This window comes from Xiphophorus maculatus, chromosome 9 (genome assembly GCF_002775205.1).
Source record: "Xiphophorus maculatus strain JP 163 A chromosome 9, X_maculatus-5.0-male, whole genome shotgun sequence".
Lineage (NCBI taxonomy): Eukaryota > Metazoa > Chordata > Actinopteri > Cyprinodontiformes > Poeciliidae > Xiphophorus > Xiphophorus maculatus.
In genome coordinates this window covers 10,180,374-10,593,092 of record NC_036451.1, presented here as the reverse complement: position 1 = coordinate 10,593,092, position 412,719 = coordinate 10,180,374, and the positions used below count along the sequence as shown (strand labels likewise).

Below are 412,719 nucleotides of genomic sequence, written 5' to 3'. Positions count from 1 at the left end.
GGTAAATATATCCAGCAATAAAACAAACACAACAAAGCTGATTTGTGTGCAAGTACTGGTAAGACAAATGTAGCAATGTTCCTCTGCATCTCAAAAAAAGTGCAGCTCAGCTTATTATCATGATAAAATCTCTAAAGGTCATAGGATAAAATGTTGGATCAATAAAACTCAAGATTAAGGTAAATATGTGTTTCCTTTAAGATGGGTCCCTTGTCTGGAACAATCTACCTGTAGGTATTTGAGATCTAAACATATGAAATCTGATTTTCTTTGCAAATACACCTCCGAGAACTGAAAATATGCTCAGGTGATGGCAAAAGGTGAAGAATGATATATATTATAATAATATATAAAGTCGTGCAGAAAAAAGAAACCTGTTGAAAAAACTTGCTGTTGCACTATAGTTTAGATGTAGGTGTCACACGTGCTGCATTGTTTTTGTTGTGCTAACTGACACGAATGGGACTTTAACATGCACTGATAAAGCCAAATAAACATACCATACAAATATCAAATCTAATAAAGCACTTTTTTTTTCAATAAATCAATTAGATTTATACAGCAGTTAAAAAGATTACACTAAAGGCTAAATAAAAAAAATAATAATAAAAAAAGCAATAAAGCATTCATTACACAACATAATGTATACGGTTGAAACAGAAGTTTACATCCATCAAATAAAAAAAACAATTTTTTTTCTCACTGTCTGAAGTTAAATTAGACCAAATGTCTCAGTTTATCCCTGATATTGGCCAAATGTATGTAAAGTTTGGTTTTTTTTTAAATCTCATAAAAAATATTTTGGCTAACGTTTCTGGCATTTAACATATAGGAATTATTTTTGATAATTCTAACTAACCTAAAGCAAAAAACTGTGGTCTGATTTAACTTCAGAAAGTGAGGGGAAAAAAATGAGTAGCCTATGCGTCTTTTATCAGTGGGTGCAGATATCTTGTTTTAACTGTAACTGTTCTTTACTTAAAAGAGGAACAGAGGACCTTTGTCAACATTTTGTTTTGTTTTATATGATAGCTTGCATATCAAAAAATAAATATGAGGATGGATGAGGATAAGCTTCAGACATACTTGATGTGGATAATGTGTACAAACTGTGCTGTGCTGTGGTGTTTTCGTAATATTTTAAAAATGCTACAAATTTAATTATTTAAACATATAACAGAAAAAAGGCACCTAAAACTAAGAAAAGCTAAAAATGGTTGCGATAGTTATGAAGAAAGTAAAAACACTTGAAAAGATTGTTATGGGACGTTCACTGTTCTGTATCTTAATAGTGGGATAAAGTATCTAGATATTTTATATATCAATATAGCATGCATAATACAAAACTAGCATGTTGACTGTTACAAATAATCTTAAAATGTCTGATGTAATGAACGCGATCAGTATGCTCCTGTGGTGCGTTCAGGACGTAAAAATAGAGAAGAAAACTAATTTAATCAAACCATGATTGTTGACCTTCAGAAGAAAGCTCTAATAATAATATTAATTTATAATTAAATAATTAATAATTAATTATGAATAATCTGCTGAATCCATGTCCGCAAATTGACGCAATACCTCATAAAGCTGTGAGGAACTCTAAGAAGTTGTGTTATCCGACTAAACTAGAAGGCACCACGTGCGCATGCGAACTACCCAACAAAGGTGCGGGACTGGAGAACCTCGAAGCGGTGCGACAGGACAACGGCAGAGGATAGGCTGAATGAAAACGCAAAGACAGAATAGCCAGGTTATAATTACAATGTTTTGTAGATATGTAAGAAAGAAGTTGTGTGCTTCACCACCAAAATAACGGAAACGTTGCTGTTCTCTCTAGAGTCAAAGAACAGTTTTTCCCCCCCTGAAAACCTCGAAAACCTGTCCGACGGAGTCCATTTCAGCTGGTCCCACTGAGAGAATGGATGGACAACCCCAGGACTAGAGACCCGTTCTGTCAGCAAGAGCGAGAAGGACAAAAGCACGACCATCTGTGCGTTTTATGACTGAAAGAGGCTGCCAATAAGCAGTGAGGACTGATTTCACCTCTCCAGGTTACAGCCGCCTATTGTTTTTTTCCCCATACATTCCGGTGGTGGGATGCTCCCTTAGGGTTGACTGCATACAGCATCAGCGGAAATATGGGTGAAGTTCAGGACGTCAGGGATGCGAAGAAGAGCTTCGTCGCTCCGGCGATAAAGTCCTTCGAGCATTATGACTTTTCCCGAGCCAAAATCTGTTGCAGCCTCAGATGGCTGGTGGCTAAGGCATATGGAACAGGTAGGGAAATATAGTCAATTTTCTTTATTTTCTGTTAATTATAATTTTAAATAAGAAATTTAAATTTAATATTTCACACAGTTTATTCAATTCTTTGTTTATCTGTTTTATTATTCAATCATTTCATCAACACTGCACACAAAGATATCTGGCAGTATCAGTAGGCCTATAGACACCCCCAAAATTTCTTTTAAAAAGTAGCTTCTTTCCTTTTATTTAAACTGTTATGTTTTCATTAACCCTCTTTCATAAGCAGTATTCTACAGTTTTATCACCTTTGGCCATCTTATATTCTGTAATGGACATTAAAAAAAATTGTTTTATAGGTGTTGCACTGTCTTAAAATAAGCAACTCTTAGCGTTCTGCATCCAAGTTAAAAACAAATCTAAAGACAAACATCACATTTTGAAGAAAACATAATTTTCCAGCAGTATCTGCATGGGACATTGTGGAGCTGATTTATGTAAGGAAACCATGTCATTATTGTTCCATACTGTGATGGTCGATTTCAGTTAAGCCATCGCTCATTTCTTATACCATGAACAGGATGTTCCCAACAATCACCTCAAACTCTACTATCTGGGTCACCAAGATCTAGATCCGCTGTGGGAATAAAGACCAGGGAAAGTCCATCTAGTTGGCCAAATGTAATGTTGTCATGCAGAGGTTGAATGCATAACACATGCTGTAAAAAAAGTCTACCCAATCCTGATGTCAAGCAGTTTGTTGCAATCTCAATGTTGGCCTTGTTGTTATTGGAATGATGATTGCAATACAATATATTCCAGAGCTCCAGACAACAGACAAAGTCTCTTTGGCAGTAATGATTACAGAGAACTTCATATTGTCCAGAAGTGTTTTCTTTTTAATGAGAGAGCTTGGTTTGAGAGGTGGGAGTTTAAGCATTCAGGTTTGTTCCATAATGATGATTTCCAAACGTATCTCTGACAACACAGATGAAAGTAAATGGTGAGTCAGTATCTGTGTTTAACTCTATGCTTTAAATGGATCTAATGGTTAACAACTAATAGCATCATCTGATCCTGTATAATATGTATTTTTCCAGGCCTGGATTAAAAGAAAAAAAAAACAACTAGTAAAACAACTTTTTTGCTTGCACACTTTACTTCCTGTCCCATTGTCTAAAAGTTTTATCCATTGATTGTTCTCTCTGTTGTCTGTTTATCCATCCATCAAGCCAGTCAGCTGTCCATAAATGTACCTCCCTGTACATTTGTCCATTTTGGTCCGTTTATGCTCCATTCCATCTGTCTTTGTCCTTCCATTTGTTTGTTCTTTTCCCCATCAATTTGTCCATCAATCAACCTACCTGCTTGTTGGCCTGCCTGTCAGTCCATCCATTAATCAATCTGTCCCCCCTTTCAGCAATATATTTGTGAGTTAATTCATCCACATATTCTTCGCTTCATCCAACCAGCGGTTTATTTATACTCCTCTGTCTTTTTGCAAGTCTTAAGTTTTAAAACTTTGTTTTCACATTGACATTTGATAGCACTGTTGCCTGACATCAAGAAAGTACTGGGTTTGAATTTCGGTGTGGAGTTCTCTCTGAGTACTCCCTCAGAGAGAGAAATAATATTTATGAAAGCTTAATTGATATCTCTGTGTTGCACTTAGGAGGTAGCATGTGCAATTCTTTACCTTGTTTTTGTGTCTGTGGTGCCTGAGGTAGACAGGAAGCCTGTCCAAGACTGAAAACCCTGAAACTCTGGGACTTGAAACGTATGACATTTTGACATAAAAGTAAGAAGAAACCTTGCATTGGGCACTATTTTGACGTTTAGCCCATCTGCTCTGGTGCATTCAGCGAAGCTTTGGTGTGTTAGGGCTCATCCACTCCCGCTGCTGTTTTGTAACAAGCAGGCAAACATGAGATCCCTTGCAGACCTTCTGTGTATTTTCAATCAGGACTGAATGAAATGGGTTGATTCCAAAAATATAGCCTTCCTTAAGGGGCGGGAGGGAGGCAGAGAAATAAAAGACAGTGAGCAGGCTCGTAGCCAGATCCCTGCCTACGCTGTACCGAATGTTCACATTCATCTAATCTAACTCATTGCTGTAATGCAGGAGCACATCAGGAATATGCAAGTGTGCACAAGATCCAAACAACACAGTGGATCGTCTCACAGAAAGCTGCAACACATCATATAGTGATCTCATTTTTAATGCACCAATTCATCTGATGTGATTTATTAGAATAGTGCAGACTCAAAGATCTATTGTGGCATGAATACTTTATTTCCAGTGGTAAGCGACAAGGTTTCTATGAAGATTTATTGAATATGATTAAATAAAACCTCTTAGAAAATATTCATATTTTATGCTTTATTCCATTTTATCCATTAATCCTTCCAAGAATACATTTATTTGTCATTCCTTCTTTTCTTCTTTCTTTTCTTCTTCCTTTCCTTTCTTGTTTTGACTAATCACTGAAGAAATATTTCCATAAATTTATAGTCAACTTTCCAAACTAAAAATTTACTTGAAAGGTCTACAAACTGGAAAAGTCTGTAACATGACACAAAAACATGTTGAAAGTTGGAAACAGAGTGTTTGTAAATATAAATAAAGATATACAGTAGATTATCTTATGTATGTAAATACTAAAATATAAAAGTACTTAAAATATGGAGATGAATAATAACCATAGGACAGTTCCTTGAGGAACAAATGTAAATATCTGTCCATATAATGAAAAATTAAAGATTAGAAACTAAAGTTACATTTCTTTTTTTCCTTTCTTTTCTTTTTTTTTTAAATAGATTGTGATAATATTTTTAAGGTGGTTAAAGTCAGTATCTGAATAAGCTCTGGTGTCTGCATCGCTGATTCATAATCTCACAGAGTTAATCTTTAAATGACCTTGTATTTGACTGTCAGGCAGGTGACTGATAGATTTTTGTCTGTTTGTCAGAGCCATGTAGTACAGAACATAACATCAGTTCTAAATGCTAAATGCATGCTGTGTTTCTGTTTAGTTCATGCTACTTTCTCAGTGATAACTTGAGTTTATTATTACAGCACTCAAATGCTTCAGTCCAAAAGGCTAATTTAATGAAGTGAAGTCAGTCAGGGTGGGTTGAATAAAATTAATATTTTTTTGCACAATTAGTGAAATACTAGTTTATTTTGGTAAATACTTTGTCACTGACTTCTCTGAGGCGATGAACAGTCAGCCGAACACTCACATGCAGCCAGTCCCTTTTGAAGATACAGGCAGTGTGGAGGGTTTTCCCAGAGAACTGAAAGCATCACAGATAAAGACGAGATGAATCGATCGGATTCCACTCCTCCTGCAGTTTCTATAGCAACACTAAGGTCTATCCGTACGCATCCAGGTCAAGAGATAATAAAAACACGCACAGCAAAGAAGTAGTATCAGAAGGGAAGAGATAGATTCAATGACTAATGTTTTAAATTAGTCAGAATTTGTGCATTATGTTTTATTTATTTATCTTTCTTTCCTGAGTTTTCTTTTGTGTTTCTTCTTTAATTTGTGAAACTAAGACTAAAAGTGAATAATTTTTTTTGTCTGATGTTTGTTCCATTTTTGCTTCAGATTTTAATTTTACTTAAAACTGGATTTTGAAAAGGATGATTTTAACATTCTAACAACCAATCACGGAGAAGTCATAGCTCTGTGGTTATCCCATTACCAGATAGGTGCCGTGCTAAACCTGTGATTTATGAAACCTTTTAGTTATAAATGAATCCTTTTTGTATCCCACTATTGAACAGACAGCATCCCTGCAGAACTAAAGGACCCCTTCTACACTGACCAGTATGAGCAGGAGCACCTGAAGCCCCCTGTGACCAGCCTACTGCTGTCTGCTGACCTGTACTGCAGGGCCGGCAGCCTCATCCTGAAGAGCGATGCTGCCAAGCCGCTGCTGGGTCACGATGCCATCATCCAGGTGCTGGCTCAGCGCGGTCTCTACGTCACTGACCAGGACAGACTGGTCACCGAGAGGGACCTACGAAAGAGGCCTCTACAAATGGTGAGATACTTTGCTTATTGGTTTTTTTTGGTAGGCATCAGGATTTAGACTCAAAATCTGATGCCTTGTGTGGAGTAATACTGACCAGTTTTCTCTCGGCAACAGAGGCCTGTTTTGTGCACAAGTCCTTTTTCTCAGTCCATATGTCTTACAAGCATTATACTAAGGAAAGACAGAAATTGGACAAGCAGGCATTTTAGCTAAAACCAAACAAAACAATTACTATTTTATTTTTTTAGCGTTTTTTTTTATTGTTTTATCAGAATGTAAAATGCATGAAGCACTTTTGAAACAACATGTCTTAACTGTTTGGATAACTTAAAATATCTGTAGCAGTCCTCAAGGGCCGGTATCCTGCATGCTTTTGTTTTTTCCCTGGTTCAACACAATTGAATCAAATGATGGATCATTAGCAGGCCTCTGCAGAACCTAAACATGCTGAGCAGGTAGGTGGCCCATGTGAATCAGCCGTGTTGATGCAGAGACACATCTAAAACTGGCAGAACACCGACCCTCGAGGACTGGAGCTGGACACCCACATTCTACAATAACTAACATTACAACCTGAGGAAAATGCAAAACAACACATGTGGTTATTTCAACAAAGATTTGAACCAAAGGTTCAACAGAACTCTCTGACTTCAACTTCTGCACTTTGTTTCAGTGTTTATTTCCAATACATTTAGGATGTATTCTCCCATAATTTTTAACTAATTTGTCAGCGTTTGAAATGAGATGGCTTTAAAGGCTTCCTGCTGAGTTTGGATGAGGTTTCCTCATTATTTTGGAGCAAAATCTCAGTTGGATGCAGTGCTGGTTCAGTGAATAGCAATTGAGATGCGATTAACGCACAGTGTGCCTGCAGTCTGTTTGTAGACCCTCGCTGCTTTTATTTCTCTTCTATGCTAGTTCAGAAGTTATTTAAGTTTTACGTCAGGATTTACATTCCAGATTTCTAGAGAAGAAGACAAGCAGTTAGTATTTGTATATGTATATGTAATTATAGTATATGTATAATTTCATACTAAAATGGAAAAGTGCATATTATACGTGTGTGTCCATCTGTTAATGTTTGGGGGTGGGGGTGTCTGGGTACTGGATTACCCATCCCCTATTACTTCAAAGAGTCTTCCAGTTGAAATTTGTGACCCTTTGTGAGCTGTAAGTGGGGTTCACACCAGAAACAAGCCCAGCATGGATCCTGACTGACTGGTTAGCAGGGAATAATGCAAAGTGTTTATGTGTGACAGGGTTCCTAGTGAATGTGAAAAGGAGCTGATAGATGAGTGGGAAATGCCAAACAAGTTCTGTCTTTTGTTCTTTTTCAACTTTCTCTTATTCCCCCATCACCTCCCATATCCCTTCACACCACTGCATGATGGTTGTTTACCTTTTTCAGATTGGCTCATCAATTATTTACAGCCCGTCAAAATCTGACAGGGCTGCACTTCCTCTGCTCCATTGAGATTACGCTTATCGAAGACCAGAAACAGGAAAAAGATTTCTCTTTTAGAATATGTGGAGAAAACATCCATAACCTGTGACTTCTTTTGAGAGAACAGAACACTCAGCACCTACCTACAGTTAAAACTGCTGGAATAGATTCATTAAATTTTGCTTCATGGCACTTTTTACTAAGCATCCTTCCTAACACAGCAATTTGTGTCGAGGGGAATAATTTTAGGAATAAGCAAGTCTACATGATGTCTAAAGCAATTTCACTCAGTCGGTCAGAAGATGGAGATGCTGATAATGTCTGACTTGTGTCATAACACTGCATATTTTCTGACATTTTCACTGCGTTTCTAATTTGACTTTGCTTTGCAGTGGTATTTTCTGTCGCTCTCTTTTTTTGTCACTGTTCTGCCCACTCATCCTACTGTCTTCTGCCATGTGATGAATTTCCACACGTGAAGATGCAGAAATCGAATCACAGATCCCACCCACTCAGTCGCCCACACTGATTCTGTATCCCATGCTCTATCTTCTCTACCTGATTGGCTTGTAGAGTGTAAAGGAAGGAAAAGCAGGGGTAGACTAACAGTCTGAAAGCATGTTTCTATCCTCATACACTGAAGCTTACAGAAAGCATCACTGGAAGAGAAATGTTCACTGTTTAGGTTGAAAAATTCCTTTGGCTTCAAAGGCTTTCTGTGCAACTCTGATGAGCATCAAAACATTAAGTCGCCTACATAGTTACCTCCAATTAATCTGAATACAATTACAGGTACATTTCTTTGCATGATAATAATGCTGCATCAGAGTGTTTTTAATATAGAATGTATGCACTACTTCAGACTATTTATGAGTGACTTTAGAACCTAAAATATAGGAAATCTAGATAAATAAAATTTTGATTTTTGTCTTTTCATGCATGCCTGTTTATCTAATGTTTGTGTCACTTTTTAACAAGATTCAGTTATATGAACTAGCTCTAGATTGCTCCTCAGATCACTGAAGCAGGTCAGAAACAGTGGCTACCATTTAATATAACAACAATCTGATCTGCACTGCAGCTCTCATGGTTAATTGTTTTGCTCGAAGGCAGCTCTGCACCTCAATTATCACTGATCATAGACACCAATAGCCTTAGGAAATTAGCATCACAAAGGAGCAGGCTGTTAATTCACGCTACATGATACACACTGATGGAAATTATTCTACTTACTAGTGATATGATAAATTTGTGCATCACTTTGAGTCAATGAGTCACTTTAAATGCTTGTTTGCCAAAACTTCTAAATTTAATGCATACAGCTCAGAATATTTGCAAGGAAGTAAATTCAACATCTGTAGCAATACACTGAGTGTCAGGGAGTGAGATTGCATTGAGATGGCATTTCTTCAAAAAAGCTGAACAGTTTAAATCATAACTTTCAAAATATATCAAGATGATTATATTGAGAGGAAGAGAGTGTAGAAATTATTGTTTTTTAAAAGAAAGGCATGTTATGTTAGAAGTGTAAATTAATTGGTGATGTTTTGCATCGGAGAGGATGGTACATTGTAGTGGGAAACAATTTATTCTCGATAAAAGACATGAGTTCTTACTGATAAGTGTAATCTGTAACTATGGAAAAAAAATTATGTTATAACTTTATTATTTACCAAAGTGGATCGAAATGGTGCATGTCCAGGCTATGATTCTTTAATGTACATAAATCAGACTGGCAGGCTGTGATTGGAGAGCATTAATCAGAGACAAGAGGGTCGCTGTAACTAAAGACATGCAGAGATTAACAGCTCAGGTGGGAGAATCTGTTGACAGGATTGTTATTGTACTCGACAAATCTGGTTTATGCAAAAAAAAAGCATGGACTAAGAGACAGCGATAAGACAGAGTCCCAACAATGAAACAATGGTGGTAGCCTCATGATGTGGGGTTGCTTGTCCTCACCCCACAGGTGAGCTGTACTTACCTTTTTTCTGGACCCAATATTAGTTTTTCAGTAACAAGAAGCTGCTCCAGAGAAGGACAGAAGATTAACATAGGGTAGAAAAGACATACAGCCAGAGCTACACTAGTACTATTTAGATGAAAACAAGGTATGTTGGTATGACCCAGTTAAAGTCCATTTTAAATCACATATGTGGCAGAACTTGACAAATGTTGTTTACAAATTCCATTCATCCAGTCTGAGCTATTTTGAAAAGAAAAATGGACAAAAATTTCACTCTAGATGTGAGTACCAACAGTCAAACTTGAAAGACTGTAATTTTTTGAAAACTGTGGTTCTGCAAAGTATGATTTAACTTGACAGAATGTAAAACATTCAAGTATTTTATATGTACTTTTTCAAGACCGTGTATGTACTTCAGCCATAATTACGCTTTAATGACAAAGAAATTTGATCAAATAATCCAGAAACTTGCAATCACAAAATTAAATGTAGGATTGATTTCTAACATACTATGCTTTATATAATAAAAAAGTAGGTTTTGCCCAGCTTAATTTTAGTCTATTGATAAATGTGGTTGTGTTCAATTGGCACAAATTGCTGTTGAGGATACCAACAGCAACAGTAGTTTTCAGAAAGACTTGTAGATAAAAATTTTTTTTCAACTTTATGATGTAACAGATGTGAATCTTACACAGAAGCGCTTTATTCATTTGTGTTTCTAAGCATGGCACATTTAAAACAGAGTCATCTGAGTAAGTAATTAGCTCACCGTATGTGGACCCAATATTGGTTTTTCAGCTATGCAGTGATATACTGTCTCCTGTTTAGCTTGGATGAATTTGGAGAGTTAATTTCCTCCTATTATTTTACCTCCTTTTTCTCTGCCTCCATCACAACCCCTATTGGGCTGGCGCTTTCGTTTCCATGGTTACACTCCCGTAGGTTGAGGGCTGCTTTCGTGTGTGGTGGTGGATGCAAGAGTGGGGGTGCTTGTGCCTGCATATGTTGTATTCAGCACGATGAGCTTGTATGTTCTGCGTGCATTTGAACATGTCTGGGGTGTGTGGGTTGGTGTGTGTGTGTGTGTAGCAAGGACTGTAGTGGTGTTGAAAGGCTGTGAGAGGGAGAATGCTGAAATGCTGGCTTCATCCAAGCAGGCAGATGGCATTTCTAAGACTCTGTATCTCACACTATGACACCCCTCCTTACACACACATTTATATGCAGAACTAAGGAAAGCTCTTGTGGGGACCAAGCTGAGCATCGACTTTACACAACTGTGTTACATTAGCAGTGCCTGTAGTGACTTATGCATAGCATTCTGAAACTTCCTTCTTATGTGATTGAAAAATAAATACAAGTGAATTCAATTTACTTTGATTTTAATAATCTATTAGCAAACAGTGAGAAGCTAAACAGAAAGATCTAACTGCTGACCAGTCAAGTTATTTCTTTCTGCTTCTGGCTTAATCATAGTAAATACATTTGGAAAATGTCATAAATGACTCCCAGGCTGTGAGTAAAATATGGCTGGATCATCAACAGTGAGGATATCTTTTGGCAAGAGAGCTGAATCTCTGTGTACATGAGAGCATAAAACAAACACTCCCAATATCTTATATCCAGATTGTTTCGATCTTCTCTTTAATTGCTTGCATTATTTTGTTCGGATAAAAAATTTAAAATGCTTAAACCTTATATCCCTTTATAGTTTTTAAAGGCATACTTTCTCTTCTGCTCTGTTTTTCTTGTGCATCTTTTTTTTTTTTTGGCATTTCCAGCATACCATATGAGAAGGCTGGTTGCCTAGACTTGCCAGGGCAGCTTTTCTCTACAGAAATGATATCTGGAGATGGTGTTATGAATGTGTGATTGATCTATCACGCCAGGATTGCACCTTGAATCAAAGTAGACAAGTCACACTGATGAAACAGGAAACTGTTTTTGTATGACCTTCATGATTTTGGAATATTTGTAAAAGTGTGTGAGTGTGAATGTGTGTGTCTGTGTGTAATGTACTCTTGTACATTATTGTATCCAAAGCTTTATAGTGATCACAAATATGTTGCTATTTCTCCCCTAATAAAGCAGGAATAATTAACCCTAGGTTGTTTTAATTATTCATTTATTTAATAGAGTCATACCAGTGAAATACCCAACTGTATTTTAAAATGTCTTGATTTTCAGTAGTAGTAATAGTAGTACAAGCATTTCTTGCACACAGTTAATTACTGGTTGTAAAAAGTCTCTGTTTAAACTTCTGATTTTGAACTGTTTCACTAAAACGTTTCACCTTCTGATTACTTTAGCCATACTTTAAGCCTATTAAGCGTTCTTAAATCTCCTTACAGTTTAAAGAAGGGATTTTATGACTAATATCTCACCCTCTGCTGTTATTGCAAGCTGCGGATTACAGGGATGTAATGCAGCAGTAATGAATATTTATTTAAAATATTACCTGTGCCTGATTTGGTAGCTTTCTTTGTTCTATGCTAACAAACACTAAATGAGCATTTGAGATAGAAGATGTGTAGCTAGATGATATGATGTGATTTTTAAATAGCATATCTATATCATGGTAACATTTAGGAAATATTTTCCAGATGATCTGTTGATATGTTCTTTGCTCAGACCCACTTCACTTCAATTCACAGTATAAAGCAAACAACATATAATTGTGCTTCTTTTTATTTAACTTTTGCTTTACTGATGCTTTTCTGGCCATCATGCCTCTGTGTTATTGCCACATATTTCACCTCACCACTAATATGTTCCTTAAAAATCTGTATGTCAGATTCCTGTGGCTCCATCATCAGCTTTGACGTTACTCTCAAAAACACTGAAGAGACCATAAAGATGTTTTCTAATCTTTATTGTTGTGAGGTTGTCTTAGTCCTGAGTTAGATGTATTTTAAAAAAGCTAATGAAATCAAGATTACATTTTCCCTCTTCCTGACAGAATAGTGGTGATCATGCCACAGGAAATACTGTTGCCCTCCATTACTGATTCATGCTGAACAAAGGCAGCTCCTAGAGAAAGCTCCTAGAGAGGGATTTTTAAATAGCATGCTATACTGCACTTTGAAGTTTAATTTGAACTATTCTATTAGGTTCCACAGCTACTTTGATTAAAATTAGGTTTATTACACAAGCACTGTGTTATTTCTATCTGGATACAATATTTTTTCAAACCAGAGGCCTCTTTCAGCACATACGTGAGGGTCAGCCCTGTCTAGGAACCCTGATCTAAGGTTAGCTGTGAGGTTTTCACCTAATTGTTAGGCTCTTTTTGGCGCATATTCAGGGAGAAGGTATGCTGCTCCAAACATTTGATGCCAGAACTCACAATTGGCATTTTGGAGATGTTAAAATCTGCTTGTGTGAAACTGTGTGTGAGAGCACTTTTAATCAGGTTCTCATTTTGGTAGACTACTAAAGACAACCTACCATTTATTCACCTGAAAGTTAAAACCAATGCGAAATGATCTGAGTAAGGAAAACTAAATTTTTGATTAAGTTTGCTAATATGAAAAGGCATTTATGCTTGAGTATTTTACTCCTTCAGCAAGAGAAAAATGCAGTTAAACATGCCTACTTGTTGACTGAGCTTGTTCATGCTACCTTGGTTAATCTAGACTTGGATTTTTGATGAAAAATCTTCTCCAGGGGAAAGCTCATAAATTTGGTACACATTTATAGTATCCTTTCACCTTTCTAATAAGATGCCACTTTATGCATTTTTAAACTTTTTTTGTACATATTTTAAGTCTTCATCCATTTTCTCCCTACCTGCATAAATAAAAAGGCAAAGTGCATGTAAAAGGTTAAAAAAAATGTCCACAGTATAGCATTTTCTATTTTGAGGACATTTTCTGACCTCTGAGGAGACCGAAGAGAGATACAGCTAAGTGGTTTTCCATGTCCAGCAGAGTACTTACCTGAAATTAGACAGCTTCAGTTTCTCTGCTTTAGCCTAGAACTTTCACAGGATAACCATACGACTAAAAACAGAGCATATTTCAGTAATATTTTGTGCTCAAACTAACTTTAAACCACAGATATATTTTGTGATTGCTTTGTATTGTGTGAGTTCAAAACACTTTGTTTAGTGGAGTTTCTTTTCTAAAAAATAGTCATTAAAGCCTTGACATGTGGGATTTTCCTGTGTGACTGAGTATTTGTAGTACTAACCTCCAGCTGCATATTTTCTGAAGAAATAAAGTCAGTGTGGAGATTCTAATGGTTTCCTAAAGATCTTTTTCTATGCTTTGCCTCAGTAGCTGGGAAGATGAATGCATTGCATATTCTCATTATCATCAAAGCATACTAGAGGTTCAAAGTACTGACTATGGAGATTTTTGTTGGATTTACAATGGACACATGATTGTGCAGAAAAATACATATACAGACACTAGACACTCTGTAGCAGGTCTCTGTGGTTCACATTTGCAATTCTTTTATGCGATGCTAAGTCAACCTTCTACTAAGGATTAGCCATCTTTTTTTTTAATGCTGTATTAAAGATGAGCGATATTTACCTTTTTCCTCAGAGAGAGTGCTGTGTGGCAGTACAATGTAAACAGGATATCGACCGTGAAGCTGCATCTCCTTACCTCCTGGGGAATCGGCTTAAGATTTATGGATTCAATTGGCTGAAAAAGCAACAATATGTGTGTTTTATTCTGTAAAGTATGTTGGTGTATTAGTGGCTGCATGGTTTAAAAGGGATTTTATTATGATTATAGTGGTTAAATACCTCACTATATATTTTTATAGTTATCAGGCAGAATATTTGATCTTGTCAAAACTAAATCAAACAGCAACAATCTTTTTGGAATCTTAATAGTTCCCCAGTCAAGGCATCTGATCTTAGTGAGCTAGAGTGATCTATTGAAATTTAACCGAGCAGCTGCAACTATGTGTAGTTGGAGGAGTTTGATGCTAATCGTTTCTGATAGAAAGCATATGTGCACTGCAAACCTAAAGGTTATAAACCATCATGATATAACAGGGGAAAAAAATCTCTGCTACAAATGTCAGGGTGGATTTTTTACAACAGCAATAAAGCTTTGGTCTTCCTTCTTTTCCCCTTTATCCTCCCTACATCCATTCAGTTGCTACTGTCTTTACATATCCTACTATATTTAATCAGAAGTGGATTCATACTCCTTTGTCATTTGGTAAACAGTTCTGTATCTGGCACTGTAAATAACCTGAAATATGTTTTTTGTGGCATAAGCATGCCAAAGCTTTTGTGTACTGCTTGCAAAGACCAATTAGAGAGGCCTTTTCTAAATTTAGATAAATAGCATTAGACACTTGTATTTGTTTTGTAACAGCAGATGCTTTGTTACAGGATTAGGTCATAACTTGGCTAGTTGGCAGCTCCGCTGCAGACTAAAAGCAGAGATTGTTGCTATTCTGTAAACAGTAAAGTTAACAAATAAGCTTCTCAAAGAGAAAACTATTACTCCACTTACATGAATATCAATCAATCTCAAAACAGCCTTATAATCCATGAACCAGTATGATATTTTCAAAGTATAATATTGATTATACTGTTACTCTGCTAAAGTTGTACTTTTATGAGCAAGAGATTGCACCTATTTTTCAGTCCCGTGTGACTAACCAGAGTCAAGATTTCAAATTTTGAGAATTTTTTTTTCACCTTTTCTTACCATTTTACATGTTTAAATTGTGAACAGTAAATATAAGCAAAGCAAAACTACCAATTTTTTAATTACTGAGGCATCAGACAATATTTACTATCACTATATCAACATCTATAGTGTGAGTGGTGTGAGGAGCTCCTAAATCTGAAGTAGTGCTTTTACTGTAACACATCTTCCCTCACATTACCCTGACATCATTCAAAATAATTAGAGACAGTGGGTCTGTGGTTTAGTTAACAAGATTAACTCCTCTGTTGTCATTTATGTTATCAGACCAGATTACATCCAAATCAATATTGTGATATTACTCAGCAGATGTGCTCCCTTTGAAGGCTCACACTGATTTCTTGGCTTTTCTAAAATTACTGCTGCTTTACATCAAGCGTCTTGTTGCGCAAGTGTAGAAAAAATGTAGTTTTAAAAACTAGTGATAGTATTTATGTGCCTGTCTGAGTATGCGTGTCTTTAGGATTATGTTTAACACTGTTTGGACAAGCTTAATGAGGGCCAGTAGGACCCAGTTTGGCAGTGTATTATTAAATGTGGTTGTTTTGGTGCTCTGATGCCAAATTACAGAGAGAGGAAATGAAACATTGCACTAATGAGATGTCACACAGTTAATTCAGTCGGAGCTGCAAATTCTCCATCATTATTGGATCGCTAGATTTTTTCATTCTTTATTTTTAGGGAGAATCTTATGAATATATCCGTATTTTCCAGAATATTTGATCACATTTCAAAGATAATGTATTAATTGTTTCAGGTTGCTAAGACTGTTGTTGATAGAAATTAGTGGCAGAGCAAGTTGTGCATTTAAATGGTAAGTTTACAGCTAAATAACAAGGAATGCTGAGTGAAGATGCTAGTATGCTGCAATAATTTAAATATTCGACTGATTCATTTCTTTATTTTTTTTCACTCAGGAAGGACTTTTGATTATTGCTGGTCAATAATTTCTACAGAGATAATGCTTGAATAATTACAGGTTTTCATAGTTATTACTATATGCCAAAACAATTTATCCAATTTTATTTCAATATGTTAATGTGTGCTGAACAACTTAGACTACATGACCAGGACTGTGACTATTGCTATGATTCTGGACGCATTGATTTACAGAGCACATGTATTTAGAGCATTGTTTTTTTTGCCATTTACTGGATTGAAAATGTGACTTGTGTGTTCAATAAACATTGTGTATTCATGATTTTATGGAAACAGAGAGACTTTTTAAAATCTCAGATATTTTTAGGGGTTTTGTAAAATCATTGAACAAGTCTAGTTTTCTTTAAATGTAAGGTAGGTAGATACCATCCATATTTTACGTAATTAGTGATTAGCTGTTAAAAACATTATGCAACAAAAACCTGATAGATGCAGCAATATACTTTTGACACATTTTAAATAAAAACCTGGGATTTTGCAATAACAAGTGGAGCAACCACGTATAATAAATGACACTTATGTTTCATGAACTCTGCTGCCCGAAATATGCTTTAATTGGATTCTCAAAGGCTAACGGTCGCTGTGAGAAAACTGGGACTCGTAACAGGGGATGAAAGGGATGGAGACACTCGTTTCCAGGGCAACGGACACAATGGGTCTAAGCTAAGGATCGTCAGATGTTCATTACAGAAAAGAGATTGTCTTTTCTTTTTAATGGTGTTCAATTTTGTCAAAACTTTGCAATTCTCTGTGAATATGACGAGTCTCATCGCCAGATTATGTTGTAGTCATTTTTTTACTGAGGTAAAAATCTGGTCACGGTTAAAATAGGACACTGATCAGTGTGTCAGGTGTACAAACTCTGTTAAGTTTTTTTAATCACTCATTCTCTGTTTCATTACTCACAGCTGGGCTTTCTTATCTTAAGATCCTATTTCTTGTAATGTGAAGAGAATATTATGTTGATTGTTTGAGACTCAGCTGTGTGTGATTTACCTCAGATGTCAGAGTTGCCAATGGCATCACACCCAAGTTGGGAGTGTTCTAATTGCAAGTAAAAAGATGGGATTTTCTCATTCTTGGGGCGCTAACTACTGGAAAGAAATGCTGCTAATAATATACTAATCATTTTGAATTTCATATACATTAAAACACCAGAGAAAAATGGGTAACACTTTATTTGACGGGTTGTGAATAAGACTGTCATGATACTGTAATAACTTCATAAATTGTGTAGCTTTATGTTATTAAAGCTGAAGTTTAATCAGTAATACTTTTATAACAAATTTATGTTAGATCATGATTTCTTGGTTAATGTAAAGATGTCATAACAAAGACATTTTGAATAATGTCAACTTTGTATTAAAAGTGTCAAGATTTACCGAATGACAATTTATGACAACAGTCATAAATATTCAAAAAGACTTACTCATGTTCATGACAGGCGTTATGTCATGTTTATGATGGTGTCATGACAGTCTTATTCACAACCCGTTAAATAAAGTGTTACTGAAAAATGTCAAATAACAGTTTCATAGCACTATGTGTTTTAATGTATCTGATTTATTAGGATACAAACAATCAAATGCACTAATAAAGAATAATGTCCATATTTACTCAATTATTTTTGCCCTTTAGCCATATTGGACACTATATGACAAATAGTGTCATATTTGTCTAGTGTCAAATGTGACACTAGACAAAAAGTCAGACTTTGGACAAATTAAGACACTCCACCCTTAATGTGGATAAACTGGACCAGCCCTTAACTGCACATGAATCGTTAGTTTTCACCTGCTATTGTGCTGTTGTTCTCCTAGGGTGCCCACTTGGCCATGATTGACACTCTGATGATGGCGTACACAGTAGAGACTGTAAATGTGGAGAAGGTAATGGCTTGCACTCATCAGTATTCATCCTGCGACTATGAGGAGGAAAGACCATATGATACAGAGGACGCTGTGACCACCTGGATTAACAAGGTTTGGTATTGTTTTTCTGTTGCAGTTAAAGGCTTTAATCCTTTAATTATATTAATTCCAATGTCTAGAATTGTATCTGCTTATGCATACAAAATGCAGGTTACTGTTTGTTTAACAGAAAAAAAACATTTCTCAATTAAAAACTAAAACTTGTGTTAGACTGACTGACGGAACTTACCATAAATATATTACCTTGGAAAAATATTCACACCCTTTAAAATCTTTCACATTTTGTCACATCAGTGTGTAACAACAAACTTCAGTGTATTGGAATTTTATGTGGTAGTTCAACACAAAATACATTATTGTGGATTTTTTTTCCTTTCTTTCTTTTTTCCAGTTTACTGTAAGTCTTTCTGTAAACTATCTGTAAACTGGGACTTGCATTGTTTTTATAGTAGTCTATAGTCTGGTACCGCTAAATAAATTCCAGTTCAAACAATTGTTTTCAGAAGACATCAATTCAATAAACAGAGTCCAGTTGTGTATTATTAAAACTCAGTATAGACACAGCTACTCTTTGAGGACCTTAAAAGTTTGCTGAAGGACATTATGAATAGTGTTAGTGGCTGAACATCTGCACTGACAAGCAAGTAGTACATTAATCACAGAAGTAGTTTGCAGTATCATACTAACTCTGGGGGAGTAAGTTTGTCACTCCATTTGTGAAAACTTTGACGCCATGTATTATTTGCATTACTATTGGCAATAATGCACTACTTTATATTACAAATATCACAAATGTCAAATAAACAACTTTGAAGGTTGTGTTTGTAAAAAATTTAAGAGGTATGAATACATTTGCAAGGCACTGTTGTTACAGCATAAACCTGTCTGTAAAATAACACAGCTTATTATCTATCTAGACTTGTAACACAGGACTGAGGAACACACAGGGACTCATTTACATGATAAACAAAAGGGCAACATAAATTTGGAACTTCTAACTGAACCAAACAGCTTATGTCAATCTAAACCAGTTATCTCTACAAATGACATTCACACTGTTGCTTGTGGAAATGGATAATTCAACAAACACTGCTCATCTGGCATTTATAATAAAGTGGGTAAACAAAATCAATTTCTTACTAAAAGCTCTCTCAGTGTCCCCTATGAATTTGCAAAAAGCCACTTAATAGCTTGAAAATAAAACATCCTTCTAGTAGTAAAGGAATAATTTCACACTATGCTATTACAACAAATATAACATGACTAGATTTGAACCTGCACTACTTCAAAAACAAATCAGCTGTTAATATATTTCTCCCATCCATATAAATTGCAACATGGTTGCTTTTGCAGGGCTGCATGCACAGATGGCTGCATGCACAGATGACAGAATCCAGTCAGACTCTGTTTACATTCTTCTAGCTGCAGTTCTGGAGGGCTTCTAGATCTGGGCTTCAAACACACTCAGATCAGACAAAGGGTTACAGGAGGTGTGGTCATGGTCTCCTGCTAGAAAGGCATATGGCTCCCTGTTGGAATACTCACTACTTCCACAACATGCAGTTTGTAGCACACTGAATTAAAACAAGTAAAATCAAATCCTTTGTGTTTTGCAATGTAAAACCATAATTGTTTAATGTATTTAATCACTTGGAGCTGTGTTTTACACTCTCAAAGATGTTGTTTCTTTCTTTGATAATAGAGTATTATTTTTCCTCCCCCATTAGATAAATGAGTATCTGAAAGATGTTGTTGCTCAGGAACAGAAGAAGAAGGAGACACAGAGTGCTGAGCAGACTGGGAGTCCTAGGGTGGGTGTTTTCTTTTGACTTTTCTCATCTAGCTGTAGCACTTCACACACTGCATATACTGTACACAGTGTGATGGACACATTCAATTGAGCTGAGTGAAGTCCTTGGCTCCAAGTAATGGATTTACCACAGCATTTCTCTTTGACTGACACTTATTTTTCCCAGACCTCTGTGTTACTACAGTATTTCAGACAAGTTTCTTGACTGTGTGAAGCTGTTTAAAACTTAGCCAGCATCAAGAAAATTCTTAGTCAGATATTTTTGTTTCACTGTTTGTTTAATGAATATTAAACCAAGAGATTAGATATTAAAGGCATTGATGTTTACCCACTCATCTTTTGAATCTTTGTCAGAGGGTCAGGACTCTCCAGTCTAATTAGATAAGCAGTTATTTAGTCTTTGTTGAACCTTCAGGATTCCCTGCAGTCACAGATTGCTTATGTAACTTTCTCCAGAATCAGCGCTTATTTTTTATACTCTAAGATATGGAGGTGATGCCTATGTGGTTTTTTTTATGTATAACTGAAATAGTCTCCGTATTCTGCCTGTTTGAGTCTGTTTGCCAAAACAGTTTCTTACCCAATGAGTATTGCAATAACTCATTAATGCTCGACATATATCATAATGAGCATTTCATTCTTTAGATAAAAAACATACATTGACAGAAATGTGCACAAAAAGTTGTATTGCATTTGATGTTCATACAGATTTCAATTGTATGCTGTTTTAAAAGCACTATTTTCTAATTTACAAAACAATTAAATAAGAAAATAAATTTTAAAAAAAAAAGTTAAGCAAATATATATTCAGGTGACGGGTCAATTGAAACAGCTATAATTACAGCATTTTTTAAGATCCACATTATTTGGATAACTGAAACTATGTGATGAAAATAGACAATTTAGGCATAGTCAAAAACAGTTTCTTTCATATTCACTTCTATCTTTATTGCAGTAAATACCACAACATATGATAACAGTTAAGTTAAAATTATGTTGTATGCAAGAACTCTGTTCTTTTATTGTTTCCATGACCGATGAGTGATGCAAACGTACTCCTCTGTAAAATTGGATCCAAGTTTCTCTTCATAGTGCAGCTGTTTGTAAGCTTTTGACTCTTCCAGTAATACAGACAAGACAGTCGGTGTCTGATTTTATGGCACCTTTATCATTGCAATTTATTATCCAGTAGCAATAAAATTGGATTATAGTTTGCTACTGAAGCAGGAGTGGATGTACATAGTATTTTTATGGCTCCACTTTGTTTTAGCATCTGTGATGCGTTTATTACTCTGCAGCAGTGAGGAGGAGAGTTCCAAACAACGTGTCAGAGAGAGGAAGAGGAGGTGAATGATGTCACTCATGGACTCACCTTCATGTTTATCCTTCATGCCTTGTCTGGCCGTCTCCCTTCCATGTCCTTGAATAGTCACTGCCAGCAGTTTTAAAGAAAGGATTGACTTTTGAAATGCTGCGGTGGCTTCCTCTCTGTCATCTGGACCTTAAACATGTTCAGGGATTGAGAAAAAATTATATTATATATTATTGACATATTGTTGTCACGTTTCCTACCTCCATTTCCTTTGCCCCCAAAGAAAAAAAAAATGTTTCTTTTTATTTCTTCCATTTCTCTCTCCCAAGTTATGCCATACAACACACTCTGACATAACACGATTGGTGTTGCTTCATCTTAAAGATGTTAAAAGCCCATCTCATGCTAAACTGGCAGCTCAGCTGCCTTGTTTTGACCTCCAGAGATGGAGAACTGCACTTCCTTTTCTCAGGGCTGCACAGTGTTTGACGATGATCTGACCAGTCAGTGTGCAGACACAGCAGTGCATGCCTCAGCTATCCTTCACAAACACACAGCTAGGCACACATGCTTTAACTGGTAAAGTGGAACCAGAAAGTGAAATCATATCCTCATTGAAACTTCTGGGGGGGGGGTTGTACTACTGAACCAAAAACTGAATGATAAACATGGTCACTTATTATTACCTATTTAGCCTAGTCTGATGCTGATTTTTGGGTGATAACAAATCCCCTTGTTTGGCCCAGGAGCTGTGGAGTTGACCTTCCACTGTCCTCATGAACCTCGAGGCTACTAGCCTTAGATGCCGTGTGTGTGTTGGTGTTGTGTCCTTGTTGTGACTTCTATGTCTTTTGCTTATGGCAGACTTTGCTGTAGTTTAATAGACAAACTCGCTAAATGCTTCATTTGAACACATTCTGATGAACTAATGTATGTAATAGACAGATTTCAGGCTCTCTGGAGATTACATGTTTTTTTCAGTTTAAAGTCTAATTATTAAGTAAAGTTATTTGTACCATCCAACTAAAACTTTAGCAAAACATTAAATCACTCTCCTTGTAGTAATTACATAATAACGTATTATGTTAGGTAGGTAATTTACAGTATTATTGTAATGGGGATGTGGTAAAGTGCAAAGTTTTTAGCATATCTATTTAGACTAAACATGTTATAATAGTGTGTATGATATAATTTTGTCAAGCACCAATTAATCAGGCAGTGATCAAAAGGTGGCAATTTCCAACTGATTAACTCCAAACAGTGATCAACAGGTAATGTAGTGGAAAATATGTAATCCAAGTGCCCCAAAACTGAAATCTCCCACTTTTTTCTGCCTGTAAACACATTAAAAGACAGCATGTTTTTTTTTTTAATCAAGCTTAGATAATGGTAAGGCTCATGTGCTTTGATGCATAATTGGGAACAATTTTGAAATCTTTTCATTATGCTGAGTTCACAATTATTGTACATATCAAGGACACTGCAGCAGACAAAATAATCCTTGATACCCAAAGAGAACTATAGCTAAAAGTTTTATTTTAAATAATCAGTGGTTTGCTATTAATTTTCTTAGAGGAAAAGTTCATTGTCATTTTGAGAGGGAAAATAGAAATGACCATAGGATCGCAAGTTACTAAAAACCAGTTGCCTTTAAAATAGTACAATGTTACATTTGCTACCTCCAGCAGCTTTTTGTCCCCCTCCCTCCTACTGTCTGCTGTAGGTCTGCAGTTAGTATGAGTCACGCAAACAGACAGTGGGAGACACACACCCTTCTAGGGCAGTCGGGGCGACACTGACATTATTTTATCTCATCAGTTATTTGTAGGGGTGATGGTGGCAACATGACAAGTGTTTGGAAGGTTGATTTATTTTTTTCCTCTAAGGACCTTATATGCCCTCATGGGTTTGACTGGTGGATACACTGTGTGGCACTACTCAGTGAAAAGTCTAACATCAGTTTAGAAGCTGACAGTCTTCCTCTTGTTGTCAAGCTGTGGCAGCAGGCTGTGGTATTTGGAGCCTGAATGATCTGCAAAGTGCATGCTGACCTTTGAATAACATTTATTAGAATTACCAAGCCATCCAATCATATTGTATCTGATAATAATGACACCTGAATAAATATTTTCAAATTTGCCTTTGCTGGTTCTCAGGTCAGCCTGAAAACCTGTGAGAGTTTGCTTACTTTGTATTGTTGAGGAGCACAGCTTAATTGACTCCTGGTTCTGGAGGGAGTTGGTAGTTTGTCTCAGTCTACAGATGCACTTTTCCACAACAATGACTTTATGGCACGGTTGCAAAAAACTTTCAGGCTTTGAGTTGAAGGGAAAAAGAAGAATTAGATTTACTTCAAGTTGTTGGCACAGAAACCATCTGTTAAAAATATCATTGGATGTTATTAGTGAATGTAATTACGATAGCAAAGAACTGTACAACACAGAGATAGAAAATATTTAAATAAACTTAAGGGAGTAAATACTTTCATGCTTGTAGAAACACTAAATTGTCATAAATTTTTTATGCTGATGGCAATAAAATGAGGCAAACATAATCCTAATTCTTGTGTCCGAATTGTGAATAAACAAAGTATTTATAACTAGTGTTACTTATCAATTGACTGGAACTCATTTGCACAGATTGGGACTAAATCTTGTCTTTTCCTCATGTTTATAAGCTGATCAGTTCTATTTCTTGCCTACCTAAATATATTGTACGATAAACTATTCTGACATCCTGACCAACAGATAAAACTGATTAACCACTAAAATGTTGACTAGATTAGAACAGATGTGGGTGAGCGCTGTGACACTAATCAAATCAGGAAAATCCAGGACAGCTTATGTCTCTCTCTTTTTTTTTTTGATACTTTTTGTGCCTTTTCTAGTTATATTGATGATTTCATTAGAGTGTCTGTATTTTCCCTACAAGTCACAGCTTTCCTTCTTTGAAGTTATGGAAATGGACGTCATTTTGATTGACATGAATTTTGGGTCTTTGGTGACTCAAGGGAGTGTGGGAATTAACTTTTAGGTGCAACAAGCCTCGTCTGGAAGCAGCTTACATCGTCAGAGGATAGCTGACAGATTTTGACATGAATGCAGTAGAAATGTTATTTGGATTTTCTCTTTCATGAGACGGGTTTTTATTAACTTGACTGTGAACATTTGAACAGTCAAGATACACTCAGGTATTTTAGTGTGAATCTATTGGAACTGGCATTGGAACTGGCATGGAAATCAAATTTAAAATACTGATTTCACGGCATTTTAATCATAGCCCTTAAAGGAAATTGTACTTTGATATTTGTTCCTCTAAATTATAATGCATTATCTCAGGTCAAAAAGACTTATGTAATTGCATGTGATTGCAAAAGATGAGAATGTAAATAACAGCGTCGTGGCTAACAGGTTCTAAAATTGTCTTTAAATATTACAAAAGTGACAAAAATGGTTTTAGGAGAAGGAGACCTTCTGTTCTTTTCTTATTTTTCTTGAATACATCCCCATGAATTTTAATTTACAAAAAGTACACTTTGTCATGTTTATGTCATTTGCTATAAAGTCAGGACCTAATCACAGTAAATGTTCTTACCACACATTTCTTACATCGGAACTTTAAGATGTGACAGTTGTTTTGCTGTATCCACATGAAAGAAAAGATAAAAAGCGAAAGCAATTTAAGCATACTACAACTAAGCTATACAGTTTTTTAAGATGAGTGGGATGTCTTTCATACACACAAAAACAATTACCAACACTTCTTACTTTGGTGTCAGTGCTGTTATGTTACTGCTTATGTTACTAATTGCATTACTAACTAATCTCATTTAGAACATTTCTTTATGGTTCCCTTTCCTTCTGCTTCGCTGCTGCAGTCTCCAACCAAGTGGTACATGAAGCTTGTGCCTGTAAGTCCACTTATCACTGCTGGTTCTTTTGCATCTGTGTTCATAGTGATTTATTTCATCCCTCCCACAGAGCGACACAATATTAGAAAAACATGCTATTGCAATGTTGATGTTGAACATTGTCACAATATTAGTTGCTACTAACCCAGATTTTCCTAATTAATAATTTTTTTCAAAGCTCAATACATGGTAAGAGCTTTTGGATCTCGCTCTTTATACCACTAGACTCTATAACTATGCTGGAAGGGATCAAAAACAATGAAAGGCAGAGAAATTGGTCAAATTTAATATTGCCAAGCAGGCCATTACAAATGAATATGAATACATTAATATTGCAATAACAATTTGGATTGCATATATTGTGAAGCTCTACCTCATTTGTTTGTTGTGTACATAGAATTTCTATTTGTCTTGTCAACAGGTCATCATTTGTCTTTTTATACACATCAGAGAGATGACAAAAATCTTCTGATTCTTATTAAACTTGCTTCAGTACCTACTGTACGTAGGGATACGTTTAGTGAAACTCATGCAAAAAACTTTTTTTTTCTATTGTGGCTTTACCTCTTTATTACATACTTCTTTAGATTCTATAGGTTATACAACATTGAGGAATTGCTTAAGTTCTCCCATGGTTAAACATTAGACAAGAAAAAATACTTTATAGTTTTTAGACATCTAGGAAGAAATACTGCTATCGTTTGAAATCCATATTTTAGTTATTGTCATTTGAGTGACAGGCCCCTTGTGTTTTTTATTTCACATAGAGAAAATAAATGTAACCACTTTACAACATTTGAATATAAATCATTTAAAAACCTATTGTTTCTTGGCTTTGGCACATACCAGTCCATTTCCAAAGTCATCTAATTACCTTCCTTCATGAGCAAATCCTCTAAATTCACACTGTTCTCTAAACTATTTGCCGCTTCTTGAAAGCTCTAATGAAAGCCCAGCTGTTGTGAGGGTCGCTCCATTAATTGTGCCTAATTTTGCCTCCCATTAAGTGAATGAAAAACAGAAACAACGGGATAAGTCTAAATTACAAACTACTGCAAATCTAAGCAAGATGCTGTTCTGCAAGGCACTTGGGTTTAAAGCTGTTTATATCAACAGGCTCGCTATCGGAAAGAGCAGGCCTCCACCCAGCTGGCTCCCTGGATCCCCCCAGTGGACAACCTACTTAAGGACAGCACAGACGGCTCGGCTCTGGGTGCACTGCTGCATTTCTACTGCCCTCAGCTGCTGCCCCTGGATAGTAAGGAGACGAGATGGAAACAGTTGCCGTTTTTAGATTCTGATGTCAGACAAGAGACGGTATAGTGTAGGTTCACTGAGAGGATCAGTTGTCTTTCACAAACAGAAGATGCATTCAATTGAAGGACCAAGTAAACAAAGCTATCTACTTTGTAAACACATGGTAATTTACTAATTAGAGAGAATCATGGAGAAAAACATCAATCACTATTAAATAACAGTAAACCACTATCTTGACATTTAAGACTTTTACAAAAGTTTGAGAAAAAGTTAAAAAAGCTACCTTAGCTGTGTCTGGAAAAAAAGATTGTTAATCTTTCAGTGCAGTAAAAAGCTTTCTAGTCATCAAATTTTGTCTGACAGCTGATGGATCTGTCTGCCCTCATAGATGTCTGTTTGAAGGAGAATATGAGTCTGGCCGACCGTCTCTACAACCTGCAGCTCATTCAGGACTTCTGCAAAGACAACCTGAACAGCTGCTGCCATTTCAGCCTGGAGGACATGCTCTACGCCTCCTCAACCATCAAGGTACAGCCTAAATCAGCATGCATAATTTTTCTTCAACAAAAGACAAAAAGTTCAAAATTATCATGTTGAAATTATCATGAATGATTTCATAATGTTTAGGTTTGCAGTTCTAAACTTCTTGCTGCTTTTTTTTCATTTGGACAGTTAGCTTATTGTCCAAACGCTAACTGATTCTACTCACTGATACATTATTAGGAAAGTTTTTGTTTTACCTATTTTTGTGGACTTTTTTTTCGACACAGAGAAGAAACCCATATGGCATAGTTGTGTATAGGGAGAAAGGCTGAATAAAAGAAAAAAATAAGCTGGGTTGCACGCCAGTGGAGTGAGTCATGCTGTGGAAAAACCTCTTGTTAAAAACCCTCTGTTCAAACCACAAAATTGGAGAACTCCATACAGGCTGCACTGCTGCTGTGTGCACTTATTTAGCTTTTTCCTTCTATACTATTTGCTGTTACATTGTTTTTCTTACCCTATTTTAGGTCCCACTTCTTTGTGAGACATTCCTTGTGTCTTTCATTTTGTGTTGTTTTCAGACTTTGTGTTTTCTTTACTTCTGCCACTTGTACTTTTTGGTTTGCATTTGTCTCACTAAAATATACTTATTTTTTTCTTTTCCCTTGTTAATGCTTCAGCTTACAGACTTGTCTGTAATTTATTCATAAAGTTAGCATCTTTATGTAGATTTGTGTAAACTTCTTGCTACATGATGACGCTGGAGTGCATCTGTCCTAGAAACAACTCCTGCTTTTTATTTTTTGCTAAGCTCACTTGTTGCCCTACTTTTCTTCCTCCAGCAATAATAACATACATATAGCCAATAAAACAAGCTAAAATAGTTGGCAGATATGTCAACCATGTCAGACTGATGTACTTTTTAAAATAGAAAAGCGTTTGTTGTTCTCTGTTTTACATTTTATTTTAAATACTTTTCCAAATATTTGCCAGATTTAAAAGTACATGAACAGCAAATAAGCATTTTATCCTTTTCATCAAATAGCCATCATGGCTTCTGAAACACATGAATGCCACAGCATCAGAAGACAAATCACAGTGCAGACAACCTAATTGTTCCTTCAGTAACACCCTTTTGTTGGTTGGAGGGTTTATTGCAACTTTCCTTTTGCGCTTCATGTTTTTGTCCTTGTGGTGTCTATCAGTCTCTTCCCCCAAATGCTGCATAAACAGTAAACTGGTGTGTGATTTGATGGATGAGTCTGGCTTTGGCTTGCTGCCGTCTAAATGTGTCTTTGGATTCAGACAAAGACTGTCTGAATCTGCTCTGAGCAGAGACAGAATAAAATGTATTTTAAGGTAATACTTTCAATATAAAAATATGGGTTGGAATGGTTGTATTTCTCATTACTTTGATTAAAAAAAGCAAAACATTTAGTATTTTATTACAATACATTTATGCTTCCTCCAAAAAATTCCTCCTGACCATGGTGAAATAAAAAAATTAACTTTTTGACCAACATGCAAAACTGTTTGTGTCTGGAAATAATCATTGCATCGTGAAAACATTGTGCCTATGAAAATTAACCTTATACATACAACCAGGCCTACAATGGAAGTATTTAGATTGTAGCTTATTCATGTTCTAGAATGTTAAAGTCAATGTGTAAAACTAAATCTGATTGCGAATGATGTTCTTCCTCAAAAAGCTCAAGGATTTTGACCACTGTGCTTAGAATTTGTGTTTCAAAACAGGGGCTTTGAATGTTTGAACTGAGACAACACAAGTGAAGGATTGTTGTGGCAGTTCAAAGGTTAAAATTAATGTTATAACATAAGTGTATAACTATAATGTATCATATTAAAAGTGTTGCCCCAAAAACCTGCATGTTACTGTCAACAGAGCTTAAATGAAGAAAAAAGAAGAGTGATTGTGTACTGAGTCCAGCCAGCAGCATTATTTTGCTGACACTGATTTTTGCAGACATAAAGTTGTCCCAGCAGAGCACAGTTACTGTCTGAAAGAAGCAGTAAAAGGCAGAACTGCAAAGCGAACAAGTCAAATTCGGTAACCTTGACCTGGATTTCCTGGCACACACACCGTCAGTGGCTGTGTGCTGCAGCCCGTCACACTAATGGAGACCTTATTATAAAGACTGAGCTGAGACATTAAGGGGAGGCGAAGTGAGGGAGCTGTTGATACAGAAGAAATTGGAAACAGAACAGAGGTAGTAGGAGTGTGAAGCAATTAGAAAGGTGAGGGAAGGGTCTGAACAGTAATATTGAAGAGAATCACCAGGGTTCAGCTAACTGCCAGCGCACATACTCACGCTAACTTGTTTATTTATTCTTAAGATGGTGTTGCTCTTAAATTAATCTCAATCTATCAGCACCTGTGGGTTGTACAGTTTTGCAAACATCTTTACTCATTCAGCATAATCAAAATTAAAATTGAAGGCTGACAGTTTAAACGTTCAACACTTTCATCAGTATCCTCATGAACAAATCAGTCTGCTCATGTAAAATCACATGTCTATTGCAAATTACTGTAAATGTAAGATACTTAAAAGACAGTGGACAAGGGATGAGTGCTTAAACAATATGTTTCTTTAAACATGACAATTCCACTTGAGTTCCACCATTCTTTTATAAAACACAGTGTGTTAGCCTTTAAAACCCAACCCCCTAAAATCCATTTATTACATACACAACTTAGCCATTACCCTTAGGTAATGGGCTTGGCTTAGTAAATCATGTCAGCCCTACTCCCCTTTGGACACTCTGCATTTTATTAATTCACAACACATCTAAATTACCATCTGTGGTTGAAAGAATGGATATTTTGTTCACCATGTCTGGTTTTTAACTATCTTTAAACCACTGGACGTCAAGCTTTGCATAAATCTCAGTTAGTTGGTTCTCCATTAGAGGAGGATATTTCAAGGAAAAATGGCTTGACATCTCGATTTTCTGTGAAATGTAAAACTACGGCATCTGACTGATACTAAGTTCAGATCCCGAAGTAGGTTAATTTGGTGCGGTAAAGGGTGTAAAGATAATTAGAATAAATCTAGTAATTTTATCAATGTAGGTAAATTGAAAAAAACAACAACCTGGGGGAAATTATGACATTTCCCCCATGAAATGTCATAAAATCAACAATAACATTTTTCATTTCTTTCTAAGTTTAACAGGCAACCAGTTTAATGATACTAACAAGCGACATGCCGTTTTATCTGTTCAAGTCACTGCTGCCACACCAGCTTTTCTTTCTACTCTGTCTGAAATTGAAAGATCTGTTTTCCCCTCTGGAACTGACAGTAGCTCAATAAACTTGGCAGGAAATGAAAGAGTGGGATTTTCCACATTTGTGTGATTGTCTCTGTCTGCTTGCTAGACCCATATCCTTTAATCAACCTTCCGTTCCACCTCTTGTTGGGATTAAATCCCCAGGAATTGCCAATGCATGTCCTTGTCTCCTACAGAACTCAATGATATCACTCACAGGGTGTGTCTGAGTGACCTGCCATTGACTTTTTTATTGGCTTTAAGCAATACACACCACAAGTGCCTTTGGGTGTCTCATTATTATATTGTGTGTGGGACATCTCAATCCCTGCAGAGTGGATTAGCCACCACCCCCACCCAACCTACTTCTTCCAACTAGAAATCTCATTAATCATCAGTCAGGTTAAAAGCTGCACACTTAAACCTCCAAACAGCAAAATCTGGCAGTTCTGCAAACCAGGCAACGTCAGAAGTAGTAGAGCCAAACAATGGGAAGATAGGTGGGGCAGTGGGTGATCTGTGTGAGTGCATGCTTGCTTAGGGGTGGTATTATACTACAGCGCTCACACCTGGCGTGTCAGTAGTAGACAGAGGAACAGATGGAAAGGAAAAACAAGGCCTGGGTGGTTCAAATATAAGGAGATCTCATCATCATTCTTGCATATTTTTCTGCTTTTCTATTCATCAAAACCTTAAAGGATGTTACCCAAAGGTAAATAGCATGGTTTGACTATCAGTTTTAAAAAAATTATGTTGAGTAAGAAAAAACTTAGTTGAAAGAAGTTTTATTTGTGCATGTTGATAACATTAATTTACTTACTGAAAGCACCTAGAAAAGACTGGTTTTGCAGTTCTGCACACTAGCATGTGGACTCCAACATGAAGAAAAACTGTAAAATGCTGCAGTAACAGTCACAATAGACCAGTGTCAGTAGTGTTAATTGCCTCTGCACCTCCTGGTGGGCTCTTGGGCTGCAGTTTAGAGGCTTGTGAAGTGAATGTTTGATTTGTGTGTGCGTGTGGTAGTTTTTTGCTTAGCAGTGCAAAATATTGCTGATGAAGTGAAAAGGATGTCGTTGGCGCTGATCCATGCACCACTGCCTTTGTCTGGGGACCGCGGATTGAGGGGTGGTTAGAGGGTGTGTTCCCTCAAGGTCACTCTCGCTTCAGAGCTCCCATACTGCATATTTATGGGGGCTGCATGAACACATGATTTAGAGTACTTCAATAATTTAGCCTAAAAATACATTTAAGCAAAACAAGATGCTTAAAATACATTTAAGCAAAACAAGATGCTTAAAATGCATTTAAGCAAAACAAGATGCTAATGTATTTTCTTTAAGAAATTTTACAATTTTGCTATGTGTTAGAATTATTAGAAAATTAATGTCAGTTTTCTAGAATTACTCTTTTGGTATATCCAGATATGCAGTACATATTATGTATTGAAATTGTGGCTCTTTTTTCAGAGCAGTGCAATCTAGCAGTTTGACCTCCTACTGTATGTTGACCTGATTTAGACTTGGACATACCATGGCACAGCAGTGTCACAAAATATCAACATTTACCTAGTGTGAATTAGGTTAACTGGTTGGTTGCACAACTGTGACTGAAATTATAAAATATACTTATCATGGAAACAAGAATTTAGCCTTTTTGGCTTCTTGTAGTTTCTGACATTTCTCAAATTCTGGCTCCAATACATTTTTTTTCAGTATAGTAGGTAATAATTATTTTTATCAGTCCTCAGAAAATGTGTTAATCTGCTGAAAGGAATGCTTAAAAATAACTGGAAATTAAGCTGTAAATTGTTTGCAGACATTGTGTGGAAAGGGACAAACTTGATGAAAATGTAATCACTGCAGATCTTCTTGGAGTCCACAGTGACACATGGTGGGGAAATATATTCAATGCAGTTGTAATTTAGTAGAAGTTGATCTAAAGCAAGTACTTACTGTATATTTATCTTTGAAGAATCTTCAGATCAAATGGGTTTAACATGACTTAGTCCCATGATTTTAACATTTGTTTTTTTCCCCTCAGAACAACTATCTGGTGTTCATGGCCGAACTGTTTTGGTGGTTTGAGGTGGTTAAGCCGTCTTTTGTAAAGCCAAGAGTGCTTGACAATGAAGGGAAAGGCAAGTAATAAATTCAAGCATTATAGTTCAAGTTATGTCATGCAAGTTACAATGGTGTCTTGTTTGTTTGAAAATGTAGTATAAAAAGTTAAATACAACATACCTGTAGGTTTCCTAAACTGGAAATGGTAAGAGAATAGTACAGTAATGATCTACATTGTGAAAACAAATTTTCTCTGTTTCACCCTTCCAGAAACATCATCCATATTAAAAAGTATGCCTTTCATTCCAATCTCCAAAGCTACCAAGAGAAGTTTCATGGAAAGACCTCCAAGTCCTGAAAGACCCAGGTAGAGTATTGTAAGAATTTTGTGTAAAGTTATGTTGATTCATGAGATTTAAAAATGAAAATTTATCTTTTTCTGTAAATTTATAGTTTACCCCTTCGACCCCAGCTTCGTAACACAGGTAATTATAATTTTCACAGCAAGAAGATTAGCCATTTAAATTCTATTGTTTTTACCTGTTTTTTGTCTGATTTTTGTTATCCAGGAGAGATCAAGAGATCTAGCTCCATGTCTTTTGTTGATGGGAATCTAGGCACATGGCCCAAAGAGAAAAGGTTGGTAATTACATCTACTCATCAAGAGATGTGGTAATTTTGAGTTAAATCTAAAGAGCTCACTGAGTTAAATTAGCCACTAATCACATACCTGCAGATTTATTTACAGTTTTGTTCTTTCGTTATAGGTCTGGGCCTTACGGGGTGTCATTTGACATCCCCTTTGACAAAGGGGATTCTGCTCCTGCTGTACCTTCCTCTACACATGGAATGGTTAGATCTATCAGCACTGATGATGGTTCTGGTTTCAAGGTCCAGCACATGCCTCGTGGAATGAAGAGGAACCTGTCTTTCCAGCCAGTGAATGGTCAGAGCATTGGTATCCAGGAGGAAGGCTGTCCGGAACGCCTTGCAAGAGTGGAGTCCTGCAGGCAAGCATTCCCCAACGGACATGGAAATGTCCTGACATCAGCTCCCTCTATGGAAGAATCCCTCCCGAACATCCACAGCCCAACTAGACCACCTGTAGAGGGCATCAACAATGGTTTCTTTCTGCACAGCCAAAACCCTGGGGATGGTGCTGGTGGCTTGGACCCTCTGTCAGAGTCTGATTCCAAAGAACTTTTGAGCACCGCAGACACCACCGAGGTGGACACCGGCATTCACATCCGCACAGAGGACATGCTGGATGAAGATTCCTCTTTGAAAGACCTCTCTGTAAACATGGACCTGGATGTGGACACTCCAAGTCCCTGTCCAAGCAATCAGAGCAAATCTCCCTCGGGAGTGAAGTTGACCAGCTTTGCTGAGCAGAAGATGAGGAAGCTTAGTCCATCAGCACCAGATTCTGGCAGAGGAAGCAGCAGCTCCATGAAGACCACTCCAGAGGGCTCAGAGTTTGCTCTCCCACTGTCAGTCTCCTGGGCACCAACACCTGAGCACAGCCCCATCCGTCAACAAAACACACCAGCCATTACTGCTCAGGCAACACCCATATCTGTCCAGCTTCCACCCAATGACCCTGCACAGGTCATGGCTACAGAGATGGTGCAGCTGAGGATAAGGCTTGAAGAGAAACGAAAAGCTATTGAAGCTCAAAAGAAGAAAGTGGAAGCTGCTTTTACAAGGCATCGGCAGAAGATGGGCCACTCAGCATTTCTCAATGTGGTAAAGAGGAAAGCTGATGGGGCTGTAAGTGGAGAGGAAGGGGGTCAAACTGATGGAGAAGGAAAATTGGCGGGCACAAGTCCCACATTTAAATTTGGCCGGAGCAAGGCTGATACACCTGACGGAGCAGAACAAAGCACCACATCCTCTTGTTGGCAGAAGACACCAGGTTCAGGAGATGAGGGTGGACAAAGCCATGCTCAGATCACTGAAGCAGATCTCTCAGAGTATACACGTTCAATCGAAAAGCTCAACCACTCTTTGGCATTTCTCCAGGCTGAGATGCAACGTTTAGCTCAGCAGCAGGAAGTTATCATGGCCATGAGGGAACAACAGCATCAGCAAGCCTGGGTCATTCCCCCTCCTCATACAAACCCCTCACCACAGAAACATCCTCGACCTGGAGCTGTTACCCGCTCTTCTGGGCCTTCTTCCCCTGCCGACTCACCTCGTTCAACCCATCGCTCTCCAACCAGCATCAAACGCAAATCGGCCTCCTTCCACTCACGCAATCCTCGCACAGCTCGACCCAGTGAGCTTAAGCTGGCACCGTACAGTCGTGTCCTAACGGCACCACAGTCAGTCGATAGCATCCCGAGGCTGCGCAGGTTTTCTCCTTGCCAGCCTATGCAGAGCTCCTTTATTTATATGGGGGAGAAACCAGCAGCTGCCAGTCCAGAAACAATCGACCAAGATGGGGATAATACTAAAGAGACATATTCCATCCTGTCCCCTGAGAGGGAGCTGGCTAGGATGTGTGCTGTCTGCTCCCCTCACAGCTCTCCCAAGCTGCAGACCAAAACAGAACAAAGTGAAGTAGGTGCAAATTTCTCCAACCAGGAAACAGAATCTCACACCCACGATGAGATTTCAGACACTGTAAAAGATGACCAGAACAGCACAGTTCAGAAATCATTTATTGAACTTAAACCCACCATTGAGTCTTCTTTCCCTGAGGTTCTTGCCCACCCTATAGTAGAAACCTTCACAGTGACACCATCAGAGTTACCTCCAAAGCCAGAACCCTCCAGTCAGGCCAAAAGTAGTCTGATTGAGGTTCCTTTGTCGGTCATGAAGTCTACGGAGGATCTGACAATTGATGACGGTTTGCAGATGGAACAAGGCAGTACTGAGAGTTCAAATGATGAGCAAAGGTTATGCCGTGGATTCTTCTTTAAGGTAATTTCAGTTCTATCAATTTTGTCAAGAAATACACAGGAGTATCAAGACACAACTTTTGATAATGGAACTTTAATGTGCTCCTTTAACACTGCTATGGGGGAAATTAGCAATTATATATTCATAACAGCATAGCCCTGTTTATTTTGTTGGGGAAAGCTTCTCGCTCCAAACATGATGAGATTAATAGTTGAGGAAACATGTCGGCTAAGGACAGCATCGTCATGCACAGCGTCTTAGATTGCTTTTAGCTGCTGTCTGGGCTCCGATGTAGGTCAGAAAAGTGGGGCTGCTGTGAATAATTCAGGGACAGCTGTGAAAATGTGGGGTGGAATACAGGTTGACTTGAATGTAAAGCATAGGGGATGTTTGGTCTCTTTAAAGTCTTTAAATTGAAAAGTGAATTTTTATTTAACTAATGCATTTATGCTTTAGATATACCTTCTAGTTATTTACTAAATCTAGCTAAAGATGTTTTTTTTTTCTTGAGTTATTTGCAGTGCTTTTATAAAAGATAATTTGAGATATACAGTGTCTTGAAAATATCCATATTTCTTGAACTTCTACACATTTTGTCACATAAGACCTACAAATTTATCATATTTTAAGTAAAATATATAATAAATATATAACATACATTTATTCTATACATCTAACTAAAATAGAGGTGCACATTAATGTTTATGTTTAGTCCAACCGAGTCAGTGAGTTACAGTGTTCAGCCTTGTAGGGTTGTTCTCTACAATCTTCATACGTGTAAAATACTGACATATTTTCCATTCTTCTAGCAGAAAAACTCAAACAGTTCAACTGAACTTGTCTGTGATCTAAATCCCTCCACCATCTCTACCTGTATGTTTATGATTGAAAGTTGTTGTGCTGCTAAAAGGGGTTGCTCTGCCACACTCACCAGCATTTTGTGGCCTCTAAGCAGGTGTTCCTCTAGTTTCTCCCTGTATTTAGCTCCATTTATCCCTCTATTAACTCATACAAACCTCCAAGTTAAAAGAATACTTTTGCATCACTTTGTTTACCCATAAACTAGGTATGTTGCATTTTATGTATCATGATAGTTAGTATATGCATAGTAACAAAATTGCCACAGGAGCTCTTAGCCTTTTTTGGCAAACATAAAAAGTCACTTTTGTTAACCATCAGAATAATAATGTACTACAAACTTACTTAATGACTTCCTCCTTCTTGCTGTCTTTGGTTTTCATCAGGAGGATGGCAAGGCAGAGGAGAACATGGCACAGAGGAGAGCTGCACTGCTGGAGAAAAGGATGAGGAGAGAAAAAGAGGGCCAGATGAGGAAGATGCAGCTGGAGGCCGAGTTGGAGCAGAAGAAAGAGGGAGCTCGGTATGCAAATTTACATCTTTCCTTTGTTAATATAAAAAGTCAGCTTAGTCTTTGCCGTTATCTGAATTTGTCAGATATTTGTTAGTTTGCGACTATATGTTGCATTGAGTTTCTCTCCTTCGGTTTTAATTTTTTAAGTTTATAATTTTGTTTTGTCTAATGTTGATTTAATTTGTTGTTAAATGTTTTTTTTAAAAATTACAAGACTAAGCAGTTCCCAGAATATACCAATTAGGTCTTCGGAGTCAATCTAAATACACTGACTCAGCTTAACTTTTTACGATCTACAGTATATAGCTGTATAGATTTCAAAATTATACATGAAGGCTCCCGGTATTTCAACTGGAAAACCTATTTTTGACAGCATTTTTAAACCTCAATCTCCATACTTCTTCATCTGTTCCTCAACATGTTCAGATTGAAAGCAGAGGAGGAGCGTATCAGGAAGGAGGAGGAAAAGGCCAGGAAGGAGTTCATCAAGCAGGAGTACCTGAGGAGGAAGCAGTTGAAGCTGATGGAGGACATGGACACCATCATCAAGCCCCGACCTGCCAAGCAGAAGCGGGGTCGACCAAAGTCCATCCACCGGGACAGCATGGACTCCCCAAAGACTCCTGTGAGAGCTCCCACAGGTATCCAGAAGGACTTGGTTCAGAAACAGCTGTCCTGTCTTTCAACTCATTGTCCCGTACCTGAGAAACTGTGTTTTACTATTTATTTATTGTCAAATATAGAGAAGCCATTTTGGGTCATTCACAAAAATATACAAAACCATTGCACTCTAACATACTTAAAGAACAGTGTATTGAATTTAAATCACGTTGTCCTAATTATTTGGCTTATAATATGTTGTCTTCATGCGTTTTATGGCTGTTATGACTGACTGTTGTCATTTCACTGACCTCCACATTGCTGTGTGACATGGCTGCCACAGCGAGTGGTTTTGTTTTCATTTGTGGTGTCTGTGTAATCGTGTCACGCTGTGCCACACTTTGCTGTCTCACATTCAGGTTCACGCCAACGTTTCTTTTCAGTCTCCAGCTTGTCTCTGGCTTCGCTGACGTTGGGCGACAGTGACAGTGTTCACTCAGACAAAAGAGCGCCAAGGTAAGATCTGCTTACAAGTGTATTATTGCAAGCAGAAAGTATGCAATTGAAGTATATATATGAATATGTAGATTATAATCACATGTACAGTACGGGCTACTGATGAAAATTTTATGATAAAAATTAACAAAATCTGTGACTTTGGTTGGAAATCTTGATTAAATGTATTTTTCTACTCTAACATGCTCTCTTTAAATTTCTCCTCTTTGCTACTTTTTTCCGGCCGTTTCACACATCAGAAGTTCTAGTTTAGCTTCTAGCAGTCTCTTCTACTTTCTGAACTCTCCCAAACAGAGAAGGAGAAGGTTAGTTTCTTCTTGGGACTTGAAGCTAAGGCCACTAATCTTTTCAGCCATGTGCGAAGATGCTCATTACTGATTACAAAGCACTGGTCTGATTCTAGACTTCCTGTGCTTGTAAGTTTGATAACCAGAATTTTCACAGTTCTTACTCCACATGATGTATCTCATTAAAAAGCATTTCACAGCCTTAATGCTATACACAACAGGTTATAAGCAGCCTCGACACATAAAGACATGGTTTACAAATAAATGTTCCACGCATCTGGATGTTTGTGAGGAAATGTGATATGCACGTGGGCTGTAAAGTGCTTAATAGTGAGATACAGAATAAGCTTTGGAAAAGAACACCCACTATGCTTCTCACTCACCCATCTACAGTTCTAATGCACACTCCTGTTAGATTCACAGCAGACTAAACATGAAGGGTAACCTTTTTGTTTAAAAGCACAGTGTCACAGAGCCCACTCCGCATAAAACAACATTATCAAGTCATTGCTTTGTCATATAATGAACACATGTAAGGTAAAAAAAGAAAGGCTTAAATGACTTGTTAATGTGCATTCACAAAACACTCTACTAAAAATTTAATGCAAGTTTGGCTTTAATTGCTCTTATTGCAAAATAGGAGCAAGTAAAAGCTGCACTGTATCTGATGGACCTGGTCTACATTATGCTCCTCCCCCAGCCTGCGTTTGCAAACTCTGTTGTTTTCCTGCCCTCTGCAACATCAAACCAAGCCCTTGCTTTTGATGACCAAACTGAAAATCACCCTGCCTTGCTTACACTGTACTCTGCTGATCATTGAGGTTTAGCTCACATGCAGGACAGGTGAGCTAAAAGTCAGTGTATGTATACATCTGTGTGTGTGTGTTTTAGGCCAGACTCTGCCGATGGCTTTCTTTCACCAAGCCGCTCCAGCAGCAGAAACGGAGAAAAAGACTGGGAAAATGCCTCAACCACCTCTTCTGTTACATCCAACACAGAGTATACTGGTGGGTATACATAGCATGATGCTTATGCAAATCTGGCCTTTTCATCATTCAGAGATGTTAACATCACTTAAAATATAATAGTTCTAAATACACAGATTGATACTGAAAACTCTGGCTTTTATGATAAATATGTATTTCCTTCTCAAAGCACAACATGACACTGAAATCTTCATACATGATTTATGAAAGTGTTAAAATAGCGACCAGGTTGGTTGTAACTGAAATAGTGTCATCCTGATTTTCTTTTTTGTTTCCTCCCAGGACCAAGGCTGTACAAAGAGCCCAGTGCCAAATCTAATAAGCACATTATCCAAAATGCTCTGGCCCACTGCTGCCTCGCAGGCAAGGTCAACGAGGGGCAAAAGAACAAGATCCTGGAGGTAACAGCTTGGACTATTACTGCTCTAAACACAGATGCCTTGTTGACAGCAGGGATGATGCATGTCACTTTAATGTCCAGTTTCCAAGTGTTTTAATTTGTTTTATTTGGAGATTCACTGATTTGAAATTACTTGACTGATTTTCAATGGCTGATTATGCATAGCTGTTTTCAGTCATTTAGCCATTTCTGATTTATTTGTCAGATCTATAAATAAAAGTTATGTTAATTTTATATATACATTTGCATGACCTGAAAATGTAACAATAACATTTTTAAAGAATTAATAAACAACAGAACTTTCTTTCTTTTCCATACTAAAAATCTGAAAAACTAAACGGAATTGCAGCTTTTTTTTTCTTAATTTATTTTTGTGTGCGTCTTAAAATTTACAAGTGCAAAACAATATTCTCTTTGGGTTTTTTTTTTAAATGCAACTTAATATAATGAGTTAGATCAAAAATAATTTATTAAACTATTGTAATTTGGAAGAAACTTTAGGCTGTCTATCTGTTGTGAATGGTTATTAAACTTTCATATTAGCACCAGATGAAGCATCATCTTGGTGAGAGAGAATATGGTCATTGCTACACAACTCTGTAATTGAGTCAAACAAGATTTAGCTAAGGTATATACTGTCATATTAACTCAGTTAGAATATACAGTATGTTCAGGTGATGCTCGTTCATCAGGTATTAAACATCCTTTTCATTAAGCCTGCATTTCTGGATTCTGGATTTTTTACAGCAAACATCATGTTGGTGTCAACATGTACACCAAACGTGTGTAAATAATCTATGTACTTTATGTACTGAGCTGAATAACTGAAATATGTAAAATATGTGGTAACACTTTATTTGACGGGTTGTGAATAAGACTGTCATGACACCGTCATAAACATGACATAACTCCTGGCATGAACATGAGTAAGTCTTCATGAATATTTATGTCATTCGGCAAAAAGTGCCAAATGACACTTTTTGTCATAAAGTGTCATTCGGCAAATCATGAGACTTTTTATTCAAAGTTGACATTATTCAAAATGTCTTCGTTATGACAACTTGACATTAACCAAGAAATCATGACCTGATGTAAATTTGTTATAAAAGTATTACTGATTAAACTTTAGCTTTAATAACATAAAGCTACATAATTTTTAAAGTTTCATCAGTAATACTTTCATAACAAATTTGTGTCAGATCATGATTTGTTGGTTAATGTCAAGTTGTCATAACAAAGACATTTTTGTCTAGGTTAATGACAAGTTGTCCTAACGAAGACATTTTGAATAATGTCAACTTTGTATTAAAAGTGTCATGATTTACCGAATGACACTTTATGACAACAGTCATAAATATTCATGAAGACTTACAGGTGTTATGTCATGTTTATGATGGTGTTATGACAGTCTTATTCACAATCCGTGAAATAAACTGTTACCAAATTTTTCAGCATTGCTCTTGAAAATATTGTGCTCAACATTGGTGTTGAACACAATTAGCATGGTTTGCCTTGCTAAATGTAAACATCAGTCTCTGTGTGTTTTCCCTGTAGAATTCACTGAAATAAAGGTGAGGCCAGTCAAGATCTTTTAAGCATTTGTTACTTTGACATTAGGCTTCTTATTTGTTACTTCTACAGGAAATGGAAAAATCAGAGGCCAATAACTTCCTGGTTTTGTTCCGGGATTCTGGCTGCCAGTTCCGATCCCTGTACACTTACTGCCCCGAAACACAGGAGATCATCAAACTCACAGGGATCGGTCCAAAGAGCATCACTCGCAAGATGATCGACGGACTCTACAAGTACAACTCGGACAAGAAGCAGTTTAGTCAGATACCGGCAAAGACCATGTCAGCCAGTGTGGATGCTGTGACCATCCACAACCACCTCTGGCAAACCAAGAAGCCAGCCACCCCTAAAAAAGTAGTGCCTGCACTGTCCTAATAGAACTCTGTACCCCCAATCAGTACCCATCTCAGTTTGCACTTCACTGTACATATCCATAAGGATTCCAACACCTGCAATGCCAGTTTGATGAATGCTTATTTATCTTTTTTATGTTAATTTATCCGCTCACTGCATTCCTGTCGCTCTCTATCTTGCATATTATTGACTCAATCTGACAGGATGCATCAGATTATGAAAAACTGGATTGTTACCGTTGACCAAGTTATTGATAACATTTGAGTCAGTCTTTATAAGTACGTATGAGTATTGTTCTGTTTTATTACGTGCTAAAAGTGGAAAAAGAGACAGTATGAATGCAAGGACATTTTACGTGGTAACCTGAAGCACTGAATGTTTTCATGTACAGATGGATTTCTGTTTGTATGATTTTGTTGATGCCGGGCCTTATGCACATTTTTTCTCTGTGTGAATGCATTGAAGGAATTATTAGGCTGAAACCTGTTAAGTGTTTTGAAGGGCACCTCTTTTCTTTAATGTCTATGGATTTTACAGTTTGTATGAAAAGGTTTGTGTGACTGTCAAAGGGCCAAAAACTAATTTCATACAGCTAGTGTTAGCCACACAATTCACGTGTGCTCAGCTCAACAAAGCCAAGCGGTTTCAGCTTTTACAGAACAATTTTGGGAGTAGAAGAATGTCGCTGTAAGCCACTGGTTTTTCACCTGTGGGATACGACACCTACTGACGATTCATGGTATAATGTATAATGGATGCATAATATCCAGGTATTGGGTGAGATTTGCATTTGTAGTGATACAGATGCAAAAATTACATTAAGGATGAATGATTCTGTCACGGTGGTTGTTTTAACTCTGGAGAATTTTTATAGCTGGTTTGTGAACAAAACAAAACACCTCAGTATTTATTTAATCCTGCAAACAGCACCATGTAGGAACCTTACAATCAATAACAATAATTTGTAAAACATATCCACCTGCTGGTTAGAGAAATATGACTGAAACTCAAGGAATACATATTGCTCCTTTTATTCTAATTTAACTAAATTCTTTTAGTATTTTAACTGTATTACTAAGCTCAAGATTTAAACTCTTCAAATAATACTAATAATATCTACACTTATAAAAAATGTGAGGCAATTCCACTAAGCAAAATACAGTCAGTTAATAGAGCAATTTTTTTCACTCAGATAATTTCTCCTGTTGTGAAGTAAGTCAACCATACATCCAAGTAGTAGGAAATTCTATAGAAAATATCCAATAAAAAATAAGTTGCCATATGTCTTATATGTGTTGACCTTTTGAACATAAATAGGTTTTAACTTAAGTAAGCTATCAGATAGTGTGTGTAACAGCAGCCTATTTGTATGTTGTCCTCAAACACAACATGTATTATTAAAGCTCTGTAATGTGGTAAATAAATTTATATTCCTTGCTATTTTAAAAAAATTGGAAGCAAAATGATGCAAGGAAGAGAAGTGCAGGTGGATCCAAGCTGCTGAATACGGGTAGAGACTCACCATCAAGTTTCATTGGTATCAATATCGTGTTATTTTTGCCTCCGAATGTCAGATTAACACCATGTGTGATTTCTTTTTTTTTTTCTTTTTTACTAAATAAATCCTTAAACATGGTGCTATTATTTTCATAAGAGTGTTTTGTGGGGGAGGGAGGTATTTATTACCAAAAGAAAGCATGTACTGTACATGCTTCTGAAAAAATGTAATTGAACATGACGGAGAAAAAGATCTATCCACAGGAAGCACTGTCCATTGGCTTTTGGCTGTTTAAGGCCAAGGGGGAAAAAATTGTTTGAAGTGTAATGATACTGTACAGCGTGATCATGTGAGCTTTCTGTTTGCTATGATGCCTTTGTTTGTGCTGTCATTTAACATTGCACAGTAGTTCCATTTTTAGATTGTTCTTATTTTTGTTTTTGAAATGAATAAACTTCAGCATGGCCTCAGTTTGTTTGTGATGTCTATGTTCAACGTGTGTATGAAACATACTTTAATAATACAAATTATGCACATGGTCAGATTTTAAGAATGAAAATATGCAACCACAATAATAAAACTTATTACAACAAACTTTCAGCTAATACCTAAGAAAGAATATTAAACTAGAGTAACAAAGAATAAACATAATAAACTGGAGTCACAAAGGAAGGACTGTAAAACAGAAACACAGTCTACGGCTGACTGCTTCAAGAATAATATTAAGAATAGTAATGGCTATAAAAGTTGTCGCGTTGTGGCGCTGTACTGACCGCTGGGCGTCATCGCTTCAGCGGATTGGTGGCTTACGTCTGCGTCCGCATGGCAACCGTAACCTGTGTACAAGAAGCGAAGAAGAGGGGAGCCCTATGACAATAAAGCTTTCGGTTAACACCCAAGACCCTCTCTGGTGTGCTGCACAATCTGCACAAAAACAAAAAGGGGTACTGACTGCGACGTGTGTCGGCGCGGCTGCCTGACAGGTGAGGAGCTGGCACGGCTGCGCTTTGATTTGGCGCGGTGTCGAAAATGAATGGCAGTGCTTGTATTCTGTGTTCCCGCATGCGTGTCCTGTGGAGTGGCTTTGCGTGTAAAGGCAGTCGCCAAATGCTGCCAGACTCTAGTAAACAAGGCGTGTCTAGCAACGGGCAAGGTGCTGTGAAAGGTGTCAGATTTGGGCCGCAGACCCTGTTCCAGAACCGGGAGCGGGATGCTGTGTTTTTGTGCAGGGGAGGGTCGGGGCGGTGTCAGCGGCTGGCTGTACTCTGCCACCCGGAGTCATCACCGCCCTCTCTTCTTCCTACTACACCGTACAGCCATATGCTGTTTCATGTTCGTGTCCGGTGTTGCAGTATTTAACCAGTCACTGACCGATTGCATAGAATTACATCCCTGTTTCCTTTACTCGTATTGGACAGGTGCATGAATGCAACCTTAATTCAAATCTCTGCGTTAAAGAAAACACAATAAACCTCATTGAAGTAATCTTCAAAATAGAACAATGATTATTTTAACTGTATAATAATAAAGTGCCAACTAGTAAATACAGTCTTGTATGGAGTCTTACTCGATTCATCAGAGTACTAATTAAAGTACGGCTTGCTTATATTGAGTAGGAGATATAGTTTACAGAGAAAATTGTTCTTAAAAATGCAACAAAAATACTTCATGCAAACATTTGTTTAGTTTGCAAAATTCTTCATGATGTTGCTGCTCCATCCCTAAGAAGGTTTGTCTCTCTGAGCTCAGATAAAATAGCCAGAGTCACAGAGGTGAGTCCTAAAATATAGAACTTATTTTGATAAAACTGCCTTCTCTTTTGTTGCCATGAGTCATTGCAATAGTTTGCCAAATTAAATTATAACATGTGCTAGTTTCAAAATATTTGCACAATTGACAAAAAAAATATAAGTGTGTGTGGGATTGTATTTTGAACAGTTTGATTTCTTTTAGTGAGACGTAAATCAAAATGTATAGGATATGTATAGAATGTGAAGACATGTAATTAGCTTTCATGCTGGTTTATCATTAATTCACATTCTATGTTAAATTATTCCTGATAACTATCAGCCTGTCTACAGACTGGAAGGGAAAATTAGCATTTTTTTGTTACAACCTAGTACCATAAATCTTTCGTTTGAAAAGGTCATTGAAATGTTTCACATTATTTATGTGTGAAATTTTTTTTAAAAAAGGTGTAAAGAAATTATACATAAGCAGCATTCTTTGGTAATTTTGTTATCTCCTGCAGATCATGTGACTGGTTTTGGAGCAACAGAACATTTCACCAGGCAGCAAACACCATCCAAGTAAATAACAATTTGAGACTTCTTCTTGATACCTTTAAGGCTAAGCAGACAAAATCTTAAAAGGGATGACTAAATGTAAAACCAGCAGCTAAGTGATCACTTCAGGATCACTACAAAGCATTAAATATACTCCAACGTTTGTTAAAGTCTTTCTTTTTCCCCAGCTAACTGCTATCATCTACAACTCTTCTACAACCATGACAGCAGAGGAGGTCATCAACATCAAGGAGGCCGAGGTGATCAAGCTGATCCTGGACTTCCTGAACTCCAGGAAGCTGCACATCAGCATGCTGGCTTTGGAAAAGGAGAGCGGTGTCATTAATGGACTCTACTCCGATGATATGCTCTTCCTCCGGTATAACTGCACTCATCCTACAATACATGTGAAAACTGGGAAGGGTTGTACTGAAGCAGATAGTCAATGGTAGTTTTATGTAAGACAAACAGAAAGTAGTGCATATTTGGGAAGAGGAAGGGAAAAAAATGCAAATAAAAATTTGAATCTCCCCTCTTTACTAAATGAAATGGAACCAATTGCCTTCAGAAGTTTTCTGAATAGTAAATCCAGCTGTCTGAGGTTTGTTTTTATTACTTTAACCAGGCAACTCATTCTGGATGGCCAGTGGGAGGAGGTGATGCAGTTCATTCAACCTTTAGAAGGAATGGAAAAGTTTGATAAGAAACGGTAAAATAAAATATCTGTCAGATTATTTAGCTACATATTTTGCATCTTTTGTCCTTTTGTTCCATATCTCTCAACTCTGTGCATCAGAAGAACATTTTATGCTTTAAACTAGCAGTCGATGCTGTCATCAGTCCTTTTTCTAATACTTTGATATTTCTAGGTTTCGATACATCATCCTAAAGCAGAGGTTCTTGGAAGCTCTGTGTGTCAATAATGCCATATCAGCTACTGAGGATCCACATAACGTATGTATAAGTTGAATTAATTTACTGTTTAGTAGTAATTCTGAAGATGTCTTTGTAAAACTTTCTCAACCATTTTCAGGTTAACATTCTAAAAGTCTGAATAATAGCTGTTATGTACATTAAAGAATGGTTCCTAAGGACCATCCAATTTGTAAAATGTATCCATCCTTATTGAGCCATACAAATATTAATTACATTTACAGTCTTGTTGTTTTTCTTCATTGCCTTCCCCTCCACAGCTGGAGCTCACAATGCAGGAGGCTGTGAGGTGCCTCCACTGTCTGGAGGAGTTGTGCCCAACCAAAGAAGACTACAGCAAGCTGTGCCTTCTCCTCACCCTGCCTCGCCTCACCCACCACGCCGAGTTCAAAGACTGGAACCCCAGCTCGGCCCGCGTCCATTGTTTCGAGGAAGCCTGCGCCATGGTGACCGAGTTCATCCCTGCGGACAGGAAGCTGAGTGAGGCAGGCTTCAGGGCGAGCGGGAACCGACTCTTCCAGCTGCTCATCAAAGGAATCCTTTACGAGTGCTGTGTAGAGTTCTGCCAGGTATCATGATGTGCTAAAGATAAAATGGACTGCAGTTATATTTCACTGTATGAGAAAGTACATAATTAAAAATGCATTGTCAGGCCCATAAGGAAACCATTTGTTTTCTTCTCGTGCAAAGCTGAGGTTATTAAACTTTGCACATTTTTGTTGATATTTCTGTATTGTCTAGAGTAAAGCGACAGGTGAGGAGATCAGAGAGGGCGAGGTGTTGCTCGGCGTGGATTTGCTCTGCGGGAACGGATGCGATGAGCTGGATTTGTCACTGCTCTCCTGGCTGCAGAACCTCTCCTCTGGTGCTTTCACCTGCGCCTTCGAACAGAAGACCCTGAACATTCACGTGGACCGCCTGGTGAAACCCAGCAAGGCTGGACACGCCGACCTCCTAACTCCCCTAATCAACCGTCTCTCTCCCTGCCCGACTTCGCCCTTTCGCCAGAGACCTCATTCAGCCGACACTTACATGTCCAGATCCCTCAACCCAGCTCTGGACGGCTTGTCCTACGGACTGGCAGCACAGGACAAGAGAGGCATGGAAACCAACGTGAAATCTGCACTCAGTAGGAGTCTAGTGGAGAATAACGTGCATCAGCAGGATGACTCACCTGAGAGGTAAAAGCCAAAAAAGGATTAAAACCGGTTTGCTGTGCTGGGTTTAAGGGATTAAAAACTCCAAATACGATCAAATTAATATACATAATTAGGTTCAAATTTAATTATGTAACTGTACATCTTTGTTTAGAATGTTCTATCCAGAGCTACATCTACCAGTTTGGTTCTACATTCACAAGTAAGCTTTAAACCTAAGAAAAGATCCACAGTGTTTTAAAGCTTATAAACCCTTTGGAATTAAGTAGATATGCAGCTCACAAACGTTTTCTGACTAATACGCATTTCAAGTTTTCTTTCAGGTGCGACCTGCCAGCTCTCTAGTAATTCTTAACAAAATTGGTGACACCCATATTACAATTTTATAAAGTTGTAAGCAAGAGCTCAGGTTCTCCTGTGCTACTTGTGATTGCACATATTGTGCACATTTGGTACAAAAAATAAATCTCAGAATGTGACTTCTGATAAAAACCTGATTAAATTCAAAGCAAACTTTCTTTTTGTGCCTGTCATTCATTTTTATCCTGCTCTGCCTTTGTCATTTCAATAAGCTATTTGTCTGTTGTTTGTTTTTGCTTTTAGCTTGAAATACTGTTGTTTTTAGCTCAGATATGTTCAAATCAACTTTTTTTTATTTCTTTTTCTGTGTTAAGGAAGCACTCACAGGGGTTGGATGGGCCCCAGACCACACGCACTCCTCTGACTCCAGGAAAAGATGGCGGACCGCCATGCAGTGCAGACATACTGGAGGTAATACAAGCTGTGTGTGTGGTTATAGCCGGTGCAGTTTATACATTAAGTAAATTTTATATTTTTATGGTAAAATTTTGTTACAATCTGCTAATATTAATTACACTCTGTTTACCTAAATCGTGCTGAATATCATATTTATATCATGATGTCTTTATGCTTGAAAGATTCAAGTGTTGATGAACAATACTGTATGACATCATGAAATTCTTTACTGAGAAAGAAATCCAAAGGTGCTCAGTGTCGGACCAAATATAAGGAGATTTTTCTTAGTTTGATGTTTTCACATGTATTTTCTGCTTTAGGGAGCACTGCGTTTTATAAATGTGAAAAATCTCTTTCGAAACCTGAACTTTCACCCAGGGGAGGATGTGTTCAGGGTCATGTGCAGTGCTTATGACCCCAGCTGGCTTTATTTATTTAGTTATTTATTTGTGATCATTCAGTCACAGCTGATTTTCCACATATTTCTGTCCTCTAAAATTTTAAAAGTTTTGTTCTCATCAAACTGGAGTGATCGTTACAATATTATTTTTAGGTGAGAAAAAAACTCCACTTCTCAATTATGTACTGATTTGTGTTGATCTATCACAATGAATCTCAATGAACTTGACATTTGTGGTTGTAACCTGATTCAAAGTGAACTAGAGTAGGAAATTTGAATACTTTTGCAAGGCATAGTGTATTTGGGATCCAATATGGACCCAGCCATGGCATGTTGAGTAAAATTGTAAAGGTGAATGAAAATAGGGTTAATTTTGACCATTTTTGTCATCTTAGTTGTGCATATGACAGTTTAAAATCTTATAATTTACAAGAGTAAAGGTGATGTAGATCAACCTTAGCTGCTTCATCTGAGTTTGTTTTGTGAATTTCATTGGGTCAATCAATTCAGAGTCAAAGAAGGATCGTCAGTGTGCCTGAAAGCGTCGTTGCAGCTTTAAGATATATATATAATTAGATCCATCTACTCAGTGAATGCTCTCAGCTTCTCTACATCATAAATCTACACAAAATTCTTCTTTACTCTTGTTTATTAGATACTTCCCTCTTCACTATGTCTTCTTTAAGAGGTGTAAGTCATGAGCACCTGTAGCATATAATTGGATTTGATGTGTGCTCATACAAACATTGACCCATCGCTCATCTTTATGCATCTCAGTTCCTTGTGAAGAGCAAAGTGAAATTAGATTTTTTTTATGTATGTATGTGTGTGCAGATTGTTGTCATAGGATTAGGGTCTTAAACATCTATTTATGGATTAAGTGATGGAGGGCAAGACCTTGGAAGTTAAAGGGTTAAATAAAAAAGAAGATTTGTCAAAGGATAATCAATGTTCTACTAGGTTAAGCACAGCATTTGCTATTTATCTCACAGTGGTTGTGTTTTTACAGCGCCGTGACTCCACAGAGCACATCCAGGAGTACTACAGGCAGCGGCTTCGGGTGCAGCAGCATCTGGAACAGAAGCAGCAGCAAAGACAGCTGTATCAGCAGATGCTGCTGGAGGGAGGTGTGAAGCAGCAGGATGGAGCCCAACACAACCTCACCGAGACGTTTCTGAGCAGGTGGGGGCGTCGAACTAAAACATTCAGTTTGACCGATGAGAGAAAATGTGATATTAGTTCTACCAGGACCTGTTGCTTTGCCTAGATCCATTCAGCGGTTGGAGGAGATGAATGTGGGCATCGATCCCAAAGGAGATGAAGTGATGGCACACTTGGGCCAGCAGTGGAATGGGTTGTCAACAAACAGCTGCACCTCCAGCCCCAGGATGGCCGACGTTCACAGCACAGAGAGGGGCCCTGTGAGGAGCAGGTCAGGAGGGGTGAGCAGCACCCCATTAAACTCTGGGAACCACAGCCAGTCGTCACTCAGCGAGTCCCCAGTTACTAAAAGTCGCAGGTAAAAACCTCTCAAGTGTCTGGTGTAACATTTACTATTATTTTTTTACATTTACAAAAATGTTCATGTTTAAGGTCAAGATATGGAATTACATGTTTAATTTTGCCTTTTTATACACTATAAAACAGTGGATATTATTACAGCCTAGAAGAGGCTGGAAAAGTATGGAATTTAATTTAAAGATTTTCCAGACTTTCTTCCATCTTCCCTTCTGTCCTTTTTGTGTCTCTCCTTTTCAACTCACCGTTTCTGCCAGTTGTCAAAAATGTTCTATTTGTTTAACATTTCAGTTGAAAGTGCAAGAAACTTGTACCTAAATCAGATTTTTTTTTGTGTGCAACAGTAGATGTGCAGGCTTAAAATGCAATGCTATATTGTCATTTTCAGCTTGGAAAGAATCAGAGGTTCTGCTGCTGCAGTCCAAGATGATCCTGGCTGCTCCACCATCAGAAACACACATGAGGTAAACCAAATGTCCAATAACTATGGAAAAACTTCCACTCACAAGCAAGGCTTAAATGCTAAAAGACATTTAGATTCTTGTTGGAACTCATCAGAGTTTGTTATGTTTCTGGTCTTGTTGCAGCATGTGAAATCCAAAGCCCAGTTTGTACGGGTGAGTCAGCTTGAGGACACCCAGGCTCTGCGTGCCGTAGCTTTTCATCCATCTGGAGCGCTCTATGCAGTCGGCTCAAACTCCAAAACCCTGAGAGTCTGTGCCTACCCAGAAACAGTGACCAGCAGGTGGGCTTTGTTTGCCAAAGCATGAGACAGTGAAAGAGGACGTAGATAATTATTTGCATTTATAGTATAACACTGAGTACCTTCACGGTCTGAAAGCCTGGAATGTAAGGAATTTGCTTTTGTCCTTTTCCAGGCTTGGGTAAAATGGATAAAAAGAAAATAGAATCTTAGAAAGATATGAATTTCTAAACAATAAAGTACTTTTCACATTATTTATATTTCATTTACAACCATTTTCTTTAACCTACCAGATCTCAGTTGGTGAACTTGATCAGTTTGATTTCACAGGGCCCAATAAAGTTATATAAAACAGAAATTCTGAAATAGTTTTTTTTTAATTAAACTTAGTTTTAATAGATACTAGATACTAAAACCCAGCTATGTCAATTTTCTTCTAAAATATCTCTAAGAAATGAATCTTCAAAAGTATGGCATCTTCAACTGGAAAACGCTGTTTGTGACTTGATAAAAATATTGCATAAAGTTCACTATTATGCCTTTGCTTAAAATATATAATTTCCCTTTTTCTCCTAAATATTCAACAATCCGGCTAAGGTCAAACGTGTCTTTTACTGTTTCGCCACTTTAGCGGTTCCGGTGCAGCCAAACAGCCATCGGTGCGTTTCAGACGAAACAAACATCATAAAGGCTCAATCTACTGTGTGGCTTGGAGTCACTGTGGACAGCTGCTAGCCACCGGCTCCAACGACAAATATGTTAAGGTTTTGCCTTTCAATGCAGACAGCTGCAATGCCACAGGTACAGTTTAACAGGTTTAGTATTGCTTTTCTTTTCTCTTTCTATATGAGCACAGGTAAAAATGCCAGTGAAGACAGGAAATTAAATTTCCACTTGCATACACTGTCTCACTGCTTAAAAGTAAATGTTGCCATGATTCAGGGCCAGACCTGGAGTTCAGCATGCACGATGGTACCATAAGAGACCTGGCGTTTATGGAAGGTCCTGAGAGCGGGGGATCCATTCTGATCAGTGCCGGGGCTGGAGACTGCAACATTTACACAACAGACTGTCAGAGAGGACAAGGCCTTCATGCCCTGAGTGGACACACAGGTAACCCAGTGGTAAAAACACCACTTTTTATTTTACAACTCTGATATTTTTCAAACTAATTCAAAATTAAAGTACGGCACCACAGGAGAGTCACAATGAAAAACAGTTTAATGCTATTATACCTGAATAGGCCACATTCTGACTGTGTACACATGGGGTGGTTGGATGATCGCCTCCGGCTCCCAGGATAAAACGGTCCGGTTCTGGGACCTCCGTGTGCCCAGCTGTGTTCGGGTGATTGGCACGTCTCTGCATGGATCAGGTGAGTCAAAACACAGATGATCCAGATTTTAACTCAACATTCGATCAGGTGCAGTTCACTAGTCCACACTGCCCAAGCAATCATATCATTTAAGCCAACCATGTCAAGTTAAATTGTACAGGAAGATATAGTCTCCCATCCCCCTTTATAACTATTGCTCTGTTTTAAACAATTTTTTATATAATATTGAAAAGTCCTTGTATAATTAAATAAGAATTCAAGTTTTGTCATTCACATACTTGGAGTTTATTTTTTATCATTAATTTATTTTTCGATAAACTTGGCACATAAAAAAATGAAAAACTCCAGCTACCTCCAGTTTATCCCAATAAAAAATAAAACATTTTTACTTGGTCTCAGTTCCTTTTTTTTAATCCAAAACAATTGTGCCGGGATATATTAGGTATATAGTAGAAACAGGAAGCTCCTAACAAATAGATTGAATGTTCCAAAGACATACACACCTGAAAATATATGCTTGAAATCAGGCTGAGCCAGTATTAGGAGGTGCTTCCTGTTTGTCGCTCAGGAAGTGCCGTTGCTTCAGTGGCGGTGGACCCCAGCGGCCGCCTGCTGGCCACCGGTCAGGAGGACAGCACCTGCATGTTGTATGACATCCGAGGGGGACGCATAGTTCAGACCTTCCGCCCCCATGGCAGCGACATTCGCTCTGTGCGCTTCTCGCCGGGAGCCCATCATCTCCTCACCGGTTCCTACGACAACAAAATCATCATCAGCGACCTTCAAGGTGAACATGTCGTTTCTGAACATAGAAAGAAAACGACGACATAACAGCATGTGCAGCTAATCCTGATCTTCTGACTCCAGGTGACTTGACGAAGCCGCTCCCTCAGACGCTGGCCGGCGAGCACTGGGACAAGGTGATCCAGTGCAGGTGGCACCCACATGACCAGACGTTCCTCTCCTCATCTGCTGATCGAACTGTCGTCCTCTGGGCTCCGGGGCCCTGAGAATTTCAAGAAATTAGATGTTCACAAGAGCACAGTTTACTCTGTTTAGATCAGCCGCTTTGTGTGTACTGCAGTGATGGTGTTTTGAGGACTTCATGCACTGAAAGCCACCTGTGTGAATTGGAATCCTACTGTGGTAGATCTGTGTGATTCTGTCACTGTGGGACACTCTAAAGCAGGGGTGGGCAACTCCAGGCCTCGAGGGCTGGTCTCCTGCAACTTTTAGATGTATTTCTACTTCAACACACCTGAGTCAAATAATGAGGTCGTTAGCAGGACTCTGGAGAACCTGACTGCACTTAGGAGGTGATTCAGCTGTTGGATTCAAGTGTGTTGGACCAGGGAGACATATAAGAGTTGCAGGACACCGGCCCTCGAGGACCAGGATTGCCCACCCCTGCTCTAAAGTCTGTGTGTGTATGATGTCAAAGGTCAACTGTAGCTAAAGGTGGACCTAAAACATTTTTCAAATTACCGAAGGAAACAAAAATGTATGTGCAGTTGTAATTTGGTTTTAGTGTAATCCCAAAGCCTCAAAAGTACTATTCATTCTTCTGTTTGCTTGTTATATTGTGATTGAAAGGGTGGATGACACACAAAAAAAGAGAAAACTAAGTTCACGTCAAGCACACTTGTAAAACTGCTTTAGTTCTTTAACAATGCACTGAAATATTTTATCAATATTCTGTCAAATTGATGAAAAAAAATTAATAGAAATATAAAGAATTTACCTTTTGTTGCAATATTGCACAGCGTTTCACAGCTCATCAAAGCACAGCGATGTTAGTGGTTTCTATGGGAATCAGTGTCTGGACTCAACAATGTGGAAGGATGCAACATTTAGTTTTATGCATTTCATAACGTGCCTTTATTAAACATGTGCAGAGAATTAGCTTTCTTTTCTGATTGCATTTCTATGCCAGGTCAAAGTAAATATTTTAAACATGTCATCAATGCAGAAAATTAGAAGCAGCATTTTGACTGTGCACATACAGTATGTATGTAAAATAAATGATTGCCATATTACCATTAAAGATTTTTTATTAATTAGGACATGAAGACTGAAAATATGACTTATCCTGTTTTATTTCGGTTATCAATAAAATGTAAAATAAATGTGTTTCAGGCCAAATTTTTTCATTGAGACAGCAACATCACTGAACTATAGGCTTTTATTCATCCCACAGGAATTTTATAAGCTGATGCTGTAAGACTTGAAGATCATTTTTGAATACTGGTGATAAGAAAACTAACAGTGGGATGCAAAGAGAAAAAGCGCAACCCATGTACTGGAGTTCTGGCCTGATGACCCCCACTGCAGGTCTTTCCTCTCTCTCACAACCTGCTTTCCTGTCTGGCAACTGTTAAATAAAAACCACTAGACCAGTCAAACCTACGTAACAAAAAAAACCCAACTAACTTGCTTTCAACAACGAAGAAAAATATCACAACTGTTGGGGTTGTTTGTGACTTGGTCAACTTGTATTTTCTGTACACTGATCCAATAATGACTTGGGTCAAAATACTTCACCAGGGGTGTGCCGTGGTGGCGTAGGGGTTAGCGCGACCCATATTTGGAGGCCTTCAGTCCTCGACGCGGCCGTCGCGGGTTCGACTCCCATACCTGACGACATTTGCCGCATGTCTTCCCCCCTCTCCTTCCCTGTTTCCTGTCAGCCCACTGTCATATAAGGGACACTAGAGCCCACAAAAGACCCCCTGGAGGGGTAAAGAAAACTTCACCAGTGTGTCAGAACTTCTAATCAAATGTTGCGTTGTTCATATTTTAATTTTTAAGAAGCAGTATTTATATCACCACTGCACACATTTCAGAATAAAATATAATGCAGCCAGAAAAGCAAACTGAAAAGTATGATTCATAAAGATAATTCACAACTTTAGGTCATTTTGCCAACATAAACATAAGTCATTTTTGCAGCATGAAGTTCAGTACGACTAATATATAGCAAGTCAAGAACAGAAGCATCCCAGCAATGGGAAAATAAGCTTCATTGATGTGCATACTTTGTTTTGGTTTTTTTAGGTTGGGTATGCATTTTAATTGTGTTCATCCTCTAGTGACACAAGTAAAGGAACAACAAAAGTGAAATAAGATTAAATTGTCACTGTCTCACACATGTTGCATGTGGATAAATTAAAACTTCGGAAAAGAGTTGGGTGAACTAATTATATAAAAGCAGCATTTGTATTGTGTCTTTTCCTGTACCGTGTATGACACGTATTCATTTTCCAGTGCATCATTTTCTTCCTTTTTTTATTGAATTATTACAGAGTGAGTCCTGCAATAGAAGGATCAAGCATGGCACAGTATGGACAGTGGGCTGATGGAGTGATGAAGGTTAAAGGGTAGAGAGGAGGGCCAGAGAGGGATTTACTCTCACACATATGCTGCACTCGATGATTCACTCTTTTGTGAGATGGACAATGAGGGCCTGAGGTCCAGGGCTTAAAAAGGATAGGCACACCATTTAACAGCCAGCGACTCAGGACACAGACTGGCCAAACTAAAGGTAAAACCTGGAATCATACACAATTATACACATTTATGATACAACCAGGAAGGATTAGAAACTTAAAGAGCAAAATCAGAGAAGCTGAGAACTACAAAGACACAGAGGAGATGGTGTTTGAAGAAGTTCATTTTCTATAATTGAAAAAAAGTATCATTACAAACTTTACTGCATGTTTCAGTTTGCGTTAATATTAGGAACTTTGCACACATTTTTAAATTAGGTATGCTTGCCCGTTTTGGACATAATCAGAACATTTTGGCCACTTTAAAAAGATGCATTAAGGGGGAGTATATAAAAATAACTTGTTTTCAGGCTTTGTCTCAGTGCTGACAGTTCAGTTGCTGTGTACTAGAAAATTATTTTGTGGTGTGTGGAGGGGAATTAGAGAGGAACAATAGCTTGGAACTGCCTGATAGGCAAGCCTATTGTCTGACAGCCATTTGAGTCAAGTGCTTTTTCTGGCTCCAACCAATTTCACCACGCTCTGAAGGATCACTCTGATGTGTGTGTCATGCAGATTTGCTTTCTTTTTTTTTTTGGAAAGTCCTAAAATTTAACTCATAAAAATGTGTTCTTTCTAACATCACTGCAATGCATGTAAGTGTCTACATGCATGTAACAGAGTCCAAAACAGCCTAACAGAGCAAGCGTAATTGATATAGATGACAGACTTGAAGAGATGCCCTTAATAAAAACATTTTTTTACTAGTAAAAAGCTAATAAAACTTCATAAATAATCTCCCATCTTCCCTCTCCTCTCCTCTCTGAACTACTGCTGGAAGTTTAGGCTTCACAATGCTGTACAGTTTAGCAGGAGGAGGCACCCTGTGCGGTGTAGCCGCCCTGGTGCTTCTCATTGTTTCTACAGCAACGGATTTCTGGATGCAGTACCGCTACTCGGGCAGCTCAGCCAATCAGGGGCTTTGGAGGTTCTGCATTAACCACAAATGCCACGCTCACACCATAACCGTAGGTATGTGCCTCAATAAATGTTTACAAATGAGCTTCCCAGAGGTTTCATTTACATAGTTTTCAGTTCAAGTTATTATTATATATATATATATATATATATATATATATATATATTTTTTTTTTTTTTTTTTTTTTTTTTTTTACAGAAGCTAAAATTAATGGAGATAACTTAGTTACTTGACTAAAAACGTTTTATTTGCATTTTTGTGCCCTTTTTTTCAAAGACTGATTGTTGCCTTTGCTTTTTCAGCCTTCTGGGACGCCACCCGGGCCTTCATGCTTCTGGCCGTGCTGAGCTGTTTTGCTGGTACTGTGCTCGGCCTTAGCGCCTTCACTAATGGCACCAAGAACAGGAGGGTCCGGACCGGAGGCATCGCTCTGGTCCTGTCAGGTACTATCAAGACTTTTACAGCTGGAAAAAAATTAGCTGGAAAATAGGTTAGAACTAAACATCTTACCTAAACAGAGGACTTTGCTCTCTCAGCCAATCACAAAGTGAAAAGACAAATCTTTTTAAGAGGCTTGAAAGAGCCACTCTTCTAGCATCACTAATATTCGAAACAATGAAGCAACTCTAAAATTCCAACAAAGGCTATAGTCTACATTTTCTCTCTTTCTTCTTCTCTGTTGAAGGTTTTCTTGCTCTTCTGGCTTTAGCTGTTTACACAGGAGTGACCGTCACCTTCTTTGGCAAACGCTTCCTGGACTGGCGCTTTTCCTGGTCCTACATTATTGGCTGGGTGGCTGTGATTTTGGCTTTCGCAGCAGGTTTTCACTTCTTATAGTTTTTGACTCAAGAAGAATATATGTGTTCTCAAATGTCTATGTGTTTGCTAATTTCAAGTTTGAACTTCATAGTGCAGAGTTGCTTTACAGTATTTATAGCATGAGAAACCAGTTTCCATTTGAATAAAACAAAAATGGCTCACCGTCTAGAAGGCTTTCTCGGAAATAAGATATGAATTTTAAAAGTAAAACCAACGAACATTATTTACATGACATGTTCACACATTAACAGTGACTAAACAAAATTCTTTGGAAACATTTCCTGTAATCCTAAAATATACAAAGTTGGATAGGACTTTTACATGCCAAACTTTAATGATATACTGTGATTATTAATAGATGGTGCCTCTCATTTGTTCTAGGTGTGTTTCAGCTCTGTGCATACCGCCAGACCTCTGAAGAGCCTGCTCCTTCCAATAACCCGGACAGCTGAACAGGATAAACGCACAAATGGTCCTTCAGACTGTTGGACTGAACATCATTGCGGAATTTGCTTCTGAAATATGAAATAAAATAAATACATCATAGAATAGTCCATTCTCTGCAGCTAGATGTAGTTGAGCCACAAACTGTTGACCAAACATGCCAGAAGTCAGACAGCTATAAATGCAGCATTAGTCTGACATTTTTCCTGTGTTCCATAAGAACGTGGTTTTGAAACTAAATTGTTCAAAATCAGATGCAACATTCTAGCCTTCTTACAAGTATAAATTAGGCTTTAACATTTTTTGGTTTCAGTAAATGCTAGAATTTACAATGCTCTGCAAACAATTTTCACATATCACTGTAAAACCACACAGTTCATCGTATTTAATTAGGCTTTTACCTGACAGAAAATAGTTAATACCTAAAAACATATGTGAAAGGTTTGATGCAATTAATCCTTCTATTCCAATACTTTTCCAAAAGCTTTTGCTGGAAAAAAATAATTGCTTAAGAAGCCCTCTAGTTTGACAGGACAAAATTGCTTAAGAAGCCCTGTAAAGTGGCAACATCATGCTGTGGAAATGCTTTTCTACATCAGGACAAGGAGTCTGGTCCATGTTGATGGATAGATTGATGAATTTAAATACAGAACAAAGCTGGGGAGAGGAGTGGGACAACGGTAAGAGGTTTTGAGAGACCTGAACCAGAAGTTGACCTTTAAGCAGGAGAGTTACAAGGGAGTGTGTTAGGTCAGGGGTGTCCAATGCATGGGAATTATTTTGTGTGTGCCCAAAATGGCACAACTTTGGTGCACTGAAGGTGCTATGGTGACACAGGGGTCCCAGCCTGGTGACCTTTGTTGCATGTCTTCCACTTCTTTCCTGTCAGTTCACTATAAGATGGAGACCAATAAAACCTTTTTAAAAAATAACAAAAAAAAAACTTTTGAGCACTGCTATATGAAGTTTATGGAGATAAACTCGTTAAAAAGAAAAAAAGGGTATTTCAGAAAACATGCTGGCAAACTAGAAGCTTCCTACAGTATAGTGGACAGTAAAATGTTTGTACAATTAGTAAGCTTGTTTTATGCTTTCACTTTATCATATAATTAAAAAGTACATTAATTTACCAAACAGCAGGTAAAATCCAAAAAATTAAAAAAGAAAAACTCATTTTGTGGCAGTGGCTCGACAGTTTTGGTTCTTGTGGCAAAACGTTCAGCGACTGATGTATATATATATAAATCATGTTCAAATCTTCAATTGGCCCAGTTACCGTCTGTCCACACTAAAGTACCAATGAGAATCTGTGACGAGACTTAAAAAGAGTTCTGCTTAAAACACATACAGAGATTATGCCATTTTGCAACATTTCCAGTCTCTCTACATGTTCAAAGCAGGTAAAAACAGCACAAAAGCCTTCCACCTGTATCAACTAAATCGTGTACCATGTTTTTTGGGGTTTTTTTTTTAAAGTGTCTAATTGACAAAATGGTATAAAGTTGCAGTAATGAGTACCGTACATCTAAAATATCAAGTCCTAGGTTGAATGAGATGTTTACATTTCTTTTCACAAATTTACCTGTTTCCCCCAACATTGTTCAGGGACAATGTTCACACACTTTCAACATTAAAACACGTATACACCAAATTTTACTTCCAAATATTTATTTTTAACAGTACAAAGCAATCTCACAGAGACTACTTTAAATTACACATAATGCAAATAAATATATAGAGAGAGCCAAAGTAGAATTAAGGACATTAACATTTGGTACAAAATTATTTACAACACTCTGAATAGTGCAAAAATCACACAAAAACTGCCCCAGAGTCTTGAAATGGATAATTTGAGGACAGTGGTTGTGCATACTGCCCCCTGGTGAGGGAATACAATAACTGACAGTAATGGATATGGCATGACAACAACAAAACAAGAACATCTGCTGAACATTTAGAGGACTCTCCATGAGGATGCAGCAAACGTTGAAGAGTTCACCGCTCCTACAAAGAAAGAGGCTCCAAAAGAATGGTGATGTTAAAATGTGGTACTGATAATGATTTAAGTAAAAAACAAGAAATTTGAGAAAGGAAAGACAAACATTATGAGTTGAACGCCAGATTTCTCAGTTAAAAATCAAGTGAGATCAATTTATTATTAAAGGGTTACTGAAGAGCTGAAGACGTGCAAACTGTGAAACCCATTATGAGCACTACATAATGAAATGTCGAGCTGTAGCGACTAAAACCACATGGCAGGAAGAGCCCCACCAACCCTGAGTGAAATCAATTTAAAATAATTCTTAGCACCATCAAACATCGCAGAACGCCAGCTTTGCCATTTCAGTCCAACCAAGGTGTCTGAGGGTTGCGACAGGCACAATGTATGTTTGTCGTTTTTAAAGTGCGCTTGCTTACTTATCCGCTCCTCTCACTTCTTACTTTTCCGTTATTGGACTGTTTTTTCCCCCCCACAAACACAATTCTTCACTTAAAAACTTCACACAAACATAAGTTACATTTTTCCCATGCATATTAATTTGTTGAAATTTCCTTTCCAGACCACGTTTCTTTTGCATTTGAAAACTCGGACCTTACAGTGTTATGTGGTTATTATGCGTCCCTCTGGTGACCAGAGGAAGAATGCAAATACAGTAATCAGTCAAGTGTCAATAACTGCAGACACATGCATTAGAAATACATTACTGGCTATTGGTCTTCAAGAAGCACGTCGCTTAGAACAAAAAGCTAGTTTTGCATGAAGAGGCTACAACAATTAAACGTCCGAACCAGAGATTTGAATCTGCTCTCCAAGACCAAAATCTACGCCTTTTGGACAACTTCTTCGTGTCCACTTGTGCTGAGTATTTGTGCATTGAAGATGCATTCATCCAGTACTTATTTTACTGGAAGGAAAATAAGTTCTGAGCATTGATCATTAAACATATTTAAATCATGTCAAAAACGAAGAAAGTAAAACTGCAATCACGGCAGATTGAGAGAAAGGATAGGACCATCAGGAAATTATTATGCCTCTGTGGGCTGATCTGCGTTAAAGATTTTTCTAAAAGAAAAAAAAAAGAATCATCATTTCAACCCACAGCCAATGAGAAAGAACAATTTAAAGTACCCAAAAACTTGCTGAATGTAGAAACAAACAGGACTGAATTTACAGCTGATGAAAGAGATAGAAAAGTTTTCTCTATGCACTCATGCAAAAGATGTGCACTTTGTGCATCTTTGGCTATGCATAGCACTACGTCTCCAGTGTTGAAGTGCAGCAAAAAGCACTACAGCAGGCTAATGCTGATCAGTATAGCCCTATTCAGATTGCATGCTCAGAGAGAACAGGGCAATGAGTGACAGATTCACACATGTTGAAAAATTTCTGAAAGCAAAGTGCCATCTGACTTGGCTAGTGTGGCACTTTGCTGAGTTTGAGCCATTGTGGCTTTGGTTTCTAAACAACTGGCACACTGCAACCAGGCAGCGCGAGTATTTATTTGGCTTGGCTCTGTGTAATGAGGCTGCAACACGCCCGTTTATTTACTGCACTTGGAGGAAGAAGAGCTGTTCAAGTTAGCGACTCTGAAATTGCACGAGGTTGCTGCTCTTCCTCTACGTAACAGCGCCGGCCATGTTGGGAGCAGAGTCTGAGTACGTTAAAGTTGGCCCTTCAGGTTCAGCTGCAGAGAGGCTGAAGTCATCTTCCAATCACAAGTCCGCCCGTCTCTCCTCCCGTCGCTGAGGATTATGTGTTTTTGTTATACCTGTCAAGACAAAAAGAGACAGTTAAAGACAGAAAACAAATGACAAACTTCTCAAAGAATCTGTTGAGTTATGAACTATTTATAGTAAACAGAATAAAAAATTTTACTATTGTTTTATGATGCATTTCCTACTTCCTTGTTTGTAGGGCGTGTTCATTTAGTTGTGAATTTGGCACTTAATCATGGATTTACGATATCTGAAAACTGATTATAAGACTTTGCATTGTTGAGACAATAGGGTAAAAACCACAAACTTGTGTAAAAGAAAAAAAAAGAAACTAACAAAAACAGAAACTCCCCACTAGGTGGCAGTATTACATCTAATATAGAAAAGTACCTAGAGGAATGTGATGACTTGTGATGACTTGAGAATTTTTGTTGTTGAGAATTTCGCTTTAGTATCCAAGTGTTTGTGTGGCATTATTGTTTAAACTGGATATCAGTTACTTGCTTCTCACACTGAAATAAAGACGGAGATGAAAAGAGACATCCTACCCGCTCTGTAAGGTGAACTCTGGCAGAGCACCGAGGGACGTAAGCTGTTCTTCTAGAGCCACGATACGGAGACCGATGTAACCCGAAGACAGCAGCAGCAGTACCACCCTGTAACACACACACAGAGATTTAGACTAGTTCTTCAATGTTTAGACCCACTAACATCAATAAACAAGTAATGACCTAAGCTGTTTTAAAGACTACATAAACATTATTTCCATAAACGTCACAGAATGAGGCGACAGGTTTTTCTATTTAAATTATTTGAGATAATCAGGTTTATCAGCATGAGACAACGGAAAGTCTCATGCTTTCCTTTGTGGAACGCAACTTCAGCACCAGCAGATAAGAGATTAGCAAACAGGAAAATAGGACGGGGTGGGGAGACATTCTAAAGAAGAAAGGTGTCACTTACAAAATCAAGTAAATAAAGAGAAGCGTGTTGAGGGTGCTGAACTCTCTCTGAACCAGCAGAGACTTGGCTTTTTCAGTTACATTCCACATCCACGATCCACCTAAAAATACAAGTCAACAGCGTAAATATTACAGCTCACTTTAACTTTCTAATTCTGGTTTTTCCTATGCTCATTACTGAACTTGCTTTTTTTTTTGAATACTTGTGACACCTTGTGTCTATTACCTGACTCAGAGAGCTCCTCTGAGGATGAGCTGTCAGTCTGCTGACTGCTGAAACCTGAACCGTTTCCATGAGGCACTGCTTCTACTGGAAAGACAGATAAGAGAAGGAATTGCTGTTAAAACTACAAGCAGACCTAGAACTTTGCACGTCTAGAACAAAATTAGAACATGATAACTGTAGCACAGCAAGTTTTGTTTATAATGAACTCTAATTTAGGGAACAAAAGACTTGAACTACTTTAATAATACTTAATATGGTCATAATGTGTTAAGTCAAACATCCTACCTCGGTGAGCTCTCTGTAGAGGCTGGTTTTGTAAGGACTGAGTTTCAGAACCATCCAAGCTGTCATCCAAGCTGGACTGGCTGGAGTTCTGCACACAAAGAACCAGGACTTCAGAAACAAGTGGCATTGCACATTAAAGAGCACTTATTTTAAAGATTCTAGTGTCAGACTTAACAAACCAAACTGATTAGAGTTTTCTTACCACGTGTTTGATTTTATCAAAGCTGTTTTCACCTGAGGAAAAGAGCGGGCTACTGTTGGTGCTGCCATCCTGTAAAGGAAGTTGCAGAGATGACTTGAAATGATTCCCAGAAACTATGAGCCTCCAACATTTTATGAAAAGTAAACAAAGACAGCTCAAACAGTAAAGCTGACACCTGCTTTAGTTTGTAACACTGTACTTTTATAAAACCCCTTTCCCGACATTTAGACTTTGTAACAAGAGAAAGTCCAATACATTGCCACACTTTCACCATAACAGTGAAGCACTTCAAAGTGTTTCTCAATAGCCTGACACAATTTGACTGTAATGCCATCAGTCTTTCTAGAGTGACCCTAACCGTGGTTCCACATTTCACTCCCTGCTGCTGCAATTCTGGGTTTCTTTTCTAGTTTGACCCGAGTCACTCACCTCTATCTGAGGGCAGACGGAGCGAAGCAGCTGGTAACACGATTCCCTGTTCCTCAGTGACACAAAGACGTACTAAACAATAAGAAAAACACAAAGGAGGGAGGATTATTAGCCGCTGGCTTGATGGTAAAAATCCAATAGTGAAACACACCCTGTTGACTTAACTTTTAAAGCAATATTAATGTTGCTAGACAACATCTCATTTCATTCCAAACATGATAAACTCCATTTGCATCATGAATGCTACAATTGCAGAGAGTTAAAGATGTTAGACGGACCTTCTCTCCTTCTGAGGTACGAAGAGACAAGGCGTTGGGTACCAGCAGAGCTGTTTTCTGTTTCTTCACCGTGTGGATGGAGGAAACCGGAATGACAACCTGCAAGAAAAACAATAAAACCCAAGACGTCAGTCAAGTCAAACATTGCTTTTAACAGAGCGACATGCCGGGCTGGCATAGAGGTCTACCTTAGTGTCCTTCAGCAGAACCGAGGAATAGAAACAGGCGTGGGTGTCTGTGATGTAGAGGCGACCATGATACGGCACTTCTCTCTGCAGAGCACAGATGTATGCTGGGAGGAAAAGTGGAGAACAGTTTTTCAGTTTTACACATTTATTTGTTTTCATTTGATGTTTTCTTATCATTTTCCCTGTACCTACCATGTATCAAGTCTTCTCCCTCAGGAATGTCTGGAAACAACTTGTGGAATGTTTTGTTGTGCTTTGTGAAACTCTGAAAATGAGAAAAGATTCGTCTTTGACATTTTAAGCATAGAATGCATTTTCTTTCCAACAGGAAGATGGAGTACATCAACATGGACTTACACTTTGCGTGCCGGTGCCTTCTGTTCTCTCGAAGCCTTTGTTGTCACCATCAAATGTCTCCGATCTGAAGAGAAGGGAGAAGAAAAAAAAATCTGTTTGAGAGATAATGTTAAGATAATAAATGCAAAACATAACTTTCATCCCAATGAACTAGGGATTAGTTGTTGCTGCACACTGCTGGTCAACTGTCTGAAGGAAAAGTTCCTATGCTTTCTCTTTGCAGACAAGGCAAATTGAGCAGTTGAGAATGTTCTGGTTGCAAAAATAAATCAGTGTGTGGAAACTAAAGAAGTGGAGGATTAGTTATCAATCTAACCAAAGGTTAGGTCAACTCTCTAGCATGCCAGCTGCAGTCTTCTAACTAAAATAGGTACTTGGTGATACTTTAGCACAGATGAGAATCAAAGCAAAAAAAAAAACGATATAAAAAAAGTTACTCTGAAGTCTAGTGTGCAAAGATGTAAATAAGTGTTACAAATGGCATCATTTTTACTGCAATAATTATCTTAATTTTAAATAAAATTGTTTAGATCATATTTTACATTTTGTTTGTAAATATTGTATTTTTACTCAAGGTCAGTTTAGCATGAGAATCCGGGCTGCGTCTGCTTGAGACGGCTGTGCAGTCATGCGTGTTGCACGACTGAACAGCAGCTGAGAGTCAGCTCATGTCTTGTGACGCATGGTATGAGTAGCGGAACAGCTCCTCTTATAATCAGGATGGAAAAGTTACTTATTGGTTGTCAAATTAAGAAGAATTTAACGGCTTTAAAATATTAAAATCAGATTTATGCCTCCAAGAATCAACTTAAAACACTTTTATAAGTGAAATTAAGGTGATTTGTTCATATACAATAGCAGACACTTTCATAAAATAGTCATTAAAAATATATTTTTTAAGAGTTTCTATTAAGTGCAGTGGGTTTCTTGATCAATCCTACCTGACGGCGATTTGTCTGTGAAGGGTTTTGTGCTGCTGCTGCTGGAGCTCGAGCTGAGCAGTTTCTAAACTCAAGGCTTTCTTCGCCTCAGTCTTCTTGATGGCGCCATTGCTCTGGCTGTTCCGGCTTTTCTTGGCTTTGGCTGGCAGCCCGCCACTCTCCACTGGATAGCTGCTGGATATGGGAAAAAGCACAGATCAGTATATACATGTATATACTGCACATATCTTCATAGAAATAAGAAGAGCACAGAAGTGTCTATGGGAGAGTTACTGTGAGGACAGGCATGCCACAGCATGATAACTTGCATGTTCACAACCCTGCGACGCACAAGTCGGAACACGAGTCTAATATCATTACGCCCTTTTGCAAAGAAGAAAATATTTTCTTTTTTATTATTTAAAATGAAAACCACCACCTAGAAATTTAAGCCACAAACATCAACATTTTTTTTTTCCTTTTTCAACAACCACGTCAGTCTCATAACCAACTCTGATCTGATTTTGCTTTACAGTCAACAAGCTTATTAAACCCATCCACCTTGCTCTCAACACAGGGGAGCCATAACTCCTGTTTGACAGATGACAGAATTATCTTTACGATGAGATGGAAATGGTCATCCTTTCTCTTAATGAAATATTTTATAGACACACATTGAGTCAGCGCTCAAACGGACCTACTGGCTGCTTTCCAAGCTGTAAAGTTGGAAAAACTTGAAGTGAAAAAAAAGTGCTATAAAAGCAAGGCTGCCGGATTTACAAAAGTCAATAAATTTTTTTAAGGCCATGGCCTGTCCTTGACCAGGAACACACAAAGTAGAAATAGAGCACGACTATGTGGTCAGCTGACTGACAATGTATTGAATTTATAAAACTGCCTTTAAGCTACGATGAAAGTAAAACCATAACATTATCAAAATAAAAATATATAAAAGGAAGAATTTATGACAAAGATGAAGACAAGAGAAAGTTTAAGTTCAATGCTACAAAATCCGACTTACCTGCTAACTTTCAATCGCTTTGATGAACGGAAACTCATATACCTACCAACAGTAGGCATTTCCTGTTCTTCCAGATGGTTAGAAAAGAAACCTCTCCTACCAACTGTTAACGCCAGCAAATGTAAGCTAAACTATAAGATGAAAAGATAGATTTTAAGCCCTCTGTGTAACAAAGTTACAAAACCAATTATCTCCTACGCCACGTCCTGCCAGAAACCCCTACAGCTGTGTTGTGCTAGTTCAAAGGCAGCCACTTTGTGTTGAGGGTGGTGTGACACTCCGTAGCTGGCCGACGTCAAACCCAGACACTCCCCCAAAGCTAAAGGAAGCGTGAAAAACACCAGCCAATAAACAGAACCCAAAGTGCCGTCTCCCCTCCCTTTCTTACACAAGGACATGCAATGAATGCAGAGAAGGCATTGACATATGAGAGGTTTAGAGAAACCCACCTACAGGCACATTTCCTCCCTCAAGTAGTCTCTTGCTCTAAGCAGGATGAGAACAATCTCTGTAAACGAGCAAGTGAACTACTCAAAGACTTTAAAGACAGAAGAGATTAATTATCCTCATCTTATGAGTGAATCCAAATTCAAATATGTTCCTTCAATCGACTGTAGCTAAAATCTTGTTAAATAAGCCTGATCAACTACTAAAAGTTGCATTTATTTATTTTTAACATTAAAAATGTAACAGTAAAACCATTTTCCACCAGTTTCAATAGCCACAATCCTGCTTGACGACTCTTGTGCCTCTGTCACTTAAATAATAATAATCATTAAAAAAAAAAACGGAAACAAATTCAGTGCTCAAAATATTGTAAGGCATTCAGTGAAACTTGTTTCACAGGTCTTAAATGGAAAATATGTCACAAAGCACAAGGAAGGAGGCTCATGTAACTTTTGCTAAAGCTCTATCCAGTAAACTAGTTGTGAGAAACAATCAAATGAGCTTTAAAGAATATTTCAGATGCTTCTGGCTACATCTCATTTCCAAACAGCCACTGTGAGCAATCCTCCCCTTTCCCCTTCAGTGTCAGTGTGAGTAAGCTACTGTCAGTCATGTTCCAACAAAAACAACACACTAAATAATTAAGTAATCAGTGTTTAACTGTTTGTGTTTATCAGTTGTATGAGATTGAATATTATCACCTGACCCATTTCTGCTAAACAGAGGAGCTTGAAGCACAGAAGCTCTTGGACTGTACTCCAATAAGCTGTGTAATAATTTTCTCTTTGTCATAACTAACAGATGTTTCTTGATGCAAGTAAATAACGTGCCTTTTTCCAAGATGCTCTATAATTGTGGGTTAATGTGTCACAAAGTCATGTGTTGGTGTTACAATTTCTAATGGCATTTTTCATCTCTAGAGTTCAATATTAAAACTCCTTGAATAAAAAACTAGTAAAATACAATATAGTTAAGCTTGCTACATTATACATCGCATAATAATAATGAAACCACCTTCTTTGAGAGCGTATGGACAAATATTCAAGCAATCAAATTTTACATATTTAAAGATCGTTTCTGATTTCAGTTTGTCTTCAAGGGATTCTAATTTTGACACATTCACTTCCAACTAAAAAAAAAGTACTTTAAGTTTATTCTGCTGGTTTATGAGGCCAAAGAGTGGAAATGAGGAGAGTTATTAATTTTTATACATTTAATAAAAAGGAAAAATAATAATGATTTCAAAATGTTTAACCTGTTGATCAGAGACGATCAAAGTGAAACGGATTCTAATGTCTGGTTGACTGGAGCGTCGCTAAATGTGTGTGTTTAACAACTGCATGAATGTGACTTTAATTCCAAACAGTAAGGAGCTGGTACACCAAACCATATATTTACGGCGAACGTTAAAATCTACAAACGCCGAGTAATTGATTTTGAAGCCAGATACTGCTAGCTGCTACAATGAGAATGTAAAAACCACATCCTGCAACATTCAGCTACTTCACAATGTGTTACATGATTTTGTGCTCTACATTTATAAATATAAAGTTTGATATAAAGATTATCAATCTATGACAACTAATGAGGTTTTAATAAATGCTGCTTCTGTCACTTTGATGAACACAAAAAAATGTGGGGAAAGAATTAAAGTTACCCAATCAGAAAATGTTTGTACATTTTGTAACAAGGAAGAAGTTACAGAAGCTATTCATAACTTGGTTGTGTGTCAGCAATCAAAAAAAAAACAACCCAAAAAACACATATGTGGTAGTCAGAAGCATGAAACAACCCATGTTATCCATAAGGCTGGTGTCACTTAATTACCACTTTACATTTACAAAGCAGGAAGAGACCAGACCCATAGGGGGCGAGTCTGCTTCCTGCTGGGAAATTACCCTTTGACCTACTTCCCTAAAGTACTAATTCCGCTGCCTAATTTAAAAAAAATACATTAACAATCCAGACTTGTTTTATTTCCACTTCAAAATAATAAAAAAGTACTGATAAAAAAAAGCTGAAAATTACAATTGAGATAGAACTGCATATATACAAAAAGTACAATTTATCTTGTGTTGAACACAAAATCCTGACATCATGTTGTGTTCTCAGATTATCACTAAAAGAACACATTAGTTGGGATCATTTATCTGCATTTATTCTGGTAACATCTTAGGAAACAAAACAAGCCAACAACAGATAGTTAATATTATTATTCACCAGAGCTTATCTACAAAACAAGATTATTAAAGTAAAAACAAAAAAAGACAGAAAGAAAAAAAAAACAGTCTTCTGTTCCCTTCAATGTTCTCAAACATCAAAAAGCCCTCAAGACATGTCAACTGTTCATTCTGATAGCTGCAAATGTTAGTCATAGACCAATAAGTATAAGGGTTTGACTTACCCACTTAAATCTCCAGGACAGTTAGAATCATCCAAAGTGCTTTGTTCACTTAGCAAATCTTTTCTTTTCTCCATACCTAAATTTCCACCTTTTCTTCCACGATCGTAAAAGTCTGCTGCCTCGTTCGGCCTCAAGCAACTCAATGACAGTATCCCAGCACCTCTGTAGCTATATCCTCAATATCTATCTCAAAGGAGAGTAAAGGTCTGGTTTATTGCGACCTTTGAAAGGAAGTGGAAACTAAGCATGAAGATAAAGGAAAAGACGTCAGAAAAACACCTTAATAAAAAGAGAATTATTCTGTTTCAAACCCCAAAAATACACTCTCAGCCACGGTCTTTGTTGAATTAAGCCATGTTGTCGTGGAAACGCTCAGTGTGAGAGTTGGTGGAAATGTGGGGGTTGAAAGCAACATTGTAGGGTTGTCTTCAGGTTGGAATACTAAACTGCATGATTCAATACCCTTTGCTCATTAGCAACATGATGGGGGCCCAGCTGCAGCGAGGGCAATATGCACAACAATAGCTAACTTAGTCCCAGTTCTATTAGTGAATAGGGCCATGGAGAACTATTAGAGGCCATAGAGCACAAGGGCCTTAAGTTTAACAAAAAAAGGAAAAACTCCAAAGAATAACACCCATGTCCAGGAAATGCAGTTAACTGCATCATCTCAATATATAAAAATTAGTTCCTCTTTTACGGCTTTTTTCCATGAATGTGACATAATCAAAGGTCTTAAGATAGTGTAACTGCACTCGTCACATCAGTCTACTTTAGTCATCATATATCAATTACTTCACTCATCCTGTCTCAACATTACGTGCCACATTTCTGGTGCAAACATGTGACAATCACCTACAGGATTAGCACCATCAAAGTCAAAAATAGATTTGAACACAATAAAAACATGGTCAGAAATGCTCCTGATCATATTCCTGAGGCCTTTCAAAGCATGCACCATCTGTTCAACATATAAAGATTGCAATACCAGTCTAAGGTTACATGCCATCTATTTAAACAAATGAAAAAAGGACAATGTTTTATCTTTTAATCATCCTATATAAAGGCCTCAATAGATGAAACATTATGCATTCGTGCAATCTGAAAGGCAGTCAAAAGTAAACAACTGTTAAATGAGGGATCAGTTGTCCTGAGAGGGTAAATATGTGCGTCAATGCTGGACAAAGGGTCATGCTTAAATTTTCCTGAAGAGCTCAATAGTGGGCTATGACGACAGACTGCATCACTTCCTTCTCTTGGTAAATTTAGACTGCATAGAACAGTGTATACCAATAAAACATATGTTTGCAATATGGGCTCGTACTGCTTATTCAAACACTTTTAAAGTATTTGCCAGTTATTAAAAGACAATCCAGCCCCTAAAGGTTTTTACAACATGATTAGAAATTCACATCTCTCACTAATTTATACAGCAGAGAAAATTCAAGTGATCAGGAGGAATCCCTGAGGTATGGAGATCTGTTGCTTTAATTCTCTGTCCCGAGTTGAGACAGATGATCCCAGATGCCCTCCCACAGACACCAGCCTCGTCAGCTGGTTTGCCACGCTAGCACCCTGAAGACATTTCCCCCCGCCTCCAAGTAGAGAGCTCTCCCATGACCAATACCGCTGCTGTAACAACACGGGTCTCAGGTTCACGTCTGAGCATAAATAGCAGACTTGACACCCATGAAATGTTTAAAAATAAACAGAAACCAAGTGTGATAGCACCATCTTGTGGGCAGCTGAGGACAATTCTTTTTAAAATGATTAATTTCCCTTCATGTAGCAAGAATCTGCTTAGTCACAGCATGCATATTATCATTCTGACCTAATTATAAGGCCTCTGTCGCTTTTTTTTGTTTTTTGAGGGGCGCAGGGGTTACAAAAACAGAAATTTGTTTATTCCATCGAATCAACATTTAGCCAATTCCCTAAAAACTAAATACATTTCTTTGTGTTACAAAGAAATGTAACACAAAGTAAAATATTTTTCTGGTTGTGACTAAGACAAGATATATATATATAATTAAATAAAAATAAGAGGTAATCAGGTAAAGTAAGCATGCATGAGCTCCAGCACAGTAGTCATTAAGGGCAAGGAAAGGATCCAGTTTTCATTGCCACATTCAGCAGCAGCCTCCCAAGCGTAACAGGGATTGTTTATGTGTGTGTTGCTGAATAAGTGTAGCTGTGTGTTTTAGAGTTGGAAGTCACGTGGACTAGAGCCAGAAATGAGTCCCTGTACTTCCTCCATGAAAACTGGGTCCAGAAACAGAGAGTGTCTTTCTTTATGGTGACTGTACTGTCAGCCGTACGAACAGGGAAAATGCACAGTAACATAGTAAGAAGAGTTGGAAAAAACTCACAAGGCTATTGATTGTTTCTAATCTTTGAATGCAGAGGGTTTATTTTCAGTTTTGAAGTCAAAAATAAAAGCTTCAAAATGAGCCACCACTAAATTAAGTCAAATACTGATTAAAACACGCTAAATTCATTATACTGCCTGCTGAATGACAGCAAAATGATTCATCTGTAAATCCTAGAGGGCATACATAAAGCAGTAGCAATATCAGCTGAATGCGTATAACAGCTCCTTTCTGTCGATTAAATAACTTTACTTTTATGATATAATCATAACTTTTAAAAAATAAAAGCTATTAGACTCAGTTACTTCTGTTGGTGTAGAAAAAAATAGACATTGTTCTAATGGTTTTACTGGAAGAAAAGATGAACTACTCTCTGGCTCTTTGAAACATAACCACAACAATGAGATATGAGATATTTCAGGAAGCCTATGAGGGTTAAAAAAAAAAAAACTCAATTGAAACTGATGCCAAGGTATTGAAATGTTTTTCCAACGAAACACCCAAATCTCCTTCTTCAAATTTCACATACTTGACTTTATTCTGACACCCCTCTCCTTTTACCTTTGTCCCTCCCACTAAGAATGAGAGCAGAGGAGTTGAGCGTAGAGTAGGTAAACAAACTGACTTCCCTGCTTATTCTTAAGCTTGTGTCTACTAAATATAATTTGTAGCATTGTCTCACCACCTCCATATTGCGATACTATAGGATTTTGCATGTGTTTTAGTGACAGTGGATAAAATTCTCACGCAGGCTCAGAAGGTGAAGCAGCTAAGGAGAACATTGCCGGTTTCCTGGCTGTGCGACAAGAGCGTTGGAGCAGCCAGTCATTAGCGGCAGTCAGAAAGGCTACCCAGAACTTCAACCGTGAACAGTTCGGTACTCTGCAACTGGTTATTAAGTGATAAACAGTTCTACAGTTGTGGTTTTCATTTTCGACATAGATTTACCCTCTCTGCCTGGCACATATATGATTAAGACCCACAGAGACTTTGCAGCCCACAGCTCCGCCGTGTGTCCTGGGAGCATCTTCCTGGAGCCTGCAAAGCTGCCACACCCAGTCTATTCCAGAATTCTGCAATTGCATGCATTGCAGCTGTGCCCGCTCCCTTTGCTATTACCAGGGAAATTCATAATTTTCTGACAGTGTGCTGTGCAGGTCTGCATACAAAGCATCTTAGAAAGAGCCAGCTAGCCAATGTGCACAATTAAAGCTTCCTTTGTATTCACTTTCATCAAGTACTGTGCATTTTACAAAACAACCCTGCTGTGTGTGTGCGTGTGTATATAAAGAAATAGATAGCATGGAATGTTTTATGGCATCCGCGTGCCATAAAAACCTTTTATAGAACAGGAATGCATGTTTTGTTCACACGGACTATCAACCACCATGCCACACTACACACGCAGCACATTACTGATAACTAGCAGGCCACTTCTGATTGGAAGTGGCTGTCAGACACCTCCAAATGGCTATCTATGGGGCAGAACGTCAGCGGAATAACTCATATGACATGGGGGGGAGCATTTATATAACATAGTGTACCACCTGTGCTTTACTCATGTGGGCTAAAAATAGATTTTCTACGAAAATACAAACTGTCTCATTTGATATGCAACTGTTGATTGAGGGCAGGGAGAAGGCACACAATCCCCCTCCTATAGGGAGACTTTTAGACGGAGGTTGTTTAGTAAATGTTAGGTTGTGTAAATCCACCTGTGCAGGGCTAGACACTTGTTAAGCCATAATCAGCAATGATGGGAAAACAAATGATGATGATAATCTGGCCCACACAGGCAGGCTTCTGATGTCATGGTTTCTGAGCAGCAGGTAAAGGCGAGATTAGTAACCTACCAAATCTGGACCAGCTTTTGTTTATGCACATTTTCCAACAGCAATGATGCTTATTTAAACTGACCAGATTACACAGGTACTCCTGTGGATAAAAATAACACAACAACAAAGCCAATCTGGGTCAGCCACTGTTGTGTTTGTGAACTATCGTGAAAAAGGGAAGTCGAATGGTGATCAACCATGACAGTTACTTCTAGAATATTATCGTGTATACTTTCAAATAAATATTAGATGGAGATAGGGAAATCTGACAACAGTAACCAAAACTAAAAAACTAATAAATAAAACCATCCTTTATTTGACTTTACCCGACAATGACAAGGCAGGTTATCTCAAGTTTATTTAAATACCACCACATCCTCAGCCAGGCGGATGGCTAGCATGCTAGCAGTTTGTGCCACTTAGTAAGGCGTCCGTTTCTGTCGTAAAATAGATTTAATGGGCCTCAATACAAGTGCACATTACATTAGACACCAGAGTCAAACTATTAATATTCACTATTGCCAACAAATAACCGTTAAACAACGGCATCCAATAGCCAGGGTGATGCTCACCCGGCAGATAGCGGATCAGCTAGCAACATTCATTCCGCTTACCTCTCCTTCATGAAGTGCTTTAGTCTGACAATGGCCTTCTCGTCGATCTTCCTGAGGAAGGTTTTCAATCTATCTCTCTTGTTTTCAAGCATTCTTCCCTCAGCCAGTGGTGGTGGTCCGTCGGTTCGCGTAGAAACGACTCTCCACGCCAAACTCCACCGATCTTGTTTGGTTTCTGCTTTTTTTTTTTTCAACCCCCACCACCTCCTCACTTCATCCACGGCTGATTAGGATAATGACCTTAAATCGGACCAAGTCAGAAGACCAATCAGAAGCGGTGAAGCCAGAGGAAAAAAAGGTCATGTCAGACCAGTCATCCAATCAGAATGAAGAGGCTGGGTTCTCACAGACCGCCCATTGCCTTATATGGTAATGCTGGGCTGTCCACGTCTAACTGTCTAGAGATGCAGAAAAAAAAGAGCATCCGGACTTGATATTATTACAGGTGAGGTAGCTTCATTCAGTATATTTTAAGAAAAAATAGACAAAAAAGAGATTGTGTTAATCCTGTTTAAAATATCATATCATCACAATATACCCTGGCACAGAACTGTAGTCTCGGGTGGGGCACTGCAATCTGGTACTTACTACTCATTACATCTACAGTATATCAATACTTGTTAAACTTTAATATAATTTTTCAAATTTCTTCTATGAATATAAATAATATAACAACTATTATTATTATTGTTATTATTATTAGTATTGTTATTATTATTATTATTAGTAGCAGTAGTAGTAGAAATAGTTGTAGTGGTAGTAGTAGTAGTATTGAATCCAACTTATTTTTCTATTTCTTTCATTATTATTATTTTATTTCATGTTTTTACTAGTCAGTTGATATTTGACATTTGGCTGTCGGTTGAATTAAACTGTAATCATAACGTGAGTGTTTGCTTGTCACGAGTGTTCACTGTTCAAATATTAAACTTTCCATTTGCATTTTGTCAGCTGACTTTACACCTATATTGCAGTTGAAGCTTGCTGACAGTATCTAATAAAAGTAACCTTGATGGAGTTGTTGAAGAGTTTTCAGGAGTTGACCCTGAACCTTAACCTCTGCCTTGAAGGTGTGACAAGCGGTTCCAATAAAAGCAAAACTCACAGAATGTGAGGCATGAAAATGTACCATAAAATAGTAACTTTCAAAAGCTATCACACTCTTTTAACTTTTTCACTACTTCTCAAACTTGAACAAAGAAATGATGTGCTTTGGTCAGATAATACCAATGTTGAACTTTTTTGGCTTACATGCAATATGCAATGTGTTGCAAAATTTGACAATCCACAATTCCGGTGAAGTTAGCGTTCACACAGTGAGTCATGGCTATGGTAGTATTATTTACTACAGGAGGAACAGGGAAGATAGTCACAGTTAATGTGAAGGTGTGAAACTGAATACAGACAGTACCTGGAGACAACCGGTACTGATACTTTACAAGACCTGAGGCTGGGTAGCAGCATGAGTTGAATGATAACCCATACAAAACCAAAGGAACGATTTAGATCAAAGCATGTTCATATAATAGAATGGCTACAGTCAACACCTAAGTCCAAATAAGAATCTTGAAAACTGATGTTTACCTATGCTTGCCATCCAACCTGGCTAATCTTAAATATTTTGTGAGGAGTGGGTAAAAAATTTCAGGAATCATTCCGAAGGACAGTCATTTGTAACTATTAATTTCATGGAGCCAGTGGACAGAATAAATGTATTTATTTATTTAAATTTTTGTTCTCCTTCACAGTTATGCACTACATTTTGCTGATCCATCACAATAAATCCACATACTGAAGTTAGGAATTATAACATGAGAAAATGTGAAAAATGTAATGTGATCACAATATAGCTTGGAAAATTATCTTTAAACATCTACTAAAATGTTTTATCATATCCCCATCTAATTTTAAAGTTCCAATGATGTTCTGAACTTTATGTTCATACTGATTAAAACACAACTTTGTTTAGTGTATTTCAGCACACTGGGACAAGACCTTGAACACATAAAAGATATTTATCAAATAGAGGTTCAACAAAAGTTGAGCTAATATTAGCAATGAAAGCTTCTTTTAGTTTCCTCTCAGACATCTCAGGCACTACCAGGAACAGAAGAGGCAGTGTCCAGCCTCATGACAAAGCAGACACACCACCCTCACACAATCTGGCTCACATAGGCAGATGACGGTTTTCCCTGCCGTCCCCACTGCCACGAGACAAGGCACATACAGAAAAGGAAATCACAGTTCTCGAGGAAGTGTGTAATAGGGTTGCGTGGATTCAGCGTAGGAGTCAGCAGGCTATTCTGTGCTAAATCATCAGTGTGATGGATAAATTATTAATTGGGCAAAACAGACAACCTCCCTTGGATCCATGACACAATATCCCACTTTCATATGTGTCAGTTGGTTTAATAGGATTTGATTATTCATAGTTTTGAAGATGAGCCTTACATCTTCTGTCAGTCATCAAGAGGGTGTGCTTTACAAAACATCAATGTATTCTTGAGAAAGATAATCTTTACCTAAATTTCCACAGAAGCTACCACCCTAATGATATCAATGTAGTTGAGATGGCACATTGATAACTAACTGGAAAAATCCAGGAAAGGTCCGACTGATAAGTTTTATTAGATAACTACTAGGTATGATGATTAAATTTAAAGGAAAGACCATATAGTTTTACTGTTTATTACTCAATGCATGCAACAGTTTCCTAACTGTTTCCCCTCAGCTTATCAGCTGAGAGGAAATGATTAGATGAGCTCATCAGGAGAGCCAGCTCTTTGGTTGCACAGCTGTTTCCAGTGTAGGGGTAGGAGACAAAAGAACTCTGGCTAAAATAACATTACTGATGAACAATGTGGGGTGGGAGACATTGGGAAAGCCAACAGTGGTCTTCAATACAGGCACACCACGGGGCTGTGTGCTTAGTCTGGTTCTTTTTACTCTGCTCACCCATGACTGCATACCCATCTACTCATCTAAGAGTTCTAAAGTTTGATGTTACTACCGTAGTGGGTCTGATAACAAACAATGATGAGATCCTGTGCAGAGAAGAAAGCAGTACCTGACCAAGTGGTGTTCACTAAGCAACCTGGTTCTCAACACCAGCGAGACCAAGGAGGTCATAATGGACTACAGGAAGTACAGGAGGACAGTGCATACACCTATTACAATTTAAGGGGAGGTAGTGGAGCATGTGGACATCAGATTCCTGGGCATCCACATCACCTCGTGTAATATAGCTAATCGAGGTGTACTTGCATTACTTCCAAGTTTGGGTTAATGTGTAATGGGTGAAACAGCACCCCCTCCTGGTGGTTGGCAGTGTCAAATATACTGAACACAGACATCTCGTTGACAGTTCATGAGAGATAAGCGCGAGGTAGGTTCACTGAGTTCAACACTCTTGTTACAGGCCCAGCCTCTCCCTAGGGGGGGCGGTAGAGAGCAATCAGTAGTAGCACGGAGAAGAAGAAGAAGAGGAAGGGTGTTAGCTGTTAGAGGCTCGAGCGGTGGAGTGGTTGTAGTTGTCTCGTTTTTGCCAAGAAGAGAAATAAAGTTCGACAAGTTCTTCATCTGCCTCCTCCTTGTTTTGCCGCCAGCAGAGCAGAGCCTATGAGCTTGTTACCAGCAAACGAGCCGAAATAGACACCAGCCTGTTCTGGACTTACCAAGGTAACACTCTGGTAAAATGTTACGTTAGCTTGATGCTAACATGAAATGCTATTCCTCGTAAGGTGCTGTACCCGCTGTGATGAACCTGATTCCTGATCAGTCGTTATTCTGTTCCATACAGATAAAAATCATTTCATCTCATCCTGTCTCCTGGCCCTTATTCACACAACGCAGAATTGAGTTGAACTAAGCTAGAACCAGATCACGATTATCGAGGTTACACTCGGACCCCTGATCTGAAGGCCAAACAAAAGCTCTTCTTCCTCGGAAAAGTGAAAAGGGTTGGACTCCCTGCTCCATTGCTCAATAACTTCTAAACTCTAGAAGTTATTGAGAATCTAGAGCCATGATTGAGAGCATCCTCTCAGTATTACTGTGCATTATGGCAACTGCACAGTCCAGGACAAAAAGGACATGGTCAGAGTGGTGAAAACTGCCCTGTGGATGGTGATGAGTCACTTACTGAACCTGGACCTAATTTATACTGGCAGACTGCAAAGAAAGGCCAGTTGTATTGCCACAGACCCCACCTATTCAGGACACAAACTGTTTGCAATACTACTGTCTGGGAAATGGTACAGATACATAAAGAGCACAACCACGTGGCTAAGAAACAGCTTTTTCTCAAAAGCTGTGAAATCAATCTATCCACCTTAATCGTATGTTATTCTTAATTTCTTAATTTATTTATTGCTTGTTTTTATTTATTTAATAATTTATTTATTTATTTTTTTTTACCAAAGCTGCTGTTATACCAGAATTTCCCCACTGCAATACATAATTGTGAGACATTTCTATTCTGTTCTTCTACTCAACTTTCAGGAGGAATCTTATTGCAGCACATACTAATCTTAATCAGCTGTGATCTGGAAGTAAAGAATACTAATAATTTGCTAAACTAAATACCAGCAGTAAATTGTCAGACTTCAAAACAACTCCTGCTTTCTGCAGGACTTGCAAAGTCATCACAGTTATGTCCTGTGGGACTACACTTTTCACTAATATTTGCAGACTAAGTTGTTAGACCTGTCTTGTTAATATTTGCAAAAAGACTAAAACAAAACAAAGCAATCTGTCTAGAGCCAATGAGCAGACCGTTTAAAAAAGAGGAAATATTTAATGTGTACCTATTCAAACATGACATCCTTTTACTTTGTGTATTGTATATATTGTCGATTCGTTTCTGTTTAAAACTGCAATGAGCGGCTTTTGTTTACGTTTGCTGCTTACATTTTTAAAATGATAAAATATACTTCAAGTTTTTAATAAAATAAGATCTGTGGATATTTTTCACTGGCTATAAAAGAAAAGGAAACCCTTTGAAAACAGTGACACCTTGATGCGACTTACAGGTTTCAAGGTATACCTAAAAAGCTGTTTTAAAAACAACAAAATTGTCTGTCATATAATTTTTTGTCTTTAATAAGAGGCCACTGTAAGAGCCAGGGTAAATAAAGATGTATAAAGATGTGTTGACCCCTCACCTGTTGCTCTTGGGCTAATTGGGTTACTATACTTTTCCCATTACTTTAAAAACAGACAAATTCTGCAGTTTAAATATAAACAGGATAAACAAAAAAAGATGGATAGTGTGGAAACTAAAGGAGCACCACCCACCACTTTTATTAAGGTAATGTGTTTTCTAAGTTTGCAAACTGCAAGAGGCAGGTCTGTTAAGCAGCTGACTATAGCCTATACCAGATCGATAATCTTACCTACTGACCAGCAAATACCAGCTTCTTATACTATCAGTGTTTCTGCACTCCAAAAGATTAAACTTTAAAAGTCTTAGAAAGGGCCACTAATTATTTGTATGCTCTGTAATAATAAAACTAAACTTCATAGGCATTATAGCAATGAGATCCTTACGGTACTTTAAATTTATGAACAGCTTTCTTATGTTTCCACTGGTATCTTGATGATGATGATTCTGTTTTGAAAAAGAATACACTTAAAATGTGCGTAAATACTATAAAAATGTATTTTTTTCTGAATATCATCAGACCTTTGGAATCTAATACCAGTCCTGAACGTCTCTAGTAATACTCAAACTAATCATCTGTTTTTGCATGTTCCATTAGTGGTAATACATGAACATTGGGCAGAGAGCAGCTTATTTCAGTCTGATGTTCCATCTGATTACGACTCTAAGCAAATAAAATAAAGGCTGCTTTGCTACCAGCTTCTCATCTGACAAACAAACATCCTTTGATGACCTTTGTAATAGTTGTAAGGCCTTGGTGGATGGGCAACACCTTGGCCTGGAAAACCAAGGCTGTGACGCACTTCCAACTGCAGCTGTAGACTTTATATCACAGGTGCATCAACATGCTTATGGTGCAAGTTGGAAAGGAGAAATTCAGTTTGTTTAGGGGTATATTTCTGCAATATCACTGTTGTTTCAGGTCAATACACAGACTAATTTCATAATATTGCATTTTATTCATTAATTTATAATGAATAAAATGAAATTATTTAACAAAAAACTACTAAACAACAAAGTACACAAGATATTATAACTTAGTAAATACACTTGCTGTATTCACATACAGAAAATGTGTTATTTCGCTGTGTGTGTGTACACGAGGGGATCTGAGTTTGAAATAATGCAAATGACACATCCTCAGCTGACGAGAAAATCTGGAATTTTTGTGGAATTTCCAAATTCGAGGCAGAAAAATTGTTGTCCTGATAGGACAATCTCCCAATTCAAAGTGGTTCTGCATCACATGAGATAGTAGAATATGACATTAAGGGCAGGAGGTCACCATGAAAGAGTGAAACAAGAAGCAAAACGTGACTGTTGTGACTTTTCATAACAAATTTAGATCAGTTGTTTTCCCACTGAAAATGGAAATTCCATTGACAAGGGAATTTTAAACTATCAAACCCTGATAGCTTAAAATTGTAATAGATGAGAAACATTTGTCTTACTCACTCGTTTTGTTTCTGTGGGCTGGGTCCTAAAGGTCAGCACATCACCAAGAATTTGCCCTGTCAACAACCTCTTTCATTCAGTTAGGCCAGTGGGCAGGAACACCTTACTGCCTACCCAGATATCATCTTACCAGGAACACTGGGGCATTGTCTTTGTTGGCCTGTGTGGGAGTCATTTTACTCATACCTAGACATTTTCATACTTCAGATCATATGTGAAGGGTCATGTCTGTGGCATGTTAGGCAGCTTTTAACATATGGAGTGTCAAAGGTTATTCCTTGAAGAAGATTTTATTTGTTGTCTTTTATTGTTGTTTTGTGTGTGTGAGCTCAAATAGGTTCAAGTGTAACAGACAATCCTAAATTCAGAGGGTGTTGGGTTTCTCCCAGGCAGGGTCTGGCTGTCCTCTTTCATATAATGTTACCAGGTTACTCTCATCACTTATTTATCTGCTTTCCTCACCACCATTGCCTTGGGTGGTTGGTTGATTGTGGTGTTTGGGCAACTAAGTGTAGGTAAGCACAGTTTTTCCTTTTTATCATAGCTGCTAACCAGCAGGGTGGATCAAACCCAAGCTGGGACCGATGCAGAACGGGGAGGTTATGAGCCCGCAGGACTCCAAGGCATTGGGGGATGAGGCCATGAAGGACCACAAGGCCCCTTGCCAGAATCAGGGATGCATGGAGCCCACAGCTCCTCCACTTCCTCCCCCATCACCGCCATCAGCAGGGCCACCAGAGTACCCGAGACCCAGGCTTATCTTCCACACCCAGCTGGCTCATGGGAGCCCAACAGGGCGCATTCATGGATTCACCAATGTCAAGGAACTGTATGCCAAGATTGCAGAGGTGTTCAACATCTCTCCGTCAGAGGTAAAATGATTAACCTGGAAGAAATTTCATAAAGTTATCTGATTGCTGTCTTGCATTTCTACTCTGTCTGGCCAGTTGTAAAAAGGTGTTAGGTTTCCATTCTAGGGCTTTTTTTCCATGATCTAGTTTTACTGATCATTTCCACTCTCCAATACCGGACTTTGTACTAATATGAGCAGCCAAAGTTCAATAGTGGAAACAAAGAACTAGATAAAGTGTATTTAATCAGTAAACACTCACTCAGACATTTATGTATGTCAAGAATTTACATGTCGGATTTCAAACTAAAACATAACCAGGTCATGATTCATATGTATTATACCATGGGAAATGATGTTAACTGTTTAAATACAGGTGAGGTGAAGACTCTAGCAAGACGTGTAATAAGAAACAACTTTATTTCCAGACCAACATGATTTAGCTTTTGGCCTTCATCAGAAGCTCAAACACATATCTCAATCTGCACAAAATGCCTTCATTCCTTAAACTTTTTCATTATTTGCAATTTAACCTTAGCACAAATAAAACTTTTCTGTGGGGGCCTCAGATGCGGTTAATTCAATAATGATAATGAAGACCAAGGAACACACCAGCCAGAAGGCCTGGGGTAACTCTAAAGGAGCTACAGGGACCCCATATTTCAGGCATTGTCCACAAACCCTAAACTTTATGGAACAGTTGTAGCAGACATGTAAGAAAATACTGGCCTATGTGTGGCACAAAATCAACACTGCACAGTAGCTGTAGAAGATGTCCTAAACATTGACCTAAGCACATTGAATTTCTGAAAGAAAACCTGGTAGATAATGCAAACACACTTAAGACTGGGCCAGAGGTTCACCTTTCAGCAAGACAACAACCCTAAAGATACAATCAGAGATACAATTTAATAGTTTAGATAAATCATGGGTTGCAATAGTCCAGTGAAGTTTCATAGTTAAATCGAACTGATAATTTGTAGCAAGGCTTCAATTAATGTTCTTGTTACATACAATCTGATTAGCTTTACCCATTTTACAAAGGCAATGAAAGAACAAAGGTACATGTCCAAAGCTGGTCAAATACAATCAAAGACAATCGAAAAGTCATATAACATTTTCCTACAAAAGTCCTCAATGTTATGTTATGTATCCAAATAATTTTCATTTAATTGTGTTGTTATAGCTTGACAACATGTGAGAAAGTTTATAGCAACAGATATATTTGCAAGCCACTGCATGTGTGATATCAGGTGATGAAAAACATCCACATGAATATAATAGCTTTTTTTATACTGCAATAAAGTAGCAGCAATACAGCAGCAGGAACACCAAAGAATCAGTCTGGGACAATTTATAAGCAATGTTCTAAGTAATATTTAGGCCACTGAAAATGCTTTGCTAAAAAAATAAACATGATAAGCAATGCAAGACAATATTGATTCTACATAAAACGAATAGTTAGCATTGTTTCTGAATTTGTGCACAAGTCACGTTCACACAGTCAGTCATAAAATCCTTTCTGAGCAAGACTGTCCTTATATAGAAAACTTATCAGTTTTGAAGGCCATCATGAAGGCTTTGCTATCTTAATATGTATTGGGTATAAAAGATAACAGTTTTTCTTGTGAGGCAATCAACAACAGTCTCTGCTTCTACCTTGGTTATATTTACCTTGCTTTACTGTGTAAAGTTCAACCAATACACAGCAAAATGGAAATGAAAGTAAAATAAAAATGTCAAACTTAGAAATTGTGTTGTTATATGAGACAAATTTGAGTAAACTCTTAAACCTAATAATTTGACATTACTTAGCCAATAATAACCCACAGTTGTTATCATTTTGCTTGATTAATTTTTGAAACATGTATATTAACTTAATTTTGTTCTTATAGCAACAAGTTATTGTAATAGGGATGGTAACAAGCAATATTTCTGCAGAACCTATAGAACTACATGCGGACTTCTACATTCAAGACTCCACCATAGATTTATGGCAATCTACATTTGATTCTATAAAATGCATCCATTTCCCTGACCCCAATTACTGGAGAGTCTGATTGGACTGACAACCTTGAACTCCAACCCCACAGTCTTACATGCAGAGACAGATCTTTTGATCAGCAACTGCAAGATAACACTTTGTTCAATTATCTTGAATTTTCTTTATGGACTTTCGAACAAAACTTGACCTTGAAGTTGAAATCTGATGTAATTCTTGTTGTTTGTTTGTTCTAAAAACATGAAAATACGAGTAAGGGAACACACTTCTTTAAAAGAGCAAAAACCTGGTACGAGAGTACAACAAGTTATGAGATCAATTGTGCAAAGTTTACTGATTCAGATTCTCCTCACATCATTGCCAGATTTACACATAACTGAACAATAAATTACAATATAATCAAAAGTTTATTTAGGTAATTTGCTTCCAAAATCTAAAACTTTAATACTTTGAGAATGACAATGTGATTTATTTAAAATAGAATGTAAAATAAGACAAAATGTAATCAATTTTCATTTTAATATGCTTATTTAGATTTAGTCTTCACTGCATTCCTATTTAATATTATAAAGCACTGTTATCAACTGATCTTTTTAATATGTTAAAAACAACCAAAGCAGATGCAGCTCTTTGGAAAAACTGACATTAGCAATAAAATAATTTTATGTCAGAAATGTGCAAATAATACTTGATTTGAGGTTCCTTTTGCATGATTTGTTGGTTTTTTCCTTCCTTTTGATTTTTCATTAATTCAAATTCAACACTCTGTAAGCAGCCAACATATTAAATAACAACCATATAAGACATGCCCTGAAGGTATCAGTGGCTGCTGGTCAACTATGTTGCAATCTGCCACATGACTGTTCATGTAGTGGAGGCAAAAACATACTATTTCTGAACTACCGTTTTATTTGAATGGCCTTATTGAATAATCCGTTTTTTTCTGTGTAAACAAATCTCGAGTTCTCATCAGATTAATTCTTGAAATAAATTAATAGAATTATATTCTATTTTATTTAATTCATATACACAGAATTAGCTAATGTGATTGTGCTTTGGTGAATATTAGGTGTAATTAAACCACTAATTCATTTATTTATCATGTTTATAACTAATGATAAACATGTGTTTTTATTTTCAGTGACATGTTTTATTTTTTGTACTAACCTTGTGATAGTAAAAATCCCAAATCATGACTCGCTGCTGCTCTCTGCTGTTTAAAATCTATACTACACTTCAAAAAATCCAAAGAGCTGCATCTGCTTTGGTTGTAAAATTGGAACACCGTCCAGTTTCATGCAAAGTATATGCTATCAGAGATGAGCCCGTCTGTGTTGATAAAGGTATTTTGTATTTTACAATATGAAAATAAACATACTTGGTAATGCAAGTGCACTATGCAGTGATGTGCAATCTGTAAGAAAATATAGTTTTATGAAAGTTTATGCTGAATTCAGGGAACCTCCAAAAGCATTTGTTTTCTTCATATCCTGCCCTCAGATCCTTTTCTGTACCCTAAACTCTCATAAAGTGGACATGCAGAAACTTCTTGGAGGACAAATTGGACTGGAGGATTTCATCTTTGCTCATGTCAGAGGGGAAACAAAAGAAGTGGAGGTGACAAAGACCGAGGATGCATTAGGTCTCACTATCACAGACAATGGAGCTGGATATGCTTTTATCAAGGTGAATGAGAGGAAAAGTAAATAAAAAACCTGTGTTTCCTAATGGCTGTTTGCTAAAGTCATTAGGAAACACACTGTACTAAAAGGTTGTACTAAAAGTAAAATCTTTTGGTATAGTTAAAGTAATTACAAACAATTTCCCATGTTCTGGATCATGCATATGAAAACTTTCACTTGGAGCTACGAGCGTAACCATTTCTTTTCTCTCTAGAGAATAAAAGAGGGCAGCACCATTGACCGACTGAAGGCTGTTTGTGTCGGTGACCACATCGAAGCCATTAATGACCAGAGCATTGTAGGATGTCGACACTATGAGGTCGCCAAGATGCTAAAGGAGCAACCAAGAGGCCTCCCTTTCACTCTTCGCCTTGTGGAGCCCAAGAAAGCCTTTGGTGAGTAAAAAACACTAATTATTGAGACAAATATACCAGCCTAAAGTTATTCATAATTTTATATTAATTGACAGTGGTGTACTGTGTGCTCTTCTATAAAGCCCCATCAAACATCCCAAATGTTTGGATTACATAGACAATTTTTTCTGAGGTAAAACTTAGCTTGGACTGAATCAGAAAGTGAAAGCCAACATGGGTCTGGGTGCTGGGAACCTGGCTGATGAACATACTTCCTAATATTCATCAGCCAAGTAGGAAGAGAACCAGTTAAAAGTTTACTGGCAGTCTGCCAAATATTCATCTGTGAAACTCATTGCCATCAGTTACTATAAATTATCTGAAATTATGTTGGTTTTTTAAAAAAAACAAACAAAAAAAACAAGTACCACATTTCATGCTCCTCTGTATCATTTCATGAATTGAAATGATAATTAATTATGATTTAATGGAAGATTCTCACAACATAAAAGCTAAAACAGAAGACAATATTATTGTAGGTTTAAAGAGATTTTACTCAAACCTAATCTGAAATAAATGTGCAATTCTTGGAGTTACGTTAAGGCAAAATGATACAGATTTGGACTTAATTTTTGTAATAATGTCAGTGGAAACATAAACACTCTAAAAAGTAAATTTTGCTCTGTTAAATACTATTTATTTCTTGCAGATAGTCTCCAAAACAATGCGCATTGAAAGTCATAAGTAATGCAAAAAAAAAAAAAAAACAGAAACAAAAAAACACTTTGGACATGCACTACTGAACAATAAGAGTTGCATTAAGAATACTTAAGATATAGCAAGCTACTTATAGTGTTTGTTTTGCTGCTTTTTGTTACACTAAAATGACAAGATCCAAATTAAGGATACTGAGGGGTACCGGTGCTTCCAAACTTCTGTTGATGCTGTTAAAAAAATGATCAAATTTAATTTAAAACTAAACCTATAAGTTCTTTATTAGACATACTTGTAGTTTGCCCCCCAAACTACAAGTCTAAGCTAGATAGTTTAACTGGTACCATCATTAAATACAATTTCTTTTTGGACAAGAAGTCTTCCAATGTTTCTTTTTGCATCATGTCTCTCACTATTTAGATTAACAAATGGCCACTGAGACAAATACACATGGTGAAACAGAGAAATAGAATGCAAAGTACTTCATTTTTAGAACTTGTTTACTAAGTCAGCATTCAGGAACCAATAAATATTTAATCCAAATCATGTTGCTTGCAGTGGAATACAGCTTGAAAGCATGTGTTATATTTTCAGCCTTTTATATACTAGTTTATGAAAGCATGAAAAACTTTCATAAACTGGTTGTATAAGGTGTGTACTAAACCACTTTATTAACGTTTTGATTCTAAAATTTAAAATAAACAAATGTCAAAAAAATCCTAGAAAGAAAGCAACACTTCTTTTACTGAATGGAAGAGCTGGTTTGAGACCAAGAAAACTGCATACATTTTCTAGCAATGTATGTTGAAAAAGATTTCAAATAAGTTATGGTAATTATATTTTTTGGTTTCCAAAAATATTGACATTTTAAAATGTTTATGTACATTTTAAAGTCCTCAAATTTAGAATGTTGTCATGTAGATGTTTCCATAAAATATTACAACCACTTTGATGTTTATGTGTAGCTTATCAGTCAGTCCATTGCGGTTTGTCTGTGCAGTCCCTTCTGCCACCACCCTTTGTTCACCACAAAAACACTAGCTCATTACCTGTCAGAAGATTAATAGATGCTTAATTTGTTTTGACATGTTCAAAACATTCAAAGCATTGAGAAGTTTCCTTTTCTCATTGAACCAGTTGCTTGTCAAACAGGAAAGTAAATCCATAGTGTATTGTCTGACTTCCTGAAACTGATTTGAATCTTTAGTCACCTCTTGCTTAAGTGAGACTCCAGTTTGCAATCAAGTTCATTGTTCATGAAAGTATCTGTGGACAGTAAACAGGAATGACCGTGTCCCTGCTGAAAAAAAACAAAAAAACAACCAACAGTAGCAGACTAAACGTCCAGGAGTCATATCTGAACATAATGTTCTCACCTTAGCAGAAAATAAAAACAAATAATTATATGACAAAAAAGAAAATTTAAGCAATTCACTTTCAGGTTTTTTTTTTCCAGAATATATAGGTCGGGAGTTTACATTCTGTACAAATGGGACTAAGCTGGGATTTTTTAAAAACCTGATCTGTGGGAACTGATCCCGTTTAGTTGTCCAGGAATTCCAAGTACAGCAAATGACCACAAGTAACATGGAGATGAAGGATTGAGTGACAGCTATGTACACAATTGTCTTATCCTCTCTTGTCCTTGCTTGTAGGCTAAAATACAGGTTTTAGTCTTTGGTCTTCTGTTAGTTTGTATGTGAGGTGTCACAAGGCATTGGTCACTTTACAACCGCCAGTAATTTCTGTTCTCCAAATAGCAACACAAAAAGCATATTAACACCTGTATGTTACATGAAGACTCTTCTTGGTATGATGCTTGAGTACGATTGTTTAGAGTTGTTTAGAGAGGAGGAAATTGCAACGATAGGAATGATAAATCTCTTGGGAGAACACTGAACGTGCAAAGCCTCCACTCCCCCACATACAGTTAAGCAAACAAACATTCCTGTTTTGAAACCCGTCATTTGTTTCTAGCCTCATTGATTAGTTAAACTTGGCTGGCCTAATGAGTTTATTTCTGTGTCACAGATATATTGTACAGATGAAGATACATTTTCTGACCTCAACAGAAAAAAATGTAAAGACTGTAGATTAGAATAAGTGCTTCAATGAGACTGATCAGAAAAAAGTACATTTTGAAAATAACAATCTTTATGCTGATATTGAACGTACTTTTGATACCAAAAGTCTACATTTTTGTATGAAAAAAAATCCTTCTTTTTGGTCTAATGTAATACTCTCATCTTAAATGTACTCTCTTCTTAAGCTATAAGTGGAAAATTATAATTAGCAAAAAAGAAAGCCTTGAACATATCAGTATGTGTGAAATTAAATCTATTTTAAAAGTTTCACTTATTGTATAAAATGCTACATGGTTTTCAAACATTTTTAGGATAATTATTTGGACAAATGTAGCACACATGTGAATTTTATCCCCAGATTAATGGTCTCAACTGAAATTGTTTTGGGTATGTCTCAAACAATTTGCTCAACTGGTTTGCATAAACTGTTTTTGCATGTAAGTAAAAAATTCAATTTTAGAACAATGTGACTAAGGTGCATGCTCTATTTTGAATTCACATAATTTTAAATGAATGCAACCCCCCAAAAAACAACAACAATAAAACAAGGTACCATTATTCAACATATCTGCTCTGCTAAAAAAAAGGGTATGATATTTGCACATATTTAGCAATACCATTTGTTGCTATGTCATAATTAACAAATATATATATAAATATCTTAAGTCCATGCAAACATTCAACAATATAATCACAATTCAAGACAACACAGTACAAATTATATCCAGCACACTTTGGGTTTAACGTCTCAGTAGTGAAAAAGTTGTGCTTGTATTTGTTTAAAATTGAGATTAAACTTTTTTTGTTTCACATTTCAGCAACAAGACAATACAAAGTGTTGTTTTATATGATAAAACATGAAAGATTACATTGCAGTGACATAAGAAAAGAAAATGAAGCAATTCAGAATGTACAACACAAATAAATACAGGCATCATGTCATCTGAATGCTGCTCAAGCCTCCTTTGCATGGTTGTTCTTTTCCCTGTGTCAAAACATTTTGATGTCTGCAAAATACTTCCTTACCGTTCCCAAGCGAAATGTCTCACCGCTTCTTGAAAACATCTCAAAAACTGCGGACATCCAAATATGGAAGTAGGTGTGATGATGTCCAGCTTTGCTCTCACAAGAATGTTTTCTTCATAAATTATGAGAACAGAACCCAAAGTAGACGGCAAAACAACCATTACACCAATTTTGTGGTAAAATAATAGCAAATTTTTTTTAATGATGTTTTTAGATAAAAGATGATGACTAAGTTAGAGAAGTTATTGGATGATTGTGCTGAATTTTTTTTTATTTGTAAACATAAACAGCAGAAATAATCAGATTGCATTGATGACAGTCTCTCTGTTTATGTGATTAGACATGATTGGAATGAGAACTAAAGCGCCAAAATCTAATGAGGGAAAGCTGGTGAACGGGAGAGAGACTCTTCGGCTTCGGTCTAAGGGGGCGGCTACAGTTCAGGAAGTGGTGAGTTTCACATGAACCGTCAGACAATGACATATTATTGTTGTAATGAAGGTTGAAAAGCTTCATCAGTCTTTTTCAACAATGTGCATATTCAACTATTCCCTGTGCACTCTTAACACTGCCTCAGCATGTCTACACATATAGTGCAGTCCTCTACAAACATGGAAATATTTATATTACTTGAAGTCAAACATAACTGCAAAACCTTTCTGGGCCTCAGCTGGTTTGGCAAGAGAATTTATAGCAGTTTCTAAAGACCTTTGCCACCATATTTCAGCAGATGCCTCTATTTTTCCATATATTTCCCTAGCAGAGTGAATTTGAAGAACAGGCCACAAGGAAAGTGGACGATCTCTTGGAGAGCTATATGGGGATCAGAGACCTGGAGCTGGGTAAGACTAAACAGATAAAACTGATGTCTCTTCGTGTAAACTTTATCCTCATGTTGACATTTAAAGCCTTGGAAGGGGATGAGCTCAGAATAGATATTAAAACATAAACCAAGAAATCCTGGTTTGTATGGTTAGTGTAATGTGCTTTGACAAGTTTTTAAGATGCTATTTAAAGAAGTAGAACCACACTTCGTATTTGTATGCAAGTGTGTCCACTGGGAGCAGTTAATTAATTAATTAATTTATTTTTTGCCAAAGTATGTTAGCACTTTCTTGTTCATTTACATTGCTTTCACATTTTTAACCTTGAATTTGACATATTGTGAAAGCTGTTCACACAATAAAAAGGACATGACATATTAGCATTGCATGTTGAAGTACAAACAGTAAAGCAGCTTCATATCAAGTTTTAGTGTTTAGTTTGGGTCATCAGTTAACAGTATCAAAGTGCACAAACAAGAATGTTATACAAGAAAAAAAAGACACATTACTTTTTTTCCTCACTGTCTGAAGTTAAATCAGACTGAACGTCTCTTGTTTGAAATCAGTTAGAATTAGAAAAATTATTTACAATTGCTAAATATTGCAATCACACGAGAAAGAATATGTCAGAGATTTATTCATTAATGTCTTCAAAATCATTTTCTCTCTATGAGGTAGCATTGTATTTGCTACATGACTCTGGTCAAACATTTTCGGTTAGCTTCCACAAACTTCTCACAATAGTTTCCTGGAATTGTAGCAAATTGCTATTTTTTTTATTTAGAAAACATCAAGATAAAATCAAAACATGTTTCTATGCACATAAACCTCTTTTGCAATAATACATACTTTATGTATACATAAAATACATCACAATGCACATTTACATTTAAATACAGTACAGTTCATTTGCAAATACATCAGAGTTCTGAAGTTCAAACTGAGTTCACTTTCACTGTGAGTCAGGTAATTTTTTAAGATGATGCAAGCAGAATATAGGGCAACCATTTTAAGGCTGGTGATTATCCATGAAAACCAATCAATCAATAGGACAACAAAAGTATTAACAACAGTTAAAGTTCTTAAGATGATCATTGTCCCTGTTGCTGTTTGCATTCAAGTCCAATCCTGGCTCAAACACATAAAGCTGAACCTCATGAAACTCAAATGAAAGTCAGATGCTTGGAAATCTATGTCGAAATCTGTCCTCGTACTGTGGAAAACAATGCTGACTGACCTGTTTAATTCTTGTGTCTCTTGTGATGTCACTGATCCAAAGTGCACAAAGCAAAATTAGCCGTTTCCATTGCACTTCTTAAATACATTGCATTTTACAAAATCCCACAGTGAAAATCCATGGTTCATTACTCAGCTGCATGTTTTATTGTCAATGTGCATTTGTTGGTGAACCATATATACACCACTTGATGTTAGCTTTAACCTCTCACAACTTTTCTCTGCAGCAACCACCATAGTGGAAGCAGGCAAGAACAAGAAGAACCCTGATGACTTTGCTGAGGCCCTGGATTCTGTTCTGGGAGATTTTGCTTTTCCTGATGTGTTTTTGTTTGATGTTTGGGGAGCCATTGGAGATGTTAAAAATGGCAGAATTTAGATATTAACACCATTGAGAGTATTATATCTGTTTATTGGTAAATCCAGTTGCACAAAAAAGAACATAGTTGTTTTAGTCCTTGGTTGATTTTTTTTGTCACTTTCCAACATAATCACAAGGATCATCATAAATTCAACAATCTTCCTTTGGGCTTTTGAGTGTGCCCCCAGAGGATCATCACTGTAACACTGTAACACAAAATAAATGCAACACAGAAAACTCAGAAGTACTTTGAAATTCCTTTCTACTTCATGTGCATTCACATTTTTATGTTTATATCAAAACTTACAAAACGTTTAGGCCCCTCCCTCTAACACATATGGGCCATCATAAAAACACTTAAAATTAGATAGTAGACATCAACAAACAATCTAGGAATCTAAGAAGTTAAAAAATACCAGTAAACTAAAATTCCCCAGTAGAAACCTGCAGGGCACAACAAAACACAAATGTTTTTGAGTAACTTCAAAGGTAGGCAGTGATGTGTTTAAGGACAATGAGGAAAGGTTACACATTTTCCGTTTCCCAAATTGTAACTAAACTATTCTGAGAGGAAAGAAAATGGGTAATGTGCTAGGTCTTTGGTTTCTTGTAGCATGGATTAGACAGCTGTTTTCAGTCTGAGGAGTGGTTCTGCTTCTGCTGTTGCTGTATTGTTTTCAGCACATGTGTGCCATGTGCTTGGCAAAATAGAAAAAAGAGCTGAGGAAAAAAAGATTTATTTACAAATTATTTTCTTTCTACAAATACTATACCTCTTTGGACGTATACCATCCCTGTAGCACGTGACTAAAAAGATCTTGAAAATAAAGTATCTGCTCAGACATTAATCCAATTTATGGGAAAAATATAATACCAGTGGGAATATTCCCAGCTAAATGACCCTGCTCTGTGAAACAGATTATCTGTCATGATCAACCAAACAGGAACTCAACCCTTACTTCCCTTGACAAAATGAGGAGATCAAAGGAGTTTGTGTATCCATTTGATCTTCTGCGCTTGTAAAAGATTTTGCACTGTTTGTATATGAACTGAAAAATGAGAACATTCATGTCTACTCCTATTAAAAGAACATGTATTAACATGGTCTCTTGAATTTGCCTATTTATGTACTTTTTATACACAGAATACAAATACACCGCTATTGTTTGTTGCAGAGACTATATTATACTGTGTCATGGTTCACATCACTGGTCAGTTTTCACTGAGTAAATAGAACCATCAGAGCAAGTATTTGTAATCCAGGGAGAGTAAAGCTCTATTTAACTAAAATGCCTTGATGACTCACAATCAGACATCTATTAACTTGATAAGTATCGGTGCAGTTTGTCAACTTTTAAATAATATTAAAAACAGCATCACAAACCATGAAATGTTAAAGTCTAAAAGTTACCCTGAATTTAGTATTTTTATTTTTACAAAACAGATTTGTGCATATTGTAGATTTTGTTTTTATCTGACATAGCCTTGCACTCTTGAGGCAACCAAAAGAATTATTAAAGTCAAAAATGGGTGCAGAAGCATTTGATAAACAACAACAAAAAACCTAACATGCACAAACTAAATTGTAAATTCACAACAATAAACATTACATTTTGTTTCATTTATTTATTTAGCTTGACAACTGTGTAAGTGCTTTTCAAAGTTTAATTATGTGGCAAAACACTAAACATGACCAATCTTTCAGAGCCCCTGCTCTGTACTTTTGTGACATTTTAGGAATCTACAGTTTATGTAGGGGCTGTATTTGTTGATAAAAAATTGCTTATATTGGCCTTGAACTATGCAATGTTAAATATACATGTAATTTATTTTCCAGTAATAAAGGTTTACCTTTGGAGATTTCATTTGATAGTATCATTAATAAATAACTTAATATTAAAGATCTGAAAACTGAAAATTGGTGGCAGTTGTAAATGTTTTTTCCCTGTATCCAATCCTTGATTAAAAAAAAGAAAAAAGAAGAACTAAATCCCCCAACCTTTTATTTGTCCAGTTTGTTCTATGAGTTTGTAAGTCTAATTACCATATTCTAAGCTACTATTCCAGCCTTGGCATTAAGCTGAATCAAATTTCTTTTACATACTTTTAATGAAACTGATAAATGAAAATTCTGATACGGTTATTGATTCAACAAGATCCAAATATTTTGCCAAAATCTAGAATGTGAGGCCTTTAGTCAAAGTCATTCAAAACTAAAAATTCGTGCAAACGTAATTATTTGTAAAAAGCTATTATTCATGTAGCAATGTAATTGTTAGCATAACAAATGTGTCCCTCATAGTATTTTTATCTGAAAGATACAATTCTTTTGTACTTTGATCAGAACTGCACACCAATACCGAGAAGTAGACGTTAAGGCAAAAATAATGTATTTTTAAGGCAGAATGACAACATTGAAGAACAAAAGACAAACCAAAATTTTAAAGATGTTTAATATTTCATGCAATGAATAAAAAGCACATTACTATCACATTGTTAAATTACACATCACTGATGAAGACAAGAAATTGAAGTATTTCTTTTTTCACTTTCACTAAAAGCACAAAGCAGAAGGTAATACTGTCAATCATGTTGGCTCATTTTTATAAACATATTCAATGTATTGGTGGTCTCTGCTTTGTGTCCTATAATTGTTTTTTTTTTTCATACTAAAATGTATGTACAGTACCTCACCTCTCGCCAAATGACAGCCCAACCATCAACATCCCCTCTATGACCCTGCAATCAGCAGATGTGGATGGATGGATGGATGGATAGATAAGAAACAGGAGAAAATATCAAGGAAGTTGTTTTTGTTGATCTGTAAAGATCAGAAAAGCTTCCTTAATGACCACTCTCATGTTTTGATATTTAAACATGTAATTCTCAAACTGTATAAAATCCTTTTCATGCATAATATAAAAACTTATAATATAAAAAGCAATATGTTGCTTATTCTGAAACATATTAGCAATAAGAAACATATTAGCTGTTTATAAAATATACCAAATCCACAAGGAAAAACTGAAAAATGCCAGTTTACACATTTTATTCTTAGCTTTACATATGGTGCCAGTTGATGTATATTTTTGAATATAGGTTATATCTCTGTACACAAGTCTTTGCATTAAGCTCATATAGTGAAAGAATAATGATATCAGACATCTTAAATACACACAGAGCCATAAGGAGATAGTTTCATGTTTGTGCAACCATGCAAGTTAATTTCATCACATTCGTCATGAAAAACAACAGCAGAGCAGACCACATTTACAGGTACACTTATGTGACTTTGCTGTAATTATCACTCAGATCCAATCAAACATGGAGAAGGTGAGGATGGTGTTATTGGAGAGGGGGGCATCACATTTGATTTTTCAGGATCCTCTGGGACATCCGTGCGCAGGTTGCTTCCCAGTGAAGACCGCGCGAATCGATGGACATTGTCACGTATAGTTGAAGACGAAGAAATGATGGAGGTACGGGACCAGTCAGAACGAGGGTTCACTCTCCTCAAAACTGACCGGCGAAACAGGATGTATACCCATGGATCTAGGATTTGGTTCCAGGTTGCAAAGCGTATACAGAGAAGCAGATATTTCACTTCAAAACCAGTTCTGGCAAAAGCTGTCTGGGCAATGAAGACCTAAAAGTTGTAGAATAGTTGGTTGGGTATAACATTGAAAAGAAAGGTCAACAGATGGATGAAAGAAAATAAGATTAATTAGAAGAGATTAAGACAAAAAATAAAGAATAAAAATTAAAAATGAGTAAGAGTTGGAAAAGTTGAAAAAAGGAAAAAAGATGGAATTGGTTAATATTACAAATACACTCAAATCCTGAAAAATAATTATATGTGAGTTACATGCTAACTCTGTCATGTTCCCTGTGGGGTAGGAATAACAGGGAGAACATGCAAACTCCATGCAGAAAGACCCCGGGCTGGGAATTGAACCCAGGACCTTCTTGCTGCAAGGCAACAGTGCTGCCAACTGCACCACTGTGCAGCCCCCTGATGATGATGACCTAATAAAGCTAATTTAATTCATCAAAACTAAAAGCATGTTATGCAATCTATAAAAGAGCATTTTGTGCCGAAAGCCAGAGAAGTTAAATTTTTTTTTAGATTGTTTATTTCATATTATATTGTCAGGAAATAGTTTTAACAAATATGTAAAAACATTAATAAAAAAACACGCTGTTTATAAAAGTTACATACTGCACCTTTATCTGAGTGGGACAGAATGGAGAGTCAACTGCAATAAAATTATGATGGGACATGAGATGATGAGACTATAACATGTTGTGAGTTACATGATAGTGACATGGATGGTGGTTTGGGATTATTATCACAGCACTGTGCAAATGTATATCCATGGGTTTTAATTACAAATGGCACTGACATGCTGGTGTAACAGGCATGCTATAGCTCACAGTTAGGACATGAGGGGGTGAACAGTGACTGTTTAAGCTGTGCCATGACATTTTTGACAAATGCAATTTGTTACTCGCCTTAATTTGCACACTTTTATCATGATGTAAATCCAGGGGTCAAGTATCTGATTCCATGTGGCAATTCGAATGAAGAACAAAAGCATGCCATCACTTGCAGGGGGAGTCAGTGAACGCATCAGAATATATATCTGTGTGGGATGTTACATACAGTAACCAAGGTTAGACATGACTGCCTTACAGTACATGCTCTATTAATTAATTACCCAGCACACAAGGAATTTAAATAAAGGGAATTTGGACATTTTCACATAATGTCTTGGAAAATTACTAAAAGCCGATGAAATGAGTAACCTTTGCAAGCAGATTGACAAATAGTTTAAAAATATGTATATATTCATCCATTGTCTACACAGGACCCCAGTCCATCAGCAACCTATCCAGACTACCGCAGTATTGTATATGTTCATTATTAATATTCTCAATATTAATAATATTGAGAATATTGCAGTAGTGAACTGATTTTGGTCAAAACCTGGTGCTGTTTCACAATGTGGTTGTTATTTTATAGTTTTAGTGACATTTTTGTCACAGTAGAGTCTAAAGGATTGTCAAGTGGGATGAGTTGCCCCACTGACCATACAGTATGCTGTAATGGTTCACATAGTGTGCATTTCCTTTAAAGGCTTGGTCTCGTTCCTTCTGAAAACCTGGAAAGTGCTAGTCAAATTAGGGATTAAAGGAACCTGTGATGCAAGATAAAACCAAATTGCTCTCAGATTCACTTGTCAAGGGGCTGCATTGTGACAAGCAAATGAAGCATAGAAAAGAATGCAAAGAAAAGAGCTTGGCTCTTTGTGAGGCATTATTAGGGTTTAAACATCTGTAGTACTGAGTTGGAAAAAGAGGACCGAAGATTTAAAGTTTAAGTCAAATCCTCTTATTTGTTTGTAGAAGCAACCTTATACTAAAATAAATTTGCAGCCATTTTATTTCACATTCAATACCTCATTATTAAGGAAGAAAAAGTAAAAGAGAAGCAAAAGAGATGGAAAATAGTCTTCTTATTAATGTTTGTTCACTAATGTTTTCCATCTGAACAGTTTGATTCCTTCATACAACAGATCTACAGTATGTATACTTACATAATTGGACTCTATATATCAATGAGGGGACAGATAAGTTGGACTGGGCTTTACTTAGGGATATCAGAGTGAAATGGGACTGGATACAAATGCCTGAATGGGGTTTGTTCATTTTATATGTACAAAGTTTAAAAACCATGTTTTCTTTTCCTTCCAAGTTGTCAATAATACATAGAGAAAGGCCTCCATATTTGTTCAGGAAATAAAGAATTTGAAATTTAAATAAATTGAACCAGAATCTCAAAGACTTTGTAAATATTGAATTAAGGTCATTCTAAAAGAAAGGAGGAAAAAATAAAACATCTTACCAGCAAGGGGCACCAGCAAACCGTTGCAATAGTCATGATTAGTATAAGCTGCAGCATCATTTCTGCTTCATGGTCTCTGCTACGCTGTCTCCTCTCTGCTCCACAGTAAACCTTGAGCAGGGTCACCACACTCACAGTGTTCAGCAAAATTGATGTTGCAATGCTGATCAGTCCAACCAGGGAGAAAAGCAGAGCGAAACCCCAGTCACTTGTCTTGGGGGTCATGTTGAGGAAACACCAGGATCCAGGAGTCTGAATGTGGTAGCTACCAAAGCCTACTAGTGGCAGCAACGATATGCTTCCAGCGATAAACCACACCATCAGCATCATGGAAGTAGTCCTTCTCTTGGTCATTTTGGAGGAACTTGCAAATGGATGGTTGATGCCAATAAAGCGCTGGGTGGCCATGGTGGCACCAAGTAGCAGAGGGGACAATCCATAGAACACCATGGACATACCCATGAAGTTGCAAAAGTGGCAGGCAGGGTCCGACTTGCTCCAGTCAACACGTGTAACGTAAAACGAAATCACGAAGGAGCCAGTGACCAGCAGACCCATGAAGTCAGTGACTACAAGACCACCCAGGAAGATGAGGAAGAAAGAGCGCGAATGATTTTTTGTCTGCTTGAAGGATTTGATGAGGACAATAAAGGCAATTAGATTAGAGATGAGACCCAAAGTGCTGAAGGTAGCTGAGTAGTCAACTTTGTTAATGCCAGGAGAATAACTATATGGAGTGCTGGTGTTGGCATAGCAGGATGCGGTGTGGTTTGAGTCAGTCATGATGCTCATCAGATGAAAATTCAGATCACTCAGAGATGTAGAGATGGTACAGGCTTGCAGGAATCACTTCATTCACCTAAACAAATGAAAATGAAAGTTTTAATTCAAGACTTTACTTAAATTTTAGTTGATAAATAATTAACACAAAAGTCACAACCACTCTACAAACAAACTTTTTGGTAGGATATTTGTTGCTCTTTTTGTACAAACAAACCCCTTGTTCTACCTTTGGCTCCATACAAAGAGTCTGGGCTCTGTTGAAGTTTTACATTTTACCTAATCGCTAAGATTTTGGTGGGACATGTAATGTGCCATTTGATGACACTTACCCAGAATTGTATGTGCAGTAAACATCCCCATGGGGTGTAGGGCCATGACATGTCAGATTTTCGAATAATAAAATGCTTATACATTACTCTTGTTCTGATTTCAACTGCACAATGTTTGGAAGGGCGTCCAACATGGATTGAATGATTTTTTTCATTTCCTTAGGTGCCGTTGCAAAACTACAACCCTATAGGCAGATTGCAATTCCAGAACAGTGCAGAAAAGAACAAATAATTATTAAAAAAATAATAATAAAAAAAACATCCAAAGCAGCTGGTCCATTTGAAAAAGTCCTTAGTTACAACAATAGCCATCAAGAAAATAATTATTGGCAATGAGTCTTGATATGAGGGTGAAGTGTTTTTTTTTCACTCTTCTCTGCAGAATGCAGACGCGTTTGAGAGTTTCGGGGTGGTGTGCTTAATGCTGTGTCTCATCATGTCTTGAAAACTGGACTTAGACAAGGCCATTCCAAACGTGTGTTTTTAATTTTTGTGAAGGTGTTGTTCACAATTGAACTTGCTGATGGTGCATGGTGAAGAGCTAGAGGAGGTGTGTCAAATATGGAGGCAATTAGTTTTCAATGCACTCATCCAGGGTTTGATTCTCAACCTTGGAACTTTTGCTGCATGTCTTCTCCACTTCCCTCTCTGCCCATTTTCTGTCTGAAAGCTGCAAATAAAGGCCATCGGTGCCATAAAAGCTTTTAAAAAGATTCATTTGCTGGTGTGCTTCAGATCTTTCTCCTGCTAAATATGCCAAATTTACTTAGACATTAAGGCAGCAAACTAATGTCCAGACAATCTCTGTCCAGGATTTTCTGGTAGAGAACAGAATTCAACAACAAGTCGTACATTCATGATGTAAATCAATGTAACAAAAAGCGTAGATTTACCAGCAACTTGTTTGAATGTTGGTCGTCAATGTGCTCTTGAAGTGACTACTTGACCAATCATTCCTGTGAAGGTTCACCACTGTTTCATGTTTTCTCTATTGGAAAATGTGGATAATGGCTCACTGTAGTTTTCTAGAGTATCAAAGCCTTAAAAATGACTGTAAAAATTTCTATGCTAATCTTTTAGCCTATTTCATGCTGTCAGACATATTCTATTTAATTTATTTTATGTTTACAAGCTTTGGTGTTGCTAATTAAAATTAGCCGTCCAAAATGTAATGTATTCCAGTTAATGAATGATTTAAGGAGGTGGATTGCATTTTCACACAGGGCCAGGTTGATTTGGACTGCTTTTCTCCCCACAATAAGTAAAATTTTCACTTGAAAGGTAGGGTAGCATTTTCTACTGACTCAGACAATGTTTTTCTAAAAATATTTGTTGGATTATCTGAAACATTCAAGTGTTGAGGAAACGCAAAAACAAAAGTCTGTAGAATAGAATAGATTAGAATGGAATCAAATAGAAATATCCTTTATTGTCCCATAATGGGAACATTTCTGTGCAACAGCAGTTAAATGACAGGCACTCACAGCAAACAGACTCACAAAAAGATAAAAACTAAAATAATGTACAGCAAAGGGAAACAATTTGACATAAATACTGTGTAGTTATTAAAAAAAAACTCCACTCCAGAGGAATGTGCATCTGAGATGATTCACTAAGAACTGCACAAAATGTGCAGGTCTGAGCAATAGACAGACTATTTACAATTAGTGACAGCAAATAAGTGTGCAACAGTAAAGTTGTACACTTATTGATTTGGGAGCAGTGATGGCTATAAAATCTAACAGGGGGAGGAAAGATTTGCAGTTTCGCTCCTTAATCCACGTTGATTGGTGCTGCTGCTGCTGCTTCAGCTTCTGTAACTTTTGCAAAGTTTCAAGAAAATGCAATAAATGAAGTTCAGCCAAATTGTTTACCTTTTTCAACCATCCATTTGGAAAATATGCTTAATTCACCATTGTTTAAGTTTAGAGTGTGATCTATGTTAGTGTTTCCAAAAAATTATTTGAAAAGAATTGTCCATCACAGTTCATAAATTGTAAGGCTGCTCCCTGGTAAATAATTTATACATTTCCACATAAGGCTGATTCAGGGTAAATAATTTATGCACTTCCTCATCCCCCCCCCCCCAAAACATCATCTATACATAACAGCTCTCTTGTATTGCAAAGATAAAATCGTCTGGTGCAGGAGGAAGGAATTAATCAGATGATGAAACAGGCTTTGAACTAGTTGACAGAGTAGGCACACTAAACAAATTTATTTAAACAAATTTATCTGAAATGCAAATGTTGTAACAGTTGTAGCAGTGTTTCTTTTTATGCCAGACCTGGACCAGCAATCTGAAAACATGAATAACTATTTTTTTACTCAGAACTGGCATTGGGGTAAACATTGTTTCAGGAATTTTAGAGTTAGCAAACTGAGACAGCATCTTACACATAGCTTGTACAACATAGAACAGTAACATGTAACAGTAGCAGAAGGGGTCAGAAATGAGGAAGGTGACAGTTTAACTAAAATACAATGGGAAAGATACCATATCCTGACGAGAAATATATTTCTGATGGTTGGGAAACAGAAAAACAGGAAATTTATACAGAGTCACATAATTTACCTAAAATGTCCCAAGTGACCCGGCATGAGCTTTCTCATTGTGTCCTTCAAGAGACTGTCTTCAAGAAAATTTTAGCTTTAAGCAAATATTATTCTTCAGGGTAAATGCACATAAATAAAGAAGTAAGGTTATTTGCTCTGTCCAAAGTATTTGTTTTTCATGGATTTTGAGGACATTGATAACTAAAATAGAGAGGGAAAGATCCCACATCCTGAAAGGAAATACATCTCTGATGGTTGGGAGACAGAGACAGGAAATTTATACAGACACATAATTTGCCTAAAATGTTGTTCGAAGTGACCCGGCATGAACTTTCTCATTGTGTCCTTAAAGAGACTGTTTTCAAGAAAATGTTAGCTTTAAGCAAATATTATTCTTCAGGGTAAATGCACATAAATAAAGAAGTAAGGTTATTTGCTCTGTGCAAACTATTTATTTTTCATGCATTTTGAGGATATTGATAACACAAAAATAAACATGAAAAGGAAATTTTTAAAATAAAAAAATCTCACTATTTAATAATAGCATTTAGCATTACACCAACATAAAATGCAGTAGTACAATGAAGCTCGTCTAGTGACCGATGCAAGTGCCATAGAGAAAGAAGTGAATAAATGTCATAAATCAGAGAAAAATACAAATTGCAATTTATATATCACTAAACATTACACGATTTAATGAAACTGCGACCTATTGCATTATTGTAAAAGAAAACAAAAACAACAAAAAAAACAGTCCCTGAGACTGATAGTGCATGACTTTAGTCCAGTGAGTCTGATCCAGGACGACAGCTCAAACACTCATTATCCCGGGTGTGTACAGTCTGTCAGAATGCTGAAAACCCACTATATACACTTCGTCAGGTTACTAATGGCCAAACCAAAAGTGGACAGGTCCATCTATATGTGGGATTTCAAATTAGTCTTCAAACCTATTTTAGATACACATTTAAAGTAAATATATTATCATTATTTCTTTACACAATGCTTTTTAAAGCAAGATAAATTGTTAAAGGTCCAGGACCATGCATCACTAAATGTGACACACACATGAAAAGACAAAATGTGATAAAACCAAGAAAAAGGCTAATGCAACCAAGAGCAATAAATCTTGAACTGTGAGGAATTAATGCATAACTATTGATGGAAATGTTTGACAATTGTTTCTGTAAGTGTCCAGAAATTGTCCATGAAAATACTGCTCTAAAAACACAAAGACAAAAAACATTTACAAATGTATAACTAAAACAGGTGCATAGGAGTAAGACAGACTTTTCCCAGGAGCTAAAAGACAATTTTTTTGCAAAATTTGCAGCAATTATATGAACATTTTTGTGAAAAGACTACCTTGCAAACAAATTCCTCTAACGCAACACTGTCTTAAACAGAAAGTCCCTTTAAGTATCTAGCAAATTACAAAGGCTGTGATCAATGAATGGTCAAATAATTTGGAAAAACATCCTATTTATGAGAGTTTCTAATCACTGGAATGCATTTGTGTGGAACCAAATTGTTTTTTTTTGTTTTTTTTCTTCTATGTCTGTCAATTTTGTCTGTTAGTTTCCAAGAACATGCAGCAGAAACATTTGTCTTAACCTCATTTACTTTCCCGAAAGCTGTTGTTCAGCTTGCATACTTGAAAGTGGGACAAGTTCAACCACAGAGGAAACTTATCTTGTATTGTTGAGGGATAAACAAACACAAATCAGCACTTTTAGGGTCAGTTGTATCTTAATCAAGGAGGATGTAACTGTTATATGTAGAAAGTTTGATAGTATTAAATGTGTTGGTATGAATACTATTTGGGTTGCAGTGTTTTGCAGACATATTCGCCCTGGCCACCATGAACGCAAACATGTATTTTAAGTATTAATTTTGATTTTATGTGTCAGGCCAAATCAAATAAGTACATGTGAACTAGAGATCTGCACCATGGTCCACATATATGTAATTTGATCTTAGAATAAATACAGTCGTTCTATAAACACCTCAGAGGTTTGTAAAAGATCAGCCATAAACAAGCAGCATCATGAAAACCAAGGAACACAACAGACAGTTCAGGGACTTCTTTACTCTTAAAAACTTGAAAGATCACAATGCTTACAAAGTTAAAATTCAATATTTTTTGTGATTTGTAAAATAACATCAAAACCACATAAAATATGATTCACATTTTCATCTTTGTATGTTCTATAGTATCAAGTATCAAACTACAGGGACTTAAAGTGTGCGTCTGACAAAAAGTTGCATACCAAACTGTTAGAAAGCAAAATTCTGTTGGTTTCCAACAGTTTGACTTCAGTCATGAACAACATTCAAAGCATATGAAAGTAACAATATGGTTATTTGCATTGTATAAATGTTTAATCCATCTAGAAAAATTAAAACTCCTCAAGTTGAGCTTAGGATCTTTTCACAAAGTCAAACTTTGATCTCTTTTGCTAATAACATTTTGGTACAACATAAAAAGAAAAATAGCACTATCGAAACTACCGTTAATAGGAAGTGGCCATTACCACTCACAGTCAACATATCCAGACCAACATTGTGTTTGAGAATCAGTATGGGAAAATGAGCTTTCCTCTAAAACTACGGTATTTTCCACACTATAAGGCGCACCTAAAAACCTTCAATTTTCTCAAAAGCCGAGAGTGCGTCTTATAATCCAGTGCGCCTTATATATGGACCAATATTGAGCCATAACAGGTCTCGCAACTACGGTAAGCAGCCACCGACTTCATTTTCCCTCGTAGAAGAAGAAGCGCGCGGTGCATGCTGAGTTTTGTGTAAAGGCCCCAAAATGGCTCCTATTAAGAGACACGCTTACGACGCAGAGTTTAAGTTCAAGGCGATCAGTCACACAGTAGAACACGGGAATAGAGCAGCAGCGAGAGAATTTAACATGAACGAACCAATGGTTATAGCGGAAGTGGATATATATTGTGATTTGCACTAACGTTTGATTTACTGTAACAGTATCAGGCTGTTTTTTACGTGTTTATTGAATCGAGGAAAAGTTCCCCTCCACTATATGTTATACCTTGCTATTGTCAAAAGATAAACTGTGTCACAAAAATACCATGTCACTTACTTTACCTCGGGGAAAATAATAAAACAGCTGTTTATTCATTTTGGGAATGAACGGAGTTTTCAGAACGCCGGTTTGTAATCTATTAATAACGTTTGACTGACCTATCTGACTATTTTGTTGACATTCCCTTTAGCGCAGTTCCATCTAATGGATGCATAACGTAACCCCAGCCTCTACTGTAGTGTCTATTCTATGCGCCTTATAATGCGGTGCGCCTTTTATATGAAAAAAGTTTTAAAATAGGCCATTCATTGAAGGTGCGCCTTATAATGTGGTGCGCCTTATAGTGCGGAAAATACGGTAATCATCAAACATATTGTGTTTCAGGTCATACGAGAATCATGAATGGTTTCCAACCACAGACAATACATATTTTCTCACAATGTCTTTATTTATTTCATTAATTTTCCACACTTTGCAAAATAACAAAACATAACATAATATAGCAAATAACAAAACAAAACAGTCAGTAAAATGAGAATAGGAATAAACAGATTCTCAAGACATCCTTTCTGCCCATTATGCATTAGTTCCTTACCCAAAAGGGACAAGGGTACAGGTGAACACTTAAATATCTTATCACTCTCCCTATAATATAATTTTTCATATTCACTCTATCAGACAAGGCTGTAAACGGCAGTTTGTCATTTTTTTGTTTGTTTTTTAAACTTCAGCGTGAAAATCTGTGTTTGTGTCTGCACAATCATTTGCTTTAAATTACAGGATTGATTTTCCATGGTAGCCTCTTTCAGTTTGTGTTGTTAAGCATAATCAGTGATACATCAACAAAAATCTACATGACTAACCCCTCAGAAGATTTCAGACATTTTCCTTGTGATGGCATGCATGAAATGTCTGAGAATGTACAGGTTATGCTAGGCGGTGTTCTTGTTTGATCTGCTGCTTGCTTTAATACTAAAATATCATATGAATCTAACTAACAACAAACTATAGAAAGAGGAAGAGCACAGGTTTGTTATTCCGATATACAGTCAAATGTGTTCAGTGCTTTTTTCACATTTCCTCTACCCCTGGTTACCGACAACAACAAAACGAAAGTAAATGATAAAATATGACTGAACACATCTTGGTATAAGCATGCATACTCAAATGAAAATTCAAATAATTTAGGGTTCTATTCTGTTGAAGAGCACATAAACAAATATATTAAGTGCTAGAAAAAGAGAAAGACTTACCATAACAGAAGAGCTCTCCAGAATGTTCAGGGAAGTTTTTACTCCGCTACCCAAATTATTCCGCTCTTCTATGACTATTTACAGAAATACAAACAGTGCACACAGAAAAGTGTCAAATGGTGTGTAGCTTGTGAAAAGTCTCAGGTTATGGCTAATCTGAAAATGCAACAAAACTACAGGGCATCAGCAGTTACTCAGAATCATCTTCACTTCCTTTTCCTGGATGTGTTCGCTCCTGAGGCAGCTCAGATACTCATCTGTCTCATTCTGGCCACATTTCCTTTAACTTGCATCACTCCTCCCCGGAAAACAAAGGGGAAGGGCTCTGGCATTATACACAGGAAAGTTCATGTAGGGGGAAAAACATTTATCACTTGTCTTTGTTAAAATGCCTAGTTCTCTACATGTGCCAGTGTTTATAAAAGGGAACATTTTATTATCTCGGCAAAGAAAACCTACAGAATATTTAGCAGTGAATGAGAAATGGGAGGCAGTAACTGTCAAATGGGGTAAAAAAAAAAAAAATTCTTTTTGTCTCTATTTGAAAAGCTAGTCAAGGAATGCCAAGAATCACAACATGCACAACAACAAAAAAAAAAGTTAAGTCACCATTTCCTTCCCAACAATGCATAAAATGTACCTAAAAACAGAGGAGTGAAACCAGTTTGACTGGCATGACACCAAGTGTCTGCAGTCCTTCCTGATAAGGGCATAGAAATAATGCAGGCAGTGGAACAACACAGACCATAAAAAAGTCTAGTCTGGGTTTTATCTAGTGGAGTTAACATGTAAGGTTGGGAACAACAAAAGTGCAAACAAGACTTACTTTAACATTATTCCAGAACTCTTGTTAATAGTTCTTGCTTTGCTTTCTTGATATAGTCCAACAGAATAGGATAGTAGAGATGCAAATTGTGGTTATGATAACTATGTAAATTAGATCATGCTACACAGCACTTTTCAGTTTGTCCTCCAAATGTTGATGTGTTACAGCTCAACTCCAAACCTATCAAAGAATGACATCATACCAAAGTTAACACGCTAGGAGAAGAGAATTGATTGGAGAACTAGTCCAGTCTGAACTGGGAGGAAAAGCAGCAGGATCAAAGTCATTGTTGAATGAAGCAGTTTGCCTCTCGCTGTGTAGAGGACACTGCAACCTTGTGGAAGAGGGTGGTCTAGCCAGATCATGCAACAAAAAAACAACCTTTTTCGCCTACATACAAAACGGTATGTCTGATGATAAAACTATCACTCAGTCTGGAGATGCTTTTCTTTGGTAGGGAATGCAAAAGGTGTTTTAGCATCACAGGAGCTTGGAGGGGTGACTACAAATCCAAGCCACACTTTCATCACAGGAAATTCTAATAAAATTAATTAAAGTCTGTAAATATTTTTTTAATATCATTATTTTCTTTATTTCTCTTATCTATGTCTGTGCTTCTTCTATTATCATCAATAGCGATCTATTTATTTGCTTCATTCAAGAGAAAAAGGGCAATAAAAAAAGTTAAGATCATGAACTCAGAAAAATAAAACTGCCCTCAAGCAGGTTTTTACTATCATTATATGTAAATCAGAAAAACGTTCATAAGGACAAAGCGAAAGCAGGGTACAGATCTGTAAATACAGCATGGGAGTACAACAGTGGATGTATTAACTTTATTGAGCGACTTTAAGCCCTCGTCCCCTTTTCTCCTGCCTGAGTGACTGATAAAAGCTTGTTGGATGTTGAATGAAATGTGGGTGCCCAGATCGCTGCACTTTATCACACTTAAGTAAACCTTAAGACTTCATCCTCTTGGTATGTGATTGATGCTTTTTAGGGGGGAGGGAGAAAAAAACAGATGGCCTGCTGAGTGAAGCTTAGATTAAAAACAGCATGTTGAAGCATCTAGAAGGCCAGATACGAGTGGGTTTTCTGCTGCTGTCACATACCATGGTACAACTGGATATCATTATCAGCTTATAATGGTACTTAGAATGCATTTAGTTTCAACTGCAATCTTCAACTGAAATGTTGTACCTACTATGTGTTTTGACCTTCTCTCCATAGTGCCAACTATTAAGTATGCATTTTAAATTGTATAGTTTTGCTATAATTTGTGACCATTTTTATTTTCTAAATCCAGAGCACAATCAATTTAATACAATACAGCCTGATTTTTTAATTATCAAATACAGAGAATTTGAGAAAAATATTGGTGAAATAACAGCCAAAATAAACAACAAAAACCTACAGATATTGTGACACACAGACGTGTTCCATACTTGCTCAACATTTTAACACATGGACACATTTTATTTTGTATTTTGGTATCACGTTTCAACATTTTCATGAAATATTCTCACAAACAAAAATGGATGGCAGAGCTGGCACTATGCAAATAGAGAGCTGTTCTGTTATGTCTATGTTGTAAAAACGCATACATGAAACCTGAGAATGTTTTTCTGAACCTATGCAAATTGTGGTTATGATAACTATGTAAATTAAAATCATACAATCGCATGCCTATGTAGAGTTAGAATTCATCTCTGCAAAAGTCCCTCTTTGGTTTCCCCTATCAATTTATAAAGCAAGATGTTTTTAAAAAGCCACCCTTACAAGGTATTAAAGTGATGATTTGGATTTTTAAAGTGGGATTCTGTAGAGTCAGTATCAACAGTCAACATATTATTTGCATAAGATAGATGTATGAAGGAATTCAATTTGGAGAAAAAGAAGAAACAGTAAGAAGAACCAAACCCACTGGATAATTAAAACAGGAGCAGTTCGAGGTAGTCTTAGTTTTAAAAATGAACAGTGCTAACTCTGTTTACAATATATGTCTTTACATTGATGTAAGTTTTTATATCTACAACGGCATGTGGGTTTGTGGGTGAACAGTTGTAATTGTTGTGTAACCTTTGCTGCCTCTTGGTCAAGATGTCCTTAAAAAAGTTTTTAATTTCAAAGGCACTTTTCTGGTTGAATAAGGGTAAAATAAAATAAAACAATTCAAATAGAAGTGTTGTCTTCTTTGCTGAAGACAACACAAAAATTACCTCTGAACTCGTGAACATTTAGGATCATTGTTTTGTCCCAGTCTTTACACACAATTAATGTCAAACCTCCCTTCAGTATTTACTGCCTGGCTTTTGCTTTTGGCTTCTGACAAAGGTTTTTCACATACTTTTAGTAAACCTTTACTAGTTTTTATTTTTACTTCATTGGTGCCAAGAAAAAAGGTAATTGACTGAAACTTATGGAAGTTTTTCATGAGTAAAGTTATGCGCTCCATGGCCATTTTAGAACATTCAAGTTCCAATTGTTAGTTTGAGGTGGGAATGTAATTGCAATAGTCTGATTTCTTTGATGTTAATGATAGAAGTTGACACATCTGGCCTTGGATCAAATTTCATAAGAACATCTTCTCATTGTTGATTAGGTTTGTCTTATTACCAAGCTTTCTGATAAAAGTTCATTTACAGAGACAAAATGGTTATCAGCTGACATTAGTCAAAAATGCACAGAACAATACCATTCTTGGCATGATGAGGTTCTGGATTTGAGTATTCTGGCTGACATCCCATCATGTGCATGCCACTGTTTCTGTCTGAACATACTTTCTTCTGTGTGCTTATGATGATAATAAGGAAGATGTTTTGAAAATTCAAAGCATTAAGCTAAACTCACCAGAATACTGTGAATTAACCCGTCTTCTGCCATGTCACCCTGACTATTATCTCATCAGCAAATTTCAATACTGTCCTTGTCATTGTTGAAAATTGTATCTATTGTTCAACCACAGACTAGTCTGAAACTTCTATTAACTTCACAGCAAAATTGCAAACATCAGTTTAAGTTCTTTTGTATAGTTTGGATATTAATTATGCAAACTATTTAATATGGACTCACTCCTGTGACCTCATGGTAATTCTAGAAGGTTAAATTATAGTATTAGTGAACTCAGACTAACCCTTTGAAAACATTTAGGGAGATTTTCTCAGCTTTTCTCATGTTCAGGTTTTAGTAATTGCAGGACTTTAAGGCTGGAATCATTTATCACATTTTACATTTTAAACTTACCTCTCTTCTTCATGCCTTAATAATTTATACACTTACTAGTAACTGTGAGTTGCTAATCTGGTTTGCATATAGGTATATCAATAATGATGATGATATTAATGCATTTCATTTGCTAGTGCCTCTTGAGACACCCAATAACGTTTGGCAAGAAAAAAAACAACTAAACAAGAGTACACTAAAACACAGCAACATTTTAAATTGGATTCTGTACACATAGGCGTAAATCCCGGGGGGTGGGAGGGGTCCGGACCTCCCAGTCTTGGAAAAGTCTAGAATTGTCCCTCCCAAGAAAAATCATTGAAGAAACATTTGAATTTATATAATATCAATATGAAAAGGCAAAAGAAACAAAGAACGAAATAAATCTACCATTTATCTCAGAAAAAAATAAAAATACATTTTTAAATCACCCCCTCCCATTGTTAGAACAATGGTTCAGTCTAAAGTGTAGGAGGAGCAACAGCAACACTGAACAGCACAGGCCTGCAGAGCCGCTGAAGGGAGGAGTTAGCTGTTAGCTGTTAGCTGTGGCTCTGCAGCACAACATAAAACCCTTCAGTAAGTAAATACTTAAAGCAAAAGACATGTAACACCTTTTATTTACTTTCACTGCTCAATAAGAAGAAACACATTAACAATAAAGATCAGACTGCAGTATGTTATTTTCTTACTTTGGCTGAATCATGATAAGCTGAATCTTTAGCAAAACTGCTACACTGCTTTCATAGACTTAAGCTTTTTTTTGTTAAAGGTAGCAAACATCTCATTCATATTTAACTCTTTAACTTTTAGTTAATTAGAAGGGTTTGAAACATTTTTGATCCTGCAGCTTGAATGCAGGATCATTCAAGCTGCAATGTGAAATGCAACCACATTTTACGTTGCATTTCACAGTAACTTTGCCGACCCCCCCCAAACTTGGTCTTAAGAAATTCTCCTGTTTATGATCCCCCCAATAATGAGATGGGATTTACGCCCTTGTCTGTATGTGACCAGAAGCCAGTGAAGTTGTTGTAGAACTGGGGTGATGTTTGAAAATAAGAGGATTTTAGTAATGCTATTGGCAGCTGAATTCTGGGCAATTTGAGGTTCTGGAAGGATTAGTGAGAGAGACCAAAGAGACTTACAATTAACAATTCAAGAAATTGCAAGACTGTGGACCAGGAAAGAGAAAATGGGGAAAGGGAACAATGTAGTTGGTTGATGTTACAATGAAAGAAGTATGCAGCTCTGATTATCATGATGACACCCACTCTTAACCTGAGGGCAGGGAGAAACCAATGAGCTGTCATTATACAAATTGAAATTGTTGACGTTGGATAGGGTGGATTTTGTGCCATACGCAGTGCCCTTATCACTGCTAAGGTTAAGTAAGTTTGATGCAAACCAGGGAAGAGTGGGATCAGAAGGATTTCGGTTGGATGAACTGAGAATGGCCTGAAAGATATGATTGAAACCAGTCAAAGGGTGTGTGGTTAATGCCAATGGATAAAAGCCTATGAAAAAGAATACTGAGGGAGACCAATGTAAAAATCTGCACTCAAATCAAGTAGAATGAGAAACCAGACCAGAATCTATGGCCATGGGAAGAACATTAGTAAATCTCAGGCGAGCAGATTCTATGCTATAAGCAGGGCAGAAACCAGAAAAGAATTGTTGTAGGAGACTCTTATCAGTTAAATGCAGAAAGAGTCGTGAAGCAACGGTTTTTTCAAGGATTTTGGAGACAAATGGAAGGTTGTAAATGGGACAGATAACTGAAATTGATTGAATTATATCCATGTTTTTTTAATATTAGTGTTTTGAAAATAGCTTGAACAATTCCAGCTGAAAGAGAGAAATAATGACAGAAGTAACCAAAAGAAGAGCTAAAATGTAATACTTTTCAAGAGGTCTTGGAATATGATGTAATGAATATGTGGAGGGCTTGGATTGCTTCCATAGCATTTATTATGAGCATACAACATGGATGTCTTTTTATCCCTGCAATGGAGTTTCATAAGAATGTATTTAAATATTTATACCTTTTCAGCTGCAATGTGACTCATAGTAAATCACTTTCTGGCAAAGCAACAGCCATATCAGCAAATCTCACAAATTCACTACTTTGTCAACACAGACACATGGTATTCACCGTGCTATTTCATTAATGTGGCCATGTTTGATACTTATTGAAATTCAGTCAGCAAAATGAATGCAGATTTTATATTGTCATCTGAATTTAAACCACAGTACAACAAAAAAAATTAATTGAACTGTAATGTAATTTTATTCCATTATATTCAATTCAAAGTTGCTGTAATTCATGCAATTTTATAAAATAAAAATTATTTTTTTGTGGAAAATCATTGTTAGTGCAAGTTCATGAAAAAAAAAAAAAACATTTATCACTCCACAAGCTGTTGTGGAGTCTTAAAGGTTTTTTGTTAGACCGCTGTTTTCTATACCTCTTCAGACATGCCTGACATGTTTCGATGGAATACTTCCATCTTCATCACAGGAGTTACACTCCTTAGGCTGTTTCAGTGAGAAAGATACAGTCACTAACTCATTTAAGCAGGCAACACTGGATTTTTATGCAGAATAAAGCAGCACCACCTATAATTATGTGACTACCTCAAGTTTATGATCTGAACTCACAGAGCAAGTCTCAGTAAACATTCGCAGCACTTTTGAAGCAGAAAAGCAGTGGTTATCTGTTGCAATTTTAGATAAAGCACTTAAACCTATCAAAAAAATAAAAATTGCACACCATTGCCTTCCTGCGCTAATCTGGGCGTTGTTCCCTTCACTTGGATTCCCCCATAGATTTTCTACCAGGCAAATCAGTGAGCAGAAGAAGATGTGAACAATGACATCTATTTTGTGCGCTGTTTGAGAATTGTAGTCTGCTTGTAGTTTTAACAATGGCAGTGGAGGAAGTGAACTAAGCCGTTCAGACTGTGTTGGTTAAATATTGAATTAATATTAACAGCCACCTAGTTCGGCTCAACCATCACAGTGCAGGATGGTTGTCCACAGCACAAGCAATTTTTGGTAAGCTTCATGTATGAATGATGCATTACATACGTCAAGGGCAAACATTAGCAATTGGATTAAATTTAAAACCTCAACACAGTTCAGGAAGCGATAGTTTCTCAACATCAGGCTACCAATCCTCTCAAGTAGCCAAGAAAACAAACAAAAGGGAGCAACTCAATTTATTCAATAGCATAGCTTATGTTTCAATTCTACTTATTTATCTGGATGTTTCTGATAACATTCAACATGTATTCAGTTTTGCATTTGTAATTCTTAACTTCACATTAAAATGTTGTGTAATGTGACCACTTTAATTCAATCAAACCTGAGAAAATTAATCAAACTCTGATCTAATGCCATTTTTATTGTTTAATTTCTGCCCTGTCATTCACCGTCAGACCGCATTATTTGACTCTGGAGTGTTGAAGAAGAGACACATCTAAAAGTTGCGGGACACCAGCTCTGGAGTGACGGATTTCAGGACTCCTGCCTTAGACCATCTCAAAAAATTTAAATTACTGGAATATATATTTATATAAAGACTCATATCAATATTGTTCAAGTTACAGGGTTCAGCTTCAAACAGATGTCGCATGTAGAAAACAAATTTATTCTGGTGTATATCAACATATTATGTACAAAGTTAATGGGTATACTTTGCCCATTAAAAATGAGCAAAGTACACATAGAAACAAATGCACACAGTATAATGCCTTTTGACGACATGAACAGACCTGTCAAGTAACATGATCGGTATCTCTGCTGTTTTGTGCGTGTGCCAATGATTTGAGAAGGAAAGCTTGTGGTTGATATGAAACTTACCAAACTGCTGCGATTGAAAATATCTTCCTGGATGGAGAACTAAAAATTAGTCCATTATACACAAATAAAAGATAAAAATATGATAGCACAAAAAACGACCAGAGGAGTTGCCACTGACTTCTTTTCCAGCACACCTAGAAACACAACTGAAAGAAAAAATGTGCTCCTACGTCATTCTCAAACATCTGTGAAGACATGCTGAAGCAGGAATTGTAAGTTACTTACATTTAGACAGGCAGCTTCTTCTGGTGTCTTCTCTCAGTGAGTCAGTAGACGTCACACACCAAGAGCAGCAAGTAATAGTAAAGCAGCAACTATTGATGAAGACTATGTATTTTAGATTTGTTTTTATTTGCTGTTTTAGTCAATAAACATGACATGTAAAATAAATGTGTCAGAATCAATTGGCACATGTATAATTGTTCCTGATGTCTCCAGGTTTTTTGACTGAAGAACGAGCAGAGTAATGTCCAATATATAAAGCTTTACCATTTAAAATATTATATTTATTTTTTACATAAATATGCTAAGTAGATAAGGTGAGTGAAAAAATGTACCTAAAACGTATGCAACCTGTTTTGAAAAAGTGTTTTCTTAAAGCCATAGTGTGTAACTTCTTTACAGAATGATTTCTACATATTTGTTCAAGCTGTCACCATCTCTGAAAATATCTCAGATGATCTCCTCCACCTCCTCCCCGAACAATTATTGCCTTTTGAAGAAATGCACCAATCAGTCAGAGCCAGGTGAAAGGTCTTAATGCCATTGCTCAACCTCATGTACTCGCTGCTAAATATGATAGTGGGGAGAAACAACTTACCATTACAGGAAAACTACTAATCTGCTGTCAACGGTTGTGTTAACAAGTCTGAACATTCACAACAAAATCTGCTGACGGGAAAAGCTGTAGCGGTAGCAGAGAGCAAGAGGGGGAGAGAGATGAGCAAAGCCACAACAGATTGTGATTGACAGTGCTAAGACCCGCCTCCTTACTTTGATTGGTTGTTTCTAGTTTGCCCTGCGAGAAGGCAAAGGAGCTAGATTTTTTTCACAGATTATCTATTTCATACCATACTGTCACGACATAGTGACAGTTTCAACAAATGTGTAAACATTGTTTTTTTTAGAAAAGTTACTTACTGCAGCTTTATTGCTAAATCTTGAATAAAAAAACATTATGGAAAAAAGTATATAGGTTGAGAGCATGTACTTTTAAATGACATTAAAAGTACATAACAGCTAAAAGGCTCAGATAACTAAAAGTAGCTGTCATTGTTATTTCAGTGGCACATAAGATAGCAATAAGTAATAGCACTGTCTCTCCTACAGTGCCTTTATTTTGCTATGTGATTATATAATTAAAGCATATCAACAAACATAAATAAGCAAACATAATCCAGACAGCTTAAAGTCTAATTCTCATTAATCTGAAACTGGATTCAGAGAGTCACAATTAAATGGACCCTCAGACCCTCAGTGACTGGTGGATGTCATCTATCCATTCACCAGTCACTGGTAGCCAATGACTGGTAGCGAGCCAGTGACTTGACACCAAATGATTTTAAATATTCACTATTTCCCCTCTTCTTATATGTGCTGGTGTTTTGAAAACATATTACTTATGGTTTAAAAGTGAAGAAGTGTAGGGGATTTTGTTCAACATCAAATCCTGTCATACTGTGGAGGTATGACAGGAAAGTTCATCAAGAAAAAAAGTCTTGATGGACTTTTTTTATTATGTTGGGATATGTTTTTAAAACTAAAAGGAAGCAAATAGTTTGTCGTTTTCAATGTGTCTTCTTTCTCAATATATTATTTACTGGGATTAGTGGTGTGAAATTCAGTGTTCTGCTTCATCATGATTAGCTATGTTACTTTTTCATCCATCTTGTTAAATTTTGTTTTTCAAAATAAAGCATCAACTTACCATCAGATAATGAAATTTAAATGTTCTTTGAGCACTCCAACTTAATTAGACAATAAGTGACAATATCTGTTTCAATTTAATATCCCGGCACCTGCATTCATAAGTACCAAAGTATAAAATATAGTACAAGACATACTTGAAGTCCAAAAAAGGAGATTTCAAAGTGGATAGCTCACTGATTATGAAATAGAAACACTGTCTGAGGCATGACTAGACCCATTTTTTATGTCACTCTTATTTACATAACCTGGCTTCTCCTAACAAGGCTAGAAGACTTCTAAACATCTAGTCAGCTTTTTGATTAAGGCCAAAATATTTATTTTTGGCTGATGGGGACTTCTTATCTTAGGACTCCTGAATTTTGTCCATAACAAAGACCACAAATTTTGTGGAGCTCTAATATAGACAAGAATAATGATACAACTTTTATGATGATCAAAAAAGTTGAATCATCAGCTTGTTTAATGTGCTTAGTTGTTGATAGTAAAAGGTTGAGCACACAATGTTTTTCTTTTGACATTCCAAAAGTTATAAAACTAAGCTCTGTAGAATGGTACATTACTACACAATGTAATGTAGCATAAGTCAGTGTCTTCAGCAGAAGCAAAAGAAGACTCCACTAAAGCTGTAATGACTGTCTGGGACGTGCAGACTGAAATCCCTAATTGGTGAATTTAAATTAATGCTGCTGGTCAGCTAAAACATCCATTTTTTGGACCTCTTATTACCATATTAAGACAGAATGATGAGAAATTGTGTAATGTCCACATTTCAGAGTGTAAGTAATGCTGAATACATGCAGCTCCCTGTAGGGGGGCTGGCCTGAACTGGTTGAACTAGAATTATAACCCATTATCACCATTTTTCAGCCCAAACTCAATTTCTCAGCTACTAACTCTGCTGGATGTGATATCATTGTGTTCAAATGTACAAGAGTACAAGAAGGCTTTAGTGGTTCCCGTGCAGATGGTTTCATGTATCCTTAATTATTACTGTAAAATTCGCTTGAGAGCACAAAATGAACAGATAGAATTGTGGGGGTTGATTCACTGCCATAATTCTCACATGTTTCCCATTACGGAAACATTATCTGGATACTACTGGGCATGTTACACTAATGAACACAGTGGTTCCACAGGATATCTGAGACCAAAGTCCGAATGAGTTTTCAGAGGCAGCTATAAAGTTGTTTTTCTCCTAATATGAAAAGCATTTTAAGACTTTTCTGTTGGACTTTCACGGTTGGAAAGCGAGAACCTTTTCTAATCAGAGCCAAGGCATTATATAACAGTCGTTTATACCAGTGACATTCCTTGTCCTTTTATGGGAATTGGTAGTGACAAAAACCTAGGATGAGATTTGTGCTTTCTTCACAGCCACTGTGTCAAACCTACTTTCATCTGTATACACATGCTGTGTTAGAGTAATCTGTGAGGGAACCTTGTGTGCTGCATTCCCATGTTATAATTCCCTAAATAATCTAGAAATCAAACTTCAAGGTTTTGATGGATGAACAGATACAAAATCTAAAACAAAAGAAAAAATTATTGTAACAGAACAAGGTGACAAAGTAATAAACTAAACCAACTAAACATGTTAAAGTACCTTGTAAAAGTATTCATCCCTCTTAAAGTTTTTCACATTCTTTCTCCCCACTACCTCAAATTTAAATGTATTGTAATGGTATATTATTTGAGGCTAACACAAAATAATGAATATTTGTGAGAGAAAAAGTAAAGTATGCAGGTTATTAATTTATTTTGGTGAGCATACTGTCTGTACTTAACCCCCTTTACCTTTACCTTGGTTCACCTAAATAAAATTTTGTGCTAGATTAACAGTGCTAGATTAATTTATCTCCTTGGGGCGTGCTGTGGTGGCGCAGGGGGTTAGCACGCCCCACATTTGGAGGCCTTAGACCCGCGGACGTCGCGGGTTTGACACCCGGTCCCGACGACCTTTGCCTTCAAAAATGGCGCTGGCTGCCTGCCTGTCGTGTGTGTGTTAATCTGTGTATAAAAATTTCTTGCTGTAACTGCGAAATAATTTCCCTGCTGGGATGAATAAAGTAATTCTTCTTCTTTTTCTTCTAGTACAGTGGTGAGTATCCCCGCCTGTCACGCGGGAGACCAGGGTTCGATTCCCCGACGGGGAGTGAAGTTTGTTTCAGGTCCCTCTTGAAAATGAGATCTAGATCTCAACGGGGTTTACCTGATTAAATAAAGGAATATTATTATTATTATTATTATAACAGCTATTTGGCTCAACAATTGATTACATTAAATTACAAAATTACTAAATAGAGTCCAAAGATGAAATGAATCTCTGTATAAATACATCTGTTTGTGAAGGTCTTAGAGGTTTGGTAGAGAACATTAGTGGACAGACCATATCAATGAATACAATAAACACATCATAGATAAAGTTGTGGAGAAGTTTAAAATAGGGTAAATCAGAAACAAGATCCCAAGCTTTGAACATGTACCACTTAGGTAGGAGAATAAGTCAACAAGACAACTATTAACTGTGCACTCCACAAAACTGCCCCATAGTGGTATTTATGGGCTTATTGCACACCTATGTGCTTTGCAAAAAACTAACACTACACATCTCACCCTAAATATATAATTTCCACAGTAAACCATAGTAACCTTTAAAGTTATGCTAGCTTTAAAGGCTTGTGTTTATTCTGTGTTTTGCCTCGAAAAGAACAGCTGTGACTGCACACAGAGGCGGCAAAGCAGAAACAGAGAACATAAGACAGATAACAGGATGTAGCAAACCACAAATGCTGAAACTACGTCTTATCAGTTTCCAGGTTCCCCCATGTACTGCTTCCACGTGACAGCAGGTAACTGGCTTCTCTTCAATCCTCCATAAGCTTTTGTAAAATTATATTTCCTTAATCATAGTCAAAATTACATTTATTTTTAGGACCTAGAATGCATACATTGGTACTCATGTAGCATATCACTATAGATTTTCTTGAAAAGGTATAATTAACATAGTGAACACAAAAGCCTCTGGAGAAGACAAAGCTTTTTAATAATTTCTATATTAATCTTCGAATTACTTGAATGCAAACAACTGCTTAGGCACAATGATGAAATGTGACACCTTTTCCTGCAGATGGCAGCAAAGTCCTTTGGCATTTGTGTTTTTGTTAAGAGCAAAAACAAAAATGCCAAATCTTTGTATTGCAATTTTATCAGCTGAGCTGTTTATATTGAACAGTTTATAAACCATCCATCCTCCCTTCTTTGTCCATCAGAATGTCATCCTGGTTCTCGGTTATGAATAGTGGCATACAATGACAGTGATTTGACGGATTAATGGAGCAGATCCATCGCTCACGCTTTGAACACAAGTACAAGAGACACAAGGAGTTAGAAGATCTTCTACTCTCTCTGCATTTTATTTATTGGGGCTCCATGGCTGTTCATGTACATCATCCATACTGAGCTGCGCTCTGCGCGGCAAATCAGTAAACATGTAGCACTGCGGCCCGCCTGACACGTTTATGATTCTGGCTGCAGTTCAAATGTCGGTAAATCTTCCCATATAAATGGCAGTCATAAACATCTAATGGGCTGCCATGAATATTTTAGAGCCCTGAATATCATACCGAAATGACCTCTGGATAGCTACACCCTTAACAAGACGCATTCCTCAGATGGACAACCTCCCCAGTCGGTGCAACACAAGGCGCCTTTTCTGGTTCTCTGGGTTTTTTTTTTTCTTTCATAGCGTGATTGGATTGATTTGTCATTTGCAAAAGGAAAGAGCTTGGCCACGGGGCTGTGGATAATCCAATTTATCGCTTTGCCATTTATTACAAATTTCTGTGGCTTTTGGGTCCACTGTCACATCGATTCGTTGATTGCTTGCTTAGCTGGGTCCTAATGAGCTGCTGTCTGAATCACTGCATAATCGCTGCCCTAATTCACTTCCTCGCCTACCCTCACACTCGGTCTGTTGGCTTGCCACTGTAACAACAGAAAGGACTCGAATATCTCTCAGAACGGACAATTAGGAACATCTTTCTTGAAATAAGAGGTGCCATTGTGTGTATATTACCCTTTGAAAAATGACAACACTTTTCTACTTTGCCGAATGTTTTCACAGCTTGCAGTGAGAGTTTATAATCTGGGTTTAACATGTATATTTTCATCTAATCTATATGTAAGCAACAACAGAATGAATATTCATAAAATATCAATTTTGAGGATACACATTCAGTTAAGGTTATATAATTTAAACTGATTTTTTTGATGTACAGTTTCACATTTTGTCACTAGATGAAAGGATTGATGGCACAAGGGGATATAAAGTGGGTCACACATTTTCTCTCAGCAGAGACTTTGTTAAACATAGTCTATAAATATCTTTCTAATTTTATTTCTCAAGGTCAATATTTACTAACCTAAAAATGTCAAAAGGATTCAGTTTGCTCAAATTTATATATTTTAATGTACACTACAAAGAAGGTGAGAGAAGAATAAGCAATTTTAAGTTACTCCATGATGACAGAATTACACCAGAGAGGCATTACTGTATGACCTAACAGGTGAGGTAATACTTTTCATCATTGCATCGACTATTAGTTGGGGCACATTTGGCAGAAAGTGAACATTTTGTCCCCTGAGTTGATGTGATAGTAGAAGAAAAAATGTGCAAGAATAAGGATATGAGTGAACTTGACAAGGGCCACACAGGTATGGCTGCACAACTGGGTCAGAGAATCTCTGATCTGCAAGGGTCACGGGTATTTATCAGTCATGGAAAGAAGGAACAGAGGGAAATCCACAATAGGGATATGAGACCAAGCTTCAAAGACAACCAATGTGGTCCAAGCAAAAAAGCAACAGAAGCTCTACTCTTAGAGTACCTTGTACATGTTTGTATATAAGCTGTGGATAGCTTGTTGCCTTTGGTTTCCCATAACAACCTCCTCTGGTCTACCAACCAGGCAGGGACATGTCATTGAGATAATTCTATATTCTGAAAGTCTGCTGACCTGATGGCTCAACAATTTTTCAGGGACATATTTAAAAATGAAGAGGTAGTAGTTCTTATTCACAAAGGATACATATTTTTGTCATTACAATATATATATTTTAAAGGCACAATAACCACTTTAATTTTTAGTTTGAAGCATAATATATTATATTTGCCAATACTTTTGATTAGTGTCATAATAATAGATTAAGATATTTTCACTTTAAGATATTTTACCATTACAACCATTTTAATCTATATTTTTAAATTTACCATGATATTTTGCTTAATAATATTTGATACTTGGAGTCTTAAACTCCCTGCCAAACTTTTAATTTATTTTTCTGTGGTAGTTATAAAAAGTACTCCTTCCTTCTATACAAATCACACGATATTAGAAATCTAGTAGTTTAGAACAATAGTGAAATGCAAAACTTTTGGTCTCAACTCATTCAAACCTAATATTTTTTACTTTAAGGTTAGCAGTTATTTGAAGACCTTCTCCTGAGACAGACAAGAGAGCAAATACCACTAGGTGAGGGGTTTACCTCTGCACCAATATCAGATTGGCTGGTTGGCATTTATCAAGCTTCAAGAGGGGCTTAAGGACACACCAGGATGTTTGTGAAGAGGCTGGTGGATAAATATAGGCGGGAGCTAATCAAGTCATCTATCAACAAAAGGATGCACCATCTGTTTGCTTCATCACTTGTCCTGCGGCTCACATATTTATTTATTTTAGGATGCAGGTTCCAGTCTGCCGAGCTACAAAGCAAGTGTTGATGCAATTAGACTAGTATGGCTTAAGAACAGTAATTTCTATATTAACAGATGGAAAAAGACAAAAAAAGTTAATGTAATTATATTTACTAATTCAGTAATTCTATTCAAATATTTATTTGAACATTTTTGAAAACATCTTGATTATGTTAATACGTCTTTTAAAAATAATTCCTAATTCAGAAATTAAACACAGATAAAAATATTACTAGCATGGTTGCCACGCAGAATCCAAAGATTTGCGAGAGAATAAATATTGAGTTGCCAAGGCATCAGGCTGCATACTGTGATTGTTAGACATAAAAGCAAAGCTCAACAGAAGCTTCACACAGAAGTACTGACGTATTTTTCAAAACCAGAGATGAAAACAAAACAACTCTATTGGCACTAACAAAGTTATAGAGTACAAGTGAAATATGAAAATATAAGACAGCTGAAAGCTATTAATGTTCAAGCTAGAATTAGCCATTTAGCATATTGTAGGAAATTGAAAATTAGCAGATTAGAATTACCATTGGCTACTGTTTTAAAAGTAATTGAAAAGAAAGTCCTAATTGGTTCATGAATGACTATCAGTAGAATCTTTGATAAGTGTACATATTGATCTTGCTGTATTATATTATTTTAACAATGTTGAATAACCGTCACCGTGATGAAAGTTCCTTTGACTTTGAATGATATGTTGCAGGTATTTGCGGGCTAGGTTATCAACTATATTGTTTAAGCCAGATCATCCTGATTGAACATATTTTTCAGAAGACTTCTCAAACTTTCATCCCTTTCAGGCAGAAAAACTGCCATTGTTCGTGCTGGGTTGACTCAGCAGTAGTCCTTTAAAGACCACCCTTGTCTAGAGTGTGCTCCATGCCTTGCTCCATGGCACGTGAGGGACGATCCACAACCTGCGACTCCACACAGGATTGATTGGTGATAGAGGTGGGGGGGATGAGCTGACAATTTGATGCCAAAAACACAGTTTAAAGAAAATGGGTCAAGAAACAAGAGACTCAACAAGTCATGAAAACATGAGTGAAACATCCTGCTGAATGAGGAAACAATGAATATGTGACCCTATAACACGGCAGACAGTACTGTAAACCCCTCAAGACAGAAATTTACACGTACAATGACATAGCATGAGTGTATGAACAATATCAACATGTGTGCCAAGAGAGCAACTATGACTGTAGCCTAACGGCAAATATCTTAAACGCTTTCATATGTTTTTACATGACACTTTAACTTGTTACTATTGAAATCAGATTTGTGAAGGCACTATAAAAGAGACATTAACGCTTCTCTGTCTTGTACTGAATGAAAATACACATTTACTGTTATAGGTCAGTTTCCGTTAGGAAAATTACTTCTATATGCTGAATACCAGAATAATAAGATTTTTATTTTTTTGTGACACACCATGTCTTCTACATTTAGAGGGAAAATGGGGAAGCTCGACAGCAATAAAACACAACCCCAACAACATTATGGGTTAATATAAATTAATGTTGGCTAGCAGAAAGTACTAATGCCAGTCCTGCAGAGTATTTTAGGTCATATTTAATTAGTTACACCACTTAGCAGGAATGAACTGAAACTCCAGCAAAGAGTGAGAGAAATGTCTGAAAAATCCCCCAAATTTCTGACTTAACTCATAAAAACATTAAAAGTTTTATCTAAAAGTATGTTTCACTATTCTGCCATTTAGCAAAAAAGAAATATGTAAGTTTGGTAATATAAACTGATATAAAGCACTACAAGGTTAGTCAGATGTAATGCAAGACAATGAGTAAAAAATTATTTCTTTTACAACACTGTATGTAAATATTGGGTTTCAACTGTACTTATTGCCACTGTATAATGCTGCTTTTAAACACACATTGCCCCACCCAATACATATATATTCACACCCTGCATGCCCAACCCTCATTCAAATACATTGCCCCATTCCACAGGACTTTAATTGCACAGACTTAACTACCTCCATGCTCATTTGGACCTTGTTAATTTATAATTTATATTGCAGTTTCCTTTCATTTCCTTATTTTATCTTGTATTTATTTTTAAGAATACTCCATGTGCCTCCTTTTAACTGCTCCCCAGGGGATAAATAAAGTCTTTTGAATACAATATCAGGATAAATGTTTTGGAAGACAGAAAAAAAACATGTAAAACGGTTTTCAGACAACATTTCTTTAATACAAAGTCAACATTATCTACATACACAGTGGCTTTTAACCAATTATTGTTTCAGTTAGAAGTAACAGTTTGAAAGTGGTAGCACTTGGCCCTCGTATAAAGGAAAAATGGTTTGCTGAGTTTCGGTTCTTTTGTCGATATGTACTATATAAGCTTAGTTCTTTTTAATGAGTTTTTTATGGTCACTGTTACTCCCTAACCTTTCCACAATATTTAGCAACATATTCCAGATAATTTTGTGGTTGTTTTCAAGAGTTAGCATCTTCACTTGAACTCTTTACTTGAAACCAAAAGAATAACACATTGCACAAGCTTTAAGACGCTTCCACCGCTTCAAATTTTGGCGTTGGCCCTTTAACCAGTCTCTATAAATTCTGACAGGTTAGAGTTCATCGTGAAACCTTACACGTAAATTTGCAGCATGTTTTTGGTAGTTTCAGTCCGTCCTTGGTTGCATCCCACTACTGTGTTTCATCTGAGTTCTGATTTCTTTCTGGATCCCATCATGAACAATGGTTAAACAAAAAACAACATGATTTTATACAAGGCAACAGGGAGAAAAATAATTTTAAATGTTGCAACTGAAGCGTGTATAACCTTTTGTTTTTTTTTCATTCTCGCTAATCATACATAATGGATTAACACCTTGTGATTGCAGGTAGTTAGACATTTGGCATTCCTGCAGAGATCTGTGAAATACCTCTGAGAAAAGTAGTACTTCCAGGAATCTATGCCCTTGTAGTTTTTTCTTATGAGGCTCCTTTAGTAAATGTTTTCTATGCTGAAAATGATTAATGATTCTTGTGGTTAGTTGGTAGAGTGAACCAACATATTGGTCTAATCCAACTCGCGGATCACCGATCCGCATTTATGTTCCCCTCATTCAGGCAATGGGTGTGGGAACATAGACTGGCACGTTTCCCAGTTTGACTGCTAGCAGGGGAAATTAAAGGCAGAAAAGAGAGAGGTAATTAAAGACCAGGGAGCAGAGCTGGAGAAAGAAGGCTTGAGAAAACAGGTTTCACAAACACCAAGAAGCTGGAAATGAGCAGAACTTTGATCTGTGCATTAGTGTTCCCCGCTAAAAGTATGAGATCTGTAGGGTCAAATGATACATATATTCTATATATATTTGTTTATTTACACATATACTCTAGATCATAGTGGATGTCTAATAAAATCAATGGTAACATTATGTCTGAAAATATAAGTAAAAAAAAGAACTTTAAGAGGATTTTTCTTCAGATTGTGAGGGTTACGGTCTGTACAGAATCATACAAGGTACAGTACATCATTGGCCTGATATAGACATTAAAAATGCTGAGTGATGAAACCCCGACAGTTGTAGAACAGATTACAAGAATCAACCAAACATAACAGTTTAGTGATGATGAAGGACAATGTTTCAAAATAGTGCCCCTATGGGTACAAGTTAATTCCAATGGACAAAAGCAAAAAACAAGATCAGACACAAAGATGGCATCCCCTCAGGTTTCTTGAAGAGACATTCAGGGTCTCCAGAATTACACAATAATAATAATAATAACAACAATAATAATAAAAAAACAAACATATTTTCAAAGACTAAAGATAACAGGTATAAAACAAATTGAATGAAAAGAAAATGTTATTTCACACTAATTGTTTGGATATATCTTCTGATTCTGCATTTAAATATATATGCATGCGTAAGTAGGCATTTATCAATCTCTCTATATAGATATAGCTTTATATCTATATATAGAAATACATGTACCCCTACACTGTCATGTTATACTTAGGATTTCTACGGTGAAAAAATAGAATGTCTTTTAACACAATATGAACATATAAGCATTTCTCTTTTTTTCTGCTAATTAAAAAAAATGTGACAAACACATCTCTGTTAGAAAAAAAACTAAACCAGAAGCAGAAAATAAAAGCTAACTATGTCATGTAAAATAAGTCATCATAATACAACATTAATGTTTTCATAGTGTTACAATAACAATAAGGCTTTTTTGGAAATCAGAAAAGATCACACACAGTTCTGTCCATAGCTTTGTGGTATTTTTTGTGCACATCTGCCAGAAAGCCCTCACAGAATCCATTTGCTCATGTGTACCAAAGCGCCGTCTTTGATATAAAAACTTGGTGATTTTAGCTTTTATTTTCTCTTTTTTTGCAGTTGAATTGGGGTGTTTGTTTCAAGCTTTTTCTCTGTTTTGCCCTGGGGATGTGCAAGTAACAAGAGAAATTTTGCATTGGGATCCGACGTGGCTACTTGCTCTGGCTGTGTCACCCACTGGGTCATCGTCTATAAAATAGAGGGGGGAAAACACCAAAGTGTCTTGTTTTGTTTGTCGACCAGTTACCAACCACACATACAGTGAAACTCGGGGCCAATTCATCAACAACGTTAATGTACAACTTTGCAATTGCAGGCGGTCTTTGCCGCTCTTGAGTTTCTTGTACAATGATAGAGCTGAATATAGAGGAGGTTGGGGAAAAATGAAAACTGGATAAAAAAGCAGCGGTGGACAATGACGTTGTGTGGATGCGTTTCTGTCATGCCCACCTGGGCGCAAGGAGTTGGCAGAGCTGGCATTTTTTTTGTTCATTAGTTTTCTCTTTATCCAAAAAGTCACACGCTCAGCATACACAAGATAAGCAGCATGTTTGGTTTTTAACAGAAGAGAGAACTTAAAGAGAGAAAAGAAAAATAGATTTTTGTCCTCAAAAGACAAAAAAGTTCCAAACAATGATGATGACTGTTGGTCACTGTACACAAAGAAAGGCCCAAATTTGGCAGCGTTTCTTTGTTTGGTTGTTCCAAAGCTTTTTCTCCTCACTGGACTGAAGGTGGATGTTTTCTGCATCAGCCCCTTGGCGCCATGGTTCAAGAGAGAGACGAGATTGTTAAAAAACATGGGAGAAGGTTACTGTTTGCATCATCCACATGAGAGGCGAAGCCAAAAATTCTTACAACTGACATGGTTTTCCCTTAATCTTTGCCATTTTTTCTGGAGGAAGTTTTTCCTGGAAATATCCTGGTGAGATTTTAACTCTACTAGGGTCACCTGGCTTAGGAAGCAGGCTTTACACATTAATACAATGGAACAAATTTACGATATGTGCTGCTGCTTTCTTTTTGACAACCACTGGGAGTGTGCTTTCTTAAAGCTCTTTGTGCTTACAGGCAGTTTGGTGACATTTTCTTAAATTGAAGAGGACGTTTTCTGCACAACTATTCATAATGTAATTGTATGTAGAATTGTGTAGAAACTCAAGGTTTCCTTTTAATGACCTGTTTTCTTGTTCTGTTTCAGTTGATGACCAAATGACCAAAGTTTGGGAAACTTAGGAATCTCAGCGGTTTGGCCATTTCTCAGAATAAAACTCAAAAACAGTCAATAGAAACACTTAAACCCTTTTTTTTTACATCCAAAACAGGCATATGTCCCAGTCTTGGCTACATCCACCTGCTTCTCTTTGATTTTCACTCCATTTTTCCTTCGATTGCAGTTGTTTGTTGCCGCTGCATCATAAAGATATTTTTTAGAAGAGAAATGTCCACGAATGTTTACAACTTCCTCCACTGAAACACTTGAGGTAAGGTAAGCAGTCCGACACTTTGATTGATACCCATCCCACAGCGTGAGCCACAGCCTCTGGTTGCTTGTTGCTGAAAATTGTCTGAGGTTGAAATCATGGGCAATTTTCCTCTCTGCCTTGAGTCTGAATTGGAATTTCTCTTTTTCTGGTCGTATCGGGTATTATTTTCTAAAAATTTACAGGATCCTGTTTGGTGTTTCTGAACAAGCAGTGGTAAAATGATCAACCGCTGTCATTTCAAATTTGAAACGTTTCTATGGCTCAGGAAACCGTTGAGTTGGGAGAGGAGGGGGCAACAGGATTCTGAGGGGAGGAGATGGCTTTTTACGTTGCATAGTGATCAAAGCTTCCTAAGTACTCCAGAGCTGCGTGATAGCAAAATTGGTATTCGTCCTGTAGAAAAAAAAAAAAGCATCAGTAACTGTTTTGCATTTACACCAACAAGAAAGTATTCAACTTTTTGTCGGTCTTGGAAAATTTCTCACCTCAGTCTGGACCATAGCTGGCCTCTGTGTCCGGAGCATCTTCACTGTTTGGAAGATATCTACCACTCCCTCATAACGCATTCTCTCCAAGACGATGCTGAGGGTTATGAAGACTCCAGTTCTTCCCACTCCAGCACTAGATTTAAGAATCATGCAAGAGAAACAAAAAAGATGAAGAATTGTGCTCATTGCAGACACATACAAAAAAAAAAAAAAAAAAACACCTGTCCTGGAACGAGTGTGGGTCCATATCAATAAATTATGAATGAAAAGTGACTTTATTTCAATCATTCTGTTTTTCAGAAAAGTCAAGACCTTTGAAAAAAGCATTGAAAATGATGCCCAGGCGCTATACAATATGTGCACTGAATACATGACTAATACTCCCTTTACATGCAAGAAGGCGATCAGCCAAAGCTGCTTTAACAATAACCTTGAGCACATGTACATTGCTGTCTGGTGTATCTCATCATCTTCCACCAGATCATCTTTTGGTTTTAGGGCAGAGAAGTTTGCTGGTCAATTAAACAGTGATCCCATGGTCATTAAACCAAATATTAATACTTTAGGAAGTGTGGGTAGGTGTCAAGTTCTGTTGGAAAAATGAAATCAGCATCTCCATGAAGCTCTTCAGTAGAGGAAAGTGTGAAGTGCTATAAATCCTGCTGTTAGACGGCTGTCTGTGTTTTTAATACCAGACTCTGGGATCTTAATGTTCCAATTGAAATGCAAAATTTACTTTCTTCACTTTAATCCAAAAAGTGGATTTTGCACCAGTCAGTAACCAGAGACATTGTGTCTGGTTCAGCAGTAGCTTAACTCAAGAAATGTAACACTTGTAACCCATGTCTTGAACGGGTGTGTGTGTGTGTCTGATGAGCTTTGATGTGCTCCAACCACAGTCTTCATACTACGGATCTCTTCCAAACACTTCAACGTCTTTATTTCACACATCTTTTAAGGCTGTGTCTATCACTGTTGTTTGTAAACCTTTTCTCAGCTGCGGTTTTTTTCTTCCACTTAGCTTTCCATTTATATCCTTGAGAATAGCAAGATATTTTAGCAATGACCCTCCTGAAACCCTTCTCAAAAGAGTTAATAACCTTTTGCACAGCGGTCAACTCAGCACTCTTGCCCATACTGAACACTGAATTTCTGCTTTTCATGTAAATTTTTGCCTAAACTTTCTCCCTTTAAATACATATTTTTAAATTTATTTCTATGTACATTTTTGTTTAAATTTTATGAGGAACATAACTTTTGAGAATCATTATCCTTTAAGCCATTATCATGAAAACCTAAATGAAAAAAATATATATAATTTTGTGTTTAATAAATCTGTCAAATATCAGAATTTCACTTTTTGAATGAATTACTGAAGTTAATTAACTGTTTGGTGATATTCTGCTTTATTTGGGTCAAGTTGGTCTATGTTTCCTTTGTGTCCTTATCATTCCTTCTGCATTCAAATTACACCTGAAAGGCAAGTTCTAATTTTATAAAATTCAAACTTTTCATAAAATACACCTCATGACAAACACAAAGATTATCAAGGAACAGAAGGATATCAACATGCAGAGTTGTAAAAACTCTGCATGTTGATAGCTCTGACTTCCTAGAAAGCAACAAAAATCCACAGCAAGAAATGATGCTCAAGGTAACAAGAACAATGGCAGCAAGGAGACAATTTGCATGCAAGAACCCTGCGAATCCACTTATACATGTGCCTCCATTCTTGTCCTCAAGGACACATGCACACATTGCAAATCACACACATACACACAAACAACATTTAGTCTCATTAAGTGCCTCTTTCCATGTGTTGGAAGGAAAAAAAAACCTAGCCTGCTGCTGGTTCCCAGAAATACAGCTCAAGTTTTAACTGAAATACTTGAGAGTTGGCCCTGTAAGCTGCTTTGCTGCGAAATGACTTCCACATCACCAATGGAACAATAATTGATATGACAACAGATTTATTTGAGCTTCTTGCCTTTGATGCCACTTTGTAGGATGAGGAGTGAAAATGATGGTTGCAGACACTGTAGCTGACAACTGGGTGTGTGTGTTGGTCGACAAATGCTGCTCATATTATTTCACCAAATCTAAACAATAGCAAACACAGCGCTCTAATCACGCAGTGCAATCGCCCCTCCATCAGGTGCAAAATCCTAGCTCACCCAAAGATGCTACCTGGGACTTCTCCTTCAACCTCCTCCTTTCCAGATCCAAATCTTAAAGAGCGGTGAGCCACCGCAGACTGAGAGGATTTGGTGTCCCCCCATTCACAGGACGTATTCATGCAATTAATAACAAAAACCATGTGGTGCTATTAGATAGAGGGAGAGTCAAGGAGGGGAGGAGGCAGAGCTAGAGGAAAAAGATCCAAGAGAATGGCTGGATGGGAAAGAAGAGCGAGCGAGAGGATTAAGGAATAGGCAGATGACAGACTGGGAAGTCTGGTGATGGAAAGCGCAAGAGTAAGAGAAAAGGGAGACATAAGCTCTTCTCGTGAAGATAAGAAAGCCCAGAAGAGAAGGGGAAAAGAAAAAAAAAGAGAAAGGTGGCTGCTATACTGCAAAATAAAAACAAAAATCCATTCCCCCCAAAAATATGTTTTCAAAATAAGAACTCTTCAACACAACAGCAGTCTGACAACCATATTATTTGACTGATTTTCTGGATTTTGTCTATTTACTATTATTTTAGTCTTCTCTATTCAAAAACTCTCATATGACAGATGTCCAGATGTTTCTTCCTAGACCTCAATATCCTAGATCCTGAATAACAAAATACATATGAATATCAGACATAAAAATATAAAAATAGCAACTAAACCTGTGCAATTACTTGGCTTTTGTATTCTGAAGTATTTAACACATAGTAGCTTGTGACACTATTCATCCCTTTCACATTTTTCCATTGACTTGAAAGTGTTTGTGGACACACAAACACATCTTTATTTGGGGATTATCTACACAAAGATGTGGAGAAATAAGAGATAGATTTCAAAGCTTTCTGCAAATAAAAACCTACTTGCAAAAAGTCAAATGAAGGTTGGTCCTAAAAAATTTAATGCCTTTAAATGTCAACTGCAAATCTACCAAGTAATTACCATGTATCCAAGCTGACAAACTGGGCAAGGAAAGGATTTTTCATATGGACAGAAAGCCCATTTTCAGTTTTCCAAAAGGCATAACACAGCCAAACTTGTATAAGACAAGACCTTAATGTAACTTTTTGGAAACTAGCAAAGTGCAAAAGTTACCACTGCACATCACCCTGAACAAACCATTTCCACTTTGAAGTATAGTGCTTGCAGCATCATGCTGTAGCGATTACTTTGCTTTTTTAAGATACTGAAAATGGTTAAAGTTGCAGGCGAGATTAAAGGCAGTAAACACATGGCAATTCAGAAAGTAAAGCTATTAGAGCAGCGTTTCCCAATTCCGGTCCTCAGGCCTCCCTGCTCTGCATGTTTTAGATGTGGCTCTATTCCAGAGCAGCTGATTCAAATGATTGCATGACCATCAAGTGCTGCAGAAACCTGTTGATCACCCATATATTCAATCCAGGTGTGTAGCAGAAGGGAAACACCTAAAACATGCAGGGCAGGGAGGCCTGAGGACCGGAATTGGGAAACGCCGTATTAGAGCATCTAAAAGACTTTAAACTGTAGCAAGTATTAACTTTCAGCAGGATAGGTCTCCTCAAACATGTCCACACAATGGTTTTAGTCAAGAGATATATGTTAGATCTGGTCAAACTCCAGACCTAAATCCAACATAGAAATTGTGGCAAGACTTTGATGTTGACACTGCCCATCTAATCTGACAGTTGGCAAAAATGTGTGTCTTAACACATATAAAGCTTGGAAAGGCACATGACAAAACACTTTAGAGCTTTAATTACAGCGAAACCTGGCTTGACAACGTACTGAATCAGGGGGTGAACATTTGTATATGCTGCATTTTTCAGTTTTGCATTTGTAAAACATTTTCTAAACATATCCTTCTATTTCAGCTTTTCAATTATATGATTATTATGGGTTAGTCTATCACATAATATCCCTTTAAAACACATTCAAGGTAGAGGTTGAGTCATAACAACCTGAAAAAGGTTACCACTGCACAGAAATGGATTTGCAAAGCATCGTAATTTACATAAAGACATTGCTTATAGTTATTTTGTATATTGTGTGTTGGAGCATGCGTGTCAAACTCAAGGCACAAGGGTCAAATCTGGGCCATGGAAGCTTTTTATGTGGCCCTCCAGACTCGTTTTTCACGATTTTGCAATCGTGGAAATTCACACAAAATCAACAAATCCTCAAAATTTTTCACGCTAATCCATAATTATAAAATTATTGAACATTTTCAGCAAAAAATCTGAAAAACAATTGCAACATCATTTAGGAACTGATCAATGTGAAAAGGTGTTCAATATTTAAATCTCAGAGTACTTATCGGATGCAGAGACAGCTGTTTATTAATATTCTTGAAGTTTGTTCATGGATTTTATTAATAGATTCTGGCATAGCCAGCCCTTGAGAACATGCAAGATCTTGATTTGACGCAAAATTAAAATGACTTTGACACTTCTTGCTCAGAGTGCAGTAATGTTTGCAGTAAACTGACATTAGTTAATTCAAAAAACATTTAGGATTTTTAATGTGATCATTAAAAGGAGCGGGTATGCGAATCTTGGATTTGATAGGCGGAGTGCCTTTTTTTTTTTTTTACAGCCGTGCTGCAATACCTACACCAAACACAGTAAGAAAACCTTCCCCTTTTCAACAGTCTCACAGAAGGGTAAAATGTTTTGGAGCCTCCGTTACACATATTACAACCCCCAGAGGATCATTTTCAAGTGGGTGACATCATTTTTGATTTTAACACAAGGAAGCTGATGTCATGCTTCATGATGTAATGGTGCTTATGTGATAGTAATGTAAAGCAGAAATGACTACCTGGCTCAATAGTCAAATGTCTTTATGAAAAAATAAATAATTCTGTCAACACACCATGCATTTATTTTTTAACCCCATTGGTACAACAAAAACATGTATCAAAGTTCACACTGCTTTTCTTTTTTCTAGCCTTGTAGCTCATGCTAAACCAGAGACGAACACAAAATTTATTGTAAATCAACAGGAAGTCAGAACCTTTGAGATGGGTCTTCTTCAAGGTCTAACAATGAATATACATAATCTGACTTTCTACCCTAATCCAGCTGGCCAAATTAATGATGTAAGTCTCCTTGGAAGCATACGCATAAAAATAAGAAATGCAACATGAAATGGTCACAAAAACCACAAGAAGGGCTCTCATTTTATCATCTCCGCTTTTTCAAATACTAAGCCTCGTCTGAGACTTTTCAATTATGTAGAAGAACCCGTTCAGGAGCACAGGTTGCGTTCCACAGCGGCAAAACGTTGAGGAGGAATCATGGAGTTAGAACTCCACTGCAAAAGGAGCTGTCCAAAGAAACAAAAATTATCTACAGGGGTTATCTGACCCTGATTATGTCTTTGGAGTTCAACTCGGGGTTAAAATGAAATGTTAACTAAACCACAATTTACTATTCACTTTTTATTAATCTCTTTAAGGGCTGATATTTTAAAGAAATGTAATAAAATGTTTTTGAAAAGGGTGTGGGAGATAAAATATTTTAAGGCTTATGTTTTAGGAGAATCCATCTATGTATTAGGTGCCATAATGTAAGGATTTTAAGAAATATTAAAACAATATACAAATGAGGCTTATAAATACACGTTGCTACCAGGATGCCAACAATGAAAATATTGAATTTTATTACTGCCATATACCTCATAAAATGCTCACACTATAGAACTATTTGTGCACTGTACAGTGCTACGTAGACCAAAGCTTATCTTTTGTTAGAACAATTTTGTTCTCCAAGTCCATCAACATGAGCATTTGTTGAAATACAATACAGCAAAAATATGCTTAAAAATAAAAGTTGGTAAAGCGTAGTAATGTTTGGAGAAAACTGGCTGAAAAAACTAAAGCTAAATAAAAATAACTGCATGTTAATTTTCTATTATGTTTCAACATATTTATTTGGAATACTTGCTTTAAAACTAGAAAATGGCTAATTACACAGTGACTTGTTTGCAACCCTTTGTGCATGAAATAACATATGACACATTACCTGCAATGTACAGAGATGGGCCCATCTTGTCCAAACTGCTCCTTGGTTTTATGAACCTGGCCAATAAAATCGATGAATCCCTCTCCGGATTTGGGTACACCTTGTTCTGGCCAATCAGTAAACTGGAACTGCCTTACTGTCCTGGACTGGCCATCCTGCAAAATAAAATGAAGATAAAGTGGACAATAAGAATAAGCTTTATTTGGCAAGTTTGTCCATGCAAACAAGGAATTTGACGACAGTTCCACTTTGCTCTCATTGAAGACATTTAAAATAGAAACACAGGGCGAACAAAAAGAAGTCGCCATTTAAAGTAACTAAGAAAGTAGGTCAGATAATTATTGTATAATTATTGCATGAGTGATAAAATTTTACCAGCAAGCAATTTAACCCCCGCTGATGCAATGAATAGTTTCTCATTTCAAAAAGAACTAGGTCGAAAGACACAGCCACGGTTGTGGAAAAAGCGTTTAAGATCTGTTTAGAAAGGACAAACCATTGGCAGGCATCAAGCAAAGAAAACATCTAAGCTTGCAGAAACTACTAAAACTGTTAAGAACAGTTCAACACATTATTAAAAATAAAAAGAAAAAGTGGGAAACCATTGTAACCATTAGAGGAAGAAATCTGGTCGAAGAAAATCCAGAATAATCTTGATTGCCAATCACTTATATGGTAGTTGAAAACAAATCGAAGAAAAACAACAGCAGAACTACAGGTTACGTTTATATAAAAGAACATTTCCACATGCACAATGCAAGGGGAACTTGTTTTCTTTTTTGAAGTGCCTAAAGATGCCATTTGTTGTGAATTGGTACTGTACAAATAAACTGAATTCAAGTTAACTCAAGGGATTGGGACTGAACATCTGCATAGCCATAAGAAAACTACTTATCAGGAAAGCTAGCTGCTGAAAAAAGGCTTCAATTTACAAGGGAGAATAAAAATTGGACTCTGGAGAGATGGAAGAAGGTCGTGTCTCTCGACCCCAGATTTACCCTCTTCCAGAGAGATGGGCACATCAGAGTAAGAAGAGAGTAAGATGAAGTGATGCACCCATCTTCCCTAAAGCTTCCTGTTCAAGTCTATGGGGGGCAGTGCTGTGTTCTGAAGTTGGTGCAGATGGTCAGGTTCAGGTTTAGCCACATTGAGAAGTCATCTGACCACCTGAACATATTGAATGACTAAGTTATTCCATCAGTTGATTTTTTCTTCACTAATGTCACGAGCATATTTAAAGATGACAATGGCAGGATTCACTGGCTCAAATTGTAAATAAGTGGTTCAGGGAGCATGAGATACCATTTTACACACAGATTGGCCACCACAAAGTCCGGATCAAACCCTGTAGAGAATCTCTGGAATGTGCAGGACGAGACTTTGAACACTGGCCTGCCTCTCCCATCATCAATATCAGATATTGGTTAAAAAATAATGGAACCATGCATTGCAGGTAACCAGAAAAATATCTCATATTTACACACACACACACGCCCACGCCCGCACACACACATATATATATAAAACACAACTGTGGAAACTGTTTCCGGCTGCACAGTGGCGCAGTTGGTAGCACTGTTGCCTTGCAGCAAGAAGGTCCTGGGTTCGATTCCCGGCCGGGGTCTTTCTGCATGGAGTTTGCATGTTCTCCCTATGCATGCGTGGGTTCTCTCCAGGTTCTCCGGCTTCCTCCCACAGTCCAAAAACATGACTGTCAGGTTTATTGGTCTCTCTAAATTCTCCCTAGGTGTGAGTGTGTGTGTGTGCATGGTTGTTTGTCCTGTAAGTCTTTGTGTTGCCCTGTGACAGACTGGCAACCTGTCCAGGGTGTACCCCGCCTCTCGCCCGGAACGTAGCTGGAGATGGGCACCAGCAACCCTCCCGACCCCATTAGGGACACAGGGTGAACAGAAAAAGGATGGATGGATGCAAACTGTTCCCAAGTGGATTCAGTTAGTTTTTTCTCCATTTACCCCACACCAGATTGTTCCCACTTCCCCCATGTTTCACAATGCATCTGTGCGTGTCAAAAGTAGGCCCAGGTAAACGAATCAATATTGTATCTGCCATGACAAGCAACTTCTCAGAGACTTCAGTGTGTTGAATAGGATAATCCTGCGATGTGATCAATAAGGCAGCTTGATAGGTTTGCAGAAAGGAGGAGGTGAGAGGCAAGAACAACTCAGGAAGAAAACTTGGACAATAACAACAACAACAACAACAAAACTGAAAAAATAACATTTCTAACAGTTTTACAACAGGACACAGATGGAGCATTGTATGCAAACAAAAACATCTGAACACAATTTGAAATTGAGGCAGGATTGCATGGGGACATAGGGAGTGATCTAGGTTTTTTCGAGAGCTTATTATACAGTATGACAGAGCGCACAGTCAATACTTTTGTCCTTGTGAAGCAAAGTTCTTTTCAAGTTGTCAAAGGTAGAACAAATTAGTCAAGAAAGTCAGCAGAGACTAGCAGTTTTATACAGACAGGCTCTCTGCTTGATGCCACCAGTAATTAAGACAACCAGGTGTTCATTTTCTCTTGTAGTTTCTCACCTCTATGCACAACAGACTTCAAGGCAGACACGTTGTGCCATTGTTATACAGTCCCACTACATATATTTACACTGAGATGGCAAAGTCGGCAAAATTTCAAAATAGGATGTTCTTTTGTCTTTCAGATAACCTGCTTTTTTATGGAATAAGACTGTTATTAAATAAACGAATAAATCAAAACTTGGCACCATGCGTGCCAAGTTTTCTGCAAAAGAAATTTGGTACCAAAATCATACCTACAGAAGGACATTCCTTAACCACTTTAACAGACTGGTTATAATTTTTCTTTCTATATCCCACTCATGGTCTACTGTAAGGAAATGTAGTTGTCTGCCTCCAAAAAGCTATCTACCCACAAGAGGGTACTCACGCTTGTCTTGATCTGACTTTCTCAAAATCTGTCATATTCTACCAGTCAAGTGGCCCGAATGGCAACGTGAACCAAAAATAAACAAAAAAAAAAGTTTTATCAAAGACTCAGAAAAATGAACATACAAATTACACATACAATTTTTTAATTCAATTTATCAATACTGAAGAATATACTGATGCTGTGCTTAGGTTTGAAAGATGATTACAGGTATGAAATAGAAGTGGGTGAGCTGATATGACAAGTTGTAGGTACAACATGAGGGTACGATCTGAACACACTGAGCTTGATCCAATAAATGCTATACAGTGAAAATTTGCTTCATTTTTACATCAGATGTTTGGAGGTGATTTAAACCCCTTTCACATTTTGTACTTTGCAGTGTTGGTCTTTCTTCATATTTACATGTTTATAGGTAGTAAAAGAAGCTGGCTGCTGAAATGTGCTATACAAACAAACTTGATTGACTGATTGAAACAATTCAATTTAAATACATGAGAGAATTTAAATAATGTAAAGGCTATGGGTGAATTGATATGAAACCAAAGTATATTTAACCAGGGTAGACTTGGCAAAATCTGTTTTGCACTGTTGTGTTTCAACAGATCACAGAAGCTGTTCAAAAGCATGCAGTCTTACCAATAAAAATGAAAACAATTTAGTAGTTCTCCAAACTGAGATCACTTGGACTACAATACACTTCAGGTACAATACTGGATATTCATTGTTACTACCTGAAAACCTAGACAGTCAAGAAAAAGTTCCAAAAGACTATTGTGCCATGAAGGGGAAAAGCCAGGATTGTTGAAAGGATTGTTTCCATAAGCCATTGATTCCCGTGTATTACAGATGGCGATGGTACGTGTGAAGCTACTGTATGTCAAAGGATATGCATAATTGCTGTCTTGAATCTGACTTCTTGTACTGTTTACTTCTGCACCGCTGCCACCAAGATGCGCTCTCCTACCTTACCGCACTTGACAAACACGGTGATCATAATGAGTTAAGCTCCGTGTTCAGACTCTCTTTGTTTATCGTCTTGTGTTTCGTTGCATGTTTTATGACCCATCACGTGTGTTTTTTTTCTTTCGGTGCCTTTGTTTTTCCCCTTAAAACATTTTGTCTCAGCAAAAGGATTAACAATGAAAGGGGGGCAAAGACAATTACACAATAATCCGAGCATGCTGGAGAAAATACAGAAGCAGAAAAAACTAAAAAAGGACGAAAATGTAACACACAACCTGAGGGCCCACATGGCGTGTCAAATTGTGTGATTAAATACGTGGCTACCTCTCTAGATGCAAGTGTTGAGGCGTAGAGTCTATGCCATTACAGCATGAAGTCTATGCTCTTGCTGAACAGAGGCATGTGGCAACACATACAGGCATACTTGCGAGCCCAAAAACAAGCAAACCTCTGGTACGGTATGTGCGATTAAATGCAACCTAAAAAACACCTTCACATGTGCATGCATGCATAGTAAAATGGGGCTATCTTCACAAACATACCCACATACACACACAGCTTGGTTCACACTACTATCATCTTCATCTCTCTGCTTTGTTTCCATAACAGCGATAAGCTCAGACTGTCTCTTGGCTACAGTTGAGCAGTGTGATAATTCCGCCTGCCGCAAGAAACCTCTGAAATGGAAACAGAGGCCAGTCCTTAAGACAATTTGTTTATAAATTATGCTAAAGCAACTGCACGCATGTGAAATGTGTTTGGTTTATAACACGTAAGATGGTGCAGGTATGAATTTATGGTGGAAACACCAAATTGCACTTGGATAGGTATCTGATGAGAAGGTCAGTCCTGTTAGGTGTTATACAAATAGCAGTGCATGATTTTGTAAATGTGTGAGTGCACATCTTGCTGTGTATGTTAAAACAGAGACTAAGTGTAATTTTCTCACATAAGATTTTTCTCTCAATACGCAAAATGCATGTGATTAGATGTATGACTCATTATCAATGTAAAGACTACTTCTGCAACTACCTACCACATTACCTGCAAAGTCACTGGATAAGTCACCGTGTTTTTGAAGAAAAATATTCCTTGCAACTTTTCTGCTGTCTGATCTAACTGGTACAAAAATCAGAAGGTAGAATTTAAGTGGTGTACAACAGGTTTAAACGTGTCAAAATGAATGACTGTAAGTTGGATCCAGATCTCTTATTATTTTCATAGATGATGTGACATCTTGTTATTTCAGGAAAATCTGACATCAAGTTTTTTTTGTAATATTCCTTTTACAATGTCCTATGAAAAAATTTCATTGAAAATTAATTTTATATGAGAAAGAAAGTATAACTGATTAAAACAAGGAGACAGACATTGAGATTTTTGCAGCACAATATATTTGTCCTAAAACTGCTTGTAGTGCAGCCAGGTTTTACTGTCTCTATGTTGCACCAACCATTAAATAACATGAAGGTGAAGTTGTTGCTTGATGTGGAAGTGTGATTCACTTTTTTTTGCATTTTGACAAATTCAGTTGTTCAAAAAGGACTGAACTATTCTATGCTAAATACAGCTTATATAAAACAAACACTACTAATTTTTTTTTACCATTACATAACTGAATTGAAGGCATCAAAATTTAGTGCCAATGATCACAGGTCCTATACAAAGTCAGAATTCCAAGTTATATCATGTCCACAAAAGTTGTGACATGTTCTTTTTTTTTGTGGAAAAGATCAAATAAATAAAAAAGAAAACAAACTAATTGATAAAAAATTACATTTTTGTTCTTTAGAAAAGAAAATAAGGTATAAAGTCTCTAAATTCAATTATTTTTCAATAGAGTTTTCTTTTTTTGCCAAACTCTTTCAAACTTTTGAAGACTTAATAGCAAAACTGCCAATTCAAAAGTAGTCTTTCCTACAAAACAGTTCAAAGTAAAATAATAATAATAATAAAAAACTTCATAGCTTTGTTTTATTCATGAATATTCACTTAAGTTCAATAGCACTCAACAGTGTTTTTGTTGACCAAACAACCTCTTTTCAACAACTTTGGTTCAACTCAACTTGGAGACTGACATTTGGCTTTGTACAGGGCTGCAAGTACAATCATTTGAAAAGGACAGGTATAAGGGATTTTTTCCCACAAACTAATAGTATTAATATAATGACTAACTTTATTATCGTCTTTTCAGCAATGTGAAATATCAGAAGTCTATAAGAAGAAAAAAAGCAATATTTTCTTGAGCCTTCATATACCGTGACCAATAAATCCCATTAAATACATCCTTAAGCAGTGTATTTCTCACCCTGGCATCTGTGACCTTGAACTCCCGAAGGATGTACTGAGGCATGTTGTACTCCGCCATGGGATCTACCACAAAGTACTGATACCTGGCAGAGCGCTCTGCCGGCCAGTATTGGTGACACTTTTCCTGTAGGAACAAATGTGTTTGTCATCAATTGAGTTAAAATTTTTTTACCAAGTTGTTGCTTTATTTTAATTGCAAAATAATATAATGCTTACCCGGCCCATCTCTCTAAGTTTGGTCAACATGACTACTATAGTGGAGTTGTTCTCCCAGAGCATTCTCCAGAAGTCTTCTGTAGTCTCTGCTAGAGGGCCCTGCGTGGCGATGTATGCCCTCTGTTGCCTGTTTATGATAAATCTATGATGAAACCATTTACATTTGTCTTGTCGTGATCTTATCTCATCTGTTTGTTCCAGCTCTCTCACCTGTATCCATCAATGAAGCTAGCGTTGATATAGTCAGAGCCTTCCAGGCCTCTGATTGGCTGCAGACAGACACGGGTGGTCTCATAGGGCATGATGTTGACCAGCCGGTTCTTGAACTTGTTGCAGGGAAGGTTGGCACTGATGAAGCGTGATGTATGGGCCTTGGAGTTGGCCAAACGCTGGAGGAGGAAGATGTGGGGACAGTTTAATATGGTAAGGGAAAAATATCTTGCAGAGTGGTTAAAAACAACACACTCAAAAATTAAATTCTGACAGAACAAAAAAATGGGTTGAAAAGAAAACGAGAAAATGAAAGAAGGAAGAGGCCGTAGACATGCTAGTTAGAAATAAAAAAATGATACTAAGACAGAGAAAAGAGGAGGATTGGGAAAAGATTAAATGTAAATAAAAGGAGAGAAAAACAGGTGGCAGGCGGATAAAGAGCCTAAAATATCAAAGAAAGAAGGTAATAAAGCAGAGCCAATCTTAATCGAGTCTTTCACCCATGCTTTAGCGACAATGGCCCAACTTCAAAGGGATATTATTTATTTAAAAAACTGAAAGAAATTCAAAAACTTTGTCCCTATTTGCAACTTATAAGGTCCCTCTGGGTCAGATGCAAAGTGAAAATATGCCGCGCATCCTGACTAACAAGCCTCCGCATCAAGTGTGTGTGAAACAGAAAACTCCTCTAAAAGTGGGTCACTAGTGCCTTTGATAACACCAGCCTAGTATGTGTGCATAAAAGATGGGGATGTTCAGTAAAGAAACACACACACACACACACATCACAAAGTGATCAAAACAAAAAGTGGTGCTGCTGCATCAACAGAAGAACCCCAGAGGGACTTTGGGGGTCAGCAATTTCCTATAATCGCCCCCCGCCCCCGATGCGCTTCGATATCTCAACAAAGAGCATTTGTGTCATGCCTGCTTGCTTGTTAGCCAGCAAACTGCACACAGCAATGTCAGTCAGCATAGAGATAGTTTTTAACAAAGAAAAGTATAGCATCGAAGATACAAGCAATTCAAGGAGAACAAATAAAACAGAACAGGCATGTTCCCTGTACATGTAGACTGAAGCATTTGAACTTCAGTGGGTGCTGGTACTTTAAAGCAAACTGACAGGAAGTGGTCAAAGGGGTGGGGGAAAGGCAAAGGTCCCACGTTCGGGGACCCAGGACAGCTTCACCGAGGACCGTAGACTCTATCTGCTCTACTACTGCACTACACAACACCCCACAAATAAGGATTTCAAATATAATTTATTATAGTTCTTAAAAACAAGCCAAAATATGTAAAAAACTGAATTGGCAAATCACTATCCAGAAATGAGGGGTATGTTTCATATTTTTATTTGTGAGCATTGTACTGGCTTTCTGTTCATTTGCTTCTTTAGACTTTCTTTTGTCTTATAGCTTGAACTTTGTCCTGGATTTTTATTACTCCCCTTTCTTGCCTCCACCTCTTTTTACATTTTTTATGAAATGTGTTTTTTACATAACCACCTAAAGGGACTGAAACTATATAGAGTTAGACCCATAAAAATACCAGACCATGCACAGCAATATGACCCAGACCTAGAAGCCAGTAAACCAGAAACATACCTTCTAGTCATGGTTGCCAGCTCTTTTTTGCTATAAAGTTGGCCAGATAAGCTGAATTTGTTCTGCATGCATTAGGGATGTTAAGGCATTTGTCTCAATATTTATTTACTCTTTCAGCAGTTTGAGTGAGTTGTTGGATTACCAATAAGCTGATTTGCTGCCTTCTATGCAACAGCCATGTAGATTCAACCTCTCCACAAAAAGTAAAGCACAATCAAAAAGTTTAAATGGTTTGAGAAATGTAAGGACTGTCATTTTTTTAATCCAGCCCCAAAACATGACTCCTAAAACCATGCTCCAGCAATCAGCAGCTCAATTAAAAAACAGCCAAAGCAAAATTATAGCAATCGATGCACATGAATCCCATACCACTTTGAAGGTGAAAAAACATTTTTAACAGTTCATTTGCTGAGCTTGAAATGTAATTTTAAAAAATGTGCATTCACTTGCATCGTGGAGGTCAAGAAGGGGTCTGCCTGACTTGAAAAACTTTCCAAGAGAAAACTAGTCATACTGCCAGAAAGGGAAATTAAAGCTCTGGCTGACAGCAAAAGACGTTCCGAAAGATTTAACAGACTCTGAGGTGCTGGAGGTGTGCAAAGAACAGTGTGCAGACGGCTGCATGAAAATAACCATCATGAGCACAAAACCGAATTGCAACCTTCAGAATCTCTTTCAAAAACATCTAAAAAGCCAGACAAATTTATTAAAAATAAGTCCTTATTCTAACTATGGAAATGCACAATCCTGGAAAAAATATACTTGTCTTAACTGTAAGAAGCAGAATCTGAATAAAACAGACGTTTTTAGCAATGAGAACATGGAAAAATGTCATAATATAATAAATATTTTAATTATGAGTTTATAATCATACAGAATTCATTAATTATTTCCCACTTCATTGTGGGCTGCTTTTTGTTTTTTGAGTTTTTCATGTAAATTTGCTACAAAATTACCAACATCATCACTGATGAAAATAAAAGAGAACCTTTGTCTTCATGTTTGCATCCTGGTTCCAATTAAAACTCAGCTGTTGTATTGAAAAGAATCTTTTCTGTTTAATTAGAGTGAATCTCAATAGCCTATTAGCTCTTTTTCTGTATGTTTTGAAACTTCTGTACTGAATTTTGCTGAATACTTTCAGCAAGCAGATTATGTGCACAGAAAGCTTCATGCTCAGACTTATTAGTTATGCACTTACACCATACAGCAAAGTGATTGCCTGACAGCTCTTCCACCAAAAAATGACTTCTTTCAGAATTATTCTCTTTGCTCAACTTCTGTGAAGTCCTCCAGACTTAGCTTTACTCACAACCAAACTGCATCTAGTGTGAGAGCTAACATGACTTTTTACAAATCCCTATAATGCACCAGCATTTGTAAGCTAAGACCAACTTGAAAAATAAAAGTTTTTCTAAAAATTCCCTGTAGTCCACCTCAATTACTTCAGGCTTTTATCATTTTTTATAACTATCAAATTCTTGTTTTACCAGCGGTAATGTATATGTCATTAAACATCTTAAACCTGTTTTGTTTCATTCAGTAACTGACAGCTGCAGATTCTGGCTCGAAGGTTTGGCTCCAGCCACTAGAGTCATTGTCTATTAAAGTGAAAGTATTATGTATTTTACAGGCATATCGTGCCATTTTATAGCACAATCAAAGTAATTATGTTACATTCAGTCATTAAGGAAATACTGGCTATATAAAAAACATCTTAAAAGAAATGCTGTGGATCATAGCCGTGATGCCTTGAAATTGGCCTCTGTTTCTTTAAGAACCTCCTTCCATTTCTGTCACTGCCCCTTCAGCACGTCATCACAACAATGCATCTCCATGCAGTCTATTGATGCAGTTCATAATCTGGATTAGGGTCAGCTGTTTTGGACAGCTGAATTAAAAATAGAGAAACTGCCCACATCTCTTTTACACCAAATGTAAGAGATGTCGTGTTGAAAGCAGGTTAATTAGATGATCATAAAACCATTTAGTACCTTAAATTCCAGCTCCATGCCGGTGACGTGCTCGCCGCTTTCCACCTGGGCCAGCTTCTGGATGTAGGAGTACAGGCTGCGAGCAGCCACCTCCGTGTTTCCACAGGCCACCGCCTCCAGCAGCGCGTCGTGGATGAAGCTGTACTGGTCCTCTGTCTGCACCATGTAGTTGCGCTGCGAACGCATCAGCGTCACATGACCATAGATGTCGACCGTCTTCTCATGCTTGATACGCTCGAGCATTGCGTCGATTACTATAAAGCAGCCCGTCCTGCCGACGCCGGCACTAAAGTGGAAGGAAGAATATAAAGACAGATTAATATATTTTGAATCCATGATTTAATACTCTTGTTGAACTGTGGTGTTAAACATAATTCCAATACAGAGAGCTGTTGTAGTTAAAATAATCAAATTAGAGTAAGAAAAAAAATTCACTTTTATGATGAAATTTTGTATTCACAAAAGGATAAAAAAAACTAAATATAATACAACATGAGGAAAGTGATGGAGACTCAGCATGGCAAGCTGTCACATTTCAGATTTATTGTGCAGTGCTTTGGACTCACTGAAGGCTTCTTATCTTGACTAAAAGGAAGGTTTCAATTTGAATAAGCCATTAGAGAAATATTGCTGATATAAGGAGGAAGAGCTAAGGAGTGAAAAGGGAGAAGTAGAAAAGGCAGGGAAGGATTTCCATGACACATTTGACAGAAAGAGGAAAAATAAAAACAGGGAAAATAAGAACATATAAAATGATGCAGCAGAGAAAAATGATGAAACAAATATCAGGAGAGTATAAAAAACAGAGTATGAGCTTGGATGAAGTCTGTTATGTAATGTATTATAAAATATGTATAGTATGGAGCTCTGCCAATCTGTTTGATGGGTGTATATGAAAGACATAAAAATTAATTAAATGAAAAAGAAAAGGTAGAAGAGAGGCGCATTATTCAGCAAGTGCAAAGGCTACTTTACATTTCTCTTAAATTCCAACCATCTCATTTTGGGATTCCTGTGCAAATTAAAATAATTTGCATTGCAGATCATATTCTAATACTAGAAAATGATTAATGACCTGCAGTGAGCAATGATGGGTCCAGCATCAGGTGGGTTGCACGTCTTCACCCTACGGAGGAAAGCTAGGAAGGGGGTTGGGTACTCCGGCACACCGTGGTCAGGCCACGCTGTAAACTGGAACTGACGAACTTCCCGTTTCTCACTCGAGCCATTCTACAAGCAAAAAAAACAAGCAACAGAGGTTAATATTCTTAATACTCTTGTTAATATTTTCTTACTGTGTAAAATAAGAAAATATTTTGTGCTTTTTGTCCTCTTCAATGAGATCTAGGTCACTTCTAATGTGACATCCTACTTTAATGATCACTTTCGACTACAGTGATCATAAAATATGGAGGAAAAATTAAAGAAGATTCAGTCCTGATGCAGGACAACACAGAGTTTTACAACCTTCATCCTATTACACACACACTGTACAAAACCAGAATACACAATAGGAGACACGTAATTTTTCAAAAACTTGACTAACTTATTTTTCACAAAATGTGCTTAATTTTTTCCTGCTTACATAAATTAAAGGTGACAGTTTAAATATGCCAAATCATCACACAGTAAGAAACTGTGACGCTAATAAAAAAGAAATGTCCCGACTTGCACTGCTAAATGTTATTCTGACTTATTTAACATAAATAAGCTTCCAATCTAGTGATTTCCTTTGCTGATTTTCGGAAACTTTATTAATCCTCAGGTATTAGTTTGTAGAAATCTCGCCAGACTACAAGTGAACATGCAGCCCACATTTGTTTTATATTTTCTATTTTTACTCACTTATCTATCAGCTTGCATCCTAAAATCAACTCTTAAAACAAACACTCAAATTGCTAGACAGGACCTGGAGAAAGGGTATTTTTTTGCTATGAGACTGACAAAAAGAATGAAAAATTAAATATGCTTTAGATTTCCTCTCTCTTTACTCACATAAGATCCTCTAATAGAGGGACTGTTTGCTTTTCACTGCAGCGCTTCTGGTTTTCCTGACAGAGGAAAATTTTACTTGCTGAATAAATGAGTGTGGTAATTAAAAGCAAACTGACCCAGTTCCTTTTACCCCTTATTTTTTTTTTATATTTCCTGATGCATTGCAGTTGAGGTCGGCAACACGAACGTGACCCGTTTCTGGTTTCCTACCTTTTCTTTAAAATTACATTTCTTTTCCAAAGGATTTGTCAGCAGACACAATTCTGTGTCACTGTAGGACACATTTATACAGATATCCAATAGCTGGCTGTGTGTGTGCACATGGTTGCCTGCCTCTGCTACCTTATATATTATAAAAAAATCCACCAAAGTGGGAACTGCTGAGTGAGATATCACAGCGACGGCTCAATATTGCAGGAAAGGAGAGGACAGATAGGAAAAGGAGTGTACCGGTGAGTTTGATAGCAGCTCAGAGAGGCAGAATTTAAATGGATTTAAAGCTGGCTGCTTGAACTCTAAGGCTACTGATGTTTTGCTATCTGTGGAGTCCCCTGTCATTCATTGTTCCCCTTGCGATAAGGCCTAAAAGGTCAGTTTGATGCCATGTGGTAAGAGAAAAATTCAGAAATGTTCTAATCTGTCTGCAACAATCTTGGCCTTTCCAGTTTCACTTTAAGCCACCTTGTAATAATAAGTCTTTTTAATGGTTATTTCCTCTCTATTTTTTGTGTGTTAAAGTGGATGTTGTTGTGTGAGTGCCTATGTCTGTGTAAGGGATCAAATTTCAGCTGTGTACAAGTGTGTGCTAGTGTGTGAGGGACATCATGCGCGTTTCAGCATGTGTGCGAGTGTAAGAGAGGGTCTTTGTGCACACACAGAGAAGCATGAGAGCTGTCTGCCAATTATGTATATTGAGTTTCTCTCCTGCTCACTTTACCTAAGTGCTCCAATTTGGCAGATGCACATAAACAGATGATCTATTGAGGAGAGACGGAGCTAAACAAGGTAAAAGAGGTGGATTGGGAAGACAGCGTAGACAAAGGGGGGTTTTCTAAAAGAATATTGGCGCTGAACAGAAAACAGCCCAGGGTTTATAGGCCTTATTGAGGTTCTCTGTATAAATTTTGTATCTTTGTTTTTATTCATGCTGTGCAGAGACCTGTATTCAATATTCAGACTTTGAATTTCATGGATTTCATTCACTTCATTCTGTGTGACAGGGTATATAAGTTTTTTTTTTTGTTCATCATCAATGCAGAATATAATGTACTTCATATATTTAGGTTTTTTTTTGTGGTTTTTTAAAAACTTTTTTCAGCAAAAACACATGAAGTAGCAACCCCAATGGCTACTTGTATATTGCTAAATACAAATCTGCAGCTATGTCAATAAAATGTTACTGAATTTATACATTTTTTTTAATTTCAAATCAAAAATGGAAAATTCTATGTTCATCACACTCAAACATTTAGTTTTGTTAATTTTGTGACTTACTGCTATTATTTATGATCAACAAGAACATTTTTTACATAAATGTAAAAAAAAGCATGAGGTAGACTGATAACTTTAACAGTTGTCATTGATGCACTCCAGTAAGCCACAAATGGTTGTTGCCTAAAGAAGGTCGCTTTTCACATACTGCTGCATCAGATGGAAAGTTAAGTGGAACGAAAAAAGCATGGTGGAAAAGGGTGCCAAACAGGGTTAACCTTTGAGAGGTTTCTGAAACTTATTCAAGACATTGGAGGAGATTCATAAGGTATGAACTACGACTGAGTCAGTGTTTCTATTGCCTACACACTCCAGTTGAATCTCTTGCATGAAGCCACTAACAAACCACAGGCAACAGAAAAGGTATCGGGATGTTGCTGAATGGCCAAAGTCCTTTATTAGGATGAGAGTTTTGGAAATTAAGTCTGATGAAAGAAGCACAGAATGCATGACATCCACTGTGAAAAGATGGTTAAGAGAGCCGTTTGATCTATCGTTGGTGGTTCAGTGTTTCTTTTTTTTTATTAAGTCCAAAATAAGCTTCTCTTTTTAAATTGAATGATTGAGATAAATGAACTCATCAGTGATGCTGCAATGTACTGGAAGAAGGAAGTGGGGTCTCTAGGTAGGTACTATATCGATGCTTTAGGGAAAACGCCTCAGAAAAATCCACAATACCTAAAGCACCTAAAGCTGTTAATAAAACTAAAAATAAAAGGGGCAATTGTCACTACAAAAACTAGCGCTGCTAGTTAATATCAATATGACAGACAGAAATAGCTGTCAAAACTAGGATATGTGCAAAGTTGCATCCGCTTAGGCTCCTGCACAGTATCTGTTTGAAAAGAGATATCCTCTTACCTTGTGAAGGGAGAACGTGCGGACACAGAAAGTAGCCAGCTCTATTGTATCCAACAAGGTTACTTGGGTCATGCCATAGGTTTCCGTGCCACGACTTGGCCAGTACTGGTCACACTTAATCTGAGAGAAAGAAAAATGAGGAAAAAACAAAGGTTGATGGACAGATGGAGGTGTCTGCAGCAGTATGTCCAATTCTGTATATATAAAAGTTCATCTTGGGTTGACATCATAGACAAAAATGAGGCAGTGGGAGAGAAAATATAAATTCACTCAAATATAATATGCTAGTGCAGCACTCACAAAGCAAGGCCTCCTGTGGATCAAAAACACCAGGGGGCAGTGACAAACACCAGGGAAACCATCTAATGCACTTCTGAGAAAAAGCGCTAATGTACATGGAAATGACTATAACAATCACAACAGCTCATCTATTCCCAAATCCAAAAAGCATTTAAAATACTAGAGTCTCACCTAAAGCTTGGTAAGCGTGAGGTCTGTTGGAATAGATCCTACTCAGATTTCTTATTATGACGGAAAGCATTAGCTGTATTTTCTTGCCCAGTGGGAGTATCATATATCTGAAACCACTACTGTAGATCCCCACCGACCATCAAGCCACCTAATAAAGATTCATCCAGTTAAGGGGCGCGATGCGTCTACAAACGTCTGATGAAATGTGACAGCTAGTGAAGGAGATGTGCTGCTCTCCAGCTTTCCCTCCCATTTCCTGCTGGAGCTGACACTCAAGTTCCACTGCCCGCTAATCCTGATCACGTTTGACAGGAGAGGAATGCGCATGTCGGGACGGCGGCTAGGTAAACAACTGAAAAGGGGATGGAGGGAAAGGAGAATGAGCGGAGACACCTGGGTGAGTGAGTTTGATATTGACACAGGTTTGAGTTGACAGGATGAAACATTGCAGTTGGCTTTTTGACATTTAGCCCAAACCTTCATAGAGTAGGATATTACCACTGTCGATTCAGTAGCAGAACAAGTATTCAAGCCTCTTTTTTTTGAGGGAAAAGTAACAATCCAATGTGGGGAAAATACTTCATTACACAGAGAAGTCTTGCATTGAAAATCATGAGTGAAAGGACAGAGGGGTCAGTAGCAAAATGTACTCATTAAAATGTACTTGTCAGGGAACTGGAAGATATGACATTATTATGCATTACATTAGAGGAACATTATTGCTTATGTCTGGAATTGTTGGCAGAATTTCTATATTAAAGCTTGGTTTTGTGTTCCAAAGCTGAATAAGTGTGTGTACATGTTTGCTATTTTAATGCATGATTATAGACCTACATTTTTTTCATCTTTTAAGTAATGAGAAACCTGTTACATAACTGCTCTGGGCCAAACAAAAATGATAAAAAAAAACCTTACTATGATGCATCTAATACATGCCAAGTATCTCTCTATGGTAACTTTTCCTCCAACTTCCACCATTAACAGATGGTGGTGGGAGGTTCCGGTCCTACATTCTGCAAAAGACAGTGGAACACTCTGTTACTTAAAATGAAATGATAACTTCCTGCACTACTCGGTAAGAGTGCAACTACTTGCTTAGCTATATCCATGATAGCTAACATTAACCAATGTGCAGTATCGACTACAAATAAAATTAATCTTTGAGTAGTTTCCTAACATGACTTGGGATTTTCCTCATTTTTGTCCTTGTCAACTAAATTAACTTAGACTAAAATGTGAAGTTCATTGTCATTTAGCCAGATAATGCTAAAAGCAACAAATGTCTTCTATAGCAGAATGGCAGATTCTACTGTCTTCTAAATGTCTTTTCCATTTAAAAGACTGGCTAAGAGAAATTTGGCTTTGTCACGCCATATTTAAACACAGGAATCAGAACTTCATGAATGAAATTCAAAGTCTAAACAGCTCAGAAATGTGGACTGTTAAAAAGTTACACTTATTTTACAGAAATTATTATCTGCGCTGTAGTCATTTCCTAGTGTTTTACACTGAACATGAAAAAAAGTTTAAGCCTTCACCTTGTTCGTGGTTGTGGAGGCTGCTGGGTAATAATAACCATGCTCTTTTTAAACCCATTCTCTTGAGACTTTGGCCTGACCAGAAGATGACAGAGCAGCAGGTAAAAACTAAGCTGAACTGATTTACCCGTGACTTCTCTTCCAGCCGAGTCATCATCACAACAGTTGCTGTTCTCTGTTCCCACACCATCCTCCAGAAGTCCCCGAATGTTTCTGGTAACGGACCCTGGGTGGCGATGTAAGCATTCTGCTTCCTGTAGCCATCAATGTAGTTGGCATTGATGTAGTCGCTACCCGTTATGCCTAGATGGAAAAAGAGAAGGCAGAGAGAGATCAAAAAACAGAAAGTGATGCCTAATTTCCAAGCTCAATTTATCAGCCTTGCTTTGCTCCTTATTAGCATCGCTTGTTTTGTGTCATCTGCCACAACAACTCCCAGTTTTCACATTCAGTGACAGCTAGCAAGCCAATTAAACCACATGTGTGAAAGTAAGAAATAACTGACTTGAAGAAGGCAAAACAAACAAAATAGGTTTTTTAAAAAATGCATATATTAAAATATGTAGAGCCAGTTTCACAACCTCTCGAACCTGAAGATGTGCAAAAAACCCCAAAACAAAACAAAACAAAACAAAAAAACTGTTTTTTCATTTTAGCAACCAAAAACCCTCAAACAATTATTAACAGATACCTGTTAATAATTCCTTTTTCATTTATTTTTTTATGACTGCAGCACTTGTGGATTTAATTAGAAACCTCAGATTTGATCCTCAAGAATAAGACATGATCTGAGCCATAACACCTGGTCTCTAATCAGTGTAGACATAAGAAAACCCCTTCTGCGAAGATGAGTAATGTTTTAGTAAGTATGACAGTCTGCACATGGTCCTGTCGTGTTTAGTAAAAATCCTGTATATAAAGATTGCGTGTCACTAAGCTGAAGGTGTTACCCCAAGCCTTTTTGAGGGATCACAAAAGAATTGTTTATTTAACTTGTAAAATGTTTGAAGCAAGACAAAATAATGTGGTGCGAGTTAGTCTAACTGTGACAATGATAAGACCTAACAACATCAATATTTATTCAGCTAACTTCCACATCTCTTTGCTATGAAACTCTGGCGAGACGGCATCTGTGTCAGAGAGACGCGTCTCTCTGGCTGACGTCTTTGCTCTCAAGCAGCAAACAATAAAACACTCGACTGGGCTAATATAAGAGATGAGACGTGCTGAGGACAAGAACCAGAGGGAGAATGAGTAGAATCCTAAAATAAAAAAGAAAAAACGGATAAAAGTCAACGAGATGAAGGAGGAGGAGAATGTTAGGAAGGCAAAAAAGAAAGAAAGAAAGAGAAATGCAATTAAAAAGGGTACCACGTTGTAAAATTTGACTGTGCAGCCTTGGCTTTAGTCATAGCTAAGCGAACAGAGAATGGTGGCTTGCATGGATTGTTCTGCTGCGACTAATAGCAAAATCACTGCAGTGTAAAATAGAAATTTCAGACTTGATTAATTTATGTATTTATGGATGAGGCATTCTTCTTCTCTCGGTTAATTTTGCTATTCATGCTGTTGCACTGTCAAATTGGCCTGACTACTCCATGATATTGAAATCAAGTCCAAGCAGCTAGCTCAGATGAAAGGAAAAAAAAAGGACTCCGGAGTTTGGCTTTACTGTGAACATTTCAGCGGTCCCCTGGTGATGCAGAGCCAGAACAACGTCAGCAGTGAAGGGTTAGTACCTCTGACAATGTCCCTTAAGATTTAGGAGTCAGAGGGAAAGATTCTCTGGCTCTCAGATTGGAAGAACTCAATGTCTATGACCAGTTAGAGGGAAGCCATGAGCAGTGGGTTGATCTGATGAGACAAATGGGATGTTGCAAACACTGGTTTAAGTCCGGGATCCCTTTGAGAGTGAGAAGTGAGGGCAGGCCGAAGTGATGAGCTGAAACAAGTCTCTGTAATTTGCTTACATAAACTGCTTAGCTGCAACAAAGCAAGTCGAACTAAACCAAATCCTCAGTTTACAGTGTGGTTCCAACTGGGCCCTTAATAATTCAACGCAATACTTGTAAAATAAATCTTATTTTTGTTGTCCTTACGCAGGGTAAATACTTGATATGTTTTACTTTTTTATTAGACAGAGAAAGTCATCTTTGTCTCATCTAGTTTTATACACACAAAACTGAATCTGCCTCTACAGTGCCCTGCTACACTATTCAAACCCTCTTTTCAAATTACAGTCACAAACTTCAAAGGATTTTATTCTGAGTTTATGTAATGGAATGACATAAAATAGCGCATAAATTTTGAAAAGCTCTAGCAGCTTTATAAAACGAGAAAATGACATTTTGCCTGTTTTTCTTTGAAATATAGCTTAAGCTCAGTCAGACAGATGGAGAATATATGAACATAAATTTTCTCAATTGGGTATAAGCCTGGGCTATAACTGGGCCGTTTTAACACAAACACAGCTTTTAATCTGAGCCATGTGAGTAAAGCTCTGGCTGTATGTACATCTGTTGTCCTGCTGGAAGGTGGTCCTCCACACCATTAAAGTCTTTAACAGAGTTTAAGATGTTTGCTTCCAGGACTGCTATGCTTTCTAGTCCCATTTATCCTCCATTAACTCTGACACGTTTCCCTGTCCATGCTGAAGGAAAGGATCACCACAGCATAATACTGCCATCACCATATGCCACCAGTGTTTACGTTTCGCTCCTCCATAGCTACCATAACCTATCGCTACCTCTCTGGTTCATGTTGTCCTTGCCTGATTTGTCTGTTTATGGGGATAACTGTGCTTTGGTAGGTTCTTTCCATTTTAGGATGCTGCTTCATAAAATCATTCCACTGAATTTTGTTTAAGGGGATATAAATGCCATATAAATATCATCTAATTTTAGACCCAGGTTTCATTTTTTTTCCAGTTTACAACTATATAGCAATGTGTGTGTCTGTGGTAGTGAAATAAAACAAAACCTGTGATATGACAAAATGTGAAAAAGGTAAAGCTACAATGCCTTGTACTGAAGTACATTGAGCTGACACAACTCAGTATACAACACTCTCATAGAATTAAGGAATAACAGATTTGATTATCCATTCAGCTTCATTATTGTGGTTTTGTGTGGATACATTTTTAATATTTCTTTATTCCAGTGGTTCCCAAAGTGTGGGGTGCAATGCCATTGCAGGGGGGAGGGCGACGAATGGAGAAAAAAAAAAAAAAAACACATTTTGCAGAGGCTTTTTTTAAATGTACTGATGATAGCAAAGTTGAATATTGTTACAAATAAAAAAAAAAGTTTGAAATAACACAGCAACTTTTTTTTTATTCTACAGTATATAATAAAAAAAAAAGTTACACAAAAGCGTTTCACTGTAAAGATGGTTTGTAGTTTGTTTCGTTGCAACCTGAAGTGTGAAATAAACTTCAGTGGAGACTGAAAACAAAAGATGTGTATAGGTTTATGTCTGGTTGAATGATGTGTGTGCCCAGTTGATTTTCTTTTTCTTTTGTTTGGGGGTTGGGGGGGTGGTATTTTATTGTAATCCATAGGGAGGCAGAGAAGAAAATCTTTGAGAACCACTGGGGGGGCCCAGAAGAAAATCTTTGGGAACCACTGCTCTATTCAATACTGTAGGTCTTCGTGTCATCTAATTTTAGACCCAAAACTTAAATCTGCCTGTAGATGTGCTCCTCTCAAAAATGGTGAGTGCAGGGAGTGCTGGCGAGTCTTACCTTCGATGGGAGCCAAGATGACTCGGGAGTGGTCGTAGGCGATGACGTTGGCGTAACGATTTTTAGGCTTGTTCACCTCCAGGTTGGAGTGCTCCCAGGTGAACTGCTGGCCTGGATCAATAGACTGATAGGAGGCAGAGATAGCAGAAACATGCACAAATAAAGAAGTAATCACAGGAGCCGTGAGAGGAGCTGAGCTACAACAATACAGCTTCGGTGATGCAAAGACGAAAGAGACACTGAGGAGGTGATTTCACTTAAAGAAAAACATCCTGCTATGTTGAACATCTGCTTTCTGACTGCTTGAAATACAGCAGCTGCTAAAGTACCAGGTGCACAGTGACAAATAACTGTATTGATCAAGGTAGCATCTCTTCTGCTATGATGAAGGGAACAACGCTGGACCGGATACCTCTTTGAAATACAAGAATTCGCAATAAATCTTTCTGTGGCTTTTCAGGAAAATTAAGCACCTCGTTACATCTAGTTTGTATGGCATCAAATAAACGTTTGGTGTAGAGATTGAGGGTTAAATTATAATTTCAACAGGGACTGGAAGGAAAGAATGAGGCCAAACTGCATATAATTATCATAGTGACAAGATTCTACTGTGTTTGAGCCACAGCTTGTATTTATGCCTGGTTTCTGACCCATATATTCTCTCCACACAGCTTCCTTATCCTAACCTCCTAATTAGGGGTGTAGCAATGTAACAACGTTTCTAGGCAAAATGAAGTATGTCTGAGTCCTGTTGCTGCCAGCATGTGATTTTGTCTGGCGAATATTGCGGATGTGCTTTAGAGTCTTATTTTATAATAAGAAAGGTGGTACTTATTGAGATGTGTACCACATTGTGGGCACTTGGTAGAAGAAAGAAACAGTGACAGATAAGATTCAACTATTAGCCACTAATAACACTGAAGCTGGCATCTGATTTGTAGCGTCCTTTCGGCACTGTAATAGGCTTCAATACTGATTGAAGCCTATGATCAGTTACAATACTGATTGTACTGTTCATCACATTGGCATAATTTTCAGGAGGCTGACATGTCCGTATTAAAAGTCAGTTTTTTAATGGGTCTTCTGTAACGTCCAAATTGTCTAACAACCTGAAATTTTGGGTTGTCATTAGCTAACAATGACAACCCAATGGCCTATTATATATATAATAATAGGCCATTATTATAAAATTAAAATTAACACAAAATTATAACGACTAATATATACGAGTGGTATATATCTTTCTGTGTGAAATAAATCTATAACTTTGTATACTGCTGAAAAAAATCAACTTTTTATGACATTCTAATTTATTGAGATCAACTTCTAATCTACATTACATTAATCTACACTTATAACAAGTTCTTAAAAATAACATTTTGTGAGGCTTTTACTTCATTCAAAACAGATTTTCAGATTTCCAAATAATGTGGCTGAAAATCTTGCCAGGTTTCATTCTAAGGAATGAAATATTGCATGTTATCTTATTATAAGATCTGAATTATAAACTATCTTTACCAAGGTAGTGCATTTTATAAGACTCTTTACGACTTTCATTTGTCTCTTCATGCTCTCCCAGAAATGCAGATATCTCTTCTGTTAAAGCTATTGCTTTACTATTTACTTTGATTTCTGCAATATGTCTATCCTTTGTAAAATATTTTCCGATTACACACAATTTGCCTGAAAACTGTGAGCATATCTATGCTTTATGTGTTTCTATTAAAGAGTCACATAAAGGAAACGAATAACGTAAATGTTCAAAAACGGTAGGAAATAAAATCTAGTTTGCCCAGTAAAACTATAACTTCCCTGTCTTCTTCCTAATCTGTGATATAGTGCCTATCAGTGGACGGCAGCCCCTGCCGAGAAGAGAAGCCTTGCATTGCATAGCGTAGCTCCTGAGAGTATCCTCAGGATCTGCAGGTGAAAGCGTTGTTGTCTTTTCATCGCTGCTCCTGCATCCGATTATCTCCTCCTTATCTCCATTCCCCTGCTGTGATGCCTTGCTCTGCCTCCGCTCGGTGAATCTTCATCATTAACCAAACCTTTCCACCTCATCTCTCTCTCTCTCTCTTTGCGCTCCAGTTTCCCCCTCTTCTTCTCCCTCCTCTCTTACATACAGCCTGGCTAAAACCCAATCAGTCAAAGCCCCTGCAGAGCTGCGCTTGGCAAGCCAGGGCGCAGGAAAGAACGGCCATTCATCAAGAAAATAACGAAATTAAAATTACACTTCTCTATTTAATTTGGCCATTTATTTTTCCTGGGGGGGCAGTTGTTTGAGGATGGGCGGGCGGACAGTGAGAGAGGGGAAAAAGGACAGAGATGAGCCGCTGTCTGGAGGCTCTTTCTCAAAACAGAGTAATTAGAACTTGTAGCCCTGGCACTATTTCTCTCGTTTTCTACCCCCTCCCCAGGGGAAGGCACAAACTCATCCCATTTGGTATACAGTACAAATGCCGGGCTCTTGAATAATAGATACCCAAGAAATGCTGGACTGCTATGAGAAGTCATTATCCACCAACATCCACCAGCAGGCATGATGACGACAATCTATGCCTCTGTACCGGCTTTTTACTTTAAGCTGGCGGGCAATGAGGCGTCAGGCTCTGTGATTTAGGAATGGTGAGTAGAGAATATTGCTTGTATGCAAACGAGAGCTGATTCAGCGCTCCTGATTTCTAATCAACTCTGGTGTCATTTATAACCGCAGCCGACTCACAGCTCAGACAGCTCAGTTATACACCCTGCACACACTTTACACACAGACACAGGCTCTTAAACACACACCAAGCCTGGCTGTCTTTGCAGAGCTCTGGGTAGGAAAATAGACTATATCTCTATTGTAGAGGAAAGAAAATCTTTAGTCTAAGTTCATTGGCGTGTGTAAATAATGTCAATATTTCTTTTGTGCGTGAAGAAATATCTATTTTCCCATTTCCGTAATGTATTGCAGTAGAGATAATGATTCTATTCAGCAAAGAATTTGAAGAAATTGGGTTTGGCAGTTCAGGAATTACAACAACAAACTAAAGCAAATTTTACGTGATTGATCTTGATAATTATCCTGCTTTACTACGTAACAGAAGCGAGTCTTTTGTCCTGTTCCAGTGAAAACACAATAAGGCAGACATCAATACTCTAGGACCTTTAAACCCTGGGCCCGCTCACCTCGTATTCCTGGGAGAGTTTGAGGTTGTCATTAGCTTTGAGAAGTTCGGTGTGCTCAGCCAGCTCCGAGATAGGGATCGGAGGATGATTCATCATACCTGTTCGCCAAGGAAATTGACAGGAATTCCATGTGGGAGAGGAAAAGGAAAAAGGTTCATTAGTATAGCAAAGGGGCCAAAGGTTCAAAAGCTAGAAATTACATGTTTTAACAGGTGAGGATTTATTGGTTGTGCAACAATGAGGGCTAGGTTTTAGTGATGGGGAAGCTTGAGACGAATACACAGTGAACAAACTAATAAACAAACAAAAAAAATAGTGATTTAAGAGTTACCAGGCCAGAGCTCAAAGTTAGAGGTGTTTTAATCTGGGTTGAACCTTTTTATTTTTGATTGAAAGGATCTAGCAACACTAACCTGCACAGCAAATGTAATTTTTTCCCCCACTATTCAAAATGTTGCTGAAAAAACGAGCACAATGGCCTCAACAATCAAAGGCATTGTCAATTTATATTGACTTCAATCCCACAAGAATAAAAGTGCAACATATTTTTGGAAAAATCAAAATCAAAAGACATCTTAAATAATTTTTTATTCTCTCAATAAATGTTAAGAAATCATTTGTACTGCAAAGTAAAGATAAAAAAAGAACAAATTTCATTATAGCTGCTTCAAACAAGAAAACTGCATAATTTAAACAATAAAACCACTCAGGAAAGACTAACGATGTTTTTTTTTCTTCAGAATCCACCAAAAATATTTGGAGTAAGATAAAAAAAACTACAATAATGGCACCTTTTGTGCACTTCCCTCTATCTCTGCACTCTATCTCTACACTGTCACATCTTTCAGAAGCTTACTAGTGGTCTTTATTCTAAGTATTGTTATTATATATGGCTATATAACAAGTTAAAAGTTGATTTAGATAAATCAACCTTTATGTGGGAGATGTTTAAATGAATAGAGCAAAAGATTTTTAAAATCAAAATAAACTTGCTCTGCATTTATTTCCAGATCATAAATCTTGCCAATCTCACTGTCGTGTCTTTGTGCAATGAGAATAAAATAAGTCCAAATCTAAATTTAGTTTACTGAAGGCATTCAAAAAATTCAATGCGGTTTTATAGATTTATTTTGGGTGTGTCATGCTTAAAAAATTGTCTTCAATTAGGCATAAACTTTTGGACGTATCTAAAGTAAACTGGGGAAAAAAATCCATCAAAGTAAAATCTGAAATAAATTTGGACTATTTCGATTACTTTTTTGAAAAACCCAGTACCCATCTTTTCCCCTCAACTTCTGTATTTGGTTCGTTGTTTTGTATATTTGAAAAAGAAGTTGTACAAAAGTAAATAAAAACAATTTTCCTGTGTTTTGTCCTATAATCTGGTTTCTCATAGCAAACAAAAATTTCACAAATGTAAAATCTAAAACCTCAATTCCTTACATCTAAAAATGTTCTAATAAATCTAATAAAATTTAAATCTGATTTTATCTAACATACCCTCTGTCATTAATTCAAAATGCCACTGACTTGCTTTGTGGTTAGTCGCATCTTTTAAATGCTTACTTCATCACTGTCTGAATGGAAAACTACAAAAATTGAACTCAAGCCCTGACCTGGGAGTTTGGGGGGTTATGGTGGAGGAGGTGAACGGGGGATCAGGGAGTTTATGAGTGTGAGTGAAGCTGAGTGACACAGTGAGCTGCTCTATTGTAGTCTGCAGCAGAATTAGAAAAAAAAAAGAAAAGAAAAAGTGTCTTCGTTCATCTGCTAGTTCTCTCAAACCAATGAGTTCAAGATAGATATCCTGACCTTTAAGTAGAACATTCTAAGTTACATTTTCCATCTGCACTTTCTATAAATCCTACCATACACTTTCATGGGTACAACCCTTTCACTTGCATAAAGAAATTCTGATTTTTGTTATTTTACAATTTTTTTTTTTAATATTGCTCAGCAATGCTCAGCAAAAGTCAGGCAATGAAACACTGAACTACCATAGATTGTAACAGTGTCGTTGTATGTGGCCTGGCAAGATTTAAGTTAGTTAGCACTTTTGTATTTCTAATAAGAGGCCTCTTAGTCTGCTGAGCATTGAGGTCAAAAGCCAACATCATCTTGAAATCTTCATTCAGAAAAGTTACTCAGGGTTAATTGGGCATGTAAATTGGAATAATCACATTAAGTACCCTTAATTTTCCCTTTCAAACAGTCCCCCAATGTCACAAGGGTCGCTCATGTTTTGGTTGCTTTTGTTGTACTTAAGCGGGGGCTCGACGCTCTTCGCTGACAGTTTTCATTAGTAACGGTACTTTCATTTACATTGAGAGAACAATGAGGCACTAAATTACATGAGGATTACTATGCATATGCAAGACAAATGGAGATGACACTCAAATGAATGTAGTCGCATCCTACAAAAATTAATAGTATACTACAAAAGAACCAGAACACACACACCGAGACGATCAGCTAAGTGAGTAACTCTTTGTATTGAATATTTCTGTGACTCATTGGGAATTTCTGTTTCATTGCAATATTCTGATCACAAAAAAGGTGGGACAAGGAAACATAAAAACTTTTCAAAGTTTTACTCAATTTTCTTGACACAAGCAAATTATACTGGTGAAGGGCTGAGAATGCATTTTATAACCCAAGCAAACTGAAATATGCATCAGGAATATGTGCAAAAAACTGCTAATTAAATTTCCTGCATTTTAGTTAGCTTCAAATTTAGTGACAGAAGGTAAACTACAAGAGAAATAAGTAAATGTAAATGCAAATGAGGAATCCCTACTTCTCCATGAGAAGAGAGATCAAAGAGTGTTGGTGTTGAAGCTGTGCATGTGTGGTTGTGTTTACAGAAGTTCCAGATATAATTAAAGTTCAGTTTTTCTCTGTTTACTGCTCAAATTAAAGTCTGCAGATAAGTTACTCCAATGCTTAGAGACACTACACACGGTTTACTACACACTGTTCTTGGGTTTTGTCTTGTTCTTGAGAAAAATGGTTTTAGCCTTTCTACACACACTGTAGAACAGCTGAACTAAGCTTTTCTTCTAAATACCAAATGAGATGCACATCAAAAAACAGCCAGGGGTCAGAATCATACAACAATATTCTTTTGATCAGCTCTGATTATTGATTGACAGGTCAAATCTTTGTCGTTCTTTAATTAAGTGTATCAAAACCCACTATTTTCTCTAAACACACCTACTAACATGATTTGATGTTTTGATACTCTGTTGTGAGTTCAGAAGAAATCTGAGAAGGGTTGGAAACATGAATAAGAGGGTTACTCTTTTAACCCTTTATCTTAATTTTCTCTGTCAAAGAGCCTGCAGCACATTTTTCTTTTTTGTGTTATAATCCTTAAGAACAAAGAAAAGCTAGAATCTGGATTATCAAAAAAAAAGAATGAAAGAAAAGAAATCAGCATTGGCTAGAAAAATGCTTATTAATCTTCCATTTTCCTAGGTAAATTGTTATTATAGCACGTACCCAAAGATAAGTGACCAAAAGTCACCGTACTCATTTAATTCAAACTTGATTGTACAAAGTATTATAGTAGACAAACTCGACAATGACAAAAATATTATTTTCCCACCCTAGATGTTAAGCTCATATCCCTCACTCAAACAAACAATGACAAACTTGTCTATCCTGGCCCAGAGTAGTTCATTTCATTTTCACTGCAATGTAAATGTGATCAGTGAACACAGAAAGAAAACAAACCAGGTCCCAATTACACATTTCCAATATACAGATTTGCAGCTGATGTGCCAGAGAAATGAAATAACTCCTTAAGATAAGCCGAGCCAAAAACCTATTTATGATGTTGCATATTTCCATATAAAAAGGAAAGAAGTCTGTGGGTAAGCAACTAAAATAAAATAAAGGGAGAAAGTGAGAGGAAACTCTTTCCCTCGGATGATTCTTTTGCAGCAAGAGGGGGGTGATCAAATGTCGAGCCATTGTTTTGCACTGCTTTAATTAATTCTGCTCGTTATCTCATAGTGCAGAAAATACCCCCTTTTGGTGGGGAATGGAAATGGAGCAGTGCTGGTGAAGGAGGAGGAGGCAGAACAACAAGGAGTTGTGAAAGACAAAGAGGAATTACACAGATTGTGCTCCCATTACAAAAACATTTTTAAAGCATCTATACATAAGCAGAAGTGACTGCACAAGTTATTTATGCAAGGTGGATTAATGCACAGCCAACAGCCCTTCAGGGTGACATGATGGGCATCCAATTAAAATAAAAATTGTAATAAAAAGCTCAGTATACTAATAGAAAGCAACATAATAATTGACTCAAATTTGGTGAATTGTGGGAAGAAAATGTGATTTGTAAATTTGTAAACTGAGACAAGCAAAGCTAGAAAAACAACACATAAAAAAAAGATAAAAATAAATATTTAAAATAATCTGGTAAAGATATTCTAAAATCATGAAGACTAACTTTCATAGTCAAAATCTGCTTCACTCTGAGGACTGCTTAGACCAGAATCTGTAAAGAACAATAAACATAGGAGACAGTGGGTTCAACGACCTGCATTGCAACATTAAAGGCAAAATAAACAGGTAAAGTGATAAAATGCCATAAAGGAAAGCACAAAGGCGATATAGCAGGTTTTGTTATTAGAACCATCAGTTTATACTTGAAGAACAGACATTTAACCAGATATAAAAAATAAGGTCAAACTTTGTAGAGCTGACCAGGCTTTTACTATCACCAGCAAACACAGTGCCCTAATAAAAGTATTGGCAAAACCTATCCATCCACATGCTGCAATGTATTTAGTGGACGTACAGGTCAACTCTTCTCACTGTCTAAGCATCTATTCCTGAGAAAGTACAATATCCCATCTTCCTCTACTGTCGAAACCAACTTCAGAATGTCAGGGCTAACTCGTAACTGACATCCGGTCAGTTTATATAAACATATAAACAGTTTATATCCAGTCAGTATATTTATATACTTATATATGTTTATTTATTTATAACACAGTAGTGTTTATATCCTCTGTTATTTAATGAACACCTGGGAAGCACTCTGGGCATTGGTACTTGAGATCATTATAAATACCCAGAACTGTTTAAATGTGTCAAGGGAGAATAAGTGGCATGTAAAGGGGGCTGAAAACTTATGCACACTGCACCGTTCAGATTTTCACCTGTAAAACAATTTAAAAACCATGTGTTGGTCTATCATATAAAATCTCAATAAGACACATTGCAATTTGTGGGTTTCAATTGACAACATTAGAAAATTAAGGGGTATGAATACTTTTGCAAAGTATTGTGGTACTATACCAGTACCACGGTTCTCTTCAATAGAGAAATTATTTTTTTTCACAAGTGTCAGCCTCTGCAACTAAAAGGGAGAGACTCCACATTAACAGTTAAAGATTAACTAAAGAAAGTTGATCTGCAACCTCAAAGCTTTCAGATTTATCATTTGAGAAAACAGAGGAAATGACATGAAAGTTGGGGGAACAAGCCCATGTTTTATGGTAAAAACTAACTTTGAATGGTTTCTTTGTCTGTAGCTTCTCACTGAGACCCTGGAAGTAAAAGGTGTGGAAAAAGATCTGCATTCCTGGTTGACAGCTTTGGAGCAACAGATGATGGAAGTCAGAGCTCTGAGGGAATCTTATCTCCTGTAAAAGCAAGGTTCTCTGAGGTCAAGTCAGACCAAGGCTATACTAGGGCTGAATAATATCTATCCAAATAGTCAGAGAAAATTACTATTTTAACCTAAACATACAATTAAAAAAATGTAATTTAGTGGGATGTGTCAAATTTGCCTGTGACTAAATTTAAGTGCTGGCAGACAAGTTCTGGCTACCATAAAATTGACTTGTTCTGTATGATTCGGCACAACAAAGCTTTTTGCTCGTCACACATTGATATAAACTGGCATAACAGCAACAGCGCCAAGCTTTAGGTGAGTTTACCTTGTTTAGACATCTTAGTGCAAAGACATCACACTAGCAGCGTCAAGCGACAGCAAAGGGCTGAAGACACTGAACATCCCTCTCTTCCTAATTGATTTGTGACAATGACTAATTAAGCCTTACGGGTGGTACTCTGATCCCCTGTCTCTGAACGTCATTCATCACAGCAGGGAGGAGGTGCAGGCATGTCTGATTCTGTTTATGCGCGAGTGTGTGCCGTGTCTGTGATTTGACAGCGCTGTGAGGAGGAGGGCACGCTTGTTAAAGTCACTACCGTAATCGGGAGAAACATGTAGGTTGGTGATACCTACAAGTGTACTGGCTGGTGCTGGTGTGATTTTCAATGTATGCAATGACTTTTTCTGCAAGGAAATATTTGATTTGTATGTGCCGATATAATAAAGTGTTTGTTTTTTTTTTCTTCCAGCCAGAATAATGGGGGTGTCAAGTGTTGCACAAGATGCTGAAGTGGTGGGTAAAGTTGAAGAAAAGCAGATATGGAGGCAAAATAAAGAAAGAAAATAACAGAGGTGACAAAAGGTAAATTCAGTTGAGCTGTTCTGTAAAGGGATTTTTATTTATAAAGGGGAAGATATTTTATAAAGATATACAGTACAGACCAAAAGTTTGGACACACCTTTTAATTCAATGAGTTTCCTTTATTTTCATGACTATTGACATTGTAGATTCACATTGAAGGCATCAAAACTATGAATAACACATGTGGAAATATGCACTAAACAAAAACGTGTAAAACAACTGAAAATACCCCTTATATTCTAGTTTCTTCAAAGTAGCAACCTTTTGCTGTGATTACTGCTTTGCACACACTCTGCATTTTCTTGATGAGCTTCAAGAGGTAGTCACCTGAAATGGTTTTCACTTCATAGGTGTGCCCTGCCAGGTTAATAAGTGGGATTTCTTGCCTTATATATAGTCATGAAAATAAACAAAACCCATTGAATTACAAAGGTGTGTCCAAACTTTTGGTCTGTACTGTATATGAAATAGGTTTGCATATTTGAATAGGGGTGTTTAATAATGCTGTTGATTAAATTATAATTTTTTAATCAGTTAAAAAAAATTTACTGACAGTAGACAAATGAAGAAAAGCATTTTTAATTTTTCTGTAGTACCTTTCTGATCCAGAACCTGCATAATATGTATTTTAATTAGTCAAAGTTAAATATGTATTTGCCTGCAAGAGTCAGCTCATTCAGACGAGCCCCAGAGCCAAAAGGTTATGAAAATGCTCTGGCAGCTCCTGGAAGCTGGCACTAAAACAAAATGAGTGTTTTTAAAAGTTACTGCAAAGCAGAAGCTGAGTGTCAAATAACAGAAGGCAGCTGCAGCCACAAGCAGCAGGGCAGTATTTTTGTGCTTTTAAAAATAATTAATAAACATACACAACAAAGTGTATCAAAGATTTTCTACTGTAAGCAAATTCTAGCTTCTCTCCACTCATTTAGTTGGATGTAAAAACTTCAGGGGACACTAAATCTAGATGCCATTTTTCACTACACAATCTAGTGCAAAATCTTCTTACAATTCAGCTCTATACAGAAACAATCCTTAGGTAGTCCTAAAATCAAAAAAGGTCTGTTTTGCCAAATGTATCCAATAATACAACAGCCTTAAGCTTATATTAATCTTTTTTTGCTTACCTTTGTGTGTTTGGGATGTTATGTGTTTGCACCTTTTCAGGGTGGACAAGTATAATTCTTTATTTATCTTATTTCCAAACCACACTGTTGTGTAACAAGAGTCAGTCAGTCTCTTATCCCTGTGGTTATGCGGCATTACTTGGCAGATTAAAATATATGGGCTAGCACTTTGGGGAAAAGAAATCCAATCAAATCTCAGTGTTTAATTTTCTAAGAAGCAGCTTATGCATAAAACAAAACAACAAAAAAATAGTTTTTTATTGAGAGAGTGTGTTCTTCTCTTCAACTTTATGTACTTTCACAGCTTTGTTTGGAAATATAAATTGAATTATTGAATTAGTATTATTGCCATTATTGAGTGAACTCTATGAACCATGGATTGGGATACTTTGAACGGTGGAACAAATCCAAAAGACTTTGCTACATTAGTAATAAGCCACTTTCAAAAGACTTTTTAAAAGCTCGGCCTCTGACACCTTGAGGCATTTTTGCCATGATTTATGTAATGTGTGAGGAGGCACAGAGGTTGAGGTTAAATGTCGCACCTTTTAGTGGGAAAGGGAAGTAGTTGCAAAACTGAGTGGGGAAGTAGCTGTGAAGTAGGGAAAGGTAGGACTCCACTTATTGATTCTGAGATCCATGTTTTGTTTCTGTAAGGTCTATGTGCAGTAACACCCCAGGCGATTGACTCTTGAAGAGTCAAAGTGGCCTGAATAAGACAAGGCTACACTACTGTGGAAATAAGTTTAGTAATATGAACTGGTTGTGCCATCATTTATCAGTTATTAATTTTTCTTTCATATAATACGATGAGAAATTAAATGATGTTACAAGATATTTACTGTAGACAAGTGCAGAATATTTTACCTCATTTTGTACTTTGGTTTTTATTAGGATATATGTTGCATGTATATCTATTTATTGCATGATAACCAAATGTGATGTTTGCTTTTTATGTCTTTGAAATCAGAAAGGTTACCAATTTCAACAATTTATTTAACCGTTTATGGTTTCAGGGCAACATTTTTTTATTTGAGAGCTACTTCAATTTAAATCATGATTAGTTTTTCTAGCTTTTGACAGTATTATTCACCTAACATCCTTTTTATTTTTGAAGAAAGAAAAGGGAAGACATAGAAAAAAGTGAGAAAATGGCAGAGTATGGTCAGAGATAGACAGCAGATATCAACTTAGTTGTGCTGCTTTAGGCTTTTGGCCATATTTGCTAATTAAATCCCGGGCACAAAGAACAATTGTGACAAAACTAGACATTTTCTGCCCAAAGGAGTTGGAGGATTTCTTTGTGAGGCTGACACATTACCTACAGGCTTCAGAGCACACACACAACCACACACAGTGAACACACTCTTGAATAAGACTTTGCAGATTAGAAACATAATCAAAAACATATTTTATGTTCCTCAGCACTAGAGGTCACTGAGCTCACACAGCCAATGCGGCATATGCTCTGTTGCATTTGAGAGGCCTTGGATAACTGCACTGGGACTATGCCAATTGAACAATGGCTGCTATTAGCTGATGGGAATGTTCACAAATGCTCACCGGCCCTCTTAATTGGGCAAAAATGTCCACTCAAATTAAATTTCCTGGGTGTTGAGATAAAGAGAGCAGCCAAGTCTGTGGAACAATTTAAGGGTTGCTAAATGAGAACACTTGCTTTATATAAAGTCTCTGCATATACCAGTACTAGTAAATGTTATGGGAAAATGGAGCATTAGATTGTAACATAAGTTTTTAATCCATCATGAAAAAGAGCTGGAAAATGGAGCAGCAGATGGCAAGCAGTCAAGCAAAGTTTTACAGCGAGGGTGGTCATTGGAAATTGAAATAACCACAAAGAACGTTTTAGAAAAAAATAAACATGGCAAACAGGATGATCCAATGAACTTGACCATTTCTTTGGCTAAGTGGGAATGTGCACCTCCTTTCAATCACACTTTTCTAAAATCTGACACGAAGAAGTGTGTTTAGCCCAAAGAAACAAACTCCAGGCAGCATGTCTGAACTCCCAAAGTAGCTGAAGAGGGATGCTCTATTTTGAAATCTGAGCCTTTTGATGGTGTAGAGGCTGGCCACTGCTGACAGACGGATGACTGAAAGACATCTGGGCTCAGAGACAGAGGCATAAAAGAAAGAAATAAAAAACAACTGAAAATAAAACAGGCTGCATCAGTTTTTACCCCCAACTCCAAAATATTTCCTCTTTTTTTGGTTGTTTACAGAAACAGGTAAGGAAAACCCAATGAGGAATAATTTTTTTTCTAAAAGGTTCCATGTCAAAATAAATATTAAGCAGAAGTCTACATTAAAAACACAGGGCTTCATGTAAAACCTAAATTGTTGTTTTTTTGTGGATTCAGCACTAACACACCAACATCTGCAATTAGTGTAAAGAAATCACAGTGCATTTTAAAAGTATTCATACCCCTTGAACATTTTTTTCAATTCTAACCAAGAATCTGTGACAATGCATAACATGTAAATAAAGCTCAATGCATTATATATATGTACATTTTTTTACTTCTCTTAAATTGCCAAGGAAACCAAACCAGCACATTTTACATATTTCCTGAAGGATGTTTAAAATATGTTTAGGAAATTATTTTGCAAGCATGTACTTGAAATGCCAATGTTGTTAGTATAATGCCGATGCTCTACCAGAACACAACTTAAAGCTTATTACTGAGCAGCTGAAGCTAAACAATCCTGATTCACTTATGTCTCAAACAAACAAAACAAACTGTATATTCAACTTTAACCAAATCATGAGAACCACAACTGGAGCAAAACAAGAAATTCCAAAACCACAATAAAAAAAAGGTCTTATGGGAAATGAAGGAAAACATGTCAAATGAACTGTAGAAGCCAAATAGAATGTGTGAAGAATGTAATTTGCTCAGTTACAAACATCAGAGCTTTTAGCTTGGACGAACATCAGAAGAAAAGAAAGACAAAAGTGGAACCGTGTAAAACCCCAAAGGACAAAACAGGATTTGTATCCAGTTTAACAATCATAATTTCTTGCAATTTGTTAATCATTATTGGCTAATTGGTACATGGGGATATGGGAAATGTAGAAATATGGCCTGTAGTCAGTTAGAGAGGCAAAATAATGAACACAAAAAGGTAGAACATAAGTAAAACTATGTCGGATTTTATGCACAATTTGTCAGTGAACAGTTGGATTTTTTGTTCTGTAAAAGTGAATTAACTGTGCTATCTTTTTAGTCTAAAATAATAGAATGCAAAAAGTAAAAAGCTGTAATTTACTGTAACATTCGGCAGTAAATCCCTTTGAAAAATCAATAAATCTGAAGAATCCCTACAACTATTCTATATGGAGGTTGAACAGTGTTTTAGTTCTACGTTAAAGTCATTAAAACACTAACCCTCATTACCCTACCCCTACAACTGGTTCATGCCTCCTATTGGTTCATGCCACTTCATAAAAAAAGACCACAACTCTGCCATAGTTGTAATAAAACATGTAGCACAAATATTCTTATGCAAATAGAGTTTTACAGAGAATAATATCAATAATGTGAATGTGCCTCCCTACCTGGAGTTTGGAAGTTGATGCGTCTCATTTCCACAGGGTCTGTGGGATGGTGGGGTGTAATATCTGCATTGTTAAGCAGACATTTTGTGCGTGGCTCAGACTCTTTTCTTTTCCGACTGTGGAGAAAAAAAGAGCAGAGAAGCATAACGATGACAAACCATTGACAAGGGAGGAACATGAAGTCAAAGTGTTGTCCAAAAGAAAATTTTATTGTCAACACCTTTTCCCCCATTTTTTGATGAAAGCCACCACTCAAACCCAGAATGTTAGTTGTCAACAGAAGTATAGTTAAATGCATAATAATTAGCCTTGTTTCTAAATGTATTACCTATTTAGTCAAGAACATTAAACTTTTTAAGGCTTTGACTTTAAGACAAAGCACCTTTTGGAAAAACAAAAACAAAAAAAACGTGCACCTCTCTACAGCAAGAGCTCAAGATCCACTAGTGTTCTTCATATTCTATGAAGGCAGGTTACTCCCTTCTTTTGTAAAATGCACTGAATCTAAGTAAGACTACACCTTACCTGTCTGGTTTGCTGTTTCCAGAGAATGCAACAGGAGCCAAATAAATATATAAAGATGGTAAAAACACAACACACAAGGAGAAAGGGAGAGGGGGAGGCAAGAAGAGATATAAATCAATAGAGAGCAGTTTAAAATTCACAGGGGTCACTGCAGGGCTCGCAAAAAAGCGAGATGAAGTTCATCAGCATCTGAAGGGGTGAGTGTGTGTAAACGTGTCTGCAGATGTGTCAGAGAGTGAAAATACGTCAGTGCTTTATGGAATGTAGCTAAGCGCATGCATTTGTGAACATACGAGTGTTTTGTGTGGGCATGTGTTGGCGTGTGTGTGAGGGCACAGATACAGCGAGGAGAGGGGAATGTCAGGGCCAAGGGCAGACCCGGGAAACACTATTCACAAGGGAGAGAAGGGGGAAGCAGGGCGGGAGTAGTGGTGTAAGCATAAGATGAAGAGAAAGAGAATGGAGAAAAAAGAAAGAGATCCAAGGAGAGATGTTACTCTCCCTAACCACCAAGACTGAGGTAAGGCAAGGTCAGACAGCGGGGGGATCATCTGACAGTAGAAGGCTACACTTGTATTGCTCACCCCAGCCCTGGTACCCCTTTCGATAATTCAGGAATCTCCTCATGTGTATAGAAACTAGCTCTCACACTTGAGTTCTAACTTCTAGGATGTGAAGATAAAGGAAACAGATAGCTGTGAAACAAGGGCAGCCTATTGACCTGATCCGTCGCTTTTTGCAGCTCTTTTATCGAGCTTGGATAGAGCAGCTGATAATTACTGCAAGCGTATCACTGAAAGCAATGAAAACCTAACTTAAACTAAACTGAAATTAATCAATTTGGAAGCATTTGTTTTTTTAAATAACCAGAAATAATTTAAATAAATATCTTAGAACATAAAACTGATTCTTCTGAGTTGAGATTTTTGATCTTCTTAAAGAATCTCATCATCTCTTATTTCTCCAATCAGCTCACTTCTCATAGTCATCTTTTATCAAAGCAAAGCTTCTTTCACATTTGCATGCAACAATGTTATTGGGTCTTTGGACATCATGCTGCAATGAATACAAAACACGACCCCGCTTCAGCATGCTTCCTGACATGCAATTATTTCCCAATAACCCAATTCCTCACATAAACTATCAATAACCAGTTCAACATCAAATAATGAGAACACATTGTGATATTGCTGGACATGTGGAAAATTGAATTTTTATAGCACATTTAGTCCAAATAACAAAACATGGCATGGAGTTTGAGATTTAATGAGCATATGCCTGGAGCAGGGACTAAAACTGCAAAGCCTTGTTTCAGCTCAAAATGGCAAGTTTAGAGTAATAATAGTGAGATGATATAATCTTTAACATCCGACAAAAAAGCTCATTTAGTGGCAAAATATGGGCAAAGTAAAACTACCTGGAAGCCAATCGGCAATTTCCCATTATTTAACGTTGAACAATTTTATTTATAGAGTGCTGTCTAAATTATATTACGAGATGATTATTCCAATTATTCCAAATCGAACTCACTTTTTCAAAAGGAGAATGGAGATGACAATGCCAATGATGAAGACCACAGCCAAGACGGGGCCGACCACCCATATGAGTCCATCACCAGTCTCTACTGGCAAAGGATCCACCACCAACTCTGGAGTCATCACTGTGTCAGTAAACTGGCTGGTTGCAAACATTTTCTGATAGAAAAAAAAAAACAAAAACAGAATATAAAATGGGTAACATAGTGACAATTAAAATATATGAGTAAAATTGTCAGCAGGCCAGGTTAGAGTTGCACTGATCAGAGATTTTGTGGTCAGCTTCTAATATTAACTATGACAAGCTTAATACAAACAGAATGTAAATAAAACGAAAGGGGACACTTATAATTGTTATAATATCTCTATCTGCAAGCCTGAGGCAAAAGTGAACAACACCTAAATGAGTTTCTGAAAAGCTAAATTGGCTAAAACAAAGCAACTTAAATGTACTGAACTGAAATGAACCTGAAACTCACCCCCAGAGTGGAGTTGAGTTCAGCCAGCAGGAAGAAGACATATTCCTGACCAGGTTCGAGGGGCTTATTCTCGCAGCTGCTCAGGGGGTGGTCATATCCCACTGTGAAGGTGGAGGGCAGCTTCTTGAAGCAGGCTGTGATGTAGGCACTCCGCTGGTCCAATTGAGCCAGCTGACGCCGCGAACGGCGCTTTGAGATCACATCCCTCAGTAGCTGTTCAAAGTTAAGATGGTATTAGTTCATCTCATTCACATTTTTCTTTCCATATTGCAAATCCTACATATGTCTCAAATTATTTGGATTTATTAAGGATGTGTTTTCATTCTGGCTTAAAATCTTTCTGAAATTATATATATATATATATATATATATATATATATATATATATATATATATATATATATATATATATATATATACAGTATATATATATTTCATGAACCACATACATTTTGAAAATCAAAATGCTAGGCATTACTCATAAGACAATAGGGCTATTTAAAATAAGAACTAAATAAATTTCAATTGAGCTTTTTCTAATTTTATTTTATTTTAAAAAATAGTAATTGCATATACCCTTCCAAATAACCAGTGGGAACATCTGTTTTGGTACTGCAACATTCAATTACTGACCGTTTTTTTTTGTTTCTTCTGGTATCTTGATGATTTAACATCTGTACTGAGTTGCACATGTTTGAGGTTGTAATGCTTCCTTTCCATTTGCCTAATATTTGAATCTCTCCACTGATTTAAGTCAGAACTGTGGCAAAGTCACACCAAAATACTGATAATGCTTTCAGTCAGAAAAAACATGTTAGTAAAATTAAAATATAACTTTAAAACTAAATTTACCAGCGGTATGAATAACCTTAGGCTTAACTGTACATGATATTGTCAGTTAAAGAATGATAAAAAATAAATAATTTTGTAAGATTAATTTTGTTATTCTTCAACAAATTACTTGAGTGTCTTCAGTAGATGAAACTGCTTGTGAATAAAATAAAATGCAATGCCAACTAAAGAAGCTACATGGCATTCGGAAGAAAAGAAAGAAACATTCAACCTTCTGCATTCTTTTTAGACTGCGGGCACAAACCATGGGGAATGTGTGTAATCCCAATTCCAAAAGGAATGGTTGTCGTTGATTTAGCACCAAAGGTGACCCCCAGCTATGGGAAGAATTGGAGAAGACTGCATAATTCTGTCTTCTGCCTGCTATGGGGGATAAATTTGCATTGCTGAGATGTTCTAATGCCTGTGCCCACTCTGGTAAATGGTGTTTACAACACTGCTCGCATTTACAACCATTGATTCGACAAACACAGAATCTCTAAGAGAAAACACAAGATTCCTCTGTGGAGAAGAGTTTCTTCCTACCCAGCATACATATCATGTGATTTCTCCAGTGCAACCCTGTGTCCTTCTCTACTGTGGAGGATTTACTACATTTTAAGAAACCTAATATCTTTAAGAGATCTTACCTCTTCTATGTCCATCTCATCAGGATTCTTCAAGTTTTTAACTGTTCCTGATGTTCTTTTAAGAGGCACCACAACCACATAGAAGTTCCTGCAAATGTACCAGGAAAGCAAACATCTGAAGGTGTAAAGTTTTTTCTTTATTACTTAGTTCTAACTAACTGCAAGACTTAAGAATTTTTTACTAATATGTGCACTATCCATAAGAAGGCTGTGATGTAGTGCCTACTGGTATAGTAGGCACTACCAACATATTGTTCTATACTCACTTGACATCCCCACTGTTGAATGATGGAAAAGACATAGTGAGCTTGTTCTCAGCCTCAGCGTAGATATCCAGTTTGGGTTTCTTGATCAGAATGAAGGGTGCCGTACTGGCTGTCACACGATGCCTGGGTTCACCCTCCAGGCCTTCTTGGCATTTCACCCCAAATTTATAGGTAACGCTGTGTCTGAGCCCAGTGATGTATGCCTTCAACTTCCTAGCATCCACGTCCATCTTTTGCCCGTTATACTCAATCTAGATTTCAACATATTAAAATTTTAACTTTTAGAACATAGCCGTATAAACTGGTAAATAAATAGGTAACAGAGAAACTAAGAATTGTGTTCTTAAAATTAGTTGTTTTTTTTTTCAAAATATGAATGACAGTCAAACAATCATATAAAAACATTGTACAGGTTCAAATTTAGTTTATTCCAAGGACTCTACTGGGCATATCTTTTTAAGCTCACCATGCATTTGTATGGTGATCCTCTATCTGAAAACTTCCACCCAAGGACTATTGTTGTCTTGGTGGCCCACTTAACAGTAAAATTCTTTGGGACATCTGTTGACAAGACAAATGTGAGAAAAGAAAAAAACAGATCGAACAGTAAATCAAACAAATAGAGACAAAAAGAGGAATAAATGAATAAGTTCGGCTCTAAAACAAAAGCTGCTCCTCCCCTGCAATGTTCCTCTGGGTTAAAGAGTGAATGCAACAGTGATCTGTGATTGGCTGGGAGAAGGGGAATGCCACTGGTTAACACACATAGCACGTAAGACTCATTGACAGCAAATGGAGCACAAGTGTACGCCCTTTGGCTAGCCATCATTGGGAGTGCCAAACCATCTCACCACTGACTTTGAACCATGACCACTTGATTAACAATTGACCCTTGTAAAACACCCAATGCCAACTATCCCTACAGTGTTGCAGAGTTTGAGTTGGCACTGCCAATGTGCTGCCACACAGACACTGAGACAGACCCAATACACTGCATGCCAACAGTCCTGAGCAGTGCATCTGTGAGATGCCATGCCACAAGCTATCCTGTTAAGGGACAAAGGAAAGGGAAAAGAGGAAGGGAGCTTTGGGAGAAGAAGGATGTTAAGAAAGAAAAAAATGTATCTAACCCAAAATTAAAATAAAGTCAAGTTATAGTCATAGTTGTGTAGTCCTGAACACCCCAAACACGCAGTTGCTGTGACTGGATTTGACTGAAGTCCTACCTTTTTTGAAAACTGGGAAGTGAGATGGCATAAGCGGCGTGAATGTGCTCAACAAAAGGCTGCAAGGACCGACAGGAGTGTCTGACCAGCAACACTTACCTTAAAAATTCTAGGCTGCTCTCCACTTTCTCAATATGACTGACTGTAACTTACTGACTTTCATTTTTACCTGGTTTGGGTTAGTGATGTAAGTAATCCAGGGAAAGCTAATTAAATACCAATCATTTTTGGAAGAGCGGTCAAGTTGGTTGAAGAAGTTGGTTGGATATTTTATTTTTTATTTTGGTAAACGTGAACCATATTTTGAGTCAATTTCCAACCCCCTGCATCAGGGTTTGAAAAGAAACAGGCAAGCCCTACCTGTTATATCAATGGCCATGGTCCGATACTGGATGGGTGGGCTGTAGGGCCCTGGACCTATACTGGTGTGGGCACGTATTTTCACATCATATGCGGAGTTCGGTTTGAGACTGTTGAGCTCAAAGCTAGACTGGTGGGGAGGTAAACGGAGTTCTTGTGGCGCTTCTCTTGTTCCGGCTTCTTTATAAGCCAGAGTGTACTCTGTGATGACCCCATTCCTCTCTGCCAGCACTGGTGGAGACCAGGACAGCTGCACTGAGCAACATGTTACCATTGAGCCCTCGTTAATTTGAGGGTATCCCCCAGGGGTATTTTCAGGAACAGCGAGTTCTGCCACAGCCTCTTCCCCAAAGCCCCCTCTGCTTTTGGCGGAGATCTTAAAGAGATAAGTGGCACCCCGGTGAATGTTGCCCACAAAATACTGCCTTTCATGGGGAGCAAACTCCAGTGTGGCCAGAGGGGAGACATCTTTCCGGCCAAACTGAAGACGGTATCCCTGCAGGTCCATTCCATTTATCAGGTCTGGAGGATCCCAGTGAACAACAGCTGAAGTCTTTGAATCTTGAGCTACTGACAGATACGGCGGACCAGGCACTGTGCAAAAAAAGTAATGGAGAAAAATCTTACTCTTCCATTTATACAAGGTTTAATACCATTTGTAGAGATGTTACTAAATTAACTCAACAGACAAAACTTCAAGCGTAATGATTACTAAATAGTTGATATTTTTCATCAATAGGTTTTAAGTCATAGACCAACACAAAACAGAATACTGCGGTAGACCAGCTGTCATTAATACACTAACATTTTCAAATGGCATATTTATGCTTTTTGTTTTTAATGTTGCAAAGCAAAGCTAAACTGCATATTTTGCATGATTCACAAAGCATGTTTGTATTATGTTTTCTGCATATGTGATTATAGGAAACACAAGTTCAAACATTCTCAATTATTAATGTTAAAAGATCACAGAGACTAAAGCTACACTCACAGTTATAATTCAAAGTATTTATCAGTTAACACAACTGAGTAAGCTTGTCTAGTATGGTGATGTGGAAGATCCTCAGCAGTGATAAATTTCAAGAGTGATCGCTGTTCCCATTATCATTTAATGTTACATAGATGCTTTAGCTAACAGAATCTCAGAACTGCAAACATCACTAAAGATTTAAACAAAGAACAGTTCCTCTTTTAACTGTTGTCATCTTTTTACTTGTAAAATGTCTGCTCTACTCAGGGGCCCAAACTCCATTGCTCAGGGCAGCCCAGTTTTGCTGCTCTTAAGGATGACAACTCATCCAAATCCTGTTTTTAAAGGCCCAATCACTCAGACAGAGGTAGCAGGATTTAAAAGAAGCCTGCAAGTGCTCACCAGCTATAAAAGTTTTAGGAGAGACAAGTGTGGCTGATTTGTTCTAAAGCCACATCTCAGCGTAAATAGGGGCTACCTTGAATCTATTTTCAATAACTTGCCATTTCTCTGTGTCTTTGAACAGACAGAAGGTAGTGCCAAAACAAGTCATATTAACATTTCGGACACATATGTTTTGCTCTCAGACCTCAGGAATCTTTCCAGACTATTTTGAAAAGGATTTAGGAAAGTGGCAATTGTTTTAGAAGTGAATATTATTATACTTTCTTCCTCTTCTTCCACAGAACTGGCCCTCAAACTCCCTGAGGGAAACTGGAGGATAATTATGTGATGGCTGATTCAGAGGACTAAGGCGTAGTATGAATTATAGAAAGCATACAGACAACATTGTAATGCACCATTAAAAAAACCTTGAGAACAGAAAAAATATGTTCTTCTGCATTTTGTACTTTTGGAGATTGCTGTTTTTCTAATGGATACTAAATAAAGTAAGAAGAATTACATGAAAGATGCAGCTATGAAATGGAGATACAAATTGGTTAATGGCTGAATTAAGCAGAAACTGGTGCATTTAAGGAGCTATTGCAAAAGTTAACTTTATCCAATCACAGAAAAGTGAAAAACAGACGAATAATCATCCACAATGAAAGAATTGCAATTATCATTAATCTACAAAACACCAAAAGGTTGTTTTGCTACATTCCCGTCTGCAGCATGAAAGCAGACTGCATTTAAAGACATGCAGTACTTCACAAAGCCAACCCCTAGAGCTGCTGAGTGATTGAGTAACACAGAATAGGCAATAGTTTATTTACTTTATGAAATTTAATTTGATTTGGTGAAGTGATGGTGTATTTATTATTCACAAAGCTTGCCAAAAGAATTGATAAAGTAGGTTTGCAGCAATTGTATGAGGTCTTCATGAATTTATCAAGCTGAATAAGCTAAATAGAACACTAATTTTGATTTAACTACAGTGAAATATTCTCTGCATAGAAAATATTTCATTAGCAGTTTTAGGAGCCCCACCGATGGATGTGACCGTTTTGTTCTCCACTTTACATTGAAGGTAAGTGACATATATAGACTTTTCTCTTTGCATCTTACATGAAATGCATTTGCTGTAATAGCGTATGAACGCTCACATTTTCTGTTTATGTTTTTCCAAGTTGCCACTACCCATTTTTCTGCATCTATGCACGTACAAACACACACACCACATTCTGCTTTTTACAATCCACTTTCTCTTGCCTTATTAGTCGTTTGTGTTTGATAATTGGAGCCTTTCTATAGACGGTTGCTAGAAGAAAATGGGAGTGGGTGGGCTAGATGGTGGATTGTCAGCAGAGCTTTTGCCCATAAGGGAAAGGCACTGGGTGTTGCATATTGGGTGAAACGAATCCTACTAATACTTCTTGGCTACATGCTACAGATCAGCTTAGTGTCATTTAAAAGCCCACTCTGCCTTCATGCTTGCAGTTAATCAAGAAAATGGAATCAGAGATAATGATCCTGGGATGATATCATGGGTGCATTTTCCATTTTCCTTTTTTTTTTGTTGCTTCTCTTTGAAAATCAACAGGCTGCTGTGTGTATCCTTTGGAGCCTTTGCAACCCCAGCGACAGTTTTATTATTTGTACATTCAAAACTGTGGCCTAATGCATTGTAGGGGAGAGGGATCAGGGGCACTGAGCCAGCAGATTGGTGTCGGGAGGGGAGGTGGAAGCCAGGGATTGTTCAAGCTGTGTGTATGTGTGTGGTGCCACAGGGTGATGATAAGAGAGCAAGGGCATGGAGAGGAGAAGAAAAATGAGTGAATGAGGGATGATGAAGGTGACTAGGGACAGGGAGCAATCAGCTGCAAAGAGGACCCACAGGGATATGAGGAGCTTGATATGTTTGTGTGTGAGGGTGAAGGTACATGAGTGATTCTGGGATTTCTGGACACCTTGATTGTCCTTTTCTTCTTTACCCTTTTCTTGCTGCATTTCATCACTTCTTCCCCTAAGCTACCCTTCACCACATTCTTTTATATCCAAACCTCCTGCCCATCTCTCTGTCTTTGTCCATTTCATAACACACCCTGGTTCAATCCCTCCATGTGGAACTCCTGGCACGTTTCTCATCAAACTGCAGAATTAACAGCTTTCTGTTGACGCTCACTCACTGACTGAGAAAGGGGCAACAATGTTTTCTTCTCATCACCTCCTCTCTTATGTCTACCATTCATGCACTTGACAGACAGACAGACTCTTCCAAGTAACTCAACTGAGTTGTAGCAGCATTTTATGGATTCCGAAAAGCACCACCTTTCAACCAGTATTTTATAGGCCTTTGCTAAGTCAACAGCCTGCAAGCATGTTGCAACCTGAATCCAGTAGCATAAGCACGCATTTCTCAGAAGTAGATATGAGTCAGATTCTTATATCTTCCCTTTAGAATAGAAGAACATGTTGTTCTTCTATTCTTTCCTTCGAAAGAACCACTAGCTCTACAATGATAAACTACTTCCAAGCTTTAGATACCAGAATAGAGTCTGATGTCTGGCCAAAACGTGTTAAGCTTTTAACCTAGGTATCCAGAGTACCCAATTTGTGCCATAGAGAATAAAAGGGCCTGCATAAAGGCGGTTGAAGGTGATGGTACAGAATCCAGTACTTGTGGATGTAGCTCTTTCAAAACCTAGTGTGGCCCTAGGCAAAAATGTAGAAGTTCTTAAAACTTGCAACAGTAACTGACATTTAATTGTGGAAAAATTATGTTAATTTCTAATTAAATCTAGGACACCTGGGATAATATCTGAAAATATACCAATTACCCTTGAATTCACTGTGCCGTCACACTTGCAGTTCCTACACAGCTTAAACTATCAGATGTCTTCTACATCACTAACATTTGCTAAGCTGAAATAAAAGCGAAAACGTTGAGAGACTGCAGTACATTCAGAGCTCTGTATGATCCAGATGAGATTCCTGCTTTCTGAAAACATAACACTTCTATAATCATTTACTGGCTTCCTGGTAGGGCTAGACTATACGATATCGCTTCACACTCACAAGTGTCTGTATCTTAAATAACTTCTCTCCCCACAAACATAAACTCATTTCTTCACTCAACACAATCCAAACTCCTCCTTCCCCGCATGACAATGCTGTGGCCAGTGGGCAAACAAGTGTGTTTTGTGCTTGTGCAAGTAACTTTTTAAACATAGCAAAGCCTATGGCATAGTTGTAGGCTGATTACTGGTTTTAAGATATGCCAAGGTAAGCAACAGTTAAATTTTCAGAATTGCTAAAAGGTTCTATGAGTAGAACACAGAGAAAAACACCAACAGTCATGGTGTTGAAACCAGATAGGTGTCACCCATTGACCTTAAAGCAATGGTGATAGCTGGGAACAACATACAGCAGAATGCAGGCTGGTTATCAAAACAGATAATCTAATTAATTAACCAGCACTTTGCATGTGCAGTTTAATGATAAACATTGTCTTTGGCAGCAACAGAGACCTTTCTCCCATTGGCCCTGGTCAGGTTGACTTTTCAAACAGAACTTAGACTTCATATATAGAGAGCTTAGACTGATATACAGTATATACTGTATATATATATATATATATATATATATATATATATATATATATATATACTGTATTATTTTTTTCTTTTCTGAGAACATGACATCATGTTGTTTCAAATTAAAATCTCATAGATAGATTTTTATTAAGATTTGTTCACATATACAATATTATTGTTGCCAGTTCTGGAGGATGAAAAGACATGGCCACTGATGTGAATCGAGTTTTTAGCAACACAAAAACCTGCTCTCTTTTTCATGATGTTCCATCTTGATGTAGCCTTTCAGGCCTTTATGTCTCCAAAAGAAAGGAAATGGCTTTGACATCATCACTCCTAGAGGCATTTGTGTTCCATAAATGCATGGGTTTATGGGAATTTTTTTAGAAAAAAGAAAAAACTGAACAGGTATTTCATAACTTGTACAGACGCTTGTGTGATTCAAAATTACACAGCTGTACAATAGGTCATAAACTACCTCATACATTTACATCACATATTGAAGAACTGACTCTTTATGACAGTGAAGAGACGGGTTTGGACGTGTTATTTAAAATTCCTTTTTCTGGTTAAAATTTTACAGCTAGGAATTTAATTCCCAGAGGTTAATTTTAACTACATAATTGTCTCATCCACTGATCAAGCCCAAAGTTATGACAGGTGAAGGGAATAAAACTGATTATCTCTTCAACATGGCACCTGTTGGTGGGTGGAATGTATTAGGCACCAAGTGAACATTTTGTTCTCAAAGTTGAGGTGGGTAAAAAGCAGGAATTATTTGAGGGTGCTTGGCAAGTGCCAAAACCGCTTGTTTTGTTGTGCCAGCAGTGGTCGGCTTCTATTCAAAAGGGATCCAAAGAAGAAACAGTTCTGAACAGGTGACAGGGCTATGGGCAAGGAAAGCAAAGTCTGGCCTGTGTAGTCTGATTGAACAGATGAGCTAATGTAGTGAAATGGCTAAGAACACTAAGTCTGATTATTATAGTAAGGTGTCAGACTACACAGTTCATCACAGTTTATTTCATATTGGAGTGCACAGACACAGATCAGTCATAATGTAAAAATGATGACCACTTCCTGCCAATAAAAGCACAATCAACGGACCTATGAGCATCAGAACCGGACCATGAAGCACATCCCCCAAGTTGGACTGAGATCTGGTAAATTCTTATGCTACGTCTAATCAGTATATTTCTTGATATTGTTAAATTTTATCTTGGTACAGCACTAAAATCCCTATAAGTGTGAATAAATTTAGGTCCGTTATTGCTTGAAAAAGGAAAAATATTCAAAATAATTTCTGTAATTATTTTACAATGTTCTAATGAGGGATCACTAATATTTACTAGGTAACATCTCTTAAAACATGATAAGCCAAAACCAGTTTTTTTTTCCAAAAAGAAAAAAAATTCTCTCTGTTCCTCACATTCCCTATTTCTTCACATTTATCTTTTCTTATAATAAAAAATAATTTCCTTAAACATCAATAATAATTATGAAAAAAGAGTAAAATTGTTCTCAGAAAAAGGACCAGAAAACCATGGAAAAAATAGGATTGAGCATCCTCAAACAAGATCCTTTTTCAGCTTTTAGGAGAGGGATCTACGTATTTAGTGGTCCAATGTCTTACTAAGAAATAGGCCTGGATGAGGTCCGTGTGCTTATGTTGTTTGTACATCTATATGCCTACATGTGTAGCATGTACTAAGTTGCACCAATATAAGGTTGCATCTTCTACAACCTCAGTCTTAAACCAGATTAAAATACAGCTTCACAATTTAGATTACGTTTATGCTAGCTGAATGAACACATGTGGTTTATACAAACTGTGCACACCAGTGGTTACAAGGGGACAAATTAAGAATACAAGGTTTTGTAGCGCTAATAGATTTGCCTTGCATGTTTTATTCATACGGCAGAAACCAAAGACCCAAGTGGGGTTTTCATGCTGTCATAATCTGTCTGAAGAAATCTCAAAGTATCTTAAACGATGCCCTTGATCTCCTAAAAATTTGCCGACAGTCTTCTGAGCTTGACTGAAATTATAAAAGAAATACTAATACAAGTCAGCGTCTGATGAAACACAGCCATTGAAAGGACTATTGACTCAGACACATGTATTTCTAAAGCTAGAGCTTTAGAAATTTAAAGCTAAAGCTCATAAAATGACGTATCCTTCATAAAGACACATAATCAAGTCCCTCAAATGTCACAATGTGTCTGTTTTTTCCCAGTGCTCCAAATAGTTAAAAAATGTGTCTGATTTTGGCTCTAAATCAGAATTTTTTATGAGCTTTGGTTAAAGAAAACAAAAACAACTAAATTAAGAGGTAGCTTAAATTGATCAAAAATCTCTTTCTGACAACAGCCTTTAGTCACAGGCTGAATTTATGAATTTTATTTCCGTACTGACCTGCCCCTTTGGTCACCACCACTTTGGGTTTACTCCGTGCTCCATCCCCCTTGGTGGTGTATGCTGCTACCGTGACGGAGTAAGTGGTGTCTGGCTTGAGTCCTCCGATGACCATTTCCTAAGGGGAACACGGGATAGACAGGAAAAAGGAAAATGTCAAAACCTCTTCTGAATTTTTCATGATCTGACCCCACTTTGTAGAGCTCAAAGCACCTTGTGCTGAATGTTAATCCAAGCATCTCCTGGTTCTCTTTATTAATTTTCACGAGGATGCATGCATTATATGCAACGATTCGCTCTGTGTAATGGGAAACCATTACGCAAACCCTCAGAGCCACGGAGGTGGAGAAGAGACATTATGTATGTAAATGCAAAGTAGTTCTCTCTTCTATTCCTTCAGCAATTTTCCGATCAACAACTTAACTTTGATAAATGCCCACTGAATACATCCTGGCCTTTCACTGGCAGTTTTTACCTATGCCATTACGGTTCCTTGAGTCTTCTTCAAAGAGAAGCTTCCGATCAATTCTAATGAATCTTTCAAGGGAGAAGGTTTTCAACGAATGCAGAATGAGGTTTTTAACAGGCTGGTTGGCAGGGAGGATGGGATAAGTCAATAATGGTAAATAAGCTATAAGAACTTTTTATACGTTATAGTATTTTTCTGTACTGCAGCTACTTTTTGTTTAATTAGGGTGAAATTTATCGAATGTGGCAATCCATCTGTAGTAGGTCTACAGCGTTTTCCAAAAGTAATTTTCCACATTTTGTTATGTTTCTGTTTAATTTACTGAGATTTTAAAGTGCAAATCAAAGTTCTCTTCACCTATTTTCAAATTAACTATAACCAGCTTTCCTGAAGAAAGGCAATACCCCACAGCATAATGCTTCCCACTACCATGTTTCTAAGTGTAGATGCAAAACATTTAGCTTGTCTTAGTGGGAAAAAAAAATCTGCTTACATGTTTCCATTTAATCCTCATGCTTATATAAGAATGACCTTTTTTTTTTTACTAGTCTTTCTTTAGGACCGGATGTGTTAAATGTACCACTAATAATTGTCTTGTTGACAAAGTGTCTCACCTGAGCTGTATATCTTCATAGGTTCTCTACAGATATAATGGGCCTCTAGGCTGCTTGTATTTGTAATGTGACAAATATGTAAGGGTTCAAGGAATAACAACTCTTTAATACACCGCATGATAAGAATTTGCAGTAGGAACCAAGAACAGGCATTTAGGAGACTGATCACCATTTTATGAATCTTAAAGTGACACAATAATACAAAGCAACACAAAGTCACCACATCACAAACTACAAATTCTAACAAATTTAATACACACACGCGCAAAAAAAAAGAAAGAAAAGAAAAAATCAAAAGAAACAACTGTTTTTGCACACAGCAAGATACAAGCAGCATTAGCATTCTGAGGAGATTTTCTAGTGGATATTGCATCAGCCAGCGTATAGTGACGGGTAACTCTTAATGGAAGTTTGTCTGTTTTTTGTAAGAGACATATAAGGATAATCTGGAAGAGGTCTGATTGGGCAGCTGATGTGAAACTTGTAAGCCTCTCATTGTTTCCAGTTAGCAAAATAACATAAGAGGGTTGGGCTTGTGCATATTGTGGACCTCACCATGGTTGATGCAATAGCCACTGTTTCATGAACACAAAGCACTCAGGCAAAACTTTGTACTCACATATTCAGCCGTATCGTCCGTTTCCCACTAACCCCCCCCGCCAAAGTGAAGAGTGTGCAGGAGAGAGAGAAAAAGAGCATTTTTTTTTTTTAAGGAAAGACGAAAACTAAAGTGGGGGAAATAGGATTGTGAGAGATTGAGGCTTTAGAGGTTTAGGATGGGCAGGCAGCAGAAATAGGTCACTAGTTTTGGGAGGTCAGAAGAAAGAAGCACTCCTTGAAGCTCAAAGGAGACAACCGAAACAAGCCAAGTGGTACAGGTCTGAGAGTATGTTACAGTTAACTGAATTAAATAGAAACATAAGAATGGTTTTTGTATTCCATAGACAGAAATCCCCTCATTTCTGATTTAGCATATGCGTAGTTGAAGACCATGTAATTTAGGTTACCAGAGCTCAAGAAATCAACAATTTAATGTGATGCTAGTGTTATTTGGATTGAGCTGCCCATTCTTTTTTTTATAAAGTGTGATCAATAGTTTCAATTGAATCTGTTTCTAAGTGGAGCTGCATACAATATTTTCCCATCATTATGTCATGACTTTCAGGATGCAGTGTCAACAGTATCTAGATGATTACAACTGGGCATAGGAGACACGATTTACCAGTATTCCTCTACAACCGTGTCAAAGGATTTGCAAAAGGAATAAATGTTTGTTGATTAAATTTTTTAAAAACAAAATCAAAATTTTCTTTGGTTTCTTGAAGCAAGTACATGCAATTTTTTTATTTCCACTATTGCTGCAGAGCATTTATTCCTAATAGAAATAGTACATTTATTCCCTGAGAATAGAAAAGTAGGAAAAGATAAGGGAAGATTTGATTACTGCTCTTGTTGTGGGTTGAGGCGAAAAATAATATATTACAGCAGCATGAAATGTAATCCAAGAGGTAAACATCCCCAATATCGCTCCACACACTCCAGTGACATTTATAAAGCCAAAACTGTTTATAAGAATAGATGCACTGATCAAAGTTTGTTGGGTGATTTCTAATTTCTGCATAGATTTTTATCAGGTATTTTATCCAATTCTGATTTCTTTCACAACATTTAATTTAAAAATGTCTTTCTAGCCTACCTTCTTATGGTTATAATTAATCACTTAAAAGTCAGAGGAAAGAATCTAATGCCAGGTGTGTGTGTGACAATTCCTTGTAAAACAATATGGTACCAATATCAAATAAATGTAAAACAAATGACAATGTAGTACTGGGTGTTCACATTTTGGTGTGGTAAATATGCATTAGTAAATATACAATGCATATTAATAAATTAATCGTAAATAGTAGTTATTTACAATATATCCATTCAGGTAAAATTTGGCCAGTTTCTCTCAGCTGATTTCCAATTTTATCTCTAATTGTACATATACTTTGAGGGAATTTACATTTTAAAGAGAAAACAATGTATTACTGGTTATACCTGGGCATCAGCAAGCATGACATCCTTGATGAGGGGCAGGCCCCGTGACTCGCCATTTTCAACACGTACATAGTGAACTTGGTAGCCACGAATTTGACCATTTTGCTTTCCAGGTGTCACAGAACGCCACATCACTTTCAGAGCTGTGGAGTTGAGAACCTCCACCTCAACCCTCCTTGGTGCAGCTCCAGGAACTAGAAATAAGAAGCAGTTTAAACACAAAAATCAGAATATAAACATGCACTATTTTCTTTGACAAATGTTTTGCACAACTATAAAACAAACAAAAAATAAATCCAAAATACTAATATTACAGACACATTTCAAAACAATATAGATCCAACAAATGACACTGAAAATACAGCATATATCCCAAATATACCTTCACGACTTACTCCTGTCACCTCCACCCTTTCAATATGTCTCTTTGTGGCGGAAAGCCTTGCCACTTATTCATAATGACCGACCTTTTTGGCAGGCCTTGAATCCAGGCCACTTCAGGTGGCAGGGAATATCATTTTCTGAGATGAATGTGCCATGCATAAAACCCCTCCTCTTAAACTGCTTCCACTTGCTTCTCCACAAACGCTTTTGCGCTTCTTCATTCTCTAAATCACAACCCAACTCCATCCTCTATTTTGGTTCCGTCATAACCAGAGTTCTCATTTCTTTAACTGACACTTGTTAAATGTCATTATTAAAGCAGCACCAAAAATAGTTTTGATTTGCCTTTTAATAACTGCCAGAATAATAGTGGTATTTAAAAACACGTATGTCAGACAAACGCAGAAAATATCAACATGACAGATATAAAATGGTTTACGTAGAGTAGAAGCAAATTCAGGTGAATCTATGTCACAGGTGCTGTGGTAAGATCAATGGATCAACAAAATCCTACCATGTTTTTCTTCTTTCGTCAGATTAATTTATTTTTAGCTTCTTTAAATGCTTGTTTCCATTCCATGTAACCACGTTGTGGTGTCAAATTGCGAAAGGCAGGTCTTCAGGGAGCAGGGAAATAATAAAAGTGTATCAAATGATAGGAAGTGAACAGAATCAAAAATCAATTCAGGTGCACAGTAGCTGCCCTTTCTTTCCGGAGACAGTGAAGCGGGTATGTTTTTCCAGTTAAACGGATGGATTAACACACCAAAAACAGTTTGTTTCAGCAGCCTGAGTGGCATATTCAAGATCGTTGCTGGTGTACTTACTAAACATTGTTTATAATTTTCCAGTCCCAAGGTTTTTATTCTATGTTTATGCTTTTTTAACCACCAACCTATAATCTGCCATGGCCATAAACATATAATCTTGCATCATAGATTGCTAAATTTTACAGTATCACAACATAAATACTTAAGTTTGTTAGCTTAATAATATAATACCAATAACATTGTCACCTAACCTACATACAGGTTAGGCAGACTTGTAGAAAAAATAATCAGGCTGAGTTTTTCCATGTCTGGTAGGTGGACATTAGGTAGATGTGTCTGTGTATAACAGTAGTTATTTATAAATTATTGTCAAAAGAAGGTCTAGGAGTATGCTAAATGAAGAACATTTGGAGTTGCAAAGACGCAGCATATTCATTCAACTTTTACTGTTTTTATTTTATTTTTTAATTTTTCTACACAACACTCAAACTGGATTTTGAGGTTTAGGTTGGTGAGGAACCACTCTTCTATGTGCAAACCAATTTTAATTTAAAAATTCTTAAAGTAAACAATTTTAAGCTTTACTTTAAGACTTAAAGTACTCAACAACCCCTGAACGTCCCAGTTCATTTCCCTGATGTGAAAATTCAGATTCTTGAGTACAAATGGAACATAGTAGTGTATTTAACCCCTACTCTTGTGACTTCAAGTTAGAGGCCAAAGCAGTTTAACCTTATTTTAAGCTAACAGAGAAAAGTTCTGTCTCTTGATAAGGCCAAGTCTCCACATAAGAGACTCACGTACCATCTTCATCTGTCCGACAGATTAGGGGCTCACTCTCAGGGCCAGGCCCAATCTCAGTTGAGGCGGACACTGTGATTTGGTATTGGGTCCACTTCTCCAGTCTCTGCAGCAACACCCGCTCTTCGGTTGCAGGCACTGGCAGCTCCTCCATGGGGTCTGTGTCGTCGCTGGCCCCTTCTGAAGGGCCCACCGCTTGGTAGCGCACCCTATACCCCGTCAGATCACCATTCTGACTCTTCAAAGGTGGGGGGCGCCAACTTACCAAAAGGCTGGTGGAGCTGGTAGTGCTGCACTTAATTTCTTGAGGGGGAGCTGAGGGTTCTGGTGAGGTGGAAAGGACAGGAAGGAAGGGAGGTACGGGGCGGTAGAGGACGAGGAGGATGGGGAAGGCAGAAGGGTGAAAAACGAAAAAATAAAAAGATGGTAGAGATAAAGAAAATGAAAAAAGGAAAATTTTAAACTCAAATTAAAAACAACAGGAATAATTAAAATGAAACTGATCAACACAAAACACAAATATTTGAAAATAAAAACAGGTACCAAGGAGATGCCAAATTAAAAGGTAAAAATGCACACCACCATATGGAAACATAATAATGAATCAAGACAGCTATGCTTACTGGTTTTGGTGGAGATATATGTTAACAGATATATGATATTTTATGAAATATAGGTCAATTGTTTGGTACTTTTTCAAATCTAAAAAGTCTACCAGCTAAAAAGTCATGACAGATTTAATAATTTAGAGTCTTTAGGATGACTAGCACTATTTTAAACAAGAACTCAGAAGTTCACTTTATTTTTGTGATTGTTAGACAAAAATATAAGTAGTTTAAAATGAAAGTTTGAATCATTCCAATTGATCACACATAATTTCATGGTAAACCTTTGTGTCTGAAGTGCTTTTGGAGAACATGTTAAATAAAAAAATGCCCTCTTTTAAAATTCTTAACATTTTTGTTTTTCCTGACCAAATAATATTTATTTTACCCCTTGTATCTTATTCTTTGTGCAATTCTTTCCACCTTGATGTAGCAAATCTAGTTCATTATTACATTTTCTGACAGCAAAGCAATAAAAGCTAAATTAAATATGATTAGAGACAAGGACATACCACACAAAAGTTTAAATAAAAAAAGTAAATGAGGAAATAAATATGTTTTCATCCAAAAATAAAGGACAATAAAGAAATAAGTTATAAAATCAAGGAGTTTAACGTGAAATTAGTTCGAACCAAAGTGACTCAAAAGATTCACAACAAATACTTTCTAAAAATACAAGGTGTGAGTAAACATCAACAAAGGAAAATAAAACCAGATGCGCATAAGAACAAAAAAAAACAGTATACCATGGACAGACAAACAAAAGTAAATCGCAAGCATTGTCTGCATCATACGTACCTGACTCCCAAAATAAAATAAGAAAAACTTTCAAGACTTTCTTACCAACAGCACCTGACTCCAGAGTGTGCTTACTCTAGAGTCAGGGAGAAGCAACCCTTTCCCATCCTGAGAATGTTATCAATTTTATGATCAAGTCTTGTTACAGTTACAGTAAACAGCTATTTGTATCCACTGATAGTTGATTTGGACCCGCTTTGGGGAGAGCAAGAGGGAGAGAGTTGGCTCTCTGCTGTAGCCAGTGCTGTTTAATACTGCATTGTTGGGCCAGAGGGTCCACAACACTGAGAGAAGGGAAAGCCAGTGGGGAAAACTCATTATCAAGATTTTCTACGCTTGTGAACTTGGCCAAGCACAGAAACATCCTTCCTTGTTGGCAATTTCCTCAAATAAATCCCATTTCATAGCCCTATGTCTAAGTGTCTCTGAGAAGCCTGCAGCCATTTTAACAGTGCCAAGACACAAGACAATGTCATCAACAACATAAAAAGCTCATATAATGGAATTTATAAAACTTTAATAAAATGTTGTGAGCATAATGTCACTTTAGAAGAAACAGATTTAAAATTGAAAACAAAAAACTAAGAGTTTTATAAAAAAAAAAAACAAATAGAAAAACATTTTCCTTGGTAAGAAAGACACTGTTCCAGTACACAAAAATAACACAGGGCCACAGCCTTAGTTTTCAAACCCTTTTCTGTGTCCAATGGGCTTATTTACTTAAGGTCTTACTGGATTTTGAGCCATTCAGCTTCTTTCCTTTGCCCGTATTGTATTTGCAAACTCTCCCCCGTCAAGAATGATTGCTCCGTTCTCATTCTTTGTGGCAAAGAAAAGGTTTATAATTCTGACAGGGTGGAGGTTATCTCAGTGCACAGGCATCTTTATGCTTGATAACAATTTAAGACTGGATTGGGCACATCCTTAATATTCCATGGAGGCCAGTGGCAGGATTAAAGATACTAGAAGTATGCAACCACAAAATAAGTATTTTGGATAACGCTTCACTTGAAGTGCTTCAAAACTTTCATTTGAAGTTATCAAGACAAGACAAACTGGTCTTGTCTGCAATTACTTCCTCCACTTCGACTTTCAAATATGATGTGGGAGGTTTTTTCACTACAACTTTCAAATTCAAAGTGAAAGAAATTTAGAAGATATTGAATATTCTTAACAAAAAACTACAATGGTTATAACTCAATATTAATGTGAAGTATTAACACAAATTGCAAATGCTATTTCTAACACAGTCTAAGTACCATCTTTGTACTGTATATGGACTCTGTCAGAAACCTCAAATGACATAATGTTCGTTCTTGTAGATCATTACGGAATTAATCCCAGAGATGCCAAATGGCCATGGTGTGGCTCACACAGATATTCCAATACATCTAAAAACCTTCTGCAATTACAGTAAGTGGGGGGAATAAACTGCTTGTTTGGTAAAATACAGAGGATTTAGAATCTGCCACTTTAATTTTAGAGAAGGCTTTTGACTGGCTACTGGCAGGGTCTAGGTATAATCTAAATGTGTAACAAAGCCTGACAATCCAAGGCCTTGGCTCAGAGCTCATCGCAGAGCATGAAATTAATTCTGACTCTATGAAATGGGATTCTTATCTGCCATTCGGGAGCCCTGCAGCCCCTCAACAACCACTCCAGGGTCTATCTCAAGTCTTCTCAGCATGTTTTAAAACTGGCAACAGCTGGAAAAATTACCCTCCAAGGTTTCTGGTTGTGGACCCTCTTTTTACCATGTCTGAACTGTCTCATAAACTGGTTTCAACCTGGTCTGGCAATGGTAGCATACCAAGTGAGGTCTTGCTTCTGAATGGGAGCCATTGTAAGAGAGAACGTCTTGCATATATTAAAACCTGCTACAATTTTGAAAAGTGAAAATTATTTGGTATCAGCCACATTGAAGTAGTTAAGAGTGCAGACAAATTCCAGAATTATTATGAATCTTTTGCTCGTCAAAGCTCCCATTACAAGCCTCAGGTAATGCTATTTGGACTGAGCATAACCTTCAATGTTTTATAAACAGTTTCTGCATAGAAAATAGAAGAAATACATCTGAAATGTCATATTGTCTGACTGTCTTTCAACTTTGTAGGATAGTGATTCAGTGTGCCAGATGTTGGAGGTCTGAAAGTGGAACTTATACATGTTTGGGAAGGAATAACTACTTTACGTGTAAATCTTAAATAGTTTTTGTGTTCTTGAGAAGTTTTTAGTTCTCAGGGATTTATTCCAGCAATCACTCCATTAGATGTCATTAAGTTTCATAACCAACTATTATTATTATTTCAATCAAGCAACATAGTTATTAAAAGGTAGAACTTGATAAGTTTCAGTGCTACTTTCGTGTGTATGTGAAGGATGGCTTTTGGCGAAAAATCTTATTTTCAAATGTTTGTGAGTGTGAAACTACCAAATGACAAAACAAAGGTTTCTTGAACTGTGGCACAAGTACCATTGATTGTACTCAGTAGGTATCAATATTTTCAGGGTAAATGTAAGCAAATTAACTGACATCTAGAGTTCCTGAGCACCAACAATGAAGAACTAACTTGTTCAAATTGTTCAATAACAGTAATCTTTTATTCTCTCTAAAAGGAGGTGTATTTGAGACATTTTGAGAACTGTTAATATGAACTGAAAAATACAGCTGTAGAGAATGAAAAAGCTCTGGTCATAAGTTAGTTCTGTTCTATTTTATATCTTGGATCTGGGAAAAACATCAACCCCATCTTAGCTGGCTACACACGGCACACTGAATCTCTAAACCACACAATGACTTACCTTTGAGCGTCCAAAAGAAAGTAATTTTTAACAATAAACATTGCATTTGCCCGACTTTGTTTTAGAATATTCTGACTTGGTGCTGAACAACCAATGGGTGTAAGTGACTGCAGCAACTTTACAATGAATCTTCAATGTACAGAAAAATGGCATAAAACATGTCATTAAACATCTCTGAGGTCCAGGATAAAATGATGTCAATAGAATGGATAAAAAAAAAAAATCATGGCTGCTTGTTTTAGTGTTATGACCAAACTATAGAAAATAGAGGTAAGATCATTTATCTGCATTTTCTATTATTTCTGTGGACGAACTGCGCCACCACTGTTCAGGGAGACCAAAGAGTGCAGGACAATAAAAAGAACGAAAATGAAGAGTCCTATATTTTAAAAAGTTGGACTTATCTTCCATCATGTTTGCTCAATATCCCATTCAAGTAAGTATGCATTAGCTTTTGTTGCAGTTATTCAAAACCTGTGGTGGACTTGTGTTCATACAAGAAAATGCAACTAGAAGATACATAGAGATACAGCAAATAAATAGTATTTCAAAATTAAGACCCAAGTGAATAGATAATTAAATAAATGGATATAGCTCTGTTTACCAATAAATAAATAGATAAATAAATAATCAAACCAAAAAGGAAGAGGGATTTAAGTGAACAAAATGATGTCAAGGCATTCCAAGAACAGTTTTAGTTACAATCCACAAGTTAACATGTGACAAAGAGAAGGACTAGACTGGAAGAGGGTGACGAAGGAAGAGGAAAAGGAGGAGGGGTGTATTCAATACTGCTTGCAGTTTGCAAATGCAAAAACAGGCAAGAATATCACAAACACGCACTATGACAGATGGGGATACGCACACTGTACTCAAGAAATGCCAAGACAGAAATGGGGATGGAGATATGTGGCTTTTCATGCAGAGGAGTCAAAGTTCATCAGTTCAGAAACAGCTGCTCAACAGCACCCCGAGTGGGCAGTAGTGAGTGTCACATGCAAGTGGAGCTCTTGGCAGTAACACTGCACTTTCTGTGCAGGAACAAAAAGAACTGTGAAGTGGTTGTTCCAAAGCCCCCACGCTCACATGTCGAGGCACAGCCAACAAGTTGCACTGGTAGAAACAGAAAATGTGTTATAGGAAGTCTGCTCCCACCACCAATGCTCTCCTATGTCACTGCTGAAGGTACTCTGATTTAACTCTCCCAAAATACACCAAAAATACTGTCAGTATAGTTAAACAAGGCAACCATTCATACACAATACATTTTTTCCGGTATACTTTTGATTAAACTACAATTTGTCTTGAATATAGAAATAAAATTAGCAATAAGGCATTTCATGTTCATTGCCATATGTGAATAAACAAAAATAGTGTGCCGAACGTACTGTTTAAACCTCAGCGGAGTTAATTAAATACCTTATTACTTCAACAGCATTTATTACGATTTATTACTGTACTATTGTTTATTAAATTAAATTAAACTGTTCTCATTCAAGTGTTCATAGTGTGTCGATGATTCATTGGTTAGAGCATGGGTATTAAATTCATTTTCATTTTGGGTCACATCAAGTTTATGAATATTCTTAAAGGGCTGGTTGTGCCAGAATGTATTGGTAAAAACTATTAACATGTTAAAATATTAATGAATAGCTGTGTCTGCATTCAATAAGGTACTTCTTAAAATTAAATAATATTGAACATCTTTTCACACTGACCAGCTGCTCCAGGATTTTCTGAATGTTTTTGTAATTTTTTGCAATTGAAATCAATAATTTTGAGGAGCTAATTTAGAAATATTTGAAAGACATTTTTGCAATATTTGCACTAGATGATAAATCCGACTTTTTGGTACTTGCTGTATCAATGATAAACTATCATTTGACATCAATTAAAGGTGGGCCAGAAGTGAAGTAGATGTAAAACACACTGCCCTCTGAAGGTGTGAGGTAGCATCACTTTAATATTATTTTAAGTGTGCAATAAACTCACGATTATGCATTAGCGCAAAAACGTGTAAGGGTCTGCTGATTTAGCGTGAATTTGCCATTGCAAAAAAACTCAAGGGACTGATGTAATTTGATTGCATAAAAATAAATGCTGCTTTAATTTGATTGATAAAATAATATTTAAGCAAACAATTGCTCTATTTAAGTGTCCCAATGGAGTCTAGAGGGCCACATAAGAAGCTCTGATGGGCCAGATTAGTCCCCGTGCCTCGAGTTTGACACATGTAGGTCAAAGGAATCTTCTATCAACTTTCCAAGTTAACTTTGTCTAAATTTGTATCCTCATTTTGCATCCATAATTTAAAATGCTGTCTTTTGTCTTTTCTGCTACTTTATTTGACTATAAGTAGCTATTCTCCAATTCTTTTTATTTTGATGGAAGCACCTGCCACTCAAAATATAATTAAAGATCTATGACTATGATACGCAGAAGACACACTTGTCTTTTTAAATGTCATTACATTCATCATTACTCCATTGTCACATCACTTGTCTCAACTCGAAATTGCTAGAATAAATAATGCTCTATTTTTTCCCCCAACAAGATTTAAGTCTCAAATATGTGTACAGTTCAAACGAGAGCCTTGGTGGTTTTTCAGGAGAACTAGCATTTTTTGTGTCATGTGGGATGTGCACTTGCTGTCTACAAAGGAAAGGAAAACATCAAAAAACGTTACTACATTTAAAAAAAAACTACTGAAATTATCCATCCACAACAACTTGTGTTTTTCATGGCTGAGTACACATACATTTACGTCTTCCTAAGCACAGAAGTGAGAAAAAAAAGGCAAATAAAGTAAGGATGTGAACTAGAGAGGCATTTTGAGTAACCAAGTTTTTAAATTTTATTTTTCCAATGAGATAGAGGATTATTGCAACCTGGAACTTTAGAATTTTTGAAGAGCCCTATGAAAAGACGAAGATCAGACGAATTAAATGCACTGAAGTGTAAAAAAATCACTAACATGGAGTTTCAGGGTGGAAGAATTGGTTGAAGTACCATAAAAAAGAAAGGAGGGAAGTACTGCATGGAATGTTAATCATACTTGAACGAAACATTTTCCCTTTTCCCATTCTGAATGGATTACAGGGTGACAACAGCAGCAAAAAAAAAAAAAAAAAACAACCTTAATGCTTTATTTGATTTTATTATAAAGGGCTGTTGAATAGAGAAGTGTGTCATCAGTGCCATTTTCATTAACAGAGGGCTATAGACAGGTATTATATATTTCCAGGCACAAAGTGCCAATTTATAGCACAATGAAGTAATTTTTAACTTTGGCTGTTCTACCAATTCTATATATAACAAACATAATTTAAAAGAAATTTGACTTTGCAATTTAATGCTTTAAAATTGGCCTCTGTCTCTTTAAGAAGCTCCTAATCCCTGACACTTCCCCTTCAGCATCTCAAACTGAGTGGGGAGTTTCTGCTCTGTGAAGCAGAAACTTGGCTGGAGACTCCACTCAGACTTCAAGGCGGAGCTTTGGGTAAATAGGCAGCGCACTGTATGAGCAAGCGTTGAAGCTAACCTGAATGGCTGCCATGGTAGAGTCAAGGATTTCTCAACCATGCATAAAAGAATCCAAGCAACACTCAAGGTGATGAGATAATATAACATAATATATACTTCAAAAAACACAACACATCCCCTCTAATGTTTTATTTAACATTTGTAAACAATTATTTTGGAGTTTGCTAAAACCACAAATATATATATATATATATGTGTGTGTGGGGGTGGGGGGATGTGTGGGTGTAGCTGTAGGTTAAAGTTAACCAATATCTTGTTTGAGCATTTGAAATTAAAGTGTTGAGAAAAAGTCTGTCTAAAAAGTCCCTTGTTTCTGAGTAAAATTCATGTGGACAAAATGCTATTTAAAATTTCCCCTTAGTCTCTTCAACTGCAGTAGTCCATAAAGTAAACATTCATTAGAATAATACAAGCCTAACAGAGTTTTAAAAAATGTCAAATTACATTTCATACATCTGTAAAATGTATGAAAATATACATATGTTCCCAGCAGACATTTTAAACCACAAATAAGTAGCCTCAGTAAGTTTGAAGTTAAACACATACTGTAACTCAGAGGCTAGAAGGCCATTGACATTAGAGAAAAACTAGCAAGCTTCAGTCAAAAGAGCAGGAAAAAGAACTAACAAATGAAAATTCTTTTTGTTATGGTCCATAAAGAAAACAAGATCATAGTTTAGTTTTGTAAGAGGAGTTTCTTTTGTTAGCAAACCTGAAACAAAAACAGGAGAGAATATCAATAAAAGACTACATACTGGCTTGCAAGGTCCTCTCAGAAATTTCATTTGTGAACGCCCCAATGCCTTTGTTAGAGATGGCCGCCAGGGAGAAGCGGTACTTTGTATTGGGACGGAGACTTTCCACAACATATGATTTTGTGGGTCCAAATGTTTTCGTCATCTGTCAATCAAAATATAAGAATTTAAAATGGTGAACTAAAAAAAACAATTGTTGAAATAAACTTTTAGAGCTTTTGTAGTGACAGAAAATCAGAAAACTTACCTGGGTGTCTGAATCGCCTTCCTTATAGCGAAGTTCATAATTTATAATTCCTTCTTTCTCATACGCAGGTTCCCAGGTCAGCTCAATGCTGGTGTCAGACACAGCACCGACTTGGAATTTGGATGGTTGACCTGGAACTAGACACAACAGCAGAGGATATTACAACAATTCAGAGTCAAGACAATAAAAATTTTCAAGGGTAAAATCATGATGACCAGTAGGTTGGCTTCTAAACCATTTTATTAAGAGAATCCAGTCCCAACAGCTCCTACAGCACTATTACATTCTTAGTAATTATTCATATACTTACCACCCTGTAATACTTTGACCTGAATTGGGGCTGAAAAAGGTCCATCACCAACAGATGTGAATGCAAGGACTTTGATTGTGTATGTTCCTTGAGGAACTAGGCTCTGAATGGTGGTGATGAGACTGTCCTGGACATTATGGATCTGCCAGAGGCTCATGGGCTGCGAATCGTCCATAGTGTAGTAAACTCGGTATCCCTTGATCTGCCCATTAGGCTCCTCGGGTTCCTCCCACTGCACCATCATGGTATTTTGAGGAAGGATTTGGGCCTTAATGTTTCTTGGTGGACTGGCGGGAGCTTGCTCACCAGTCCGAGTTTCGACTGGCTCACTGGGTGGACCTTGTCCAATTGAATTCACCGCTGAGACACGTATTTCATACTCTGTGTTTGGGTAGAGGCCACCAATGCTGTAACGTGTAGTGGTGATGCTATCCACCGTTTCATACTTGCTGTCTGGGGACCTGGCTCTATACTGTATGATGTAGTATGTCACTGGATCTGGGTTTCCTGAGTCCCACGTAATGGTCACACTAGTGGCTGTGGTTTCGGTAACCACAGGGGTACCTGGAGGCTTGGGGAGAGCTGTTGTAGCAACACAGAAGAAAAGAGAGAAGATATTAATTTGTGATTGCTTAAGAAGTCTGAACAAAAAAACAAAGATCTAGATAGTTTTTTTAGTAACCTAACAACACAAGAGATTTTAAGCGAAATGTTAGATGAATGCCATAGAACTTCACAAATACTAATCTCTTACATTTTACGGTGATTTGTGCAACGGCTTCAATGATGCCAAGGCTGCTCATGGCCACGCAGGTATAGTTGGCTGACTCACGGACACTGCTCAGTTCAAGAACATTTCTGCCAACTGGCATCTCGTCGTCTGGTGTCAAGTCCTCAGCATTCAGCATCCACTTGACATAAGGCATGGGCGACCCCACTGCCACGCAAGTTATGTTCACACTGCCACCTGGCATTATTTCTTTACTTTCTGGAAGAATGGAGAAGCGAGGAGGTACCCGCCGGACTGCGAGAAGGCATGAGGAAGGAGAAAGGATGACAAAAGAGGACAAGGAGTCAAAAAGAGAGGTAACAAGAGAGGCAGATGAAAATGGATCCTTCTCAGGTTTTCATGAAACACAAAAGGTTCAACATGGTAAATGTGAACTCAAACAAAAAATAAAATAAAACTAGACTTTTGAAAACATAAAAAAATAACAAATAATGGGAAAGAACTAAACTAATAGAAATGCTTCAACAACAATATAGATTAACAGTTAAGCAACGATTCATAGCAACAAGGTTCCAATGACCAATATTTGACCCATCACAGCACAATTAAAGACACAAAAATCTATTACGAGTTTCTCATCTTTGGGGGCTGAGCTACTGACACGTGAACAACTGAAGCACTACCTGATCGCAAAGTAGAAGAGTAATATAATAGTAAAGGCCATGTGATAATTCTATCACATAAGCCCGACCGGGCAACCTGGAACTTCCTGTCCTCTCAGACACACATGCCAAACAGGAAGTAGGCCATTGCAGGCTTCTCCCACAGCACAGGAAGTGTAGGGTTACTGAACTATTGACCATCTCTGTAAGGTCTAACCAAATTCTAGCACACATTTGCACTTAACACCTTGCTCTACTTTCAGATCATCTTAAAGATGAGAAACTTTAATCAGATTTTTGTGGTTTAGGGTAGATCCACTGGACAAAGCCTTATTAAGATCTGACACGGTTCCATTGATAGATGCAGCTATCAGTTTCACAGACAGCATGCATAAATAGATCGAGGTAAATCAAGGAGTAAATGATAACAAAAGTAGATATAAAACTTGAGATAAAATGCATTGAGGAATATAACTGAAGGGTCGCTAGCATGCCCAGACAAAAGACGATTGGAGAGTAAAGATAGCACAAGATAGAAGAAATAACTTTTGAGGAAAGAGTAGGAGAGAGAACAGTGCAGTAAGGAGTGACAGAGAAAGAAATAGAGGAGGGAGGGGTGGAGGAAGGGTAAAGGGGGGACAGGGAGTAACCCGTTTTACTGCTGTGTAAACTTTGCTTTTCTTCAGCTAATGTGACAAAATGTGATGATGGCACATTGTCACATCGCAGTCCCGGTAACACAAAATAAGTATCAAGGAACAAGGTGTGTGCCTAGGAGTACACAGAAAAAAGAGCTGTAGCCATTGTAGGTAGGAAGCTAACTACTTCACAGTGTAGGAGTAAAGAAACAGAACTGGATCAACAGTGAGTAGAAGTTCAGAGAATAGGAAGGAGAGATGGAGGGAAAGAGAAATGAATACCAGCAACGAGAGGAAGACAGGTAGAACCTCTAAAGTTATGGAAAGGGACTGGATTGAAGAGTGAGGATAATAAACCTAAGATTCGGACGAAGGATGTGACAGGTATAGTGTAGTGTGTGTGTATCTGTAGGTCTATAGATGCATATACTTTTTGCATTGGCATAGGCATGGATGTGCGTGTGTACAGTATGCAAGAGCTATAGAGTGAAAGAGCATGATTCTGCAAAAAAGAAACTGAGAGAGGCATCCCAGCAAGCATTTGACATTAGGTGACATGGAGGAGTTTGCAGTTACCCTAATGTTTTCTTCAACCATTTTACATATTTGTGTACAATTTCGTAGGGAAGCTATATGTAGGAAAGTCAAGATTTTACAAATACACAGCAGACTAAAACAAAGAAAATATTTAGAGTCAATGTCAAAATGTTTGTTGGGATGCAAAGGTCAAAAGAGAGAAGGAAAGTAGTGAAGACACAGAATACAACATGATGAAACATATGTGAAAGATGACTTTAGAGACGCGGAAAACAAAGGAAGAGAGACAAGACGCAAGGCAGAAATAAAAAAAACAGACTCAAGCAGCAAAACAACGAACAAGACAAAGGGAAATGGATTGACACGCGGACATACTGTACAATACGCAACAAGGGAAAGGAAGGGATCGGGTTATCAGAAAAGGGGGGGGAGAAGGAGAAGGAGGATATAAGTGGGGGATAGAATAAGTAACTGATTGTAAATAAAAAGAACAAGAAAAGATCATGGCTCAAAGCTGGTTTGGAGATCTCACACACTGGGGCTTAAAATCAAGAATCAGGTACATGTTCCTTCATCACCACCTTAAACATTGCTTTTGTGTGCAAGTGGAAGTTAAATGTTTAGGACAGGTGGGCATAAGGAAGGACAAAACAGGGCAATGGGAGTGATTGCGGGAAAAACTGAAAGGGGTCCTCAAAGTAAAATTAGATTTAAAAACAAACCGTGTCGATCCAAATGGGATTCATATGATCGTTGCATGGGAAAAGCTAATTTATCCAGCTAATTTATCCACAAAAAACTAAGGCAGAATTATTATATAAACAAACTCGGAGGGATTTTCTTTTAGCTGAATTGTACATGTAAAATCAGTATAAAACACTGATGGATACTTTCAGTTACAGAGCGAGGGACACTCAAATGGGGAACATGGCTGGTGTTGGGGTTTTGATATGTCTCTAATCTACTCTGTATGCATTCTCTGTTCTATCCACTGCTAATGTCAATTACTTTGTTACTCTGGGCGTAACATGACCTGACCTTGAGGGCAAAAAATTCATAGCTGACCTTTGAAAAAGGCTGGTTTGTGCTATGAAAAATTACATGCAGTAAAAATGTACCAAGAAAAATGGACACTTGCAAATCCCCAAAAATATTGTTTTCCCAAAAAAAAAGGTGCTATCAAAACTATGTATTTGGTTGAGATATTTCTTTTTTCATTATTTCTGTCAAAAAAGGCAGAAAATCAACCCCTTAAGGGTGGACAAAAATAATTCTCTGCATTATAATTTGATAAAGCATACCTAACTAACCAACAAAGGTGATAGGGCAGCCCATTCCTCACACAGACATGCATGGGTGTGGCTATGGCATGAGTGACGTAGAACGGTGCACCCTCATACACTTGGGCAAACACCAGAGAACCAAAACAATCCAAAAAATTGTCACTCAAGCCCATCCAAGCATGCCATTTATGACCGATTATAGCATTGCTCGAGACACACAGACTCACAAAATAAAATCAAATGAAAGGAAACAAACAAAATTGAACAAATCCACAAATAGAACTACATTCGAACAGCATAGGCAGTACCAGAGTGCAGCTGTGTTCACAGAGAGGTTTGCATCAATACTATTAGATGTTTTTAAGATTCTATTTGTCTCAGGAATTTATCTTCCAATTCAAAATGTCTGTGGTAACTAAACATGACAAACATGGGTGTTTTGGGGAAACATTAAATCAAAGTTTATCTCAGGGTGATCTTCTCTCCCTGGGGCTCAGATCAGCCAATGGACCGGGAGCTGAAATGGTTAAGTGAATGAGGTTTCCCCACAGGAAGATATTTCTAGTCCCCTTTAAGAAACTATAATGTCAAGAACCATGTGGAAACTCATCCTAAATCAGCTAATAACTTTAGCAATTAAAGAATCTGACAAGAAAGTTAAAATTTTAAACCGGTTTAAGATTTTTATTTATTTATTATTTTACTTAAGGACAATCTGGTACAAAGAAACAAAAAAAAAAGAGTCATATGCAATTTTTAAACCCAACACGAGGACAAATGGAACTAGAAAGAGTCTACTTGTATAGTAATGTAAAACAATGCATTTACTAGAATACTAAGGTGTCGTATAAATGAGAATGGTGTGAAAACCGCTATTATATAAGTAAGTCATTTTAATATTTTGGCCTTTAGAACAAATAAAAAAAGGCATTTTAGGAATCACAAAGCTATATTGTTTGTTAAAAGTGAAGAAAAAAACCAACAACACAAATATCTAAGTGTCTTTTTGATAAGCAAAAAGAATATAATTTTTCTTTCAAAACAATGTAATCCAACCTCTAACCTCAACCATATAAGTTTATCTGTTTTTGATGTATTTTCTTGGGCCCATTACAGTGCCACGTACAGGGCTGTCATTGTTAGAATATTTGGGTTTCATTTGGTGTGTTTGTGTGAAAAAAAACACATTTCTTGAAGCAACAGTGTTCATAAGGATGTTTTTTAGAAGCTATAGACAAAACAATCATCTTGGAAAACCTTTTGTTGTGTTTTGATAAAGCCCCTGATTAAGAGCACACTATACTTTGCACACCATTATCCGTCATTAGATTTTAAATGAAAATTTACTTTTAAATGTAAAGTTTCCTCAATGGCTCATGATAATGAGTCACCATACTTTAAAAGTTCTGAAAGTTATGGGTACATGCTCAGCTGAACTTTACGTCAATATACAGTCTGTTATTTATGTGCAAATGAAACCCTCACCTTTAATACCATTAAAATGCACCGCCATTCCAACAAAAAATAATAACGAAAGAATCCCAATTGCATGGACACGCTCCTCATTCACAGAGACCAGGAGCCCAGCCGGCCCATTTGGAATTGAGAAAAAAGAAAACAAACATCCACATTTCATGTGGTCTGATAACAATATGTAGTCTTATTTCAAGCCCCAATGTGGAGAGAAAGACAGGAAGCCATACACTGGACGAGGTGAGAAGCAGTCGAGAGAGAATGCCAGAGTATTGCACTAACTAAGTGGGAGGTGTTGTGGAGGGATTTGTGTTGAAAAACAGAGGTCAGAAGGTGGACATTATTGGCTATTTCTGTGAGGCAGATTTTGTTGCCCCAAAATGAAGGGGGAAGCCAAAATAATGTGCAGCCTTTAGTGTCACCTTGAAGCTGAGATTACACCCTCTTACTGCCTGAGGACACAGGCACAGTATGAAGATCCTTTAGTCACACTTGCAGGGTGAGTCCTACAGCATTTACATTTAAGCTGCAGGGGTTGGCCTGTATTAACATACCTTTGCTGCACCACTGCTAAACTCTCCCTATGGGTGGCTCATCAAAATGGAAATTATTACTTAAAGGAAACTAACAAGAATCATGGCATGGGTATCTAATAATAAAAAGGGATTTCAGAGTGTTAACTACTGCTGTTGTCTTACAGGTACATGACAAGCAGCCAAACTATACTGCAAGAACATTCCCCCACGTGTATAATTCCAGTGCATGCCAAGCTAGTTAGTAAGTGAATTAGTGAGTTTATTAGTGAAGAAGGTAATGGGCCATATGTTTTGTGTGGTGAATACAGGCACTTCTATGGCAAATGAGAATTTTTTTGGGCTATGTAAGGCAAACATCTAATAGAGATGGCTAGAATTTGCTTTGGCCAGTGAGAACATAAGGTGTAATCTAGCTTTCTTTCCCAACATTACATACGAATGCAGAGCAGGACATGCAAGCACATTCACAAACAGGCAAATATCATAGTAGAAGGGAGAGCATGCACATGCATAACAGCACAGTCTTTCTGCATCAGTGTTTCTTTGTTGAACTGGGTTTAGAATTCTATAATTAGATTGAGTTAAAAAATATATTGTACTGTTAGCTTCTTTAAAAAGTGACAGGTGTTGATACTAAAGGTATGGAAGTAATGTAAAAGTAAGTGAGAAGTCATAAAAGAAAAGCCAGCTGCTCCAACAGCAAACCAAATGAGAAATCCTGTTTGCTTCCATTTATTCAACCATATGGGAACATAAGACGTCTATAAGGGAAGACAATTCAAGATGGAATTACATTTAGAGAATGTCAGCTACACGTTTTATCTGTGTTTTGGATATTAGGCATGTTTAAATTGTTAAAAGGTACAAAAAGTTATTTGAAAATATTGTTTTCGAAGTTAGTGCAAAGCCTTTTTGTTTGTCATTGTTTATTATTAGCAACTTTGTCACTCAAAATATCCCATATGAAAATATTCAATATAAGCATACCTTTGAAGTCCAGTCTAGCATATCTTACATAATTTATTTGGGTATCCTCAGTCAAATGTATGGAAAGTAAGCCTTCATGCAGCAGCTGCCTTGTGTTAATGAGGGCTGATTTACCCTGATTCATCAACTGGTTTTCAAAGAAAAGTAAAAAAAAAAAAAAAAAGACAAAGTATCAATAGCTAAAACTCTCCTTTCCTTTCCAAAAATGGTATGTTATATACTCAGACAAGTTGAGTTGAAAATGTAATAGGTTAACTCGCTACAGCAGGTGATGGGTGGTTCAGTAAAAATCTGATTACATTGTAAAAAGAGGCTGAAGTACACAGTGTTAAACTGTGGGTTTCACTGTGGGCTCACTAATCAATTTACAACAGTGTGCACGTTAAAAATACTGTTTACTTACATGAACTTTAAAAAAATCCTACAAATGACAATATAACTGATTAAAGTGTAATTGTTTGTCCTAACTATGAGAAAGACAGCTGCCAATCAATCAACAGAAACGAATCACATCAACTAAAAAATACAAATACGTACATACGCATCTTTACTCGCTTGTTTGGCAGCACTAAATGCAATGCTGAGGTCATTGTATTGTTATTGATTTGCACAATATTGCAAATGGCATCTTTTAATGGCTCCCTAAAATCAACATGGAACCCAATCAGGCCCAATCAGGTCTAATCTTTTTGGTAATGGATCACTCCAAAGCAGATGACAGGAACACTGGCTGTATACACATTTATAATTTCATTCGGCATTTGCAGTTGCACTCCGAGTATCAAGAAGCCGAGCAATATCAGGTTGGAAAAGGAACAACATTTTTTACAAACTAATGAACCACAAAAAATGACATAGTAAACAAAAAAAAACAAAAAAACAAAACAGAAACAAAACAGAAAACACACACACAACATTGTCATCACAACTCAAAAATTAACAAAAACAAAAGCTAAAAATAGGGTTGTCAGGAACAAAAAATATTTTTAGAAAACCCAAGAAAGACAGGAAAAAACAAAACAAAACAGAGATAATGCAAAAAGAAGAAGAAGAAAAAAACATTGGGGCCAAAGGGGTTTTTGCACAGGCATGCAAGCGCAGTTACATTCTCCCATCATGCAACAGGTGCTGCTATTTTCATGTGCTGGGTTTCCATAACAACACATGCAAGTAAAGCTTTTAGGTGCAGAAGCAATACCAAAGGATGCAAAACGTGAAAAGGCCCCACAATGCAAACATAAAATTAAATAAACAAGACCCGAGCTAATCGGGGTTTGATTTCATCTTTTATTTGGAAATAAAAAAAATATGGTCTTTTAAAATTATTTAGCAGTTTGGATTAACTGTATGTTGTTTTTTTTTCAGATTAGTATATAATCGAGATCTGCAAAAGGTAAACAGCTAAAATTTGTCAAACATGTTGATTTTTCTTTTCAAATGTGGGTTAAAAAAGTAAAAAAGAAAAAACACACCAACCTTCTCGAAGCTCTGAGGGATGTAAAGGGGTTGATGCAGAACACAATGACATGAGGAGAAGAGAAAAATAGGGGAAACACAGAGAGAGTAAAAAAAGCCACCTCAAGGTGTTTAGCTGCAGCTACATGTCCCTTTCCTTCTTTTTTTCCCCTTAACACTGTCCCTGTCATCAGTGACACCCGTCTTCAAAGTACACTTGCCTGCCCTCCCCTTTAAATAAACTTTGAACCAAAACAAACAGATTCACCCCAGTGGTCGCTCTGCTGCCTGCTAAGGAAAAAGGATTGGGGCGCCACTGGAGTCAATTCAAGCGTACCATACTCATAATTCAAAATTTCACAAGCTTCTTATGGCCACAATGAGAGGCTCATGGGGGTGGCCACATTTTATTTAGTAAGAGAAGGAAATGAAATAAAGAGAAAATAAAGGAAACAAAAACAAATGAGAGATTGAAAAGAACAAATAAATTTAAAAAAAGACAATTCGGGGGGAAATTAGCAGCTGCAGTTCAAGGCTGGTAAGAAAAATATTATTCTAAGAAGCCAATCAGCAAACACTGTCATTATGGTTGATGTTTGGGAAGGAGTCCCATTTGCTTCAGTACCCACATGCCTCATTTTCAGGGTTTCTCTCTCGTCCTTACAATTATCCTTCCACACAGCTGCTAATCTCAAGTGCATTTTGCTTCGTGAACAAAACATAGTCAACATCAAATATCAGAATTGATCGACAAAAGTTAACTGAAAACAAACAAAGGCTGACACCATCACAGCATAACAGGTGTGTTACATAGTGTGAATGCACTGGAGTAATTATGAATCTGAAGTACTTTTGTAAAAGCATGCTCGTGGAGAAAGTGTTTGTGATAATATTGGATGTGTTTTTGGAAGTTATTTTGAGGAATGCATGTATGATTTAATGTAAAATAGTTGCAAAATGTTGAAAATCATTCTTTACATAGATATTAATAATTTCTGTTGAGAGCATTTGGGTAAAAAATAAGACGACTAGCTAGTGAGCGGGAAGGGCTTTGACATGGGGTTTACCACCAGGGCACTATACGGTCAATGGGGGGCCTGAACTGGTTTTCTGTTGCTTATTATGGTGGCCAATCAAGGAAGATGTAGAAAATATCTCAACAGAAAGAGGCTCACAAATGATGATTTGTTGGAACTCTATTTGAGATTCTTATTTGTTGTTTAATTTAAGGGCTGCTTTACTAATGTTTATTTTAAGGAAATCTAATGACAGATGCTTCACAATAATTAAAATTTTATGAAAACAAAAAGAGAGAAGGGGAGTGTCTTTTGTATTCTCAAAAAGATAGCATAATTCTCTTTGCTCACCTAAAATAATATGTTGCGGGAGGGGCTCACCCAGAGCGATGATCATGCAAGGACCACCACTGCAGATAGCTAATTGACATTGCTTGCTGAATCACATTTGTACCAGCTCGTGCCTCGGCTAGATGAATGCTGACAGTCTTGAACAACCATTTTCTTTTTACCTTCAGCTCCCTGTAGTAGAATTTCTCCTCTCCACGCTTCTATTTCACTGAGTCTGATGATAGCAATAATAATGAAAAAGCAGCTCCCCGACCCATTTTATAATGTTGGAGTAGTGAATTATTTATTGGGAACAAAGTTATTTGGTACACAGCAGAGGGAACAAACCGAGTAGATACCGGGGCATCTTTATTTAATATGCGCAATATAAATAATACATGCCAAAAATGCATCTGCTTCAATTTATTAAAGCTCCCTCAACAGGGATTCATTGTCATTTAGCATTAGTGGTTGAGGATAGGCTTTTGTCTTTATAGTCTGTTTCCTATGAAACTGTTCCCTCTGAATTATTGTTTTTTTTTTAATGTATTTATATCTTCATTTTGCAGGAACATGCCAATCAAAATAAGTACAGACTGTAAAGGCCTTTAAAGATAGTACACAAAAGTAAAAACTGGGAAACCCTATAAGTTTATGCTCCAGTGTAGCATGAGGAAAAAATACAGGAAGTGTAAGATTTATGGTCAGTCTGTCAAATGAACTGTGTGTAAAATACAGTGCTTTTTCACTTTGTTATAACACAGATACTTTTGTTTTCCTCCCCCAAAACTGGAAAAGGCAAAAAGGGGTGAATGATTTTGATTGGTGGGCAACATTACCTAGCCAGTCAATCAAAATCAGCACTTACCGTTGTGCTCCAATACCTGTAAAACACTCATCAAATAACAAAAACAAAACAAACAAAACCAAAAAAATATATATATATTTTCAGTATGTTTTAAGGCTTCAACTTGAGACGTAGTGGGGAAACATTTGAGTGGGCACACAGTTAACAGGTCAAAGGTCTTTGGCAACTGATAATGTGAAGACATACGGCTTGTTGGGCTATACATTTCCTTCCGAGTGAGTATTGGAGGGCATTGAAAGACAAAATGGAGCATCATAACAGAGAAGAACATTAGTTGGTCAATTATAGATTTACATTTGGAAGTTTCAGTGCATTAAAACAATTATGGGAAGGCATTGATATAAATGGTAGAAGATTTAAATTCCGTTGATATTAATTTTGCAAAACATCTTGTGCATACACTTCTAGATTAAAACGGAGTTTAATGGAAGCAATTATAGTATTTTACGCTCAAGAATACCAATTAAAGATGAGCTGTACTGTGAAGACATTTTATTTAGACAAAGTAGATTTTATTTATTTATTTTTTGTTACGTTTTTTTGCCTGGCTCAGCAGTCTGATTGCTCCCTACCTCGCACATAAAGATTAGCGGGGGACGAGTAGCGTACGCCTTCCTCATTAGACGCCACGCACTCGTACTTCCCCTGGTCCAACTCCTCACTGTTCTCGATCTGCAGGGCACCTGGGGACAGACAACATTCGACAAAGAAAAGATGGGAAGGGGAGAAACATGGAGAAAAGAGAGAAAGAAAGCAGAAAATATTTGATTAGTCTATCTGACACAAACAAATCAAACCTCTGGGAATCACTCAAATTTCACATGGACATTTCAAATACAGTGTCTCTGCAGCAACGCTGACACAGGCTAGCATGACTAACTCGACTGCATTCCAGCCTCAGTCACTTGTCGACAAAAAGCTAAATAAATCAAAACGTGAACTGAATCAGTCAGCAATGCAGCAATGTTTAAATCTTTCATAAAAAGGAGCTACAAAGTAAAAATAAAGTGTGATGAAATGTAAAGAAGACAAGTGTGAAGGTTACCTTGTAAGCTAAGTAATTAAACTGCAGAAGAAATTACTTTATCTTAAATTATAATTTTAAGTAATGACCCAAGGGGGCTTAATACAGATCTATGCCACACTTTGCCAGTTTTTTTTTGCTAAAAGTTTTTCAGGTTATGTCTCGTTCCTCTTTGCAAATTTAATGAGTAAAATGTTTTCCCACTTTCCCTCTCTTTTGAAAATAAGTTCAGTTCAAATGAATAAACAGCTTTTTGTTGTTTTTGGATTTCACATTTTGCTACACATATTGAGTTGAATTTAGGTCCAGACTTTCACTGAGTTATTCTAAAACTACATTTGACCATCATTTGATCCAATTATTCTGTTGTGACTCTGGCTTTAAGTTTAGGCTCGTCTTGCAGGAACATGACCTTCAGTCCTAGTCTCTAGTCTTTTGCAGTCCTTAACATTTCTTCTAGGATTAGCCTAATTTTAGCTCCATCCATCATACAAATAACTCTGACTAACTTACCAACTCAAAACGCCGCCGAGGAGACTTGTTCCTAGTTTTGTCATGGCCAGTCACATATGGCAAAATTTGGAAAAGCTCAAGGAGAACGAGTGCATTTGAGAGGCAGACTACTACTCAGTTTACTCTTTACTGATTTGGTCATTGTTTATGTTTTATCTCAAAAGATATGAATTATTCTTTAATACAATTAAATTTTTTATGTTTTGGTTGGAGTTGACTGCATGTGTGCAAGGCAAGACAACCTCAGCACTCGGCTGCAACATGGGGAAAAGGTAGCAGGGAACAAAAGAGGGAGGTAAAACACCAGGATCCGTCCTCTTTAGAGTGTTGTTGACGGCACTTCCTGATGATATCATTAGGGCCTCTGGCTGGCTCAGCAGACAGATTGTAGCCTGGGACTCTCTGACAAACACAACACCTCCATTGCTCGTTAACGTTTAGCCAAGAAGCATCAATATGCCAGCAGCTGCCCCGAAAGCTTTATAATATACTATAACGCTCTCCATCACATCTGCAAGTAAACACAATGTTGTACAAGGCCACCACTCTGAAACAGTGTTCAAATAACACGTTTCACCTCATCCACAAATTAGACAATCGATCCTGGTTAATTATAAAGATTAGTCACGCTTTCAGTCCGTTCGCCGGCTAATAGAGAAAAGAGTATTTTAGACCTTAAGGCGTGAGCAAATATATTTACCAATTTATACAGAGAACAGACCTGAAGGTACAGCAATCGATAGCGTTTCATTTTTAGGTTTTCTTTTACTTTCTCTTCATTTTGCTTTACTGCTCAGATCACCTCATCACTCAGAGGCCTCTGTTCCTGGCATGTACCTCAAGAACCAAATGAAAAAAGAAATCTGCCTGCAGAGTGCAGGTGGTACAGTTTTTTTTTTTTTGCTCTGGCTTTATATGAGCATCTGATTTTGATCTGTTTGATGTGCACTTGGAACAGCAAATGCCAGTGTGGTGGCAGGTGGATTGGAATGTGCTCAGAAGCTGAGACCACAAAGTAAGAAATGTATGAAGTTCAACTCCAGGTGGACAGATCCAGAAACCTCTGCCAGCGGCTTGTCAGACAGGCTTCCTTCAGCTGAATTCTAAATATTTTGTCTGAACTCACCTTTGTTAAATCAAAAAGCACAGCTCTATGTATACCATTTTTGTTCAACTTCAGCTGGCTGATAATGATGTGGCTGCTTAAAAGAAAAATGCAAATAAAAGTCACATATAATGGTAAAAAATAAAAAATCTCAAAACAACCTAGTAAAATACAGCAGCCAACAGCTAATAAGTAAATTAGCCGCAAGAAAGAGAAAGAACTATGTCTTTGAGAATACCTTGGCAGTTTTATTTGCACTCAGACTTCTGTGAAAGGAGGATTTCACAGCAGGTGGTACAATCTGTGTTTCCAAGTTCTTACTGGGTTTTGTACCGATTTTAGGTGATATTTCAAAATATGGATTTGAAGAACGCATGAAGATTCTCTTTATATATATATATATATATGTGTGTGTGTGTTCTTAGTAGTGAATGCCCGTTAGTTTCTTATGCTATACACAACACACTTGCCTCTTGCTTGGATTTCTCAGATATTAGGCCACTTTTGACTTGATCATAAAGGTGGAAAGCAGTTAGTAACAATACTTTGGTAGACAGCAGCCATTCAGTGATATTCAGGTGGGAACTAATGGTTCAAACAGCCAGGTTTCACGTAAACATGTCTGCCCATTCTCATCTGACATCAGTTGCACTTTTGGTCAACCAGTTGATAAGGTTACAGAATTTTGCCTCTTTTATGGACCATTCTCCATAAACCTGAAAACTAGCTGTGAAAAAAATTCTCAATGTGGTGTAGATGATGGCACATCTAGATATCTAATTGCACTGAGTCACTGCCATTTGCTATGACAGTGACTCACTGCAGTCTATCACAATTTGTGTCCATAACCAATTGCAAACATGTAAAAGTGACTGGTGAGTCTACATTTCTGCCACATTAACACGTTGTCTGATATTGTTCTGTACTCCAAAAGTAACATTGACTAATTTTGATCACTCAAATGCGAATATTACATTTTGCAATTAAACCAAAATACCAAGTTAAACTGTATTCAATACCTACTGACTTCTAAGAAGCAGAATGAAACCTCCCTTCATATTCTGAAGCTCCAGGAACACCAGGGTTTTTTTTTTTTTTTACTATCATTTCCTTTTGTCTGTCTCTCTTTAAGTGACTGCACTCTGTGTGTTTTGCATAATTGCACTCTGCATCCTCTGCCAGCCCGTGGCTAACCAGAGCGCATGTGGCCAGGGGCATTTTTCTTCTTTTCTTCTTTTATCAAGAAAAGACGGAAACATAAGGAATGAAGTAAATAGCAAAAATTATCTTCTATGAATGCAATAAATAAAGCCACGCACTGAATCTGCTCGCACCATGAGTGTTTACAGATAAAGACATGCTTGGTGGCAAACGTCTTTTTTCCCCCCCCACAAAATGGCTGTTACTGTGCTTATTAAGCGAGTCCACCAAGAAGCTTGATAAGATGTTGGCCCCTTTTTTCCTTACAGCTTTTAACTCTTATCATAAACATCAATGGTTGTAACTGCTGCAAACAATTTGGGCTTGCTTCATTTTAGGAGCAATTACAAAAACAGCTGGTATAGATAGTTTGGTTGGAAAAAACATGTTTTGAATAACAATTCTAGTTGTTGTATGACATCATTCGATTCTGACTTCAACTGTAGAGAAAGAAAGAAAAAACTCAGAATATGAATAAAATTCCAGGAGAAAATGTAAATACATAGTTCGATAACTTTGATTTACTTCGATAATTAAAATTTCAATTATAGATCTCTATTTATAAATACAAATATTTTTGCATTTTAAGCAAAAAAAAAGTATACACCTTGAGTTTTTGACATGAAACAACAAAACCTTTTGCAGATTACATATAATAATTCAACACAAGTAGTGTAGACTTGTAAAATGGAAGGACATGGTTTTCAATATTTTAAAAAATACAGATATGAAATTTATGGCGAGCATTTATGATATTTCACAGTCCACACTCCCTCTCAGATTAAATTCCTTATTTTTCACGATCAACTTGGAGGGGTTGACATTGACAGCAATATTATGTCTTTGAGCCACTTTAGAAGTTTGTATCAAACCCTATAACCACAGTAAAATATATAGGGTGATATGTTAGGGCTGCACTTTTGCCTGGGTTCAAGTCCCGGCCTGGGTTCTTTCTGCATGGAGTTGAAGTTGTAACATCAAAAGATGGAAAACTTCAAGGCGTGTGAATACTTTTGAAAGGAACTTTATAATTAAATTTAATAAATATCGTGTGAGGCATTTTGTCTGCGATGATACTCAAAGCTAAAATAAAATAGACATGACTGCTGATGGAAAGTAATAGTGGGAATTGATGTGATAATGTCCATTTACTCCCTGCACTGATGAAAAGGAAAAAAAAAACAGCCGAGTTATATTCAAGGTCAGACTAGAGAACGCTGAAACTTATTTTTTTCATTTACTAATGTACTGTAATTTTTTAAAAAAAATCCAAAATAAACAGGCTACAAGTCATACAAATACTTCCTGAAAATGATAACCTCATCTTCCATCTGGACAAGTTCCTCTTCAATTCAGTCAGAATAATCACCAAACACTTACATCTTTCATCCTCCACTGCTACCCACTCATGGCTGTCTCGCAGCATGTTCACTGTCTTCATCCATTCAATGAAAAAGGCTGTAATAGGCACAGAGTCTATAACAGTTGTCCCAGCCATGGCAGCTGCCCTATTTAACAACACTGCGCAGTTTGATCTGATGAGCAGTGAGGTGCCAAGGGAACTGTCTAGACACGGCCCAACATTTATTTAGAAAATTATTTTCAGACTTATTTTATTTAAAATGTTGGCCAGGGGTCAGCATGGATGACTTTGTCCTTAGGGAATGTTTTCTTGCTTTTAAACATTCTGGCAGGAAGACCCTGTTTTAACATGTTTCTAAAGGTTTATATCTCTTTTGTAAAAAATAAAATAAAATAAAATAACCTGCTTGACAACAAAAAAAATGACAAGAGAGAAACAGAAAGAGAATAACAGTGAAAAGTGATGGAGGGAAGAGTTGAAATGACAGAAAAGCACATAAACACAGAATGACACAAATGAGAGTAAAAGAAAAGTGAGGAGGGGTCGACATGGATGATTAATTTCCAAAAGTGCCTGAAGCTGTGAACTGCCCACCCCACATGTGTGCATCCCTCTCAACTCCTAGTCCCCCGCCCTCAGTCCCATTTGTGTAATTCAATTAGTGTGCTCCAGCGGACCTTGATTGATTTGTTTAGGCGATCTACAAAATGGCTGGCCAACCCTTAGTCTTTCTTTCCCTCCCTCTTGCTCCTTCTGCATCCCGCTCAGACCTGCTGGTGGCACACTGCTCTCTTCATAATTTTACTTTGCTTTTGCAGTTTCGCAGCTCCCATTAGTCCCTCATTTCTCCTCATCCAAACACTGCTTACTAATACTCTAGTATAGTCCAATTAGAGCTCCAAATTAGCAGCTTACTGAATCGGTGGACACATAAAGATAATAACCTTTGCAGTACATGAATTATACCCACTTAAGTGCAGAGACAACTGTGGCATACTTAAAAAATATATTGAAAGCTTTAGTTTTCTGATATGAATAGGGGGAAAACATTTAAAAAGATACATATGCTTTATGTTTAATAATTGCAGCCTGGCTACACAAATGTTACCTAGGTGGTAGGCTTCACATTTTGTAAGAAAGCTACTTCAAATAAAATTCATACAAAGTAACAGTGCTGCACATGACTCAAACAAATTTGGCTACTATGAATGACAACATCTCAGAAGCAGCAAAATTCAGCTGCATATTCTTGGTTTTAATAGCTGCATGACTGAAGACAGCCAGTGTCACTACATGGCAGCCGCGTCTGAACTTGCTATACTCCCTCTGTCTCGCTCCTACGTCCGCGCCCTCGCTGTCACTCCGGCAATGGTCTGTCACCACCACAAGGTCACTACGCTGCGACCGCGGCAGCATGGGGCTCCACGTGTGATGCCATTGTTGTCAGAGCCCATCTGTTGGTTTTTAATGCTTCTATGGAATCAGTAATGACGCAGGTAGGAAGTTAAGCTGCCTTTTACACCTGTCTCCCACTTCAAGGCCAGCACCTGCATGGTTCCGTATCAAAGTGAAATAAATTCTACTTTTGAAATCCAAATTATTTTTTATATGAAAGTGATACGAAAGAGACTTGGTAATGGGGCTGGATTTTACCTCCCTCTAAACACATGATAATCAGGAATAACATGCTATTAGAATAGGCTGGTATGATCACCAAAGTACTTACACAATTATTTTGAATAAAGAAGCATAGCATGATTTAAAAGAGGGATATTATGTATTTTCCAGGCAAAATGTACCGTTTTATAGCACAATCTTGCAACCGTTACCTTCAATTGTCAATTCGACGCAAACTTCAAGAGGCGCCTTCAAGTTTGCCTCTCTGTAATTAGCTATTATTCTTTCTGACACTCCACCTTCAGCCCGTCATGACAACTCTCCTATATTAGGCCGTTTACAACTGTTCTTAGAAAAGCTGGACTGAGAATTAGTTTGTATAATAAGCTCAGCAGACATACAGTTTCACCAGGTGTTTGATAATTGCTGCTGACCGTAGTCTGGAGGAGCTGAGTGGAGGAGGTGCAAAGGAAGAAGTGATCTGTGAGACGGAAGCTCAGCTGGAGACTAAAAAGCACCAAGAAGGAGCTTTTTGGTTAAGTAGGCGTTTGGTAAGAGCTAGAGCACCCCTGAATGGCTGATATTGGAGATCTGAGGATTTCTCAAACATGCATGAAAGAATCAAGGGAACATTCCAGGTATGTTTTTGATGAGGGAATGAAATTATGATTTAAAGCTCAAAAAAGCTGATTTTATACAAGCTTTCTTTAAAAAAGTAAAATAAAATTCCAATTTGGCTTTCTTGCGAGCAATGGAATGTGTAGAAGCCTTCTTTCAGCTACCTGGCTATGGGTGAGAATAAAATTGCCTCACTATGATAGAAACAAAGTAACTGATTAAGAAAGTTTGGGTTATTTTCTATAACTTTGTAATTGTGACTCAATTAAATGTAGTGTGCTAACTGTACAATGGCAATGGGTTGGGTTTTCTTGGTTAACAAAAAATTATCATATTTTTTTAGAGTCTAGTTTTTTATAAGCAACCAACTTTGCCTTTGTTGTTGCCTTGGAGATGTAATAGATGAGCAGAGTTACTCTGTGCAACACACTGCTCGAGAAAACTCTGGTTATATCAGCACTTTCTCTTTTTCTTTATTAAACATGGGTTAAAACATGCCACAAACGAGCAAAACACTGGTGATGTTTGAAACCAAGCCTTTTCAAATTCCAGTGTAACTTTGTTATCACAAAATAGTCTGTGCTTTCATGTGATATGTAGTCTTGTCTATTTTGATATAGGCCACACATTCCTAAAGGCAAGTCAGCATAGGCAAAGAGTAATGCAGTGGAGGAAAAAAGCCCTAGGCTGCTTATCTAATTATGCAAATACAAAGTTCATGAATAATGTTAGCTTTTGTTCACTGCAATATGATTTATGAGCCTTTCTTAATCAAACAAAGAGATGAAGAGGGAGTTTGGTTATATCTTTAATGAGTGAAGGCTTTAAAAGGTGGCTAAAATCTCATGATGTTAATGTGTGATTAGAAATGCATGACTTTAACCTCAAAGAGAGCTGCATTGAAAAAAATATAAATAATTTCTTTGGCTGTAGCAAAACTGTAAACCAAAAACAATTATTCCATCCTTTCAAATACATGGCCAATCCTGTCAAACTGAGAAATTCACTTACCTGTTCAGGCTGTGGAACAAAGGCATTTTTCAACAAACACACTGAAATCACATTGAGTCACCAGGGAAGAATATGTTTGAGCAATAACACCGGATGGATAATTACAAGTGAAAGTTAAATTGTCGGGGGAAATGAAAAGATAATGAGGGGAGATGAGGAATTTATTGTGCAGTGATTTTGTGTAATTCACAGGAGTTGAGCGTCTTTACATCTATGTCACTGTGGTCTTTCCTTCAAATCCTTCCGTTCATCCTCCGCCTTTATCAAAGCTGCTTTTTGAATGGTGAGAAAACTGTGGATGTTGTCAATTCTCAGAAGGCAGCCAGTGCACCCAGAAACACCCCCCTTTAGGTTTGTAGGTACAAGCTGCTGTAGAGCAGAGTGGAGGGAATTAAATCAAAAGTAATTTATGCCAGTTTTTTCCCCTGACATATCTCAAAGTATGAGGGAGGTGCATTTACATACGTGACGTGGCGGTGAACGGAAAGATCAAAGCAGACAAGGAGAGGGAAGAAATGAGGTTACTGAAGTCTTAAACAGTTTCCAGCAGAACATAGTCTGGTCTTATCAACATCCAGGGCCACTGACTCCAAGCTTTTAATTTCTGCTCATTTACAGTTATGTCTTTGATCAAAATGTTTAACTGTTGAGGTACAAAACTACTATTTTCTAATGTCACATTGCTCAGTAGGTTCATGTTAGTGAAGAAAAGAAGAGAAAGGGAAAACACAGAACACACATGTAAGACTAATACATAAACAATGAGATGAGGCATGGGACTGAAACACACTGGTCTGAGCGTACAGAAAACATGGTAGACAAACACGAATGGCATAATAATGTTAGTACAATAGAAATTTGATTTTCTTTTTTGTCTCTCACATTTAGTAACTTTGGTTGGATTAGAGGTGGTTATGTTTGTTTATGATTCAGTTAAAATATGTTTATTCTGTTGTTTTATTTGTTTTTTTTTTACTCTAAACATCTTACCTCGAATCGGGGTACCCTCTGGAGGAGACACAAAAGTGAAGACATAACATCAGTTCAGCTGGGTTAATGTTAGTATAAGTTAGAAAGAATTTGGGATGAAAAGGTCACTGAACTAAGTTATAATATCATTAGAAATTATTTATCAGACGATAAATAAATAAAATGTATTTCTCTGCTGGTATCACAAAAGAAAGAACATGGTTTTATGATTGAGACTTTCTTTAAAATTATTGCCCTAAATATTCTTTGATGAGAAGTGCAATAATTTGATAGAATTAATACCCTGAAGGGTCAGTATTTTATCATACTTGAAAATCATGTATGAAACTGAGCAGAACATGAGAAATTTGATTTGCTAATTTAGTACCAATAAGCATTTTTTTTTTCCCCCAACCATAAGACGTGTGGATATAACAGCAAGAGTATTTGGTACTGGAAACAAAGATTTGCTAGAATTTTATACTATACCTTAAGCCTTAAGGTAACACTTCATCTTTTAAATACAAGTTATTCTTTCTTGTGCAAGACATAAACCTTCTTAACTGTGACAAGGACTCTACCTCAAGGTTCATCATGTCTCTGCAGTCATTCGATCCCCTGGCTGCTTCCATTTTTTTCACTAAGAGCATTGTTTTTTATTTATTGTTTACTTTGAGAAGGCATATTGTCACATACTTGACTGCAAGCCAAATGCTTCATTAAGGACAATAAAATATTTAGTTTTTTTTTTCAATTCTTGGGTGGTGGGTTTTTAAGATGTCTGTGCTGCAGAGCTTAAATCTGTTTGCACAAAGAAAACAGTTTCAAAATAACTTCCATTCATATTATTGCTTTTTTTTCCTGTTTTCTTTTTACTCCCCTTTTGCTTATTTCTATTTTTTGTCTTTCACTCTGTTTATATATGGAGTGTCTCAGTACTTCCCTGCAAATCTATTTTCTCAGAAAACCTGTGCCCTTCCTCATGTTTTGAGAAAGCTAACAGGGCAAATCAATCCCAGAGAGGAGCCCTATTTCACACTTCCGGCCTGCTGGCCCAATGCTAAGCATCAAAGCTATGTACTGTTCATCAAGTTTATCCACGAAGATCTCAGCCTTCTCATACATTCAAGCTATTTTCAACTGAGTATCAATGTCCAACAATTGCTTGCTTGTAAGTAAGCTATAGTTTTCCTCTTTCACAAATGAAAAGTCCATATTACAATATCTGATCTTACCAAAGATGAGTGACATTATGCTTAGTATTATACACATAACAATTAACCTTTGTCTCCTCTTGGGTTGCCCTTTCAGGAGTTCCCACACCAAATCATCTCTCTCATTGTTTTTTGTTGTTATTGTATGTATGCATAAAGGATCTTCTTTTGTGATACCAAAAATCAGTACTCATTGAGTTTAAAGTTCTGTCTGGTTTGCAATGAACCTTCATCATTATCTTTTTTAACAATGTGTCCCAGCTGTGCTTGGAAGTTTTACTAAAACTGCATAAAAATGTCAGACCCTAAATACATTTTAAAGCATGTATATAAGGATGCCAATAATATTATGTAATATTATTGTATAATAATACTTTATTATTATACAACAGTAATAATAATAATAAATATAATGAAGATAATAATAACAGTATATTAACTGATGAGTATATAATGAGTTTCACAGTGCTCTATAAACCAGTACTAAAATAATTGCTGTGTACACACCACAAAATTTATATATGGTCATTAATGAAAACAGAGAGTCATTGAAAAACCAGACAAAACTAATATGGCATTTAATATATATTTTTTTAAATGATACATATTGTTAGGTAAGTCACAAGGCAAAGGACATGGGACACTGGGAATGTTATGTTGTTAAAGAGTTAGAATTGATTAGAGGCTGCAGGAAGCTGGTTTATTTAGCTTTAGCTGAGATGAATTTTAGTTAGGAGTTAAGAGGTTAGAGGTCAAGTTAGGTTAAGGTTAGAGCAAGGTTAGGGTTAATAGAGCAGGTTTCTACAAGGGAGTTCAATTTACATCAATCACAAAAAGGAAAAGAGTGACAAAAAGGTAAAATAAGGTGAAATAAAATTAGTGAGGTGGGTGAGGGGCTAGTATTTGTAGAATATTTTAATTTTCAAAACTGAAACACCATAAGCAGACCAAATTAAACTAGGTAAAAAAAAACAACACACACCAAGTTAGTCTGTTGGGCATATCTGGTTTTCAATTACAATACCAAATCCACTGGTATGACACAAAACATTTTGGCCATAAGCTTTCCTTCTAAGCTTCGGTCAACCTGGTATTGAACAGATTAGCGGAACAATGACCTAAATACATCTCCACATCTTCCTCAAACTATCAAATGTAGTATTATTTTATTTCTATAGATCATCCATCTGGTTTGTTCAACAACCCTCTGAACGTGTTAAGAAAGTATCACTAAAGGCTATCCAAAGGCAGTCTGGCCCGAGATGTTGCACATCTGCATGTAAGGCAAACGAAGTTGCGTGATTGGCTGAGTGTCAAAGTCTGACCACCCTCCAGAGGGCATCTGGCTGACCTTCACTTTGCTCCAAGCCCCCTCCCTCATGAGTCTGGTTGTGTGGTAGCAGCCCAGAAAAAAAGCTCTATTGTTACTACAACTGCAGAGGTCCCAGCCTCTCTTCTCCAGAGAGCCTTTGATGCCAACATGTGTGGCACACAAATTTAAAATTTGAGAGTGAGGATCCATGCAACATAAGGTTAAAGTTTAAGCATTTTTTTAAAAATAAAGGAACCGATAATCTTTATGAATACTCATCCTCTCACTGTCATTGTGGCCCGTAGTGAATCATTCTAGTTGACAAGGCCAGTGAAGGCCTGGGGTCTGCAGCCATGGGAACTGGGGAGAAATGTCAGGCTCCCAACACACCTCTAAAGAAACTCCTTAGGGGACCCTGATGCAAATATCACTGCCCCACCAGCACAGCATGGTTTGGAACATAAGGAACCAGTCTGCCAGCTATTCTTCCAGCTAGAGAGCTATCTTGCAAATACCCTTTTCTCCTTTTACAATGGCATTATTATTATTTTTCTGTTTTAAGAGGATTCACAGTAGAACCACATTTTTCTAATAGCCTAAAAAAAATTAAATCTATCTGTCTGTAACTTTGTAGGATTTATTGGAACAAACAATAGATTCTGAAGGTTGAAGTATAACCTTCAGAATCGTTGTATCATCCAAAGTCAACCATCAGATTTAAGTCCTCTTTGTTTTTAATCATCATGATAATTCTTAAAATTATTCCTAGTTACTAAGTACCAGAGCACGACTTTAGATTTAATTTATCTTAATTCAATCTGAGGTTTGCATGCATTGAGATTAATAAATCTTTAAACAATTTGGGAAAGCCTTGATGATGATGCCATGGCACTAAAACACTCTGAGGAGCCAATGTATAACATTTAAGTTAAATAGAGGCATAACAGGTAAAGAAACTAGGAAAATAAATTTTGGACCTGGCTGATGGCCCCACCTTTTATTGAAACAGTTATGCTCATGTATGAAAAAGATACATCTGTCCATCCATCACACAGTTCAGGAAGAGACAAATTATGTGTAAAACATGATCAGCCCCAGACAGAAAGCAAAAAGTTTTGTGAACATGCTGACTGAAGCAGGTAGGAATGTGTTTTTCCTACAGAGAAACAAAACCTGAATTGATACGGTATAAAAAGCCACTCCGTGAGGAGCCATTATTACTCCAAATGCAACATGATGGATTAATAGATAGAGCAATGAATGGATGGATAGATGGATATTCTCTCACTCAATATTCTGATAATATATCAAATCTAAATAATTTTGGTAATCCTAAGTAAAACATGTGAAGGATTTTCTCCACAAGGAATCCCCACTTCAAACTGTGCTAATGAAGGCAGACCACTCTGCCTTCGCTATCAGTATAACACTTCTTTTCAGTTTCAGTGGGGTCTTTTGCACCAAACTGTTTCCAGCACTTAAGTGAAGGTACTGCTTCTGTTGCATCAGGTCTTTGTGTTTGACAGAACTTTTGTCAGGAGGATAAAGGCAGGTTTATGGGGAAATGAGCTAATCAAATTGTTTTGAACGGTGTTTTGTGGGGGTAGGGATGATCCCGGCGAAAACGCCGTAATTTAACAATAATAACATTTTAAATTACCATCTACATAGTGACATGTTTTTTAATCTAACCCCAGTAATTTCAAATTTCCCATCACTGAATTTAAGTAGGTCACTGTACTGTTACAGCTTCAGTAGCAGGTGATGATTTTTTTCCTGAGTCAGTTCTTTAACACTGCCTGTCTCACAACATCTTCTAGTGGTGCTAATAAATGTTGTTCTAAAAAGTTATGTTTAACTCCTGACTTCCTTCCACTGGTACACATACATCATTAATAAGCTGCTTGTTGTTTAAAACAGCTTTATGATTCTAAGGTGGTGATATTGGGTACTCTCAAAAGTGTTCAAAATACACTTTTGAAAGTCCACTCAAAGAAGTGTACTTTAGAAGACACTCTAAAAAGTGTATGAAACAATTAAGTTCAATGCTGTGTCTGTATCTTAAGTCTGATGTCATGACGCAGGGACAGATTCTGTATCAACCAGGGTGCTGTGCTGGCGCTAGGGTAAAGCACAACTCGCATAAGGAGACCTTAGTCCTTGATGCGGCCGTCGCAGGTTCGATTCCGGCCAGATGACTGTTGCTGCATGTCTTCCCCCTCTGTCATTACTCACGTTCCTGTCTAACTACTTTCAAATAAAGGCAGCCTGATAAAAAAAAACCCCTTTTAAAATAGAGATCTCTTATTAGTTTACTTCTTTATTTGAAGTAAACTAAATTATTTGAGTAAGACTGACTTAAATTCCAACATAATAAATTACATTGGATCTACTTGTTACCAATTGAAGCAATTTAATTGAGGTTGTCGTGAAAAAAAAAAACAATTTCCAAGCACTGTTCAGGTGAAATCACTCAATCAGGTTTATTCATATATTGTGCACAATACAGAGAGCTTGTAGGACAATCAGTAATGAAGCAGGTCTGAATGGAAACAACTTAATTGAATTACTTGTTACCAATTGAAGCAAATCAATTAAGTTGGTTCTACTACAAGCATTTTTCAGTGTTCAGGGTCTTTGAAAAACTAAAACAACATGTTAAAACATATTTTAAAATAATTTAAATTCTAGCTGTATTTTAAGCACAGTGTGAGTGATAATGTAATTTTGGATATTTTTGTTATACATTTATATACATTTCACCTAACAGTTTTTTAGTTTGGAACTAAAGTTAAAAGTTGTTCCAACTTAAATGTTTGAGTTGACTTTCTGTAGAATTAAGTCAAAGAGATTTGCATTATTTATTAGAAATAAACAAATGATTTGAGTAAGAAACACTTAAATTTGTCATGTTAAACACAATGAATTAATGAATTAAGTTGTAAAAACTTAGTAAATTGAGATGGATAAACTTAACGAATTGAGGTGGATGATCATAGAATATTGAGTTGGATGATTGTAATATATTGAGTTGTAAAACTTAGTAAACTGAGTTGGTCAGACAAAGGTCACAAAACTGGCATTGAACTCAACTGTTTCAAGTAAAGTCAAAGTAAAAAGATCCTTTAAGTTAATTAACAAAATTTAAGTTAGCTATATTTCTAAATTGAGTTCATTGAACACAAAAAGCAAGTTGTCATCAATAAACCAAATGAATTATGTAAAAAAGTCTTTTAAATGAACTATAGCCAAACACACTTTTTAGAGTGTAGCAAAAGTTGGGGGGAACCAAAAGAAAATGCTAAGAATGAACAGAGGAAGACCATGGGGAACACATTAAAGAAAGGGAGAAGGTAAGAGTTGGGGAGCGAGAGATGCATGCATTTTGGGAAGTGGTTTAAATATGCCGTCTGCTTCAAGGAGAGTGAGTTGGTTTTATAGGCTTTGCAAGTCACTTACCAAATCTTTCTGAAAATGACAAAGCAAGAAAAGGTAATTAGAAAGAAAAAATAACAACATAGCATTTTTTATGGATAAAGTTAGGTTAAGATTGCCAAATATCCAAATTAGTTAAAATCTAGTTATTTGTTGCGCTTTTCTAACAATTGTATATTTTAAGTATCAACTTAATTAATAATAATGATTATTATTATTTTTAATGTTTACTTACTTTGTAATAATAATGTTAATACCTGTAGTTTACTCATTAGATTTGTTTCTTATTTGATCATGTTAATGTTGATGTTAAATTGTGCTATGAATCAAAAACAAATACAAGGTGTTTGAAAGCCTTGTGATGTGCTACGACGCACATCTCGGTTTCAGACACCAACAAAGACAAACATTTTAACAGAGAGACAGCAGAACAACTGTTAAACAGCAAACACAAAGAAAGTTCAAGGCATCATGAGACAGACAGACAGATGATACAGAGGTTAGACAACACTGGAAGCTGGATCTCTTTTATCCATAGCAGCTTAAAACTAACAAAGGGACATGGGACAGGTTAAAGATTTTTACAGTTTGACAGGTTAGACAGTTTTTCAGGAGCTGGAGCTCGCCATTTAAATGATCAAAGAACAGGATAGTAAATTGCTGATGGGGAAAACAAATGTAACTGAAAAAACAAACATTACAGTCTATAAAATATTGATCTCATTAGGATTAAAATGTATGGCATCCTAGGACACATTCCAACTGTGTACATCAAGGTACACTACATATAATACGCTACAAATGTGAAGGGTTGTAGTTCATCAATACAATTTTGGGAACTATTTTGTTTTTTCTGAAAAGGTGTTATGTTCTGATTGTAATTATTCTCAGGAACATAATGACTGTTTTCTTTCACGTAACAAAGAACCATTTTTACCTATGATAATCAGGTCAGTATCCTGCTTACGCTGTGTTTTTTAGATGTAAAATAGGCCAAACGTTTGTGTAAAAAAATATATTTCACATTGTTGATTATTTTCTGTTGTGCCATCACATATACTTCCAATTAAATCTAATTACGTTTGTGCTTGCTATGTGATAAAATATTAAAGTTTAACAGGTATAAATACTTTTACACAGTACTGTATTTTTTACAATGGACTCCAGAAATCTGTAACATCACAGGCAATATATGAATCAGACCTTTATTCAAAGATATAACTGTATATTTAACAACTTTTCTCTAGAGGAAAAGTAGAGAAACTACTTTTGTTACAAAAGCATACAAAAATGTAAATGTATATTAGTAATTCTGACTGTACAGCCTTCTAAGGGCCTCAATTAGGGCAGAAACTCAATGGTGACAGAATCTTTATTTAGAAGCCTCGTTCCTGATTTACAATTGCAGCAACAAATCAAATGAGAGCCATTGGATTTTTCAAATGGTGACAAATCATCGACCTAAAATATCTACCCCTGTTGCCCAAAGCCACTGCAGGGCCTGCTCTTAATTAGCAATATAATTAGACATTGCGTTACTGGGGCAATCTGTGGGCTTTAATCAATCTGAACAAAAATACATTTCCACATCTGATTTCACTGTGCAGAATGTGGACAATGTTGTCACTGTCCAATGAGACCCTAACCCTATGTTGAAATGTTGAAATGTAATTTACCTTTATTCTAACTGAATTTATTAGGAGTCAATTTGAAAAATCAAATCAAGGAATTCCTGCACATGATTTGTAAAAACAAAATCTTATTATATCTACTGATATTGGAAGTGCCAGAATCTCCTGCAAAAGAAAGAACACAACAAAAAAATCATAACATAAGCTTTCCTTACCAGAGCGCAGTTGCTTGATCCGTCCATCACTTGTATTTGGATCTATGGGCAGGAAGTCTTTGTACCAGGTGATTTCTGGGTCAGGTTTGCCACTGGCAGAACAAAGCATGGTAGCCGTTCGAGTTCTCTCCACCACTTTAAGCTGAGGACCCATATCAATGTTAGGGAAGCCTGGTGGCAGAAGGTCCTCTGTGGGGGAAACAGGAAAAGAGGCTAAGTACTGGCTTAGGAAGTCAAAACGTCTCCTAAAAATGGATTTATGAGGAAAATCTCACTCAAACTTGTTTTCTTTTATCTTATGAGTTTTTGTCATTTTTTCACAGCTTCAGCTTAATTTAACCTATCACCAATTCATATCTACAATGTTGTATCAATAGATTATTGCATTCTTACCCGTTTCCACTTTGTACCCCAAACCAACTTATGTTTCTATCCTAGTTGGGATGCATAAACTTAACCACTGCATCGCAGGTTATTTATATGTAGTAAATAATTTTGATAAATTATGGAGACAAATAACCATAAATATGTTCAGATCTTAGTTAATATTTTAAATATATAGTGTCTGTTGAAGATTTCACCATATGTATCTGAATGCTGCCCCTAACCCTATCCTGACAACAACTGATTTAACAAAACTTAAATATAAACAATAACTTAATGTACTCACTATAATGTACTCCATCGTTTTTTTTCTTTTGAGACATGTGATTGGTTAAGACATGTTTTGTTTAATAAATAATGCACACGAGGTACTTCGTTAGACATAGGGTATATTCCATTATCATTACTCTTAAACCACTTCAGAAACCACCACACCAGTTGGCCCTTGTTCAAATAGAAACAAAAACCAAGCAATTTTCCTAAAGCTAATAATCATGCATGATTGAACCATCACTTCAGCTTAAGAGATGACAGCTTAGTGCACTCTGTGGTCATTGTTCTCCTCCCTACTGTCTTTGGGCAATTAGTCCCATGGGTCAAATTGCCTGACCTTTTCTTTGGCTGGAGCCAGAAAAGTGATTCATTCTCAGATGACAAGGGAAGTACCCAGAGCTGTAATATGCATCTGAAGCTCAAGGCCACATCCCAAATGGGAGAGATGACCGACTGAGATACTGGCCAGTGGCACAGCAGAGTAGCATTTGGCAAGCCAATGACCTCATGTCCACATTACAGCCATCACAGCGGCCTCTTTGCAACATGATAAGAACTAAATTAAGGAAAATTAGGACAGAAACTTGAATCATAGTTTTAGTTGGAGACCCCTAAATCAGGACATCTGGTGTTCATCAAGGGAAAGGAAGTTCTGGGAATGGAATACAAAAAGACAACTTCCAAATGTGAGGGGAAAAAAAACCTCCTTGTCTCAAAACTAAATTGAGGCAGGTAGTCTCTGAGGCTGATATGAGACCACAATTAATATTTCAGCGATGGGTTCAAACACTACAGGCATTTTCACTGTTATGTTTCGAGCTGTTTCCCCTTCATCACTTATTTATAGCCATCCCTGTATTAATCCTTTATACCAGTTTATCTGAAGCCCAGAAAAGCTTTAGCCGGCATTTTGCTTTACAAAGTTATACAGCTGGTTCTTACAAACTCCCTTCTTTGAGTGTCATCAATGATCTATGTATAAGATACAATCAAAGGTGCTGCACTTATGTACGCCTCTTGCTAGTCCCATCTGCTAGAAAAGCATATTTACACAGGGAAGCTCTGCCTCACACCACGAGAGTTGCATCTGATGCATTTGATACCACTGGCCCTATCTGCACAACAAATCACTCTAAATTCATGGTAGGAAAACATTAAACCAAGGCCAGTACAGGCCACATTACGGAAGTGTGAGAATACACACCCACTAAGTGGATTTGAAACTAATTTGATTAGGCAGGAGACAGAGGGAATGTGCGCAAAGGAGCAAAAGAGGGCAGAAAGGTGGGTGAACAAGCAAACAAGAATGCTTGGATTATGGATTCAGGGATAGATTATACCACCATTACAGCTGCTCTGACCTGATACAGCACCAGAAGCTTTCCTGAACAAATGGCATGTATGTTGTTTGCTCCCTTTCCTGGAAATAGAGTCTGATACAATCTTTCGCCCTGAAGCTTACAGGCTGTGTCGATAAAGGCGGTCATGCAAAAATAAATAGATGGCTCATCGAGGGAGTGGAACTTTAGGGTTAGCCAGTCTGGATATGAAGGCAACTGATATGGATAGAATCGTATCCTAGTGTTCTCAGAGGGCCAGTTCCCCATCACAAAAGAGCAAGTGCTTTTCTTTCTGGACTTTGTGATAATGGATCAACTCATGCAAACTATTGATCAATGGCAAAGTTGTGCACAGATTTACTGAGAGTGGATCTCTACAATCAACTGACCAGTGCCAAGCCTTTGATAAGGTTGTGGTTAGAAATATCTTGACCAAGTTAAAAAGGTTGGTCCTCCTAACTCTTCTCCTGGCTAATCTCAGGTCTCTTAACATATTGTTGACAAACCCATCTCTTGAAGAATTCAGTTGTGTGACATCTGTTTTGCTCCCACCTGCAAATCCATGTATCTATTATATTCAGCCTCTCCAAGGTCAGATTAAAAGGTCCACGAGGGAAACACAAACATGCCTTTTCCAGTAAAACTCACCTGGTCATTCAGGGAGATCTTATCCAACAACAACAACAGTTCCAACAACAAATTCTGGGTCTGCGTCCTGGTCTCTTCTGAGTAAGACATATCCAGAAACCTTCCGAATTGAGGCACCCAGTAAGCTCGCTTAATTAGATGCCCAACCCACCTTAGCTGAGACCTTTCAATGCACAGGAGCAGTGGCTGATGGAGCTCCTCAACTCTTCTTTAACTTTACAGAAAAGGCTCATTTTTGCCAGCTACACCCAGGATCTGATCTATATTCTATGACCATGTTATTAAATCATAGACAGATGGGTGAATCGTAAGCTGCACTTTTTGCCTCAGCTTTTTCTTCACCACAACAGATGAGGGCAGTTCCTTCATTAATGCAGAAGAGGATGCCATCTGTCTATCCATCTCATGCTCCATCCTACCATCTCTCATGAACAAGACACAGACCTGGAAGAACCAGCCATCTTTATTCTGTTCACTGTATAATTGCAAAGATTTATTTATTATTATCATGGAAAAAATGCACACGTGGTTATCTTATATAATACTATTTCACATCACATTAAGAGACTGGAAAAATAAAGGGTCTTGTTTTTTGCCTGTTACATCATACCAAACTCCTAATTATAACTGGTGTTGCATGATGCACTGAGTGACAGAAGTGTCTCTGATTAAAGAAGTCCATTTTGTAATACAGGCACAGGTTCAGCTCTGTGACTACATCCATTGCAAGCTCAGATGTGGAATGAAGGCGTCTCAGTCATGCCTTGAAGGGAACTAATTAAAACAGCTTTAATTAGCACTTTACTCTGGCACATGCATTTCTAGGGCCTTTCTCCACTGACTGACCTGCACAAATCCTGAAAATCTCAAAGTTGCTTAGACCAATTTGTTACAGTATCACACATGACACTTAATCCCTTAGGTGTTAGTGCTCTACCCTATAGCTACCCAAACAAATTAATCCCTAATACCAGAAGGTTCTTGCCGTGCATTGGTCAGGATTTTATGCTGCATATGAGATGTTGACATTACCATACTGCACATCTCATTAATTTTTAAGTGAAGCCAACATCAGTGGCTTTAGAATTACAGGGTTCCGAGCCATCACTGATCTCCCAGAGTGGAGAGAGTCATAACTAATGATGAAGAGGGAGAGGTGAATCCCAGCAGACTGGGACTGCAGCAAAGTGCTATGATGTGCTCCACCGTACCCCGCACCTATTACTCATATTATTATTTTCACTTACAGCAATGATTTAATTTCATCAGCAGCCTAATCAGGTTAACTGATTACCCAGTGCTCCAGCATACAGACACAGGCTTTAAGCAGGTCTGTGCACTAATGCCACAGAGGGACTATAGGGACACAGGCAGAGTGAGAGCACAGGAAGGACATGGAGGTTGACAAACCTAATTTATGGTATACATTACAAAGAAAGAATTTGATAAACATTATGGAAGTAGATGAATAAAACAATGGAAAAATTTATGTTACACACAAAGGGGTACATTGTAGAGATAAAAGTTTGAAGAAAAAAAAACTATTTACTACAACATTTTTCTGTAAGAAAAACTAATATATCAGGAGGTTTATTCAAGAAAGTAGGCATAATCCACCACATTGACTCTTATTGTTTGATAATAGTTCAGGTTGTTGACATAAAGTAAAAATAGTTTGTCTTTAATACATTGTAGGCAGCATTTGATGTGATTATCTATCTTTGTTGGTTTCTGTTTTGCATACCATTGTGCCTTGGAGTAAAGCTTTTAAGAACTAATAGTTTTTAAGCATAAAATGTGAAAGCTAATTTGTAATAACAATACTAAAATACATCTACTTTCTCTCCCATTCTCTCTCCTGTTTTGTCAAGTTCCTTGAATATTACCAGTAAGAAACCTGTTAAAATGCTTAAGGAAACATGGTGGAGACGGTGGCAAAGAAAAATCCAGGGACAGAGAAGAATAGCAACACAGGAGAAATCTAATCACAGTGTCTCTGGCCCTGGCACCGATAGCCCTCTCCAAGATAGCCATCTCAGCTGAATAAGGGTTATTATACAACCAGCACTCAACCTCTACCCTCTACTCCATTCCCAGAAAGACATCTGATGTCCTATTAGTATTCTCAGCACCAAGCACATCTAGCTACCAAGGGCAACATTTACATCAAAATTTTCCAAAAATACAAGCCAGAAAAACGCATTGAATGACCAAATGACGGAAATTAAGAGGGTCATCATTTTGAATATTGATAGACGGTCCAGTGAACATATAATAAAATGGTATGTGGCGTAATAGGTAATGAATAAAACATCCATTATCTGAGCCTGAAATGTTGTCAGACTAATGTGACCAAAAGCCTATGAGGGACGTCTATATTTTAGTTTTAGATAATGGCAGAGTAAAAAACTTATAAATTCACTTTCCCAAATACAAATGGAGTGTATGAGCACCAGCATCCCTTATGACCCTGCAAGGATAACTGTGTAAGACAATGGATGAATTGATTTGACAACAGTTGACTTAAAAATGTGAAGCAGTGACAGAAAATGATGGTAAATACAAGAGGCAAAATTATAAAATAGGAAGCTAAGCTATCTTGCAATTATTGATGAAACGGTGTTACATTTTGTTGGAATTGCTTCAAAACGTCTTTGTGTGAAAAGAAGTTGCATCTTGAACCTCAAACTCTGCAAATCCAGCAACCTTTAAATGCAACTTTAATGTTTTCATTATACCTTTAATTCTAAATGACACAAAATGAGGTCAAGTTCTTGTGAAGAATAATAATAAAAATACATAACCCAAACAATTTTCCTTTTGCAGGGAGGCTGAATGACCGACACATCATAGAAATGAGAATAGATTAAAGTTTAACAATTAAGAAATTAAGAAATATCAATTTAACTCAGAAAGAGGTGTTTTTTGTACCCAGATTCTAACCCTTCAAACACACAACTAAAAACTAAGGAGTTTGGGGTAAGGTCTACAAACCCCTAGGGACAGAAGGGAAAAAATGGATGCCAATAAGGGAAATGCCTCCCCGTACAGAGATGTCAGCCAGTCACGTCTAGTTTAAAAGGTGGGTGGCTCTGAATGTGCTTTTCTAATGGAGGGGGAGGGTGTGTGTGTGCGCGTGTGGGTGTGTGTGTATGCAGGGGTGGGATTGTGTAATGAGGATTAGTGGGCACCTTGAAACTTGACACCAGTTTATGACATAATGTGGAAGGCAGTGCAGCTGTAAAAAAAATATTTTTTAAACTTCAAATTTTTACTTAACTGTTACTACAGTTTAGACCTACACAGAATATAAATTTATATGTGCATCATTATTCAAAAAAAATTCTTAAGGCATTTGCTCCAACAATGTAACAAAAATATTTCAATTGATGCATTTTTCAGTACATGTATCACTAACTGTGCACATTTCAATTAAAAATGTGTGCAATATTCTGCTATTGTTGCAAAAATACACACAATTTTACAATTGCAGAGTTTCTGCTAAATAACAAATGCAATGACAAATCACATGTGTTAAATCATTAAAAAACATGGCAGGATCTTATAAAGGCATTAGAGCAACAAGCGCTTTACTCATATTTTGGAGCTGCTATTTATGTGCTGTTTTTGTAAAATTGTATTGAGTAATTTTACAAAAGAGCTATGGATTAACCACTCTCAAATGACAAACTTAACTTTTAATGTAGTGTGCAATGCCATGGAGCATAAATTAAGTTTAGGCACAGTCTAATTCACAGGTTTAGAAGTGCCTGTTCTGTGATGATACCATTACGGTCAAATGCTTGTAGAAAAAAAGAAGGAAAGCAGCCAGAATGGGGGGTAGTAGGGTTTACAATTTGGTCACCTTTTGAGTTTTCACATTTGTGTATTTCAGTTGATGCAGTGTTGATGGCATACTCAAACCAAAAACCTTCAGCAGGGAGTTTAATAATTATGTTTAAATAATATTTATCCATTTCAAAATAACACATTTTGTCTTGGTGGTAAACGTCAATGGAATATAGGTTGAAAATGAGTTACAAATTTATCATATTCTGTTTTTATGTATGATTTATGTAATGTTCCAACTTAATTGAAATTGGGGTTGTATTAACACATGTATGTGAAATAGCTCTTCGGTTTAAATTTTATGTTTCTTAGATTCCTTTAAACATTTTATATGTTTATTGGCTTGCTATGTTTTTTTCTTGAACCACTTTCTCTTAACTGAGATGTAGTTTACCATTATTCTTTCCTATTAAAGAGGAAAGAATAATATTCTTGTTACTTTGGTCTTCGTTCCAACTTTACCACAATAAGTGTGCACACAGCAGTTCTAAGGCACCTAGGATTTTTAAGTCTATTAAGTGTCAGCCCGGAGGTGCTCACAGCATGACCCCCATGTTGTATAAATTCAGTCACCTGGGTTGTTGGGTGATGTATATGCATGAGGCTAGCAGTTCAGGCCACTTCCCCTCGCTGTTCTTTATGCATGAGCTGGGCCACTCCTTCAGTTTCAACAGGATCTTCCTCCTAATTCTCCTCTGATGTGGTCCAAAGAGTAATTCTCCATTTTAGTCTTTTTTTCCAAAAATAAATATGTACAGTTAAAAGTGATTAAATCAGTGTTTTGTTTTCAACATTTTTCAGCAACTGCCCCTGTGCAGCTGCATGTATCATGTAACTGGGTAAGTATGATTTTGTTTTTTTGTTTTTTTCACTTTTCACCGCAGTGATTACATAATTGTAGCAAACTCTTTAACATATTCAGCAAGGCAACAATAATTTATTTCTATCCAACTTACAAGCTGAATTTTAATTAAGTAAAAATGAAGAGAGGAGTTCAATCCATATACCTGGTTCTTTCCGTTGAATTCCTTTCTATTGTGACATAGTAACAGGTAATACTGACATGTGATTTTAAAGGATATTTCTCTCATATTCCCTTGAAATGCTGGGAAGTTTCACTGATGCTGTGTTGATAAAATGTGAAATAAGGAAAGTGTTTAATTTGAAGCTGTGGGAAAGTTTACTTGTTCTCCCTGTTCTCGACACTATGTCTGTCCAGATTGATTGGATAACTCTGGTTTCCTCATCTAGAAAAAAAAAAAAAATCTAACTTGTTCAGGCACTTGAGTTTGTGTTTAGATGACTGCTTGTTTTGGAAAACAGCTGAGACAGACTGTGAGTGCATATCTAGCATAAACATAGCTGCTCTGTTTATGCAGGAATCATATAAAACCACATTAAGATACCAAAAGATCAGGAGAGAGCCTTCCCTTTTAAAGACCTCAGGGTAACTTCCTCTACTTCCAACTCAATCACCATCACCCTAATTCTTTCCATATTTTCCTCCCTTATCTTTCATGCAACCACTTAGCTTATGTCTGAGTTCTTCAACCTCCGATCACACCTGATTACAGCACGATAAATTCAGAGGATCAAAGGTTTCAATGGCTATAAACTCTCATCCTAGTGAATTTCTTCAAGATTGAACTTTATTTTAATATAAGAAAGGTAAAGGGCCGACTGCATTCAATCAGGAACTGAAAAATACAGCTATAGAAGTAAAAGTGATGCATGAGAAGGAAAAGGTTAAAGGTAAGTGGAAAGATGGCTTCCGAGAGAGAAAAAAAAGAAAGGCAAAGTCACTCAAGGACAGCAAAGGAGACATCTCTGAGAAAACAACACAAAACTTTTTAAGCTTCCAATAAGAGATCAGGGGTATGGGAGCCATTCATGTGGTCAACATCCACCTATTGATTTGCCGTTCGTGCCTCACCTGCCCTTCTCTGCTCACCAATAACAGCACTGGAGTTCCTGCTCAGCAGTGAGAAGCACCTTATAAGCAGCTTAAAAACAGAATTACAGGAGGACCAATAATCAAAACTAGTTAACTCTTTAATACAGTTTGCCAAACAAAGGAAACAAAGTAAACTAAAATGTTCCTGCTAAAAGCACATATGTGTGTGAGCACTTAACCCTTTGCCAACTGGTATTGAACTAAACAGCACTACATTGATTTATAATTTACAGTTGGTGACAGCAAGATTTGTTTAAGAACATGAATGGACTTGATGCCAGGGACAAGTTGGAGATGATGCAAGCGGCAAACAAAGCAAGTGTAGGTCCTTTTGGAGGAACATCAGTGCCAAAGCTATTACATTTCCTACTCAATCAACATCAAGCATCCATGGACAAGTGCTTTTGTGACCAGTCTGATTAATGTCTTTGTTGGTAGTTTAAGACCTATTCAGACATGCAAATCAATGTAGAAACTTACATCTACATCATGGCCAACAAATTCACTCAATCACTTGAACTTATAAGCACGACTACTGTAGGGTGAGCTGTACATATGCTACTATTTTATTTATTCTTTCTTCAGTCATATTACTCTTGTAACCTTTTAACTTTTCTTATTACTGTTCAGATTTTTTTACAACCTTTAGCAGTATGTCATTTTTGCTTTTTCTGGAGCTGTTGGAGACAAGTGGAAGAGGGCAAAGGCCATCTCAAATACAAGCAGACAGGAAGAGAAGACAGATATGTTGCTGATACTGCCAAGCTTATTCTTCACTGTCTCATTACCGGATGGCCAATGCCTGTCTGCTGGCCCACTCTCTCACTTTTTTCCCCCCTTTGTCTCTATCTCTTAGCTGAACACACATAGACATCAGACACAAACACCACATAAACCAAACAGTCTGATATTTGGTCTACCTCTGCACACATGTCAGGACAAAAACCTACTTTCTCTCTCACACATGCACACACACACCTGCTCTTGTTTCCTTTTGCTTTTAATTTTTTTTTATTTAGTCAGAGCCCTCGACAAAAGTGCCTCTTCAGAGCAAACACAAGGATTTGTATGCAACCTCATTCATCATCAAGGCAGCATGAATTAGTTAAGCAAAGACATAAAGAGAGGACATAAACCAATACAAAAATAAATCGATACAAAAAAGGCAAAACAAAATAATCTTCAAAAATAATAGAAATAGTTCTGAGTCTTAATGCATCTCTACCATCATATACTTGTGGATCAATGTAAGCAGAACATTACTAGTTAAAATACCACCAAGGGGTTACAAACTAGGAAGTAGAATACTACTTAATTATATGTAAATTTATACTAACTGCATATCTATATATATATACAGTTGGCATATAACTACTAAAAATATATATAGTTAGTAAGTTTACATATAATTATAATACATGTGACTGTCACTTTGGATACAAAAGTTGGAATTTACTGTGGATTTTCTCTAATCCACACAAGGTGAAACTCATACAAACACTATTTGTACACACAAACAGTGATTAGGAATTGTTGTCCGTCTCTTAAGTTCCAAAGAGACCACACACTGCTCACACTTTTTTTGTCATCAATATGATTCCAGCATAATTTTGGATGGACCTAACTCTTAAACATAGTCAATAGATTTTTTGATGGGCGTTAAGTGTCCAGGGTATCCTGGAAGGACAATATTGGTCCATTTCATCAATTTTAAACACATTTTTACGTGTGACTGTTGGAATTGTTTCAATCTTCTGTCCCAAGACGCACACTTAGTTTAAAAACAAAGTGGGTAGGAACTTTTAGAAAAAGATAGGAAACGGCAAGTACCAAGACTGTAATAAACTGGAAGTTGGTCATACTACAGTGTCACTGTTCACTGAGAGGCGAATATAACATAGAATAGAATAAGAGGGTACTGTCAAGACATATCTGACTGCTCCAAAATGAGAGTTATTTATTAGTTATGGCATCATTCATTGAGTTTCTCGGAAAATTATCTAATTAAAAATTCACAATAACCCATGTTGTCCTCTCTTGAAAGGGGCCAATCCCTGATCAAACAGTAGGCCTTCATGCCTTACTTATCTCTAGAAAATGGTTGGTAGCATAAGCCTGAATGACTTAGTGCTGGATTGTGTGACATGATTTTCTGTTATTATTCAATCAACCAATAAAAGCTATTTTTTATTTTAACATAGTGATTGCATCATATTTAACCATTTTTATATTTCAGGTAAAAATAAACTTAAAAAGTGAACAAAAATGAGCAAAACAAATCTAAGGTTATAAAGATCAGTTCAGGGGACTTTTAAAGCTAAGCCTAAAGAAAAAACTGTACAAAATAAGCTTGAACAAAATTAGGGCATTAAGGCATTGAATGTTCAGTTGTATAAAAACAAAACATTCAATGTGATTAAGTATATAAAGTGAGGAAGCTAATTAATAGGAAAGTATTGAAAGATGGGTGTAGAAGCTTCAAAGGTATCAACAAAATGCTTTAACTTTTACAGCATCAATAACTTCTGCAGTAAGAGCTGCTTTGCCAGACGGGGATCTGTTTCAGGGTCATGCAAACACTAGGGAAAATTTTTAAAAAACATTTAAAGACAAACATTTTTCAAGATTTGATCAAGTGTAATAAATCCCAAAGATTTGCCAGGAAGAATCTAATTTCAGCTCCAACAACTTAGCAAAACTCCATCTGAGTAAATGGGTAAATCTTTAAAAAAAAGATTACTCTCTGTGATCTCACAACATAGGGAGCTGGAAAAAAAAACATGACAACAAAAACCAACAGCAAGTCATGTCATCTCCAGAGTGCACTTCATTTGGCTGTTGGTCCTCCTCCAAGGACTCCCAGAGGACTCTGTGAACGTCTTAGTGGAGCCAGATGGCCCCCATCTTAGGTATTCAGCTGTGGCAGTGAAGTAACAGCCAAGGAGGTGTCACAGTCAAAGCTAAATGCAACCGCCATTGCCATCAACATATGCGCACACACGCACATACAGAACTGAACAACATAATACAAAGTGAGACTTTGTTATTGTCAGTGCAAAGTAAAAAAAGGTAAGAGAGAAGTTCTGTTTAAAGTTTTAGTGAGTCTGTGTCATGGTATGTTTATTGTCTAAGTACTATGTTTGCGCAAGTACATGCTTGGAATGCATTTTTGTATCACTGTTTGTGTGCATGTCCTTAAAAGTGCTGATGAATGTGTGGGGAGAACAGTGAGCTGTTATTCATTGTATTTAAAACTAAAAAGATCTTTTATTTAGTCATAGCAAATCAGTTCTTTCTAGGAATGAGAATGTTAGGAAAGTTCTGTTCTATGCTTGGTCGTAAGGTAAGACAAACACCCACTTCTTTATCCAGAAGAAATGCATGCAATTCCTACTTGTTGGAATATTCATCTTATCAGCTGTTTAAGTATGGATTTCTTTAACTACTACCCCAATAGTTGATCAAAATGTTTCTGTGCATTTGCATTTGATAAAAAATCAATGTATGTTTCAATGTGCATGCAGCTGAAAATTCCAATATATGTGCATCGCACATTTCCGACCAAGCCAGCCATCATAGCGACCCATTTTCTGCCTCTCTAAATCCCAGACCACATCCCCTCTGTTTACTGGAAATGCTTCCCTTGTGCCTTGTCCCATATCCTGTAATCCTTTGCCATGTTCCAAGAACCCATGGTCAGCTATTGTCCTCCTCACCTGTTCTACACTGCCAATCATCCACATCACCTTCTGTTGTCTCCCTTCATCTATTGCCAACTTTTCTTGAATTTTTAATCCTTTTATTTTCTGCTGTTCTTCTTCCTCAACTCTAATTGCCTTTCACTCATAATGTTCAGTCTTCTTTACTTTCACCCTTCAAAATCTTCATTTTCCTATTTTTGTATTCTCTTGACAGATATTACATATCGCTAATGTTCTTAGAGTTTTCTTTTCTAGGTTCTATTCTGATCTTGATGGGTTAATTCAGGGAGCCTGAGCACAGTTAAGGATGGAAAACGGGACATTTCTACTATCCTCCGCAGGCATCTGTCAAATTCTCCTCCATCAACACATTTACATGCATATTTCAATGCTTTGTCTTTCCTGCACAGGAGATCTGCCTTCTTCCTCTTGGCCCTGGAGTGGATCTTGATAACTTCACATTTGTTATCTTGTTGTGTGGACTGCTCAGGATTTGTTCTGTGCTCCAACCGAGGGCCCTAGTGTGCATGTTCCCGAGAATTCAGTTTGCATGTTTGTTGTTCAGTCTTTATGCTTGCCCAGGCTTATTTTGCCCAGGACTTTTGAGATTGGAATGCTAAAATCCTCCATAAACAAAATAAGCTTTGAATATGTTGTGCAGAGAAAAACTATTTTTTTTTTTTTAGATGAAATCAGCTAGTGATTATCTATTCATCCATCCTTACTCTTTTTCATGGTCATGGGGAGCCAGCGGTCATCAGGCGAGATGCAGGATAAAACCTGGATAAATCACCACTCCATCACAGGACAACACAGTGACACAACGGAGATATACACCTGGATGCTAATACCTATAATTAATTTAGCATATTAAATCAACTTAACAGTTATGTTCTTGGGCTATGGGAAGAAGCTGGCGTACCCAGATACAACCCATCCATGCATCTGGAGAACATGCAGACTCCATGCAAAGATCTTAGGTCGGGTCTTTCTGGGATTTTAACCCAAGATGTTGTTCTGACTGGTGACTAAAATTTCAGAATTCCAAGACTTATCTGCTCTGATCACCAGAAAATTCAAAAATTACATCTTTTTACCATTTGGCATGTCATTAAGGGGTCCTCTAAGCCTCTTCAAAAATCATATAATTAAAACGCATGTACACATACAAACTGAGATTGGCATTGGCAGATTAAACAGCTATAAAAATCAGACATAAGAGATCAATTACAAAATCATCATCGTTGCATTTCAAACTTCTTGCTGTTGATTTTCTATGCTTCATCATTTGCCAGTCTCAGATTAATTAAAAGGCTGCCCTAACAGTCAAATATCTTAAATGTACTTGGTCAAGAAAAAAAAAAAGTGTGGATAAAGCAATTTAAAGGCAAACATAGCACAGGTAATTTACAAAATGGACAGACAGCAGTCAAATAGCTTACTCCAGGTTAAGTTATTCAAATTGTAACTGTATTTCTACACTAGAGGAACTCGCACCTTTGTCAAAGCATTGCAGATCTGTGTCTAACAATGACTAAGCTATGTTGGGCAAGGTTTGCTATCTCTGGCACAACGTTCCCACCAGACAAATGCTGCCGACACCAGTGCTGGTGTATCTGACGGCCAGAAAGGCCTGGTATTTGTGCTGCCAGCCCGGCAGCATTAGCTCAGCTTCATCCAGGCCTGGAATCAAGGCAGATGGCAGTGGAAGAGAAAAGAAGAAAAAGACACTGTGCTGTGTGAGTCTATATATTTGAAGCCATCAGCAAAAGGTGGAATGAAAAAGACAAAATCAGGTAGGTAGCAACATGTTTGTTCACCATAACAACATCATCATGACCTTAAATGTTATTTTGTCAACACTTTATCTAAAATTGCTTTTTATCACGAACTACTGTGTACTATATAGTTATTTTAGTCCTGCTGTATCTGTGGGCACTCTTGTATGGGATGTCCAAGCACATCTGTCAGCTGCTGTGTCCTCTCTGTAGATGCACAATCAATCCAATTCATCGAGGGACTTTAAGGGCTGCCAATGACAGCTATTACTATTACTTGAATAACAGCTGATTAGTCTCATCAAAAAAATATGTGATTAACAGCCCTCAACATTTTCAACTGCAAAAGAGTTGGTGGTTGCCATATTTCCTTTTGTTTTAGATACATTAACATGGTTTTGGTACATTAAAAAATGTAACCACAGATTTAACATTTCTTGAACTTGGCAAGTAAAACCTATGCATATGAAGTCTCAGCCTTTAAAATATAATACTGTATGTTTCTACACATAGACAACATTGGATTTAGCAAAAGATTTATTTTAAATTTGGGCTTATTATTATTATTATTTTAGATAAAACGGAGTATAATAATTTCAGGTTCACAAAGAATGATGTGTGTAAAATAAAACTGTTCCTAATAAACTGTCCCAAAGTTGAGCTCAGGACCCCACTGGGAAATCAATAAATTTTGGGTGTTGATGTCCTGTGCAAAAAAACAAAATTCTAACCAACTAGATTTAATTTGCTATAAATCCTTCAGAAATATGAAATAAAAAACATTAAATAAAAAAATGTAAAAAAAAAAAAATGTTAATCAATCCTGCTTGTGGTTTAATTTTTTTGCCTGACTATTTGACTTGCTACCTGAAAAGTACTGCAACTGAAAAGTTTCAGTACTTTTTGAGCAGAAAGTCACAGATTGAAATTTCAGACACAAAAAATGCTGCTCTAGTAAATGTACTGCACAAATCCATGATGTTCTAAAGGGGGAAAGGGGGATATTAAAAAGTAGGAGGGTTTACCTCTGATGATGGTGAGCTTGGCGCTGACAGAATTCTCGCCTGCGCTGTTCTCTGCTAGACATTCGTAGATATTCTCATCACGTGGTGCTCGGAGAGGTTGGATTCTGAGCACAGCGCCAGCACCCTCGTCAAACTCAATGGTCTGTGAAATGAAGCATAAGGGGCAAAGTTTGGTAACCTTTGTTTGGGATTTCAATTTAAATACCACAACTTTTTAAATTGGCAGCAAAGTGTAAGTAAAGAGTAGATCAACAGAGAAAGCAACTAGCAATGGACAATATGGAGCTGAAATTTATCACAACCTTTTTTGCAATTTTCTTTCAAGTGATTATAAACAATATTACAATTCAATGCAGTCTTCTGGGAAATAATCATTGTTTTACTTTGCTGACTTCTACAGAAAATTTGCTACTTTAATCAACCAGTTACATTAGTGTAAGAAGCTAAAGACACACAATAATGATGAACCATATATCAAGGAATTTATTTATGCTTTATAAAAACTCAATATGAAAAAAACAGTTTGGGCTTCAAAAGTTACAGTCAAAAGTTACTATCAGATTTTATGTTTGTCATTGACTATGTTTATTTATATTGTCAGATGGACATAAGTATGAATATGGTCCCACTGTGATCAGTTAACATGTAGACAAGTGCACCACAAATGTGGTTTATTCTATTCTTCTGAAACCAAACAATGCAAAAAAAAAAATCCATTAAAGACAGAGTTTCCCTCAACACAGTTTGTGTTTTCATCTTGTTTTACAACTGCAATTATGCCTCTTTCTGCTTTGTTCTTGTGTTTCTTAGGTTTGTTGAAAGTCCTTGGAACAACAAAGATGGATAACATTGTGTTAGGATTGTGGCTGCTAAAACAGTTTAATAGGAATTACATAAATAGTAAGTGTTCAGTTATGTTCTGTTTATATGAAGTTGTAATGTTTGTGAAGGACTCTATTAACATTGCAGACAGATTCTGGCCACCGGGTTGGTATTTGGATAACCTAATCTGATCCGACTGAAAATCAACAGATCAATAGGTAAAAAACTATAATTTTTATGGTGGCAGGTGTGAAATAATCGGCTTCAGCTTTTTGCACAAACCGTTGTCTTCTGACATCTTTTCTTTGGTCTAATTTTGGATAAACCAATCAAAGAAGATGATTAGATTCCAAGCCTGACAGCATAAACTACAGTTCTAGTGTCTACCCCTCTTAAATGGAAGCTTATACCATTTCAAGCTTAAGCAATAAGGTCTTGTTGCTCCAACCATCTGAGCAATGTGTGACTTTGAACCACAAACAGGAGCCTTCAGCAGCTCTGCTGTTTGTGTGACGCACATCCCAGTCTGAGCAGCTAATTAAGCTAAAAACACTGCAGAGCATGCCATTGTGATCAATATCAAAGCAGCTGTCTAGAGGGTAGAGAAGATAAGAACAAAAATAAAACTACAACTTCAAAACACACTTTACCAATTTTTATGCCCAGCTAAATGGGAACCGTCCATTCGGTTGGGCTCCTTCGTGCCCTTGGCTTTGTTTTTCACTTAGCATGCAGAGGAGGAGCAAGCACAAACAGAACTTGTCTTTTTATTTTATCCTCAGTTGGGATTCTGGTCTTCCTGTTGATGCTTCTGTCATTTTTTTTTCTTTTGCTTTTCAGCGCCTTCCCCCACGGTTTCCCTCACGCCGCTACGCATGAATGTGTGGGTTCGGGTGTGTGCATAGATCTGAGTGCTGTCACTGTTGTCACTGTTAAATAAAGCAACTTTTTAATTAAGAGACATTGAGCATCAGTCAAGACTTTTAGAGATGCCATCTGGGATGCCTGCCGAGAAGTGAATAACAAACATCATGAATAACGCACAGGCATAATCATGCAGTCAGGGCTGCTTCAAGAAAAAAAGAAAACAGCTCTGGAAAATGTGACAATAACAGAGTCAGTCAAGTGCAAAAAGGACATAGTTTGTGGAATGTAAGGGATCAGCATTTCAATGCTGGGCAGCTGTAGCTAATGATCAACATATAAATGTTCAAAGGTTAAAATAAGTAAATCCATGAAAGGTGTGATGTGTTTTCTACACCAATTTATAAAAATGAAGGGAAATATTAAATAATGAGCCTTTTCAAAATTGTTATGATAAACTCTAGCTGAAAACTGCTCGCAAGATGGTTAAACAGAGTAATGACAACTGAAAGTCAAAACAGTTGTCACTGTGCAGTGTTTTGCAAAGGTATTCATATGCCTGGACCTTTTCCACATTATGTTATGGTACAGTCACAAACTTGAATGTATTTTTCTCAAAGTTTCATGTTGTAGAGCAATACAAAGAAGCACATAAGTAAGACATTAAGGAAAATGGTACGTGGTATATAGAAGGGATTTGTAAATACAAAAAAATCCTTCCTCCCCCAAGAGATGATTTGAGTCATTTTTCACTGCAGTTGCATCTGCAAGTGTTGTTTTTGGGTATGTCTCTACTAGCTTTGCTCATGTACATTTGCAAATGTATCTTTTTGCTCATTCTTCTTTGCTAAATAGCTACAAACTCAGTGTGTTTGGACAGTCCTTTTCAAGATTTTGAGATGAATTAGGACCAAACATCCAAACACACAAGTATGCTTCACTGGAAGTCGAATCTTCATCCCAGTCTCAAGTATTTTCAGCCTTTTACAGTTTTCTTCCAGGATTTCCCTGTAATTACCACTACCCATCCTTCCAATAATTCTGTCCAGCTTCCCTGTCTCTGCTGAAGAAAAGCATAATTGCTACCACCATCATGTGTTCATTCAAGGTCATATGCAGATGTACAGAAACACGTTGTAATTTGCCTGTTGACAAATTTGGTCTTATTTATATTTATTTATTTATGACCATAGAAGTTTAATTTACATGCTAACTATGTTGCTTACATGGCTTGAGGCTAACTGAATCACACAACTTTACAGGTTTCTTTCCACACTGACTTTCATCTCGTCATTCATGAGTCAGATTTGTGCAGTGCCAAACTAACAGTTGTTCTATGAAGAGACTTCAACCTGAGCAGTTGGAATGTGTAGTTTCTGCAGATATAATAGTTGTCTCAGGTTCCCCTGTTAATGCTCTCTTCGCCCAGCTGGTCAACTTAGGCAGATGGCTATGATTTTGTAGGTTTGCAGTTGTGCTATACTTTTTCTGGTTTCTGTTAATGAACTCACCGGTGCACAGTGAGATGTACAAAACTTGGGATCTTGTTTTATAGGCTAACCCTACCAATAACTTCTCCATATTTTTAATTGTTGCTCTGTGCTCCTTGGTTTTCATGTTGCTTTTTAGTTTATCTATTATTGATCTTCATCAAAGCCCTCACATAATGAGTACATTTATAGTAACAGTACATTACACTAGCTCCACTTAATAACTGTGCATTATTTAGTGTTGATCTATCACATAAAGTTGTAAAACAGTAAACTGAAGCTTGTGATTGTAACAAGACAAATGTGTGAAAAGTTCAACGTTTGTGACTACTACATGAAGGAATAAAGAGGGTAATTAAGAGACCACTCTTTGCAATCAGAATCAATAGCAGAAAACAAGGTGTCCTCCATTTTCACACAGCACCAAAACCTTTTAATGTGATAATTATTAATAATTCTATTACATGTATTCAGGCTACATTTAATAATTCACTTTAACAGACCTGCATGCGATCATTTAGAGTTGTAATTTTTTGGCCTAGTGTTGTATGACATGACAGTAACATAAACACTCTGTCTCTCCACATTAAGTCAGCCCAGCACACCTACAGATAGCTAAGCCACAGCATAATTCACAAACTTACCTCTATGCGCTGAGAGTTCACCTTCTTTCCTTTCTTGTTCCAACTAACTTTTGGCTTGGGGTCGCCTGTTGCCTGGCAGACAAAGGAGACCACTCCCCCCGAGACACCAATCTGGTCAACAGGAACTTTAGTGAACTCTGGCTTTGCTGGAGAGCAAAGAAAAACATACATTACCACAGGATATAAGATAAATGCTGCAGCACTGGTGCTAACTCAGTTCCTTTAATTACATTTCACAAAGAACTCACTTCCAAATGTCAACTGAGTGTGTGTGCAAGCATCCACACATACTTGATCTTGTTGTGTATCTAATTTTCACTTTGCACATCTCCTTGTATCCACTCCTCAAACTGTAGTGCTCTACAACTTTCAAATTTATATGGTAATGCCCAGGTTTTGATGATTACAAGCTTAAACATGCATCATTCCACAAAAAAAATAAAAATAAAAATCAACAAAGGACAAGGTCCAGTGAAGAACCAAATTCTTCGGAAAAGGTCATTAACCCTCCTGTGGTCTTAGCACGACACTCAGGAGGAGCTTGGCAGATGTCATGGTTGAACAGCAGGGAAGCAGTGGGGGTGTCCCGTCAGACCGTCAGTTCCAGAAACCTCCCACAGGCTCCAAAAAAAAAACCTTGTAAAAGCACACGTGGGATCTGCGCACAGGGTGAAAAGCTTGCGGTGTCCAATCTACCCTATCTCTTACGACCAGGAGAGAGTTAAAGCTATGACCTGATATAAGAGAGTTTTCCTCTTTATGGTAATAGCTAACTTATTTCTACCACAGAACACTGAAAAACTATCATTAGTTGAACTGTTCAAATAGAAAATGCCTCAATTGTTTTAACTGAAAACCAACAGTTAAAATAGCCATCGCAGTCCATCAAAAGTTTAACACACGTTTGGGTTAAAGTAGGTTTAAGAGAACAAACTGGATAGAAAAAGAGAGAAAAAAACCTACAGCCTCCTGGGGAACTTGTTAAATCTGAATCACACAGATATACGGCAATGATCAAACGGCCAAGCGCACAACATCAAATTAATAATTGAGGGACCACGGGCCGACACAGGTCTCCAAGCACTGCTAAACACATATGAGGGAGAATTCCTGCATTCATTATCAGGCAAAGAGAGGTGGGAAGAAGGAGAATGAACCAAAAAGAAATGGCATGAGACATGGCAGAGGAAAAGAAGAAGCGTGAGTGCTGTGCCTCAGGAAAATAGGGCAAGTACACTCAAAGTTCAACTCTCTGGCTCCAAATATTAAGCCAAATATTTCACAATACTGTGAAAGGATAAAACCAACCACTACACAGCTCTTCCAATCAAGTAAGTGTTTAATTCATAATACGATTATTAGGGACTACAAAGGTTAAACAACATATTTTTTGTTTTTCACTCTTAAAGCTGCATCCTTGCATCGTTATGCTGTTTGTGCTGGAAAACTGCAACACCAATAATACTATTTAAAAACGAAAGGAAGCAAGAAAATCTAGCAAAATGCACTTAGAACAAAAGTTTAAATTTTTTCTCACTGTATATTACACAGGTATGCATTTAAGAATACTATAAAGGTTGCGGTGTAGATTGAGCACCTTAGCCTTCTCATCATCTTAAGGAAGTGGCTTACATCATCTTTCTGCTGCATAAAATGATCCCTTCTGGCATTTTACACTTTCAATTTCCATCCTAAAAATCTCTGTGCAGCTTTAAACAACACAGCTTCTCCAGATTTGACCTTCTTTTTCAATGTGCCCTCTGTTGAGACAGAAGAGGGGCTTTACACACAGCAAGCCCATGGCAGTGGTTCTTACTGAAGGCCGGCATTCTTTGATTAGTTTTCCCGTGGACCGTTTGACATTTCCACCCAGTCGCATTCTCTCCCTCTCTCCGGCTTCGCAAGTTGAGAGAGATGTAAAATAAATGTGAATGCCTGGATGTCTGGCTGAATTTACCTCCTGACAGTTTTTGGATTTTTTATTTTTTTGCTATACAATGTACTGTATATAGTTTTGAGTATTACTTGAGGTAGGGTTTAAATAAAATAGGCAGCCAGCCAAAAAGAGAGCTGTGAAGAAGAAAAAACCCCCAGATGGGACAGAAATAAAAATGGAAAATGACACAGTCATGAATGACAGGACGAGTGAAGGAGCAGGTGGAAAGGTCAGTGGTGGAAGGAATGCTAGAAGAGTAGAGAAAGAAGGTGACAGGAGGTCTAGAAGCCCCGAAATTGGTAAGAATGAGTGTGGTATAAAAAGTGCTGGACAACTCATCAAAAAGTTTTCCTAACTAACAAATTCTAGCTCTTACTATCTGTAACTCACAATTGTCAAGCTGCCCTTCGCAGGGATCTACTTCTTGAGGGTCTATTTATCGCCTAAAGTAGAAATGTGTATATGATGAGAACACACCAAGCATTTTTCTAATATCATCTTTGACCCATCAGAATACATTCTGTCATATGTTAATTTCAGTCTCACTTTTAAAATTATCACATCTAATCCTCATGCTCCATAGTGCATCTCACAATTAGAAGATGTGAATGTATAAGAAGGCCATGATTTTTAAAACTATTCAAGAGAAGTAAGGCATATGTACACAGTGTCTTCTGCATGTGGAAAGAAAAGTTCCTTTACAATAAATACAGCTTTAACGAACATATAATAAAACCTTTACACAATGCACTAAAAGCCAATGATAACACTTTCAAATGTGTTCTAAAAGTAACTGTAACAAGCAAAGAGGCATTAAAACAGGAGTCATTTGAGTCAAAGAAGTCTGATCAAGAGCCTAGAAGCAGACCTCTGCACAATCAAGAGATGAAGACTTTTCAAATAATCTAAATGAGAAACAAAATAAGTCGATCACCAGCCTCACGTTTATGTTTTGAAGATAACAATTTTATTTTTGAAATATTTTTCAATTGAAATAAATTTCAGACCAGATTTTAGGAGTGACTGGTTCTAGAAATGGATTGACAAACACATCCATTCTTCAGATTTGACAACAGAAGTGGATATACAGTGAATGACCATTTTGTTGCCTATTTTGTGAAATGATGCTTCAGAGTCCTTATTGTAAAAGCACAACTCAATGTACTGTGCTAAATGTACAGAGCTAAATGTCAGCTTGTAGATTTTAACATAGAATATTTTACCTTTTATTAAATTCTGTGTAAATGACTTGGTAGAAAAAATATTGGTACTAAAACATAATGGCATTGAACTGCACAAAAAAAGGCTGGTTGAATCTAAACCTAAATTTTCTTAATAAGAACCAGAAATCCCCACCATGTCATATATTTATTAAGGTGCTGTAGTGCACAGTGTCAAACACAGCTGTAAGATTGACCAAAACCTAAGTATTGTCTAAGTACACTTCCTCAAACAGCACAATGCTCTCTTTTGTTGGATTTTTTTTTTTTTAGTATTTAGTGTGTTTATGTGATACATACGCCTTATTTCATTCCTTTGATGGATTACATATCTACATTTCTTTGTTCATTCGGCAGAAGTACAGAAAAAATGAAAAGGAGAAAAGATTAGAATACATTGAAAATATTTGTCTTCCATGCCTTCTTTAATCATGATTTTCTTTATTTGTCTTGTTTGTGTAGGGACGGTTAATTTTAACCGTTTTAATGCACAAACCATCAAGAACCCCTTCAGCTGGCTGTGGGCTTGTGAATTAAAATTACACTGCAATTACTACAGGGGGTATGAAGTTTATGATTGTGTGAACTCTGATGAGCATAATTAACCTTTTTTCCTGTTCTCTTTTGCTATGTGCCTCTGGGCCTCATCTGCCAGTTAGTGCTGACTTTAAGCCCATGCTCTTTTTTTCCTGAAATTTTAACCTCACCACCGCACCAGTAATTGCAGGGTGGAAAAGGTTGAACAGTGTCTGGATTTTAAGTGCTTAAAATGTTTTGTGGTCATGAGTGATGGCACAGACCAGCCCAAAATATCAACAGGTACTTTCACAATGTTTCCTGTAATAAATCGGGCTCGACCTCTAGATAGGTTGTGACATCAGGATCAAATAAAATGCACTGCTAAACTGAGTAGAAGCTTTCAGGCTTTTTGTCCATTTACTATAGTGTCAGGTAATGTTGACAGCTGAGCAAATTGAGTAGGTAAAGTCGCTAAGGTGTTAAATTGCAAGGCTACACCTCTGACACTTTGGTTATTTCAATTCTATTCCCCCCCCCCCCCCCCCCCCCCCCCAACTCTCAAGAAGTGAAATCCTTGCAGAGTGGCAAGTACATAAACAAAAAATTTACATTAGGAAAAGAATTATTGTACAAACTGTAATTTTGAATTTGTATTTGAAACATTGCTTCTATTTATAATGCTGTAACCTCTCATTAAACTGGTGTTGTGGCAGCTCAGAAAGCAAAACTGCAAAGTAAATGCATAGCATATGCATTTATTACCTAAATGCATATTTTTCATTAATACTCCAATATACATTAGAATTTGCATACATTATTTTAAGATTTAGCAAAAACTACCAGTAGCATTTCAGTTAAGTGAAAATTTGCAAAGGTTCAATATTTTGACCACATAATTATAATTTGGCTGGAAAGAGGTTGCAACATAAAACAGACTCATGGATTGATACGAAAGAAACATGTCATGTCTTGCAATAGTAAGGCATGTAAAGAAACCTTTTACTTAAAAAGGATAACACATTTGCATTTGGATTAAAACAGAACCTTCAAGGGATTGCCTTCCTGACATATTTGCTTAAACCCTGTTGCTCCATTCTCTGACGAGAACTACGGGGAACTTGTAGTTTTTACACCTGAAGTGGCAAAATGTGAAAGCAATAAGGCATTGCATTCTGTGTAGCATCTTTTAGTGTGACGGTGAGCTAGAGTATTCAAGCTAAAAAAAAAAATAAAAAAAAAACATAGTAAGAAATTTTAGGGTTCTTTATCTATCTGTGCCATTTCTTAAATGTGTCTTTCCATTTATTGCAACATGTGTAATAAGTCCATCAATAAAAATACAAGTAAGCATGCATTATCTTCACATATATGACGTTGAAAGGACATTCCTCCTGCAGTGGACATTTGTCCCTTTCAACGTCTCCCCTCTATTCTCTAAGCTTTTCTCAAACAGGCTGAGGTACGGCAGAGCCCAGATAAGCACACCGAGTCCAGTCTTTATCAGGCTGGCAGTGGGACATGGCCTCAGCTAAAATAACCAGCAATGGGGGCACTGCTATCTTCACACCTCCCCAAGAATAGAACTGATCAACGCATGCGGGGCTGCTCAGAAAAAGGGGGAGGGAGAACACTCACACTGTGCACACAGACTCATGTTTAGCTAATACAGCTACCACCTGCTACTGGCCGCTACCTCTGCTGGACCCGATAACACAGAACACACAGGCACTGCGATTTTAATGTGGTGGAGAGTGGGAGGTGGGAATGTGAATATGAGATGGCTCCATTTACAGTACTTTACTGTTGTTGTTTGATGGGGAGGGGGGGGTGTAAAAAGAGGTGGGGACTGGCTTTATGACTAATACCGTAATTGGCAGAAAAAGGTTCTCTACTCATAAATAGGAGCCATTATCCACTGAATTAGCAAAGTGGGAGACAAAATGATGCAGAGCCATTCAGTGATTTGCCGAGAAAGAAAGAGAACTGGTAAAGAGCACTTGTTATCTATCTTGCTACAAATAGGTAGCTCACAGCACATTTACCAGCAGCATCTGAAAAGAACACCTGGCAACTGTGTCAACTCCCCCAAAAAATAAAATGGAATAAGCTAGCTACATCTTCTTTTGTAAATTGGAAACCCCTAAAATTTATTATTTGCTGAAGATGTATATTCAAATATTTTCAAAGCTTTATTTTTCATTATTTGATTGTTTAGTTTTTCCCTCTTAAAATAGTAACATAAAAATACATACTTTCTTTCACGTATTTCAATAATAATCACTACAAAGGGCATCGTTTATCTCAAATTTTAGAATATTCATATTCTTGTTTAGCATATTTATATTGATGTCAAAACAATAAAGCTACTTTAACTAACATTGACCTTAACATACATTCTATCCCTTCTACAGATCTGTATGGAATATTTTTGAAGGTTTATTTGATTGGAAATCAGGCTTGCCTATTATTTTGCATTGGTATATTTAGGCAATGTTATGCACTTGAAGGCCATTTAATTTTGATTAAATTTAATGATTGTCTTCCAATCTAAAGACCTCATAGTGGCATAAAAAAAGTACTATGAAAAAAAACACATTATGAGGAAAAAAACACAAAGACATTGTAGCAAATTTAAAAGCTATTCACTGTTAAATAAAGTTTTTAAAAAAAGAATATTGGTAAAATACTAGAATAGAGATCGTCTCCAAATCACCAGCATGAGTCTATAGGGAAAAAAATGTAGTTTCAATTCCTACTTAAAACTTAATTAAAACTATTTTTAGCTATATTTTTGACAGAAATACCAGAAAATATTACATGTGAATTATTTTTCCCAATTTATTAATTTGGTGTCAGTTACCAATATTTAGAGGTTTTTTTTCATTGACTATCCTATGAAAAAATAGGTAAATAAACAGCATGTTTGGGTTGTATATTTATTTCAGAACTGCTATATCGTTCTCTTTTTTTCAGTTTGCGTGCACACTTTAGAGGTTTACGTCAAGAGGAATACAGAAAAAGACAGAAGAGCAGAAGGACAGACAGATTGATCAAGCCAAATGTGCATTCAAGTGAATGCATAATTAGACTTACACACACACGCGCATGCACACCCCTGCACGCCCGCACACACACACCCCTGCACGCACACGCACACCCTCTGGGCCTAAACAACCAAGCTCCATCAATCAGGACCAATTCTCACAGGCTGCCTGGACAAGTGCCATCACTATGGAAACCAAGCTTCAACACTAAACCAGTCTTGCTTTGTCTTGTTTGGAGGTTTTCACTGAGTCACTTCCAACAAAGACCAAATAAGCAGGGCAAAACTTGGCAAAAAAAAGTCGGCTCAGTCTATTTTCAAATTCTGGTGAGAAAATACAAACTAAAATGAAATACACCTTCAGAGAACCATGTAAATAGATTTCAAAAGAAGGGAAACTAGCTTACCTTCTTTAGTTTGAGTAAACAAGTCAAATTTTGACAAAATAACTCACTGAATGCTCACACAAACTCTGTTGATTTAAATAAAAACAATATAGAAGATAGTCTACAAGAAAAAGATTTATTTCTGTGCAATTTGCAAATTTAAGACTTAACTGAATAGTTTATTTTCTAATCACAATATTTTAAAGAAGAATCAATTGGAATTTTCACTTGGGATAGCTGTGATTTGAATTATACTACCTAGACTGTGGAGCCTGATCCTTGACTTTCAACTGTTTTTTCCCTTAAATAGAATATTATTATGATGCTGAGATAAAGTGCAAATGTAACTTTAAGTTTATATATCTTTTTCCTGTTGTTTCACATGGTATTATCATGGTGAAAGACCTACTTTAAAGTATACAGTGAACCCTCGCTAGATCGCAGTTCACCTTTCACGGTCTCGCTGCTTCACGGATTTGCATCGTGCATTGTGTTCTGCATTCTGATTGGCTAAACAGTCTCTCCGCTTCTCCTCTACTTGTGTGTCAATAACGTTGCGGATTAATATGTACACGTACTGTACGTAAAACAGCTTGCCAATTTCAAGAATCTTTTTGCCAGAAGAAAAAGGAGCGACAACAACTACCAATAACTACGTTCTCTCAAAAAACACACCTGCACCGCGGGCTTTAGAAGAAAAAAACGCTACAGAGCGGAGTCAGGATGCAGCGGCTCAGTCAGAAGAGCAGTGAAATACACGTGAGTCACTATTTGTCCTACTGTACTTTGTATTTTATTTTCATAATCATTTTCTCCCGTTCTAATCCAATGACTCGGGTCGCAGTAGGGTGGTGCTGAACTCCGCAATTTGAAGCCTTCAGTTCGTAATGATGATTAAAATTATTACTTTACAGTACAGTAGTTATTTGTAAAAAAAAAAAAAAAAAGTTTATACAGTACTTTTATTTGTTAAACAAATGCTGGGGCCTGTAAAAAGGTTTTGTTCTTTGGTTTCAATGTATTATGGAGTATTTCATTGTATAATAATTGTAAAAAAATATATATGAAGGTTAGTACTTCATTTCGCCTATCACAGGTTCTTTTGGGAACGCAAACCCCGCGAAAAACGAGGGTTCACTGTATTAACACTTTCCAAAAATATTCTACAGGCAGGAATTGATATTTTATCAATTTTGGATTTTTCAAGGTTGGATTTTTAATTAGATGGTATAATATGTGAAGTTTACAAGAAAGCAAAGACAGTAAGCTTAGAAATATAGTGCTTTCTACAGGTAAGAATCAAATATTTAAGCATTTACGCAACCTCTGGTTTAGAAGTTTGAAAGAAAAACATCAGAAGAAAGAGGGAAAAATATACAGTATGCCATAAATGTTGGCTGCACCAAAACAAGAAGATTAAACTTAGCAGGCCTGAAGAGGATTTGCAAAAAGGAAGGGGAAAGTCTGCAAAAACATCTTATGTGATGGTACACAGAGGTGAAAAATTTTGTCCAGTCGCATTACTGTCACATTGATGCTGCCTTTCTATAAAGAGTGACGCGCTTGTAATAGGCACAAATTGGTCCCACAGAAACCGCTGTTCAACACTTAAAAAAAAAAAAAAAAAAAAAACTGCATAGGACATTAAGTATCCTCCAACCCACCGGAAATAAATACACTCAATTCCTGACAGAGAAGAAGGAAATTAAACTTAAGAGTGTCTATCTGATATCAATAAGGACACAGAGCTTGTGGAGAGGTGAAACGGGAACAATTTTGTTACATTTAAAAGACTCACTTGAGGCAATTGACACTTGTTGGCTCATTAAATGAAGAGGGTGCCTCAAACTGCCAAAGGTGTTGTGGCCGAGATTAAAACAAATGACAAGGGGGAGAAAATGGAGAGCAAACAAACCTCTATGAAGCCACTAAGAGAACACACAAGATGAAACAGTGCATCGTTTTTTATGCCTTTACATCCACCTGAACAGAAACTTTCTCCTTATGACCCTGGGGAAAATATTCATTTAAAATGCATCAACTGCCTATGTGATGTGTCGAACTGCTTTCAACAAGCAGATGAAGGAACACACAGCCTTCACACACTTCAATCACTTATTCAAACTGCCTGCAAACCACATAGACTGCTGGTATCTCTCCTCTTTTCTTAGCCTCTTTTTATTGACAGTAATTTTATGAATTATGCTGATAAATAGTTAAAGATGCAATCAAACTACAGACATAGCTTATTGCATATACTGTGTATATATATATATATATATATATATATATATATATATATATATATATATATATATATATATATAAAATCTAACGCACCAAAAAAAAAGAAACCATTTCAATTGTTACTGCTCTGATCTCAGTTGCCGGCCAGAAGTCTCTCACACAACACAACAGATTCTGACTCATGAGCCATCCAAAACAACGAAGTGACCTTCTGCTGGTAAAACTAGGAACAGAAAATAGAAAATGAATATAAATCTTCAGTTGTCAAAGCAACTAAGAAATGTCTTCCTTGTGGGTAGTTACTGATACTTTGTTGATACAAAAAAGTTCATTAGCAATGACTACTATTAAAACCTTGATTACAAAAAAACTAAACAAAAAAAACAGTAGGGTATGCAATTCTAATCGGATTATTTGACTGGCACCTATGTAGTCATTTTATAATAAGTCCAGATGCAATGAGGCAGCATCATTGTCATGTAAACCTGCATGATGATTTTATTGCAGCTATTGTACGACTGAGAGAAAGATAATGCATCGGCTTATTTGCAAGTCAGAGAAAGTCAACAATATCGAACGAGTATCTGATGATTTAAAAAGATTTTTTGCACAGTTGAAAATCAAACTATTTCTATGGTCCAGAACTGAAAATACTAATGAATACAAGTCCAAACAGGCTATGTGAGTAAGAAATCCCTATGTGTCCCTTAATTAAAAATGTACCTGTTTTCTTCTCATTTTGAAAGAGTAACATAAAGCCCAGAACAAGAAAAACGAGCCCCACATGAGTCCGCAGGGTGCATATGAAATTGAAATTGACAGAATTTACTTGCCAGTGTTGGCTCAAACATAATTTGACTCAAAAAAATAAGAAGTGAGCCAAGCACAAAGAAGCAAAAAGAGAAACAAGGAGCTGAGCTATAAGAGCAAGAAACAGCTCCACTATGGGGTCTTCTTTTTTTATTCCAACTAGCAGATTCAAAGGAATATAAATAATTGAACACTTTCACCCCATCACTGTGAGTTCTGGCCAATTATTATTTCAAGTTATTTGCCAAGAATGCCACTGTGGAGAACTCCAAAAGGCCAAAAAAAAAAGAAAAAAGAGAAAAGGGGGAAAAGGAGGATGAAATGCCACAACATAAATGGATAAATAAGGGATCCTATGTACAAAACATCAAAAAAGACATTTATTCTGCAAAAGTAATCTCAAAATAGACAGACAGATACCATTAAGTGAACAATCCAGTGTTCACACAAGCCCTATCATGAATTATCTTCAATCACGTATTAAAGTCATCTATTATCATTATATCTAAATCTTGGATTCTTGATACTAAAAAAGCATTTGAGCTTAAAAAAAAAATCACAAACGCCCAGCAGCAGCTTTATCAAGCATACCCATACATATGATTCCCAAACTCCCAAATAGGCCATATACACTGCAGCAACATTACATTTAGATGTAAGTGGTATGAAGAAAAGAAATTTAGGTGCCTTTAAATGTGGCAAGATGCTCAGATTTACAGATAATGAGTGGCAGGTGTACGCACAAAAATGTAATGTGGAAATCCCAGGTTAGAAGAAAATAAGCAAAAGACCACACACTGTGCCACTCTGGTCAGCTAAGAACAGAAAACTCAGACTAAGCAAAAAATTTAAATTTTAAAGTTGGCAAAACATTGCGTGGTTTGATCAATCATGATATCAGCTGTGATACTCAGATGTTGGGGTCAGAAATTGGTGCACACACAATGAAAGCATCTCCCAACCTGCCTTATATTAGAGGCTCAGACTGGTTTAATGGTTTGAGACATATTTTCTTGGCACCCTTTGGGTTTATTGCAATCAACTGAGGCACTGTTTAAATGCTGCAGCCTACATGAGTTTTGTTGCTGTATAGCGACAGTGCCCCATCTTCTCAATGCTGTGCCAAAAGGAAAATGCACCATGTCACAATGCTCAGATAATTTCAACCTAGTTTCTTAAAATTGGATTTCAGACCATTAGAGTAGCATTAGAATGTCCAGAAGACTGATCTGCAAACATTGTGGGAAGCTGTCATTTTAATATGGATAAAAATCTCACAGATATGTTTCTGACCTCTTGCTAAAACTATGTCATGAAAAATTAAGGAAATTCTGAAGGCAACAGGAGGCCCAACCAAGAACTACCTGAAAACGTGGCCAAAAGTGTGTGTGTGCATTGATCAAATTACTACAATTTAAGCAGAGATTTTACTTGCAACAAGAATACATCAGATTGTGCCTCAGCCAACGCTGAAGGTTTATACCTTGATCAATATGTTGCAGTGAACCCTTGACAAAGCTGAGGTGACAGTTCACATAAGTATCTTTCAGAATTTGCACACACATGCATAAGCAGCCAAACACACGTGGTCCTGAATACAGATGTATGCAAACATGCAGATAAATATAGACTTGAACACAAGCTAGGCATTAATATACGGTAGTTGGAGACGCAGGATTTATTGAGCCATATTTCTTTCTCTTTTGATTAAAAAGTGTCTTCTTCTCACTATGATTTATGAGCGTAAATAAAAAGGATCGGAGGGCAGAGAGAGTCAGAGAGAGAGAAAGTGGAAGGGAGGGACGTGAGGGGAAGGAATGACATCATGTTTTCAGACGGGCTTTTCTGCAAAACGGTGGCATCCTTTCACTCCACCGAGTGGGAGTGAACACAATTGGACAAGTGCTCTACTGTGTGTGTGGGGGTGGGGTGGGGTGGAGTGTGCTTGTGTGTGTGTGGAGTGAATCCAAGCAAGATAAAGACAGGACCTATGTTAGTGTGTAGTGCCTGAAAGAGAGTGAAAAACAAACAAACAAACAAAAAAAAATATATATATATATATATATGCAAATATCATACAGAATGAGCAGGAGATTTAACAACAGAGAGCATGAAAAGATTGAGGAATAGTAAAATTATAGTAAAAAATAAACATAAAATAAAAAAATAGGCTTTTACAGTTCTGACAAACATAAATGGGAGTTTGGATGGTAAGAGTAGGCCAAAAACTTTGTTACTGCATGGAAATGAAATGAAAATGTGCTCAGTGGCCTCCATTACATCAAAAACTTTTGACATCTGCTCTTCTGTAATTTGAGATTTTCTTGAGCCACATAACCAAAAAAAAAGGGTTCAATTATACTACCAGACACTCAAACCACTAGGCAATCAAAGGCAGACATCTCTGTCAGAACATAATGAAAAAAAATAAATAAATCAGGTGGTGTTCATGTTATCATAAACCCTTGAGAAAAAACTGAATGCCAAAACTGAGATGAAGAAAAATACAGCCGAAGCATAAAAGGTTAAAAAAGCAATTTATCTCCCAAATTACATCCACAGACATAAATTACATCTAGTGACAAACACACACATTCTGATACCTATTATATATAAAAACATATATATACAGTATATTTATATACACACATATACATACCCATGCAGTCATGTGGGATGTACAAACAATGAAACCCAAGAAGAACCTCCCCACCTTTTTCCATTTCTTAGCAGAGCCTCATCTCTGTTTTGTCTCTTTAATGCTGCTCTAAGCCCATTTTAACAGGGAAATGGTGCAGAACAAATCCCAAGCAGGAGTTGACAAGATGGGATAAGAAACTACTGATGCACCCTTGTTACGAACATGAGAAGTTAGGGAGGTTAAATCAGTGAACAGTGAGAGATGCACAATGAATGAATGAGACAACTTTTGTACAGGGATTTTCTAATCAAGATTTTTTTGTCCCAATTGGGCAATTAAGATTAGATATTCACCAATACCTATATAATACAACAGTCTCTTAGTAATTTTTCTCAATGGAAAATGACATTTCGTGCCAGTCTGAGCTAATGGAAATAAAAATGTATATCTTGCTCCAAGGCTGACCAGTACTGACACTGTCTTCAACAAATTCATATCTCATTCCTGTTAAAGATAACTTTATTTTTTGCAGATCATGAAGTGCTTGATTAGCAACTGTAACAGTAGACGAAAATCTGAATTTGTTAGGTTTTTATTATTTTTACATTAAGAAAAATTAACAAAAATGTAGAGTTTTTTGTTGTTGTTGTTTTACTTTGGTTATCAGTGAATTAATTAATCTTTTCAATTTCTGAAATTTCTACATTTTCCAATGAATAAAGTAGCACAGCCAGGCACACCAAGTACTCTGATAGATGGATAGATTATACAAGATAGCGCTTGAAAATGGTCAGTGTTGATGTTTTAAACATTTTGAATAAACCTGTATAAATTGTGTACTTAGTTACTTTCTTAGATTTGCACATAAACACTCTATATACATGTTTAAAGCAAAGCTGCATTTGTTTGGTATGCATGCATAATGAACAAAAAGGGCTGTAACAAAGATTTTTGGTATGAATTTGTGCATAGTTACACCACTAAGTGTTTACTCTCAATTTTATATGACTTATTGATAAGTCGGCTCATAACATAACTGTTTACAGATTAGTCAGGGACTCTACTTGGATCATTTATAAAAACATCTTCATTAGAACATTCCTACTTTCCAGTACATTAATGCTTTAGAATTGTCAGTATTAATAATATGTCCTCAAAGTAGTCCAAGAAACAATTTAATGTCCTTTCCACATAAAATGTTACTAAGGAAATTCAGTGTGCCTATTAACAATGTGAACTACTTGCCCAAGTTTTATTTTAATGGAAGTTTACAGCTAATATTAGAGGTTCTGTAGCCAATGAATCCATTAACATAAATAACTATAAACTGGTTTCAAAATGTGCTTAAAATACAACAAAAATATCCTCAGTCATCCTCTACTGTGTAGATATACAGGTTCATCACTGTAAACATACTAATGAGTTGGTCATACAAGCCACTTTTTAAAGCTTTACATGTGGTGTGGTTCCTTTCATTTTCCGATTCAAAACACTGACAAAGTCCTTGAACTGCTACCCTTAACTGACGTCCCAATAACGACTAAAAGGATGATGACTAAAACCGATAGAGATTCTAAAGAAATTACAATTTTAAATGATTGACAAAACTAAAGTATCTTAGTCAGATGCTATATCCATTATGAGCCAGATCCATAAATGATAAAAATGGGAGTTTGGATGGTATCCAAACCTTGCTCAGCCTTATCCTTTGTGGAAAAAGGAACTACGAAACCAGGAAGTCATCCCCTTCACATAATAGCATATGCATTTTTGGAACTGATTCAATTCAAGCTTTAAGCTGTGAACTAGAAATGAGGCAAAAGGGCAACAACATTAAATAGTAAATGAAACAGACAATATTATTTTAGCATTCTGCAGACATTTAGATTGCATAATTTTATGTGTTTTTATTGGCATTTAAAAAGTATTTTTTAATTTATGTATGGCACAAGTCTGGGTATTAATGGTGCAACTATGGCTGCTCACACAGTGCTAAAACACTTTGTGACAACAAAAACAACAACTGGGTGGAGACAGCTTTGACTTTCTCACACAGGTTAATAGCTGGTTGATGCAACACTTAATGTTCTTGAATAACTCCGAAGAAACCTCTGTACTATTAAAATCTACTTAACTGCATCTTGGAATTTAGCCTTTGCCGTTTATTAACCTCTGCAGAATTCTTTGCACTACACTTGAAGTTTGACAACTCCCGCTACTTTTCCCCTCCGATGCAGCAGCTTTCTCTTTCCGATTTAAATTTTTTTACTTCAGAGTTGGGACTAAGAAATAAAACTGGATGCATTTGCCTGCTTTGTCCATACTTTTTCAAGTTACATTGTCACAAAAAACTGAACCTCTCACCATATACAGAAAAAAATTATACAGTAAGTGCACTGAAGGTATACAGCACTTTTCTAGTCATACCAATCACTCAAAACACTTTGTCCTACAGCCACATTTACACTATCACACTCACAAACGTGCACATATTTATGCACCAATAAACAGATTTGAAGGCAACTTAGGGTTAAGTGACATTGACATGTGGTGGGAGGAAGCTGGAATCAAGCCCTCAACGTTTGGATTACAAGATGATTAGAATAGAATAGAATTACTTTATTCATCCCAGCAGGGAAATTATTATTTTACTCTTTGTGTTGAGCCGCAGCCACCCCCATATCCATGCACAGGTGAATTTGGAACTGAAAGTGGGACTTTTGCACCATATAAATCTAAATAGAAAAAGTTCACTATTCTTACCTTATGCATACACACAAGGTAGCTTTACTTAGAAAAACAAAAAGACCAGTGGTAGGACTCACTGAAAATTTTTAATCAAATTAATTGCAATTAATCACGTTGTAATTGAAAATCATATATTGTCAAAAAAGCAATATTTTCAATTCATAAACCATTTTTACTGCTAAATTATTTGATGAATAGACATATGAGCTCAGCAAAACATATATTTAATATTTTTAATCTGTTTTTGAGGTTATTCAACAATCAGATTGGGGTCAAGGGCTATTCGCCCTAATCAATGTTAAAGTGTTTCAGGACCCCCTGATCATTATGCTTCTTTATAAATGGACACTGACATTAGCATTGGGGACATTTGTGCTTGCTGTCTTGAACTGAGATGGTATTTTAGGCTTTGGTGATAGACCAACTTCTTTCTGCACAACTTGCACAAAACAAGTCTTTTCCAGTGTCCCATCAGATAATTTTTTTGAAGCAAAAATTAATCCCCAGTGGGCCATAAAAATTGACTTTGTCACCCACCACTGTTGCTTGCAGATCCCGCTTGTGCATCAGATTTATGTGCACACTAGAAACACAATACTTGGGAGCATTGTATAGAAAGAAGAAAAAGGCTATTAAATGCACAACAATTTGTAACGTGTCAAAATATATGTTATTAAGGTGTTAAAGTGCCAGCCGTAAAAAAGACCTTTAATTATTGTTCATCACAGCTGATCTTACAAGTTAATCTTACAACCCAAATAGTATTTACTTCAGTCTCAATGTTTTATGTCTTAGGTATTAAAAAGGTATTGCATGCAAAACATAAGTCATAAACAATAACATAGCTGAATCTGATACTTACATGAGGCTTGAGAGCAGGTGAGCAGCAGTGATAGCAGCAGAGTGGTCACATGAAGCAACAGTGGCAAGGAGAGACGAGGAGCACCACTAGTGGCCATCTTGGCAGCGACTACAGCAGGGAAGAGGGGGCTGGAAGGGGCAGGATGGGACGAATCGATGACCTGGCCAGGGAGGCGAGGCCCCGACTGAGTCGGGGTCTTCACGCAAAACTGCTTGGCACTCTAGAAAGGGAGAGAAACATTTCTTTCAAAACCAAATGTACATGCATTGCCAACAACCTTAAAGGGAACATTTCATGAGAATAAACTGTTTTTAGTAGTCACTGTTATTAGAAATTCTCCAGAAACAAATTGCTACACTTTGTTTTATGGTCTCATTTTTGAAAGGATCCTAGTAAATTCTAACTTAAGGCCATGACAAAATTAGTCAAACATACACTACTATTAAGTTCAGTAAATAATTCAGGACCTAGTAATTATAGGTGCTTGAATTTACTTTTTTATCCTCAATGACTCTTTGATTATGGTTTTATCACTTCACTGTGTTTGTTTTAAAACATGTCAGGACCATTTTATTGTACCTCTAAAAATCAAGCACACTTCCACCAAATGGTTAAAGCTGTTTACTGTACAATATGCATCATTCTGGAACATCTGAAGACTATTAGCTTGAGGAATTTAGAGTTAAAAATACCATCTACGTCTTTGCCAAAAATGGCCTGTGACTCTGATAAACACACAGAACATAATATGCAACACTGTTCACAACCCTTCAATGCTGCTGACAGATAATTGGTAGTTAGGTCAAAAGAGGTCAGTGACACAACCACAAGCAAAAGTGTCACATCGCACAAACCTCTAACCTTTGCATTTTCCAACAAGCAACTCCTCGTATCTCTTTATCAGCAGGGCAATCACTGTCCTGTCTTTTTTCACCACTTTAATCACCTGATCCTGTCAGTCTGTGCTTATCCAATTACACAAGCATCTGATGATATTCCAAGCAAGGTCTTTCCGCTTTGGTCAAAATGCTGTAAATCCCTCAATACAAATGAGAATTGGGGTCAAAACCCAACACAGTCGAGTTCTCTCATTGGTATGGCTGACAAAGCACAGAGCCTCCGATCGGTTATACAAACCCTTTAATTATAAATGAATACATTGAGTTCAGGGACATATCTGTTATAAGCTACAGATACTGTCAAATGTGCTGTATGGGGAAAACAAAAAGGCAAAAAATGTTATTGAACAGTTCATTTATCCCGATACCTCAATTCACTAAGTGAAACAAATTATTTAGATGAACTACACACAGCATATTTACACATTTAAAATGGCACATTTAAAATAAGAATATTATATTAGACAAACAAAAAATGCTTAAATGTGGAGTTATTGAAAAGGATGTTTAGGTTGTTTTTGGGGGGGGGTTTCAAAAAGAAGTTTTTTTTTTTAAATCTGAAAAAATAAAAGTCTCATGGGAATGCATATTCTAATTTACTGAATATGACAGTACAGCATCAGATTTTACATTGTAGAACAATGTAGCCTAACCTCTGATTATTTCTCAGAGGTGTCAAGTTTCTAACAAAACAACACATTTAGATTATTGCAGCTTTGTTTTTGATTGTGTTCTTCAAAGTGGCAGAAAACCACACCCAATTACAGTGCAACCAAACACCCTCGGAAGCAAGCATGAAAGTGTCCTATCCTCCTTCAAAAATTCTTATCCACTCTGTCTTTACATGGCACAAAAACACAGCAGACACATGCAGCTACAGGCACACTGAAGATAAAACCCACCAACACATACTGCGAAATCAATCCACGGCAAAAACTCTATTCACCTTTGAGCACCCTCTTTTCACATATGCAATTTAAACGGAGCAATTTGAGAACACGTGACATGGGTACACTTACAAAACCACAAATCCGGGAAAAAGAGAAAAACAACAATAGATCTTTTAAGGCAAAATCATGACAACAAGGAGTGGGTGTTATTCAGAAGCTCTGCTCATCTTTCAATACAATACTACACACACGACCAACATGTGTGGGCTCTTTTGTGTGTGTTGCTTTTCTTTTTCTTGGCCTGGGGAGCAGGTGATGTCATTGGAGGAGAACACTGAAACTTTCATAAAGAGAATACAGGAGTATCAAATTGTCTAAGGGTCTTACGAATGATGCCCCTATTGTTCTGCCTGTAAACACTGCTGTAGGTAGAGGGAATTGTGCATGGCTGTAGGGAATTACTACATCTTTGCTCACAAGATGCCAAGGTTATGATTTATAGCTTCCCCCTCAGGGCATGGCCATCCTCACCTGTGGTTGCTATATAAACTGTGCAACACAATTATAAGAACTATTGTTGTTTAGCAGCCTCCTCACCGTACGTAACCTAAAGCCATGTGTGAGCTGCAGTTTATTGAAAAGGATGTTTAGGTTGTTTTTTTTTGGGCCTTCTTGACGCATTGTATGCGCCAAGAAGAATCGCCAAGAAGGCCATTTTTGGCAAAGACCAGAACTGAAACCCACAATGTAACAATGAGTCCTGAAAGCACTTTAAAAATCTCCAAGCTATGAGCAGATATTATATAAGAAGGATAGACGCTTCCACTAATACCAGTGTGATCACCTCTACTTTTTCGTTTTGATCTTGGAACATCTAAAAGCTTCTTCTTGTCTGAATTTTATGCTCTATAGCTGAGCGTTCATGGCATAAAGACCAGCTAAGACAGGGTTAGACCATTAAGAACCTTAAAACCCAAAAATAAAATCTTAAATATCAATGCTGTACTGACAGGAAACCAGTAGAGTTATGGAAGCTTAGTTTCCTAGTTTCTATTGAAAGTTGTAGTGCACTGTGAGTGATTAGCATTCTGTCAATGAAAGCCAAGAGCCTGGTCGATTGATGAACCCTAAGCTGCTTCCGCATTTATCTCAACAAAACAGCTAATGATCAACTTCTACTGATTTTAACACCACTTAGATGACAACTTGAACGACGACAACAGCAATAGGTTGCTTTGTTGTGGCAGAAAACAATTAATGTTTCACATGCAATCTCGGTGAAACTTGAAAATGGATAATGTTGCAATACACAATAAGAGGAAACCACTAAATGAATAAACTAGTGGTAACTGTAATATAACTTTCAGTCTTTGTCATGAAAAAAACTGAAGGCTAGATGGAGTTTTAAGAAATGTATACCATTTTCTATGCAGTACCGTAATCCATCAAAGTGCAGCTACAGAGGCTGATCACTGAGACACATGTAGGTCGGAAACATTCCTCAGCCTAAAATATTAAAATGCTAAATTTGTTTTACCACATTCAACATACAAAATGAGTTAAACAAATGGAGATTAATCAAGTATGAAATGAATAAGGAGAAAGCACTCTTCAGCTGTAGATTAATGTGACCAAGTGCATTTTTAAAGTTTAGATTGATTGCCCATGAATATATTTCACATATCAAGCTTTTAGTCCCTGTGAAAAATGTCTTCCACTCTAGATATTAACCCCATGCAAGGCTTCAGTAATTACCGCCACAATTTTCAGTGATGGTGATGGCAGTCACCGGCTATCAGGGACTCTCACTTTGACATGGTCAATCTTTAAATTCAACTCGTTTCCTCATGTAATATTGATACTAATGCACTTAATTACAGAGAATGAGAAAGACGAAAGAGGAAAGTGGGGATGGGGAATTTGGACTATAAGCATGAAATGAGTGCAGAAGCAGTAGATATAATACTCATCCACATGCACATCACTATACGAGTTCAGTACATTTAACACACACGTGACAGGAAAAAGAAATGTAACCTGACATAATCCGATTTTTCCATCCACCCAGGCACACCTTACTGTGCAAAAATTTGATTATTAAAAACGCACACAAAAAAAATGTGAAGGCATTTATACTAAAGAAATCTTATTCACCAGAGGAGCTGCATTAAAAATTCCTTTTATGAGATGAGAAGTTTCACTTCTCATACAAGGTCAACAAGAGCACAGTTCTACTTAGTGTGATGATTAAATCTAATTATGTGATGTCTGCACTTAAAAAAATTATATTTAAAAATGTTCAACTAGTGCAAAACTGTTTAGACTTTGTAATAAATGTGTACATTTTTCAGAAATGTATAGATTTTAGGATATAACAGCCGAACTACTGAAATTAGGTTCCAGGAAGTTTGCAATGATCTATAGTCGGACATTAGTTCCACATAATGAGGAAATTTGAGTAAGAAGGGTCAACATATCGCACAATACTTAACTCTTCGTAAGTGATACCTTTTCTTAATTTTGTTTATTTCAATAAATTAGATAAAATAGACACTACAAAGTTTTCCTCCAAAGTTTTAAGAGAAGGATAAAAAAAACAACAGCCTTCCTTAGACAGCATATATAGGTACATCAAATATTTTGAAGTTACAGATTTAGATCCTGCAACATTTTTCAGTATTTCTGTTGCTATTGCTTAAAGTCCTTTTAATTACATGACAGAGACTGTGCCAAGGTTTTATTCAGCTGATTGAACTCCATAGTAATGCAGCTCTGTCCCTCACATTATCAAACAATACCTTGGTCTAATTGAGATATTTCATAAAAAGACTAATATTTTCTCCCTGTATTTTTTAGGTGCTGGAACTGATGTTTGTTTCTAGATTTAAAAAAAGGTCTAATTTTCAAGCAAATGCTACATTTTTTATTGCCAACTCTAAAACTCCATCTGCTATTTATGCTTAGCCTTTAGCTACTTTCTCCGACTCTGCAGTCTTTCACATTAGATGATGTTTTTTATGCGTCAGCCCTGAGTCATAGAGCTTTTACCACAACTAGTTTACAGCCTTTCATCAACTTCCCCCTCCCTTCCACAGAATGTGCAACGGGAAAATGTAAAAAGGATGTGTGCTGAGGTATACGTTTAGTGCAAGCTATGTTGTTTCATGTATTTGTTTGGGCATCTCTGTCAAAGTCGAAGAAGAACAACAGCATAAGCACACAGTGGTATGTCATCTATGACAACTATTTGATTTTCACTATGCTAAATTATTAATAATTCTGATTCTAAGAGTTATTAATAAGAAATTAAACCGACCACACATTTTCACCTTCAACACCTTCCTGAGACTTACAACTGCATTAGATTGTTACTCATTTACAGAAAACTGTAGTGACGTTTGTCTCTATGCTTTGCCTTGATCAGTCTTTCCATTCTCTTGTTCTTCCCTCTTCTCTCTCACGCTCATTCATACTAATATACTGGCATTGTAGATGTTTGGTGGGAAATCCCATGAATTTGCATGGAACTGCAAAACTATTATGCAAATGATCTAATGTATTTTCTCTGTCCCAGCTACACTGTTCTGCAATCCCTTTTGTAATATGATGCAGATGTCATTAACAGCCTCTTTGGGAAGGTCCACTGGAAGAAGAAACCTTCATTATAGGAAAATGTATGACACACTATGTTTTCTGTACTTTCAACATTTTATGCAACAGGTCTTTGTCTGACACAACCTAGAGAAAGAGCATAACATCAACTTAAATAACATATTAACTTATTTGGTTACAGTCAGATTTTAAAACACAGAAAATCCTATTTTTTCCAGTCTGTTAGCATACCATGGGTACGTTCTGTCAGGTCTGGCTAACAACATTCTTGTGGGTGGACGTTATTACTGCAGGAAAAAAATTTAAATGTTCGCTATTTTCAGTGTTAATGAAATCAGAGGAAGCACAAATGTAACAAGTAGAACAGTGTGTTTTCAACATGTTCAAACTGCAAAAGAGCAAGACATCTATCAAGTAACAAGTAAAGTAAGCATCAAGTAAAGTTGCTCTGTTTATTCGTCTGATCATTTAAAATATGCTTCTTGTAGATGGTGGTGGATTTGGAAATTTGTATTTGTATTTGGTAATCTCAGGGTTATGTCTTCTTATGTCTACTTAAAAATTATTCAGACCTGTGGAATATTGACATATGGAAATGTCCATAAACAGTAGATATGTTTACTGTGAAAATGTTTTGTTTTTTTCAAAAACAGACGGCTGTTTGCATTGGATGGGCGTACATCACTGCTTTGGCCTCATTAAGAGATTGCAGATTGCCTTGCCCTGGCAACCCCTCCTTGGTGTTCTTTCCCAGGGGCTTTTGCCCTCAACTGTTCAATTTTCCCAAACCAACAAATAACGCCCGACACATCCAATACATCTTGTATCTGCCATCTGCTGCCCTCTAGGACAACCATAACCTTTTTCATTGATCTAAAGAACATTTTGTTCTTTGTCAAGAAAACCTGAGCTCATCCCACTTCCCCATGCTGGAGATTTAAGTTTAACAGTAATAATAAATAAAGTTATCTTTAAAATGAATCACTCAAGTGACATCTAGGCCCAACAGTAGACTTGAATGTCAATAAAATAAATCTGGTTGTGTGTGTGTTGTTTTTGTCTTCTGCAAACTTTGCTTTAATTCTACGTCTTTTTTCTATCTAATCATAAGAAATCATAGTCAGTCAGAGAGAGGCATGAGACAGGAAGAGCAGATTTCCTGGAAAAATAGGAAGTAAGTTTCCAGCCTGCAGATTTATAAAGATAGTTGAGACTATTCCTTATTTTAAAGCATGAAAGTTTTAAAGAATGGCAATGGACATAGGAGGTTGAGCAACCCTGAGACATTAGCACAGACATCAGGCCATAATGTCTCTTAAGACAGTGATGGGTATGAGATCATCTGTTCAGGCAGTCAGCCAATTAAACAAGCACAGCAAAAGTGCTAGCCGATGCAAACGCACCAAAAGGGTGGATAAACCCTATAAAAGGTGGGTGCAAAAGAGGAATCTTTGGTTGGATCCTCCAGGCAGCTTCAAGCCAAGATCGAGATGGACAAAGAACTCTGCAGCTGAAGAAGAGCCGGGGCCACAGAGCCGAAGACTGTCCTGCGCATGGGGACCAACCCGTCAGGCCCCGCAACATGTGGCATCAAATCACACTTCTCTCATTAGCTGGGTTCAGACCACAAAGACAAAGATGAAGATAAAGGCAATGTCCATGCCTCCTATGTCCATTACCTGCACAACCCTTTCTCTGAATCGTTTACGTTGTTCAACAACCTGTTTCCAAATAAGGCGCTGATCTCTGCTCTCCTGTTAGCTCCCCCTTTTCCCTTAACCTTTCACCTACCATCTACCTCCAACATATCGGTGATGTTTAATTGCAGTTATACCTTTTTACACCATTTCAAGTTCAATGTCAAAATCACATTTATAACTTCTTTAGCTTCTCTGATTTAGTATTCATTTATAATTTTGTAACCATAACTTATTAATTACTTTTATTATAATCTTAATGTGAGTTATTACAGATGTTTTCTGAAAAGAAACCAAGAATAATCCATGACTCTAATTATTTGATACCAAAGTTACGGTTACTTATTTTTCTTGTAAGTGTTCCCACAAATGTATGTGTATTATTACAAGTAAACCAATATTAATATAAGTATTTTACTTTGAATCTTATCAAATTACTCAAAATGTTTGGATTTCATTCTTTAAAACTTTCATGCTTTAAAATAAGGAATAATCTGAACTATTTTTATAAATCTACAGGCTGGAAACTTACTTCCTCTTTTTCCAGGAAATCTGCTCTTCCTGTCTCATTATTCTCTCTGAGTATGATTTCTTATGATTAGATAGAAAAAAGACATAGAATAAAAGCAAAGTTTGCAGGAGACAAAAACAACACACACACACAACCAGATTTATTTTATTGACATTCAAGTCTACTGTTGGCCCTAGATGTCACTTGAGTGATTCATTTTAAAGATAACTTTATTTATTATTACTGTTAAACTTAAATCTCCAGCATGGGGAAAGTGGGATGAGCTCAGGTTTTCTTGACACCCCCTCCACGAGGTTAGACCTTTCACATGCTGGGAGTCCATCACCCTCCTCCAGTTCGCCGTCCTCATCCCCTGGAAAGAGAAGATGTTCGTCTGGGATGTGAAGATGCAGATTCTTCATCCTCAGTTGTCACAAAGGGCTCAATATAGTCATCAAAACTCCACTTCTCTTGACATCTTTTTATAGCCTAAAATCATTAGCTTTTTTCCACTACTAAATGTTTCGATAATCTTCATAGCAATTTGCGAACTAAGAAGCAAATGAACAAACAAGGAAAACATTGTGTTTCACCACTTCCAAACGGATTTGGAGGTTTAAAAAAAATGTTTAGAGGGCATTTTACCACAAGCCTGGTGAATCTTTGCCCTTCTTGTTTTCTCTCTCAGGTGTTACTTTGAGTTCGATCGGCAGGAAATGGGTTTACTCTGAACATTATGAGGCAGCACTGTCATTCCAATAAACACAAAAGACTGAGGCTTTTAGCTGAAATCCACCTCTGTTGAGGTTGAGTGCACAGCAGCAAGAGTTGGGGCAGTGCAGCAGAGATGAACGGATTGGCAGGTGGGAGGACTGTTGGGGGTCAGGCTGACCACCAACATGTGGACTTTATTGCACAGCCATTTTATTTGCTACTGCGGGGTGAAATGCTATCTGGCGCCTGTGTAACCATGCTGTACAGTGACAAAAAAAATTGTCATACTTGCACACATTAAATTATTGTTTTTGCTTTTGGTGCCGTGTCATTGTGACCACCAGCAGTGATAAAGGCTGAAATGGTCTATGACAGCTATTAAGAAAATTAAGGAAGGAGGTGTATTTAGAAGACCTCAAAATATTTTTAGACCACTAAAGAATTTTTTTTAACACATTGCTGCATTTATTTTTAGGACAAAGAACAGGTCACAGTTGGGAGCTGGAGAAGGAGGTGATGTGAGGGGTGTGGGACAGAGCTGGATAAAAAGGGGCAGCTGTTTAAGAAAGACTATGGTGTGTTTAAAACCTAGATGAGGGAGGGGCTGAAGGGGTGACATCAGTTTTTGGCTGGATGCCGACAGAGTCAGACAAGCATTGCACCGTCTGGCCAGCAGCTTGAATGCCCTTTAAATTGTACCACAGGAGGGGGAGAAAAGTTTTTGAAGGGCGATCGGGGCAGATGGGGAAGAACGCTTCCTCGTCATTCTGAAAATGTGATGGGGATGGGAACAGGAGTGTTGGGATGAAATTATTCTAAGTGATCAAGTAGGAGGCAGCGGAGGGAGAGCCTGGCAGGGCTGGGTATTCAGAACTGCATTTGGCGGGCCAAGCTGTAACATTTGCAGTGGGGTTTGAAAAGTTTCATTTCTAAAATGAGATATGTACACTATTTAGAAGCTGACACCTACACAGAATGACTGCTTGCTTTTTATCAAAATTCACACCTAAGAAGAAATGTGTATAATTAAAGCATCTTAAGCTGCTTTAATAATACACATTTCTCTTTGCATTCAGAGTGACACCTAAACGCCTGTGAGTTAAGTTTAGTATTCATTACAGAATGACCACAGATTTGAAACGGAAAAGTGACATTTCTTTGTACATAAATGTAGAATATCCTTCACCCGCCATTATATCTTTACTGGAAATTACTCACTCCACCCAAAAAAAATCTATAAAAATAATTTTTTGGAACACTTTCCTAATAAGCAACTAACACACATATTTAACAAACAAACAAAAAAACATTACAGTTTTGGATGCTTAGGTTCTGGCAATACTAGGATGTGATAACTTTTGTCTCTATTGAATCTGTACAATGAAACCGCCACTTCTTCTAAATTGTTGGTGTGTCTGTATTAAGAATTCTTAGTAAAAAATTAACAGTAACACAACAGACAAGAAATGCACAGTATCATTTGTAAACACAGAGAATAAATATTCAGCAACTCGCATTATAGGCTGCATTATGCGGAAGTTATCATCTAATGCATAATTTAACAGTGCAAAAAAAAGTTAGGTTATCATATTAAAGGATTATTTACTGAATCCGATCATTTAAAACCTAAAGTCTCCTGTCTTTCAATAAATAGAGCTTCAAACACATTTGAGATGCATGACTTTCCTTCTTTTTCTGAAGCACACACAACAAATAAACATAGTCTAAACAAACCTGGATAAAGTTAATCTACAGTGACAAATAGAAGTGAGAAAGGTGACAAAAAATTTACTTGCTAAATTTCTTGTTAGTGTCTCTCAAAGATACTTGTTAATGTTTCAGGAGCAACAAAAAAAACCTCACACCTTCTTATGCAAAGACATGGTAAAACCGACACACAGCACACACACACGTAGAAGATTCTTTCTGGCTCAGTTGATTAAAAAAGACCACACTCTTCATTAAATGTGGTGATCTCTTTCAGGATCCCTTATTAAGAGAATAAATTGAAAATGAAGTTAATCCTAGTAATTTGCTTATAAAACAGGGCCAAATCCTATCAACAGGCTAAATAGCAGTAACCTGAATTCAACAGGCTGACTTAAGAAAAATCTTTATACATATGATTAGACAAAGTCAATTTCCAGCAGCACTACCCAGTGCGCCACTACTCATGAAAAAATTAGATTAATAAAAATGAAAACTTGGAATTATTTCAATTGATTTTTACATTTATCACCAGGCTAGCAAAGTCTACATCGTGTAGAAGGAAAGAAAAACAGGAGATTAAACACTAGGTAAAATATGCAAAAGGACCCTTTCAAAAATGTTAAGATTTTGCGGAAATCTGACTGCAGTTAATTATATGGTTGCCTTTCCAAGATAGAAGATAAACATGCAACCACAAGCAGTGAGGGTAGCACAACACAAATTTAGATGGCTGTTTGAGACTGGAGGTTTGGGGTGTGTCAATACCTCAATAAGTCAGTCAGTCAGTCAGACTGCACCAGAGACAAATGGATGGTCTAAAGCACAGTCTATCTTTCAACCCTGTCAGCAAGTACATTGCTGTCCCACCACCAACATCACCATTACAGACTGTGGAAAACCACTGCTTTTTACAACCATTTTATAAAAGATTAAGAAACATGTAGCACAGAAAGTGACACTTTTACAGACGTGTAACAAAATACTTATGTGCTGGAATTCAGTTCACAGCAGACAACCTAAGAGCCAAAAAAATCTATAAACAGAGCAGCATACTTAACCTAAAGCAAGCAAAGAAGCAAAAATAGATCAGCAAGTTACCATGTACAGTGACCTCATATTTACAGTGGAGATTATAAAAACAAAATTAACCATGAACTGAAATATACCACAAAAGAAACACCCACAGGCAGTTTCAGTTACAGTATTTTTGGAGACCAGAGAATAAACAATTTTCAGCTAAAAATTATCAGATTTTTTTAGATGGGTATCTGACAGCCCAGTGTTAAAAAAGTCCCGCTTTCAATGCATGGACACACTGAGCCCAGGCCACCTTATGTGACCTGGGTTTTGGTTACTGGCTGGTAGAAGATGGGTGAGTGGAGGGAGAAATTCAATTTGAAGATTAAAATGTTGCAAGATCCATATTAATGTGCCCCTCTACAGCTGCTTTTTGAAACACTGTGGCCTTGTCATAAATTTCCCCTTGATGGCCAGAGAAAGAGCTTGTTTGTTTGCAACAGACAAAGGGTTATTGTTGGAGACTGGCATGCATGTGGGCAAAACCCAGAAGACGAGCGCCAGTGATAATGGAACTAGGTTCCAAGAAATTCGTTCTCACAAGGGTTGCATACAGTGACCACATGCTGCTTAGAAACAAGAAACTACACCTCCTTTGAAAATTCACACAGCCTGTGTAGTATGTTTACAAAGTCAGCTGTCACTCCTTCCATACCCTCCACCCTTTGACCCTTTTACTCCCACAAATGACCTCCCCACCATGATCAACCCTTCCAACACCCACTGCATCCCCGTCCTTGTGTGCTGTTGACTTGAGAATGAATTTCACACTAGCTCAGAGTGAAATGGGTGTTCGGGGGGGGGGGGTTAGCAGTGTGTTCAGGTCAAAGGTGAGGGGTCAGGCAGATGGTAAACCTCTTTAGAATCTTTTTTTTATTTTTACTCTTAACATTCCTTCACAGCGGGGCATCTTTAGCTGGCCATCAATCTCTGCCCGATTTAACTAGGGTGCATTCAAGTTATTTTTTGTAGGTTTATCATATGTAGGTTTGCTTCCAAGTTACACTTATGCTATTGCATGCATATAAAGTAGTTTTGCAGGACTGCAAAGCACAAAGGTAAATTTATTCTTCAGAATTCAGAAAAGATGAAAACGGCTCCCTGTCGTTAAGCAGTGGATGGTGGTTGCTGGGTTTGTTTGTTTCCCTGCCTGCAGTGCCCACACTCAATTTAACTAGTGGTAGACTGAGTGGGGAGCTTTTCAGTTCTGCAACTAATGCATAAAAAACCCTTTTCTGTCCTGCTGTTTTTTTATTTTCTCTCTGTGTTTGTCATTTTACCACTGTGCACTCCTATGCAGTGTATTGGCCTGTTGAGTGCTATCCTGAGAGAGGTGGGGAAAGACAGCAATAACATCTGGCTTTACCTTTAAAAAAAAAAAATGTTATACTTAGCGAAGCATACATGCATTTCTGATGAGACCAATTTTAATATAAAAGATAGCAAATCCAAAAGCAGTTTTCAAGTAATGATTTAATTTAACAAACAAAATAAAAGAATCACCATTAAGCTCCACTAACTGGAAATATTCTGTTGCTGTGGAAGCAACAGAACTGTTTTAATACATTGCAGAATTTTCTAGCATAATCTCCTTGTTTACAGTCAAACAACAGCATCTTAAAAGGATTAAAGTCAGAACTTTAACTTGGTCTTTTCAAAATATTATTTTTGTCATTTTAAACGAGCTGCACAGTGGCGCAGTTGGTAGAGCTGTTGCGTTCAATTCCCGGCCCAAGGTCTTTCTGCATGTTCTCCCTGTGCATGTGTGGGTTCTGCCTTTGCTTTTAGGGGTCTCTCTAAAATTCTCCCTAGGTGTGAGTGTGTGTGTGCATGGTTGTTTGTCCTGTCTGTTTCTGTGTTGCCCTGCAACAGACTGGTGACCTGTCCAGGCCAGGGTGTACCCCGCCTCTCACCCGGAACGTTACCTGGAGATAGGCTCTAAGGAACAAGGGTGTACGGGACTGTTTTGTCATTAATTGTGGCCAGGTCTGAATTATCCAGGTCCAGATCATAGCCCCAGATCATAACACTACCACCTCCTTGTTGGACAGTTAGTGTGATTTTCTTTCCTTGGAATGCTGTGTAAGTTTTACATACACTAATGGGATGCCTTCAAAATTGTTTTACTTTAGTCTCACCAGTGATTGTGATGATTAGGATCATCACAATGTTTTAGCAAATGTGAAATAGGTGTTTGTGTTCTTTTGGCCAGGAGAGTTTTCAATCTTGCAATATTGTTGCAAGTTTTGCTTAGTCTCTTTAGTTTTGGTGAACCATAAAACCTGAGCTCAACTATAGGTAAGTGATGTCTGCATTGCCTTGGTGTTGTTCTGGGATTTTTTATGACTACTTAGATGAGTTGCCAATACACTCATGGGAAGTTTTAACACTTAAAACTTAGACAGATCTGTGCTCTATTAAAAATAAACAACACTTAGCAGAAACTCCAAAGGAACACACAACTTTATTACATGTGTCCAGGTCAGTGTTTCCCAACCCTGGTCCCAAAGGCTCACTGCACCGCAAGATTTATACGTTTCCCTGCTTTAACATGCACGATTCAAATGATTGCAGTTCAACAAACACCTGTTTATCAGCCATCAAGTTAAATCAGCTGGGCTGAAGCAAGGAAACTCCTAAAGCATGAAGGACAGTGTGCCTTCAGGACCAGGTTTGGAGAAACACTGGTCTGGGTGACGGATAATAAAGCTAGGTGATGGATGTGAGTGGTAGTGCCGTCAGAGACAGGAGGTTGCAGAAACAAATGGATCTATTGTACAGGGCAAAGACAAAACTGTGGATCCAGTGCCGGTGACCTGCAGAACAATTAACAGTTTTTAGAGAAAGACTGCGTGTGAGAGAGATTGACACGGGATGGTCTTGGGTAAGCTTGGACGACAGAGACTGCATTGTGCCTATGTGTTGGCACTGAACATAGTGCTCAGGAGAACTTTGGCAGCAATGTTTGGGCAGTGTAACTTCTGTTGTCCTTAAATCTCACAGCTTAAAACAGAATCCTCTCATTTTCAGTGAGTTGAACTACACAGGCAACAAACAGAATCTTCTTCAAATCTCTGAATGAGAGATTTAAAGGCCCTGTACTACAGGGTCTCAAGACATATCAAACTTTTTTTGAGGTTCTCATCTAGTTGCCTTGAATTTAAATTCACTTCTGATTTTAAGATTAGACACAAGTTCACACATATGGTTTGTTCACAATTTATAATTTTACTTATTTTAAGCTTGCAATCTTTGCTTTAAAAATGTAAACACATAAAGGCATTATTGAATTACAAAGTCTTCTTAGACTTAAGTATGAAGTTTGGAGAGCATGCATTTGCATTAAGTTTCCACAATATACCACAAATATTGCAAATAATTATGTGCTGGTTTTAAAGAGTTGTTCTGAATACTAATTTTGTTGGCTGCTACATTTCAGGTGTCAGAACTTGATGGCTTAGATTCCAGTGATACATCTGGCCTGTTGGATAGAGCTCAGTGCATTAAGGGTGCACACTTGACAGATGCTAAAGGTCAAGATATCAAAAGGTCAAGCAGAGGGTTGGAAGCATTGTGACTGAGTGAGGTATATATATATATATATATATATGCCATACCATACCATATTTATTTATATATTTATTACCACTGATATATTTAGAAATAATTACATGACTTCCTAAGGCTGTGCAGTTCTAATTGGTTTTTGAGTTACATCCAGAAATTGTAATTTTACAAGTGTTCAGTGCCTTAAACAATAACTAAGAAGTCTTGGAATACATATTTTAGTCTTTAGGATGAAAATGATCCAGCTAAAAAGCTAAAGAAAAAAAAAGATGTTTAGGGTATTCATTTATACTTAAAATATAAGTAGACTATATTTTAAAAAGCTTAGGTTTTAAACAGCAAACATCTACCCTTTCTACAGATAAAAGCATGCCAAATGAGACCAGGGAATGTGCCAGAGTGACCAAATTTTTCTCTGAACGTATTGAGCCTACAAAACTGCCCCATTCTCCATCTGTTTCTGTTCACTAGTGGTCGGCTGGCTGAAGGAAAGGCTACTTATTTCTCTTGCTTACAGGAAAGACCAGCTGTCTGGAAACATTTTTATTTGAATAAACAGGGACAGTCATGGTGTGGAAACTAAAGTAGCTCCACCCATCACTCCTAAAGTCACACTGTTTTGATTCTGTAGACATTATGTATATATTGGATGAGTTAAAGAGGGATAGAATTTAACGCATCGCTTTTTTCTACCCTTTTCTCAAACTAAGATTGATGGTTTTTATTTTTCCGATACTTACTTTTTCTTCAGGTAACATTTATTTTTTTCCATCTTCAAAATACAGATTTCTTTCATTCACTCATTCAAACTACAGTTGGCAAGCTAAAGGGCTCTGCTTGTATGAGCCAAACTACAGAAACCAGTTCTTATTGTCGCAGTTACGTGACGATTGTTCTTGGAGTCATGTCATCCACCCCTTTTTGTCACATCCCCCCTGCCAACCTTATCACCTCCCTCTCCATGTGAAATTATCGTGTGATTGGTCTGAATTTGTGGGCGCGTTTACTTATGCAGGATACCACCCCAAGCTACTCAACTTCCACGAGCTGGTCAAAGACAGGAATATATAGATTTGAAAAGCAATTGTCCAGGGCTTTGAGTAAATAGATACTGAAACATTAAACTCTCACAGCTCGGTTCTGGTCTGATGCAGGGAGCAAATGTCTCACTGACGCCTTCTAGCATGCATGTTAAGCACCTGACTGCAGGCTGGCTGATGGAGAAGGTAGCTCTGTTAATTAACAAGATCATCACATATCTCTTAAGTCTATGTAACAAATGAAAATCACATTAATTGATTTAGCTGTAAAAATGCATAGCTTATATTATTTTTCCAGTAAAATAAATGATTGTTGTTATTATTTTTTTTGCTGTCAATGCCACGAAATATTCACACTGACAGATTGACATACCAAATCACTCCTAATTAATCCTTGTACCTGTAAGACATATCCTTCTGTTTGGCCACAGTGAGTGTTTGACATTGTAACCAATAAGGTATATTTGACTATTTTTTTCAGGATGGTTTCAGTTTATCAAAAATAATTTTGTGACTAAACGATTTGCTCATAAACACTTAAAAATTGTTTAACACATATCTGCGCCTTCAGTCGGGGTCAGAAGCACCATGTTGAGTTGGAGGGCCATTTGAAAGGTGGAATGAAAACACGCTCCCTCTCAGACTTGTGCAGTAAAAGATGGAAGCTTCACACCATAGCTACAGAGTGCCTTTAAGGGTTTATCAGCCGAACAAAATCAAAACATCAGGGGGCAGAAGTAGAACTGTAATGAGGAGACATCAAGGAGCAACAAACAAATAATCAAAGGGGAGGATGGGGAAAAAAAGAAAAGAAAAAAGAAAAAAAAATCAAGCCAGGCTGCCATACCACCAAGCTGCTCATCTTCTTGGCGTCTGACAGAGCACTGGCTTTCATTCAAATGGAAGCCCATTTATTTATTTATTTATTTATTTATTTTTCCATAGCTTTTTTATTTTTCTAGTTACTCACCATGAGCGTGACGCACAACACTTTCACTTGCCATTATTTTACATTTTGGATCACTATCATTTTGATTTTATTTTACATATATAAATGTATGCATTGTATATTTCCTGGATTGAAACAGATGACTGTATTTGGGCGAAGCCTGTCGTTTTTTTAAATGCATGCAGGCTGGAATCCAAAGCTCATAATCACAGTTGAGGGAATAGACAGAGTTGAGAGTCACGATTCAAAGCAAGAAAAGAACAGAGGAGGAGAAAAAGCGAGGCAGAGGGAAGGAATGGTAGATGATGACAGCATTGCAGAGAGGGGGGAATTGGTATTGATATCTTTTTAAACACAGGCTTAAACAAAGTAAGCTAATAAGCAATTACTGCAATTGATAGAGAGTTTTCAGATTCTACTAAAATACAGCTGGATTGAATGTCTTTTGAAATAAAGGAAAATGTGTTCGCAACACATGAACAAGAGTAATTTTGTTTCACTGTATTTGTGTAAAGTATGTGTCTGTTTGTGGTCAGTCACTTCGGTGCACCTCAAGCTATTCAGCTGTCGTCAAGCTCACTCAGCAAGAAGCGGGCTGCTCCATCTGGTCAAACGTCCCCTCTTCAGTCTTTTTCTAAGATTTCTAAGATAACATGCATTTATGAATGCATGTTGTCTGGAGGTGTTTGACTACATGTGTGTGAGGCTGAGCTTCAGTATGTATTACTTTGGCTTTTGCTATCACATGCTCCAAGGCAAATTCAAGAAAATGCACAAATGAGAATATATCTTTTCTGCAGACACACACACACACACTCATGCGCAAATCAGCTTAGCAGCCACTATAAAGTTAATCAGTATTCTATTCCCATTTCATCCCTTATTTCAGGCTTGTGTTTCTTGTCATGATAGCAGAAAAGCCTCTGAGGTAATTTGAAGACAATGACAAAAAATAAGAGGATGGGGAGTCAAGTAGACAAACCCATCAGGCCCCACAGTAAGCTTGCATACTGTCGGCTTAAGACTGCAGCGTGTGCTCAGCTCTGTAAAACATATTTTGTATCAGACTAAATTAGTCGCCAGCAATAAAAAGGCCTCAATGTTCTAAAAGAAAAGATTTCATAAAAGAAGTGGATTGTCTTCTTCTCAATCATTATATTACATTTTAATGCACTGCATAGTTATTACATTTCCTGCATGACCATTCTTTCTTTCCGAGGAAATTTCAAAAAGACTTTCAAAAGGCCAAAGTTGAAGGAACACTGAAGAGGTCTCAATTGTTTTAGAGATCTCACAAAAAAATTGGAATTAAATGTAATGAGTGGAAGTACTTTCTGTGCTCCAGATATTAAGTGTATGTTTGAAATAAGAGCATAGCAAGCGTGTCACTAACAAGGTCCCCGCAGGCCGCCACAGCCACCTGGGCATTGCAGCGAAAGCTCGTTGTCGGGTTAAACTGGTGAGATCCAGAGCAACGACAGCGACATGCAGCATTTTCCATCAGAGTGACAGAATGTGTGAGCACAGTTGTGTGCATTTGTGGGGAGCAGGCAACATCAGAGCTGAAGTGCAGCTGGCTGCCATTTCCCTGCACCATGGAAATGTGAACCAGCTTCCCCTTCTTTACTCATTATCTGCAGCAGATAACACAGAAGGCTTTGTGCCTCCCAATACACACAAGCTACAATTTGCCCTCTGTTTCTCATTATTTCATTATCATTCCTGTCTCGCTGTCTGCATTATCTCGTTATTAATGCTTAACATATATTTCCTCTCACATCAGTGGAATTAACCTGTAATGTTTTGACTGTAAGGTGGAATGCTTTTGTTTGAACGTGTGTTGTCGTTTGTGCACAATATGTGCACTTGAGGGATGAGATTCACATTCCAACCACGGGTTTTATTTCACTGACATACAGACAGTGACAACCTCCCAACAAAAGTACAGAACAGCTTAAAATGACCGATCATGCAGACAAGTGGGAAAAGTTCCTAGGAGCAAATGAGAGAACATCAACAGGAAGAGAAAGAAATTAATTGAATCCTCTTTTTAATAATAAAACACAAGGAAAATGTGTTTGGCAACTAAAAACGTTGTTTGCTTTTTTCTGGTTGAGACTTATTTACTTTAAAACTATTTACATCTGAATAGCAAGGACCCCTGTGCTGCAACGCAACCAGCAAATCAACACATCATTTGGTATTTTACATGAATTATTCCTCATTCATACTTTAATCAGGCTGTGGTGGAACTGTGCTTGATTTTTCTTCCACACAAACTTAATTCATGATTTAGTAATGGAAGCAAGGGTGAAAGAGCTTTTCCATTCATGTTTACAGAGTTGTTTTTGAATATTTTCTATAAATGTGCCATTCATACCCTTTCTTATTCTGCTTGCCCTGCTCAAATTCCTTTGGTCATCAGTTGTTTTCTTATAGTTCTTCCAACAATCCCCACTGGACTGCAACATCATCCTTTTCTCCTCTGCCTCTCATGTCAAGCATCTCTCATATGCATGCCGTTTTCCTTGTTTTGTTTTAACATCTCTCTTTCAGTCTGCCTCTGTCTGGTTGGCTTTCACTCCTCTCTGAGAAGAGGAAGGGGAAGAAACAACAACTGGGTGATTTAGTCTTCACAAAGAAACGTTAAACAGTCAGGGTCAGAGCAACCAGACCACACACAGCAGCATGATTTGGATTTGATAAAATCAATTAAGATACAAAAAAATCTTAATTAAAAAGGTAATTTGATAAGAGATGTTTATGATCTCAACTAAATCAGCTCTACAATTAGTCTTCTAATTAGCCTAACAAAGCACATTGAAAAAACTTGAAAGGTTAATAAATAAGAAAAATTAAGGTAAAAAATGTTTAGTGGTTCACGGTGAGTCGATTTTTCATTTGAGATTATTAATATTTTTCTCATGTTTTTCACTGAAGATTTTAAATGTAAAATACTGACATAAATGCAATAGAAATGAAGAACGGTGGAAAATCACCTAGGAAAAATACTTTGGTTCCTGGTAAGGGTTTCTACAGCCAAAATGTACAAAATGTACTCTCTCGTGGAGTTCCAGGAACAAAGACACCCGTGCACTGTCATCAAGCCTCTACGAAACAAACAGAACTGTTCTCAGACCAAACAGTGAATCCTTCAATAAACAGTCACCGAGATGCATCCTGCTCCTCATTAAAAACAGAGGAAAGCCTGTCGCTTGGCCCTGTGGAGTAATGAGGAAACGGGAAGGTATGTAAGGTAGGGGGTGAAGGCAAGGGGAGTCCTCAAATGACATCCTGACATTTGAGCCCGAAACAAATGGATCAATCATGATTTAATTATTCATTCAACTGTTAAGTGTGGAAATTAAGGTGTTTGGGATAAAGAAGGACAAGAAAAGCAAAATGAAGAGAAAATAAGAAACAACCAACAGCATGGATGCTAATTTCTCATACTGATTATATAAAACTGATGCACTGCTGTAAATACAGTTTGTTCTAGCGATGTCTACTGAATGGCATTTCTGATTTATTATGGTTTTGTAACAGTAAACATATAATATTCCTATGAGAGTATTTTGGTGGTATTCAATAATGAATCTGTAATAGACTTTTTCTTCGCTGCACTTCTCATCCCTTAGGCTATGCTCAGGGGTGTTTTAATCTTGAAGTCTTGAAGTAAAAGTTTTTAATGCCAAATTTCTATTTATAGAAAAGTCCCAATCCACTGAATGGAATTCATAAGCTATGGGACAAAATCCAGTCTACTGATGCCAAATGGTAGAAATGTACTCGTACTCTTTCAACAACTACAACATCATATTTAATTGCAGCCTATGCACTTCTTCTAATTGTATTCAATAGAACCATGTTTGTTCTGTGGCATTCTCTTACAAATAAAGTTGGAATCTAAGCTCTGCCATCATTCTTCATACAATTTAGGGCTCGACTTTAGCAGGATCTTTCCTACAGAGATTGAAAAGGATTGATTTTTTCCCTTTTATTTAGCCAAACAAAACTTTCAGTCAGCTAGTGATATTAATTATTAAACAAAGTTTACACTATTCTTCCCACACAAGCACTACCATACTAAGAAAATTGTATTGCAAGTTACCAGCGAATGTCAATACAAACAGATGGTAAAATTGAGCTCCATAGTTCACTTTGAGCAATTGTTATTGTGCAGCAATTATGAACAAGTAGGACATAATGGTCAAGACAGTCTATATGTGAATGTAACTGCCAAGAAGAAAATATGTTTTCTAGAAATTGATTGTTCTGTCGCTACTTGATTTACCTTCATTTATTTTTAATATACAGCAACATTTACAATAACTGTGCTTTCATAAAGTGTGATTGAGAGTGGAAATTGGCCTGAGCAGATGGTTTGGAGTAGAAATTACTTTTGAAACTTTGGGCAGCATTTTTCAACTCACCATTCTCTGTCAAGTTACTCTTATGAGAAATTTAAAGAGCAGAATTAGCAAAATCTTAAGATGCAAAGGAAATCAAGAAACAGAATATGGATAAACAACAGAAATACCAGAGCTACCCAAGTAGCACAAAAAACTCCAACATAAACAGTATTTTTTAGTTAATCTTAGCAACTATTTTGTGTCTGAGGTCAATTTTATTTCTATTTTTCCAAATAATATTAATATTGTTTTAAACCAGTTTGAGCACAGTCCACACTTCAATCCTAGGAACTAGTCACAGATTAGGGTGACGTACATTACAGAAAAAAAGTAATGAATTGTGACAAATTTTTGCTTTGAATTTTGGCGTAAATACTGGTTGTGTTTTTACTAAAGCGTGTCTCATGAGACTTTTGCCTGGCCATGACGCCCAATGCCTATTTGGAGACATTCTTTTCAACATGCAGTCAGAAAGCACATTATGCCTTGTGTCGCAACAGCTCCTCTGTTTTCAAGAAACTCAATATGCCTGTTCACGAACTCCCTCCCAACCCCTTGCATTCCACAGATAGAATGGATGGCCCTGCTCTGGTTGACATTTTAATGAGTGTGTGTGGGAGAGTGGGTCCAAGAGGGTGGCGATGGAAGGGCACACACAAGCCCAGCCCCTATACGCAGACATAGAGCCCCGCTGAACCCCACTGACTGCAAAGGAAACCTCCATGCAAGCATGAGCACACACACAGACAAATATACCAGTCATATTTAACACACACATGTGAGATCTGGTACGCATGCAAAGTCATCAACAAACCACCCCCATCTATTACATAAACTGTCTCCTCAACCTTTAGTAAAATACTTTATCCTAAATGCCAAGGTCATGCACTAATTTCCACTTTATAACCCCTGTAAATGATTGCCCAACAGCTAAACTTGAAATAAGCCAGTGAGAAAAAAAAAAGCCAGGTTTTGATGCTTATAATTAGAACATGATTTCAATGCGGTGCAGACCATAAAAGCCTTAAAAATGTGAAAAATATTATCCACTTAAAACTCACACAGAATCATCATGGCGCTTAGATAACCCAGAGGCTAGGTTAAGGGTAGATTTCTTCATGGATTGAAGGTTGAACAATGCTGGCTCTGGCCACAAATACACATATGAGAGCATACATTTGAGAGTATACAGTGTTATTTCACTTTGAGTTCATTCACACAGACTACATGTACATTCTTAATTCCGTCTAGATAACAATAGGTTAAAAAAACATCCACTTTTTTTTTTTACTTATAAAGATTTGAAATGCAGAACTGATTTAAAATTAAGATACAAAGCATAGATTTTATCAATCTTCTTTGTCACTTTCACATCTCTTTACAAAGTTTCTCATTTTAATCTCAATCACTATCTACATTTGAGAAAACACAAATTATGGAAACATCAAGTAAGAATATAATGTTGAGTAATATACATATGTGATAAGATCCAGATAAGGATCTTATAACTTATAACTTAGGGGGCACCCATGGATCGTTAATCTAAGCAGTGGCAGATTATATTAACCTTTTATAAGAAGTGTTTGCATATGGAAAGAGAAGTAGAAGATGGGGTTTGGAGAGCGAGAACTGCAGTACAGCTGATGGGTTGAATTAATGAGATTGTAGGTATCTGCATGGCTGCACATTTTGACTAGGCTCTGGATGAAGACAGAGTAAGAGAGAGAGAAAAGAAGAAATAAACAGAGAAAGAGAGAGAGAAGGGAAAAAAGAGGGAGAGAGGGAGAAAGGAAGAGAAAGCAAAAAAAGAGAAGAAGTGAGTAGTGAGGAGGTCAGGGCAAGCAAAGAAGGTGAATAACGGACACAAGCACATGTTCCCGTTGAAAGCCTCTCATCTCCAGCTCCCCAGTTATAACCTTCAATTAACCTTCCTCCTGAATACAAGAGTGTATGAGTAGTCTGGGTAGGTGTGAGTGTCTGTGATTGTGATGTGCTGGCATATTCTCCTGTGCATGTATGTATGTGTGCGTGAGAGAGAGAGAGAGAGAACACAGTCTCACTGACTCCCATGCATCTGTTTTTGCTCAGCTGAAAATCGATTTTACCTACCCCCACTTTTCTGCACGCATCTGAGCCTCATTGAAATTCAAAACACTCAAAACACACAAATCTTTATTAGTTTAGTGTTGCTGAGCTCTGGATACCCAGTAAAAAAAAAGAAGAAAAAAAACAGACTGGGCACACATGGAGACATTAAAACACCAGCAACATGTCAATTCAAAGGCAGCTGGATGAGTTCCAAACCGTAATCACTGTTTGGAGTAAGATTTTTACAAAGGTCGAGGCTAGGCTACATGTTTGTATCAGTTTTGCGGGTTGTCCCCCTCAAAGGGACTGCATGTTAAAGCCAAACCATACAACTTGGAGGCTTTGGCTACAATTTGAATGTTGTCCTCACCAACCTCAAAGCAATGAGTGATTCGTTAAAAGGTCTCTTGAATAAAAATAGACCACAACTAAGATAATAAAGAATGGACAGCGAATAAGTCTATTAAGACATGGTTGAGTGAGTTTGGTGTCTGACTTGTGCAGAGTCCTAACCTCAACCCAAACAAGGCTGCAAGCCAGGACTTTTCATTCATCACTGTCCTTGTAACTTGTCCTTTATAGAGTAATGAATGATATTGAAATGATGCAAAAAAAACAATGCTACAATGTTGTTCATCAATGTGACTTTAATTGTTGAAGCAGAGATAAGCTTTCATCATTTGCCCTAACATGAAGGTAAATGCTTTAAGCTTCCTACATCTAGGTTTGAGGCTATTATTTTCAAGAAAGGAAATAGTGCTTCAATTAAGGGTTGCACTGACTTGACGTCTTGTCGACCAATAATAATCTGCCTTGTTAGATTTAAGAACCTACCCTTCACTTTCAAATTGTTTATGTGGCAGAAATTTGGGTACTTGGTGTAAAAAGGAAACAGAGTAAAGGGCGAAAAAGAAATGATTACTAAGCACAGTGAGAACACAACTGGATAAATAGTGACAAATTAAAGTTAGCTCCGCATCAACATTTGCGTATCAGCAGTGAAATTAAAGTGCTGTTTCCCATTTTCTTTAATGACTGGAATTAATGTAATTATTTTTAGTACAACCTTTAAAATGTTGAACTGGATCCACCATGAACAGATATTTTAAACTTTTATTTATTCTTTGTGTGTTTTTCAGTGTTTTTTCTTGCATTAAGTCCACCCTAGAATTAGAGAAGCGTAAAACCTGAAAAATGTGACTGGACAAGTCACATTGGAGTAGAAACAAACTGTTCTACTCCAATTCATCACCTAAAGGAGTAAAAGTACCTTTTCCACAGGTTGGAACAATCCACTCTTTTCACATTAGAGAATATATTTCATATTGGGTGAGGAATAATTAAGGAACAAGGGAGAAGGTGGAAAATGCTCAAATGAGACAACAGGTTGGTCTTTTTTTTAAGACAATATTTAGCCTGTTGCTACACTCTGCTTACTCAATACTAAAAATAGCAAGTTCTAGCCTGTAGGTGTATGTATCTGTGAGTGCACACTCAATATAGCAGCACACAAGGAAGGTTGAATAGAAGCTAATGAAGGCCGTATAAACAGTGAACATCTGTGCAAGCCTATTCAAACTACGAAAACATAGTAGGCTGCAGAGGGTGCATGTGTGTGTCCATAAATTTTGAAAACCACACCCAGCTGAGTTTCACTCCCTTCTCTATCCAATAACCAACTGAGTTTGCCCTTCCCCCTTGTTCTGCATTCCACCAGACTTGAGGGGCCCTCAATAGCTTCCTGACTGCTACTTTATGCCGTTCATACACCCACCACTTGAAGCACACATGCTCGGTTTATGTTGGTAAAAAGGGATTTAATAGAGAGGCCTACAAGACACTTAAGTACAGTAGTAGTGCTTACAAGCACATGTATGTACATTGTGTATGTATGTGTTTGCACAAATCTACAGCACCAAAAAAAAGGTGCTGCCTATTGACGGGGACCAGATGCATAGACGTGCGTGTCAACATTCAGCTTTGTTTGTTGCTGTGCACAAACATTTTTCAGCCATATTTCAGTCTTGACTGGTCTGCTATTGCAAGTATCTTGATTCAAATGAACACAGGGCATGATTTGTTTGTCTGACTTTGTGAGAAACTCTGTGGCTGCCTTTGGATTTCAGCAGCATGCTGACATGGTTGCAGTTTGCTCATACATAAAGGATTTTGGTCCAAATCAATGGTAAAGAATAATGTCCAGAGATTCACTTTGTAAAATGGAGAATCCTAACAGTTGCAGATCAAAATCTGTGACTGAAGAATGAAAGAAAAGAGCAAATGTAGGCTGAACATATATACTGTATGTTCACCAGACCTGGACCATGAATAAAGGGGGCATTATATGCAGACAGGAGGGACATAATTTGCTGTAATAGACTGAAGATAATTGGCCATGTGCATGTGAAGGGGTGGGTATGTCTGTGTGCGATTGTATGTGTGCATGTGTTTGTGTGGTAACTTCTGGGCTCTGCATTACAGTGTTTGGAGGTTTATCCAGACAGGAGATTTGGAATCTGCCAGGCTACAAGTAAAGAAAAAAATACAGGTAAATAATACTACTAATCATAAAAACAGTACTGATATAATAAGAATATAAGTATTTGTCCCAAAAGAGCATATTTGCCAACCCTGCTCTGGATCTGGAAATGTTTGGAGCCATTTCAAATCTGAGCTACAGTGGACTCCTGTCTATTTGCAGCTCAATAACCACAGATTCACTGATTTGCAGATTTTTTTTCCAATTTGCAAATAATCAGAATTTTTAATAAATGTTCTTAGAGGTGGTCTTAAGTGTTCTCGGATTTTTCAGCTATTTAAGGGCAGTTGTGGTCCCTAATCTCTGTAAAAACCGTGGGTCCACTGCATGTCTACATTAATTACAGATTCTGATGTTTACACTTCGTAATAACACTAATCACCACTTATAAAAAAAAGAAACGTTTACAGCAGAGCTCAAAACTCATCTGAACTGTAGTCAAACTGAAATCATTGTAAGCCAATTGAACATTTAATATTCAAGGACCAACATAAACAAGTACCCATATATAATTTTTGTACGTGCAATACTTAGTCTGTCTTTGTTTTAAGAAGGTAAACTTTATTTTACAGCAACTGCCCATTTTCTTTCACAAACATGTGCATGTACTCCTTTATACAAGGGAGAAACACTAGAAAAACATTTGAATGTTGGCAAGAATATTTCTTAGAATTAGAATATTTCTAATGGAACTGGCTGATATGTCAATGCTTTACAAAATCAGTAATCAGACATTGGCCACATATCTTTGATCTGAAGGAATGTAGTTAAAATCCTAATTACATTTGTAAAACAACAATGTAACAACAAAATTAGAGTGCAAAGTAAACAAAAATAGCAAAAAAGAAAAGAAAACTTAATGAAGAGAGCAGAAGCAGCTATGACATCCATATTTCTCTAAATCTAATTCTGTGTGAATAAAACAACATTTTCTTTTGACTGTGCTACCACCAAGCCTCCACTTTATATCTCAGAAAGGTAGCTGAATGAAGTGCACTATTAGGATCAGTAAGAGGGACTACAGTACAGGTAAGCTTTGCCTGCAGCCCTAAAAACTGGATTGGATTAATTCTTTTGAAATACTGAAAATCAACACTTCAGCCAAGGCCAGTTTCATAGAGACCTAAAGTTACACAAAGCACATATTTAAGAGCGGAGATATATGGATCAAGCGTAATTTCATAAAACATTCAATTGAACAACATATATGGAATATTTATTGTGCTTTTCTCAATTAGTGATTCTGTGGAGTAAGGAATACATCTGGAAAAGGAAGTTTGTTTTTCAGAACTTGAACACAAAGTGTGCAGGGTCTGTCTTATATTTCTGTTGATTAGAAATACATTAAATGCACAATGTCTTTAAACAGATATTCCTTTATTTTTAATTAATTCATTCACACAATGGTGGTGTAAGCCACATCAGTGGTCCCCAACCACCAGGCCGCGGACCGCAATTGGTACCGGGCCACGCAAGAAATAATGAACTACTTCCGGATCTTTTATTTTGAAAATCCTAAACCGGATTTTACCGGTTATGTCTTGCGCGTCAAAATTGAGCCAACTTGCAGAAGAATGAGTAACAAAACAACATCGGAGTACTGCCCCCCCCCACAACAGCATTGGACTCGATACTTACAACGCGCACCCGCAATAAGTTGCCTTAAATAATTATTGAGCACTTGTTTAGATTAGTTTGTTTATTACATTTCTTGTTAATTAATTTATATAGTGCATATTTATTGGACTTTTCATGGATGTACGTAATTTATATTGAACTTTATATTTATTGAATATGCAGGGATCTCTGTAGGTCTGATGAGCTGGTGAGGTCTCACGGGACTTGGGTGCTGGCAGGAAGAGTACTGACTTAGAGCGGCAGGTCTCGGGTCTTAGGGTGACTTCCTCATGTGTGTAGCGTTCCTCAGCTTCTTGTCTTGCTGCTCTGAAGCTCCCTTCACCTTGTCTCACGATCATTCTCACGATCGTTGAGATGTAGACGAGCTGACCTCATGGAAGGAAGGCACCAGTTCTTCTTCTTTGACTTTCTTCTTTGTCTTTGCCTTGGTCTTCATCTTTGTCTTTATCTTCATCTTTGTCTTTGGGGTCTGAACCCAGCTAATGAGAGAAGTGTGATTTGATGCCACATGTTGCGGGGCCTGACGGGTTGGTCCCCATGCGCAGGACAGTCTTCGGCTCTGTGGCCCCAGCTCTTCTTCAGCTGCAGAGTTCTTTGTCCATCTCGATCTTGGCTCGAAGCTGCCTGGAGGATCCAACCAAAGGCTCCTCTTTTGCATTCACCTTTTATAGGGTTTATCCACCCTTTTGGTGTGTTTGCATTGGCTAGCACTGTTGCTGTGCTTGTTTCATTGGCTGACTGCTTGGATTGATGATCTCATATCCATCTTTGTCTTCGAAACATTATGTCTTGATGTCTGTTCTAACATACCCATGGTTGCTCAATGGTCCTCCTACGTCCGTTGCCTGCACAACCTTTTCTTTGAAAAGTTTAAGTTGTTCAACAATCTGTTTCCAAATAAGGAATTGATCATCTCTGCTCTTCTGTTAGTTCCTCCTTTTTCCCCTAACCTTTCGCCTACCATCTACCTCCAACACATAAGTGATCTTTAATTGCAGTTACACGTTTTACACCATTTCAAGTTCAATGTCAAAATCACATTTGTAACTTCTTTAGCTTCTCTGATTCAAACAATTTTGTTCCCACTGTGATCTGACTTTTGTCAGCCCATGTCCTGCACTAAGCACTTTATAATTAACTTGCTTGGGACCTCTAACCAGCCCCAGCTTGGGGTGGGTGAACTGAAGGGTGTGGGTTCATTAATTATGGAACTGTGGGATTGATTGATTCATTTTGTTCTATTTTTTGTTTATTGTTTTGTTTTTCTCTTTTGCACATTTTATATGGCCATTTGGATGTTTTCACTAATGTTGTAAATATGTATATAATTTTCTTCATTCACTCGCAACTGCAAAATTCCAGTCTCTGTCTGCTCTTTCATGAGTTGTATCTATCTGCTCAGAAAACTAGCCCATTGACCTTATTGGTCACAATCCATTTACATTGGTTTAAAATATAGTATACTGTATAACTTTACAGATATGCTACATACAGAGCTATTATTGTGCCATTCAACAAATCAGAGTACTATTACAGCAACAAGCGTATATTTTTTAGCACAGACATGGTTTCCCTCTTAATCTGAAAAGACAACCTCAGCAAATGCTACTTTTGCATGTGTCTATTAGGAGATCATTTGGTTGCCAACTGGGATTCCTACATTTGTAAGGTGGGGCAGCACTTGTTTCTGTAATCAAATTGCATCCTTTAGCTACTTTACTGCTTGAGCACCATCCAGGGTATGGAGCATAGAGAGAAAAAGGAGTGGGACAGAGATCAGATCAAGTGCTTCAGCTGAGGAATTCAAGAGGGAAAATAAAGCTGAAGTGAAGAAAAACAAAGGGCAGCACAGGAAAGAGACAGAGCGAGAGAAAAAATCAATAGCTTGCCTTGAAAAGAGGCCTACACCAAAGGTGCAATTATGCTAAAAGTGCTTTGCTTATGTGGCAGCAGTCTACAGAAATTTCAGAACTGGGTGTTGGAGCTAAACTAAAACATTATGATCCTGGAGAGTAACAACTTTAAACTCATTTATCCAGAATATGCTATCCCACCTCATATTTTTGGTGTTTTTACAGAAATGCAGCCTGACATTATGGCCAACAATAGACCTTTGTATATGTGCTTTTTGCTGACCCTTTATGCCATTACTGGCCCCAAAAGATTTCTTTGCCGCAGTGCTTGGTTGGATTCAAATGGTCTATTTTCAATTCCGTCTAAAGCAACATGTTAGTAATATAGTGGTGCTGGAGCGCCTCTACCCCATTTCTCAGAAACAACATTGAAGCCCTTCAGGACAAGTCTTCTGAAATACTGTACATTCATGCTGTTATTTAGGTGCAACAATATGAGGTTTTTGATGATCATAAACAATAGAATCAGAGCAACAATTTAAGACATGTCCTTTAAACACTAATCCAAGACTATATTAAAAAGTGTCTGTGCTTTAAGACATGCATCTGGGAACCACGTGAAAACAGAGGGTGATTCATCACAACTACTGGAGTACAAAGCCAAATAATACCACCACATGAAGGGATCTAGTGGAAAATCACACAATTTCTTACCCTCCTACAGCACTGTGGAGCACCGCAGGGCTTTTGAAATATTATGAGCCTAAAGAAATAGTGGTGTGAATTTAGCAAGGCCGCCATACTCTCTTGCTACACGCAAATCTAAAATTGTAAGCAGCTGTTCCATTTTCTTTAAAGAATCCCACCTACTTACTAGAAACAGCCCAGCTATATTCTTACACTAATCCAATCAGCGGTCTTCTATGAAAGACCAACTTGTTCAACACTGTAAAGTTGCCATTTGCCAAAGCTGCAGCCTGGTGTGAAATTTGTGCTTATGCATCAAGGACAAGTTGACACTCACTGCCAGTACAGACATCAGTGAGAGTTTTCAAACTACATTGCATTGTGTTTCATTTGCTAATAAACCACAGTCTGATTTGAGACAGGACAGAGACACTGAGAGGGAGCTTGAAAGCAGCAAATCATGTTGATTGAAAGCCCGGCTGATATTTACTCAAAGGAAGACAGAAACTTGACATCAAGAGGTGTCGTCTGATTTCTTAAGAAGCATAAGGTGATGAGTCGGTCGTTGCTAAAAGATGAAAAGCATACAGAAGCATAATTCACCTTGTGTCAACAACACTGCAAACCAGCATGACATCCCAGGGAGTGCAAAAAAAACACAAAACATTCTGACAAGATGATGTACAAGGTATCATATTGCCATGTTTGCTTGCAAGAAGGGTTCAAACGGAATTAAACAGGCTTGGTACAGATGCGGCTATTAAGAGATAGAAACCTGCCAGAACTGCTTGCGACCTGTTAGCTCATACTATGTCCCTTTATGGCCTTTAGTCTATTCTCACTCACACGGAGGCCATCCAAAGCAAGTCAAATTGACATAGACCTGGAAAACACCAAGCGGTGGAGGCAGTGTTAAGAGTACAAAATTGAAGGCTAGACAAATATGATTTCTTAAAAAAAGAGTTGGGTTCTTATTAAGATTGAAACACTTGCAATTATAAATAGCTGACCAAAGCTGTGTCACTAGCATTTGGTTTTGTCAGACATGAAGTCACTGTGAGTTACACGGTGAGTTAGCAGATTGTAAGTTCTATCAGGCATCAGAGAAAAAAATATTATCTTTATCTGAATGCAGAAGATGGTGGAGCTTTTGATTCTGCAAGGCATGCAAGGGCAACATTTGCACATTTATTGATAACCATATATGTTAGAGCTGATTAAAATCGGTGATTTTCTTGCATAGTATTGAGATGATGAGTTGCTAATAAATTGATTTGTTGCTCTATTGCTTTCCCCACTGCTGGGGACTGTCATCTGCGTCAGGCATGCGCCTCTACTGCAAAGGGACTTTGTCCAATAAGCTGTTTTGGCTCAAAAGTGTAAATCTCTAACATTGGGAACGATACCAAAAATATTGTGTTTTAAACGGTCTTTTGTGATATTACTATTTCACAGATTATTGGAATGAACATATATTTGCCATCAAATATATGTTCAGCTCCCACATTACATTGTGCCTAAATTTGTATAATGCTGCTTTTCAGGAGTGGTAAATACGTTTTGCAAGCATGTTGTGTTGTATACACCCTGTGCATGCAAAATGACAATAAAGTCAGTCTAAGTCCAAGTCTAAATGCAGCTGCTGTCTTTTGTGGATTATTTCTCTATAACTCATATTATCACATGTCAAACACACATTTATTTGATAATGTTCTTTTTGTGAGCTTACAATTGAATTAAGCAGTGAAAAGCCAACTTAAGATTGGTGCAATTTCCAAATGACCACAACAAAATGTGGTTTGTCACAGCAGTAGTACCAAAATATTGCTTTCCTTTCATTTTCAGGTCTTTTCTTTCCATCATAGTTTAATTTATTGTTTTTTCCTTCTCATACACACACACCTCCTTCTCTCATGTTTTGATACTCTCTCTTTCAACCTCAGTCTTCTCCTTTTCAGAGTAGGCAGCCTTGGTCTCAAAGGATCCCTTCTATCTACCCCTCCTCCTCCACATCGCTCTCTTACTCCCTCTCTACATATTTCTCTCTACTGCCCTCCTTCCAGGATAAAAAAATAAAACCATTCATAAAGCACACACACACAGAATTGTCAGCATTCTTTCTCTCTCCCCTTATGTCTCCCTTTTGTCTCAGCTCCGAGTGTTACATGCCCACACCGCCTGAACTAAGTGGTCAAGTGCATGAAATCTCTTCGGCTAACAACTTGCACCGACTCATGGAGGTTGAGTAAAAATATCTTGAACACTTGGCAGCTATTCAAAGCTAAGGAGAGGAGGGGGTACTTTGGAACACTTTGGTTGCTAGTGGGCAAAGCTTTAAACTCTTGAAAACATTTTAAGCACATATGCAGAGTAAAAATTTAACAAAAGTGGATTTAAAATTGAATTGTGGCTTGCGTGGTCATCGAAGGTCTAGAGTACACTCACATTTATTTGCAACATCAGTGGCTGACTGTCGCAGGAAAAATTAAAGTCAAGAGGACGAAAGTTTCCGACATAATGACAATTGAAGATGTGGGGGTGGGCAGGTGGTCAAAATAAAAGCCACAGGTTGCAGGGGAATCACAAGACAAATCGTCCAGGAAGCTAACACATCACTTATACTAAACTGGTTCTCTTTATGACAGAGATGAATCACCTATTGTTCACCCCTCATGTTTGCCAAAAACAGCCCCCTCTCCCCTCACACAAATCAACACACACATAGCATTGCAGCTGAAAGTTTTCCACACAACTTCTCATGCACAAATAGCTGCCAGTGGAAATTCTGTAGTTATCACAAACTAATGGAGACATTTGAGATAGCAAGAATCAGCTATTAGTGTGGAAAGCATCAACTAGATATTTCAATTACAATGATTGTAGAAAAAATGAAAGGTGGCTAAATGGGCTTAATGCCACTAAGGCATCTCTGTTAAAACATTATTTCACTTGGCGTAAACAACCAAAACTTTATTTTCCCTGCGATGCAAGCCATTTCATTTGATGTATGCTTATTGTCTTACTGACATCAAATTCATTGGCTACAATATAATAAATCAGAGATTTCGCAGATGTTGAGTGTGATATTATGCATCACATTAAGCAGGGTTTTCAAGATCACATTGTAAAGAGCCTTACTCACCAATCACAATAAAAGTTCTCTAACAATGAACCACTGGGGTCAAAACTATGCAACCATAACTCCACATGTAGATTTTGGTCTCTGGGTTCCATCTTGTTGACAAAAGTATTGCTTTAGACCACCACTGAGCATCTGCAGACCTCCTTGGATATGCACAAGATCACACATGAAACTATGTAGGCCCCACAAGCTGTCAAAGGCACCAAAAAAAATACACACAGATGGAGACATCTTAGGTTACAAATATATCTTCAGTCTCCTAAACTGATTCTTTGTGCTGTAAAGTCCACATAAAATGGAGACGGAGGCAATAAGGTGGTCAGAGTATTTTTTGTGGAGGAAAAAAAACAAACCACTTTGAAGTGAGCGACAGCACTTGAGCTGAAGGAAAGAAGTCAACTTCAAATACTAGACCAAGTTCCTCAAGGTTTCTTTAGGCTTCTTTTTAAGAAATGCACTATATTCAACTCTTCCCTGCTGGAAAGGTATATATTTTATTAGAAGCTGAACACACCTGTGTGTCCAAACTTTTGGTCTGTACTCAGTTCAGACCAAAGGTTTGGACACACCTTCTCATTGAATTCAATGAGAAAGTGTGTCCAAACTTTTGGTCTGTACTGTATATAAATCTCTCATATATTTATACATATATGGTATAGATATATATCTATATACATATATAGATCTCTCTATATATGTAAATAGATATAGATATCTATGTACATGTCTACATCTATATACACTGCCTGGCCAAAAAAAATGTTGCCACCTGGATTTAACTAAGCAAATAGGTACAGGCCTCCTATTGGATAAGTACTGCAGAGGCGATTATCTTTCAGCTGGCAACAAGTTATTTAACCCCAGCTGATGCAATGAGTAACTCCTCATTTCTTAAACAACCATGGCAAAAGACAAATCCTGTGGTCGTGGAAAAGACGTTAGTCTGTTTAAGAAGGGTCAAATCATTGGCATACATCAAGCAGAGAAAACATCTAAGGAGATTGCAGAAACTACTAGAATTGGGTTAAGAACTGTCCAATGCATCATTAAAAACTGGAAGGATGGTGGGGAACCATCGTCTTCCAGGAAGAAATGTGGTCAGAAAAAAATCCTGAATGATCGTGATCGGCGATTACTTAAACGTTTGGTCAAATCAAATCGAAGAAAAACAACAGCAGAACTCAGGAGTATGTTTAATTGTGAACGCAAAAGCATTTCCACACGCACAATGCGAAGGGAACTCAAGGGGTTGGGATTGAACAGCTGTGTAGCCGTAAGAAAATCTCTAATCAGTAAGGCTAACCAGAAAAAAAGGCTTCAGTTTGCTAGGGAGCATAAAGATTGGACTCTGGAGGAATGGAAGAGGGTCATGTGGTCTGATGAGTCCAGATTTACCCTGTTCCAGAGTGATGGGCGCATCAGGATAAGAAGAGAGGCAGGTGAAGTGATGCACCCATCATGCCTAGTGCCTACTGTACAAGCCTGTGGGGGCAGTGCTATGATCTGGGGTTGCTGCAGTTGGTCAGGTCTAGGTTCAGCAACATTGTGTGCCCAAAGAATGAGGTCAGCTGACTACCTGAATATACTGAATGACCAGGTTATTCCATCAATGGATTTTGTCTTCCCAAATGGAACGGGCATATTCCAAGATGACAATGCCAGGATTCATCGGGCTCACATTGTGAAAGAGTGGTTCAGGGAGCATGAGACATCTTTTTCACACATGGATTGGCCACCACAGAGTCCAGACCTTAACCCCATTGAGAATCTTTGGGATGTGCTGGAGAAGGCTTTGCGCAGTGGTCAGACTCTCCCATCATCAATACAAGATCTTGGTGAAAGATTAATGCAACACTAGATGGAAATAAATCTTGTGACACTGCAGAAGCTTATTGAAACAATGCCACAGCGAATGCGGGCTGTAATCAAAGCTAAAGGCGGTCCAACAAAATATTAGAGAGTGTGACCATTTTTTGGTGGCGACTTTTTTTTTGGCCAGGCAGTGTATGTCAGCTCTAAAAAAATCCATGTTTTACATGTTAATTTTCTCAGAGTGCTGACAATTATTTTGTATTTTCCCATCTTAACTGTCACAAATTTTGTTTTCTACACTGTTCACAAAATGCTACCAAGGAAAAAAGTAAAAAAGCTTCTCCAATATTAAGGTAACTGAATTATCCAGCTAGATTTTATCAAAACATGAAACTCTAAAACTACTTATTTTCTTCCTTAAAAACAACAAACTCAAACTCCTTATTTGACTCCTATGTGTTTGAGTCTATAAACATTATTCTTCGTTTTAAATGTATTTCTGTTTATTGCAAGTCAGATTTTCTTAATAAGCAATAGAATCAGTGGACAAGAAATTTTTAGAAATTTCTTCAAAAACAGGTTGTTGTTTCATGGAGGTAAATAATCAGGTTTAATCAGTTGCATAGAACTTTGTTTTGTCTTGTCACACTGAATAATACCACACTACATCAAACTACTAGCCTGGTAAAATCCAGCTCCCTATTCTATGTTTTGCTTCATACAAAGGATCTGGATCCTCAGCTATTGTTAAGGCAGAATAATCCTAATGTAACTGCAAGGCCCAGACGCCTCTAGAGGGGTATGAATACTTATCTAAGTGCCAGTTTACCAGAACAGGAATACATGAAGAATCAGCTGTGACTTAGTGCTTAGATAGATGCAGCCAGCTGGGACAGACTGAACAGGACTACAGCAGATAACTGGCCGACTTATCAGTCTCTGCCCCACGCCCCCACACACTCGAGCAGACAAAAGATGATTCCCCAACTGACTACTGTTCAGAACAGTGCTCACACAGTGTATATTGATAATAAGGTGTATCAATGGAATATCTACTTACGACACCCACCACCTTGGTAATACAAAGGATCATGCTATGTATCAGTGATAGAGCAGGAAATAACTATGGAACTAAAGAACAATCTTTATCTTGATAACATTCAAGGTATATAACTAAGATCTGGATGTTAGAATATAAGATATAATCCAAGTATAAAGGTAAATTGCATGATGTTGCAAAAGTCTGATCTTGTGCATGCGACTTGTCATTTCCATCAAACTTTTGGCATCTTCCATATAAACAAAGCTAGAAAACTTTGTTTGATGTCCAGCAGTTTCCCAGGTGTGTACCGTGCCTAGAATCTCAACTGTGAGGAAGAAGGGTTAAAGTTGTCATGCGGGTTCAATGCAAATTACACATATCTGCATCAGACAAGTACTGCCAAAACCCCACTTCGGATGAAAATGTCAATGTCACAGAAGGATGGAAAATAACAAACAGCCTTTGACTGAACATAAACATGATACACCGGCTCATGCCTTATCATCTCCATTCCACTTTAATATTCATCAGGCACATGACAAAAACAGAATAGACCCCCACCCCCCAATTCAAGCATTATGTTCAGTGCCGCCTGCTCAGTTACACTAAACTTACTTTCCAATACTTTGTAACATGCACTACTTTCAAGCAACACTCCCAAAAGGCATCAGCTAAACAAGATCCTTCTGTGATTTACAATAGAGGGGACTGCTTCATTATTTATTGCCCAGCCTCACAGCCTAGGGGGCAGACCATTACCTTCACATGAGTGCAGACCATGGCCTGCTGTTGGATTCTCTGTGTAGTCAAACAATATGGTGTAAAAACCTGGACAGATAAGGCAGGTAGGGCAGACTCCAGGTAAATTCACTGCTATGACTGCTATTGTATAATAAAAGTCTTACTAAAAATTGTATGCCTGACAATATTAAAGGGGTGGACTACACAATTTCTGGGCACATTGTTCTATAAAATGGCACCATCATGTAACTATGTTAGCTTCAGTTGTTATAAAATCAAACATAACACGACCTAAAAGAAATTTCACTTAGTAATTTGATCGCTTTAATTCTGCCTCTGTTCCTTTAAGAAGCACATACTCTTTCCGACACTACGGCTTCAATATGTAATCACAACATTTCTTCTCATTATGCCAAACGTTCTAATGAAAGTTGGACTAAGAAGTAGTTCATTTGATAAGCTCAGCAAACGTTCAGCTCCACCAAATGTTTGCTTATTCCTGCTGCTGCTAGTCTAGAGGAACTGTGTGAGGCAGGTACAGAAGAGGGTACTCTGTGAGGGGGAAGCTCAGCTGGAAACTAAGGAGGAGCTTTGTGGAAATAGACAGCGCTTTATAAGAGCAAATATATAAGTAACCCCAAATGGCTACCATAAGAGCAATATTCCCATGAAAACATTCCATGAAAGAATCACCTCCCTTTAAATAGTATAAACTCTATAATTTAGATATTTTACGTTTTAGGAACTAAACAGATATTGTAAAGTATTAGTTACTTCAAAGCTGTTCTCTCCATTTTTCCATTTAACTCACTATATAAAACAGAAAATACTCTCATAATGCAATTGAATTTATGCAAGTCTTTAATTCTTCTATTACACTTTATCAAATAAAATAAAATAAAATCTGAGTGCTGTGAAAAATTAGGTAAAGTGATACGAGATAAATTATCTTGTTGGCAAGAGACTGATTATGATTTGGCCAGTTAGGCGCATCTTCTCTGGCACTAATTCCTCTCTGAGCACTGGCACAGGCCTCCGTTGCAGCAGTTGGCAAACATGGCAACGGCCATCTTAGTGTTCACAAAATCGTGAACACCCTTCTGAGCTAGGAAGACAGTTTGGCTGTTGTTTTAAAAAAAAAAATCAACTGCAATCTGCTCCTTCCTATTTCTGCCCTTATGGCATATCCCTGAAGGGCATTGGTTCAAATTCATTAGTGCTCTTTTATCTCCATAAAAATGAGGTACCCTCTGCTCCCCATCTACCTGCTGTTCCTAAGCCATCGTCTTCGTTTCCCTTCTGTCTGTAATTCTCCCCACCCCACCTCTCCGCAGAAACAGAGTCCGGCTCTGTTATTTCTGCTTTAATTGTGTCTGCCTCTCCCTAATTTTCCACTACACTAACCCTAGGGCAAATACAGTAGGGGATGTGAACAGAAACCCAGATTTCTATGCCAAACCTGCTTTTGTCCTCCCTTTTAAGTCTTTAGCCCTGCCTCCACCCTATTGGGATTACAGATTGGGGTATAATGACAAATGTCATAGGGGCTGCCTTGAGGGTAGAGGACTTGGGTGGGATTTATCTCAGAGTACATCCCAATCAGCCCTCTGGCAAACAGACTTAATCAAAGCTGCTGTTGTGGAGTACCAGGTTTTCAATCATCAACCTCATGTTCATATTAAAGCTCTATGCTCATCACCAAGATCTAAATAAATTAAGAGTTTGTAGATGGCACATGTGACTCAAAGAAAGTTGCAAAATAAAACATTCACATGTACTGTAACTTTTAAACCAGTTTGCTAGCCTATAACAACTTATTTTTATTTTGGTTGCTTGTTTTTTCATCTATATTCAGCTTTATTACTCTCTTCCTGACTGCATCTATCTTATGCATGAGGTTTCAGTCTCTGAAGTGTTTTTCTCTATTGCTCACTGAGCAGAATCATCCTAAAAGCTTGCAACAGGGCTGACTCCCTGTTCATCTGTTTTAAGACCTTCAAACCGTACTGACAGAAAACAGATTCTGATAACAACCGTACTTATCTCCCTTTAGAATATCATTTACTTTTTTCCAACTCTTTCCCCAATCCCTATTTTAACTAAATTGCTGTTTGCTTAGATTTTAACCCTAATATTACTCTGTGAGGACCATTCACTGGTTGTTGTACAGATTCAATTGCTTCTAAAACGATGCTAAAAATGAAATTAACTCTCAAATTGCTCTTCAATGTTTAATGTTTTCAAAAGCTTTGGTCTGACTAGTTAATCAGGTTGTTTCATTAATGACAATTGATGTCCTGATGTGATTTATACAAGCAGAGCAGTGCCACATGATTTTGGGGAAGACGGATAGCCAACCCTCTCTCAGCAGGTGGTTGATTAGTCTACACAATGGTTTTGTTTTAATCCCTGTCCTTGAGCAATGGTGATAGATATTACTTGTCCCATCACTTAATAACCAGAAAAGCTACAATGTTAAAATATTTAAACTGTTATTAATGAAAAATAATGAAGTTTTAATCACTACATTTAAAGCACTGATTCATCCTATTTTGTTTGCAAACAGCAAAACTATCTTTTTTTCCCTGGAAGAACTAAAAACCACAAATCACGCAAAAAAATACAACTGAGTATCAAATCTGAAACAGTCTTCTTGTGACATAAACATTTTTAAAAAATAAATAAAATATACAAAAGAACAACTCACAATAGTTTGATCCATTGGCAAGTCACAGCAGAAAGGGGTCCCCCACAAAGAAAATCTCTATGACTTTAATCTCCCAAACCATGATTGCCATGATATCATTCTTACTCCATCCTCAATCACTTTGTAATCAGGATTATCTTTCAACACTGAGATTTGGAGTACATAAGGGGTGCAGGAACTACAGGAGCCTGAGCCACATTAGAACAGTTTGAATTTTATTTCGTTCCCTCTTATTTCAGCCTGTCCTTGTTTCAGAATCTATAAACTGTAAAGCAAAGACTAACTACTGCAAATTCTCATAATCTGCACTATAAAAATGAATTTGGTATATTATTGTTAACTTAGTTTATGTTGGATGAAATTGATTTATTTGTGCATGTCTGTGTCTGTTCTTAAATATGAATAATTTGTGCTCACAAATGCTGAATATAATGTATCCAAATAAAATGCACACAATTTTTTTACGTCTTTTTTGGTTAAACTTATGTTAAACATTTGTTTTATCAGTCCATAATCACTAAAACACTGGCATGTTGGATTAGTACATCATCCTGTTATCAAAGACATACTTTTTGTAACATAGTTGAGTGTACAGGCATCATAAAAGGTTTTCACATATTCCAAAGCTGTGCCCTTCCATTCATCTTTTAGCACAAAACGTCAGAAAACAGTTAAGTCAACAACTTCTCAAAACAGAAGAAGAATTTTCTAGGCTGCCCACTCTCATTTCCTTTCAGCTGGTGTGAAGAGCGTCTGTCTCCATTTACATACAAATGTCACCTTCCATCTTCCCAGGGGCTGAGGAGGTTTTACTCTCTTCACCGCGATGCGCTTGACAAACCTTTGTTCCCCTTCTGGGAGGCAAGCTTGTGTTGCACAGCGAGAAAGTGAGAGGAAACTCAATGCATTTTGCCTCTGGTGCCTTCTCTGTGTCTTTGCTCTCTTTTACGCACCACTGGTATGCTGTAATTTGTGTATCCATACTTGGAGTGCATGGGCTTTGTTTTCATTTAAGTGAAAGATGAGTAAGTGTGCCGTCTGAAAAGGCACCCAAGCTACTGAGGTTGTAATTACTGAGGAAGCCTTATTATTAAGCTCTTTGATGGAGGGTTTTTGTTGTGGTATGGGAATCATTAATACAAAATAAACTATTTGAACGAGCAAGGCTGCTAACGGAGTGGGTAAAATGAGAACATGTACTGTAATAAAAACCGACTTGCATTAATGGAGGTGATAGCATCATGTGCATAAAGAAATCACCAGCTCACAAAGCCCAACCTGGGAGTAGTATTTGTATTCCCAGATATGCACAGGCAGCCATTTTCTGTGGTTAAGTGGCCCACATAGTGTTTCTGTGCCATTTCTCATAAACCAGGACGTGTATCCCTTGATGCATAGGGATGAACAATCAGCCTGACAGGCAGGTAGTTACTCCTCTTTAACCCCAGCAAGCGTTGAGTGATGCAACACAACAGCAGGCCCCCTCCCTTTTCTCCTCCTCCTCTTGCTGTTTCCCTTTCTCACCCTTTCCTCACACTCTCCAAATCTTCCTCCTCCTTTCAATCCCTCCCCAGACTATTTGGTGCACTACTTTCTTTCATTATTCTGATTCTTTCCTTTATCTTCCTTCTTTTACTAGTACTTTTCACTAGTTCTCCCTCTCAATTTCCCTTTCCCAGAAGCCCATGTTTCTGCACTTGCATTACACACAATTACTTCCATCCATCAATTATCTGCCTACTTCTCTCTAGCTACCCGACTTCTCTCTCACAACTCAGTGACAATAACCCCCACTATCTTGATTACACATGTTTTTCTATGACCCCCATCTAACACACCCCTCGTCCTTCGTATCCCCGGGGCAGCTGAGCGGGCCTCCACCCACCCTACTTTTCAGGCCACCCTCACACCAGATGTCCCTACAGTTTGGGTGATCGTGTGCATGTGTGGAGAGAGCAGGAACAAAAGGAATCGGGTAAGAAGGAGGGTGGGAAGGGGGACACAGATGGGTGTTGGAGGCCGTGTGTGGTTGCTGTGATGGCAGGGGGTCAGCTGAATGGTGCCCAGCCATCTTGCCCAGGGCTTTCGCTGGCTAGACAATAAACAGTGGCGGATTACCAGCGTTTAGCACACATGCACATGTTAACCCAATCACCTTTAAAACAGCTTCACACTGTAGCAACAAAGAACACATTTTCATTGTAAAATTCTAAGAGTTGCGATAATCTTCATTGGGATTTTAGGGAACAAAGTCAATAATTAGCTTTGTATGGCCTGTTACTTTAGAAAAGCTGGCATTATAGTTAATAGTTGCTACAACTACAACAAATAAAATTAAAAAGTCAATCTGAAACAGAAATTTTACCTTACAATTGCACTGAGGTCACACATAGTGTGTGATTACAAAAAAAATAATAATAAATTAAGAAGATTTGGGCATGTACCAAAGAGTTGCCACAATGTTCTTGGACACAATATTTAGAGAACAAAAAGCTGTCAAAGGCAGCTTTTTCATACAGCAGATGTTGGCTCAACAACAACCTCTGTAGCTCAGGTCTTTAGACACAACATTTCTTTAAGCTCATTGAAAAGTATTACACTCATGAATGTTCTACAAAAAACATTTCTGCTGCCAACAGGACTGATGATTGTTTGCTTGTTTGATAAGAAGTTGCACCAGCACTCAAAATTTTGCAAGCTCTCCTATGATTATAGTTTGCAGATTTACTAAAGATGCTTAACACATTTACTATTAATTAGAAATACATATGCATAGCTGGATACAAAAAGTTTATCATTTAACAAAGCAATCTGTTAGATTGTGACTACATCTAAGCTGCCCAAATTATGCACATATTAGTAGGACTATGACTCAAACGAGTTTAGTTCACAGCATATTATAAAAGTATGTAAGTATAAAGTGCACAGAACAGCAGCCAGTAGGAATTTTGGGGGAAAAAATTATATTTTTCTTTAATCTTAAGACATCTAGCAGCTTTCCTGACTGGGTTTAACAAACTGTGCTCCATGTTTGTTCAAGTGTGTTACACCTTAAGAGGGATACTGAGATGAATGAACAAGGTCTTCCCCCCGTGCATCTGCAAAGGAAGATTACTGTCACTTCATCAGAAGGAGCTGAAGCATATCCTTTTTCTAAAATGTGGAGGTACCAAGGGAGTCAGGCAGGAGGAGGTGGAGATTGCAGAGGGTGACAGTGTGTGAATGCATTCCCAAAAGATTTACCTCACTATCTGGTAGGGATTAGTGTATTTTGTAAATGTGGAAGCCACCTTTACCTCCATACACAATATGCGAATGCATGTTCTCTGATCAATAATCCCTTTTCATTTGGTTTATCAAGGCTTGCACAAGTGCAAGTGTAATACTGAAGTCTAAATGGATGAAGGATGCAGCAGATCACAATGTACAAAAATAAAAAATCAAGTAACTGTTTCTCTTAATTAAGCTCAGTATATGTCTTATGTTTCTTGAGGTTTTGTAAACTGATTAATAACTGAAGGAATATACACATTTTAGTGATCATGATGAAAAGAGAAGCGTATGAGAAGGCACTATAAGGTCCAGTCTAGTTATTTCAACTGCAATCACAACATTCTGAGCTATGCTTCAAAGCTTGTGTCATCCTTGTTCAAAAGACACTTGGCTTCTACTTAGAATTGCTAACTTCTAACTCCGATGGGCTCGATACACAGGGATGGACAAATGACAGTGACAGGCAAAAGTTTTAACCACCCGGATTGCAACCCAACAGCCAGGATGCCATAGCGATGGCAGCAACAGGTACAAAGGCGGAACATTTTCCAACTTTCTTTGGTTGCATTGCAAGTCTGCATGTGCATGTCTGTCCGTACAAGCTCAAAATTTCACATCCATGAATTTCCCCAATCACTTGGCTGGAGGAGCAAGTGATTGTGTCCTCATTGTGCAAGTCCTTAGCTGTTCCTCCCCATTTTTCATAACCACTTCAGGGGTGGTATAAGGCAGGCTTAGCTGTGTATTGTGTGCAAGAAATTTGATTGACAGGCGACTGCATTCATTGATTGGGTTAGGCTTTAATCTTAACTATGTGACATTTTGGCTGTTTAAATATCTGGGCTTATGTGAATCAAGCATAACATCCAGATGGAGAATGAAACTTAACATAAAATTAAGTTTTAATCTGAACTAATAATAATTATCAAAAGGATAAAAAGAAATGTTCCAGGGGTTTCGGAGTTTTATAAACTTTAGGTAGTACTGGTAATGCACCTGCAGATACCTTCCCCTTGGTTTGTTCATCTAGACTAAAAAGCACTGCATGGTCTCATGAAAGACACTATAGTCCTAAGTGTCACTACAAATGACACTGGAGCGTCGACCACAGCTCTCGAGGGCTCATGGCCAATATTTACACCCACAATAGAGAGGAACACAATGCAATGGAGACACATCCAACTAGGCTAAAACCAAACCAGACCTTGACTGGCTAGAGTGAGACCTGACTATGAAGAATGGTGTTAAGTTGGGGAGAGCAGAGCACAGCCAGGTTTTAAACCAAGAAAACAAACAGGTGCATCTGCATGAGCTGTATTGAAATTTCCTGCCACACAAATAGCCAGCTCCACCTTTATTAATATTTTTGACCTATGCATACAGTGTGGGGTTATCAAGATATAAAATATCTCCTTATAGAAAAGACATTTTCAAAGCTACTCAGTTTTGTCAAAATAGAAAAAAAATTCTCCAATTTACATATGCCCAAATTTACATATTTCCTCTGACAGCAGTGCTGCAACAACATACACTCAGCCTCTCTCCTCCCCAAAGAGCTGCTCCTGTACGGTTTAAACTCTGCTAACATGGCAAGTACAGCCAGAAAAATAAAAAACATACATGACCCTCTTCAGTCAACGAAGTAAACCCAAAAGCGCTGTTCAAACATACTTTCCTTTTGAGGTAACTGGAGAATTCTGTAGGATGCCAGAGCTACCAGTACAACACTGTCATACTGAAAATGGTATTGAGTACTGAGTATTTTTGCTAGTATCAGAATCAAATTAAAAATGTTAGTGTTATGACAGCATTAATAGAGGAAAATCTAAATGTTATTCTATGAGCACCTAAATATAGTATTGGGTGTAGACAATCTGACAGTTTTATCAAAAATGTCAGAAAGTGCCTATAGAATGGGCTACTTCATACAATTTTAAGCATTTTCAGTAAATATTAAAGTACCTCATCTCTGTGCAAGAATGGGTCGAGTTACATTAGGAGTTTGGAGAGGGAGTAAAGTACCAAATATTAAGTAATAGCCAGTAATTTGCCAAAGCATGTCTAATAGGCTTAAGCGGAAAGCTTTTTATTTTTGCTGCTGTTTTTGAAGTGTGATTTGAGAAGTACTTATGAGATGACAGCCGTCAACAGACCATCAAATAGAGGAAATGCATGGAGGATTTCTGACACATCAAATCAGAGACCACAGGCAAACCAAATTTTCCACTGTTTCTAGCAATTCAAGTTTTTATAGCGGACTTAGTAAACCCTACACCCTTGCTGCCTATTGTCATTTTTACAATAGGCAGCAAAGACTAGGTTGATTTTTTTATTATTATTCTATTCCAAAAAAAAAAAAGCAAAACACAGACACAAAAGTCCACTACGAATTGCTCGAAGGAAGGAAGGATCGAAGGATGGATATATAGATGGATGGATGAAACTTTTAGAGAGCAGGAATAAAGTCTATGACTTTTATTTTAATATAACTTCATACTCGTCCTGGAAAACAAGTACACTAAATTTCATACTTTTTCAGACTGCATAGGAACCCTGTAATCTGGCGCATTTCACAACAATGCATTCCTCAAAGGATGTCTTACACCTGATGCAGGCAATGCTCCGATATATTTATTATATTTGCAGAATGCTGAAATTAACATAATCTTTCCATTGTGTACTCTCCAACTCGCTTGCTCTACAACGGTGGAGCTCTGCTCCCATTCAGTGTTTTCCCACTCGTTATGTGGCAGTGAAAGAAATGTGAATGTCAAGGAACAGCTAATCCGCAAGTCAAAGAGGAGAGGAGTGAACTCTTTACTAGTTAGACACGCTGCCCTGTGTTTTCACAGCCCAAACTAATTGCACCCCATTTCGCCAGAAGAGCACTGATTTAGCACTTGGAGCAAACTAAAATGAATAAACACAATTAGCAGTGAGTGCAAAAGCACCTTTTCATGGTGCACATTTCTCTCTTTCCCTTTGCTATGACAGTCACTTCAGCATGGCTATTATTAACTCTGCTGTTGTGTCAAGTACAATGTGACTAATTGCAAGGCACTTGATGCCACCAAAATGCTGTTAATTTGCCAGACAGTAAAACAAACACAACACAAGGTTGTAAAATCAATCACAAAAAGCCATAGTGAAAAATTATATTAATAATGTGATACCGTCAAGTCTTTAATCTACAAATTAAAATACAGGATTAGAAAATTTATGAATGAAGAAAGCATATAAATTATGTCCTTTTTTTTAGGAGAATTTATTGTTACTGCGTTGTAAAATCAAACACTAATTCAAGAATATCATCAAGTTATAAAAAAAAAAGAGCAGAGAATTTAAAAATGGAAATAGAAATCTCACCTAGGTTTCTACTTAAGTGCAATGAAAAAAATTAAATGGAAAACAGTCCAACTTTTAGTCTAATGAACTCAGTTTTAAAAATTGTAAACTGATCCACTCTCCCGTTTCTTTCACCATTCATTACCACTCAGATATACTTCAATTAGTGATTTCTGCAAACAAAATAAACATACCATTAGCTAAACGCACATACACCCTCCGTGACAGTGCTGCAACAGACATGTTGGTCATGCATGACTGAAGCCTATCCATGGCATTTCCAATGCCTTATGTCCATCTTTCCAGGTTATTTGACAGTGATCAGGGGTGATAAATTGTTCAATTAAAGCCACATTAAGAGTCCAGAGCATATTTGACATGCAGCCTCTCGGTTTAGGTCCAATTACTTTGAAGGACAAGACTCCTCTCCACTGCTAACAATCAACATGTGACTTGCATCACACGACAAATGGGTTTATTTATGTACGGTAGCAGGACTGATTGTATTCCCCAATGTAAGACGGATGAGTGGGAGTTAGAAAAATAAGAGACAAACCTGAACTTGCATAAGAACAGGAAATGCACCAAATGTGTCAGAGAATATGTTGTTTACAAAAGAAGAGCAAAACTGTTTATAGTGAGCACTGCACAGAAGGTTTTCAAAGGGGTTGCATACCAAACCCTTTTCTGTTGCCATGTTAGCGGTGTAGGAGAGTTGACACCAGAAATAAGTGATGGACATTCAAAAGTATCATTAGCATGCACATAAATATACATGACGTAGCTTAAAGTGTGTTCTGTCCTTTCCTTAAGTGATATTCATAAAAATTTAATTAACACAAGGCTATCTGGCCATGGAAGACAGGGGTGGCCTATTGCCCAACCTTTACCCCCCCTTACTGGTGCCACTGCTCTCAGTGTTAGTACCTGCATATTTACCCTCAGGAAGTGGTATTGCTAATGGTTCTACTAAAAAAAGATTACTGCAATTTGCTTAGGTTACTACCATAAAAATGAAGAAGAAAAGAAGCAGAATTAAATTGCCTAGAGCAACATTTAAACTCCCATAAACAACCACGGAAGAGTCACACCTCAGGGCAGAGGATTACCCTCTAGTAAACAGAAGTGTTTAAAAAAATAAAGATACAAAAATTACATTAAGGAGCATAGTTGCACAAGGACAAAAACAACTGACGTTGTAAACACATCAAAATTCGGTTAGCTTACGTGTAGTAAACATGCTGCAAATAAATCCATAACATCCTTTCCAGTTAACAGATAAAATCACCCAAGGATCCTTTTCCAGATCTCAGAGTAAAAGTCATTTCTTCGAGATTTACTTCAGTATTACGTTTTAGTCTTTCTCAGTAACTTTAATCGTGTGAATCTCCAACTTTAAGTGAAATAAATGCATGTTCACGTTGCTTTTTAATAAAAAACAGTGTCAGATGCTCGTTTTGCAAGGAGTTAGCAGGGTTCGATGTTTTTAAGTGTCTGGACCCTTAGTAATATTTTATCTATAAAGGCAAAGACACGAAGCGGTATAAATCAGACCATTGTGAAATGAAAAGGTTTTCTACAAATTTTCACATGGGAGAAAAAAAAAGTCCTTTGTTGGTTTCCCCGGAGACTACTGTGGCGAACAAGTTTTCTCTTTTTCAATTACAGTTTAAAAATATTCCAAACAAACTCTGTGCTTTTTCTGTAATTCTTTTCCTATCTTTTAAATAGGTCCCCAAAACTAAGAACAATAAAAAAAGAAGAAAAGTTTCAATCACTTACTCAGTCTCAGCGTGAGAGGGGGGAAAAGTTTTTTTGTTTTTTTTTATCTACCCCCTCGCTGGGTTAGGGGAGACAGTTTTCAAATCCATTTTCTGTGCAGCTGAATCCTCCTACAAGAACAGTTACGTTGCATCCCCCGATTGCAGAAAAACGCTATATTCCACTCTCTCCAACGTCAGCGAGTCACTTGTTAACGGAGAGCGCAGGTTCAAAATACTCCGCTATTATCCTCCGTGCGCTTTTTGCTGTATCCCTTTCACGGAGATCAGACACTCCAAAGCAGAACCTTCCTCTGGTAAAGTGAAAAATAAAATAAATATATATAACAAACTATAATAATCCGTGCGCGACTCTACCGCGCATGGGTCTCCAAATGTGGATCTCTTTTATTGGAGTCTCACGTTATCTCTGCGACACAGGTTTGGATTCCCTTTCTTCCCAAATCCACCTCATACGAGCTGGGGGTGGGGAGACAGGAGTTAACTACCCCCTCTCTCGTCTCTCCCCCACTTTGAGTCAAAGGGGAGAAGAAAAAAAGCCCAGAACCCTTGTGTTGCGTTCACTGTCGCCTCATAAACGTCGCCTCTTGATTTCCTTTCCTAGATCGTAGGTTGTGTCTGATCACTCGGTCCGTTCAAAAGCACGTTAATCGAGTCGGACGCCTAAACACAAAAAATGTTCGCATGGAAATGGGTGTATGAGGTTTTTCATTGTATTATCTCTGTGAATCTGAGCTCAACTGATTGTGCAAACAGAAGACAAAGTACAGAGAAACGATGCCACGACGCGCGAAGCTTATAGCTCCAGGCTGTGTGTGAATGTGTCAGGATCTTGGGTTGTTTTAGGGTTTTCTGGTTTTGTAGTAGATTTTTATTAGTTCTTTAAGCCTTTGTTTTCATATTTTGATTTAATCAGCCGTGTTTTGTTTTACTTAGTTCGGTCTGCTCTTAGTTTATTTATATATATGTTTATGATTTAATCCTTGTGTTGTAGTAATTTTTTGTTACAGTTAAATTCGTTTTTCTAGTTCCCACATTTGTTTACGCTCCCTTACCTTTCTCTCTCTCTTTTCTCAGTGTGCCACGTGCTCTCTCTCCTCACACCTGCAACCTATTAGCCAATCAGCTCCAGTGTATTGTTCTAACATTCGCTCTCAGTATTTAACCTCCTCTCTTTCACTCACTACTTGTTGGTTACTCCCGGTGTTATCTGTTACCTGGTCCCAGTTTGTTGCTGCTTGTTAGGTTGTCCTTGTTGTGTAAGTTCTGGTTTTATTAGAACTTACACAACTTTATTTACCACCATATACTCATGGCTTCAATCAACTTGTCTACATTTGGGTCTACTCATCACCAAACAGCACCATGACAAGATGTAGTGCAAAGTTAAGAATAGAAATGTCTAAACAATAAAATTAATCTAAATTCCAGAAAAGTCAGTTATGCAATACATTTATTTTTTTGTTGTTGTTGAAATACTCATTCATGACTCTTGTTGAAAGTCATGAATGAATTTATTACTCTTTAATTTTCAGGATTATGGTATAATTTGATCTAAAAAAAAAAAAAAAAAAAAAGACCCCTGCAGAAATTGCTCCCCATAATGTTTGTTTAATGTGAGGATTGAATATTTAAAAAAATATTTTTCAAATATTTAAATATATTCCAATTGACACTGTTGGCGATCATCTGAGAAATCCCTGCATCCTATGCAGCTGATCCAGCACCAGAGAAGGTACCATCAGACACAGACCCAAAAACAAAAGGAATACCACTGTCTGTAGCCAGAGACTCCATCTTGCTGGAGAAGGTCTGGTGCAGGTTTAAGGTTTAACTTTAGCTAGGATTTAGTAATACATAATGTTTTTTTAATCTTAGCAAATTTTTAGACAAAAGTAAGCATATCAAACATACAGCTCAGTATTCAAACGAACACTTTTTTTCTACTTGCTTTGTTTAAATAGTCTTTGCAGCAATTTTTTGCAAATATAAGCTGGAACAGTGAAAAAAGAGATTAGACATTTAGCATTCAATTTATCTCATTGGCTTTAGCGTTAAAATATTTGTTTTTCTTCACATTAAAAGTTCACAACTAATTTAAGTGGAATAACTGTAGAACAAACTGTGATTAAATAGCCCTTTCAAGGAAAATTAGAAAAGTATTCCTTTATTTGAACATTGAAAGCACCATTTATTAAATTTTCTTTGTTAGTCTTGTTCACCATTTTTTCTTTATTGGTGGCTGTAGTTGGTGATTTAAATGTAGCTCCACCCAGTTACATTGACTCTGGAGGCGTTGGGGGTGGATTTCTATAATTGGGCAAGATTTCAATGGGACAGCTGGTGTCCACAAAGTTAAGGTGGCTAGATACCCACCAGACACATCAATCAGCTGACCTGCAGTCACTTACTTGCAGTGAGCTTGTAGTAAAATGTCACTGTCTGCAGGTGACCGTGGTCAGTTCATACATTAGATAAAAATAGAAGTCATTCCTGGTCAGAAGGTTATAAAAATGACTGACTTTTTCACTTTTTTTTTTTTATCTGTGGCCTAATAGGGGAAAAATAACTTGTACCCTTTGCCTAGTTACAAGCATTCAACTGAAAATTGCTGGCAGCTACCTGAGTCAAAGCACCTTTTCAAAGCATTAAGAAAGGTGTATGGAGGAAACCTCAGAGGAAATGAGATGGAATTAGGCAATCTGTAGAGGGTGCTAGACTTTTTGAATCACAGTGCATCAAATAAAAGGCTTGTTCTGTCCAAAAGGAGGGAAAACTGCAATATTTTTTGTGTGAACTTTTCAAGTTCTGCAGGCATTAATGGATGTGAGCCCTTTTAAAAAGATACGTCTTGCTGAGTTTGGCAGAACCATTATAGAGTTACAAGTGAGCCTCCACTGCCCCCTTTCTGCTCTTTGATTAAAATCCAGTGTGACATGTAGGACACCATGTAAACTGCTTGTGTGTGTAAATGTGTTTCAGTGCTTGTATTTAGGCAAAGTTGGGTGGGCGGTAGGTGGGGTTCTGCAGGACTATCATGTGCAAAAAGCACATGTTTATGTTGCATGGATTTCTCCCATGGCCTCTTATTCACACTTACAGTCCCTTATTTAATCAAGGCAGCAAATCTTAGAAGCAGCCCAGTGCTCTCACCACTGTTCCCCTGGTGGCACGAGCCTTAACATGCTAAATTTCACTTGGGTAGGGAAATGTGCTCGGTGGCTGTGGCTGGTGCTTTAGAGGGATAAAAAGAGCACTTACTCGCTGACATGTGCAATCCATAACGGAATAATGAGACTCCTCCATTGGCGAGCTCCCTTCCCCTGCTCTCTCCTTGTCCACTTTTTGTTTTCCTTGTGAGTGTTCATAAATGCCATGTAAATTCAGCAAGCGGAAGATGTGACGAGCGCTCTGGGAGGAGCATTTAATCGTTTGCGTCTTGTTACTGGATATCGTAACAGCACAAGGAAAGGGAAGACCCTGCAAACAACTTGTGAAATTTGTTAAGTAACTGTCTTATTTTACTCAGTTGTGAAATGACAATGATCCTCATCACATCTGTTAATTTCCTTTGTGAAGAAATGACATGGAGTTAAAAAAGCCATTCAAGGAGATGAAAGCAAAAAAGCTGTGTGAAGTCAAAATGAATATATATATATATATATATATATATATATATATATATATATAAGTGCATCTATCATGTTACAGCCACAACCTGTAATGCATATTATTAGGATTTTAAGTCATAGACCGGTAGTACTTGTTAAAGACAAAGTGTTTCTAATTTTTTTTTTTTTTTGCTCAATAAAAATCTGAATGTGTCCTGCATATGATCAGATCTGTTGCGTTAATACTTTGGGGAACTAACCTTTGCTGCCAGTATTTCAGGATATGGCTCTACCAGCTTTGTGCATCTAAACTATTATTGTTGACCTTTATCTTTGCAAATTAACTCAATATCTGTCAGGTTGGATGGCGAGTATATATGAACATCAATTTTACAAATTTGCCACACATTCTCCTTTAGATTTAGACCTAAACTTTGACTGAGCTATTCTTTGATCTAAACCAGCTCTGGCTGCATGTTCAGGGTTATGGACCTGCTGTAGGTTCAACTTCTGCCACAGTCTCACAGTCTTTTGCTGCTTCTGACAGTTTTTCCCCCAGGATTACCCTGATTTTATTTCCATCTATCTTTCCATCAAATCTCAGCATGAGCTAGACTCTAGCATGTAGCTGACTTCTTAAGGCAGTTGGCTGCTATGGATTGTTTTTAGAGGTATTAGAGCAGTAAGGGGTGAATACAAATGTGCAAAAGACTTTTCATATTTTTAATAGCAAAAATATATATATAAGTATATAAGACACCAATACACTTTGTGTATTGGCTGTGATTGTTAGAAAACTAATAAATGCGGAAGTATGTTTGTGAAGTATAACTTCCTTAAAAAATATTGTTTCATTGATACCATTTATATACAGTAGAGAGAGTTTTTTTAAAAAACATTTGGAAATTGATTTACGCCTTACTATGCCTTTTAATATAAAATGCATCCTATTACAAAGCTTGGATGGAGAGCTTGTAAATACACTTTGCCTCCGCAGATTCATGTACTTACTTGCCACTTTTCTTTGCCCTGATATCCATTTTTGAAACCATGTGAGACTAAAATAAAAAGGGCTGCTTCTGTCTGCATTGTCTTCCCGACTCCTTCGTTCATCTCTGTCACCCTTAGGGGGCTTTTGCACAATCACCTACGATAGCAGCGGGCCATTGCTCACCCTGTCCCTGGAGGCGACAACCCACTTACTGCCAGCTTGTGCTCAAATGGAGGACATTTCATCACCCCACTGAAAACACAATTAAAACCACGTGCATGAGCCAGCCGCCCTCCCCCCCAAAGAGCCACCCTGTGCCACAATTTTAGTGCCTGTGAGACAGCTTGACCCTCTCAGATATTTACCTTCACAACGACTGAGTATTTGTCAGCTGGAGTCACAAGATGTTAAGTGTTGTGAGTGTACGACCCAGGTAGAAAGAGATGAAGTGGGGCGCTGCTTAATGCTCCTCACTCCAGGAGACATCCTGCCTTGTAGCTTCGACAGTTTACTGATAAGTGACAGTCGTCCAGGCCAGGATATTTTTCTGTCTGCCCTGGGAAGCCAAAACGAAGAGCAGTTCAATGAGGCTTCTGGCAGCGGGTGCTTTTTTTTCTTTCCCAAGCACACACATACTGTAAACGCACTCACAGCATGCAGGAAGCGAGGAAGACTGACGGCTATTAGAGTGCAACGACGCTTACCCTTATCTTGCACCACGATAGAGATCTACAAAGAGCCTGGGAGAGATTATGAATTCATTACCTTGATACACAAGTGAGCACTACAACAGACAGGAGTTTGAGAATGGAGATAGGAGCTTGTTGGGTGCAGGAGGAGGATTGGGTATGGGAATGTGGTGAATACAACCTGCTGATAGGGGATGAATCTGTCTGCTCTCTCTGCTTTTTTTTTTTAGCAATGTAGAAGGACAAAAAAAAAACGTATTTCATGTGGTTGTACTTACAAACTTTCTAATAAAAACCTATCTCATAAAATTTTATCATTTTGTTTTCAGTAGTAAAGATTAGTATGATGACAAGGAGAGTGTCCAACCTGAATGACTCAGACTTCTATACCAAAATTACATTTTGGGCAGGTATTTTGGTAACACCTTTGCAATTGTTTTACGTTTTGAAATTCAACTACAGGAAGAAGTTCATCCACTCAACAAAGCAAGCAGTGAAGGTAAAGCTCAGTCATCCAATCTATTATTCATCACATATTGGTGTGGAAGTGTGTTAAGAGATTCATGTTCTTCAAATTTTTGAAGAAACAAAGATACCTTAGATATAGGTTTAAATCACAGTTATCAATAACAATATACTTAAGATCTATCCAGCATACTGTTTTTGTTGCAAACCCAAAGTATTTTCAGTCTTCTTTTTCAGCCTAAATGTGTGCGTGCGTGTGTGTTTTTAACCTGCTCACCCTCAGTATGAGGGAGTGATTTTCCCTCCAGCTTCACTGAACTCAGCTGACATTTGCAGGAGGAGAAAACACTAAAGTTAAATAAACCAATAGGATTTGGAGCGACAAAGATACAAACTGAGATGCTGGCACACGGAAGATTGAGTGTTTTTGCAATACTATGTCTTAGCTTGTGTCGCGTCTATCCTGTGGACTACTGTTTATAGATTTTGAATGGATTTTTCTAACATATGGAACATCCATTAAGCATGTCAGCGGTCAGTGTGGACTTTGCTGCATGAGTAAATGCTCCTTGTGGAGCAATAGGAATTATAGGGCTTTAATATTCTTCACATTTTGTCACGTTATTACTTTGGGGTATTTTATCAATTTTATTTTATTTTATAGACAAACACAACAGTAGTTGTGAATAAAATGGTGCATTGTTTTCACATTATTTAGCAAATACAAATCTAAATAGAGTTGAGGGTTTTATTCCAACTTTATTCTGATATCACTTGCTAGAAGAGTGCCAAAAGGAAAAGCTACAAAAAGCCCCTTTGCAGTTTGCCACAAATCATGTAGGGGGAATGTGTTATCTGTTTAGATGAGACCAAAACAGAACGTTCTGGCCTACATGCAGAGCACAGTGTGGTGCTCTGCACCAACAAACACTGGTTAACATCCTGCAAAAGCAGTCAAAATACAGACCTAAACCCAGTTGAGAATCTGTGGCGAGAGTTGAAAATTGATGTTCTTTGACACTTTCCATCCAAGACGAGTGAGTTTAAGCAGTTTTGCAAAGAAGAATTAACAAAAAGAGAAAAAAAAATCACTACCTAAGCCTGTCACAAACGTACTCAAAGAAACTGGTCCAGGGTTCTACAAAAGATTGACTCATAGAGCCCTGAATACAAATTCATCTTGGTTAGTTATTCATCTGTTCTTCTCTCTTCATGTCTCACAATTAGGCAAAGATTTTTTTCAAAAAGCTTTGTATGTTCCTGAATTTTCCTCCCTAAGTAAAATACCTTGTGTGATTTAACCAAGTCTGAAGTCTGAAATCAACAAAAAAGCAAAAAGCAAAAACCAACAACTCTGGTATTAACTATTAATAAAAAAAGTTTTGCTCTCTTAAAAAACATTTTTTCTGTCTGAAAAGTGACAGTGTGGCTCATACAAGTCTTTCCTGTACAGTGACCTTAAAAGAACTATGGTATGTAGTGTTTAACTTTTATGATGTGACTGTTCTCCATTTTTATCTTGCAATACCTCTTTACATCATCCTTTTGAGAAGTTGTTCCATGCATATTCTTCTGTATCTGTGCAGAGTGATTTATTTCAGAGCGCATTTCGGAGTGCTTCTAAAATTGTGTGTCCAAACTATATTCAGTGCATGTCATTGTACTCCCTATGCTCTAAGTGAATAACGTTAATCTAGGTTAACGCTGTATGCATGTGCATCTTTAAGCAAGCATGCGCATCTCAGTGTTGCAAAGAAAATGCATAAAAACCTGAAGAGGCATGGAGTGATGAGTGATGCCAGAGGTGGTTTTCTACCAACCTCTTCACTGGCTTGCTAGCTCCCTAATGGCCTCTTCAGTGGGCTGGCTGACCGACTTGCTGGCTCTCACTGGCTCAATCTTCCTTATTTGGTTGTGAAAGCCGGGGGATGATGGTGAGAAGGCAAAAGGGCTGAGGAAGCGGTGGTACTGTGTTTGCACGCAGGGTCAGGAGTTAGAGCACCCCTGTGCCATGGAGAAAAGACAGATTACTTAAAGACAGTTGTGGCGTAAGCGAGTTGTTGCTCCACAGCTGTCATCTGGATTAATCATGGCAGATTTCCCTCAGTCTGAGTAAGTGTGAGGAAGAGGAAGGACACCAGTAAATACTTGATGAACCCATTAAAAAAAAAAAGAGAGAGAGAAAATACAGGTACTTCTTAAACACCAGCACACTATGTTCTCTGCTTCCTCTCTGGCCCACTCTGAAGCCCCCATGAACGAGTGCTACAGAAAGGCATCAGAAAGGAAATTAAAAGCAACCATCCTTATAGCTTTGCTCTTGTCCACTTGAGTGCCTGCATGACTGCCTGTGTTTTCTGGGCAATGTTTATGCTGTGCCCTACCCAGGACAGAATAGATTCGCCCACACAGCATTGTGCTCTCAACCAGAACCTAAGTAACTCTGGCAAGCCTGAGCCACAGTACCATTCAATCCATCTCCTCTGGATTAGGCCCCATGGCCTGCGGGTAACACGGCAGTGACTGCATTAATAGATATAAGATAGCATCACTCTAACCCTCTTCAAAAATATCTCATCTCAAGTTTTTTCAGCAAAAGGCTACATCAGCAGGTTGTTTAATTTCATCCATCAGCTTTCTTGAAATATAATGTGAAAGTTTGACAAATCGTTGGAAAAACTTCACTGCTGAAATTTTGAATGTCTGAAATATAAATTCTTGTTTTGAAACTGCAACAAAATTCAGCTTGGATCTCTTCCAAATTACGGAGAGAAAAACATAAATCCCTGTAAACAACTCTTTAAACAAAGAAGCACATTTAGGATGCATCATGCTGCATGACTTTACAGCATCTCACACAGGAAAGTATATTAGCTAAAACATCTCACGTCCCAAATACCATGAAATTATATGCGCTGGCATAATCAAATTCATTACCAGAAAATCGGGGGTCACTTTACATTTTTTTAAATGCTGCTGCAAATAAATGGAGCGTGTATAATTGAATAATGCTAATTAATTCCCATTTTTCCTCCTCTCTTTTTAGGATGTATAGTAGGATTGCTTTTTTGTTCTCTAAGTAGTACAGGCATCACTATGGCTGCTCATCAGGCATATTACCTCCTCTCTCAGACCCCCAACGCCATGTTACGTAGAACACTGCTCTGAGAGAACACGCTGCCTCTTGATGCCAGCTATAAAGATTAGCAGAGCTTTGTTTAATTGTGCTGTTAACATCTTGGGAGCTACTTAAGAGCCGCTGCTATTTTTTCCCACAGAAACTGTCTTTAAAACTCAGTCAGCAGAGCAAAGGCCTTAAGGATTTGTTCAAGTGAGGGTACACCAAGAAAAGCTTGTCTTACCTCTGTCTCTCTAATTCTGAAGTGTTACATCAACAGACAGGCACCAAAGTGAAAGATATGTTAAATGTTATGCATGACGTGTAAAATAAAATATAAAAAGTGCTCCTCCAAACATTGAGCATGAAATGGAAAAAAAAAAGCTTAATTTTGACCGAGCTAAGAAAGCAGCCACGGGCTTCGTTAGCAGCTCCATGATTCCACTCTAACCCAATCAGACTGCAGTGTTTTGTAACTGTCAAACAAATGCTAATGACATTTTGCCCAATTTGAGGCTTATTTCCTCTTGAGATGGATGTCTCATTTTAAGGCACAATAAAAGCTGCAAATTACACCTGCTGGCAGTCTAACACGGGTGACCTTTTATCAGCACACCACCAAAGGGCTTTTAATGGCAGGTTTGTTTGCTAAAGACCCAAAGCAGCTCAACAAAGGTGAGGTCAAGCCTCTAGAACAGCAATAATCAACCTTTCACATTTTTGAGAGAAATTGTGAAATATATTATAACCGATAACAGACTCTGGCAACTTGAAATGTAGTAAGTGGCATTTAGGTCCCTATTATATAATTTTTTAATATTTCATCAAAAGTGGCAGTCTAGTTGACACATTTTTACATTAAATGTGCTTTATGTTTAGTCCACTTTAAATCACTATAGGGTTGTTACCGTCAATATATGTGTGCAGAAAACAGTTGTTTAAATAACTGATTGCTGCACATCTTTCATTAGACAGTTCAAACATTTTAAACTAATTATTATACTATCACAGCTTTGACATTGTTACATCTATACGTAGCATTTTCCAAATATGTATTGATTAAGACCAATTCAACAACTACAGAAGGTAAAGTCTACATGCAAGAAGAATGCAAAATACTTTTAGTGACAATATGTACTGTCTGAATGTTTATTTGACCTTTACAAAACACAACATACCAACCAAACAGAAATAACATTCAAACAATAAACCTGTTTACAATCTATTGGTCATTCTATGAAACAACTCTAGGTGGGTAGGTTTGCTGGAAAATGTACTGTAGTAAGAAGGGTGTTAATGAAGTAATACTCAAGAAGACTTAAAAAATGTATTTCCAAAAAGTTAGTCAAGTAGATATAACTAGTTACCACCCATCTCTGATGGCAGAACATTTGGATAAATTGTTCTGCCAGTTACTTTTAATATTATCAAAAATATTTTTCATCAGCAATTAAATGTAAGAAATGAATACCACCATGGTATTCATTTCATAGCAATGCCATAAGACTTTGAGAGAAATGGCTATATAATCTGTGCCTACTGTGAATTTTTCAAAAAATACCTATGGATAGACTTTATTGCTGTGCATTGATCTTTTTTGCTATGCGTTACAAAAAGTGTGTTACTTAAACTATGAATAGAAATATTGAGTACAGGTTGTAAAATTAACATTTTACAATGTTCCATGAAACAAACGTGACTTTTCCTTTATCTCTACAGTTAAAAAGGCAACTCGCTGACATATTTCTATGACTGTGGCTCAGTTTACCAAAAGCAGCTGTTAACCTAAGGCTTTAGGCCTCCAAAGATATGAAGCTTGGCACTGTGTGTGGATGAGACACAGAGGCGATGCCTGGACTTGTATCTGCTCTGACACTCATTTGCTCACATTCATTCGCAGTTTCTGCATGTCTGCTGCGACACCACTGGTGGCAATAATCAAGCGATGATATGGAAATGAGGACATGGCATGCGTGATGGCAGTGGTGTCAACTATAGCAAATGTTTCAGCTTGGAATAAAACCATCCACCGGGCTAGAGCTGTGGAGATGAAAATGTTTCACAACACTGTGGAGGTATTGCATATTGACATAGTGCTGTAATATCTGGATGAGGTTGAACCTACGCAGAGATCAGAGGGATCGTTGAGTAATAAAAAGTTTATGCCAGAATATGCAGCAAGTATTTACCAACAGAAATTGTTGGTATGCACTTATATATATATATATATATATATATATATATATATATATATATATACAAGTGTATAATATGGCATAATGAAGTAATAAACTTTGTATTTACAATGCCTCTCCACTCATCTCTGTGTAGATTCATACTAAGCAGCGATGAACTGTTTTGTGTGTGTGTGTATATATATATATATATATATATATATATGTATATATATATATATATATATATATATAAAATCTGAAAATATTGAACACTGATATGTGAGATTGCTGTTTCAGGTTTAATTTCTGTTGCCTTTTTGACTCTCCTTTCACAGCTGAATGTGCTGTATCAATATCCAAGGACATCCCTGAAAGAGGGATTGTGAGTACATAAACTACACACTTACCATTTAAAGCAGGAGTCAGTTTTATTTAAGGGACACTAGCTGGTTTCCAATCTCAAGAGGATTCGAAGTTTTGTATTTTATAGAAAAAATAATTAATCATTGTCAAGTAGAACCTTTCCAAAATAATTTAATAGAGCTGTGCACCAGCTTGGAGAAAATAAGAGAGAAATTGGGTGAGAGAGGCGAAAGCTCAGGGATCTGTATACATTATATGTCTAAACTGATGCATGATGGCTTCCTGATCAAAATATCGCCAATGCTGTTTGTGAAATTTGGAATTGCAGGAGGAGCTCATCAGTGCCAGCTTGCTGTGACAGGTAGATGATGGCCCTCTCTCAGTCTGAGCTCAGCTGTCAATTTCAATGGATGGGCTTTGTGGAGAGATGTGTGAAGGGATGTGTGAAAGAAGATGACAGTTCAGTGTGTGTCGTGTTGCGATCATCATTAGGAAGCAGAACACACACACACAAAAAAAGGTGGGCATGAAGGTAAATTTGAATCAAACTTCTAACTATGTTATCCTTTTGAAGCCATCTTTTTCTAAAGATGTTGGTGAGGAAGTTTGTTTAAGTATCTTTCAGATAAATGTGGTATTGTATTCTGTACTCTTTGATAAACAGAAGAGAATGTAAACTTAACAAAATGTGAAATGTCTCACATTGTTGCTCTTTTAAACCTGTTGCATGCAATGACCAAACCAAAGCTAAAATGACCAAGCTCAGGTCCATCTCAGTCAGACCTTCATGCCCAAAAATCACCTTTTAGATTTTTGGAAAAAGGTAGTGATAGGGAAACAAATTTCTTTACTGGAACAATTTATTATCATTTAATTTTGATGCTGGATTTTGAAAATAAATATGTGTCCCACTGAAACTGCTCAGTTTGGTTGACTTTACAGATTATGTTTCAGGACCATTTCTCTTCTTGCTACATACTTTAGTCAGATTATGAGTAAATGTAGAAACATCTTTTGTCACCTTTATGCAAACGCAATCCATCTGTACTGTTATATTAAGAACTAATTACATTAATCAGCAAACATATACAGGATTGATATAAAGATATTAAGAAATGTTTAACAGATAATTAAAACCTGCTGGGGTCGCACCTTTGAAGCTGTAGCACCTGACTGTGAGACACATTTTCCTCATCTTTATGCATTGATAATATGAATTCCTTTACAAAGCAGCTAATTACATTTTTCTTCAGAAAAGCTCTGGGTTATTTAATATTATATTATGCATATTTGACATAATGTAATATGCCACTGACAGACACTTAAAATAATTTTTCAATCATTATTTCTAATTCATATTTGCAATGCAAACTCAGAAAGTTGTGACAGAGAAGGAAAAAAAAATGAAGGAAAAAACAAAGCACAAAATTCACAGAGCTCTGTTCTCTAAAAAATAAGAGACACGACTCTGTGTCCACTGATGTGAAAATTGGTTGTTATGTAGAGTTTTACCAGAGAACAAAATAACAGCAAAATGGAAGGCGCTGTGAAATTTTTTTGTTGGCCCACTTACCACGGAGTTGTTTTCAAAATCTCTTTAGCCTCATATCTTCAGCTGCTTCAGTTGCTTCTTGTTTCTACTTTCTGGCTTGCACCTATAAAGTGGACAAAGACATGGCAGACAGAGGGGGGGAAAGAGAAATGAAAGAGAAACATTAATGAAAGAGATTACCAAATGAACTGCCTCCTCAAGTGCTAGGTGGGGGAATTCAACAAATGCAGAGATGATTTTCTCTCTCTCTCCCCATCCCCTGCCCTTTTTGACCAGAGGACGACAGTTCCCGGCTGAGGAGGCTTGCTGCTGATTGCCTGAGAGCTGTGGAGAGCAAATCTGCATGAAATCCCTCCTGGCCTCCATTCTTTCGTCTTTTTTTTCTCCTTTTAGATCATTTTCTCTTTCACATCTTTAATGAGCCTGGCCAGAATCTGTGTGTGGAAGCATGTAGGGGTGTGGGTGTGCGTATGGCTGAGTGCGAGTCGATACATGTTTTGATAATCACCCACCCGCTGCACTTGTAGACCAATAATGTAAAGACTGGGTTCATAGTGTTTGCCCTGTACTTCTGTAAGTTACTACACATCTGGAAGTTGAATGCTCGGTAAGGTCAGCATTCTCTTTCTCTTTTTTGAGTCTGTAGCTGTCCACTGGAGCACATCCGAAGGCAAAGGTTAGCTCAGCTTGTCTTTTCCTTGTGAAAAGTGTTTTTCAAAATAAAAATATGATTTTGTTTGACAGAGTGTACACTAAAAAATATCAATTTAAAATGAATGCTTTCTGTTTTAGCTTATGCTTTCAAAAATAGTTAAATGTTTTTGAAAAATTTACCATGTTTCCCAACTGATAGCTGACAAATCTGTCAGACGGTTCAGACAGACAAGATAAAATAGCTTTTATATTGATATTTGAATCTCCATGTGAAAAAAATTACAATGATGAAGAATTAAATTTTTTTAGTTTCCCTTTGGGATTAATAGAGTATTTTTTGGATTTGATTTTGACCCAAGGAGATAAAGAACTCAAAGATTCAAACTCCTCTTTTCAAGTGAAACTGAAGTTTGCATTTTAAAATTTAGTATCACAGGTAACAAAGTTAATGTAACTTAAAATCCATGGTGAGGTTTGCACAGTCAGTGATTATTTAGGGTGCCATCTACTATGTTGGTGTTTTCCCACTATGTTTTCTGAAGTCCACAGCTGACACATCCGTCTATAAGGACATTTAAGAGCATCATGCTTCCTTTTTCTGAAAAGGTTTATGAAAATATAAAAAATTTCCAGCAGGACTTGACTCCTGTCCATACTGTTAAAGGTATCAAAAGCCGATTCAATGACCATGGGGTTACCAAGCTTTATTGGCCAACAAACAGGCCTGATGTAACCACATAGAGAAACTATAGGTTATTGTCAAGAGAAAGATGAGACACCTGATCCAACAATGCCGATAACACAAAGGCTGCCATCAAAGCAATCTGTGTTTCCATTACACTATAGCAGTGCCATAGGCTCACATCCATGTCACACAGCACTGATGCAGTAGTTTAATCAAAAGGAGACCCACTAAATTTGCAGGCGCCTGAACTTTCTGTTAAGAAAATGTTTATCAATCTGATATAATACTCAGATTTTCTGGGAGGCTTAATTTTCATTATTTGTAAATCATAATTATCAAAATGACAAGAAAAATCTTGAAATATTTCTAAAATATTTAAAAATATGAGCTTAATTTTCTGAAATAAGTGCCAAAAATGTACAATTTTGTCACCGTATTCTGTTTGTGTTAAACACACAAAGAAAAAAAATCTGCAAAAAGTCATATGTAACCAAGAAACTGTTTACTATTTACAAAGCAATTCTACTCCCTCACAGTGAAAGTTATTAGCAGGTTTAGGTCTCACTGATGGCCTATTAAAATGTTTATTGTCACCAAGGTACAGCACAACTAGCATCAATCTAAAAGCATTGCTAAGACAATTGCTACCTTATTAGTAATAGAATAGATATTTCCTTTAGTGTTCTGTGGATAAAACTTGTGATCCACCCTCAGAGCATGTGCTTAGCGTGAAGCCACTCAGTCAATGAAGTGAGCTAAGCTTCCAACTTATTTTTGAAAGACACACTGATGGCAGTGGCTACTGATTTATTTCTCAATTTCCAAATGTCCTGGAAAACTCCAAGTAGAAAGAAGCTCATCTGTCAAAAATAAATAAATAATTAAATAAATAAATAAAAAAAAATGAAAATAAGGCCAGGTCCTCCTCATAAAATTTCTGACAGAGGTTTCAAAAGAAAGTCAAAAGAGTTGCCCAAGAGCTCATGAGCACTCACAGAGAGCTTCAGAAAAAACATGAAAGGTAATAAGTAGAGCTTTTCCCGTGTAAATAATAAATAATCTACTCAACTACAATGCAAACTCATCCCAAAACTCATCACAAAAGACTCCACTCCTGAAGAAACTGCATGTTAAATCATTTTCAAAATGATTTTCAAAATGATTTAATATATATAGAAGAAAATACTGTAGGATAAAATATCCTGTCAAATCTTGCAATAAATGCGTCATTTTGATGTCATGTTTAACAGTTCAGAGATAACAGCTTCCATTCACTCCTCTATGTCTGTGGCTGATGTTATTGACTTCTTTCCTTCCCACCTGCTATCTGCTGAACTGGGCACCGCCTGAAGATAACCCCCCTAAACTAGACTCTGTGGACATTATTACCTCAATGTCTGACCATGAACATGATCTTTTATTCTAACGGTCCACTGGGATCAAGCCGCTTCTTCCTGCAAAAGGTGTCACCAAACTAGCTGGCTGCTGTACAGTTCCCAGGTATACTGATCGCAGTAATAGGTGAAAAAAGATTACACGTTAAAGCCTGTATGGAAGCAAATGTGTAAGAACTTCATAAATATAAAGCTTCCATTTGTTTTATTTGGAGGAGAAGAAAAAGACAAAACACCCAGCCAATGTCTGCAATACTCCCACATGCCTGCTGCCAAGACGAGCGTGGAGAATTTGTTTAATGTACAGCATTTATTCACTGCACACACGCTGTTGCACTACCGCTTCCTCCATCACAGAAGACACTCCCTCTGCTGGGCAAGATGCCATTAATCAGTCGGAATGAAGGGTTAGCCAAATACCATGGAAGATAAACCATATTCTGTGTCAACATCTAAGAAGGTAGAAATCTTTTCTGGAGGCTTCCCAATAGCAGGTGTAAAGCACAGTGACCACGCTGAGTTGCCTTTTCTCCCCATACCAAAACAATGGTTAAGTTATTCTTTTTCCTCTCATGTGGAAAGCAGTTCTGGTTTGTTTTCTCATGACCCTGCAACACACTGGCATTGAATTTAGTCACCGTGCTGAGACAGATGGCCGAGCATCATGGTGCATGGCAAATTGGGAAATGAAAACATGCGTGCTCGGAAATCGGCGCATGTAGTTTCTCTCCAGCAATGTGATCACACAAGGTACATTCAGATAAGAGTGACCACGAGGCTCTGAGCAAACATTGTACAACAAAACTGACAGCATACAAAGCAAGGAAAACACAGAACTGACCTTTTCTGTCTAACACTCAAAAGGTCTGCAGCATAAAAGTCTAAAACTGACCATTTCAAACAGATGATGAAAATGTCAACACAGTTACTTCTTCATGTACAAAAAGTAGAGATTTTTTTCTCTTATAATGAAAAAAGAATAATGTTGCCATGGTAGCACCTGATGTCTCCTTGTCCTCACTTTACTGTCACCCACCCACTACCTCGCTCTGCATTGTTCTGAAAGTAGAAAATAGATCTTCGTCGCAGTGTAAGAACAGAATGGGTGCGAGTTGTCTATGGAGGAGGTGTGAATGGAAGGGAGCAGAGAAATGTTAAGCTGTGGTAATCAATAGGGTGCGATATGTCAGGTGAGAAAAAGGATAAGAGAAACGGAAAGGAGGTGGAGGACTAGCTTAGCGTTAAGAGAGAAGACTGTGATGGACAAGATAAGGTTCACCAAGGGGTGGCCGACAAAAGCAGACGTCAAGAAAGCTGAGTAAAGCAAAGCAGAAGAGCAGTGAGAAAATGATGAGTGAACATGGGGGGAGGAGACGTTAGAAGGCTGGAAGTTAAATTAAAGATCCATGGAAGACGCTATGGGTGGTTAGAAAGAACTAAAGAAAGAAGGAAAGAGAGAATACGAATCAATGGAGTAAAGAAGAAATGACAAGCAGAGACATAAGCTTGAGAAAGACGAGGGAAATCAATGGGGAATAAACACAGCTAGAGTCAGGAAGGTTATTTTAATGTATTATATTATTCTAGTTTTAATTTAATGATAATTTGTTTCTCTGTGAGGTTTGTTATCAGATTTATTAAACATTGATCATGGATTGCATTTAAATATTGATAGCCACAATTATTTTTTTCTGACATTAAAACAAATTAATGTTTTATCAAGCTTATTTAGGATTACAAACATTATTTATATTTTCTGAATGCTAGAGTAAGGAGTGAGAAATTCATCAGAGACATATTAATTTTCTGTCAGAATTAGACACATATTTTCTTAGTATTTGGTAAAAGGGTCCTTTAAACTGTATAACTAGTTCATATGTTGTGGAATTCCTTCTACAAGCTTCTCATGATAGTGTACAGGGATAATGGCCTGTTCCTCCTGACAGGTGTCAAATTTGTAGGCTGTCTTGCTTTTCAGTTTTTCCCACAAGTTTTCTGTGGGACTGAGATCTTCCTGATGGTCAACTCAAAACTTTAACACTGTTTTTTTTTAATCCACTTTGTGGCTAACTTCATGGTATGCTTTAGGTCACTGGCCATTTAGAAGCCACATTAATTCCAAAACTTTGACTTACTGGCTGATGTCTTAAGATGGTGATTCAACATTTTCACACAATTTTTTTTCTCATTTGTAAAGAACATCAGTACCTCTGGGAAAACAGTCATGAGGAATGATGCTCCTATCCCTATACTTTAAAGTTGGCATGGTCCTCTTACAAAGTCATGGTATCATACTTGGGGCTTTTTAAAAATATTTAAAAGGATTGCAATTGAAACATATGCAATGTTCTGCTTTGGATGAAAGTGGGGAGAAAAAAAAAGCCATTTCATGATTCTGGTATGAGGCAAACAGAAATAATCATAACCTACCTAAAACAGGAAGATGTTATACAGTATATTTTAATGTACAGTATATTCCATTAGACTATACTATAATGACATCTATTATGGCATTTCTACACATGATTTTAGATTTATATATATATTTACCTCTACAGCAAAAAGCGTATTGTTCCTTTGTTTCAACAACTTTTTTTACTATCAGCTTCCAAGCAAAAGTCTGCTTTGTAGCACTAAATGTCCACATAAAATAAAATGTAGTACATATGGCAAGGGAGTGAATCCTATTGTAGATACAGTAAGTAGCTGTCAACACTACAGCAATCTGAACTTCACAAATGTATTCGGCCTGAGGAAGTCTACTTGACCAGAAGCACTGGCTAAATGACAGAAACAGAAAATCTGACCCTTGTGAAAATTACTATGTTACGACTGAAAGCTATTTGGTGAAAGTGCAGGCAGCAGTCAGGTCTTTATTTAAAGCTCTGTAAAAGTAGCACTTTATTAAATAATAACATAATTGCTGAAATTTCTTTCACACTACTCTGACATCATGCTGATACACACTCTACTAAAATTTACCAATCTATCATTTGATGTTTTTTTTCTTTGTGTATGTAAACAACACAAATAGTTGAATAAGCTACTTCACTACAAATGTTCAGAAAATTAGCTATATATCAGCAACACAAAGGCAATTTATAAATTTCCAATATTAAAAGCAAAGTTAAGCTGGTTGTAACAGTCATCTCTGTAATTCTTGAAATTACAAATAGTTGCACACAAAGTCCTTTCCACTTCTCTAAGAATAACTTAGTTTGAGTTTTTGTTGGGGGCAGAGAGTGTAGATACTCTCCTCTTTGCAGGGTTAAGTTCTCTGTTTTTTACATGAATAAAAGCACTTCAAGTTTTAAACCCAAAGTTCAACAAAATTTTAATGTTGTATGTATGGCACAATATATATGACTCTTTTAATGGACTTTTAATGCATAAGTAGTGCAAATAGAACGTTGCACTAAAAGGGCCATTGACCAAATAGTACAAAGTTTACACTTTTAATGGACTTTTAGTGCAACTTTGCATTAAAAGTGTCATTATTTACCAAATGACACTTTATGACAACAGTTGTAAACATTCATAAAGACTCCTTCATGTTCATGACCATTGTTATGTCATGTTATGTCATGTCTATTACAGTGCCAAGTCAGTCTTATGCACACCCCTTCAAATGAAGTATTACCCATATGAGATTGAGACTGGACTTCATAGAATGGTAAATATTAATATAAGTTGTTAAAAATGTCTCTTAAACACATAAAATCAATTAACTGTCTAATGTTTGAAAGCTACCACACTACTACACCAAAGACACTTTAACTCAAAACAGAAATCATACAAACATGATTCAAAATTTCAAATGACCAAAAAACAAAATATTACGGCTCATGAAAGCAATGGCTTTCTTCTAGCTGCCACATAGGCTAAAATTGTGGAGTTCATAACTAATAGTTGTATTGTCGACCAATTCATCAAGGTAAGCTCTGTGTCTTGTATTTCCCTTAGTTACCATGAGCCTCTGGCTTATTTTCTGAGTAATGACCTCCGTAAATGGAAACATCTTGATAGGCTTAAATTTGTGCAACTCTATGTCTATTTCTGCATGAACTAAGCAGTCCTAAGTGACAAGTTCAACCTTTTTGTATTTGTAAAATATGTTAAAAACACATTTGAGCCGATATTTACTTCACAATTATGCACTCCTTTATGCTGTTCTATCACATGTGACCAAAACAAAATACAATAAAGTTTATTACAAAATGTCAAGAAGAGGTTAGAATACATTTGCAAGGCACTTTTATTGAGCATGGAGCCTCTCTAAATGAAGCTTCATTAGCAGAGCCTGTTTTGAGCAGATAAGTATAACAGAGTCAATTATATTTACATGCTGACACAAAATCCTCTGTCATAATTACCACCATCCAAGGCTGCCTGAAAGAATCTGTGATGCAGACTTCCATAGGGGCAGTAGCTCTTAGTTATTACTTGCAATGGGAGTGAGTCCAGGCGTGTAAGTCTTTTTGTCCCTTTTATGTGCTGATCTGTGTGTGCTTGGTCAGTGGCAAGAGTGTGTCTATTGGCATCCAGTGACTGATATTCAATTAGTACACCTGCCACCTCAACATGGCCCTGCATTCCCAAGCTCAGTAAATCAGCTTGCCTGACAGCACACAGGTCGATATTAATATTAACGTCTCCATAAATAATGTTATTGTAGGCCTGCATGTTAATGGTTTCTGAAATGATGAGCATGATAAAGCAGGGTGTGTATTCTATTGTGGAGTTGCAAGGGTGTAACAGGGATGGAAAGAGAGGCAGAGACAGACTAAATCCCTTACAATGTCCTTCAATCCGAACGTTGGTGACATTGGATTGGAAAGGCGCCGAGGTGGTCACAGCTGTGTTCCCAAGCCTGAATGGTTAGAGACAGTTGGGAGTGTGTTTTCTCTGTGCACTGAACTGACAGGGGGTGGGAGGGAGACCTGGACGCAGTGGATTAATTATTATAAATCATCTCTGAGGACTCATGCTTATCCCTGCTGCTTAAATTAGTCTCTGACTGTTCTGTCACAACTGTAGTGCGTCTGTTGTGCGGTCAGAATTGTACAAAAATGTATTTGGTATGTTTTAAAATAAACAATGCTTCATACTGACGCTAAGCAAGTGTTTGCTAGGTCTCCTGACATTGTAACAAATCATGATCAGCCTACACTTACAGAAGCAAAAGGTTCAGTGCCAAAACAACAGTGCACAAAGTGACGTGAGCCCAGCTTTTCATCTCAGTAAAGTGTAAAATATACACTCACTGGGCCCTTTATTAGGCACACCTTGCTAGTAACAAGTTTGACCCCCTTTGCTTTCAGAATTGCCGTGACTCATAGGTGTAACAGCATCTCTGACCAATTTTGGTTCATACTGACATGGAGTTACTGCAGATTTATCAGAGGATGGGTACACTGTGGTCATATGGGGATGGACACGATTAGCAACAATAATCAGGCAGGCTATGGCATTTAAACAATGCTCAACTGGCACTAAGCTGCCCAAAGCAAGCTAAGAAAATATCCTCCATACTATTATACAAGCACCAATAAGCTAAACAAAAAATACAAAGCAGGATGGATTCATGTTTTAATGTTGTTTGCACCAAAATATGATGCTACCACATCTGAATATTGCAGCTGAAATTGAGACTAATTAGACCAGACAACCAATTTAGGTGAGCCTTAGCAAATTGTTACCTCAGTTTCCTGTTCTTAGCTGATGGGGTAGCTGCTGTTGCACATCTGTTTGTGCAGTCAGAGCTTATACTCACACTATAACACATGGCAGCTTCTGTTACCTTTTATCACCTTGAACTAGTCTACCCATTCTCTTTAGACACCATCAAGGATTTTCCTTTCTGGATATTTTCTCTATTGTGGGCCTGGTGACTTCTCAGTATGTGTAGTCTTTTACCTGCTGGCCTTTGACTGGCTTCACCAGTTTAATTCCAAAGTTCAAAAAGCTTCTCACTAGCTGCAACTGGAGCGAGGAGATTTAGCCATTCCTTTCCCCCCCTCACGCAGACGTGACTGAAACATCCAGAATACAAATTAAAACTGGTCACAAGCTTCCCTGAATCTCTCTCTCTCAGCTGTGCGCTGACCAGACATTTCCTGTGGAATGTTTATTGTTCTCTCAACATTGAGAAATTTTGTGGAAAGAGTTCAGCAAACATCACCCTGTTCCATATCTTGCAAATAATTACATGAACAATTAAATTACTGCTGAGGAATATTAATCAGCTTTTAATGCTCATCTGGGAGGGGGAGTGGTTAGATCATTTTGTGATGTTTACATACATATGTGTACACACGAAAGCCCTGCATCTTCACAGCTATGAACTACATATGAAAATTCTGCAACAAGATTTTCAGTGTCTGAATTGTGGTATGATGTCACCTCCAATCAGTTCATACACATATATATGCATGAACAAAAACACACCCACACACAACACTCACCAACAGTGGACCAGGGGTTTTGCAAAGCCTGGATCATCCCTGCTAATCCATACTCATTAAGGATGAACTTCATGATAGCGTGCCACCACCAGCTTTCATTGCCCCCACCCTCTTTTACCCCACTTTCACATGCGCACACTCTACCGCGGATAAGTAGCAGATTTGATAGTAATTTTAATAAATTACTGCAGATTGTTGCATGTATGTGTGTTACTGCTGCCAAAGTAAAGAACTGTGGCTACACGTGCTACTGCAAATCAGGACCACTTGAACTAGGAATGACACTGCTTTGATGTCATGCCTGCAAAAGCGAGAAATTTGTTCTTTTAAAACAAGTCTTCAGTCAAATTAAATATGCTGACACAGCTGAAGAACCCTTCACTTGGGCAAAATGTAACAATATATCAGGAAAATGTAAGTTTTCTTGTTCCTAGAGATGAAGAACAAGTAGTTTCTAAACAAGACAGAAAGGTCTTTTAATTCCTTTTTACTTGGGGACTGTAAAATAAATAAACGAACAATCATTTCCAATGCCCCTCAACATCCAAGAGTAGGTCACTTCAGATTGAAGTCTACCTACCAGCCCCCTGAGCAAAGAGAGAGCGAGCAAGAGAAAGATAAAACAAAATGAAAGCCACCCGGATGCTTGGGTCCTAGCTTTCTGTCTCCAAAATAACTTGTCCTCTGTGGGACTGTTAAATAAATTACAGATATGCTATACTCCCTAGATGTGATCTCTGTTCTCCAGCACAAATTAAAAATTTAAGCCCTTTTAGGTTGGTGCCCGGTGTAACTTGAAGCGGAGTGGTTACAAGTGCCGATATCTAACCACAGTTGTGTCATACTACCACTTAGAAGTGATGCTTGTTGCCGTGGGCGCTGCATTCAACGAGGAGAAGGCAGAGTGACCGGAGGTTGCAGAGAATATGCCACAACTGTGAAGTTACCAACTGGGCAAGGCTGTTGTTCTACCTTCCACCTAAATGTTGTGACAAAGTGTCCAGATACCAAGGTTTACCCTGCTAAAACTGTGAAAAGGTCAAATGAAATTGTGTATTTCAATAAAATTTCAAGTTATTTTTCTGAATGCAGGATCATGGTATAATGACTTCTGAATTGATGTAGATATTTTCTTGTGTGATTGTTGTTTTTGTTTTTCTCATTTAGATGGTTAATTCCAATATGTGTTTTTGTTTCCAGTGGTGTCTGTCCTTAATGTTCATTTTCAAATATAATATACACAAGTCCAAAATCAATTCATGGCAGATATTTATAAAGTATGTATAATTTAACATAATTTTTTTAATTTAAGTTTAACTAAACAAATTCTGCTGTTTGTGTTCCTGTCCTCTGCCTTTAAGTCTGCGTTTGTGTTCAGATTTTGCACATTTTATCTTAAGTTTAAGCAAGTGTTCCACCGTGACATAACACAAAAAGTCCAAATAATCATCATTATTTAAATTACCCTCAAATCAATTATCAAACTAAACAATTCTACTTTCCTCATGAAAACAAAGGCAGCGTGCCAAAGGAAGCAGGATTACCAGCAATCTCTAATGCTTGATTAGTAGAAATAAATGGGCTATTGAATACACCAGAGGATTGCATATGTGCTCAGCACATTTTATTTATTGTGTGTTTTAGGAAAGGGTAGAGAGCAAAAAGGCTAATTAAGCAGAAACTCAACAAAAACATTATCCAATAGAACAGGAGACAATGTGGAGTAAATTTCCTCTAATCATTAAGCAGCAAAGGGCTATGTAAATGGGTTTGTGTTTGTGAATGTGTATATGTGTGCATCAGAAAGAGATTATATGTGTTGGTGGGGGGTATTTAATAGACTCAACCTCACTATGAACTCAGAGAAAGCATTTTGTCGCTTGACCTTCATTAACATCTTCTATTCATTGTCTGACTCTGGTGATAAATCAGGAAAAGGGTCCTATTGTATCTTCCTATGGCATGTAGTAAAGCATTCTCATCAAACTGACTTTCATTAACTTTTGTCTCCTTGCACAATAACCAAAGCCCTGTATCGAACCCAGGTTTTACAAACTGTTTGTCTCACAGGAACTTAACTAGTTGAAAATTAACTGAAATCAAAGCCAGACATAATTCAATAAAGACCAAAACAGGATGTGATGTCCACTTTATGTAACTTTTAGCATGAGGTGAGGCATGTGATGAAGATCAACACCTTTAGCCTCCGTCAAAAGATTACAAGAGAAAAACTCAATGAGAACCTCAAAGAGAATAAAAGTACTTTTGGAATAGGAGACTTTCCGGAGGGGGATGGCTTTCTTCCATGAAGCATTGCTGGATTAACCTAATCAGAAGATTAATCAGACTTGAAACACTGGAGGCTGTGCCGGTGGCCTCTTTATCCGACTGAGCCGGGCAGCAGAATTAGGATTGAGACCAGAGAGACCGCGTTCCCACAACCCCTGTGTCTACTGTGGAGCTCTCCGTTTGCCAAAAGATCTCAGAGGCCAAAGGAGAATTAGAAGATCTTATTTTGCTCAGAATTTGCCGTTTGGACTCATTGAGCTCTACTGGATACGTTTTACTACCAATCACTCACAAACAAATTGACTTAGTTAAGTCCATTAATATTACTCCAGGGAATAAATAATGCTTTGACTGAATAATTTAGTTCATGCTGAAATTTTGAAAAGAAAATCAACAAAAACACTTTGTAGTGTGGTGTTCTAATATGCAGAGCTGACGATGCACATTTTGTTCAATGCCTCATAATTCACTATGAGCCAATAAAACTATTTATGTTTTGGGGGCCACATATATCTAAATGATGAATCCAATCCAATTTTTCTGTTTTCAAATTACAGATTGAACAGTGCTCTATGAGATGCTCAAAGTTTGGAATATCGCTTTGTGATCTAACCCTGCTTAGAAAGTTCTCCACAACTTTAAAACGACCTTTCTAGTGTGATCTTTGGCATCATGCTCTTTGTTCACTAATTTGTTCTTTGTTCTCCAACAAACTTCTGAGGCCTTCAAAGAACAGCCGTATTTCTACTGATAGTCAATTACACACACTAGGATGCTATTTAGAAATTAACCATCACCATTCAGAATGAAGAGGGCTGAATAACAAAGCATGCAGCACTTATTATATTTTTATATGCAAATTCTTTTAAAAAACAGTGTGCCTTTTTTCTTCCACTTCAAATCTCTGGTCGTAACTTGACAAAATGTGAAAAAGATCAAAGGGCCTAAATACTTTTCCAAGGTGCTGTATGAATATGAGTAAAACCTTGAGGTCTGTCATTAACCGTACAGGTTTTAGCTAGCTTTTGAAAGGAAGCACGCTGCTGTGATCAAACAATAATTTAATAAATTTACATGCAATGTGTTTTTCTTGCAGGGATTTAAAGACGCCATGAGCCTGACTGCCTTTAAAACTCATGGAAATTAGCTCTCGCTGTACCATGTCTGACTCGGTAATAAGGTATCAAATCCGACAGACCAGGTGCTTCCAGTTTTTAAGCCTGTGACCACATGGTTAAGCCCTGAAAAATATATATTCCAAAAAAAATTTTAAATAGGGTGGTGGTCAGGCTTCATCAAATAAACACATTCAGTGTACTTATCTGTCTCCATCTGTCCTTTAAAATTAGGTTGCAACTAATCTCACCACCTAAGCAGTGCAAAGAAAAAAAGGACTGTAGCACATGTCCATGAGAAAAACAAGAGAGGCCTGCAGTGTGAACAGGGAGGGCAGCATTGATCCCAGCTTTCTGGTAGCCAGGTCATCGATTGAAGCATACAGCTGTGATACTTGGCACACCTTGCTGACTTCAACTAGAAGCTTGAATCTCCAGCCAAGAGCAAGCCCATCCCCCCCAACCATCCCATGCTGTCAGCTGACCTACACATACAGAGAAGTATGTGAGTAACCAAAGCTTTGCTTTTCTGTCCCAAGAGGCATTTTCTCTTGCAACAGGCATCATTATATCATAGTCAGGTGCTGCAAGGTTCACAACTTAGTTGAAGGTAGAAAGCAAGGGATCTACACAAACTGAGAAGTTATAGGAAGGTATGGGAGAGAAATTGAGAAGTAAACAGAGAACCCAATTTTGATTTTTTCCCTACTCCCTTGAGATGTATTGATCCCAAAATCTCATCAAGCCTTCTTTTAGATGGTTAAGTAAAACACAAACATCCTTGTGTGGCTTGTTTTTTTTGCACCCCTCCTCCACACATGTTTGTTCTACACACAGTGTTCTATTTAGAGATGTAGATCTCCCAATGTTCACTATGAGTAGACTTAACACAAAATTATGTGGTGGCAAAGGTGGCACAACAATTTATTATGTTTAGGGGCTAATTGCTTTTTCACACAGGGAAAAATTGGTTAAATGCAATTTTTCTCCAAACATATGGAATATTCCTAAGTTACCTTTTTGTAATAAGTTTTATTTGGAACCTGTAAATGCTAAAGAAAACAAATAGAGAAGCAACCTGTATGGGGTTAAACAAATTTCCTATACAAGTGTATCTATTTATTTGTCTCTATATGTATGAAGTAATTCGTTGGTATGAATGCCTTATGTTAGAGGCTCGTCCATCAATTCACAGCAATTCTTGTTATTGACTCTGACAAATTCCGGGATACAACTGATAAAGTCTTGACAAATGGGCTCCGCTCTCCACCGTCTAACAACCAATATATCTCCCTATGTCCTCCTGTTGCCCACCTCTATCAGATTCTATTATGTGATATGATATCGCACCCTGGATGAGCACAAACAGGACGTGCTTGCGAGAAAAGCATAGCATTTTAGAATAAGATATGAAAATGTGTTCTTACATACAATAAATAGACATCAAAACTCTTCAAGTCACATCTAAAAGGCTTTCAAATACGTATATCAGTTTTACTGCTAAAAAAAGAAGCATTAGCTCTGGGGGATTTCAATGCATAACTCTTAAGTTATCCCTCTTTTTGTTATATTTTCCTTCTAAGAAGACAGATTATTTTCTAATCTGTTTCAGTGGTTTCAAGCTGTATTTCTTCACGCTTTTTAAATGGCTTTAATTTTTTTCTGTAGACAATCACAATAGTTTGGCTCTTTCTTTAATCTTTTAACTAAGTATAATCCTTTGAAAAAATAACTTTTGTCACTCGTGACCACTTGGGATGGTTTCTAGAAAGTCTAAACTGCAGATCTTTCCACAGTATTGTGTGTACGCAATGAGAGTAATTTCTGGAAGTAAACATTACCGCTCAGCTGATCATATGACCTTGCAGGTGAAAATAAAGGTGATCACTGCAAATAGTGCAGTTAAAGTAATCCAGTCAGAAACCTAAATATTATGAGGGAGCAAATCAAGAAAGCTATATCAAAATTGTCAGAAGATAGAATGATGATAGAATTAAAATCTGTATTTCAATAAAGAATTAGTAAGTATATTCGAAAAAATGAAGTGTTGAGCCAGAGACAATTTATTTCTTTATCCAATAGTGGCATCAATAACCATTTGTTCATTTGAAATTTGCTTTTTTCTATCAAATCCTGGACCCACAAAAGAGAACACCAAAAAAAAAGAAAGAACAACAATTGTGGATAATAGTATAAACAAAAAGAAGATAAGTGTGGAGGTTTCACCACCCATTTGAAAGCTATGTAGCTATGTAGTCACACTATGTAGTTTTCTTTACAGCCCATCATCACAGTGGGGCAATATAAACATATGTTTGCATAGTGATAAAATAAGTGCATGTCAAATGTGCCTTTTTGCTCAGTGAGAGCACAAAAGCTCTCACTGAGTTTTTTTGACGTCCTCAGTGAGAGCTTTTTTGCTCTCAAGATTGTATATCTTGCCTTCAGCAAGACGTACAATTAACAATAAATCTAAACCACAATCTTCACACTCTGTTCTGGACCACGTAACAGTATGAAGCTCAAACATTCACATGAAAAAACATCAAGCCACTTTAGCCATTACCTGGTTTCTCAAGGTTCCTCAAGCATCAAACCAAAACTAAATTCAGAAATCAATGACCTGTGGCATAAAATACAGGATGAAACAGCTACTGTCTAGACAGCAGTATTCTCCCAGTCTAGAAAATTAGATTGGTCAGTTACTTGTATGCAGCAGAGTGAAGAATATAAAATATACCTTAATCTTTAACTTACTGTGGTTCTGTTTGTGTTGAACTGATGATGTATTTAATAGAATAATACACAATCCTTAAAAGAATACGTCACATTATCTACAGCTAAGTACTTTTGAAAACTGACTGATAAAACCATGTTTGCTTGTTTAATGCATGTAACTCTAACTACTCTTCTTACATTGAAATTCAAAATTTATGACTTCTTTCTAAACTTCTTCTTTAAACCAAACTCTTCATTTCAACAGCCTGAACGGGTCACATTTCATCTGAAATTCTCATCAATCATGCAAAAGAAAACTCCAAAAACATTGTTTAAAGGGATACCCAATAGTTGTCCATGCCAACATGAAAGGACCACAAGACTTAATTTTCCCATCAGTGTGTTCTTACTTGTCATATGACATTTCAACGGCTGCATACTGGTGGCTCCAAGGCATGACAGCTTCAGAAGGCAGCATGGTAATGTTAGGTGTGGTTGGTGCCCTTTGGTGCTTTTTAACACAGTGTGATTAGAGTTCATCTCTGCATATCCTGCTTGTCTTTCTGTCTCAGAGCTAGTACAAAAATAGTCATTGTCACCAGCCTCGCAGCAGGGCACCTTTTCCTCACCATGTCCAACTCACTTGGACGGAGTCACCACTTTCTGTATCAGTTTGTGCGTGCTTACAGTGTGTTGTTCTGTAATGTGTTCTAATTTGTTTATTGTGTATTACATAATACATTGTAACAGGTTTAATGGCTAAAATATATCTTTTTATGTAGTTAACAACATATGGTCATTTCCCCTAGGAAATGATGCAAAACCTAACATATTTTGTTTAGTTTGTATTAGCAATAATTGATAAAATAGTGTTCATTGTACATAATTCAGTAAGTTAATAATGATTTAAACCTTGATTCATTTTATAAGTGAGGTTTAGCTGACAAAGTGCAGGACTACGTTAACTTTAGATTTAGTTGTAATGCTTTTTTATCGTAGAATTCCACCCTTGTAATCTTAAATGAGTCACCTAGCACCCCAAAGTCATATGGGGGAAAAAATCAGCACTGCAGCTTAGTATGGAACGATACACTAGTGTAGAAGAAAAATGATCTGTGTGGGTAAGGGAAGCAGCAACAGATAAGAGGATTACTCCATTACTATCAACCCCAGGGGCTGATACCCTGGAGCAGAGAAACAAGTTTAAAAAGGGTAAGACCTTGATTTTTCCCCTCTTGATATGTTCATATTGTATGAAAAGAGCAAAGTCACTACATGACATACTATCCTGTTTTAAACAGGGCAATAGTGTGTTTTTTAGCCCAACCACATATGCAGCATCCTGAGGTGTGACCTTTCTCTCCTTCATAACTTCCTCAGGAAGAGTAGGACAGATCATTTGATCCTCGGCTTGGAATCTGAGCCCTAAACTAGATTGAGATTTTTGAAAATCTTAGCTGACCTCTAGAGCAATGAGGGAAAAATGCATAACTGATTTGATTGCAAAAGATACCTCAGAAAATATGATTTAAAGAAAAAAAAAGGGTGTGAATGCTATTCTTGTCTCAAAACAGAATGATAAATTCCACTCTCTACATTTTTGGATAGCTTCTATGTTTTCAAGCTGTGAGTGGTGTCTCCCAGGGAGCATGAAAGGAGACGCTGCAAGCAGAGGCTCTGCATGAGATAAAAAGCAGTTAAAGGGATGGTTTGAATTTTTTTCAAAAGGGTTTTGTGAAATTTTCATATACAGCTAGTATCCTATTTGTATCCTATCAGCAGGGTTAGGATTAGCACAGCCACAACAAACACTAGTTAGAGGAGGAGGAGCTGTTTTAAAATGGCAAAAATACTTTTAATAACTCTTCAGTCTGTTCCAAACTTCTGTGTTTTACTCCAAAACTAAACATCATAGCATGTTTGCATTCATTCTATGATATATTGATGCAATAATCCACGCAAAAGGAGACCCAAACAAGTACTGAGTGCATAAATTATGCAGTATATGGACATCATACTTTGTGACTTATTTTTGTATACATTTTTTATTGCTAAAATTTTCTAAGAAAGTTATTTTTTTAGGTTTCAGCAGCTGTTTGCCATAATCAACAAAACTGAATGAAGCAATGTAATGTGAGTCACTTTTGAATTTAGTTAATGGAATAAATAAACTCCTCAATGATATTCCAATTTTTTTAAATGAACTTTTAAGTGTATTTACAAGGCCAACAGAAACAAATGACTACCGTGCATCTCTGTTGCTGTTGTGTGTGTTGTTAATTTTGAAATAAATGCTTAGCCAACATAGACCTTAAGAGACAAGTAAACTCATCACCATAAATTTCTCAAATCTATGACTCCATGAACATTTTATTTTACAAAAATCTACAGTGTAGGCCAACTGTAATTTATTCACACAATCTTTCTCATTAACGTCAAAGTCTGAGCACGAAAACAGGCAAAAAATGCAAATCTAACTCGACAGTGCATTTTGTGCTGCAGCTTGAGTTATGATTGTGTGGGTGACTGGGGCTGGGCTCTCATTTTGATTTAAACAAAGACATCAAAAGCGTTGGTATCTCCACGTCAGGACTGAAACGATAATTACTGTCACTCAAGCAGAAAGCTCATAGCACAGGCGGGAATTAATGCATGTTAGCTTGTGACTGTGTCGTTCTGAGTGAAACTTATACCAGCTGTCAGAGGCTTTATTCCAAAAGCTGCAACGGTTTCCACAATCATATTTGTCCCCTTTGAATAATGCAAAACATGTCCTTAATGTAGTAAAAAAAAATTACTTTTAACATAGGGATATTACATTAAAATTAGTTAGGTGATAGACCTGCATTTGGAGTGTGTTTGAAGTGTTTCATCTTTAAATTGATCACTTTTCAATCTAGGATTTTATTTTTCACCTCCATAATATTGAAAAAATTAGAGATGTCCTTGAGTGGCAATAAAAAACTAGTTAATGCATTTGTTACTTCAAGGCTGGACTACTATAGTTCTTTACTACCAGGAACACTACAAGATGCAGTTAAAAGTTTTTAGCTTAAATGCAGAAAGAGCTGGAATGAAAATTTAAGAAGATAGACCATATTTCTCCAATTTCAACTCCAATTTCTGTACGTGACATAAGATAATTTAAAATTATTCTACTCAAATATAAAGTTGCTCTGCATTTAAGAGAGATCTGATTGTTTCATATTTTCCTAACAGGGCACTTTGTTCTCAGACGGAAGGCTTACTGCTGGTTCAAAAAGTAGAATGGAAGGCAGATCCTTCACTCACCAGGATCCTCTCCTGTGGAACCAGCTCCCAGTTTTAGTTCATGAAGAAGGCACTGTGTTTACTTTTAAGAGTAGGCTTACAGCTTTTCTTTTTGATAAAGTCTATAGCTGGAGCAGTTTTCTGAGCTGTCTCTGTAGTGTTGCTGGTTTAGGCTGGAAAGCAGGTAATTTTTCCTCACTTTCCAATATTCTCTTACTACTCTCCAATTTTGAAGAGAGCATAAAGTTATTTCTGCATTTAACTTGATGCTTTGTTGTTGTTCCTTTTTGTAGAAGATAAATCTTCCTGACGTTTCTGTTTAGGTGAAACAACTTCTGGGAGAGGTGCATCGGCTGAGGTACTGCTGCTAAATACTTCATGTTCAACTTCTATAGATAATGTTGTGTTTTTGAGTGTTTAACTCTCTCTCTCCTGGACACAGCCATTAGCTGAGCTTTTGTTGTGACTAAGTGCATGGGCTCTCTTTCTTCCTGTAGACTTGAAAATTGACTCTGAGCTTTATCTGTCTAGCTGTGTTTCTCTCTTAAAAGAAATCACTAAAAGAGCTTCTACTCCAATTAACTCTTTACTTTTTCTTTAACATAAAAAGTAATCCTGGGTCAGTGATTGTGTGTTTATCTGTTCTATCTTCTCTAACCCCCGGTCAGTTGTGGCAAATGGCCGTTCACACAGAGGCAAGTTCTTCTTGAAGTTTCTTCCTGTTAAATGGGAGTTTTCCTTTCTGCGGTCGCCACATGCATGCTCAGTATGAAGTCATTGAAATGATCGACGCGAGCGTTCCCTGTCACAACATGATCGTCCAAGAGGAACAAATGCTACAAGATAGTAACTCAATGCAATTGGGTGGGTTTCCCTTAAACTTTTTTCTTTTTATCAAATTGAATAACAAACTGAGCTTGACTATGTTGCTTGATAACTAGGATCAAATTGGAATGTAAGTAACTGATTTAAAATCTGTCTGTATAACAGGATTGAAATAGATTTTCATTTTTATAAAGTCTCTTCAGAACACGTGTTGTGAGTTGCTGCGGTGTAAATAAATTGGATTAAATTCGATCTGCATTACGGACTGATTTTGAAATATAATTTCTAATGTAATTTCTCCTTGATTCAATCAGATATTATTCTTACAGTTTTGTGAAGTCATTTGACAAGACTGCCGCTTTTGTGAGAAGACATTTTCCTCCTCTTTGATCACCTCTGCGGTCATTGCGATTGTGGTAAAAGTGGGGAAAATTGACAGTGCGGCGCAAAAGTAGATGGAAATTGCTCCTTTTGTTGGACCTGCTGAGTGTGTCTATAGTTCAAGCAACAGGCTTTGCTATTTTTTCTCAAAGATAAAGTAGATAGTGTGCACAAAATATGGTTAGGAAGTGTGTCACTGAATCTTATGTGACAAAGTGAAAGAATGTGAGATTAAAATGCTCAAAAATTCATAATTTTAACAAAGGGCAGCTCACATTAGAGCGAGAATGCAACCCACAACATTCCAATTGCAAGACGACTAGTCTTCCATGCACCTGTTAGTTAATTATTACTTAGTTGCAGGTTTGATATTACGCCATGTTTTTATATCAGACAAACAGCAAGCAGTTGTCTGTAAAAGTTTCAAATGTCAGTATTGACATTGTATCAGTATCAGTCCCCATTTTCCAATGTTCCCCCCCTCAATTCAAATGCTTCCGATGCCTCCGGTCTCTGTTCCAACACCTGAATCAAGTGGCTGAATTACCGCCTCAATATGCAGTCAAGTTCTTCAGAGTTCTACCTGATTATTTGACGCGTGTTTTGAAGCAACATTTAAGAGTTTCAGATTTTTTAAAATAAAATATCCCACAAACTGCAATTAACATGAAAACCTTGACCGAGTCACATGGTCAAAGTGACCATCCTGAACCGTATATCAGTCCCTGAGGACTGGACTTTAAGACCCCCGTTGTAGATTATAGTAGCATGTCTAAAGAAAAGGTTATGGTCCTTACTGAGGAGAGACTATTTTCTGAAATATGTGCATCTAGTAGGTAAGCTGTAACTCTGCAGCTGTGCTCCCCTATCTCTGAGAGCAGACTATGAACAGAAAGTGAGAACACAGATGGTAGAGTGGTTGCATTTGGTAAAAATTTAGTGTGGAAAATAGAATTTATGTTATCCCTTTTACAAGACGGGTGACCTTTGTGCCCCTGTTTGGCTCTCTTCTCCTTTTCCCATTAGCTTAGAGAACACAGAGACACGACACTCAGGCACATACATAGGGGTTTTAAATTTCTCTGTAAAGCAGCCTTCCTCATGCACAAACAGACACTGTGTTATTGTCAAACAGTCAATATTTTCTGAAGGATGGCCCCTTACGGGAGTCAGCAGATGTTCGAAAGCCCTCCCCCTGTCGGCATGAGAGGGTTTGTGATTGCATTCGACCACAGCCCTTTACAAAGATGTTGTACATCAAATGCCAACAGATAAAAAGCAATCTACAAAGAGTTAATCAGAAGAGGAGCTTTCACCGCAGCCTAGTGATTTGTCTCAACCATACTGAGAATAGATGGGTTATCATAAAAAATGGCCCGATATAAATAAATAGATAACCTAAATACCACACTGTCATTGTGTTTCATGTAATACTGGATATGATGTTGTCCCAGACTACTCTGCAGCCTTAAGTGATGCTCTGCTTTTATCTTGCCATTTGACAATATTGCTTGACCTTGACTCTGAACAAGCCAGCTGTGTGTACATCTGCCTTTGTACTTTCTTTACATACACACACTCAGTGTGTGTGAGGGTACTCTGATGTCCCCGCTACCCCCTCACTTAGCTGATTCGGATTGGGTATGAGAGCCTGACCAATTTGCATTCTGATATCACTCTGGAAATGCTTGTGCAAGAGGCTATTAAGCATTTTGCATTCTTACCACCTTATACCTGATAGAATACTCTGCTGTGACTCTCACAGAGTGGCATGCTGTGAAAGAATGAAGTTAAATCGCAAAAGCCGTTAACACCTATTTCTCACATCATTGTAATAAACAACACACATCAACCAAGCTGACCTGGGTGTGCCGTGGTGGTGTAGGGAATAGCGCGACCCATGTTTGCAGGCCTTGAGTCCTCGACGCGGCTGTCGCGGGTTTGACTCCTGGACCCGATGACATTTGCCACATGTCTTCCCCCCCTCCCATTCCCCCATTCCTGTCAGTCTCCTTTCATATAAGGGACACTAGAGCCCACAAAAAAACCCCTGGAGGGGTAAAAAAAACCAAGCTGACCTGTCTTGACCACTGCAAGTAAAGCAAAAGAAAAGAAACAGGCAAGAATATATCAAGGAATTTAATAATCAAGATTTTTATGCCATTGATACAAACTCAGGTTATTCTAAATATGTTTGCTTAGTCCTAGTATAATAGATAAGATATATATGTACATACATGTAGTAAAGTAACACACCATTTCCGAGAGGCGGGTATTGAGTAGATAAATAATTAAAATGTCATCCACTGTATAAGACCAGATATTGTGAAATTGACTGAATTTGGTTTTATGTCTACAGTCTTTTTCTGTTTTTGGCCTTTGAACTTAAATTCACAGTCAACATCAGACCATATTGGCCACTGCTGCTCCCTGTGTGTCTGGTTGATGTGACACACTTAGTCAAGGCTCATTTGTGCTTCAGACCAGCAGCTGTGTGGTAGAGATCTGAGTGCAAGGCCATGTTGAATACTGCTGCTATAACATTTCCCAGTTTAAAGAAAAGTATTTGGTTTATGAAGCAGGAGAACAACAGTTTATCTTAGTTTTGTTCACACAGGAGTAACTGGAACCAGAGAAATAAGAAAATGCAAACTATCAGTAAGTAATTTCTTTATAATGGCAAGTGTTTCAGCTTCACTCTTTCCATTATTAGTTAGCTTCAATTAGGGACATGCCTAATTGAAACTGTTAGATTCTGAAAAAACCCACTATTCACAAACTTGTAGTGTAAAGATTCAGTATGAAAGTAAGTGCAAATACAACTTTTATAAAAAGGGAGCACCTATTACTCAGGTAAATTGATTATTGTTCAAATGATTGAAAGCAAGCCCCAGGATATCTTTGCGCCTAAAGCTATGTAGTTAGGGTTATGTTAGGCAACAGGCACACTGCATATCTTTTGAACATACATGAGCTTTTTTACTTGGTGCAGAATGATCAGCAAGTATAGAAAACCAGGGAGCTAGAGAAAGTGCTTAATTGAATTAATTAAAAATGGAATATCCAATTTAAAGGCTGTATGGATGATTACATTCATAATATAATGAAACAAAATTCACTTATAATGTGCCACAACAAAAAAGCAAAACATTTTTTCATAAACCACAATAATCCATCACAGTGTGACAACCAGTCTGAGTTACTAGCTTCCCATTTTCTAACAATTCAAGTTAATTGGGATTTTTGTAAGTAACCCACAAAAAAGTAGGACACATTTATAACCAAATAAGGCATGTCAACTGCTGCAATTAGAAATCACCTCATTAGGAAATAGAGCCCTCCTATGCATGTTTTAACATCAGTATAAATGATACTATAAAGGACATTTGTGAGGTAGTTTAAAGTAGGTTCAGGTTCTAAAATAATGCAACAATTTCGACATCTCAAAAACCACTGTTTAATTAATTTACCAAAAAAAAACGGGAGAGAAAGGCACGATAACATACCTAACAGAACATGCTTGTCAGCCTAAAATGACAGGTAGAGCGATGAAAACATTAATCATGAAAACAGGCCAGAGGTCAGTTGTAACCCTATAGAAACTACAAAGACCTACAGCTCAGGAGTTATCTGTCACCAGGACAACTATTTGTCAGTTTTACAGAAGAGCCCATTATTAACAGAAATTCTTAAGATGTCTGGAGTACAGTTTGCAACAAAACCATGTGTTAGACACAGGAAACACATGGAAGGAGATGCTCTGGACAAATAAACACTTTGGTCCATATGCAAAACAATATCTGTAGGAGAAACAAACACTCCATCCCTCTGAACACAGCAACCCTGCTATGAAAAGTTACAATCTGGGAATGCTTTTCTTCAGCAGGGGTTTGAAGTCTGGTCAGAGTCGATTGAAGATGGATGCCAGTAAATAAAGGTCATTTATTACTTTGCCTTTGTCTGTCATACACAATTGAAACAAAAATTTCCATGTTTGTTGTGACAATATGATACAATCTGAAAATGTTTAAGAGGTAGGAAGGCTTTCGAATAACACATATACCAAGCCATCACCAACAATCAAACAACACAACCCTGAACCCCAAATACTTTTTTCAGACCCACTGTTTAAAAAAGCAAAGTACCACAGCTGAGCTTAAGGAATCATCAATTTCAAAACTGAACAATCAAATAAAAGGGTTGTGTGGTAAACCAAGACTGAAAAAATCTAATTAAGGCAGATCTTAAGATGTGAAATTTGGTTAGACCGACTGAAATGAAGAAGATTAATTTCATAATTCAACATGTCACCATTCAGTTTCAAAGTTCTGCTAACATGATGTAAATCAGACAGCAAACACCACCTTTTTGTTGTTGGTGTACTCTTTTCTGCTTTGGAAATTTGGATTCTGTCTGATTAGAGCAATGATAAATTACCAAAGGGGTAAAATTCTTCACCTTTACCTGAAAAGAGGAAAGGACACTCTTACAACACAAAGACTCAGTCTGTATTCACAGACAAAACCACATCACTACCTATTAACCCACATAATAAAGACGGGGGACAATTTTTAAGTATTAGGCTTAGCTACGTACAGAGGCGACCCTGGCTTTCTTGAAGGGCCCAACCAGAATAAAGTATTAGCATGCTCATCAGACTGCAGTGTGTCAGAGGTTACTGTCAGAGATACTATTTCTGTCTGAATTCCACCCACTAAGCTAAATACCTGTATAGCCTGTGTTTAAAGTCCTATTTTTGCACTTGCTGATAAACATGCACATCTTGTCTCAGATCTGGTACTGAGGGGAATACGTGTCCTTGGGAGATTGAAGTTTTGTCAAGCTGTACATCAGACATCTGCTAAGCACCTCATCATGAAAGGGCTGAGGTTTATTCCCCTGCATTGCTTTGCCAAGAACAACTTACGGGCGCCAAGAAACCTTCCACTCTGCTAGCAAGGTTAGGTGAATGACAATGCTGAGTTATACAGACTCAAGATGAGGAAAGAGTAGGACCAGGAGGGAGAGAAATTCAAGGGAGAGATGAGGAAAGAGTAGGACCAGGAGGGAGAGAAATTCAAGGGAGGTTAGAGTCAAGGAAGCAAGAGCCACTCACTATATGTATTGTCATCCTACCATTCCTAAGATGACTGCTATTGCTTTTTCTGCTTGATGATCCATCGGAGGACAAGAAGTAACAGATGCTTTAACCAATCCAATAGGTCAGGGAATGAACCCAAACAGGCTGCATTCATTTTTTTTCTGTAATTCTCTTCCAACTGCATCGCTAATCAAAAAAAGAAGGCATTGAGGAATCTAGACCTGAGGTGTTAAACATTTCATTAGGCACATATCTGACACACACTTATCAGAAAATATGTTTGACTTCTGTAACACCCAGCCTCATTATTGTTTTCTGCTCCATAAAAATAGGATAGGAAGTGTGCGCACAGTAGGAAAAACTGAATATAAGCATTAAACGTGGGTCATCGCAATGTTGCAGTAAAAGTAATGAATTCAGTTTTATCCTCACTTAGTTAAACAACCAGTAGACAAATCCAGAGTCAATAGTTTACCCAAGGAAATCATAAAGCACCAGCTGATCTACCCATGTGTTAAAGCAGCTTTTATTACACCTATCATATTGCAAAAGAAAAGTAGGGGTGCAGAGTTACTGTTAGGATTTTTTATCATTTTCCACATAGCTGTTAAGTCTTATTTTGTGATCTGTTTAACATATTCACTTATAAATCCCCATCTGTGCTTTCATTTTACTCATTTGCAATTACAAATATAACAAAATCCCATATGTGAGGATGGAAAGACAAACAGCTTTCTTTGTTTTTAACCAGTCAGCATTTGTTGAACCATAATTAAGCTTTTTATTCCAGATTTTCTAAAACAGTAGCTCCCAAAATGGAACTCTAATTAAACTAAGCTGGTATAATTGATATATAAACAATCAATTTAAAATATAAACTAATATATTTTCTAATTACAGAAGCCCGTAATAACAAAAAAATGCCTATTCATCAACTGCTATTAATAATTTTCATGATTTAGGGTGGACTATAACTCTACACTTTAGAAACTATTGTGTTAAAATATTGAATTTTGACCCTGCACACAATATAAATACAGCCAGGAAAATGGTTTCATGTAATTACTAAAAGGTCACCCATACATCCATCTGTCTATCTATCCGTTGTTTTAAACTTTTGTAATATTGATTTGACTGTAGATACGGGCAACTAGGTGAGAAGGTAACTATGATTTAAAAATTCCAAAATATTATTATTCCTGGCAGATTTAGATTTAATGCAAAAGTGTTGTCTTCAAATTGCTCTTAAGGTACAGGTGTGTGCTTGGTTGTTTCTCTGGGTTACCAATGATAGACTGGTAACGTGTTCAGAGTGTACTCCACTTCCTCCACCCTACAACAATACCTGGGTATGGAAAAATGATGGATAGAAAATGTAATTTAAAGAATAACTTTACTTTTACTTTGATTTATTATCTTATCAGAATTGGCCCTCTCATTTTCAATCTGACACAAACTTCTTGGTTGACTTACAATAATTTAACATTTACATCTCTCCACCCATTTCCTGTCTAGGGACTGTCAAGTATGAGTAGTTTCTAACTGAATTGCACATCTTGCTTATTTTATTGTTGTGTTCTCTTGTCTTACTTATTTTTAAGACTGACTAAGGTGGCCCTGTGTTTCATGTAAAATGTATACCCCAGGGGAAATACAGAGGGGTACAAGGTGCTCTATACAACCGTGTAGCTCTACTACTCCTTGCAACTGTCAAGCTTCTCAGCACAGTTTTAGGACAGGTACAGCACATTCACCATCTGTGAAATACATAAATACATGAGGAGCCTCACTGAGTATCTTCAAATCTATGGGCTGTAGGGTAAAGCTAGTATTCCCCAAAGAGGCTCTGGCTTGTCGATAGGCTAAAGTATTTCCCCTAGAATCCAGGGTAAGCAACCATTCATCTATCAGACCTCAACTTATAATGCATAAGGCGAAGAAGAGGGGAAAAAAGGAAAAGAAAGAAAAAAATCAGGATGATTAATGTGCCTTCTGTGTGGTCAGTCTTTTTCCTTAGCAGACACAGCAGAAACCTAGTTGTGAATGTATTTTTGCACAAAAGAAATGCATAGACATTTTGCAAGCTTACCTTCATACACGAGTGGCTGCACAAAGCAGAAAGTGCACACAGAAACACATCACCAGAGGGCTGTATTCCAGAGGATAGCAGATGAAAAATGTCTTTGCTCAACTCTGCTGCTGGCTAACCTCCATGCTGAATGGAGGGGTATTGACTAAAGAGCGAAACAGTGGACCTTTATTTATAAATGCTTCTGCTGAGCTAACAGCAAGCATCACAGCACACTGAGTAAGAATTCAGAAAACCACCAGACTCACCTTACTGCTGTATTCATTGCCATGACAAACCAAAACTTAGCAGCACATTACGAGTTGTTTCACTGTTAATTAGCTCACAGGAAAAAAAAATAAAATTAAGAACTTAATATAAAAAAAATTATATCAGAGAAACAGTAATTACCTATAATTCCAGAATTCATGTTGAGATGTTGAGTCATGTTAATCATGTCTTCTCGTAACAGAAACACCACACCTTGGAATAATAAATTGTAAAGCAAAACATACTGAATAAAATGAAAAGGTTAGGCCCTGTGTGGTGCAGGGGTAGAGCAAGTGCCCCACACAAAGAGTTCTCATCGTTCTGGGTTCAATTCCCTGTGACGTTTGCTGCATGTCTCCTCCTCCTCTCTCTCCACCCATTTCCTGTCTAGGGACTGTCAACAAAGGCCTCCAATGCCCAATAAAAATCTTTTTTTAAAAATGAAAAGGCTGCAAATAATCAATCTTATGACTGGATATGGGTTTCTACATGTTCTGGGAAGGGGGTAGCTATTCTCACACAAAAATAATCCATTCCTTCAATAGTCTAATTTGGTATTTGACAGGCACCCAGTTGGCTGTAAAACAAAGATTTTGTCCAATATTGTTCTCTTGCTAGCTTTCTACTTTGTACAACTGAGTGAACACAATTGGGATCTTTTCCATTGTGAGGCAACAGGATAAATTAGCCATTAAAAGCAGCCACACTCAAAGTGGATTCAGTTTTGTCTGGCTACAAAGGATGCCAGAGAGCTTATAAGCCACACATTAATATGACCACAGATCAATAGGGCTGTGAGCGGTGAGGTATTGTTGATGTATTGACTGGATTTATGAGGGAACAGAGATGGATATGTATGGAGTTTGCTGGTGTTGAACGCTGCCCATCTGCTGGCAATGCCTGTACTATTACAACTCTTGCTAGGAACTGACAGAATGGAAAAATATAGTTAGAAACTAATTTGAACTTTATGCTTTGGAGTAAAACAAAATTCTTACAGGTGTCCATTGTTTTTATATATATATATATATATATATATATATATATATATATACGTAAATCACAAGTCATTGGTCCTTTTAACAGCATCCAATAAAAATTTTCTTAAGAAAAACCAGTATTTAATTTGCAATAATTCGAACTTTACTAAAATAAGGGAATTAATACATTTTGAATTCAATTGAGCCTGGTGTAAAACTAAAACAAACTGTTTCATATTTAATCATAGGGATGAAAAATCCCTTTATTTATTCTCGAAATTGCTGAAACAATCTTTATGCTGAATCAAAAACTATACAAAACAATAAAATTACTCTTTATGGCTCATTGCATAATTAAAGTACTATGTTTAAAAAGTGATTAGAAAACAGGTTGTTTTTGAATAATTAAAAGAAAATAAGTTAATTATCATCCCATGCACACCTTCTTTTAGAAACAATGTTTGTCATATTCAGCCATGTCCTTTATGTATTTTATCCTTACTACATTTTTGTCTTTGCAGTACTCGCCACATGCACTTCAAATAATTTAGGTGACTTTGATTTTTTTATTTAGTCAACATTAGTAATTATTTTTACACCTGATAAAACCCCAAAGTACAGATTCTTATGAATAGTAGAATATTATATGAGATGTCAAAAATGCCTTCTTCGACTGAATCATTACGTCCAATATCTTTCATCTTCCATTTGATAATACCTCATGGATTTTCTATCAGGTTTAGGTCAGGTGAGTTGGCTGACCAGTTAAGTGCAGAGATACCATAACTGTTAAACATTTCCTCCCCAAAATTCTTTTAAAGGCTTTGCTTCACACTCTCCTCAGGCTGTCACTATCCTTATTGCCTGCGCACCTTTTCTACCAAGCTTATTCCTTTCCTGAAGCTTTTACACCAATATGCTTCAACATATACATGCTGCACTATGTAAACACTATGTAAATGACTTCTTTTCAATAGCCTTTTGAGGCTCCTCTGCCTTCTTTTTTTTACTGCTCAGTTACTCAATGAGGATGTCATTTAAAGTCTGTTGAACAGCTGTCAAGTCAGCAACCTTCCCCATCATTTCCTGGGCCATAAAATAATGTTTGTGCATTAAAGTATCATGTTTTCATTGGTGTTATGAAAGTTTCCAACTTTCTGAGAAACAAGATGAACAGAGATAAACACAAAATATATTACCCTATGTGTAATGCATGTATATAATACACAGAATGTCTAGTACTTTTCTGCAGTTTCACAGTGACGCAATCTTTCAATCGGGTTGATGTGGTGGGTTTTGACCCAGTTTGATATTTTGAAAAGATTAATGGAAAAAGATCCAGTAGTGCCTAGGCTGGAGTGATTTTTAGGACCATTCTGTCTGTTACCTTGTCCCAGTCTGGGCGGGGCACCATTGGCCCCGGGCCCTGGACTATCAGTCAGACTGATGTATAGGTCCACAGGGTACAAATGAAACCTGTCACAACAAGGGTAATGATGTCAGAGTCACTACAGCTCACTGTTAGAGCAGGTCGGAAGAAGAAGAGGGGATATGAAAGGATGTGTGAAAGTGAAGAGGGTTAAGAGGAGAGAACTAAAAAGATGGAGAGAAAAATGACAAGTCAGAAACAGGAGAGGCAGAAAAACAAGAACCTTTGATTGGGGAGAAAAGAAACAAAAGTGGAAAGGTACAAAAATCAGAAAGGAGGAGTGGTAAGAAAAGCACAAGATAAATCTAAGCAGAAGAGAACAAAGAAAAAAAAACAAAGTCTGATTTGACAAAGGAAGAATAAACTAATCCAAAGTGGAAAAAAGAAATGTTAATACATGCACAGTAGTGATAGATCATTGTATGAATACAGTGCCTATAATTTTGGACAAAAAAAGTACAAAAAACCCTTTAATTTCAAAAATGATTTTGCAGAAACAAATTTCTACAAGATGATTAATAGAAAAAATATGCAACATAAAAAGTGATTGCATAAATAGTCATACCCTTTAAGTTAGTATTTAGTAGATGTATCTTTGTCTGAAATCACAGAATGGAGTCTGTGATGCAGGTTAATTCTGAGTCCACACACAGCACCTGTTGCAGACTCAATCTAAAGCCACAACTGAGTTCTGGACAAACACTTAATTAATACCAAGTTGACTATATAGATTAATTGAAAAGACAACGTCCTGGATAGAAATAATAAACGATTGAATTTCTTGTGGATGGCAGGTTAGGACATTTGCATGCACGTGAACCTGCACAGATATGGTTAGGGAAAAGGAAAGTCAAAACTCTTCAACTACAGTTGATCTAATGGGGAGAAGAGCTAACAAAAGGTTCAGAAAGCTGATTATATGCGTAGCACGTGCACAGCCAATTTCTTAAATAAACTAGAGACGATTAGATGGAAAACTTGATTACTAAGATATTTGATATCTGCAAACCCTAACTGCTCTTCCAGCATAATTTTAAATTTAGACTTAAGTCAGTGCTTTGCACTTTCCACATCCTGCATACTCCCTTGGAAGCAGAGGGAGGACAACAAGGTGTGTAAGCTGAACTAAGCCAGTCGTTGACATGGAGAAGAGTTTAAAGAGACGTGTGTTCTCTTTGTATCGCCGTTTCCCAATCGCAACGCCTTGCCATCACTTTCCCTGTCTGATACCTTTGTGTTGCCACAGCCATCCTCTGCTTATCCTTCACTGCTACCCTCATCTCTTATTATCATTGACATCATCCTTTCCATTGCCCTCTCTCCACTGTCCCCACCTCGACTGCAACATGTACACACACATACACGCATGTCCACGCAACTGCCTGCATCCTCGTTGCCTTTGCCTCTCTAGAAATCTCTCCACATCTCAAGACGTGGCCACTAATGGATTGAAAGTCTTGGGGAAGAGGCAACAGTCATTTAAAGATTAATGTCAGCCTTAGTATTCTGAAGGGCAGTCAGCCAAACCTCAGTGTGTGTGTATGTGTGTGTGTCCGGGAGAGGACATGCGCATGTCATCTCTGCAAAGATGCCCTCTTCATTAACAGCCATTAGGCAGAGGCTCAGAGAAGGAGGAAATAAAAAAAGAATAAGCTGGCTGGCCTCTATAAGAACACATCACAGCTGGACACTTTCTTTTCATTGCGTACCAAGATAGATTTTACAACCAAGGACTTTAATCAGTTAATATAATTGTATAATCTTGCTTGTGCATACATATATATTATAAATATCATTATCAGGCTGCATTAAGCATACTTTGTATACATATTACAAATACTTTGAATATATTCGATTCCACCTTACAGGTGTTCAGGAAAGCAGGAAAAAAATGGCACATTTTGGAAGGTTTATGTTCAGGACGAAGCTGTTACACCTGATGGTTAGCTACAGAAAACCACTTGGAAGTCTATCAAAGAAAAAGGGAAAAGTAATTCCTTCATTTCCAGAAATTCTTGGCAGATCAAACTTCTGCAACATTACTTGTACCACCAACTGATTTGGTCATAAATTAGACTCATCTCATAGCCATTCTTTAAAAGTGAGTAAAAGCAAGTGAGGATGATCATAAGTTAGAAATTCAGATTTGTCCAAAAGTGACTACATTTTCTCAAATGGGTTTGGATTTTCACTTGAAAACTGAGGCAGGCAGTGCCTTATTGTTATTTAGTCTAAAGGATGTTTCTACTGTTTCCCAAACACATACCCAAATATCATATATCAACCAATGATGTTAGAGACAAGACTGCAGTGATTTATTTAATCCTTGCGAGAATAATTACACACAGACTATAAGAATAGCATTTTACTCTCCCAAAATGTTTTCATATTTTGTGCCTTACGAGATGACAAGCAACTGAGCAAACCTCTTTATTGTTAACTTTTCAAAGACCTCATTGTCCATGTAGTGTTTGAATTCTATGAAATAGATTCTAGGAGACGTTGAAGTCACTTATTGCACAAGAAACCAGCTATCTTACAAGGTCTGGCTACAGCTTTAATTGAATCTACTTGAACTTTTAAACAGCAAGTTAAACAAACTGTTTTGGTACCTTTAAGTAAAAATTAAAAAAAGAATCTGTACCTCACAGACAAAAGGGTTCAATGGAAAAATTATTAATAAATGCAGATTAATATTTCTATTTCATTGCCCAGTATTTTGGAAAAGGCAGCCTATGAGATTGTTAGAAAAGCCAGCAATCCCTACTGAAATAGAAATTTCTAATTATCTTACGTCTCCACAGTAAGCATAATATTAAACACATTGCTCGGATGCTAAGCGTTTCTGACATCCCCTGCACTCAAAGTGAGACTACAAACTAACAGAGCTGGACTTGCAGTTGGAAGTCTCATCACTAGCTCATTACATTTCATTTTTAAAACTGTCAAAACATCCTTGAGCAAGACACTGAACCTCTAGCTGCCTGCTTGGTTCAAATGCTTTGGAAAAATAACAGCTGAGCCAATATGCTGTCTTATACAGCAAAGACCTTTATGGTGTATTATAAAGTCACACAATCTGTTCACTTTATTAAGGTAAATAAACCAATTCAATATTTTTAATTAAGATACACATTTAACATGGATTTAAAATTCAAAACAAATACATTGCAAGAAGTGTACAAATTAAATAAAAAAGCGGTAAAAAGTTTATTCTAAAGCTATTAAAACATTATTTCACATCCCAGTCTGGTGAACTTATCCAGTTGCTGCCTGCATGTGACTTTGTCTTGAGTATCGCTTAGGCTTGACACATTTTTTCAAACTCTTATTTTAATGAAGGAAAGCAAGGAGTTTTATACTTAGCCTTCTGCATTTACAGAGTTGACTTCCAGTAATAAAAACCTCTTATTGTCTTGGTTGAGATAAACGGGGCTATGTATTTGTTGAGAAAGCCTAAGGCACTTTTAAATTGTGTATGATAACATTCAGGGTATAAGTGAGAAAAATAAATGGTTACAGAGTGACAGGCAAGATACAAATGATTCAGCAATGTGGGAAGACCACTGGTTAATTGCCTGTTAACAACAATAAAGTTGGTATATGTTAGGTGTTTTTATTATATTGTAAGTGGCATTTTAAATAGATTTCTTTGTGGTTTTCACCAAGTCAGGACAATGATCTAAACCATGTTTTTTCAAAAAACTCAAGCAGTGATCGGATTTTCTTTAGTGGTGCACATACAAATGTCCTACTACTGGCATGGTAAATATATAGAAATTAAGTGGGATTTGCTAATTCAAGTATTCTGTTACCAGACTAACGAGGTAGGTCTCAAATGTTATATACCAATGTGAGTATAGCGACTTCATTATATTTTTGCTTTTTGAAAAAAGCAAAAGTAACCATTCAAGAAATTACTCAAGTATGAGTAAAAGAAAAATTAGGAGACTACATGATCAAAACATAAATCACTCAATATTTAAAATAATGTCATCAGATAACCAAAATATAAATGAATGTTTGAATTTATTTTAAAGACCAGAATGTAAAGAAATAATTTTAAAATCTGAATTGATAAGAAACTTCTGATTTTGTGTTTGTTCATTTTCCCAACTCAAAACTTGAAAATTAAATTTTTTGTGGAAAAACATGTTTAAATTAATTCCTCTAAATATTCATACATTTATTCGTTTATGATAATTTGCTTTGTGACACATCCAAACCAAAGCGAGTAAGTACAAAATTACTTGTTATACTTTATATTTATTGCATTGTAACTTGTTTGAGAACGAATGTTTTAGGCTGAAACCAGCAGCATATAATTACACACCAAACAGGAATAATTTAATATCAGTTTGAGTTTAATGAAACCTTCATTTACAGTATTTTTTGGACTATAAGCCCCTACTTTTTTCCCACGCTTTGAACCATGCGGCCTGTGCGGCTTTTCTGTGGATTTTCTTCAACCGCCAGGGGGCTCTTTAGCAGGAAGTGAATTGTTGGAAGTCAAAATTGGAAATCAAAGAAGAAAGTGCTCATTTTCATTTAGACCAAGCCCATTCTAGCCTCAGGTGCAATGGAGAAATTTCTTCAAACTCATACCCCCTCATCCTGGAAACAACACAAAGAAAAAGATGCCACTTTTAAGTTGAGGAGTATCGATCAGGCAGTACAGGAGGGAAATAGAGCCGCTGCACGTAAGCTCGGCTTGGACAAATCCATGGTTCGGCGTTGGAGATGCAGGGCTGAGGCCTTAATATCAGATTTATTAAGGACGCAGCCCTCTGCTCTGCTGTGTCCTTGTGGAAAACCAAGAGGGGCGGAGATACCAGCGGCTTATAGCCCGGTGTGGCTTACATATGTACGTTTCCAGTTTTTAAAAAAAAACTTTGTAGATGAGGCTTATAGTGAGGTGCGCTCTATAGTCCAGAAAATACGGTAGTTGTGCAAACATAGTGCAATGTTTAAATTAAACAGCAACAAAAGAACAATTCAAGGCTCCTCTTGAATATTTCACCCTGATTACAGATTCTTATAAACACTGTTTGACGTTTGTGAACCCATTACTCTATTTCCAAAATCAAAAACTGAGCACTCTTTGTTTTTCACAAAATTTTAATTAGATACTGTGTTGTTGTCATGATTATAATATACTACCACACTATATTGCAATATGCCTATATCAGAGTATATCTTATTACACCATATCATATTGTGACCTGGATGTAACTCAGATGAGTGAAAAATACAAAAAAAAAGTCCTTCTAAAATATATATTTAGTTTATACTGTGTGTATCATATAAATTAAGTGGTGTTATTGCTAAAGTCTTAAATATTGCAATCAAATGAGTTGTAAAGTGCAATGTGAATGTTCCTGTGTGTGTTTTAAACAAATCAACCACAGAGGAGCTTATTTATTGTTCTCTCAAGCAACTGATCATTCCAATTCCTCCCGCGGTGGAAATGGAGGGTGGACTCGCATCTAAATTTTCTAATATTGAACAGCAAAGTAATCTGAGGGGCAGCCACTGGAAAAAAACACACACACAGCAAGCAAAGAAATGATTATAGCAGTAAATACAGCTCAGGGACTGCAAGCAGAAATACAATATTGTGCACTCACATGCACACAGAAGTAAGAACACCACTATCTAACAGATAAAGAAATGGTGTCTCTGTTACATACATAAAAACATTATCTGTCTCCTGCTTAGGTATATCTGTGCTCAGCCATGCTGCAGAGGAGCAGGCACGTTGGATGTCTGCGGTGTGTGTCCCATGAGAGCAAAGTGAGAGCACCGGTCCAAACTCCCCTAAATATTTAATGTGCTTGTCTGATGGTCATAATCGCTGTAAGAACAATAAATGAAAACAAAGGGTGCCAGCCCAGTAAAAACCTGCAGCATAGGCTGAAGCCGCGTCAGGACAGTGTGGTTGGTGGAGAGAGGAGAGGAGGGGAGTTGGAGCGGGAGAAGGGAGACACAGGATGAAAACAGACAGAGGCACTCAGAGCCATGAAAAATACATGACAGGTGACTATCACGGTTAAGCAGGATTGGCATTTGACCTGTGAGCAGGTATAGAGTCCCATGACAGCATGCAGACTGAAAGTATATTTTTAAGGGACTAGCGGCAGCAGCAAGATAATCAAAAAGTGAATATTTTATTAAAATATTTTAGATATAAAATAGAGCAGTGATTTTTTTTACAGTCATGTTGCCTAGATCCACAACAACAACATAACTGGGCACATAAAGAAAGGTGTCGGTGCAAAACCAAACACACACCGACATGTTGCTACTATCCTAGAATCTCAATGTGGAGATGACAGATAAAGTGAGGGCAATCATATTCGAAAAGCCAAATAAGTGCCAAACACGTGGTCACAGCAATCTAAAATCAATTTGATTGACACATATTTTTCTTGAAGGAGCATTTTCAATCTGTCTACCTCTTATAACCGCAGGTAAAAATTGGATTCACCTTCTTCTTACGACACTGAAATGAATGAAAACACATAGGATTGAGGAGTAGTGGTGGCATGTCTCAGGTGGCTATCTTAACAGATCTATAAAGAAATGTATTGCTTCCATTCTCTGAGCTGAAGTGTCGCACCAGAGGACACAGAGAAACATCAGTCAAGCATAACTTTCATAGAGAATACACAATATAAGAAAAGGCCTCTGTTGTTTTTTTTTTCTGTTGCATATTTGGTATTGAAGTGTATAACTAAATTAGTCATTTCTTATAAGTTATTAACAAGTTACTTATAAGTTTGAAAATTATTATATGGATTATTTTTGTTGAACTTTTGGTTAAAAAAACTTTTCATAATCCTTTTTTGGACATATATTAACTTAGATTAATTCATCCTGATCATTAAGTCAATGTATTTTATTTGGAGATTTGATCAATCAAAAACAGTGCAAAATTTTGAAGTGAAAGACAATACAGTCAAGATATTCTATGTGCTTTTAGAAATAAAAATCTAAAATATATGGTATGCAGGCATCTTTGACCTTGTCCTTACCAGTTTTGAACATACTGACTTTCAGGTTACATATAAGAAAAGCAGAGAGGGGGACAAGCCATAGAAAGATGTAAATCACAAAATAAGGGGGAAAAGGAAGCAAGAAAAACCAGACCATCGGAGGGGAATTGGAAGATATTAATGTTGGAAAGAGAGGCTGAGTAAAAAAAGAAACAGAAAAACAGGAAAGCTTTGGGGACAAAGACAGAGAGAAGGAATGATGGACAGGGACCAGCTGAAAAAAAAACAAACCCATGACATGCAACAAGGGCAGGCAGCCAAATAACTAGATGTTTTTTTTTTCTTCTTGTCAATTAAAACAGAACCCTTTCAAAGGTATACAAGAAGGAAAGAAGAAGCTATACCATGAAGGTGAGCTGAGGTGACAAAGAGGTCAACATTTTAGCTCACCTTGTCACTCTCCTGTCTCTCTAATGCTTCAGAGTCCACTGCTGTTGCACTCTGCTGCTTGCTTTTCCTGAAGACTGAATGTGACCTATTCTTACCTGCTAACTTACTGACCGTAAAGGGGTGTGCAGCAGGAGGGTGGAGATAAACAGAGGAAGAAAACACACCTCCCATCTCCAGGAAGATAAATCAAAGTGATGAACAGGACAGTTTTGTAAAATCGGCAGTCCTATTTGGGGTTTGTCAAAGGTCTGACTGATTTATTTGGCAGGAGGAGGAAAGTGCTCTATTTCCTGGTTGCAATTCAAGATAAGAAGGACAGGCAAAGGGCAATTTCAAATAGATTTTGGGTGAATTTCTTGCTCTTTTGAATCCAGAACTGAGAGAATTAAAAAAAACAAAGCAGGTGGGCAAAAAGAAGTTGCTGCTAGGGACTAAAAGAGGTCGAAAAAGAGACTGAAGACAGAAAAGTGAGAAGGATAGGTAGAAGATGTAGGAGAAAACAGGCAGAAAGTGCAAATGAGGCAGATGGAGAATAAGAAGCGGATAGGTTCACCTCTCATTAGCTCGCCTGCCACACACTATGCCACAAAGCAATGTGGCTCCCAAGGACATGAATTAAACAGAGAGCCAACTACCTCAGAGAAAAGCAGCCCTGCCAGCACTTAGCCAGCCTCATAAACAACCAGCTTGCATTTGTCACTTTCTCTTCACCCAACAAAGCGACATGAGACATAAATTACTCTTAAGTAGACCTCGTTCTTGCTCTACCTCAGCATCCTTGTCTTGCCTTGGCTGATGCTTTTAGCAAACTGTTGGACAGCAAGAAGCCAAAGGTCAACAAATATCTAAGGAACAGATTGACAGTTTTGTCAATGCAACAGCATGGCTTAGTTTTGAGATTCAAAGTTTGAACATCTAAAAATGTATAAAAGTCAATCCACACATCGGCAGAAAGATATGTGGCAGTAAAGTATATTTTATAGAAGAGGTAGAAACGTCAGCAAATTTGTAAAAGGTTTTTTTGCTCTCGAAAAAGAGAGTAACATCTGAATTCTTGTCAAAAGTCACTCACCGAGAAACTAGGAAGCAGTAAATATTGTCAGTTGATGTTAACAGCAACATGAAAGCTCTAAGCAAACAAGAACAAAAAACATTTAGGCCACAAAGGACAGTCGTTTTCCTGCTCAGAGTGGAGAAAACACATATTTAAACAATAACGTGAAGTACCATTAATCATTTTGTTGTAGTTTCCACTCATAGAGTAATCAGTGATGTTGAATTTCTGATGATGATTTTGAACTTAATAACATTCTTGTAGGAATAACACAATCATACCTTACTGATTAAACCTTGCAAGTTCTTTGTTCCTGTAGCTCTTTCTCTAAGGGCAAGAGTCAGAGTTCAGTCAGGGGGCTGTGAGAGTGCTAAGTGGTTTGTTCCCTGTTCAATAACAGTGAATGATTATAAATGAAACATAACTGCTTGGACTTTTATGTAGGCCTATGCTAATTGACCTGAGAAGGATCTGAGTAATGCAGCAATTTCTTTGTCTACTGAAGAAAACTAATCTTTGTCCATTTTCAACCTAAGTCTAAACCAGAAAATGTAATAGAAGTTGCTCCGCAGCAAAAATGTTGCTGTTTTACAATAATTTCATGTAAAAATACATTGTTTTGTTTTTTATGTTTCACTAAATAAGAAGGTGACTGAGAAGCAACTAAGATTCTAATCCTTAACATTTTATGATTAATTTATTATGCTAATGTTTAATGTCTCACAAGAGGTCCGTGAACTGCATTCAGTTCTGTGCTTGGACTAATATGCAAGCAATACCACTATTGAAACTTTCTCTAGAAAAATAATTTGACTGTTATTTGTAGTTTGCTAAAACTCTAAGTTGCCCTCAATACAAATTACAAGTAATTTTTTAAAGATGTTTAAAAGCTAAAAATACACAGTTGTGTGACAGTAGGTGATTTTTCATACCCTTTTCTGTCATTGTTGCTGACACAAAGCAACAATTTAGAAATATATAGTTCCACAATTTTTAGCTCTAGTTACATGATCAATACAAATTACAAATAATTTTTGATTTGTTCTATGCATGTAGTTGGAGAGAAATAATAAAGCACCAGAATGGTATCAACAAGTGGAAAATAGCAAACATTTTGGATGATCTCAGGCCTGCCTTTCCCATAATAGAGATACTTTTCTTATCATATTCTCCAATCTTCTTGCAAAAATGACTGAAAAAAAAAATCAAGAGAAGGGGAGACCACTTAGATTTCTAACTTTATAGTGAGCCTATGGTTTGCACGTTCAAATAAGCATGTTTGATCCTATGATCCTAGAAATAATAAAGCACTAGAATGGCATCAACAAGTGGAATTATCTTTACTTCTAGATTTACATATTGAACAACTTCGAAAACGACCCTCATGTGAACTAAAATGTTAAGAGGTGTTTCAAGTGAACAAAATGATTCCCATAGGTACCAATACAGGAAATTAAATAGTGTTCTCCTATCTTCCTTTATTTTCCACGGTATTAATGATACATAAATTGTAGTACTGAAAGTTTGGCTGCGATCCTGCCATTAAAGGTTGTTAGTGAGCAAGCCCGTGGAGAAAACATGGCTTTGTTAATCAAGCGAATGCACAACAATTACTAGAATCCCATAATCAATGTCTGTGGACAAACAATAAATCCTCGCAGGCAGCTCGGGGGAGCGACAAGAGGTGGGAAACGGGAACCTACTAATTGAGAACAAATGTGTTGCTGTGCTATCACTAAGTAATACCTTTCTGTTACAATGTTTAGCTTACTTGATTAAGCTTACTCCCAAGATCTCAGTTCCAGCGTCTTCTGTGTTTACCACAGCAGATCTCTGAGGCTGTTCCACTAAGCTTCCACTGACTTGCACTTCAACAGGTCAGAGCCATTTTAGAAGCGTTTAGTGCAATTACTCAATTTTAGTCAAACCATTTTAAGGTTTAAGGTTGTGGCTGAATGTTGCACGGTTGGGGGTTTATACCCCAATCACCAGGAAAATGTGCTGGCATCTTAAGTTTCTGGAAGCCAACAATGCCAAATAACTACAAGGTTTAAGAGTCCTGTGGCAGATGTTTCTTACCAGCAGACAATCTCTGGTGAATGTGTGTAACTGAAGAAACCTCTAGCAAAATGCCAGCAAAAAGAGATATCACTGTGAGACAGAAATTTCCAAGGCAAAACAAAAAAAAGACAGGTTTCCTGAAGGATTCCTGTTTAATACAATTAACAAATGATGTGCTGAAGCAATCTTACAAAACACTCACTTGTATATAGCTGAACAAAATTGGTGGGTGTGTATCAATAAAAAAATAAAAACAATCTGTGATTAAAAAAAATGGATTAAGCCCAAAATGATCCATACCTCTGGCAAATTCAGGTTTAACATAATCTTTTAATCTGCCTGAGAGTAATGTTAACATTTTGAAATGGCCAAACCAGAGTCCTGATATATTTTCAATATGCAATTTTTTCATAAAATTTGAAAAAAAGTTTTGAGTCCTTTGAGATACATGTCTCATTTTATATCAAAAATAAACTTTCACAGTGAGCTAAATTATTTCAAATTTACCAGGGGTATGAATAATTTTGTACACAGCAACAATTTCATTCAGATGCCACTTTCATTTTTTTGATTATTAGATAACTTACGAAATAATCTCCCAGGTTTACTGGTGCAAATTTGAATTTTAGTTGTGTTCTGCGGGATCAGATCTCTAGATTCAGAAAGCGAGCAGATGGAAACATTACAGGATGCTGGGAAACACATCAAGGGTATCAGGTAAGACTAATCTATCTGGATTTATGAGAGCAGTATGACGTTGTAATTGCAGGATATAGCCTAGGCAAAAAGAAATTAGTTCAGCCATGTGCTGTTCTGGTGTGCTGCACAGAATACCCAAACATTAAGCCTTTAAACTACAAAAGAAATCTGTAGACAAGAAAGGAAAAAATGTGTATGCTTTACAGTCTTGTTTCTTATGGTATCTATAAACAGACAAAATGACCATGATCAGGATAAAATTAAATCTTTATGCTAGATTTTCTTTTTCATTTATCTTATAAAACATGAGCACTGCTGCAGATTATTTCTGAGCGGCATACAAAAGGTGAGTGCAGCAGAATTAATGGTCGCGTGAAGGCTACAGGCAGTCATGCTGGCATGTCTCCACTTTGTACAATGGCAACCATAACTCTGCCATGATCAATAGATGCTCATGACTTGCTTTTAAAAAGGTCCCATCTGCCATCATATCCCTATCCATCTATTCCTGATTAATTTTAGTCAGCTCTTCCTTCCTGTGTTCCTCACAATTAAACATTTAATAGTTTCTTACCCCATGCAGCCTACCTTTTCCTTTTCTTCTTCTCTTCCTACTCCCCAGGAGTGTTTTTCCCCCCAGCTGCCTTCCCCCTTTTCTACTAATGTTTTCTGCCACTCTTTCATCTCCTTCCCTTCTTTCCATTACCCATACAGTCTTTCTTCATGTCAGTTATCCTCTTTTCCTCTCCCTCCTTTTCTTTACTACTTTACCATTTCTTCGCTGAGTTACATCTTACTTCCTCTTTCAAGGCTCTTCTTGAGAAGCTATTGCCATTCTTATGTCTTTTTCCATCTTTGTTCTCACCTCAGTGCCTCATAATTTCTCCTTCTCTGTTCTTTTGCCACTATTCCCTTCGTTTTACCTCACAGATTTTTGGATCCATCAGATTTTTCCTATTTTAAAACCTGTCCCCCCCACCCGGTCCTCCCTTAAATTTCTTTCCAGCTAAAATCCTCTGCTTCCCATATGCCATATGCCCTTCCGCCTTTCTTCGAATGTAGTGTCTCCCCTGCTCTCTTGCAATCTGCAGTTCACAGGTTTCACAGGGCACATTGTTGCATCCCAGCGGAAGCCTGAGCAGAATTCTTCCATAAATAATTAAAGAGGCCCCACATGGCCAGGCACTCTCAGTCTAAATGGATTATTCTGAGAGAGATCAATGCTGGCCTGTGAGGGTTTTATTAGGACCTGCCGATGAAATGTACAAGGCCACTGCCAAGGCATCCCTCACTGTGTCTTAATTCCACTATTTTGAGACATTTTCTCCATCTTCCCTCCTACCCTTAACCACCCACTTTCACCCAATGACAACCCAAACATATCTTCCAAGAGCTAGCATTGGCAGTGCGTCTATGCATCTGTGAATAAAGCTACCGACAATGGGAGACAGAATGGCTCATTCATGTTTTATTAGACCTGTACCTATGATGTACTAAATAGGTGAGACATAGGTTTGTTAATCTTGCTTTTGTCAAGACTCATCAGCTTCACTGATAGCTGCTTTTGTCATCAGCTAAGGACCAACTTTGTGGGGAACATCCGGCATTATCCACAGGACTTGTCAGTGCTAAGACAAGAGTAGCAATGAAAGGCTACCATGACCTTCAAAAGTTACAGCCCTTGGGAGAGAATTGTGACTGCAATGTCCAATAATCGACTAGCAAAATTGCCTCCCTAAGGAAATTTACATCGGTCTCATCCTGTGAGAGCTTTCCTAATTGTCTCCTTTCCGGAAAACATCTCTGCAAACTGGCAGCCGAGGACAGCTCAACTGCACTTCAGAGCTGTTGAGTTCTAATGATAAATAGAGGATGCAGTATAAAATAATTCCTTCTCTTAAAACTCCTGGGAAATCAAATGTTTGCATTACCTCTGGACCTAATATTTATTCCATCTGCAGCCTGTAGATTTTGCAACAAAAGAACATAGGCCTTAAGTGCTTTTGTCATATTCAGAAAAAAACAATTAGAGGGCTGGTATCAAGTGTAAGAGTGAAAGGGCATGAAGCATGACTTAAAAAGAGTGATTATTACTATTAATACCTGTAACAGACGGTCAAACTGCCACAAAAGTGAAAACAATGATTTGTTGACATTTTCTGCCCTCAAGGGCTTAAGTTGAGACCCCTGGCTTAAAGACTACACACAGAAATATTCAGTCTTCTACATGTTTAAAGTTTGATCATTGCAAACACGATGATTGCATATAAAAAACAGTTTGATTCTGTTATCCACTATGGTACTTTATTGGAATTGCAGTGTCTGTAGTTGTGCAGATGAAAATCTGACATGACCAGCTCTTACTTTTCCTGGCAAAATTTCTAATTATTTCTTTATTAGAAAATAACATTTAGAAGAAATTCAAAATGAGCCAACCACACAGCAATTAGCAGAGAGTTTTCTCACAAAAACAGCAAGTAATAGACTGCAATGGCCTCCATGCCCAGTTCCCACACACCACTTAAAAAATGCATGTCAAAGTGTGTTCGAAGTTTGCAGCAGAACTGCAAACTGCAAACTGAATAAAATCTGGTCAGACGAGACCAACATTAAACCATGTTTTACTAGAGGGAGCGCTTTGCTTATAGTAACCACATATAGTATAGAGTATAGTAAACTTTTCCATAATGGTAAACACAAATGTCACATCTATAATAATATCATCTGTGTAAATATGCATGAAAACAATGATAAACAAAACAAAAACTCCTTGACTTATGAAACACAAACCCAACTTCATAATTGAAGCCACAAATTAGTGCCTCTGAAATTACAAGATAAAGCCAGTTTCAAAATTGCCTTGTGTTACATGAATTATACAGCTCCAGTTTGTTCCCATCTCACTGCTCCTGATGTTCAAAGGATAGATCTGGTCAGAAGGTGTCAGCTGAATGATATTGTTCAAACCACATTATTGGTTTGAGTGTGATCACTTACAGATCCATTCTTAAACCTTCCAAACTTTGGCATAGTGCAAAAGGCTTTAGCCAGTAAAGAAGCATGAACAGTGGGTATTAACTCGTTGCTATGCAACACCCCTTTGCACATAGTCTTCTCTAATTGGGAGAGAACACCTGCAAGCTTAATTGAGAGTTCACGAAAAGTTCAGTTTTTTTTAAACAGTCAAGTCTACCATGCACAGTTTATGTGCTTCCAATACTGCAAGTAAGTGTAAACTGTTTAACTTGAACTTGCAAAACTTCTATTGCCAGTTAATAGTCTCTGTTGTACAAGCCAGTAAAGTTGTGAACTACACATGAAAACACTAAATAGTCACATAAACAGATAATACTTGTTCACCAGCTAACACCACAGTGTACAAGAGTTTTTAATACATGAATAATATAAATGAATAATGTTTTTTTTTTTTGCACTTTTAAGGAAGATGTTGTATTGACATTTGAGCTTATTTTAAAAATATACATCATGCCCATGAATTTTATAGCATTATATTACCATTGAGGCTAATTATTTTAAAATGGTTTGTTCTCAAGTAAAGAATTTTCTTACAAAAACTAAGGCCTTACCAAGGCTAAGGCCTGTCATGATCTAGAAACTGTTCTGACACCAGCATCGCAAGTTAACATCTTCAGGGTATGCTGAAATTTGCAGTAGGTAGGCACATGGAATACTAAAATGGGAGACCTACTTTCATATTTTTAAACTTCTCCTTAAACAAAGAGATATCTGCCTGGTCCAGTAAGACAATTATCACAAACACAGATCAAATTGCTTTTGGAGGAATAATCTAAAAATATTTGGCTTTTAGAATAGTCTTTAAAAGTCTAGACATTAAGGCCAGAAAAATTCTGGATTATTCTTAATGTTAATGCCAGAAAAAAAAAATAATTCAAAGAACTCTACTAATTGTGCCCTTTAGTTGGCCATATTTTTGCCAGATGTTTTACATTGTAAAATCTGAGAAAATCCACCATAAATTCAAAATTATGGACCTACTTCTTTTAGAAAAAAACAAACAAAAAAAAACATTAAAGTTGCTTAATTATCGGTCTGTATCAGAAAATTAACAAATACCGAATTGTAGAAATTAAATGTGATATTAAGGTGCATCATGAAGGTACACATTTCTCACAGTAACCACAACAGCTCACTGATGCTGGTTCTTGTTTCCTCTTATTCAAAACTACACTTTCATTAAAAGTGTGAGGATCTATGCAGATATAAGACACACAATCCTTGAAAAAAATCCTAAAAACCATACTGCTGTGTCCAAGCTAAACAACTAATACAAGCGACAGCATTTAAAAGTTAGCAAGACCTTCAGAACAAAAGTATAATATAATTTATTAACAATATTAACTATCCAAGAGATAAAATTGAACAATTAAGAGTAAATATCATGTCTGGAATTTAAAGGAGCATAGATTAAATAATTTTGTTGCTTCATAATTCCAGACAATTGAAGAGTACTAATGTATTTCAGCAGTGCAAACTATATAATGTATTACAGCAAAATGCATTATGTCTTACATATAACAGGGCCCTAATACCTTATATTTCCCCTAGATTATAATTTTAGCCACATTTGTTGTGGGATTCAGTCAGACTGGATACATAAGATTTAACTAAATTACACTCATCCTAAAAATAAAGCTGTCTACATCTGTACTAATACTAGATCTACAACACTATAGTTTTTACCTGGTTTCCTTCCCATTATGTATGCTTTATCACAACTTTGCCAAAGCATATTGTTGGCATGGTCTCGGGCTGTCTGGATATACACATTAGCACTGCAATTTTCCTTGAGTAAAGAGGCATTGAATCCTTAACATGCCACTTTAACCTGAACAAGGACTCCCAGTGATTATGTTGTGCTCTTCTAACCAGAAAAATTGATCCATGACATTGCTGCATTTTTCCTAGCATTTGCTGTTATTTTGAAAACAACATAATCACACCCTCAAAGCAGAAAATAAAGAGCAACGGGTTATTTTTACCTGCCTTTTTGACCCTAAGTCACTCTCTTGAGAAAAACCGTAACTTGAACAAACATTATGTTATAGAAAAATGTTATGAAATAATGTTTAACACACTGGACGGATACTAGAGGGTTCTTTGTAAACAATTCTTTCCTTTCTTGGGAACGTGGGGAAAAAGTTGCATTATTTCACAATAACCTAGCTTCTTTCCTCCTGTCATGTACCCAGAAAATGTCTACATATCAAAGCCATGAAAGTGTCAACCTTCAGAGTGATTTCCAACCAAGAAAGAATTCATCAGACATGAGAAAAACTTGTGAATAGAGCCCCTTTCCCCCATATGGACAGTGAAAGCTTTAATATATATATATATATATATATATATATATATATATATATATATATATATATATATATATATATATATATATATATATATATTAAAGCTTTGATATGACAACTATTGCCTAAATGGTGCATTCTGCCTTATCTGCTAGAATATTTAAAACGTCAAGATGCTTCTTGATAAGATTTACATTACAGAGATACTGTATGGCCTAATGTGAAGTACAAAAATATCAAATTATGCAGTCAGTCTAGAAACATTTCTAACAATTAACTCAGCATGCATTTCATCAGTTGGAGCTTCTGCACGTGTATTTATATGCTGCAGTAGATGAGAAAATCTATAACTGTTTGACCTTCCACATGAGAACATCCATTATTTTGGTGGGTCTAAACATGGGCTGTAGGAAAGACTGGTACTGGAGAGATAGGATTCTATGAAAAACACATTTTGCTACTTGGAATTTCAAATTCAGTCACTGACTAAGGTTGAAAAGATGACAGACAAAAAAAGAAAATAAAAAAAACCCAACAAAAAACAGCTCAATGTTTATTTGGAGGCAACAACTAACAAGAACTCTTCTAGTAATTGGGCTGTTGCAATGCACACTGGCAAAACTCTCCATAAAGTGTGCTTATGATTAAATCTTTTCCTCTCCCGCTATCTCATTTCTGTGTTGGGTTCCCCCAAACAGCTTTGCCAGTCATTCGCATCCATTTCCATTTTGACTGCATTAATGACATGGCCCAAACGCTTAGGCTCGGTGGCCGGTAATGAGACTGCAAAATGTGACTTATGGCTCATCCTGTAAATGCGATACAAATGTATTCATGTGTGTGTGTGTGCGCATGAGCAGGGACACATCCTTCACCATTTATGTCAGTTGGCGGCTTCTCTCTCCTGCCCGAAACTGTTGACAGGTAAGACGTGATTGAAGTATGTTTATACAGAGGTAAACAAGGGGATGCTTAAACACACCATCAAATCAACCATCTTATACATTCAGAAAATGGCAATTGATTGATGTCTACCTATACTTTATGCAGAGATGTTTTAACTCTTACAGTTCAAGCTGAAAAAACTGCCTAGTGAAAAGGTGACCTGTACTCTAAAAATATTAAAAAGCTTCGGATATCTTAATATTTTGATGTTCTGTTTGTATCACCTTGCCAGTGAGTTTCCTGGGCTATCAATTGTGAAGTAATTGATGTTTTTAATATGGGCAGTTGCCCAGGACAAGATCACAAGGAAGTAACAAGAGTCTTTTTACCCTGTTTGGAACTTGTATTGCATTATTTGCATGTGCAGTCGGTGATGATTTTACATCCCCCTGTAATGAGTAAGTGCATCTTCTCTGGTGCAAATATTAGAGGAAGATGGTGATCTGACTGAGCTTCACCAACATTTTCCCTTATCCCGAATCTGAGAGGATTTTCTAGATTTTGATTGGTTTACAGGAGGCATAGCCTGGCCATTGTCTTCCTGTGCAACTCAAAAAAATGTATTGCCTACAGTATCGTCTAGGTTTTCTCTGCTTGACTCCGATTGTTTCCGGTAGATTTTCTAGAGGGCTAATAAGTGAACGGAAGAAGTTGTGAATGATGACGCTGATTTTCGGTGCTGTTTTCAGAATTGTAGTCTGCTTTTACTTTTAGCAATGGCTAAAAGGAAGTGAACGAAGCCATTCAGTCCATATTGGCCATGCTTCTACATATTTAATTAACATTAACACCAGCCTCATGTGGATCAGCACTTCTCTCTTCGCAGTGGAGGATGGTTGTTTACAGAGCAGGCAATTTCCGGTAAGCTTCCTAGCATCGAACTGGGCCATTACATACATCACATGCAAACATTAGTAAATGGGCAAAATTTAAAACTTCAACACAGTCCACGCCTCAAGGAAGCAATCACTTCCCAATACCCATGAGCTCAGACCCTCTGTACAAAGCAAATAGCGTAGGACAAGGTCCTGGTTTTTACCAGGCTACAGGAGGCATGATGGTTTGGTAGTGAGTCCACCTAAGCCTGTATGGGATGGAGTGCAAGTGAACCTGTGACCTACTCTCTGTCTTTAGCAAAAGGACCTCAGAAGAACTTTCAGAAGAATTTCAGAAGAAATTGCAGTGTCACAAATGACTAATTTCTGTGAATGTCTGTATCATGGAAACAGCCTTGGAGAGAAGAAAATGTAGAGCTAACATAGAAACAAGATAACCCGGCTAACTGACCTGGGTTGGGTGCAGCTGGTTGTTTAATAAAATCTAGGATACAACTTCAATTAATTTGAAATCAGAGAAACCTCTGAGGAAGGCAATATAGTACATACAAAAATCAAAAAAATTTTAACAAGGTTGACATTTTTTGTCATCTATTTTTTTCAATGGATGTTTTGGTCAATTTTGTGAGGGAAAAAAACCTAGCTCTTATGATAAAAAGTGATGACTGGATTCAAAATTTTGTGATGCAAGTCAAAGCTGTTATTTAGTTCTATGTGCTGCTTTCTGATTGACTGGAATTTCCTTAATTTTTGATGGGGGCACTAAAGGAGATTTTTGTCTATGCAAGAACTGACAATGTGTAAGGGTATATTTAATTTTTATACAACCATTACAGTACACTAAATTTTAAAGTCTGTGATTTATCTGCTTGCCAGGTATGGAGATTTGATTGCTCTTTGAAGAAAACGCCCCCTGCAGAGATGCTTCATAAAATCATGTACAGCCCAGGAAATATAAAGAAAGCTCTCCAGTAATGGCTGTACGTCGTGAGCTTGTTTGTTCAGACAGCAGACAGTGCCGTCATTGGGTGGCACCACATTTCAACAGAAGATGTCTAAAACACATCAACATCATCACGATCAATTATCGGTGATTGATGCTAGAAAGATAGAACTTTACAGCTTTGAATCCTATGACCGATTTCAACTTCTATTTTAGCAAAGACAAGCCACAGCAGAATGTGGATCCATTTTACTCTTTGTGTGGAAGTGAATGTGAGCATTACATCACTTGTCTCATCACTGTGTGCGGCTCGACTTGTTTTAATGTGTTTCTCTAAGGCCGAACTTTCCTTTGGTATTGAAAAAGAGGAGCATGAAATATGAAAAAAGGCCAAACTCGAGGAGCATATGACTGGCTGCCAGAGTAAATCTGTGGTGGCATAAGTCAGAATATAATTTGAGAAGGACTGTAGGGCTATTTTCTGAGAGATTTGGTGCAGACGATGGGAGTGTTCTTCCTCCTCATTCAAAACCATAGGTCAACGTCTTTTCTGTGATGTTCCTGGAAAATTCTGTTCTGGGATTGTGAACAGCAATTGTGTGCGTGTGTGCGTGAATGTGTGTTTAAGAGATTGTGTACTGGGGTGAGGTGAAGTCACTCCAAATGTCTCATGTGACAGAGCATAACAGGGAATTGTAATACACAGCAACATCGTAAATTTGATTACATTACATAGAAAGTGCAAGCCTGTAAGCCATTTCCAAGCACCATAAAAGAGCCATAACTAAGTTAGCACGGGTACAGAGAAAAATGAATAAAGCCATTTTCTTTTTAACAACCCGGGCGCGGGCGTGATATTGTTCTCTCCTCCAGCTTTATGAGCTTTGCAGACCCGCGATGCGCTCATTGCGACTGAGGCAGCAGACAGGGAAGCATAACTTTGGACTGATATTAGATTTTGTTGGGTTTTTTTTTTTCTTGCAAAACTGTCAATACAAAAAGCAAAACATGTCTTTTCATTAATGTAGTTATGTAAAATGCACACATTTTACACACACAGTGTGCAAAGTGTTTTGTAATAGTTCGTGGACATAAATAGCACACAGGGGCACACAATAAATTAAAAAGTGCTGATTGATTGGAAGGAGTGAGGAATGACATCATGTAAAGAATAGGTAATAAAAAAACAATGAATACATTTTTTTTTTAATTTGGATTTTTTTTTTATTACTTTTTAAAATTAAATGAATACAAACTGAATCCTGATTCACTTTGCATGCGATATCAAATGCACCGGAGCAGATGTCATTCCTGTCGGACTTTCCAGCATTCAACAAGGGCATAAAACATGACTTCAAAAAGTCGGTGTCACTGTCGTGCGGGCTCCACCTTACAGGGTTTGTTGAAACGTTCACGGCTTTATCTCCACAGTTTGGTCGCACGCCGCGATGTTAACGTGATGCACAATTAGGAGCTGTAGTTTGAAAGCACTCCCAAAAGTCTGAGACGTAACGACCTATTTGCAACTATCGACTTTGACATCCCATCAAAGAACCGATCGGAACTCGTGCAATCAAACTGAAGGAGCGAGAGAGGAAAACACCACAAGAATGACATTTATGATCATATCCGAAGGAAACACTGAGTGTCTCTTGATCTGCGGGTAGCCTGTGTAAAGGATTCCAGTGTAAACAGCCTAACGATCGACTTAGTCAATAAGGCATCATTTAAGATGCACTTGCTAGATGGAGAGCATGGTCACCCACATATAAGCACACGTTCAACACCCGCCCGAGAAAGATAACTCAGAGATGTGCGTTATGTCCCCACACAATGGATTTAGAACAATCACACCAGTAAAAATAATTTAGACATACAAATAAATAAATAAATATAAGTCTACATAAACATATCGGCTTTCTTTGATGTGGGAGAATCTTTTTTCTACTCTGTTAAATAAAAAACGGAATCCATACGATCCTTCAGATTTTTTTGTCTTCATTTTTAAGCAGCAGCCGTGCTCCACCAGCGCCAAAAGAAGCAGCTTAGCGCTTTGCGGTGGCAGAGTGGATCTCCCACTGACTCCGAGCATCTCGCTCCTTTTGCCAAGCTCCACGCCAGCCGGACCGAGCTTCGTTGCAGCATTCTGAACTGGTGCTCGTGTGTTTGCACCAGTCTTCGCATATAGCCTGTACTTTTCTGGTTCAGGTGGCAAGATGGCACAATAACGACTCAAGTTCTTCGTAAAGGAAAAGATAAAAATATTTTTTTTTCTTTCCCTTATATATAAGTAGCGGTATGAAATAACAAGAGAGTGAGCCTACCTCTCTTTGGCAGCTTTGAAGTTCCTGCTTCTGTCTTCTCAGCTTTTATACCCTCACATCTTCATCTTTTAAACAAGTAATAATCCCCGGGTTTTGCGTTAAACGTGTGCGTCCCTGCAGCAGGTCCAGTGATGAGTGGTACGCGGGTTCCTCTGCGGGGTCTTAGACAGTGTGCGTTTTGTCTTTTTGTTGTTGTTGTTGTTTTTGCGGGGTTTTAAAGAAAATCCACCACAAGAGCGCAGGTTGGTCAGGACGCGCTTGGGTACGGCACCAGGACTCGCTCCCTCAGCGGCAGCCGCCGTGCGCACTTGGAGAAACCAACGCTGTGTCCGTACAGAGAAGCTCGGGGAATGATGTCATGCGTCCGGCCCTCCCTCTCCAGCCACCCCTCAACTCAGGGATCTTTACATCCTTTTTTTGTTATCTTCGTATTGCCTCCACTTTTATTTGGGGAAATGTGTTTTATTAATCTTGTAGCGTTTTATTTAATTTTCATATTTTATTTGCGTACTGTAAAAAAATACAACACTCCTAAATGTTGAAAAAAAAAATGTAAATGAGCTAAAATGCATCATATTATTTCACCAGCTATTAATGTGTTTAGTGAAACAGTTGATTAAACCAATGTTATAAAACGAAGCACGGGTTATTTTGACTTATTTATTTATATTTCTTTGCAGTGCTCAACTTGACATGATGAAGTCATTCAGTTATCTCCCGCCTCACTGAAGGTATCGCCCAGTAGAATCGTCTGGCTGCATTTACCCGGGATGAGAGGGAAGGTAAGGAAACATGAAATAGACCAATGCACGCAGCGCTTTGTGTCGAGACTGCCTGCCCCTCCCTTGTGCAGCAGTTGCATCTTAAAGATAAAGCAGCGTCATATCCATGTCAAATTAAAAGGTCTGCACATGTTGCAGTGCAAATAATTTCTTTAAATTTATAACAATTCACTTACAGCAGACAAAGATGGCACGAATGATTTAGGATGTGTGGTGTGAAACAACCGAATGGATTATTAATAGAACATATTTGTGTCCACTCCTTTAGAGCAGATAAGCAAATATTAAATAGTTTTTGCACTTTGTGGTTCTCGTTTATTATTATTTTTTGCCTGCTGCTTAGCGGAAGAAGAAAAAAATGTGAGAAAAAGACTGCAAGAGCATTTAATCAATCAGCTTCAACTTCAGGTTTTACTTAATCAAATCTTTAAAGTGGCAGGGCTGCTTTCCTCAGCTGTATGTCGCAGGGCTCAAATAATAACTCAGGAAAAAACTGAAATGTATAGCTTTATGAAGTGAGGTCATTCATGCTTCCAGTAAAGCACTAAGCTGTTTCTTAAGGGAGACAGTCACACTCAAAGTGTGGCATGTGACTAAACATCTGCCAACTGCAACCATTTTTTAAATTCAGTTGAGCTGTTGCACCACACTGTTCATGTGTTTTTCTGTCCAAAGAAAGTCTGTTTTTTCTGTCTGCGAAATCATGCAGAAAGGAATAATTGTATTTGATGTAAGTTCTGAGCCTCCACCTGTCACCTTCACCAGCTCTGCCTGCAGCCAAGGCAGTTGCTTTATCTAAATTTTCAGAATGATCTGGAATATGTGTTTAATTCATAAACAGCTTGTTAAATCTACAAAATGTGCAGCATTGTAACCGAGGGCCTGCTTTTTATTCACAAAACTGTCAAAAATATTTGCACTGAATCTTTTTCCAAGTAGCAGCCAGACAAGCATTAGTCCTTTGTCAAATATGTCTTCTTTAAGACCTTCACAAGGATATATTGGAGATTTAGGTAGAAACTACTTCAGAACTAATATTGATGTTATGGATAGTTGTATTTTATCGATCGTAGATAAAAACTCTGTTTAAATTGTCCTACTATACAATACTGATTCAATATGCAAACATTTATTTTATGCAGTCTACGGCCCAACCATCACAGTAAAATAGCAAACAATGCATTCAAGTTGGTATGTCAAAGATGGTGTTCTATATAAGTTCAGTCCATTTACCATTTACCATTTGTTTAGGAGTATCTTCCTGGGGAAAGACAATTTGCGATCTTTTACCCTCATTAAAAAAAACGAAATTACCACTATGTGTGCACGCATCAAGCACTGCACAACTTTCCCCTTCTTCTTTACTTTTGTGTTGTTAGTTGGACACTTTTATCACTTATTCCGTAATTACTTTGTACAGCTTTGCTTCACACGTATGCTGTGTTATGTTTGTGATGGTTTGCACCGCTGCCAATATGATGGGATGTTGTGAGCTTCAGTCTGGGTTACAAACTATGTCAGTGTATTTTGATATCTTAAAATAGCAGAAGAGATTATCTTGGTTGTGAAAGGTCCAATAATGCTGACTGGACTGTGTTGGCCCAGTTGACTAAATAACTTATCACATATTAGTTCTGTTAAGACATGGAAGTTGTGAAAATGGCTTACTTTATTAGCTGCTGATAAGAAAGCCAGATGCTGCATGCATTATGATGCAGTGTAGACAAAAAACAAACAGTTATGTTTGTTTCTTTAAAATAGCAAAAGAAAAGAAATGCTGTCTTCTGCTCAGATGATGGATCTCTTTAGATGGTGGACAATGGCAGTATTTTGTGCTGTTATGCCAAAAGTGACACTTAGAGAGAGATATGTGATAGGGGATAAAGTGATGAACTTAGTATAATAATAATAATAATAATAATAATAATAATAATAATAATAATAATAATAATAAATTATCATCAGTACGTAATAGTAGATTTTAAACCACGTCAACATAATTGTATAACATTGTCAAACAGTTACCTCTTCATATGACATTCTTATTTATATCGCTTGTCAATCTGGATGGGAGATGACAAAGGTGTGACTTTAATAAAAAATAATAATAATAATCCAAAGCAACAGAAGTAACAGAAATCCTACTGCACACTTTAAAATGTCAGTAATTCACTGATAAGTATATTTGTTGTGTTTTTATAAGTTTGCCAATTGTGGACAGGTTGAAGAGATTTTGAACTACAGTTTAGCCAGCCTGAACAAGTTAGTCCACACCAACCAAACAAGTAAAACTGGTGATATAGTGAACAGGACTGAGATTGCTTATATTACTTAATAGTGGGTAGTTATTTAATACCATTAGCTGATGTTGGCTTGCTTATGAATTAACTGCTGTCTAGATCTAACAAATATGACCCGTTTTCATCATCTAGCACTTTTCTCCATCCATTTTCTTTTGTCATATTAATGCAAAAAAGAACTTTAGTCAAGAAAGTCTTTGATTTGTCTCATAAAATTTTTCTGCTTCTCTTGTTTCAAAACCTATTCTATTCATCTCCCACCCCTTTCTCTTTCTTCTCCACACATTGTCCTCCAGTGTTGACCTCTCCTCTCTCTTCCTCCTTTTTTCCTCCCTTTACACGTCTGCCTTCGTGTGGGAAATAGACGCCAATCAGAAAGACAGGATGAGTGGTTTAATTAAAGGAGAAGTAGTGTTCTGTCACCTTGCACTGAGCACCGGCAATCAAGAGACACTGACTGGAGGAAAAGTCAGACAAGGCCATTCATTGATTGGCGATTTCAGGAGAGGGACTTAGTCTACATGATACGCTGAAAGAGCTTTGACTCAGATTAGGGATAAAGACAATTCACCACAGACAAATTTACTCTGTGAACGGAAAGACAGCCCACTTTTTAAAACCAGCTATATCAATATGACAACCTGGCCTGGTTTTAAATTGAGATATTAATAAATAATGCATCAGTAGACATTTTAAAATGCCTTGTACAATAATTCAGACCCCTTGAACCTTTATACTTTTTTGTCACATTATAGCCTGTAATTCTTTGTGTGTGTGTTTGGGATTGGGTGGTTATGTGGTGGAAGGGCACAAAAATGTCTCCGATATATAGTTTGAATAAATGGAAGTTAAGTCAAGTTTATTTGTATTGTACCACACAACCAAGGATGACACTGATGCTTTTCCCCAGGTCTATCTGACATTACTACAGAATAATCACTAGCTAAAGAACTATAGTTGATGTAATGAAACTGGGCACATTGTTAAAACACTTTTCAAAAGAAATCCTTCATCACTGTCCCATTGATTTGCATTATTTTTAATGTTTCTAATGTAATAAGGGAGAAATAAAAAAAACAACCAAATGCATCGTTAGCCAATGTGAAACATAGAAGGATCATCTTATTTTCTGATCTGCTGACATCAAAAACTGATTCCTAATTTGATATTTTAGTTTTTTTAAGGAAAATCGTGAAATGCGTTTGCAACTCAGCCGCCTTAAAACAAAAAGATAACTAAAAGTTACTGTATAAGCGTATGTGTTCAAGGAAGATATGTTTCAACTGAACAGCTCATATACTACTGAAAGCTTAAGTCCTTTATATTTATAATCATTTTGTAAATATTTGTAAAAAAAAAAAAATGAAAAAAAGAGTGCAAAGGAGCATACAATAACTAATTAAAATTCTAACTTACCACCAAAATTATATAAGGTAGTATTCCTATGAAATACTGTTCAATTTGACTATTGGGGTAAAATTATTTGTTCTTTCAAGACCTATGATGTGAACACAACATACCATCAGTGCCACTGCAGTTAGAAAGTTTTGATGCTGTGACGTTTAGTAGGAAAAGGATAGCTGGAACTCTCAATTCACACCAGAAGCAACACCTCAGCAGAACGTGGGCGTTGCACAAGCAGCCATTCCTTCTTTTACTACTCAATTTTCCACTGTTGTTCTAATCACAAATAGAAGCTGATAAATGACAGAAATAAAAATATAAAGATTTTCTTTCCAATAATACGACATTAAAACAAATGCTTGTGCATCATTTTAATAAATCATTAAATCATGTCCCATTACTATAAATTAAAACACTGAATAAAATGTTTAGTTAGGCAATATGTGGTTGTATGACTGGGTATTCACCACTTATGGTACATCGTAACTTTAAGACTAATTGTAAGTTTTTTTCTTTTCTTTCATTTTATCTATCAGTGCTAGTTTGTTTGATTTCAGGTCTCCTTTTCTCAAGAGTGACACACTAATTTAAAACATACCCTGATGTTGACATTCACTATAGTAATACAATTTTCATTAAACATACATAAATAGTGTTACCTTAATGTATTTAAGGGCTCAATAACTATCTTCAGGGGTTTCTGTTAGTGGACGGATGGCATGGACGACCCTGTATAGGTCAGGAGTCAATCACAGAGAATCACCAGTCATGCACATTCTACCTATGGGTATTTGACCAAGGGTGACTAATAAGCCCAGTGAAGGTGCATATTTTCAGATGATGGGAGGAATGCATAGCACCTGGAGAGAATACATTGATAGAGAGCATGCAAACTCCACACAGAAAGGCTCTGCTGGGATTCAACCCAGAGGTTTCTTTTTTTTTTTTTTTTGCAAGATAACAGTGCTGACACTGGGCAGCCAAATAAATTAATAAATACAAGATATGTATTTGTAGATGCATGACATTGTGAAAATTACAAAATAGGGTCAATAAATGTTCAATTTAAAAATGTATGAGGGTTTGCAACAGAGAGCAAATATGTAACAGGCAGAAATGACCAAGACATCAGTAAACACAGGTCTTCAATCTGTGTCTATCTGGCACTACAGTTTGGCTCACAGATGTCAACAAACTCAGGGAGACAAGACAAGGTGGTGATACTTTAAGAAAATGTAGTTAAGTAAACCCAAAAAGTGAATGTTTAATGTTTGTAAAATTTTAAATGTTTAATCAGTTTTCAGTGATGTGTGAGAAAATATATATGATACAAAACCAAAAATTACTATTCATGCAATAATTATTATATTTTGACGCTTAAAAATTACAGCACAATATAAATTACTAAAGGAAACTGACGTTTAAAGGACCCTAACTTTTGTTTTTAAGCTCCATGTCAAAATCTAAAACTTGGTGCCAAAATCCTACAGACTATTCTGTGTAAACCTGTGTGATTAATGTAGAAAGAAATTATACAGAAAGCACATAAATCTTAATTCCCTATGCATATTAGAATTAACTAAAATTACACTCACACCAACAGGAATTTGCTGTGGGATTAGATAAGATTTTGCATTTGGCTAAGAAGAAATGAGCAGAAACATGACGAGTTGGAGGATTTGGGGTTGTGATACCAAGGAATGGAAATAGAAACACTGTTCAGGGCGATAAATTGTCGCCCCGTACAGCAAACCTATAATGGTTGTGTGATGATGCTGGTGTGTTGCTGAAGCTACCGAGAGACACTTGGCTCATTAGTTTGAGGCATTGAGAGGATGAGTGTGTGGGAGCTTGTATATGACACGACAAGGCTTTGATGCGCTGACAGGTAGAGAGCTCATTCTCCTGCTCTTCCCTTGTCATTGCGCTCTCTTCTCACTTCACGCACTTTCCTCTATTCTTGATAAATTCGCTACCTGGTGGTTATTGTTTCCTTTCCTGGTTTCTTCACAGTTAAGCTCTCTGCCGGTTCAGACTTGGTCCCTATTCTGATCTATACTCTCCTCATTTTCTTCACCTTACCTTTTGTCACTTGTCACCTTCTTCCCCCATACTGTTGTCAAGGTGGATATCTATAGCAGATGTCTGACAGGACATTCAGACAGGGAAAGATGTGAATATACCTTAAGTACAACAGCAACAGAAGAAGCCTGCAGAAAATATATTAATCTGTTTGCCAGATTAATTAGTCACCATATCTACCCAGAGTATATTTTGGTAAAAAAAAAATAAAATAGGTGACATTTATTTTGGACATTCACATATTTACAAGTGGAAAAAGTGTGAACAAGTATCTGTGATAACTGTTGTCTGAGGTGAAGTTTTTAATACAATTAGAAAATATTTTTTTATTAGTTAGCTTGGGTCTACAGTGCATCTGTCTGCTCTGTAGTTTGGAGGTCTAGGTTTAGCTGGTTCTTGTACAATAAACATTTCTACATTTTGTAAACTAATTGCTTCTTTGAACGGCTCAGATGAACAAAGATATTATGATTTATGGTTACAATTTATCATATTAAATCACCATTGAAAATAAAGCAACAAAACATAAAAATACTTACTTTGACATATTTTTAGGGAGGGTGGATCTATAAATATCATGAGTTTGGATTAATTTAGGCCAAGGTCTGGTCATTAAATTTAAGGCTGCAGTGACACTAGCAAAACATTCAGGCACAATTTTTGAGGCCTCAAATTTCTGCCATTGATACTACATGAGATCAACTAGAGAAACAAACACTGTAGCAATTATTGTAGTTGTTTCACAACACGGTTAGTGACCAGTCATTTTCACAGCTAACTCCTTCAATAACGAACTTGCCTATTATTTATGCATCGAGTTTTGTGAAAAGGTTTATACACAGATTCAATATTTTTAGGAACTGCTGAGTCCTGGGTAGAAGGAAAACAAAATTTAAGCCATAAATATATACTTAAGTTCATCAACATACACTAATAATACAGTATTTGTGCTTACATATACATGATAGTCAAACATGATAGATGCTCGTTAAAAATATTTCATAAAGCATGAAGCGGGATTTTTGCCACAGGTGCTGCTCTTCGGTGCAGCATTAATATGAACATTTTAAAAGGAAATCACACTCACAACATGAACTACCTTAAGTTCATTCGTCATATTTTTGAGAAAATACACTGCAAAAATACCAAAACTTATCAAGTACTGTTGATCTAATTCCTAGTGCAAATATTTTAGTGCACTTGGAATAAGACAAAATGAACTTACAAGCAACTTTTCAGCAAGACATAGGTGCTTGTCTTAAGTCAATAAAATTTTAATATAGATTATAAAGTATTAGTTTCACTGGCAGGTTTTTTCACTCATAACAAGGGAAAATGTCTTGTTATAAAAGAAAAAAACATGACAGTGGAACTAATACTTTTTTGCAGTATTTTTAAAGTGGCATTTTTAAACATGGCATTATGTGCAAGTTATTGTGTTGATGGTGTTTTCACACATCATTCAACATAATTATGGTATTATCCATCTTATTTAGATATGTTCAATTTACTCTTGTTCTCTTTGCTCACTACTCGTTATTCTAGTTTAGTGAAACTAGATCTCATTCACATAATTTCTCACCTAACATAACAGAAAGTAATAGAAGTCCAGCATTCCATTTAAATATAAAAAAATGACATAAAAGGCATGTTTGTAAAAGTGTCCACTTGCCAGACACTACAAAGCTGGTATTCTTCTTTAAATAACTCTATAAAAAACACATCAGCTGACAAAATAGTCAAATAAATGAAAGACATTTTCTGTTATTTCAGGAGTAACTCACCTTACCTGAGTTACGGCTGCAGTGGGTCTCTTTTTTTCTTGCAGGGTTCTGGCGACAGGCCTTCTGCAGGTATTATGTTTTGCCTTGATTGCTGCTCTGCTGCTTTAAAGCTGCTATGCATGCAGCACAGGAGTAGGCTTTCCCCTCTCCCTCCTCAGAACCCCATTTGGTTTGGTTTGTGTCTTATGGTTGGTTTTTGTTAGGCTTGTTTAGGCTTTTGCTTATTTTGGTTATTTATGGGTTTTTTGCATTAATCTATTTTGGTTTCTAATTTCAGGTATTCCTTTTTTCAGGTTTTATTTCTTTAGTATAATTTAATAATTTCGTTCTCTTGAAGTCAGAAAATCCTTGTGTGGTCTCTTTTAATGTTGCCCTACTAAACGATGGACGTAACACCAGTATAATGGCTAGAGCGAAAAGATGGAGGGGGCAAAACCAATTGTTCATTGACTAGTTTCAGTTGCATGCTTTGCCACAAACACACAGCTGGTCCCATGCCCTGCCTGCTCAGCTCTAGTTTGTCACCTAAAAACAGTATGGTTAATCTAAAAAGTTTTAACCAAAAAGTTAACACTACTTATGAGGATGCTCATTTGCACGGTGGAACAGTTGTATCTATAAAATGTGTCTTAAGACAAGTTACTGACAGCTGACACCACAAGATTGCTCCTCTAATTGCATCATAGTTTAGGAGAAAAATGTACTTATTGATGGCATCTTAGCTTTAGTGAGATGAACTTTATATTTTAATTTATAGTTTCATTAGCTCCTAGACTCAGAGCTAACACTCCCATATTTCATCTATGATAAAGCATCAGTCTGGTATTTTTAAAGTTGATTTAAAGTATATTAAATAAAATGACAAACATTGTGAAATTACCAATGTGGCTGTGAGTTTGTGGCTGCCCTACTGGTACTAATGTCACCTATTTTCTAAATAAAATCACAATCATTGCAAGGTACATGCACAACACTGGCATCAGATAATACGTGTATTTTTCTGTCTTGTTTGTTTTGTTCTCTTTCTCAGTTATCTCAGTTATGTATAGACAAAAGAATAAGCACATTTTGTGATTTCACATAATCAGAACTCTCTGCCATCTCCATCTTCTAGTTTCGTTCACAAAGAAAGAAAAGTTTTTTGGGGATGTAAGTCTGTTAAAGTAGTCAAGTCGAGTTTCCTCCTTTTCCCAAACTGCTCCCCTATCTAAAATATCTATTTTTGCCGCTTTTTTCAACTAATCTTTGATTTTTTTTTCCAGCTTAAGGCAAAATCCATAAAGGTGACATGGTTTCCATTTCCCTGCAGGATGGAGCAGAAATATTTCTTTCTTTTTTGGGGCTTTTTCTGTCAGAAAACAGTGAAGAAGCAGATAGAAAATACAGTTTGGAGGAAAGAGAAAGGCACAGAGATCCCTAACTGGAATCAACCTGGGTATATAGTAAGATTTGTGGAAGCCATTGTGCTACAATGATGCTTCGATCTCTTATTTTATGAAACTCTCACCTTGCCACCCCTGTTCATCTGCATTTGGGTCCAATCAACACACAAACATAATGACAGTTATACACTGGTGGTTTGATAGGATGTGACTTAACCTTGGTGAGGTGCTTCACCTCCTACAGTAAAAGTGCCATGTCACTGCTAGAGATCATCCCCTTAAGGGTATTAGGTTACCGTTTGAAGAGGAAAATATGCACCAGATAAAGCCTGATATGAATTTTGAGCTTGCATGTAGTTTGCATCAAACCCAGTTCACACCTGAGTCAAGATGAATTGACTCAGGTGTGAATAAATGTAGCTAGAAGTCATTGTCATTTTTAACATAACTTTGTAAAACACTACTGTAATTAAGCAGCTGAAAACCATTTTTCTCACTAACACAATGGAAACCTCACATATCAGACCAGAACCATTTTTAATGACCTGGTGCAGTTTAAAGGTTACATTGTCTGCAATAGCTGTAATATTACAACAGCTAGAAATTAAATTCAACATTAATCAACTAAGTTTTTGATCCTCGAACTTCCATGAAATACTATCACCAGTCAAAATTTTTAATATATGCAGTCCTTTGGTTCTACTAATGTAGAATTATCCTTATCTATCCTAATTTCACTGTTCATATTATTACAAGAATATCACATAAAAAAAAAAATAGCAACTGCTTTTATCATTCAGTATTTATTTCAAAAACTACTCAAAGTCTTGTTTGGAATAACGCCCATATCTCCATTTCCCACTGACAGTTCCCAGCACATACTGTGTGTCTATGGGTGGCAAGTAATAATGAAAGGGGATGGGCTATTATTCAAGGTTTTCATAACTGATGAAATCCTGCATAATTGAAAATTAAAAGGATCCCCTTTAGCGGGTACAGTAATTAAAAGTTAATGAAAAAATTGTGAGCACACAGATACAGGAGCAGTTGTCAGTTGAAATACATTAAGGGTAATAATTCACCACGGGATCTTAGAGGTCACAGAATTACCTTCTGGACGTGTCAGGGAACAGAATCAGAAACAACATCTCTGGAAGGCTCCCATTTGATAACATGGTAATAGGTGCACCGAGTGCCCTTCTGGTTTAATCAATCTTTATTGTACAATTATTCAGGAAACAATTCTGCCAACTCTACATTTGATATGACTGTTGAAGCTAACATCTATACATACAACAGTGACAGCTATATCAGCATAGTGTGGAGATTTCTGATTAGTGCCAAATTGTATGGCCTAATTCCTTGTGGTCTCAAAGTCTGTCTCCACGGCTAAAACATTTAAAACTACATATGCATTACGGATAATTTAAACTTTTACAGCATTAATGAAAAACATCAATTTTAAATTGAAATAGGTATTAGTATGATGTGACATTGAAGTTGTTGTTTGTTTTAAAGGGTGAGACTGCGCAACTGGTGCTGTTTACACAAAGACTAAGGAAGATGATGAGTAGATTAGGGAACAAATGAATAGAGACAAACTATTTTTTAAAATTGTATGACTCAGCATGAACTTGATGAGAGTTTCTTCACTGCATATTTGCATAGCTGAAGTACATGTTCTCTTTTCAACATATTTTATTCTTACTTCAAACAGGTCTGCAGCATTATGTAAGCAAACTGATCTGTTGCATCTTCCAGCTTTAAAAGACATAAATACTTCTTTGAGGTTTTCCTGCATGCCTCTTCAACTTTGTGACTTGTGTAGATAAAGTGACCTTTCAGGGTGGAAAAATGTATTTTGACATTCAATACATGAGAAAACTTGTTAAGGTAAGAATTTAGGATGTTTTTATGCCAAAGTACAATGTTTAAATACCTAAAGTTACATTATGTGTTTGTTAATACCTAAATAAGAATGAAATTTAAGCTAAAAAGGATGTTAGCCTGAAAGAGTGCTTGGTTGGTGAGAAGGCAACATTTTGTGTTTTGACATCACTTGTGATTTTGTCCAGCAAGTGACTGTCTTTTCTTTTTTAAAGCGAAGCATGACAGCTTGTTTGAATGAGTGAAATGTTAATTTTTCTCAAGTATAATATAAAAATCTATTTAAAACAGATTTTACACTGTTATCAAGTATAATATGTCTCATATTCAAGTGTGGAATAACTTGTTTTATTACTTTGACAATTTTAGGTCGTTTTTTCCTGAATATGAAGAAATGGGAAAAAGAGAAAGAAACAAAACTGTAACATAAACAAAAGATGGACCCAAGTTCCGTTTTTATTCTTGCCCTCCTGCTTCAAAATATTGTAGGCCTGCTACCTGTTAGACAATAGTTTGTAGTAAGAAAGAACTGCTTTTAGAGGCCTGTTATTCACAGTGTCTGCAATGTTGATATGGAGCTTTTAAACTTGTGCTTCTCTCTCTCTCTCTGCTTCTATCTGTCTCATCTGTCTTACTCTGTCTGCTTCCCAGTGTTTGGGTTTCTGTCAACAACCATTAATCATCTCTACACACAACAACAAATGGTCTGGGACACTTTCGGTTAAGTACAGCTTTGATAAGTACGTAAGAGTTTACAGTTTACATTGTACATCATCCCTACCTGACCTTCTGCACGTGTCGACAGATATAAAACCATCTTTAAAATCTTCATAATCACATCTTCGCCTAAGATGTACGTATACATATAGATTTATATATCAGTCTTGTTGTGTGTGCTGACTCCCATTTGTCAATTATCCATCAGTTCATCTTCCCTCTCCATGCATAGATTCATAGATGCATTCATTTTCTAATACATCTTTTGCAACTGAGTAAAAATTGCCCTACTCTTCCAGAGCAGGTTTGTGTAATGACATATAATGTATGTCTTGACTTACATAGGTCAAGCCATCTTGACTTATGTAAATTAAGTCAAGATGTCTAAATAATACATTATACCATACTACTGTATGGTATAATGTATTTAGTAGCTCTTAGATTTTCACAAATATACCCTGGTAGGATCTCTTGATACTCATTCATACATGCAGACTACTTTTGTCTGTTGAAAATAGCAGTCTAATTTCTTTCAGTCACACATCTGTTTTGTAAAGTGAACCAAGACGACATTTGTTGGCTATAGGTGCTATATAAATAAATTGTACTGTTCAATTCAGTCCATCTGTCTGATGAACATAGCATTGTGGGGTTTGAACAGTTGTAGGCCCTTTTCCACTTAAAAATCTTGTATTTGATTCTACAAAATTTGAAAAAAAGTCACACTATTCTCTATCACAGTGCTCTTAAACTCAAGTCCTCAAGAGTCAGAGTTCTTCAACCTTTAGATGTGTCCCTTGTCCTACACATCCCTTGTCCTAAACACTTGAATTAAATGGTGAAACTGCCTCACTATCATACAGACAGGCTCTAAAGAGCTCTGCTAATGAGTGAATAATGGACCCTGGTGAAATTAAGCAGAGACATTTAAAAGTAGCAGGACACCTGCCTTGGAGGACTGGGGTTTGAGACCACTGCTCTACTGAGTATGCAGTTCTTGCTTTTCCATTGGAAAACTGCTTGCCCTTACGATTGATGTCTGAAGTTTTGCTCTTGCTGTTTTACAGTTGGCTTTGTTTTAGATATGTAGCCAAGGTATCTATCTTGGGTAGCTGTGTTGCTGAATCACCGTCATTCCACTTCAAAACTTAACACACATGCTCCTGGCAATGCTTGTGAATGTAAGCAGAGTCGCGCCGGATTTGCTAACGAGAAATGAATCTGGCAGGGGTGGACTGGGACTCGTGTCACACTTTGGACAAGTTAAATAAGGGGTTACTTTGAACTGCCAAATGGCTAAAAACAAAACCAATAACAACAACAGCAATTGGTTTTGTAATACTGACCTAAGAAAATCACAGTTTTGCCCATGGCAACAAAAAAAGTCTACTTCTCAGGCACTAAAATGGAGAACTCTGCATAAATCTTTCCCAATCAGTCTTTGCACATTCAGACTTTGGAAGCACAAAGCCAGGCTCAAACTGGCTCAAACCATAATTTTCTCTTCCTGGCCAGTCTCCTGTACAGTTTGCACAAGCAACTAAACACCTTGCTGGATTCATCATAAGAGTTGTTTCAGCTTTGAGAAACCTTACCAACAACACAGCTCTTTGGATCATTTGAACATGCAAACACATTTGCCAGAATACGATGCCCTTTCACAAGAAAGTTAGACTTTCCTGACTGATGAACACATAATATTTATGTAAATTAAGTCAGGATGTCTAAATAAATATGCATAAATGACATTAAGATGCTATAGCAACAAATGTTTTTGTTGCTAGGTAACAGTGGTTAAAGCAACTATATCTTTCACACTTACATATTTAGGAACATTTCCTGGTTATTACTCTCAAACAGTATATTTCATATTGTTGGACTATTGTAAGTGCTCTTTCAAGGTTAAGTAAAAAAAAATCATACACCAAAAAGAAAAATCAAAACAAAGATAATGCTGAGAGAAAAGAATAAAGAGGGAGCGTATTAGAAAAACAATAGCCAATTGTTTGGAAAAGTGTAATATTGGTTGATTGCAAGAAAATAATTTTTTTTTTGATAAAATTGATGCACACTTGTGAAAACAACAAATTCTGCTTTTATTCCTAAGAGAAAAAGTGCTTATCGGTACAGATCTGGGTCTCAAATTCTGTGAATAAAAAGAAAATATTTAGAGAGTACGGTACATAAGGGGAAAGTCCTAGAATGTGAACAATTTGAATCTTTTCCTGGAAAAGATTTGAAACATATCTGACACGTTTGTGGATTTACTCTGGCTCTCCCTCAGATACTGAATACCTGCAATGACTCCTTTCATCCTAAGCTCCAAGTTAAGCAGCATTTTCATGGCATTGTATTCCAGCACAGTGATTCAGAGCAGAGAGGCCAAAGTACATGTAACTTTCCAACTGGTGAACTTGTATCAGTGGTCAGGAGAGTTAATCCATTTCAGACATGTCAGGTCAAGATTTTGCTATGCCAGCTCAGTGAGTGGCAAAATTCTTTGGCACAACTTTGGCATCACTGCTATAACCAGTGATAAAAAGTAAATGGGAGAATTAGATTAATAATGTTTGTTTCTGTGAATCCTCTTGCTATAATTTTGGTGTCTTTGGCTATCTGCTGTTTTTAGATTTTTCCATTTTACAAGCTTGTGTTTTTTCAGAGCATATTGTTTCTTTTTTTGTTTGTTTCCCTTTTTCTATCAAGTGCTTTATTCTTTTTTCATTGATCAGCTAGTTTTGCTTTCCAATTGTCAATGCATAATTTTTGGAGTCTGACTCACCTGAGTTCTCATTCAGAACCTTTTTTTGACATGGTCATTATTTATTTATTTAGGCTTTGTTGCATTTGGATCTGTCAGTTTTAACATCTTGTTTTTCATCTTCCTGTTATTGGAGCTTCTTTTACTTTGTCTAAAAATAGTATTGTATTTATTTACATGTGTTTCCTGCCACTGGTCTATCTGCTCTTCTGGGATCTTGCTCTATGCAACTGTATGACTTCATGTATTTTTATCAAGAATGCATGGTTTCATTTTATCTTTCTTTCATTGTAAATTGCTTGACATTAATCGCTGATAAACTAAGCCAATGTCAATCCCCCTGTTATACCACCGATTTGGTTTCATGCTTAACTGTATTTTAAAAAGATAAAAGACTTTAGCAACACTTCAATTTTGTGTATTATAATTCAGGCACTTTACAAAAAAGTCATATTAATTCAATCATACATACATTCCAATTGAGCTTAGTTATCAAACACCACAATAAGCTCAGTTTCTTGTGCAAATTAGTTTAAAAAGTTTCCATCTATGGCAGATTGCATCGAGTCATTGACTTGCACTGTTCACTCCTCCTGGACGAGCACACAGCAACAGCTGAAAATCGCCTGCGTTGTGTCATTGACTTTACAGCAATCCTTTATACAGATCAAAAATGTAACGGGAGTGGAGAGAAAACACTCCCAGCAATCTCCAACAACCTCCAGCAGATCCTGTGTCAGTTCAAGACAGGCTCTGCCTTGAACTGATCACATCTGCCATGACCAACTGTGGGTTTGAGGAGACAGAGCAGTATGCACAAAAAGAAACTGATGAAAACTAATAAGTTAAGACCACAAGAGGGACATCATTTAATCATTGGTGGGTCGTGTATTTGGTGCCTGGGCTTTCAGAGGGACTTTGCAGATTTTTCCACCACTATGACATTACAATTATACAAGCCACAAAAACTATATAAGAACCGCAATATAACTAGGCCTGGAATTAACAAGGTTCGGCCCTGGCATCAACATCAGTATTGATTGATCGGATTTTAAGCATCCTGCTCTGAATGCCTCATCCAGATCTGGTAATTAAAGCGTCCTGAGAGGTCACATGGATATGGGTTCCACTGACTGTGATGTATTCAAATAAACACAGAGAGAAGACTGCTAGAATACTTTCTTATGGAGATTTCCTTCTGATATTATTTTCTATCTATATAAAATCGTCAATGTACAGCAGCAGGATATTTAGGAGATATGCTGAGAGACAGAGGTGAGGTTGGGAGCGAATGAGAGGGAAGGGATGGGCATATGTTGCATTGTCTATAATTTATAGTGAAAAATTGTCTTATCACGTTAAAAATGTTGATTATTCGGTGTCTTGATTAACTCCAGTTAAGAGAATTGACAGTATTAAATGTTATTTTTACTATTTTCACCACTGTTTCATGAGAGCATCAATAAATATATGAAAACAAATAAAAGAATATGATTACATACAGTTATAGTGCACAACTATGTAATGTAAGCCACACTTCTTTCAGTAACTGGAATCCTGAAGAAGCCTATTTCAAATTAAACTGTTTTTCAAGAGCAGTGTTTGTGTTTGTGGATTCTGTGCCATGCAGTTACAGCCATGCAGAGGGAGCCACTGAAGGCAAAATAGTTTGTAAATGGTCTTGGTTTGAAATAACTTATGTCTTTATGTTAGGCAAATTTTAATGCAAAGCAGAATCTTTTGTCTCAAGTTGGTATGACATTTTGACATCCTGTACAAGTGACTGTTAGATCTGAATATGATTTTAAAAAGTTGTGGACACAAAATGTGCAATAAGTATTTCTGGTCAATAGCCAAACTGGGAAAGTGTTTCACCCCTCACTAGTTTTGGATAAATGTATGAAACTGTTTGTAGAGGCAATCCCAGTTCGTTAACCCACAAACAGTAGTGCTCTCATTCACATTGCTGTTGAAGCTGAAATAATTTCATGACCTCTTTTCTTCCACATGAACCGTGAGAAAAAATGGAATCTCTCTGTTGCCTTATCAACCAGAGGGCCAATACTGAGTTTGGCAATAACAAATTAGAGCTATAAATATGAAATACCTGGTTCAACAGATGGGTTATCAAACCAATAGTGGTGGCAAGAGTTTATAGGAAATGTATAAAATCAATGTAAAGAGGTTTTGCTAATGCTGTTGTTAATTTAATGGATATACACAGACATTTGAAAGGGTGAATTGCAAGGGAGGGATAGTTTGCAACATCACAAATAGTTGATTTATGAATGTAATGGTACAGTAATTAGTGGTTATATTTTCTCTCATTTATTGGCCACCTGAGATGTTTTTTTAGGGATCATAATAATAACAAACATGCTCCCAGCTACCCACCATATTTCAAATGAGCTTTACGATACTATAGAAATTACATTTAGGCTTGTCATTAACACATGATATTCAATTGGAGGTATATTTTTACCTGAACTTACTTTGTGTGCAAATAATATTTTTACTCCACCTTGTATATGAGGTGGAGCAGTGTTAGCAGTGTGTTGGCAAAGCAGCATCACTAAATGGGTTTTTAAAACAGCATCCATCTATTAAAATCTGATCTTTAACAACTTAAAAATTAAATAAACAGATACAATTTTCCCACTTCAAACAGTGGTAAACAGCAAATCTACCCACAGCATTTCAGAGACTTTTTTATTTGGCGTAAATGGGTCAGAACACATGATTTTATTTTTTTAGCTGTATAAAAGTAACAAGTAGTCAAGGAATCTCAGCATCTGCTCTTGTGATAAATCTGAAAGTACAGTAGATCATGGAGCAAGAAGACAATACTGAAAACATGTCAGGCTGAGTGGGATAAAGGAAAAGGACAGGCAACGTTTTAGAAAAGCCAATGCAACTGATCTCAGTCTGAAAATAAATGTTGCTGACCCATTACCAGAAACACAATGCTAAGGTATTTCATAGCAGGTCATTATTCTCAAAAAATGCATTTCTAATTATATCGCAGTTAATGGTTTGATTGAATTGGGTGCTCCTTGTTGACTCAGGAAAAAAAATGGTCTCAGACTGTTTTGGCACACAAAGTAATAAAAGCATTTATATCTGCAAATTTTTATTAGTATGTTTTTTGACTTTGTTTTTTATTCTTTAGAAAACTAAACAAATTGTACATGACAGACAGAAACAAACTGTTACCTAATTAGGATTGGGATGTACACAGGGAGAACTAGAATTCTTGCATATTTGGTTTACTCAAGCAATTGGACTGCAGATGTATATAAAAGAAAATTTTCTTGTCTTGTGACAAATTTTAAATTTAATTTAGGTCTGAACTTTGACTAGGCCATGCTAACATGAGTTGATTGAAGATACTTTATTGTAGGTACTGTACATTTTATTTTATGTAAGTGTCATTCTTATGCACAATGTTGAACCTCTGCCCAGTCTCTATGATCTGATGACTTGAACAGACTTTATTCAAAGATTACCCTACATTTAGCTCCATTCACCAACCTTGACAAGGCCTTTACAGGGCAGCTGTATTTATATTGAGTTTACATTTAACTGAGTCTATTTGCTAATTAAATAACTTCAAAAGACAAGCGGTTGCACTGGATTTTATCCAGGTGTGTCAGAGAAAAGGCACTAGATTTTTGCCTGTGAAATATTTTAAAAACCATGTATCATTTTCTTTCACTTCACAATTCTGTAATAGGCTTTTTTGGTCCATTCCAAAAAGCAGTATAATCTCAAGTTTCTGTTTCTTTTTTTTTTTTTTTGCTGTATCTTAAATAATGATGAAAGAAACCAGAGCAAATAAATAGATTATCAACTAAAACATACCACCATTTTACAGAGGAAAGCAAAGGTGAGAAATAACTATTTTTCACCAGATAAAAGTGAATTACCATACAATTACAATGTTTAGTTGGAGAGATATGCTGTAATCATCTATCAAATTGCAGTATTAGCAGAGACGTGGAAGTGCACACAAAAGAAAGTGCATTAAGACTGTTGTTGCTTCATCATGTGTAAATTGGCATCAAATGCCTCTCCACTATACTTAGTCATCCTCAGTCAAGTTTGCCAAGAGGCATCTTTGAATTTGATCTTTGAAATTGCAGAATAATTGGTAGAAAGTGACAGAAATCAGCAAATAATATGCTATTATGCAAAATAAAAATATTTCCTGGTCTTCTAATCTCTGTCATGTTCATAGTTGAATGTCATGACTTATGCAGTAGCAATGCTTTTTGAAAGGATCTACATAAGGGTGAGTTATCTTCTTGAAACCCCTTGAAGCATTGCTTTAAACATCAATTTACAGTTTATTATTGCTTTGAAAAACATTTAAGGATTAAATGAGAACATTCTTCTTCAAAATCTGTTCGAAGTGATCAAACTTTGGTTTGAAGTTAAATTTTGTTCCTCTCACAACACATTATGCTGCTTTGGAATTCATTCTCATAAATGCTAACACAAGCTTTATTCAAATGTCAAACACGAAAAGAAATGACAACACTTTTTAGTTCATGTGCAATATGAGTCTGACAGAAGAATTGTGTGCTGTCCTCGCCCTGAGATTTCGAGTTTTCAGCAGCTAGACAGCCAGACAACGACGCTCCAATAACCAAACTTGTTTATTTTCTACTTGTTTATTGAAGAGTGGCCTCTGACCACTGCCATCACTTTGGCCATCGTAAACTGAAACATACAAGACTGAGTATTAGCCAACGAACATTGAAAATTAGCCATTCTTGCTGCTAGCTAAAAATAAAAATAAAAACTTTTTCCTAAATGACTCCAGCGTACAATTATTTACACCAGTCACATAAAACAAAGAGACAATTATTGCTTTCACAATTAACCAATACTTACGAACAAATCTTGTCTGAAACACGACGTATAACTTAATAATCAGCTTAATCCATGAACCGTTCGGTGTTGCGTTCCACCATCTTGGATCTATATTCTTTTTTAGCGTCACCAAAACATAACAAAATATCCACCAGGGGGCGTTCTAGTGCGGTTTTCAACCTTGCTGGTCCAGCTTAACTTACAAAAGGCAGCACACATTGTATTGACCACAGAGAAAACTGTTTTGACAGAAAAAAACTGCAATGTTATATGGACGGTGGAAGTTCAATTATAAATGATATACGGTCAAAATAGCCCAAAATAAAAAGAACAAAAGGTGTAAACAGAGAATGGGGCAAAGGATATTTTGTGAATTTATAAAAATCAAACAAGCTTGAATAGTCTTGGTATTTCAGGAGGAAATTGAGGGATTTAGAAACATCTTTCAACATCTTCACCTTCAATAGAGTAATTTATATGCTTACCTTTCTAATGGTCAAATCAGAGTTTAATGGACTATCCCAACACCCAGACAAACATTTTGAAACAGAGGTACTACAGGTTCTGGACTTTTATTTATGTTTTATTAAGTCAAAAATGTTAAGTTAGGAGTTACAAAAATTAACAGTTTTAACAACATTAACTGTTGGAGTTAGCAGAGAAATAACATTTTCATAACCACAGTGGAAAAACTGTCATCTTTTAGTATATTTCAGATTTCATTCATTTTCTTAAAATTTTCTTTTTTTGCTAACATCCACTTCAGTTCTCTTTTGAGAAGATTCACGATTAAACAAAAATCAAGGTGCTTTAACCATGTTTTGGCTGTTTATACTCTACATCTAAATAATTTGATCATATTCAAGATACAATCAATTTTTTTGGAAAATGTATTCCATGTACTTTTGAAGGGATCCTAAGTACTACGTGTGGTAATTAGAGCATACGACCTTGAGAACCATGAACCTGTTATCAACTCTTAAAAAAAGGAATCAGAATGAACAACCTTTACCAAATCCATTCACTTTGCTTAAAGGTAGATTCAACATGAGCACATTTTTGTTCGCATTTAAAAGAAATATGTCAGACAGACACATAACAGATAGACAACCTTTTTCCTGTTTAGCACTTCATGAGTGGGGGTTAAAGAATTGTGTCAGCATGAAGGGCTTGTAATTACAGTGCCCTTACTTTACTGCAGCCATCCTGACAGCCTTCAAATGGATTTTGCTCTGGTGCTCCAGCAAACACCTGTCGGCCCCCGGATAGAGAGAGCATGGCCTGCCTCGTCCTTTTATATTTCAGTCATTATTTCATTACTCATGCTGTGCTTACATTTTGTCTCGCCTCAGGCATCCCATAAGCACCCCACTACCACCACCCACACATAAGAGGCACAGGCACACGCGCATGCACTCTCTGTCTCCTTCATTTTTTTTTTTGTAAATGAAGAACAAGTATGATGTGGAAAATGAATGAAGGTGCAATTGTTTGTTGGGAAACCTGGTGCTGTACACCATGAACAGAGAAGCCTCGACAAAGAAATATTTATGGAAGGTTTTAGAGAATGGATTAAAATTAGACAAAAGAGGAAATTTAAGGTATATTTTGTAATCTTAAGTGAAGTAGAAGGCCATCATCTAGCACCCACAAGAAAAAACATTCATCGTATTGATATATGCCGATGCTGTGTATCGAGTTTTTAATACAGAAAACACGAAGAATGGTTTCTAAAAAATATATTTAAACTTGAATAAGTAGTTAATGGGGCCAAACTGATTAAAATCTTTCTGTCCTGGTGTTATTTAAGGTTAAATCCAATTCCACCTCTTCAACATCGTTCTGTAGCTCTACCCCTATGTTCTTCATGTTTTCAATGTTACAAAACAAATTTTTGATTAAAATATGAAAAGTCTTCTTTTTGTTATGAGTTCATAATAATAATTATCCTTTGTCTTAAATATTAATGTGGCTGGAATTGTACTGTTAAATTGAGTGACAATGAATTACAAGAAATGTTTTTCTTCTGTTTTGAGATTGGATTGACATTTTTGAAAACTGGCTTGAGATTATTTTTACTGTAAAATGGTTGTGAAGACACTGATTTACAGTATTACACTAAGAGATGATGAGTCATTTGATAAATAATATATTATAATGTAAGTGGAAATCTAGGTAACTACCAATTCACTTATCACCTCCCTTTCCGTGATTTAAAATCATTACTGTCTAAATTGGCATTAGCTGTGGAATATCCTGGCTACTAGTCTTTCATAGGATCACCCACTATTCAGCTCTCAGTACCTGCATTTCACTCCTTTCACCCAATAACTTGGTGATAGACATCAGTGCCCCCTGTAACTAGTGGATTGATAGATGGTCCTGAGATGGACTTGAATCCAGAGTATATCCCTGCTAATGGTGACTGGGTTAGGCTCCAGGTACAATCGATTCACCCACAGGATCCTGAACAGGATTAAATATATACTGACATTTGATGGTGGGATGGTTATGACAAATGTTTTGATGAGAAAAGACAGTCCCAATGCATTTGTTCAAACAGGCAAGATTACCATGTCTGATAATCTCCACCAACATAGTATGACTAGACTAGACATACTGAACACTTAAAAATACTCACAAACAAAGCCGCAAGAACTGCATGCATTCTCACATTCAAAGAAATTGTCTCTCGTTCAAGACATTTTCTTTCTCTTTTTAACTTTGTTCTGCACTCACCTCTGAGGCATAATCAGCCTCTCTAATCCATTCCCTTACGTTAAGTGCTGCTTCCTACTCCATCTGGCCCGCAGCACCCACTGCACTAGCTGTTGTTTTCCTCGGAAAACCTCCTCCTAGTCATGGAAGGAAGATGGAAGGGAAGAGAGATCCCTAGAGCATGTCTTGGTTGATATTCACATATTATGTTTCCAGCCCTAAAGAAAGTTGGATTATTTCTCAGCTTTTGTTTGGCAAATGTCATTGAATAAAACAAGTAAAGTCTGCAAGCTTTCTCTGCCTTTGGAGCAGACATACTTTAAGCAATGAATCAGATCAAGAGTAGTTTTGGGGTGGTTCTTGTAAATTTTGTTAAGATTTTTGTAAACATTGCAAAGAACAATGCCAACATACAACTACAGTTCTGTCTATGTAATAAAGACACACCTTATATACACACTGTTTACAAGTAAGCTATTTCAACAGCGGAAAACATGAATGCAAGGGACTGTATATATATTAGGGCTGTCAATGTTAACTCATAAACACATGTGATTAAACTAAAAGTTTTAATGTGTCAATGTTATATAACGCAGATTAATCAAACTACTACTACAAACTACTTTATATATACTCTAGTATATATATATATATATATATATATATATATATATATATATATATATATATATATATATATAATAAAAATCCATAAAATCAATGTGTTATGAGTATATGCAGGCTCAACCAAAATCGCCCAAGCCAAGATTTAAATCCACAGTCTTTACATTTTTATCCCCACCAGGTATTGAAAAGTGAAATGTGGTCTCAGGTGTTTATCTGGCAGGATGATGAGGGTTCAACCGTTTAAAACAATTTGGGTGGACAGGTTTTCACAACAGCCTGAGCAATAAAACTGTAATATTTCAGGAACCACATTAAACCAATTTTTGTGTCTTCCTGCATGTCCCCTGTGATCCTAATAAATAATCCATTAGTGTTATTATGCTGTTGAACGTTCTTATCAAAAAGGCCTTAGGGACCATAATGTGCTTTGAACTGGATTGCTTTAAGCGCTCATGATATTTAATAAAACAGGAGATGTAATACTCTTCCATAGATATAAGGCGATTTATTTTGACTTTTGAAATGTCTTGGATTTCCTTTTTCTGTTTACATTGTTACTGTTATATATTTATGCAGTCAGCCATCAATGAATGCACCAAAGGTAGTTAGCTATAATGTCTTCATAGCATTGTAATGTAATTATTTGGCTTCTGTGTTCAGGTACACGATTTCCCAAACAGACAGATGTTTGCGATTTTGTCAAGAGTTTGGCATAAATACAAAATGTATTTGTTTCCAGACAGAAACAGAGCCAAACTGAACCTTTGTATGTGGATAAGAAAGGTGCCTTCAGAACAATGCATGCCAAACTGATGAATCATGCCTTGTTGGACCACACGAACAGCAGAGATGTTCCCAGAAGATCAGATATATCAGCTACATAAGAATGTAACAAAACATAAAGTTATTTTGAAAAATAGTGGTCAAACATTTAGGTAAGATAAACAGCATTCTATTTTAGTAAAAGAACAATTTTACAAAGGACATGCAAGGAGGTATTTGAACCACCTTTTTCAATGTTTCAGTTTTTCAACTGAAACACTTATTTTTAAGCACTGAAAAAAATAAATAAAATAAAATTATATTCTTTGAAAAATAACCAAGAAGAACTTCCCTGACATGCTTTTGTGTTCACTAGCTGGCCCAGAGATTTTCAAATACTTTTTGAGATTTTTAAAATTTTTTTTGCCTTATTGTAACATCATAAAGTAATATTTGGCCATCTATACTGAAATAATGAAAAAAAGAATCTTTTGTCCATAAGTTTGGAATACGACTTCTAGTCTTCAACCTATTTCCTCACATCTTTATCGTTGCTTATATAATAAGCTACAAGTCAACCAAAATGTTCTCCACAGTCTAGAGCCAGGTCTGCTTTTCTCTTTGTATTGGCTTAAAAGATCACGGACTGAGCAAAACTGCTTGAAAAACAGATTTCAAGAAAAGTATTCACAGTCCATGATTCTTAAAGCCAATATGTACTTTATGTGCCTCTTTTGTTAATTCCTCCAACTACAATGCTTACTAGGCATTTAATATTCTGTAGTGGCAGTGACAGCTCAGTCACTGTTTTCCTGCTGTAAAAGGTCATAAAGTTGTTTTTTTTTTTGTGGAGTTCTTGCATAACACCCTGAGGTAATCAAGATACAAATAATAACACTCAAGTCTTAGATGTGTACTTTTTGAAATTCTGGTTTATTAATAAATTAATCTACTATATAAAATAAATCTACTCAATTAAAAAATGTGCTTACACCCAATGTTTGAGTTGTTTGAGTTCATTTTGGGTTTTGTTATTTGTGTTCCTGCTTGTAAGTTTTGTTCATCATTTTTATATTAAACATTCATCATTAACTCTCTGTTTCTGCCTCTCCTTAATTTGGGTTGTACTCTAAAACCATTCCTTATGATATTATCCACTACAAGCTCGTTTGCCCTTGCTGACCTTGTTCCTTTATTGTTTTTATTTGGCGCTTCATTACAGTCTATATGTGAGGAAAAAAATAACTTTTTAGATTCAGAAGGAAAATCTGAAAATTAAAAAGAACCATTTTCCTTTTTTGACTTGGCTTGAGGAGTTTCTCTGTAATTCACCACTGTGTTCTTTCCAGTGTAACCCTCCGGGGAAGGAAAGAGTTGTCAGATACCATTAGGAGAGGTGGTAAGTCTTTGTTACTCTTACTAATTTCATCTGCAATCCAACTGCTCTCCCTGCTATGCTAAAAGAAAACATTTAGGGTGAGCTATGAACAGAAGTAGTCCTTTGGCTCAAAAGATCTTAGAACCCACAGACAGCTGTCCAGCAATTAATTAGCAATGCAAAAAGTATTTACTATGAGTCAGGGAGGTTTAAGAATTGTAATGCAACCACCAAATATCTGAAATCCTATTTTTTCAATCCATCCATCTACATTTTGTTTTAACCTAGAAGTTAGTTTGTGAATTTATTAATGTAGGATCTTGATATGTCAAGCAGCACATGCCATTCCAAGAATCAAGGGGGTTTCCAGTGGGTTTGGAAAACAAATAGGCTCACAATATCACAAATCCTGGATGCAGTATCATTTAGCAATTTATTTATTTTTTAACACATTTATACTTATGGTAGGACAGAAAACAATGCATTCTGTAGCACACCCTACAAGCAACTGGTGGATATGTCAATAGCATCTTATGGTTAAGGTGACCTCAAGCACACAGGTGTGATTGACAGAAGACCTTTCTCCTGGCTCTGATTGGTTGTTTCTGACCAAGCGGTGTATTTGTGCAGATGACAGTAGGACTTCAGGAATGAGCCAGAGGACAGAGTGACAGCTTTAAAAAAGTGACCTCCTGCAGTTTTAACATGTTATCAGCCTGAGCATTGCTCAAATAATTTGTAGGATACTTTTAAGATAGAAGCCTGTCCATCTTCAGGCTAAATATGTTTGAATATTGGGATATTGCAGTAACTGTTATCCAAATATGAAAAGGAAAAGTGTTACTCTATCAATAAGAATGGACTTATAATTGATTTTTTTCACCTCTATCATCATTCACAGCTAACTTTTCCACATAAAACTGCATATTGCATCCCATCCTCATCTCACCTTCTCTAAATGTCTATTCTTAGTAGCCTTAGTTGCTGAAATCACAGAATGTTTTTGGCAAGCTAGTATTGGATTTTTAAAGCTCAGATAACAACAAAATATAAATCACAGTCTACCTTAAAACAGGGTTTTAAAAGGGCCAGCATGCTCAGTATGGTTCTGTATGATAACATATCTAAAATGGTACACAGTTGACTACAATGCAATGTGAAGGTATTCTGACCAAAGCTTTTGGTATCAGAACAGAATAAAACTAATTCAAGTTGACTGCAGAAGAGGATTCATCTGTCATCTTTCAACTCATTTAAACTGTTCTAAAATATCACTACTATCCCTGACGAGCTTTGGTCACGTATCTTAATACGGGTACATAAGTCTTCTATATGTGCTAGGCACTGTCTTATTCAATGCAAGCTTGTGCACCGTGTTTACTATACCAGGGCTCGTCTGTCTAAATTTTATAGAACGGTTTCCCCAGTTTGTGATAGGTGCCAACAGTCTCCTGCAAACCTTATACACATGTTTTGGTTGTGCCCCCAGCTGAAGAGTTTTTGGACAGAGATATTTGTTGTTATATCAAACGTGGTTGGCAGAAAAATTGATCCGAACCCCCTGAGTGTTTTGTTTGGGGTGTTTTCGGGGCCATTTCCTTTGTCCTCTTCCCAAGAAAATTCTTTATCCTTTATGACCATTATTGCAAGGAGGATAATTCTTCTTAAATGGAAATAACCACAACCTCCTTCTTTCATACTCTGGTTGAGGGATATTAGGATGTCACTACGGGGTTCTTCTGACAAATTTGAAGAAATCTGGCAGCCATTGCTACGATTGGTTGGTCAAGTTAATTTCCATTCTGTCCCAGTCTAGTCCTTCGTGTATGTATTTGTCAGCTCATCCTGTGTCCTTTATCTCGGATTTTCCTTTTCTTATGGTTCCATATTTACTTTCCTGGTCACAAACTGTACTTTCTTTAGGTGTGGCAGAATGCATCTTAATTTTTATTTATCTCAAAACATTTTTTTTTTTTTTTCTTGTGTGTGTCCTTGTTCTTATGACTTTTTCTTATTGCCTGGGAGTGATTGGAGGTCGTTTTGTTGTGTTTTTTTTGTTTTGTTTTTTATAACTTAAGGGAATTGTATGGTTTGTTTTATATGTATCACATTGTAAATGTATGGCTATGCAATTCCTGTTAAAAACCAAATAAACAAAGTTTGAAAAAAAAATATATATATCACTGCTAGACTCCAGCAGTAATATTTTAGAGCATATTTTCTTAAGAGAATGGGGAATGATGGATTGTCATTATTTATATACCGTAAATAAAACCTTAAATGTATTCAGTGTGCAACCATGTTTTCATTTTGAAGTTCTGAGAGTCAAAGAAAGGCTTTTGCACTACCTAAAACTGCACAGAGATAAACTGAAAATAATAATAAAAAATTGATTTGTGGCCTGCTTCATGTTTCTTGCAATATTACTGGTTTGTTGCTCCAATCCCTGAGGGGAGTTCTTTGAACTTTTTTCCCCCCTCTTTCAAACAGGACAGTTTTACACACACTTAAAAGAGATAAGAAAAAACACAGGGAAGAGCAATGATGTAACAAAAACTCCCATGTGGCTTTGTGTTCTTTAAGATAAAAAATATGCAAATATGCTTACACAGGGTTGCAGAAAACCATGAAAGGTTGTGATATACTCAGATTTTTGGATAACTTGTACACAGTCCAGCTTCAAAGCTCTAATGTTAAGAAGAGTGGCCTGATTTTAGGTTGATATAATCATCCTGGAACGAAGTTCAAATGTTCCGGGATGTTGCAACATTAATGACTGGCTTTCACTTAAATCAAAATTTATTTCATTTGGCAACTGTTGGGATTTTAAACCATTAACAAAAGAAAATTGCAGCCTGGAGAGTTAAACAAAAGGGTGGGAAGACTCTTAAACCAGCTGAGAATATAAAGGTCTGTAAACTGTGTGCTAGATCATGGTAGAGTAGTAGAGTGTAGATGTGCAGCTAATGGCAAAATGGGCTGCAAACACATGAATGATGCAAACTCTGAAACATACAAACAAAAATATAAAACAGTGTCTGGTCCCATTTGATTTAGTGGTTGACTCCACCTAGTGGTCTGGAGCACTTCAGTTTTGCGAAGCATAAGTTTTTTCCTTTAATTTTTCCAGTATACATCATTTAAACATGTTTTCTTTGTTATTCAATTATTTTGTCACAGACTTTGATAGATCATACTTGGGTTTTAGATTGGATTGGCCAGCATCAAATTGATATTATTGGGTTTCCGATGGAAAATAAGCACTGCTTTATTTAAGATTACCAGGTGTTCAACTAAATCCAGACATTTCTTATAGAAATTCATTGCTGATCCTAATATATTAATGAAAAAAAAGTTTAGATAATGTTGGTATACTTATAAATATATTCATATTGTGGCATTTTTTTAACCATGTGCAACTTTTTGGATTTAGGACTGAGTACAACTGGTCAAAACCGCACTAGCATCCAGCATCTTAACTGGATGAACGGAAGGATCACTTTAATTTAATGAAGATCATTCACTTTTGTTCCTGTTTTAAAATGTGTCAGTATGAAAAGATATAAAAAATTATTACAAATTTAGGGTTTGGAAGGTCCTGAACCACCATTTTCGAAGCCACAAAAAACAGGTAGAACACAAAAAACTTGGACATCAGAATGTCGGCTTTTTAAAAATAATCTATCTATATTTTCTATGTTCACCCTTACATGTCCACGGGTTAGTGCCTATGTCCAGAAGTAAAAAAGCATGAGACGCTGTACAACTTTTTACAAGGCTCCACACCGAACAATGGCTTCACCTTTGTGCCAATATTGCCAAATAGAAAAGTAACTAGTAGCCACCAGCAGCTCTTTCTGAGCTTTATATATTTGATTCTCAGTGTAGATCCAAACAGTTTAAAAGCTCAGGCTACCCAGAAAAATAGACCCTGTTCTTCATGGATAAGCTGTCACAATAAATAATGCTCTCTTTGACATTTCCTTTTATATTTCCTTTTGGATCCAATTCTATATCAAATATTTAAGCCATTCATAGTGTTAGATTTTCCTGAAACAAATTTAATTCTGATTTATTTGTCAGTTTTCAGTCCTATGTTGTTCTGGGTTTTTGCCATCTCCCAACAAAAGCAAATGTAAAAGAGTTTCTGATATTTGTAGTTGTGTCCTTTTGGTAAAATACTCCTCATTGGAACACAGATAGTTGAAGTTCCTGAGGCTTGACATTTACTGCTTGGCTGCCATGAATTATATGAACATGCTGTGAATACCCATTGTGTCATTTCTTTTAGATGAAGGCAACGTGTGACTGAAAAACAGATGAAAGGATGGTTAATGGAAATATGACAGGGAAGAATTGAGACATAAAAGAAATGTAGATGAAAAGAGTTGGGTAAATAGGGGCAGGATACATGGTATATGAAACATGGAGATATCTGGATGAAATCTTAAGTTAAAAAAAGACAGTGATACTAGCCTTTGTCATACATTTAAAACCGGAATATATTGAGATGAATGCCGTTCTTCATCTTGAACAGAATAGACCTTAAAGCAGTACTGAACATGTTCACTACTGGTGTTTAACATTTGCAGTCAATCTTTACCTCCTGTTCCACTAACATTAGAGCAACTGCTTTCTGGTTTGATATGGTGGAATCAGTGCCATAACAGACTGTTGTGCTCCCACTGGTGGCCAATTCCTTTTTGTAAGAAGCTATATATAAACATGGTCATGTTCAGTACATTTTTTTTTTTTTTTACCAACACTATATAGTTTAAGCTTTATTTCAGACAACATATAATCGGTGAACATGAGCTATTTTGTGTAAATGCTGTGAATTCACTTAAGAATAATTAGGTGGTCAACTATGTAAAAATCAAAATCAAATTGAATCTACATGCTTTGAATGCCTGTCTCCTTAATGCTGTAGATTTTGTATCTATGTGAAAGATAGTGGATGTATGGATGTGTACATCCTTTTGATTTTTTTTTCAATATATAGAATATTCAACAAATCAATCCAGAACCACATAGCAGATATAGCAGAGGAAAGGCCTTAGCCATTCAACCTCTCACGGTGAGCTAAACAAAGTAGGTGGCAACAGCTAACTCACTATTTGGTTACCTAGCAACAACTTGTTGAGTAACTTGCGCTGCAGCAGTTTCAGGTTTCGCTAATGTGCCTCATAAGTGCTTAAAAATAAACAGCATGGAGTGAAAACTGTGGATTAAACAGAAAAGGTCATGCCACCAATTTGGCAGTATTTGAGATATTTATAAACAAAAACTAGTCAATAAATATCAATATTGACAATTCCTAATATAGGACATGAAGCCCTTATTTTTTGAGTTTTTCAGCCATATCAGCCAGCTGTACTATTTCTAAACATCACATCAAATAATGGCACCCAGATGGGACCATTAAGGAGTAAAAAACACCAAATAGATGAACCCATTAATTAATAAAACATTTTTACTTTATTGAAGAAAAATAGAGACAAAATTGCTGTCTGGGTCACTCTTGGAAGTGGAAGTAATATCAGCAAATCAAACTCTCCTGCCAGAATTTTTTCCATATCCACTGTTGGATATGGAGCTTATTAAACTGCCACAGCTTGTTGCCACTTTAAGCACTTGCATTCCTGCCCCTGGAAACCGGAAAAATGGATGGAAGAACACAGGCAGGGAATCCCTCCAGCTCACCACATATTAATGATCAGAATATTCAGGAACAGTTTTAATGATGGAGGACCAACACCATTACCAAGAGGAGCTAAAAGCAAGCATTGAGCAGTTATAAAAAAAAAAAAACAATCTCAAGTGGATCAAATGAACTGACAAATTCATTTCTGGGGCAGCAAAAATATGGATACAAGTGGAGTACTCAAGACACAGTTTGATGTTTAAAGGCTCAGAAAGCCAACATCACCACAAACTCACACTTGATGTCATTTAACCAGTGAAAGATTATCTCTCCCTCTATATTAACAGTTTAAACTCCATGGACAAAAAAACTGCAACAATTAGACTGACCACTAAGACTGGACAAGTAGGTGTACAAATTTATCCAGATAACTTATTTGGAGTGAAATATTTAAGATCCATTGTCAGGAAATTGGGGTGTTATGACAAGGAACCGAATATGGCAGGCTATATTCATTGGACACAGTTAGTGATTGACATGCTACTGAAGATTTATACTTGATTAATGCAGACTTTAACTTCAATGAAATTGCATTCATGAAATTGTTAACTGCAATGACTTATTTACAGCATCATTTCATTCCTGAACTTTGCCAAAGGCTAAAATGCCTCACCTTCATCTTTCAATACTTCATTTCAAAATTCAAGAAGCTTCCTGGATTTCTAATCATTTTTGATCTTCAGTAAATTTAAAAATAAAGGAGGTCTTAGAGCTGTTAGTGGAGAAATTATTGGAACTTGGAATTACTTTGAAAGGTTTTACTTGTAGAAACTAAAGAGTTCTCCAAAGATTAAGATGGGAAGATTATGTGTTTTAGCTTCAGACAAAGAAAGTTTAAAGTGTGTAAAAAAAAACAACATTGTCGTAATACACCACAAGTTTCCAGAGTTTGCATTTTCATTATGTGTAAATCAAAATGACACAAAATAAAGGCTGGAAATATTTCACTGTGTAATGAATCTATATATTGAGTGTTTCACCTTCTAAATTGAGTGACAAAAATGTTGCTTTTTCTTCATCTGTATATAAGTAACACATGATTTGTCGAAGCATCAAGCTATTTGAGAGTATGTCTTGACCAATCAAAGGCCCTATGCAGTTTAAGAAATGCATAACACAATAAGAAAGAAAGGGCCCCCATAAAGAAACTGATTACTTTATGGATTTGCTATGCAGCTGGCAGCCGCTTCCTGACAAAATGATGATGAAAAACTCTTTGCGCTCCACTTCAAAAGAATCAATTAACAAAAGTGAAATTTTGTGATGTGTATTGCAACACAAATGCTGAAGAGAGAAAAATATCAAACTTAGATTGCAAAGGCAAAGGTAGTAGTCTTGCTTCTCCATTGTCAAGTCTCAACTGGCTAATCTCTGTTTTGCTGTGTCTCCATTACGATCTGTTCCTCACTGTGAATATTAGGGCACTGCATGGTCAAGCCAAACTCTTGAAATATAACTTCTTACTTACTTTATTTGAAGTGCATTTTTAACGATAACCAGTGATGAGACTTATGGCTCTTTGAGTGAAGTTCAAAAAAAGTAGTAATGGTTGTTTTAAATAAAATATATACCAATATTTATTCCAAAAGTGCAAAATAGAAGCATGGTATTTTCTTGAAGAAAAAAAAGGGGTTCTAATGGAGTTAATGGGAGGATATGTAATTAACTCTAGTTTAGTCAAAAACCATGTTGACAGAATAAGCAACATTTTCAATTAAAAAACGCTTCTTGCTGCTAAATTATTGTATAGATACACGTGTTCAACTAGAAAGATATCTATTGTTTTTAATCTGTTATTTAGGTTATTCAACCATCAGATTGGTACAAAATGCAATTATACCAATTTAGCTTTCAAGTGTTTCAGCAATCAGCAATCAACGTCTTTAAAAATATGGACTGAATACAAGTACATGGGTGTAATTGACAGCGCTAAGACCTTCCTCCTGGGTCTGATTGGGCAGTGCATTTATGTAGATGGCTGTAGAACCACAGGGAAGAGGCAGAGGAGCTTGATTTTTTTTCCATAGATTATCTGTTTCATGTAATACTGTCAGCTATTCGGACAGTACAACAAATATGTAAAAACATTGTGTTTAGAAAAGTTACACACTGCACCTTCAGCATAGCAAATAATTGTTTTTATTTAAAGAAAAAACATATTGGTTTTGTACCTAAATCCAGCTTTTGCTTTGTTGATGTGGAACCACCTGCAGCTATTCTGTTCGCTACCTGGTGGAACTTTTTCTGTCAGTTCATGTTGTGACTGAGTATGAGTCTTTAAATGTGACGTAGTGTTTTTGAAGGTAGATACAACTTTGTCACCAGCACAGAGTGTATAGCAAACCTTAATATTGTCCTCTTTAGCTGACACAAACTTGAAATAGTGATGGTATTTCCAGCTAGAAAAGCACCTTTGTTCACCTTTATGTTATTGGCTGCTTCATATGTATTCCACATGAATGGACCTTACCAGAGGGGCCGCTTTTCATTGGCTGATGCCCATTCTACGTGGTCACGTGCCTGGCCGTCTCACAAACACACTTAGCTTCCCGTTAGCTAAGTACAGCATAACAGCAGTACTGATACAACTTCTACACCTTGAAGCCTGTCTGCTACACAGTCTTACGTTAGCTAAACAGATCAATATGCAATGTGTCTGTATCTGACATACACTAAAGATTTTATTTTAGCAGAAAAGGCTTTAGACTAAACTGTTACTTGTGTTAGCCACGTTAGCACAAAGTACAGCAAGTCAATCAACCATCGCTGTGTTCAGGGAAGCGCTGATTAATAATCGAGAAATAAATATCAAGCCTGGAAACTTAATATCGTAACGTACTGAATATGTCCGTTACAATACCTTATGTTTTTAACGTAATCTTTGCTCGTCTTGCGGGGAGCAGGCGGTTGCCACGGTAACAGGTGTGCTTAAACTACAAAGAGAGAGAGTAAAAAGGTACCAGTGGTTTTGAGTTGATCACCTGTTCGGGTTATTTTACCTTTGGTTCCCTTTGCTGTGGCGCATTACAGCAGCTGTAGTTTCTAAACGTTGGACTAATTACCTCGTTCCTTTGTGAGTATACGTCATTCACAACAAACATCAAATAGAACAAATATATTTCATAAAATTTTAACAAACAAATGGCTTCTACCGTGGTAATTATGTGAAATTAAATTAATTATATCCCAACTTCAGAAGATTTGCCTTTACCTTTACAGAGCTCTTTGGTTCCTCCCATCAGTCTGTAGTTTCTCATATTGAGGTCATCAAACCAAATGTCAAATCTACCATAACTGACTGACACCTGCTGGCCTCAGGTTTGCAACCAGCTTGTGACTGAGAAACCAGTAACCTCCTCCCAGATGATGACATGAACTTCTTAGTTCCTCTGTCCATTTAGTAGCTGATATATTGTGAAAATCCGGTAGAAATGATGCACTAATCGAGTCATGTTTACATAGAAACAACGCGATGCAAGGCTTTGCTTGTGAGACTTGCGGTCACGTGGGTCGGTTGTGGGCGGAGCTTGGTAAGGTCCATTGTCCTCATGCTGAAAATGTGACTTACTGCATATGTAACACTGTGACCTTAGAAGGAAACAATTTTTTATATTTTTTTTTTTACAAATTAAAATGACAAAAATAGTAGCACACAGTGATTTAAATAAATAATTTTAATCTGATTACTAGTTTGGAAACAGTAACCAGATTACTTGCTACTTAAAAAAGTGGTCATATTCTAGTAACATATTACCATTATCACTGGATATTAGAATGCAAGATGATTAATAGTAGTGCATATTGGTAAACACAAGGCATTTTCTCATAATATGTACCTGCCACATTCTAAATGTGTGTGCATAAAATCTCCTCAATAGGTTCTTTAGAATTTCAATCTTTTTGTGTTTATGTAAACAGCCTAACCTGTTTCAGAATGAGACTGAAGGAAAGGACAGAAGCCTCTTTCCCTGCCGTCTCATAGCTGTGTTAGTTTGAAGTAATTTAGATTTTGCTCCATTAAACTAATTGCAGTCTAAATTAGAGGATGCTTGTGTCTGCCAAAGGCCTCGGTGATCCCAAAGGGCTCTCTGGAGCTGTGCAGCTGACATTGCGTGCTGCTTAGTGAGTCTGGGGCTCCATCTGTGCCAGCCTCTCCCACTGGGTGCCCTGTACCTAACCAATCCCCCACAACCCCCTGATGCCAATTTCATACATCTGCTCCCCCTACATGATGCTGTGCTTAGAAATACCAACACAGATGCAACATGCAACATGTGCACTTTATAATTAGTCAGACTATTTTGATGTTGTCTTTTTCTTCACTTTGAATTTGTTGCATCTAGAGCCATCAAAGGGAATGCATTGTGCTGACAGTGAAAATTTAAATCTATTAGTTTTCATGCTACTAGGACTTTGTTGGTTATCTATTTATTTACAAACATATTTAAAGCATTTTTATGGTTTTAAGAGTACAACAAATATTTTTCTCATATTTTGATTAGATGTTAAAGATTTAACTTCAAGTTACATTTTTAAGAAAGCTTCTTGCACACAAAACTTTTTATTGGTTATAATAACAGTGACTCCTTGGTGTCTTCGTGCAGGTTTATCTTGTAAAGAAAGTTTGTAGAACATTTTCATAACGGACAACTTATGTGCACATTGACTGAACTGACTGACCGAACTGTTATATTGAAGGACTAACTGGAATATGTAATTTCTTTTGTTGAAATAAGCTTTAAAGCTACTGTTTAAAAAAAAATTACCCTCAATTTTCTATATATTAATTTTATATTTTTATATAAGGGTGGACAATTTAAGTTTTATGCCTTAATTTTATTAAGGTAATTAGTGTTACCTGGATTATTATTTTGTTTGTGGGTAAAGAAAAATAAACTTGAGTTGTTAAAACTTGTATGCTTATCATCCTCCTGTGTGACCCTAGAACAAAAGTAACTTTCCTACTGAATTTATTGCTAATTAAATTAAGTAGTGGTTACAAATGGTTAAAGAGTGACCCCCAAAAAATGAAGACATCACCCTTATTTCATGCTTTATCCTACTACTGGTTCAAATCTAGATTTATCATAACTTGCTTTGTGACCTTGTCTAAATCACTAAAGGGTATCTGACTTTACACTTTTATGTAACAAATGCATGAGTATGAGGATTTCACATAAAGATAAAATGGCTTATTTACTAATATTCTGCCTACAAGGATTGTAATGCCACTAGAGAGTCTCTGATTTAGCATATTTTAGATAATTTCTCATAATTTTCTTTGTCCCAAGCTGGTTATGACTGGCTGCAATCTGTTTCTTATACTTTGTAATAGTTATGGGACATTTTTAATACTTTGTAAATCCGGATGATCTATTTGCAGCTTTATGACAATATTGCACACTTTCTTCTTTTGATGTTATTCTTTTCATCTTCTTTCAAAATGACATTAGGTGGTTTGCTAATTGAGCCAGGTCTTGTCGCAAAGTTTTGTCTGTCTTAATGAGAACTCAATAGCAACAGAAGATAAATAATATTTTAGAGGCAAAGTGACAATAAATGTTTTATATTCTTTGCCCCGTGTTCATTTTCTCTACTTTTGTTCATTGTGCTGATTTAAATCTCTGTTTAAATCCTCCTTAAAAATTTTGAACTAATGCCTTTCTTTACCAGATATCCGCAGCTGATCTCCACTCTACTCATCAAAATTTATATATTCACCATTTTGTCATTTTAACATTTTCTTTTGTTTATTTGCCAATGTTTGTGAAGGTCTGTTTTTCTTGTCCCCATTGCAAAAAAAAATTTGACAGCTTTGCTACTTCCTATTTCAATTGCCGCCATTTTCTTAGTTTCGTTATACCAGAGGTCAGCAACCCAAAATGTTGAAAAAAAACGAGAAACAAATCTGTCTGGAGCCGCAAAAACATTTAGCCTTATACGGCTTATAATGAAGGCAACACAGGCTTTAAGTGTCTTTGTTAGCTACATTAGCCTACTATCAAAATGACTAAGTTTATACATAATGATGCATAAACTTAGCATGGGTGGGCATTGGGGGGCACAGCATCAGCCGTGCCCTGCCTGGACTGGAAGCTGTTTGTTGTTTTTACCTTTGAGTGGCCAACTCTCTGTTATTCCTATATCGATTTGAGACAATAGGGTCTTCCGCACTTTCCATATCTGTGTCTTCTGTCACTTTTATCAGCAGTTAAAACTGGTTAACCTGTTGTTAACACGTCGTAACCTGTTTTTCCGAGCCACCTTTAAACGCGACATGAGCGCTAAGACGCTCGAGCTGGTTTTGCTGTGCAGAGCTGCACAGATTTGTGTTAGAATTATGGCAGCAAACTAGCAAAAGGCAAAGAACTTTGCACAGTTTTCCCCCCCCAAACCTACTGACTGAGATCAGTAATGCTGCTGGATGTAGGTAATGTTAGCTAAATGATGTATAGCTAATACTCATGCAGCTCATTAACCTTGTTAACAGACTAGTACATACTGCTGATATTGTTGTCTATGTTCAAAAGCCAGTGCCCCTCCTGTTAAACTCATCTGGAGTCGGGGCAGCGGCTCTTGAGCCGCGTGTTGCCGACCCCCGCGTTATAAAAACCTGAAACCTCCATGGTTGAAACCTGCCGAACTCCCTATTTAGCTTTACTTGATCTGCTTTCACTGTATGTTATTGAGAAATGTTTGTGAATCGAAAGCTGCATTGACTAACATCCATCCATTCATTATCTTACTCCTATTGGGGTTGTGAAGGGTACTGCTGCCTCTCTCTAGCAGTCAACGGGCAATAGGGGTACACCCTGGACAGGTCGCCAGTCCATCACAGTCAACTCACAGTCCAAAAATCATGCAAACACCTTGCAGAAAGACCCTGGGCTGGGACTCGAGCCTTGGACTTTCTTGCTGCAAGGAAACAATGCTACCAACTGTGCCACTGTGCAGCCCACATTAAGTAATATTAATTCAGGAAATTGTTACAGTGTTTCAAAAATAGAAACATTTTGGTAAACTTGTTTATATTTCACAGATGCTCTGAGCTATGACAACAGATGGATAATTTTTTTAAATTTCACAAAACATCATATCAACCCCCTAAAATGTAAGTATTATATCAAAAGTGCTATCACGAGCAATTACAAAAACTGAATCCAGACTTTCTTCCACCTGACAGGCCTGCAAACATTCAGCCACTGTCCTCTTTCCAAACTGTGAGATAATAGTGCGATATGGAACAAACAATTGTTATAAGACATATTGATCTAGTTGCAGACCTGAGGAGCAGTACAATCATTCCCATGGCTCTCTTTTTGGCACTGTAAAAGATTGAGTAACAGCTGGGAAGCTCTGACAGCTGGGAACCTTCTCCATTTCCAGTAGACTCCAGATGTCCCCTCCCAAAACCTCTCCATCGCTTCCTGTCTGTTTTCTTGTTTGCTGTCTCTATTCTCATGTGTGGGCAAAAAACTGGCATAGCTGACTTCCAGTTGTGAATTTGTTGTTTTGCCAATTACTCTTCTATCCCAGATGTAGCCAACCTTGTGTAAAGTAATGATGTAATACATTTTCACCACTCATTCATCTCTAAATGCTACACACTGTCTGGATCTGGCTGTCTCAATATAAATAGGTTAATTCTCCTATTTAATACCTGTCATCTGGTGTTATTTTAGTTGCTATTAAGCTATTTGTCTTTTTGAATAAAGGTTGTCCCTCACATTTAGGTATTGGTGGATAGATTAAAAAAAACCCCAAAAAACTATAATTTACAAAATGTGCTTGGGGAATATGAAAATACATACATACATTAGAAGACACTAATTTTTACCCTAAAGTGATTATAAAGAACACTCAATTCTTTTAGTTTTGATGGTTTATTTTACTTGTTGCTACAAATTAAATTTCATAGCACAGAAACCACCTTACTGTTCCCCATATTTACCACTCTAATCATGGTAATTTAAAATGCTTTAAATGTTCAAGGGGTAAAGGTTTAACTATTCTAGAAACCTCTGATGCGTGTGTAATAGCCCAAGGGAAGAAGAGTATTTCTATGCAGTCAATATGTAGTGATATCAAGACCTAAGACACCATAGTCAACACTAATGCATTTTTATTAATAACAGTCTGTTAGACCACATAATTGATCCAAAACAAAATTGTCAGTTGCAAAAATTAAGCACAGATGAATTAATCAGTTGCTAAAAGAAGATTAACATGGGTATTGTCAAATTTAAAATAATGGTACTTTTATCAGCAAAATAATATTACTGTGAGGCTAGAGCTAAAAAATACCAAATACAAAGACATTAGTGACACTTAAAATAGCTTTATTTCAGCTTTGGGAGTTCTGTTTTAAATCTTGACTTTCAAGTGGCATTTAAATTTGCAAGTTTCATTGATCTGACCTTGACAGTTTGGCAGTAAGCACCTTCCTGGGACTTGATACACACTAAAGATAATTAATTCACATAGCCCATGGCTATGACTCTTTGATAAGTAACATTCAGGCTTTTATGCCACCTTAGCAGGTAATTATCTTTGTCTGAAACTGACCAACCAATTTTATTGTGAACTCAGTGAATCACCAGTAAGGACACAGGTGTTTGAAATATGAAGTGTGTTCTTCTAGGGGGACTTTTTATGATCAACATAATGTGTAAAGGAAATTTCATTTCTAAACATACTATGCCGAATATTGTTTAACACTCAAAAGTTATATGATTACCAAATATTGAAACTGAAAACAAATAGCCAAAGTTAGTTTTTTTTCTTTCAAATCATTCAAGCATGAAAGAGTACTCCAGTCTAGGAATGATTCAGTGTTTCTGCAGATAACAGGAAATCAAATATAAAACCAGTCTTTATATTTAAAATGTAACAGAATTATAAGTGTTGCTATTTCTGTATAATAATACAATCAAAGCAATATTAACTGCATTAACATTTGATATATAATAGTTGTAATAGAAATAAAGCATAGACCTACTGTATGTAGCATGGATAAGTCCTTTATTGCTCCAGTTGCCTTTCGATGCCTTGTTAATGCTGTCCAGGATTCTTAAATCTCTCAAGATTGAACCAGTTTGTTCTTCTGGTGACTCCTTCTGCAAGATCCTCTAATAACACTCTAAATATCTTCTAGCTGTTATGCTCTTGATCACTTACCACAACTACCCTCTTCTGGCAGCTCCTTCTCCTGCCTAACCTCTAGCTCTTACCAGTTCACCCTCAATGGAGTCTGGAAATCTCTCTCAGATATCTAACTTTACTGGATTCAGTCTTTCCGTATAGATCAATGATTCCTGGATCCTGCTTGCTCCCCTCTGGGCCAGATCTACACCAAAACCACAGTAAGGCTCATCAAGTGTCATCTTACCTCTATTCTTATGCAACACTTTTTACCCATTGTTAAATTAACATATTCCAAACAGATCTCATACTAGTTTCTTGTTTAAATTAAACCTTTTGAATGTTATCTGCTTTCTCAGAGTTCTCTGCATATGGGTCAGGTATTTTCCAAAAACCATGACACATGGATGTTTAAGGAGAGCAAGGTAAGAATAGATCTTAAGAGAAAAGGAGATAGAAAGCTGGGATTTGTAAGGCTTTTAATCATGCGGAAGTGAAACACTTCCCCAATCTGTCATTCCATCTGCCTTCCTTGTGTGCTTCATCCCACCCCTTTCTCTGTCTGTCTCCTAACTGTCCATTTCACTCTTCTCGGCTCATTTCTTATTCTAGCAGAACATTTTTCTCTTTTTAACACACTTCGTAGATCAATCATCTCTAACTTGGTTTAGGAAGATATTCATTTCTGCACCTTTTCAGTCTACCCCATACTGTCAACTAACACAAGTAACAGTTCTAACTTAATTTTATTTACTGAGGCAACACTCAAAACACAGTTAACCCAACCAAAATAATACATCTCTAAGTTGCCTACATTAACCTTTAATCCCTGGCCGTCCATTTATTCAACAAACCTTGATGACTATTTTTTTTTATCTTTCTTCCTATGATAGATGTCTGCCGTGGGAGATTGTTCAGACGAGCCAACTCTCAGTGACTGGTGGTAGGGCAAGAGACGGTTAATGGAGACTGAAAAGCCTGCAGGTCCAGGATCAACAGGCCTCGTTTCAATATGATAAGGTAATTGTTGTGCATACTAATGTAACGTTGGTGGACTCACTGATCAAAAGATTGGTTGAGGAAGAAAAGTATATATTTTCAAGTGGCTTAAGATTTCATATGTTGCTTCATGTTAATTTCTAAATCACTAAAGAAACATGTAGTATACAGAAATGAAATTTGTCATTAATAATTCACAATTCAGACATAATAAGAAAGGCATACAGTGAGGAATTTAGTCCTAAGAAACAACTTTATCAAAGATGTAATGACCAGAAACGCAGTCTGTACTTAAAGGTATGACTAATGTATGCATACATGTGTGGACATATATAGTGCATATACTGACTATTTATATCAGCCTGTCAGGCATTAACAATGACTGCAGCCACTCCCTCGCAAGACAGTTTCCAATAGCAACCGAAAGTACTCACTTCACACTCACGGAGGGTTTTATATTGATCTTAAATTATATCACTGTACTTTTACAAGACCCACTGGGACATTTATGTAGATCTCTATTTGTTCAATCTTTATGTTTCCAGTAAATATATTCAGTTCTATTATTTAATTAATTAAACCAAGCTTCTTTACAAGGTGAAAATTTACAAACTAAATTTTGGCTGTGATAAAACAATATACTGTGCATGGGACTCTTGGTAAATCAGTTTTAGGTCTTCTATATTATTATAATGCTGTTTAATAAATGCAAAACTGGATGGTGTACACCACTGCTCATATCTGTTCACCAATTATCAGTTCATGTTGATTAATAAATTTTTAAACACACTGAACTTTTACATGAATAA

The 412,719-nt window shown here is 37.1% G+C and overlaps 7 protein-coding genes across 35 annotated transcripts; 4 read left to right on the top strand and 3 right to left on the bottom strand.

The window, feature by feature from the left end:
* The first annotated feature begins 1,674 nt into the window (after positions 1–1,674).
* camsap2 (calmodulin regulated spectrin associated protein family member 2) lies at positions 1,675–43,328 on the top strand. Of its 6 annotated transcripts, XM_023339300.1 has the most exons (19): positions 1,675–1,750; positions 1,838–2,277; positions 6,038–6,297; positions 18,136–18,297; positions 19,974–20,057; positions 25,246–25,278; positions 26,395–26,536; positions 26,924–27,063; positions 32,350–32,446; positions 32,640–32,736; positions 32,823–32,854; positions 32,939–33,008; positions 33,137–35,294; positions 36,518–36,654; positions 37,072–37,286; positions 37,665–37,761; positions 38,940–39,055; positions 39,317–39,435; positions 41,076–43,328. In XM_023339300.1, exons 2-19 carry the CDS (start codon positions 2,139–2,141, stop codon positions 41,379–41,381), a joined length of 4,404 nt encoding a protein of 1,467 aa, XP_023195068.1. In that variant the 5' UTR covers positions 1,675–1,750; positions 1,838–2,138; the 3' UTR covers positions 41,382–43,328. The 6 variants fall into 6 exon arrangements, with proteins under 6 accessions (XP_023195068.1, XP_023195070.1, XP_014324730.1 ...); XM_023339302.1 differs by having other exon boundaries at positions 1,675–2,277; positions 32,688–32,736; XM_014469244.2 differs by having other exon boundaries at positions 1,675–2,277; positions 37,689–37,761.
* Positions 43,329–43,647: 319 nt separating this feature from the next.
* LOC102236486 (WD repeat-containing protein 47-like) lies at positions 43,648–53,203 on the top strand. Its single transcript, XM_023339188.1, has 17 exons — positions 43,648–43,841; positions 45,110–45,167; positions 45,332–45,522; positions 45,769–45,852; positions 46,013–46,097; positions 46,337–46,645; positions 46,818–47,257; positions 47,908–48,004; positions 49,399–49,571; positions 49,657–49,908; positions 50,296–50,371; positions 50,495–50,652; positions 51,242–51,411; positions 51,553–51,723; positions 51,854–51,985; positions 52,515–52,733; positions 52,814–53,203. Exons 3-17 carry the CDS (start codon positions 45,365–45,367, stop codon positions 52,954–52,956), a joined length of 2,667 nt encoding a protein of 888 aa, XP_023194956.1. The 5' UTR covers positions 43,648–43,841; positions 45,110–45,167; positions 45,332–45,364; the 3' UTR covers positions 52,957–53,203.
* Positions 53,204–55,430: 2,227 nt separating this feature from the next.
* LOC102236741 (lens fiber membrane intrinsic protein-like) lies at positions 55,431–57,757 on the top strand. Its single transcript, XM_005800343.2, has 5 exons — positions 55,431–55,487; positions 56,278–56,463; positions 56,713–56,853; positions 57,096–57,230; positions 57,611–57,757. Exons 2-5 carry the CDS (start codon positions 56,286–56,288, stop codon positions 57,679–57,681), a joined length of 525 nt encoding a protein of 174 aa, XP_005800400.1. The 5' UTR covers positions 55,431–55,487; positions 56,278–56,285; the 3' UTR covers positions 57,682–57,757.
* Positions 57,758–59,326: 1,569 nt separating this feature from the next.
* LOC102237000 (GRAM domain-containing protein 2B-like) lies at positions 59,327–74,133 on the bottom strand. Of its 6 annotated transcripts, none has more exons than XM_023340013.1 (13): positions 73,928–74,133; positions 65,259–65,432; positions 64,318–64,381; positions 64,153–64,225; positions 63,961–64,064; positions 63,773–63,871; positions 63,495–63,566; positions 63,066–63,134; positions 62,864–62,951; positions 62,579–62,662; positions 62,354–62,453; positions 61,939–62,046; positions 59,327–61,443 (listed from the first exon to the last, which is right to left on the bottom strand). In XM_023340013.1, exons 1-13 carry the CDS (start codon positions 74,017–74,019, stop codon positions 61,425–61,427), a joined length of 1,146 nt encoding a protein of 381 aa, XP_023195781.1. In that variant the 5' UTR covers positions 74,020–74,133; the 3' UTR covers positions 59,327–61,424. The 6 variants fall into 6 exon arrangements, with proteins under 6 accessions (XP_023195781.1, XP_023195776.1, XP_023195777.1 ...); XM_023340008.1 differs by having other exon boundaries at positions 62,579–62,659; positions 73,928–74,121; XM_023340009.1 differs by lacking the exon at positions 73,928–74,133 and adding an exon at positions 69,110–69,455.
* A 3,307-nt stretch (positions 74,134–77,440) lies between these two features.
* gipc3 (GIPC PDZ domain containing family member 3) lies at positions 77,441–94,059 on the top strand. Of its 2 annotated transcripts, none has more exons than XM_023340210.1 (7): positions 77,441–77,605; positions 81,088–81,415; positions 84,896–85,081; positions 85,292–85,472; positions 89,595–89,704; positions 90,018–90,096; positions 91,542–94,059. In XM_023340210.1, exons 2-7 carry the CDS (start codon positions 81,128–81,130, stop codon positions 91,691–91,693), a joined length of 996 nt encoding a protein of 331 aa, XP_023195978.1. In that variant the 5' UTR covers positions 77,441–77,605; positions 81,088–81,127; the 3' UTR covers positions 91,694–94,059. The 2 variants fall into 2 exon arrangements, with proteins under 2 accessions (XP_023195978.1, XP_005800402.1); XM_005800345.2 differs by having other exon boundaries at positions 90,015–90,096.
* A 53-nt stretch (positions 94,060–94,112) lies between these two features.
* tbxa2r (thromboxane A2 receptor) lies at positions 94,113–113,594 on the bottom strand. 4 transcript variants are annotated; one of them, XM_023340206.1, is made up of 4 exons: positions 113,466–113,594; positions 105,554–105,627; positions 97,581–98,439; positions 94,113–95,321 (listed from the first exon to the last, which is right to left on the bottom strand). In XM_023340206.1, exons 3-4 carry the CDS (start codon positions 98,370–98,372, stop codon positions 94,980–94,982), a joined length of 1,134 nt encoding a protein of 377 aa, XP_023195974.1. In that variant the 5' UTR covers positions 98,373–98,439; positions 105,554–105,627; positions 113,466–113,594; the 3' UTR covers positions 94,113–94,979. The 4 variants fall into 4 exon arrangements, with proteins under 4 accessions (XP_023195974.1, XP_023195976.1, XP_005800403.2 ...); XM_023340209.1 differs by lacking the exon at positions 113,466–113,594 and adding an exon at positions 96,188–96,318 and having other exon boundaries at positions 95,175–95,321; positions 105,554–105,819; XM_023340208.1 differs by lacking the exon at positions 105,554–105,627.
* Positions 113,595–123,339: 9,745 nt separating this feature from the next.
* Positions 123,340–370,944, bottom strand: LOC102237776 (receptor-type tyrosine-protein phosphatase S-like). Of its 15 annotated transcripts, none has more exons than XM_023339507.1 (39): positions 370,608–370,944; positions 319,334–319,415; positions 258,621–258,840; positions 242,209–242,354; positions 238,389–238,530; positions 223,437–223,625; positions 221,615–221,623; positions 215,651–215,668; positions 206,782–206,892; positions 204,017–204,028; positions 196,449–196,718; positions 195,695–196,276; positions 195,385–195,521; positions 195,138–195,282; positions 186,638–186,958; positions 184,680–184,873; positions 183,259–183,285; positions 181,557–181,674; positions 174,197–174,790; positions 173,077–173,171; positions 172,611–172,861; positions 172,345–172,432; positions 170,864–171,076; positions 170,380–170,543; positions 168,850–168,861; positions 168,325–168,440; positions 161,583–161,630; positions 157,121–157,218; positions 153,950–154,073; positions 150,335–150,510; positions 148,199–148,318; positions 144,927–145,081; positions 143,852–144,137; positions 140,251–140,429; positions 140,041–140,167; positions 139,823–139,948; positions 133,617–133,771; positions 127,446–127,581; positions 123,340–127,353 (listed from the first exon to the last, which is right to left on the bottom strand). In XM_023339507.1, the coding sequence occupies exons 3-39, from the start codon at positions 258,715–258,717 to the stop codon at positions 127,285–127,287; spliced, it is 5,850 nt and encodes a 1,949-aa protein (XP_023195275.1). In that variant the 5' UTR covers positions 258,718–258,840; positions 319,334–319,415; positions 370,608–370,944; the 3' UTR covers positions 123,340–127,284. The 15 variants fall into 15 exon arrangements, with proteins under 15 accessions (XP_023195275.1, XP_023195276.1, XP_023195278.1 ...); XM_023339508.1 differs by lacking the exons at positions 319,334–319,415; positions 370,608–370,944 and adding exons at positions 306,348–306,639; positions 306,749–306,910; XM_023339510.1 differs by lacking the exon at positions 168,850–168,861.
* Positions 370,945–412,719: the final 41,775 nt, after the last annotated feature.

Coding starts and splice junctions, on each gene's coding strand:
- LOC102236486 (XM_023339188.1), top strand. CDS start 45,365: ATGACAGCAGAGGAGGTCATCAACATCAAGGAGGCCGAGGTGATCAAG. Junction 45,523..45,768: donor GATGATATGCTCTTCCTCCG/GTATAACTGCAC, acceptor TACTTTAACCAG/GCAACTCATTCTGGATGGCC. Junction 50,653..51,241: donor CCAGAAACAGTGACCAGCAG/GTGGGCTTTGTT, acceptor TCGCCACTTTAG/CGGTTCCGGTGCAGCCAAAC.
- gipc3 (XM_005800345.2), top strand. CDS start 81,128: ATGCAGAACGGGGAGGTTATGAGCCCGCAGGACTCCAAGGCATTGGGG. Junction 81,416..84,895: donor TCAACATCTCTCCGTCAGAG/GTAAAATGATTA, acceptor TCCTGCCCTCAG/ATCCTTTTCTGTACCCTAAA. Junction 85,082..85,291: donor CTGGATATGCTTTTATCAAG/GTGAATGAGAGG, acceptor TTTTCTCTCTAG/AGAATAAAAGAGGGCAGCAC.
- tbxa2r (XM_023340206.1), bottom strand. CDS start 98,372: ATGAGCATCATGACTGACTCAAACCACACCGCATCCTGCTATGCCAAC. Junction 95,322..97,580: donor TTTGCTGGTGCCCCTTGCTG/GTAAGATGTTTT, acceptor TACAACTTTTAG/GTCTTCATTGCCCAGACAGC.
- LOC102237776 (XM_023339507.1), bottom strand. CDS start 258,717: ATGGCCACTAGTGGTGCTCCTCGTCTCTCCTTGCCACTGTTGCTTCAT. Junction 173,172..174,196: donor CATGGCCATTGATATAACAG/GTAGGGCTTGCC, acceptor TCTTGTCAACAG/ATGTCCCAAAGAATTTTACT. Junction 133,772..139,822: donor TCAAGGTCACAGATGCCAGG/GTGAGAAATACA, acceptor TTTATTTTGCAG/GATGGCCAGTCCAGGACAGT.
- LOC102236741 (XM_005800343.2), top strand. CDS start 56,286: ATGCTGTACAGTTTAGCAGGAGGAGGCACCCTGTGCGGTGTAGCCGCC. Junction 56,464..56,712: donor CGCTCACACCATAACCGTAG/GTATGTGCCTCA, acceptor TTGCTTTTTCAG/CCTTCTGGGACGCCACCCGG. Junction 56,854..57,095: donor CATCGCTCTGGTCCTGTCAG/GTACTATCAAGA, acceptor TCTCTGTTGAAG/GTTTTCTTGCTCTTCTGGCT.
- camsap2 (XM_023339300.1), top strand. CDS start 2,139: ATGGGTGAAGTTCAGGACGTCAGGGATGCGAAGAAGAGCTTCGTCGCT. Junction 27,064..32,349: donor ACGCCTCCTCAACCATCAAG/GTACAGCCTAAA, acceptor TTTTCCCCTCAG/AACAACTATCTGGTGTTCAT. Junction 35,295..36,517: donor GCCGTGGATTCTTCTTTAAG/GTAATTTCAGTT, acceptor GGTTTTCATCAG/GAGGATGGCAAGGCAGAGGA.
- LOC102237000 (XM_023340013.1), bottom strand. CDS start 74,019: ATGCTTGAAAACAAGAGAGATAGATTGAAAACCTTCCTCAGGAAGATC. Junction 63,135..63,494: donor CCGTCTGCCCTCAGATAGAG/GTGAGTGACTCG, acceptor CTTCCTTTACAG/GATGGCAGCACCAACAGTAG. Junction 62,454..62,578: donor AGAGGAGCTCTCTGAGTCAG/GTAATAGACACA, acceptor TTGTATTTTTAG/GTGGATCGTGGATGTGGAAT.